The sequence below is a fragment of the Amphiprion ocellaris genome, chromosome 7 (assembly GCF_022539595.1).
Source record: "Amphiprion ocellaris isolate individual 3 ecotype Okinawa chromosome 7, ASM2253959v1, whole genome shotgun sequence".
Taxonomy (NCBI): Eukaryota; Metazoa; Chordata; class Actinopteri; family Pomacentridae; genus Amphiprion; species Amphiprion ocellaris.
In genome coordinates, this window is record NC_072772.1 from 25,280,029 (window position 1) to 25,740,789 (window position 460,761).

General features: G+C 40.9%; 5 protein-coding genes and 4 long non-coding RNA genes across 11 annotated transcripts in view; 3 read left to right on the top strand and 6 right to left on the bottom strand.

Annotated features, from left to right (window-relative positions):
• Positions 1 to 9,267, bottom strand: part of phf12b (PHD finger protein 12b) — a 13,843-nt gene extending 4,576 nt beyond the window's left edge. Inside the window, exons 1-9 of the mRNA XM_023275171.3 lie at positions 8,549 to 9,267; positions 8,058 to 8,239; positions 5,799 to 5,871; positions 5,213 to 5,669; positions 4,772 to 4,892; positions 4,544 to 4,676; positions 4,266 to 4,430; positions 3,736 to 3,879; positions 2,469 to 3,189 (exon numbers count right to left, since the gene is read on the bottom strand). Coding sequence (XP_023130939.1) covers positions 2,469 to 3,189; positions 3,736 to 3,879; positions 4,266 to 4,430; positions 4,544 to 4,676; positions 4,772 to 4,892; positions 5,213 to 5,669; positions 5,799 to 5,871; positions 8,058 to 8,239; positions 8,549 to 8,614 — 2,062 coding nt within the window. The 5' untranslated portion in view covers positions 8,615 to 9,267. The remainder of the gene's footprint in view (positions 1 to 2,468; positions 3,190 to 3,735; positions 3,880 to 4,265; positions 4,431 to 4,543; positions 4,677 to 4,771; positions 4,893 to 5,212; positions 5,670 to 5,798; positions 5,872 to 8,057; positions 8,240 to 8,548) is intronic.
• Positions 9,268 to 16,096: 6,829 nt separating this feature from the next.
• On the bottom strand, positions 16,097 to 301,040 carry sez6b (seizure related 6 homolog b). Of its 3 annotated transcripts, none has more exons than XR_008602221.1 (17): positions 300,698 to 301,040; positions 194,832 to 195,362; positions 192,841 to 192,974; positions 135,032 to 135,221; positions 102,395 to 102,580; positions 95,715 to 95,883; positions 89,464 to 89,630; positions 73,777 to 73,971; positions 73,301 to 73,439; positions 49,670 to 49,866; positions 47,461 to 47,655; positions 33,761 to 33,952; positions 29,948 to 30,142; positions 26,544 to 26,579; positions 23,273 to 23,381; positions 21,007 to 22,150; positions 16,097 to 20,056 (listed from the first exon to the last, which is right to left on the bottom strand). XR_008602221.1 is itself a non-coding variant. In XM_055011999.1 (17 exons), exons 1-17 carry the CDS (start codon positions 300,768 to 300,770, stop codon positions 20,998 to 21,000), a joined length of 2,826 nt encoding a protein of 941 aa, XP_054867974.1. In that variant the 5' UTR covers positions 300,771 to 301,040; the 3' UTR covers positions 16,097 to 20,997. The 3 variants fall into 3 exon arrangements, 2 of the variants coding, with proteins under 2 accessions (XP_054867974.1, XP_054867973.1); XM_055011999.1 differs by having other exon boundaries at positions 16,097 to 21,015; positions 22,051 to 22,150; XM_055011998.1 differs by having other exon boundaries at positions 16,097 to 22,150.
• LOC118470655 (uncharacterized) lies at positions 38,045 to 47,450 on the bottom strand. Its single transcript, XR_008602222.1, has 4 exons — positions 44,377 to 47,450; positions 42,819 to 43,814; positions 41,862 to 42,020; positions 38,045 to 41,069 (listed from the first exon to the last, which is right to left on the bottom strand). It is a non-coding gene; the product is annotated as an uncharacterized LOC118470655 (long non-coding RNA).
• A 6,981-nt stretch (positions 301,041 to 308,021) lies between the features above and the next one.
• Positions 308,022 to 310,200, top strand: LOC129349324 (uncharacterized). The gene has a single exon (XM_055012302.1). It carries the CDS (start codon positions 308,022 to 308,024, stop codon positions 310,188 to 310,190), a length of 2,169 nt encoding a protein of 722 aa, XP_054868277.1. The 3' UTR covers positions 310,191 to 310,200.
• A 24,689-nt stretch (positions 310,201 to 334,889) lies between these two features.
• On the bottom strand, positions 334,890 to 342,176 carry LOC129347292 (uncharacterized). Its single transcript, XM_055011934.1, has 2 exons — positions 341,964 to 342,176; positions 334,890 to 341,608 (listed from the first exon to the last, which is right to left on the bottom strand). Exon 2 carries the CDS (start codon positions 341,430 to 341,432, stop codon positions 335,874 to 335,876), a length of 5,559 nt encoding a protein of 1,852 aa, XP_054867909.1. The 5' UTR covers positions 341,433 to 341,608; positions 341,964 to 342,176; the 3' UTR covers positions 334,890 to 335,873.
• Positions 342,177 to 364,634: 22,458 nt separating this feature from the next.
• On the top strand, positions 364,635 to 380,584 carry LOC111563712 (uncharacterized). The gene is made up of 4 exons (XR_002745702.3): positions 364,635 to 365,158; positions 372,565 to 374,864; positions 374,973 to 375,112; positions 375,217 to 380,584. It is a non-coding gene; the product is annotated as an uncharacterized LOC111563712 (long non-coding RNA).
• Positions 380,585 to 382,521: 1,937 nt separating this feature from the next.
• LOC118469782 (uncharacterized) lies at positions 382,522 to 385,304 on the bottom strand. The gene is made up of 4 exons (XR_004846749.2): positions 385,170 to 385,304; positions 384,275 to 384,341; positions 383,605 to 383,914; positions 382,522 to 383,321 (listed from the first exon to the last, which is right to left on the bottom strand). It is a non-coding gene; the product is annotated as an uncharacterized LOC118469782 (long non-coding RNA).
• Positions 385,305 to 385,524: 220 nt separating this feature from the next.
• Positions 385,525 to 432,843, top strand: pipox (pipecolic acid oxidase). Its single transcript, XM_055012090.1, has 8 exons — positions 385,525 to 385,666; positions 393,723 to 393,871; positions 409,598 to 409,811; positions 412,296 to 412,478; positions 414,889 to 415,041; positions 418,703 to 418,852; positions 420,959 to 421,034; positions 431,847 to 432,843. The coding sequence occupies exons 1-8, from the start codon at positions 385,556 to 385,558 to the stop codon at positions 431,975 to 431,977; spliced, it is 1,167 nt and encodes a 388-aa protein (XP_054868065.1). The 5' UTR covers positions 385,525 to 385,555; the 3' UTR covers positions 431,978 to 432,843.
• A 6,130-nt stretch (positions 432,844 to 438,973) lies between these two features.
• Positions 438,974 to 442,899, bottom strand: LOC129349291 (uncharacterized). The gene is made up of 3 exons (XR_008602240.1): positions 442,522 to 442,899; positions 442,269 to 442,395; positions 438,974 to 439,819 (listed from the first exon to the last, which is right to left on the bottom strand). It is a non-coding gene; the product is annotated as an uncharacterized LOC129349291 (long non-coding RNA).
• Positions 442,900 to 460,761: the final 17,862 nt, after the last annotated feature.

The following is a 460,761-nucleotide window of genomic DNA, read 5'->3' on the forward strand; positions in this document are numbered from 1 at the left end:
ATACGATACGTAGAAGAATGTCTCAAAACAGACTTGATTTAACTTCACAAATCTAACAAATCTAGACATATGAAGGCAGGGTTTCTTGCAACACTGATATACTGCAGTATTTAATCTAAATATCCCTCAGATTTACATATTTCCTTTTAGTATCATGAATGTTTCTGAACAAGCTAATGTGAGCCCTTATTACTATTTCATGGGGACATTCTCCAAAACAAATCACAAGAGGAATACTGTAGCTATTATCATTATCATATAAGAAAAACAATTGTAATAATATATTATTAATAATGACGTATATATTAACTAGAATTTAGAAAAGCCTTCATAATTATTCCGCCAAGGAACGCGGTGGAGTTATGTGATGATCAGCCTACATTTGTCCATCCATCTGTGCGCAACAGTACTCAAAAACGAACTAATGGATTTGGATGAGATTGTCAGGGAAGGTCAGAAATGACACAAGGACCAACTGATTAGATTTTGGCAGTGATGCGGTTTATAGTCTAGATCCACGGATTTGTGGATCATTGCGAAATAGCGGCATGGCGTCACTCTAGCATGACAACAAGTAAACACAACGTCAGCTGCCTGCTGACGATCACAATTGTGATCCTACTACAAATCCACCACTGTGGACTTATCGGGACTTAGGTGTTAGTGTGAGTGTGTTTGTCCTGCTTTAAGTTACTCTATTGTTTTTAAGTTATTTTCTTGTTTTTTACTGTGAAGCACTTTGGTCACCCTTTGGGCTGTTGTAAAGGGCTACACAAATGATGATTGATTATCCCTCAGAAATGATACAAGGAACAATTGATTAAATTGTAGGGGTGTTTCTGAGTCCCATCAATTCCCGCTGCCTGCTACATATTTAGATCACGTGATTCAGTATCTGTACATAACTTACACATGCGTGACACACGCCTGTGCTCAGTGCAAAGTCATTTTGTTTGATACATTGTTATTAAATGGACATATTCTATGTTGCCATGATTTCTGATCATCAATAACTAATAAACAAATGCTGCATTTATTTAAAAAAAAAAAAAGGCTGCATTTCTGACAATGCCATATGAGGGAATGAACATCTTTGGCGGAGTACTGCACACTCTGAGTGCTTTACTTGTTTATATAATTTGTTACTTGTAAATAGCTGTTGTTGAAAATGTGTATACCTTACACATATCAAACAACTTGATGGTGTACCATTCACAACAACTTTATATATACTTTATACAATAACCAAAGTCCTGCTACACTATTGTCTACTAATGTGCAATAGGCACATCTATAATGCAACTCTAATGTCCGGACTTAACTTGTAGTGATTACTTTACATAAAAACATGATGTGTTGTGTTGTAATGATATTTAAGTTTAAAAAGGGAACGATGACTAGGTGGAAAAAAAAATGCTGTGCATGAATTTGCAAGGAAAGTTGGAACTGACTGCTTAGCCATTTCCAAGCCATTCCAAAATGCACAATAAGTTCAGGTGAGAATGGCAGGTGTTACACTATTCCCTTTACTCCAGTGAAGCACTCCGGCGACCCCTTTCAGACATGTAACTCTTTACACTAGTCTGATGGGAATTCAACATCTCATGTCAAAATAAACTCAGTTCATTTCTATATTCTGTTTTACAGAACAACCTAACCAGGGCGGATCGAAAAACATTTCTACATTACTTTGAACATGTAACCAATCTAAAGTAATGCAGTCATGTTAAAGGACACGCAAGATGACAATGTAGGTCTACAATCAGGACAGTCTAGGAGGTTATACTGATCCCAGACATCATTCAGAAGCTGCAGGTTTGACCGCAAAAAGGAATTGTTTTAGATTTCCTGTCATTAAATTATCCACCTGTTAAGGTGTTTTTAATTGCTTTATCCATCTGCATACATTTCATTTGCATGTTTCTTTGAACTGGGTAAATGGAGCATGGCGACAGACTAACTTAACACTAGCGTTACCTGTACCCTTTTTCTGGCTTCATCTGACAGATTTTAGTAGAGAAGCAGACAGGAAAGTAGGGAGAAGAATGGGGAGGGAGACCTGCAGCAAAGGGTCGTGAGCTGCTGTGTTGGGGACTATACCCCTTTCTATGGGTCGCCAATTCAACCAGTTGAGGTATCTGGGCGCCCTCCTGTACCTTTTTTAAGTTAACGCTCTCAGAAAAATTCTAGCAATACAGAGGTCTTGTGTGTGGCCAGTTTTTTTTCCTATTTCTTTCTAACATTTATGTCTGTTCACAGTCCTAAACACATCTGGCATAGAAAAATGAGCTATTTAACCAAAGCAGGAAGGCTTGTGTCAATGTATGCCTTACAGAGAAGGGCAGCACACTTTATTTTGCTTTAGCTGACATGTAGGTGCAATGCAATTATTTAAATGGTCATCAAAAGTGTTCATGCAAAAACAACTGCTATGATATTACTTTTGCAATGCGAAGAGATATGTATACCTGGAGAGGGTGACGATGACCCCAGCTTGGTCGAGTCGTGCTTCTGGTTGCCTTTAGGTGGTGTGTGTGAAGGGGAACTGCTGGCGACGGAGTACAATGGTTTTTCATCACTGCTCACAAACTCCTCCCGGAGCTCCTTTTGGCTCCTGTGGTTCTGCTGGCTGCTGTGAGTCCATATCGTGGGGGCAGTGGGGCAAATTTTCTGAGCACAGGCTTCTGTACTGCTCTCAGACTCCTTTTTAACCATTTCTGTTCCTATGTGGTTTACCAGCCCAGAGGTAGGGGCTGAGTCTCGAGGTGTTGTACTAGGCTTCAGTCTGTGCTGCAGCTCAGCCTGCCTGCAGGAGTCTGAGGCACTGTTACAGTCTACAGGTCCATTGGCTTTGGGAGGCTGAATCTCTGCCAGTGGTCCATTGGATTTCCTACAATTCTGACAAGGTGTCATCCTACATTTACACACACCCAGCTCTGCTGGAGTGTCCCTGGAAAGAGAGGCCCCCTGGGGGTCATCGGGTGTACTACAAGGTTTTGAGCAGGGCTCAGGGGAGGAAGTCCTTCCTAAAGAGGCCTGAGTTTTCATGTCCTCTGATGGTAAGCGTGGTTTTGTACTAACTTTTTGCTCAGAGCCCCACTCAGCTGACGATGCTGTGGATGAGGCCTTCTGCTTGATGGATAGGTGACGCATGATGCTGCACTGGAGTGCGATGACATCCTGAAGCCACTGTTAAACACAGCACAATTATGTTTTATCACTAAGACATCATCACGTCTATTTAGAAACCCTGTCTTAACTGAAAGACACATTTAGATCAGATGGAGAAACCGATATCTACATTGCCTAGTGTGTAGAGTTAGGATGACAAAGAAGTTGTCTTAACTAGACTTATCACAATATTTCTTTTCAAGTAATATTCTAAAATCTTAAAGTTCGTATGCTTCTTGTACAGCCAACCCAGAGTCAGTGAAATAAAAAGTTACTTATACTTTGTTATGACTCTGTTGTGGTTGTAGTGGACAGTGAAGTTAACTCAGCTTGAAGACCTTCCAAATAAATATTTTTGTTTTTTTAAAAATCTTTTGTTTTTCTGATAAACAGATCCACTTCATGTAATTATGTAATGAAATTAGACTAGCAATCAAACGCTGAAAAAGTTGAACTTTGACAAGAATCTACACTGACTTCACAGACATCTACAGTAAACACATTTGAACTGCACTGCTGTTATGAGACTGAGTCATAAAACATACAAGACCAAATTATGCCTACCTCCTGCTGCTCCACCTCTGTGGTGAGGTGCTTTGAGGAGTGATGGTCAGGAACGTCGCTACAAACCAGTTCCAACTGACGCACCCCTGCAGGAAGCAACATAGGGGGAGGATTCTGGTACTGGGACTTGATGGCATCTGGCACCTGAGTAAAAACAAGGACTGTTAGTGATTTTATGAACTGTTTTAACATAATCTAATAACCCTGACCAAAAAGCTCATCTTTTATATTCATTGTGTTTCGATACCTTGTCAAGGGAGGTTAAAATCTGAGAGCGTTCATGTTCAAATGTAATTTTTTATGCAAGTTTACTACAAATAATTTAATTTTGCTGAGACATGAAGAGCCGCCTATACACCAGAAGAGTAAGTGCTTTGTTGCAGTGTTATGTTCTATCAACTTGAGCACTTAACCAAAGAAAACCCAACTACTGCTAATGCACAAGAATCCATTTTGATGTCGTGAATCAATGTAAATGGTAAAAGATAAAAGTCTCCGGCTGTCTGCACGCATGCACTGAGCTAGTGCACCTTGATGGTCTTCTTGTTGTGCTGGTGAGCAGTGCGGCGGTTAGGTGCATTCTGCCGATGGACTCTACGTAGGAAGTCTAACTTGACCGCATGCTGGGACATCCTGTCTTGGAACTGGTCGAAGAGCTGACAGCGGCTGGACAGGCTTAGGCTCCTCTGATTCAGCTGTACAGCAGACAAACATGATGACAAACTAATCACTCTGTCAGAGAAAAAGAATGTGGTATGGAAAAAGTCTATTTATCTCTGAGCAAAGACTTATGACTAAAGACTCTTACCACTAAATGCTCAACATGGTTTGGACACATCCATTTGCCTGCAGGTAAAGCTGTGAGTGGAGGGTCCAGACAGTCCATGTGAAAGAGAAGAGGACAGTAATCACACTGGATCAGTGGAGCCAACCTGCAACTCCTGTCAGAGAAAATGCAAGGAAATCAGTACATGATGTAAAGCATTTCACGTCTGGGTGTACCTCTGTGTACATAGTGGATTCTGATAGTTCTAACCTGTTGCATGAAAAGCAGACTTTGACTGGTAGAGGGACCAGACCATTAGGATCCAGTTCGTGTTGAGGTCTCCTGAATGGCTTCCCTAGCAGCTCTTCTTTCCTTCTTCGTTTACTGCTGCCTAGAATCCAAACAACATAGGAACACTTCAGGAACAAATCAACATCTATGTATCTCAGTTTTTATGTATCAAAAAGCTGAAATGCTCAACACCTTTCAGAACACAGAACACATGTTAAAATAAGGTGCATTTTGCATAGCTTTCCTCATTTACTATTTGATTTGTAATTCATGGAGGTATATATTGCAGAAATACATCCTGAAGAGCCCATTCCCCCATATCTAAAATTCCTTAAGTACTTTTAACCGTTGAATACAATCTGAAATAAACAGAGCACAGTATCACAGTGAAAGTGACAGTGCTCAGTTTGGCTGACTGACCTGGCAGTGCAGTGGTGCAGGTGAGCTCGCTGGGCAGCTGAAACTGTGTGGGATTTCTCTCCATCGCAGCTGCTATTAGGAGCTGAAAGGGCCTCTTGAGAAGGCGTGGTGTCGGAGCAGATGGCATGGCACCCTCAAGTTCTGTGCCCTGAACTTCATCCTCAGGCTCTGCTGCCTCCTCCTCCCCATCATTCTGCTCCTCTGATGGGGTCGGCGTGGATGAAGTGTTGGAGGTTGGCGTCCCAGGCCGGCTGCTCGGCCTGCTGCTGGTCCTGCGGTCCAAAAGGCGTACCTGGGCCACTCGCAGGCCAGGCCCTGCCGCTCCTGCCCCCGGAGGAAGACCATCGAGCCGCAGCGGGCCGGCGCTGAGCTCCAGCTCTACAGCCGGGGACACAGAGCACTTAGATGAGGATCTCTCTGGTAGGCCATTGGTCTGTTCAGACTTCTGCTCTCGCTTCTAGGAGCAGCAAACAAAAACCAAGACAGATTTATCAGTCCACATAGCATACTGTTCTTTCCTAATTTCATCAATGAAAAGAATTTTGGTTAAGGACATGGTGCGTAGGACAGAAAATCCATCATTCACCTTTTTTCGAACATTGCAGCGATGACACATCCATTCGCCTGGAGGAAGCATTTCTTCACTCAGAGGTGGGTTACTGTGATAAGAGGATAAAACAAAATCATCAAAGAACAGACTGATGCTTAATGCTGGCAAATTAATTAACACTATAATTAACATGTGAGTATGCAGTCATCATGATATGATGTTTCATAATTATATTGTCTCATTTCACTCAAAGGAATCTTTTGGATTAATAAATGTTTTATTCCACATGCAAAAAATAAAAATCCATAAAACACTTTCCTCAGACTATAAGCAACTCAGCTAGTCAACTTAAGTTCTTCTCCCTACATCTAGTGGACTGTTAACTACACTGCAATGCAAAATACATACAATGATGTGAAAAGTAATGTCCATTTGATATCTGCTCACACTTGACTTAAAATAGCTGAAACATTAATTAATGATCAAAAAATTCACCATTAAAGACTTAAAACATCCGAATCAACTGCAGATTACACTAATAATTACACATTTACAGTTAAATGGCCATGGCCATTTTTAAATACTGCTTTCATAGTACAAGCATGCATGTGGCCAGTGGCTGAGAGAACAATGCGTCAGAGAGCAACATAACGGCAGATATACAACATGCAGGACATAACTAAAGCTGAACTATCATCCGCACCCTGAAATCTCCCTTTCACAAGCAATAATCATCAAAAGTCAACCTGTGCAAAACTCAGATTCATTAACATGACACTAAACAGCAAAGTGAGCTCCCTTTCCATTCCTTCCGGAGTGGTGGACCACCACAGTCAGAACATTACCACTATAGTTACATAAACAGGGCTACAAACAAAACCATAACAAGAATACAATAAAAAAAAAAAAAACAAATGCATAGAAATATCTGTTTGATAATGATCAAGTAGCCAAATTTGAACAAGTTTAGTACTGCAACCACTTATAACGCTACAACTAAAATTAAGACCGACAGTTGGACATGAAACAAATAAAAATCACCACAGTCCCTGAACTGATGTGAGACAACTACAAGTTATACAAATAAAGCCATCCACAGGCTTTACCATATATGGACAAACCGCTTCTGTTTGCACGTTTCCAGGTGACAGTTTGAATGCAACTGTTTCAAATGCCAAAGGTAAAATATTCATGGAAGAAGATGTGCAGCCGAGTCGTGCTAAGCGGTACCGAACAAATTCTACAGTGGGCCGAGCTCTGACATGTCCATAACAAACGATGTCTTGCCGCGACCCCGTCTTAGAAATTGACATAAAATTTCGTCTGTGCTATTCGTGAGCCCCCTTTGCTTTCAAATCTGAATTTTAAAGGTTGGTAAGATGGCGGTGAAACTGAAAAAATAGCAGGGAGGTCGCCATATTGTAAACAGAGGCAGACTCGACTCCATTTTTAGCAGCAGCGGCTCCACTGGCTGCAGCCACGGCAGGAGGGGAGAACCGACTGCAAGCTAATTCTAGCCTCTTTCACAGACAAGGCTACACGTATACATTCCGTTCAAATCCACGTACGACTATTAATATAACTTTTCAATGACAGTAACGCATGAGTTCATGCTCACAATAAACTTTCTTAATAGAAGGCCAAGCGTGATGAACAAGACCCTACATATCTAACGGTACACATTGCCCTCAGAGTTAGGAAACATACCGGTATATTACTTCGAGTTGCTTGACAGAGAATACATTAGACCTTGCTATGTTTGCTTAGCAAGCTCCAGTCAGTTAACATTAAATGTAAGGGTTATGCTGCTTTATACAACAATAATACCCAACATATAACTTCGTGATATTTTATTTAATTCATGTGTATCGGGCGACATCGGCATGCAAGAAACTCCCCGGGAAACACTGCGAATTAATATTTCCTGCATTAAGTTACACACAGGGCTCACTACCGCCCTCCTCGGTTCACTTGTAATGGGAGAATACAATGTGAATACAAGGTAACCATCGACTGTTGGAAGCTGAAATTTCATTTAAATTGCCGGGGATTTGTGCTGCAAATATGTACTGAAAAAAATATCAAATGGAAAACTATAATCTTTTAAACCAGGTTTATGAGGAGCAGAATTTCATTTACATGCTTCTCTGTAGCACCAAGTACAGCAAACTGGAAACAACCCTCAAATAAGTTAGCATTCATCGCTCTCAGTACAAGCTGCTAACGGAGCACTGACATGCAATTGCTGATCTCTGAGCATTGTCTCTTCCAGTACCTACTGTAACTGAATCTTACCAGCACTGGAGGTGGAAAGCTGCAGGACAGTGGTCACAGCACAGAAGGTCTCCCCCTTCCCGGCAACTATCGCAGGTGTCGTGGTTAGTGGCCCTGCCGCTCCTCCGGACGTCTCTCACCAACTTCCGACTCCTCTTCTCTACCTCCTCAGACTTTGGGGGCGCCAGCAGTGTTTGGATTTGCTGCAAAAGTTACCCAGCTGTTTAGTACAAGATAGCGGCTGCCATGTCTGATTGTGTGTCTACACAGTTGTAAACGGTGTAGCTTTGTGCCCGCTGTGCTGTCTTATGTTAGGCTTAAAGAGAGCGGTAACATTAACTTGTGGCCTCCATTATCAACCCAAACTATTGAGTTAGTTAGCTGAGCTAAGTACTAAATAGCAGGTTGTCGTGGTGATGATGGCGGCAATTTAAATTATGGGAAATACTTCATAGATATAGCAGTAAGAGGATATTTTACTAAATAACGGCCTTCGAGCATAGCAACCTCACCTCCATTAAGCCCCCAGAGGTATCCAAATCGTACACAATCGTCGGGGTCTCCATTTTGTCCCACATTCATCCAGTAGCAGACGTTGCAAAAGGAATTTGCGATACAAGTATATTGGGGTAAACAACAACGAGAGTAAATACTTAAACAAATGTCTTTTCCCAAATTGTTGTAACCAGCGGATGGCTGGCGAAGCGACGCTAGCTATCGTTAGCTGGCTAATGGAGCTAACTACGAAGGCAAGACGTCAACCAGTCAAGGTTGTGAAGCTAGCGGGCTCACTAGCTTCTGTTGTTGGCCCCAAAAAGACAACAAAAACCGAAGGGAGTCCCGGAATGAAAATGCTGGCTCTTTAGCACCGCTTTTAGGTACAAGTGCTGAGAATACATACAGTATTTAATATCAACAGACTGTTGCACTCAGCTGCAAAATCCATCTGCGGCCTAGCTGGCCAGCCATGATTCTTGTTTCTGCTCCTGCAAAAAGGAGCCTTGTAAATCTGCAAACCCCACCGCTCCCATTGTCAACAGAAGATGTAGCCAAAAATACAGGAGACAATTCGGCGTGTCGTGGTCCAAAGCACGGTTTCCGATAGCGTCGGGAATGTATAATCCTCAAATCCAGTACTTGAGGATGCAAATTCGGTTGATGTTATTGTTGTGAAAAAGGCTCTGCATCTACACTGGCTGCTAGCAACATCCTCAACCAGTTGGCGCAACCGCGAACCGTCGGACGCGCATGCGCATTGGAACGGATATAGCTAATAAGGGAGATGCATACAGCGTAACAAGGAGCTACTGAGGTTGTGTGGACGGTAACCGGCTGCTGCTTTTGTTCTCGTCTCAGTCTGCCTATAATGCTACACGTTACTACCGTTTAAATACTGTTGCTACTGGGAGCAGCACTATCTGCTGCTTGCATGAATGGCCCTGTTAACGAGCGTTACTGTTACTCTTAGCTATTAGCTGTTCCTTCTAAAGCTGTGGCACAGCGAGCTTCCGCTGCTCCGACAGCTGAGTTAAAACTACTGTCGCTAGCTACTCGTACTTCTACCAAAGTGTAACTAAAATAAATAAGACATCCTCTGAAAACAGTTTATAGCATATATACCTTAGATAGTAAATGAAAGCCAACGTAATGACATCCATGAATAGTAGTGCTTCTTTAGCCAACAATGAATAGAATAGAATAGAATAGAACGTGCTTTATTGTCATTATACAGTGTATAACGAGATTGGAGAGCGTCTCATTTTTCTCCAATTAACTGCTACTACTAATAAGAATAATAACAATCATAATAATAAAATGACCTCACACTGCAGTATGTTAGGCCTAGATAACTGAGGTATTGTATTATTGTTCTTTGGTATTTTATAGTGCTACAGGTGGACAATTTCCTTATAACATGTTTCAGTCAGTTCAATAAAAGTTACAGAAAGTATAAAAAAATGCAACAAAACTGAGAATACTCTGGTTTTGTCATAGTGAAATCTGGCAGTTTACTAGTAGAATAATGCACTGCTGAGATTTCACTCAGACTGCTAACAAGTTCCAACATTGTTAATGAAAGTGGACACAGCTGTTAGCTGGGCACAGTTTTTATATATATATATATATATATATATATATATATATATATGAATTTATTAAACAAAAATGACTGAGTAGGCAGCTGGAAATAAACAACTTGAAGCATTCAAAGGATTTCCACTCTTTACAAGGAAAATGAGGGAAACACCACAACATAACAAAATGGCTCCAAAAGCAGGGTCATCAGTGCAACTAAGAATAATGCAGCTAAATCTGGTGTACCTCACCTTGAGGACTTGAAGATGACAAAAATGTAATGTTTCAACTAGTAGTGCAGCAGTGGTGTTGCACTAATGTCTCAACACTACTGTGTTTTCATTAGAAAGTACGGAGGTGTACTCTGATGAAGAAACCGGAATGTTGAAACATTAGTCTGTTTGCAGAGTTAAAGACTGTGAATTAATCTGTGTACTTTAAACCTGTTTCAACTGGAATAATGAACAATTAAAAGACATTTATACTTCAGTCTTGATAATGAATCCTTCAGATAATTAGTAAACAAACATCCAGTTCCTTGTGGAGTGCATCAAACTATTCCTACCTCAGAGACCAAAGTAAAAGGTAAAAGATTTAAATGCCAGCTGGCTGAAGTGATCCTTGCCTGTCTGATGGATGATGGGTAGTTTGTAGCCCTTGCCAGCAGAGGGAGGCACTGCTCCGTTCTGTTTCAGGAGTATGACCAAATGGATCCTAACATTTAGAAGTTTGCTCAAGCTAATGTGTGCAAAGAGCAGTAAACATGGGCACATTCATATATGTAATGTTGGTTTTACTTGAATTTCACATTTCCGGAACTCCCATTGTTATTAATCTCCACGTACTTGTGTCCAACCAAGCCCCAGCAGGTTTATTTTGTTTACATGTTGATCATAGAAATCCATCCATTATTGATACAACGCTAAAACTTCATTAGGGTCATAGGGGGTTGGAGTATATCAAAGCTGACTGAGGGTGAAGGCAGGGGACACCCTGGACAGGTCACCAGTCTATCAGGGCTACACATAGAGACAAACAATCACACTCACATGCACAACTGCGGATAATTTAGAATCACCATTTAGCCTCAGCATGTTTTTGGACTGTGGGAGGAAGCTGGAGAACCTGGAGAAAACCCACACATGCACAGGGAGAACATGGAAACTCCATGCAGTAAGATCCTGGGAAGGCGAACTGGGAAACTTCTAGCTGCAAGACAACAGTGCTAACCACCGAGCCACTGTGCAGCCCTGATCTTAGAAATGTTGTTTAAAATAGACATTCTCAATTTAAGACAGCTTTATGAATGAGGAGTCCAATGTCAGTCCAGTTTCACTATGAGCTTTGAAGGAACTGACCACAGAGCCTGTATATTGTAGTTTGCTGTTGATTGAAGTCGACTCCCTTTAAAAATGTTTGGTTTTCTTTTTCATCTCCTCTTTTGGATGTTTAAGCTTCAATGGATGTTCAAAGTTTGACACGTGAAAACTGCTGTTTGCTTTAGCTGAAAGATTGTTTTGTGTTGTTTTTTTTTTTTTTTTGCTCACCTATAACCTGAGTTGGAGGTGTAGACCTCCATCATAATTCACAACTACTTTGCAAACCAGTCCAGGTCCAGCAGACAACATACAGCACCAGTGCTTCCAAAAATCTTTCAGTGATGTAGGACATATCTATATTTCTAAGTTAAACTTTTGACATTACAATATTTGCATATTTTACACAGTAAATGTTCATTGAGGAAGAAGGTGTAGAAGTCATTTTAAGAACTGTTAACCAAGAAATGGTGTGAGTGATAGGAATGAGGGATTGAGTGTTTTATATGGAAATTAATAGTTAATTATCGTTCAAAGCAAAACATGTTTTACACATTTTCAACCATATCTAATGGAGAACTTAAAAAAAAAATTCGACACAGGTCATCCTTTCTTAACCCACAGTTCTCATGTGATGGAGACCTGCAAGGCAGGTCAATGAGGTTTCCTACATTTTAACACAGGAAATAAAACATCCTTAATAAATTTATTGTTTATTATTAACAAAAGGAAAAAATGCTGATATTTATTCATCATTAGGAGAAGAGGTTAAGATGTTTATCAATCCTTTATATGTGGGAGACAGGGGTGGATGGGTAATTAATTTCACAGTCACTATAAACTTCAACATAAATAAAAATGTTTTTGTTTTCCAGCAAAGTATTTTGAAAAGTATCATGTTTAAAGTGTTGTGTAATGAGAGGTCAACTTTTTACACAAAACAGGTCATGTCCTGCTCCCACCCATGCTTAGTTAGTCAAGCAATGAGGTTACTTACCTGCACATCAGGGGTCCATTTCACAAAGCAGGTTTAGTGAAAACTCTGAGTCTGTTAACCCTGAAATGAGGGAAACTCTGAGTTTTCCGTTTCACAAAGGGCGGTAACTCAAATCAGAGAAAGAGGGGTAACTCTAGCCTGTTTCACAGAGAGAGGTAACTTAAGGTCTCAGTCATTTACCGTAGTAACAGAATCTATGAATGTAACCTGGTGGGGACCAGGTTTTTCGCAGTAAACCTCGAGTTTCTCTGTCTCCGCCCTCTTTCAGCCACATACGCTATTAGATTTCCTCATTATTCAGTCAGCAGGTGAGTTTTGGCGTAGCCTAGTTCTGCCATCTGTCAAAATGGCATGTCCTTGTGTTAACGATCCAGTCGATGAAGGAGCAGCATTACTGCGTGGAGAATTAAATATTCGTCGGGAGATTGTTATCAGGCTGCACAGTGGCGTAGTGGTTAGCACGTTCGCCTTGCAGCGAGAAGATCCCTGGTTCGCGTCCCGGCTTTCCCGGGATCTTTCTGGAATGAAGTTTGCATGTTCTCCCTGTGCATGCGTGGGTTCTCTCCGGGTACTCCGGCTTCCTTCCACAGTCCAAAAATATGCTGAGGTTAATTGATTACTCTAAATTGCCCGTAGGTGTGAATGTGTGAGTGCTTGTTTGTATATATATATGTAGCCCTGCGACAGACTGGTGACCTGTCTAGGGTGTCCCCTGCCTTCACCTGAGTCAGCTGGGATAGGCTCCAGCACCCCACCGCGACCCTAGTGAGGATTAAGCGGTGTATAGATAATGGATAATGGATGAGATTGTTATCAGACCGCGCATAGATGTTCTTGCATTTCTGGATAATTATCTTTTTAAGCGGTACCATTTCACCTCACAGTCCATAATCTACATACACAACCTAATCCGTCCTTACATTTGCAACATTACCAACCGCAGTCATGCTCTCACATCCCATAAGATATTGTGTGTTGCGCTGCGGTTCTCTGCAAATGGAAGTTTTTTGTATAATGTCAGAGATGCAGAGCATTTCAATAAGGCAAGTGTATGCAGGGCCGTCAGAAAAGCGTGCCTGGCCCTGAAACAGCTTTTACCCATCTGCTTTCTTTCTGTTGGCTGAGCAGAAGTCTGTGTTAGTTTAAATAGGCTTAATTATTTAACAGAACATGATATGGATGAGGGGGCTGCACAGTGGCGTAGTGGTTAGCACTTTCGCCTTGCAGCGAGAAGGTCCCTGGTTCGCGTCCCGGCTTTCCCGGGATCCTTCTGCATGGAGTTTGCATGTTCTCCCTGTGCATGCGTGGGTTTTCTCCGGGTACTCCGGCTTCCTCCCACAGTCCAAAAATATGCTGAGGTTAATTGATTATTCTAAATTGCCCGTAGGTGTGAATGTGTGAGTGCTTGTTTGTCTTTGTATGTAGCCCTGCGACAGACTGGCGACCTGTCTAGGGTGTCCCCTGCCTTCGCCCGAGTCAGCTGGGATAGGCTCCAGCACCCCCCGCGACCCTAGTGAGGATTAAGCGGTGTATAGATAATGGATGGATGGATATGGATGAGGACATTTAGGCTATGTGTGGGATAAAACAACTGCACAGTCAAACAGCCACTTAATATTTAGGCTACTTTACAATGTAAAACCTGATCAAAATGAGGTACCTCCGTGAGATTATGCCGAGGTCTTACCTGTTTGAACAATGTTTTTATATTTCATCTTAAGCTGCTGCCACATGCGCTTCTCCCCCGCGGGATTGCACCTAAATGACATAACTTCATAGGCTACTATTCAAACAATTTTCCCCTGTAATATTGTGATCGCAAAGGACTACATTTAAACTTACGCATTGAACCAGGCAGCAATGTTCTCCCACGCAGTCTCCCTCTCTTTTGCAGCTGCAGCGGTGTTGCACTTCTTTCTAAAAACATGTTCAAACTCGCCATATGAGCACATTAAGATTTCCAGTTCAAGTGGGGTGAAAAACGCAGCCCTCCGCTTCCCCGTTGCCATGGTGACTCGTGGAATCATGGCTCCATTAATACTGCCTTATTATAGTTGTGGTGCATGCGCTTAACTCCAGGTGAAACTACTCCGAGTTGACTAAACCAACTCAAATCAGCTGTTCTGGAACCGGAAACTCAGAGTTTCCTATCTCAGAGAAGATCAACTCAGAGTTCAGGGTTACACTCAGAGTTTGTTGAACCTGCTTTGTGAAACGGACCCCAGTACTCAGACTAGCAGGAGAATTCAGGTTAAAATCCCAGTCATAAGTCCAGAAGGTGTGTGTTGTGCTGCAGGTTTACAGAGCCTGGACAGTCAGTTTTTCAGTGTTATCAGAGATCCATCAAAGAGAAACATACTGCTGCTCTTACACACACAATGCATCAAGTTGAAAAGCAGATATATTGCTGTGTGTTCATGTCACATTCACCTCATTAGACAGCCTCACTATCACATTTAAGATGACTATTTCCACATTTTCATTATTTTTTACTGTTCCTGATTCATTTTGCTGAGGCCAGTGTGTGTACAACTAGAAAACAGTGATCACTCCACATTCAGTTCTAACAAAATTAAAATATTTACTTATGACTACATTCATCACAAGTACAGTGAAAAGGATGACTTGTTTTAATTATTTACACAGGATATTTACTTTTAGTGTTTTTTTTTTCATCTAGACAGCTTGGCAAACCTCCAGAGCACACAGCTGCACCTTGTTTTTATCTGACATATACTGTACAAAGAGCCTGTTACAAAAAATGCACAGATTAAAAGGGGGTCTAAGTCCAACACCTGACTTGGAGGAACTTAACAAATCATCTGGGGCTCAAGTGGTTCCATTATTTTAAATTCAAGTTAATGTAATTAGGCTTTCCTGTATACCTTCAATCATTTTAGATAACTGCATGTGTGTGTTTTTCTTAAACAGTTTGAGAGGTCCAGCATGGATCAGTTTCATCCACTATAGCAAACAGTATTGGTACAGAGACAGTCACAATGTTATGCTTATGTTACTGCTATAAGATACATATGAAATATTCAAATATCTAATAATCATCCAAGCTCATACAGGGGGTCCAGGTGAGCTTAGCTCCTGTTAGCAGAACATGAACTCCCTAGAAATCTGATTTAGGATTTTTTTTTCTTTTTTTTTTAGGGGGTGGGGTGTGTGTGCCTGTGTGTGTGTGTGTGTGTGTGTGTGTGTGTGTGTGTGTGTGTGTGTGTGTGTGTGTGTGTGTGTGTGTGTGTGCGCGTATGTGTGTGTGAGAGAGAGGCGGGGGTATGTTCTTTTGCATTTCAAAGTTTTTGTCTTTTGTATCTGCATCACTGTGGCTCATGCATAAGGTTATTAATGATGTATGAGTCATGCAGGGCATTTCATTAACTTTTATAAAGACACCAACATGCGTGGTGTTCTTGCCATTACCATCAAAGCATGTTGGTGCAATAGTAGAAAGTATAATGTGTTGTTATTGAACACATTTTCTAGATACACAGCAGGCAGAAGCTGCTTTGAAACAATTTCCCCTCTGTATTTCAAATTCTGAGTCTGATTTGCATTGGTGTTCTTATTCTTATTGTCCATATAATGATAAATACAAGCAAAGTCAAGTGGTTTATACTTAATTCAGTGAAGCATACAAACCATTCACTCACCACACACATCAGTGTTTTTCTGAACAATCGCTTTTATTGAAGACGTTTGTGAAGTAGGTTAATCAGTACTTTATGTACAATGATTCAAAAATAGGTTGATTATTATCATTGTCATCATACCAGCTTGCATGGAGACATATTATCATAGAACAATAAATACTGTATTTTCAAATGACAGCAATGGTATAAAATTAGACACTATCTCCAAACAGGCAATGGCAAAAAGAACAGCAGCCTGCCCCAGTGTGCACTTTCCTATAGCTTTACAAAGTTTAATGTGCTGTAATGTCACATTGCAATGTCACTATAAGTGTTCAAACTGAATTTGTGAGGCTAAAGTGATGAGATCAACCAATAAGAAATCAAAACTCCTTTGTATTTATTTCTGCAAATTATATATGAACATGTGGAATCAGTGTCATCTTTCTTAAAGTTAATTCAAACTTCAATAATTTCCATCGAAAGTGGATGTTGTGTTGGGATTTACTGACAACATGATATATAACATAAGTGTGTCTGCTACCATTACTATATGCAGAAATGCTTCCAGTTTCATGTCTGTGTATAAGTACAAAGAGGTTTAGATCAGCTTGGGTTTGCATATGACTGGAAGCAGAGGGAAACAGCTAGCCTAGCTCTGTTCCAAGTGTTAGGATAACAGCAACTATATCTGAGATACACTATATTGCCAAAAGTATTCGCTCACCCATCCAAATAATCAAAATCAGGTGTGCCAATCACTTCCATGGCCACAGGTGTATAAAATTAAGCCCCCAGGCATGCAGACTGCTTTTATAAACATTTGTGAAAGAATGGGTTGCTCTCAGGAGCTCAGTGAATTCCAGCGTGGAACTGTGATAGGATGCCACCTGTGCAACAAATCCAGTCGTGACATTTCCTCGCTCCTAAATATTCCACAGTCAACTGTCAGCTGTATTATAAGAAAGTGGAAGTGTGTGGGAACGACAGCAACTCAGCCACGAAGTGGTAGGCCATGTAAACTGACGGAGCGGGGTCAGCGGATGCTGAGGAGCATAGTGTGAAGAGGTCGCCAACTTTCTGCAGAGTCAATTGCTACAGACCTTCAAACTTCATGTGGCCTTCAGATTAGCTCAAGAACAGTGCACAGAGAGCTTCATGGAATGGGTTTCCATAGCCAAGGAGCTGCATCCAAGCCATACATCACCAAATGCAATGCAAAGCGTCGGATGCAGTGGTGTAAAGCACACTGCCACTGGACTCTAGAGCAGTGGAGACGCGTTCTCTGGAGTGATGAATCACGCTTCTCCATCTGGCAATCTGATGGACGAGTCTGGGTTTGGCGGTTGCCAGGAGAACGATACTTGTCGGACTGCATTGTGCCAAGTGTAAAGTTTGGTGGAGGGGGGATTATGGTGTGGGGTTGTTTTTCAGGAGCTGGGCTTGGCCCCTTAGTTCCAGTGAAAGGAACTCTGAATGCTTCAGCATACCAAGACATTTTGGACAATTCCATGCTCCCAACTTTGTGGGAACAGTTTGGAGCTGGCCCCTTCCTCTTCCAACATGACTGTGCACCAGTGCATAAAGCAAGGTCCATAAAGACATGGATGACAGAGTCTGGTGTGGATGAACTTGACTGGCCTGCACAGAGTCCTGACCTCAATCCGATAGAACACCTTTGGGATGAATTAGAGAGGAGACTGAGAGCCAGGCCTTCTGGTCCAACATCAGTGTGTGACCTCACAAATGCACTTCTGGAAGAATGGTCCAAAATTCCCATAAACACACTCCTAAACCTTGTGGACAGCCTTCCCAGAAGCGTTGAAGCTGTTATAGCTGCAAAGGGTGGACCGACGTCATATCGAACCCTATGGATTAGGAATGGGATGTCACTTACGTTCATATGCGAGTCAAGGCAGGTGAGCAAATACTTTTGGCGATGTAGTATATTAGGCTCCATTTTTATACAGCGGGATGAAGTTGTGATGTGTTGTCCATCTTTGCAAATATTTAAATCCACCAGTCATACAGTTGGTAGGCAATTAAACCAGTGGGGTAATATCTAAAAGTACAATTCCAATGATGATCCAACAAAGCATTATAACAAATGACTCCTATTCAAAAACATCACAGTCTTGTCTTTGTAAACCCAAAGGAAATTGTTACTGCTCAAAGTTTGCTCCTTATAGCTCGGGAGGAAAAAATGTGATTCTCATTTCAGAATCATTTTATTTTCGATAAATAAAATTTGTCTAATATGTTTCTGGGCTGCACAGTGGCTTGGTGGCTGCGACAGACTGGTGACATGTCCAGGGTGTCCCCTGCCTTCACCCCAATTCAGTTGGGATAGAAACTCCAGCCCTCCGCGACCCTCATAAGGATTGAGCAGTGTATAGATAATGGATGGATGGATGCATGGATGGATATATTTCTTTTTTCCCCCCTACAACTCACAAATTCACTAGGAGAAATAGGTGAGGCAAGAGGAGGACAATTAGCAACAGGACTCATGCTATATATTATATAACATATGATGTGCACCACATAAATCTCATATAGAGCTCACATGTAGCTCATATGAGAAATAAATGAAGGTAAGGTAAGTATGACTCCGGTTGCTAATTATTGTCCTACTGTCTCACTGATTTCTCCTTCTGAATTTGTGAGTTTTCAGACAAAACAGAAACAAACAAACACATTTTATTTATTTATTTAAAACAAAATTGGGCTGTAATGAGAATCACACCTTTGTCTCTGACGAGCAAGCTTTGAGCAGTAAAATTTTCCTCTGGAAAGCATAAGCAGGGATTTGTGTCTAGACACGTAGTTCTCCTGTGTTTGATGTTCAGGAGTTACACTAACAAATCCTTCACAGGATGCTGTTATGAAACATTCCTGACAGTTTAATTTTTATACTTTAAAAACAACATCTGCCCTGTTAGCACAATGTAGCTAATGTTAGCTCTGTATGGACCTGGTAGGAGTAAAATAGTAAGGTCTAGTAAGGTAGTGTTGCTTTGGTGTGAAGTAGCACAGCATGTTTCCACAGTGTTAGAGACTTTGCTAGGTCCAGCTTTTTTCAGCATGTCACAACAGAACAATCTTCAATGTCCATACTTGGCAAATGGATGAAGCATTATGTGTCAAAAAAACATTACATACATAAAACTGCAAAATTTTGCTTTCATGATTTTGTGTTTGAGTGTGTACTAACAGGTACAGCATGTTCGATTGAGCTTCAAAGCTATTGGTTGGTGTATTTGGGCTCATGACAAGCTAGCTGTTTCCTCTTGCCTCCAGTCTCTATGCTAAGCTAGGTTAACAACACTCTGACTTCACCTCTATACTGAATATAGAGACAAGAGAATGGTCAATCTGAATATATTTTGTTAAGTTTTTTCTTCAAGGGCCTTTTACATTAAGGCACATTATGATTTTTTTTTCTCATAAGGTTCATCAGTTCAAAGAGCAGTTTTGGGCATACTTTGATAAAAGTTAATACTGTTGTGTCTGTGACATTTATTTCTAAGATCTTATACATCCCAAAAGCATTAATCTTTTGATGGTGGCAGAAGACATAGTGTATAATGTACATAACACAACCTAACATATGTGGTTATATGCTCATAATGGCACTAGCTTTGCATTGATTCCTTCTGCTTTCTCAGATGGTGTCTGAAAGTTCCCAGCATGCGAGCACAGGATTAAAAACTGTACAAGTTAATGCTACTGGACCTTTACTGTTGAAGAGCTATAAAAATAATCCGGTTGGCCCAGGTGTTCCTGGGGTGCTGATTTGTCCTCTGTTGGGTAAATAAAGGGAGGCTCATATTCAGTGTACAGACAACATTGTGAGGGTGTCGAGGGAGTCACCAAAGGAGTGACACACACACGCACGCACGCACGCACGCACGCACGCACACACACACACACGAATGCATGCGCACACATATAAGGGCGACTTCAGATTGAAACCTCGTATTCTCTTGTTTCCTGTGAAGAGAATGAATATGTTCGGTTACAGAAGCAGTTGCCAAATATTTTCTCAACCCCAAATCCACTACCCAATTCAGTACATTTAGTGATTTCAATTATAGTGAAACTGAACTCTTTTTGTAAGGTAGATTCTACACTGGCACAAAATAGCAGAATAGAATGAATTCCAATGTCATAAGTCATAGAAACATGAAATCCTAATGTACAAGAAATGATACAGTGGTGACAAAACAAGTGTTATTCTACATTTTTGCTGTGGTGGTCGTATTCCTGTCACTTTACTTGACTAAAAATAATAATACCACTACATTAAAACATGCTGTTGCAAGTAAAGTCAATGAAAATGTTATGTAAGCGAAGTAAATTATTAAGATTGAATTGTACAGGTTATAAGGTTATTATCATTCATGCAATAATGTGTAGGTGGTCGATTTTTTTTTTAACGATTTTGTGCTGTTCCTGATTATGTCTTTTCTGAATTGTTCCACTGATTCTTTTCTTGAAAAAGGGTGCAGAAAAACTGTATATAGGCTCACTTTTTTGAAAAGCCTTAAAAATAGCTGGACACTGATTTTTAACAAATGCTATTTAAACAGGAGAAAATGGTGCACTATTTTCAGCCATGGATTAGTCAAATCCAATTTGGCGATCTAGACGATATTTGAGGCAGCAGGGCCGCGTGAGTGGGACTGACTGAAAATAAAATACAATGTTTGTGTTCATGATAGTCAAGGCATACGTGTGGTTCACTTATGTATTTTAAATAGTTTTTACACCTTGATGGCATTGCTAAACACATAGTACTGTCAGTAGGATACACTGAGTGGTGGTTTGCAGGAGACAAATATAGTGTCATCAGATGTCTTTTTTTTAGTCCACAACACTTAATGGTATTTGCAAAGTATTAACTGTGTAGCATCCAGGCATTTATGACAGTATTAACTCACCTCATTGTTCTTCAGGATTGCCAGCATGGAGGATAAAGAAAAAGCATAACTCAGGACAAAGAAAGAATGTCATAAGTTGTTATATTGTTGCACCTTATCAAACAGCCATATCTTGGTAGGTATTTCCTGTTTCTTAATCACAGACACAAAGGTGTTGCTTCTGCTCAATGGTTGTTATAAGGAATCATCACCTTATGGAAGTTATGATCTACATTTCCAAAGATCCAAATGTTTTTCAACTTGACTTGAAAAGGTTTGATAGGGAATGTTCAGTGTGAAAACTTAGTGCCCACAGCATCTAGCTGCTTCCAAAAGTATTAAATACTGAGAGAAAAACTGATATTTTAAAGACCAGATTTACTGTCACAAAAGTCTTTCTAGAGGATTTTATTCATTTAATGAGTCATTGCCTCTTTTTGTTTCTCTGGCATTTGGACCACATACAGTAATGGTCTGACACCACATCTTGAAAAATTGGGAGAATTTCCACTGGACAGAAGAGCTGTTTGTACTTTAGTGGTGAAAATACATGTATCAAATAACATATTTGCATGTAATCAGTGTCAGAAAACTATGTGATTACATGAGAACATGTTATTTGATACATTTATTTTCACCAAATAAGACATTTTCATGTAATCACACAGTTTTCCGGCCCCAGTTTTCATGAAAGTATGTTACAAAACCATCTGATGCACTTGAGGTCTGTTGCTCCCTGGCTATCACCTACTCTGTCCAGGTGCCTCTGTAAGCTCCAGGCCCAACTGGTTTGTGCAAAATCAATAGCTTTGCAAAGTGGAAAGTGTCATCTTGATTACCTCTGGTACCAGAAGTAAGTGGCCCATTCATGTTTCCCATTTACAATATCAGGTAACTAACAGTGGGGGGGCTTTCGGATCAGCATGAACCAAGTTCAGTCATCAGAAGTGATAAACAACTGTTACAGAATATCTGCTTCTGTGGTAGGAAGTCAAAGGTATAAGCTTGTGTACACTAATTCCTAGGACAAGAAGTTAACTCCCAAAGCACTGCATGTTGACTCACCGTTGTCTCATGAATAGAGCTATCAAATGTAGATTCTCCAGTGATGTTTTCATATGGTACACTGGAGGACAGGGAGAGTTGCTGTGGCTTCCTCTGAGCCCTGAGCACAGACACAGAAAGCACACATTCTTGAAAAAGATTTGCAGAAAACACTTGTAGAGTACCATGTAGGATGGTTTAAAGTCATTTTCATTGTGAAATAATGACACCAGCATTTATGTAGTGAAAGGATTTGTGGATCCCACATTCATTACTCTTTGTACTCCATGTTGCATGTTCTAGTTGGGCCTTACTTTGACCTTCTGTTTGTCACCATTGTGTGCTGAAATCATTGATCCTAATCCAGTGACAGCTATCTCTGCAGTCAGTCCTGTAAGCTAAATGTAGTTATATTTGCCTCCCATTAAGTTCATCCCATTCACATGGAAGCTGTCCAAATCCCCTCTTTTGTCCAAGACATCAGACAATAATGTTGTTATTAAAAGATCACATACGCAGTGCAAAAGTCTCAAGAGGCATTCTGCAAAACATGGTTTCTATTTATTGAATACTTTTAAAGCCTGCTGTTTTCTCTGGAGAGGCTGTGCTATTATACTGCTAAATCTGAGTTATTTTTTCAACAAGGGATATCTGCACCTTCTGTAACTCTCAAATGCATGTGCCAATTTGTGAATACTATTATTTTGACAATCCAAAATTTCTATGAAGCAGTCGAAGCTGTATAATAAAACTGCATTGCTTTTGACCTTTGTCAGAGTGTAGTAACAACAATAACAAACATACAAACAGTAGTTTTACAATAATTTGTAGCTGTCATAAAAATGTGTTGTTTTTTTTTTTTCAAAAAGCATGAATATTTCTCAGTGCAGGTTAATATGTTAGATGATTTTTTTTCATTCATGTATTAAGTGATTTATTGTTTTGTTACTTCAGAAAATAAAGACAACTGAATTGTATTATAAAGAAATCAAGTTTCGCCAAGATAACTGAGAAAATTATGATTTATAGTATTACATCAATAATTTAAAAGTAGGTGTTATTTTTTTAAATTATTATTATTTTATTCTTTATTTTAACAGGTAAGATCAGTTGAGAACAATTTCTCATTTATGGTGATGACCTGGAAAGAGGCCCCAGCAGGAAGAAAGATAACAAATTAACAATACATAAACAAAATGTCAAGATTTTTTCCCCTGATAAGCCATTGGTGGTTTGAACATACTTTGAGAAGTAGAGGTAGATCCCAATGATGACAATGAGGAGAAGGATGACAGGGATGAAGGTAGCAAATGCTACTTGGACTCCCTCCATCCTTAGGTGAGCTGTAGATACTATGAAAGAAAAAAGCTGGCTGTTAGATACAATGAATTTCTTCTTTCCACAATGAATTTAGACAGTCTCCTCCAACAGCTGATATTGAGATGTATCTGCAACTTAAACTCTGGGAAGCATTGATTTGAGCTCTAATCTAAGCTCCTGTTAATTGGTGATTCCTGAGGCTCTCTGCAGCAAGGCAAAGGCAAAGGCAAAGGCAAAGGCAAAGGCAAGGCAAGGCAAGGCAAGGCAAGGCAAGGCAAGGCAAGGCAAGGCAAGGCAAGGCACGGCACGGCACGGCACGGCACGGCACGGCACGGCACGGCACGGCACGGCACGGCACTTTGATTAACAGAACAAACAGTGCTGATAAAAGATTAAAATGTCAGTGATTTAAAAAAGCTCACCGTGAGCACATGGAAAAAGGAAAGTTTTTAGCCTGGATTTGTAAACATAAACGTTTGGTGCTGACCTCAGTTCCTTGGTAGCTTGTTCCATTTGTGTGCAGCATAACAGCTAAATGCTGCTTCACCATGTTTGGTTTGAACTCTGGGCTCCACTATCTGACCTGAGTCCAGAGATCTCAGAGCCCTACTGGGTTTATATTCCATTAACACTTCATTCATGTATTCTGGACTTAAACCATTCAGTGGCTTATAGACCAGGAGCAGAACATTAAAATATATTCTATGTCTGACTAGGTGTCAGTGTAAAGACTTTAGAACTGGACTCATGTGTTCTGATCTCATTGTTCTGGTCAGCACGCGAGCAGCAGTTTAATGCTACTTTGGGGGAGTCCGGTTAGAAGGCTGTTACAGTAGTTGAATCTTCTGGAAATGAAAGCATGAATAAGCTTCTCCTGGTCTTTTGTGGACATGAATCCCTTAACTCTGGATATGTTCTGAAGCTGATAGAAGGATGTTTTGGTGATTGACTTGCTCTGACTACTGAAGGTCAGATCCGTCTATCAGCACACCAAGGTTTTGGACTTGGACTTTGCTTTCTAGGGATAGTGACTCAAGGTATTTACTAACAACAGTCCTTTTGTCTTTGTTGCCAAGAACAATTATCTCAGTTTTGTCCTGGGGTCTGTTTCACAAAGCAGGTTCAACAAACTCTGAGTGTAACCCTGAGCTCTGAGTTGATCTACTCTGAGATAGGAAACTCTGAGTTTCCGGTTCCAGAACAGCTGATTTGAGTTGGTTTTATCAAGTCAGAGTAGTTTCACCCGGAGTTAAGCGTGTGCACCACAACTATAAAAAGACAGCATCAATGGAGCCACGATTCGATGAGTCACCATGGCAACGGGGAAGCAGTGGGCTGCGTTTTTCACCCTACTTGACGTGGAAATCTTAATGCGCTTATATGGCAAGTTTGAACATGTTTTTAGAAAGAAGTGCAACACCGCTGCAGCTGCAAAAGAGAGGGAGACGGCGTGGGAGAACATTGCTGCCCGGGTCAGTGCCTAAGATTAAATGTAGTCCTTTGCAATCATAATAATATTACAGGGGAAAACTGTTTGAATGGTAGCCTATTAAGTTATTTCATTTCGGTGCAATCCTGTGGGGGAGAAGCGCACGTGGCAGCAGCTTAAGATGAAATATGGAAACACTCCCTGGGAAATCCTAAAAGAAAATAAAATTACTAATCCCAGTCTGAGGTTGCAGCACAATGTCATTAACAGAATATGATTTAAAATTAATTTAACAGATCTCTACATCATTCACCTGCAATCCTGTGGAACTCCTCCTTGATGGCTCTGACAGGTTTATGTCCAGGGAAAACGACAAAGATGGGTAAAAGCCAGGCATACTTTTTTGACCGTCCTGCATACAGTTGCCTTACTTAAGGCTCTGCATCTCCAACATTATACAAAAACCTCCATTTGCAAAGAACCGCAGTGCAGCACACAAAATATGATGAGATGTGACTGCGGTTGGTAATGTTGCAAATGTCAGGACGGATTAGGTTGTGTATGTAGAGTATGGACTGTGACACGAAACAGTACTGCTCAAAAGATAATTGTCCGGAAACGCAAGAACATCTATGCGCAGTCTGATAACAATCTCCCAACGCTCCTTCATCGACTGGATCGTTAACGAAAGGACATGCCATTTTGACAGATGGCAGAACTAGGCTACGCCAAAACTCGCCTACGCCAAAACTCGCCTGCTGACTTAATGAATGGGGAAATCAAATAGCGTGTGGCTGAAAGAGGGCAGAGACAGAGAGAAACTCAAGGTTTACTGAGAAAAACCTGGTCCCAACCAGGTTACATTCATAGATTCTGTTACTACGGTAAATGACTAAGACCTTAAGTTACCTCTCTCTGTGAAACAGGCTAGAGTTACCCCTCTTTCTCTGGTTTGAGTTACCGCACTTTGTGAAACGGAAAACTCAGAGTTTCCCTCATTTCAGGGTTAACAGACTCAGAGTTTTCACTAAACCTGCTTTGTGAAACGAACCTCTGGTTTATTGAAAGAAATTTTGTTTCACCACAGCACAGAGAGCTTTCATTTCCTAAGGCTTCATGAGAGCAAGATTCATCGCAGCCATCCACTACACTTGAAGAAACTTTCAATGTTCTAAAAAGAAGTATCTAACCTTTTTTGTCTAGTTTGTCTTTGCTTAGGTGAGTGGTTCCTGTCATAATACGGATTACTATAGTAGCTGAAAAAGACTTTGCTGTTAACCAACTCAACCTGAGCTCTAAACTGGGCTTAGGTGACAACTTCATGAGGCAGGATAAACCATTACCAGCAATGCACAAAGTGGTCATTAAAACAAACAGTGGATACAGTGTAGATGTTAATTACACAATTCCATGCATTATTTCATAATTCTGATGTCTTCAATTTTGCTCTACACAGTAGAATTTAGGAGAAATAAAGGAATACCTTTGAATGAGCGGGCGGGACTGGTAGTATATGGATTTTGATTTAATGTTTTTTACACGACCCTCAGGGGAATTCCACTCCAATTATCTCTATTTTAAATGGGCATAATAAGTTAGGGTACTTCTTACAGTTGCTTTTCACTTGACCTTCATGAGACACTGTGTGGAAGTTTTTCTTTCAGCAGCAACATGGGAAATATCAGCAGCACAAAACATACTTTAAAATCTCCTGTTCTCTCGGATACTAAGAGTGTGCCGTTCTAATAAACTTGGCAAAACTTACCATCAAATCTGTTCCCATCATGCTCTGCTGGGCGGGCTGAGGAGAAAATAGAGAAAGGACGTGTTAGTTGTAGGGGGTAGGCTGGATAAAGTAAAAAGTTAAAAAAAAACAAGAAAGCAAGAAAACGGTTCATTCAAGCTCATTTACAACCACTTTGAGTGGTTTATGTTGCAGTGTGTTGCCATACATTTTTCATATGGTTGGCCAGATGGGGCCATTGAAAATCACGGACTGGAACACAAAAACCAAAAGCTATATCTGAATTTCAGGAATTCTATTCTGCTGTTGTAATATAGAGGCTTATCCAAAACTATGTCAATATGAGAGTTAGGGAATAATAATATTAATTAATGTTACTAATAACTACTATTGCTAAATCTGATGCGTATAGACTAATACAGGTAAAGTAAACCTTTTGGTCATTAAGGTGACCACCTTCTATAAAAGTTCAGGAGATAAGCTGCAGAGTGTCTGAGGGCAAAATGTTAACCCATAGGTGAGGCATTTTTAGTTTATTTATGATTCAAACGCTGGAAATTCTGACCATGTGTGATGATAATACAACAAACTACAGACAAAGATCCATTAAAAGAGGAGGACTTCATCCCTGATCATCTAAATACCTGATCCAAACACTCTTTGTAGGTGTGGCTGAGAAATCAAGACACTACTGTAGACACAATGAGAAACCTGGGTGTTCGTTTGTATAGCAATATGTATAATCAGAACTAGAATACTGAGGTGCATATACATCCACTAAAGGTTAGGGATTCTGTGGTGCAACCTATTATGGTAAAGATAAAATTATCTAAAATTGGTACCTGAAACTATATTGTTAGGAACCATTTGCATGTGATGGGCCTTTTCTGTCCCAGTCCTTCCCTACTTCCTTAACAAGTAACTAATGACACTGTTACCAACTGACCAGAGACAAATCAGCTATTTAGAAATGACTGGCTGGCTAGTAAATTGGCTGAATTTGTAACACAGTGAAACAAGTGTTCAGTCACCAGTCCTGGAGCGTTTAGAGAAACATGGAATCATGATGCCCTTATGTGGATAGCAAACACATTTCAGAATATTTCAGATCACCGAGTAATAAACAGGGCAGTTCAGTGGTGCAGGAGTTAGCACTGTTGCCTCACAAACAGAAGGTTCAAACCTTCCTGGTCCTAGTGCTCTGTAAAGTTGGCATGTTCTCCCTGTGCCTGCCTTGGTTTGTTTTGAGTCTTCCGACTTCCTTCCACAGTCCCAAGACATTCATTGTAAGTTAGCTGGTCATTCTAAATGGTGACCCTGCATATTCTCTGTGATAATCAACAATGTGCTGACAATCTGTCCAGGACATATCTCACTTCCTCAAAGGCAGAGCTCCAGCCCCCTGCAACCCTCCACAGGATAAATTAAACAGAAAGGTGAGAACATAGATTTGTTTGCCCAAATTGTTTTTTTTTATCAACAAAATATGAACTTGTGAAAAAAACTTTTTCTGAGGTCAAAATGTCCAATAAAATGCTCAGGAATGAGTCACGCAATCACAGAGTCATTCCATCATGTCTAGGATGTACAGCAGCTGGACTGGCAAACCTCAGAGAAACCTCTGGAAAACACTTTCAGTCTGGTTGCTTGTCTAATATGTCCTGACTACACCCTGTCTCTTTGAGGTGTCTCGATCAGGGAGCAGGCTCAAACTAAAGGCTGCAATTTTTTATTATTTTAGCCTCTAGACTGGAACAACCTTTTAGTGTCAGGACAACAAAACCTACTAAAACAAAGCAACACTTTTCCTCCCCAGCCTTTCACTGTGTATGATGTGTTTCTCCTGCTCTTCTCAAAGATAATCAGTTGTTTTTGTTTAGTATGTATCTTGTTCTGTAAGCTGACTTTGAAGCTTTCAAAGTCTTCTGTTGGAGGCACTTAGTCAGAAGGTTTATGTGATTCTCAGACCGGAATGTGCAAATTGAGTGTATGAATACAAAAAAAAGTCTAGTTTCAACCAAATACGACCTGAACAGTAAAGGTATGCGCTCTTTCTCTAGTTACTCTGCTGCAGAGACATGTGACAGTTTGCAGAGGAAAATCAAATTAAAGTTTATTGTATCACAAACTGCATACCTGGCTACTGGAAATTGGTGAATGATTTTTTTTAATAACTGTCCGTATTGTGTCCATTTTAGTTCTCTTTATACGAAAAAACAGGTTATTGTCTCTGTTGATTTTAGTTTTGTTTTACACAAAACATTCAAGACAATACACCTGAAGTTGTATTGTCTTGATCTGGTATCCCCTGAAAAAGAGCTCAGAGAAAGTTACTGATAACAGAATATCTTTGATCTGTACCACATTACAGTGACAGTGGTAAGTTTAAAATAAAACTATTTGCTCAATATTGAGTAAAAGGTAGGTTTGTTTGGTGTAGAAAGTATAAGGAAGGAGAACAGCTCTTATTTGTGTCATCGTGTATGACAAGGCTTAATATTCACACCTTAGAGAGCAGAGTCCTTTATTTAAGAAATGAAATCAAATAAATGGTGTGTTATAAAAAGTTGAAACCAAGAGGCTCACTGCTGTGCATTAGCTGTCTGAAAACCAGTGGTAGGGTACAGGGAACAGTTGAGGACACATGCTGACCAAGACCAAATGTTCATGCTGAACACATTCAGCAAAAGCTGATGCATGCAACTACCCCAGGGCATGAGGATCTCAGGTTAATCTAACCATGAATTCATATGTTTGCTCTGGTCAATCCAATGTAGAAATGTGGATAATAAAACAAATGGACCAACAGAATCTGAAACATTAACATGAACCATAAACTCAACTCAGTATTACAAAATGTAATTTCTTTTTCTTTTATTTGAATTTTTTTCAGAACTGTATTTTATAATTTGAGAAAGTGCAAAGTGAATGAACATCTTGAGGTGTCAAACTGAACAACTATTAAGTGAAATTTTAAAAACTATCTATTTTGATGGTGTGAATCCAGGTCTTTTAAAGAGAGTCATATCAAGTTGTGTAAATTTACGGGTTTAATTCCAAAAGGTCCACAATGATTTTTAAGCATTGTTTCAGATGCATGCTGGTATTTGAATGACAATGTTAAACATTCTGCGTTACAGATAGGTTTTCATTTGTTTGTAAAATTCATGATATACCATGGAACATTCCTTAATCAAATGAATAATGTATCAGGTGCCACCAGATGTGTTGAGCAAAGAAAATTTGGGATTATTCATTAGTTAATTGGTATATTTTTGCATTTGCATTTAGTATAATTTAATAGATTTTTTTTCCCTTAAACTGGATAATGTATTTTAAAATTCAGACTTTTAAAGATCCTTGGTCACTGCATAACTGAAATTGTCTTGACAATGTAGAAACAAGATCAGGCTGCAGTTTCCTACCTTTGCAGACAGGTGGCAGTCCACTCCACTTCGATGGGTGCCCAGGGACACAGTGGAGAACAGGCTCACCCAGGAGCTGGTGGCCAGTAAGGCAGGAGTAGTGCAGGGTCTCTCCTGCCTGGAAGTGGATCTTGTTGGAGCTGGGGATCCCGTAGGTGGGGATTCCTGGGTGACTGCAGGGCTCGAAGGTCTCAGCTGGAGGTAAAGGGAAGAAACATACTGTTTGTATTGGAAATCTAATCCATTGTAGGTAATGCTATTAATTAATATTTCTTAACAATATTCTTTGGAAGATAGTACTGTTCAGACTACCATCAAAACAGACTGGATATTGATGATCTGAAGAGAATAACACAATATTTCTAGTAACATTGCCATCAAGCAAAAGATGTTCACTTACATGCAGGAAATGTCAAAATGATAAAATACAGTGAACATCTTAGTCTTCATAGGATGACCGGTACGATTTTCAGTTTGCAATATGATGTTCAGCAATCATGTCAAAAAGACTACCTCAATCGAGATTACCAAACGAAAATGAAAAAATGGAATTAGAAAAATTAATGAGAAAATGCACTGAGTGGAAATGAACAATAGGTTATGAATAAACTGAAATTTGTTAAAACTAAGACTATGTCATTATCAGATGCCAAAATGAACATATTGACAGTAGCTGGAGGGGTGTGTTGGACAGGTTTTGATTGAGAGCACCTAAAAAACTGAATGGAATGGATAAAACGTTTAAATATTTGTCTAAAATTTATGAAGAAATGGTTGACATTGAAAGATGAGTTTTTTGAAAATATTATTTTTAATAACAACTTTAGATCATTTATGTTATGCCTGTAATGTTAAATAATGAACACAGTTGAGCATGAGAGGTGTTGAGGTGTTCATCTGACAGAATAATAGGAAGATGCCAGATAAAAACATAAGGTAAGAACTGGCCTAGATGACTCATTTTTCAATCACATACAATATAGGAAAGTTCTAACTCATACATTTTAGATGTGTAAAATCACCAACGCTAATTATTAGACTTCATTATTAAATTGAATTGTGCTAGGAGACTTTAGGCCTCAATTGCAACAGCAATCAGCCTAGAAGAAAGAAAGAAATTGCACTGGGAATGAAATTGTGTCTGGGATCTCTGGAAAACTGCTCCAGTTCCACATTATGGCACATCCTTGTCAGTTCTGAAGCTGAAGAAGATTTCATGGAAATACAGATTTCCTTTTTTGACAGAATAATTGTCTTTTGCTGATGAGTTTCATCTCATGCATAACAAAGATGTGGCGTGTCTCCTCCAAAGTAATTTCCGTTGTCCGGTTAAATGAATTATTAGTCAGTGCCGGCATACAGTATGTCTCCACCTCTAACATAGATGAGGCAGAGGATGAGATGTTAATGCAAATGAAGTTAATACCTTCAAGGCTGTTTGAAGAGGAAATTATATATTAATCTGACTGACACACTTATAGCTCCCCAGCTTTGACAGAAACAAAGGAATGGCAGGATGTCCAGACAGCTGAAAACATCGACATCACAAAACTTACTACTACCCCTAATAATAATAATAATAATAATAATAATAATAATAATAATAATAATAATAAGAAGAAGAAGAAGAAGAAGAAGAAGAATGCTATCCTATTGCACTGGAGACAAAGAGAGAACTAAACAAACATGCTGTATTTGTGTCTCCACCAGGTGGCGTCCTGGTATTGAAGCATCAGGAAGACAGCAGCATCTAACTGGACCAAAGTGAGATTTGTAACTGTGTTTCCATGCTGTGTTAATAAGCTGCAGCTAAGCAGCTCATACGCTACCTAACCAGCAAACTGATAATAGTGTACTTTTCCTCGCTGACGTTTTCTGGACAACACATGTAGACATGTGTTCATGTTTGTGAGTTACATAAGAAGGACACCGAAGCAGCAAAGAAAATGTGAGCTGTTGTTCAGAGTGTGTAGCTCTTATGCCATCTGTTCTGCCTACACTGACCTCAGCGCTTTACACCAGATTTATTTGGCTCTTTCAGAATAAATTCTTCACCTACATCAACAGATACTTGAATGGTGTTGTGATGATTTACTAAGAAATGGGGGTGCCATCAAGAAAATGAAATCTAATCTAACATGACTGATATGCCTGAAGTCTCTCACAGATTTAGGCCATCACAAGACACCAAAACTCTTCATTCAAAAGCAGGTTAATTAACTTCCCTACAATGTTAGTAGCTCTTCAAGGGAGAAAAATGGCGCATCAAAGCCAGAATGAAAGTCTAAAGGCCCTCTAGCAGCCCCTGGGGAGTACAATGTTAAGTATACCCCAATTTAATAGGTGGAAAGGAATGAAGCGGAGGACGAATACACTTGTGAAGTTCAGAGGATGTTAGCCGAGGAAAGGTAGTGGAAAAGATAAATATTACTTATGGGAGTAAGGGTCAGTAAGATTTACTGCTTACAAAAATGATATTCTGAAATAATGTGAAAGTACATTACCTTGTGTACAGAAATAAAAAAAAATATTTGTGATTGTCAAACATGTTAGGAAATAGAAAAAAGTCAATAGAATGTGTGTTAAAATGACTTTTGCAGAGTGGTTACATAAAGCGGCTGAGTAAAGTAAATGTTTTTGTGAACAACTGATTAGATTTAAAGCAGCAAAATGTGGGTGACAGTGAAGCTAAACACACACAGTTCAGTTACAATAAATAAGGAGACAGACAAGGAGTTATGACTGACAGCAGCTGATCCTCGTGCATTTGTTTCTATTACAGTTAGCATCAATACTCTAGTATTACATGGCCTGTGTTATATTCTGTTATATGATGGCAAACTTTAGGGAACTGTCATGAAATGTGTTAACAATTGTTATCATTCACTCAGACACATTTTCTGCTCTCCACTCGTTGGCCTCATCACTAATTCATTTCCTGCTGATAAAAATTGTTTCCTCATATGTTCCTGGTCTCTGTGACACCCAGCAGGCTCATAACTCTGAAGCTATAGTCTGTCGTATTTGCATGAATATACATTTTCAATCTCTTTAGTGTAAAACTACTGTGAGGGTCTTAATTTTTTTGTTATAAACCTAGACTTAGGTGGGCTGATCTTCCTCTTGTGATGGCATGACAAAGTTGTGTTTTTGAAGTGGTATAATACTCAGTTATTAAAATATTTCTAAATGTTACTGTAGTGGACATACAGAGATATTTTTTTTTCCCAAAAATCTAGTTTCTGCTGGGCTGCACAGTGGCTTGGTGGTTAGCTCTGTCGACTTGCAACTAGAAGATCTCTGGTTTGCATCCCGGCCTTCCTGGGATCTTTCTGCAGGGAGTTTGCATGTTCTCCCTGTGCATGTGTGGGTTTTCTCCGGGTTCTCCGGCTTCCTCCCACAGTCCAAAAACATGCTGAGGTTAACTGGTGATTCTAAACTGTCTGTAGGTGTGAATGTGAGTGTGATTGTTTGTCTCTATGTGTAGCCCTGTGATAGACTGGTGACCTGTCCAGGGTGTCCCCTGCCTTCATCCTAAGTCAGCTGGAATAGACTCCAGCCCCCCACGACACAATGAAGATTAAGCGGTTCATAGAGGATGGATGGATGGATGGATGGATGGATGGATAGTTTCTGTTTCATTTTCCTACATATTAATTCAGTCACATTGGCAACCTTGACGTTTGTTCCTAAAGAGAGTTGAAATCCTACTTTCACAATTCCGCATACCTGCTCAATCATCACATAAAATTTGACTGCTTGTCTCACTCAGTTACAAATACTGTCAACAGTCAAGAAGCATTTGGTACATACGCAGACATCTCGGCAGCTTCTGGTTCCACATGGGGCCTGAGGATCCTCGGTTGAAGCAGGTGAGCAGACTGTTACCAGACAGAGTGAAGCCCTTGTCACAGATGTACTGGATGCTTGAACCCACAATGAAATGTGGACCTGATAGCACCCGCCTGCTGTGTTCCACCTTTCCAGGGTCAGCACACGACACCACTGGACAGAAAGAGAAAGAAAGATGTTATTGTTATCAGATATTTTCTGTCCTCCTAGTCTTTTGTTTTGTTGTTTTTCATTTAGACAGAGAGGCATTACTTAACGTCAGTCAACTGTATTTCCTAGTTGGTCTGTAATACTCAATAGAAGAGAAGCCAAATGGGTTAAATAGATGGAGATGTTGATGAATTGCATATTTAATGTGTCTAAGAAAGAAAGTGAATGTTATTAGGAATGAAGTTCCAAGTCTCAGTTTTAATCTGAGTTGGTTTACAATAATATAGAAAGAACTGATATAGTCCGTTTAACACACTGTGCCCAAAGTTTAGAAATTTAAAAGTAATCAGACAGACAAGCAAAAACCAGCAAGTTTCATGGGCAATCCCTTATGTTTGTGGATTACCTTCATCAAGGAAGTAAAATGACATCTATTTCATTTTGATGGAGAAGTGAAATAATAGGACACCAAGGTACAAAGTTGAGCTTAGGATTATCAAATCTTCGGTTATATTATCAGATGTTGTAAAGTCTGTCCTCTTTAGGAGTCCATAAACACTCACTTGTGAGTTAGGGCCAAAAGTAAATGTAAGATAGGTCAGAGTCTAACGGTGCTGGTCACCGGCACAGACGCATTACTTTCTTTGGTAAATGTGTTTGTCACATTAAAAAAAACAAAAACAAAACAGACACTTTAAAATCTAGCTCTATTCAGCACTGTGATGAGGAGGTGACACGTATGAATAATCATTATTTTACGTCTCGACTAAGGGAAGACTGCCTTTTAAAGGCCTTTTAAATGTGATTCACTGTCATGTACATGCTAAGGACAGTTCTGAAGGTTAAAGTTTGCATAGTTCACAGTCATCTTTCTGACACCACAGAAGGAAGGAGTCAGATAGAGCCCTGAATTCAAAATGTCATTTTTACCAGTTTTTCACTTTTCATCAGTACTTCAAACGATTCTACTGACATCTCAACAGACAGAGATATACACTGCCCACATCATGAAGATGCCTTGTACTGCACACAATTCATGTTTTATGAAGCCTTTTGATTCAGTTACTTCTTAGTGGAGGGGAAAAATCCACTAATTAAGAAATGTATTAGGGTTATTCATTAATGTATGTAGTTGTTTTACTTGCTGTGTGCACATCATATGTAATGTATCAGAAAGATGATTTGCATGTTTTTAAGTTGGAAGCATTTACGTTCATCTCAAGAGGGCAGCTGTCACTTAATGTGTGCTGCAGCCTGGCCTTCATTACTGGACATTTCATATAACTAACTGTTGTTATCCATTTCTTTTCAGTTTCATTACAATGGCCTTTAACAAAAGACTGTTGCTGACCCGAGATGTCTGTGTTGCTTGCTTTTGCAGACACATCCCTACTTTATTGCTCAAAGTATGACGCTTTAAAGCTTTCAGAAGAATGTGACTTTTCAGTCATAATTACATCTTAGATGTTGATGTGGACTCTATTTACAGGAATCAAACTGGTACATGAAGTAACTCCAATATAGCATGAATGCATCTTAATGACAGGAGGGAACTTCTCGGTAAATGTCACTCCCTTTCCTGGATAGTAGCATGATGCACTTTTTTCACTGCAGATTTTGTGACCTATGCTCACGAGAAAATCACAAAACTAATGACAGCTGCACTTAGGGAAGGTTCCAGTGTTTTTTTTTGTGCTGGGTTACTGTCTTAGTTTACTGAAATGTAATTGAATTAAGTCATCATTAACATATTAAATTACGACTCTGCTTTTGATGTTATGACAAGTCTGAATGTCAGCTGTGAAAATGCATCTTGAATGCTTTCTGTCTTTTGGATAAAAAGACAAATAACTTCTACGTCTAAATCTACTGATTGATACTCTGATTATAATTGTAAATTCAAACATTTCAGAGATGCACCAATGCCAAAATACATTTTTAAAAATAGTGGGATTTAAACCAGTTAATCTTTATTTGCCACACAGCATTTTGTACTGACAACTTCTCCAGCTTCTGTGCAGATTTGCTGCTTTCCTCTGTCGTACATAATACTGTTAACTCAATAGCTATTTTCTGAAATGTTATAAACTATATAATTACCTAGCAAATTAAAAACAACAAACAATGGATTGATATTAATGCCTACAGTATTTTGATTTACATCTTACTGAATAGTTAAATGTCCTTCCTGGACTTGGATGGAGCACTTCATATCTGATGATTTTTAATAATTTGGAATCCCAGGTAAACGTCAAGACTAACTGAACTATCCTAGGTCTGCATAAAATTAAAGCATTTTTAGTTTTAGTGGATGTATCTTCTGTATTTTCATACTGGTGCTAAAAGCAAGGTAGACTCTTGCTGATGCTTGTAGCTGCTATCACTGTAAAAAAAAAAATCCTTGAGAAAATTCTAAATTTTGAGGCAACATGATGCAATGGATTTTTGAATTTTCTCCACTTTTGTCCACCATTGTTGACTGTACTGAGTTTTTAAGTTTAGGACAAGAGTTCTGCCAACTTACAGTGGATACGGAAAGTATTCAGACCCCTTTAAATTTTTCACTCTTTGTTTCATTGCAGCCATTTGCTAAAATTTAAAAAAAGTTCATTTTAATTTTCATTAATGTACACTCAGCACCCTATCTTGACAGAAAAAAACTGAAATGTAGAAATTTTTGCAAATTTATTAAAAAAGAAAAACTGAAATATCACACGGTCATAAGTATTCAGACCCTTTACTGTGACACTCATATTTAACTCACCTGCGGTCCATTTCTTCTGATCCTCCTAGAGATGGTTCTACTTCTTCATTGGAGTCCAGCTGTGTTTAATTAAACTGATTGGACTTGATTAGGAAAGGCACACACCTGTCTATATAAGACCTTACAGCTCACAGTGCATGTCAGAGCAAATGAGAATCATGAGGTCGAAGGAACTGCCCAAGGAGCTCAGAGACAGAATTGTGGCAAGGCACAGATCTAGCCAAGGTTACAAAAGAATTTCTGCAGCACTCAAGGTTCCTAAGAGCATAGTGGCCTCCATAATCCTTAAATGGAAGAAGTTTGGGACGACCAGAACTCTTCCTAGACGTGGCTGTCCAGCCAAACTGAGCAATCGTGGGAGAAGAGCCTTGGTGAGAGAGGTAAAGAAGAACCCAAAGATCACCGTGGCTGAGCTCCAGAGATGCAGCAGGGAGATGAGAGAAAGTTCCACAAAGTCAACTATCACTGCAGCCTTCCACCAGTCAGGCCTTTATGGCAGAGTGGCCCGATGGAAGCCTCTCCTCAGTGCAAGACATATGAAAGCCCGCATAGAGTTTGCCAAAAAACACATGAAGGACTCCCAGACTATGAGAAATAAGATTCTCTGGTCTGATGAGACCAAGACTGAACTTTTTGGCATTAATTCTAAGCGGTATGTGTGGAGAAAACCAGGCACTGCTCATCACCTGCCCAATACCATCCCAACAGTGAAACATGGTGGTGGCAGCATCATGCTATGGGGGTGTTTTTCAGCTGCAGGGACAGGACGACTGGTTGCAATTGAAGGAAAGATGAATGCGGTCAAGTACAGAGATATCCTGGAAGAAAACCTCTTCCAGAGTGCTCTGGACCTCAGACTGGGCCGAAGGTTTACCTTCCAACAAGACAATGACTCTAAGCACACAGCTAAAATAACAAAGGAGTGGCTTTGGAACAACTCTGTGACCATTCTTGACTGGCCCAGCCAGAGCCCTGACCTAAACCCAATTGAGCATCTCTGGAGAGATCTGAAAATGGCTGTCCACCAACGTTCACCATCCAACCTGACAGAACTGGAGAAGATCTGCAAGGAAGAATGGCAGAGGATCCCCAAATCCAGGTGTGAAAACTTGTTGCATCATTCCCAAGAAGACTCATGGCTGTACTAGCTCAAAAGGGTGCTTCTACTCAATACTGAGCAAAGGGTCTGAATACTTATGACCGTGTGATATTTCAGTTTTTCTTTTTAAATAAATTTGCAAAAATTTCTACATTTCAGTTTTTTTCTGTCAAGATAGGGTGCTGAGTGTACATTAATGAGAAATAAATTGAACTTTTTTGATTTTAGCAAATGGCTGCAATGAAACAGAGTGAAAAATTTAAAGGGGTCTGAATACTTTCCGTACCCACTGTAGATCTTTTTGTTCACCGAAAGACAATATTTGAGTCCTGCCAATTTGAAACGTTTTGTGTACATATTGACGATATCCGAGTTCTTCCAACTTGGAAATTCTTGTTCCCCTAATGATAATATTCTTGTCCATCTATTGGTGACATTCCTGTGAGGCTAACAATGAAATTCTTGCTTCCATGTCATGTATTTCTATCCTCTACAAAGGCAGACTTTTTGTTGAATTAACAAACAATTCTAAACTAAAATAACATAAATACTAGATTTATAAAGGCAAAGTTAATTGTACTCAAGAAAAGCTCAATAAATAAATGAGAAAATAAAAGACAAAGCACACAGCTGAAAGTTGGGTGAAACTAGCTGTTTATTCCTTGTGAAACATGGTTGTAAACATGAGGGTGTCAACTGCATGAGCACATCAGGTCAAATTAAAACAGATCATAAAATAAACACCTAGAGCCTCATGTCTTAATTGTTCAAATTTCCATTTTGTTGGCAAGGGGGACATGCATGTTTAAAATGACTGTGTGCACCAGCATATACAATACAGTTTGAATATGAACAATGAACTTCAACAATTAAAACCCTTGATACGCACCTCGTCAAATGGCAACTGACACTTTCACTTTTGCGAGCCACTGCTCCACACTGCAGCCCAAATCGTGTACATTATAAGTAAACAAAGACTAATAAGGCCAACCAGCTGTCCAAAAAGGAAGTGGCGGAAGTGGATGAACAACAATAAGAACAATGAACAAACAGGGTGGATTTAAAAACAGTTTCTCCAGTAGTATTATGTTTATTTTACTTATTTTTGATGAACATTTCTTGAACTTCTCTTGGTATTAATAAAGAATCTGTCTATTTAGGTGTACCAAAAAGCAACCGTGGTTAGCATCTCTGACTTTTCCATTAAGCAAAACCAGTGCAGAGGTCTGGTAGGTCATGCAGGGCAACGGCCCCTTCCAACACCACAGCCACATCTCACACAGTTGGTGTTGTAGTGGCATCATCATCTTCTACAACAGCAAGGAGGCCAACAGACACACCTCTGAGCACTCTTTGTTCATGGTCAGTGTCCTGAGGAAAAGTAACAGATGTATGGTTAAGTGCAAGGGAAAACTAAAAGATGGAAGACATGTCTGCTTATCCTTGGTTTCATGTTACTGACTCTTGCCATAAACTGATGGAAGTTTTGAAATTGTGATGCAACAGCAGCATCCTGTCCAGCAGCATCACAGCGTGGTACGACTCCTGCACCTCCTCCTGCTGCAGGACCCTCCAGCGCGTCGTGAAAGCAGCAGAAAGGATTGTCAGTGTCTCTTTCCCCTCACTCCAGGACATCTACAGCACCCGCCTCACTTGCAAAGCACTAAGCATTGCAGGTGACCCCACACACCCGTCCCACAACCTCTTCAGCCTGCTGCCATCAGGGAGGAGACTGAAGAGTCTGAGGGCCAGGACCAGCCGACTGAGCAACAGTTTCATCCACCAGGCTGTCAGGAAGCTGAACTCTCTCCCCTGTCTGCCCTCTCTACCACCCCCTTCCCCCGCATACACAAACTCTGGTCCATAACCTCTGATCTGCACTGAAATAGCACATTCAACCGTCAAGCATATTTGCACTTCTTGGACTGTTACTTATTTGCACTGTTCTGAGTATTCTGCACTAAATCCGTCACTTTATCTCATGGTCATGTTTACATTTCACTCAGTTCTGCTTTTCTTAGTTCTTAGTTGTTGCTCGGCTCTAATTTTGCTTCCTTTGTTCTTTTTTGCCCTTTAATATCTTATTTTCTAAGTCTTTATTTAATGTCTACTGTTGCACGAAGAGAGAGTAACAAAATTTCAATTCTTGGTATGCCATGTACATATTGAAGAATTGACAATAAAGCTGACTTTGACTTGACTTTGATCTAGGGTCAACAGTAAAATATATTTAAGATGCTTAATAAGAAATCTCAATATTACTACTAATATGCAAGCTGCTTGCTACCGCACAGCCTTTACAATTGGAATATAATATGAGACAATTATCGTTTTCTCCAAAGCAACCACTCCTTTGGCAGAAAAGGTAATTTTACCTCACAGAACACTGGAGTTGCTGGTCTACCACTGCCTTGATTAGTTAGTTCATTTGTGTTGTTACTTTACTGTGCAACAGCCATCCATTTAAAAAAACTGTTAGTGAGGCACTGGTACCTGGTAACTCTGTTCTGTAAGGTAAAATTACTGGTTCTGCCAAAGGAATCTCCTGAGTGTGGACAGACCTATATTTGGCTTATATACCAATAGTTTCCTGTCAGAAAAGGCTGCCTCAACAGCAATGTAAAGCGGAGAAAACATGTTTAGCTTCCTACATCAGTACACCTGCTGCTGCTTCTTCAAAATGGGGTCATATTGACTACCATCTACTGTAGGCAATACATGGATAGACGTGGACAAGCACTATGGATTCAGTGACTCACACAACCCCACCTCAAATTATCTACTCCCTCATTTCAAGGAGTATTTTTCTCCAAGAGAAAAGAAATTAATTCCTGCACAGACTTATCACATCTGTAGTGATTTATCAAAATGTGCTACTTATCCTTCTTGATATTTTTTGTGCTGTTGCTAAGTTTTTGAGATACCAGCCATAGAGGTGTCGACATCTCTCCAAGGTCATGGAACTAGATGGCACCACAAGCCAAGTGCTATCTAGTTTATGTAAATCAGAGAGAAGGCAGACATCTCTTTTGTTGTTATCTCCCTAAACTCCGGAACTTTACATCAAATTCATCTAGAGGGATAAATAGTACTACACATAAAATATGTATATGTGTTTTTACTTCCATTTTAAAGTATTTCCTTCACTTACTATTACTTACCAAACGCTTCAGGAAAAACGCAGCTGAGTCATCTCGAACAAAAATGGGCAGACCTCTCAATGCTACTTGCTTCCTCTGAGACACAATGTTCAATGTCTAAAGAGTATTAGGTGGAAAACACACAAGCATGTCAATTAGTATAGCACTATAGTCCTTTATGCCAAGTCAGAAATAATTTAGAGTAACGACGATAAAGTAAAAAATGTTAAATAGTAATGTACACCAAGTAATAACTCAGGGTACCACCAGAGTTTTCCAAGTAAAATTTAAGGGTTTTTAATTTGCTGTACCAATTGGAATGAAATGTAATGCCAACTTCATGACCATACTGACTAAAGTATGAAAGATACAATATAAAATCATATGGATTTTAAATGCTAGAGAACAACTATTTACCAAGCAAATAAATAACTAAATTATTGCAACACGCACATTCACATTCATTACCTGGAATAGGCTTAGTCACAGTTTGGGTTCTGCTGCCACTTGAAAAAAACCCCATCACTTTTAGGTTGTTTTATTCATCAATAAATAATCGTAAAATTGAATATATTACATATAAATAAATGATTCTAAAGCAGCAACAGTAATGTTTACACCAGTCAAGTCTATGTAAACTTAATTTCACTGAAAGAAACTCTAAATTGTTCAGTCAGTCTCTCCATTCAGTCTTCTGTCCTGCTCTGATGTAATTCACAGGTAGCAGGCAGAAGGAGGAGCAGCTGCTTTGTGTCAGCCAGCAGCAAATTTACAAGAATTTGCAAAGTTTTAAGAGTCGAGGCAAACAGTCAGATGACATTCGAACATCTCTTTTATCTTGTTAGTAACAATTGGCCATTGGCTGAGCTCCAGCTTTTGCACACTTTTATCTTACATCGCTTTACTCACATGTTCATCAAGCGTTTCCAGGAGGTCGTCCATCCTTGGACCAAAAGCTGCCTTTCTAGCTCGGTACAGCTTTAGCAGGAGATGAACATATTTTTCAAGGGATGCATTGAAAGTCCCCAAGAGGTCTTTGCTGGTGATCCGATGAAATTCTTCTGATATCTGAACAAAACAAACAAGACAATGAAACTTGATTGTAATTAATTGTAGCATCACCTTCTCACAAGCCAGTCAGCAGCGGCAGGCTCTGCCACAATTAACATGGACAATGTTGTATGCATCTTTACCTATGCACCATTATAGATAAGTATTTATGTTTAAATTTTTACACAGGAACAGTCAAAACCCTCCACAAAAATACAACTGGTATTTGCATATAAGTTCAGTATGCTTATAGTATATATACACCATTTAGTTGTTCCAAGGACAAAACAACCATTCATTTTTAAACAATCTGACCATGACGCACACACACTCACTTAATGACAGTTAGTAAACTGTCATGTGCAATAAAACCGAAGTGAAATTCATTTATGTACATATTTTTAAATTTTGTGTTATTAATATCCTTCTATTTTTTCTTATTTATATTGTATATGTCATGTATATATCTTGTGTCTTTAATATATAGATGTGCTCTCTTGACTTTTCTTATTGTCACTTTGCTGCTGTGACATTGCAAATTTCCCCTTGTGGGACAAATAAAAGATATTCTATGACACATCCATTGTTTTTCTGATTAGACAATTGCAATAAGCAACATGCTGTTTCGGATAAGATTTTTGATTTGTTTTTTTAAAAAAAAGGTAATTTCAGAATGATGGTGTAATGGAGTGCAGTGTTTTAAAGGATCTGAGGTGGAGTCATAAAGGAGGGTATGGAAGACTTTGCAAATATATCTTCAACCATAACATCAGCAGCATTTGAATTAGACAGTTACTAAAATGAAAATTGCCTTACCTCCTCAACAGAAAACAGTGCAGGCCATCTCTCCTGGACCTCTGATACCATTGGCTGCCCCTCTATGACCTCTACGACCTCTCTCAAAGGGAAAATGTCAGGTCCATCTTGTGCCATATCAGCATCATGTTCTTTTTCTTCTTCTTTATTTCTTCAACCAGAGCAACTCTTTCTTCTTCTAGAGAAGAATCATCATGGTGTTCTGGATGATCTGGGATATAGTTGACTTCTCCATGTTTGGGCTTTTTCAGAGTGCATGAACTGTCACATCCTCGTCTTCCACTGTTCTTTTTTTGTTTATTGCTACCTCGTTGCAACCTGCCTGATGCAGTTGTGCCTGGTAGTTTCCAAGCTTGTACTTGATTCTTGTTTTCCATCCTTCATAGCCTGTGACACTACCTGGCTCCTTCAGGCATGGATACTTGAGAACCAACGAAGAGGCAACTGATTCAAGTTCATCTTTCTCGGGGTAGCTTTTGATTTCAAAAACTGCCTGTGCAATTTAATGCAAAATTTCCATTTTAATGTCTCTTGTAGCATCAAGTCCCTTCTTTGACTTTTCGTATGTCTCATTGGCCTTGCGCAATTTCAGTTTAACATCGTATGAGAACTTTGGGATGGGAAATGGAAATGGCCACTCGGTGACATGCCTCAAATTGCCCTGGACTGAATCTGTACAGCTAGAAGTGAAATCTTCAGAGTGAACACTGGCTGTGTCCAGTGAGGAAACTGAAATGTCACTGGATTGGATACCTGGAGTTAATTCACAGTTCCACTTAATATGCAGGACTGCACACTCAGCCAGTAATTCAGACATTGCTGTCAAGTTGCACAGTGCATTTCCAAAATCTGGATCCTCAAACTGTAGTGAGAAATCGCCTTCAAGTTCAAGTCTCTCTTTCAGAATATCTATCAACTGGCCCACAGATTCTGGTGCTTCAGGAGCTGGATTCGCCAAGCTTCTTTAGAGGAGATAACTACCCGAAGTAACAAAGTCTGAAAACAGAAGAAAAAGAGATGATATGAAAACATGTGATAAACCAAATGAATAATCAAGAAAATAATCAACAGATAATCAAGTATAAAAATAATCATTTGTGTCAGCCCTAAACACAAACATTCAAAATCAAATCACCGAGTCAAGCTGTATGTTTTCACTGGACTTGAAGGGTATGAAAAATTGTAATCAAAAAAGTTTTTAGTAGCTAAAGCTGTCACGACAAATGTCGTGGACAAAAAGTACAACATTTGCCTTTGAGATGCAATGAAATACGAGTATAAAATTGAATAAAATGGAAATACTCAAGTAGAAGTACCTCAAATTTGTACTTAAGTTCTTGGATACAGTACTTGACTATATGCACTTAGTTGAACTCCACAGTTGTATATGGTGAAAGATTGTTTGATATTTATACTTAATCACTCATAAAATTAATCACAATAATTCTCTTACCGAGTTTCAGGCCAGAATTAAGATTAGCATCACTACAGTATGATGAAAACTTTCATTTTATGGAAATGTTCAAATTTTGTGCAAACAGCTGGAAACATATCATACCATTTTGAGATGCTTTAATGGAGAAGGAATGTCCTTGTGGTCACCATCAGCTTTCCACCAACTCTGTATGCTGCTAGTGGGTGGTAATCCTTCAGCACATCTGGATCCAGGAGTACAATTTCTGCAGAAGGGTGCTCACTAAGCTCATAGGACCTGAAATCTTCAGTGTACCAGAAAGAGAGTCTTTTACAAATGAATGTCACTTCATCTGCATTGACAAGAATGTTCTCAATTTTATGGAATTCTGGGAGGCCGCTGCATTCCCCAGCAGATAAAATCATTCTTGCCGTATACTGTGTCCCATGCAAGTGGATCGTTTTAGACAGAGACACACTGTCTAGATGTCCGTACTTCTTCTGTATTTCACATTTCAGTGATGGACACAACTCTGACGCTCTGATCACTTTCACTTTTCAACAAACTGTTTTGGCTTGAATAGGTTACGGCTATCCAGATGGTATGCCATCATTTGCTGGTGTTTTGTGGAAAGCGTGAGCAACACATTTTTCCAATTGTGAGTGTCATGGATCACCTTTTTAAAGAAGCTATGTTGTGCTTCAGACCTCATTGTCCACAATTCTACTAAAGGCCCATAGCAGCAGATGACATGTGGGTAGTGGTGCTTTGGCCTCAATCTAAAATCCAGAAAGGTGCTGGTGAGCAACTTCCGATGATCCAGTAGTTTACAAGATAAATAGCACAATGATTCCTCTGAGAGTCTGTTAGACACAACAATATCAACTATTTCTTTAAGGTACATTAGAATCTCCCATGCAGCCTCCTGTTGTGGTATCTTGCGTCCAATTATAAAAGGAAGTAAGTGCAACAGTGTTCAGTTTTCGTGTCCATTACCGCCAACCGTTCCTTTATCAAAGCTCGCTTTTGGAATTTTTTGTGGTTTGTTTACTCTGTCTGAATACTTGTAAGGAAATGATTTTATACAGTCATCTAATATATCAAACGTAAAGAAACCTTTTGAGATCAGTTCTTTCAAACACAAAGACAGTTCTACTGGAATAACCCCTTCACAAAGGTCATGTAACACATCTGGAGGAAATCCAGTTACAGGATGAAAGAACAGTAGATTTTTGCTCAGAACACAATCCTTTTTTACCCCATCAATGCTTTGGAGCCTGTCGTTCAGCCTAAGCTCTTCCAACAAAGTGTTGTGTTGATCAGGCCCCCTTAACTGGAAATCATTCACTTCAATAGTTGCAATTTGGTTCCCACTTATCAAACAAAACCGACAGAATTTCTCAACAGTAAAACTTTCAAAAAAGCCTGCAAAACGATGTGCTGCAAGGTTATCCGCACACACACAAAAAAACAGTACCTTTAGCAAACTGACCTCCACCCTGAACAAAAATTCCCACTTCTTCTAGACTCCTAATGTCTTTTATCAATGGCTCAAGAAACTTTTCATAACCATACTGTTTGACATCCACACTTTCACCCAATAAGCTGAATAGAAGTGAGACTTGATCGGAACCTGGGTGGTAAATTTAGAACAACCCAATATACTGCAGTTATCTTATGAACTTTTCTAGAGGTGTCCAGTGGGTTACAAACTTCAAAGTCATCAATATACAATGCTAAACTGATAGATATATTTTGCTGACCCAGTAGATTATTATCTTTGTAATACTTGCCATCTTGAAAAGATGCAAAATTACCACAATGTGATTCTTCTTGATCAAATACAATTTGGCCGAAAAAATCAGTCTTTCCTAGCAAAGTCTCAAGTACCTTCGTAACAGATACATAAACAAAAGTGTTTTCATGGGCTGCGTTATACACATAAAGGACATATTAATTTTAGTGAAAGCATTTTTTTTTCTGCTGACTTTTTAACTTGTAAACAAAAATAGTTTGTAAAAATACATGACACCATACAGCTAATACAGCTCTATTTCACCACCATGCAACACACCATACTGAAGCTAGGTCTGGGTGTTATAATAGTTTTACAGTAGGGCTGGGCAATTTATCAATATTGGGTGTCATATGGTAATATGACACACAATACACACACACACACACGCACACACACACACGCACATGTGTGTGTGTGTGTGTGTGTGTGCTAGCTAGCCCAACTGAAGCCATAAAAAACCCGTCCCTGCAGGGATGACAACATGCTAAATGGTCAACCGAAAACTTAACGGATCATTCAAATTACTTAATGGGTGATTTAGAGACTCCACAATGAATGGATTTTCTATGCGTTCTACCCACTACAGCTCGGACTTTAGACATTTGACAGTTTCAAACAATTTATCAACTTACAGCACATCTTCGCTTATTATCATCATTTTACGATGTTCGGCACGTCGTGCTGCTAAGGTGAACCTGCAGCCTGCATTAGCTTTGCGAGTTCAGGGGGAAAATACAGTACACATTCCTTGTCTAGTAACAAAATATAGAAAAAAAAAAAACACTTACCTCCTTTGGAAAATTTAACCTGCTGACAAATTCTCCAGTATTTTCCAACTTAATGTCGAAGTTCGGCCATGTTGTTGAATTGCTGTTGCAAAAAAATGTCCGACTCCGACCACGTCGTGACTCGACCTCAGACGACCAGACCACGTTTGGATGTGGACAGCGTGTTTACGATTGAAAAGTTCATCTATGGGGTTTCAAAGCCCATAGTGGAGGGGCGCAGAGCACCTACGGGGTTTACTTAAAGGGAAATGAGTCTGGTGGAGACTCAACGTCACTGTACTTGTTATGATGACTTGAAAATTCTTGTTAGGGCAACATTGAGAGAAATTTGTTGAACAAACTAGAAATCTTTGTTATGATGACTTGAAAGTTTTTGTTAGGGCAACACTGAGAGAAATTTGTTGGACAAACTAGAACTCTTTGTTATGATGACTTGAAATTTTTTGTTAGGGCAACACTGAGAGAAATTTGTTGGACAAACTAGTTATTGTTAGTTGCAACTGGCAAAGCTTTATTTCTGAGTCAGATTAATTTAAAAAGTATAGTGAGATGAACAATCACAAGTTTTCGTTTTTACAGTGCATCTTTCCCATCACAAGTGCATAGTGTAGCAAGCAGTGATGGTAGTATCTTTGTTCTCACCTCTCTCGCAGCTTGGGAGGTCTCCACTCCAGGTGAGGTCCCATTGGCACATGAGCAGCTCAGCGCCCACCACTTGATAACCTGGGTAACACTGGTAGGTGACCACGGTGCCCTGAACCAGCTCAGGGTGAGATGTACTTTTCCAGCCATTAGAGATCTCAGGGAGTTCAGGGCAGGTGTCATTACGAGCCACTTCTACAGGAGTGGAGGGAATGGTCATAGAGGAATGTGCGTGTTTCTGTCTGCTCTGAGCTAACAAGTTCTCCATATCAATGTACTGTGTTCACAACTTCATTCAATTGTCTTCAAGTGGCTTAAAAATCTGTAGGTTTAATTGGAAGTGTAAGAAGTGCCTGTCTTGTTGGACTTCAACTACTGTTCAAAAGTTTGGGGTCACCCAGACAATTTCATGTTTTCCATGAAAACTCACACTTTTATTCATGCGCTACCATAACTGCACAAGGGTTTTACAATCATCAGTTAGCCTTTCAACACCATTAGCTAACAATGTAGCATTAGAACACAGGAGTGATGGTTGCTGGAAATGTTCCTCTGTACTCCTACATAGATATTCCATTAAAAATCAGCCATTTCCAGCTAGGATAGTCATTTACCACATTAAACTTTTGAATGTCCCAGGTGTATATATATATATATATATATATATATATATATATATATATATATATATATATATATATATATATATATATATATATATATATATACATATATATTGAGCAATACTTTTCCAGCAATTGAAATGAGCTCTCCTACAGGCAAAATGCAACCTGCCAGGCCAGCTGGCTTTGCTCATTCCCAGGTATGCAGCCGCAGGTTCAGGCCTTCTGCTTAGGAGTCAAATTTGGACAAACACACCAAAGTAATTGCAACTGGGCACTAGGCAAGCAAAATTATCCAACACCTGCAAACGTTGCTGTCCTGTGTTTACATTCCACCAATGAGATTCATGAAGAGACTGTAATAAAAGCTTTCCCTCCCTTTATTCCACTTTGCTGATCATCTGTATTCTGTAGCATTTCCTTCCCTCTGAATTCATTAGCTCTTATCAGATATAGGCTGTGGTGTGGTGCTGCACTGATGGAAAGTCCCAACACCAGGGACAGCCTCTTATTGCTTCATTTCTAGGTCTCATCCCAGCAAAAACAAATTCCTTCTTCCTCTCTTTCATTTTGTCTAACTTTACTTTTCACAGCTTTCCTCTTCAATCTACTGCTTTTGCTCCCTTTTTTCTTTATTGCTCCAAAATCAGATTTTCTTGAGTTGTAACCTAAGTTGTAACTGAAGTGGCAGTCAGATGACACTCAGTCTTGATCGACTCATCAGATACTTGTTCAGTTATAATAAAAATGACTGTGCCACAAGTCTCTAGCAGAAGTTTGCTTACTAAGTAACCATGTGATAGTGGGAAACATGACATTAGGAAAAATTCACTTCATCATCAAAGCACTTCAGGACAGGAGCGAACAGACTAAAAATTGGCAACACACTTACCCAGCACAATCATGGAGGAAATAGATAAAAAAAGGGCAAGAAATGACAAACCCAGAAGTTTTTTTATACTACAGGTCAAGATAAATAACACTAGGACAATGTCCGAATCAGCGAGAAAAAAAAATTAAGGTTTCCACACCATTAGACAGTCCTGAAAGGTGGGTGAATAACCTATCAAATAGGGAACTAACACAACCAAAAAAGTATGTTTTAGCCAAAGGACTGAACTTTGCAGTACCAGATACCAGTGGTTGCCCTTGTCACAGCCATGGAAACGACCATCAGAAACAACAATCTCGCATGGCAGAAGCAGAATAGTTCACACATCCTTTGTTGTGTAAACTGGCCACATCGCCATGATTGGTTTCACAACAACTCACACCTGGAGACAGGTGAGTCCTGGCCATTTATGGGCCATTAGCCATGTGACCTGGAGTGGCTATAAATTCTGTAACTCCCCGTTAGTCATTTAGAACTGAAGAAGCCTCTTGAATGAGAGGTGAAAACGTCTTGAAGAGGCTACAAGTCCAGTTGATTTCTGCTGAAGCTCCGAGGATTACCATGACCTGGATGACTGCTATCAGCTGTTTTTAACAAACTGTACAATGACAGTATCTGCTTTTAAATATCAGCTTTATGAAAGTGCTCCCCAAGTGCATCCTGAGGTGTAAATCAGTATTTGCTTGAGGCTTACCAAAGAAGTGAACCACAAAGCCATTGCCATAGCCATAGACATTAGTGGCAGGGTCAGACTGGAACTGGATGGTGATATCTGCAGTAGTGGTGTGGAGCTTGAAGCATGGCTTTGATCCTCCATACTGACCCAGCACTTTGGCTGTAAGGTCATCTCCATCATAAAACGTCAATAGGTCATTCTTACCGATGTTCAACCTGAAACATAAGGCACACACAGAACAAAGTAGTAGTAGAGTTTACCTTTGTTGTTGAGTGACCACCTCCATTAAACTGGGCTTTGGTATCAGCAGATACTAAATATTAAATGACTCTGCTCAGGACATCAGTATAAAAAAACATTAATTTTGCTTTTACTTCTGAAGTATTTTTCATCTCAAGCATTAACATACAGTAGAATTTGGTACTAAATAAAAACAAAAGTCATATAATAAAGTCTAAATAAATATGTCAGAAGGCAAGGAAAGTGTCACGCCCTCCACCTCCAGCTCTGTCTAGTAGCAGCCTTTCCTCTCCTTCTCCCTCCTTTTCCTCTCCTTTCATGTGGGTGAGAGTGAGGTGTGCGTGCTGATAGGGCTGGATAATCACCACATCAAGGACACCTGCAGTTGGTGGTGGTCGACCTGCGAACAATCATCCTTCACTATGAAAGCTGGGCTCAGACCACCACTTGACACCAGACTCTTGAACAACTTCAATTAGTTAATCCTTGTCGCTTTGTTGTGTATTTGTTACCCTGATTTTTCCTCTGCGACCCTCCCTGCCTGCACCTCTTGTCTCCTGCTGAAGCCACGGCTTCTGTCTTCCCTGTTCAGACCCAGTTTATCTTGGATTCCTCCACGATTACTCCTGGACCCCTCACCTGATGGAAGTGACCATTGCAGCCGCACCACACACCCACTCCACCTGCATTCCCTCAATCACTCTCCCAGTTCAGGCTGCCAGCTAAGAATGCTCGGGCTGTCAATATATAGTTCATCTACATTGTGTAAGTAGCTTTTTTTCATGTCTTCTTAGTATTAATGTCAGTGTGTTGATTCCCACGCTCTGCCACTGTAAGTGTGCATTTCTGTATTTCACCATGACATTGTTCTTGTATCGTCTGTTTGTTGCAGAGTCATTTGTTGTGGTATTTTATGATTGAACAAATGATAAAATTAAACAAATGGGATGTGTGAATCAAATTTAGGAGCTTACAAAGATAAGATCGGAAGACCTAACATGCCAACTGAAGTTATGAGTACACTGAATAATTCTGTGGAAAGCGACAACCCAGCTGAAGCCTATGGAGCACATATAAGGCATGAGACAGGAAGTTCATGCCCTCTCTACGTCTGCACTTGTGAGTTGAAGCCTAGGGCACACTAAGTAAAGTAGATAATAATGCCAACTTAGCAGAAATAAAAAAGAGGAGGTGGTCTAACTTTTGGTAAGATTACATCATATACATTTTGATTGGGTCTTAAGACTATGGGTTGTGACTTTCCAGAACGGAAGAGGTGTGTTTAGAAGGAATTTGCATAGGTATAAAAGAAGGTGTAACGCTTTGTGCAGTTAGTTAAAATCTCGAGATTTTGCTCGTTTGTTCTTACAACCTCTATGTTGAATGAACATTATTCACATAAGACTCTGAAGACTGTTCGACGATGGTTTCTTGAAAGTTTTTCAAGACTCCAAGTTTTGATCCAGAATTGATCTTTGATTATGTGTGTGACAAAGCTGCCTGATCATCAAAAACAGTTTGAGTATTCTGTTGCCATGCTGTGTGAATGTTTCTATATCCATCCCTGCGTAGTCTTTCCCAGCTTGGTGTTACCAACTCTTAGTTAGCTCTACTCCTAATTATTATTCCTCTTGTATTATTAAGCCTGTACTGTAGTTTTTCACTCTGTGCACCTAGTTTCTTGTCATGCTTCAGCTTCCATAGGTGTATCCTGCTCTGTAATTTCTCTGTGCCTCGCTAGTCATTTCCCTCTGGAGACGTGCAGTGTAGTGGGACTCCAGTGATGTCATTTCCTCTTCCCCAATTAACTTTACCATTGTGTTTGCGTAACCATAGTATTACTGTAAGTAAATGTAATATTTTTGAATCTGTCGGTCTGCTGTCTTTGCTGTCTGCGTCTGAGTCTGACACTCCGAGACAAAAAGAAAGCTGCAGCAAAAAAAAACAAAAAAAAAACTGTTGCATCTGAAGCTGCTGGAGGACAGAACCGTCAGGACAGAGACACTCTGTTCTGCTTGACAAATATACATTTTCTAAACATGGTGTCATGGGATGTGAGGGTGGCGGTATTATCTGGGCTGGTCTAGCGGTTTGTCAGCAGTTGAAAATGACACAATGATGCATGCACTACAGGGTTTGTGGTTAGAATTAGCAATAACCACAAAATGTTACATCTTTTCAAATAATTACTGATATAATACCAGCACTGCAAACCATACATGCCCACAATGCAGCATGTTAGGTGGCTAAAAACTAAATGTTAATATGTTTAACCTTCCATGAATGAATTTGTTTTGTCAGATACCACCTTTCTGTAGTTTTTGACAAACTGTGAGGACTGCAGTGGGATGAAGAAGCTGAGAGCTCTGGTCATATTTTGTACTGAGAATGAACGTGCAGAGATACTGAGTCTAGAGCAAATTGCAAAAGACGTCATGGAAAGCAAATCTCCCAGAATGACGTTCACATAGATGTGTACAACCAGATATTCAATAATAAATGTAACTCCAGAGGGGACACATGCCACCGGGTTGACTTTTGTATATGTGCTACTATGTGTGTTGCAGTTGCTGTGGAGTTTGTATTGTTTGTACGTATTCATTGGTCTTCCGTGGTGATACCTTATGTGTACATGATTTATGTTTCTTAATGTTAAGACTTAAGGTCTATGAACATCTAAAATATTTTCTGGTAATCCTCAAGAGGGGCTGTTGTGTGCAGTGGCTGCAAAGGACTGTCAATATAATAAATATAAAAATGACAGTTGGATTGGACTTAAGGTCTTGTTTCAGTGCTCAATAGATATAATATTGATCCGTGGGGTACCCCAAGGATCGGTCCTTGGACCAGTACTTTTTCTTCTTTATGTAAACGATATTGTGTCTGTTTCTAATGTACTAAAATGCATCTTATTTGCGGATGATACCACCTTATTTTACTCTGGAGAAAATATAAACAAGGTTCTACAAACCGTAGAAAATGAGTTTCAGAAAATTATGAAATGGTTCAATGCTAACAGACTATCTTTAAATATAAGTAAGACTAAATATATGATTTTTAGTTGTAAAAGGAAAGACATCGATGTAACATTGTTTATACAAGGATCAGAGATCGAAAGGACACACGAGATTAAGTTTTTAGGTGTAATGATTGATGAACAGTTGACATGGAAATCCCACATAGAGCATGTAAAAACAAAGGTATCCCAAACCATAGCTGCTACATAAGGTCAAAGAATCTCTGAATAAGAGTGCTTTGTTTCTGTTGTATAACTCACTGATTGTTCCATATCTGACCTATTGTATTGAAATGTGGGGAAGTGCTTGTAAAACCTACATTGAACCAATTTTCCTTTTGCAGAAATGTGTGGGTACAGGGCCCATACAAATCCAATATTTATACAATTAGAAACATTAAAAATTAATGCATTGGTAGAATATAACCTCCTCAAAACTACGTATAAAGCTTACCAAAAAGTATTACCAGACAACTTACTAAACAGATTCAAAAAGAGAGAAAGTAGATACAAATTAAGAAGAACTGAAGTTTTTTCAACACCAGAGTTTAGAACAAAACCAAAGGAAAGATGTATCTCAATTCAAGGAGTCAGTCTGTGGAATAATCTAGATGAGAAAATTAAAACTTACAAGTCCATTTTTATTTTTAAGATAAGTCTAAAAGCTTCATTTCTGAAAAAAATATGACACTGCTGTGTAGCAGCAAACTTGCTTTATGGTTTTGCTGAATTTATTGACAGATGGCTGTGTTCAACAGCATAATTTGACAATGACTTGTCAGTGATTTTATGTTGATAGGGGGCAGACTTTATAAGTATTTTACTTCCTTCTGCCACCCTTTCATTCAAATATTTTTCTTTTTTGTATATGTATTTATGTGGTATTTGTTTTTGGTGAATGAATGAAATAAACAAACAAAAAAAATAATAATAGAGTACAGTTTTCATGTATCGTTGCGATCCCATACTGTTAGCTGGACTCAACATCAGCTGATTAGAGGGGTTGTCCTCTGATGTATTGTCATGTTTGGGGGACTTATAGGAGTAACATTTCAGAAAAGAGAGGTCAAAATCAGTGCAGCAGAACTTCTAGTCCCTAGTCAAGCTCTAAAATGTGTGTATGCTACTTTCCCTACTATGTCTCTTCATACCTTCAAACATTCATCTTTTTCTCAAGTCATTTAATTCACTACAATTTATTTAAAAAAAGACTTTCTGCTAAAAACAAAAGTATTTGCCAGTTTACTTAATCACTCCACTCTAGCATAATTTATGGAAATATCATGCTAGTTTTACTTGACTTTATACTTCTACTACAACAAAATGTTGTACTTTTTGCTTCACTTTTTTGACATGGTTGTGGTCATTACTGCTTTGTCAATTAAGTTCAAAACATACGATGAGCTCAAAAATGTGATAAAGAAAAGACAATATACCATGGCAAAACATATAGTATACAAGGAAGTTAAAATTAACTCCAGTTTAGGGATTACAATAGTAGAATGCTGCTTGCATATTAATACAATTCCAGGACCATTTATCTACAAAAAAGTCCTTTTATTTATACTGACAAGTGCATTATGTGTTCCAAATGGGCTGACTGTGACCTCCCATGTTGCTACTTGAAGCTTTCTCAATATCATCGCAAACAATCATCAGCTTTCTCTCAACACTGTGTTTTGTTATCAGAACTTAAACATTAAAGCTCAAATTAGCTGATGCCTTGTCACATATAATCAGCACTGTTGAGAAAGAGAGAGTTAACTGCGCATGACTAATGTAATCTTATGCTGCATGTGACCATTTTTACTATCATTTAATCTGGCAAATAGTTCTTCCAGTAAGGTGTTAAAGTAACAACTAATTTATTGATTACTTCAAACACTATTTTTATTTCTAGCTGCACAGTGTCTTGGTGCTTAGCACTTTACTTTGCAGCTAGAAGATCCCTGGTTCGCGTCCCGGCCTTCCTGGGATCTTTCTGTGTGGAGTTTGCATGGTCCAAAAACATGCTGAGTTTAATTGTTGATTCTAAATTGTCCGTGGATGTGAATGTGAGTGTGATTGATTGTCTCTATGTGTAGTCCTGTGATAGACTGGTCACCTGTTCAGGGTGTTCTGTGCCTTCACCCTAAATCAGTTGGAATAGACTCCAACCCCCGTGACCCTAATGAGGACTAAGCGGTGTATAGATGATGATGGATGGATACATTTTTATTCCTCAAAAAATATAGCACTTCCAATTTCCTCCTTTTTGTTAGAAGTCTGATCAGAAAAATCCTGGACCTCAAACTCCAAAGGGACACACAGATTAAATTTAAGATATGATAAGAATAAACTACATTAATGCCAAATGTTGTCTCAAACCTGTTGCTGTCACCCCCATTCTTCAAAAACCTGGACTAAATCCTAACATCCCAAACAAACCTCCCCTTTTTGTTGAAAATACTGGAACATGCTGTTGTATCACAACCTAAAGCCCATCTCTCTGCCAGTAACCTATATAAATCTTTCCAATCTGGATTCTGCTCCACCCACAGTACCGAAACAGCCCTCTTCAGAGTTATCAACGACCTTCTTCGCTCCTGTGAATCCAGATATTTAAACATTCTCATCCTCCTTGACCTCATTGCTGCTTTCAACACAATCCACCATTCCGTCTTTCTCACCAGCCTTGTCTTCAACATTACCGGCACTGCCCTCTCCTGGTTTAAACTCTCCCTCTCTGTCAGACTCCAGTTTATCAGCATCAGTAACTGTAAATCCTCCACCGCTCCCCTCTCCCAAGATGTTCCCAAAGGTTCGGTTCTCAGCCACCTTTGCATCCTCTACATGCTCCCCCCTTGGCCACTTATTTTTCCATCATGGACTTCAGTTTCACAGTTTTGCTGATGACATCTTACTCTATATCTCCACCAAAACAATCACCACTGTCACCCATTCAACCCTCACCAACACCATCACAGAAATAAAGTCATTGCTGCAAAAACACTTCCTCAAACTAAACCATAACAAATCAGAAATCATCATAATTGGTCCAAAATCATTCACCAATTCCTCCCACAGCTTCTCCCTCACCACTGCACTCACTTCTACTCACATCAGAAATCTAGGCATCACCTTTAACCAAACCCTCTCCAACCAAATAAATCACTAAAACAGCCTTCTTCTACCTCAAAAACACTGCTCGCCTCTATCCATCCCTCACCTTTTCAGCTGCAGAAACTGTTATCAATGCATTCATCACATCCAGCCTTGACTACTTCAATAGTCTTCTCTATGGCACATCAACAAGAAACTTCAATACATCCAGAACTCTGTTGCTCGCCTGCTTACCCACTACCACACTCTTGATCACCATCCTTCAGTACCTCCACTGGCTCCCCGTCTTCCAGCGAATTCACTCTAAAATCCTCTTCAACACATACAAAACTCTCCATAACCTGGTTCCCCCCCCACCCTGACTGAACTCCTCCACTGGCACACTCCCAACAGCACCCTCCACTCTGCTGATGCTAGCCTCGTATCTACCACCACTCGGACCAAATACCGCACCTGGAATGGCAGAGTTTTCTCCATCAGCACTCCCATCCTCTCGAACTCACTCACAAAAGCATCAGCGAATCCTCCTCACTCTCCATATTCAAGAGATCCGTAAAGACACATCTTTTCAACACTGCCAACAACTCATAAATCCCCTTTTCTATATGTTCACTTCTCTACTATATTCTATTTATTTTTTTAGTTTTATTTTTTGTGTGTGTTCCTACCTACTTTGTTAAGCATCTTTGAATATCTTGAAAAGCTATATATAAGCATTATTATTATATTATTATTAGAACATTAAGTGCAACTTTCAGGAAGGACAACAGTATGCAATGATCATAACCCTTTGAAAAAAAAACACACAATTTCCATCTAATATTTACAGCATATTCCAAAACATGTGAGGTTTGGCTAACAGGGAGCATATGAATCTTGATGTTATTAGTGATTAGTATAGACATCTCCCTCTATGAGATGAATAAGTCAGTGTCATGTTTAATAACCACATTCATTGTCACAGCTTAACTGGCGAAGGGGCCATGTATTTGTACTGATTTGACGACAGCCTACAGCCTACAGAGCCAAAGCTCTCTGGGATGTTTGAAAATGTCACCTGGGGCTGAGCTATCTCTTTGTACAGACAAGATTTAGAGTATGGAAGAAATGGCTTTGCCAGAATAAAGCAGTGACATGCTTTTTGCTGTCACTAATTAATCACCAGCGGCTCCTGATAAAACTCATTAGCCAGCCTGAGATTGAGCTATTAATCACTATGGGAGTGCTGGAAAATCAAAGGTTCAAGAGGCATGGAATGAATCAACACATGCTAAAGCCTGACAAAAGATGAGATGTTTATTTTTGATACCTTTTTCTTGTTTTTTCTTTTTCAAAAACTCTACGTAATGATAAGAATAGGAGTGAGTTTGTGAAGAGGGTGGGGAGTGTTTGCTTCCCCACAGGCAGAATCGTTTGTCTTATGTCAGCTGTTGATATGTTTAGCCACACACACACAGTTGCAAGTGTGTTTTTATACTTATAAGGACTTCCCACTAAACAAATGTATTCCCAAACCTTAATTGGAACTTCATGATCTGAACATAACCTGAAGAAGACCCAGGGTGTATTATGACTCACAGGGAATGGAGCTCCTGATTGGTCATTGAGGATTCTGACTGACACACATTTGGTCCTGCCTCAACAGTAAAAGCATGATTCAACCTTTTTATGTCCGACAGGAGAGGCAGCTGCAAAGCTGTCCTCAGGTGGTGACAGCAGCTGTAAAATGATACATTAAGCATTCTCACACATTCTAATAAGTGGGTGTGAAATTCTACCCATTAACTCAGTAAATGATAATTCTGACAGTGCTGTAATTAGGTTGTACATTCACACTGAAATATTGCAAAAATGTCTTTCCAATCATATATTTCCCATCAAGCAGTCAGTGCTACTGAGTGACCACTATCATACAGTTGACATAAAAATTGTTTTGCTAAGAGCAGCTAATGTAATGGACAGACCAAGTGCATTTTTGTTATTTCAATAAATCCATCTCTCAGTTCTTTCTTTTTTCTTTACTCTGTTTATGGCTCTCAGCTTCAAGCCCATTGGTTTCCACTAAAGATGTAAAACATAAAGCATACTTTCTTTTTTCAGAAAGGGGTTTATAAGTTTCTGAAATGAGTGGACTGTATTTTTCCTGTAGTGTTAGTTAAACAAGTGGAAACAGCAGATAAATCCATATTTGGTGATCTAGTGAGTGTGGCAACAGAACAGTGTATGTAGTTACAGTAGAAAGTAAATTACAGAGTGGGTGGTCATGATGATGATGGAACGGTACGGCATTGTAGTCATTTAAAAGAAATATACAGGAAACAGAACTAAAAATCCAACAGCATTGTGTCTTTGTCTTGCTGAAGTGATGGTACATTCACACTTGAATGAGCCTTAAAATGACACAAGGATCTCACCTCTCTTGGTAAATGATATGTCTTTATTTCCTCAGTTAAAGCACAGCTTGTTTTTCTTAGAGCGCTCATAAGTTGAACAGTTTTCTACTCTGTGCATGCATCACTCACTGCTGCTACCAACAATTCACTGAATAGCCAAACAGAGCAGCATGTCTGCAGCATTCAGGATGGGGCTGGGGATCAACAGTTAACATTACATTTAGTGGATGACCCAACCCATTTTACTGATTTCTGAGTCTGCTTGTGTTAGATGTTGACACCTGGGTTCCCTGTAACCCTGCAACACTTTGACAGCTGCTATCCCAACATGCATTTGGTGCAAGGGCACTTTAACTCACTAATATTACTGGATAGCTAGATAATAGGAACATGACATCACATTTTTAAACCTGTCCTGCAAATCTGTGATTGGTTGTTTCTCAAATCAGGGAACAGAGTAGTCTTTCAGCGCAAAACAAGGTCTTTTTGAACAACTGAAAAATTGCATATCTGAGTGATGACAGATCTGGAGCAAAGGATGAAATTTACAGTGCAGAAGAACTACAAAGGAACTGCTTACAGTTACAAAAGGGCATATATGATTTAAGAATAACTGGCCTGTAGAATTTCCTGTTAATGCAAATTGGACAGTAGAGTTAAAATAGCCTAAATCAGTGTTTCATTGGTTTCATCTTGTTTTCACAGCCTCTAAGAAAAACCATTTCATGATCTAAATTTATTCTGAGAGTTGTGTTCAAAATAGCTCCTTTCTAATGCTGACTAAAAATATTATCACCTCAAAACTTCAGTGCATTGTTGATGCTTGATGAATGCAGTCAGGAGTCTAAAAACAGAGTTCCTCTTAAAAGCTGAAACTCAGTTTTAATCTCAAATCCTGTTCTAAAATTCATGGCATGTTAAAGTAAGACATGGAAAAGCAAAGTTACCTTGATAAAGTGAGTGTGACTCTGGATGTGTGCAGCTTGTCTTCACAAGCATAGTAAAACAAGTCTGCCTGTCTTCCAAACTCAGTGTTCCATGTTTATTTGATTGCGAACGGATAAAGCCCCTCACCTGCTCAGAGAGTGAAGCAGATTGAGAAATATTGTTGGCTGGTGTCAAATTTGTTGTGATTAAGCAAAACAAGGCTTTGTGCGGCTCTGTGGTGCATCTGTAGAGAAAAATCAATCACAGCCCCTGTTCCCTGACACTAATTTGATTTGGTTCAATTTGAAAAAAAAAAACAGAGCTGAGGTTGGCCTGGCCCTGGAGACCTGCTGCCAGCACATTTCACCCCAGCTATTCACTTCATGATGTACTATTCCCATCCCTGCAGAAGTCTGGAATTCAAGAAGTAAATGGCTATTTTTGGTTTGACTTTAAACAGATTTAGTGTGTCGTATGTGACTGATTACTATTCTAAGTTGACTGATGTCAGCTGTTTTCAACAATAGTACCCTACATACACACTGGATGAAAATATTGTAAACATTGAGACTTTGAGACTAGAATTATTATTTTGTCCTTGAAAATCTTATACTCAAGCTTAACTTTAATGATGTTTCCCAAGCAAAGGGGATAATGGTTTCACTTGAACTGGAATCAAAGAAAATGAACTATATTTGGCAATGTCAGAAATTTTCTCAAAATTTGGATTGTTGCTCTGTGATTTCCTACAGAATAGCATGAATAGGTGTAAAAATAGCTTCCAATCAAATGTAAGGAAATTTTCAGTTGTGGTGACATTATGGATTAAGTATTGTGCATGCAGGGAACATAATCCTCCAGGCAGACTGCAAGTATTCTAGAAAGTAGTACGATTAAAACAATGCATCTGTCTGAAACTGTCTGAGTACATGTCTGAAAGAGAGTATGATCAAGATTTAACAGACTATACTACTATATACTTCTCCCCCCACCTCTGACTCCAGGCAGATTCCTCCCCTCCCCCTTCTTTCCTCTCTCAGGTGGTGTGGGTGGGTAGAGCTGGCTGACAGGTGTTGCCTATCCAATCAGCTGGGATTGGCGTGAAAGCAGGTGGGAGTAATCAAGACAACTACCTCCTCTCCCATAAAGACAGGCTCTGCACACTACTCAGTGTTGGACTGTTGAACAGTCACAGTCGGTTTTGAGTCCCTGTTCAGTTGCCTCTGTTTCTTTGCCTTTTAGTCTGGACTCCTGCCTGCATGTGCTTCCCCCTGGATTCCTCTGCCCAAAGCCTCAGTTGTCCGAACCTCCGTCTGAACCCTGGATCCACCTGCACCCTCCTTCTTCGTCTGTCTGGATTCCCTTCCTTACTGGTTGAGATTCCATCTGCAGCACCTGCCTCCGCCACCATTCCCCTGCCTCACATATCCCCCTCTCTGCTCCCTGTAATGGTTAAGTTTAGTTTATATGATGTTTTGGTATATTCTAGTCCTGCAGAACTATTGTTTAGTCTTTTTGCAGCTCAGATCTTGTGTTTGTAGTTTTTGCTTTCCTGCCTAGGTCTTGCCTTATGTGGGTTTGCTTATTTTCTGTATTAACTCTGGTTGCTGTTATTCCACCAACCCTCTAGAGGGCTCCATTCCTTAGTCTGCTCCTTGCATATTCTGTTCCGTGCCCCTTGGGAGTGATTCTATAATTAGGGGTACATTTCAGATCAACCAAAAAGTGAAAAAATCAGTGTTCTTTTTGGCTTAATATTCTATATGTTTCGATAGTATACCCCTGGACTGTGCTAAATCCATTAATTGGCCAGCTTAACCACTAATGATTTCTTAAATATTCAAATCAAAATAAACACCTAGTTCATTATTTTGTCAACTGTGTTATGGACAAAAGTTGTGTCGTAGAAGACATGAATTAAGTACTACACATTTGATAAAACAATTATTTGCAACTGCTTTGAAAATAAGAATTTTGAGCTGAAAATTGATATTCTGCAGGATATTATCATCAAGGATGACTATTTTTTTAAACACAAATCCATATTACACTGAACTTAAAAGTTACTCAACATTATTATGTAAGTCCTCACTCTCTAGAAATGTCTCTCATCATTTATATTACAGTTTAGCCAACATTTTATGTAATTATGGCACAAAAATCATATGTAACACAGTTGACAACAAAATAACACAGTTGACAGAAGTAACACAGTTGACAGGACACATTAGGAAAAGAAGAGAGAAACCTTTCTTTGCAATGAAAACTTTGTTTTGATTGATTCATTATTTGAATATTATTTGTTTTTATATTTATTTATTATTTATGTAATTATTACCTTCTTACACTTGTATATATTTCATCATGCAATTTATGTGTAAAAACAGTATCAATCAAGCTAATGTGTTTAAACCAACCACGCTCAATAATCATGAAGTATAAAAATAAACCATGTTAACTGTTACACCTGATGGGTAACACAGTTCACATGTAACACAGTTGACATTTCCTCCATTTTTTGGACTTTGTGCTAGCTACAGACATTGAAGATGTCAGCACATGACCATGATCAACTCATATTTCTGTGTGCTTTCTTTACATTTTTGTCATTAAAACATATAAAGTAAGTACACAAGAAAATATTGATAACACAGTTGACGAACAGTTAATCCGCTCCATGTGTAGACAATCATTTTGATGAAATATTTACAAGGAGGAGTTGAAGCTTACTACACTGTCTTCAGGGTTCCCACCAAAAAGGATGTGCCCTCCAGTAATGTGAGTCATGTGATTTTGGAGCAAACCAGTGCTGATTTATAGGGGTTTTATCAGTGGGTAACACAGTTGACAAGGATTTCTCGGACAGACATTAAGTGAATAATTTCATGTATATTAATATTTTAAATAGATTTAAAAACAGGTTTAGCATGTTTCAAGCATGTTTTGATTATTTTTGAACAATTAATGCTGAAATAATATATAAAAACGTATATTCTATTGTTAAGTTTTAAGAGCAAACTTGACATTGAAGAAATCGGACAGCACAAAAGCTGTAAATTCCAATATATAATTTTCATTTTTTTGCAAAATAAATTATGGAACCTGTTACCTTTTTCTTTTAAATGAAAGAGAAATATCATCCAATCTGAAATTGGTCATTGCTTGAAAAAATGACCAACAATATTTGATAAAATTGACAAATACACCCCATGGACTTGAAATGTACCCCTAATTATAGAATCATCCTTGGGCATTTCCGGTTGTAGTCTTTGAACTTCAGTTGTAGTTCTTGTATATTCTATCTTGTACTGTAAATAAACATTGTATTTTACCTTACACCTGTGTCGTGTCTCCTGCGCTGCATGTGAGCCTCTGTTTGTGGATTCATAACGCTTTCTGAGTTTTGGACAAAACCTGTATAGCTATTTCCCACTGCTTCCAGTCTTTATGCTAAACTAGACTCATGACATCCATCCTCACTCTGGTCATGTGCTTTTAACAGAATCTTTAGAGTACTGGCATGAAAAACTGGACAGAATGCAATTTTACATAGTCAAGTTTCAATGGTGCTGTGTGTTCTGACACATATCTTTATAGTTATTGACTGAGCGATATTTCCTGCTATTAGTTCAGTGACACTTTTTGGCCAAATCCAGCTTGGAGTCACCTGTCCAAATCAGTATATTTGAACAGAATTTGTTGTCAATTGCAGGCTGATGTGAATATTACTGCCCTGTTTAGTGATTTTAATCCAGTCCAGAGTAAGTATATTATATGCAAGCAATTTCCCCCCTCCCTAATAATTAAAACTGAAATGACCTGTTTTCCAGTCAACTAACTTAAATGATCTGGAGTTATGTCATTGTATTTTAAAGTGACCGAGTCAGGAGAGCTGCACCCAGTATGCTCATTAATGTGGTCTTATCCCTGTAGAAACTGCTGTTTATGAGCCTGTATTTGTTTACATTTTGTCAACTGTGTCAATGAAAGTTGAACTAGCTTAGAAGCTCCTGTCTGTAGCATGCTGTGGATTTAGTTATTACTGTGACAATGAAGAAAACATAAATTTGTGATGATTCTCATGTAAATTTCTAATTTGTTCTGGTGAATGTTCACATCTGTATGGTGTAATTTATAACCCTTTAATATTGATTGTGGGAAAAGTCTCCACAACATCATAAAAATCTTTACTGTTAGCATGTTATGGCCAATGTTGCGACTAATTTGTTTGCTATATGCCCAGAGGTCAGAGGTCTGTGGAAACTGTCATGCATTAAGTGATGATTAGAAACTTTAAAGCCACGTGTCCACTAGATGCGATTTTCCCGCACGGCAACGCACCGCATCTGAAAATTGCATGGACGGCGGGTGGACACTAGCGGACCACAACATTGTCACATGCTGTTGCTCGAGCAACAGCGGGCCACTACGTGGTCACGTGACCGAGCTTTCAGCTTGACAGTCTGGCAGACGAGTCGGATAAACACAGCAAACTTACCCTTTTATTTCGAAAACACTTCAGTGAAAATCATTTCTGAAAGAATCTGAGGCGAGAAATAAGCTGTGCAGTAGCTGAATCTGTCCTCGTTTTAATTCACCGACGGCTAGTTTAGCTGTTTGAGGACAGTTTCACGATGCGTGGAATCTCCGCACGCCGCATCGAATTTGCATAAAGTAGAAGTCCAGTCTACTTTATGAAAATGAGCTGCAGGCCGCTCCAGGTAAACACACTGGATCGCAGCTGGAAATGCACCGCAACCGGACCAGCATGCCACCATGCAGCACATTTCCAGCTGCGATCTGCTGTGTTTACCAGGAGCGGGCCGCAGCTCATTTGCATAGAGTAGACTCGACTCCGGCGTGCGGAGATACCATGCATCGTGAAACTGTCCTCAAACATCTAAAGTAGCCATTGGTGAAATAAGACGAGGACAGATTCGGCTACTGCACAGCTTATTTCTCGCCTCAAATTCTTTCAGAAATGCTTTTCACTGCAGTGTTTTTGTAATAATAGACAAAGTTTGTGGCCGAGCCGCCATGTTGGTCTGGCTTGAAATCCAGGAGCAGACCAGCCCCTGACTCGATGCGTTTGTCCAATCAGGGGCAAGGGCTTTGTCCAAGCAAGGGCTTAAAGAAGGTCGGCAGGTGTTGAACACAGTTCGCCATGGAGGAGAAGCTTATAACAGCTGTATATGCACACACATTATAACCATTAGTGTTTTTGAAATAAAAGGGAAAGTTTGTGGCCAAGCTGCTGTGTTTATCCGACTCATCTGCTGGACTGTCAAGCTGAAAGCGCTGTCACGTGACAATGTTGTGGTCTGCTAGTGACCGCCCGCCATCCGTACAATTTTCAGACGCGGTGCGTTGCCGTGCAGGAAAATCGTATCTAGTGGACATGCACCTTCAAGCTGAAAGCGCTGTCACGTGACAATGTTGTGGTCCGCTAGTGACCGCCCGCCGCCCGTGTGATTTTCAGATGCAGTGCGTTGCCATGTGGGAAAATCACATCTAGTGGACACACACCTTAAGAATGATCTGAAACCAATAAGCAGACTGGGTGAGTTACTGTTTTCATAGCAGCTGTTGTGCTTCAGTTCAACCTAAATTGAACCAGTTAATACATCTGTCCACTTCTCTCCTGCTCTCTGTGCTCATACATACTGCACTTTTAATACAGCAAAATTTCCTAAAAAGCTGTTCTTGTTTCCATATTTTGTCAGATATCAGACCTCAGAACCATTACACCGATCAGCCACAAGATTATGAAAACTGACAGGTGAAGTGAATAACATCGATGGACATAATGCAACGTTCTGCTGAGAAACCTTAAGTCCTGACATTCATGTGGATGTTTGACATGTATCACCCATCTAAACACTGCAGGTCAAGCAACCCCTCATGGCAACAGCAGTCCGTGATGTCTGTTGCCACCCTCAGCAGGACAATCACCCCAACACAACTCAAAAACTGCTCAGGAGTGACCCGGAGAACACGACAGAGCTAAGCTGTTCACCCAGTTTCACACTCCCCAGATCCAAATCTTACTGGGCATCTGTGGGATGGTCCAGGATTAGCCTGATCTAGGTAGGTCCCACCCTGCAACCCACAGGACCCACATGAATTCACTGACACCATCCCAGTGCCACAAGACATCCCCAGAGGACCTGTGTCCATGCCCCACTGGATCAGAGGAGTTTTAGCAGCATAAAGGGGACCAACACAATATTCGGCAGGTGGTCATAATGTTATGCCTGATCGGTGTATAAAATGGTGACTGAAACGCAGGACATTAAGACAACTAAAATACAGATTGTATTACTGTGGCATTTTCTGACAAATTAATTGTACACACGAGTTAAAAACAACAGCTGTGCTCTCAATTTGGTGATATTTCCACTAAAATGATCATTCTGTGAGAAAGGTAGAAGTGATTACAAAGTCTTGTTCTCACACATTCATTCACACTCATTCATGCCAGTGTCGGCTGCTGTGCGGTTCAGTTGTTTTACTTCAGGCTGTCAATCACAGATGCAGAGGGTTTTCATCTTGAAGGGGACGTGGATGGCAGCAGCTCAGCTTGTGTTTAAAGATTAAGACACTGAAACAGCCTATTTAGAACAGGGTTAAGACCAGGTTTTATACAGTCATGGTGATATGAACTATCCTTGCAGTATTTTAAGCTGAAAATCTGAAAGATATGAGAATTTCATTATTTGCTGATGAAGGGCACAATATGGGACCTTTAATTACGCAAACCAATTACCACGTTAGCAGTTACTGTCAATTAAAAAGTTCAATTTTTCATTTCTACCCAGAATAGTATGTATTACACTAGAGAGACAATGGTTTCAATCATTTTACTTCCCTCACATTCAGTTTAATCACATATTTCCCTCCCTCTTCTTTCATTTGAAGGCCATCCATAAAAGTCATTTGATACACCCTGGTGATAATGCCCCTCTGCCTTTCAACAGATGGAGCTAGAGATATGTATATGCGCACATGTGCTCAGGTGTCTATGTGCAATGTGAGGAACCAATACCAAGGGACTTTGTTAAAGGCCTCATATATCTCTGTACATCATCTAACCCCAAGAGCCACAGGGAGAACAGCTGCTATTGATAAGCTTCGTATAAATGCTCTGACACCTACTAGGTATATGCTCAGACAGTGAGGAGGCTTTGTGCTAGATTAGAAGGCTTTTCTCCATGGAAATCTCTGTTTTGGTATATTCCCATGTGCACTCTCTGGGAATCTGGACCACAGTGTGTGCTGACACTTTAAATGTAGAGCGACAGAATTTTCAGAGCTTATCGCTGTACACGTTTATACACACAATGAGCAAGATTTAAAGTCTAAGTCTCTACTAACAAAAGGCTGCAGCGATTATTGTGTACTGCAAAAAAAAGTGAACATCATAACAACGATTTTACTTATGTTGGAGACTTTCTTACATGATTGTACAGAACAAATAACCTAAAGGTGCAGGTCTAGCTTCATAAGGGGAGTGTGACACTTTGAACAATCCAGCAAAAATGGCAAATTACTGCTAACCTGATCTCATGTCACATTTAATTTTATGGATGTGGACCTCATGCATTATTTCAATGTTACCACCTTTTTAAGAAAATATTAAAGGCCTCTGGGATTTTTTTAAACCACTAGTCACACTATGAAGCAGTGATTTGTAGTTTGTTTTGTTTGTATCGTGATGTGATACTCATTACTGCTGACAATTTCATGCTAATCCACTGAATGACAGTTTGCAGTATAAATACATGAAGAAACAAAAGCAATGTGCTGAGAAGGGTGAGGAAGAAAAAGAATGTTGAATGAGAAATATGGATGTTGAATTATCCCACGAAAACATTAACCTATAGGCTACTTAAAGTTGAGCTCTAATAAAATCATAAAATGTGTTTGCTTAAATTGTGATCATAATTGTGTTCATGGTACCTGAGTGTTATTTTTTCATAGTCTACCAGCTCTTTTTATATTATTTGCAACATTACAAGAGCAGAAGTTAGAAAGAATCAAAATGCAAAAGATTTCACACTAAAAACTTGTGTAAATCAACCAAACTACACCTGCAAATGTCTCTAAAGTCCAGCAGGAATAAGAAGTAACATCTACAGGCTAACAAGTACCAAGTCCACTGTGACTTTATATACACAAACAAATCTTGTGGTCATTTTGGTAGACTTTGGTGAATGGGAGTATGGTTATGTTTTAAAATAATCAATCAAACTTGGAAAGTGGCTGGGATCCATCCATCCATTCTTTAGTTATACACCGCTTAATCGTCATTAGGGTGTTGGGGAGCTGGAGTTTATCCCAGCTTACTCAGGGTGAAGGGAAGGGATACCTGGACAGGTCACCAGTCTATCACAGGATTACATATAGAGACAAACAATCACTCACATTCACACCTACAGACAATTAAAATCATCAGTTAACCTCAGCATGTTTTTGGACTGTGGGAGGAAGCTGGAGAACCCGGAGAAAACCCACACTGCACAGGGAGAACATGCAAACTCCATGCAGAAAGATCCCAGGAAGGCCAGGACGTGAGCCGGGGATCTTCTAGCTGCAAGTTGAAAGTGCTAACTACCGAGCCACTGTGCAGCCTGTCTGGGATTGTTCCACAAAAAAAAAAAAAAAAAAACAACTTATAGCAAATTTTTACTGCACTTTTACACCACCCGACATCTTGCATTTTTCAAAAAAACAGCCACCTGCACTGATCTTGATTAGTTACGTTGAAAGTGTATCATGTAACTATAGTAACTCTTTCTTACCTGAATGCACATGGTGCAAGTGGAGTGATGGTGTGCTGCTACAAGAGGAGCTAGTGTCTGAGATTACTCTGAGTGGCATGCATAGGAATAAATATGAAAGGACATGATAGAAAAGATTTTGTGCTTTCCTACTGATTGGTTGGAATAAGTCATTGCTGCTTGCTGCTGCCTACTCAGTGTGCACTGTCATTGTGCCCTTTTCACAAAATCACTTATCAATTATGAATTTGTTTTTCACAGCATGAGAAAATAGATGTGTGACGTGAGAGTATGTAAAAAGTATCAAATGCATTAGTCTCATGGTACGTGTCCACAAGGATGTTTTTAGATGTGAGGGCTCGCGCTGCTCTCCAGGGTTTGGACACTTGATGGGCATGTGAAAAGGCAATGTTATGACATGACATGTTATGATGATTGACAGGTGCTCTCTAACAGGAAACCAGTACAAGCTACAAACGTGCACACTGGCTGTATCTGATTGGATGGACTTTTCACTCGAAGGCTGTCTGCTCCGCCTGGATTTCAAAACAGATGAGTGTGGTATCTTGTTTAGACACATTCAATAATATTATGAATAAAATTTTGCCAAAAAGATATTTCTGAAAACATTTGAAGCATGCAGTTGCGGAGTCTGTGTTTTCAGATTAACAACAGTTACTTTAAAAGTTTTTCGGGAGTTTCCAGAAGTGATTTGCATAAAGAAACCTCAACATCAACTTTACTCAAATGAGAAGCAGGCAACATCACCGAATGTCTCTCTAAATATTGAATTTCCCTCAGGATTCTTGAATTTCTCTTGGGATTAATAAAGTGTCTGTCTGTCTGTCTGTCTGTCTGTCTGTCCAGAAGGAATGGCATGGCTGCTTACATAGACAATGAATGGGAAGTCTAAATATTTTAGATGCTGTGGACACATACCATCACGGTCAGTGTATGAGAGTTGGCAGCACTGGTAACAGCCACATTACGCTGAAAAGAGTGAACTCTCTCTCGGTTGTTTTATGAAAATCCCATCTCCACGGGTGGATCCTGTCTAATCAGGGAGCGAAGTGGACAAGTTGGCAAAACTGTTAACACGGGCTTGCTTGGTTCAACATTTTGGTGACAACCTCGAAAAGGTCTTAGAACAGTTCATGGGTTCAGGACAGTGTGAGGTCTGAATGGTAGCTAGATTTTTGAACAATAACAACTGAATTTTTAATGGATTAAGAATGGTTACTTGTTCAAATGGCAATGCAGTCAAAAATAGCTTTCAGGTGTGAACACCTTTCCATTAAACAATGACGCCTTTTAATCACACTGTTCACACATTGGGAGACAGACAGTCAGAGAAATAGGTATTTACTCTTGGTTTAGTGTAACCATACCTTATTATTATTATCATTCCAAGCTGGATTAATTACTTAACAAGGAGCAGATTCAGTGACCTATTAAAAATCTGTTCAGGTTATTTATAGACTAACAAAACAGCAGGGGTCTCTTTCACAAATGTGAAGCACGACTTACACATAGATCACAAAACATGCCAATATTCTGTGTCATAAATGAATGTCACTCGTAATTCTGGGAAGCGGCCTTCATCCAATTCACAAGAAAGAGCTGCGGATGTCAACTACACCACTAATCATCAAATTGCAGCTTGCTGTGCGCCAGATGCAGCTGCTGAGGGCATCATCAGAATGCATGAAGAAAGGAGCAGCAGAATCCAGAAGTGTTTGCTGAACTCTGCAGAGAGATGCCTTATAAACTATGATGATTTACAGTTTTTTGTAATTCCATACCTAATGGTATATGATCTCTTAGTTATATTTAACTTGCTCACATGGTAAGATGTTCTGTGTCAGCAAAAGCAGATAGTCAGAAAGCCCACTCTAGATCCAGAAGTTTTAGCTAACTATAGACCGATATCCAACCTCACATTTCTCTCTAAAATTCTGGAGAGAACAGTTGTAAATTAATTATGTGAACATTTACAAAGGTATAGCTTGTTTGAAGAGTTTCAGTCAGGCTTCAGAGTGCATCATAGCACAGAAACAGCTCTGGTGAAACTTACAAATGACCTTCTCATAGCGTCAGATAATGAACTGCTCTCTGTACTTGTTTTGTTGGACCTTAGTGCAGCATTTGATACAATCGACCACAAACTTTTATTACAGTGACTAGAACATTGTATTGGCATTAAAGGGACAGCACTGGACTGGTTTAAATCCTACTTATCAGACAGGTTCCAATTCGTGCATGTCAACAATGACTCTTCTGAGCATACTAAGGTTAATCGTGGAGTTCCTCAGGGTTCTGTTTTAGGACCAATACTGTTCACAATATACATGCTTCCTTTAGGCAATATTATTAGGAAGCACTGTATTAATTTCCACTGTTACGCTGACGACACTCAATTGTATTTATCTATGAAGTCAGGTGAAATTAATCAGCTAGCCAGACTGCAAGATTGTCTTAAGGATATGAAGACCTGGATGACCTATAATTTCCTACTACTAAATTCAGACAAGAATGAAGTCATTGTATTTGGCCCCAAACATCTTAGAAACTCGCTTTCAAAGCATATAGTTACTCTGGATGGCATTACATTGGCCTCCAGTACTACTGTGAGGAACCTCTGAGTTATCTTTCGCCAGGACATGTCCTTTCACTCACACATAAAACAAATCTGTAGGACTTCCCTTTTTCACCTGAGAAATATTGTAAAAATCAGGAACAATCTGTCTCAGAGTGATGCAGAAAAACTAGTCCATGCCTTTGTTACTTCCAGGTTTGACTATTGCAATTCCTTATTATCAGGTTGTCCCAATAGCTCTCTCAAACATCTACAGATGATCCAAAATGCTGCAGCCAGAGTACTGATGGGAGTTAGCAAGAGAGCTCATATTTCTCCTATACTGGTTTCTCTTCATTGGCTTCCTATTAAATCTAGAATAGAATTCAAAATCTTTCTTCTGACATATAAAGCTCTTAACAACCAATCTCCATCATATCTTAAAGACCTGACAGTACCATATAATCCTAGCAGAACTTTTTGCTCTCAGACTGCAGGGTTACTTGTTGCTCCTAGAATTTCTAAAAGTAGAATGGGAGGCAGAATCTTTAGTTATCAGGCGCCTCTCCTGTGGAACCAGCTCCCAGTTTGGGCTCGGGAGGCAGACACCCTCTCTATTTTTAAGACCAGGCTTAAAACCTTCCTTTTTGACAAGTCTTAAAGTTTGGGCTGACTTGAGTGACCCTGAGGGCATCAGCTGGTGGCTTCATTTGCACAACTGACTTCCTCTTTCCACGTCCCTTAGTTCTGCCCCTAGTTATGCTGCTATAGGCCTAGGCTGCTGGGGGACCTCTCTGGATGCACTGAGCCCTTCTCTATCTACCTTTATGTTAAATATATATACCATGAAATGTGCATATAGCAAAAGAGAAAAAATGATGCGTTGTGGCTTGGGTTTGCTATCTTATGTCATTTTAGACAATATCCCCTTATTTCTGCTGGACATTGAGGAGGAATTATTGAAAATGGTGGTGGTACAGAGATTTGAAGTGAACAAAGTGAATTATCTTTTACACTGGTTTCACAATATGATCACATATCAGTTACAAGTGCAGGAATTTGTTGGATTTGTTCCAGATCAGTGGGGATGATATACTTCATTCAGCATAAATAGCAGATGTGCCATTGGTAACAATGTCGTCAACATGTGGACAAACAAATTATTCCACTTACTTTCTCTGACCTTCAAGACAAACAGCTCCTCTGTTTTTTTTTTTTCTTTCCTCTCAAACAAATTAGTAACTGTGATGTCTGTGATTTCATGGCAGGCTAAAGAACAAAAATCCAAATCTACTCATGGGTGGGAGTGGTAGAGCAGTTGTGCAACTCATTGACTGGAGAACACTGTTTAGCACTCTGGCAATGGATGCACACATAAGTTTAGGATCACTTACTGGTATACACAGTGAAAGACGCTGATTATCTTGCAACAACAATGCATGTCAAGGTGGGACGATATGATAGACTGTAAGGAAACAGCTGATTCTCATTGTAACCATGTTGGATGTGGAAAAAAATGCACAGGTCTAAAGGCCTAAACAAGTTTAACGAAGGTCAAAGTGTAGCTTAGCAACTCAGTGGGAGCATCTCCAAAACAACAGGTCCTGCTTGAGGTGGTCTGAGCAGATACAAACCATGAACAGAAGACAGGGTGTGAGAAGATGAGCAGAAAAAAACCGATCCAGGCTGTTAGGTGGTCCGAGCAGGTACAAACCATGAACAGAAGACAGGGTGTTAGAAGATGTGCAGAAACAAACCGATCCAGGCTGCTCCAACTCACAACTTACAGGATCTAGCATGACAGCATGTTTCTTCTCATTCAGTTCTATACTTAGACTTACACTGTGGGGTACCTTCACTTCCACTTACATCACTTGCTCTGCTTAATAAACAGGAGCAATTACTTATGTTGGCAGGCTTCCTTAGAAAAACCAGAGGAAGCCATTAATCATTGCTTTCAAAGTACAACATCGGCACAGGTGCTGTTCAGAGAGAGACAGATACAAAAAAAACAAACACAAAAAAACAGAGCTTAAGATGCAATATATGCAAATGAGCCCTCCTTAATTTGCTTGCAAATGGCAAATGATTTTCTACGGCTCACTGACTTATCGGGCTCTGACATGGCAGGGTGTGTTGTTCTGTGTCTTCACCTTGGCACTACAACCACAGGAAACACACTCCCAGCTTACTGCACACAGCAGCCATTACAACAACAGAGAGGGGTGGAGTGGAGTGGGAACAGTGGTGGGGGCTCCCAAACAAATACATCCTGATATAATTAGTTTTCTCCACTGCACCTAATTAACCTTTGTCTGTGTGGCACTTGTGCATCTCATTCACAAGCTGAGCGCTCTTTTATTAGCAGGATGTTGTGTTTTTAATGTGTTTTACTAGTCATGGTGAGGTAACTCTTTGTAATCTTCAGACTACTTCTGTTGGGGTGTTTGAAGACAGGGAATGATGTGTGTTTCAGCACTGGAGATGAAGCAGGTTTTGTGATGTTTAGATTCAAAGAGGCCAAGAAAAGGGTCTGTAGCAATGTGGTTTAATGCATATCAAAAGAAGGGGGAGAGGAGGTGGATCAGACGGCACATGTGGAAGGTGGATACATACACTTGAATGTCCAGCATGATCCTCTTGTCCTCCTCAACATGGATTCCCCAGATACAATCCTGGCCTTTATCGTAGGCTTCAGGCCAGTTAGGAGACAGCACCACCCCAGCTGAGTCTGTGATCTCACCACTACACACAGCTGAAACACGCACACATTCACAATGAGTGGAAAGTGCACAGTGCATTTAATCCGAACTCACAAATGAAGAAAGTTAGCTGTCAAAAGTGCTTATACAATTCCTATGTTTTTAGTTAGAAACAAATACAGACACAGGAGTAAAATGAACATAAATAGATGCAAAACCACCAAAAAAGACCAGAATGGCCACAAAAACATACAAAATGACTACAGAGATGGAAGATGACCTGTACCTGAGGAGGACTAAATGGTCTACACAAAATTTATGCTGCACCTCATAGCAACTGGAGATTAGCCTTAAAAGTCTATTTTTTCAGCAGCGCTCAGACATACAAACCTCTGCAAGCAGGCTCTGTTTCATTCCACTGAGGATTGTTGAGGTCCATGCATTCAATGGTAATGGATCCCTGTTCCAGAGTATAGCCAGGGTCGCAAGCAAACTCCACCACAGCCCCCACTGCCCAAGTGCTGTCACTGCTGGTCAGGTTACCGTACTTCACAAAGGGTTCGTAGCAGTGGCCTGCTGCAAAAGCTGCAGAGAGAAGTTATGGTACGAAGATATTTTTGGTGGTCGACCAAAAAGCAAGTGAGAATCTATGTTTACCACTTGACCATTTTAATCTATGTTCTTTAAAAATGTTTCATTATCATCTTCAAGTTTGTTTGTTTTTTCTTGAAATTTCATTTGGAAACAATACGCTAATTATCAGGCCCCCAGGTTTCAACTGAGTTACAGTACTAAAACAAACAGCAACAGTTAATTTGATCAATCTAGTGCAGCTACAGGCAAAATGAAATTCTAAATTCAGTCAATATAAGAGCAGTACCGGCTCATTCACATCAGTATCGACAGAATGAACTAATACCTGCAAAGTTAATTAGATTTTCCTATCAAGCCTAGCTATTCATTTTATCAAGTTTTAATCAGGAAATGTTAAAATGTAAACACTGATCTAACTCTGTGGCTGAACTAAACACTGAACGTATGCAAATGTTGGTGAGTGGATGTGCCATAAAATGTATCTTTTATTAGCTACACATGCAGTGCACATACAGTTCATGTCACACCCTCCACCTCAGCTGCCAGATAGTGTCAGATTCTCGTTCCCTTCTCCCATCTCTCCCTCTCCTAGGTGGACAGGTGCTGCCGAATACAATCAGCAGAATTGGCCGGTGAGCAGGTGGGAGCCACACATCATCCTCCTTCCATAAAAGCCAGACGCTGCCACTACTTGTCACCAGATTGTGAACTAGTCCAGCCAGTATTGGCCCTGGTTCAGTCTAGCTTAAGTTTAAGATGGCGCCGGTGTGTTTGGCCGCTTGTCTGTCGCTCTCCGTTTGGTTGGTGTTTGTTGTGTTTCTGGTCCTTGGCACTCGACAGGTTGAGTCTCTGCTGACATATGATCAACAAACCTTGTTGGAACTGCGACATAAAGTCAGATTTGTGATTAATTTTAATAATGGTGGCCACAAAACTTCGTCCCTGCCTTTACGGGGAATCCCGGCTTACCTGCTCTGGACACCGAACCTACCTCCGCCACGGAAGCGTCCCCGCCGCCGCGGTAAACGCAGCGGTCTGCAGGTGAGGTTCAAGGCCTACTTGGCGACCACGTCCTCAGTGTCGTTTGCTTCCTGGACAAGACGAGGCACGTTGCTTTCCTTCAGCGTGCCCCAGCGCTTCCTGGACCCTGTCGCCTCCTGCCTGGTGCCCGTCGCCTGCCTGGATGAGAGGTCCCCGCCGCGCCGCCCCTACTCTCCTCGGCTTCGCCAGTGTGGATTAAACCTCTGTAACCTGGCGACACTGCAGCGGGGCGCCCGAATCCACGATCCACCCGTCGCTCCCCCAGCCAGGATTGGCCTGGTGAATGCTAGATCAGTGGCAAACAAAGCTTTTATTCTGAGGGACTTTTTCTGCTCCCGGAGCCTGGACTTCCTCTGTGTGACAGAGACCTGGATCAGCGATGGTGAGTGCAGCGCCCTCGTTGATCTGATCCCGGACGGCTGCTCCTTCCTCAACTCCCCATGGACGTCGGGCCGTGGAGGAGGAGCGGCCACTGTTTTTAATAACGAGTTTAGATGCAAGTAGCGTGCTGTTCCTTCGTCTTTCTCCAGCTTTGAGGTATTGCTATTTGAGGTTGGCCGGTCGGACCCGGTGCTGTGCGCCGTCATCTATCGGCCTCCCAAGTACAATAAGGACTTTTTAAAGGACTTCTCTGATTTTCTGGCTGGAATCATCCCCAACTATGATCGTGTCCTAATTGTTGGTGATTTTAATATTCATGTGTGCTGTCCTGATAAGCTGCTGGTGAAGGACTTTTTAAGTCTTATTGACTCTTTTAATGTGGTTCAGTGTGTGTCAGGTCCCACACATGAACACGGACACACGTTAGACCTGGTTCTGTCTTATGGATTGTCTGTGTCGAATATTGAGATTGGTGATAATGTATTCTCTGATCATAAGCCTGTGATTTTTAATGTCGGCTTTTCATGTGCTGTTCTTAAATCTAGCGCTCCTGTTCGGCACTGTCGGGTTTTTAACTCTCTTTCTGCCGGTCGGTTCTCCGCTGCTTTTAATCAGCTCTGCATCCCCACTAGTTTATCCTCTATGGATACAGAAGAACTCAGCTCATGGTTCCATTCTACCTGTCAAGGTATTTTGAACTCCGTGGCTCCTTTAAAGACTGCACATCTTAGAGCAAAATTGGAGGCCTGTTTCAACGATGCAACTAGAGCAGTCAGGAGGGAGTGTCGTAGAGCTGAGCGCAGGTGGAAGAAGGACAAGCTGCAAGTGTTGTTTTTAATTTTAAAAGACTGCTGGAGAGATTATCAGACTGTGGTTAAAGAAGCCAAAAGGGCTCACCTAGCAGGAGTCATTGAGTCAAATCGCTACAACCCTCGAGTTTCATTTAATACCATTGACTCTGTTTTAAATGCTCCCGAGCCGGTTTGCCAGAAGCATCCATTGAACTGTGAATCAACTTTCAGGAATTTTTTACTGATAAAGGGCTCTGATCTCAGCTCCTGCCGTCGACTCCTCTGCCTCTGTCTGCTGCCCAGCTGGGCTCGATAAATTTGAGCCTGTTACTCTGTCGTTTTTGACAGTGTCGGCCACATAAAGCCATCAGGGCCCCCTCATGACTAAATCCCGCCTCATTTCTTAAAAGAGGTTTTTCCATGTATTGGGCAGTCGGTTTTAACTGTCATTAACAGCTGTCTGTCCCCTGGCGTGGTCCCCACTAGTTTTAAACACGCTGTAGTCCAACCACTGCTTAAGAAACCTGGCCTCGACACCACAGTTTTATCTAACTTCAGACCAATCTCCAAGCTGCCCTTTCTTTCCGAAATTTTAGAGAAAGTTGTTTATGCCCAGCTGAAGTCCTTTTTAGATGAGCACAATGTACTGAAGGTTTTTCAGTCTGGTTTTAAGACTCTGCACAGCATGGAGTCAGCACTGTTAGGGGTTTTTAATGATGTTCTCCTGGCAAACGACTCCAGAGATTATGTGGCTCTTGTTCTTCTGAATTTAACTGCTGCATTTGACACAGTGGACCACAACATTTTAATATTTTGTTTGCAGCACTTGGTGGGCATTAGTGGTAATGCATTGCAGTGGTTTAGGTCCTATTTGACTGTCAGAACTATGAGTGTGAGCCTCAATATCTTTGAATCCCCCACTGCTCCGTTGTCTTTTGGGGTCCCGCAGGGTTCAATTTTAGGGCCTCTCCTTTTTTCCTTATACCTACTTCCTATGGGATCCATCCTCAGGAAGCATGGCATCACCTTCCATTTTTATGTGGATGACACACAAATTTATGTGCCATTGAAAACGAAAGACTCTCAATCTGTCATACCGCTTCTGTCCTGTCTTGATGACATTAAAACCTGGATGGCTTTAAATTTTTTACGTTTTAATGAAAAGAAAACTGAGGTAATGGTATTCGGTCCCAGTGGCCCTTGTGAGTCTCCCCCTGTTGACTTGGGCCCCCTGGCTCACTATGTTAAGCCAGTGGTTTCCAACCTGGGTTTTAAAATGGACTCTGATTTTAAACTTGACCATCAAATCAGTGCTGTGGTGAAGGCTAGCTTCTTTCACCTGCAACAGTTAGCCAAGGTGAAGCCCTTTTAACACCAGAGCACTTCGAAATGGTGATCCATGCTTTTATTACAACCAGATGGGATTATTGTAATTCACTATCTTGGAGCTAGCCAGTCTGCCCTAGCACGTCTCCAGTTGGCTCAAAATGCTGCTGCCCATCTTTTAACCAGCACTTGAAAATATGAGCACATTACGCCTGTTTTAGCCTCCCTCCATTGGCTCCCCGTGCACTTTAGGGTTGATTTTAAGGTTCTTTTATTTGTTTTTAAAGCCTTAAATGGTCTAGCTCCTCCCTACCTCTCTGAGCTGCTCCATCCTCATGCCCCCTCACGAACCCTCAGATCAGCTGTTCAGCTGCTTCTGGAGGTTCCAAGGTCTAGGCGGAAGCTCAGAGGAGATAGAGCCTTCTCTGTTGCTGCTCCCAGATTGTGGATTAATCTTCCTATGCACATCAGAGAGGCTCCCTCACTGTCGGTTTTTAAAATGAAACTTAAAACCTATTTTTATTCACTGGCTTTTAACACAGCATGAGACTCTGCTTCTGTTTTATTGTGCTGCTGTCTTAATATGTGTATGTTTTATTTTTTGCTTTAATGTTTTAATTCATTGTTTATTGTACAACACTTTGTTTCAGCTGCTGCTGTTTTAAAGCGCTTTATAAATAAAGTTGAGTTGAGCTGAGTAACTCCCTTTTGTTGTTGCTTGTGCTCATAGTTCTCTCTTTGTTCTAGCTGGATTCCTGCCTACTCGCCCTTCCTGCCTGGGTTCCCTTTCAGCCACCCTGCCAGTCCGGATTCCTCCAAACCACCATCGACCTTCGTCCTCCATCACGGCACCAGCCAAAGACACCAACCCTTCCGCTTCCCTCTTGCCGATCAGTGCAGAACCTGTCCAGACTCCGACCACCACCTGCACCTGGTCACTCGCTACCTCTCCTGCCCGACCTTCCCAGCTCCAGTTCCCCGCCTTGGACAGTTAAGTCCCCAGCTCTTTCAATGAGCCAGTTCAGTTAGTGATTTCCTGTTCTTACAGATCCTGATTAGTTCCCAAGTTTGTTCTGCTTGTAGAACTCTTTGCTTTAGTTACCATGTGCCACACTCTCTGCAGTAATGTTACACCATATCCTGTTTACTCTTTAGCTTTCCTGCCTTAGTGTTACTAAGCTTCGGGTCAATTTTCGTAGTTCTGTTGTTTCGTGTATTAAGCCTGGTACAGTTAATCGCCGCCCCACTAGGGGGTCCTGATTTAGTTCCAAAATCTTCCTGAGTTAGTGCTTCCTGTTTTGTGACCCTCCAGTGTCACATCCTTTTGTAGTTTTTGTAAATTTTGTAACAAACAAGTGTTTTACTTGTATGCCAAGTCTGTTGTGTCTGTTACCTTGTGTCTCTGATTTATGGCATCATAACAGTTCAGAGTTTTGGCAAACAAGATGGTGAACTTTCATTTTAGAAATGTTGTGTCTTCAGGTTGAGGACCCCATACAGTGCTGTCAAATTTCACATTTTTTTTCAAAGTTTCTGTCATGTGGGCTAATTAGTATCTATAGACTACATAAAGCTCTATAATGGATATAGATACTAATGCCAAGCTCAATCTACAGGAGTTTTAATATCCCAATAGTTTTTTTTTTTTTTTAAATTGGGGTGCCTTTCTTGCTTAAAGATATATTTCTTTAATCTCAGACTCTACTACATTGGAGAATAATGACACATCACACACTATAATACATTAAGATTATTGAAGAGACTGAGAAATCAGGGAGCAGCACAACAGTTCAAGTGAACCCCTGACAACTTACCTCGAAAATTTAAAACCAGATACAGTGTCGACATTTAATATTGTAATTACACATTTAAGATATTTGTATTTTCTGACAACAGTGATAAATAAAATGGAGGCCTAATGGTTTAATTATTAAGAAATTGCATGCATGCACTTGTAACTGAAACATAAAACAAATAAAATACCACAATGTAACATTGAAAATAAAAAAAATAAAAAAAACTTCATTATAAATGTAAAAGATAAATTTAGAATACATCACAAATCCATTGTGGTGGTGTACAGAGCTGAAAACTGTGGCAATGCCCAAATATTTATGGACCTAACTGTATATATTTTACATGTAGCAAAAGAATAATTTTAATTGTGTTTTGTATGTTTTATACAGTGGTAATTGCATTGCTAATGTGGCTAACACTACTGATAACTCTGATCCTCTGCCTACTGGTCAGAGCTCTGTGGAAATGTTAACAGTGAAGGACATTCAGAAAAGGTGGAAACTTTTAGAATGATGTGAAACTCACCGACTGGTTGGCCACCTGTTTCAAGTCAAACTAAACTCAGCCAGTGTTTATCAGTTTGCTTGTTTCCCTCCTGTTCTCACACACAATTGCATTGCAATATAGCTGAATTTGTCATGGACGGTGGTTGCCGATGCTCATCACCCAGCTGCAGCTCATCACCCTGCTGCAATAAAGACTGGCTCCGCACTGCACTCAGTGTCGGAGCCTACTGACTGTCTGGGTGCTCATTGAAGCTCAGACCACGTTACGCTTGGAAGATGCTGGAGCAGCCTGCCGTGTCCCCAGGAGTCCTCCAGGTAGAGGACCTGGACTGTGAAGCCTCCGGTGAGAGGTCGCGGAAGCCGTTCCCCAGATAGGGGCCGTAGACCCCCGGACCGCTCTAGCCTACCTGGCTCCACTTCCCGAGGAGGACTTGGCGTCTCCCCTGGCCACCGCAGCCGCGCTCCCCCAGGAGTCGAGCGCCAGCGCAAGCCTCGCATGACTGCCACTCCACTGGAGCCTGCCTTTCCCCCCTCCCACACCCGTCAGGAGTTTTTAGCCTGAATGGCAGTGATGTCAGTATTTTGTTCATTAAACCAGTTTGAGTGTGATCCGCCTGTTGACTGCTCTGTTGGCTCTCAATTTGGGCTTGAATTTTCTCCGTACCGTGACAGAAGGCTCCGAACAGACATGAGCCCAGAGAGCTTGCAGAGCGGCCCGGAACCCTTGCCAGCCCACCGGCTCATTCTCCAGGCTGTAGCCAGCCTGGAGAAGCTCTTAGACCACCAAGAGCCGCTGCTTATCAATCGGCAGACATACAAGTCAGCCATCGACGGGCTGGCATGGGTCGGCGGTCTCACTGACAGCTTGACCGAGAGGTCTGTGTTTTTCAGTCAGCAGCCTCCACAGCTGGGAAAGAGCAGCTTCTCTCCGGCTGATTTTGTTTTTTCTTCCGCGGGAGCTGGCCAGAGCCCCCCAGCTTCGTGGGATCTTTTTTCCCCTGTCCCCGAGGGGATCGACGGCGGCGCCAAGGTCCCTCCGCCGATGACCGCCGCGGCCCCTCCGCCGATGACCGCCGAGGCCCCTCCGCCGATGACCGCAAAGCGATCCTGTGTCTGCCTCCAGCTTCCAGTTGGATCGCCGGAGCGATCCCGCCTCCAGCTTCCAGTCGGTTCGCTGGAGCGATCCCGCCTCCAGCTTCCAGTCAGATCGCCGAAGCGATCCCGCCTCCAGCTTCCAGTCAGATCGCTGGAGCGACCCCACCTCCAGCTTCCAATCGGATCGACGAAGCAATCCAGCCTTCGTTGCCGGCCTCTGCCCTGACCGCCGGAGTGGCCCCGCCACTTCCGCTGGTCGCCTGCCAGACCACCAGAGCGGTTCCGTTTCTTCTGCCAGTCCCAGCCCCGACCGCTGGAGTGGTCCCGTTTGCCCGACCTGGTTCCGGGCTGTCCCCCGGAAGGACCCAGTTTGCCTGGCCTGCTAGCCATTGTGACTGCACTTTTGTTTTGAACTGACGTGGCGTGCATTGGAACCGCCCTCCCGGACTTATGGGACACTTTGAGTTTGGAGTTTTTGGTTATTTTTGCTTTTCCTGCACTGTTATGGACACTTAGTGGGCCAAGAGGCGCACTTTAAGGGGGGGGTACTGTCATGGACAGCGGTTGCCGATGCTCATCACCCAGCTGCAGCTCATTACCCAGCTGCAGCTCATCACCCTGCTGCAATAAAGACCGGCTCCACACTGCAATCAGTGTCGGAGCCTACTGACTGTCTGGGTGCTCATTGAAGCTCAGACCACGTTACGCTTGGAAGAGGCTCAAGCAGCCTGCTGTGTCCCCAGGAGTCCTCCAGGTAGAGGAACTGGACTCCCCCGTGACGCCTCCGGTGAGAGGCCGCGGAAGCCTTTCCCCAGATAGGGGACGTGGACCCCCGGACCGCTCCAGCCTACCTGGCCCCGCTTCCCGAGGAGGACTTGGTGTCTCCCCTGGCCACCGCAGCCACGCTCCCCCAGGAGTCGAGCGCCGGCGCGAGCCTCACATGACTGCCACTCCCCTGGAGCCTGCCTTTCCCCCCTCCCACACCCGTCAGGAGTTTTTAGCCTGTGTGGCAGTGATGTCAGTATTTTGTTCATTAAACCAGTTTGAGTGTGATCCGCCTGTTGACTGCTCTGTTGGCTCTCACATTGGGCTTGAATTTTCTCCATACCGTGACAGAATTGCTGATAAAGCTGTAGTCATTTACATGTCTCTGCACTTCAAATTTTTTATTTTATTACTACAATGTTGTCTGAATCGCCATATGCAGGAGTTAAAAACAACAGTTTTCAGTGACACAGAAATTATAGAACATCTTAGACTCATGCTATTTTAAGCCTTTGTCAGCAGTCGTGGTCAGCTGTTTTACTATGGTCAATCAGATGAGTCTTCTTCCTGTCGGGGGCTGGACGGCAGCAGCTCAGCTGCATTTAGAGTTACAGACACCAAAAAAGGTTGTTCAGAACAGGGCTAACCAGGGGTTACAGTCATGGTGAAATAAATCATCTTTGAAGCAATTTGAGCTGAAAATATGAAAGATACATTCTGGGGACATGCAAGATTTTAGTTAATTTGCTGAAAGGTGGAAGATTGGACCTTAGCAATTCCAAAACTGCAAATTGTTTTGGTCACTGTTTTGACTGTGCAAAAAGAAGTAAAAAACATACCACAGTTACAATGACTCATTTTCAAATTATCTGTTTTCCATGGTGAGAATGGTCAGTATAAAGAGGAGACCATCAAATTTGTTAATGATGACCTGAACAGGATTATGCCCTTTTAATGGCATGTTAATAAGGTTCATTAGAAATATTCATGTGCTGCTCCCTTTGGACTTAATCCCCTTTGTAGCAGTGAAGCAAGAGTCTAAGCAGATTTAATTGATTGTAATTTCCCAGTGCTCCTTGTGGACCAGAAACGAGCTGCCTATCTGATGGTGAGTGCTAAGACAAATGTAAGAACAAAAGATAAGAGACGCTCTGTGATATCTCACCCTCACTAAGAGATGAAGCCCTGACAACACTGCTTGAAATGTACTGTAAAATGCATCACAGACTCTAATATAAACCATAGGGCTTATGCTGGTGGAAGCTGCAAGCTAATATTTTGTACCCAACAGACCTATTGCCAAGCACCAGAGAACCAAAAAACATGCAGTACCTTTACAATTTACAAGTGGAATGTACTCCATTAAATATGATTACAAAAGCAATGGATATGATATATAAAAAAAATAGAGAGATGCAAGATACTTTGATGCAGCAACCCAATAATGTATATATTGCTAAAACTCTACCAATGCCGTAATGAAAGAGAAACATTTGTTTTCATTGTCAAAGAAGTATTTTAGAGATAGTACAATAATATTTTTTTTTCTCTTCTGCACCTGTCAAATTCTATTGAACATCTGTTAAGGTTGAAAGAAAGCCATGTTTAATGGCATTGTTGCCTCTAAACTTTTCGTGACTGATTAAGATTGACTACAGCTGGTGACTCCTCTGACCGAATTTAAATAGGGTCCATTTAATACACTCATTAGACTCAGCCAGAAACACTACAATGGGAAAGTGTAAGGAGCTCAACACAGATCTGAAAAAGTAAATCACTGATTTGATCAAGTCAGGAAAGTCACTTGCATCCATTTCAAGGCAGCAACATATCCTAAAGTCATCTGTGCAAACAATTGTTAGGTCTGCAATGAATTAGAAGCTGCTAGAACAGCTGTCATGCTCTGAGTGAAATGTTGAATCTTTGAAAAATGTAAGTGAATTTCAGGATACTATGCTTTACTGATAGCAGCACTTGAGCCATCACATATTATCATAGTATCCTGCAGTTTAGAAGACAGGACTTTAAATAACCTGATTGACCAGTAAAATGAGTCCAATATTGGACCGACAGTGTTTGTTCAGACCTGATAACCCATGGTATCCTAACATGATGTGACTAAAAGCTTCAAAAGAGCGACAAAGACAGTACCAAACAGCTTCTTGTCACATTAAAATGTTTTGTGTTTCAATCATGCACTCCTTTCCATCAGTCTAACGGCATCTGAACCTTTCAGTTTCCTGTCTGAATGAGTACCCCGGTAACTCCTCTGGTAATTTAACTGTGTCAGACCTAGTAACATCTGCATCTTTGAAACTGAACTGCATGCGGTACTTTTAAGTTGTTTGAAGTGATTTTGGGGGAGGTTTTTCAATCACTTTACAGCACCAATATTGCCCAAAATCATCACAGCTGCATAAATCACAAAACATCTTCTCACTCACTTTGCCTGACTCCACACCTGTCACAAACATAAATGTCCTAAAAATGAAACCTTAATGCAATGAAGACAGTGTTTGCCACGGGTCAGATTAAATAGACTCAGTAATAATGATTGCAATCCAAGTTTTGATAAAACATTAACGGGAGATGAAGTTTATTTTGTCTCCAGGGATTTCTATCTGCAGCATCAAACAGCAGAAGGACCCCTATAGTAGTAGGCTCCATCTGTCTTGAAAGACGATGGTGTGTGCCTAGGTCAAACGTCCTTTCCTTCTCTGTCGCCTTTCCTCATTGTTCTCCCTTCTCCGTTGATCAGCCAGCTTGGTTCCTTGCTGGACTGTCTGTCTCAAGACTGGCCGGTCTGGAGCTAGAAGCTCCCAGGTGTCCACGTCAATGCTGGTGCGCTTCATGTCCCTCTTACAGACGTCCTTGTACCGGAGATAGGGTCTGCTGATCTTCCTCTTGCCTTGAGCCAGTTCACCGTAGAGTAGGTCCTTGGGAATACGGCCATCTAGCATCCTGTTCACATGACCCAGCCATCTAAGTCTGCGTCGCATAAGCAGTGTCTGGATGCTGCACATTTTGGCCAGTCGGAGTACCTCATTGTTGGTGACCTTGTCTTGCCACTTGATGTGCAGCATGCGCCTGATACAGCGGAGGTGGAAGCTGTTCAACCGCTGTTCTTGGCTGGCATAAATTGTCCAAGATTCGCTGCCGTAGAGGAGTGTGCTCACCACGCAGGCCTCATATATCCGAACCTTGGTGTTGATGGTCAGTTTCTTGTTGGTCCACACTCGTTTGGAAAGCCTTGCCATAGTGGCAGTGGCCTTTGCAATACGAGTGTTCAGCTCAGCATCCAGGGTGGAACTAGATGTAATTGTAGACCCAAGATAGGTAAAACTGTCAACAACTTCTAGGGCTGAACCATTGATGAGGATGGATGGCGGCGTGTCTACTCCTTGGCATAGTACTTTCGTCTTCTTGATGCTGATGACCAAGCCAAACTCATCACAGGCCAGGAGAATCGGTCCATGAGGGTTTGTAGGTCCTGCTCATTGTGCGTGACTAGTGCTGCATCATCAGCAAACAGGAGCTCACGGATCATCACACGTCGAACCTTGGTCTTGGCCTTCAGTCGTGCAAGGTTGAACAGCTTGCCATCTGATCTGGTGTGCAGATAGACTCCCTCAGGGCGGTCATGGAAGGCATAGTGAAGGATGCAGGAAAAGAACATCCCAAAGAGTGTCGGGGCGAGGACACATCCCTGCTTCACTCCACTTGTGATGGTGAAGGGCTCAGAACATTCCCCATCTGTGACTATGGTGCACTGTTGGTTTTCATGGAACGACCTGAGGATGTTGAGGAGTGTTGCAGGGCAGCCTAACCGATGCAGGATCTTAAAGAGGCCATCTCTGCTTACCATGTCAAAGGCCTTGGTCAGGTCGATGAAGGCAATGTACAGAGGTCTCTGCTGTTCCCGGCACTTCTCTTGGACCTGCTTAAGAGAGAAGATCATGTCCACTGTCGAATGACCGGCCCTGAAACCACACTGTGACTCTGGGTAAATCCTTGCAGCCAGTTTCTGGAGGCGAGGCAGAACCACACGGGCGAAGACTTTGCCTACTATGACCAGGAGAGATACTCCACGATAGTGGTCACAGCATCCACGGTCACCCTTGTTCTTGTATAAGTTTATACAATTTGAGTCGCGCATCTCCTGTGGCACAGCTCTCTCTTTCCAGCATGTTTTCAAGAGGTCGGTGAGAGGTCCCATGAGGGCTGGTGATCCACACTTGATGATCTCAGGAGGTATGCCGTCGCTGCCGGCTGCTTTACCACTTGCTAGTTGCTTGACTGCTTTCTGTAGTTCGTCCTCACTTGGCTCGCTGTCCAGGATCTCCATGACAGGCAGATGTGGGATGGAGTTCAGGGCTCGTTCTGTGACAACGTTCGTTCTGCCATATACCTCAAGGTAGTGCTCTACCCATCGCTCCATTTTCTTCTTGGGATCTATGATTATCTCCCCAGACTTGGATTTGAGAGGTGCTGTTTTGGCAGAAGCACGGCCAAGTGTCTTCTTGATGCCCTCGAACATACGTCGGATGTCACCTGTATCTGCTGCATTCTGTATGTCCTCACACGCTTGTAGCCAGTGCTTGTTAGCATAATGTCTGGCTATCCGTTGCGTGTTCCTCCTTTCTTCCCTTAGCCGTTCTAGGTTCTGGGTGGTGGGAGAATTCTTGTAGGACAGTAGTGCCTTCCTCTTAGCTGCGACTACAGGCTCCATTTCCCTCCAGTACTTGTCGAACCAGTCTGTGTTGATTCTCTCTCTCTTGCCAAACACCTCAGAGACCGTTTGGTATGTGTAGTCCTTGATATCTTGCCACATCTCTACTGCAGAGGTGCCGGCAGGACATCTCTGAGTCTCATCTGGAATTCGACTGCTATTGATGGGTCTTTGACCTTGCAGGTGTCCATCTTTGGTAGCGGCTTGGGTCTGGACCTGTGGAGCTTCTTAATAATAATAATGATAATAATGGATTAGATTTATATAGCGCTTTTCAAGGCACTCAAAGCGCTTCACATTGAATCCATTATTCATTCACTCACACATTCTCACACGGTGGTGGTAAACTACATCTGTAGCCACAGCTGCCCTGGGGCAGACTGACGGAAGCGTGGCTGCCAATCCGCGCCTACGGCCCCTCCGACCACCACCAACATTCACACGCATTCATACTCCAGTGTGAGTAGCAGCACTGGAGGCAAGGTGGGTAAAGTGTCTTGCCCAAGGACACAACAGCACATGACTAGGACAGAGCGGGAATCGAACCGCCGACTCTTCGATCATTGGACGACCCGCTCTACCACCTGAGCCACAGCCGCCCCGCCCATTCTTGGGTTGAATTCTGGCCTTGGTGTAGATGAGAGAGTGGTCAGTGTCACAGTCAGCACTGTGGTAGGTTCTGGTAAGCTTGATGTCGTTGAGGTCTTTCCTCCGGGTCAGGATTAAGTCAAGCTGATGCCAGTGACCTGATCTTGGGTGGCGCCAGGACACCTTGTGGAGTGGCTTCTGTTGGAAGAAGGTATTGGTAACACATAGGTCCTGGTGACAACATAGCTCCAGAAGACGTTGACCATTTTCATTCATCTTGCCAGTCCCATGATGCCCAATACAGGTTGGCCAGGAGTTGTGGTCGCTGCCCACTCTTGCGTTGAAGTCCCCCAGCAGGAAGAGTGACTCGCTCTGCGGAACACTCTGGATGGCTGTGTCCAGGGCCTCGTAGAACTTGTCTTTGTCATCTGGTGAAGATGTGAGTGTAGGTGCGTAAATGCACAGAAAATTCACAAAGCCCTTGGTGGCGCGAAGGCATAGCTGGAGTAGCCTCTCTGTTCCTGAGGAGGGTGGCTCAACCATAGGCATGAGCGAGTTTTTGACAGCAAACCCGACTCCGTGCTCCCGTACTGCTTCTTCAGGTTTTCCTTGCCAGAAGAACGTGTAGTTATCTTCTTTTAAGGTCCCACTGTCTGCAATGTGAGTTTCTTGAAGTGCAGCTAGGTCAGTGTTTAGGCGGCTCAGTTCCTTGTCAATAATGGCAGTCTTCCGAGCATCGGAAATAGTGTTGACGTCCATTGTGAAGCCAGGTTGCATTGTCCTTACATTCCAGCTGGCTAGGCGGAGTAAGTTTCTTGTATTGTTGCCTGGTGATGCAATTAACGACTAACTTGTCAGAAAGGTGCATTCTTAAGCTCCACTCACCCAATGAAGCAGGCTAGTCGTGGCGGGACAGCACCCTATTGGAGAAGGACCCCTATGAGCATCTCCAAAAAAGAGGAAGTTGCACACCTTTACACACAATAGCAATAACTTCTTTGATCATTTATAATATGAATTAAGTTAGATCAGGATCTAAAATCAATTCACAGTGTGTACTTATCTTTACATTAGACAGATGAGCTGTCACACAGTGACACATTATGAACTGCATTGAAATCATTTGTTACATAGTGGCCATCTTCAAGTTGAGTCCTGAGCACCACTACATCTGTAGGGATATTATTATCTTACTATTGATAAATTAGTAGTTAGATCATTGACACACATGGACAGAATTTTAAGATTAAAAAAAACAAAACTACACTATCAGTCGTGTAGTTTTTTTTTGTTTAAATTTAGTCTTTAATTTTAGTATGTTTCTATGTATTATACATAATTTGATGTACTGTCAAATCTGGTGGTATGAAAAACATTGCACACCTGCCATGGCTCTCTCTGTGATAGGTATGCCTGAATGAGGAACATTAACATAAAAGTAACCGGTGTTTGAATGACAAAATGCCACTACTTTAACAGATGGTGAAGCCAGCAGAGTTACACATCCTGTGTCAGAAAAAGGCTTAAATCGGCCAGAAATGATATGTGGTGTTAAGGTCAGGTGAGGTGGAGGAAAGTTAATGACGGTCAGCAATCCTTGATCTTCTTTGGTCCTCAAGTCAAACTTTTGAGGTGTGCTTGTTCTCATTATACTGATGCCGTATGAATCCACAAAAAATGCAAACCAGAGGGTGGAGCCTGTCTCTGAAGAACAGGTAACTGCTGCTCCTTGGTCAGTGTGGTGTCAGCTTGCTGTGGGCATCCAATTCCAGAGTAATAAACCCCTCTAGACTTGAATATTCCCAGCAGCATGTTTTGTTGTCTCTCCTGCTGGTCATCTTATGTACACCTTTCTGTCACTGCTGCTAATCTGTTGTGGGATTTATCAGTAAATAGAACGTTCTCCATCATCCACTGTGAAATGCTTCTCTGTCTTAAGAGATGAGATGACAATGATAAAACACACAACACTTCCACCTTTTGCTTAACTTCTAAATTTTTTTCTCTTCCACACCAACTTCTTTTCCGTTTTGTTTTCAGCGTTTCAAAAGAGCTTTCATTCTGCTCGTGTACACTCTTCTGATGGTTTTATCAGCCTTGAGTACCTGAATTTCCTCATCACTGTAACCACTGAGCTCATTCAGCAGTCAGCGTCTCCAACATTAACTCTGTGGTAAACCTTTACACAATATTCTGTTGAAGGTCTTTGTTCAGTACGTCTTTAAATTGATTATTCACTTAGAATCCACAGCAGGTCCAGGTTTCAGACTTATGTTACACTGCTCTTCTTCATCTTAAGCAACTGATAACTGTGGAGCTTTTTACATGGTATAATTAGCATGAATGCTATCTGATGGGCTTTGCTGCCATGTTTTCACCACATTTATTTTTTACAGTTTATGACATAACGCAGGAATCCACATGATTATCGTGTGCTTCTGTTATCCATAGCTCTGGTGCTTACCTTGGTATCTGATGGCAATGCCAGTGGATGTGCCTGTAGCATCTGTAGTGAGCTCAATAAAGAGATGCCTGGATGTACTGAGGAGACCTTCATTAGGCAGATATTCCACCTCATATGAATCATAAAGCACAGTGGCATCAATGCTGTTGCCATTCTTTATCAGCAGTCTGGAAAAGAGGGAACAGAAAATAATTCAGCAGGGCTCCTACTGGTCATGAAATCAATACCTGGAAAACTTTAGAATTTAAAAGACTATACAGTGGTCCCTCATCATATCGCAGTTCACTTTTCATTGTATCACAGATTTTAAAGTTGCATTTGGTATGGTGGATTTTTCTCGATATCACGGAAATTTGCAATTTAGATATTTTTCTATATTTATCATTGTGGCAAACTGCGTTGAAGAACAATGCTGGAGAAAAGATATCTGCCTTTTATACACTACACAAGTACCAGACACATTTATTTTGACACAGAGACATCAGCAACGTTAAAAATGTGGCAGGAAGTCATCAAACGCACTATACTTCACACTCATGGTCCTGACAACATAACACTTAACCAAACTAATTAGGCTGACTAAACCACAAAAACACAATAAAACAAACACTAATAACACTGGAACACTAACATCAACCACAATAATGACATTTAAACCCCCAACACCCTGAACTCCCATGGTGCATTGCAGCACAACAGTTCAGTCATAGCTACTGGCTCTGCGATCACTACATTATTTTAATTATTTCTGTGGTAAAATAAGCACTTTCTAGCCATTAAAATTGGAAACAGTATAAAAAATCTTAAATAAATAAATGAATAATTAAAACATATTCAAAGACTATTTAATTGAAGTAAAATGCGTAGCATACAGCGCTGGGCTCTGATTGGCTCAGCGACTGCAGCATTAGTCTCCTCTGTCTCACCTGTGTAGCAGCATTCAGCATCTGGCCTTGTCCATTTCACATAGACTTCTGATCGCTGCGCATAGTGTTGCTCTGCAGTGTGTGGAGAGGGTTTATAAAGCCTTAAAATATGTATCTGTATGTATAAGTACTCAGAGAATACAGTACTCTGCCAAGACTGTTCATTCCCTGACCCTGCGCTGAACACAGGCGTGTGTTGTGCATGTGTACGTTATGTACAGATACCAAATTGTCTGACCTAAATATGTAGCGGGCAGCAGGAATTGATGGGACTCAGAAACACCCACACAATTTAATCAATTGTTGCTTGTATCATTTCCGATAAGTCGGCAGCGGTGGATTTGTAGTAGGATCACAATCATGTGATCATCAGATGACACAGCTTTCACTTGTTGTCATGGTTACAGTGACACCATGCGGGCCACTATATCTTCCAATGGGAAATCTTTAGCAAATCTATGGATCCAAACATCACTGCCAAAATCTAATCAGGTGGTCTTTGTGTCATTTCTGACCTTCCCTGAAAATTTCATCCAAATCCATTCGTCCGTTTTTTCAGTGATTCTTATTATTTTTGGTACAGCTGGTTTAATGGTGGTACAGCGGAAGAGTCAGTAAGAGCACAGTCCATGTTTGCTGTGCTGAGCAGTGAATAAAACCTGCAGAAAACTGTCTTGTCCTGCTGGGGATGTTTAGTATTTAAGATAGCAAATGATATGAGCGTAAAAAGGCAAGATAATTGTAACCTGCCTGATCCACAGCCCTGGAGACGGGCGAGTTGACCAATATTTAAGGGTTACAATATGGTCACTACTTTGCGGATTTTCGTCTGTCGTGGGGTAGGGACCATTGTATTTGATTGTTTTGAGTTTTTCATAATCTTGCAGACAAACAGAGAGGTGAGAGGCATGTTTGTATTTGGTTTAACATGTTCATGAACTGCTCCAATTTTAGGGTTTTTTTGTGGAGTAACGACAAAGCTAATGTGGGCTTAACATCTGAATAGGGTCAGTACATATTTAAAGCAGGAAATTGGTGAATGAATTGTATAATGGATGTCTAATTACAGCAGATGGAATGATTTAAAAGAAACAGATTACATTGCTTTCTCTTTCATAAAAGTTTGACAAATGTTGAGGTTTGTCTCATCGCTGCTATGTTGATGATGCCCAGCTTCATATTTCCTTTTATGATGGATACAAAACCCCACCATCAGCTGCTTACTATCACTCACTCTGGCTTTTTCTTGACAGAAATGACATTTTCTATGTAATTACATGTTAATACACCTGCAGCCTTTGTGGTACTTGGGTGAGGTGGAACTGACTGTTGAAGATGTGCTCATCTTCTCAAAGGATTCTTCTTTTTCTACTGTGGCTTGGACTGAATTTCATAACTGTGGACTGAAGTGTCTACCAATAAGGTCTGTTTACAACCTGTCTGACAGTGTTTCCAATATACTAGATGACTACAGTGTTTCTTTTACAGATAGGAATGAGTGCTAAGTAAATCATAGCCTTATCCTTAAGCAACCCATTTACTACTAGTAGTACAATAAGAGAAGGTGTCAGACTTAGCTTCACAATGTATTGGCAGCTGAGGTTGGGAGGTTTATTTAAACTGTCAGACTCGATGCTCATCCTCTGCATGTCACAGCACTACACTTGTGCCTCTGTTGCTTGATGGTTACCTATAGAAGTCTGCATTGATCTCTTCCTTTTCTGCACTAAATTATTCTTCTCAGATAGAAAGAAAGAATGTGTAACAGAGTGCAATGGAGCCTTGGTGTCAAAATAAAACCATTATTTACATCTTTTTTATGTGCTTCTATTTGTGCTGACAGTACTAAACTGGATGAAGTGAAAATGTTCTTCCTTTTTGCTCTAGTTGTCTGAAGTGGTGAACAGTCTTGTTTCTCCCACACTTGGGTTGTAAAATATTTTGTGCCATGAATACAATGAGTGTAAAATATATTGGACCACAACCAGCCTGCTACCCACAAGGCCATGTTACTGGCAATGCCTCAGCAGGTAACTAGAACATTCCTCTCAGCTTTCAGCTTTTCTCATTAGGCAACCACGAGTGTTGCACATATTGTCATGTGGATAAAAATAAAATCTTAGTCCAATCAGGGATCTTCGACTGATGCTTCAGTCTCAGGGGCAACTCTAGATGCATACAAAATAATTCAGTAATGGTAACATTTTAGTGAAATTTCTAGAATGATTTTCAACTCACAATTTGATATATCCAGCCATTTCATTTATTCTTGCTAGGAACCTGACTGCTACTGTACAGATGTCAGACGCATGGTTAACTAACTTCGGCTTGTGTTTTCCACAGTGTAAGAGTGTAATGGCTGCTAATGTTAGGTAGCCAGCAGGATTCAGTTTAAATAAACAGTTAACAACCCATTACTGACATTCTGATACTGACGTGTGTGTGTGTGTGTGTGTATTAATTAATTAATTAATACACACATACACACACACGCACAAAAATATTAATTTAATTAATTAATATTAATTAAAAACTCTTCACAAAATATAAGAAGGAATTTTTAGAAAACCTATACACAGTTCAGTTGCAGTATGTATTGGTAATGATCATAGTGAGTTAAATTTTCTTGGCATTTTTATCATCACCAGAAAAGCCATGTTAGTGAGCTGAAACAAGTTGTTATCAGTAAAATTGTCCAGTGGATGAGTCATCTATCAGCCCTCATGACTTCATTTTTTAATCTTTCTGATTAATTAAGAAAGTGTCCCGAGACCACCACCATATAAAGACCAAATATAAAGACAAAGATGCAGTTGAAAGCTTGGAAATAGCTAGTAAATCAATGTTTCAGTTTAAATTATTGAGCTGTATTTACACCAGTTTCACTAGGCCTCAACGTAGTTTGGAAACAAAAAAAAAAAAAAAAAAAAACATCTAAAAAATTACAAGTAAATCATAAATCCTGCCAGTAACTCACTGGTGCATCTGTTGGTGCAGCCAGTAATCCATCAAACACATGCTGATGATTTTGGTGTTCTTCTGTAGAGTTTATCTGATCAAGCTTGGAACCCACATTACCAAAGTCACTGAAGTGGTATGTACAGAATTACCAAATAAGCAGATGGTGTTTAACAAGCCAGCAGACCTCAGATCATTACACTAATACTTTTTACACTCCTGCCAATTCTCTATCCTCTCCACATCATCACTTCTCTCTGATCTTCTCAGTTTCCTCAGAACTGTCCAGATGTCTCTACATATCTATGAGGTCTACATTTTGTAGAAGCCCAGAGCAGCTACTGGCTGTAAGACAAAATAAATTATTCAGCTAATTTCCCCCCTGTGGCTCCTCTTTTCCGTCCTCTGTAATGAGAGCCACATGCTGCTAAAATGACACTCTGCTGTCACTGCTATGCACTGCAGTGACAGCGAGTTGTTATCCTGCAGAGTCCTCAGAAACAATGATTCTATAGAGACAAACCAGAAGGTATGAAGCTCAAGAGGCCTGAAGATTGAACAGAAATGAAGGACTGTGCCCAAGTAAAGAGGAAGATAATGCATCAGAGGAGTTAACAGGGCATGTGAACCATGAAACAGTAGTTACACTGGCCTGCAAGCATTTTCTGACATTCTTCAGTACCATCACTTTACACCATTTAAGATCTGCATACATACAATATTGAAACTCAGTATAGAAACCATTAAATCATCTTCCACAGCTTTTATATATCTCTTCATTGTTTGTCATTGGAGGGCAGTACAGTGGTGCAGGGGTTGGCGCTGTGGCCAAGAAGCTTCTCAGTTTGAACCGGCTAGTGAGCTACAGCCTTTGTTGAAACGTTGATTGGAAACAAAGCATTGCCAAACTTGTGTTTCATTCACGGTTTGAAAAGCTGCTCAGTTGATCATTCCCAGATTCTACATGTTAGCAAATTACCAAAAGGAAAGCTGTGAGCGAAAAATATCAACAAGTCTACCACCATGATGCTGCCATGTAACAGAAAAAAATCCTAGCAGATTTTTTTCCCTCATTCTGAACCCTCATTCATTTACTGTATGATCTGACAGCAGCACAGCCCTGAACCTTCACACAGACTTACTGAGAACATCCAAGAGTGTGTGAGTATGAAGATTGGCTCTGTGTTAACCTGTGATGTACTGGCGATCTCTAAACCCTCTACAGGATGAATGGATGGATGAGTGTTTATCATTGTGATCATCTTTAAACCTAAAGTGATTTAATTAGGGGTTGCAAAAACAAGTTGTGAAAGTAACAAAAACCTTTTTATCTAAAGTGGCAAATATTTGAAATGTGATTTATAGATCCCTTATCTACATTATCATTTACTTGAAGCAGCTTGTGAATCTAATATTCACTGTGCTTACAGTCTGTTTTTGGTTTCCACCCTCTCCTGAGCGACACATCTGGCTCCTCAGCACTCCACTGTTTACACTAGGTAGTTTTTAACAGTATCTGTGATATTGTGAAAGCATTGGTGACCTGGCAGCTAACCAAGGAGCTTTAATTCTGAACTCAGAATATCAGTTATAGTGACTCTCTCTGAACTCTGTTCACATTGACCTGATTACTCTCTGATTACTGTTTGTAAAAAACCTGGAACTTTTCACCGTGACTACTGAAAATAGGATTATGTTTGATGGAAACAATTAAAAACAAACGCTTAAAGTTTTTGTGCAAAAACAAAATAACGTGTTCAACTGTGAGGCCAAAGATCCTTTTCATTTGTACATTGAAACGGTGTTACTATCTTCTTCCCTGACTTTGCTGGTATATCACTGAATTTTATTGCATATGTTTCTGCCAACTGTCCAGAGGATTCAGTGGAATAGTGCCAAACCACTGGTAGAAGTGTCACCTGTGCACAATGCATGTGTCCAGATTATCCAGATGCATGAACAACACAGGGATTCCCTAATGATAAAAAACTGCTCCATAGTTACTGAAGACCAAAAACCCTGCAATTTTTAACAACTCCACATTTGTAACCTGATGAAGCCATGTGAGCATTTCATTGCTAAATGTAAATTGCAAGGTTGTAGTCAGGCGCAGTGATGCAAAATGTTCTCTTTTTAGATTTTAATTCAAATTTGATGTAAAAAAAAGTCTTTTTAAATACTTTGATGGAATTCTGTTAAAATACACATTTTTGCATAAAAATTTGTGATCTTTAGAAGCAATGGTGTCTTTAATTCAACTACTGGGTGATGTTAGAAATTTAAGATTGTCAATCAGTTGGGTTTAGATGAAATGATCATCATCAACCTTCATGAATAATGTCCAGTCATTCTGAAATAAAAGCTTACCGGTCATCATCCTCAGCCAACGCCACCTTCTCAAAGTGGATGTGCAGTCTCTGGCTCTCAGGGGCCTCCAGCACCCAGTGGCAGGTCAGGTTATTGCTGTAGTTGCTGGGAAAACCAGGAGAGACAATCCTCCCAACTGTGATGTTCCTGATTATACCACCACAGGCAGCTGAGAGAAGGAGGAGAGAAAGTGAAGAAAACCATAAAATAAATAAATAAATAAACTAAGATGAACGTTTCACATCCAAATTACACAGAACCTCAACCTCGTTCACTAACTGGTGCCATCCCATCCCATATTAACGTTATGTAATTCACTATACACCAGTGTCAGTGTTGGAAAAACAGGCTGTAACCAAGCCAGAGAGGACAAAGTTATAGTTAGATTTTGATGAGAGCAATAAAAAATTTAAGCATGAAATCCATATGAGAAGAGGCTAAAATGCTGTCTCACTGCATCACATCACAAAAGATTTTTTTTGTAACTTTTTAGCATATCTCTTAAATATTTTTTTCTTCTTACTCTGTGGTATGGTGGTTGTTTTCTCTCTGCTTTTTGTCTCTGCTTTGTTCAGTAATCCTCCCATTGTATTTGGGTCAAATCTGACTCATTTTCAAACTTGTAAAAAAAATCCCTATGAGGAAACAGTAGAGCTACATTTATGGTGTTGCAGCTCATATTTACCTGGTAGTAATTATGGGCTGTTTATGCAGAGAAATAGATAGTAAATATCACTAAACCATTAGAAAAAAATCTTATAATAACAGCGTAATAATATTAATAATATTAAGCAACCTTGGGTTTCAAAAAAGGCAGTTACAAATAAAATGTATTATTGTTATCATTCTTATGATTGCATAATAATATTAAAATGAATAGCTCTTGAAAGGCTTCTTGCATGGGTAAATAAATGTAAATCTCTTACAACAATGATCCAAGGCATTAGCTGTTGACAATGACCTTTGAGATACTGATCGCTATATGTTGATGATTTTTAATACATACAGCTATGTGAAATAAAGGCATTTTCATTTTGCACAGACCCTACATTGCAGCTTGGATTGTCTTTGTAGAAGACCTGTATTATGAGTAATTATAATTTAAGCATCCAACAGCATGTGTAGTGTGTGTGTTATCACAGAGTTTGAACGTCTGTTGATATCATTTAACTGCCCAGATTCCCAGAATTATTCCTAAGAACTTGACCTCTGCATGGTCAGTGTCTCTGAGATTTCTCTCTGCAGCCTCACATAGTAGAGATGCAATAAACCACAGCAGTAATTCACAGACCTTGCCATCAGAAGCATTGTTGTCAAGTCCACTTATTATGAGCAACTTTGGGTTTATTTTTTTCTGTAAAGTCACTTGCAAATCTCATCAGTCGCGGGTTGCGGTTTTGGGCTTGTTTTCTAAAATGTAGCTGCTTATTTACTGTTGGTTATGCATAATGCATGTGTACTTTATTTTAATCAGAGTTGAACAATTTAAGTTATTCAAAGTTTTTATGTTGACTGTTTACTATCAATTTACTGCCAATTTACTGTCAATAAAAATAAATGTATATATTTATACTGTTTCAAGAGGCCTCTCATTTACAGTGTGGCAGTTCAGCTGCTGGGCTTTTTTGGGCTTCTTTCCATAGAGCTGGCTGTTTGTTTCTATCGCGAGATCTGGAAACACTGATCAGCAGTTTAAATGGAGTGGCTTACTATCGAGGTTGAAAAATGGTGGTAGGTGAGAAAATAAGCTTTTGTAAATTTGTAACAGACTAATTGCACATTGTTCAAATGATCACTGCATGATGTCACTGGTCAGAAAGACGATCATAAAGAGCAGATCTATCAGTTATTCAGCACCTTTGATTTCAAATCACAGAGTCTAACAGAAAGTATTCAGATCATAATCGAGGTCCTTTTCATGGACTTGATCCAAGAACTGAAGTGAAAAAGAAATCATCATAAGTGATATAATCACATACAGAAAATCTATCAATAGCTATAGGAAGATATGTGTGTGTGTGTGTGTGTGTGTGTGTGTGTGTGTGTGTGTGTGTGCGTGTGTGCGTGTGTGCGTGTGTGTGTGTGTTTGTATGTGTGTGTGTGTGCACGCGTGCATGCGTGTGTGTGTGTTTCCCAGCTGATCAGGTCAAGGTTGCTCATGCAGACAAACCTTAATTAAAATAGAGCAGGAAGAGTAAACCAGTGGCATCCTGCTCGGCCTTCAGTAATCACACCTCGATACACCTGCTTTATGCTCTGACACACACACACACACACACACACACACACACACACACACACACACACACACACACACACACACACACACACACACACACACACACACACACACACACACACACACACACACTCACACGCACACACGTGTACTAAGCCAAGAGGGGCCCATCACCCTGAACCTACCAACAGTAGCCCAGTGTTTGTGGTTATTTTGATGAAACAAAAATCACATAGAACATTTTCTTTAGTGGCCTTTTTTTCATAATATAACTGCAAATATGTATTATTATTATTATTATTATTATTTTATTTTTTATTTTTTTGTAAAGAAAACAGCCAAGAGGGGACCAGAAACCCTGACTGACTACATATTCCCCTCTTTCTACATATGGAAGCGGGGACTGCTAAAGCCTGCAAAGAAACTGTTTGTTAATGCAAATGATTTGGTACTAAATCTTTAAAACGTGTTATTTTAGAGTTTTAATTATTTTAGCATCTCACCCTTATACAAATTTGAAAAAAACATTTGATCCACTTGTTCAATTAGTTTTTTCTTACAAATCCTTGATTTGGTTTGCTTGGTTAGTTACCTACACTACCAGTCAAAGGCCTGCACACACCTTCTCATTTAATGTTTTTTCTTTATTTTCATGACTGTTTACATTGTAGATTCTCATTGAAGGCAACAAAACTGTGAATGAACACATATGGAATTATGTAGTAAACAAAAAGGGTGAAAAACATGTTTCATACACTGCCTGGCCAAAAAAAAAAAAAGTCACACTAATATTTTCTTGGACTGTCTTTAGCTTTGAGTATGGCACTCATTTGCTGTGGCATCGTTTTGATAAGCTCCTGCAATGTCATAGCATTTATTTCTGTCCAGAGATGCATTCATTTTCACCAAGATCTTATATTGATGATGGACGAGTCGGACCACTGTTCAAAGTCTTCTCCAGCACATCCCAAAGATTCTCAGTTGGGCTGAGGTCTGGACTCTGTGGAGGTCAATTAATGTGTGAAAATGACGTCTCATGCTCCCTAAACCACTCATTCACAATATGAGCCCCATGAATCCTGGCATCATCATCTCAGAATATACCCGTGTCATCAGGGAAGAAAAATTCCACTGATGGAAAGACCTGGTCATTCAGTATATTCAAGTAGTCAGCTGACCTCATTCTTTGGAAACATAATGTTGCTGAACCTGACCTACCCCAGATCATAACCCTAACCCCTACAGACTTGTAGGCACTAGCCAGTCAGTCAGTCCGGAAAATTGCAAAAACTTTGAATGTATCCCCAAGTGCAGTCGCAAAACCCATCAAGCGCTATGATGAAACTGACTCACATGAGGACCGCCCCAGGAAACGAAGACCAAGAGTCAACTCTGCTGCTGAGGATAAGTTCATCCGAGTCACCAGTCTCAGAAATTGTAAGTTAACAGCACCTCAGATTAGAGAACAGATAAATGCCACACAGAGATCTAGCAGCAGAAACATCTCTACATCAACTGTTCATAGGAGACTGACCAATCAGGCCTTTATGATCAAATAGCTGCTAAGAAGCTACCACTAAGGAAAAGCAATAAGCAGAAGAGATTCGTTAGGGGCAAGAAACACAAGGAATGGACATTAGACCAGTGGAAACCTGTGCTTAAATCAGATTAATCCAAATTTGAGATCTTTGGTTCCACACATCGTGTCTTTGTGCAATGCAGAAAAGTTGAACGGATGGTCTCTACATGCATGGTTCCCACCGTGAAGCATGGAGGAGGAGGTGTGGGGGTGCTTTGCTGTGGTGGTACTGTTGGGATTTGTTCTAAATTGAAGACATACTGATCCAGCATGGCTACCGCAGCATCCTACAGTGACATCCCATCCCATCTGGTTTGCATTTAGATGGACCGTCATTTATTTTTCAACAGGACAATGAGCCCAAACACACCTCCTCGCTGTGGAAGGACTATTTGACCAAGAGGGAGAGTAATGGAGTATTGCGTCAGATGACCTGGCCTCCACAGTCACCTGACCTAAACCCAATCCAGATGGTTTGGAATGAGATGGACCGCAGAGTGAAGGCAAAAGGGCCGACAAGTGCTCAACATATCTGGGAACTCCTTCAAGACTGTTGGAAAACCATTTCAGGTGACTACTTCATGAAGCTTATCAAGAGAATGTCAAGAGTGTGCAAAGCAGTAATGAAAGCAAATGTGGCTATTTTGAAGAATCTAACATATAAAACATGTTTTGACTAATTTCACACTTTGTGTTTACTACATAATTCCAGGTGTGGCCATATATGTGGCAAACCAGTTTCTTCATTAATGAAAGGTCTCAACAGAAGCTTCAACATTAGAGGAACTTTAACTTTATGAGCAGCTGACTGTGTTAGTATGGCAGCTGTATTAGTCTTTATAATGACAGTCATTCATGACAAACTGACACATGAGCCCAAAGAAAGGTTTTGATCAAAGTGTGTAGATGTTGTGAGCAGATAATCTGTGAAGATGTTATGTCTACATGTTTAATATGCAAAGACTAAACATCACAGGGATTTAATATGACCATCAAGTACATCTAAATCTTGAGAACTACCTAACATGTTTTCATTATATGAAAAGCTCATGCCTCCAGCCAAACCAATGATCTAACAACAACTATCAGCTCCACCTAAGGTCTTCTACTCGACTAAGCTGGCCAAAGCTGTGGAACATCTGACAGCTGAACATGTTTTAAATACTTATTATTCAAGTTGTACTCTGTCTGATTCTTTTCTACTATGTTGCTGTGATATAGGTTACTAGAAGATACTGTAAACCAGGTGAATTTCTAGTATGCAGGAGAACAGTTGGCCATTAGAGTTTCAACACAGAAGAGACATGACACACCAATATATTTTTTAAGAACTGAAAATATCTTAATGTATGGGCTGCAATAGAACAACAACACAGAGTTCCAAGTGCAATACTAACTTGCAGCCTCACAATCTACAAAACATTAATACATATAAATGTAGTCGTATGTAGGATGTCATATCGTACAACAATATGAATGGAGGAATAAGATGAATACTTCAGCTTTCAGGTTAGTGTAGTGGTTAGCACAGTTGCTTCACAGCTATAAGGTCCTGGGCTCAAGTCCAGCTGTGATAGAGGACAGACTCTCACCCAAATGCCCTCTTTGAAATTGCTTTCAGAAAACTTTCACTGTGAACCAGAGTGGTCAGGAGTAAAATGGTTACTTATTATTCATCAGCTGGCCTCATTGGAGGAACAAAAGGGAAAAAAAAAACATAAACATTCATCATCCACAGTCACCTGTGGGCACCCAAGCCTGTCAGTCTCTATGCCAGCCTGTCATGCCAAAGCAGCAGAAGGTCCAGTAGATATCTCTAGGCTTCAAGTCTCTATGAATATACTGCAAAAGGCTATGACTGTTGATGGGAATTGTGTGAAAAACTGTCAGAGAATGACTGAAGCACAGCATTTTTTTTTCAGAAAAGCTCCAAAAAGTTCTTTAACCTAAAGACTAAATCGGCTGCTTGTCCCTACCGTCTGGTGTGACTCATATATGCATTACTAAAACAACAGATATGTAGAGTTTCCAATTTTAAAGAATGATCAAAGCCAGCGAAGAGAGGTAGGGGTGGTAGACTGATAGGACAGAAACTATAAAATTGCTGTGATGTGTGGTTCTGTCAGGAAACTTCACCAAATCAAAACCTAAAACAATACATTCTCAAAATCACTTCTATATCAACAATTAAATCATTTGCTCATAGCTTTGTAAAAGACAAACAATCATGAGCTCCTCTGAGCAATCAAGAAGCCATGACCGACTCGGCTATGGCAAAGAGTCATGACAAAAATTCAGGCACTACATGGCTGAACTGCAGGTGGTGTGTACATCTAGCATATGTGTTTTGAATTCTGTCCTAAACATCACATACAAGTACATTATTATAATACATGTATTGTTAGATGAACAATAAGATTTATTACTTTAATATACCAGTTAATATACTAATTACAATTATTCTTAAATCTTCTGTTTTTTCATATGCATTATTAAAATAGTACATTTAAATAATACATTTATTGCAAAACTACTGAATATGAAATTATTGTATAGATTAAAAGTGGTTTAATCTTTAAAGAAAATAGTATTTAAGATGCAGTCTTTGTGCACTTTCATTTTGCATTTTGCCTTCTGCAGTGACAATACGTAAAAACTACTGACTCATACAATAAAATATAAAAACACTGCTTTGCTTTTATAGATATAGATATATGAAACAAACCTATGTAATGCATTAAATTTGTATTTAGTTTCATTAAATATGTAGCAAGAAACACAGTGACATATTTTGTAGCTATTTAAATTGTCTATAATTGTACTGCTGTCTTGACTGTGTGTAGGCTGTTGCTGTGACCTTACCAAGGCAGTATGGTTCCTTGCCACTCCAGTAGGGGGTGCTAGCATTGTGGCAGGTCAGCACACTGGATCCTTGAAGTCGGTAGCCGGTCAGACAGGAAAAGAAAGCTTTCCCTCTAGAGTGGAGACTGCTCACTGATACATCACCATAGAGAGGCCGCTGGGGGAAGACACAGCTCAACACGAAGGCTGCAGAGACACAGACACAGAAATAAAAGAGGCACAGATAGAGAGATGCAATGACAGAAACTGTGGAAGAAACACAAATGTAGAAGGAATTTAGCTGAAAAGGAATGATATCACAGCAAGAGCTTTTGTTAGATTTCACAGGCCGAAAGAACTCTAAGCTAGTTGCTCATGTGTCATAAGAAACAGAGCTTCCTGCAGAGCCTTCAGTAAGCTCCAAGGAAAACGGTCTTGTTGAGGCTAAAAATGGTTTCGATAACAGGTTGAGGTGGGACTTGTTTACAGCAGTAAAACAAGTAACTGAACTCAGAGCAAAGACTCTCCAGACTCTTGAAGGTTTTTGATGTAAACATGTGTAAAACAGTCTCGCACACTCATTTTAGTTACTCAGCGTTTAGAGTAATAAGATGACTCAACAGGACTTACATGAGCACTGAATAATGTCTGACGAAAGAAAAGGACAAATAAAGTCCACTCACTGAGGTACTTTGTCATCTCTTTTCCTTGGGTTTTGAGCTACTGTCCATACAATTCAAAAACCCCTGTACATGAGGTATTGTGAAACATCGGCACTGCAAGTGTTTCACTGACAGTACCAGAAGTAGTTTTTGCTTTCACCTCGAACCCTGATTTCAAAAGAATTTCAGAAATCAGGGCCTGTACAAGACAACCCTTCGAGCAGCAGAATGATGAGCATAACATGACTCTCTTGACATGACTGATAGAATTAATGCTATGGAAGTTTATCTCACATTGAATTTATGGAGACAATGACTAAGCATTGTGGAAGAGTTGAGTTTGCCTCAACAGCAAATTAAAATGAAAGCGGGTCAGATAACTTAAAAACTTAAATTAAAAAATTTAAAATAGAGCTACAGTACACAAGTACTGCCATCACCAAAAACAGACTGTTCTCCTGTTTCTATTGGGAAGGTAATATTCCCATTTGTGTTGGAGGTATAAATGTGTGACAGAGTGTCTACGCTGCTCCCAGCTTTGCTATTCCTGCTGAATGGCTTACCTATATGTATCGATACTATAGCTTGTGCAGGGTCTATTTTTTGTATATAACTGAATGACTGAAAGAAAAATTCTTCAATGTACACACTAGATCTCTTTTTCAGTGAGCATAAGGAATCTCCTAAATCATGTTCCCCTGGTTGCACTTATCATCCATTCCTGTTTGTGTCACAAAATGTATGTGCCCCTACAGATGAAAGAAACAAGACATCAAGTTAGCAAGTATTTTTAATGTGGTGTTGCTATTTAAAGATGGTTTTCTCTGTTTGAATTGCAATGTTCTGTGTTTTAACGGATGTATGGTCTGTCACATTTGTGCTGTTTCAGGCTAGAAAGTGTTAAGGAGCTACCTTTTTACTGTGTTAACAAAAAACAGGAAAATATTTCATTTAAGACATTTTCACCTGGTTAACATATCCTTATGGTGCTTTTTTAATATATACTGGAAGACGCATGGTGAAAGAAACAAGCAGTCCAGCAAGAGCTGGACCTCTGTAATGCAACAAACCTAAAGAGCCGATCCTGATCATGATTCTTCTTCAGAATCAGTTCCTAGTTCAAACACGTACAACTGGATTAGCCCATTATTACAACTTCCCATTGTGTAGTGTAGATTAGCTTTACAGTGTTTGAGCAGATTTGTCGGTAAACTGGTGTGCTGAGCTGCAGTGAGCAGGGAGGGGTGAGTAGAGAGAGAGAGACAAGGACGTCTTAGATCAACAGTGCACTTACAGCGCAACCATTTTTAATGACGGGAAGGAATTATTTTCATGGGAAAAAAATTCTTGATATGCCACTTATGTAGGATCAACCAACTATAACTAATTCTAAGACAGAGAAAGAGCAAGGTTCATCCATTTACAATCACAGGCTGGAGACAGGGTCCTCTCTGATCAACGGAGGAGAGACACCAAGGCCTCTGCCAGATGTTCAGTCTTTAAAGAAAGACATCTTCCAGATCTGTCAGGATGGTGTGAAGTTTGTTATCAGGAGGAGGCCACGAGAAAGCAGAAACCTTCAGAGGATTCCACAACATATGCCTCCAGACATCCAGGGTATATATTGGGCCTAATTTAGCCAAGAGACTGGCTCAAACCCCCAGTCACTGTCAGGGCTACAAAAGACCAAATGGCTGTCAGAAACACTGACTGACTTCTGACCCTGCCGGAAGTCAGGGTCAAAATCTGATAACAGCATCAAAAGGATTTCACTTCAACGACAATACCACAAGCAACACTTAGCTCCCATTAAGACAAAGACAGGCAATTATTTTATCATCCTGGATTTAAATTTCTTCATGATTACTCACTTAAAGGAACTGTTGAACATTGATTCCAATAACTTCATTATGATCATCATTACACCATTCACTCTATCTTTTATCATACTTGTTTATATGTCAAACTAGATGTGTAAAATGCCCAGTGCCATATATGTGTGTTTAGTCTTGTTTAGATCATCTGTCCACCAGGAGCATAAACATGTCAATGATGTGTCAGAATATTGGATTGTTTATAAACCAGAAAACAAATGCAAAATACAAAAAAGAGTCTTCCAGAGTCCTCCTTCACCCGAGTCCTCCTTTCAGATTCCTCCTTCCTAGAGTCCAACCTTAATCCTTCCTAAATTCTTAAAAAAAAAACAAAAAAACAAAAAACAATTTGGAGGCTCCACTCTATCCACCACTGTTCCGACCTGCATCCACAGGCCGACCCAACCATCCATCAGCAGAAGCACCGCTGCAGCATCACAATGTGCACACAAGTCACTTCCAGTCATTAAAAATTGGTGCAACTTTCTAAGGTCTCTTTTATTACAAATATAGATTATAAGTTTCCAACTAGCAAACCATCAAAATAACACTTGCTTGCAGGTGTGGTCTATTAATCCCTTCTTCTCGGAACACCTTGTTTCACCAAAATATTTACCCCAATATTATGTTTCATAGTGCGTTCTCTTCCTTCCCTTTCCCCCACTCATGTTCACCGAATCATTTGTTTTGTTGTTGTTTGTCTTGATGTATGTCATTGTAGTACCAGAGTTAGTAGTTGTTATTGTGTTGTCAGTTTAATAACTGTTGTGTGTAATAAATGTACATAAATATAAGTTCAGTGCCTCCACTGTTTCATTGTTCACACTTTAGTCCCTCACTCGTATCGATAAACAACTTTCAACTTAAATAATTTCCCCGATCATTCTTGAAACTCTTCCTGACAGCACAACAAGAAGTGTTTCATCATTTTATATATTAATCTGATCTGAATATTTCACTGGTAAAAAATCAGTTAGATTGTGTAAGAATAAGTTTTCAAAACCCATTTGGAGAAACATTTTCCCTTCTCTTGCATACACAGAGATGAGACTTTTTGATGTGACTGGAGAAGAAATTTATCATTTTAGAGGCTGCCAACAATCCAAGGTCTTACAGAATTTCAACTGTCAACTTCCAGAAATCCCAGTAAATGTCCACTCCCAGGGAATGTAGTGTTCTGTGATTTCCCAAACACATCATTTGATGCGGTGCCTGGTTAATAAATATAAACAGGATGTTTGGCAATCTCATTTGTGTACATATTGTCCATAATCTTTTTGTTTCTTTGACTGTGTATAAGTATTCACCAGAAGCTACTGCTCTGTTTGAATTCTCATGCTATATTTATAGCATATGTAGCATATTTTTTGTAAATTTGACAGAAACTCCACAGGCTCCGACTTTCCAAGTTTTTAATTAAGCTGTCTGTTTAAACAGAGGTAAATAAAACCACAAATGGTAAAGTAGAGTGGCATTTAGTGTACCAGTGTCCCCCTGTGGCTACCACCTGCTGGATCTGTGTGCTATCTTCATCCTTGTACAAAGAACTGAAATCGGTGCCAACATGTGGGCAACATGCCCAGGCTGGCTCTCAGGTGACCAGTTAACTAACCGGCTTCTTTATTTCCACTGATCTGTCTCCTGGAGTTCGGCCAAACGCATTAATAATATATTTCTGCTAAAGACTCTGATCCATCTCACTGTAATTGTCCTAGTTTTATTGTTAGCTCTCGGATGGCTTGGCAGTAGCGTTGCTATTGATTCTGTCTGTTTGGGACAGCACTGTGCCTCCGGCGAGGAAATATGTAGGGAGATTAAATGGGCCAATAAATGACAACCTACGACCTCAGCTGCTTCCAACACTGTTAGTGCTGAGGGACGTTCACCGGCTCTATAGTGTCTCACAGAAATAAAGATAAGAAGAGTACTGTTGGTCTTTATAGTATTTCTCATTAGAGCAACATCCCAGGCTCATGCTGCCATAGCAGCAGCTGCTGGAGCTGTATCCTATCGCTCCCTGAGCTAGTCATTATCATGGTCAGCTGTAGCTATTAATGTCCAGGCCAACCAAAAACTATGAAACTCACAGGCTCACTGGAGACAAGAAAAGAGATAAAAGAGCCATCATGGTAGCATTGTGGCATCATTAACACTGGTGCTAACAGGGAGCTTTCACAGAGACAAACTGCTTCACAGCAGTAAAAAGCCCACTGTACGCTTGTGTCTTCTTAGACCACATGGCCATTTATCATGTTTTGGCTTTAATGAAAGGTTATTGATAAGCCCTGTTTTTTTTTCCTTTCTACTAGAGGGTACAAGTTGATCTAGTGTGGTGTCTAGCATCATGGATAGCCGGTGTCTTCTTAAAAGAAAGATAAATGGCAAAACAAAAGCTGAAAATGCACAGAGCAAAGAGAATGAAAACGTTAAAAAAAATTGCTGCACTGAACTACTTTTCAATTGTCAGACCTTTTGAAAGAAAGTTGTCAGCAGGGATTCTTTGGAAAATGACCATAATGACTGGAAAGGCTAGAATCTAATCTGTTCACACATATAATTTTGTACAAGTAGCAGTCAAGAAACCTAGGAAACAGTTTAAATAGTGCAACCATCCCATCGGTGACATGTGCAAGTGGTACTACAAATGAGAAGAACGCATCAACAACAGTAAAAGCAGTAAACTTATTCATATTAAAGAGAGATTACAAAGAGATGATAAAGACATTACAAGGTAACTTTTCCATCTTTGAGGAAGTCAGCAAGCATTATCATAGTCCAACCACACTGAACTCATGTAAGTTTTTGTCCACCCAAGTTTGTTAAATGAGTTTCATTTCACTGCGTTAAAAATGGCAGAGATGTTATACCAATGTGACAGTGTGAAAGCAGCAGGTAGGCCAATGTGATGTGTGCAGGTGTGAGTAAAAACTGAACCTGCAGGTTTAAAAGTTGCAGTCCAGTCTCCTGTAACTGACCATGCCCTGTTGTTTAAGGGTTCCAGAAAAGATTTTTCATAGAGCACACACATTATTTCCTAACTGCAGGTTATTTAGAATAAATTCAATGTTCAATCAAATTTCATTCACAATATGGACTGCTTATTATTGCAAAATAGTTTCGTCCTCAAAAGGTTGTTGCATTAATAAAAAGACCAAGAACTGCTGGCCTAACTCGTGTTATGGTGGGTGCAGAGGCTCAAGCACAGGTGTCAGCACTCTGCTAAGCTGGGGCGTCATTAATGATCCTGGGCAGTGGAGTGGGACAGACAGGGTGGGCTAGAGAACTCTCCAACATAGGTTTAATTTGGGAAACATGAAAAATTGGATGAATTTTTATGGTTGAAGGTAAGTGCAGACGTACTGAGCTTGGATTAATCATCCGATCCACCTTAAAAGGTCCCAGGAACCGCGGAGCCAGCTTCTTTGATTCCACTTTCAATGGAATGTCTTTAGACCAGAGCCACACCTTCTGTCCCGGTACATATTCAGGAGCCGGCTTTCGGCGACAATTGGCCTGTTCCACCATCTGAACAGAGGCCCGAAGAAGAGCCCTCCTTGCTTTCCTCCAGGTGCCCCGACATCTCCTAACCAAGGATTGAACTGAGGGAATAGAGATCTGCTCTTTGGATGGGAACAAAAGAGCCTGGTAACCTAGAGAGCACTGGAATGGAGATAACCCAGAAGAAGCATTAGTAAAGGAGTTATGGGCATATTTGATTCATGGCAACCTCTCTGCCCGGGACGACGGATTCTCTGAGGCTGAACAGTGAAGGAACACTTCTAAAGATTGATTGGTTTGTTCAGTCTGTCCATTAGATTGCGGATGATATCCAGAGGTAAGGCTAACAGTAGCTCCCAATGCGGCACAAAAAGACTTCCAAACTTCAGAAGTAAACTGAGGCCCTCTATCAGAAACTATATCAGAAGGGATTCCATGGAGTCGAAAAACATGCAGCACCATTACTTCAACAGTGTCCTTTGCTGAGGGAAGCTTAGTTAGTGGGACAAAATGAGCAGCCTTTGAAAAACGATCCACAATTGCCATAACGACTGTATTACCTTAAGAAGGAGGTAAGCCGGTCACAAAATCCACTGCATTGTGGGACTAGGGGCGTCTGGGAACCGGAAGTGGCTGCAATAACCCAGAACTAGGTTGATTAGAAGTCTTATTTCTTGCACAAATAGTACAGGCCTTGACAAACTCACGGGTATCAGCATCCATGGTTGGCCACCAGAACTTTGGGCGCAGAATCTCCAATATACGGTTCACATCCGGATGGCAGGCGATCTAGATTCATGTCCCCACTGAAGGACCTGAGGACGAACAGAATCGGGCACAAACGAGAGATTCGGAGGACTGTTCGCTGGATCTGGATGTCTCCACAGAGCTTGTCGGACCTGAGTCTCAATCTGTCAGGTAAGGGAAGCCACTAAACAGGACTTAGAAAGGATGGTTTCTGGAGACTTACGGCCCTCAGTCATAGAGAACTGTCGAGAGAGAGCATCAGGTTTGATATTACAAGATCCAGGTCTATAAGATAATGTAAACTTGAAACGACTAAACAACAAGGTCCAACGGGCTTGACGAGAATTTAGTCTCTTTGCAGAACTAATATACTCCAAATTCTTGTGGTCAGTCCATACAATAAAGGGAAGCTCAGAACTCTCAAGCCAATGTCTCCACTCCTCCAGGGCCATTTTCACCGCCAACTAATTCTCGGTTCCCCACATCATAGTTTCGTTCAGCGGGCGTAAGACATTTAGAAAAAAAAGCACGTGAATGGAGCTTTTGATCCTTAGCAGATCATTGAGAGAGCACCGCAGATCATTGAGAGAGCACTGACTTCTCTCTGCTTTATTTCAGCTTATTAACCCTCTACCTTTTTAAGTAGGATGGCACCATGGACTTCAAGGCTGTGTGCATGCACTAGTGGTGTCCCTTCCCTATTGCTCTTGGGGTTGCTCTCTGGCTCTGCGGGGCCTGCGTGGCTCGGGCCCCTCTGCCTGGGGGTGGGTGTCCCCGGTGTCTCTCCCTTTGAGTCCTGGGTCTGCTGGGTTTGTGCGCTCTCCTGGGGCCTTGGGGGTGGCGGCGGCTGGTCTCTTCTGGGGCGCCCTGGCTGGCCCTGGGGTTTGGGGTGGGTCGGCCCTCCGGTCGCTCCCCTGTCCTTTCCTGCTCTGCTTCCCTCCTCCTCCCTCCTCTCCTGCCTGGCCGCTCGTCCTCGTCCCTCTCCCTCCCCTGGGGGGGCTGGGGGCCCTCCGCTGCCTGGGGGTCTGGCATGGGGGCCGGGTGGTCTCTCTGGGGGGGTGGCTCTGGCTCATCCGGGCACAGGCCTTGGTACTTGCCTGTGTGCCGCCACTGGAGATAAATTTCTGCTGGCTGGGGGCTTCTGTCCGGGCCCGGTGCTGTCCTGGGGAGTAGTGGGGTGGGTGGGGTCTCGGTGGTGCTGCGGAGTGGGCGCCCTGCATCCTGGACGTGCCGGCTCCGGGGTGGGCGTGGGGGCTCATGGCCCTTGCTTCCTAGTGGTGCGGCCTGGTCCTCCCTCCGGGGCGGGGTGCTGCATGCGGCTGGCCCGTGGTGGGGCTGTGGCGCCTACCGGGGCGCTGCTCTAGCGCTGCGACTTCTGGGGGTTTCGGTGCTGGCCGGGCCGGTCGGGTTCGTGTGGGCTCACCTTGGCCTCTTGCCTCTGGGCTCTGGGGGCCCTCTGCATCAGTACCGGTGGTCTTACTACCTGTCTCCCCCGCTGCTCTCTCCTCATGGGCCGGATCCACACCAGACTGCCTCTTACTGTGCACTTCACACACTCCACACGTCACTGTATATAGTTAGTCTTAGGCACATATAGGGACACAACAGCTAGGGCCCCGAGAGCAGGTGGGGGCAGGAATGATGGGCTCTGTGGTGGGGCGGATGGCAGGGCTCTACGGCCTTGTCTCTTCCCCATCACCCTCTTGCTTGCCTCCCCTGCTCTCTAATTTCTTTTTAATGCACCACATACACTCACACCTTGGGGGTAGGTCTGGGACGGCTCGGGGAACTTGGGCCAGGGTAGGCTGCAGAGTAGCCATCCTCTGTGGTCCTCTGGCCCGCCCCCTGGACGCCTCGCCCAGCCTCCCCACTTTTAATGCACCACATGACACTCAGGGTTACACTATCACGGTGCAGGGATAATGTCTCCAGTCTGGGATCGGGAGACATATTAACAGGGAGTAATGGGGGGATCTCACTAATATGGCCTCACTGGTGGGACCCGGCCCCCTTATAGCTATGGTGTGGCGGGGGTGGACCATCATCCGTGTTGCTGTGGCTGGGGGGTCCCCGGGACCTGGGGGCTGTGGTCGGGGGGGGTTCTCCTGCGTGCCCGACGGGTCCGGGCAGGTGCGATGGCTCTTGGTGGGCTGCGGGGGCTGGATTGGCCGTCCTGGTGGGCGCTGTGGCTGTACTGCGGGCTGGTGGCATGTGGTGGCTCTGTCCTGGTGGGTTGTCAGGGCGCATTGCGGGGAGTGGGGGCCCTGGGTGTACTGCGCTCACCTGGGGCCTGGTGCGGGGGGTATGCGGGGTGCCTCCCTGTCGGCGTCGCCGGGCCCCACCACACTGTCCATTTTTACCCTCTGGACTCACATCGGGTCCCGGCTCCGATTTCCTCTGGCCGGCTCCCGGTGGTGGCCTGCCTTGTGATGGGCTGGTTGCCATCCCATCGGTGGGCCGCTCGGCCCCTGTGTCTGGCTTCCTGGCTGTGTGGGGCCGTTGGCCCCCTCGGGGGAGGGAGAGGGGGTGGGGGTGGGCGGGTCGGGTGGTGGGGTGGGGGGTTTGGTGGGGACTGGGGTGGGCGGGGTTGGGGTTTGGGTGGCGGGTGGGTCCTCGTGCCCCGGGCCACCTGGGTCGGTCTGGGCGCGCAGGGGGTGTCAGTAGCTGCTCCCTCTTGTTCTCCGGGTTCGCGTCGTTCACGGTGGCCCCGGTGGCTCTCTGGGGGTGCCGCCCTGTGGCTCCTACGGCCCGGGGGGAGGGATGCCCTGTTGACTTGGCCCTGCCTTGCCGTGACTGCTGTTCTGGGCTTCGGGGTTCTTCACACTTGCATGTTTGATCAGGTCTTGCCAGCTACTGCCGAGTCCCATTTCAGCGATTGATGGGTCCCGCCAGAATGTGCTGAGAATTTCTCCAGTCTCTACCCTAAACTCATTCTCTCTCGCACTAGTATCCTTTTCTGGCCTATTCTATTCTATTCTATACTATCAAGACACCCACAATTATGGTGCTCAGTACCATTTGTTCATTTATTATTGAATCTCTTTTTCTTTTGTGTTGGTTTGGTTTTCTTTTCTTTTTTCAAATTTTTATTTATTTATTTTTTTTTTTTTATTGATGGGCAATTAGTAGTTGGGCATAACACACCACCTTACAATCTTTAATTGCAATAGCAACGCCTGTTATTTTCTATCCCTGTTCATCCTGTTCGTCCTGTTCGTCCTGTCCAGTCTTTGTTTCCCCCACACATCACTGAGGTGTAGCACTGCCCTCCCTGGCTCATAATAGGGAATTCTAATAAAGAATATCTGCTTAGCTTTCAGGGAGGGCCGGTGATGGTCACACACATGCACTAAATATTAAAATATTTGGCTGCAAGACTAAAATATGCATCAATCTCATAAAATGTTGACTCCCCTTTTGTGGAGTTAAACAATGAGAACAAATGCAGACAAAAAAAAAAAAAGAAAAAAAAAAAAAAAAAAAAAAAAAAAAAAAAAGAGAGAGCACCGCTCCCACTCCAGCATCAGAGGCATCCACTTCAACTATGAACTGGAGAGAGGGATCAGGCTGGGTAAGTATGGGTGCATAGATGAAGCGATTGTTCAGCTCCTTGAGGGCAGACTCAGCTTCCGGAGTCCATCAAAACATCCTTAACGTCAAAGTTAACGAGGTCAGAGGGGCCGCCACCTTACTGTAGTTTCTGATGAACCTCAGATAAAAGTTAGCGAACTCCAAGAAGCGCTGGAGCTGCTTGCGGCTCTCTGGAGTGGGCCAGTCTCGAACCGCTGCCAGCTTCTCCAGGTCCATTTTAATCTGCCCAGGGGAAATAATATAGCCCAAAAAAGAAACAGTTGAGGCGTGAAATTCACATTTTTTCCCCTTAACAAACAGCTTGTTTTTTTAGCACTCTCTCCAGCACCTGACGAACATGGCCTACGTGCTCCTCTAGATTCCAGGAGAAGATGAAGATGTCATCTAGATATACAAAAACAAACCTGCCGAGCATGTCTCGCAACACATCATTTATGAGGTTTTGGTAAACGGCTGGGGCACTGGTCAGGCCAAAGGCCATTACAAGGTGCTCGAAATGACCTAAAGGGGTGTTAAAAGCCGTTTTCCACTTGTCGTAAAACGTAGTGTCGTTTCCACTGTAAAGGCATGAAAGCAGAATTAATCAGGAATAAAGGATAAGAATTCTTGATGGTAATTTCATGCAGGCCACGAAAGTCAATGCAGGGACGGAGGGTCTTATCCTTCTTATCAACAAAGAAAAACCCAGCACCCACCGGAGAGGAAGAGGGATGGATAATTCCAGCAGCCAACGAGTCCTGAATATAAGTCTCCATAGTCGCCTGTTCACGTTTTGACAAATTATATAGGTGACTTGAGGGAAGTGTTGCACCCTGGCAAAGCTCAATAGCACAGTCATATGGACGGTGTGGAGGCAGGGACAAAGCACGGGCCTTGCTAAAAACAGGAGCTAAATCATGATATTGTTCAGGTATGGCATCCAAGTTTACCTTCTCAGGAGAGGATGGAACATCAGATTAGCAGGAGTCAGGGCTGACTGGAGACAGTGCTGATGACAATCCAAACGCCATGTAGCAAATTCTCCTTTCTTCCAATCCAGTTGTGGATTGTGTCGTTGGAGCCAAGGGTAACCTAAAACCAAAGGGGGTTCAGAGTGATCCATAACACAAAAAGTTATATTGTCATGATGATTTCCATCAATAATTAGCTCAACAGGAACAGTCTTACATGTCACCTGGGCTAGGTGCAAACCATTTAAAGCTCGAGCTAGTAACGGTTGATCTAGGGGAATCGTTGGAATGTGGAGTCGTCTGATTAAATTACTGTCCAGCAAACATTCTTTGGCTCTGGAATCCAGCAGTGCAGGAACCGATAAGGACTCCGACCTCCAGCATGAGATAGTTTTCAGCTGGAACCGTTGTGGGGAAAAGGTTGAGGTCCGGCTCACCAGGACCTCCCCTCCTACTGATGAGCCGAATCTTTTGCTGGACATTGAGGACAGACAGCGACGAAGTGACCAGCCAATCCACAATATAAACAAAGTCAAGCGGGCCTCTGATGTTCTCTGTCTTCTGGAGTTAAAGTAGCATGACCGAGTTGCATTGGCTCGGGTTCTGCTGAGGGAGAGGAGGAAACGTTGGTGCGGGATGGAGATGGAGCTCCTGATGGAACTCCAGGTAACCAGACTTTCTTTTCTCGGCAAGGTTCTCATAGTCGGTTGTCCAGTCTAATAGCTAGATCTATACATTGATCTAGCAAGGAGGTCTCGTCTCTCAGGGCAAGCTCATCCTTCAAAACATCTTGTGACCCTTTAAAAAAATGCCATGAAGAGCTCTATCGTTCCATCTGGTCTTGGAGGCCACGGTGCAGAATTCCACAGCGTATTCGGCAACACTCCGGAGCCTTGCTGTAGGCTTAGCAATTGAATGGCTGCATCCCTGCCACGAACTGGGTGATCAAAAATCTTCTTCATCTCGGTCAAAAAAACAGGATAAGAATTACAGATAGGGCTTTGTTGTTCCCATAACCCCGTGCCCCACTCCCTAGCAGCACCAGACAGCAAACTAACCTGTCAGTAGCGTAAGAATGCGGCTGTAAATCAAACACAAGGGAAACTTGAGTAAAAATGCCTGACAAGAGCCAAAATCCCCACTATAGCGCTCTGGAACTGCAACATGTTGTTCCTTAGCTGGAACAATTGGACTAACAACAGGAGCGGGTGCAACCACAGGAGCGGGTGCAACCACAGGAGCGGTCACCGGAGGTCGAGCGGCCAACTGAGTAACTCTCTCATTGAGAGTGGATAACTGTTTATAAAGCGCAGTATTACTGCTAATGAGGCTCCGCAACATCTCCTCATATTGCCCTAATGCCGAATTTTGATTAGCAAGAGCTTGCTGAATAGTAATACCAGCGACTCCATCAACCACAATCTCATCTCCTGCTGAGCTGATATTGGCTGGACCGAACTGTTGCGGTGGGTGCAGAGGCTCAAGCGCAGGAAATGAGGTTGCAACCAGGAAAGATTATTGAATGCTTTTATTTTCAAAAACCAGAAGTAGACAAGAACTACAAGTCACAACCAGAAGAAACAAGTAAACTGGAAATATACTGAACCTACAAATGGTGAACGAACTCGAGAAACCCCCTGGCGAACAGGAGGACTAACTACACTAAAGACAGAAAACAACAAAAACTCGCAAACCCACGTATGGTAACACCAAGGTGGGAATACTAGCTAAGGGAATAATCAAAACAGAACCAAAATTAATACCTTGACCAACAGTAATTTAACAAAAAACCCAAGGCTGAAATTTCTACAATTAGCAGGAAACAGGAGTAACGAACTACGCGGCTGAAAAAACAAGTTGTCACAACAGAATTAATTTAAACAGCCCATTGAAACTCAAAATACAAACTAATCATAACAAATTTACAAAGTACTAGATCTGGTACTGCTCAGGTGCGGGAATTTAGCTGACGGGTCACGAGGAGTGAGTCCAGGTCTTAGGTGGTTTCCTCCAGTCTAGGAACTCAGTGCCTAGTAGAGTATATAACCTACAGTGCAGAGGACGAGCAGTTAATGAAGTGAAAGTGTTATGATTCTAGCAGTGCTTCACTCCTTTTCCTTTTGTTTCATGTGTATTTCCCTTGTGTTTCTTGTCAGTCCTTTTCTTCCTGTTTGTCTGAGTGTGTGCTGGTGTGACTGGGCGTGGTGATCTATCTTTTCCCTGCTGAAAATAATTCAAGACACCTGAGGTCAATCAACCTCCTGCTGCATATAAATCCCTGGCCAAATCTCCATTCATTCTGTTAATGTGGTAGCATCACCTCAGCCAACTCTGCTCGTGGTGAACCTTCTTCTGCTCTAACTAATTTGCTGCTGCATCTTGGGTGTCAGATTCGAGCCTCCAAGCCATCAGTCCACCTGATCTTAGCTGGAAAACCCACCTACTCCCCCAGACCTTCAGCTTTAACTTCTTCACCCCACATACAGTCAGTCAAGCCACACTCTGCTTCATGCTGTGCCAAGTGCCTCCGCCAACCAGCCAACTTACCTACCCTCCTGAATTCCCTCCAAAACTGAGTTCACCATGCTGAGTCCTCCAAAAACACAGCTTCTTTTCTTGGAGAATCTCTCCAAGCCTCACTCACCCTCAGCAAAAATTGTGACAATAAATGATCCTCGTCATGCTCTTGGTGTCCCATGCTCTGCATTTGTTTCCAGGTTAAAATTCATAAAATACAAGAGAAACAAAGTCCCATTACTGACTTACGCTTCCTGTCAATCCTCCTAACACAACGTTAATGGCTCTTTCCAACTGGAAGAGTTTCCTAAACATGTCCTAGCCTTGACTTTCAGAGAGAAAATCTTAAAATGTGACCTTGTGGTGAAAACATTTCTGAAAACTCTGAGACAAAGAGGTCAAACCTCCAAATCTGCTGTGTAACTAATGAGATTCCTTTGAGTGAATCACAATCAGTTTAAGATTGAGTAAAATCCTATCGTACTTCACTGAAAGGATTTCTCTGTTCTTACTTCAAAATAATCACATCATTAATGTCGAGGAGCTGCCATAATATCAGAACTGGTTTTAAGAAACACACGTTCTCTTCATATGCCGTTACAACTGTATTTCAGACCATTTCTGGACTGTCCTAATTTTACAGAGATCCACTGGGACAGAAGTCTGTGTCTTGACAGACTGAACGGCAAAGAAAAACAAAGAGGAAGATGGAGAAGACCTACAGTTACTGCTTTGGGGAGAATCCACTGGGACTGCACCCCTCTTCACTCCACCTTCAAGAGGCCATCAACTATGATAAATAGCCAGCAGGAAAGTGAGGATGAAGGCACAGAAACACCCACATCGAGATCATACAAAAAGCAGAAAACCGCAGATGATGCAGGAGGAGCTGAGTGGAAAAGAAAAAGCAAAGAAACAAATTGCTGGCAGACTGGTTTAATCTATGTTGCAGTGAAAATGTAGCTCTCTTCTTTATTCCCCCACTCACTGAGAATCAATGAGGCAGCGAGGGGGCTTCAAACATTCAGTACAACCCCCACACCCATCGTCCACCCCTGCAATCCATTTTATTTTTGCTTTATTGCAGCAGTGAATCAGCTCAGAGGGGGCCTGTGGCTGCTGGATGTGGACATGTTGTTACATCACCCTGCTGATTCTCTTTCAATTAGCCTAAACTGGTATGGAGTGTTGGACCTCCCACCCAGAAGTAAATCGCCCAGTAGCAGGTACAGCTCACTTTTTCTGATGGGCAGCTGCCCTACAGCCCAATGAAAGGACATATGGGCTCTGGAATGACAGGGACCATGAAGAAACTCATAAGGTGAACCACTAGCAGCCGATGCTAATGCCTTTACTGCAGGGCAGCAATGTGAGATGTGCCACTGTGCAGTGTCCTGCAGTCCTGTAATGGACGCAATTATTTTGTGTCAACATTCAGTAAGTTCCTATCCGGGACCAGCAAGCACGTGAACAGCAATGTCAGTAAGTCTGACAGTCCAGCACTTTCATCCACAGTAAGATATTCAACAGCAATTGTCATGGAAGCTTATATAGATATCAGAATTTGCCAATGAAGCTGTGACTCGAATAATAACAGTGTCAGATAGTAGCCAGAACAAATAAATAAAGCAATAGGGCATTGTCTTTTAATCGGAATATTGTTTTCACTCAGCATGTTACATTTAACCCTGAGGTGTTTCATGACTATACAAAGACTAAACATCAGTACATCATACAATGCAGAAGTAATGTCAGAAATAGAGTAGAATAACAGTATTTCCATTATAAAGAGATTGTCAGATTAAACTATGTTGATAAAGTTGGCAAACGTGCAGCAGTGCCTTTAAAAATACATAGGGTTACTATAGGGTTACTTCAGGTTTGTATATTAGCATGTTCCTACATATATCTGTCGATGTGGGATGTGGCAACACAGATGAAATGTAAAGTTGTACAAATGGCAGCTGGAACTAATTTGTAGTTGCTTGCTAAGAGTAAACTGCCTATGAGGGAGAACTGAGGTAGAGAGGGAGATTAGACATTTTTGGTCCCTATCATTAATAACTATATTACAATAAGAGCCAGTTCAACACAGCAGTGTATGACCCGAATCAGTCTGGTTTCAAACAGGGTCAGTCACCAAGACTGCACTCCTATCTGTAACAGAATCACTGTATTCTGCTAGAGCTGCTGGATGTTCTTCAGCTCTGTTGCTGTTAGATCTGTCAGTTGCTTCTGACACGGTTAACCACCAAATCCTCCTCTCCACACTTACTGAGCTTGGCATCTCAGGATCAGCCCTCTACTGGTTCATCTCCTACCTCTCAGGAAGATACTTCAGCGTATCTTGGAGGGGAGAAGCGTCTGAACTGCACAGTCTATCCACAGGGGTTCCTCAAGGGTCAGTGCTTGGTTCCCTCCTCTTCTGAATATACACAACCTCATTTGGTGCAGTAATTCACTCCCATGGTTTCGCATACCATTGCTATGCTGTTGATACCCAGCTCTTCCTGTCGTTCCCCCCCGGACAACCACATGGTCTCTGCTCAGATCTCATCATGCCTTCTATCTTGGCATGGATGAAAAAACACCACCTTCAACTAAACCTCTCCAAGACTGAGCTCCTTTTCATCCCAGCCAATCCCTCTATTCAACAAGAAATCAACATCCAGCTTGAATCAACCCAACGCAAACCCACAAAGTCTGCCAAAAATTTGGGTGTCATAATCAATGACCAACTAACCTTTAAGTCTTGTGGCCTCTGCTGCTTGGTTGTGTCAATTTGTCCTGTACAGCATGAGGAAGATCAGACCCTTCCTGTCTGAACATGCAGCACAACTCCTGTTCCAGGCTCTTGCAATATCATGCATTGACTACTGCAACTCCTTGCTGGCAGTCCTCCCCTCATGCACAGTAAAACCTCTGGAGATGATCCAAAATGCAGCAGCATGTCTGGTTTTCAACCAGCTAAAAACAGCTCATGTCACGTCTGCTATTCAGAACGCTTCCCTGGCTTCCTGTAACTGCCTGCAGAAAATTCAAAACTCTGACATTTGCTTTCAAAACTAGAATGAAAACAGCTCCCTCCTACATGAACTCGCTCATTCAGGTCCACACTCCCTCCCACACAGTACATTCGGCCAACAAAAGGCACCTGATACAACCACCACAACAGGGTCAGTCCATAGCTACACTCTTCTCCTCTGTGGTTCCCCAGTGATGGAATAAGTTACCAAACTCTGTTCAATCTGCAGAGTCCATCTCAGTCTTTAAGAAAAGACTAAAAAACAGCTCTTCACTGAACACCTTTGCACTTGACAGACTGCAAAAAATAAATAAAAAATCCTATTATGTCTGTACTGTCTGTAACACCAAGGTCCTATTATCACACTTGAACTTATTTTGTGGCTCTTATCCAGGTTGTTTTCTCCTGAATAGATCCTTGCTTGTGTTGTATCTACTCTCAGATGTATGTTGCTTTGGATAAATGTGTTTGCTAAATGAAATTGTAGAATTGTAGAGAGATTACTACAGCAAATTAAAAGCTAATAAAAAAATATTTTACAAGAGTTCTTTTTATTCAGAACCACCACAAGGCAAAACAGCAGCAAGAATAATACTGGGTAACCCCATAGACTACTGCCTGTAGCATACAGCCCAATTACCCCAAATTACACTGAAATCTTTGGTACTAACAGTGTACTAGAACAGAATGTACGGATACGTATGGTGTACTTACAATACATTGATACTGAGGCATAAAATACATAGTTATGCAACAGAAGTTGGATCATACAAAGAATTTATACCGTTTTTTTTTTTTTTTTTTACACTAATGAGTACCTATTCTATTATCACAGGGGCTGTATGACCCACTGAGCAATCTGGACAGAAATTATACTGTAATTATTATTTAACAATTGAGTAACTGTTAGAGTTAGTGTCACATGAGCGGTGACACTAAAACTGAGCAGAACATAAACATGAAAGGGATCACTTAATGAATCTGATATAATTGTATCAATGGTGAGAAAACTATTTAAATCCTTAAGTGAAAGCCCCAAATTCAGCAATGCAACAGTAATCTATTACAAATATAGGTCATATATGAACATGGTACTTAAGTGAAAGCACATTAGAATTAACAGCAAAATTTAGTCAAAGTGAAAGAACTGGTTTTGTCCCTCTGATTGATATAGCCATGCTATTAAATAATTGATTTGGAATAGAGAAGCCTAGCTACGGCAGGTGAACCTAGTTTGAACTTTAATGCAATGTTTTACATTCACACAGCAGATAAATCTATGGGCACTATTAAAGGGAGAAGAAAAAAGAAAAACAAAGTTCTGATACACAAAAGTTTTATTTTTTTTTACTTTTTCCTCTAATCTTAGGTTTTTGTTGAACTAATTGGATCATTTGCTGAAACGAAACCATATGAGTGGGGCACCGTTTTGTGGAACTGAAAAGTGAGCATGCTTACGTATTGCTTTTTGTAAGACATCAGAAACTAAAAAGGTTGGAAACCACTGGTTAATCTTTAACTGCTATATTTTAAATGCTTGTTATATTATCCATTGTGTAAAATCTTCATCTTAGAAGAAGCTAAAGCTGCTAGTAATGTAGTCTCAGATTGCAGGTTTATTTTGGTTCCCAGCCTTGTGTCTCCACTAAGAAATTCCTTGTGGCTTTCCAAGCCTTGACATACTATTGGCTATGGTAAACATAACTCCGTCTCTTAGCCTCTCTGATTGGCGTAACTCCATGCTTCCCTGTAGTTTCTGTGCTCCTTGTGTAGCTACAAGTGTGGCTCTTCTCCTGGCCGAGTCTCCTAGCTCACTTGTATTTCTGTATTCCAAATAGATTCCTAGATTGTGTCTTATGTCTTCCTTCTGAGTATTAGACTTTTGTCTGAGAGTTTAGTTTTATGTTGGTGTCTCCCGTTTTTGTCCTTCTAGTTATCTCGCCTTCGTTTGTTAATCACTTCCTTAGCTCTTCCTCTTGGGTCATCCATGTCTTTGATACCTGCATGTTGGTTCACGCTGCAAATTTATTATTGTAAATAAACACAGTTTTTTTCATTACTCTCTGGTCTCCTTGTGACTCGTGTTCCACGCTTATGTTCTAGTACAAATTATGAGGACGAGATGGAGTGCCCTCAAGGTATATGCTAACCAGCTTACTGGGATGTTAACCAACATATTTAACCTGTCACCACACATGGCTGTACCAGTTTTAAGACCTCCATGATTGTATCAATGCTTAGAAATCTGCTGTCAAGTGCCCAAATGATTATAGTCTTGTAGCACCAATACCGATAGTTATTAAGTGCTTCAAAAGAGTACTGCTTTCACATACCAAGACTTTTATCACACCTGATCTGGACATGTGGACATTAGAGCCCTAGAGCTCTAACTGCTTCACAGAGGTTAGGGCTCAAGGGCATCATAGAGGGCATCACAAAAGCCCTCCATCTTGTTCTGACACACCTGGGAAAATCAAACACGCATGATGATGTTATATAATCTTCTCACTCAGTGGTGTAGAAACAATGATCTGGTCATCAACACCTCCAAAACAAAAGAGATGATAACTGACCCCTCCGCATAGATGGAGTGGCAGTAGAAGCTCTTGGAACCCTAAAGTTCCTGACTGTCAAACCAACTCACATGGACCATCAACACCTCACAGTTGGTGAAAAAGGCCTAACAAAGGCTCTCCTTCTTGAGAAAACCGAAACAGGCCAAACTACCACAGAAAATGATGTAGAACTTTTACGTATGTGCTACTCACCGTGGCTGCAACATCAAGTCTCAGTGTGAAACTTACCAAATTAAAAAATACAATACATATTAATTTTACAACCCACAGTGTCTCAGAATATGAATTGTCAATCTGAATATGGAAATGTTAATTTAACACAAGCACACAAATTACCATGCAAATGGAACTATGTATGTGTTGAAGACCATGTAATAATGCTTAAAGCTACAGAAAAAGCCAGTGAATGGACCTTGAGTTGGATTTTTTACAGTATCTTTGTTTTTTTTAAGCCATATGGTTTTCCTGCATCATGAATCAACTTTTCTGTCTACTTGGTCTCATCATAAATAATAGATAGTTAGTTAATTAAGAAACCTCTGGCTACATCTTTGCACTATTTATTGTGTATATGTCTATGATTAAAGCATTTATTTGCTACCATAATATAGAATGAAAGTGGAAGTTGCTATCACAGACATCGCCCTAGTTTCCAGTCACAGTCTTTTAAATAAGGTTATACACCTTCAGTTTGCTGTCCTGTGTTCAGACAGCCCTGCAGATGTTCTATATTTATAGCGCTGTGAAATTTCCTTTTGCTAACAGAGACAAATGGTCTATTAGCAGTCTTGCATTTTACATGGACTGATGAAAAATAGATACATCTTCCTCCATTCCTGGACATCAATAAAGAAACTGACAGAGGGAATTCATTTATGCCTCGCTCATCAGAGCTCATTTAGAATAATTGGCCATGACAAGCTTGTACAGTTCAGAACACTATGGGTGGGAAATGTCCTTCACTGATGAGATTCAATTTCACACAATGTCATACCCTCTGCCATGTCAGATAGGGCTGGGCTTTGAAATGTGAAGTCTAAGCAGAAAAGTACAGTCAACTCTGGATTGCAAAAAGATGCATGGAGTTAGCATATTGTATAATATATAGTATTATTAAGGTGAGGTGCAAAATGAGATAAAGAGGCAGAAGGCCTACCTTCAATTTATATCTGGTGACTTTAAAGGAAATATGTCATCATACTTTATTGTATCATTTTGGTGCCACGGCAGCTTGCTTGAGGCAGAGTTAAAATGGAGGACAATGAGACTCAGGAAGAGAAAGAGACAGATTTGAAAGTCATCCACAAAAATCTCATTACATGCAAAAATAAAGCATGAAGTGACTGTGGGTTGAACTGTCACATTTAGGCAAAACAACTGAAAGTGTGACATCTCCAACCCCTGTTTAAATATGATTCAAAATCCTTGTTAGTTTAGAGCTTCTTCAGAACATTGAACAAAATATTTATAACTGTTACAAAGGAATGGTGACAGTGATACATATTAGATTCAGTGATAGTGAGACTCCACATATTTCTTATTAACCTTGTTTCATTAGGTGTTAAAAAGAGAACCTGTATATAAGCAGCTTCATGACTTACTGCTTCCTATCAATTAATTAAGGAGCAGAGACTTTTAACAGTCTCATGGAAAGTTCTGGTATTTTTTTTTTTTTTTTTTTATCGTTTTCAAATGTGGTAGCCTGCATTCCAAGGCTGAAATCTATTAGAATAGTTTTTTGTTGATATTTGGGTCAATTTGGGGTGTACCATTTGGCTGATGATCTTTTTTGAGGTAACAACATTGCAAATAAGCAACAAAAAAAGTAGCAGCGTAGATATAGAACGCACATGAAAACACACAACACGCATCGATGCTGTCATTGTGAAGTTGTTTATTACAGTCTGACAGTGTGTCTGATGTGTGTACTGCTTGCTGCTGATTAGCTGCAGAGACTAAACAGCCTGGTCGGTCAATAGAGATTCACAACTAACTAAAAATCACTATGTGGATTTTTTTTTAAATGGTCATCGTATCTGATTATTCTGATTATTCTTACAGAAAAAAAAATTCTGCTTGAAGAATTTTGTTGACTATTGGTGCAATTTATATATTATACTTTGAGCTTCAGCATGCAATGATGTCAGCCTCAAAGAGGACTTCAGTCTGCACTGAACAACAACAACATTGCAAAATAAGTCAGATTATTAAATGTATTGTTAAAATGTTATTGTAAAGGGTATACCCACAGATACCAGGAAATGTGTTATTTGCTCTAAAATGTGTTTGGAGACTTTGTTCACTACCATTTTATTAATCCAGTGCAAACAAACAGAAGCTGTTGGAGGTCATGGTTGATGCTTGACACACAAAGCATAGCACTTTTACTCTGGAGACCGAGGTTCACATCCTGCGTGTGCTCAGGTGAAGACAACAAAAACACTTGAATACAGCTTTTCAGTGTCTTAAAACCTTTTCCTTTGTTTTTTGGCCTGTAAACTCTACTTTTATCAACATTGTTTCCAGCAGCAGGAGGTAGCTGTTTCCAAGGAGGAAGCTCTGATAAAGCCATTGTACACTACCTACCAACAGCAGACAGACACATTAAAGAGCCACATATTTTTCTCAAGAGACACCAAACCAGAGATAAAAGGTCAGTGAATTTTCAGCTTTCATTCGTCAGGCAGACAATGGCACAACTCAAAATGAATGCCAATATTTCTCTTTGTCTGCTGTACATGCAACTGTTTCCTGATTCACCATAGCAACTTTATAGGGTGATAATACATGTGTAACATCATGTTATAAAGTGCACCACTCACATGAATGCCAGTGTTGCATTTTACAGCTTTTTCAGCAGCTGTCTAAATAAATAAATAAATAAATAAAGTCAGTTCTTGAAGCTTAAAAAAGGTAGAAGACAATTTACTGCAATGAGTCAGAACAGAAACAATTAAGTAAAGGAGGTCAGATTTACAATTTGAAGGCATTTGAACAGTAAATACTATATAGCTTTTAAAACTGTATGAGATTTTATTAGTCGCTGTCATGAATTGACCTAAAAATATGAAGCTTTCAACCACGGGTGTCAAACATAAGGCCCGCAGGGCCAAAACTGGCCCGTCAGAGGGTCCAGTCCGGCCCGTGGAATGACTTTGCAAAGTTTAAAAATTATAGAGAAGACATTAACGGCAAATTGTAAATTTGTAAAACTGTTAATTTTAAATAATTTCTAGACCTTGTTGTTTTGATCATTAAGCAAAGTACTACATTGTTCAGTTCCAAATCAAATCAAAATCAAAACATAGTTTATTAATCCCAAACGAAACTGAGGAGTTCCAGATACCTGAGACTGAATGTTTTGTGCCTTTATAGACACTCAGTTCATTAAATGTGAACATTTTTAGAACTGACTTTTTTGCATGAAAACAAAGGAAACATTAGGAGTTGTGGTTATTTATAGGTTATTATGCTCTGATTTTACTGGTGTGGCCCACTGGAGATCAAATTGGGCTGAATGTGGAACCTAAATTAAAAGGAGTTTGACACCCCTGCTTTAGATGCAATATTCTGTGTTTGGACAGTCTAATGCAAGATGCAGAGAAATGACGAATTTACAGAAAACATATGTTCTCATTTGAGCAGCTTGATAAGGCTTTCAAGTCAGGCTTTAAAATGTACTGTACATAGAAATATTTTTGATTTAAAGGTGCCTAAAGACAGCAATTCACAGGGATTCTAAAACAGTATAGACAGAAGTTATTGCCGCACAGGAGTTGGTGACATTGACTTAGACTTAAAAGTATATTGCAATGTTTATAGTATCTTTGCAATAACAATATAAATGATAATTTGAAAATATTACCATCCCGCAATATCTTTTTGGTTACAAGTGCCATCGGAATGTAATCTAGAGATGCTATCACAAACATCTATACCAGATGACTCTCTGAACTCCAAGCAGATTTGGCCTGTTCCTTTGCACCTGACACATTTTTACAAGCTGTGTTTTACTGCAATATACTGTAAAATCCTGCATGTCTATGACAACAACACAACCACTTGCAGAAGTAAAGACAGAGCTCAAAAATGTCCTGCAGTTTGTCACAGTGATGAATGACAAGATCCCAAAGAAAGAGAAGGAGTGAGTGAGTTTCCCGATAGTAATATGTAGCCATTGGACCATGTGTATGTCAGTCTTGCCCTTTGTTCAGGGTGATTCTTTCACCACATTAGATCCAGTATCTGTTGTGGATCAACAGCTCATTAACCTTAACACAGGAAAAGTCAGTGCTCAGCAGCAAAGTACATAAAAGGACAAGTAACTGCCCTCACATGTTAGGTCATGATAAAGTTATATGAGGTGTACTAATTTACAAAATGAAAGCAAGGGTTGAAACACAAAGTATAAAGATACAAACACGAACGTCTTTTTCTCCTCTACACCGTGCATTTTCTCTCTGAAGAGATCCCCCCGTGTCTTTTTAAAGCTTGACAGATTCATTTGAATGCCCAACTTTATTTGTGTGTGTGGTTTGTGTTACTTCTAATATAGCAGTTAAAAGTGCAGGAAAAAAATATTTGACATCTTCTCATAATTAATTAATGGAAGAAAATCCTGTTGCAATTACATCTTCATAATAACCAAAAGAATATTAGATACATGCTCATTTTAAATTAATTTGTCAGCATGTCAGCGGTTTATAATTATCCAAGAGATGGAATGAGCAGGGCCATTCACTGCTTCATATTTAGCTCAAAATCCCACCACCTCCTGTGATGCAAACGGAAGATCACTGAGTACTTTCAGTCAAGTGATTAGATGAAGAATCAGTTCCTAAATTCCCTTTACGTCATCTCCATCAAATGTATTGTATTCTAAATTGGAATATGAAAAGGAGATATTGACCCCAGTAATTTGGATTTCAAGCTGTCAGCTGCTGTTACTTTGTACTAACATTTAGAATCAGGATTTATTTCTTTAGGTGGAGAGGTGCAAAAAGCAGGATTGTATTATTTTATTCTGAAATGACTAAAGGACATTCAAAAGATAATTATAGTCCACCAGATAGATATGTACAGTCACAGGGTATTACACATCACTGAATCAAGCTACAGATATTCTGACAAAACTGAAGCTGTATTTTAATTAGTTTAATTTTTGTAAACTCAAGCACTTTAAATGTCTTGAAAAGCAGTCTATTATGGGATGGCTACACCATTTACCAGTACCAGGACTGTGGTAGCTAACATATTGTACGTGTCCACAGGATCCGTCAATTTCTTGTTTCCCATTCACTGTCTATGTGAAACACACTGCATTGCATGCTGGTTGTGTTACGGTGTGGAGATCATTTGTATGAAGTAATTTAATTTCTGCTTTATGCAAATTTGGTGCGGTGAGTGGAGGTCCGACGCATCGCAAAACTTTCGTCAAACGTCTAAACTAGCCTTTGTTGAACTAACACAAGGACACATTCAGCAGCTTATTCTCGCCTCAAATGCTTTCAGAAATATAGTTTAAAATATGTATATGTTTTCATAATAAAAGAGAAAGCTTGACCGAGTTGTCATGCTGGTCCCACGCTTCTACCAGACTGAAGGTCTGAAGGGCTGTCATGTGACCAGCTAGTGGTCTGCAATGACATGCCCACAAGCTGACATCAGTAAGATTTTCAAGAGAAAACTTTCCACCCAACAAGCCAAGCAATACGATCTCGTCTTCCATCACTGTTCACCAAACTTTCTTGTGCACTGACATCAATCAGTGCATCCTGTGCATCTTCTTCTCTCCTGGCAAACAGACTTCAGGTTCATTAATATCACCTACTGGACTGGAGTGTTCATCAGTGTTACCAGTGGCCAGAAATTATGGAACTGAGAAAGGTGTGATTAAATGAGGTATTTTTTAACGCATTATTTTTTCTGTAATTAATTCATCAAAATTGATGCATTAAAGTCCCAGCCCCAATTAAAGCTATAATAGATCAAATGATAATGTTGGATCAGTACTGGGAGTATTATGACCACAGTCTTTCAGTACTTTTGGCTTTATGACTGAAAGCCTTTCCAAGTCAGTGAGTATAAAAGTAAAGTTTCACATAAAGCTTTGTTGAGTATCTTGAAGTTTAGTTTTTTTTCGTAATGGCTACTAACTACTATAATTAATTTTTAAAAAGATTTTTAGAATAAAGATTCTAGTGAAAATAAAACTATGTCATCTTTAGTAAATAAAGTGGCCATCAATGATGCTTACTGAAGACCAGTATATAGTGTATTAAATTTCCTTTCATTTCTGAAGGTTGTTTACTATTTTCTTTACTCACGATGTCTTGAGACTGCTTCACTAGAAGGACCACACCATTGATTTGAAGCTTGATTGTTTATGCAAATGAGCGTTATGTTGGTGATGACTGAGTTGAGTTGATGTGGTGTGGGGCAAAGCTTAGTCGGAGATCAGCAGCGGCTCCCAGGCCGGCGGACCCCCCTAGGAAAAGGAGAAGACAGGAAAAGGAGGCAGAAATATAGGGAGGGTGTGCGGGTCACAAACAAATGGGAAGGGCAGCATGTATAGACATACAACAGGAAGGAGAGTGACCGAGGTGTGGTTCTACTCCTGAACCTCAGCTAAAGATTTTATCTCCATTTCAACTAGAATGTATTGTGTTTTATTATGCACTCTGCTTTCATTTAGATGTTATAGTAGTTCCCTCCTAAGTACAAATATTTTTTCAGGATGTGGAAGGATTTTGGATGCACCGCAGAAGTGGCTTATTGCATGAGAATATTCTGAGCATGTTCAACTATGAATACAATCACATATCCATAGTGGTTGTCAGTCATTATCCTACACTGACTGGCCTGCACGTTCCTTTCTTTTCTTGGGAACAATAAGTGTCTCCAGAAACTCAATATGAATTCTGTCTCAGCCAACACACACACACACACACACACACACACACACACACACACACACACACACACACACACACACTCCTTCACTGTTCGAGCCATTACAATCCAAGAACTCTGAATGCATTGATCAACAACCCCATTTTTCAGTATTTCAGACAAACAGCCAGGTAGGGAGGAGAGTGATTTGAATAGTGTGGCACAAAATAGAGGATTACTGCAGTGTACATCCGTGGAATATTTCAGGTCAAAGTGTAGCAAATGCACATATCAAGGGAGCCTGGGTGAGCAAACACTCTCAGTTATTAATAGCTTTAAAGCTGCTTTTTAAACCATAGAAATCTATTACAGTTTTTCTTGACAATTACACTTTCCAAGTTCTCTTTAGAGCACTTGCAAATACAACGCTGCACTAATGTATGGGTTGGACAGTTATGTGGGCCTATAGACCAAGGCTTTTATGCTGAACCAGTTTCTAGCAGGGCAGAACAAAGAATAGACTGTCTCAGAGGAGAAGAAAGAATTTGAGAGACCAATATGTGAAAGAATGAGAGAGGGAGGGAGAGAGAGGACAATCACTATTTCAGGGGGAGATGACTGAGTTGTTTAGTTTTGATTCTCACTTTCAAATCATTCTCTCCCCGCAACCACACAAATTCATATGAAGACAGAGGAGCTGACAAAGAGCATCATCATACTTTGTATCTACCAGTTATCAAAAAAGACAGACCAGCATTGTGCCTTCATTTAAAATATGGTCACTACTATTTGATGCTAGCATGTTTTTAGACTGGCCAAGGCTTTTGGTTACCTCAGCTACAGAGAGACAAGTTCTTACATGTGGTTTGTCAGATTATTACTGTAGCCATGCTCTTCTTTTTTTAATTGCTTGTTGGTAAATTTGTAAAGTATAGTAAATTTGTGCATGTTTTCTTTTTTTAGTGCTTTTCCCTTTGTTGTGCCAGTATGTTCACTTTTTTGCCATTCATTTTTGGTCCAGTGGTGGTACTAGATCACAGCAAGGTGTTATAGATAACAGGATTCATTCTCTGGGGATCACACATAACCATGTTTAGTTTCATGATACTAATTATACGCGCTCCATCCAGACTTATAATGCATTTACATGTAAGCCAGAGATAAATCCATCAAGGAATTTACCATTTGAGCTTCATTAATAGTGCTCTCTATGCAACCAAGGTCCAGCGGTCAAGTTGTCCCGCTGGGGACCCAATCACCCCTTACAAATCAAAGTAAATGCAGAACATTAGATGTTAATGAAATTAAAAATATCAGAAATATAGCCCATGAGAAAGAGCCTGGGGCTAAGGAAGGACCTGCAGCCAAAGCAATGTTGGCCTAAGGTACTAATGATGGGGTGTATAAAGGCGCTACTGTGTAATTGTGATGTATATCTGTAACTAGTCAGCATGTAGCCACACTACTGATGAATGAGCAACTATGAATGAAACAGCTGTTGTCAATCACCTGATTGAAATTCTGTGCTTTTCCTGATTTCTTATTATGCCGTAACAATAAACCTTTTGTGGCCTCATGCACCAATAGTGAATCTGATCTTAAGGTTAAATTCGATTAAATGTTGAGTAAAGGTGGTACACACCTTATTCTTCATATTTCTGGCCCAAAATGTTACGTGTGAAAGTTTATGTAGCTGCCATCAAAGTCAGCTATGCAATTTAAGTTAATTTAATTATTTCTCAGTTAAAAACAGGAAGAATTTAATTGATAAAACAGTATTTTTGTTGTTTTATATAAATAAGCTTAAAGGATTAAGAAACATGCATTGGTGAATATTGCTTAAAAAGGGAACCTTTCTGTGGAAAAAATGTTACCTTGTTGAGGTCAGGTCATTTATATTAGATGCACACCTGTTAATTCTACAAGTGCATGAGAGGACTGAAGAAGAGTGCAATGTTTTCTTTTGGAAGTTTTCTACCCCAAACTTTATGCGGCCAGTGAGGTATGAAACATCTGCTTATTTTTATATTGTGCTGTTGTTTGTGTTCATTTTGCATTTCTTTTGTCATTTTTTGAATTTGTGCTCAGACTCATATTTGTATGTTTATTTATTCAGTTCTCAGGGCATTGACAGTAGTATTTCACCACTTTGGCATGACGTCAGGAATAAATGTCTGTGTGAAAAAAACACCTTGTCATCCGCGATTAAACTGGAGGGGAGCTTGGAGTTATTTTTGACCAGGATATGCCATGGTCTCACACTTAAAACAAGTCTCTAGTACAGCCTTCTTTCACCTGCAAAAAATCCTCAAAATTGGGAATGGACGAAAATAAACGTAAAGGTAACTAAAGTCTGAAAGACAGTGCTGCAACTTTAACAGACTGTTAAAGTAGCAATGTTACATGTGCCATGTCTGAAAAGGGCTGAAGATGTTCTTTGTCTTAGAATAGATGATTAAACAAGATATCAGAGAAGTTTCACAGCCTAATGTTGGCTGCATCTGGAATTTTAACGAGTGACCGTCAGCAATGCTTAAAAATAAGAGGCTGCTACTTAAATGTTTGTTTACTTCCCTTCCTCTTATCCGTGCATCCTGCAGACACTAGTTCAGATTTCCACACAAATTTTCACTCCCACATGTAGCCCAGTTCTCACACTGTAGAGCATTGCTGTGGTAAAGGAGAGCAGAACTGCAGAACCAGCAGCCTGAGGTGCGCAAAACACAGCAGAGTTCCCTGACAGAAGTAGTGGGAGTTCATTTTCTTTTCTTTTTTTTATCGCTGGTATCAATTCATGAAAATTTGCCTGGACCAGCCCTTGATACCAATCCTTATGATTGTTATGTGACATGTCTGTGCTACTAGTTGTATTTGAAGTAATCAATTGATCATTTATTTTTAAATTGTCAAAAAAATTTCCACTTGAATTGGCATCTCCCTCTTACAAATACATTTTGCTGCAATTATCCAGTGTTCTGTTAGTCATCAGTTAAGCTGGACACCTGTTCTTGGAATACATCCATGGATTTTGGAATATGGATGGTTCTGTCTGTCATGTTGTACCTCTGGTTGAAGGTGGAATAAGTAATGTAGCTGTGGGAGTCCCTTGATGGCTGAAACACACACACACACACACACACACAAACACACACACACACACACACACACACACACACACACACACACACACACACACACACACACACACACGCATGCGCGCACACACACACACACACACACAAACACACACATTTATCAAAGCTTTTTCTTTCATTTCTCCTGTTTGGCCAGTGATAGATTGCTTTTAGCAGCAGGAAATTATGTTGATGGCACCATTTAACAGGGAAAAGTTTGCACATGTCATCAGAGCTTTGGAGGGCAATCATTGGAAACAAGGATAAATGAAGGAGTGCATTCTCACAGTCACAGTCAAATCTGACCACTGGAACCAGACCTAACCCAGTCTCCTTTGGGCTGTAAACCACCATCACATATTTACAAAACCCTTAATGGATTATTTTTTCAAAGAAACAAAGGCAGCTGCAGAAAATGACTTTCAGGTCTTTCCTCTGTCGCTAGCTGGCTGCAGGATAAAGCATCTCAGAATGTCCTGTCTTTTTTGAACATCTCTATGATAGCTGATAAATAAAGCAGTTGCAAAGATTATTTATGTGTTAATCACGTGGCTGATTGATGGTCCCACTGTTTTGTTTTTTTTTCCCTAGAGAAACACATTTCAGTTAAGAAGTGACGACATAAGCTCAGCTGCACATCAGCTACAGTCTGCCAGGTATACGAGACAAGTAGACTTCACATGCTTCATCTCATGTGAGATGAATCGTGAACTCCAATCCAAAGAATACACCGAGGCATGAGATGTTTTTTATCCATTCTGGTGATTCTTTCATCTTGCCTGATTAACAAACTGGATCACCAAGCTCAGTCTTGATTTTCAAATCAATCACTGTTGACAGTTTTTTTTTTTTTTGGCTTTTATCACTTGTTCATGTAATTTCCAGCCAGAAAGAAAAAAAAAATCAAAATCACTATAAATCGAAATCTGACATAGGCCAATAATTTAAGGGGTAACAACTTATGTTTGATGAAAAGAAACAGATATTTCTATGAAGTCAGGAATGAGAAGTTATTATAGAAAAGTTATAGTAGAAACAAATTAAATATAAAATATAGTATTGTTTTGTAAGCTTACTATAAAGTAACTAAAATCAACCGGACTGACCATCCAAACAGGATGTTATTGTACAGTATGTGAAACTGACTTCATAACACAGTATCCCACTGGTGGGTCTGCCATTATTAAATGAATGCTGTGCAACCAAATACACAAAACACAACTGAAAAAAATAAAGTTTTAAATGGCAATGCACATTTCAAAGTCTCTAATGATCAGGCAGACATTGATGAAATGTATTTGAATGGTGCACAAGACATCTGTAATATATTCATGTCAGTTCAAAAGAACCGCAAAACTCGAAGCACCACTTTATAGTTGTATGACTCTACGAACCTGTTAAGATGCAATTCATATCCATCTCTGTTTAAACTCAAAATACATGTAGTAAAGACTTTTAAATGTGTAAGGTCACTGTCAGAAACAAAAAACTCTATTTCTTTGTATGTCTTCACATGCTTTGCCAGTGAATCTGATTTGACAGTAGACAATAATGCTTCAAATGTGTTTTTTGTTGAAAAGACACTTAAAATGTCAAAACTTGGTTGTTTTAGAAGCACAGAAGTTCCAATCACCCCAGTTTCAAGGTGACACCCAAAATCATCCATTATCTATACACCACTTAATTCTCTGTAAGGTCATGGGGGGCTGGAGTCTATCCCAGCTGACTTAAGGTGAAGACAAGGGATGCTTGGACAGGTAACAGTCTATCACAGGACTACACAGAGAGAGAAACAATCAAGCACACTCACATTCACACCCAAGGAGAATTTAGAATCACCAATTAATCTCAGCATGTTTTTGGACTGTGGGAGGAAGCTGGAGAACCCAGAGAAAACCCATGCATGCACAGGGAGAACATGCACACTCATGACCCCTGGCTGGCATTGGAGGTGACAGTGCTAACCAGTGCACATGCCGCCCCAGTGAAAATATGATAAGAATGTCTCCTTCTGTTCCCCAGTTATGGTGTTGAATAGCAGTAAAAAAAAAAAAATTAAAAAAAAGAGTGTTTTTATGGAACAGAGGGATGACCACAGTGAAGTTGACGACCATTGACATTTTGGATATAAATGCCATCATTTCATAATTTTGTCCTATTCAGTATGTTCATTCTTGAGACCAAAATTTGTCCCACATTTGAAGAATGTCATTTGAATGAAATTGAGTATTCATGAGAATTAGATGGACAGACTGAAAACCTGAAATAAGCAAAATGCCTTTGGCCACAGGTGTTTAATTCACAGAGCAATAAAAAGTGGTGGTCCACACAAGTAATTGGTTGAGGGCTTTTCTCCATGCAAATATCTGATATACTGAATGAAAAAAATTTACTGTGAGAGATACAATAATTTAAGTAATCTTAAAGCTATGTTCGAAGGAAAAAACTAATAAAAATGAATGCTAAGGGGCTAAACAATTAATAGCTAAGTAGCTCTATTACTGCCTATGTTTCAGAGGTTCCTTCCTTTTAATGTTCATGCAGACATTAAATAATATGATGCCTCTCCTTGTCCTTTCATGAAACAGAATATAAGTGACAATCAATAACTTAAGGGTTGTGTCTCTCCCAGTCTGTCTCTCAGCTATCATGCTTTCTCTCTTACCAAACTAAGACATATTAGCAACTACGTACAAATAACAAGCAGCAAGCCAAGTTATTTCAAAAATCTTGAGCCTGACGTTTTCATGACCATTACACCTTTATGTTTGAATTGTACTTGACAAAAGTAGTTTGCTTCCCTACAGAAAGGGGTTTAATTGCTTTCTTTGGCTCCACCCCTGATCTAACAACATGGGTGATGGCGAGAGAAGGTGTGGATACTTTGTTTCTTTGGTGGATACTTGTACGGTATTATAAATCTTTCCTATTTGATGTATTTTTCCAAAGGTAGTCTTGCTTTCTGCATCTGAACATATGACTAAAACAGTGTTTGAGGTTTCTCTATGTATGAAATGAGCAACTGATGTTGAATGTTCATGGCCACTGCAGGCTGTGTCCAAGTCTGTGCTTTATCCTCTGAGTTATGCATCAACAACAGCCAACAAAAAGAGACAAAATGTTCTTTAAATATAATGTTGGTTGTTTTCACAAAATTCTAGTATAAATAGTGTGCTCTATGATTCAATCTTACCTTGGTATCTGAGTAGTACTGATCCAGCCTGAGACCTCGGGTTATGGAAGCGGATAGAGATCTGATTGCTGTGGCTTCGTACTACCAACCCCCTCATCAGAATGGACTCGTTGGCCAGCATGGTGTTTTCCCGGTGGCCCACATCCTCAAACACCACCTTGTCTCCCTCAGATAGATTCACATTCATCACCTGACAAAAAACAGAGTAGGGGTTAGCCCACTTGTACATCCGATAAAAATACAACTAGAAAAGATCCACATCCTCCCAGGTCTCAGACCCTGAAGCAGGAAACCAATAAAGGCAATATCCTGTTGTAGTCTGTAGTAATGTTCCTCTCAGCCATCACCTGCTCCTCTTTTTCACATCTAATTTACAACAAACCTGGAAGTCAGTAGAAGTTAGGTTGTTGGTTTCAGATAAACCAAAACTGCTTTTTGTGCTTTAATAAAATTGTAATTACACATTTTAAAATTTTTTACACTCTTGTGCATTACGTATCTATATCTACAGTATTTCATTTTCTTCATATCACATATCATACGTGCAGTGTGTTCCAAAAGACTGAGACTGTGGTTCCCATGCAAACCAAAAAAAAAAAAAAAAAAAAAATCAGATAGTTTGATGATCTACAAACATTTGAAAAGAAGACGTTATTACATTGTAATAAAAATAAAAAATGTTGAAAATAAATATTTGACATTCCTCGTTGCGTCTGGGACAGCAATGAAACTGAAGCACCTGCAATCAATCAACTCCACCCTGACTGAGGAGAAGCAGCCCTCCATTCATCAGGGGCATGCTTCATACTCTGATTCACATTGTTGTGGAGAAGGAGTCATACAGCAGCAGGACAATGAGCCCTAACAGAGCTTACTTGATGTAATGTATTAAATTGATACTAGTACCACTGCAGGATTCTGCAGCATTGAACAAAAAAACTTATTACAAAGTCTTGTTTATTAATAAGCTGGTCAAAAATATGCCTCTTTCTGCCTGTCACACCATTGTATGTGTAAATGACATGAAAATTGTAATATTTACGTAATATGTATTTGCAGTCATGGCCATTTGCATCAAAATTGCACCCAACTCACTCACTTTGCAACAGCAGTTCTCCACTTTTGTTCTGGATAATTTCAAAAGTGGTATAAAGGCTTTGCACAGTTTATCCATTCAGAGTGGCAGCCATTATTGTTGCCACACTGTGAACTGTCATCAGCAAATGACACAGCAAAGCAGAGAGAGTTTTTCAATTTCCGATTAGATAATAAAATGCTGGTATTATGAAAGGGCTTCAGGGTGCAGAAGTGCCAGGCTTCATAGATTAAGTTTACATTTGAAGCTATTTGCACTTACAATTTGTGATGGAGGGGTTATTACTTGTGCAATTCAAGGGCTTGTTTGCACTTTAGCAATAATTTTGCTGTGAAAAAAGGCACTGAGTGAAGTGAAGAACGTTGATCTCACAGACTGACAGTGATCTTCAACTTCCAAGTCTGTAATATTTCATCATGAACATATACGCATGCACTATAACAAACTGCACTGGAGGTTTGTTTTGCACAAATCAAAAGTAAGAAATATGGGAAAAGCTAAAAGGACAATGTAGAGCTCAGTGATTACGCTGTAGATAAGCCCGGAAATTGTCATCTTGTCTTCTTTGCTGACAGCATGTCTGGTGAGAAATGTCACTTTTTATCAGCTTTTTATCACAGCAGGTATATCTTTATTCAGGCGTTAAAAGGAAGGAGGCGTCTTGTCTTGATGTGGTCCTCCATAGATCAAATCAACTGCATCCAGTCTCACCTGGCTGAGAGACGGATCCACAGCTCCCCTGAGAAAAGCTGTGGGAAAGTGTAGGGATGGGAATCAACTGACAGGACACAGGCATCAGTTAACAGCTTGTTCATATGAAAAGATCAAAATTCGACTTTAGACTGTTGTTAGGGAAGGGACAACACTGTGAAGAATGTTGACCTACTTAATATTTGATATAATGTGAATGTATTAAGAATAGAATACATTTCATTGACTTCATGTGAAATACTGCACAACAGATGTATTATATTTAACCCTTGGTCAACACTAAGACATATCAGAATGGTACCACTTCAAACATTTTCAGAGCATAGTATTAAAAATAACAAGTGAAAAAGTATGTCTGATATTTTTGTTTATTTCATATTGAAATGTCAGAAAGACACAGTTTTCTGTTATGAACAATGTTTCTTAGTGTAGACCTACCTACATATTTCAGGATTTTACTGACCCATCTTACACATAGCTTCTGTAACTGTCATACAGTGACCAAGCAAACCAAAATTAGTCAGCACAATAATCAGTAATCCCATTCACTGTATTGTATATGAGATTTTGTAGCTTTGCAAGTTGGAAACAAACAATTGAACAGGTGTGCCTAATACAGTGGTCGGTTGAGTACATATGTGTGTGTGTGCGTGTGTGCGTGTGTGCGTGTGTGTGTGCGTGTGCGTGCGTGCGTGCGTGCGTGCGTGCGTGCGTGCGTGCGTGCGTGCGTGCGTGCGTGTGTGTGTAGTTTTGAGTTTGGTGAACTCCTGGGTGAAAGTAATGTTGCTAGCTTATGCCTCCACTTACCCCTCCTATCTGCAGGCTTTGCAGCTTCTTTAAATTGGAAACCCTTCTTACTACCTTCAAATGCAGTCCAGTTGCATAGAAGTATAATTTTGGGGCACCCTGGTAGCTCAACAGGTTGAGCAGGCAACTCATAAACAGGGACTATAGTCCCCAATGCAGCGGCCATGGGTTCTAATCCAGCCCATGGCCCTTTGCTACAGGTCTTCCCCCATTCTTCTCCCCATTTCCCTGTCTCTCCCTCTCTGTGCTGTCCTGCCAATAAAGCCATAAAAATAATTTAAAAATCTAATTTTGAGGAGACAGGATTAATCTACTTCTACTGTGATTAAGACAGCACATCTACAGCTGGAGCTTTGGATAGTCAAGTGAAGATGATGACATCTGCAGTCAGCATCCTTATAATGGAGTTTTACTAAGTTCTGAATAGAAACTCTGGGACAGACTGCAGGAAAGGACAGTTCTGAGTTTTCAGCAAAGTCAAGTCTTACTTCATATCTAGTCAAAACTGAAAGTTAAACACTTGATGACAACAAAGCTGTCTTTATGACAACAGAGCAAACTTCCAGCCACAAGTAAAGATGATAAAATTCAACTGAAAATTCTGTGAAGAAAAGCTGCTCAATGGATGTTAAGATTGATTTGCCAGATCAATTGCCATGCTCTTTACATGTTGTCATCCTCATTTTACAAACTGTGACTCATGCCACAGGTAGGCAGTTTGGTAAAAATGTAAAACGAGTGATGACTGTTATCACTTAAATCCACTTATATTGTTTATGTAATATACTGCACATAGAGTCCATTATTCAATTACAGTGCACTTTACTTGCGACCCACGTACAGTAGGAGCTTACCCAGCCCAACGCAACATGAATGACTCATACAGTACGAGCTCAGCGGCCTCTGCAGTGTACTTGTGTATAACAAGTCATAATGTGCTGTTAATGAACTTGTGGACACAGCATCAGGATAATAGTGTGCTGAACAAAAGGCATCACCAAGTAATCACATTATGCCTTCAGCACAGGGATAATAAAACACTTGAGGGAACATTGGGAGACGTAATCCAATTTGCCCTGGCACCAGTCCAGCTTCTGTATAACTGTACCTCACAAACATGGCCATGGGTGGGTGAACCCACATATAGAAAAAGACTTATTACTCTGTCAACATAATGGATCACAATACTCTTTCAACTCAGAATTGCTGGCTGCAGTAAGTGCAACTTAAGATATAAGCAGAAAATGAGACATGTCAACAAGTTCCCAAACACAATCTATTAAAAACCACAACTGTGTTTTTGGAAGCTCATTGTTGTTGTGCTGATGTCAAACTGAGAATGCAGCATGAATAATGAATTGATTGTCAATTTCACTTCCTGCAGTTAATTAACTCCATTTCTTATAGAAGCAGTTGCAAATGAAAAAAACATTCATAGTCTAATAGAACTGTTGAACCAGATAATATATGGTCCAGGCAGCACTTTAGCATGTTAACATCAACATGCTAACACTGGCAATGCAAACAACATATTGGTATAATGTTTACCACATTCACCATCTCGGTGTGGTATGTTAACATGCTAGTATTCTTTGCCAAATAGCACTAAATACAAAGTACAGCTACACTGTGCTAAATGCTTTGTAGGCACTACAAATGATTTCGTGCCAATCCTCAGGGAAAAAGCTTGAGAGATGTCAATCAAAATCAAAAACAAGATCTTGTGGTGCCACAGAAAAAGCCAGGGCATCCCTAAAGACACTATAATGTCACATCTCCTTGGGGATAATGAATGACTATATAGAATGTCATGGCAAACCATTCAAAGTTTATCCACTTGTTGACATATTTCAAGCAGGACTAATGTGGTTGGGTGGTCAAAATTGGAATCACTATAGTCACAACTAGAAGTTTGTGTTTGGTTCAATGATATCATACTATTGTGAAACTAAATCCATACATTATCAAGAGGTGATGACCATTATTGTTATTCACTGTCAAGCAATTAAAAATCTACTTTTATGCACTTTTGACAAGTCATATGGTATAAGCAATAAGACATTTTATTCTTGCCAGACATCAAGATAAGGGCTTCCCTTGGACAGTAATTAGCATTATGTTGCATGGTAAACATTGTATACAAAAAAAAATTCTGTCAAAATGTGTTTGTATTTTAATGACAGTGTCCATGGCTTTGGACTGAACAGTTTGCAAAGTGTTTATGAATTCAATGAGCCATGCTCCACCTGTAGCCTAAAGGCTTTTATATTTGATTTAATTAAGGCCTCTGCCTTTTTTTGGATACAGGCTACAGCTGAGACAGGTTGCCAGTGCTTCATAATGGTCTACATTCAGTTTCACGTGTCCAGTGGAATGAATTTTTTCTTAACCAACAAAATGTTTGTAAATGCAGTTTACGCACATAAACAAACACAATATGATGCTACTTTGAGGAAAACTGAACCTGAGTAGATGAATGGTGATAACTACCATTGCTGATACTGATAAGCTAATACAAACTGGGACCCCAGTTGAAAACAAACAAAAAAAAAAAGTTTTTTTTTTTTTTTGTTTGGTGTTTTTACTGGAGCCATATTTCTCAAAAGCCACCAAAAAAACAAAAAACAAAATAAACCTCACAAAAGGCTAAATTAACAAATAACACTAAAATTCCCCATGGACAGTAAGATTTTTTTTTAATAAAATCATTTGCACTGACCATCAGTGATCCTGTATTTAAAGCACTACATTGATCTCGGAGTGGTTTACAGTCTTGCAAATGACAAGAACACAGCCTGTAGCTTAGGAAATGTCATTTCACTTCAACCAGAGACCCTTTCCACTTCAGTAATGAACAGTGGAACATGCATGATGCTATAACTTCAGTTATTTACATTTGCCATAGAAGACCACAGTTGAAAGCATTTTCTTTAATAACCGTTTACTACTGTTCACAGTTATTACAAATATGTGTGTGAAGGCTGTGCCAAATGAGTCTTATGGGGAGCTGTTGAATTACTAGTAACCATTATCTGTGGTGACACACAGAAAGATGACATGAAGTAATCAAGATGTGATTGACTTGCAACTTTTATTCAGTAGGTTTTTCCTTTCATTTTCATAGACAAAGTCATTGGCCAAACTAACAAAATGATAAAGAGAAGGATTATTCTTAATATGTGGATGCAGTACATTTGCTGTTAATGACTCCCTCAAGTGTGAAACCCAAGGACATTATCAAATGCTTGAGTTTCTCCCTTGCGACGCCTTTACTGCAGCTGTCAGTAAGTTAAAAGTAGCTCAGCGGGATTGACATCAGATGACAATGATCGACTTACCCCTTAGAACATTCCATTTTTTTAAAAAGTTCTTGGGTTGTTTTCATAGTATATTTTGTTCTGCACTGGGAAGCTTTGTTCTATTAGTTTTGCAGTATTTGGCTGAATCCGAGCAGAAAGTGTAGCACTATATGCTCTGAATTCCTCCTACTAATTCTAACAGCAGTAACATCACCAATAAACGACAGTTTCAGTGGTGACCATAAAATGCCCATGTCATAACGTTGCCTCCATCATGTTTGATAGATGATGAAGTCTGCTGTGAATGATAAGCCTTTCCTTTCCTTCTGCATATTTGGATCTTGAGTCGGAGTATCTCTGAAACAGCAAGACTTGTGGGGTGTGACAAGAGATAAACCATGAACTCGTGACAGGCTGACAGTCTGAACTGCTGTGGCTAAAATTATCAACTTAAAGGACTTAAAGGATCTGCTGCTAATGTCTTTATGCCTGATACCACCAGATGCCTTGGCAGGTCACAGTTGTTTTAGCAGCGAACAAAGGGCAAACTCCATATTAGACATTTGGTGATAATATTTTTGCTCACAGGTGTTCAGTTTTCCTTAGCTTGCGTATATTTTGAATGCAAACAGATGTTCCAATGTGATGGTGCAGGGACTTTTGCGCTGTATTAAAGCGATCCACTGAAATATATTCCTCTATATTCCATCATGTAACATACATATTTACATACTGAATAACAAAACTCTTATCTCATGCAACGATACAGCAGAGAATAGAAAGCACTGAGTGCTGGTGGTGTAAAGCGAAAAGCCTCTCTGACATCCATTTACTTTATAAAAGCAACAAATGACAGCTGAATAATTCAACTGACACTCCCTCATTAAATATAAGCTGACAATTTTGGGGGACAGCATGGACGATGAGAGCAAAACAGGGACAGATGGAACCCTGGGATATGGCATTGACTAATGGATCAAAGTCTCTGTGTGTGTGTGCGTGTGTGTGTGCGTGTTTGTGTGTGTGTGTGTGTGTGTGTGTGTGTGTGTGTGTGTGTGTGTGTGTGTGTGTGTGTGTGTGTGTGTGTGAAAACAAACGCAGAAACACAAAGAAGAAGATGGGAAGAAATGAGGGGAGATTAAATGTAATGCAAAACCATGTTGAATGTTTTACACTATATTTCTGTATTATATTCTGTTGTCTGCTGAGACCCTTTGTTGTTCCTCTTCTTTTGTGCAACACAGACAGAAAGCCAGGCCCAGCACGGAAAGAAAGAAAGACTATTTATCTCTAATTGATTCACTCCTTCAAAACACATTTTTTCCCTTTACCCATAACAACAGTTGTATAAGCTAAGGAACCTGCCTCTTTAATGCATCAAGCTGTGTTTTGTACACTCGAGTACTAACATTGTCCCTATCATGACAGGAAAATAATGTCTATTCCACGTGAGGAGAGGAGTTGTATGCGTCTGAGTGTGTGTGTTTGCTAATTAATGGCAGTAATTAAGAGGGAGGTGAGTAAATGATGGAGTCAGGGGAACATCTGTTCCAGCAGGAGAAGTGGGTCACAGTGGAGAGAGAACAGAGACAGACTGAGGAATCTCTGAGCCTGTCAGTAAAGGCCACGGATGATGAAAATCCAGCTTTTCCACTCCTCACTAACTATCTAAACTGTCTAATGGAAGTAAGCACCACAGTTTTACTTTGTAGGAAAATTAAATTCAGACAGCCTTTCAGTTACACCACTAAATTAATAAAGATGGTTAAGATCTCATCATATATTCTGTATTTAGGCATATTAAATGTATCTGTTTTAAGTGCTGACTGTGTATCCAGAGCTTGATGAATTTTATTAGTCTCTGCTGGAGAGATCCTTTGTTGTCCAACAGATACAGCAGTGAGCCACACTGTTGCACATGTTCCTTCAATACCATGAACATACGTGATTTTGACTCAGTCCCACACACACCGTCCTACTGTCTGAAATGATTCCTACAGCATCAGACGTGGATTAATCAGTCACTGAGTATATACCCAGACTGTTTTAATGTTTGAATCTCATTTGTAAAAAACATACTCTATAATGAGGCCATTTTAAAAGATTTAGATCTTCATTAATGCTCTGGGTATAATGACATTTTTTGGAGTATCCTGGTTAATTGTTGAACATGTAAACATCATGGAGGAACAGTCTGGTGACACTAATGAGAGCACAGGCAGAGTACGTGCATGTAGGCAGGTATGTAGTTAGACATCCAAACATCTCATGTAATGATTGGAGAGACTTTTTTCAGAGCTGTGACTGACAGCAGATAACAGACAGTTTTTTTCTTTTCATTATCACAGTGCTTGGCTTATTGATTGCCCTCAGCATGTAAGTGACTTTCCATGAATACAACAAAACTTCCTTCTGAAATACTTTGCAAACTCTACGGTTAAAAGAGAATTATTTAAATAAGTAAGAACACTATGTCCAATTTCCCAGAAATGTCCTGTAAACAATTATATTTATATTTCTTCTATAAGGAGAAAGTAACTATGTCTGTCTGTGCACTGTGTGCTGCTCTTTTCTTTGTACTGTTTCTGCTTCTGTAACACAGAATTCTTATTTTATATATATATATATATATATATATATATATATATATATATATATATATATATATATATATATATATATATATATTAGAAATTTACACCCGAAAATACAAAAAAATATTAATTCAGTAATAATTCTGCAACTGTAAGGTTACAATGAGCAGCCCATGCTCTATGGATAAGAGGCACATGGTAGAATTCATAAATCTGTTTGTCTTTATGAATAGGAATGAGTGAAATTTCAAAAAAAAAATCTGTTAAAATTGATATTCCTGCTTCCACTGAATCAAAATGATGACTGAAGTGTGTTTAATAATCTCATAATAATGACACTGATGTTACTGAACCTGTTCAAAGGTTCTCAAAAAGGGCCAGATTTGATGCCAAAGATATGAAACGCAACAAAACTTCCTGAGGCCTGATGGATCAGTTGGAGAATTCACTCTAGGTGTATTTGTCTTTTATTGTGTTTAGATAGCTATATAGCTGCCGTAATAAAATCCAGAGCCTGTTTTTTTCCGTTTCCCCAATCTATTATGTACAAAAACACTGCATTAAACTAAATAAGACATTGATCTCGAACAACTGTCTGTGACTCAGATAAGAAACAAGATATTTACTTTATCAGATATTCAGTCATAAATGGATAGTTTCCAGGTCACTTCAGCTCCAGCTGTAAGAAAGACCCTCAGTCAACTAGTAAGTAGCATTACTGGACTGTACAGTACTAATCAATAATGAATAAACTCTACTGATTAAGCAATGTAATTCTTTCATCATTTTCCCATGAGCAATTGAAGCAATAGATTGCACCCATGTTCCCATTTCTAGAGCATGGAAATGTTCTCACAGCCTCAGTGGGAGCCACTCTAGTGTTTCAGTTAAAAAGATCTCCACAGCAGTCTGCCTTAATGACCAGACAGAGATAAGACTATTAATGTAGTCAGGCTTTAACTATCTGCAGTTAACATGCACTAATCCACTTTAACAGCAATATACTTACATTTCATTGTAGTGATAGTAATTTCCATTGTCTTCTTTTGTTGTTCATCAGAATACATATTTAACAGTCTACTTCCCATATTGAGCATTTTTGGATTTGCACTTGATACAGTATGTTCAAACTGTCACCATTTTTTTCCCAAATGGCAGACTTGCCTTAGTTTTAATTACCTCTAAATCCACTTGAAAATAGCAGCTAAAACACCTTAAAGAAACAGGATGCCAGTCACTGTAGATGAGCTGCATATTCATTAACTATTCATGGAATCCACTAGCTTCATTTTAGAGTTTAGTCTGAGTTTTTGTTCAGCGATGTCTGCCTCCAGCAATCAATCAATCAAACTTTATTTATAGAGCACTTTTTATACAGTTAAAAAAATGCAACGAAAGTGCTTTACAACATTAAAAACATTAAAAACAAGAAAAGCCATCCCTCCCTCCCTCCATGTATACATATATGCACACAAGTGCAGAAGCACATACACAGACACACACGCCCACACACATACACTCCCACCACTGACAGTAGGGAGACATGGCATGGCACTGACAATTGTGGAAAACGCCTCCATTGGGGTCATCCACACTGGGAGGAGTCGCAGGCCATGACCACTGGGGGCGCCGGCACCCAGACCCCCAGACCCCCAGACCCCCCGACCCCGACAGACAGGGGGACCCCTACACCAAGGTGGGGAGCCCCCCAACCAGCCGGGCCAAAGGGACCCATGGACAGCACCCCAGCAGGAGACCAGATACAGCCCCCAGTGTGGAGGACCCCCCTGAGGAAACACTGGAGTTAAATAAAGTTTTAAACTATAAGATAGAATAAAAGACCTATGACATAAGTAAAAAGGTGAAATGTTAGAGTAAAAATACATAGGAAAATAAATAGAAAATGATAAGAACATAAAGACTTAAAAGGTTAGTTAAAAACCTGATTAAATAGGTGAGTCTTTAACCTTCTTTTAAAAATATTTACGGTCTCTGCAGTCCTGAGGTTCTCTGGCGGGCTGTTCCACAGGTGGGGGCCATAGTGGCTAAATGCCGCCTCACCGTGGGTTTCTGTCCTGGCTTGTGGTATGGATAAAAGGCCACTGCCAGAGGACTTCAGGATCCGCTAGGGTCAATATCTTAAAAGGAGATCAGATAAATAAGAAGGCACAAGGCTGTTAAGACATTTAAAAAGTAATAAAAGAACCTTAAAATCGATCCTGAAGCAGACGGGAAGCCAATGCAGCAACTTTAAAACTGGTGTACTGTAATGTGTTCCCGCCCTCTGGTCCTCGTCAGCATGCGTGCGGCTGAGTTTTGCAATAATTGTAGATTTAAAATACTCTTTTTGGGAAGACCAGAGAGCAGGGCATTACAATAGTCTAAACGAGAAGAGATAAAAGCATGCATGAGCACCTCCATGCTGGCCTGAGAGAGAAATGGGCGGATCTTTGTTATATTTTTAATATGTGGCATAAAATTCAGCTCAGAGTCGAAAATCACGCCCAGATTTTTAAAATATTTTGCTGGTTTAAAATCTTGTAATTTAGATAAAAGTTTCTTTCTCTGGCCTTCAGGACCTATGACTAAATCTTCAGTTTTGTCCTGGTTGAGCTGTAGGAAGTTCACTGCCATCCATGACTTAATGTCTAAAATACAGTTCAAAAGGGAAACTATTGGGCCTGTGTCATCAGGAAACACGGCAATGTACAGCTGTGTATCATCAGGGTAGCTATGGAAACTGCTGTGGTGTCTCCTGATGACGTCCCCAAGAGGAAGCATATAAAGATTTAAAAGAATGGGACCTGAAATTGACTCTTGGGGAACCCCACACCTAATTTCATGTGTTCCTGAGGAACATGTATCCATACTTACATAAAAACATCGGTCTGTGAGGTAGGAATTGAACAAGTTAAAAACAGTACCAGAGAGGCCGACCAGGTGTTTGAGTCTATTTAACAAAATGTGATGGTCTACTGTATCAAAAGCAGCACTTAGATCCAGTAGAACCAACACTGTGAGTTTTTTATTATCCAAATTCCACCTGATGTTTAAAATCTTTAAAAGTGCTGTCTCTGTACTGTGATTCATTCTAAAACCAGACTGATGTTTTTCTAAAATGTTAATTCTGTTTAAAAAGTCATTGACTTGGTTAAAAGCCAGTAGGTAAGTCTTAGAGTTTACTTTGTTAAACTTCCAGTCAGGAGCATTAATCATAAAGGGCAGCAAGCTAAAGCTGCAGACATTTACTGCACATTGGCACACTGGATGTAATTGCATGGACTTGCTCTTAAATCTTGCTTTGTCAAAATGTAAAAGTTTGTTGAAAAGCTCCTATAGAACACTGTTAATTTCTAAGATTGATAATGAATATAGAGAAACAGGGCTCTGGTCCATTGCTGCAGAAACATCTTGGTCAGGATGTAGTGTAATGTAGTGTTGGAGTGAGACTGAATAATCCCTATAGGCTTTAAAACCAGTAAGCCCAAAACTGGTAGGTGACAACACTTGCCAAAGTGTCTTTGGGCAAAAAAATGGACATTTACTCCCAGTGGTAGGTGAGCACCTTGAATGGTGTGTGTGTGTGTGTGTGTGTGTGTGTGTGTGTGTGTGTGTGTGTGTGTGTGTGTGTGTGTGTGTGTGTGTGTGTGTGTGTGTGTGTGTGTGTGTGTGTGTGTGTGTGTGTGTGTGTGTGTGTGTGAACTGGTGAATGAAAAACACATTATAAAGTGTTTTGTAAAACCTAGTTCAGGTAAAAAAGGCGTTATATAAATGCAGATCATTTACCTCCATCATTGAACTGATGTGCGACACACTCTCCTTCCCAGCTAATAATCTTCAAAATGCTGAGAAGTGTGGAGTGTGCTCGCTGTGAGACTGGTATTGTTTGAATGTAGGTGTGATCACTTGGTAATTTTGGTTGATAGAACAGCTGGAGTGTTGTCTGCTGTGGTTTATCTAATGTATAAAATAGTTTTTCTTTAAAAATGTCAGTGTGTTGCTCCATGCTTCCTTCAATAGGTCATGTTTGTGGTTGTCTTGGTGCAGAGCAGCACGATGTGAACACACATTGTGCTGTACAGTGATGGACAATGTTCTACTGCATCACAAATTGTAAATGGTGACATATTATAATTTATGTGGCAATAACATTTGTATCTTGATGCATTTCAAGAGTGAATCATGAAGATCATTTTTGCTTAAAGCAAATAGCTAAATGGAAGTTGGGAGGGAAGCAAAGACATGCAGTATTAATGAGCATCTGTAATTTAATGTCTTCTGCATAAACAGGCAGAAAATGCTGAAACCAGCACATGAGAGGTGCATGTGATTATTTGTGGAGCCTGATGTCATTTGCATGTGATTTAATGTAGGTAAACACAGTGAATGACCAAGGTAATGGCATTGCACTTTGGCAAGGCCACTTCTCAGATGCAGATTCAATGACTTTCATGTCCTGCTGACTTAAGGTTACCGCAAGGATTTTTTGTGCAATGCAAAAAGAAAAAAGAAAAAAAAAAGCTGTGGACAGACATTATCTGTAAGAATCACAGATTCAGTTTAGATAAATGCAGATGGAAGCATTCCTTCTTAAATTAAACATTACGTTTTGATGTAGAGTTCCACCAAAATTCTAGCAACTGTCATTCCGCTGACTTATTTGAATGAACATCCCATCTGTTTCTCCCCACCTGTGCACAATGTGCACTGGGTACCAAAATATCACACAAGCAAAGAGAATTTCAAGGTCAGAAAAATACCAAGCTGTCAGAGAGCTGCTTGTGTTTATCATTATGCCCACCACACAAATAAGACTGTCTGTTAAATACAGACAGTTAATGTCTTTTAATAATGCACACAGGACCACAACCTACATACAACAGAAAGGCCACAGTAAATTGAATATGACATTCCAGTGACATTTTGGCATTATTTACTATGGAAAAATATGAAATAATAACATTATTATCTAGTCACTGGTTTCCAAACTGGCAGGGTTGAAATGCCTTTGTCTTGTGGGCTTTCACTGTAGAACAAAGAGTGCTCCATCTACAGTACAAGCTAGTGCAGTAGCAATAGAGACAACATGAGGTGAACATGGCCTTCTCTTTGTGAATAAAAGAAAAAGTGCAGGAAAATATCTGTCCTGTTTTCACAGCCCTGTCCTTGAGACGCCCTGTAGTCTCTTCCACACAAGCTGCTATCAAACAAGAGCCCCGGCTACAAACACAAAAGAGAGAGTAACTCAAGATTAGTCTGGCTCTTCCAAAGGAAATTGAACATTGTGTCACAACGACCAGACAAGACAGGTTCTTTCTCTCTGTTTTATTCCTTTTCCCCCTCAGGACAGCCAGGTAATCATTGTTTCATGGACAGTATGAATGCAGATGGGTTTGAGGTCATCTGAACAGAGGAGCAGCCCTATGAAGGTCATACCTAGAGAGCTTGTAAAATCAGCCTTCACAAACTCAAGAGCAAAGCTGCTTGTTTAAACAAATAATAAGGAAATTATTAGACTGATTTTTCAAAAGGATTTTAAGACTCTTTCTTATGATGTAATATTTTTGGGACATAAATGCCCAGTATATTCATGCATTGTGTTCTATGATTCATCTGTGCACTGACAGTTAACTTGTGGAAAACCTGTACTTCATCATGTCCAAAGAAAACTGCTAAACAGACGTTATTAAATGTAAATCTATTAAATGGCTGTTCAGAACATATTGCTTCAGTCTTAGTGCTGAGAGTATGTTGTAAATGCTGCTGCTATGCAGTTGCATGGCACCTTAAAATCCATCCATCCATTATCTGTACACCCCCTAATCCTCAGTAGGGTCATGGGGGACTGGAGTCTATCCCAGCTGACTTAGGGTGAAGGAAGGGGACATCTGGACAGGTCACCAGTCTATTACAGGGTTACACATAGAGACAAACAATCACACTCACAATCACACCTATGGACAATGTGGAATCACCAACTAACCTCAGCATGTTTTTGGACTATAGGAGGAAGCTGGAGTACCCGGAGAAAATCCACACATGTACAGGGAGAACATGCAAATTCCATGCAGAAAGATCCTGAGAAGGTGACGACTTGGACCAGGGATCTTCTAGCTGCAAGGCGACAGAGGTAACCACCAAGCCACTGTGCAGCCTGGTATCTTAAAATGTTTATCTAAAAGCTGAAGCCTTCATTAACCTAATGTGTTTTCAGAGCTGACTGTAATGTTCTAGTGTACATGGTGATCTTGGATATGACAATTTACCAAAAAAATTGTGAACTTCTCGGACTGAATGTCTTGTAATAAAAAGTAATATTTTCATCTGTGTTGGTATGTAAGCCCTAGCATTAGCATTTCATTGCACCTAAAGACATCTTTGTTGCATTTTTTAAAAATATGTATGACAGTAAACTAATCTGTGCCAGGTCTTTTTTTTAAATATAAATTTCAATCACCTTTTCAAAAAAAAAATTGAAATCTTTAGACTCAGTGCCAAACTCTACATTTATTCACAGAGCTTTATACAGCCTTGTACAAAATAAAAGGGAATATGTATAAGTTAAGTGTTCAAAACCTTCAATTTAATATATAAAAATGTTTGTTAATTCTGCCAAGTGTGCATTCAAATAATAATGTTTTTATTTCTATATATTGCTCCATCGTAGAAGTGCATCACATATGTATATTATGTCAATCTGGGAGGAGGAGAGGATTTGGTTTTTGCTTGTTGAAAATGTCTCCTCTTCCCCATTACTATTTTGAAGGGGCTCGTTTAGAGGATGCAGTGGAGACCGATTTTAAAATTTATTAGACTAAGAAGGGCTTACCTGTAAAGAAAAAAATATACATGTTGTTACTGACCTGGTTAACTGGAATAATAGAGTCTCTACACCAACATAACAGAGCCACCAGATGCCCTCACTGTATGGGTATAGGGTTCAGGTTTTTCTATCAACTTGTCACTTGTCTGTGACTTAGTCTTAGCAGTCCTCTGCATACTCATTAGTAGTATGTGTATTGTGTGTCGTAACCAGAGCACAAGGTGAACATAATACTGTCAACACAACCCAATCTTTCCAGTGACCATATCATGAGGACTGCACATGACTGTCTCAAGGAACGTGACTTAAAAGATCCTAACCTGATCTGATGCATGGAATGCACCAGAACAAGCCAGATCCTGAGATGTCCCACCCAATCCCTTGTGGGTTGTCAATGTCCCTGCACCAGACCACAAAGCAACCCCAGAGGTCCCATGTCCATGACCCAGCAGGTCTGAGCCATTTTGGCAGCATGAGGCAGACCTCCACAATATCTTAATGTTGTGGATGATTGGTGTAAAATGTAGTACAACGTGATGCCACAATGAATTTTAATTAGTACATCAGCCTTGATCTCATAATTAATTATTAAAACTAGAAAAGCACTCACAGAGTCCAGTATTTCACAAAGGCTGTTCATTCCCCCATACGGCATTGTCAGAAATGCAGCATTTTTTTTTGAAATGCAACATTTGTTTATTAGTTATTGATGATCAGAAATCACGACACCATAGAATGTGGCTATTTAATATAGATGCACCCACAAACAAAATGGCCTTGCTGTGGGCACAGGCATATGTTATGCATGTGTACGTTATGTACAGATACTGAATCACGTGACCTAAATATGTTGCGGACGGCGGGAATTGATGGGACTCAGAAACAGCCCCACAATTTAATCAATTATGCCTTGTATCATTTCCAATGCATAAGTCCTGATAAGTCTGCAGTGGTGGATCTGTAGTAGGATCACAATCATGTGATCATCAGCAGGCAGCTAACATAGCGTTCACTTGTTGTCATAGTTACAGTCACGCAGTGCCACTGTCTTGCAGTGATACAGAAATCTTGAACAAATTCATGGATCCAGACTATAAGCTGCATCACTGCCAAAATCTAATCACTTCGTCCTTGTATCATTTCTGACATTCCCTGAAAATTTCATCTAAATCCATTAGTCCGTTTCTGACTAATGTTGCGAACAGACAGACAGACAAACAAACCCCGATCGTCATGTAACTCTGCCACGTTTGTTGGCGGAGTAATAAAGAACATGATGTTATACTCAATAACCAAACTTAGTACAGTTTGATGTCTTAATGAAAAAATTAAATAAAAATACAACCTTAAATGTGGGGCAATTTCTGTATTAAAGCCCATTTGTCCAATAGGAACATGTGTGGCAGTATTAAGATACAGCAATGTTGACATGGATCTGATGATTAAAGGCTGTGAGCAGTGTAAATTCTGAAAACCTTAAAAGTTAATGCTATCAAAATCATATAAACATTGCTCAAAAAAACATTTTATATAGAATTTTTAAAATTTGTTACCAAATGGAATTTTGTCTTTAGAACTGTAAAATCCATAATATTTTATAGAATATCATGCATTTAATTATTAATTTAGTATTTGCATTTTTGCCTTTATTAGTGACAGTTGAAAAAGGTAAGAAATGCATAGAAAGAGAGCAGAGGAATGGTATGTAACAAAGGTTTGACCAGCTGGGAATCAAACCACAGACTCACATCTGACACAGTTTAGGTCATGTGGTATGTGCTCTAACCACTCACCTACTTTTTCCTTCACGCTTACTTTTATGAAGCACACTGTCTCCAGTTTTTTGTTGAAAAACGAAACAAACACGCAAGTGCAGTAAACTATAGTTCCTTGAATGGCCACTTGAGATTGACTCCAAAGTCAGTCCCCATGAACCGCATTCATAGCAGAAATAAACATGTTTTCAGTCAGGTACAAAGATGATTTTGGTTTCTAGGGTTAATTTCCCTGTTTATGACTATTGTGCAGGGGATGGATTTTAATATAACTCATTTAAATAGTATGAAAGCTTAAAGTTGTGTCTAATTTAAGAAATGGTTGCTTTAAATAACGGGTAGATGCTGTCACACAGCAGTCCACAGTCCATGGCTCCACTTCTTTGCCTACTTCTGGATTAGCTCGGTGATAGACGAAGTCAGGCACTGCCAAGATGGCAAAGGTAGAGTCACTTCACTAAGCTTTGAAATCTTTGTTTTGTAAACTTATGGATGATACCAGGGCAGGTACATCCATCTTTATATACACTCTATGTAAAGCACTCAGTTGTGCTGCCATTGATTCTAGATTTATATAGCAAAGGAATTAAACAAGAACTAAATCAAAACCTGTGCAGGGAGAAGAGCGATCAGAGATCAAGTCTTTTATTCTCAGCAATGTTTTTCTCTCCTGTTTGGCTGCATTGTAGGCTTTCAGAAAAACCAACAAAGACTTGAGAGAAGTTCAATTATAGGATTTCCATGTCTCACTCGATCACTCCAGGGGAGCAGAGAAACATGGAGTTGCACTTAATTTGGCAGCAGGGGTGTCGTGACTGTATCATCTGGTTGTGATTGTTCCTGCAACTGTCAACCTGGGCGATGGTGTAAAAAACATGCAGCAACACTGATTGGGGTTGTTCTCAGTTCTGACTGTGTTACCTTCCACAAAGAGCAAATGAGGAGAGAGCTGAAGCAGTGGTGCATTTTCATCAGTTCTTCTCTAAAGGGACATATTTTCGATGACTCTGGTAGTGAGTCTTTTATCATCTAATGGCTGATTTCATGGCAGTTAAAATTTATTTATTTGTGTATTTCTAGCAACAGAATTATTTAGTGAGACCAGATGCTACTACTCGGCTAATTTCACAACAGATGACTCAAGCCACTCATGAACAATTATTTAAAGTCATTCATCAGAATACATGTTTCCTATAATTATCAGATATTTGAGTTTTTCTTCCTTAGACTTTGCTTTCTTCAAAGCAACCTCATCTGGTTTTAACAACAGCATGACATATACGAAGTATTCTTTCGACAATTTTTTTTTAAAAGGAAGTGCCAGGAATTGCATTCTAAGCTTTCTTAAGTTCATCATTGAGAGACTGCTGGTTTGTGGAACGCACTTTTCTGATCGATCCAATTCATCCCTCACAAGGTCTCGGTAACCCTGACAGAGCTTGGAAGAATGCAATTCACCTCCCTGGTAGGTTGGAGGGCCTGGTATAAACCCACTGCTGGGACCAAAGGATTCAGCGTCTCCAAGACCACTGGACGCACCAAGAGATGAAGAGGTCTCAACAGGAAGAGGCTTGACAGGGTCAACTTCCCAGCTGTAGGCTTGAGGTGCACCAGGTTGTAAACTTGGTACACAATGAAGGATCTCCCAATCAGTTTGGTGGCATCTGTCTTTAAATTGGCAGACAAAATGTTTCTGTAGACTTCTGAGTTCATTTTGCTGCTGCCATCATGTGCTACATCATCAATGAAGATTAATTAGTCCATCCCGGAGGAAGTCATGCAAGCCCAAGCCATGACATTGCCTCCACTGTGTTTCGCAGATGAGCTTCTATGTTTGAGATCATGAGCAGATGCTTTCTTTCTCCAAACTTTAGCCTTTCCATCACTTTGGTAAAGGTTCATCTTTGTCTCATCAGTCAATAAAACTTAATCCCAGAATTTCTGAGGCTCATCTCTGTACTTTTTGGCAAATTCCAGCCTGGCCTTCCTGTTCTTCTTGCTAATGAGTGGTTTGGATCTTCTGGTGTAGCCTCTGTACTTGTGTTCATGAAGTCTTCTGTGAACAGGAGATTGTGTTGCCTTCGCTCCTGCCCTCTGGAGCTTGTTGCTGATGTCACAAACAGTTGTTTCAGGGTCTTTCCCAACAGCTCTCACAATGTTTCTGTCATCAACTGCTACTGTTTTTCTTGGTCTACCCATTCAATGTCTGTTACTTAGTACACCAGTGGTTTCTTTCTTCTTCAGGACGTTCCAAATGGATGTACTGGTTATGGTCAATGTTTATTTAATGGCTCTGATTGATTTTTCATCTTCTCTCAACTTCACAATTGCTTGTTTTTCATCCATAGACAGCTCTCTGGTTTTCATGTTGGTTACACCTCTAACTATAGATGCAGTCTGCACAGGCAAAACCCAAATCTGAAACTGAACGAAGACATTGAGCGCTTCAAGCCCACACTATCACCTCAATACAAAACATGTTGCTGTTAGCACCAGAGCGAACGTTAGCTATGACAGTCCTGGACCAGCAAACAGTGTAGCCATTAGCCAATAGACCACTTTTCAAGACACTGAAAGTGCTTGAGTTTACAAAAAGTTTTATAATGTTGAATATAATACCTATAATTGCACTTTGAGGTTGTAGTAATCTGTGAATGTCTTAGCTGAAAAATGCAGATAAATATGAATTACTCTGCCAAAGAGGTAGAGCCTCGGCTGAATTATGTGACTATCAGTGTTGGTTTGTCTGTCTTTTAATAACTTCATTAAATTAACTTAATTATACATTTTTAGTTTATAAAAAATATCTATTTTTCTAAATAAAAAGCTATATTACTAAAAAAAAAGAACCATCAAAATGACACCATTTATCAGACACAGAAATGATGAAAACAGAATGAATCTATGGATTTTCAACTTTTGAAGGTCCTACAGTGGAAAAACCGAACTAAATTCAGGCTTTAAATCATCAAAATCACTTTTTTCTATTCGTCCCATTTTAATACTATGTTAATTTTATAAATTTAAAATGATCCACAAATAAAAATTTAAGATCCATGGGACTGTAGCCAACCTCCCTCTACATGGCCGCAGGAGGAAAACTGATGACAAATCCAAGAGATGGATAATATGAATGGTAACAAAAGAGGCCAGAACAACCTCTAAAGCCATTAAAGGTGAACTAAAAGGTTAAGGTACATCGTGTCAGATCGCACCATCCATCGTTGTTTGAGCCAAAGTGGACTTCATGGGAGACGATCAAGGAGGACACCATTGTTGAAAACAAATGATAAAAAAGCCAGACTGGAATTTGCCAAACTGCATGCTGACAAGCCACAAAGCTTCTGGGAGAATATCCTATGGACAAATGAGACAAAACTGGAACTTTTTGGCAAGGCACATCAGCTCTATGTTCACAGAGGCAAAAATGAAGCATATCAAGAAAAGAACACTGTCCCTACTGTGAAACATGGAAGAGGCTCTGTTATGTTCTGAGGCTGCTTTGCTGCATCTGGCACAGGGTGTCTTGAATCTGTGCAGGGTACAATGAAATCTCATGACTATCAAGGTATTCTAGAGAGAAATGTGCTGCCCAGTGTCAGAAAGCTTGGTCTCAGTCGCAGGTCATGGGTCTTGCAACAGGATAATGACCCAAAACACACAGCTAAAAACAGCCAAGAATTGCTAAGAGGAAAACATTGGACTATTCTGAAGTGGCCTTCTATGAGCCTTGATCTAAATCCTACTGAACATCTGTGGAAGGAGCTGAAATATGCCGTCTGGAGAGGGCATCCTTCAAACCTGAGACAACTGAAGCACCTGCCCCTTTGTCAAAGTTGCTTTTTAATTCTATTTAATTTTGTTTTTTATTTGTAAGTGTGTGTGTGTGTGTGTGTGTGTGTGTGTGTGTGTGTAAAAGTCTTTGAGGCCCAAAAAAATAAATAAAACAAAAATAAAAATAATAATACAGATCTACCCTCAGTCGGTCACATGATCCACGTAGACCTCCCTCACTGCCCTGACGTGCCCTGTACCTCAGCGCTAGCGCTGCTAGTCTAGAAACCGGAGACCTGAGGGAGGATTTCAACAACTGATGGTCCTGATGGTGAGGAGGTTTTGCAGCGGGATTCATTTGTGTAAGGTGTATTTTTGCAAGATGACTGACGAAGTGAAGTGAGCATCCTGTGTGTGTGTCTGACTCTACACACACCTGTCATCAGTTATAGCCGCTAGTTAACCACACAGCGTGCTGAGAAGATAAAGTCTGCCAGGCTTCTTTTTGTTTCTGTATGTTTCTTTTGTCATGGGCAAAGTGCATCAGAGAGATGTATTATTTTACTGTCAGTGAGTTGCAGTCTGTTTTCTGTGTTTCTAGAGGCAATGAGGCATAGGTCATGTTATTTCACTGAAACTATGTACATGCATTTTCACATAATTTTGGACAATTTCAGTATAAATACAATAACAATAATAATTAGAAGATTTTGAATTGTGATTTTCTCAACCTGTGGATAGTCAAACTGAATAAAAGTACAAATACATTTAAATACATGATTTCTATATCATTTAATTATGTTTTTTTAAACTTAATTATTAGCATTATGGATAATAAGGGGCAGATTATGAATCAGCACCATGGAGCAAATCCGTGGCTATACAGTATATGTCTTGAAAAGGTATGAAATTTAAAAGCACGGACTCCAGGAAGAGCAGCCACAGTGAAACAGTCCAGTGTCTAATGGCCAATGACCTTCTGATCAGTAGTCCTGAGACTTAACCACTGCTGCACCTTGTATTATGAGGTATGTTTCTGTATGGTGTTTCAAATTCTTGCTCTATGTGCCCCCTTTTAACTTTGAGCACCTGTCCCTCCAAAAGTCTCTGCATGGCCCTGGTGAACACTGTGGAGAAATGGGACTCATTCAGCAAGTACAGTTGGAAAGTGACTTCTTGAGGCTGATCTGAAGTCTCACAGGGCACGGAAGAAGCACTTCATCAATGAAAGGCAGAGGAAAGCCCGGTTACTCTTTGCTGGGATCACGAGGATTGGACTGTTTGTTACGGGGGAAGTTGGAGAACCCAGGCGCAGACACAGGGAGACTGGCGGACAGGTGAATTAAGGAAGGAATTTTATTCAACCAGAAAACTAAAACAATACATAAATGGAGAACTGAACTGGGAGGAAACTAAACTAAACCAAACTACAACTAACAGTCACAATGAATTCAAAAACGGAAGATCATAAAACTAAACTGAAATAACAAAACTAAGCTAAGGAGGGGTACTTACAAAATGGGGGGAACTGAAAATAGAAGGGGCAGGGAAGCAGGCTCAGGAAATCAGGGGCGAACGGAGACGAGACTGGAGCTACTGGCTGGAGACAAAAGCAGGGCTAGCGAGAGTCCAAAAGAAGAACTGAGTCCAAGTGAGGGAAGTCCAGTGGAAGGGAAAACAGAGTCCAAAAGCAGAGTCCATGAAGGCATGTGGGTTATTGAGAGGTAGCAGGGTTCGGTGGAGAGAACAGGATCCAAAAGGGGAGCAAAATCTCTGAAGGGAGGGGATTCTATGATCCGGCGGGGAGTGAATGAAAGGACAGAGCTTAAATGGGTGGAAGTGAGGTGGAGAACAGGTGAATGGTGTGAACTAATTACTGCAGGTGACACCCATTGCAGTAATCAGCATAACAGAGTGCAGGCAGGTGAAGCAGGAAGAACAAGGGGGCGAGTGAACGGAGAGAGACAGGAGGGAGAGATGACAGACAGAGGGAGCCAGAGAGAGACAGGTCAGAACAAACAGATGAGGAACAATGGGAGAAAGAAGGAAAAAGAGAAAAGGAGGAAGAAGGGCAGAGGCTGGAGCAGGATCATAACACTGTTGATGATTGGGCTAAGGTTCTCTTCAGGGATGAATACAATTTTCAGTTGTTGCCCTCTCCAGCTAAGTTACTGGTTAGGAGGAAGCTTGGAGAAGCCTACAAACCAGACTGTCTTGCTCCTGCAGTAAAACATTGGGGTGGATCAGTGATGAGCCGGGCTTGTTTCAGTATGGGTGGAAAAGGGCAAATGCAATTGTGTGAAGATCCAATGAACCGGGTCATGTACAGGGCTACTTTTGAAAACAGTCTTCTTCCATCAGCTGGAAAACTCTTTCCTGCCTCCAATGACTGGATTTTCCAACAAGACAATGCCCCTTGTCACACGGTAAGGTCAGTTAAAGCCTGGATGGAGAACCACAACATTGGAAACATGTCTTGGCCTGCTCAATCACCAGATCTAAATCCAACTGAAAACCTGTGGAAAATCATCAAATGTAAAATAGAGAACCACAAGCCCCAAAACAAAGCAAACTAGTTTGAATTAGTGCAACAGGAATGGGCTGCTGTGACAGCAGAACAATGTCAGAAGCTGGTGGAGAGCATGCCAAGACGCATGTCTGCAGTCATTAAAAACAATGGTTATTAAATTAAGTAGTAACTCCTGTGTGTATCATGTGACTAAGACAGAAACGAAAAAATGGAATGCCTAAAAGCAAGGTTTTTGGCAGTACAATGCCATAGCTATTGATGGAAGAACTTACATCCTGCATACATTTCTATTAGCCATCATCTCCCTCCCGGCCTTCCTCCTGCATTACTAGTATTTTGCTTGCCTACCACTCGCTTTGGAAAAGATTAAAAAATACCTTTAAAACACAGGTTTTGAGGCATTCCAGTTTTAAATTTGAATGTCTTGCTTTTGTGTTCTATGCCAAGTCAGATCTTTAGGAAGTCATATCTCACTGTCGTCAAGTCTAAGTCAAGTCATTTTTTGATCTAAGTGAGACTCTGACCAAGTGTCAGTCTTCAGCTCTTGTGGAACTGAACGTATGTTCTCAGAGCTCGATTGTGTTCTCTCCATCTGATCTTTACAGATAGAGAAGGGGACATTGGCTTCACATTGAGTGCAAGTGTGTTGCTGTCAGGTTGCGGAAGTGAAAAGCGAAGGACATGAGTCTGTTCTACCTGTCTGTCTCTCCCTAGTCTCTTTGCCCTCAGCTCTGCCTTTTGTAAGCCCCTATTGTTGGCTGAGGATTTGAGGTGTGTGTTTGTGGCTGAGGTAGGCCTTTTAGATGTGCACAGCACAGCGCTGCACTTCAGAAATTCTCTCCGCTGGGGCTTTTTCTGATGTGGGTGTTTTTTATTCCGCTTTAGGTGGGCCACGCTTGATGGGTCAGCTATCAGCTCTGTGCAGCCCTGCACACAGGGCCTTTGATTCACCACTCGAAGACACACATACTCACGCTTACTTGCACACACATGCATATAAACATGTACACCTTGCAGAGCCAAGTGCAGGTACACACACTGTTCCTCTTTATGCCCTTGACTTTTCATTTGGCTTTTTAGAAATGCCCTCATCCTTAGGCTTACACAAGCTTGCTTCTCAGAGAGAGTATTCTTCATATATAAGAATATAATCTTTTCATTCTGTTTGGTGACAGGTCATTAATACGACAAGGAAAGATAATACCTAATGAAGCACATGAGAAACAGAGTTCAAGGGGTGGCTACAAAGATTGCAGCTGTCAAGTCAGGTCTGAACTGATAGCACAGTGTTAATAAAGAGACTTGCAGACTCTTTTCTGCTCAAAGTTGTTCAATCGATTAAAACAGGTCTTGTGTTAACCTCTTATTGACCAGAGAGAAAGATGTGGCAGCTCTGCCAACCCCACTAATACACAGAGCAGAATGGGAAAACAGCCTCACAGATGAAAGTTTCCCCATAAAAGATTAAGCACTGGTGTGGGATTATTGTAGAAGATTTGAATGAGTTTGGAACCTTAGTAAATACACTTGACGTACTGTCATGTTTGGGACAAACAGAAGGAAATTTACATCCTTGACTCATACTGATACTACTTGTTGATAACCTACTTGGTTTGATAACAATAACTGAAGACTGGGTTGTGTTGACAGCAGTGTCATGCTGGGGGAGGATGCTGCCATCAGAGAGTGTTGTTGCCTGGGAGGTGCGCTTTCCCTGCAGCAACATTTAGGTGGGTTTTACATGTCATACTAACATCCTCATGTATATCAGAATGGTTTCCCAGAAGAAAATTGCATTATCACAACATGATTAATGTTTTTTTAAATGACCTGTCAATGGTTTTAATGTTGTTCTAACTCTGTCTTCCAAAGACTATGCTCCAGTGCAACTAAACTGCATTCTTAATTGCATTTTGAAATAAGCATATCTGTCACAAAAAGGGAGTCTGGAGGGTCTGTGTTCCATGTAAAATTTCACACTTAAGTTTAGTTTTCAATCTCTAGTTAAATTTAGACAGCAAAACTACTTAAGAATGTTGAGGAAAATATCGTGGTTAAAATACTCCTTTTCACAACATGAGCTCAACTTGTATGATAACATACTCTGAGAGGACTCAGCTGCCATGTGTATATACTCCGCATCAGAATCTTAAGACCAGTTCGAAAATTGCAAGAAATTGCATTTTGCACTGTTGGATCTTAAGAAGGTTTTAAGTAGAGCTTCAAAATACAAAAAGAAGAAATGGAAGCTGAAGAGAAAAAAAACAGCTGAAGAGAAAAAAAACAGCAATTACATTGGAATAGACTGTTCATCAGCTGATCAAAATTTAAAGATCATAGCTCAAAAAAACTAGAAAATCCCCTCAAAACAGAAACATAAGTGTCAAAGAAGAACTCAGTAATGAGGAGCTCCACCATTCGTGTGGATTGTTTCAAAAATTTGTTTAGGCATGCTTGATGCGAGTGTTTCCAAGAGGCTGGTGGGAACGTTGCTCCAAGTGGTGAAGATGGCTTCACGAAGGACATCCACTGTCGGGAACTGATGTCCATTTTTGTAGACTTCCCTTACCATCTATCCCCAAATGTTCTCAATTGGATTTAGATCAGGGGATGGTCCAACAGAGTGACATTAGGATCATCCCGTGTCTTGACGGACAGCCAATCGGATCCTCTGGCTCAGCGCTGGTGAATTTTTTTTGGGTCTACCACTTGACTTTTTTGTTCCATAACCTTCAGGATCTTTTAAGAAATTCAGAATGACCGTCTTACCACATCCAACCTCAGCAGCGATGGCGCATTGCGAGAGGCCTTGCTTATGCAGCTCTACAATCCTATCACGTTCAGACAGAACGGTTTTTTGCCATCAAGAGGTCAAGACGGTGTGAATACCGGACAGGAAATGACATGGAATCCAATTTTTTGTGCAAATTTTGGCTTTTAAATGCTTTAAATGTTTGAGTTTAAATGCAGTTTTCAATAAATTGCCTGCTCCATTTTTTTCCCTCTCACTCCCATTTCTTCTTTTTGCATTTTGAGGCTCTACTGAGAACCTTCTTAAGATCCAACAGTGCAAAATGCAAGTTCTTGCAAGTTTTCAACTGGTCTTAAGAATTTGATCAGGAGTGTATTTAGTGTATATATTTAGTGTGACATTACACTCTACTACATTTTGTCAATTCACTGACATCAAGTCAGTTGTACTAAATAAGTTCAAAGTTCAAAGTTCACTTTATTTGTCTCCCATGGGAGAAATTTGTCTTAGACAAGGCAAGACATCGAGCTGCACTGCAACACAATAAAACAGAACATATTTAAAAATACATCATAAATACATGACATATAATAAATAAGTTTTAAAAAATGAAATAAATTAAAAAAAATAAAATAAAATAAATAAGCAGACTAAAATACACACATTCCCCCATACATACATGTCGCTCCTCCCCAATTACCTCCCTTTGCTACCTGCACCTAGCCGCTCATTAATGAGCCTGACTGACCCGGGGATAAAAGAGTTTTTAAAATGGTTGAGCCTGCACAGCAGGACTCTGTACCTCCTGCCTGAATTCAACAACTCGTATTCTGTGAACAGGACATGGGATGGATCAGCGAGAATATTGTTTGCTTGCCTGATGGTGGCCTGTATAAATAAATATTGATTCCTTATGACATGGCATTGTACTACATTTTGGTATTTTGTCGTCCCGCAATACCGTACAACATTTTACAGCATTTTCTTTGCAATACTATGTATGTTCTGTATTCCTTAGTATCAAGAGCCACATAATGTAACATGCATGTAAAGTATTATTACGTCGCTCGTTATCTGACTTGGAATGTGAGATTGAAAACATCCCCCCACATGGTTTGAAAAAGTGTTTCTACTATGTATTTCCTGTATATATGCTAAGAGTTGAACAATAACACCACCTTCTGAATTTACCAACTGTAATAAAAAGTTCTCACAACAACACTAAAATTATGTTTGGGGCTTTTTTAATTCAATTAAATTCAATTCAATTTTAATTATATAGCGCCAATTACAGTCAAATTGTCTCGAGACGTTTTACAGAACCCATATGCCTGACCCCCAGAGCAAGCCAAAAGGCAACAGTGGCAAGGAACCTCAACAAAAATACTTGTAAGAAAAACTAAGAACTCATGAATTCCTGAGACACACCGATGAGACAAATTTCTAATTAATTAACTAGATTGATTGTTGGAAATGTTGTCAGTTTTGATTTTGAATATCAAGTTAGGAGTGTATCTCTTTGGCAGCACAGTCTAGTGAGCTTAGTTGATATGCTGGTGAAACGAATCAAAATTGATCTGATGACAAAAGAGACAGACATGAGAGAATAAATGAGTCAAGGACTGTGAAAGGGAGATGAGCCTGCGACTACAATAGACTTCTTCCAGGGCAGTTACAGAGGAGTGCAGAGGTTATTTTATTGAATGCTGCTGTCTATAGAGCTGTTCGACTGCTGTTCATTGAGCCGCTCACTGTCTGAGTGTAAACACTGGAGTCATGAGGGAGAGGCAGAGGCAGCTTTTCTACAGATGAAAGGGAGATTGGCCTGGTTTAGTGTGGGATATGCATCATGGGAGTTTGAACAGATACAGTATTCTGCTGCAGTGCCTCTCAAACCAGGGGCTAGGAACTACCACAGGTCTCTGTAGCAACTAGTGATGTAATAGATTTAGGGTCATATACCTGGTAAGAATGAGGCCAAATAAGAAGTCTATGGTTATTTTTTTGTTTAATAAATAAATGGTAAAACAGTGATTCCACTTGTGCCAGATGATGTGCAAAATGTTGACTGATATGCTATGATTTTATTCTGCTGAATTTATAGAGCTGATTCTACCTGGAGTCGCTCCTATCCAGGTATACTGGAGGACTCACATTGCATCAGTTCAGCCTACATGCTGCCCAGGACTGACAGCTGCTGCTGACTGCTGTATGACACTTCAAAAATGAGCAGAGAGATGGAAAAATTAAAGAAAATCTGAAGGCAAAATTTATGACGCCACCTCACTGTCCCCATCTTGTAAACATCTGGGTGGATATCTGTTCTCCTATGGAGATATTCCATTAAAAATCAGCTGTTTCCAGCTAGAATATTCATTTATCACATTAACAATATCTAGACTTGATTTATGATTAACTTAATGTTATCTTCATTGAAAAAAACAGTTTTTCTTTCAAAAGATAAGAATATTCCCAAGTGCCAAATGTTTGAACGGTAGTGTGTACATAAAATGAAAGGATAAAGTATTTTAATGTCACTGTTCTCTGTTCCAAACTGGCTGGTTGATCTTAAAGCATGTGGTAGTGTGTAGACCCTGTTCACTGAACTTTGTATAAAAGAAAAGTTAGGTCTTACTGCACTTCAGGCTGCTAGGCTAAAGAGTTCAGTTTCATATGGGCTAGGGATCGCTATCCATTAAATGAATAGTTCTCAAATCTTCTGTCTCTGGAAGGTATGCAGAAAAACTATAGGTTACTTGCATAACCTCGGTTCTGAGAGTAGCATGTGTGAGATGTCTCACTGTGGGATACGCCCCCTGCATATGCCTCAGAAGCATTTATCTCATTACGCCAATCCTGATTGGGTGGTGATTGCGATGCCTGCATCAGGTGGAGCCACCTACCCTTAAGTAGCCTGCGCTACCACGCAGCGTCACTCAAAATAAGCACCTCTTCTCGCTTTGCCCAGCAAGAAGGGCTGTCTGGTGAGACATCTCACTCATGCTACTCTGAGATCCGGGGTTACACAAGCAACCTATAGTTCTCATTCCTAGCATTCATTTTGATGTCTCACTGTGGGATATGGAAACTCCCGTATTGCCAGACATGCTTATCTCAGATCAACAACCAGCACTCAAGGAACGGCCCTCGGCTCTAAGTGGATCCAGTACTCATTACTGCATGAGCCAGGCTCAGAGCAGAGACGTCTAGCTTGCTGCCGCACAAATCTCCTGAATTGAGACCCCTCAATTCAAAGGGCCCAGGATGCAGCCAGGCCATGTCTAGAATGAGCCCGCAGGCCTGCAGGAACCTGCAGGCCCTGAGACGAGTTGGCCAGGGCAATTGCTCCCACAATCCAGTGGGAGAGCCACTGCTTTGTGACGGGCCTGCCCCTGTAGCGGCTAGCCCAGGACACAAAGAGGTGGTCACTTTTCCGAAACCCTTTTGCTTTGTCCATATAAATCCACAAGGCACGGACTGGACACAGCATGTGTAACTGCTGTTCTTCAAGAGAAGAAAATGGCGGTGGAGAAAATGCTGTAAGAACAATGGGAGAGCATGAGCCAACCACCTTGGGCACGAAAGCAAGGTGGGGCTTCAGCAACACTCTGGCATGCCCAGGAGCAAACTGAGTGCACGAGTACTGAGAGTGCATGAATGTCACTCACATGTTTGGCAGAGGCCAACGCCAGCAGCAGCTCTGTCTTCAGAGACAGGTGCTTCAAGATAACCTCCTCCAGTGGTTCAAATGGAGCCCCGGAGAGCCCATTCAGAACCACTGCCAAGTCCCATTGGGGGGGCCAGCGACCTGGAAAGAGGCAGCAGCCTGTGTGCCCCTTTCATAAAACAGCAGACCAAAGGATGTTGGCTGGCCGTCTTTCCTTCAAATCCCACATGACATTGTCATAACCTGGCTATGACAAAAGAACAGGAGGAGTCCACTTTCCAAAATAACCCAAATAATTTATTACAACTGAAAGTAAGTCAAACAAATAATAACCACGGGTATGAGGTGTGTCTTGTCTGTAATATCAGTAGTGTGTATGTGAGTGTGAAAATGATGTGGTGCGAGGTGTTCAAGGGTGCACTAACAGAGAAAATTAAATAAATTGTGCATGTGGCTCAGGTGACAGAAGCAGGGAACAGGGAGCCCCCACAGGTCACTGGAAGCCAGCTATATAGTGGAGGTGGAGCAGCGGGCCCAGGTGCTCCACATCTCAGTGATTTTACCTGGCCAATCCCAACACCTTGGAGAGAACAGATGTTATTAGCGCCTCTATTAGACATATACACGGGGCCATCACAACATGCTGCAATAACGGCCAGGTACACTTTAATTGTGGAGAAGGCTTTTTGTATCAACCTCTGCAGGAAAGACAAAATTACACTAACAGTGCACTGAAAAGAGATGTGTCCTCTCCTCTGACACCACTCCTCAAACACCCTCAACTTACAGTCATAAAGAGACCTGGTGGAGGATGCTGGGGCCGGTGTGGGCTCAGCTTTGCAATGGAGGCAGAGCTGGAGAGGTTCGTCCTCCTTCTTCTTCGCCTCACAGCGTTGCTGCATTGAGGTGAGAGCGGAGCCAAAGATGCTGTCTGGAATGACCGGCATGTCCAAAATGTCCTCCTTCTCTCTGTCCGATAGGTTGGTCAGGTTGAGCCATCTGGCTCTTTCCTGCAACACCACCAGTCCCAGAGATTTTCCCGTGGCTTGGACCGCACAGTGCTGGATGTGGAGGCAGATATCTGTTATCACGGTAATCTCGTCCCACACCGCTGGGTCAGGCTTGGTCATCATATCCTCACATAGCTCCGCTTGGTATGCTGTGAGCATGGAGGAGACGATCAGTGCCCTGACAGTCAGCGCTGCTTTGGAGTGTGGGGTTCCTGGAGGAGGTAGTCAGACGTGTGTGCAGGTGCACGACGACTAACGGCTCCATGGGGGGCATGCAGAGAATGCCAAGCTTCTCCATGCCCTCACAATCCAGGGAGGAAGCTCCGTGTATCGGCCTTTTGCTGCTGAATGGGTGTTCCTTCCATGAGGACACTTTGTTGAGCAGCGCAGGGAAGACAAGAAGTTGCTGTTTTGCCGTCCTTGTAGCCTGGGGCAATTTCTTCCCTTCATAACGGGATCTGGTGGTCTCCGTTATTACTGCAGGCCAAGGGATGTTCAGCCAGGATGCAGCGCGTTTGCACACGAACTGCATATCCATATTGGTGGAGGGCAAAGCCGCCGCTTCTCCCTCCTCGTCCCTGAGGGCAGCTACAGCACCTGGCATGGCAAACTGAGCAGAGGGGATGAGGGCATCATCCTCACTCTCATCCTCCTCGGATATGAGGAGCTCCGAGGTATTCTCGTCATCATCCTCATAATCCAACCATAGTATGTCTTCCATCAGTGGAGCCGGAGCAGCTAGGTCTAGCTGGGAGGCCCAGCTAATGCTAGCGTGTGGTCCGGTGTCTGCGGCAGTCCCATCCTTGGCTTCGCCGGTGACTGGTGTGTCACCCGCAGACAAGTAGGGGTCCTGGCCAGACAAGTTAGCCTGGCATGCTAGGCGTCGTTGGAGACTCTTCATGGTGAAGCGGGAGCAGTGCCCACATGAACCAAGGGCTTCGATAGCCTGTTGGGCATGTTGCGACCCGAGGCAAAATAAGCAGACCTGGTGTGAGTCGTGCCTCGATATTTTATTGCCACAGGCACAGAGCCGAGCCCCGGAGTCTCCATCTCCTCTGGTGTGAGGATCATGGGCGTCCATCATCATTAGCTGGATTGCTGAACAAGAGATGCCGTGAATTAGCTGGTATGCTAATAAGCCAAAAACGGTGTTAGCTGGTGTGCTAATTAACCGAAACTGTGTTAGCTGGTTTGCTAAACCAAGTAAAAAGCCTTACCTTGGTGTGGTAGGGCGGTTGAATCTGCAGGCTATGGTGAAGGCTGGAAGTTCGCAAAATTGGCAGCTAGCATTCGATGATGGAGCAATAGCCGAGTTAGCTCCAATCTATGAACAGTTAAGCTAGCTAGTGCTTAGAAAGTCTAGATATGCTTCACGAAGCGAGAAGAGGTGTTTGAGTGATGCTGCATGGTAGCGCAGGCTACTTAAGGGTAGGTGGCTCCACCTGTCGCAGGCGTCGCGATCACCAGCCAGTCAGGACTGGTGTAATGAGATAAATGCTTCTGAGGCATACACAGGGGGCGTATCCCATAGTGAGACATCGAAATGAATGCTAGGAATGGGAACTGTAGTTTCACTCTTTATATCTCTTGCCCTCTGGTCTCAAAAAAAGTAAGGTCATATTCAAACTGCACCTCAGCTTCAGGCTAACCCATGAAAGAGAATAAAAGAATAAAAGTTAACTGCAGTTCACTTCATTCTCCATTACTAATTCAGTTGACTGTTAAGAAACCAAATGAATTAATTTTAAGTAGCTGATACATGAAGCAATATCATATTAAGGAAGCAAAATTAGCTCATTAGCAGCTTTTAGAACCTAAAAGGCATGCACAACTAAGGCTGGCCCGAATACCAATGTCTGGGCTCCGGATATTCAGCCCCGATTAAGGACGAATATCCGAATATTCAGTTCGATTCATAACGTCTGATGAGGAGGGGTGGGGTTGGGAGTTTCGAGCCGAGTATTCGGATTGGTTCAGATCATTACAAGCTCAGTGTCACATTTTCATTATACTTACAGCTTTAATTTAATTGCTTTTATTTAATAGGGACAATGCAATTAACATAGCTTCAATACAGTTCATGAATCCGATGTGTTGCATGTAGAGTTTTAGCTACAGCTAATTCTCAACTCCTGTCCCTAGTTGGGTTTTTAAAACAACCAAAACATACAAGATCACAATCCTTTCAAAGTACAATATACAAAAAACCTAAACAAATACAACCATAACTTACAGAATTAAGTTAAAAATCCTCACAAATCTATAAAACAAAAGCAAGAAGGAAAAGAAAAAGTAAAATGTTACAACTCAATCCAAATTAACTATTTAAACTACAACACTTAAAAAATGAGTACAGTTCTGGTTTGCTTTTAGCTACGCCTTAACTTTTTTTGTGGTTTTAATATTAGTTCTTGATTTTATTTCAGTTGGTAATATGTTCCAAAATTTGCAAACTTTGATGGAAAAAGCAGACTGTCCAAAAGTGGTTCTGCGGCGTTGAATCCTACAGTTTCCTTCCACTGTGCTTCTCGTTACTCTGTTATTGTTCTGTCTTTGAATATATTGATGAAGAGGTTCAGGTGTAAGGTTATTAATACATTTGAATACTAATTTAAGAGAACACAAGTGTACAAAACTGTCAAAACTCATAAGATTGTATTTTTTGTATATTGCAATGATGCCACCGGGTAGGTTTTTTATCCATTATTTTTAGAGCCTGGTTGTATAATGAAGAAATTGTCCTTACTGTAGAAGGTGAAGCTTGAGCCCATACTGTCAAACAATGTGCAATCTGTGAAAAAATCATAGAGTGCATGAAGATCTGAGCTGCTTGAGTTGGAATATAGTGTCTAATTAATCTGAAACAGTAAAGATTACTTTTTACAGTCTTTGTGATTTTCTTAATATGTTTATCAAACTTGAGTTGTGGATCTAAAATTATTCCTAAGTATTTAAACTCATTGACCTCTTGTATTCCTTTTTTCTTTATTTTAACATGTAAACTTTCATTTGAGCTTGGTTTTCTTATCGAGAAACACATTGACACAGTTTTATTTAGGTTCAAAATGAGATGGTTGTGTTCCAGCCACTGTTGGACTTCATACAAGTACTGTGTTAGGGTCTCTGCTGCCTTGCTAGGTGAGTTAGCAGGGGCATAAATGACCGCATCATCTGCATAAAGCTGGAAGCCGGCATAAGGACAGGTTTTAGGTAAATCATTAATAAACAGGCTGAAAAGTAAGAGACCAAGAATTGATTCTTGGGGAATCCCCATTCTATTGTTTAAAAAAGAAGATTTTTCTTGATTAATTTTTACACACTGCTCTCTATTCCAAAGATAAGATTCAAACCAATCAACTGCTCCTTTAGAAAATTTGAAAGATTTTAACTTAGACAGGAGTATGTTGTGATTGACAGTGTCAAAGGCCTTTTTAAGGTCTAGAAACACTGCCCCCACAACATTACCACTGTCTTGTGTTGGTCTCACACTGTGACCTTCAGCCGTTCTAACAGTCAGAAGGGGAACAGACATCTTTTTAGCAACACCAAATGAGCCAGATTAACATGCCAGGGTAAAGGGCAAAGTCATACTTTTCACTGTAGCCCTATGATTAAAAAAATAAAGGCAGGAGAATGTGCACACCACTGCTGGCCAAGAATATATCTAGTGACATTGCTGTTGGTTCAATATTATTAAGTTTACACTATTACATACTGCCTCAGCTTTTACAGATTGAGAAAACTAAATGCCAGCCACATAAACAGAAGGATTGCAACCTCAGATACTGTTAAAATTCACTTGAGGTTAGTGTGTAAAAGTTAAACTTTTGGATTCAGTTGCTAAGGTCTTTCAGAACTACAGACCTGTATACTTGACACAGTTATTGTTACCAGCTCTCATAGAAGCCCACATCCCCCACACACTTCCAGTGCATAAAAAAATGCTGTCTGTAAAAAACAACAACAACAAAACAAAAAAAAACAGACCAACTGGGACAGTCACAGTAAACTCAGTGCTTGTTAGACTTTTAGCTTGTGGGTATTGTTCCTGCTGCCTGCAGCTTATGGAGGCAACTATTTGATAGAACTAGTGTTCTGAACCTGGTATATAATGTGACAAACAATAGCAATAAAACACCCTGGCACTACGGCACAATCACAACACTGATTCATTCAGGACTGATTTTGTTTTCTTGATCGTGTGTTTCATAGCCAAAATGCCTCTTCTAAAAATACAAAATAACTTGCATCTGAATAATAACTGTGAGGTTTCCTCACTCTCCTTTAATGTCCATCTGCCATCCAGGCCCTCACAGGAATAGATGTGGGTTTTTATTCAGTTATTCAGGGTTTATTATGAAATACTTACAGTAAATGTTGGGAAGTGAATAAGACATGGCTTGCTGAGGGAACTTGGGCAGTGGAAATGCACAATACAGGAAATTTGACAATTAAGAATCGCAAAAATATTAAATTTGAAACAACAGCAAACAAAATTGACAGATATTTTCAAAAAAAGAGAAGATGGGAAAACTGCAAAAATTTAATTATAAAACAGAACATCAGGAATAAAAGCGTGTCTATAAAAAATAAAGGTTTGGTTTTCTTTGTAGTTACAATTAATACAGCCATTGACACTATTTAAGAGTTTACTATGCAACTTCATCTATACAAAATGGGATTTATACAAATAAACCGAATCTCATCCACAGATATAAAGACCTTATGGGCTGTTGCAGTTTAGTGATTTTTTTTCCAGAATCTAGGTATAATATATAAAGTTTCTAATCTGACAAATGTACCTAATTGACCAAAAGCTGCACTGGATTAAATAAAATGTAGATATTCATACAGCGGGTTTGTGTGGGGCCCACTGGGCTGCTGCCTAACAGTGTATCCTTTCCTCTGGTCAATGAGATCTTGACAGGCTGCTGCTATCTAATCAACCCCTCCAATATTTTAATCCTCCAGCGCAATCTATTGCCTTCTCCCCTCTGAAAGGCAATCACAGAGTGTAGGCCATTCTAATAGTTATTTGGCAGAATGCACTTGAAGGCACCGTGAGCTCAGTACAAGGATTTTTCAATAGATTGTCATCTTTGAGTGATGTGAAGCACTTTGGATGGCACAAGTGCAGGGGTAGGGGAGGGGCAGTAGAGTGGAGGGTAACACTGTGACCTTGCTCTCATGATACCTCTGCAGATGAAAAACTACAACCACTGCATCTATCCACCTAAGTCATACTGAGTATGACACACTGTCTGACAAGAATGTCCTCTGGCCTTAATTTTAACTGTTACCCCTTAATGGACTTATTCAGGAGTACAAATTAACATTTCTAAAAACGCAAACAACCGGGGGTGGTGCTCGATGGAGAGCATCTGGTGGCCGGGCTTCTTCCCACGGGGCCCGGCTGGGCACAGCCCGAAGAAGAGACGTGGGACGCCCCTCCAGCAGGCCCCCCACCCGCAGGAGGGGCCATAGGGGTCCGGTGCCATGTGTGTTGGGCGGCGGCCAGGGACGGGGAGTCTGGCGTACCGACCCCCGGCTACACAAGCTGGCTCTAGGGACGTGGAACGTCACCTCTCTGGCGGGGAAGGAGCCTGAGCTGGTGTGCGAGGCTGAGAAGTTCCGACTTGATATAGTCGGCCTCACCTCGACACACAGCAGGGGCTCTGGAACCAGCCCTCTCGAGAGGGGTTGGACTCTCTTCCACTCTGGAGTTGCCAATGGTGAGAGGCGCCAAGCAGGGGTGTCAATACTCATTGCGCCTCAGCTCGGTGACTGTGTGTTGAAGTTTACCCCGGTGGACGAGAGGGTGGCCTCCCTTCGCCTTCGGGTGGGGGGACGGTTCCGTACTGTTGTTTGCGCCTACGGGCCGAACAGCAGTTTGGAGTATCCGCCCTTTCTGGAATCCTTGGAGGGGGTGCTGGAGAGCGCCCCTTCTGGGGATTCCATAGTTCTGCTGGGGGACTTCAACGCTCACGTTGGCAATGACAGTGAGACCTGGAGAGGCGTGATTGGGAGGAACGGCCCCCCCGATCTGAACCCGAGCGGTGTTCTGTTATTGGACTTCTGTGCTCGTCACAGATTGTCCATAACGAACACTATGTTCAGGCATAAGGGTGTCCATATGTGCACTTGGCACCAGGACACCCTAGGCCGCAGTTTGATGATCGACTTTGTTGTCGTATCATCGGACTTGCGGCCGCATGTCCTGGACACTCGGGTGAAGAGAGGGGCGGAGCTGTCAACCGATCACCACCTGGTGGTGAGTTGTCTCCGATGGTGGGGGAGGATGGCAGTCAGACCTGGCAGACCCAAACGGATCGTGAGGGTGTGCTGGGAACGTCTGGTGGAGTCCCCTGTCAGAAGGAGCTTCAACTCCCACCTCCGGTCAAACTTCAACCATGTCCCGAGGGAGGTGGGGGACATTGAGTCCGAGTGGACCATGTTCCATGCCTCCATTGCTGAGGCGGCCGATCGTTGCTGTGGCCGTAAGGTGGTCGGTGCCTGTCGCGGCGGCAATCCCCGAACCCGTTGGTGGACACCGGCGGTAAGGGATGCCATCAAGCTGAAGAAGGAGTCCTACCGGGCCTTTTTGGCCTGTGGGACTCCGGAGGCAGCTGACAGGTATCGGCTGGCCAAGCGGGCTGCGGCTGCGGCTGTCGCCGAGGCAAACACTTGGGTATGGGAGGAGTTTGGCGAGGCCATGGAAAACGACTTCCGGACGGCTTCGAAGAGATTCTGGTCCACCATCCGGCGTCTCAGGGGGGGAAAGCGGTGCACTGTCAACACTGTGTATAGTGGGGATGGTGCACTGCTGACCTCAAATCGGGACGTTGTGAATCGGTGGAGGGAGTACTTCAAAGACCTCCTCAATCCCACCGACACGCCTTCTGATTCAGAAGCAGGGCCTGGGTTCTCGGGGGTAGATTCTCCCATCTCTGGGGTCGAAGTCGCCGAGGTAGTTAAAAAGCTCCTTGGTGGCAGGGCCCCGGGGGTGGATGAGATCCGCCCGGAGTTCCTCAAGGCCCTGGATGTTGTGGGGCTGTCTTGGTTGACACGCCTCTGCAACATCGCGTGGACATCGGGGGCAGTGCCTCTGGATTGGCAGACTGGGGTGGTGGTCCCTCTTTTCAAAAAGGGGGGCCGGAGGGTGTGTTCCAACTATAGGGGGATCACACTCCTCAGCCTCCCCGGGAAGGTCTATTCAGGGGTACTGGAGAGGAGGGTCCGCCGGATAGTCGAACCTCGGATTCAGGAGGAGCAATGTGGTTTTTGTCCTGGCCGTGGAACTGTGGACCAGCTCTACACCCTCAGCAGGGTCCTTGAGGGTGCATGGGAGTTTGCCCAACCAGTCCACATGTGTTTTGTGGATCTGGAGAAGGCTTTCGACCGTGTCCCCTCGGGGAGTGCTCCAGGAGTACGGGGTAACGGACCACCTAATACAGGCTGTCCGTTCCCTGTATGACCGGTGCCAGAGCTTGGTCCGCATCTCCGGCAATAAGTCGAACTCATTTCCAGTGAGAGTTGGACTCCACCAGGGCTGCCCTTTGTCACCGATTCTGTTCATAATTTTTATGGACAGAATATCTAGGCGCAGCCAGGGTGTTGAGGGGGTCTGGTTTGGTGACCTCAGGATTCCGTCACTGCTTTTCGCGGATGATGTGGTCCTGTTGGCTTCATCATGCCAGGACCTCCAACTCTCACTGGATCGGTTCGCAGCCGAGTGTGAAGCGGTTGGGATGAGGATCAGCACCTCCAAATCTGAGTCCATGGTCCTCAACCGGAAAAGGGTGGAGTGCACTCTCCGGGTCAGGGATGAGGTCCTGCCCCAAGTGGAGGAGTTTAAGTACCTCGGGGTCTTGTTCACGAGTGAGGGAAGGATGGAGCGAGAGATCGACCGGCGGATTGCTGCAGCCTCCGCAGTAATGCGGGCGCTGTACAGGTCCATCGTGGTAAAGAAGGAGCTGAGCCGAAAGGCGAAGCTCTCAATTTACCGGTCGATCTACGTTCCTACCCTCACCTATGGTCACGAGCTTTGGGTAGTGACCGAAAGAACAAGATCGCGGGTACAAGCGGCTGAAATAAGTTTCCTCCGTAGGGTGGCTGGGCTCTCCCTTAGAGATAGGGTGAGAAGCTCGGTCATCCGGGAGGATCTCAGAGTAGAGCCGCTGCTCCTCCGCATAGAGAGGAGCCAGATGAGGTGGCTCGGGCATCTAATTAGGATGCCCCCCGGACGCCTCCCCGGTGAGGTGTTTAGGGCACGTCCCACTGGGAGGAGGCCCCGGGGAAGACCCAGGACACGCTGGAGAGACTATGTCTCCCAGCTGGCCTGGGAACGCCTTGGGGTCCCCCGGGAGGAGCTAGATGATGTGGCCGGGGAGAGGGAGGTCTGGGCTTCCCTCCTAAAGCTGCTGCCCCCGCGACCTGACCCGGACCAGCGGTAGAAGATGGATGGATGGATGGATGGATGGAAAACGCAAACAAGGTAAAGTCCAAATATTGCCGCAGACATGTTCTATTAAATCTCATACGCCATCAGTGTTCTGCAGCATTGTGTACAGGCAGCAGGTTGTATTTGTAATTTTTCCTGCTGACTGACTCTGTTCCTCATATCCAGCCCAGTCTTCTACAAATTGCATTCATATATTACTAAACTGCTTGTCCATCATATTGTATGTATCTTTAAGGTGCTTCTGTATATCTATGGATTGCAGTGGAATCCCCTGGAGGTGGTGGGGGTGGATGTTAGGCATACAGAGCATACAACTGCCAAAACGAGACAACTGGAATCCTATCCAGACTTCAATGACAAACATAGGCACTTTGTTGAAAGTTCAGGAAAGATGGTTGTTTTAATTGCATTCTAAGTGGGTATTGTGCATAAACATCTATAATTTTGGAACAGAAATTCAGTTGATATCAATATTCTGAAATACCAGTGTGGCTTTTAGTAGCTTATTCCTCTCCACATTATGTTTTGCTGTCATGTAACAGTGCCCACTTGACTTGTTGAGTCTGCTGGGTAGTGTGGCAGTACATCTCTATCCACAACTAATTTAGGTAAACAGGAAAAAATAGACATTTCTGTAACTGGTAACACAACTTTTTTGTTTTAGTTTGTGTTTTTAAATTTTGGATTTTGAATTGTTTCATCACCATGTTGATTTGGTTGTATTTTGCCTGTAACAAATTTCAGTGTTAATACTGTCTTAATATTGTGCCATGGCTGTGTGATTACTACATTATGGATTAATACCATGTTATTATGGGTTATTACTAAGTTGTAATTTTTGTATTGTTTGTGTTTCCTTTTGATAATGACTATGTAAAGAGCAAAAAAAAAATTATTTCTTTTGATAATAAAAGATGTTTTTAAAGTGTTTTGGAGATGAACCTGGATTTGTGAGACTAATATTTGTAATATACATTTTTTTAAAGTAAAGACAGATATTTGGCCATTCTCTATTGTGTGTGTCGGTGTTTGTGTGAGCTCATTCGGTTAGAAGTAGTGTGTCTGATTGTGTGGCTTTGCTGGGAGCATTTTGGAGCAACAAACTACATTTTTAGAAAAAGTAAAAAGCAAATAGCAGGTCTGTGATGGGATACAACTTCAGTTTGCTGCATGAAAGGCAGATCTCACACACCCCACCTGCCACCGTGACCTTCACACCATTCTTGTTTTCCACATTGCTGCATAAAGTGCACACGACTCTCAATGATTTCAGAGTAGATAGTGTGACTAAAGCATGATACAAACAGGATGCTGATGAAGGTAAAAGCTCATCCTGCCCATTCTCCACCCTGACCTCCACCCCTTTACTTTACACTGCATTATTTGAAGGTCACACTAAACACTGTCTCTGAACATTGTCATTTAATGTAAATCTCTAACACATAATAACCACATGAGTACAATTTATAGAAGACTGGGTTGAGAATGTAGTGGCATTTGTGAAAAACACTGGAACTGGTGTGTCACTAATAGCTTCCAATGACTTAACAGGTTTCCTTTTCATAACTGGATGCTCTGATGTACACACATAGCAGCAGAATGAATGAGAAAATAAAGTGTGCCCTTTACTGTACTGCAAAAGATGTTTGGCCCGTGGCTACAGTCTTATGCATTTGTGCTCAACTATTTTTTCAAAGTGTAACCAATGCAATTAACTCTTTGAAGCAAACCCGAGTCGACCTTTCTTCCTCTGACAGTACACGAGGTAATGAACGAGCCAAAGGCTGAAGATACGCATGTTTATGGTAATGAAGCCCATGCATAATGTAGCATTGGTGTGCAGCTTAAGTCGAATTAATTATCCTCTGCTTCAGGTATCCTTCCTAAGTATGTCATTGCTCTCTTGTTCCTCAGCTCCTGTCATTTTGTGTGCATGGTATTATTACACTAGGTGACAATGTGATAAACCTAAAGGCCTCAGCATGCAAACATGGTTCAGTGGTTTTACAGCACCAGCATGTATGGCCTACCACTCATAACACACCGTGAAAGGTCATTATTACAAGCAAACAACAAAACAGAGAGACTTAACCTGTGAGAAATCTGCACACGTTGCAAATGAGCAGAAAAACGCCTAAAAGCGATGGTGCTGCTGCTCCTGCAGGATGTGAATGTTACCTATTCCTCTTGGAAACTGTCTCAGCATTGACAAATGCTTCCTAATCAATCTCTGCCATCGGTCCAGACAGGGACTCAAGATAGAACTGTGCTTTATTGAACTGAGGTGGAGCCTGGCTCAGCTAAAGCAGTTGAGGGTATTGACCCATCAGTCAATACTCTGCACTATCTGAGGCCAAGCCTTTGCTGACTGTTGTTTGTATCTGTTTTGAGCTCTCTTCAGGGAGATTGCTGTTTGGCCTTGGCTCTCATCTTTATATGGTCTGCTGGGGTTTTGCTTGAGCTGCACACACTGGGAAGGCTCTCATTAAACAAGAAGGCTGTCAGAGTAATCCAACACACAGTATCATAGCAGCATCAATGGTGAAGCCAATTTACTTGTAGAGCAAATGTTACAATTACAGACGTTGACCAAAGTGCTATACAGAGAAGAATCTCAATTACCTAAAGTAAATCTTGAGAGAAATCAGAATTTATGTAGACATATGATATAAAATATACATTACATCATTTACAGCATTTTCAAAGACCCTCAATCATTTACCCTAATAGTTTCATTTTTGATAAAAATGCATGTTTTGGTAATAACTTTCATTTGCATCATATTCATTTACTAAAACAGGTCAACAACAACAGGCTAAAGCACTATTGATCTGCAGATTGTTGAATGTAAAGTCTTTCGGTCATAATCATAATTAGATTGCTAAGTACCAGTAGATTGCTGCTATGCTACTATGACAACTACCACGTCAGAATTGGGACTAGTCACTGTATAGCAGAATATCTTTATCCACGTAATGGCAGATTGTGTATCTGTACATGCAGACAAGTTTCATTATGCAGAAATGGGAAAAACACATCTAAAAGTGGTTGAAATTTTGTCCTCTCACAGTCCCAGCACATTTCAGATAGTAGATGTAATTTTGGCTCCATGTTGCCATGAGGTCTTATTATGTCCTAAGATAAGAATTGCGACCCCAGAGCTCCTTCGCATTTCTAACAGCATGGCCAGGTGAGGGAGAGGAGATTGAACAAAGCTCACCCCAGGGCTGCCTCAACAGGGCAATGAACTCTCTTTTCTCCTTTGCCGACAGCATTTTTCACATATTCTGTGTGCAGCCCCCAACCCAGATTCATACACTGGGAGTTCAGCACGTCAGACCCCCAGGACCAGCACAGTGAGAAGTTAGGAAGGCATATGAAATGGAATTTACTGGAATAAGAAATTACCCTATTGAAAATGCATTTCACCAGACAGCTGAAGCAGTTCTGCAGTCTATCAGAGGGCTGACATAAACAGAAGCACATTCATTCCATTGGACAGTCAGGGAAGAGGAACATACAGTCAACATGATTTCCCACAGCTATAACTTAATAATTATTATTTTAAAAAATAGATCTTTCAGTGTAGATCTTGCAAAGACTGTGACTGTAAATGCTGCAAGATATCTGTTCCTGCATTTAATGCTTTTTAACAGAATACAAACTCATTATTCCTACAAAGTGTCAGAGTCTCAGGCTCTGTGGAATCTAAAAATATAATCATTATTTCTGTGGCAGACTGAGGAGCAGAACATTCCAAAGCAACACACAGAGAATCAGGGACCCTTTCTCAAAGCTGTAAATTTGGTAGGAGACCATTTCAGAAGATAGCGAACCTAAAACTTCCACCCAAGTGGAACACGTAAGTCAAATATTTACATCAAAATTACCACTCATGGTAGGATGTCTCCTAAATCTACCAGAACCTGATAAGGGTCATAAAGGGTCAACTGTGAGAATAGCCACACCTGTGGATGAGAGGAGATTACATCCTCCATGGTGACTTCCTCACCTTTCTTTTCTAACACCCGGAAATTTTTTAAAAACAATGAAAAATGTAAAAAATTTAAAAAAAATTTTTTTAAAAAGTGTGGTTTGTGATGTGGGATTTCCACTTAATTTTAATGCAATTTGGGCTTGGGCTTTTGTACAATTTAAGTTGGAATTATTATTTTTTTATGTTTTACTTAAAATTGGGCTTCTGAAGTTAACTTTTACAATGTAGCAGCGCAAACGTTTACTTTATAAATATAAACTTAGACTCTTAATAGTTTTACTTCAACACACTTTTTCAGTGCAACAATGCAATGGTGCCTGAACTAACTCATCTGTCAGATCATCACAAACACAAATGCATTGGTGGTTCAGTGGTAGAATTCTCGCCTGCCCAGGTTTGATTCCTGGCCAATGCAAGAAGATTTTTATGGGGCAGTGGTGGCGCAACGGTTAAGTCTATGGACTACTCATCAGAAGGTAAGAGGTTCAAGCCCCAAGGTGGCCACGGTTGGGCCCTTGAGCAAGGCCCTTAACCCTTCCTGCTCCAGGGGCACTGTACCGTGGCTGACCCATCGCTCTGACTCCCCCCAATTGGGAGATATGCGAAAATCAGAATTTCCCCTCGTGGGATTAATAAGGGACAAAAAAAATTTAAAAAAAATTTAAAAATCACAGCTACACATCCTACAGCAGCCTTCCCCTCCTAAGGGCTATGTATCATTTCCTTCTGCTAAACGGGTGAATTTACAAATTACAATTGGTTTCTCAATTCCAAAGTAGTTCTAAATTGATCACTGCTCTACTAACTGCTTCCAGTGACAATCACAGGTAATTAATTAGTTTGTTATTATTTACTCTGTATTTCATTCATTCATGGCCTGTTGTTTGTTATGTTGTTGTTTATTGCTTGTTTGTAGTAATAGTTACTAAATGATCTGTGTACAATTACCTTTGATTCTATCATGTATTTCTTTGTTTGGGAATTGAGGTCACTGAAGTCAGAGTTTCTGACTTTTGATTATGAGACTGATCAATACAAGCAGATTTTATTATTTATTAATATTCAATCTGGAATAATGGAAATGAATTTCCAAATTCCATATTCAGCGGTGCCCCTGATAAACGACTGCTATTTTAATGATAAAGTGACGTCTCTATACATGTGGTGCAGTCAAATGAGGCCACATTTCTACATTTTAACCCCGTATCTTTTATTGGTACGGCCACGCTAGGCTATTATGCTACATGTCTTTGAGACTGTGTCAGTTGGATGTTCAGAGGTATAAGTGACCTAGGTTAATGTTTTCTTGACAAGGACATCCAGAAGCCACATTATTGCCCCTTTATGTCAGCAGCAAAGGTGGAGTTAGTATAATTTGACATTTTATAACCCTCAGAATCCCATAGGGCAGGTTGGGGTAAGAGAGCTGGGTCAGCAAAGTGGTAAGTATGTTTGTGTGGATAGTTGTAGGAGGGCGAGCCTCCACCTTGATAAACCACCATGCTGTGTTTATCAAGGACTTTGCTCTGGTTTATAACAGCCTAGTGTGTAGCTTGGTGTTTGTTTTGGAGATCTAAAGGAGTGTTGGACCCAGAGAATAGCATCAGACTTAACATGAATAGCCATTTCAACACCAGGTTGAAAAACAGTTTTTGTACTTTAAGTTTGTCTTTGCCTGTGGTGGTCAGCTGTGATTCTTCCAGACTGCTTGTTCCTCCTCTCGTCCACTCAAACTTATTCTTCAGTCACTAAAGCCGGGTTTTCTGGTTCCTTCTATCACAAACTATGGAAACAAACAATAAACTTAATTCCGCATTTAAACATCCCCTTCCCTCTGTGGAAAATCTATGTATCTACACAGTCTATGACATGATGAGCATGAAGCTATAGCTTTCTATGTGAGAGGCTAATGGCCAACAATGTCATGCCACAATAAAAAGGGAAGGTGAAAATAAACTTAGCAGCCATGATGCTTCATGTCATGAAAACATTTTTATCCATGCCATATCATGAGTGGTGAAAGAACAGAAGAAGATATGATGTTTTTTAGATTTTACCAAAAGAAATATGAATGATTAACACCAACCACCAACAAACTGTAACAGACACTGATCACTGTTGGTAGGTAGAGCTGATTACACAACAGAACCTTGAACCTCAGGATGTCATTGTGCTGTTTTAAGTTTGAAAACCTGAGTAGAAGCAGAGCTTTATGTACCCCTGCTGCAGGTTTCAGTGTTCTTACCTGGTTAAAGGGCCCAAACTTGACCCAGTAATACCTCTTATCTATGTCCTGCATCAGGGTGAAATCTGATAACTACTGCATCTTTTCTTGTACAAAAAGATAATCAAATTAGGTGTCTGTGATTCTCTTGGGTTAATAAGACCTTTGAAGTAGCTTAATGAGCACGATTGCATGATAAGACAAATTAGAGACTCGGTGTTAATGTTTTAAAAAACTCCAAATGACCCTCTAGATCCATCTGATCTTTCATGCATGTCCACCATTATTTGAATTCTACATTTGTTTCAGTCTGTCTATCCAGGGATGGAACCCTTTTAATTTAGTAGAGAGAAGCTGATAAGACATTTTTGCCAAAGCACATTTAAAGAGGTCTGTAAACAAACACAGGGAGAGGACAGATAATCCATCCACGAGCAATTAATTAACTGCTGCAGCTGGGCCACATCCGGACACTGGAGTCACTTTTAATAATCATAGTGAATGATAGATGAGTGATTTGCATTTATTTTATTCAAGGTGGTGTTCCACTTATCACCCCTCTTTATCATTTCATCGTTTCTTCCCATGTCTTTGTTCCCTGCTCATCATTCTATCATTCTCTCGGCTTTCCTTTTCCTCATAAAGCTCTGGCTGTATTTTCTTTTCACTCCCTTCCTCTTTTCTTTTAACTCCCCCTCCTTTTTTTTAAGTTTTTTTCTTTTTAATTCTTCTCCTTTTACTCTCTCCCTGATCATTTTCTGTCATGCAAGGGCATCATTTCAGCTCAGGAATGGCAGCTTGGCCAGTGATCATTTTAGTTTATCCAATTTCCTGTTTTGTTTTATCTAAATCAGTCAGTAGCAAGTCATTTATCTTTTCACTTGATCTCACACCAACACAGATATTGCTCAACTCTATCACTAGAGAAGTGATATGGTGACAGGATAGATGTAATTGTGATAACTGGATGATTCCTTGAAACCCAGAATCACATTCACACAATGTTAATGTGACAAAGTCTCTTCACATCCAACAGTAACTTCATATTTTTTTTCCTTATAGACCCCCCAAACTATGGAGTCACAGGAGTGCCACAATAAAATATAAATAAATAAATAAATGTGGAAAAAAATGTGGAAATATAAAGAGAAATAAATAAATAAATGTGGAAATATAAAGAGAAATAAATAAATATAAAGAGAAATAAATAAATAAATACATAAATGTGGAAATATGAAGAGAAATAAATAAATAAAAAGGAAAATTGTGTCTTTGCTTTTCCGTTTTCTCTTTTTTCCTTTTATTTTTCCATTTTGTCATTGTCTTTTCCATTTTTCATTTGCTTTCTCCGTTTTGTATTTGCTTTTTCCGTTTTGCATTTGCTTTTTCATTTTGTCATTCCTCAGTCCACCAAGGAAAAGCAATGACAAAAGCTTTGGCTTTTCCTTGGTGGACTGAGCTGCCAATCAAATGGTTCTTGGCGGGGCTTTCTGCCCAGGCTGAGTAGTCGTACCTGATCACAGGATTCCTGCCTGACGCCAGCTCCTAGCACGGTAAAGTGAAGTGATGTCAGCGTGGCGCTTTGGCTGATTCTACCAGCAGACACTGAAAGGACTCTGAAAGTACAATAAGTTAATGTTTATTTTCTTATTGGTGCCGGTTTTAATGCACTTTATAAACACCTGTAGTGTCAGATATAATGTGTGCCATACACTGCAGATGTCGATGGGGTTTATTTGTGTGTGTGTGTTGACCAGAGAAGAAAGTTAGCATCCAGTAAATATTAGCTTTAATGTGAATCAGCATTGCTAACCGAGCTAGCTGCTCAGTCGTAGCCTGATTAAATCTAACGTAGCATGAAGCTAACGATGTTTGTGTTGTGTTTCTTGTAAACAGCTGAAGTGTGTTGTGTCAGTGTAATGTTGATAAAACTGTCAGTGAAGACACTGGTTCACATTAATGTAATGTTTAGAAAACGTAAATGTGATTAAAACAGTAAGGTTAAGGTTCTGTGTTGTCAGTAGTTCTGAATATCTGCTGAGTCTCTGAAGTTAAACTGGAGAAAACAGTAAATCTAGTCAATGTTGTTTAACGACTGGTTCACATGTTGTAGTACTTATTCCTGCCTGCAGTGTATATTGGAAAAATAAGACTCACAGTCCGCATCCTTTCTTGTTAGTTAGCAACCAAAAGTGCTGACTGCATGTTGTGGCCTGTACAACTACAAAGTTGTGTTGTTTGGTTCTTCCAGATATTACAAAAAAGCAGTGAAAGCAGCATAATTAGGATTAACACAAGATCCTGTTCAGGGTTGTAACAAACTAATTACTGTCACAGTCAATTACACTGCAGACCTTTTTTTGTTTATTTGCTGAACTGATTGTCAAAATACACTACCAGTCAAAAGTTTGGACACACCTTCTCATTCACTGGTTTTTATTGAATTATTTTCTATATTGTAGATTAATATTGAAGACATCAAAACTATGAAAAAAATACATATGGAATTATGTTGCAAACAAAAAAGTGTTATTCTTCAGGCAAGATGTGTCAAATGCACATCTACCACGATAAATCCTACAACCATACATAAACAGTGCAATACTTCCTGCACTGGCATGGAACCCAGTGATTAGAGAAGAATTATCTGGCATGGATCAAATTCCTAGCGATACTATGCCAGGTTGCTGGAATGAATTTTTTTATATTGTTGAAAGAAGAGTGTTTCCTACTATTAAATTCAGACAAGACTGAAGTCATCGTATTTGGTCCCAAACATCTCAGAAACTCGCTTTCAAAGTATATAGTTACTCTGGATGGCATTACATTGGCCTCCAGTACTACTGTGAGGAACCTCAGAGTTATCTTTGACCAGGACATGTCCTTTATCTCGCACAATAAAACAAATCTGTAGGACCTTTTTTCACGTGAGAAATATTGTAAAAATCAGGAACATCCTGTCTCAGAGTGATGCAGAAAAAACTAGTCCATGCATTTGTTACTTCCAGGCTTGACTATTGCAATTCCTTACTATCAGGATTTCCCAATAGCTCTCTCAAACATCTACAGCTGATCCAAAACCCTGCAGCAAGAGAGATCATATTTCTTCTATATTGGTTTCTCTTCATTGGCTTCCTGTGAAATCTAAAATAGAATTCAAAATCCTTCTTCTGACATATAAAGCTCTTAACAACAAATCTCCATCATATCTTAAAGACCTGATAGTACCATATTATCCTAGCAGACCTCTTCGCTCTCTGACTGCAGGCTTACTTGTTGTTCCTAGAATCTCTAAAAGTAGAATGGGAGGCAGAGCCTTTAGTTATCAGGCGCCTCTCCTGTGGAACCAACTCCCAATTTGGGTTCGGGAGGCGGACACCCTCTCTATTTTTAAGACCAGTCTTAAAACCTTCCTTTTTGACAAATCTTATAGTTAGGGCTGACTGGGTGACCCTGAGGGGGTCAGCTGGTGTCTTCATTTGCACAACTGACTTTCTCTTTTGACGTCCCTTAGTTCTGCCCCTAGTTATGCTGCTATAGGCCTAGGCTGCTGGAGGACCTCTCTGGATGCACTGAGACCTTCTCTATATACCATTATATTTAATATATATACCGTTATTGCATTACACTCACTCTGTTTCTCCCTGTGTCCTTTCTCCGAGTGTCCCTGGTCCCAGAGCTGGATACTTCAGATCTGCGGTTGCTGTCCCACCAACTGGCCTAGTCTCCATCATGTCCACTGTGGGATGCTGCTGCTGACTTTCCTCCAGCCCACTGCTTCCAGCTGCCCATTTCCACCAGTCGACTCTGCATCACCCTCACTATACTCGATATGCTCATCTACATACTGTTTGAATTTTACTACCAGCTATATATGTAGTATACTTAATGCCAGAGGCATACACCATAGCAGTAAACTATTAATGAATTTCAATGTTAGCTTGTACTTTGTATGTATAATCTAGCTTATCATACATGTATCTGTATGTTATATGTTCCTAATTTCACCTACAAGTCCCATGGCTCACTCACTAAAATCTAACAGCAATTTCCACCTAAAGAACACCTGTTACTAAATTGATAAATTCATGTTGATGCTCTTTTCCCCCCTTGCTCCTGTTTACACAGCAGTTTGTTTAGTCATACGGCTGTTTATATGGTTAAACCTACTGAACCTACTGTGAAGCCCTGCAGGCACAGGAGCATGTTTAACATTTTCCATTCAAGTTAAGGTGACTCCACTTGCAGAGCTGATTGACCCAATGACTGTTCCCTTAGTACAGGTAGAAAATCTCTCTGAACATGATATAGGTGCTGTGTACACACACCAGTGGCTCTAGTAGTTGGATGATCCATTCCAAGAAGAAGTTGGTTCTATCTTAAGGTAGTGTATTAATAGTTGATGTCTACTGACATTCTCTGCTTCCTCTGCAGAGATGCTTATAAGCAGCACATCAAGCTGGTTTTCACTGAAACAATTCCTGGGCCATTTTAGGGTTGCCTCCACCTTTGTGTATGTTCTGACTGCAAGAACCTCCCCTGTAGAACCTCTTTCGGGGCTCTTTTCAGGGAAAAACAAGTGCCTACTCCAATGTAAGTACTTCTGAGCAGCACTGAAAAAACACTTGCCAAAGGCCAATGCTGATTGGTTACAATCAACAGACGGTATTTTTTTAAAACAGGAACCATGTCAGTCTTCTTGTGCCAAACATTGCCATAAAAATGTAGATTTCATCATCAACATGTTGGCTAACAAATGGACAGCAACAGAATAACCACCTCAGCATGCCCTGGGTTCATGTCATAGAAAGGTGCCTACAGATATCCAAAAAAGCAGCCCAAATGAAGTATAGCCCCCTCACCCCTCCAACCCTTTCTGAAAATTAAACACTCTTTCTCTCAACATATCTGCTCATATTCTTCTATTTAGCCATTTTCACTTCCCTTCTCCTCCTTTAGCTTTTGGATTCTCTGACATTTTCTTTCCTTTCCTCTCCACATCAGTGACAGGAAGCAGCTGGGAGACATCATTGACGATGATTTGCAACCACATATTCATTTTTTATCCTAAATATATTAGGCCAGGCATCTGGAAGGTCACTGCCATAATGGCCATTGTATATTTTATGAGCAACAGGAAGCAAAGCTCTTGGAGTTAATCATGTGGATGAGGGGGTTTTCAGGTAGAGACAAGGGCGCTACTTAAATCATCACATAAGCCACCCCAAAAAGGTCAGATGCTTCAAAATGACACTGAATGCCCTAGAGTGGATAGAGTGGCTGTAATCATTTGGAGCATCTGCCATTGTCTACGGGCCAAACACATTTGTGGAGGTCACATTGGACATGTACGGTGCATTTCCACAGTTGCTGTGTGCTAGTATAAGAGATTGTAGGCTGAAAGTGCTGCATGCTAGAAGGACATGAAGGTGCAATCTGGTGAGTGATAGTCTGGCAATATAATTTCACAAGCAGCTTGAAAGCTACAAAACTGTAAGTCATTTTAATGAAGAAACTGGTAAACATTTTGTGTGCGAATCAGTATTATCCTCTGAGGGTAAATCATTGCTATCATCTGAATGCCAAAAAGTGTTCATCCGGAATTTTTCATAGAATTCGGAGTTTAGGTTCTGGGATCAGCGTCAGGAAAACTATTTTTGTGCAACTTGCAGAAGACTGTACACACTGACAAATTAACAGATATGAACTGACAAACCTGCCTCCTTGAGATTATGCTTGTATATACGTAATTGCATTCCTACTTAAGTTTAGATGACAACATAATGGCTGACTGGATAATGTTTAGATTCAGGGTATTTTTTTGGCAGACTGAAGCATCACTTTTATGCCCACACAAAGTACTCAGCTCTCCCAGCAGACTATAGGCTTGAAATGCAGACCTCCATTTGTGGTTTAAGCAATAAATGTACTTTGGTTAAGGTTGAGAAAAGGTGGTCTTGCTTTTATGTTAAAAAAAAATTGTTCTTTTCATATCACTGTGGACTTTTTCTATAATATATCAAGCTACCATTTTTATGTAACCTTTGCCAACAGCCGCGAACATCTACACAGAGCCATTAAAAGTTTACAAATGCCATGGTCACAAGTGGATATTCTAGTGGTGGATCGGATAGCCAGCTAATAAAATGTCAGTGAACAGGGCAAAGTTCTGGGTCCAATTATGCTAAACGCATGGCAAGTGGTGACATTACAATTTGGTCATGTTCTATTTTTAGTATCACCTGACACAAGACTCACTTTTATTAGTCTGTGTCAAGGAAATTTAGAGATTTGTTTGTTTAGTTGTAATTATTTAATTTAATTGTTTAGTTTTGTTTGTGTTAATGATGCAGGTTAGCCTCAAAACCTCCATCATTGTGCCTGCGCCTAAAAAAACAGGAGTCACCTACCTGAACGATTACCGCCCTGTCGCTCTGACTCCGGTGAATATGAAGTGCTTTGAGAGGATCGTCCTAAAACACACCAAGGACATCATCCCTGCTGGTTTGGATGAATATCAGTTCGCCAACAGGGAGAACAGATTAACAGAGGTTGCAGTCTCCATGACTCTTCACATGGCCCTGACCCACCTGCAGCTTTCTAACACCTATGTGAAGATACTATTTGTGGACTTCAGTTCCCGGACAAACTGACACTGAAGCTCCACAACCTGGGACAGTCCACATCACTGTGTCACTGGATCAGAGACTTCCTCACCAACAGGCCTCAGGTGGTGAGAATGGGAGACAGTACATACTCCACAGTGGTCCCGAGCACAGGCACACCACAGGGCTGCGTGCTCAGCCCAGCCCTCTTCACCAGTGACTGCACTGCTATCCACTAGACAAACACGGTCATGAAGTTTGCCGATGACACCACCAGAGTGGGTCTCACATCGAACAATGATGAGACCCACTACAGAGAGGAGATCCAGCACCTTTTTCAGTGGTGTTCAGACAACAACCTTGTTCTGAACACCAACAAGACCAAGGAGGTCATCGTGGACTACAGGAGGTCAAGGAGGACAGAGCCTGCTCATCTCCTCATTCAAGGGGAAGCGGTGGAGCATGTTGACAACATCAAATTCCTGGGCGTCCACATTACATCTGACCTAACCTGGTCTCTGAACATAGCTCACCTAGTGAAGAAGGCTCAACAAAGGAAGCTGAAATATTCCAGCTCCTGGCAAACTTCTACAGAACCACAATAGAAAGCATCCTCTATCTTGGTGTTATAGTGTGGTACGGCAGCTGCACAGCTCAGGACAGAAAGGACTTATCCCAAGTGGTGAAAACAGCACAGGGGAATTTGGGAAGTCGTCTTCCAGACCTGGAGTCAATATATGCAGGCCGGGTCCAGAGGAAGGCCTGACGTATTCCTGCCAATCCCACCCACCCGGGAAATGGACTGTTTGTTCTGCTTCCCTCAGGCAAACAGTACAGAAACATAAAAACTCTGACTTCCAGACTGAAAAACTGTTTTTATCCCAGAGCTGTCCAATCCATTTCCCCCCTGCACACACAACAGACACACCATGTGCAATATAGAACCGAGTCTTGCACCGGACTGCACTTAATCACTCATCCTACTGCTCATGTCCACTAATTCTGTTTACGTATTTATATTTTTGAGGATTTTCTTTTTTTAAAATTTCTTTTAATTTTTTTTGTATACAGTGTGCCATTTTCTATTTTTTATGTATAGCTGGGAGTCACCAATCAAAATTTCACTGTGTGGAAACACAATGACAATAAAGATTCTTGATTCTTGTTTAGTGACACATAAAAAGACTAAACTATGTAGTACTGAATTATGGAGTTAGAACTTTAAACTGGATTATATTTGTGATGTTTGTCCTTTTGTAAATTTCCTAAGAATGAGATGAATAAGAGGTGAATTGATTTTGCTAACATGATGGACAACTGAGAATTACCACCAACACCTGCCTTACTGTGATCATTTTACACAGAGTAGTTTTGCAAACTTTAATCACAAACGACTGCAAATCTCAGACAATCTGCTGTTACTGAGACTGAACCAACTACCTGTCTCCCCAGGATGAATTTGTACACATAGGTCAGAGTCTACAGAAAAAATAGCTTGGTACTTATATAATTTGGTTCCACTAGCACTTCTTGTTCACTCATACTGAAAAATGTTGGCGGTGCTGCTTTGAATGGTCATGCTAGTCAAAGAGAAAAACTTAGCAAGATACACAAGGTTGAAATGCAATGAACCTTACAGATTGGGACCACACTTTAAATGTATTCATGGTGCTGGGATTTGTTGTGCAAATGAAAGTGACAGAACTGACTGTGTGAAGGAAAGAAGATTTCTGACCTCTGCTAACCTGACCAGTAACTGCATAAAGTGAACATGTTTGTGACAATGTTGGTTTCAGACAGTTACAAAAAACAGCTGTCAGATGCAAATACAATTCTGCTGTCAGTAGGCTGCAAACACTCTTACACATGCTCCTACACAAGCATCATACTGCCAACTGTGTCTTTCACCTGCCAACAATGAGCTTCACCTGGAGGGCACACGAGCTCCACCCTTTCCCTGGGTTGCGCTATGTTAGTATTGCATTACTGCCATCTTGACAATGCTGAAGTCTTCAGTAGCAAACTAGGAAACTAATAAAAATGGACTACATGTGAGACAAACAGCTAGCAGAAACAGATGAAAAAAAATTCACAGAATGAACAAGAGTGAAAAAAGTCTAATAGGAGCCCTGGGTTCTCTAAAATTGTAAGTAGAAGAAGAGAAGGTGTACAGTTGGGCAGGAAAGATGAAGCCACTTAGCCTAAATATCAATGAGGCCCTCTCTCCTGTCAGAGCTAAAGTCCAGTGGGAAATTACACAGCATGGTTATTGGCCACTTAACCGCCATGAAGGACAATGGTCTTCCTTTTCAATTAAAGTGATTGAAATAAACACATACCCTCTGTCTTTCGTCCAGTGGCTGTACTGAGGATCAGTGCTCAGACAAGAGTGTGTGTCAATGAATGTGTGCAATTGTGGGTATTATATTAGGTGAATTAATATTAAGTTTTGTGAATCTTGTCAAACTGGAGTTGTCACAGTCCAACTGGATTCCATCACAGTCCAAACTTCAAAATGGTTTATAAAAGCTTGCTGCCTACATGCAAACATTTGTCACAAAGGACAGAACACATCAATCTGAAAACATTTGGATTTTTTGTAATTTTACGGTTGTTAGTTCATATATTGGTTCCTGTTATACTGTTGGAGCTTTTGCAAAAGCTTTTTCACGCTCGCTTAATAAATATTTTAAATAATGAACCTGATGTGTAACTCTTAGTGTAGGCACTTTCTGAATGCTAGGCAAATACAATGTGCTTCTGTGTGTGTTTTCAGTAATGTCATGTGTAAATGAATGTTGTGATTCTAATTTTTGTTTGTCTCACACTAAACTATGTCCATCTTCAAAAAAAAGCTATAATAAAACAAAGGCAACCCGATTAAACACAAAATAAATGATGACTGTATGAATTGCAGCATAAAGGTTATCTAATAGGAAAACCAATTCACCCTCCTAGTTCCTCAGTGCTAAGCAAGAGGCAAGAGAGTCAACCCAGAGGACAATCACACCATGATGACCCTCAAAATGTTGGCGACAATACTCTTTGGACTGATGGGTCTAAAGTTGAACTGCTTGGAACACGAGGGTTCTGTGACATCGGGCTCTAACCAAATACAGAATTCCACAGTTAGAGCAGTATACCTAGGGTCATGCATGGAATTGGCAGTATAATGCTGTGGGGTTGTAGTTGCAGCTTCAATGACATGGCAGTTTGAAAAAATTGAGGCAAATTTTAATTCTCGTCTGTGTAGATAATCCTGAAGGAGACAATCAGATACTTAGCCACTTAGACTGGTTGGGCAGGAGACATGACCTTATTATGAAGAGAAGGGTATGTTCAAGACACCAGAAAAAAATGTGCATAAACACAGCACTTGCTAACCAGTGCTGAAAAATGACATCATCATCCACAGAAGACCTCCTAAGGAAGTTAGAGGATCACCTAAGAAGATAAGAGTTTTTAGCCACTGTTCTGATGAACACTGATATTAAAGATCAGTGGAGTGAACCCCAGTCTTCCTGGCTTTATTTTTTTTAATATTGAGAGCAAAACAAATCAAAGCAACTGTGTTTTTCTACTGGTGATGATGAGATATAGCAAATAATCCTAACACAGAGACTGATTAATGCACTAAAGTGTACTTGTTGATCTTTGAAAGTCTGCAATTAGTCTACTCATTGGTTTGAATGATGTTTTTATATTTGTTATGTACTCCTTGAAATAATAGGACTCAAACTGTCAGATGAATACTTCAGAACAACATATGAATTTAATGGAATATACATTTATAGTCGGAGTTATCTGTAGGGTAGAGAAATTAATAAGCCCGTAACTTGTACACTCACACAATCAGTATTGTTTTTTTCTTTTCTTTGTTTTGCTAGCTTTACTTTTTTATTTTAGCTGCAGCAGCTGTGTATATTTTGGCCTGCATTATATTTTCCATGTTTGTGACTGATCATATGGCACCAATACCATCACTTAAATATGAATGCAACTAAAACTAGATTCAGAAATGGAACAAGTTGATAACCAGCTTTATGTGAGCACTTAACCTTAACTCATTTTTTGGTTTATCAAAGCCAGATTACGAAAACATATCCTGAGTATTTTGAACATGCTTATGGGCACCATTGTCTTGTTATCCGTGTTTATATGCAGTCTATAAGGCAAACCACTGCAAATGAACTTCACAAAAGCAATTTGCTTTTATGTAAAAGCTACTGTTGACTTGAACTCATTTCCTCTTGGATACATTCCAAACATGCAGACTAGTGCTACATTCTGTATATACTGTATAAGGAAAAAACTTATATGCAATGTGAACTGGTTACAGGATTAAGAATCGATTGAGATACACTACTATTCAAAAGGTTGGGGTCACCCAGACAATTTCTTTTTTTCATGAAAATTCACTTTCATTCATATGCCAACATAATTGCACAAGAGTTTTGTAATCATCAATTAACCTTTCAACACCATTAGCTAACACAATGTATCATTAGAACACAGGAGTGATGGTTGCTGGAAATGTTCCTCTGTACTCCTATGTAGATTCCATTAAAAATCAGACGTTTCCAGCTAGAATAGTCATTTACCACATTAACGATGCCTACACTGGATTTATGATTCATTTAATGTTAGTTTCATTGAAATATGCTTTTCTTTCAAAAATAAGGACATTTCTTAGTGACCCCAAACTTTTGAACGGTAGTGTACACTATCAATAAATATCATCTTCTAACAGACAAATGATAATCTAAACATGAAAACAATGCCCCTTATTGAGCTCATAATTCAAATAAGTTTCATCTTAGGTATCATAAGGTGCCCTTTCAGATGCGAAAGTTTCAGGTCTATCTATGAAATATTTCTGATGAAATACTCTCTTAAAATTCTGACATATGGCAGAAGGAAGAGCTGACATAATTGAACTGTATTTTTAAAAAGAACACTGTCAGAGCAGCTGCTCTGTAGGCTGTATATCTCTGCACTGCTGGCCTGGAGATGACTATCGTTGATGAAAAATTAAACTGCTAATTGAAGCCATCCATGTGACAGTAGACCAATGCCATGCTCGGTGTTTTAAACAGGGATGATGTGGACACAAACGGACGTTGTTGACATCTGTCCAAAGCCATTACATGCACAGTGTCAACACAGTGTCTGCATGAATAAAAACTAAGCCTGGCATAGGTCACACAGATACTATTGATTATGGTGTCAGCATGTCACCCTGCTAGAAAGGCAGTCCATATAAATGCCTTAACAACATGTCCCATGGAGCTCACACTGTCACAATCCGCCTCAGACGTATACACCACACTGTGCAAATGTTTTAGGTGTTAGATGTGAAAAGTGGATCCTCAGTTCTCATTTGTCAGCAAACTTGTTTGGGCTCCTTGTGACGCTGCAGAAGGAAACTTTAATGTAAGAGTCGAAACACTGTGTAAAATGACGGTCTGTAGTTTTGTGGAGTTTTCTTTGTGTGTGTGTGTGTGTGTGCGTGCGTGTGTGTGTGTTTAGGTTTGGTTGCATTAATGTAAAGACCTGCCACAACTAAGTAATTTTCCATTAAAACAATAACAAAAAGGTATCATGTAGGGAAGTTGAACTTTTCCGGCTTGTGTATGAAATAAAGCAGACTGCTTACACTGGATGGACATTGAACTTGGTCTTACCTGGACCTCCACTCCATAGCCCATATAAACGGTGATGATGTAGCTGCAGTCCATAGTGGAGTGAAAAGCAGAGCTGGACTGTGGTGGAGCCTCTATGTATCCTTCTGGCCTGGTCAGGTTTAGCTGACAGGGAACTGCAGGCACAACCACAGCAGCATGGAAATGAGACGCACTCACACTGGTACTCCATTCATATTTCATATGCAAGTTGAAGTTGCTTTCATGTGGGCCGGTCAGGGATGGTGCTTTATTTCCTTATAATTTTACTCATGGTAAAAATGAACAGCAATACTAACCTATGACTCCTTGTAATTTTACTATCCCTGTCAATATGAGGAAGTTTGTGATTTTGCAGTATCTGAATGAAAGTAACTTGGCGTACTGACAGTTTTCCTTGAAAAACACTATAAAGCCAAACTGTTGTCATTCCTAAACATAATCAAGCCTTTGCTGTAGCATTGTGACATATTAAAGGATATGATTTATTTGTCAAGGGTTGTCTGTGTTAGGAACAAATAAATTACAGCAGATGGATGTTTTATTAAGAAGATTTGTTAAAGACATAGTGGTCCCTTGTGAGTCTCCTGTAGTGACACTGCTGTCAGTACATCTTTCTGATAGACAGTTTGAGATAGCAGGAAGAGCTATCAGTATGTATTCAGGTGACCTTGGTGGTCAGAGGTTTTTCATAAGATTGTGGTCACCTTTTTATTGACATTAGTTGACCTGGCTGTGACGGATTACAGTGAACCACTTCCAGAGTGTGGTCCTGGTTCAGACCAGACATCCATATGCAGACCACATGCCAGGACCAGGCCTAAATACGTTATGAGTCTTGTCTTTAAAAAGTCAAGTTGGCCAAACCAGTAATCATTTGGTCACACTACAGTTATGACTTTGAAGGTTTTCTGCCTGTCTTGCTGTCTTTCTAAGCAGCTCAGCCCTGGGATGGGACAGCTAAAGACAGAACATTTCCAAGTGGCCTTCAGGGGGTTTCTGCTCTACCACCTTCATCCCTCTCTGAGCCAAAAAGTAAACTTTTGCTGAAGTGCTTGCCTATGAGAAGAACATCCTCACCGTGTTCTCTCAGGGAGTGTCCACTACAGCATTATTACTGCACTACAGTGTTGTCATTCACTCTGTGCCTGGATGTCTTTGTTACACTGGGATTTGGGGTGCAGCACTGTTAGTCTGTGCTCTGCCCTGCTGTCACCCTGCACACAGATGAGCTGATTAATCAAGCTACACCCATATTGCTCTTCCTGACCTGCAAAGTCCAGGAGAAATTACCACCCTTATATTTATTTTCCCCATCCTCTCGCTTCATAACCAGCAATCTCAGGGTTGTTTTTCTGCGGCCCCCATTTGATTAAGGGTTAGTGATGCACTGATGCTGTAATTTATTTCAGCAGCCCCATGGCTGTGCAATCGTGACAAATGCAAATAGAGAACATATAGCTGAAGGTATGAAGGCTGCATCATGGGCGACTTCAAAAGAGATTAACGTCCTGGGATAAAGTCTCATAAACGAGAGTAATGCTGTGGTGTTAGGGTGCATCTCAGCTTTGAGGGATTCCAAATAAAATGAAGGATTAAACTTTTTTTTTAAAAATGTGTTTTATAACAAACAAATGTAATTTTTTAGTTTGTTTATTTATTTGTGGTTGACAATATATATAAAATATACATACTAGTAATAATAGTTGGAGGAAGATACTTACATTTAAGATGAAAAGTGTGGGCATATACAGGATCTCTTACGGATAATTACTTATTGTATACATGTGCGTGCTGTGATGACTGAGATATGTGGCTCTCTGAGAATAACATCATCCCATCCGACTGAGTAGAGACAACAAAAGATCATTTGTAAATGTAAATTCTGTTAAAAACTGTAATATTTACTCTTGTTTTTGTCACCTTACTATAGAGGACATAGTTCTTATGCTGTTTGACATATTTACTAAAGCATTATGAGGCAGTGCTCTTACCTGGACTCTGCATGGTGGTGATGATGGTGGTGGTGGTGATGGTAGTGGTGGTTGTCTCTTCTTCATCACTGCCTGGCCTTATATCTTTCTCCCTTGCAAAAGTAGCAGTAGCAGAGATGATGGTAGTGTGTTCTGGGTCTTTTAAAACTGTGCTGCTCATGGGAACGTGGGTGTCGGAGTGAAAAGCGGTTGCTAATGCATGCACGGTATGGGTTGCTTGCATGTTGGAGCTTTCAGCACCTTTATCTGAAGATTTTTTATTGTTCTTATCCAGTGGAGTACCATATGGTATTTTAGAAAAGGTGGATCCTCCACTGTCTTCAAAGTAATGTGACTGAACATGAGGGCCCACTGGGGCCTGGTGCTGGGGAGGGTTTCTGTAGAGTGGGTGGTGATTTGGGACATTAATGGGTGAAGCAGTGGTGATCATGGGGAGCATTCTGTCTGTGTTCTGGGTGGTGGGGTACAGGTTTGCCCCGCTCTCTGGAGTGCCCCCTGATGTGATAGATGTACTGTCCTCAGAGGCAGATGCTGCAGAGAATGAAAGAGAAATATAGATGTGATTAGACGGATGTTGATTCATACCACAATCATCACTTGGTCATCAGGGGTGAAGATTTCTGGCTTCCTTTCCTGCCTTTTCTGTCTCTGGCACTGGAACTCTCCATCCATAGCCATTAACACACTGCCAGTCTCACTGTCAATTGGCTAATGATGGAGAGTGAAGCAGCAAGCGACCAGTCTGAGTCATAACACATATCTGCAGAAATCATCCAGCCAAAAACAGATTATCTAAAGAAGCTGTGTTCTTGATCTACTAATCTTCACTAGCTTTAACAAAGTGGTATGGCACTTTTTTTGGGAGCAAATTCTTTTTTTCTTTTTGGCTTAAGTTTTTACATCTGTTGGGAAAACATTTCCTATAAAATAATCATCATTATTTGACTTTACACCACTATTATTTTAGATTTTATGGAAACTTTTTGAATAAGATTTCTTTTGAATAGGAATTTCAAACAAGTGTTTTAAAAATATTGTGCTTGGTCTTTATTTATTATGACATGAACCAACTACCCAATTTGCATGATGTATGCAATAGAAACATTAAATTATCCTACTAGATAATCAAAGAAATAGCATAAGCCTAAAATGCTGGTATTTATAGAAATGTGCTAAAAAAAATACATATATTTACAATAAGGTGCAAATTGGTGGTATATATAATAGACTACTATAAGATCATAGATTGCAGTAATAACTGCAGTAGTATTGTAAAGTACAAAAGGTGCTATGTGAAAACAGAACTAATAATTATGAGTATACAGGAGGGGTTTGGTGCATGGATCTTGGTGGACCCAGCAATATTGGTTTATCACACAGTTTAATTGAGTCAATGAAATGTCACGGCTGACAGATGAGGCCATGAGCCACTGATCTTGAACGAGGTGATATAGAGCCTGATGGCTGTAGGAACAAAGGATCTCCTGTATCATTCAGTCCTGCAGTGCAGTGAGATGAGCCGCTCACTGTAGTTGCTCCTCTGTCCAGCCAGGATGCTGTGAAGAAGGTGGCTGGCGTTGTTAAGGATGGATTGCACTGTGCTGTGTCTCTCAACCACAGTCCTCAGTGAATCAAAACTTTTGGACAGCTCAGAACCAGCCTTTTTCACTAACTGGTCCAGTCGCCTGTTGTTTATCTCAGCCATGCTGCCACCCCGACAGACCACAGCATAGAAAAGAACACTGGCCACCACTGACTGGAAGAACATATGCAGCATTTCACTGCATATATCAAAGAACCTTAATCTTCAAAGGAAGCACAGCCAGTGTAGCCCCTTTGGGTACCGGACTGTAGTGTTTGTGGACCAGTGCAGTTTGTTGTCAAGGTGCAAACACGGATATTTTTATATTTGCACCACGTCATTGTCCTCCTTTCTGATATTGACAAGGTGTAGCAGGGGCCAAGCCCTCAGAAGTCCATGAACATCCCCTTGGTCTTGGAGATGTTCTGCAGAAGGCAGTTCTTAATATGTCTAGTCAGTGAAGGTCATCATCAGGTTCCTCTATTCACCTTCCTACCCATTCTTGTTACACACCACAATAGCTGCATCATCAGAGTATTTCTGAATGTGGCAGGAGTCAGATCTATACTTAAAGTTTGTGGCATATAGAATGAACAAGAATGGAGCCAGAACAGTCCCTTGAGGACAGCTCAAAAATGTTCACCATGTCTTCTTGTTAATACAGTAGTTTTGAGTTCTTTTGTTCAGACATAGAATGATTTAGATAGATGTTGATTACCATCTTGCTGGGCATGCTGCAAATGCCGGCTGCCAAAATCTGCCGGCTGGTATGGCACACTTCTGATGAAGGCGAGAGCTTTCACCGAAGCTGTCAAGAAGGTAATCAACATTCATCTAATCATTCTATGTCTGAACAAAAGAACCCAAAGCTACTGGAGTCCCTTGAGGAGCCCCAGTGTTGCTCACCACTGTCCCACAGACAGAGTTCCCCAGCCAGGTGAACCATGGTCGACCTGTGTCCGTGATCGAACAGTCACCATTGCTTTAACTTTGTTTCAAAATCTGAGGGGTTGAACTGTTTTGAAAGCACTTAAGAAGTCAAAGAACATGATCCTCACATATCCACCTGGTTCATCCAAGTGAGAAAAAATCCAGTGAAGGATGTAGAGGATACATCGTCCACTTCAACATTCTCCTGGTATGCAAACTGCAGGGGTCAGATGCAGATTCAGAAAACTTTATTTGTCAAGTGAATGTGAAACCTATGGTCATAGAAAGCAGCGCAGAAGCAGACACTACAGTGTCTTCATGAGGTGTGAAGTGAGAAGTGAGGGCCACTGGTCTGCAGTCATTTCTCTCAACTGGGTACCCTACTTTAGGCACCGGTACAAGAGGTGAGGTAGTGTGAGGGAGGATATGGCATCGATAGGGGGAGGTGGTGAGGCAGAGTGGAGGAGGTGACTGGCTGCTGTGTCAAACCTGTAGAAGAACTGGTTGAACTGGTCGGTCATGTCCACATCTCCTCCTGCTGCCTGGCTGCAGGTCTTCTTGTAGTCAGTGATTCTCCTCATTCCCCTCCAGATCTTTGTGCTGCTGTTGTCTTCCGACTTTCTCTCCAGCTTTCTCCTGTCGTATCCTCATGATAGTCTTGTGAGTGACGTCACACGTGACTACATCCACAGCGTGTGGTGACATGTGGTGTGGTGACAATGGTGACGATGTGCGAAAATTCTCTCGGTACATAATAAGATCTCAGATCGATTTACAAAAGTTCAATATCTGAACAGCAAATATATTCCCTCACCATAATATGACCAGGCTTACACCATTTATGATGGATATTTAGTCTTCTTCACTCCTATACATGTATTTGAGCTGATTTCAACAATTTCTTCATCTAAATCATCGACGTGTCTTTTAGACCCTATCTCAACTAGACTGTTCAAGGCTTTACATTTTTTAAAAATTCTTCAACGTTAGATCAGACCGATCTCTCTCTAATAACAGGCTATGTACCACAGGTTTTTAAGGTTGCTGTAATCAAACCTTTACTTTAAAAGCCTACTCTTGACCCAGGTGTTTCAGCTAACTATAGACCGATATCCAACCTCACATTTCTCTCTAAAATTCTGGAGAGAATAGTTGCAAATCAATTCTCTGAACATTTACAAAGGAATAGCTTGTTTGAAAAGTTTCAGTCAGGCTTCAGAGTGCATCATAGCACAGAAACAGCTCTGTTGAAAGTCACTAATGACCTTCTCATAGCGTCAGATAATGGACTGGTGCCTATACTTGTTTTGTTGGACCTTAGTGTGACATTTGACACAATCGACCACAAACTTTCATTACAGTGGCTAGAACATTCTTTTGGCATTAAAGGGACATCACTGGACTAGTTTAAATCCTACTTATCAGACAGGTTCCAGTTTATTCATGTCAACAGTTACTTCTAAGCATACTAAGGTTAATCATGGAGTTCCTCAGGGTTCTGTCTTAGGACCAATACTGTTCACATTATACATGCTTCCTTTAGGCAATATTATTAGGAAGCACTGTATTAATTTCCATTGTTATGCTGACACTTAGTTGTATTTATCTATGAAGCCAGATGAAACTAATCAGCTAGTCAAACTGCAAGATTGTCTTCAGGACATAAAGACCTGGGTGACCTGTAATTTCCTACTACTAAATTCAGACAAGACTGAAGTCATCGTATTTGGTCCCAAACATCTCAGAAACTCGCTTTCAAAGTATATAGTTACTCTGGATGCCATTACATTAGCCTCAAGTACTACTGTGAGGAACATCAAAGTTATTTTTCACCAGGACATGTCCTTTAACTCGCACAAAAAAACAAATCTGTAGGACTTCCCTTTTTCACTTGAAAAATATTGTAAAAATCAGGAACATCCTGTCTCAGAGTGATACAGAAAAACTAGTCCATACATTTGTTACTTCCAGGCTTGGCTATTGCAAGTCCTTTCTATCAGGATGTCCCAATAGCTCTCTGAAGCACCTACAGCTGATCTAAAATGCTGCAGCGAGAATACTGACTTGAGTTAGCAAGACAAATCATGTTTCTCTTATACTGGCATCTTTTCATTGGCTTCCTGTGAATTCTAGACTAGAATTTAAAATCCTTCTCCTGACATATCAAGCTCTGACCAATCTCCATCGTACCTTAAAGACCTTATAGTACCATATTATCCAAGCAGAACTCTTCACTCTCAGACTGCAGGCTTACTTGTTGTTCCTACATTTTCTAAAAGTAGAATGGGAGGCAGAGCCTTCAGTTATCAGACGCCTCTCCTGTGGAACCAGCTCCCAGTTTCGGTTTGGGAGGTAGACACCCTCTCTACTTTTAAAACCAGTCTTAAAACATTCCTTTTTGACAAAACTTGAAGTTTGGAGTGACTCGAGTGCCCCTGAGGGGGTCAGTTGGAGTCCGCATGTACGGGGCACAACTGACTTCTTCTTCGACTTTCATTAGTTATGCCCGTAGTTATGCTGCTATAGGCCTAGGCTGCTGGGAGACCTCTTTTGATGCACTGAGCCCTTCTCTAATTACCTATGTATGTATTATATAGACTATTATTGCTTTGCATTCACTCTGTTTCTCCCTGTGTCCTTTCTCCAAGTGTCCCTGGTCCCAGAGCTGGATGCTTCAGATCTGCGGTTGCTGTCCCACCAACTGGCCTAGTCTCCATCATGTTCACTGTGGAATGCTGCTGCTGACCTTCTTCCAGCCCACTGCTTCCAGCTGCCCATTTCCACTATTCTACTCTGCATCAGCCTTACTATGCTTGATATGCTCATCTACACACTGTTTGCATCTTTGCTACCAGCTATATATGCAGTATATTTAATGCCAGAGCCTTACACCATAACAGTAAACTTATGAATCAGTTTGCATGTTGGCTTACACTTTGTATTAATCATCTATGTTACTCTTAACATGCATATATCCCAGTGTGCTTTATATGTTTCCTTGTCCCCCACCCCTCTATTCTCCCATCTCTGTCCCTTCCCCTCCCCCACCCCTTCTACCTCTTCTGTCCCTCTCAACCCACCGGCCAGCCGCAGATGAGTTCCCCCATATGAACCAGGTTCTGCTCAAGGTTTCTTCCCATCAAAAGAGGGTTCAAGCATATGGGTTCTGTAAACCGTCTTGAGACAATTTGACTTGTAATTGGTGCTATATAAATAAAATTGAATTGAAAAAATTGAATTTATTGAATTGTTGTTCACAAACAGCACCAGACCTCCACCTTTGCTCTTTCCACTTGCCCTTAAGTCTCTGTCCTCATGTACTGCTGTGAAGCTTGGTAGAACCACATGAGTCTGGGATGTTATTGTTCATTACTTCATTATACCACAATTTACTATATACAGCTACTTCATGCATTGCAGAGTTGTACTGTAATTTATTATAATGTAAAATGAGTCGTTTGGATATGAAGTGATTACCCCTTATAGAATGTGTTAGTATTTGGTGACTCCATAACAATTTCTGTACTTTCCAAAACCAGCAAAGCAACTTTCATGCCCACTCCAATTTCTATCTCAAGATTTCTTTATTAATTCTTCACACAAATATTTCTGTTGTCTTTCATGTGGTGAAATGCTATGAATTCGATTAAGTAGACACTATGTGAAGGTATGCACTGTTACCCCTCTGTATGATGGCCTGCTTTCTCTCTCACTATCAAGTGTGGCCATTTTGAATAGCTATAAACCCCTTAGTCTGTAGATACGGTTGAAGAACAAGTTTTTTCAGGATACCAAAGCCTCTAACCTACTAAGTGCCCTTTGTCGGTATGTACGTCCTGTTGCTTAGTACTTGTCATGTGCAGAGCACACAGCAGACTACAATGCACAAAAAAATACACATGGCAACTTCAGTATTCTTTACCTTAAGCTCCAGACAGCAATTAGGTTGTTTACTAGAAAACAATGTGGACCTAGTTATCAGTGTGCCAAGTTGCAAAATATAAAATGTAACTGAGTTATAAACATCTTTAACAAAGGGCCTCCAAATTATGCAATAATTCAAAAAACACCCTAAGGCCCAAACTTGGGTCCAAAGGAGGATGTCCACAATGCCAAGTTTCAGATATTTTTTGGCAACAGTGGACAAGAGATGAATTATCCATACTATGAAAAAAAAACTCATCATATTGCATATTGCAATATTGTTTAAAACTATTGTGGTACAACTGCTCCTTATGCTTCACTGTTCAAAAATGGATTTTACTGATTTAATGTTGAATTCAGTCATCAGGTGAAAAAGCTATAAGGACAGACTAAAAGTCTCTTTTGGTGCTCTGCTATATATACTGTACGAGACTTAGCTGCGGTAAAGTATTCATTTCTACTCCATGCCACTGTAAGCTGTACATGTGTGTAAATAATGACTGTACTCTATGTATATACTGTCTATATGTGCTTTTCAACCTCATACTGCTACTCAGAAGAATAGGCCACTAGATTTCAAACATGCAATAGCTTTCAAATGCCTTGTCTTATATTAGATTTAAAAACCTACATTTTATTTTGTGGAGCTGCAGTGAATTGACAGCAGAAAGTATAACTTAGCCAGAGAATAAATTTAAAATTCATTCACCCTCTTTATCACTCCCTGTTAACTACTCGCTTCGTACTTCAATCTGACATCAAGGCAGAGAGGACCTGTCTCATGTTTCTGGATGGAGACAGGATTCACTCACAAGGCTCTGCACTCCCTAAAGCAAAGTCATTCTATCTTTCAAAGTTGATTTTAAGTCATATTTTCTTTCAGTGCTTATTATGGAGCAGTGCTGTGTTGTGAGTCGGCTGGCAGACTCGAAAGTTCTTGTATAAAGCCAAACTGTAGCCAAACCCAAACAATTTTCATAAATTGCTCACATCAGTGGCTTCTTCCCTCCCCGTCCTCCTCGCAATAAGACTTAATATTCATTCCTGAAGAGATCTGATGAGCTGCTATAATTCACCCAGTATAATGATCAGTGCTCCCCTCCCAAGTGCACCTGTGAGATCTAATCTGAGACCCCTTCAGGAGGCTATCATCTACTGAAGGAAGTCTTATGTTTCCTTAACAATGCTTCATTTACACCATAATAGCTCTCACTCTCTGCCGGCTAATAGCTATCTGCTTCAAACAATCAAGCTTTATTGTAGCTGTTCCACTTCCCAGCCAGCACCTTGCCTGTCAAACACAAACAGCTCTTTGCACACAATCAAGCACAAGAAATACAAATTAGTAAAGAGCCCAAAATACTGACTGGATGTCTGTCTTTACCTTGCTGCTAAGGTGTAAAAGACAATGCATGCTCTCTTTGGAAAGTAAATCACCTGTGTGGTTTGAACCCGACAGATGTTGTCAGACGAGATGGCAATAGTAGATGGACTGTACCTATTTAGCACCTTTTACTTCAGCAGTTTGAAGTGCTCTATCAATTCTTGCCTCTAATTCACCTTCTTACATACCAGTGACAGTAGAGCTGCCATGCTCTACAGGAGCAACTTAGTGTATTGGCCAAGGGCACTTTAGAGGAGTCCGAAATTGAACTGCCAACCATGCAATTAGTGAGCAAGTCACCCTGCCATCTGATAGCTGCAAAAGCTTTAAAAGGAGACAGCTTTGAAAATGCACATTTATGGTCAACAGTGTTGGTTTTCATAAAACACACACACACACACACACACACACACACACACACACACACACACACATATACATACATACATACATACATACATACATACATACATACATACATACATACATACATACATACATACATACATACATACATATATATATATAGTGAATGTTAAAGCAATGCCAGTGAGCGTGTTTGTATATGTGTATATATATACAAACACACTCATTGTCATTGGCCACTTTATTAGGTACACCTTGCTAGTAAACGGTTGGACCCCCTTTTGCCTTTAGAACTGCCTTATCAACACACACACTGATACAACCCTAACAAAACATGACATATCCAAAATGACATTGGTGTCCAATGTTCAGATTTTGGACAGGGAGGACAGATGGTGTCCAATGTTCAGATTTTGGACAGGGAGGACAGATGGTGTCCAATGTTCAGATTTTGGACAGGGAGGACAGATGGTTTGAGAGAGGTGTGAAAGAAGCCATCCATGTCAAAGTGGAGAAGCCATCCCTGAACAGGGGGGGTGGTCTGCGACATCATCTTTCACCAATTTACAATCAGGTCCTTTCAAAACTCCCCAAAAGAACTACTCAGCAGAATGACTCGTGAAGTGGCTCATGCTAATGACCACCATTAGCCTACAAGGGCTTGGTGAAACTTGCATTTCAACGACCCCCATTGTCACTCCCTGGCTCCCAGCGACCATCATTGAGGAGCCAGACGGGCCTTGGCAATGGTCGTCGGAATATGAATAGCACTGACCACACCTCACAGAGGTTATAAGCTGAGGCAACATCAGCCACCACCAGAACTGAAGAAGCCTCTTGGATGAGAGGTGAAACGACTTCAAGGAACTTTCTTAAAGTCCAGTTAGATTGATTTAAACAACTTTGGATAACCATGACCTGGATGAATGAGAAACTACACAGAGGTCTATGCTAAGGGCTTTGAGACATATGTTATAAATCTGCGCTATATAGATAAAATTCAATTGAATTGAGTTGAACTGAATTGAATTCTTAGAGGTTAGTGACTTTTGTGACTGATGATGGCTGTTAACAATTTCTACATTCTACATCAATGATTTGTGTAACTTAAACTATCAAATTAATAGTTGTGTTTTAGGAGGCCACATCTGAATCTGTTCATGTCAATGTATCAATCAATCTTTATTGGTCATTGCACATTTTCATATACAACGAAATTTCATTCGAGCTGCCTTGCCAATGACAGCTCCGGCTGCTGCGCAGTGCTGCGCGCACCTTTCTTGAAGAAAAAAGAAAAAGGACATGTTGGGATCTGGGTAGGGATAGCAGAGGGTAAAAGAAAAAAATAAAAAGGCTCGTTGTACCAAATGAAACCTCCAATGTTGGGAAATTCAATTTGAGAAGGAACCTAAAAAAAAAAAAAAAAAAAAAAAAACAAACCCGCAAACAGGCAAAGCATGACGTTAGACAAGGATAGTTGGGATAAGGATATGGGGAGGTGGAGGGGGGAGCACTGCACAGTTAGCCGGTTCCTGTGCAGGTGCACGGATTCCTGGCTCCTGTGTATAGTGAGGGAAGCTTGTGGAGGCAGGGGGGATGGTGGATATGGGAATGTGTGTGCGAATGTTTAGCTCAGTCCTCAGTTCATGAGTCCGATGTGTGTGTATGCGTGTAGCCCATCTTCTTCCGTCTCAGACCTCCGGTGTCTCAGTTCGCGAGGGTGGGAGCGCGATAACACAGCAGGTTGCTATGGAGACGTCCTCGGTTGGCCCGGTCCAAAAGTTAACAGGTGTCCTTGGGAAAGTGGGGGGGGTGTAGGAGAGCTATCTCTTGGCCATGAAACTTCCAGAGGAGTTTGTTATTGTTCCAGGGGTGCCAGAATGTAATCAGTTATTCACATGTTTGGGCGGGAGAGAAGTAATTTCACCTTCTCCCTACTGCTCTCAACAATTTTAGACCTCAGCTGTAACGATTCTCACCCTGATGGCTTCCAATCTGCGACTCAAATCAACAGTCACACCAAGCAAATTGTTCATCTTACGATTGAGTTCGTCATACCGAGAATTGGCAGCCGTGATCCGTTCGTTTGCATAGACCAGCAGAGTTTGGACGTCGTTTCTGTCTGCGGTCTTCCTGATTTTCCAGAAGCTCAGGCCAGTGAACAAGCCAATTATCAGCAGGCCTGTCATCATAAATCCGAATATATAAATATCTTCCACATCCTCCATGGATAGGAGTGCCAGGCACATGATCCCCTTCCACTTCCCCCAGGCGTCGATCACGTAACCAGAGGCAAAACTCCCATCCGGACAGGTAGGCTCCCCTAGGCCTGTGCTCTTTGTGGCGACAATCTTGTCAATTGCGTTGAGAGACCAGTTAATCAATTCCATGATCGGTGTTTCGAAGGTCCAGTGCCAAGCGATCGCTCCAAGTCAGACAGACGAGACGAAGACGAAGAAATGCAGCAAGCAGGGAGACATGAGGGTAGGGAGGAACAGAGATAGCGGAGCAAGGAAAAGTGCGACCGCCTCCTACGAGAGCTGAGAGCAAAAAAATGTGTAATTGACTTCAATTAGAAACACAATGACAGCCGGGAATTCTTTCAGACTTGTGTTATTGTTGGTGTGGGTTTAGCTGTGAGATAAATAACCTGAATGTCTCTATAGCTATATCCACACAAATATGTTTGCACTTTAAAAACCAACATAAAATAAAAAAAAAAAAAAAAAAAAACGCAGTCAAGATTAATGTTTTAGCACCATTTCAGAATCATTTTTCCATGCATTCTAACAGACCTGAAAATGCAGATCTCAGGACTACTCATGTACACTGGGCCTGCGGGTGCTGGTGAATGGCTTGCTTTGTTGTAGAAAATTCTACAGAGAAATAACAGCCGTTGCAAAAAGTAATAGCAGAGATTTCGTGAACTGCACAACACCTGCTAGTATAGACATAAATGTCAGCAACACCAGTAATTCATTAATTTTGTTTAATTAAATAGTTAAAGTCAAGTCATGAGAGGAGCATGGTGAATTGGAGAGAGACATGTAGTGACAGTTCAGACCCAATCTGACAGCCAGCGTGTGAGTCTGCATCATGGTTGCCAACAGTCTCTAGTCCTGCCTGCATTGGCTAAAATGCAAATATAAACATAGTGAAAGTTGTGCATTTCAAAATAAAAACGTATTAGTGTAAATGATGACTAAGGTTGGCTTCACTAACAGCAAGATTGCAAGCAAGGTAAGAAATTCGCAGCAAGTCATGATGAGTTCACCTGTTTCTTAAAGCGACCATTCTTCAGTCGTTCAGTCATCCATCCTCTAAGCTATTTCTATATGTAGTACTCTCTCAAAACTGACCTGATGTCTACATGTTTTAAAATGCAAAAAAAAAAAATAAATAAAAATCATTTGCATTCTCATTGTAAATTCTAATGTGGCATAAAACAAATTCTAAGAGAGCATGAATGTATGCACATAGTTTACTTTCATCAGCTGGGATATTTTTCAGTTCTGAACTTATGATAAAGTGTTGTATTGACAGGAACCATGGCTCATGTTCCAGATTACTCTCACTGCTCAGGGCCTGCATACACTACCAACTGCAGTGTCTATAAAATGTCCAGACTTCACCTTTTAGCCTGTGCACAAGGTTCACCCACACAGGTGTTTACACTCAGGCTGCCTAATCTAACCTTCACTTGGGATGGTGTGGGCATGTCCAGACTCTGCTTGACTGGCATTTCCTCACTTTATGTTAGCTTAGTTGCAGCTAAGCAGTAGTTTAACCAACCGTGTCCGTAAAATGCAGTGAAAAATCCATCTTGTTCTCTTTGCTGCCAACCACTGTCCCGACCTTTGTGAGTCTTACACGGTGTCTTGCCATGTGAATGATATAAATGCTGTAATGTATGTAGCTCCACACCCACAAAAAAATCTTGGTAAGGAGCTATTTTCAGTAAATATCTAAATGTGATTATTCTGGCCATTACTGCAGCTGCAATTTACATTAGACAACAAGCCTGTAGATTATATCTGATTACAGTAGTATTAAAAAAAAGGTATAATTGTAAAATATTTATCATGTTTTCTTTTACATTATTAATAAATCATTCTACATTATCTACATTTTTCACAACCACACATGCAGCCACTTAATGTTACTCCTGCTCTTTTTTCTCACCCCTTTTTTTACTCTTTTTCAAGTCTTTTTTGGACATTGGTGGTTTATGCTGTGCCATGTCTGGATATCAGGTGTCTTCTTTCATCCAACGGTGCTTTCCAGCATCGTCATGTTTGCATAGTTTACACCAGATACCTGCTAATCATGCTGAAGCTGACTGTCATGGTGGCCAGAACAACGGCAGACATGCCCACAAAAATCATAAGAGGACATACTGAGGATGCGCACAGAAACCAGAAAGAGCTGGTTTGGGCAGACAGGAATCATCTAAAACTGTAGAATTATGCAGAAGCATCATGCATTGTTTGAGCCCATCGAAATGAAACTTATAAAAATATTAGTCTTTGTTAATTGTGTAAGTTAGAAATACACGTAATATTAGTTGTCAAAGGCACATTATAGTCCATGAAACACAATGAAAAAATACATTGGTACAGGCAAGACAAAGGAAGCAATAAAACATGACTCTTGTAGATAAAATTTTCAAAACACTCATTCAAATCAAGATTTTGATATAGATGTAATAAATATTAAAGTTCAGCCCTAAATATGCCTTGGCTGCCCACATGACTATGTCCACTACATGCTCCACTGTACTTCACAACAGTTAATATATTTAGAATTACATGTACATATTGTATTTTCTATCAATGTAATGAAGAAATGTTGCTAATTACCACATTTAGGCAATTAGCAAAATGATTCACTTGACTCGTGTCTAGGCACAGGTATCATTTGGTTAAGCTTTGGGAAAGATATAAGCTGTCTGTGGCTAAACAACAGATAGAAGTCTGAATACAAATCCTGGTTACATGAGTCAAAGTGCTAGACTTCACACAGCTTTCCCTCCCTGTGAATGCAGAGACAAATACAGTGCTTCATTCACTCAAAAAGATATTGCCTCTTTGCATAATCAAGCAATTATTGATGCCTGGGAGAACAACTTAGTCCTACATTAGACTATTTTCTAGGAGACAGGGTTGGCTGGACAGGAATTAAAGAGAAATGCACTGTAGCCACAGCCAAGTTATCAACTGGTATTTATATGCCTATCAGCTACCAGAATATCTGATACCAAGGATATAAGGCCTGTGCAATAACTATTGTTCAACTATTTAAGCTTCTTCATTCTGTGTTGATTAAATACCTGTAATATAGTTTCTCAATAAAAAATATTCCTTTCCTGCCATAAAACTGATTTGATGTAACTGAACAGTGTTGCCTCCTTTAGAATGTGCAGATCTCTGAAATCATCACCTTTCTCTCCATTGACTTCTCGCTACAGCTCGAGCACATCAGCTCACCCTCGACTCTGTTCAAACTGCTCTGCGCTACACAATGGCAAGTTGATAATATTAGAGTAATTTAGTCATACATGTTTGAACAAGAGACTAGTTCTGGGGTAAAATACTGATAAAGAAAGTCCCATCATGCAAGCTGACAGGACTGACTTCTGAGGTTTGAAACTGTAAATCAGTGTTTTTCAGACTGTAGTTAGTACACTGCAGTTTCAAGGTGGAAATGCTCGGCCAATATGTTCACTGTTTTCTTCACTCATAACGTTGCTTCCAGCATATGAAAACCACCATATGTACATGTTAACCAGAAAGAAAGGAAGTTAGTTTTTGATCGACAGGGATCTTCCATTCTTTAGTTCACTGGGTGTCCAAGACGTTGAAGACCTGTTTGTTGGCCAAAAATATTTGACAGCTTAAAAATGTATGTCGTTGTTTCTCTGATGTCCGTGATGTGCAGGTGGAGAAGAAACGCCCGTTGACACTGACTTTCTTAATAAGAACTTTATCAAAAGAAAGAACAGTATCGTACAGACAGGAGTTGTCTGGAAGGATGCCACCCAATGATCCTTCTCGAACAAAGACCAATGGTCAGTTTTTATACCTTCTGGTAACGTATAGAATTACAACATCTGGTTTGAATCCCTACCAACGAACAATACCTCCTCAGATGAAAACCCCCGACTCTGCACATTCCCTGCGCATCCCTAAGGGTCACAAATCAGCTATAGGTTGACAGTGGACCCCAATGTCAACACAGCATAGAATTTCTTGGGCTGGAAACACATACCTAATGTAATTACCATCTGTTAGTCGAAGTTCACTTTATGGTCAACAATGGTCAAAACTCATATCAGATCAGATACTTCATGTATCAAAGCAGGACATTTACACAGTGTTCAAGCCTCACTTCATGACAAATATTCATCTGCACCATGGAAACAGTCTGTGCCATTCATTCCTTTTGCTTTTGCTTCACTTCAGGGCAGTTTTCTCGACTTTGTGATGCCACAAAAGGACGAATGTGAAAAAAGGCAAAGCACCTTAAGGGACACTTTGATGTATTTCCCCAGAGCTGTCAAAGAGCCACAACAGATTTAAAGCCCCCCTTTGAATAAACCATGATTCCAATACAAATCCCCACCATTAAAGTTCAGAAGAGTTTACAATAGGAGAGAGAGCAGCCAGGAAGACAAGCTCCACCATCTGCTTCCAGAGACTGATCACTGGAAGATTTTTTAATTCTCTTGGTGGATCCATAGTCCTTCAGCTGAACTGCAGTATATTTAACACCTCTCTGACTAATAAGTATGCATATCTGCTGTAGATGAATACATTTCTGAGTTGCGAGGAGAGAAAGTGAGTCTGGATCGGCTCCTTACATATATATATACATATATATATATATATATATATATATATATATATATATATATATATATATATATATATATATATATATATATATCTTTCTTTTTTTTCTCCCTGAAATATTTACCTTAATTTGTCTGCCAAAAGAACAAAACAGAGCACTTATTCAGTCTGTATGGTAAGGAGCATCTGGATCCCGCAGTTGTCTCTCAAATGATGTTAAAACAGGCATGAAAGAAGAAGGCAAAATAAACTCTTTCTGTTCCTATTAATAGAATTTCTTTGATTTCAAAGTCTCCAGCTAGACTGGCTGACCACTTGCTGTGAGTGCCAGACAAAAAAAGGAGACAGAAGCATTGAAAGGGTTTGAGCTGGCCACAGTCATGTGTTTCTGACACACTGTAACTATGGTTATGAAAGGGTCAAGAGGGAATATGAATGAGTGTACCTTTGTACTTTGGAGGATGAAGCAGATTGGTAAATAATGTCTATATTTTAGTCTGTTTCATTAAAAGCAAACTGAAATATGAAGTACATTCCTGCAGCACTAATTCCATCAGTGTCAGGCCATAGTCACCAGCAAACAGAAATAGTGTTTCACTAATAGTTTCAATTGAATAAGCTTGACTCGTCATTATTTTGATCACTGCCAAGCTGCTGTCAGTGAATCGCAACACTTCCTGCACATTTCAGATTGAACATTCCACAGGAAGAAAGGTGTAAATGTAAAAAAATAAATAAAACAAAAAATTCTGACTGTCATTTGCTAAATGTTGCACCACAAACAAAATTCCACTCAGCTCCATTGTGCTGGTGACACTTCAGGCTTCGGCGTCCCAGATAAAGCCTAGGTCTAAATACCCAGATGCACTTAACAGAGATCAGGCATTCTCATGTTCATTGTATTTTATTCCTGCACTTTTTGTTGAATCTGGTGTCCACTATAGGTTTAAAAGTGTTATAGGTTACAATAAACTGTACTTTACATACGTGCTTTAAAATGACTTTTGTGATTAGATATGTTTCACAGTTGCACTAATGCCACTCACTGCAAATACTTATGCATTTGAGCAGCGGAAATGAAGACTCCTTATAATATTCTACTTGATAAATCAGAAAAGATTCATCCTTAGCATGATCGCTTTGTTCCCAATGATTTCACAGTTTAAAAAAAAAGCTTTGTACAATTACAACAATACTTCAGAAGACTGAAGTAATTCATGAAATGACTGCTGCTGTGCCCAATGTATAAACTAAAAGCCTCTCTCTTAGGAGACAGCATCAGTCTTGTGTGATGCTACAACTGTTAAATACAGTCGATGAAAAGAAGTTTCATTTTATATTTGTTTTCTTGGTATAACTATATCACCTCAGGCTGCTGCCCTGTCTTCTGATTAGTGAATGCTTTTCATTCACTAATCATTTTTTTCAGCCTTACATTTTTCCTGCAGACTTCCTGTACAAACATTCACTAAGCAGAAGATAGGGCAGCAGCCTGAGATGCAAAACACAGGGCATAGAAAATCTAGAAAGCCAGCACTGCTGCTTGCAAAGTCAAATTTTTTGTCTGCTGTGGCTCAGGTGGTAGCAGGTTGTCTGCTAATGGAGGTTGGAGGTTCGATCCTGGCACCCTCACATGCCAAAGTGTCCTTGGGCAAGACACGGAGCCCAAAGTCGCTCTCAGCTGCAGACACTCATATGGCATGTGCAGACCATTTACCATTTTAATAGCAATGAGTTTTGCAATAACTGAAGGCAACACAGACCTGCCTGTCAACATTATTATCCATTCCTTTCATCTCCCTGATGGAATTAGTGCTGAGGAAATGGAAATTTATTAAATCATTAAGACAATATGTTTACTTTTTTTTTCGAATGAGCACCAATTGTTCATATAAAATAGGATTAAATATGTTGACAAAATACATTTAATTGTTTCAACCTCATTAGTGGATGGTGTCTCCTAATGTTATTATGGCTCATCCATCCATCCATTATCTATACACCGCTTAATCCTCACTAGGGTCGCGGGGGGGCTGGAGCCTATCCCAGCTGACTCGGGCGAAGGCAGGGGACACCCTAGACAGGTCGCCAGTCTGTCGCAGGGCTACATACAAAGACAAACAAGCACTCTCACATTCACACCTACGGGCAATTTAGAATAATCAATTAACCTCAGCATATTTTTGGACTGTGGGAGGAAGCCGGAGTACCCGGAGAGAACCCACACATGCACAGGGAGAACATGCAAACTCCATGCAGAAAGATCCCGGGAAAGCCGGGACGCGAACCAGGGACCTTCTTGCTGCAAGGCGAAAGTGCTAACCACTATGCCACTGTGCAGCCCCTATTATGGCTCATTGTCAGGATATTTTTTTCAAACTACACATAAAAACAGGGAAATTTTGGTGCAGAGGCCTGCCTTCAAATATCTCAAATAGTCTGGTTCTCTCTGCAGCTGACATAAATACCATAGAATTGAAGGGAGAAAGACCATGCAATTTTCATTGCCAAGTACATGAATAAACACAGCATATTTGCAGCATGTTTTGGACTTTTATATAAGGTAGAATTGATTGCAAGGCCACCGTCTCACTCTTTGTGAATACAAACCAGACTCTTAATCCAGTGTTGCCTGTAGCAAAATGCTACCCACTTTAAAATTTTCCTCATCGTATTGATCCTGCTCCCCACCCCTGCAGCGGGGGACACTCATTCATGTAATGTTAATAATAGCAGGTATAGGCTTCTAACATGATATCCAGACAGAGGCAATCTCAACCTCATGAAAAACTGAACACAAGAAGAAACATGACAGTCATTAAAGCCAGCAGTGGCAAACACAGCTTTTTTTCCCCCAAACACAGACATCTGCAGCAAAAATGACATGAAAAATGTATGCTGTTGCTTGAACACAGCCTATAGTTTGTCCTTGTTTAAAGAGTAAAAGCCATAAAATCATCAAATTATTCTGCATTTGTGTGGAACATGTGCTTTTTCATGTTTTATATTTAACTACTGATTTTCAAATTTAAATGTTTCTTTAATTAAAAACAACCAGATTTTTTTTCTTGGTATTGCTAATGTAACAAATACTGATCATTTTACTCAGTGCTGCATCTAGTCCTGCTGCTACTCCTGTGTATGCTAGTAATTACTACTGAGTAATACTGGCAGTAGTGGGACATAGTGAGTCTACCTGCTGCAGTTTTGAAGCAAGCATACATTACATTAAAATATATACACTATCAGTCAAACGTTTGGACACACCTTCTCATTCAATGGTTTTATCTAATTATTTTGGACATTGTAGATTAATATTGAAGACATCAAAACTAAACAAGAATACATATGGAATCATGTTGGAAACAAAAAAGTATTCATCATCAGTATTAATCTACAATGTAGAAAATAATACAAATAAATAAAGAGCGTGAATGAGAAGGAGTGTCCAAACTTTTGACTGGTACTTTATATATGAGCAGTTTATCAAATATGATGCTTTTTTAAAATTAAGCTACCAAACAGTTCAGAAAGTCTTTGGCTGCTTTTGATACTTAGAGTCTTGCAGATATAGTGGCCCGCTGAAGCTCAGCGCTGTCATGTGACAATGTTGTGGCCCGCTAGTGACCGTGCGTGCAATTTTCAGATGCGGTGCGTTTACATGTGGGAAAAATGCATCTAATGGACATGTACCTTCACTGTATGTTTTCTGTAAGCATTCATATACTATGTATATGCAATACTGCTGTACTATACCATATATGTACTATACCCCTGTACTATACTATATATGTACAATGCCCCTGTACTATACTATATATGTGTCCAGGACGGTTATTTCTGTTGCACAGTGCATTCACTTCCGCTTTTGATGCTGTAACACGCATGCCTAGTGCGGAATCCGATTACTCGATTAATTGGCACAATAATCGATAGAATACTCGATTACTAAAATAATACAAATAGGTAAAAATAGCTGCAGCCCGAGTTAACAACAATACTCACGTAGGCTGTGGTGTCTAAACGATGCTCAGTTGGTACTAAGTGGCCCAAAATGTGCCAAGAAAATATCCCCCACACCATTACATCACCAGCAGCTTGAACCGTTGAAATGAGGCACATGCTTTCATGTTGTTTACATCAAATTCTAACGTCATGCTTTGCCTGTTTGCGGGTTTGTTTTTTTTTAGGTTCCTTCTCAAATTGAATTTCCCAACATTGGAGGTTTCATTTGGTACAACGAGCCTTTTTTTTTTCTTTTACCCTCTGCAATCCCTACCAGATCCCAACATGTCCGTTTTCTTTTTTTCCTCAAGAAAGGTGCGCGCAGCACTGCGCAGCAGCCAGAGTTGTCATTGGCAGGGCAGCTCAAATGAAATTTCGTTGTATATGAAAGTGTGCAATGACCAGTAAAGATTGATTGAATTGAATTAAATTCCGTCGCAGCTGAAATGGAGATTCATCAGACCAGGCAACATTTTTCCAATCTTCTATTGTCCAATTTTGGTGAGCCTGTTCGAGCTGTAGCCTCAGTTTCCTGTTCTTAACTGACAGGAATGGAACCCGGTGTGGTCTTCTGATGCTGTAGCCCATCTTCTTCAAGGCTGGATGTGTTGTGCATTCAGAGATGGTATTCTGCATTCCTTAATTGTAACCCGTGGTTATTTGAGTTACTGGTGTCTTTCTATCATCTCCAACCAGTCTGCCGATTTTCCTCTGACCTCTCACATCAACAAGGCATTTTGGTTCACACAACTACCACTCGCTGGATATTTTCTCTTTTTCTGACCATTCTCTATAAACCATAGAGATTTTTGTGAGTGAAAATCCCAGTACACCAGTAGTTTCTGAAATAGTCAGACCAGCCCGTCTGGCACCAATAGCCATGCCACTTAAATCCCCTTTTTTCCACAATCTGATGCTCAGTTTGAACTTCAGCAAGTTGTCTTGACCACGTCTGTATGCCTAAATGCATTGAGTTGCAGCCATATGATTGATTGATTATCTATCTATCTATCTATCTATCTATCTATCTATCTATCTATCTATCTATCTATCTATCTATCTATCTATCTATCTATCTATCTATCTATCTATCTATCTATCTATCTATCTATCTATCCACACGCACGCACACTCTCTCTCTCTCTCTCTCTCTCTCTCTCTCTCCCCTATAAGCTGTTATACAATCTCCTTTCCACTCTGACACCTCTGGAAAAGGTCACTCTCTCATCTCCATAATGACCGAGGACAAAGACAGACAGGGTGGATCAATAGGCAGCTCCAGCCCATATCAGTGCAGATGCATTGATCGAGGGCTAAGAGAGAAGACAAGTGATGCTCTGTGCCAAGAATCTGCCTGGCCTGTTTTTCTAGCAGCAGATGAGAAGAACAGTGGGCACATGTGAATGTCTACAGTGAGCATCCACTCCTTACAACTCTACAGTGTTTCTCAATACTGCAGGGCCTAAATAAAGATGGGATGTGTATACATTTGACAGTGCTTGAAGGCAGACTGGGAGTTGTTATATCTCACAATAAATTTCACATGACAAGACTGACTGATCCAGGTTTATCAAAGCAAGTATTTATGAATTCCAAGGCCAAGAAGAACACTAACATTAGGACCATCTAAAAATGTTAATATATGCAAAAAATAATGCTCTTTTGCAGTCACTTGCGGTTGTTTTTCATTCCAGTATTATTCTTTAAGCAGTTTTCAAGGTTAGCAGGAACTTGTTAATAAAATGTGGAAAAAATTATGGACAACATTTCACTTTAGACAGGCTCACGTAGAGGAATACACAGTATGCACACACATTTTCGACATTAAGAGAAATCAGTTCATTTCAGTTGGCCATATTTTGTGTTTTCTGTGGAGAAATTAAATATTGGGATTCTAGTTTACCAAAAGTGTGGACTTTATCCATAAGTTTCAGTTTTGGTTGCTTTTAGTACAAAATAAAACTGTTCGTTTTGCATGTAGGGAAAGTAGGAACATTGATGTGGTAGTTATTACTCCGTAAGAACACACAGAGATTCACTTAAAGAGCAAACCACAGTGAGGAGGAAAATTATTCGCACTCCTATAATGGTACAGTCCCATGTCACCTAACCTGAAGTCACTTTGGTGTAGCGGAGCATGTAGAAATGGTAGAAATTACACTTTATGATTAAAATTGCATTCGTTCATTTAGGGGGCACCATCCTCAGCTTGCCTAAGAAAATAATCAATTTACGGCAAGTCTCAAAGAGACTTTGATTAAAATGAAGTTGATCAGTCTCATTCTGAAAGTCATAAACTCTGATTTCACTGACCTCCAGTTCCCAAAACAAGGAAATACACGGTAGAACCGATGATAATTATACACAAACATTTATTGACTAATACTACAAACAAACAATAAACAACAATGACATGACAACAACAAACTGTAAATAAATGAATGAATAAATGCAGATAAATAAACTAATGAATTGTGATCGTCACTGGAAGCAGTTGGTAGAAAGGTAATGAATTTAGAATTTGGAATTGGAAATCAAATTATAATTTGTAAATTCACTCGTTCAGCAGAAGGAAAGTGATACTTGCGTAGCCTTTGTAGTAGTGACAGGGAAGCCACTGCAGGATGTGGAGCTGTGATGATCTGCTGGATGAGTTTGTTCAGGAAGGCAGAGACAAGAAGGCACTTTGGCAGGTTTGCATTGCAAAATTGTGCCAAAGTAAAAACACTAAGAGTCAAAGCTCATAGTTATCAAGAAAACATTCACGCTACCATAGTTCTTAGGTAATTCTTAAATCCAGTTGCATTTTTCTAAGAGTTGCATTTTCCTAAGATCATTTGTTTACAAGCCCATTCTTACAAGCTCAGTTACAAACCCAAGTTGAATTTTTCTAAAAGCCCAAGTTACATCCTTAAGGTCAAAAACAAAAATTAAACTAAAACTCTAGAAAGCCCAAAAGAAAAACTAAAACATTCCAGTGACTTTCCTCTATATACAAAGTTTTGGAGCCAAATTCAAATCAGCATCTAACCAACCATGGATGTGTTAGTCACAAGGGGTGGTGTTGAGCTTCACTGTCCAGGAAAGGTCAGAGGCCAAATACCTTTATAACTTACTCTTAGTCCATTTCTTAAATGTAGAAATCCAATTGTTAAACATTTATGGTGATCACAGATCTGAAATAACACCGAATAAATGATTGAAATTACACCAAACACAACACGATTATCTCATGTGGTTCCTGAGATAATATATATATATATCTAATATATATATATCTATAATATATATATATATATATATATATATATATATAAAATGTGTAAACATAAGAATAAACTTACAAATTGTACTTCAGGCTACACTGAAGTAAACTTATAACATGGCTAAACATACAAGCATATACATTCGGTAATAATAAGAAAAAGAAGATATATGGAGTAAATATTCTCAGAGTAAAAAGTCTCTCTGTGCCTTTTATGACTGTGGTCCATGACAGAGAGAGAGAGGAGGGGGTGTTTGTGTTTCATGTATGTGCATCTTCCACAAACACTTCAGATTTGATATGTTCTTCTTCCATACTGGTCCTGATCAACCTGGTATCAGAGACTGAGTCCAGATCGTCATTGTGATGATGGTGCATTGCTTTAATGTTCTGATTTAAACTGTTCTATTTACTCCTATGTAGAAAGTTCTGTGTGTTAGGTTGGGAGATCAGAAAGTCAGAATGCCAATCCTGCAGAGGTGTGGTTTTCCTCACAGTTGACACTTTATGACCCTTATCAGATTCTAGTGGAGGTAGGAGGCATCCTGTTGTCTCTAAAAGTGCCGTGAGTGGTCCTTTAGTAATAAACATTCGATCAGCAGATGTTCCATTTGGAGGTGAATTTTGGGTTAGCTGTCTTCTGAATTGGTGTCTTACCAAATTTACCGCTTTGAGAGAGGGTCTTTGAATCTTTGGGTGTTGTTCTGGAATGTTCTGTTCCTTAGTACGCTACATTGGACAGAGAAAACCCAACCAATAAGTCATTAAAATGGACGTTAACACTCAAGCAACTGCAGCTATGTGCTCTACAGTAAAAGGCAAGTGATCAGAGCAAGTGCTAACCAATCAATGTTAATTATTGTTATTCTAACTCAAGCATCAACTTTTTTTCCAAGTTTTTCAAGTCACCACACTCATATGAAATGTATCGGCTGAATGAGTAGGATTACAGACCTCCTTGAGTGACAAACATGGTAGTGACTCACTGTAACTATTCATGTAATAAAAGGCAAAGTTTGATAGAACTGTACTGAGATTGAATGTGAGTGTGACTGAAACTATTCTTTTCAGGAACAAAAATGTGTATGTAGCTTATTTTTAACAGACTGCTGAATGTGGTTGTTGGAATGGACTGCTGGCAAACAGAAGGTTTTGATGTTTACTTGCTGTGTATTAACCTCTTAATCATTTCTACATACACTACTGATCAAAAGTTTTAGAACAACCCAATTTTTCCAATTTTTTTATTGGAAATTATGCACTTTAGTGTCTCATTGTACTTTCAAATGAAAGCATAGAAAAAAAACAATTTATACATAAAACGTATTCTAAAAGTTTGACTCAGCAAAGTAGCCACCTTTGGCAGATGTAACAGCTGAACACACTCGTGGCATTCTTTTCACAATGGAAATCAAATATTCTTCAAAAAGTTCTTCCTAACTTTGTTGAAGAAGTTCCCATAAATGTGTGGCATTTGTAGGTTGTTTTGTTTTCACTCTTCCGCCCAGTTCAACCCAAACCAGCTCCATGAGGTTTAAGTCTGGAGACTGTGCTGCCACTCCATGTTTTCAAGCTTACCATCTTGACCGACTAAGAACATACCAGAGGGTACTGCATGGCACTGCAGAATGCTGTGGTAGTCATTTTGGTTCAGGGTACCTCCCACTCACCCTGGAGCCAGCAAAACAGTCCTGGATCATCACGGTTCTTCCTACATGTTTGGCAGTTGATCAACACTGAGGAATCATCCTTTCTCCTACTCAACGGCATATAAAAATCCTGTGTGATGAACCAAAGATTTCAAATTTTGATTCATCAGACCATAATCCCTTCATCCAGTCTTCAGTAGTCCACTGGTGGTGTTTCATGGCCCAGGCAAGCCTCTTTTTCTTATTCTGATGTCTTTGCAATGACTTTCTTGCTACAACTCCACCTGTCAAACCGGCAACTTCAAGTCTTCTCTTCACAGTTAAACCGAGACTTCTTACTACGACCACCATTAAGCTGTGCTTGAAGCTGTTATCCAGTGAGCCGCCTGTCACCAAGCTGTTGACTCTCAGAAACTTGTCTTCTGATTCTGTTATGGCTTTGAGTCTTCCAGACCTTTTCCTATCAGAGTTTCTCCAGTTTCTGAATGCCTTTTGATGGTGAAGACAACTGTACTCACTGACACCTTGACTTTCTTTACAATTTCTCTGTACATTTTTAAGGGTTATGATGGTCTGTCTCTCTTCTATTGTTAATTGCCTTTTCCTCACCATTTTTATAGCAACACACTACTTTCTGCAGTACAATACTGTTCAAGTAATGCTCTGGAGGGTATTGTGCCATGGTGTTTTCCAACACTACTTTTATGCAGACAGAGGGGGTTGTCAGTAATCTAGAAAAGTTGAGACACCTGTAGGATTTGGTAGCACCAACTTTCAAGGTTTGATGAACCTCCATTGCTGCAGAACAGCTTTAAGTCATTAACCCATTTCTGTTACCTGAAAAAGGCCTTTTTGTATAATTCTGAAATGCACATTATTTTTCAGCTTGGATAACCGTACCTTTTTTTAAACCTCTGGTAGTTCACCAGAGGTTTGAACCATTTCAAGCTATTGATTGGACTTGAACTACTTGTATTTCCATTAAAAAACTGAAAAATTTGGGCATTCTAATACTTTTGACCAGTAGTTTACATTCGATGATTTGAAAGTCTTAAATTATTTTTATTTTGAATAAAATGCCGTCGTTTGCAGTATATATGTTTACCCTCCAGTTGAGAGAAACAGTTTATATTACAGGGTAATAAATAAACAGTGAACAGTCACACAACTTACTATTTAATCATCTCAACCATCTTTTGATGGCAAAACTTCAAGAAATGTGAATGCACCTGCAATGTTAATAATGAATCCTGTTTGGATGAGGGAACTGGCAAACAGCTACAGATACTGACCTCATATTTGTTTCATGTCTGGTTTGACTGCAATCAAAATTCTGGATCGTGATGGGTTCATAAAGGCTGTTAGTAATTGGTCAAAATTGAAACACACATCCACAGTTATTACAAGTCCTTTGGCCCAAGATCAGAATACTGGACTGTGAGAGTAGCAGAGACACTGACCAGTTGAGTCCTCGTGTGACTGTGTTTGGATGAAGAAATGGAAGCATTCTGTTCTGATATCGTTTTGTAATAAAGACAAATGCCAGCACATTCTCACTGACTTCTGGACTGGTCTAATTAGTACAGCTAAATAACAGCCAATGTTTCCAAGCTGCTGCAGAAGAAAGTGTTCCATTTCCTTCCAGCTTTGTCCCTCTTATGGCTCTACTTTATATTAGAAAACTGCCAAGAGTCGATCACAAGCAACAGATGTCAGTCTACCATTGTGGCACAACAAAGTTGAGAATTGAAAGACAAAATTATAAGGTCAGAATATCTCTGAGGTCAGGAAAATCATGAAATACAGAGGGTCAGTGCAGCAGATCAAAATTCAAAGAGGAAAATGATCAAGTGTGGTATCACCGATTAGTATGGGCAGCAGCTTTAACATCCACTTTTCTTTTCTTTGTCAAACTGGCATCCTGGTATTAACCCTGTCAGCTTCTGTCACAGTGATGTCTTCATGTGTCTACATCTCAGATAAAGCTCTTGTGACAAGAATGTTATCATAACGGAGTGCTATCATAGCCAAAACTATGAAAAAAAGTCCCAAATTGAAATAAAAGCCTTTCAATAGCTTACATTTGTGGTTTGCCCACTGATGTAATCGACACATTCTAACTAAAACTTGCAGACTAACGTCATGATGCAAAAATTAAACCGTCTGCCAGCAGCCAATTTGAGACTGTGTTTGTCTTTGTCACCAACTCTATTAAAACCCTCCTTGATGAAATGCTTTTCTTTCCCCTCCACCATACTTTACATCTTTGCTTGTTTAGTCACAAACATTCACCCTTGAGCTACAGATTAGCAATGCCAGCTCTTTGTGAAGCTGCACAAAGCCCAAGCAATTAAAGGCTCCTCTCTCGCGTAACAAGCTCTAATCCAGACATGCTTTTATTGCATTTGATTTTGCTCGCTGCTTGTGCCAAAAATGCTGAGAGACAGGGACCCTGCTCTTGCTTGAAGAGCAGCAATAATCACTGAGGATTCAGACTCAGCTCAGGTTCTGGTGGCTGTCATTTTCTCAGCCATGGATGGCAAACAAATGAATGTAAAAAAAAAAAAAAAAAAAAAAAAAAAAAAACGCAGATAGAGAGAAGCCTGGATCCACCTATCAAACAACGGCAAATGGAAATTGTTTGGCAGCCTTACACCTCAGCGAAGCCAGGAATTGTGATTTAGAGGGAAAATACTTTCTGAGACAGCAAAAAGCAATGCTCTCAATACTGGATATGTCTGACCTAGCATAAATGCATTCAGACCCATGGAAATGATTGAATGCTAACTGGGAACAGATTGATAACTGGATGTTGTGGCGAGTACACAGGTGTGTGCTTTTAACTGTAAAATGAAATAGAAGTGGCCTTTGCCTGTCCAGCGATAACAAGAGGAGAGGAATTCTATTCTTACTGTCTTCAGCAAACCTGTAGAAGCAGTATTCACATGCAAAAAGATAAGCTGCATTTTTGTTTTATACCTCTGCAAAACCATACATGTGCATACACAGAGAGTGTATGCAAAACTCCATGTTTCATATAGATTTCAATAGAAAAATTATGGAATTTTTCCCCTTCCAGTCTTGTAAACCAAAGCCAGGTCAAGAATAAGTGCAGCAGCAGCAAAATGTACCCCAGCAGCCTGACACCTCCACCATTAGAGGACCAGAGATGGCACAACAGTTAAATCTCTGGACTACTGATCAGAAGGTGAGTGGTTCAAATCCTGATGCGCCCACTGTTGTTCCCTTGAGCAAGGCCCTTAACCCTTCCTGCTCCAGGGGTGCTGTACTATGGCTGATCCTGCGCTCTGTAATGTATTTGTGACCAAAAAAAGGCAAATTATTATTATTGCCAAGTGGTGGAGAAGCCTCAAACTTTTGCTGTGTGGAGACTCTTTGATGGAAGAGCCACAGGAGATGCTGCAAGGAGATATCCTACAGCTGATGTTATAATGGAGGTGAGATCATACCTAGAGAAACCTCTCATCCAATGAGCAGCTGACTCACTGAGCTGGTGGCAGGCCAAGGCCTCAGCCTTCCTCCTCCTGGTGAAAGTGATGGAGGGGAGACTGTGGTGTTGTGGCAACTTCTGTTCCATCTGAGAGAATCTTCTTAAAAACAGGACAGATACTCCAAGTCCATCCAAGCTGAGTCATCTGATTTTTCTGACTGCCAACCTACACTGATGACATTTATACTGTTTGAATATAGTTTGGTTCCATTTCTGTTCTGGTTCTGTGATTTTGTGTACAGTGTTATGTTCATTTGTTTTTTGTGCAAAAAAAATTTTGATTGAAATATTAAACAAAAGTAAGAATGCCAGTTTTTGTAACAGAACAAATGCACAAAATGAGACAAGTTTATCAAAACACAAATCATTCATATTTGCCTGGTTAGGCTAAAATATGAGGCTACAAATAATATTAAATTAGGAACCGTTTGGGAGCCAAAAGAGCCGGCTCTTCTTTGGAAGCTGTGCCAAAAGAACCAGCTTCCCATCACTACTGTCCTCCTCTCTGTCCCTCACCTCTCCACTGTTTTTTGAAGGCAGAGCTGCGTTGCAATGCAGGGACTTCATTGGCTGAGTAGCGTCATGCGGGATGTCTGAATTCGTACCGTAATTGTTCTGTGTGTTTCCTGAGCTGACAGCCAATGCTGTAAACACTGGAAAGCTGCGCCGGTAAAATAGAAGTGACCTGTCAAATTTACACCCGTATAGATGGCGTCTGGGTCCCTATCCAGACCGCAGTCCATTTAGTGACCCCTATTCTAAGCCATACACTTTTCCCCTGCCCCATACAACTTCACCACTTCCTAACACAGAGAAAGCGAATTTATGAACGGGATAGTGAACAGTATGTCAAAAAACACACTGATACGTGTCTTTGCGCATTTTTAAGTGATTATACAGAAATTCGGTACCTTTTCTAGTGGGTATACGGCGTATACCTATCACATAGACTACACCACTGGTTTTGCTCTAACATTATTTGTGGGGAGGTATGACTCATTCATTATTCGATCAAAGAACACGGCGGAGTTATGTTATGACCTGCGTTGGTTTGTCTGCCTGTCTGTTTGTCTCTCTGTTAACAAAACTACTCAAAAATGCACAAACAGATCTGGATGAAATATTCATCATTGTAATGTTGAAAGTGGAGCTAATTTATCCACTTTATACAGCATAATGCTTGGTAGTTTAATCAATAACAATAAACACCGATTAGCCACAACATTATGACCACTGACAAGTGAAGTGAACAATATCGATCATCTTATTATATATAATGCAATATTCTGCTGGGAAACTTTGAGTCCTGATATTCATGACGATGTTTGGCATGTACCATCCTCCTAGGCATTGCAGATCAAGCAACCCCCCCATGGCAACAGTAGTCCTTGATGCCAGTTGCCACCCTCAGCAGGACAAAGCATGCTGACACACCGCAAAAACTGCTCAGGAGTGGCCCAGGGAACACAACAGAGCTAAAGCTGTTCATCTGTGGTCCATACTCCCCAGATCCAAATCTTATTGATCATCTGTGGGATGATCCAGGATAAGCCTGATCTGGGTAGGTTAAACCCTGCAACCCACAAGACCCACAGAATTCATTCCCACTATCCTGGTGCCACAGGACATGCCCAGAGGTCCTGTGTCCATGCCCCACTGGGTCAGAGGAGTTTTAGCAGCATAAAGGGGACCAACACAATATTAGGCAGGTGGTCATAATGTTATGCCTGATCAGTGTAACAGTAGTAGCAGAAAGTAGCACAAGGAAAGGTCAAGTTTATCAAAACTGTATGTGTGTAAGTGTATTTATTTACATTTCACTACTGACAAAATGTATAGAAGCTTGTTTAAGATTGTCTACCAAATGTCTGTGAAGATTCTCAGTCATCCAGATCATGGCAGTCATAGGAGCTTCAGTAAAAAAAAATCAACTGGACTTCTCTTGTAGGTTCTTGAAGACATATCACCTTTATCCAAGAGACTTCCTTAGTTCTAACTGACTGATGGGGAGTTACAGAATTTATACTCTATCACTCAAGGTCACATGGCTAATGGCCCATAAACAACCAGGACTCATCTATCTCCAGGTGTGAGTTGTGAAATCAGGTTGTCCACCAACAACAACAGCAAGATGGATGCTGCTGACGTCTGACATTACGGTGAGCGTATTGCGTCACTTCCTGTTGGAGCGCTGTGTTGTGTTCTGTGACTGTTGTAGCTTATCCACTCCATCTAATTTGATATTCATTAAATCTGTGTAGCGGTAATATTTGAATCGTAAGACACACTCGTTTTCTTCACGCACCCTCTCAGTACTTAATTCTAAGTTAATCTGTTATCTCTGTCCGCTAGCCTAGCACTTAGCAGTTAGCATGGCTTCTCCCTCTTCCTCTCCTTCTCTTTCCTGCTCAGTGTGTCACATGTTTAGTTACTCCTCTGCCTCCTTTAGTGATAACGATACCTGTAATAAATGCAGTTTCTTTGTAGCTTTGGAGGCGAGGCTCTGAATTGGAAGCGCGGCTCCGCACCATGGAAAACACCCCGCTAGCTGTTAGCCAGGCCCCCTTAGCCGGTGCGGACCGCAATAGCATAGCTGCTAGTGTAGCTTCTGCTAGCCGTACCCGAGCAGCTCCCGAGCAGCCGGGTAGTCAGGGTAGCTGGGTGACAGTTCGTAGGAAACGTAGTCCTAAGCTCAAGCTCGCTGTCCCGGCACACCACAAACCGCTTCATGTTTCTAATCGTTTTTCCCCACTCAATGACACACCCGCTGAGAAACCAACTCTGATCATTGGCAGCTCCGTAGTCAGAAACGTGAAGCTAGCGACACCAGCGACCATAGTAAAATGCCTCCCAGGGGCCAGAGCGGGTGACATAGAAGCAAATTTGAAACTGCTGGCTAAAGATAATCGTAAATACAGTAAGATTGTTATTCATGTCGGCGGTAATGACACCCGGTTACGCCAATCGGAGGTCACCAAAATTAGTGTGGCATCGGTGTGTAACTTTGCCAAAACCATGTCGGACTCTGTAGTTTTCTCTGGACCCCTGCCTGATCTGACCAGCGATGATATGTTTAGCCGTATGTCATCGTTTCGCCGCTGGATGTCTACGTGGTGTACTGCAAACGACGTTGGCTTTATAGACAATTGGAGCTCTTTCTGGGGAAAACCTGGTCTGATTAGGAGAGACGGCATCCATCCCACTTTGGCTGGTGCAGCTCTCATTTCTAGAAATATGGCTGATTTTATTAGAACTCCTAAAGCATGACAACCCAGAGTTCAGACCAGGATGCAGAGTTGTAGTCTTCCACACCTCTCTGCAATTTCCTCACAGCTGTCAACCTCTAGGAATTCAGTTAGCTTTATTGAGACTGTGTCTGTCCCCCAACCACCAAAATTCAATAAATTAAACAATTCAAAAATAAACAAAAGACATAGTAACCATAAAAATCTAATTAAAATTAATACCACTATTTCAACTGAGCGAAGAAACAGGACAATTAAATGTGGTCTGTTAAATATTAGATCTCTCTCGTCTAAATCTCTGTTAGTAAATGATTTGATAACTGATAACCAGATTGATTTGTTCTGTTTGACTGAAACCTGGTTGCAGCAGGAAGAATATGTTAGTCTAAATGAATCAACTCCTACTAGTCATACTAACTGTCATGTTCCTCGAATCACAGGCCGAGGAGGAGGAGTGGCAGCAATTTACCTCTCTAGCTTAAAAATGAACCAGAGACCTAAACCTAGTTACAGTTCATTTGAAAATCTTACTCTCAGTCTCTCTCATCCAGATTTAAAGCTCAGAAACCAGTTTTATTTGTTGTTGTATATCGTCCTCCTGCTCCTTACTCTGAGTTTTTATCTCAATTCTCAGACTTTTTATCTGATTTAGTGCTCAGCTCAGATAAAGTCATTATTGTGGGTGACTTCAACATTCATGTTGACGTGGACAGTGACAGCCTTACGACTGCTTTTAATTCAATATTAGACTCAATTGGGTTTTCTCAACATGTAAATAAACCAACTCATAGTTTTAATCATACCCTTGACCTCGTTCTGACTGATGGCATAGAAATCAAACAGTTAACAATATTTCCCCGGAACCCTCTTCTTTCTGACCATTTTATGATAACATTTCAATTTACAACAATAGATTGTATAGGAATTAAGAATAAATATCATTACAGTAGATGTCTGTCTCACAATTCGGTGACTAAATTTAAGGAAATAATACCCTCTCTATTTAGTCCAGCACCATGTACTGATATAATGGAAGGGAAATATTATAATTTTACCCCCACAGAAGTGGATTATATTGTTAATAATGCTGCAGCCTCACTGCGTACAACACTTGATAGTGTTGCACCTGTAAAAAAGAAAGTTCTATCTCAGAGAGGACCTGCTCCTTGGTATAATTCCCAGCTGCGGACTTTAAAGCAGGCATCCCGAAAGCTGGAAAGGAAGTGGTACTCCACTAATTTAGAGGAAGTTTATGTAGCTTGGAAAAGTAGTCTAGTAATTTATAAAAAAGCTCTTCGTAATGCCAGGACAACATATTATTCATCTTTAATAGAGGAAAACAAGAACAACCCCAGGTTTCTCTTCAGCACTGTAGCCAGGCTGACAAAGAGTCAGAGCTCTGTTCAACCTTGTATTCCTTTTGCTTTGAGCAGTAACAACTTCATGAGCTTCTTTACAAATAAAATTATTACGATTAGAGAAAAAATTAATCTGGCCCTTCCTGCAAATGTCACAGATGTATCATCGAGTACAGATACTTTAGAATTGGCTGTAAGACCAGATGGATATTTAGAATTTTTCACTCCCATACATCTCTCTGAACTAATTTCAATAGTTTCTACATCCAAACCATCGACATGTCTTTTAGATCCTATCCCAACTAGACTGTTCAAGGAGGCTTTACCTTTAATTAATTCCTCAATGTTAGATCTGATTAATCTCTCTCTAGTAACAGGCTATGTACCACAGGCTTTTAAGGTTGCTGTAATCAAACCTTTACTTAAAAAGCCCACTCTAGATCCAGATGTTTTAGCCAACTATAGACCAATTTCCAACCTCCCATTTCTCTCCAAAATTCTGGAAAGAACAGTTGCAAATCAATTATGTGAACATTTACAAAGGAATAGCTTGTTTGAAGAGTTTCAGTCAGGCTTCAGAGTGCATTATAGCACAGAAACAGCTCTGGTGAAAGTTACTAATGACCTTCTCATAGCGTCAGATAATGGACTGGTCTCTATACTTATTTTATTGGACCTTAGTGCAGCATTCGATACAATCGACCACAAACTTTTATTACAGCGACTAGAACATTCTATTGGCTTTAAAGGGACAGCACTGAACTGGTTTAAATCCTACTTATCAGACAGGTTCCAGTTTGTGCATGTCAACAATGACTCTTCTGAGCATACTAGGGTTAACCATGGAGTTTCTCAGGGTTCTGTCTTAGGACCAATACTGTTCACATTATACATGCTTCCCTTAGGCAATATTATGAGGAAGCACTGTATTAATTTCCATTGTTATGCTGACGACACTCAATTGTACTTATCTATGAAGCCAAATGAAACTAATCAGCTAGCTAGACTGCAAGATTGTCTTAAGGACATAAAGACCTGGATGACCTATAATTTCTTACTACTAAATTCAGACAAGACTGAAGTCATTGTATTTGGCCCCAAACATCTTAGAGAATTGCTTTCAAATCATATAGTTACTCTGGATGGCATTACATTGGCCTCCAGTACTACTGTGAGGAACCTCGGTGTTATCTTTGACCAGGACATGTCCTTTAACTCGCACATAAAACAAATCTGTAGGACTTCCTTTTTCCACCTGAGAAATATTGTGAAATTTGAAATCAGGAACATCCTGTCTCAGAGTGATGCAGAAAAACTAGTCCATGCATTTGTTACTTCTAGGCTTGACTACTGTAATTCCTTATTATCAGGTTGTCCCAATAGCTCTCTGAAACATCTACAGCTGATCCAAAACGCTGCAGCCAGAGTACTGACGGGAGTTAGCAAGAGAGATCATATTTCTCCTATATTGGTTTCTCTTCATTGGCTTCCTGTTAAATCTAGAATAGAATTCAAAATCCTTCTTCTGACATATAAAGCTCTTAACAACCAATCTCTATCATATCTTAAAGACCTGATAGTACCATATTATCCTAGCAGAACTCTTCGCTCTCAGACTGCAGGCTTACTTGTTGTTCCTAGAATCTCTAAAAGTAGAATGGATGGCAGAGCCTTCAGTTATCAGGCGCCTCTCCTGTGGAACCAGCTCCCAGTTTGGGTTCGGGATACTGACACCCTCTCTATTTTTAAGACCAGGCTTAAAACCTTCCTTTTTGACAAAGCTTATAGTTAGGGCTGACTGGGGGACCCTGACGGGGTGAGCTGGTGTTTTCATTTGCAAAACTGACTTCCCCTCTTGACGTCCCTTTAGTCTGCCCCTAGTTATGCTGCTATAGGCCTAGGCTGCTGGGGAACCTCTCTTGATGCACTGAGCCCTTCTCTAACTACCTATGTATAGTTGTGTGTATGTATGTATATATATATATATATATATATATATATATATATATATATATATATACCATTATTGCATTACATTCACTCTGTTTCTTTCTGTGTCCTTTCTCCGAGTGTCCCTGGTCCCAGAGCTGGATGCTTCAGATGTGTGGCTGTGTTTTATGGTCCTTGTGTCCCACCCCCCACCTCTCTATCTCTACCTCTACACCTCTATCTCTACCCCTCTACCTCTTCCCCTCTACCTCTATCCCTCTATCTGTATCCCTCTATCTCTACCTCTACCCCTCTATCTCTACCTTTCTACCTCTCTCCCTCTCAACCCGCCCGGCCAGCAGGCAGATGGGTCCCCCCACATTAGAGCTGGGTTCTGCTCGAGGTTTTTTTCCCTGTTAAAAGGGTGTTTTCCTTGCCACTGTCGCCTTTTGGCTTGCTCTGGGGGTCAGGCATATGGGTTCTGTAAAGCGTCTCGAGACAATTTGACTGTAATTGGCGCTATATAAATAAAATTGAATTGAATTGAATTCAATCATGCTGATGGGAGATGCCAGTTTACAAAACAAAGGATGTGCATCTGCCAGGTCAGGAGTGACTCAAGATGTTAACGATGGTGAAACTTTCTTGGGAGAGACCTTATCGCTGTATTATAGGTGCTTGATAAGTGGTATCGCAAACCCCCTCCTCTGTTTAGAGATGGTTGTTTCAACTTCACATAGATGGCTTCCTTTCCTCTCTCAAATCATCTGGGTCTTGTCCTGAGGAGCTGCTCTCTTGTGTCAAGCCATGTGCTTATGAAGCTGTTGTTTAGTCTCTCCAATGTACAAGTCTGTGTACTCTGCCCTGCATTAGACTGCCAAGACAACATTGCTTGCATTTTATCCTTTGGATGAACCAGTCTTTTTCTTAGAGTGTTGCTGGGTCTGAAGTGCACCGGATTTTATGGTTGGAGAAAATCCTCCTGAGTTTTTTGGATACTCCAGCTACATATGGTATAACATGTTGGTCCTCATGTTTTCTTTGCTGTTTGTTGTGGTGTTGTGTTTCCTAGATCTTTTTGATGATTTGATGAAGGCCCAGTTGGGCTAGCCACAGTTCCTCAGTGCTTTCCTAATGTGAGAATGCTCCTTCTCCTTTCTCTCTACATTGGAAGGAACATTCTCTATCCAGTGCTTTAAGGTTCTGATGACCCTCAGTGTATGTTCCAGTGGATGATGGGAATCAAACAGCAGATACTGGTCTGTATGTGTCGGTTTCCTGTTGACTTCAATGTTGAGGTCTCCATTCTCCCCAACATGCACTGCACAGTCCAAAAAAGGCAGCTTGCCATCCTTCAAATCTTCCCGAATGAACTTAATGTTGCTGTCCACCGAGTTGATGTGCTCTGGAAGGCTTTGTTGGGCTTTGATTTTGACCCAGGTGTCGTCCACATATCTGAACCAGTGGCTAGGAGTTGTTTCCTTAAATGTGTTCAGAGGTCTGTTTTCCATTCCTCCATGTAGAGGTTGGCCACAATGGGTGACACTGGAGAGCCGGTGGCAAAACCATGCTTCTGTCTGTAGAATCCTTCGTTAGATTTGAAATAGGCAGTGGTCAAGCAGATATCCAGCACGGTGCATATCTGGTTGGGGTTGAAGTTGGTTCTGTCTTGCAGGAGGCATTTTCTGGTAGTCTCCACTGCCTCAGATGCAGAAATGCATGTGAAGAATGATGTGACATCAAATTAAAGCATGGTTTTATCCTGGGCCAGTTTCACTCTCAGAACTTTGTTTGCAAGATCACTGAGTTCTGTATGTGGTGCGTGGTTTTGCCTACCAGCAGTGCTCCAGCGAACTGTATCACAACAGCTGAGGATGACCTTCCTTGGTTAGTCCCATCTATCTAACTTCAGACATCAGGAGTATATTGGTTCATAAGGCATCAAGAGAAACCTTTGAACATGCAGTGCTTGTAATGTGAGTGAAAGGTAGTTTTCCAAAGAGGACAAAATTCCCCCCAAAAAATGCATCTTTATTTGATGATGAAAGCCTTGACAACAATTAGTATCAGAATCAGTCCTCACAACCTTACTGACAGACTGGCAGACTTGACTGGAAGAGGAAGGGAACTGTTTTGTTCATTTTAAAGATTTAAAGGACATTGTAGATTGTTTAAACCTGGTCTATTTCCCATTAATGTGGCAATTATGGCTCTGTGGGCATAACATGCTAACTCTGTTGTTGATTCAGAGAAAATGAGGAGCTGCATTCAACAGCATGAATACAGTGTGCATGTTTCCATCCAGCTCTCTAAAAGATATGATCTTTACTTGAATAATTTTTTAACATTTTTTTTTTTTTTATGTAACCGAAAAATCAGCTGCTTGGACTGGTTTGAGAAAACTGCTGGGATGTCGCACTAGTCACCCTGATGTACACAGTTTTGTGTAATTCCTTGTCTCCCCAAATCTCTACAATGGCAGTCAAAGAACATAATTAGAATGAGCCATATAACCACTACAGTCACCTTAATTGTAAGTACACCAGGCTGAAATTAACTGTTTTATCTTGCATTGTAAGAGTCAGTCATTATTCATAAATGTATCAATTCAGCTATGGACAAGTTCTGTGGAAGTGCTGACTTCAGTGCCTCATTTTTACTTTGCTGCCTTTGGTTCCCTGTCAGATTTGAATATGATCAATTGGGTGCATAAATACACGCTCTCTTGTAATCGCACCTTGATTGTGTATTTCTTTGCTTAGCTTGATGTTCATACAGAATATATTTACAGAACTTTTATTTTTAATTATTTATCAAAAGGTTCTGTCTGATATCGGAAATGCTCGTCTGGCAAACCAGGTGCAACTAATACTACGCTAGCTAACCTTTTCCAGAGCATTTATTCATATCACAGGGCATTCATCAGGAGATTTTAGGAGTTTGCTCTGTTGATGGTATCTGTAACTACTAAGCTTTTATACTAGATCTATTCCCCTGACATCTTAACAAGTCCTGTCTGCTAATAACGCCCACGGGTAATAATTGAAAGCTCAGGATAAAATTAGGAAGTAGAATTTAAGAATTGGCAACAAAACTATACTTAATGTATGGCTACAGGGTGTGTTCTGCCCTAAGATTTGCCCTAATTATCTTTGTAGTGAAGGATTACATGTACAGATAGTGAAGATTTGAGAAAATGGGGGAAATACGGCTGCAACAAAGGTCCCAAATCAGAGAAGTTAAGGCACATGGTCAGTAAACCACAAGGCACCTCTTAAATGTGAATTTTCAATTATTTGGGTGGCACTATTGCATACAGTCTAATGGGCAGATGTGTTTGTCTTGACAGTGCAGCTGTAATAGTCCACAGCTGCTTACTGGGTCAAAAAAAACTCTGGACATAGACAGGTAGATACAGGCAGAAAGTGAGGTAGAGGATGAGACAAGAAAAAGACAAATATGAATGGATAGGAAGAATTAAGAGGCAAACTCATTGCTTAAACTGTATCAGGAAACATCGAGCTAAGTAATCAGTGGCAGAAGGCCGTAAATGTGGAGGAGTTGGTGGTTGTACACAAATGATGCACTGACAAGCTGCAATCCAATTAGATGAAGAAATATGAGGGGTGGTGCACTGAGATGTGGGACCTATCAGAGGCTGGCAGCTTTGGAGAAGATCAAGCACTTCACCGCCTTGGCTGTTTACTGCCTGCAAACGTGATGGATCACCTGACACACACATACTGTGGTGCAGTCAAACACACACTAAACTCATCACAGCCTGTGCAAGACACATTTTCATTGTTGTAATCATGAATATTTATGTAATATCACTACGGTAGCCGTCATCTCCAGGAATGAGTCTATTTTAATAAGAATTCCCTGCACTGACTCTTATTTCTATGACACTGAAAGCATACTATGTGCCCACAAGTAAGTTCCATAATACTGAATCCATATGGGTCTCCTGCTCACTTCTGAAATAGGACTATTTCAACAGCATCCATTTCTAATCTTACTTCCATGTACCTGAAGATTAACCCAGCAATAAACTGTTATACTAAAAACTGTTGGTTGCTGAGTCTTTTTTAGTCCTTTATGGACTCAAAAGACTCATATGAACCTTCTCCATCCTCTATGTCGAGGTCAGGTATACAGCTTGGAGGGATCTGATGTCTTGCTAAAGATCACTCAAGGATAGTCAAGGATACTTTCTATCCGTAGCACTCCTGAAATATACCACATGCACAAACCCAAACAAACAACTTCAAGGCCTGCTTCAGTGTCAGTCTGAATCTGCACAGACTTTGTTGTGTGTCATTGACCTCCTGCTATGATGGCCTGCATCGTTTGTAAAATAATTCAGATGTGAAAGTAAAGAAGCAGTCTTCAGAAGAAAAATTAAACAATTTATAGGGGAATAAGAATTTGGAGACAGAGAAAAACACAGGACTTGTTTATGAACAGAGTAAGAAATTCCACCAAGTTATTCCAAAGAGAAAGAGAACAGGATTCTATTTGAGGATTCAATGTAGAAACCCCCTTTGTTCATTCACAACCCCCACTGTCTCTCCAACCTCTGGTCTATAGCATGATAGAGCTGCTGTCATTAATTCTGTACAATGGGGTGAAGATGAGAAAGGCAGCGAGTCACAATCTTCACAGCCACATATATGGAGCCGGGCCCCCTTTCATCTCTCCCAGACAAAAACACAAAGATACTATCTGCTATGCCTGAAATCCATTTCTCTGTACCATTAGGGGCAGAACTGATGTCCTTCAGAAGACCTGTGGGCTGGGAATCATCAAAAGCCTATATGTTATTGAGGGATTCATCTGCATCAGTGTTTTTGACCCAGAATCTGGCTGAAAATGAATGAGCAAAAACTGGATGCAGAAATTATTAACTGGTTTTGTGTGGGTGAATGAGATCAGTATGTTGAATGTCCAGTGACACAGACAATAGGGGGCTTTATTTCTCTGCATTTTTGGAGGTCAATACCTGAACATTTCAATCCTTTTTTGACAACAACAGGCCTATAAATGAGAGCTAAACACAGGTGAGATGCTGCCAATCAAATTCTAAAATAGCATGTATGCATTGATTTTTAAAGCCTAATTTAAATTCAATTATACTTAAAACACTAGATTGGAAACTGCTATAAAATGATTGAATACAGGGGCTAACATTACATGTACATTTTAAACTATAAGTCATTTATAACTTACTAGCTGTTTGTTTCACTGTATTTATATACTGACTTTTTACTCAACTTGAATTTTTAATTTATTTTTTTTTATACAGAGTAACAGTACTTTTACCAGTGTGCAGTTTTGGCTAATCTGTCCACCTTCAGCAGGTAATTTTGGGCATTTGTAATCTCACAAATGTTATCATTTCTCCTGTGAGCATTGCTGTCTGAGGTGAGACATCACACCAGCCTTTTACTAATAAACACGAAAAGCTTGGAATCATTTTGTTTGAAAAGTTTGCTGCACATAATGATTCGTCAAATATGTAACACCATAGATGGCAGAAAAGCGATGAAACTACTGCTTTCCTCTCAACGATCTCCTGTTACAAAGTAAAGAGCTATTACTGCTGTGGTGTTGGTATTGATACCAGTTCATCGAATTTGATTTATTCATATTCATGCTGGTGATTGTTATGGAGTTGAGTTGTGTTTTAGGTCTGTAGTTAGATAATGATACAAGACAGGTATTTTCTACCTATACAAACATTACCAGTCAAAGTTTTGGAACGCCACAATTTTTCCATTTTTTAAAAAATTGAAATTCAAGTAGTTCAAGTCCAAAGAATAGCTTGAAATGGTACAGAGGTAAGTGGTGAACTATACAAAAGGGCCTACAAAAGGACAACTTAAAGCTGTTCTGTAGCAATGGAGGTTGTTCAAACGTTGAAAGTTGATGCTACCAAATCCTACAGGTGTCCCAACTTTTCTAGATTACTTCCAACCCCATCTGTCTGCATAAAAGTAGTGGTGAAACACATGGCACCATACCCTCCAGAGCGTTAACTGAATAGCATTGTACTGCAGAAAGTAGTGTGTTGCTATAAAAATGGTGAGGAAAAGGCAATTAACAATAGAAGAGAGACAGACCATCATAACACTTAAAAATGTAAGTCTTTCCTACAGAGAAACTGTGAACAAAGTAAAGGCGTCAGTGAGTACAGTTTTCTTCACCATCAAAAGGCATTCAGAAACTGGAGGAAACTCTGAGAGGAGGAGGTCTGGAGGACACAAAGCCACAACAGAATCAGAAGGCAAGTTTCTGAGAGTCAACAGCTTGGTGATAGAAGGCTCACAGGACAACAGCTTCAAGCACAGCTTAATAGTGGACGGCCACTATTAAGTTACTACGAAGTAAGCAGTCTCAGTTTCAACTGTGAAGAGAAGACTTGGAGTTGCACATTTGACAGGTGGAATTGTGGCAATAAAGCCATTGCAAAGACATCATAATAAGAAAAAGAGGCTTGCCTGGGCCATGAAACACCACCAATGGACTGCTGAAGACTGGAAGAAGGGATTATGCACAGGAATTTTGTACGCCGTCGAGTAGGAGAAAGGATGGTTCCTCCGTGTTGATCAACTGCCAAACATGTAGGAAGTGATGATCCAGGACTGTTTTGCTCGATCCAGGGTCAGTGAGATGTACTCTGAACCAAAACTGCATTCTGCAGCGCCATGCAGTACCCTCTGGTATGTTCCTAGTTGGTCAGGGGTTAATCCTACAGCAAGATAATGAACCAAAACATAAGTCCAAGCTATGCCAGAACTACCTTAGGAAAAAAGAACAAGATGGTAAACTTGAAAACATGGAGTGGCAGCACAGTCTCTGTTGGAGTGTTCTAAAACTTTTGACCAGCAGTATACATGCAACATATATACTGTTAATCTGTGTTTAAAAATGGAAACAAAAGTAATTCAGTCAGTTCTGTTATTTAGTTAAAGTTTATTTATAAAAGAGATTTTATTTATGTTTTTTTATGTCATGATTCAGTGGTCTTTGAGATACAAATTGTAAGATCCATCTTTTCTTCATATCTGAGGGGCACAGATATAGTAGCAGATGAATTGTATGCTGACACTGTCATTGCATTCTGGGCTTAGAACCAACAAACCAGTTACAGTTGTCTTCAGTCACAGCTGTCTGTCATCTGGTGAGTCAGATTAATAGGAGACTCTTGTGCAAGCATGTAATTTTACCATGATGCCATATCAAGTCAGGTACTGTTAAAAGTCTAATTGAAATTGTAATTCTCCTCACACTAGAAATAAAGACTAACTGATCCTTAGTCAAGGCCCCCATCCTATTTTTTTGTTTTGTTTTTAATTTTCCAGATCTCTCATAGCCGAATGGGATGAGGAAAATTACAATTTGGATTTTCCACCATTTAAAGTCCAAACAGTTTATTGTAGACTTCAGTTAAAACCCTTAAATGCCAAATTAATCAAAGGTAATGGAATTTTGATAAATGTATTAGCTCATGGCCTATCCTTTTTCCTCCCATTAAAAACAAGCTCCCTGAGGTCTTAGTTTCAGTGAGTTTACAGTCAGATGGTTCTTCCAGTGACTTCGATTCATTAGATTAGAGAAGAATAGTGAAAATACAAACAAACAAGAGGCACTGATAATTCTTTAGATCAGCAGTTCCCAAAATGCCTTTTGTAAATGCAAATCATTTTACTTTCTATAGTTGTAATACCTTGAAGGTTATACTTTACCCACGGCTTTTATTCACGTGCATACTTGATTTTTAACAAAAAAAAAGCAATAAGAAAACATTTGGTACAGGAGTAAGTTTGAGAGCACACAACCTATAGAAATAATGAATCACACAAAACATAAGCTCTAAATCAACATGATAGACTGAGACAAAATAACATTGTTCTGCTGGATGGGAGAGAAGAGAGGAAAAGAGCAGCTCTTGCAGCCTTGAAGGCAGCTCTATTTCCAATGCTGGGAATGCTGCTGGGAATGCTACGGATGCTGTGCTGTGTTCCACATGGCTGCCCATCTTCACCAAACTGACAGCCACAAAAATGAGTGTTTACTGCTCTCCGGCGGAGCAAGATAAGTCCACAGATGGGCCTCTCCACTTCAACAGGTCGAGAGGAGAGCCATCTCAAGGTGGCTGAGGGCTGGATAAGGGAGATGACGGGGTACTAGGTGATACCAAGTTGGGGAGGAGGGGAAGGGGGTGCAGATAGGGACGTTTCGAAAGCAACTGGCAACATTTGGACCAGTTCAACACAGAGAGAGCACTTCTGACTGACACATGGTTATCATGTAAGAGCACGCCCTGTACACCAAGCTCAGCATTATCTGCAATGTAGGGCTCCATTTCAGTTTTCACAATGCACCACCATTATCAAGCACTGTCCTCACAACATACATGCAACATGAGATCTTGCTCAAACTGAACCCTCCAAGCTCCCGGTCCGTCGTGGAGTGTAACTCCGCTTGTTGTCACGCTCAAAGCTGAATGAAGCGCTGTTCATTAAGGTATGCAGTAAATATACAGCAGCATGCTTTACAAGAGGATTCCCCTCTCAGGCAGAAACATATGGAGAAAAATAAAACCCATTCCCAAGCTTTTGATTTTGCTACAGCCCCTGTAAATACATAACACTTAGTCACATGACCATGTCTACCATTTTCTAAAGTAGATAATTGTATATTTGACATGTAATGCATGTATGTGATGTAATCTTCAGGTTGTTTACATCTGTATTACAAAATCTCTATCTTTGTTTGATGAATTTACAAGTAAAAGTATAAGTAGTTGCATGGAGCCTTCATTTCTCTACCTGTCTAACTGTTCGGTCAGAGCTTGGGTGAGCCTCACTGTGAACTAAAGACCAAATGGAGTGGTTCAAATCAATACACATAGCCCCCTATTTATAATGCCTGATGAAATAAATGTTGTAGAATTTGTCTTGCTGTTTGATTGAATGCTGTCTTTTTGTTTTTATAAGAAACATTGTGCATACTGCAATGCAAGGCAATTTCAGAACAATATTCCAATTACAAGGTGAAATCAAATCAAACTTATGATAGTGTCTATCAGAGTGTCTAGCATATCAAACACAATGTAGTGTGGCAGTAAGTCAGTATTGATGCAGACTTACTTAAAAATGTCTTCATAGAGTATAATATCAACGCCTTATTAAATGTGTATGTATGTGATCACACTTGAGCAGTACAGACTGTAGCTGTTGCAGATGACGTCAGCATCAAATAAAAGTGAATAAGATAGCAACATACTGCTATATTTGCTGTATGAAGTTGTTTAGATGACTACTACTATGGGAAACAGTGCTTTGACCTCAGTACAGTTTTTAGCTACTGCACCAGCTTAGATCATTTTGGCATTTGACTAGTGACAGATACTGTTACTTTTTTTGGGAGTGCTCTGTTTTGTCTGGGTTGACTGTAGGACATTTGCATAAACTTAAACTTTACTCAACTCGCTGTTGTTACTTTGTTTGGTCCCATTTGATGTATCTGTCACCGGTTGAGTAGAAGTTTTTAACTGAAAATCCCTATCACACTACTGTTTATCTGTCTGAAATGCACTGTCAGCCTGTTCATGCCCCAATTGCAGAAATGAAGCTGGTTAATAATAAAAATATTCAAGCCATCACCTCAGGGAATTCACAAATCGTATTAAAGCCCATTGCAATCACACGAGTCCTCATCATTTCACACTGCAGCCTTCCAGAATTAAGATCTTATATGCATTTAAATGTGGTTATTTCAAAATAGATGAGCAAGAGTGGGACTAGTTGTAACCAGCTTTAACCTGAAGCCATCAAAACACAGAGAGGATAGCGAGGGGAGGGTTTAGAGGGCTGCACTCTGATGTGCTTGTAGCTGTTTGAGGAATCAGGAAGCCTGACAAGTGTGAAATTTGAGTGAAGTCAGTGGAGTGGAACGGAAAGGACTGTCAACATCCAGTGACTTAGAGAGCAGAGGGAGCCCAGATGAAACATTGGCGGTGTAAAGACCTTTGAACTTAAGATGGAAAGGGACACTGGCAGCAACAGGGGCACTCAGCAGGAAAATAAGCCATACGCTGATGTCTTACAAGGTTCCAGTCTTGTTTCACCAGCCAGAATGGATATGAGCCTTGATTTCCCAAATGCAATTTTTAATCACTGAAGTGTGAGAGAAGGATAGCCGCAGGGATTAATCTCAGAGAAAACAAACAAGTCGGTTGAATGTTTAGGGGTGAATTTAACTATCATCTCCAACAGTAAAGCAATTAGATAAGTCTGTTTAGAAGTGGAATGAAAAGTGGAAGTATCTCACTCTGGTGTGATTAAAATACTCCCCCACTAAGCAATCTGTATTATCAGTGAAGTGACCAGAATAATTCAAATATTGGAATTAGGCATAAAGAGTGGGCAACATGTGGAAATTGCTTTTGAGTTATCAGGAGTAGAAAAAATGAAAGGAGCCTTCATTTGCCTTTTGCCTGAGAGGAACCTGTCAGTAGTGGGATCAAGTGTGGGGCTTCCTGTCTGCCTTATCAGGGCGTCAGACAAACCTGAGCAGCACGATTTCCCCAACACGTGAGAGATAACTGACAGCAGACAACTGCTGATTCAATCGGAGATGGGCATGCAATCTTGCCCCTTCGAGTCTCTCATCTCACTGCGACAGGCAGCCACATCGAGTTGAGATAACAAAACGTAAAGCAGAGCCAGGGAACCCTGCTGTGGTCTGTGTAGATACTTTTTTCTCACAACAGTAGCTGGTTTAATCAGACAGTAAAGAAGCACAGCTGAAACAAAAATCTAGGATGGAAAGGGAAGATGGAAAATAGATGCTGATGTGACAGCTGCATCAGCATAGATAACTTGTAGAAATATACAGTAGTGTCAAAAGACAACATCTGTAAGAGTGAATAGCTGCTGCCTGCAGTGCCTTGTAAAATTAAAACCTGAATGTCTTTCTGCTACCATCTCAGTGTGGTCTTCAAAGTTGCTTGCATGTTATTTTCACTGTGTCTATCTCCACAAGTTTTAAGAGTTGTGGAAAATCTTAATGAGAGCCTTATGTTGACTTGTAATAACAAAGTTTTGAAAGAGTGATTTGAATTCCAATGAGAGCAATTATAAAACAGACAGAAATATTTAGGTCCTTTAGGAGGTAAGGCTTAAATAATTACTCCGCCAAGAAACGCAGCAGAGTTACATGATTATCAGCGTACGTTTGTCCATCTGTCTGTCTGGTTGTCTGTCTATTAGAAACATGACTCAAAAACGGATTTGGATGAAATTTTCAATGAAGGTCAGAAATGACACAAGGACCAAGTGATTAGATTTTGGCAGAGATGTGGGTTATAGTCTGGATCCACGGTTTTATTAAAGATTTCTGTATCATTGCCAGATAGCGGCACTGCATCACTGTAACTATGACAACAAGTGAACACTACCTCAGCTGCCTGCTGATGATCACATGATTGTGATCCTACTCAAAATCCACCACTGTGGACTTACAGACGTGGACAAAATTGTTGGTACCCCTCGGTTAATGAAAGAAAAACCCACAATGGTCACAGAAATAATTTGAACCTGACAAAAAATAATAATAAATAAAAATTCTATGAAAGTTATCCAATGAAAATCAGACATTGCTTTTGAACCATGGTTCAACAGAATTATTTAAAAAAATAAACTCATGAACAGGCCTGGACAAAAAATTATGGTACCCCTAGAAAAGACTGAAAATAATGTAAACATAGGGACATGTTGAATCAAGGTGTGTCCTCTAATTAACATCACAGGTGTCTACAAACTTGTAATCAGTCAGTTGGCCTATTTATAGGGTTACAGTATTCACTGTGCTGTTTGATGACATGGTGTGTACCACACTAAACATGGACCACAGGAAGCAAAGGAGAGAGTTGTCTCAGGAGATTAGAAAGAAAATTATAGACAAGCATGTTAAAGGTAAAGGCTATAAGACCATCTCCAAGCAGTTTGATGTTCCTGTGACTACAGTTGCACATATCATTCAGAAATTTAAGATCCGTGGGACTGTAGCCAACCTCCCTAGACAGCAGGAGAAAAATTGATGACAAATCAAAGAAACAGATAATATGAATGGTAACGAAAGAGGCCAGAACAACCTCTAAAGCCATTAAAGGTGAACTCCAAGGTTAAGGTACATCGTGTCAGATCGCACCATCCGTCGTTGTTTGAGCCAAAGTGGACTTCATGGGAGACGACCAAGAAGGACAACATTGTTGAAAACAAATGATAAAAAAGCCAGACTGGAATTTGCCAAACTGCATGTTGACAAGCCACAAAGCTTCTGGGAGAATGTCCTATGGACAGACGAGACAAAACTTTTTGGCAAGTCACATCAGCTCTATGTTCACAGATGCAAAAATGAAGCATATCAAGAAAAGAACACTCCCTACTGTGAAACATGGAGGAGGCTCTGTTATGTTCTGAGGCTGCTTTGCTGCATCTGGCACAGGGTGTCTTGAATCTGTGCAAGATACAATGAAATCTCATGACTAACAACCAAGAATGGCTAAGAGGAAAACACTGGACTATTCTGAAGTGGCCTTCTATGAGTACTCAAACAAAAATAGATTGTGAACAAGTAGCAAGTACTATAGGCGGGAGGTCTAATTGCACAACTGCTGCTGCTTTGCTGCATCTGACACAGGGTGTCTGGAATCTGTGCAGGGTACAATGAAATCTCATGACTATCAAGGTATTCTAGAGAGAAATGTGCTGCCCAGTGTCAGAAAGCTTGGTCTCAATCGCAGGTCATGGGTCTTCCAACAGTATAATGAGCCAAAACACACAGCTAAAAACAGCCAAGAATGGCTAAGAGGAAAACATTGGACAATTCTGAAGCGGCCTTCTGTGAGCCCTGATCGAAATCCTATTGAACATCTGTGGAAGGAGCTGAAACATGCCGTCTGGAGAAGGAACCCTTCAAACCTGAGACAACTGGAGCAATCTGCTCATGAGAAGTGGGCCAAAATACCTGCTAGAGGTGCAGAAGTCCCACTGACAGTTACAGAAATCGTTTGATTGCAGTGATTGCCTCAAAAGGTTGTGCAAAAAAATATTAAGTTAAGGGTACCATAATTTTTTTCCAGGCCTGTTTCGTGAGTTTATTTTTTAAAATAATTCTGTTAAAACATGGTTCAAAAGCAATGTCTGATTTTTATTGCTTAATTTTCATAGAATTTTTATTTATTATTACTTTTGTCAGATTCAAATTATTTCTGTGACCATTGTGGGTTTTTCTTTCATTAACCAAGGGGTACCAACAATTTTGTCCGCGTGTGTATCCGGACTTATCAGTCGGAAATGATACGACTGAGCAGCCTTGGCAGCGTACTGTGCTCTCCGAGTGCTTTTCTTGTTCTTTATTTGACTTCCCGTAGAAACTGAAAAACCAACAATGTCTTCCTGTGCTTTGTGACTTCACTAATTTACTGAAGATGTAAACCTTTGTACAGGACTAGGTTCTGACTGCTCTGGTGAACTTAAGGGCAGCTGGACAGTCAGTCTATGATTCACTAAAGCCCTGCCATTGATAAAGCAGACATAGAGTAACTAATGGATGAATGAAAGTTCTGGTACATACATTCAATTTGTTCATTGTCTTGAATTATTTTATTTATATATAGATATTTTTCTTAAAAATTATTATTTTTTGAAAAATATAAAATTTAACAAAATAAAATATATATTTTAACAATACTTTAATTCCAAATGCACTTGGTAGAACATAACAAAAATTGGCTTCCTAATAAATAAAAATAATAATTAATAAGGAGCAGTATTGACATTTCACGCAACTGTGCAACATCCAACAACTTGGCATTCACCCTGTGCAGCCTCAATAAACAAAAATGAGCATGTGTCATAGGATGCGTATTTATGTTCAAATTTCCAAAATCTGAATCAGACATATTAACTGAATCTTAAATGTAATACCACCATAACACTGTTACCTTGCCTTGTGTGATATGTAGGTCCACTTTATTTCAAGCAGTTTAAAGCAATAAGATGCAGTGAGCACATGCATCTTCTTTACTCTGCTTAGAACATTTGGATTTGTATACAGTATACACACTTTTTCTGCACTAATAATCATGAATCTAATTTTAGCAAGGCCTTTTATAGGAATATTCTTTGCTGTGTTATTTTAACTGGTCTGTATCCCAATTGACCGAAACTAACCAGCAGCAGGCATTTTATATTCACACAACATAACACTGCAGTGCTTCAGCTGCAATGACAACGTCCTAATTTCATGCCAGCAAAGCTCAAGAAAGCAAACACAATTACTGAATCAATTATGTTCCGCTGATTACCCTTGATTTATAATTACCGAGCTGGGGGCCCACTCTGCTTTTTAACATTAATTCAATAAGCTTGTTTGTGCACAGTGCTGGCTAGCTGCGCCTGATTGGTGGTTTGTAGGCTGTGCAGGTGCAGGTCCTTGGCCTTAGTTTCCGTTCTGACTAACAAGAAGACCTGTTAAGCAAACTCTTAGGGATGGATGGGCAACCTAAAGCAGTAGGAGTCTCCACAGCAGGACACATGAAAAGGCAATGATGAGAGGAGCAAGACAGGAAAGTGACAAGACTCTGGACACAGACTAGGCCAGTTTGTTACTCTTTTGGATCAGTTCCTTCCATGGAAAATGTTACTAGCCAGTGTATCAGGCCTGCATTTAATGCAAGATATCTGTAAATCCCAAAACCTCCAGACCTTTCAGGTACATGATGCACAGTGCAAGTAAGGAAAAAGGTTTCAAGTCTCACAGGATTAAAAGCACTTTAAACAGAACTGTATTCACATTTTAGGACATTAACTACAGAAGAATATATTTGTGCTTCATTTTCAAGCTGCCTGCATCATTCTGGAGGCTTTTTCTCCCTACAGTGAATTCCCATTCTGAAGATTACTTACCTACATCACATTATAACAAATCACAGTTTACCAAGTTTATATTTGACCATATCCTCTATTTTCCTCAGAAAAAAAAAAACTGAACAAAACAAAACAATAAACAAGTCCGTAGGTTAATATTATGGCCATAGTGTTTCTGTTATGTTTCTGAGAAACTTAGAGAGATGGATGGTAGATCATGGTAAATATTGAGATTAATGGTGGGACGCAATTTTAAAAAAAGTCTAATTAATTACTGGCTTTGTAATTAATGAATCGCGATTAATCATCATTAATGCGGTAAAGTCCCAGCACTAATTGAGATATTGATAAACATCAACCATTAGAAAGTGAGAGATATAAATCAGCCATCACAGACTAAACTGAATCAAAATTTGAAGAATAGCTAGTTGTACTGTAAATGTTCACCACATCTTAAGGTAATCCATTCTAAGCTAATTATGTCTATATCCATTATGATGGGTAATGAAATACTAGGTTTTGGCTCATCAAGATGGTGGCACTAAATCTCCAGCCAGCAACAATTAAATCACTATGAAAGAACACAGGAGTGTTTGGTAGTCACACAAGAATGAACAAGAATGTAGAAAACAAGATGGAAATGTGGCATTTCTGTTGTTTAATATATTAATGTGAGGAAGGTTAAAGTTTCCTCATCAACCTCACACAAGTAGTGTTTTTGTTTGCTGCTGTGTTTTATCTCTCTAGAGAAGCAAAAGCTTCAGTGGATGGTGAAGCTGCATTAACAGACCAAAGGAATTTGACTTCGCTTTCCACAGATTCTATGAAACAGAAGATCTATTTACTGAAATATGAATTTTTTTTGAAAAAAAAAAACATCAATTATATTGTAATGCTGTATATAAAGAACAATATGGATTGCATGTGGAATAACCCAGCCAAAATGTTTTTCACATGTTGCAGTTTTTTCATGCCCTGTATGGGCCGACCTTGGCTTCTTTTTCATTTACAGAGAGGTGCGCTCATTTTCAATAATTGATCAAATGCATGCTCCATCGGCAGTGAGGGAACAGTCTCACATCAAACATCCACCTTGAAGGCCTCGGGTCTGATTCGTGTTACATTTGCCTGTGGACTGTATATGGCTCATGCTAAGTTTTTCTTGCTTACATGTTGCCTCCAACCGTTAAAAGCTGGAGTGGCGGTGGAAGTCGTGCCCAGAGAATTTCAAAGCATGCCTGGAGCAGATTCTAATAAATTCACCAATACACTCTTGTTACATGCAACCTCTGTGAAGCTTTATTTTGATGCTCATAGGAAGATATACTGTTATATATTACTGCGATGTTCTGACCTAAGGTCAAACATAGATTTTATTGCTCAAACTTTGCTCTTCTTCAGGCTTTGAAAGAAGAGAGTTTAGCATAAATTTCTAAACTGATGATGAAGTACCGTCATCTGAAGACCATAACTATACTACATCAAAAACAATGTTTGACTAAAGGAGCAAAGAGCTGAAAGACAGATGGGCTGACTAACATTGTCATCCTGCTATCAGTGTGAAAACATGACTCTTTATACCTTTATAAGTAAAAGAGCTCTGTTTCTGAAAAAAATGTGCCTAAACAGCTAAACTGCATTGTCAAATATATTTTGAAAAAGAAAACATAGTTTTTTTTCCTGAACAGTATTTGTTTGATATCACAAGTACATTTGCAATCATCATTTCTTGTACTGCTTTCGAACTATCGCTTTTTTTTTTAGACAACCCATCATAAGGGGCAGGTTTTGTTACTTGGTGCCCCAAACATGGAGAAGCTTCAAACATGTGAAATAATTAAGTGAAGAATACAGGATTGTAATTTTGTAGATACAGGTTGATTTAAAAAAGTAATACTAGAAATAAGGACTACTGTATGGCTGTGTTATGAGACTAAGCCTAAGCAACACGCCATTAGCACAACACAGTAAATTGAAACAAGGTTCAAACCTGTGTCCTTGGAAGCTGGGAACAACTACAATGGCAGCAGTGGCAACACATTAGCTAGTTTTGATCCCTTGTCCACTCAGCCATGTAAAAGCACTCAAAAATGGAAGAGAAGCTGATTGTCACAGTCAAAGGCATGTAGATTTTCTAAGGATCAGAAGACTGACCACTGCTGCTGACAGACTGTTTTGATATGAGGTAATATATATTATTCACTTCATCTACTTTCTTTAAAAAAAAAAACTGCTTAAAAAGTACATTGGCAATGAAACAATGAAAGGTAAAATGAAATGCTTGGTTTATGAGAACAGTTCTATTTAGTTTTAACAGTTAGCAGCTAGACAGTGTCCAGTGCCCTCCAGGCACTGTGGATTTTTTGATGCGTTTCATGACCTGCCATCTCTCTGTTCCAGGACCTTCTAATTTACAGTTTTAGTACTTTTTGATAAGCAGCTTCATCTGACAGTTAATCACTAATCAGCCATCTCTACTCCTCTTCTTCTTTTAATCTCACAAATAGCTGCTAGTTATATCAGATTGTTCACTATCCTCTGACCTAATATACCTTGGAATTGTCCTTGAATCGTGTAATCACCCAAGCAAAGAGTAGATAGGTCTACTCAGCAGCTTGACTCTGACTTTAAGCTAAACAGTAGCTATCCCAATTGACTTGACAAGCAGTTTTTTTAATATAAATGCCACACTCTGTTCAGTAGTCCAACCACCACCACAGTTAATCTACTGCCATAAACACTATTTAACAACTTACCAAGTATGTACAACTTTTCAGGAAGTGTGTCTCTTGACCTGTCATACTGAAGGAAAACAAGATGGGTGCAGTATGAGTTGTGTGTCAGTGTGCAGAAAAATCTACATGGCCACCAGGCTTGAACTCTCTCAATAATCTAGAAAGCTCAACAGCATGTTTTGGTGACCCAGAGCCAACCAGCCCTTTACCTGCACAAACACACTCATCTTAGCCCTCCAAAGCAAAGCTGCATTCACTTCTGTAACAGACACAAAACCAGGCAAGCACTGTTAGTTTATTGGCTTAGGCATTAAATCTAAGAAATAAAGGTATCCATGTATGCTCTTTCAGAGTTGCTCAGTGAGAATGTGAAATGAAAACTATGGGGGAAAAATCCTCCCTTTCAGTCACAGGAGAAGGACAGAGGAACATCACAAAGTGAAAGAAGAACAATAGATTAGTTACGGGCTGAATAAATAATTCAGACTGCAGCATCAGCAAAGCAAATTTTTATGAAGCCTTGAAGACAAGGTGACACCTGCAAGGAATAGCAGCTCTGTCTCTTTCATTAATGGAAAAAATTTTGTTCGAGTGGCTGAGTATTTTATTTTTTTTATTTTTATTTTTTTAATCTACAATGGTTTGTCAAGAATAAACAAAATTGCACAAGGAAATATTAACACAAAAAGTAAAATGAGGTCGCACTGACACCAAAAGGACTTCATAACAAAATATATTTTATGACTTCTGAAATGAAATAAAGGCTCTACACAACACATTGTCTTTGAGATCAAACCTTGCTGTGGAGTAGAGGTCTTCAGATCAAATGGAGAACATGCTGATTGATTTGAAGAGGTAACTTCAGTGAAAGATGTCTTACAGTACGGTGAAAGAAATATGAGGAACCGCTGGAGTTGTTTTAGTCAAAGACAAAGACAGCTTGACCCAGAGCATTAATGGGCTGAGGCATTGAATTTAGAAACTCAGCTGTATTTCAGTCTAAGGTGACCTTGTTACTCTAAGTACTCAAATTCCATTTTCTAAACAGCACATTTTTCTAGAGAGAACACCATGGGTATAGTGCTATTTGTTTAAGTAGTGCAGCACGCCTTTGATCCATGTGTGCCTGTATATTTAGATTATGGCTCATTTCTAAGGTTATGTAGTCACTGTTCCTTATGGAGGCAAGTTTATTAGTCAATTATAAGTGACCACATGATCACATATTAGACCAACTTTATGAACAGGTAATAATATACTCATTTATTGACAAAAATGACAGCTTAATAGTCCTATGTAAAATATTTTGTCTGTACTATCTCAGTATCTTGTTTTCAGTCGAACAACTTTTATATGGCCAATAGCCTAATGAAGCCATTTTTGTAGATAAAGTGTTGCAGCCTGACTTGGAACCCGATACTCATGGACTATTAATTGTAATGAATGGTGTAAATGGGCAGAAATAGGTTTATTAAATAAGTTAGAAATTATTTTATTCTATTATTATAACCTTTAAAGCTTCTTTCAAACTTAAAAAAAATATTTTCTGCATCTTTAGCTTCACTGGTTAACTATTAATGAGAGAGACTACAGTAGCACTGTTAACATTCTATGGATTATGGCAATCTACCACAAACTAATTCTTGATTCTTGCAAGTTGACCATTTCATCTAAGGGCAAAGGTCACGCAAGCATATATAGCACTAAAATAATTTCATATCAATAGAAGAACTGCTTTCAATCTGTGCTTTCAGTGCATTAGCTTACAAAATAATAATAATAATAATAATAATAATAATAATAATAATAATAATAATAATAATAATAATAATAATAATAATAATAATAATGATAATAATCCATTTAGGCAATAACTTTTCATTGAGTTTATTTTTGGTAAATATTACATAAACGTGTGCCAATGACTATGTGAAATTTGTTATTTCTCGCTATCCAAGATAGAGCTTCTCTCTCTGAACAGAAACAGTGACAACCAGTGGTATAAATGTACGACCCACAGACAGCTACCCAGTTTCTGATTACACCTATTGCACCTGAATGTTGACTCTGACTTCAAGTAAAGGACAAAACATAAACCTGAATCAATTGAAGTTAACACAATGTATAGTCATGTGCATTATGCTAGCTAATGCCTTCAAAGAGTCTCCCTAGCTGTGACACGACATCAAAAACACTTAATGGAACAGAGTTCTCATTGCAGTAAACATCCAAAAATGTTGGAGTTGTTGAAAATAAAAGTCAATGATACATTATGATACATTTTGATCAGAAAGCAGGCTAACCACTGCCAACAGCAAATGGTCATATGTGCTGCCAATATACTTTGGACAGAAAAAAGAGGCAAATGCTTTTAAAAATGTAGCTAGCTGTAACCTAAATCAAATCAAATTTTTAAGATTTTTAAGATTTTAATTCAACTCTGATTTATTCTCTAATACTCTTGAACAGAGAGATGCACTTTTAAAAGGCAAAGACCCAAAGGTTTACTTTTAGAAGTGGAATAAGGGTCAAATTTTCTGGCTGTAATGCTGCTTTTCAGGCTCTGCACAGCATGTCTATTTTAGAATAAGGCACATGTTCAGCTTTACACACACACACACACACGCGCGTGCACACACGAACAGCATTCACATCGACGTAATGGAGGCATTACCGTGAGTGATGGGCCACGCCGGCCTCCTCCACTCCATCACCTGCCCATCTTGAAGACATCTCCATTTACTCAGCACACCGCTGCAACACTCATACAGTGAAGAAAAAAATGAAAAATACTTGCACAGTGAAGTATTTTGATTCCACAGCTCTGTGGCGTCCAGGTCAGTGAAATGCTTGACGTATGCATTCTGTGCTCTGACATATTTTAACCATATATTCCTAAGATGTAATTATCCAATATCATCTCATTCTCATCTGCTTCAGCTGGGCTCAGTCCTATGAGCTGTGCTTGGAGCTTCATTAGTCACCTGAAAGACAGGTTCAGGCAGCACTCTGCAGCTTGGTATTCTGTTTGAGCAGACACCACACACAGTGCTGGCTCATCTAAAGCCTGCATGCATTCCTAGCCACCTGACCATCGGTATAGTGACTTGGAGCACATGCTTTGCTATGAAGACTTAAACACATTTCTTTGCACAAAAATCCATCTCTGGCATTTGTGGTGAAGCCACAAAATTACTTTCAGGACCAAAAAACTTTAAAGATATTTCAATAACCACATGTAGTTCTGCTGCAGCCATAAGCAAAAACCTTCAGTCTGTCCTGATGCCATCCAATCACCTGTCAATAAACACATCAATTTAGTTCTTTTATTATCTAAATTCCTAATCAATAGTTGAAATTAATAAAAGATTAAATTTAAGTGCAGCCTGAACTGTGAGACATAAACAAGTGAATGTGTGGGTATTATGTGAAGCTAGTTTGTACTGCTGTGTGACATGAGCCATTGGTTTGAATTGGAGCTGGTTTGAAACTGAGTGGAGACTATTATCATGATGTTTTCTGTTTGGAGACAGGATATTCCTGTTAGGAAGAGCAGGGTGTTGCCGTTCACACTCTGAGGACACTCCCCACAACCTCCGACCAAACCAACCAAACCTTCTCATTGAATGTTTTTTCTTTTTTTTCATGACTATTTACTTTATAGATTCTCACTGAACTATGAATGGACACAAATGGAATTCTGTAGAGAACAAAAAAGTGTGAAATAAGTCAAAACGTTTTATATTTTAGATCTAAATAGCCACCCTTTGCTTTGGTTTACAGCTTTGCACATTCTTGGCATTCTCTGAATGAGCTTCATGAGGTAGTCTCCTGAAACTTTTGACTGGTAGTGTATTCTTTAATTTGCAAAAATGTAGACATAAAAATATATATTAGCATTTGTACAGAAAGTGAGAGGTTACACCTAATGTTTAGTATCTCTTGATCTGAGCATCATTGCCACTGCTCAGACGTGAAGAGGTTTTGTTTATCAGTAGACAAAGATAACCAGGGATTATCATTCACTCAGTGTATTTTGCAGGAAGTACATTCATTCTTGTTAGGCATCTACAATCACTTGGTAAAGATTAGGGCTTTCTGCAATGGGTTTTAAGTAAAGCAGCTAAACAAGGTTTGCGCAAATTTGAAAATTTCCTTTGACCCATTGGAGCAAAAAATAAGTAAGCACATAAGTACCCAAGCTTCACAATCACTTTCCTGTTTTCTGTAGCTATCTAATGATCTACTTCACCTAATTTCTTGTTAAGGAATTGTATTTCTCCCACCTTTCCTGCATGTTACAAGATTCTAAGACAGCTGAGCTCACTATAAGCATCTCAAATTTAGACCAAGGTACGCAAACAGAATACTGCAGTATTAGCACTTCCTCTGTGGAAAATATGGTATGGTGACTATGTTAACAGGATTTATGGCTTCTTCATTTATAATGCATTATATGGGCACTTACACTGAAAGGGCAGTCACAATGCCTGATGGCAGGCTGAAGAATGTGCTGATATGTTGATATGTCAAAGCATGACGTGTGCATCATATCTTGACCAGACATAAGGCACTTTTTATTAATTTCATTTTCATGCAATGTACAGAACAGAGTAGTGAACAGATGCTTCCAAAAATACAATTTCTTTTGCATAGTGTAAGGACAAAAGTTTGAAGAAGTGAATTTGAGTTCTCTATCATTGCAGAGAGTGGGCCTTGCAGCTAGCAAGTAATCAACAGTTCTATATCTTTTCACAGCTATACAATAAGCACAGTAGTCCAAACAGAAGAAGTGTTAAGTAAGGTTACTGTTTTGTCTCAGTAAACACAAGAGGCTCAGTGGGATTTCACAATTATCCTCCAAGGCTAGAGACTGCAAATCTCCCACACAGCCCTGTGTCCTGGAGGAGAATATTAATGAAAACTAGGTAGGCTGTACACATTTGCTGCAGACCTGGTCAAAAGCCAAATTTGGTTGCAGACACAGCTGTAAGGTCAAATTGTCTGTGGCCACTGCAGGGAAAGAAAAGGTATTTAACTCAACTTGGACTGACATCTATTGATGATGACATCTGATAAGTGATAAGAAACTCTGTAGCTATCCTCAGTGTTCAGTGATTCTCACTGACAATAATACTGTAATTCTCGGTAGTCAGCTCACTTTAAAAGATTGTTAACAGAGATTAATTTATACGATTTTTACAGATTAGACTCAAGTGCTAAAATGATAGTAAAAAGACTAATTATCAAACTATAACATGAACTTTTAAAACGTGGGCCTTTTAGATAGATCTATAATTTAACTTGCACAACAATGAACACCATGAACAATATGAGTCTTCAGCATCAGCTGCATTGATCATTAATTATAGCTTCACACCAGTGTTTCAAAGTAAAGCAAGAAAATTGCCTTTGATTGTAGTTTGGCACACTACATTAGTATCAGAGTAAATCAGTAAGGATTGGCTGTACTTCCATACAGCCAATCATTGGAAACTGCAAACGGAATCTGCTAACAGCTAATTTGACATACTTGTCTTGACAAAAAAAAAAAAAAAAAAAAAAAAAAAAATTTTCTGCACACTGTCCATCACAGAAACTTACTTTATTCAGGTTAGGTTTCTATTTTTTTTATATACTGTACATAATGTAGACTGATAATGTAATACAGACCTATTTATTGTTTGCAGTTGTAATGGCATCAGCATTGTTTGTGGTTTTGTATTTGAGGAGCTAAATGACTTCATAAAGATTTAAAAATATGGCTGGTACTCCGAGACTGATACATATGGATGATGTTGTATTTATGGTGCTTTTGTTCTATGTGAATTTTGTCAAATATAGTTCTGAGGACTGAAAACGTCTTTTAAAAAGTGAGTTCATCAGCAGGGTTTTTCAGTTGTTTATTCTAGACAAGAGCTTTTTAACCTACACATTTGTCACTAAGATCTTATGGTGCGCATCAGCCTTTACAAAGTTGCACACATTCAGTCTGGTCCACAAGTATTTAGCAGTTTGATGGCCATATGTGACCGGTTTCCTAGCTATATAATGAGAAATTAATTAGACCAAAGATCTGGGGTTGTTTCCCAGTGTTGGATTAGCATTTGGTAGTTCATGCGATATCACAATATGCAGTTCAAAGAGGTGTTGGTGTAAATAAAGGACACCATCATTAGACTGAAGCAACAACACAGACCTTTCAGAAAGAAACCAACAGTTTCATACATTCCTAAAAACATGGAATGCAATGACAAGCTCAGAAACAATGAAGACCCTGGATAAAGTTGAAGATGAAGAAAACCTCCTCACAACATCTGGCCAAGTCAAGAACACTCTCTGGTAGGTGTATCATTATCAGTCTACGATCAAGAGATGTCTTCATGAATGTAAACACTGAGGGTTTAATTCTAGATGCAAAATACTGCTGACAAACAAGAACAGAAGGGCCTGATTAGATTTAACTGGATAGTATGTAAAACATCTGTATAGTTCTTGAACAAGATTCTTTGTGCAAATGAAACCCAGATTACATGTGGCAAAATCAGGGGAAAAGAGAAGTATAGAGAATGAAAGAAAGAGTTCATGATCCAAAGCAGACCACATCAACAACATATCAGTCTGTCAAACATGATGGAGGCAGTGTTATGACATGAGCATGTAATGATTGCCACTGGAATTGAGTCACTGGTGTTTATTAATGCTGTGACTGCTATTAGAACTAACAGGATGAATTCTGAAGTGTATGAAATTATACTTTCTGATCTGATTCAGTCAAATACTGCAAAACTCATAGGACAGCACCTGCAGATGGATAATAACCCCAAATACACTACAAAGGAAGCACGAGAGCCTCTTATTCATCTCAAGGGAGAAAACTCAGCATTTGATGATGTCCATGGATTCCAGATTTTAGGTAGGTCATAAACTGCCAAAAAGCTGCAACCGATTTGCATTGTATCCAAGTTTTCTTTTCTTTTTTTAAAGCTAAATTTATAACTATGTTAGTCTGTCCACAAGCGGTCTGGTGGTATGGTGGATAGCACTGTTGACATTCCAGTTAGAAGGTCCTGGGTAATTGTCCGTAGGTGTGAATATGAGTGTGCTTGGTTGTCTGTCTGTGATAGACTGGTGACCTGTCCAGAGTGTCCCCTGCCTTCACCCTGAGAGATGGGATAGACTCCAGCTCCCTGTGACCCTCATAAGGATTAAGCAGTGCAGGTAATGGATGGATAGATGGACAGTTTGTCCACAGACTTTTAAGCCTGTGAAGATGGAGGGACTATGTAAAAATGATTTCAACTCCTAAACTGCTGATGCAATTTTTGAAAAAGGAAAGTCTACATATTAACCACATCTTGATTGCTTAATTTAAAATCCTATCATGGTGATGCCCATAGACAAAATTAGGAAAATAGTGTCCCTGCCCAAGTACTTACAAACCTGACTATACCTTACTGACTTCAGGGCCACATTATACATCCTTATTTAGATCATATTTTGAGTACAAATTTTGGGAAGAGTGCAGTGGTTGTGTATTTACACAGACAATTTTCCAAAAAAGGTGCAGGCGAATTAAAGGTAACTCTAGTTTAAGAAAACTTGGAAATTTAATCAGTGGACACAGTGAGTTTAGATTTGCTTCATACTCTGCTTTGCAATTAACTGATATAGCCTATTTACTACAATGAGAATGAAAAGCAAATAATTAAACACATTAATTTATCAAGACAGTCAGCTATTGATACAGTTGTGGTGAAAGTGTTGGCTCATGCATGGGTTAACACCTGTCACCAGGCAGCAACAGTGATATTTGTCAGAATATCTCTGCTGATGCCATATTGGCCCTCCTCTTCATGTGCTCATGTAGGATTAAGCTTGCCAAAAGGTAAGGTTGCGGGGATTTGGAGAATGTCAGAATAGTAGTTTATCTAAATGTCTTTGGTGCAGGCTGTTTAGATCAAAGCACTGTATGTATGCTGGCATTTCCTTGTTGCACTAGGATTAGCAGAGTTAGCTACTTCTGGAGGGGCTGCTATGTTAAGGCACTCCTACGCTGCCGCAGCTACTTAATCCTGCCGTGTTTTCAACAGAGAAACTCTCCTTCCACCTGTCACAAGCCACTGACCAAAGCTTTAAGTCAACCACTGCATCTCCAGCACATGCCACCAGAAATGAAGTGATGCGTCCATTCTGACAGAAAGTACTATTAAACCAGTAAGGGCATTTGAAAGCTAATGTTGAGTGACCACTACAGGTCATTTGTGATTGTCTTCCAAAAGAAAGCACATACACTTATCAAAAACTGAGAATTTATCTTTAAGCCCAACCATACTGAAATATTCTGATATGATGGCCCTATCTAAAAGTCATTTTGTGAATTGCTTCAAAAATAATGCGACCACTGCAAAACCACATACATTAGCATTTCCATAACACATACACCACTGTTCAATGTCTAGACTGGATTTATGATTCATTTAATGTTATCTTCATTGGGGGAAAAAAATGTTTTTCTTTCAAAAACAACGACATTTCTAAGTGACCCCAAGTTTTTGAACAGTAGTGTGTACCACGATTCAGCACAGCTCACATACTCACCCTGCAACCCTTCCACTGCAATCTGGAGTAGGTTAACATGCTCATGTTTCTTGGTTAAAAGCCTGATGATTAATCTGCTACACGTATATGCTAAACCAAAGGATGATCCATTTCTTTTTAAATGATTTAGACTAAGATTTAATTTGGCCAAATTATTCCTATGTTGTTTTTTATTGTACCTACCTTTCTATCTTGTTCTGTCAAACTCCAACAAACTTAATTTCAACTTACTATGAAACATTCTTTCCCAGAAGAGATTATCTTTTCTGTTAAATGTTACGTCTTCAATTTTGTGCATTTGGTACTGAATATTTGCAAACAGTAATAATGTGAAACATAAAAGTTTAAAGTATGTTTTTGTTGACAGAAAAGGAAATGAAAAATTAACATGTTACAACAGAAAATTGAACAGAAAAAACTGGTCTGGTCATTTTACTTTGTGAACATTCAAAAGCATTAAATCCCAGCAAATCTTCCACAAGTGCTTGGTAGAAATTAACAGAAGTCTACTACAACTTCCATCATTTAGCCAGATTAACAACCACCTTTTTGGGTCTAAAACCAAAAGTGAAAGCACTAATTGTGTTACAATATAATATATGATGCAATATTCTATGATAATCTCTGGACACAGCTTCAACAAGACAGGTTAAGGCAAGGCAAGTTCAACAGACAGCTCTGGTGGTGGAACCTCTCCAGATGCCAAATGCCCTTGGGCAAGACACTGAACCCAGAGTTGCTCCTGATGGTAGACAGCACCGTGTATGGATGCTCTGTCACCACTAGTGTGTTTATTTGGATAATCTGGTAATGTGGTTTTGTGTGACTGGTTCTGTTTGTTGTCCTTTCTTATCTTGCTTTATTGATGTTGCAGTATTCTCATGATACACTAACATAGTTATGCTTAATAGAAACAATGACTAAAGCTATAGTTAAAATGGGAGAAAACAATTATTATTTGCATGGTTACAAAAAGTGGTTTGTCAGAAAAATGTATGCTGTTTGACAAGCTTGTACAAATTTCCAGTGCTTTCAGTTTTCTGACAGGCGAGTGTCAATATAAGACAAGTCAATGCTGTTGGCAAAGTGTTGTGATTTTACATCTCGTAACTAAAAATCATAATTTCATGTGTTTGAATCCGGAAAATAGCACTGTTGTGATGTCCCTCTTTCTGTGTCTGTCTCACCTGCAGTCTTTCCATGGAGCCACATCAGGAGCTCCATTTAAAATCCAGCTGGTGTTATTGAGCTGTGTTTAAAGTATTAAGTAAAGCCCTCTGGATCCATCTACTGTGCAATGATTCCCTTTAATTAAAGAGTGCACTGAGCCAACTGGAGGTCTCGGGGGAGAATCCGCTGGTCACACTCAAAAAGTCAAACACTGCCACAAGTCGAAGATCCGTTTTAAAGCTCATTAATCTAGCCCAACCTATTTGCTGGGAGCACCCCAAGGGACCTGCAGGGATTTGGGCTGACCAGTATTCCCTAAAGCAATATTGAACCTAGAATCTTCAGGGAGAGGTGGAGCCCCCCTTGACTCCAATTTCTGCTCCATTTCATCAGAAGGTGCTTTATGCATCTAGTCTTGGTCTAAACCAGAGTGATGACAACTCAATAGTGAGTGCACAGCAGTTAGAACAATGACTTGCCGAGATGACTGATTGTAACTAATACTGATCCTTGAATTTTATTTTTTCTGCATGAGGAGGAAGGCAGTAAAGCTGTCACTGTCACAGAGATTAATCTAGCATAATCCAGGACCACCTAAAATGATGTTTCATTCTAAGACTAGCTGCCATGAATAGTGAGTCCAGAGCAAAATAAATATTATTTTTCTTTTGTAAGTTTACAAAAAATACAATATTTACCAAGTGTTTGAAGGAGAAACAGAAGAAACTGTGATTAATACTCCCCTTGAGACAGATGCAAAACGGGTCTCTTTCTCGAATAACTGTACTTGGAGATCAGAACTGACTTCAAAGTTAAAGTCAGCTTTATTGTCAATTCTTCAATATGTATGTGACATACCCAGGATCGAAATTATGTTACGCTCTATTTGTGCAACAGTAGACATACAATTAAAATTAAATTATCACTGAGAAGGGTCTGAGATAAAAAAGTATAATATAGATTTAGAAAGATAATACAAAAAAATAAAATACAGTAACATTTAAAAAGGCGAAAACTAAGAGAATTAAGAACTAGAAAGCAACAACCAGGTAAACTAAGAACAAAGGAAGCAAAACTAGAACTAAGAAAAGCAGAACTGAGAAATGTAAACATGACCATGAGATACTGAAAATGTAAAGTTGTCTAAATCCCTTTCAGTGTCTCTTGTCACAAGAGATCCACACTGGCATGTCCTCTCCACAGATGTTATCAAAATATTATTATTATTAACACAACACACTAGATTTTAAATGAAACCAACAAAGGCAGCAGCTGCTATATAGTAATGAATATTTATTAAAACTTTGCAGGTTTCATAGATATTTGAAATATTTGCTTAATATTTTGTAGTTTTGCTGTAGCTAAACTATATCTAAACAGCATGTGTAACTTTATTTCATACCCTTTGATTAGTTGCAATGGCACAAGGTAATTAGGATGCCAAGGTTGCCAGCTCTCTTCTGTTTGGCATGAGACACCCACTTTGCTCTGTCTCACACACAAACTTCCTTCATGACAAAATGTTAACAGAAGCTGAGGTTTAGGCTGTCGCTTCTAGCAGTTTGTAGAAGTATTTCCCCTGTGTTTATTAAATATCTGCAGCATCAGACAGTAGCAGGATGCATATGAGCATCTCCAAATAGAGAGAGCCACATTTACACATGTGGACCAACAGCAGTAACTTCATCATTTACTGACAATTATAAATTATTCCTGACATGGAGACAGGATTAATCGCAATCTAACAGTAAATCACACAATAAATCACATGGTGTACTTTCCTTTCAGACAGATGACCTGTCACACCCAGTGTATCAGCTGCAGTTCAATCATTTGTGATATAGCAGCTCTCCTGAACTCCATCACAGCTACTGGAAGATTCTTATTTTACTGGTATTAAAAATCTGTTCAGTTCATTGAAGTCAAAAAATATATTTTCTATATTAATACTTGACATGATATTATATTATGTATTATTGGAATTTTTATGTCTCACAGTCTTACAGCAGTGTTTGTAGTTGAAATTTCCATAGCTGATGACCTCTCTCATCACTTAAGTAACTAGCAAAATAGTGACAATGACAATTCATTTTATGTTGCAAAAGGTTGCTGTAGTGGGTTAAATATGGAAAGTTGAGGAAATACTCAATAAATCAATAAAAAGATGTTCTCAGCAACAAAGTCAACACACCTGGGCTCATTAATGTTAATTGTTTATTCAGTGTATTAGAGTATACAGAAGGTACCCTGGGGCCCTCCTTCCCAGGATTCATATGGCCCTGTATTTATGCAGATGGGTTCGGTTTTACTTGCACAAGTGTCAGGCTGCCTGCTGTCAGGCCGAGATAGTGCCCTCCCCCTCTTTCTCCGCCTCTTTCCCTTTTTAGGTTTGGTTCAGCAGTGTAGTGGCAGTGGCAGGTGATCCTCATCTTCAATCTTCATCAGCTGGTACAGGAGCAGGTGTTGTCTGCCAATCAAGTCCCTCTCTCGCCACAATATAATCAGACGCCTCACCTCTCAGTGCCAGATCGTGACACTGCCAGTAACAGTTCACTGCTTGTTTCTCAAGTCATAGATTTTATTCTCGTGCTGCTCTTGGTAATGCTGGTTGTCCTCCTCTGTTCTAGTTCTGGTTGCACCTGCTTCGTTTCTCCGGATTCCGCCGTCACCTTCAGTCCCTGTGCCATTCAGCAGTTTGGAATCACTCACCTGTGCCCTTTCCTCTTTCCTGGCGTCCATCCACACTCATCTGTCACTGCATCTCGCCATTCACCATCTGGGCTCCAATCCATCAGCCGAGAACCATCTTCCACCACTGCTGTGAACCTAGTCCGAGCTTCTCGTGTAGCATTTCGTGAGTTTATTCTAGTCTAACAGTTAACTTTCCCTCGTTGGAGTTCCTAGTTTGTATCGAAAATAGTTTAGTTAATTCTCCGTAAATACTCTCTGTTTTTGAGAAGTTGCTTCGCTTCGAATTCTTCGTCTCTAGTTATCGTGTAGTTTGATGTTGTAGTCTTTCTTGCCTGGGTGTTACCCAACGTAAGTTAGTCTTTCAGTTGTGCAATTAGACCTCCCGCCTATAGTACTTGCTACTTGTTCACAATCTATTTTTGTTTGAGGACTCATAGAAGGCCACTTCAGAATAGTCCAGTGTTTTCCTCTTAGCCATTCTTGGTTGTTAGTCATGAGATTTCATTGTATCTTGCACAGATTCAAGACACCCTGTGCCAGATGCAGCAAAGCAGCCTCAGAACATAACAGAGCCTCCTCCATGTTTCACAGTAGGAACAGTGTTCTTTTCTTGATATGCTTCATTTTTGCATCTGTGAACATAGAGCTGATGTGACTTGCCAAAAAGTTCCAGTTTTGTCTTGCCTGTCCATAGGACATTCTCCCAGAAGCTTTGTGGCTTGTCAACATGCAGTTTGGCAAATTCCAGTCTGGCTTTTTTATCATTTGTTTTCAACAATGGTGTCCTCCTTGGTCGTCTCCCATGAAGTCCACTTTCAAAACAACAACAGATGATACGATCTGACACCGATGTACCTTGACCTTGGAGTTCATCTTTAATGTCTTTAGAGGTTGCTCTGGGTTCTTTTGTTACCATTCACATTATCCGTCTCTTTGATTTGTCATCAATTTTCCTCCTGCGGCCACGTCCAGGGAGGTTGGCTACAGTCCCAAGGATCTTAAATTTCTGAATAATATGTGCAACTGTAGTCACAGGAACATCAAGCTTTTTGGAGATGGTCTTATAGCATTTACCTTTAACATGCTTGTCTATAATTTTCTTTCTAATCTCCTGAGACAATGCTCTCCTTTGCTTCCTCTGGTCCATGTTTAGTGTGGTACACACCATGTCACTAAACAGCACAGTGACTACTTGTAACCCTATAAATAGGCCAACTGACTGATTACAAGTTTGTAGACACCTGTGATGCTAATTAGAGGACACACCTTGATTGAACATGTCCCTATGGTCACATTATTTTCAGTCTTTTCTATGGGTACCATCATTTTTATCCAGGCCTGTTTCTTGAGTTTATTTTTTAAAATAATTCTGTTGAACTACGGTTCAAAAGCAATGTCTGATTTTCATTGATTCATTTTAATATAATTTTTTATTTGTTATTGCTTTTGTCAGATTGAAATTATTTCTGTGACCATTGAGGGTTTTTCTTTCATTAACCGAGGGGTGGGTGGGTGGGTGGGTGGGTGGGTATGTATGTATGTATGTATGTATGTATGTATGTATGTATGTATGTATGTATGTATGTATGTATGTATGTATGTATGTATGTATGTATGTATGTATGTATGTATGTATGTATGTATGTATGTATGTATGTATGTATGTATGTATGTATGTATGTATGTATGTATGTATGTATGTATGTATGTATGTATGTATGTATGTATGTATGTATGTATGTATGTATGTATGTGACTATATATGCGACTATATATGCACTTAAGGTGTTAATTAAACACCTTTTAAAGGTTCATGTTAGAATCCCAGACTAACGCATGCTTTGCGTTATTGTGGTACTTTAAGGTAGTAGTGCTCCAGTGAAAATAAAACTCCTTTCTGCAGGGTGTGCATATTACTGGATGTTGGTTGACTGTTCTGTCTTGGGTTTTTTTGTATTCAAATTTCCCACTGAGATGGCCAGAGTGCTGTTTAGTAGGGCCTGATCATTATGGATTTTTTTTTTTTTTTTTTTGAGGGCGATTCCAATATTTGGCAGAAAAAAAATTCTGATAACCGATTAATCGGCCAATTAATTTAGCGAATATATCATGAATAAAATAACTTCTTTTTTTGGTCCCTTAACACTTAGACCAACAAAGATATGAATTACAGGCCGAACATTTTACTGTTTTACAATACTTTGTCCTTTAGTATTTGTTTAACTTTACAACAGAGAGGAATTTTAAAGTACAAAAACATGCAACAAAGCATTCAACTCTTTAAAAAAAAGCATCGGTGAAGTATCTGATCTGATAAGAGTCCTGATAGTTGTTGATCATAAAGTGAACTTGAGTTACAGGTGTTGGTAATTTCATTGGTATGTGTTTTTCTGCTCAAGAAATTCTATGCTGTGTTTGGGGTCCACTGTCAAGCCAGAGCTGACTTGTGGCCCTTAGGGATATGCAGAGTCGAGGGTCTCCATCTGAGGGGGTCTTGTTTTTGAGTAAGGCTTTTAAAGTGTTAAACCAGATGTTGTAATTCTCTCCTTTACCAGAGGGTATAAAAGCAATCTGATTTCTTTGTTCTGCTGGATTTTCACATTGGCTCTAAAGTCTCCATGGCGCCTGAACAGATGCTGTCTTTATTATATAATAAAATCATATTATGTAAAAGCAACAGTGTCAACGGACATTTTGTTCAATATCTGCACATCCTTGAGGTCTAAGAGAAACTACGACATCAGTCTATAAATGACTGATGAAATACAGCTTCTTGCATGAAATGTATTTCTTGTTGCTGTAAATTAGAGGTCGATTATAAATATATGCTGTATGTAAGCAACACAATGAGTAAAGTTACTGGTAGAACATTATTTCTGCAGCCCTCTGATGCCCTTTAACGTTAAATCACATTTTCTCTACTCCCTTATTTTTCTTTGCCATGAAGTCAGGACTCATATTAACCTAAATAAAAACCAGAGACTTTCTCAGATGTAAAACATGTCATCTTTGACAGAGTTGCATTTTAAATATGAAATGGTCACAAATAGTACGACACTAATGTTACTCCATAATAGCACACAGTGAGTTGCTATTCCAATCTGGGTCACGTTCTAGTATTTTCTGACACAGTAAAACTAAGAGTGACATCATGACAGTTGCTGAAGACAGACAGTAATGTTCCTTATTTCAAGTTTTTCTCTCAACTGAATTGGGAGACATTTTGAGTCATTGTTAATTTCACGGGCTGCACAGTGGCGTAGTGGTTAGCACTTTCGCCTTGCAGCGAGAAGATCCCTGGTTCGCGTCCCGGCTTTCCCGGGATCTTTCTGCATGGAGTTTGCATGTTCTCCCTGTGCATGCGTGGGTTTTCTCCGGGTACTCCGGCTTCCTCCCACAGTCCAAAAATATGCTGAGGTTAATTGATTACTCTAAATTGCCCGTAGGTGTGAATGTGTGAGTGATTGTTTGTCTATATATGTAGCCCTGCGACAGACTGGCGACCTGTCCAGGGTGTCCCCTGCCTTCGCCCGAGTCAGCTGGGATAGGCTCCAGCACCCCCCGCGACCCTAGTGAGGAATAAGCGGTGTATAGATAATGGATGGATGGATGTTAATTTCACAATGTCATTTTAAACATTACCTGTCAGCTCCACCCACTCCTGTAATGTTGCCTGGCTGTGGCTTAAACAGCACAAGGACATCATTCTGCGCGAGTCTGACACTTACATTTACTGTTTTATGAGAAATTAAGAATATAATGGCGTTTAATCTGCAAAATTCCGGCCGATGATTACTATTTTAAAAGGGCTCTGATTGGTCGATTTAATCAGCTGGCCGATAAATCAGCTGGTCCCTACTGTCTTTCTGACTTTCCACGGGGAGTTGCTTGGTTCTGCCACTACCGGATCAACTGCCCATTTCCGCATACGCGATGGCAAGTCTACATGGAAAAACTGTCCAAAATGCGTTGCCAGAGACATTTCAGAGATTTTGAGTCATTCTGCATTGCAGATGCATTAATTGGGTTAGAATTTTTAATCAGATTAATTGAGACGATGGATTAATCCGCATTAACATGTTATTTATTTTTATTATATTTATTGTATATATAGTATATATTTTATTGTGTATATATATATATATATATATATATATATATATATATATATAGTGAGAGAGAGAGAGAGAGAGAGAGAGAGAAAGAGAGAGAGAGAGATATAAATATATATAATTTTAATTTGCAATTTGTAATAATTTACAAACAAACCCTTGGATATTCACAGTAGATGGAAAATCTCTGGGTTAAAGGCTTCTCTTTGTTGCACACTTCACGTCAGTATGTTGGAAGCAGTGGTAGCATGGAAAAATATTAGTGCTGTCAAACGATTAAAATGTTTGATCCGATTAATCACATGGTTGCTGTGGACAAATTTTGATTAATCACGATAAAATTATAAAATTATATATATATATATATATATATATATATATATATATATATATATATATATATATATATATATATAAAAATGTGCGTGTATATATACATATATATGTATATATACACATATATATGTATATATACAGTTACACACACACACACACACAGCAGATGACAGTCTATAGATATTGAGGATACATGTCTTGTAGTATTCACTATCTGTCGTATCCTGTACAGTGTATTTACCTATATATCTATCTGTCTATCTATCTATCTATCTATCTATCTATCTATATGTGTGTGTGTGTGTGTGTGTGTGTGTGTGTGTGTGTGTGTGTGTGTGTGTCAGCTGTGTTTATTACGCAGTCAGCTCTGATACAAGCTGCCTGTATCTGGGTCAGAGGTTATCTACTTTCATATCATACCAGGAGGTACCAAACTTGACCTGTGAGGCTTTGTTTCAAGTGTCAAACTAAATCTGATCTGGTGTAAACTGACATCTTGCAGCGGGATTTACACACTTCCTTCAAAGTAAAATACATTTTCCAGGAGACTTCTACAGCCATTCCGATTAGTTCTGTGTTATGCTTCTTAAAAGCTCAACATATACGTATTGATACATTTGGAGTCTAGGAGAAAGGCATGTTTCTACTGATCAGCTGCTTTTATACATGTGAAGTTTATGTCCAGTGTTTGTTGGAACAACACAAGACAGTCTAGCTGGCAACAGCTGGACTGACTTTAAGCATCTTTCATCCTAAAACACTGGAATTGTTTTCATAATAAATGTAGTCAAACTATATCAAGCTACTGCTTCTATGTTTCAGGATAATAGTCTTCTCAAAAAACATAAGAATCTGAACATTAGAGCCAATCTGAAAACTGACATATTAAAAGACATTTATCAACAGTCATTAAAGACTTGAGAAAACAGATCAAAAATCAAACTTAAAAGGTCCAACTTAAATCAAACTTAATGGAATGGGGTCCTTCTGGCTGCTCTGACTGGACAAGGTTTGAATCTAGGGTTGACCATGCCTTTGCCATCAGGACCCCTCAACTTAGACTCTAAGGATCTTCTAAGCCTTAGAACAACCTGGGGTCCTTTTCACAAAGCAGGTTCAACAAACTCTGAGTGTAACCCTGAACTCTGAGTTGATCTACTCTGAGATAGCAAACTCTGAGTTTCCGGTTCCAGAACAGCTGATTTGAGTTGGTTTTATCAACTCGGAATAGTTTCACCTGGAGTTAAGCGCGTGCTCCACAATTATTAAACGCCAGTATCAATGGAGCCACAATTCAATGAGTCACCATGGCAACGGGGAAGTGGAGGGCTGCGTTTTTCACCCCACTTGAATTGGAAATCTTAATGTGCATATATGGCAAGTTTGAACACGTTTTTACAAAGAAGTGCAACACCGCTGCTGGCATGGGAGAACATTGCTGCCCGGGTCAATGCGTAAGTTTAAATGTAGTCCTTTAAAATCACAATAATATTAAAGGGGAAAACTGTTTGAATGGTAGCATATTAAGTTATTTCATTTAGGTGCAATCTCGCGGGAGAGAAGCGCATGTGGCAGCAGCTTAAGATGAAATATAAAAACACTCCCTGGGAAATCCTAAAAGATATTAAAATTACTAATCCCAGTCTGAGGTTGCAGCACAAATGTCTTTAACAGAATATGATTTAAAATTAATATCATTGATTTCCAAGAAGCTATATGTATAAATAAATAAATACCATACTTATCTGAACTCATAAAATAGCCACACAATATACCACAAAAAACATATTATTACCATAGTTACGCACTCTCAAAACCTAATTTTTTGAGACACAATTGTTTGAAGTCATTAAAGTATGAATCCTCAGTAAAGTTCCAGGTCACAGAGAGCAGTTCAAATGTGATGTAACACCTAGAAATAGAATTTATAAGAAATGTGTTTTGTGTCTAGTCCAGCCCATGACTTTGAGAAGTCCCCACTTCTGCTAGTAACATGAAGAAAGTCATTAAACATTATCTTTAAAAACATCTGTTCAGACAGGTGGAAAGGTCAGCACCTGGCAGCAGTCCAGTCTGAGGTGTGTTAAGAGTAAGACCTGCAGAGGTGCTGTGGTCCTGCTGTTGCCACTTGTTGGGTCTGGGAGACAGAGCAGAAGGTCATACAGGAAGAGACGTAGATAAAAAAAAATGACAGCTTTAGTTAGCATCCAACCCATCAATCCTGGGGTGATGGACAAACACCAGATATTGCCATCTCCTTCATCCCAGTGTGAGCGTCACTCAGTCTGTGTGGCCTCCAGAGAGACTGCAGCTGTCACACAGTCTCTCTGGAGGCCAATTGAAATGGTGTGACCTTGAGAGAGCAGATTCAACTAATATGTCAGTTGAGGGCCGAGAGGGGATTTCACCTTCCTAATGGAAAGCTTCCCAAGAGTTGGCTGAGTGATGGTTCCACGTAAAGCATCATCTATTTGGATTAATAAAACCCAGAGACATTAAGAGAGAGGTAGATAGCCTCTACTCCTGTGTACAACCATAAGCCAATGTGTGTAGCCACATAGAAACGTGCATATACATAATACCTGAAAGACACTACATCACGTTGAAATCATATAACAATACAGAAAATGTGACACAACACATTTCACACAGTTACACATTTATGCAAAAGTACATCAACAAAAAATGACAGCATAAACAATGAGGACAGTCCCAGCCTTCGCAGCAGCTATCAGTCTCTTACTTGTGGCATCAAGACCATCTTGTGTGTGAGTCAGTGCTCCTTTTCTTTACAAGAGTCACAACTGCTGAGGTGTTGGGAATAAATTTACATCAATATTCAAAGTAAATTTAATATTACCCTGATCAAAAGACAGGCTTAGGTCTAAACCTCTCTTTGTTTACTAAAGATGTCACCCAAGGCTACAATAAGTATTTGTATATGCAGTGTTGTATACATCACTATTCAAAGTATGCCTACTTTTTGGGTCAGCATTACATATAGTCACTTCTAAAAGTTCTGGTGCACATCATTCTGTAGTGTGGTTCAAATCAATTTTTGCTTTCCTAAGATGGTGATGGCATGGCCAGTCCTACTTTGCCTGTGATGGACTAGTACTCAGTGCATTCATTGGTTAGGGAAGGTATTAAGGAGGACTGATCTACTGCAAATTAGCTGTTCCAAGAGACACTTTTCCAAGAGAAACTACTTGACAGTATAGTAGTTCAATTTTCAAAAGGTCTGAGAAATAAGGAATTTTCACTGAAAATGCATAGTGATGTAGTTGTCTCAGCAAATAGCCAGTGTTGTCTGCTAAATTTGCACATTTTCTGTGACCAATGTTAATTTCATAATAATCTATACTAGATTAAAAAACTCAACAAACAAGTTTAATTTCAGTGTGCTGCTTACAAAAATGGGGGACATAAATTAAGACTATCCCAACTTCTCCAGGCACCACTAAACATGAAGTGCTCACAGCTCATACTGTATGCAGTTACAGTTGTGGAAAAACATTTACATACACTTTTAAAGACCATGTATATTCCATTGACTCCTATACCTCAGAATTATCTATGAAGGAAGGATTACAACAAATGCATCTTTGTCACAAAAAGCAATCATGCATTTTGCTCCTTTCCTCCATTTATTATGGACTTTCTGGAAAAACGCGAAAATCTGCTGTGTCGAAAATATACATAATAATATACGTAATATTTGGCTAAATGTTCTTTGGCCATTTTTATCTCAGTCAGGTGCTTTTGGTAGCCATCAACAAGCTTCTGGCAAGCCTCTGGTTGTATCTTTGACCACTCCTCTTGACAGAATTGGTGCAGTTCAACTAAATTATTTGACTTTCTGACACAGACTTTTGCTTTATCACTGTCTGCAGGTTCTCAGTGAGGTTTCAGTCAGGACATTGGAGAGGCCCATGTAAAACCTAAATTCTTGCCTGATTGAACCATTTCTTTTCAACTTTTGACGTGTGTTTGGGGTCAGTGTCTTGTTAGAACACCCATTGTCCTCCAAGACCCAACCATTCGGCTGATAATTTTGGGTTTTCCTGAAGAATATGGAGGCAATCCTCCTTCTTCATTATTACATTTACCTTGTGCAAAGCACCAGTACCAAGTCTGCTGGCACGAAAACAGCCTCAGAACGCAACACTACTTCCGCCAGCTTGACAGTTGGTATGGTGTACTTGAGGTAAAAGGTCTCAACTTCTTTCCCCCAAACATATTTTTGGTCATTGTGGCCAAATAACAATTTTTTATTTTTTTTGCTCCATCTGGTACAGAACTTCCCTCCAGAAGACCTTTTCTTTGTCCATGTCATCAGTAGCAATCTCCAACCAAGCTTTAAGGTGCTGTTTTTTGGGGGTTTTTTTTGGAGAAAGTGCTTCATTCTTGCATGGCCACCTCTTAGCCCATGATAATATAAAACTTGACTTTGGACACTGACACTTCTGCTCCAGCAGTTTCTAATTCATTGCAGACCTGCTTTTTGGGGATTCTAGGTTGACTCTTGACTATCCTGTACAATAGTCTTTAAACAGCAGGTGATAGCTTGTACTTTCTTACTGACGCAACTGTTTAATGCACATTATACTTACAATCAGTTTTTAGCACAGTTATTTTTGGGACCCGAAGCATCTTTGAGATGGCTCCCAGTGACTTTCCTGACTGATGATGTGCTTCTTCACATCTGTACATGGTTCCTCAGACTTCTCCATTGTAGTATTGTGGCAGATTCTGTTTAGTATACATACAAATAGATATAATATATATATAATAATATACAAATAGACCCTATTAAAATTGGCTCAGAGAAGTCAGCACCTGTAGTCAATTGTAATCACCCACAAAAATGTACAAGGTCATGCCACTAAGAAAATTTGATTAATACAGCTGTCTACACCACCAAAACTGAAATTTCAAGTCACTATAATATATATTTTTGATTTAGCATATATTGGCATATTTCCAGGAGATCTATAATAAATATATGAAAAACCAAAATTCAGCATCGTTTTTTGATGAGGCATGTGTTTAAAATGTTCCATCACAGAAAATTAAGTAATTTTTGTTCACAACTGTACACATTATCATTTACTTTGTTTTCTATTGCCTTTTACATTCCTCACACACATACTGTATCTGTGAGTTTAGCTGGCAACATTATAAATCATGTACCTTAAATGATAGCATAAAATATGATTTGAATTTGAAACAAAGTCTTAACAAAATAATAGTGAAAACAGCATGGGAGGTTTGTGGACAAATACAACATTGGGCCACACAGCTAGATTTCCTTTGAAAACAAGAGGTTTCGTTTTTAATTTGTTCTATTTTTATTTGGTTACAACTCTACTGGCAAGGCAACAGCCTCTTCTGAAGTAAAATTAGATTAGTTCTGTTGTGTACAACTCCACCCTCCTAATGTCAACAACCCTCAATGTAAGGACCAGTATAACACTAACTAGCAGACAGATGTTCAGGCTTAAGTTTACAATAAACTTCACATGCCTTGCAATTTTGAGGAAGACCGACTCTAAGCAAAAGTGTCATGAATAAAGTCTATTGACTAGTTTCCTGAAATAAAATATATTTGTTGGCATAGCTCCCAGTACTTTAGAATGCAGTCGGTGTAGTTATGTGACCAGCTGACAGGAGTGAACGGGTGAATAAATATGTCACTGCAAGGAAGTAAACAAATTCAAATATTTCAAATCTCGTGCTGTACTCCTTCACTTTGTGCGTTTTCCCCTCTTCTGATTGTCTTCTCCCGTGTCTCTTCAGCCCCCTGGGTGTATATATATGCACCGTCTGTACTACGAAGCAGGATTTAAGGTAAGCAAAGTAAATTCTGGTTTAACTGTGGCTTTTCAGGATCATGACATTAGTTCATTTCTTATTTTGTACATCACCACGGAAACTTAGGTTAAACACCAAACCTGTGTTAGGGCAGATTATGTTCCAGATAAGAGATCAGCACTGCCTGCTGACCAATGAATTCTGGGAAACTGGGAAATAGCAACACCATTCCTCTATGTCATCACTACTCCCATTTTTACAGGCCTACAATTAAATGACTAAACCTGATGCAGGTTTTTCAGCAAGCTTGTGGATCAGATTTCTCTAAAATAGTTCAATGACAGTCAGTGAGAGGTGACCTGAGTGGCAGAGCAGCTGATACTGCAGCCTGTCTCTCTCTCTGACACATACCTTGTTTCCTGTGATGGGTGGAGTACTAAGACAGCAATCCATCAGCGCTAATATGTTTGACTCAACCAATCAATAGTCCCATACAGTATATGTGAGCTAAGAAAAGAAGCTCTTAAATGAATGTGAAGTAGACAAGAGTATAAATGCCTAGAGCAAAGAGAGGTCTCCCTGCTATTAATATGAGCAAAGCAGACATCTCCAGGAAGAGTCTATTTAATTTATATCTTCTGCTTCCAGCCATTATGGACTCCAATTCAAGTCTACAGGGAAATAAAAGTCTGGATGGCGTTGACTGTAAAGTATATTCAAGGTGCCAATGAGTACTGTTTTTGCAGCAGTGTTGTATATCCCAACACAGCTTTTTGCTTTGGGGCTAGGTAAATCAAGTCCTCGATCACTGCTGATGATGTTTTCCCAAAACATCCTGCAGTTAAGCTATTTGAAGTCTCTCGGTAATGATAAGGCAAATGGCTAATGGTGATTGTGGCAGCATTACCCATAACCCCACCAATCATAATCAAGATGGTGCTGATTAACATGCTGTGCTCCCGCATAAACAAACCCCAGTGTTGGCTTTAGACAGAAAGCACTCTGCATTAAATATCAATTACACTCACTAGGACTGATTCAGCTGCTGTGCTCCATGACATTTTCAGAATCACAAAATAATGGATCTAGGTTGTTATTCAAGTATCAATCCAAACAGTGTTCTGTTTTACCCTTTTTGATTCTTTATACATATGAAATTATTTCATCCCTGCTTTATTTCATGCAAAAGAGAGAAGTTGACTGAAAAAAACTGTCCCAGAAACACTAAAAGGGGATAACAGTACAAGAAAAGTTAACTGCGCAAAAAGAAAGACTCTTGACCTCACTTAATCTGTCTTCCATTTCAAGTCAACAAAAAGTAGCCTCAATCAGTTATTTTTTGCTGTGGAAAGACACAGCAAAAAATAAAATCTCTTTTTCCAGAACCCATTTTGCTATTTGAATTTTAAACTGCGCAGATTCTCATTCTTTAATAGCTGGACCTGTAAATAGAGCGACTTCTGTACTCTGCCAACTTACATAGCATATTTAAATGTGTGTGTGTGTGTGTGTGTGTGTGTGTGTGTGTGTGTGTGTGTGTGTGTGTGTGTGCGCGTGTGTGTGTGTGTGTGTGTGTGTGTGTGTGTGTGTGTGTGTGTGGTGGTAGGTGGGTGGGTGGGTGGGAGGGGGGTCGGTTGGGGTTCATTTAATGGAGGCAGCATCAAACAAGTTGCTGACATTGGTGGGGAAAAATTGGATCTTAGGGTTGTCTGAAAATCAGTTTTTTTTGTATAAATGAATATGGATGCTTTATACTTTATACTGATACTTACAATAGTGGTACATTTTAACATTGATGGTGCCATCGTATGTTGTATGTTCATCTACATCTATGCAATATTTGAGTACAAGACCAATTGCAACATAAATACACACAAACAAATGCAGATAATTTATAAATACACTATGGATATTTTCAACATGTGTGTTTAAATCCTAAAATAGCAAAATGTCGAATAGTTAACAAAGAAGGCTCAGAGTTCTTTGTGGAGAGACCAGCTTTTGAAGCTCTGATCTTCGGAGGCACTTAGTGATTACTGGGCAGTGATAAATGACTATTTTTGTTTGATACTGATAGATATTTTGGGGATATTTTATGGGGACAAAAACCTTTTTTCAAACTTTATTGTAATCAAAGTATTAATAGGTATATTTGAAAATATAGAAGAACTTAATTTCTGTTTTTTCCAGTTGAACAAATCAAGCTCAAAACAAAAATAAATATGCAATGTTCATCTTCACTGTGCAAAAAAACAACAACAACCGCCTCCAAAAAGCTATACTTGTACACTGAAAATTTCAAGTTTTGTCAAACATTTAGATGACTTCTCTTTTTCAGGTAATCAGTCATTTTAATGACAGAGCTCACCTCTGATGTTCAGATTTGCTCCTAAGACATCAGTATTGTGGAACCAGTCCAGAATAGGAGATGACATTTTCTAAGCTTCTGTACTTCTTTTCATTATTTAACTGCCTTTAGAAACATGTTATGTGCCTATTAATGACTATTAATATTACATTTCCCCATGTATGAACATGGTGAATGTTTAGTCGTCTAATTGCTGTACTGTGTTGTTCAGTGAAGCAAGTTTTAATCCTGTTCATTAAAGTTATTTTAAAATACAGCTCATGCAGTACAGGTCATATTGGTGATACAAAAAACATTGTAAAATGACAACAGTACCACGGTACTTAAGTGCTTTCCACATTCTTCTTACTGCAAATGATAAGCGATAGTGACCCAGGTGAGACAGAGCAGTGGCTTGGATCTAACGACATTTTAATGGGAAACTAATGGGGGTTTCTGCAGACAGACCTCAGTGGGTTCAGTGTGAGGTCAATGAGGCATGAGAAACAGGCTAATTGCTGCTTCAGAAAGGCTGTGTATAGAAACAGTTATTGTTCTGCTCGACCTTCTCTGGGAGGTATTGCTCCAGGATGAGGTTTTATGCTCGTCTGTAAAGATTGACATAAAACAATGAGCAAATACAGAAATCTTTAACGAAGTTTGTGCAAGGCAATTTTTAATGCAAATATCTTTTTTGTATTGTATTGTCTTATAAACCCTTCTTCCCATCTTTTTTAAAGGAACTAAATAGGAATCCAGTTTTCCACATAATATACATACTTATGATAAGCAATTTGTTTTTAAAAAAACTGTTGGCTAAATACATGATGGGAAATCTGAAGGTTGAGATTGTCTGTGTTAGGGGTCATGATAACTTTCCCAAACTGTTTATCATGGCAAGGAGAGCCCTACATTTAAAGGAGAAGAAGGTGTAGCAGACTGAGGAGCAGAACATTCCAGAGCAACACAGAGAATCCAGAGACCATTTCTCACAGCTGTACAATAGATAAGAAACCATTTCAGAAGACAGCTAACCCAAAACTCACATCCAAACATCGGATGTTTACTAATAAAGGACCACCCACGGCTCTCTTCGAGACCATAGAATGTCTCCTACCTCCACTAGAATCTGATAAGGGCCATAAAACTGTGAGAAAACCACACCTCTGCTGAACTGGATTGTCATTCTTCATGATGACCTTCTGATCTCCCTACTTCACACACAGAACTTGGTATGCAGGAATGAATTGAACAGTTTAAATCAGAACATTAAGGAAATGTAGAATCACTAGAGTAATGATCTGGACTCAGTCTCTAATACCAGATTGATCAGAACCAGTATGGAAGAAGAACGCATCCAATCTGAAGTGTTTGTGGAGAAGAACAAACAAGACACCACACCTCCTTCTCTCCGTCACAGATCACAGCCTAAAGGCAGAGACTTTTTGCTCTAAGCATATATAAGTCCGAGATCTTATTTTCTTATTACTGAATGTAGATGCTTGTATTTTTTAGCTTTCTTATAAATTTACTTTCATGTAACCTACAGTCTGCAACTTGTAAGTTTATTCTTATGTTTGCACCTTTTATTATTATCATCTCAGGAATTATATGAGATGAACATATTATGTTTGGTGTCATTCTAATCTACCACTATAGAGTGCTATTTCAGATCTGTGATCATCATAAATATTTACCGATTGGATTTGTATGTTTAAGGAATGAACTAAAAGTAAGTTTTACAGGTATTTAGCCTCTGACCTCTCCTGGACGGTGAAGCTCGATACCACCTCTTGAGAGGAACACATCCATGATTAACCAATCAAGATGCAGATTTGAATTTGGCTCCAAAATTTTCTATATAAGAGAAAATCACTGGAATGCATAGAAGAGGGCTAGAGAAAAAATGATTTTTGAAACAGGTTCTTTAATGAAAACTGAAACTAAAACTTGGCCTAAAACTGGGTTCTTTTATCATGGCTAAAAGAAATGTATGACTTAACTTGGAACTAGGGCTTTGTTTTCCTGTGTTTTATTTAAAGTTGGAGTTTCTAAGTTGACTTTAATAATACAGTGCACATATTTTCAGTACAACTATGAGCTTTGACTCTTCATGTTTTTACTTCAGCACACTTTTGCAATGCAAACCAAAAATGCCTCCTTGTCTCTGCGTTCCTGAACCAACTCATCCATCAGATCATCACAGCTTTACATTCTACATCAGCCTTCCCCTCCTAAAGGCTACGCAAGTATCATTGTCCTTCTCTTAAACAGGTGAATTTACAAATTACAATTGGTTTCTCAATTCCAAAGTAGTTCTAAATTGATCACCTGTCTACCAACTGCATCTAGTGATGATCACAGTTAATTATTAGTTTGTAATTATTTACTCTGTATTTCATTCATTTATTCATGGTCTGTTGTTGTTATGTCACTGTTGTTTATTGTTTGTATTATTAGTCAATAAATGCTTGTGTACAATTATCGTTGGTTCTACTGTGTATACCTTTGTCTGGGAACTGGAGGTCAATGAAATCAGAGTTTACAACTTTTGATTATGAGGCTGATCAATACAAGTAAATTTGATTAATTATTAATGTTCAATCTGGAATAATGGAAATTAATTTCCGAATTTTATATTCGGTGGTGGGCTGCTCAATGATTACAATGCTAATCATTGAGCAGCCCACCACCGAATATAAAATTCGGAAATTAATTTCCATTATTCCAGATTGAATTCTGGACAATTCTGGACAATTCACCTCACAGCTAGAAGATCCCAGGTTCGCCTCCCAGTCGTCCTGGATCTTTCTGCATGGAGTTTCCATGTTCTCCCTGTGCATGTGTGGGTTTTCTCCAGGTACTCTAGCTTCCTCCCACAGTCCAAAAACATGCTGAGGTTAATTAGTGATTCTAAATTGTCTGTAGGTATGAGTGTGTGTGTGTGATTGTTTGTCTGTATGCGTAGTCCTGTGATAGACTGGTGACCTGTCCAGGGTGTCCCTTGCCTTCACCCTAAGTCAGCTAGGATAGACCCCAGCCTCCCGTGACCCTAATGAGGATTAAGATTATAGATAATGGATGGATGGATATTTGGTGGTATCCCTGATAAAAGAATGAAGTACATATTACGCTCCATACGATGTGGGCGGCCACAAGAGGTCACATTTTACTACACTTTACAACATTGTAAAATAAAAGTGAAGCATCTTTTGTCCATCCTTATCACTCAATCAGAAACCTGTCCAGTTTTTTTACTGGTTATCTTTACACCACAACTAATTGCACTACTTGGAGCTTTTGACTAATCTCTTGGCAACTTTCTACTACTTCTTCCACTTTCTAACTTCTTCCATATTTGTGAGACAAAACTACCTAGCTCAGCATGAATGCAGATGTCATGGTTGGTGTAGCATTGTGGATGAAATGATGTGGTCAGATTAGTTTGATTTGAGATGTGTTTGATGAGGTTTGAGTTGAAAAATCTTTGCACAGCAAAATGTTATATGAATTGTATACATGCATACATTTTACAACACACTGATGTTTTAGGCTCACCATTTGACCACTGCATCAACAACAATATTTTTGCAGTCATTTATACATTAAAAAAAACCCTTCTAACTGGTTTCAGCAGCAGAATAGTCATTGGTTAGTATCACAACGCCGTTTTGCTGCAAGGTCAACATGGTGTTCTAGTATTCACAGCACAGCCTCTGATAATCCCCTTTTCTGTAAGAGGTCATCAGGTGAAGGAGTCCCCTGGGTGCTCTGTGTGTGTGTGTGTGTGTGTGTGTGTGCGTGCGTGCGTGCGTGCGTGCGTGCGTGCGTGCGTGCGTGCGTGCGTGCATGCATGCGTGCTTGTTTCAGCTTGCTTTTCTTTTCTCCAGCCAACCAGCAGCAGTGAGGTTGTTCTGTCAGAAGCTTAAAACTGTAGTGTAAGGTCAGAGGCCAGGCTGTGGTTAATGCTGTTCTAAATTGCCTTTCCTTGGAGATTTGCCCCCGTCGAGACACCTGAGAAAGGTGGGAAGGTTGTTGCTGCGTGGAACAGGGTGAAGGAAGTGGTTAGAAATCTCAAAGAAGCACATGCAAGACCAGTTAACATGTCCAATAAGCTGACTATCACCCCACTTACAACCCTTGTGACAATGAACTGAACTTTGCAGACTGTGCTATTAGGTGCCAGGATTTGCTTTGACTCTTGTGTGTCACTGTCTCAAAATCCATGCTTGCAGTAATACCTACTGAGGTTTTAGTTTTTGCTGCATTTAGACAGCAAAAACTAAAACCTCTGTAATAATCCACTGGACGCAGCAGAAAACAGCACTGCAATTCTCAAATGGAAACAGTGTTTGGACTTCTGCTGAAAATATAAACATATGGACAGCAGTGCTGGTGCTTCGCTCATCATGAGCATGACCATTTATTCCCTCAAATGTCCCTGTAGAAGCTGTGGATCTGTGCAACAGTTCAGCTGTTTGCTTTATTTAGGGTAATAGAACTACTGTAAGATCACAATTACACCTCAGATTTAAATTACTCATGGAGTTACTGCTGCTGTGAAACATGTAAATTGTGCATAGTCCCTCTCTACGACTGGAGGCACATCACTGGATCCTGCCGCTGTGTGATGATAGCTGTTTAACAAAATCAAAGAAAAGAAGCTACATTTGTTGAGTCAGTGTGAGTGTGAAAACAGGAGTTTTAAGCCAAAGTGAGAGCTGAGCGGCTTAATATGACCGTTGGTAATGACAAACTACAAGATCATGCCGTGTGTGTGCACGCACGCACATGCGCGCCTGTGTGTGTTTTTAAGTTGAAATACAATCTTAACATTATTTATCATTAACACAGTAGTGAGTGTAAAAGTTAGATATAACAGACTGCTTACTTTTTTCTTTTTTCCTTACAAAACTGTCTTTATTGCTTCAAGTGATAGGAATAGGATTTTTGCATGGATTTTTTGCATTTTTTTCCCTCTGAAGGTAAGTGAATGCATCCCTGCAAACTGCCAAATCAGAAAGGTCTTTTATCTCCTACCTTCTGAATCCTTTCTTAAAAAGGGCGATGTTTTGTGGTTTGCATATAAAATGATGTCATTAAGGCAATTATGCACAAGCAATTGCTGCTGTGTATTTTGTATTCCATACAAATCTTATACAATTTTCTTTAAAAAATAAGGCAGAGAGGAGTGTAAGCTTGCACACAGTATGTTGCCTGTGTGGACTTGCACAGTTCTCCCTCCAGTGCTCTCTACATTCACTTTGAATCTAACAGAATCAGGTATACATTGTTAAATATTTCATCATACCATAACTGTTTTCTTGCTACAGCAACCATGAAAATTAAAGAAAAAGAAGCAGAAGCTAGTGCAAGGAGACACCTGGCTGACATGCATTTAAATCTTGTTAAGGCTGTGGGAGTGTGTTTACCTCAGTATTGTACATACACTGGTTTGTGGCACATGTGAAAAGGTAAACATGCCAAGAAATTTAGAGAGAATCACTTTGGAAGTAAGTGACTTCTATTCATCTTTTCATTCAGTCTGTAGAAATGCAGTGATGATGGCCTTGCACACCATTTAAGATCAAAGATTTCAATGGTGGATCAGCTGATAAAGAAGCCCACAGAAAAATACCAGCAACTGACCTCGTAGATGTGGAAATGAATAGCAGACAGTGGCACTGATCCTTAGTGTAATTTGCGGGGGGATACAAATGCGAGGGTTGAGAAGAATGACATTGGAAGCACCTTTTGTCTGCACTATGGAGCAGAAGCCATTACTGCACTGTAATGTTGTCAGCCGTTCAGCATCAGCTCCTTTGAGAATGAGGCTTTCAATCAATGTATCAAAAGCCAGTATTTCCGTGGAAAGAATGAGACAGAATAACTCATGACGGGGGCAGCGGCAGCAGTCAAGTGAGTAGGTGTTCAAAAGCAATGCAGCTGTCTAGAAGGAATTGTCTCGTTTTCATCCATGCCATCAGGCTCGATGCATTGTTTGTGGTAATGATGGTTTTCTTGGCTGCTGTCAGGCATATTTACAAGGATGGCACTCCTGAGAGAAGTTAGCGTGACCGGACTGTATTTTTGGGGTGGGCTATTTTCATGTGACAAAAAATTCTGCAATTTTCATGCTTCTGATCCTTCAGAATTTGATTCATACAATAGCAACGCTATATGATAACTGAACTGTTGTCATTATTGCACTTGCAACTAGAAAAGCACTCAGAGAGCGCAGTAGTCCACCGAGGCTGTTCAGTTGACGTATCATTTCTGACGGATGAAATCTTTAATAAAAAATGACCTTGCGCTGAGCACAAGCATGCGTTATGCATATGCATGTTATGTATGAATACCAAATTGCATGTAAATTACTCTTATAAAAGTCTGTTGATCAGTTCATCACTTTTGGCAAACCTTCGTTTTGCTACTGTTAAAATAACCGTTCCTTCCATGCTTTTATTTTGAAGACGTGTTTTTAATGTTGCAGGCTTTTATTTTGTCACCATTCCAGCAGCACAGGACGTGATTCTCTAAAAAGCGGTTTCTTGACATGATGAAGACACTGCCGAAAAGTCAGAAAATTCAAATGAAGACGAAATACAATGGTTCCACACTGTTGCTGTTTAGCAAAGGATGTGTCTAAACTTAGAAGCACCTAGCTGCAATAGGGACAAGCTCTTATGGTGAAGAAATGAGTGAAGGACAGAAAGGTGAATTTGTGTTTAAAATAAAGCTGACGGCTGAACTTAACGTGTCTGGCAGGGGTTTGCTACATTGCGTGACCTAAATATGTAGCGGGTGGCAGGAATTGATGGGACTCAGAAACACCCCACAGTTTAATCATTTGTTCCTTGTATGATTTCCAACTGATAAATCACAGTCAATTTGTAGTAGGATTGCAATCATGTGATCGTCAGCAGGTAACTGACACAGTGTTCACATCATGGTTACAGCGACGCCGTGCCGGCTGCTATATCTCCCAATGGGAAATCTTTAACAAAGCTGTAGATCCAGACTATGCCACATCACTGCCAAAACCTAATCACTTGGTCCTTGTGTCATTTCTGACCTTCTCTGAAAATTTCATCCAAATCTGTTGCTCTGTTTTTGAGTAATGCTTCACACAGACAGACAGACAGATTCACAGATTCATAGACAAACGTACGTCGATCGTCACATACCTCCGCTGTTTCTTGGCGGAGTAATTAACATTTAGTGCCAAGGATTTAATAAAGTGACATTATTTTTTTGTGCTTACAGCAGCAACTAATTTCCATTTTCTGTGAAAAAGTTGTAAATGATTTACTCCCATGTGCAGTATATTGCCACAAAGTAATAAAGTAACTACAGTCAAAGCCAGTGTGATCTTGACTGTGATGGATGAGTGGATTTGTCAATCTGGTAATTAGTTTGAAGCTTAACTTGACAACAAAGTCATAACATTTTAGCACATCCATCTGTGTAACAACTAAGCAACTTCCAGACTGTGTGATATGATAGTGATTGTGGAAATAATTAGTAACAATGACATAGGACCATTTTATCTGTTGTGATATTCATACAGTAATAAACAAATAAAAATACTGCCTGCAAGGTTTGAATAAGGCAGAAAAATTAAAAACAGTACGATTACAGAAGTACAGGATGGTATAGTTGAAACTTGTAGCACCTAGTAATGCAAACTTTACAAGTATGCAGAATTAAAACAGCTCCTGTATTTTCACCCAGTCTTGAGGCCAAAATGTAGATTCAGTAAACATTATGGCATAAAGAACTGAAAACTGCTGTTTCACAGGGTTCGACAACACATTAGGGTTTGCATTTGCTGAGGGAGTCTCTCTTTCACACCATGCATTCAGCAAGATTTTCATTGTTCATTTTGTACAAATTAATCAGGTTATGTACATTTCTTCCACTAAGATCAATATGGATGTTTCCAGATTTTACAGTTTAAAAAAAAAACTCTCCCTACTCTAATATTAGCTCACCACATTTCAGACATTCATCATTATGATCTAAAATACATTGTTTGGCAGTAATGTGTGATAGGTAAACAGTTGTCTTTTATTTTTTTTCTTCTTGTATGGCTCTGTCTAAAAGTCAAAATATTTAACACCTTAAAAATGTACACTTCATATGGATATTTTTCTGTCACATTTTTTTCTTGTGTACTGCCATTTTGTGCTGCTGTTTTGTCCTCCTTCCTGTTGCTTGTACAGTGTGTAATTCGCAGCACTCACAGGGAGGAAAGTGCCAGCCTGTTATTTGCAATGTGGGAGTTTTGAATAGCAGCCTTTATGGAAACAGGTGCCAGTTACTGTAGGGGAGCAGAGCAATATAACTCAGTCCTCCTGACTTCCGTCAGCCCTTCAGAGCACACAGTCCCCCCTACAGCCAGTAGCATTTTCTTAGAATGTAATTAAGCCTTATTCAAGAAAACTGCATGAGTAATGCTTTCAATTTTTAGACTGGGCTGTTCACAAATGTCTGAAACACGATACAACAGATAAGCTGCTTTTAGAGCTGTCAATTAGAAAACCTTTCACAGTAGAGGGTGGAAAAGATAACTCTGTCAGGCACATGTTCAACTAGAAGGGCACTTGGAGAGCACATCCAACACCATAGCCAATGCCCTATCTAACATTTTTTGTTATTTTTAAGAAAGTGACCTCCTTCCAGGCCAAAGTTTATTGGCTCTTTCTTTTGTCATTCTCCACCTCTAAATCTATTTTTATGAAATTGTACTTGCTACTTTTATGTGCTACTGCTGAGAGACAGGCTAATAAACAGCACTCTGTTACTCTTGCCTTGGCCAAGGAAAACCAAGACAGAATGCTCTCAGTATACTGTTGTGAAGGAAAACTATGCAAAAGTGTGCACTCGTCACACACTCAAGCATTTGTCTTACTTTTGCAAATGTGCAATGCTGAGCCTTTTCTGGCCATTTATTTAGCTCCAGGCACTGCTCTGCAGCTCACATGACAACTCTAAAGGTAAATAATGATGCAGCTGATTTCTTCTGACAAGATTCTGTCTCTGCTCTACATTTGCATGTTTCACGTTTATTACTGCAAAAATAAGTGCCTGGGGTGTACTGTCAGTGGCATTATACTTGGTCAGTTCATCACGTGTACAGTGCTCAGCTCTAACTCTCACCCCCACCCTTCTTTTTCATGAAAGTGATTAATGCACAAACTCTATTTTGCTGTACAATATTTCATTGAATTTATGAAGAGCTATACTTTAAAATGAAAAACCCACCATTCTAAAGACATCTAATACTTCAGTAACGTCACTAAGGCTGTGAATTAATGTCCACAATAGAATTCATAACTCCTCCCTCTGACAGCACGAACACATCCAGCTCTCTGTCTGCGCCGACACATTCAACTGCTCAATGAGTAATCATTCTAATATCCATGAGGAAAAATAGCTGAAGTGGCAAAATGAGAGCATTAAAGCATGTTGCAAATCAGAACAGATTCTGCTTTTTCTATTTTTTATTCCATTCATATGGCAGTGTTATGCAACAGCAGCTTGTGAGAGTCTCAGCTTTCATATCATCCCCAGTTTCAAGCAAATGGCTTAGCTTAGTGTTAACAAGCAACAGTGTGACTGTGATCATCTGCAGTGCATACAATACTAAAGAGTCCATTACAGACAAGAAGCAAGCCCCTGGGTCTCACAGATGTCACCATTCCATACACACAATCAACAGCACAGTACTGCTCAGAAACCTCCTTGTTTTACAAAGATTTACTATCAACGTTATTAATAAAGCACCAGGAAGTATAACCTCTACAGGTATGAGCTTCCCAAATGGATCTATGTAACAATAAAAGCTTTATGTTTATTACAATGAACATTTTATGAAAACTGTGTAATTCCTATTAAAAAAGCCTGACAATTTTTTTTTTTTTGCTAAAGTTGGGTCAATAATTTCTTGCATTTGCCGGGCACTGCTGAAAACAAGTTGCAAATGACAAAGAACCAGTATATGGTAACATCGTAGAAGTACTGTCTCATAAAAGACAGAGCTTTAATTTATTCAAAAATAATCTCACAGTCCAATTACCCTTGAGCAAGATGAGGAAACGTTGCTCACCATCTGACTGCAAGTCTGTCCTTCACGACTAGTCCTAATTCAGTTTGCCAAATACATTTTGATTGAAATGTAATTCCTGCTTGGATTACATTGACTGATTTACTATTTCAGTCCATGATGTACTACATCCTTACACTGCACAAAAGGCATAGGCAAGATTGCGGCAACTGCAGGGCACCGACCTACTCAGATGCATCTGACACTGTGTGGCAAATTCACTGTGATCATTTCATTAATTAGAATGTTTTCAGGTAGTACCACCTTAAAGTCATTTCAGAACTGATACAGTAAGGGGTGTAAGGCTGGTATTATACTCTGATCCAACCTTGAGACTGTACTTTATAAAGCAGCCCTTATAACACTTTTTACTACTATCCTATCTACATGTGGCCTATCAACCTTTATTGATTGATTTGTCAATATTTTAAAAGTTATTATCTCATAAATCTAATACTAAATGCCAAACATGTGAGGGAACAGTTGCCTGTTTACATGGAAAGCAGACAGAAAACAACATAAGCATTTTTTGGGTGAGTCATATTTTAGTCCATCTCATGAATGCATGTCCATTGAGCACAAAAGCTTTATATGAGGTTTTTCACTGACAACTACTACAACCAGTTAAAGGGCTAAATGAGATGTATACTGAGAAATAGATGGATTAGAGAAGCCCACAGCAACTCCAGATGTATCATGTTGCATACTGTATACATTTAACAAGATTTTTCCCTCGTCTTAACCAAAGTGATTTTTTGTGCCGAAACCACAGACAGAGCTCTGAATGTGGATCTCCGTCTCTGGTATTACAGTTGAGCACTATCGCCCCAAATCACCTTCTGCTGACTCAGATACAATTCATAAAAGAGGGAGCTACATTTATTTTAAACAGAAAACAAACAAAGAAACTTCCAGCCAGGGTTGGATCGCACCTAAACATAACTGGAACAACAATTCAGTTGTCTAGAAATGTTATTTCTAGTAGACAGGACTGTTTTCACATTAGTGTAGAACTGTTCACATTTTAACACAAAATAAATAAAATGTTGCCATCAGTGTAGTTACTTACACTTTATTTACAAAAATATTCATTGTTCATCTTAAAACAGACCCCAAAACCAACAAAAATAGGCAAGAACATGTAACAGCTGGACTTGTCTATCATGCTGATGTAGGACTCTCAGGCCTGAGGCACACTGTGTGAAATGCAGTGTGGTGGACTTGTTTATTCACTTCTCCTCTGCTCACTTGTTCTCATCTTCCTCCTTAACCAAAATTCAAGCTTTCCCAAGCAAGATTTCAGCAGAACTTGGTCTACACCCTAGAGTAACACTGCCTATCACTGAAATGTAACAAAGGGCATAAAACATGGATAGATATCACAGTGCCAAGTGTAATGTCTCTGTCTCTTTATCTTTCTCGCTCATACTTGCAATAATACAAACTGTGACGAAGGACGGCAAGAAAAGGCCTGCAAACAGACATTTGGACACTGGCCAATCAGAGGCCACCACACTCTGCTGCTCTGCAGAGGAGGACTCTTTTTCTTGTTTGTGCAGGTTCCAGAGGAGAGTGTTTGCTGGGACTGCACAGACGTATAGTTGGTGTTGCTTGTGAATTTCTCTGTGTGCGTGCATTCTACTGGTAGGTTGGATATGTTCTTGTGTTTATATTTATTATGATAGTTGTTGTTACATGTTTATGTAGTTTGTATACTTATTGTTGTTTCTTTCTATTTGTTTCTTGCTTATAGAACCACACATAGAGATGTTTAGGTGTGCCTTCTGGTAAGAATAAAGGGAGAAAAAGGGAACATCTTGTATTGTGTTCTGACCGATGCCGCCCTGGCAGCCACAAAATTATTGACCGGTGAAGATTTATACAGTTCCTGAATCTGCCAAACACAAACAGAAATGTGCCCAAAATGAGCAAATTCCTTTGCTACTTTTATTGAGTATCCAACTACAACCCTCCCCCTCTTCCTCACTGAAAAAGTTCTGCAGATGTGAGGCAGCAATCTAAAAGAGAGCCAAGCCTGTCAGAGTCCTAATCATTGTGGATAGGCCCTTGGCTCTGTATGCACAGCAGATGCCCGCCCCAATTAGACAGGTGTATACTGTCTGCCAGTGCATGAGAGGAGAGTGGACAGGCCCTATTCGCTGCACAAATACCGGTTCTGCGCTGCTGCAGCTGGATCAATGCACCTCCCAGACTCAGAATGCTGGTCTATGAGGCTGTGCTGCAGGCGACAGCAAAGACTGAAAATAAGCTTGAGAAGGACCAGTGACATTTTGACAGAGGAGGAAATGAGTGATCATTCAGGAAATGAGGAGCAGCTAATGCTAATTCCAAATGCAACTATTGTTTGTTTCCTACATAAGATTTTGACAGTGAATAGATCAGATGACTGTGTATGCCATTACTAAAGGTGTGTGAAAATACAGAGCCACAAGAGAGGTGAGATAGCAAGGGGAGGGTGACCTGCTAAGCCACAAACCAAATGCCCTGGGCAGCAAGCTACTGGTTCTACTCCCAGATAGGGACTGCATGTCATTTCCCTACTCTCATTCCTTACTTATTCACTCCCTGTGCTCTGATATAAAGGCACAACAATGTCCAAAAAAATGAATGAAAAAAATGGTGTCAGGGTTATCCAGCCTAATGTCACTCTGTTACCGGGCATGCTCAACATCACTACATCCACTATAAAAATCTATATATGTTTTTGCAATTTCTGTCTAAATATTTCGAACAATGAGTAAATTATCTTTTTACCATCAAGTCTAATAACTTGAGCTAAGACTAACTTGAGCTGTACAGTATAAACTAGAAAACACTCAGAGAGTGCAGTACTCCACCAAGGCTGTTCATCCCCCCATATGGCATTGTCAGAAATGCAGCATTTGTTTTTTATTAGTTATTAATGATTAGAAGTCACGGCAACATAGAATGTGGTCATTTAATATAGATGTATCCATAAAGAGAATGACGTTACGTTGAGCACAGGCATGTGTTATGCATGTGTACGTTATGTACGGTTACCGAATCATGTTACCTAAATATGTAGTGGGCGGCGGGAATTGATGGGACTCAGAACCACCCCCACAATTTAATCCATCCTTGTATCATTTCCAACGGATAATTCCCGATAAGTCTGCAGCAGTGGATTTGTAGTAGGATCACAATCATGTGATCGTCAGCAGGCAGCTGACATTGTGCTCACTTCTTGTCATGGTTACAGTGATGTTGTGCCGCTATCTTGCATTGATACAGAAACGTTTGAGAAATCCATGGATCCAGACTATAAGCCGCATCACTGCCAAAATCTAATCACGTGGTTCTTGTGTTATTTCTCACCTTCCCTGAAAATTTCAATCCATTGGTCTGTTTTTGAGTAATGTTGCTAACAGACAGACAAACAGACAGACAAACCAACACCGATCATCACATAACTCCGCCATGTTCCTTGGTGGAATGAAAATACAGCAGTTTACAAAGTAAGTAAATTATGTAATATCAGCTGTTTGGCAGGGTTTCCCTTCACACTGCCAATGTGTCTGATATTCTGCTCCAGCAACAAATGTGTTGATCTTTGTAGTTAGATGTCATCGTAGGATAGTGGTGGTTCCGCAGCTAAGGCATTGGACTTATCAGTACAAATGCGGATGGACTGGTCAGAGGCCCTGCGCTCTGACTCCAGCTTTTTAACAAGCTAGGACATGCTGCGTGTTGTTTTAGTCTGTGCAATGACAATGAAGTTGAATCTGTTTAACTAGAAGAAGGCTTACTTGAGATAAATGAACAATTACATGAAGACAGCTAGGAGGGTCAAGTTCAAGTTGGACTACTGAGTTAGCTAGCTTGCTTGAGCAAAATATCAGCGCACACTCAAATAACTACATGACCAAAAGCAAGCTTGGTCACCCCCAGCTGTAACATTATTAATGTCTGTGTATGTTCATACTGTAGATTGTAAATTCAAGACCTTTATTTATCACAAACACAATTACACATAGTATGATGCGCAGTGAAATGTATTGACAAATTGTTGACAAATTAATTCAGTTTTGATGTCAGTATGAAAAATACAAGCAAACCATGTCCATTCATTCATTCTAATATTCTCTCCTGCTTTAGTGGCAGCCTTGCACCACCATTCCCATATTTGAAAATGCACTTTCAGAAAGGTTTTACTGCCATCAGCTGCCACTTTCAGAACAGAGGGTTGTCAGCACAAATCAGATCTTGTTATAGTTCATGTACAGTCAATCACAAGCATACTCTGAAACATCTATAATCTGGTTTTGATTAAAATATAGGTTTACTTATGGGGAAATATTTTTTCCTGTCACTGTTTTTGATGCACTGATGGCAATCCTGAAGCCATAGAGTCCCATTTGTCCTAAATGTCCCAGAAGTGTTTAACTGTGTGCAATCCGGTGACTGTGTGCACAGCATATGAGTCACATACTGTAATACTCATCAGACCATTCAGTGATCCCTGGTGCCGTATGGATAGGATCATTATCATGCGGGAGAGACCACTCCCAACAGGATAGAACTGTTTCATCACAGGATAAAGGTGATCACTCAGATCACCACTGTATTGATTTGCAGTGACCCTTGCCCACAAGGGATAAGTGGACTCAAACTATTCCAGCAAAATATCCTCCACAGCAAAATTGAGCTACCAGATCCCCTCACTGTAGGGGATCACTGTGCCCAATTGCCATGCTACTTAAAATGCTGTGTATTAAAGTAGTTTTTATTAATTACTTTAGTACATAGTCATGAATAGACAATTAAGAAAGGAGATAACTGGATCATGTGGAACTGCAAAATGATATGATTATGGTTGAGGCATCCAGTGTCTTTGGGGAGGTCTATATGACTGTGTGTGTTGGCTGGTGGTGTAGGAGCAGTGGGGTATTTCCACTTTTAACAGGGGGATCCCCTGTTAAAAAATGACAAATCACCCTCTGTCTGTAGTCAATCTAAAAATATCCTGTGTGAAACAGTAATCTACAATGCTAATTGCTGGCAAATGTTAACGAGAGGTGTTTTTAAATTGAGTGCAAGATCTGTAATACAGAGTACAATGCTTGGCATCTTCAGCTGACCATCATCCGTCAAATCCCCACTGGTCTGTGTCAGTCAGTTGCAATTACAGGCCATATGAGCTGCAGGATCCACTGATAGTATTTTAAAAGTGGCCATGAGACACACAGCAGAGTGCTGTTTCGGTGGAGGTGAGGCATCACACCCAACATGACTCACATTGGCCATTGATTTGTAAGAAATATTCCCAGGTGCCCCAGGCATGATGTTGAGTGACAGCTGCAACTGACAGCTATCAATTAGACCATGCTAAGTATTAATGCAGCAGCCAGGAACCTGGGAATCATTGTGGGAATTAGGGTAGAATTAAATGTATCTATGAGCTGAATTGGATTTAGAGAATGTTCTGTTGTCAGATTTAAAACCAAATGAGAAACATTCAGCTTAGTGTGCGACTATTTGCGTCACAGAGTGTTATTCAAAGACCAATACACAAGAGAGCTGAAATGATGTTCAAAGATGACAGGATGTGGGATGTGATGGTGACACATAAAGCAGGTGTAGTTCAAAGCACATCACATTCCATTTGCATCCTCTAATTTAAGTCAGAGAGACTCTGTCATGAGAAATCTCAAACAGGGGAGGAGACAGAGATATTGTAGAGCGGATGAACACAGCCTTCAGGAAACTAGCTTTGACTGACAGAGATGAGGGTAAACACTTCACAAGCGCGCTGCTCGCTTCAGAGGGACTGTTATGCAAAGAGGAGGGAGAGACGGAGAAAAGGGAAAATGAGAGTGCTCCACCCCTCCGCCCCCTCAGCTCCTCTCAGGAGGTGTCAGGAGATGTGTGTAAAGAACCCAACGCCCCCATTTCCTGGGAGATCGAGCAGCACTGAATTTTGATAACACTCATTTCCAATTAAGTGCTTTAAAAAGGAAAAGGCTGGGAGACAATTAGAATGAGAGCGCAGCCTCGGCACCCTGAATAGCCCTTGATGAGAGCAACGGGCAAGTTTGGATAGGTTAATCAGCCATAATCGGAAAGCAGGTGTTGAACATGCAACCCTTGCAATCATCCACCCCAAATTATATGATCGTCACATTCACAAAAGTGCGTCTTTTAATTAAACACAGTGTCCTTTCCCGCTGTCTTTTCCTTATTCAAAAGCGTGAAGCAGCGCTGATTGCATCAGATCAGTGACACCAAGAACAAATTGCTTTTCTGCCACGGCACGGATGATGAAGGGGGTGGGGACAGGGTGTTCATGCATGCATGCGTGCGTGCGTGCGTGCGTGCGTGCGTGCGTGCGTGCGTGCGTACGTGTGTAGTGGATGGAGGGGTTGATAAGGAAAAACTGTTGCTTATCCCAAGAGAAGCACAATGGTGACTCTAATCTGAAGATGGTACAAAAATTACTGTGCAATAATCATCTTCTCAAGCTGTGAAAAAGAGGGTTCAAAGTTTAATTTTTTATCAAAATACAGTGAATTTTTAAAATACCTCTCACAGCCAAACAGCACACTGTCCTAAATGCACACAATGACATGCTAAATAAAAGTCTTCAAAGCCCCTCTCTAGTCATCAATTAAGCTAAAAACTCATTTCTTTATATCAAACTTACATATTTAAAATTTTTTTCTTGGGGTAATTCAGCCATACCGGTTCAAATCAGAAACAGACTGTGAAGATGAATAATGACATAGAAAGCTCCATCCTGCAAGATGACAGGATTGGTTTCTTAAGTTTGTTACATATGAAACCCTGGAAGTCTGAATCTGGGTTGTTAAACTCATTAGTCATCAAATTCACCACCTTGGAAGTGCTCAGCCATGAAGTTTGCTGCTTATTGTGTTCATGATATGTTTTCTAGCATATAAAAATCACAATGTGGACATGCTGACAAGACAAAAATAAGGATGTGATTATAATTGGAGGAGATCTCTAATAAAATGAAAAGTTATTTTAAGATTGACCAGTTTATGTTGGTATTCAATTTAGTTCTCTAATGGTTAGAGTCTAATGAAAAGCTGTTGCCAGCACTGGTTTCAGCAAAGTGACCGCAGCTTGTCTCATGTGTAAAATCGCAGTTCTCACTAATGAAGTGAGAAAAAATACATCAGAAAACATGTTTCTAAATAAGACTTTTCATTCTTAGTCATTTTATTAACCATTTACATAGTGTACATTGTCAAATCCAGGGTTTCCTAGCAGTGAAGAGAAATTTGACTGTATAGTTTACAGTTTTACATGTGACACTACAGTTGAGAATGTAGCAGCCTTTAGACTGTGGTGATGATTGGTTGATTGATCAACACAAAGAGCTTGAAGGGCATAACAGGATTATCAGGCAAAGATCTTAGGGAGAGTGTGTTGCAGAGATTTAGGTTTTACAAGTGAAGGTATGAAGAGAAAAGTTACAAATTTAAACAAGAAAAGCACTCAGAGAGCTCAGTACTCCACCAAGGCTGTTCATTCCTTGACAGGCATGTGTTATGCATGTGTATATTGTGTACGGATACCGAATCGTGTGACCTAAATGTGTAGCGGGCGGCTGGAATTGATGGGACTCAGAACCACCCCAACAATTTAATCAATTGTCCCTTTTATCATTTCCGACGGATAAGTCCTGGTAAGTTCACAGCGGTGGATTTGTAGTAGGATCACAATCATGTGATCATCAGCAGGGAGCTGAAGCAGTGTTCACTTGTTGTCATGGTTACAGTGATGCCGTGCCGCCATCTTGCAATGATACAGAAATCTATAACAAATCCGTGGATCCAGACTATAAGCCGCATCAATGCCAAAATCTAATCACTTGGTCCTTGTGAAATTTCTTTTTAAGTTATTTTTTGGCCCTTTGTTGGCATTATTGGACAGGTTAGTACAGAGGCAGATAGGAAGAAGTATGGGAGGAGGACCTGCAGTAAAGGGCAGTGAGCTGAAATTGAACCCAGGCAGCTGCGTCGGGTACTATAGCCCCTGTTTATAAGTCTCCCGCTCAACCAACTGAGCTATCTGGGCCCCCCTCATGTCATCTCTGACCTTCCCTGAAAATTTAATTCAAATCTGTTTTTGAGTAATGTTGTGCATGGACAGACAAACAGATCAACAGACAAATGTACGCCAATCGTCACATAACTCCACCAGGTTCCTTTGCGGAGTAATTAAGAGAAGTCCACAGAGGAGGAGCATAAAACACAGCCAGGGGTCAGTAGAGGTCATGATCCAGCCATGTGTGTTGGCAACAGCAATACAAAGAAGTAATGCAAAAACCAACACTCGTGCTATCATAACTGCACAAGGGTTTTCTAATCATCAATTAGCCTTTCAACACCATTAGCTAACATAATGCAGCATTAGAACACAGGAGTGATGGTTGCTGGAAATCTCAAGCAAGCATAAGTTATGGCAACTGGACTAACCTCGTGTGAGTCGAAAATGTTTCACCTCTCATCCAAGAGGCTTCTTCAGTTCTGAAAGCCTGGTGGGGAGTACCAGATATTTATCCACCAGGAGGGTGGTGGCAAAAACAAGTGGACAAAGACCCGAAACCAATAGACTCGTTAGGTGTTAATGTGAGTCGTTAGCCTTTGATGGGAGGTCGTTACCCCTCCCAGCCCTCTAGGAGGGTGGCTGGGGGTCACCTGACTGCAGGTGGGAATGATGGCTGCACCTCCTTGGGAGGGCTCTAAGAACGGCGTTGTAAGTGGGAGACAAGTGGTGTCTGAGGCCCCCTCCTCTGTTCAAAGATGGCTGTTCTAGTTTGACATGAATGGCTTCTTTTACCCCTCTCTCAAACCATCTGTCCTCTCTGGCTAGAACGCGCACCTTGTGGTCATCAAAGGAGTGCCCCTTCTCCTTGAGGTGGAGGTGGACTGCTGAGTCCTGGCCTGTGGTCGTGGCCCCCTTGTTTTTGCCACCACCCTCCTGGTGGATAAATATCTGGTACTCCCCACCAGGCTTTCAGAACTGAAGAAGCCTCTTGGATGAGAGGTGAAACGTTTTCGACTCACACGAGGTTAGTCCAGTTGCCATAACTTATGCTTGCTTGAGACTTATCATGACCTGGATGACTGAGAACATCCACAGATTTGTTGCTGGAAATGTTCCCCTGTACCCCTATGTAGATATTCCATTGAAAATCAGCCGTTTCCAGCTAGAATAGTCATTTACCACATTAACAATGTCTACACTGGATTTATCATTCATTTAATGTTATCTTCATTGAAAAAAAGCTGCTTTTCTTTCAAAAATAAGGACATTTCTCAGAGACCCCAAACTTTTGAATGGTAGTGTATATTCAACATAGGTGCCCTTTGCCTTTAAAACAGGACTAGTTCTCCTCAGTGCACTTGTACACAGCTTTTCATGGTATTTGGCAGGGAGGTTATTCCAAGCATTTTGCTGCGGTTCTTTCTGTGGATTCAGTATATTGATGTTTTCTGTCTCTTCATGTGATCCCAAACTGATTCATTTATGCTGACATCAGGGCTCTGCAGGAACAACACCCACCACTCCAGTTTGTGTGAGTAAGACGTTTTTTCATGTTTTTGACTGTTTGTTAGGGCTACATGCTACAGAATGAATCTGGGACCAACCAGATGTCTCCCTGATGGTCATGCAAAGACAATAAAAATCCAAATAACTAGAGTGCCAAAAACTTTTGCACCACACCAAATATGTTCTATCCCCAAATTTTTAAGGATAACTGTCTTATAAGTGTTGAATTTTTCATGATTTGGTGTAGATAGAGGCAAGACACAGGGGTGAACTGGCTACAAAAAGCAACCATTCAAAGCACCTAAATCTGACATGCTAACTGGCGCTTCTGTACTGGATACAGAAAGCAAAAATTCAGCAAAAAAAGTTGAATTAAGGTAATGACCGCCTCGCTCCTAATGTGATGGAATAGCAGCTCTAAGTTCCAGACTTATTTAAAATATTTCCATTTATCCTATTTCTTGTGTTGCAATGCCAAAAAACTTGAATGAAGTCCATCCTGATCATAGGAGGGATGTATTGTGCTCTCATTTACTTCAGTCACCCAGTGGTCAATGGTCTACACTTAAAGAGCACTTTTCTCCCTTAGTGGTGCTCAAAGTGCTTCACCATGTTTCTCATTCACCCATTCACACAGCAATGGTGACAGAACTACCATGCAAGCTGCCTGCCATCGGAGCAACTTCAGGTTCACTGTCTTGCCCAAGTAGACTTTGATCCCTGTCCCCTCCACATGTCAAAGCTTTTATTAGTACATCTCTTATCTATTTGCTGAGATTGTGTTCCATAAGTCTTCTGGGTTTTTTTTGTTTTTTTTGTTTTGTTTTTTGTTTTTTGATGGGCTCACTGTTAAATATTATATGCCTCACTGGCTATATTGTTAAAAACAATTGATAAATAGTCTAAAAGAAAATGATTAAATTTTACATATTTATTTTATCTATTAGTTGAAGACCATTTTTAAACGTTTAGCTGGTGCACAGCACAGAGCATGTAAGCATGACAAAGCAGCTGCTTGCTGCTCACTGCTCTCTGTTTCTCCTCTTCACCGCTGTCCTCATCATCACCTGCAGAATATTAAATAAATCTGTTATATCTTTTCACACTTTGCAGCATTAGCCAACATCCCTTTTCTTTGGCACCCTCTCTGCAATGCTTGTCGCAAGTTTTCTCTTTCCATCCCTGTTTTTGCAAAGAGTACTGGATAGAGTGCTGACAGTTGTATGGAAGGTGCTACCTGCTCTTATAGATTTTGCCAGCCATGATGCTGCATCAAAGACCACTTCTTGGATATCTGTGTATAGACTATGCTAATGTTTGGAAAAAATACTGGCTTTATAAAGACTGCACACTGGGAGACTTAAATTAAACTAGCAGTTTTTGTAAATAAATAGTTGCAGCAAATCACATATGTTTAATTCTAATGCTAACATGTGGACGTTTAGTAGGTATGATGTTTATCAAGGCCATCAAGGCCTTCAATATTACAATTTTAAAAAGTCAAGCTCCAAGCAGCACCAGAGGGAATATCAGACAATCACCAAGTCAAGCTGCCTCATCAGGAATCATGTATGTATTTAAAGGTAATTGTCATATATTATCTACCTGAGAGGCATTACAATATTTCAGTCTGGACATAGGTGGCTCATATCTGATACTTCTTCAAGTTCATTCAGGTGACTGCTGTTGACATCTGGACTGACTAAAATGTGACACAGCAAGCAGAGAGTGACTGTACTGACCCTCTAGACAGGCCCCGAAGTCGCATCTGATTCACGTAGTCTGTTTCAATCTCATGCTCAATCAGAACAAACCAGGGGTATAGCATTACACGGTGCTTACAATACTGCTTTTAAAAAATGTACACTTTGAATAGGATATATGTAACTTTTCTAAATGCTGTTGCTGTTGTGATAATGATGAAAATGAAAGATAATGTGTCAGCTGCTCTGCATGTCCCTGCAACCTGCAGTTACCCATAACACGCCTGTCCGCATAGACCTGCAGAGATATTTACATGAATCCTTGCAAAAGCCTCAAGTTGGTATGTGAGTTTGGTAATGATTGATTTGAAGCAAATTTGTTGAAGAATATGCAGCGTATAGGCATGAGATCAGCTGGTGCAATGTTAACTACACTTTTCTTTGACACTTTTAAAAGCCATATGTGAATCCCCAGAACATACTATATCAACTCAAAGGCACAGCTTATCAGCTTCGGTGCTGTGTTGACAAATGTAGAACAAGACAAATCAGGTAGTGTGCTTACGCTGTTTCAGACTACTTTCCTTTTGTTGGTCAAGAGCACCGAGCAGCCCCTTCCTTTAGACTCTGAAGGCTGTGATATGTGAGTGTGTTTGGGGTACTGAGCTGTTGCTGTTGTTGGCCTAAAATAAAGCTCCTTTAGCCCAGTGGGCCTTGCAGCAGCTATTAGTCTGAGGCAGGTCTCCCAGCAGAATGCTGACAATGATGACAGGCAGTGGCAATGCAAGCAGGGGGGCATCGCCGGGGGCATCGCTTGCTCTGGGTCAGCCAGGGCCAACGTATTTATCTGGTCAGTAATCTGAAGGAAAAAGGACAGAAAGCCTGACCCCAAAACCCCAGGGACATCATCAAAACAGCTCCTATTTCAGGTCCACCATAACTCGCCATGTCGCTTCCATGCCTGCTCTCAGACAGCAGACTGCTGTACAGAGAGAGAGAACCCAACTGTAGAATAACAGAGCAGCAATCAGCAGTGAGCATGGCAGTGAGGGTAAACCATTAAGGAGAAGCAGGACTGCTCACTAATGGGTCTGAGCTTTGAGCTGAAACTGGCCCAAAGCTGAAACTGCAACATTTCCACCTCACTACTGACTCTGCACAGTGATTTACAACAGACTGGAGACAGTTCTTCACTCTAATAGCTAGTGCATTTACAGTTCTTACAAGGGCTGTAGCGTACAATGTACATAAGCTGAGGTATTTTAAAGTTCTAGTGTAGTTTTTTCAGAAATATGAATGAGTTAACCACAAATAGACACTACTCATTAACTTCTACATTTCCTAAGGCACAAAAGTGCCAGATGGAGTAACTGGCAACTATCCAGACCCCAAAAATCCCAAGGTTAATTGTGTATTAATTGGAATGTGATACTTTCAGAAATTCAGATTTGTTTTCTGATATGTAATATGTACTAAACCCCAAAAACTATTGAAATATGAAGAGCCATGATGCATCCTGCATCATGACCAAACATTCCTTTACTATGAGTCTTTCTAAATTGTAAGTTGTAAGGATCAACATTCACTAATTTAATTAATATTATGTTTATGAGATGATCTGCCACACTACTTGTTTTTTTAGAGTCAAGCCAGAGTAGACAGACATGCCATAACTTTTTGACAAAGTAACTAAACCATCTCCATGACAACTGAGCAACCTGCTCCTGATGAAGCCTGTGAGATCTAGTTTATATTATTTCAGTTTGTCTGTGTCAGACTTTTATTACCAAGGTCAACAATGAGCCTGAATGCACAAATACAAACAGCCTACCACATATTGTTGTGTACAGAATAAAATGGACTTCTCATTAATTCAGACAGAAGAATGAAAGTGAAAGTAAAATGTTGTGAAAAGGTGGTTTTCTGTGAAATAGTTTGAGGATTCGTCCTGCACAGGTTTCCATTGAATTACAATGTATATGAATGAATAAATGTTTTAGTAGTGTTGGGATCCAACAAACTGTTTTTGGATTTATTAGATATAATGTGACCTTGCAGTCTCGGGGATTTTCATCATTTGAATGATTCCAACAGGATTTGGAGGCAGGCAGTAAATTAGATTTCACAGAATCTGTGCAGTGGAAATATCTAAAATTCTTTAATAGAAATTCCTGTTCTAAAGATATACAAAGATATATATATATATATATATATATATATATATATATATATATATATATATATATATATATATATATATATATATAGTGAGAGAGAGAGAGAGAGAGAGAGAGAGAGAGAGAGAGAGAGAGATGTAATATATGAGAATTCTTTCTCATTCTGTGCATTCTGGTGTAGCTCATTTACAAACCTGCATGGAAAGAGTTTTAAGGATTTTAAGCAAAATTCTCTTAAGGGGTTAACAAAATTGCCCAAAAACCTGTGTGGGACTGTATTTAAAGCAACTGAGAGTCAATACAACAATGCAGTTTTACCACTGTATCCTCAATGGATTACATTATCTTTTGTAATCCATCAATCATCACACCATTATAAAAGTGCATTTTCTTTCCATCCGCTCAGTCTTGGGTAGCCATGCAGCTCACTGTATGATTGTCAAACCACAATATTGTGGCGATTGTATGTAACATAGAAAAAAAATGTAGATTTTCTTGAGTTTTGTGAGCATCACAGTGAACATCAGTTTTCCCTGAATGCCTTCCGACTTACTGTTATGCAGTTGTAAATGCAGATTCATTTGAAGCACTTGTGCTTCAAATGAATCTGAAAAAAGCACTTGTGGTGACATTAAGATCACTTTGGGGTTTCTGGTCTGTGCAAAAAATTAATAAAAACAAATGGTTACAAGATTTTTTTTTTTTAACTATAGAAATCTGAAGCACTACAATGGCCTTAGGAGACAGTTATAATAAATGGGATGAAACACTAATCACCAGATTGTAAACTGTGCCGTTATAAAGCAGAACTTGGTGTTACAGATCAGGGAAGGGAAGCTGGTAACCTCCCAGAGAGGTCAGAGGTCAAGGAGACCATCATCACTGAAGCCAGCAGTGACCCAAAAGGACTCTTGGACCTCTGCCATCCAGCTTCCCCAAAGACACTCAGGTTTCGTGCTAAGGTTATTTTATGTGAGGAAATTTCTCAGGGATTATACGGTTTTGTGCATCACTGACAATGATGAGCTTTGAATCAGTATCATAGCAAGAAATGGCAGCTAGATGAAGAGACAGCAGGATCCTAGCACTGCACAGGCTAATCAGAGGACAGGGTGAAGGATGGCCACGGCTAATGTGAAGAATCATTTGCCTTGGGTGATACTTGTCCGCTAGAGGAAGAAGAGCATCTCATGGAGCTGATTAATCTGAACAATGCTGATGATGGATGAACACAGAACAACCAGAATGTGCAAAAAAAGGACAAGTGATAGATTAGATGCTTAAGATTATTATGCTGCATGTGTGTATTACTAAGACGGAAGAGTTGGGTGGCATTAAAAAAATTATGTTGTGAGAAAGAGTCATGCAAGTGGCTCAGCTGATTAAATCTTCACCTCTCCAACTGTTTCACGCCTACTGATAGGCAGATTGTTACAAGTTCTCAGAATTTCTTTCTCCTCGAGATCCTAAAGTTTCAAATCATGTATACATCACAACTGCATATATTAACATGATGGGTCACAGTGGTGTCCTAATGCTGAACAAATAACCAAAATATTGTGAAAATTGTAAGAAGGCCAAGCGCAACATTTAAACTACAGAAGTTGCAGTTTTTTGATTAAGGTGAATGTGTCACAACGTACCATTAGAAATTCAGCAATGTGGTGCTACAGCGATGCCATGGCCTACAAATAATGCTGTCCATGCTGGTTTAGTACACTCCACATCTTCATTTCAGATTTGTTTTAGTGAAAAAGAAATGCAAAACACGTGATTCATGTCAAAATATCTGTCAAAATAACTGCAAAATTATTTCTCTTTGCTTTTCATTCTGCTCTATGCTGAAAATATATGGCAGTAATTCAAAAAGTCCAACTAAAATCTAACCAGCATATCAATCAAATACTAATTCAGTAATTAAGTAGACTAATATGGGCTAAAATTCAAATGAAAAGGTAAACAACACCGAAACTACACAACAATGTCCTGTGACATTTTAAAGAGTAATAAAACCAAAAAGTTGACAAAAAAATGAAATGAAAATTAATGATTTAATGTTTTATCTATTTTGTAGATTATCATCATATATGTAGGCCGATGCCCTCAAACTACAGATTTTGATTGGACAAAAGAGAGTCGACATGGATGCCAGGAATGTCAATCACAAAAGCATTGTCTGTACCATCAGTAGTTCAGAGTTGCATCATTTTCCAACAGTGGTTACAAAGACGCTCCTGAGTTGATCATTAGAACAAGTAGCTTGTACTATTAACACTTGTGCACGGCAGTTAATTAGTTCATCTTTACAGAGATTTAGAAAATATCAGGAGAGTGCTTTTCTGATTACAGATGACTACTAAGACCTCAGAGAAAGCTATGGAGAGAGTGAGTTTAGCAGCAGTAGAGCAGGACAGTGTCGTTGCTTTGTTCAGAGTGACTCCTTTCACCACAAGAACTACACTGTCTGTTGTCATGCACACTTCACCGCAATGTGCCTCGTGAGGATTAATTCTTGATCTGTTGCAGGCAAATCATTTGCAAATAACAGAAAACTTGCCTTTTCAGAGTGACAGTGTTTGTAATGTGGGCTGCCCACATTACAGATGTACACACAGTATCACACAACTCTACCATCACGACCACGGGATGAGAACTTCTAAATGGATGCAGTAGGATGTACCCTCAATCCCAATGTATTACTAGGTGTGTAGGGTAAAAGGCATAAAGATTCCCAAAAATGAACAACAAATGCTCACTGAACAGTTCCGCACTAAAAAGTACAATTTTGAGTACAGTTACAAAATTTTGAATGTAAGCCTTCATCAATGATGTTCGACTCATGACTACATCTATTGTTCACCTGATGCCCCCCAGGTCCGGTCCCAGGTCGAGGCATCAACATTGCAGGCCAGGAGTCAGATTATTTTCCACATTTAAAATATGACGCTCCACATCCAGCACTGGGGCTCAGTCCAATTCTTTGAAAGACGGAACATCTGAGCACAGAGCTCAGCAATGCAAACACCACAGTTCTACAATTAAACTAACAAAAAATATTGTGCCCATTCACAAAATGGGCAAACAGTGGTGCATAGAAGTGTCTATACAAGTGGAGGAATACAAAAGGGAATTTCAACTGAGGCTCTACATTACCTACAGTTTAGAAGTGGCCCAGCAGGGAGACTGTGGATTTTGTCCTCCATCACTCTCACAAAGAAGCACACCTCTTTCAGGCTGAGTGATCTGATAATAAAACAGTTTAAGAGCTGTCGAGTTGTGGTTGCTGTTTATTGGTCAAAGCATGAGCAGCTTTGTCTTTTTTCCTTCTTTAGTTCATCAGAGATGCTTCCAATGGACAGTTTCACCCCTGATCATCTGAAAAAGAACTGCAAGCTGTCTGGGTCAAATCCATCTTTTAAAGCTATAGATTACTGTCTTAGGTCTTTACTAATGGCTTAATAATATATTATACAGATTACTTACTTTTACTTTTGCTGTTGGCTTAAAACCAATAATTAAAGACTTTACTATTAATGAATTGAGCAAGAAAGCTTTTGAAAACCTGTGAAGCAGTGAACAGTTTTTATTACGAACAGCTCTAATAATCAATAAAACATTTTTTGTTGCTGCTTTACAGCTTGTAAATCCTTTTTTCAACAATGTGTCAAGAGAAAATGTCACTGATTTTTTTCCACCTGTTCTTTTTCAGCTGCGTAATATATATGATAAAGTGAAAGAGCAAATAATCAGATGAAATGAAATGACAATTTGATGAAAGATTAACATAAATAACTGGTAGAAGAGTTTTCCCTGAGTGTGTGTGTCTGTGTGTGTTTATCCTTTCTCTGTATTGCAGAACTCAGATACTGAACTGATAAATGTGGTGCCCAATTTATTTATTCCATGATGCTGCTTTTAAGTCTTTTCTCCTCAAAGCTGTATAACAAAGTAAGTGTATACCGTATCACATACACAATTCTCTGTTTTGTAGTTACTATACAACACATTTTTGCTATATACTCACAGAAGATGGTATAACCACACATTGGTATAATTTCACAACACATCCTAATAGTGCTGTCCACCACCTTCACTAGCAATATATTCACTTTTTTAAAAACCTGTGGAAAGGATCTTCCTTTATCTTCTTTACTGTAATGTGAAAAAATAGTGCACCTTAGCAGTAAAAAACTATAAAAGTAGTAAAAAAATATTTAGTCTAAATATTTACTTTTTAGTTGGCAAACACAGATTTGCTTAGACTTAGTATGTTGTGTGGAGTTGGGATGCAGCTTTGTTAAAGGGAATGGATGTTCTGACTCCTTCATTACTCAGCAAACACATGAACAGGGAACACTTTAACTTCTCATCAAATTTCTAAATGAAACTCACCTCCCAAGTCCCACAAAATCACACACTAAATAGCTCTATCCATCTATGTCACAGGTAATTGTCTGCTTTTTGCACACACTAACACGCCAACAGCTGGACTGTACAACTGGATGCACACAGTCAGTCAACACATTTTCTGTGATGCCAAGACGTCACAGGGTGATTATCCAAAGGCAAACATGAGCACAGGCATAAGCATCCATCACTACTTGAATTATCAAGGTTGTGAAGTCAGCTGGTGTCGGCTGTGTCTCCACAAACACATCCAATTAAAAGATGACTGACAAAGCAGGAGTTTCCCTTCAGATAACTTATTTTCCTCACACGCTCTGCTCTTTTCATCTATCCAGTACAGAGGACAGTCCTGAACACAGACTATGCAGTGTTGAGAAATGATTAATTTGAAGTTCCTGGGACTTAATATTTTATCACTTCCCTGTACTTCAAATTGAGTGAGTGTTCAAATTGTTGCAGCTATCCAGAGACATGCCTCTAACATCACCCATGTTTTGTTGCCTTCTCTTTTTGTCAGGGGATATGAATAATGCAGAGAGGCTGCAACAAAAAAAAAAAAAAAAAAAAAAAAAAAAAAAAAACACTATCAGCCATTCCGCTATTGTGACAAGAGCACCGGGAGATAGGCTGCATTCATTTGGAGTTTTTTTGTGGGGCTGGAAATGACATTTTTATCAGCCTGTATGCCAGCTTGACTTTTCCTTTTTCTTCTTGAAAATTGAAACTTGAGAGCAGGATAAGGAGGCTGTAGAGGAGCCATATGAGAAGTTGTAACGATTATTAAACTGCGCTTTCTATTACATAAATTGTGTCTTGATGGATAACTTTAATAGTCTTTGAGGTCATGTACTGTATGTGCTGCTTTGCATGCATTATCTGACTGCAATGAGAACAATCAATAAAATGTAACCAGATATCACATCAGTGTTGCTGCTGACATTAAGGAGTGTGTTTTCGGAAAAACATCGATGAGCCGTGCGAGCACATGGAGGGGCTTACAAAAGAAAACGGTGGAGATGGAAGCGCCTCTGGGGAAAATAAGACAAAAATCCACAAACAAAAGCATCCAAATCGGGAGGACCGAGATGTGCTGAAAATGTGGTGTGATTAACGGCGGGGAAAGAGCACACAAACAGGGCGTAAATGTCTTAGGCAATTCCTACCTTTAGAGTCCCCGTCCGTCACCAGAGCCACCAAAACGAGCAGGACTGGAAAATAATCTCTGATTGCGTTCATCGCGTCTTCTCCTCTTCCTGAGCTTCTCAAGCTTTGAGTTGTGACCGTCCTTGGGATCAACACTTTTCCTGTGGCGGAGAGAAGAACTGACAGCTCTGCCGAAAACCGGCTACACACACTGAGCGCTGCTCTCGGTGACTTCAGCCCAGCTTCCCTGTCTCAATCCACTCACTGACACAGACAGAGGGCTGTTAGTTTGCTCCTCCAGACTCCGGCTGCTGGCGGCTCAGTGAGGAGCTGCTGGCCGCTCTCAGCTCAGCTCTGGCAGCCTCCTCCTCCTCAGCACCGCGGACAGCTCCTAGCGTCAGCCAGCGGAACTCGCCGAGGGCCAATGGAGCACAAAGTTTGGGCCACAATCAAGGAAAAACCGTGTCATCAGATCACATTCTGAACTGAATATTCTCGAAGCACAGACTCTTTTCTTTTTTTCTTACTTTCCCGGCAAACACTGGTTTCCATTCATTTTAGCAGAAAGTAGTTTGCCGTGTTTAATATTGAATCTGCAAACTGAATATGAGGAAAAAGTCAAGTCAGAGAACAGAAGAGAAAGAACGGAGTTGAGAAAAGAGGACATTAAAGTTTCCAGATAAAAAGTGATACCAGTAATTTGTAGTCATATTTTATTGCTGCTTTCATGATTGTCAACAACTGTCACAGACCTTCCATATAACGTTGCTACCGTTGGAGTAATACACAAACACACACACACACACACACACACACACACACACACACACACAAACACACAGATTGAGAAAGAGAGATAGTACTACAAAATATTAAATACATTATAATTTTACAACTACTTAGCTATCAGCTAGCTTTAACCCTTTCATCCGCATCATTAGTGTTTATTTTCTGCAACTTTGTATAATATTTAATACCTTATCCCTGATGGTAAATTTTTTATACAATAATAGTCATTTGTAGTTTTGAGGGCTCTTCGTGGTTTAAACTCACCAAATAAAAATAAGGGTGAGTTATCTATCTCGATACACTGCTCTGCAACCAAAGTAAACAAAGATGAAATTGATTGCTAAAATGCAATCTGTGCAATCATCTGAAACATTATGTTCTGGCATCCATGTGGATGTTTCTTTGACACATGCCACCTGCCTAAACATTGTTGCAGACCAACCATTACCTCCCAAGGCCAGCGGCCAAACTCAGCAGAACAATGCACCCTACCACACTGTGAACCACTCAGGAGCAGCTTCAGGAACACAACAAAGAGTTTAAGACGTTGACTCAGCCTCCAAAATCCCCAGACCCCATTCTGATTTAGCATCTGCACGAGAATAAGTCTAATCCATGGACACCCCACCCAGCACGTCACAGGACCCAAAGGGTCGGCTGCCAGCATCCCAGTGCCAGACAACACAAGACTCCCCTAGAGGTCCTGCATCCATGGCCTGAGGGTTCAGAGCTGTTTTTGCATCACAAAGGGGGCCAGCTATTGTGCTAGTGTTGCTATTGTGTGGCTTGTTGCTTTATAGCAGTGCATTATTTTGATAAACTCCTGGGAACTGGGGGGATTTTAAGTGTAATGAATTCCTGCAACTCCTGTTGCTTGAGTGTTTGGTTAACCTCACAGAACGATGCTTGAACTCGTAGAAACCTATCCATAAATATTTGGTCATTGACACAATTTTCAGTATTTTGGCTCTGTACACCACCACAATGGATTTGAAATGAAACAAGATGTGCTTTGAATGCAGATTTGCAGTTTTAATTTGAAGGTATTTACATCCAAGTCAGGTGAATGGTAGAGAAAATACACCACATTTTAGATGCAGCTGCCATGGGTTTGAGTCTGACCCATGGCCATTTGCTGCAGGTTCTTTCTCCAACACTTCTCCCCGTGGTGGATTTATAGTAGGCTCACAATCATGTGATCGTCAGCAGGCAGCTGATGGAGCATCCACTTGTTGTCATGGTTACAGTGACACCGTGCTGCTATCTCGCAATGATACAGAAATCTTTAATAAATTCTTGGATCTAGACTGTAAGCCATATCACTGCCAAAATGTAATGATGGTCATTGTGTCTTTTCTGACCTTCCCTGAAAATTTCATCCAAATCCGTTATTTCGTTTTTAAGTAATGTCGCTAAAAGACAGACAAACGTAAACTGATTGTCACATAGCCGCATTCCTTGGTGGAGTAATTCATATTTAGTAGTCCTTCCATTTGCATTAGCACAGACAGACAGACAGACAAACATACGCTGATTGTCACATAACTCCACCACATTCCTTGAAAGAGTAAAAAATTAAACTGGACTTCAGAAATAAAGTTTGTAGATCTGAGAAGGGAAGGATGTGAACAAGTACTAAACCAGATTATGTTTGGACAGATGTTGGCAAGGATGGCTGGAAGAAGAAATGGAGCACAGATGTGACTGAGGAGCACTCTTTATGCTGACTGATGTTTCGTTGTTGCAAAACACAATGATTGTTTCCTCTACCATTCTTCTTTCTGCATGAAAGGGAATAGATAGTGACAGAGTGGTGGGTATGGTGGGAATTTAAAGCCTCTTGAACATATATAATAATAATAATAGACTGGACCATAATACTTGGAAAGTAAAAGTGAGACTCTATGGTGTTATTAATTCTGGACATTAACCCATCCAGTTTAATATTGTAGGTAAATTGCCAAGGTGTCCTAAATGAGGACATTATGTTCTATCATACATATGGAAATTAACCTAAATTTAATATAATAGTTCGTAGATCTTGATGCTATAAGGTCACACTCCTATATTTAAAGTAATCAGGTTAATTTCCAAAATCAGCAAATCTTAGCTGTATTTCTCTCTCTTGGCATGCTCTCCACCAGCTTCTGGCATTGTTCTGCTGTCACAGCAGCCCATTCCTGTTGCACTAATTAAAATTAATTTGCTTTGTTTTTTGGCTTGTGGTTCTCCATTCTAAGTTTGATGATTTTCCATAGGTTTTCAATTGGATTTAGATCTGGTGATTGAGCAGGCCAAGGCATGGTTCCAGTGTTCTGGTTCTCCATCCAGACTTTAACTGGCCTTGCCGTGTGGCAAGGGGAATTGTGTTGTTGGAAAATCCAGTCATTGGAGGCAGGAAAGAACTTTCCAGCTGATGAAAGAAGACTGTTTTCAAGAGTAGCCCTGTACATGACCTGGTCACTCGTCTTTCACACAGTTGCATTTGCCCTGTTTCATCCATCCTGAAACAACCCCAGATGGTCACTGATCCACCTCCATGTTTTACTGCAGGGGCAAGACAGTCTGGTTTGTAGGCTTCTGCAGGCTTCCTCCTAACCAGTAAGTAGGCTGGAGTGAGCATCAACTGAAAATTGGATTCATCACTGAAGAGAACCTTAGCCCAATCATCAACAGTCCAATCCTTACAATCCCAGCAAAGAGTAACCGGGCTTTCCTCTGTCTTTCCTTCATGAAGGGCTTCTCCTGCCCTGTGTGACTTCAGACCAGCCTCAAAAAGTCAGTTTCCAACTGTTCTTGCCGAACAGGTCCCATTTCTCCACAGTGTCCACTCATTTTTAAGATCCCTGGAGGTCTGATGACAATTCCTGACACAGGAACAGATGAGTGCACGGTTGTCTGGTGGGTAGAAAAACGTTTCCTGTGGCGACCAGCTAGCACTTTGGTAGTACCATGTTGGGCTTGTTTTTTCTTGATGTAATGAATGGTTGTCTTGGAGATCTTCAGTTTTTTCGCTACCTGTCTCTCACTCATGCCAATTTCCAGCAGTGTCAAGATGGCTGCCTTTGTGGCGTCACATAATTCTTTAGTTTTAGGCATTATGTGAGAGCTGACAATTTGTGAGGTGTGCTACGGCTTGAACGTCAGCAGAAAACCACTCTAGGCCTTTGTATGTGCAGTGCTGCTTATGACATGAAATGGCTCTTACATACCCTGGAAATACAATTAAGCTTAAGCATGTCAAATAGGACATAAAGTATTATGTAATCAGCTGCATTTTTTTGTCGCATTCAGTGTGTAATATATACCTTTAGTGGTACCAGGCATTAAAATGAACAAGAAAATGAAGAAAATAATATTTACTTACTTGTATACCAATTCATACTTAGCAATAATATTTAATATAATTACACAGTTAGCGACTCATTTATGATTATGAGGAGACAACCTTTATTGTTTGTTTGCTTTGTTCTACACAACCAACAAATCAAATATTGTTTGTGTTTTCACTAGACTCCAAAAGGATACCACTGTGAGTGTGTGGAAGCCTTAAAACAGCATCTATGAAGTCATTAAGTGTCATGGTCCCTCCCTCCTGTGTGCTACACCCCGGACCAGCTGACAGCCCAGGCCGATTGGACACAGCTGCTAAAGGAGTGCAGCTGTGCCCTATCAGTGATCAGCAGCATTTAAAGCCTGACTCGTCCTACCAGTCGCTGCTGGGTCATTATTCTTGCTGGCTCCCCACCAGCCACTCCGCCCAGGTTGGCTTCAGCTCCGGACTCGCCCCGCCTGCTCTGTCCTGCCCAGCTACCAGCCGGAGTCCTGAAACTCTCCTCAAAGAGCCTGGCCTGTTCCCGGAGCTTCCCCCTTCTCTCCCTGCCTCGGCTTCCGCCGCCGATCTCCGCTGCACTCCCGCAGCCCAGTCTCCACTGCATGTCAGCAGCCCCATGCTCTCCGCTGCACGATTAGTAGCACCGGCGTACGCCGCCACAGACTGCCGGCTGCAGAACCCGTCTGCCGCCTCCCCTGTTGGACTTGAGTGACTGTGAGTTCAGCCGTTTCGTTTAACTTTAGATCGTTGCCCATGTAGTAGCCAGCTTTGTTTGTTGTTCTTGTTTATTTTAGAGTCCCGCTTGTTTTTTTTGTTAAATTCTTTATTTCCTGAATAGAGTTTGGTTTGTGTTGGTCAGCTCGGACAGTAATTTGTGTTTCTTTAAATAAAATCCTTGGTTTTGAATCAGTTCTGCGCACCATGGAAAACAACCCGCTAGCAGTTAGCCAGGCCCGCCTTTGCCGGTGTGGACCGCAATAGCTTAACTGCTGGTGTAGCTTCTGCTAGCCGTCCCCTAGTAGTTCCCGAGCAGCCGGGAAGCCAGGGTGGCTGGGTGACAGTTCGTAGGAAACATAGTCCGAAGCTCAAGCCCGCTGTCCCGGCTCACCACAAACTGCTTCAAGTTTCAATAAATCTGTGGATGTTCTCAGTCATCCAGGTCATGATAAGTCACAAGCAAGCATAAGTTATGGCAACTGGACTAACCTCGTGTGAGTCGAAAACGTTTCACCTCTCATCCAAGAGGCTTCTTCAGTTCTGAAAGCCTGGTGAGGAGTACCAGATATTTATCCACCAGGAGGGTGGTGGCAAAAACAAGTGGACAAAGACCCGAAACCAATAGACTCGTTAGGAGTCGTTAGCCTTTGATGGGCGGTCGTTACCCCTCCCAGCCCTCTAGGAGGGTGGTTGGGGGTCACCTGACTGCAGGTGGGACAGATGGCTGCACCTCCTTGGGAGGGCTCTAAGAACGGCATTGTAAGTGGGAGACAAGTGGTGTCTGAGGCCCCCTCCTCTGTTCAAAGATGGCCATTCTAGTTTGACATGAATGGCTTCTTTTACCCCTCTCTCAAACCATCTGTCCTCTCTGGCTAGAATGCGCACCTTGTGGTCATCAAAGGAGTGCCCCTTCTCCTTGAGGTGGAGGTGGACTGCTGAGTCCTGGCCTGTGGTCGTGGCCCTCCTGTGTTGTGCCATGCGCTTGTGTAATGGCTGCTTAGTCTCTCCAATGTACAGGTCAGAGCATTCCTCATTGCACTGCACTGCGTACACCACATTGCTCTGTTTTTCCCTTGGAATTTTGTCCTTGGGATGGACCAGCTTTTGCCTCAGAGTGTTGCTGGGCTTGAAGTGTACTGGGATCTGGTGGGTGTTAAAGATCCTCCTGAGTTTCTCTGAAATTCCTGCCACATAGGGGATGACAATGTTGTTTCTCTTTTTGTGGTCCTCGTCTTTCTTATCCTCCCTGCGCTTTTTTGCTGTTTTGATAAAAGCCCAGTTTGGATAGCCACAAGTTTGAAGAGCAGAGTGAATATGTTTGTGTTCCCTTCTTTTTCCATCCGCTTCTGATGGGATGTTCTGTGCTCTGTGCTTTAAGGTACGGATCACCCCCAACTTGTGTTCTAGTGGGTGGTGTGAATCAAACAGGAGGTACTGGTCTGTGTGAGTGGGTTTTCTGTAGACCCCAATGTTGAGTTCCCCATTGGTTTCAATGCGTACCACGCAATCTAGAAATGCCAGACAGTTGTCTTGGACATCCTCTCTTGTGAACTTGATGTTTTTATCCACCGAGTTGAGGTGTTCTGTGAAAGGTTCGACCTCACCCTTCCTGATGGTGACCCATGTGTCATCCACATATCTGAACCAGTGCCTAGGGGAGTGGCCACTGAATGTTCTCAGTGCCACAATCTCCATTTCTTCCATGTACAGGTTAGCTACAATGGGGGATACAGGGGATCCCATGGCACAGCCGTGTTTTTGCCTGTAGAAACCGTTGTTGTACTGGAAATAAGTGGTGCTGAGGCAAAGGTTAAGGAGGTCACACACCTGTTCGGGGGAGAGGTTGGTCCTCTCAGACAGAGAGTTGTCAAGCAGCAGTTTTCTCTTTACTGTCTGTATTGCATCTCCAGTGGGAATGCAAGTAAAAAGCGAAATCACGTCATATGAAACCATAGTTTCCTCAGGGTCTAAGCTGATTTTTCTGACCTTGTTTGTAAAGTCCATTGAGTTCCTTATGTGGTGGGGGGTGTCCCCCACCAATGGGGAAAGGATGGTGGCAAGATACTTAGCAATGTTGTATGTCACAGAGTTGATGCTGCTTACAATTGGTCTCAGAGGGGCGCCCTCTTTGTGAATTTTTGGCAACCCGTATATGCAAGGGATAGCATCGCCTGGATAGAGTTTGTAGTACAGGGCCCGGTCGATGATCTGACCTTTCTCCAGTTTTTGCAGGCAGTTAACCACTTTGAGTTTGTAGGTGTTGGTGGGGTCTCGTTTTAGGGTCTCATAAGTTGCTGAGTCACATAGGAGGCTGCTGACCTTTGAGTGATAGTCAGCTGTGTTAAGGATAACAGTACATCTCCCCTTATCTGCAGGTAGGATTGTGATGTTGGGATCCTTCGGCAGTCCTACGATCAAAAATTGATGCGTTGGAGGAAGGGCTGGAGGCAGTCCTTCCTGGGCATGTTTGGGAAGCCGTTTCCAAGCACACGGAGACAGCACAGATGGCGCAGCATGCTAAGGGCAAAGAAAGGCAAACACGGAAATTTCAGAACCTTGAGTCCCGGTTCTATAGTTCCAGGGGGGAACAAGAATGGGCCAAAATACAGAGCTCTGAAGGAAGGACTGGCGGCAGTCCTTCCCAGGTGGCCACACAGAGCAAAACAGCGGAACTGGACACCTATGACAAATGGGTTAAGAATTTGTCAGACAGAGAGCTCACTCCAGCTGAGCGGGGGGTCCTTGCCAAAGGACTGAACTTTGCAGTCACACCAGATGAGTTACCAGTGGTGGACTTGGTGACGGCCACAGAATCGGCCATTAGGAGCAATAGGTTGTCAGAGACAGAGGCGGAACAGATCAGGCTTAAGGTGTCGGCAGCACTCTCCAGTGCCAAGTTACCCCCCTCCAACATCTCCGCACAGGAGAAACGGGCACTGATAACTCTGCAGAAGGATCCCAACATCACAATCCTACCTGTAGATAAGGGGAGATGTACTGTTATCCTTAACACAGCTGACTATCACTCAAAGGTCAGCAGCCTCCTATGTGACTCAGCAACTTATGAGACCCTAAAACGAGACCCCACCAACACCTACAAACTCAAAGTGGTTAACTGCCTGCAAAAACTGGAGAAAGGTCAGATCATCGACCGGGCCCTGTACTACAAACTCTATCCAGGCGATGCGATCCCTTGCATATACGGGTTGCCAAAAATTCACAAAGAGGGCGCCCCTCTGAGACCAATTGTAAGCAGCATCAACTCTGTGACATACAACATTGCTAAGTATCTTGCCACCATCCTTTCCCCATTGGTGGGGGACACCCCCCACCACATAAGGAACTCAATGGACTTTACAAACAAGGTCAGAAAAATCAGCTTAGACCCTGAGGAAACTATGGTTTCATATGACGTGATTTCGCTTTTTACTTGCATTCCCACTGGAGATGCAATACAGACAGTAAAGAGAAAACTGCTGCTTGACAACTCTCTGTCTGAGAGGACCAACCTCTCCCCCGAACAGGTGTGTGACCTCCTTAACCTTTGCCTCAGCACCACTTATTTCCAGTACAACAACGGTTTCTACAGGCAAAAACACGGCTGTGCCATGGGATCCCCTGTATCCCCCATTGTAGCTAACCTGTACATGGAAGAAATGGAGATTGTGGCACTGAGAACATTCAGTGGCCACTCCCCGAGGCACTGGTTCAGATATGTGGATGACACATGGGTCACCATCAGGAAGGGTGAGGTCGAACCTTTCACAGAACACCTCAACTCGGTGGATAAAAACATCAAGTTCACAAGAGAGGATGTCCAAGACAACTGTCTGGCGTTTCTAGATTGCATGGTACGCATTGAAACCAATGGGGAACTCAACATTGGGGTCTACAGAAAACCCACTCACACAGACCAGTACCTCCTGTTTGATTCACACCACCCACTAGAACACAAGTTGGGGGTGATCCGTACCTTAAAGCACAGAGCACAGAACATCCCATCAGAAGCGGATGGAAAAAGAAGGGAACACAAACATATTCACTCTGCTCTTCAAACTTGTGGCTATCCAAACTGGGCTTTTATCAAAACAGCAAAAAAGCGCAGGGAGGATAAGAAAGACGAGGACCACAAAAAGAGAAACAACATTGTCATCCCCTATGTGGCAGGAATTTCAGAGAAACTCAGGAGGATCTTTAACACCCACCAGATCCCAGTACACTTCAAGCCCAGCAACACTCTGAGGCAAAAGCTGGTCCATCCCAAGGACAAAATTCCAAGGGAAAAACAGAGCAATGTGGTGTACGCAGTGCAGTGCAATGAGGAATGCTCTGACCTGTACATTGGAGAGATTAAGCAGCCATTACACAAGTGCATGGCACAACACAGGAGGGCCACGACCACAGGCCAGGACTCAGCAGTCCACCTCCACCTCAAGGAGAAGGGGCACTCCTTTGATGACCACAAGGTGCGCATTCTAGCCAGAGAGGACAGATGGTTTGAGAGAGGGGTAAAAGAAGCCATTCATGTCAAACTAGAACGGCCATCTTTGAACAGAGGAGGGGGCCTCAGACACCACTTGTCTCCCACTTACAATGCCGTTCTTAGAGCCCTCCCAAGGAGGTGCAGCCATCTGTCCCACCTGCAGTCAGGTGACCCCCAACCACCCTCCTAGAGGGCTGGGAGGGGTAACGACCACCCATCAAAGGCTAACGACTCCTAACGAGTCTATTGGTTTTCGGGTCTTTGTCCACTTGTTTTTGCCACCACCCTCCTGGTGGATAAATATCTGGTACTCCCCACCAGGCTTTCAGAACTGAAGAAGCCTCTTGGATGAGAGGTGAAACGTTTTCGACTCACACGAGGTTAGTCCAGTTGCCATAACTTATGCTTGCTTGTGACTGTTTCAAGTTTACAATCGTTTTTCCCCACTCAGCGACACACCTGCCGGAAAGCCAACTCTGATCATTGGCAGCTCCATAGTCAGAAACGTGAAGCTAGTGACACCAGCGACCATAGTAAAATGCCTCCCACGGGCCAGAGCGGGTGACAAAGAAGCAAATTTTAAACTGCTGGCTAAAGATAATCATAAATATAGTAAGATAAGATAAGTCCTTTATTTCTCCCCACGCCACGGGAAATTTACATTGTTACAGCAGCTTCTGTAGCAATAGACATAGTAATAGGAATAAAATAATAATAGAACAGTAGTAATAATATTTACAATATATACAGGGGTGAGAGATGAGGATGAAATAGTACAGTATTGACACACTGTAAGACAATGACAGTATAAAGTGGCTTAAAAAATAAAGTTTAAAAGTGCAAAGATGTAGCAGTGCAATAATGTCTGTGCAAATTTTATGGTTTGGGGTGGTAATGATATGAATGCATTTTGTTAACATCAGCCAGTGATGCTGATGTTGTAAAGTCTTATGGCAGATGGAATGAATGACCTGCGATAGCATTCCTTCTTGCAGGGTGGATGTCTCAGTCTGCTGCTGAAGGAGCTGCTTAAAGACCCCACAGTGTCATGCAGTGGGTGAGAGGGATTGTCCATGATGGATGTGAGCTTTGCCAACATCCTCCTCTCACCCACCTCCTCTATGGAGTCCAGGGAACAGTCCAGGACAGAACCAGCCCTCCTGACCAGTCTGTTCAGTCTTTTTCTGTCCCTTTCAGTGCTGCCCGCTCCCCAGCAAACCACTGCATAGAAGATAGCAGACGCTACCACAGAATCATAAAATGTCCGGAGCAGAGTCCTGCACACTCCAAAGGACCTCAGTCTCCTCAGCAGGTGGAGATGACTTTGGCCCTTCTTGTACAGAACCTCTGTATTGTGTGACCAGTCCAGTTTATTGTTGAGGTGAACACCCAGGTATTTGTATGTGTCCACCATCTCAATGTCCAAATCCTGGATGTTCACCGGTGTAGTCTGGGGTGTCGTTCTCCTGCTGAAGTCGACAATCATCTCCTTCGTCTTACCGGCGTTGAGCTGCAGATGGTTTCGTTTACACCAGTCAACAAAGTCAGAGATGACCGTCCTGTGCTCCCGCTCGTCCCCTTCAGATACACACCCGACAATGGCTGTATCATTGGAGAACTTCTGGAGGTGACAGCTCCCAGAGTTATAATGGAAGTCCGATGTGTACAGGGTGAAGAGAAAGGGGGAGAGCACTGTCCCCTGTGGGGCTCCCATGCTGCTGACTACCACATCAGACACATAGTCCTGAAGCCTCACATACTGTGATCTGTTGGTGAGGTAGTCAATGGTCCAAGCAGCCAGGTGACAGTCTACTCCTGCTCCTTCAAGTTTCACCCTGAGCAGAGAAGGCTGGATTGTGTTGAAAGCACTGGAGAAGTCAAAGAACATGACCCTCATAGTGCTGCCGGGGTTCTCCAGGTGAGTCAGCGATCTGTGCAGCAGGAAGACAACTGCATCATCCACTCCAATGTTCGGTTGGTAGGCGAACTGCAGTGGATCCAGATACTGGCTCATCTGGGGACGGAGGTTCTTGAGGATGATCCTTTCCATGGTCTTCATCAGGTGAGAAGTGAGGGCCACGGGTCTGAAGTGGTTAGGCTCCCTGGGGTTCCTGGTCTTAGAGACAGGAACCAGGCAGGAAGTCTTCCACAACAGAGGAACCCTCTCCAGACTCAGGCTCAGGTTAAAGATGTGCAGCAGCACCTGACAGAGCTGGTCTGCACAGTCTCTAAGGAGTCTGGAGCTGATTCCATCAGGACCTGCAGCTTTCCTGGTCTTGATCTTTTTTTAGCTCATTTCTCACCTGATCAGCTGTTATGGAGAGGCAGGGGGTGGTGGAGGAGGGTGGCAGGGGGAGGGTGGGTAAAATGCTATCTCGACAACATCCCCTACCTTAATCAAGATGGTTTGGAGTAGGATGCTGAAGGCAGTGCACTGGCCATCATACATTTGTTAATACTCTCAGGCTTCTTTCTTATTTTTTTGTGGGGAAAAAAAACTTTTTTTTCTTCATGAGTCCCTTCAGGGGTTTGAGTTATTTGACTTGTCTCTGGTTACCCGATTCGTTTTTGTCTCTTTTTCTGGGTTTTTTTTTTGTGTGTGTCTAGGTCGGTAGATCGGTGGTTGTCGGGGGATTTTACATTTCCTGATATTTGTTTCATTCTCTCCTTGGTAAAATGAAAATTCTTTCTTATTGAGGTTTGGGTTATTGAGGGCCTGGGAGGGGGAACGGGGGTTTGGGTCAGGGGCTTAGGGTTAGGGCTGGAGGCCCTTAGGATCTAGGGTTAGGGGTAGGGGTCAGGATTGGGTTTAAAGGTCAAGAGGTGAGGGGAAGTGGTTAAGGTTAGGTTTGAGGGTTGGGGAGGGGGGTCGGGGTTTAGAGGTCAAGGAGGTAGGGTTAGGGTTAGAGGTCAAGGAGTTAGGGTTAGGGTTAGAGGTCAAAGAGTTAGGGTTAGGGTTAGAGGTCAAGGAGTTAGGGTTGGGTTTAGAGGTCAAGAGGTGAGGGGAAGGGGTTAAGGTTAGGTATGAGGGTTGGGGAGGGGGATCGCGGTTTAGAGGTCAAGGAGGTAGGGTTAAGGTTAGAGGTCAAGGAGTTAGGGTTGGGTTTTAGAGGTGAAGAGGTGAGGGGAAGGGGTTAAGGTTAGGTTTGAGGGTTGGGGAGGGGATCAATGAGTGTTTCGCCAATTATCATTACCAGGGGTCAGGGAGGGGGGGTTAGAGGTCAAGGAGTTAGGGTTAGAGGTCAGGGGTTAGGGGAGGGGGTTAAGGTTACAGGGTTCGGTCTGGTTTATAAAGTCCGTTTGGGAGTTGTGGGAGTATGCGTATTTGATGTAGAGGTTGCTTAGGAGACACAGGACTGGGAAAGAGCATTTGTAGTGCCGAGCCAAGCTCAGGCACTGCCCCCGGTACGAGACCTGTCCCCAGACCGTGATTGGATAGAATGACAAACAGCCCGAAAGCTTGGTGCGCACCGAGTGAGTACCTGCCATCCTATATGAGCCCAGACTCCAAAAGCAGCCCTACACTAGTCCAAATTGGTGGTTCAGGTTTTGAAGGTTCTAGGGTTAGGGTTAGAGGTCAAGGAGTTAGGGTTAGAGGTCAAGGGGTGGGGGTGGATGGTGGGGTGGGGGGGGTTGTTGAGGTCAGGGGATGGGGTCAGAGGTCAGGGTTAGAAGTCCAGTAAAGTCTAGTCTCGTGGTTTATGGTTCCGGTCTTAGTTGGTCTAAAGCCTATAGTTAGGTCCTATGTTACCTATTAAAGAGACCGCCTATCTTGATTCAGTGTTTGAGGGTCTCTGGGTTCTAAGGTAATCTAGGTCTCAGTGTTTTAATAATTTCAGGACACATCATCAGTAGTGGGCCTCGGGATCAACGAGTGTTTCGGCCATTATCACTAGACACTCTCCCCTGGTGGAGGAGGGTGGCAGGAGGAGGGGTGATGGTTGTGGTGGGGGGTGAGATGAGGAGGGGTGATGGGGCTGTATGTTGAGTCCAGAGGTGGTAGAAGACGGGGATCGGAGGAGGGGTGCTGTTGGTGTTGGTGGTAGAGAGCTGAGGTGTGAAGAAGGAGCTGGCTGGTCGGTGCTTTGATGAGACGGGGGAGGAGTGGGAGCAGAGTCAAATCTGTTAAAGAACAGATTCAGCTCATTGGCCCACTCCTGGCCTCCTGCTGCAGCTCCCCTCTCATGGCCTCTGCTATAACCAGAGATGGATCTCAGGTCTCTCCAGACCCCCCCTGTGTTATTTTCCTGCAGGTGAGATTCCATCTTGGTCCTGTAGCTGGCCTTGTCCGCCTTGATCTTCTTCTTTATCTCCTTCTGCACCCTCCTCAGCTCCTCTTTGTTCCCAGATCCAAAAACCCTCCTCTTCTCCTTCAGCAGGGCCTTCAGTTCCAGAGACACCCAGGGTTTGTTGTTAGAGAAACACCTTACTTTCCTGGTCGGTACGATGTTCTCTGCACAGAATTTAATGTAGTCCGTGATAGTGTCAGTCAGTGAATCAATGTCCTCCCCGTGTGGACCACACAGCACATCCCAGTCTGTGGTCTCAAAGCAGTCCTGCAGCACCTCAGTGGCCTCGTCAGACCACTTCTTCACATACCTGATGGTGGGGGGTTGTTTCTTCACCATAGGTATGTAAATGGGCTGCAGTCTCACCAGCTTGTGATCTGAGCGGCCCAGCGGGGGGAGGGGGGAGGAGCTGTATGCATCCTTGATGTTTGCATACAGCATGTTCAAGGTTTTATTGTCTCTGGTATGGCAGGTCACGTACTGGGTGAACGTGGGGAGAGTGGCAGAGAGCGATGCATGATTAAAGTCTCCTGAGATGATGATAAGAGACTGAGGGTGAGATGTTTGCAGCTGGGACACTTCACTGTGGATGAGTTCACAGGCTGCAGCCACATCAGCCGAGGGAGGGATGTACACAGTAATGGCTATTACATGTGAATACTCCCAGGGCAGATAGAACGGACGCAGACTGACCGCCAGTAATTCTACATCCTTAGTGCAGAGCTGCTCTTTAACGCTAATGTGCCCAGCATTACACCATCTCTCATTCACATACATCGCGAGGCCCCCACCCTTTCTCTTACCACTCTCCCTCGTGTTCCGGTCCACTCTGACCAGATGGAATCCATCCAGAGTTAAAAGTGAGTCCGGAGTGCATTTGTTCAGCCATGACTCCGTGAACATCATGAGGCTGCTCTCCCGATACTCCCACTGCAGCCTGGTCAGCGCCATCAGTTCTTCCATCTTATTCGGGAGAGACCTCACATTCCCCATTATTACGGATGGAACGGACGGCTTGTAGCGTCTCCTCTTCTCCCGACACTTCAGTCCTGCCCGGCATCCTCTCCTCCTCCTGCGGAGCTCAGCTGGGATGTCCGGTCTCTCCCACAACGGCGGCCTGGCCTGGCTCAGCGCCAACAGCTGTTCTCGACTGTAAACAATGCCGTGGCTGAACGGTTCACCAGATGAGAATTTAAAAAGTTCTGAAATCAGTAGTAAACAAAGTAGGAGAAGCGCAATTTGCACATCCATGTCTGTCCCGTACAAAAGCGTCACACCTACTTGATGAAAAAAAAACTTAAAAAGGGAAGAAAACTACAAAAATAACTAAACAGACCTAAAGTTAACTGGAGCTGCTGTAACTAGCTGCCGCTCTCACGGTGCCATCTTGAAAAAAAAAAAGTAAGATTATTATTCACGTTGGCGGTAATGATATCCGGTTACACTAATTGGAGGTGACCAAAATTAGCATAGCATCGGTATGTAGCTTTGCCAAAACCATGTCGGACTCCGTAGTTTTCTCTGGACCACTGCCAGATCTGACCAGCGACAATATGTTTAGCCGCATGTCATCATTCCATCGCTGATTGTCTATGTGGTGTCCGTCCAATAATGTTGACTTTATAGACAATTGGAGCTCTTTTTGGGGAAAACCTGGTTTGATTAGGAGAGATGGCATCCATCCCACTTTGGCTGGTGCAGCTCTCATTTCTAGGAATATGGCTGATTTTACTAGAACTCCTAAAGCATGACAACCCAGAGTTCAGACAAGGATGCAGAGTTGTAGTCTTCCACACCTCTCTGCAGTTTCCTCACAGCTGTCACCCTCCAGTAATTCAGTCAGCTTTATTGAGACTGTGTCTGTCCCCTGACCACCAAAATTCAATAAATTAAACAAATCAAAATAAATATAAAAAATAGTAACCATAAAAATCTAATAAAAATTAAAGCTGCAAGCAGCGTTGGACGGGTCCTCGCATCCTTGCCGGTCGGCGAATCCATGCACGTCCACCAGGTGGTGCTGCGACCGAGAGTGCATGTTGGCCTACGGATGTGATGAGGGCTGGACTCTGATCACACGTGTAAATTTTCAGGCAGATTGGAGCATGTTCAGGCTACTTATAGAGCTTTTCCTGTCCATCCACCAGGTGGCGCTGCGACCGAGAGTGTATATTGGCATATGGATGTGATCAGGGTTGGACTCTGATCACACATACAAAATTTCAGGCAGATCGGACCATGCTAGTTATAGAGCATTTCCTTCCATCCACCAGGTGGCGCTATGACTGTGGCTGTATTTCAGCATTTGAATGTCATCAGGGCAGGACTCTGATCATACATGTAAAGTTTGAGGCAGATTGGAGCATGTTTGGGGCAGTTACACAGCAGCTGATGTTTCCTGGCGAAGCATCAAAATTCAGGAGGCCACCTTGGCCACGCCCTCAGACTTTTGCGGAGCATTTTGATAACTTTTGATCACCCATGCCTGGAGTACATCCTGGCCGAATTTCAGCTCTGTCAGTGTTACCCTGTTTGAGTTTCTAGCTTTTGAAAATGTCTAAAAATGACCCAAAATCGTCAAAACATGTGACATATAATTCAAAATGGCCGACTTCCTGTTGGATTTTGGGCATGAGTGTCAATTACATTTTGGTGCGTCTTGATGAGTTACATATGCCTACCAAGTTTCATAATTCTAGGTGACACGTACTGGCCGTAGTAACTGTTTGAAATTTTCCAGGTGGCGCTATGGAGCCATTTTGCCACACACATGCGCAGTTTCCCTAAAATATGAAATGGGTTGCCGGTCCAGATATGTATGGTAATTTTGGTGAGCATTTGAGCATTTTTAACCTGTCAAAAAGTACTTTGTTTATTACGGCAATGATGCGTTGCCACGGCAACAGTGTTTTATGAATCGTCAAAATCTTCACACTGTGGCATCATCAAGGCGTGAACAACAAGCTGTCCAATTTCTAGAATGATATGATAAAGTATCAGGCAATGGTAGGTGCAAATGTAATGACAAAAACTTCCTGTTGCCAATAGGTGGCGCTATGAGTATTTCTAAATTTATGAATATGAATATGTTCAGACCTGGACTCTTGTCCATCATATCAAGTTTGGTCCAGATCGTACCATTTGCAGCTGAGATATAAATAATTCAATTTTCATGGTGAGAAATCGAAATTCGCCGCGCCGCCACAGACACGCCCCTTGACGACGAGTTGCCATTTTCTCTGGGAATCATCATCAATGTGTTCAGGCTTACGTCACCAAATTTGAGGTGAATCTGATCAACGTGCTAAGAATAGCACATCAAAGTGTAAAAAATGTCTATTTCCTGCTACCACAAGGTGGCGCTGTGACTGTCAATGTACATATCCACATGGATGTCGTCAGGGTTGGACACTGATCACACATAAAATTTCAGGCAGATTGGCATATGCAGAGTTAGACACCACTTCCTGTTTCATGGCGAAGGATCCATTTTTTTGGGAGTCGCCATGGCCACACCCTTTGACTTTTGCAGAGCATTTTGATAACTTTTCATCAGATATCGCTGCTGCATATACTGGCCAAATTTGGCGTCTCTCAGACTTCTCCCCGCTGAGTTATTAATCTCAAAAAATTTCAAAGCAATTCAAGATGGCCGACTTCCTGTTGGATTTACAGTATGGCCATAATTGACTTTTTTGGGTTTCCTGATGTGCTGAATATGCATACAAAATTTTGTAGCTGTCAATGAAACATCCTGCCAGTTGGCCTAATGACCAAATTTTCAATGTTGCAGGGGGCGCTATGGAGCCATTTTCCCACACACATGCGCAACTCCCATAAAATATAAAATTTTTCGCCAGTCCTGATGAGCATGCCAAGTTCCACGCGTTTTGGGGTATGTTTAGACCGCCAAATTTGAGTTTCAAAAGACGGGAAAAGAGCGCGGAATAATAATAAGAAATCCTTGCATTCCAATAGGGTCTTCGCACCATTCGGTGCTCGGACCCTAATCAATACCACTGTTTCAACAGAGTGAAGAAACAGGACAATTAAATGTGGTCTGTTAAATATTAGATCTCTCTTGTCTAAATCTCTGTTAGTAAATGATTTGATAACTGATCACCAGATGGATTTGTTCTGTTTGACTGAAACCTGGTTGCAGCAGGAAGAATTTGCTAGTCTAAATGAATCAACTCCTCCTAGTCATACTGACATATTCCTCGAATAACAGGCCGAGGAGGAGGAGTAGCAGCAATCTATCACACTAGCTTAAAAATAAACCAGAGACCTAAAGCTGGTTACAGTTCATTTGAAAATCTCACTCTCAGTCTCTCTCATCCAGATTTGAAAGCTCAGAAACCAGTTTTATTTGTTGTTGTATATCGTCCTCCTGCTTCTTACTGAGTTTTTAATCTCAATTCTCAGACTTTTTATCTGATTTAGTGCTCAGTTCAGATAAAGTCATTATTTTGGGTGATTTAACATTCATGTTGACGTGGACAGTGACAGTCTTATGACTGCTTTTAATTCAATATTAGACTCAACTGGGTTTTCTCAACATATAAATAAACCAACTCATAGTTTTAATCACACCCTTGACCTCGTTCTGACTTATGGCATAGAAATCGAACAGTTAACAGTATTTCCCTAGAACCCTCTTCTTTCTGACCATTTTATGATGACATTTCAATTTACAACAATAGATTGTATAGGGGTTGAGAACAAATATCATTACAGGAGATGTCTGTCTGACAATTCGCTAACTAAATTTAAGGAAGTAATACCCTCTCTACTTTCTTCAGCACCATGTACTGATAAAATGGAAGGGAAATATTATAATTTTACCCCCACAGAAGTGGATAATTTTGTTAATAATGCTTCAGCCTCACTACATACAACACTTGATAGTGTTGCACCTGTAAAATAGAAAGTTCTATCTCGGAGAGGACTTGCTCCTTGGTATAATTCCCAGCTGCGGACTTTAAAGCAGGCATCCCAAAAGCTGGAAGGGAAGCGGTATTCCACTAGTTTAGAGGAAGTTTATGTAGCTTGGAAAAATAGTCTAGTAATTTATAAAAAAAGCTCTTCGTAATGCCAGGACGACATATTATTCATCTTTAATAGAGGAAAACAAGAACAACCCCAGGTTTCTCTTCAGCACTATAGCCAGGCTGACAAAGAGTCAGAGCTCTGTTGAACCTTATATTCCTTTAGCTTTGAGCAGTAACGATTTCATGAGCTTCTTTACAGATAAAATTATTATGATTAGAGAAAAAATTAATGTGGCCCATCCTACAAATGTAACAGATGTATCATCGAGTACAATTGCTTTAGAACTGGCTGTAAGACCTGATGGATATTTAGAATTTTTCACTCCTATACATCTCTCTGAACTAATTTCAACAATTTCTACTTCCAAACCATCAACATGTCTTTTAGATCCTATCCCAACTAGACTGTTAAAGGAGGCTTTACCTTTCATTAATTCTTCAATGTTAGATCTGATTAATCTCTCTCTAGTAACAGGCTATGTACCACAGGCTTTTAAGGTTGCTGTAATCAAACCTTTACTCAAAAAGCCCAGTCTAGATCCAGATGTTTTAGCTAACTATAGACCGATTTCCAACCTCCCATTTCGCTCTAAAATTCTGGAGAGAACAGTTGCAAATTAATTATGTGAACATTTACAAAGGAATAGCTTGTTTGAAGAGTTTCAGTCAGGCTTCAGAGTGCATCATAGCACAGAAACAGCTCTGGTGAAAGTTACTCATGACCTCCTCATAGCGTCAGATAATGGACTGGTCTCTATACTTGTTTTGTTGAACTTTAGTGCAGCATTTGACACAATCGACTACAAACTTTTATTACAGTGACTAGAACATTCTACTGGCATTAAAGGGAGCACACTGGACTGGTTCAAATCCTACTTATCAGACAGGTTCCAGTTTGTGCATGTCAACAATGACAATTCTGAGCATACTAAGGTTAATCATGGAGTTCCTCAGGGTTCTGTCTTAGGACCAATACTGTTTGCATTATACATGCTTCCTTTAGGCAGTATTATTATGGAGCACAGTATTGATTTCCATTGTTACGCTGACGACACTCAGTTGTATTTATCTATGAAGCCAGATGAAACTAATCAGCTAGCAAGACAGCAAGGTTATATTAAGGACAAAAGACCTGGATGACCTATAATTTCTTACTACTAAATTCAGACAAGACTGAAGTCATTGTATTTGGCCCCAGACATCTTAGAAAATTGCTTTCAAAGCATATAGTTACTCTGGATGGCATTACGTTGGCCTCCAGTACTACTGCGAGGAACCTCAGAGTTATCTTTGACCAGGACATGTCCTTTAACTCACACATAAAACAAATCTGTAGGACTTCATTTTTTCACCTGAGAAATATTGTAAAAATCAGAACCATCCTATCTCAGAGTGATGCAGAAAAACTAGTCCATGCATTTGTTACTTCCAGGTTTGACTATTGCAATTCCTTATTATCAGGTTGTCCCAATTGCTCTCTCAAACATCTACAGCTGATCCAAAACGCTGCAGCCAGAGTACTGACGGGAGTTAGCAAGAGAGATCATATTTCTCCTATAGTGGTTTCTCTTAATTGGCTTCCTGTTAAATCTAGAATAGAATTCAAAATCCTTTTTCTGACATAAAGCTCTTAACGACCGATCTCCATCATATCTTAAAGACCTGATAGGACCATATTATCCTAGCAGAACTCTTTGCTCTCAGACTGCAAACTTACTTGATTTACTAGAATTTCCAAAAATAGAATGGGAGGCAGAGCCTTTAGTTATCAGGCGCCTCTCCTGTGGAACCAGCTCCCAGTTTGGGTTCAGGAGGCAGACACCCTCTCTATTTTTAAGACCAGGCTTAAAACCTTCCTTTTTGACAAATCTTATAGTTAGGGCTGACTGGGTGACCCTGAGGGAGTCAGCTGGAGTCTTCATTTGCACAACTGACTTCCCCTTTCCACGTCCCTTAGTTCTGCCCCTAGTTATGCTGCTATAGGCCTAGGCTGCTGGGGGACCTCTCTGGATGCACTGAGCCCTTCTCTATCTACCTTTATATTTTATATATATACCGTTATTGCATTACACTCTCTCTGTTTCTCCTTGTGTCCTTTCTCCGAGCGTCCCTGGTCCCAGAGTTGGATGAGTTGGATCCCACCAACTGGCCTAGTCTCCACCATGTCCACTGTGGGATGCTGCTGCTGACCTTCCTCCAGCCCACTGCTTCCAGCTGCCCATTTCCACCAGTCGACTCTGCATCACCCTCACTATACTTGAAATGCTCATCTACATAATGTTTGAATTTTACTACCAGCTATATATGTAGTATATTTAATGCCAGAGCCATTTACCATAACAGTAAACTATGAATCAATCTCAGTGTTAGCTTGTACTTTGTATGTATCATCTTGCTTATCATACATGTACCCAATTGTGTTTTATGTGATCCATGTTCCCCACTCCCCTTTCTCCCATCCCTCCCCCTCTCCCTCCCTCTACCCCTCTACCTCTCTGCCTCTCTACCTCTCTAGCTCTCTAGCTCTTCTGTCCCCCTCAACCCGCCGGCCAGCAGGCAGATGGGTTCCCCACATAAAGAACTGGGTTCTGCCCAAGGTTTTTTTCACTGTTAAAAGGGTGTTTTCCTTGCCAGCGTTGCCTTAGGGCTTGCTCTGGGGGTCAGGCATATGGGTTCTGTAAAGCGTCTTGAGACAATTTGACTGTCATTGGCGCTATATAAATAAAATTGAATTGAATGGAATTGAACTTTGGGAGAAGGCAGGATAAGCTGAACAGGTAACCAATCCAGCATGAGGCAACGTAGGTACAGGCAACAAGGCACACTTGCATTCACATCTACTGAAAACTTAGAATCACCAATTAACCTCAGCATGTCTTTGATATATGGGAGAAACCACCCAGTAGCACTCAGTAAAAAAAAAAGCACTCAGTAAAACCCATGCAGGCACTGAGAGAACAGGTAAACTCCTCAAGATAGACCTTAAACTGCATGCAGAAAGACCCAAGGACCTTCGAGCTGTGAGGCGACAGTGCTAGACATTGCACCGCCTGTCCCTGCCATTCTAATCAGCATGAGGCATGATTTGCAGTTGAAGAAATGATGAAGAAAAGATGGCACAGAGCAGTTCTACATACTAATTTTTTCCACGGGTAGCTCTCCCAATGTGCCACAGGTGAAACACCACACTTGTTGCTTCTTGATAGACACTAAATTTATCGATGTTTCCTGAATGCCTCACTGTGAAGGGTAGCTGCTCCTTGGTATCTGGTGGTGTGCTCAGAGATGTGTGTGACCGAAATTATTTTGAAAAGACTGAAATAGTGCATTCTGATATCAGAATTGTCCAAGATGACCAAGAACCTGTCTTTCTCCACCAGCTCCCTTTATCTTTGGAACACACCACTTCAACAGCTTCTTTAACGTACCAGACAGGGACAGAATGACAGAACCACTGAAGTTATTAAAGTACTGCTTTTCAGCAATAAAGTTAACACATTAGCTGCCCACACCAGTTAGAGCTCAGCAAAACAGCTTCATGATTAACCCATACAACAGGACCATTTTTAACTTTCATGTCTTTAAAAGCTTTGGTCACAGTCTGAAGCCCTAGGTGGGACTGCTGGTGCATTAAGCCTATGGTAATGAGTTGATAAGCCAACGATCAGCTTTACTGTGCCAGAACTAATTTTCGTTTTATGTATATGGGAAGCCAAAACAGTCATGTTAATATCCTATGACAGCCTTAAATCATGATCTGAGATAACTGATACTTCCTCACAAGCACCAAGACTTTTCCTTCACAGCCTGATTCAGATGAAATCGACAGAATTTAATTAGATTGATATCATTACCGGCCAGTATGATGTTACAGAGATGAGGGCACATGGCTGCAGCTGGAGGAAAAGGGTCACACTAGCAGAGGGCGATGTAAGAGACAGTGCACCAGTGGAGAGGCTATGACATCACTCTGGTGGGCGGAGACAGCTGACATGAACCCGGTCAAAAGCTGTGCAGCAGGTAAGACATGCTGGGGAAACTGGATTTTGAGGCTTTAATTATAATTTTGTGGTGTGTAGAGAAGAGATTGATGGACACCTGAAGGAGATGTGACAAGGGGAGGATGAAAGTGTGGACTTCCGGACCTGGAGCAGGATTAAGAAGGTCAGATCTCAGCTTTTCCCAGAGGAGATCTTTAGAAGCTGGTGTGGCAGCGATATGATGAGCATGGAGCGGGCAGAATGAATGAATGCTGCCTCAGTTATAAAGCACACTAAGTGGGTGGGCTGGACTTAAGTAGCAAATGATTGGACAGAAAAGGGCCTTGTGACACTCTGACTCTGCCTGTATGAACTTGCACGAATGTTCTGATTCCATTCCTCTATTTCATTGACATTATTGACTTTCACAGTGGCTTCCCATCACCATCTTTGTTACCAGTCACATGAACACACTTATTGAAGGATATCTGTTTCACCTGGGTTGTCACCCGTTGACTTGATTCTATCAACAACAGACAATCAGACTGTTTCACAACACAAGTAGACCGATACTGACCTCACATTACCATATTAATTTGAAGAAACTCCATTAAAACTGCAGGCTGAATAGCATTTAGGCTAGCAGCCCAATCTGGGTTTGTGATAGCTGTTCTGCACCCTGACAAAGTGTCCACATGATCAGCAAGACATTTTGCTTCATTTTGCATCCTTTCCTCTTGTAACAATCAAGCAGAAACATACTGCTTGAAAACATGAAGAAATTAATTCTGCATTGCAATACAAAAGATAACTGTTCCTTGATTTCCATGTCTTCTACGGAAATCAATAGGTAAGAGTACTGATTTCATTTATCTTTCAAACCTATTTATGTCATCAGCAAGCACAATATTGTTTTTGGCTGTTTCTCTGGCTGGTCATTCAAGAGTATTGATGCATAAATTATTCCTACTTTAGAGCTCACCTGAGCTCATCTTGAGCTCAGGTGGCAAAAGATGACACATTAACTACACATACAGTGACGGTATAGGAATGGATGAATGCAAGATGTTTGCCATTTAAAATATGAAACAAGTGAGTAAACTAAATGATGGCTTTTATCCTCATTGGAAGCAGGAAAAGTGGACAGAAATTTCCTGTTATGATTCCCAGAGGCTCAGGTGCAGGAAATGAGCAGGTGGGCAGATTCAATGATCAAGGTAGATTTATTTACAGAACTACAAATGGTGACCGGAGGACTAAAACCAGAAATATTCTGAACCGGACTTTGAACCAAAAATGCTCAAGACTACTACTAGAGGATCAGAGAACTAATTACACAAACAAAACGCTGACTCACGGTGGGTAACAACCAGGCAAGAAAGGCTACGGATAATTCTTAATACAAGAAAATTACTAAACTTAAGGCAAAGCTCACTAAGAAACTCAACCTCTGCTAGAGCGGTTAATAAGAAATAAACCAACTAGAACAACACCCGCAGGCACGACTCAGACCCTTGGGCAGAATAAACAAATGAGACTAGGAAACTATATACAAACTACTAATACGGATCTATTAGTCTAGATGCTCGCACTGGGGCTTAGCTGTGAACAGCTGGAAGGTTTTGGGCAGACGGTAGGGAGTCCAGGTAAGTTGCAGCGGCAGGTAGGTATGGAAGATGCCAGATGGAGGTTCGGCACAGGTGAATGATTCCTTGGTTCAGATCAGAACGTGGGACTTGAAACAGCAAAGGGACCAGGAGGCACAAAGCAGGAGTAGATGGATCAGGAACTGAAACAGGAGAGGACAACCAGAGTTACCAGAGGCACAAAAAAACAGGCACAGAGGCTGGCGTAACAACAGTGAGATGTATACTGGCTGTGTCACGATCCGGCACTGAGAAGTGATTGGCGTCTGGTTATATTGTGGCAGGTGAGATGCTTGATTGGCTGAATTCCACCCGCTCCTGCACCAGCTGATGATAATGGCAGATGTGGAACACCTGCTGCTGCAACTTCAGAGCGGAACGCACCTAAAAAAGGAGAAAGGGGCGGAGAGAAGGGAAAAAAGCACTATCTGGGACCAGCAGCTGCCGGCCTGACATTTCCAATCATATTTGAATGGAAAATTTTTAAATTTTTAAACTCACCCAGTTAGCAGAAAGAAAGTAGGTTCCAGCTTCTACTCCCTGCAAGATGGCTTTCATTGTCTTTTTACTGTCAATCATCATCTTGTTTGTTGTCCATCCATCCATCCATTATCTATACACCGCTTAATCCTCATTAGGGTCACGGGGGGGCTGGAGCCTATCCCAGCTGACTCGGGCGAAGGCAGGGGACACCCTAGACAGGTCGCCAGTCTGTCACAGGGCCACATACAGAGACAAACAATCACTCTCACATTCACACCTACGGGCAATTTAGAATGATCAATTAACCTCAGCATATTTTTGGACTGTGGGAGGAAGCCGGAGTACACGCATGCACAGGGAGAACATGCAAACTCCATGCAGAAAGATCCCGGGAAAGCCGGGACGCGAACCAGGGATCTTCTCGCTGCAAGGCGAAAGTGCTAACCACTACACCACTGTGCAGCCCCTTGTTTGTTGTCCGTTGTGCAAAGTCAACAGTCACCAGCAAGAAATGAAAAGATGCTATTGTCTATCTCCGTCAAGCCTGTTTTTGAGAAGCTACTAAAAATTTCATTCTTTTACCGTTATCATTACAGCGGCAGATATGCAGCACATGACCAGAAGAATACAATAGTATACACAGTATACTGTATACAGTTATGTCTTAATGAATCCTTCCAGCTTTGATCTATGCTTCTCTGTATTTTAATTAATTAGGAATAATTATTGCACATGATGTGTAAAGTCCTTCATGTGAGCAAAATGTGATGAGTGATGCAACAAAATATTCATTAAAAATTCTAATAGGACCGGTATTATGGCACTAGGAGGACATTGCTCCACTGATGCACGCACTTTTTATTTGCAACATTTTATATTTATTATGTGTTGGCTTGAATTTTTTTTTTAAAGAAACAAAAGATTAGCATTAGCCACATTAGCCACAAGAGATTAGCCATACAATGACCTGCTCATCAACATGTTTGCTCTCTGGAAATATTTAAAGCTGCACAAAAGAGAAAAAACATTTATGAATCATACATGAGTACTGACAGTGGAATCTTGGGAATTAAAGCAGAACTGTTGAATGTATTGCTGTGCTGTGTTTTCCACTGAATGGTTATATACGAACTTGTGTCTCATGATGTGAGCTTCCTCTTGAAAATCTATGTATTTCCTGCCATTGATATGTCCCTCCCTACTTTGACTCAGCGAGCATGAGTTTGCGTTGGCAACGTTGCATCAGCAGCAGCAGCACTCTATCTGCACAGTCTTTTGCATTTGTGGGCTCTGACTCATCCTGCTGCTTCACCTCTGGCTCTTTAATACACAATGAAGGCCTTTGGGCAGCTGATTTCTGCTCTGAGTTCTAAAGCTTTTGCAGCCAAAGTGCTCCACATCCCTCCAGTGTGTGTCCAGCCTCACAGCTGCTGCTCACCTTACTCAGAGATGACTCACTACGTCAGTGCAGGAGAAAGTCTCCAACACCCCTGCTGAATCTCAACACATTTGCTGTGATTTCCATACCTTTGCCTCATGGCAGAGCAACTATTCAGACATTCAGCATTGTGTATAGAAAAGGTAAGTCATGCAGACTGTTATGTCCCTGAGAGCCAGGGGATGAGGGGAGTAATAAATATAATGAAAAACTGGGGAAAGAGACAGGAAAACTGATCATGTAATGTCATTTACTTAAAATAAATAAACAAAATCAAAATTCAACACAAGGTGAGCTTCTCCTAAGCGAAGCTGATCCTAAGTCATAAAGCACCACACTCTTGGCTTTAGGCAGAACACGACAGAGTACACTAGCAGCTGATCTAGCTCACTGGCAATGATGATCAGAGTGGCTCGGCTTTAAGAATCCCCGCTGATTGTATAGTAGCTCCAGGTGCACCTGGCCTCTTCCACCGGGGTGTAACCTGAGAGAAAGAAAAAAGAGAGAAAAAAACGCAACTGACCTTACCTACACAGAAACACACACCAAAGAACGTAACACCCCCTCCCATACAAACAAACACATCTGTTTGCTCACTCTCTCTTAATGCCACTACTCATCCACGGGACAGAGCGTCAGCCACTACATTGTCAGCACCTTTTTGCGCTTATTTTCAACACTATAGTTTTGTGCTGATAGGACTCAACACATCAAACACTGGTTGTGATTGTACAGTTGTACCACAAAAGTGAGGAGATTGTGGTCAGTGTAGACTGATACCGGTGTTGAACTGGAGCCGACGTACACTTTGCAATGTTGCAGATCGAACAACATGGCTAACATCTCCTTCTCAATGGTGGGATAGTTCAGCTGGTGGCATCTGAATTTAGCAGAGAAGTAGTTCATTAGATGGCACACATCTCCCTCACCTTCTTGCAGCAGAACAGCACCGGCTCCAGGGGCACTGGCATCCACCTCCAGTTTTAAAGGCAGGGAGAAGTTAGAAGCGGCAAGCCAGGAGCACTGCAGACAAGACAACAACACAACAATAACAACAACATTAAAGGCATGCTCACATTTATCATCCCAGTGGAATGGTATGACTGGATTACACAACCTGGTCGAGGGGGCAACAACCACCGAGAATTGTTTTACAAAAACAACAGTAATACTCTGCCATACGCAAAAAACGTCTCAGTTCACACCTAGGGCTGGGAACTGGGTAGGACAACACTGCTGCAACTTTTGCATCCACCGGATAGATCTGTCCATGTCCACCTGCTTCCCCATGTAGGTTACTGCAGCCTTACTGAAGTAACACTTAGCAAAGTTGAGTGTTAGTGATGCATTAGCAAGCCACTGAAACACCACCTTCAGAGTGGAGACATGGCTGTTCCATTCACTTAAGTACAACACCACATCATCAAGATACACTTTACAGTTTGGTACATCCCCCAACACAATCTGCATTAATCGTTGGAAAGTGGCAGGTGCATTCCTCATACCGAATGCCATCACCATATATTGCATGAAGTAGTCAGCTGTAACAAATGCCGATACACTGTATCAGAAGCTCTCAGGTTAGTGGAACCTGCCAGTAGCCTTTCATTAGATTTAATTTTGTGATGAAAATTAATGCCAGACCAATGCTATCAATGCAATCCTCCATGCGAGGCAACGGGAATAAATCAAGACAGTAAGTGCGTTAACTTTCCTGAAATCAGAGCAGAACCGAAGGATACCATTGGACTTAGGAGCTAACAGACACAGAGAGTTCCAGGGGCTGCAACTTGTCTTGGCTAAGCCGTTTTCAACCAAGTACTCACCATTTTTTCATCTTTTCACATTTTTCTATAGGATAACGGTATGCATTTTATTTAATGGGAATAGCACTACCAACATCAACATCATGCTCAATCACATGGATTGTGGGAAGGCACATCACCAAACAAAGTGGGGTGAGAGCGAATCAGACCAACAATGTTATCACGCTGATCATCAGGTAAGTATGACAAGTGTATATTAAATGAACAGAATAGAGGGCTCTACCAAACCATCAGAAATTGCATTTGCACCAACCAGGACAACAGACACAGCGGGTGCGGGTGTCTTCGAAGGGCACTCCTGCTGCTTATTTTGAGAAACCTCTGTGGAATGATTATACTTCAACATATTAATGTGACACAGACAAGTTTTCCTCCTGCAATCAGGTTTTTGGATGACACACTTTCAGATAGTTTGCTGTCTACCACATACCAATATGAAAAGCAAGCAGAGAGAGCACAACCGGGCAGGGGCAACAAGACCAACACTTGCTCACCAGGGTGGAACCGGCTCTTGACAGCTTTTTTATAAGACTGTTTCTTCATACTGCTCTGAGATGAAGAGGTCCTCACTTGCCAATACAGATGCATGCTGCAACCTGTCTTTACTCTCAGAGACAAATTCAGACATGCTAATTTTAGAGGAACCCAACACAAACTGTTCCTTGAACACCTTCAATGGGCTACATACAATGTGACCAAACACTAACTCAGCTGGACTGGACCACAGTAACTCATGTTTAGCATTGCAAATGACAAAGAGTACAAAAGGCACACTCTCATCCCAGTCTCTCCCTTTGTCATGGCAGTATTTCCTAAGCATGGACTTCAATGTCTGATGCCAGCATTCAAGTGCTCCTTGTGACTCTGGGTGATAAGCAAAAGATATGGAGTGAGTGACACCAAGTGAATGCGAAGCCTGCTTGAATGTTCGGGACATGAAATTTGTTTTTTGAGCTGACTGAACAACTTTAGGCAACCCTAAGGTTGTGAAAAAATGCATCCACACCTTGCTGATAGCAGGTGCAGTGATCTTTCTGAATAAAGTGGCCTCAGGAAAATGGGTGGAAACGCACATGATAGTCGACAGAAACTGGTTACCAGACTTTGTTCTAGGCAGTAGACCAACATAATCAACAATCACATGGTGAAATGGCTCACCATCAGCAAGAACAGAGCACAGACAGGCTGGAGCACTACTTGGTTTTGTTTTGCCACAACTTCACAAGTGCTGCAAGTGTTACAGAACTTAATCACATCAGCCAGATGAAATGCTTCAGGATGCAGCTGCAAGTCTTGGTGACTCCTTAATAGCCAGACCATGCATGCTCATGTGCTAATTCTTGCATGTGTTGTGGACAACCAACAGGTACAATTATTTGATACACTGCCCTCCAGTCCTCACCTGATTCAGCTGCTGCATTACCTAGCTGCGAAGCCCACTTGCACATTAATATGCCATTATCGAAGGAAAATGTCTGCTTCTTGTCACTACACTTACTATTTTCTTCTCCAATCGACCTGAAATACTTTGCTAAGGATCCCTCCTTAGCAAAGTATTTCAGGTCACTGAGCACTGATGAGTGCCTCACGGGTCAGAGGTAGTGACAATGCCACCGCAACCTCTCTGCCTCGTCTGCCTCGTCTGCCTGGTCTGCCTCCTCACGATGTCAGCGCAGCTGGCGCAGATGAAGCAGTGTGTGGGATTAGTTTTTTGTGTGTATTTTTATGCATACACTCACATCATTGGACATTATTTGGGTTTTGTTCTTTCTTTTTGTTTGGCCCTATGGCCTATATTTGTTTAATGTTTAATTAGTATTGTTTTCTCATTATTTGTTGATAGTTGTGTTGTTTGAGGGACTGTTTTGTTTCCTGTAATATAATTTTGAACCTTAATGTCCCTGTTCTTTTGCATTTTTTTTTTTTTTTTTTTGGTATTTTGTATTTTGAGTTGAGATGTTTCTTTTTGAATTCGGTTATTAGTTTATAGGCAACTGTTTTCACCTACAGTTTAATTTCTTGTTAATTTTGTTTCCTATTTTTCATTTGAGTGTTCCCCACTAATTCCTCTCTCTGTTTCAGAGGCTGAGCACCTGGGAATGTATCGTGGTGTCTTCGGTGGTGGTACCCCCTCCTGTGTGGCATGTGAACCCTGGGCATTTTTTTGCTTAGTCCTTCACATGTGTGCGATTCTTTATTCACCTGGTGAACTGCCCCTGGGATCTAGTCCTCCCCCCATTGATGCACTACCACCTGGTAAGCCAGCCTCTGATCAGCTGCACTTTCCCTCCCTTTTTTTTAATATAGTTGTTATCAGTTGTTTAATAAAATTGGATACATTGTACTGGAACAACCACGTCTCCTGCCTGGTTGTGTAACGAACCTGTGTGCCGCTGAGGAACTGCTGGAGGTAAAACTCTCCTTGGGAGTTGCATCCAAGGTGGCGTTGTCAAGCCTAGCTTAAAGTTAATGGGCAACTCTACAACAGCCCTGGCTCTAAGCTTCCCCCATATTCTCATTTAGTCCTCCTCGCTACACTCGCCACAGTAGCAAACAGGCTGTAGGCTGCCGCTAACCAGGCTAACACAACCTGTCACAACAAACAATCACACACAACTAGACTGAACCACTATCCACTAATGAAGGTCATGCTTTTTATTAAAAGACACAAATGTTGTTGCTGTGCTTAATGTCTATATAAAGCCAGTACATTTGAAAGTTCTTCAGAGACAAAAATGGCTAAAACAAGGAACCTAACACAGGAAACACACATGAGGATACAGATTCTTAGCCAGGAAGAGTACAGCTGCCACCAGATAGCCAGGAAGTGCAGATGCAGTCCTTCAGCAGTTGGATACACTCTTCAGAAATACAGATGAAACGACAGCTTGGAAGGGTTCCAAGGGTTTCTTCTGGAAGAAATGGCTGCATCCTGACCTGTAGTGCAGGAACAACTGCCGAATGACATCACAGGAGCTTCAGCAGCAGTGGTCAAACCAAACTGGTGTCCAGTGTTCCACCCACACTGTACATGGCTGACTTTTAGATCATGGCTTAAGGTCCTACAAGGCTGTCAAGAAGCCCCTGGTGAATGAGAGACAGAGGTTAGCCCGGCAAACTGGACAGCTAGGAAGTGGAAGAAGATACTGTGGTCAGATGAGTCCAGTTTCCAGCTTTATCTTCCTCCTGCTAATGTGAGGGTACGCAGAAGGCCAGGTGAAGCATTATCTCCAGCATGTACAGTACCTATCTCAAGTATGGTGGAGGCAGTATCATGGTTTGGGGATGCATGAGTGCTGCTGGTCTTGGTCATCTCACTGTCTGAACTCTGCCAAGTATTGTGCCATTCTCAAAACACACATGCTCCCTTCTGTATGTACACTGTTCCATTGAGGTCAAAACTGGATGTTTCAACAAGATAATGGCCCTTAAACACATCCAGGGCCAATGGAACTTGACTGCAGGAACTCAGTATCTAGGTCTTAGAGTGGCCAGCTCAATCCCTGGACTATGAGTTCCATTGAAGCTCTATGGTGGATTATCTAAAAGTCTGTTTCAAAGTGTAAACCAAAGGATTTAGAAGAATTAAAAGCAGTAATTCAAGAAGAATGTGACCAGATTACCTCTCAACAGTGCGAAAGGCTCGTGTTGAACATGCCAATCTGTCACATCCCCCTCCTCAGTCCCTACACCTGCCCCTGCCTGACTTCCTGTGACCTCCTCTGCCTTTCTCTGTTCTTCCCTCTCCCTTCTCTCTGCACTCTGCACACTGTTTTCCTGACCTGTGTCTCTCTCTCTCGCTCCACTGCAGTGGCTGCAACTAATCAGTCTCCAGCCTCATCAGCTCTCATCAGCAGAACTCCGGGCAGCTGCGGCGCAGCACACCTGTCTCATCTCCCTGACAATAAAAGCCGGTTCCACACTTCACACCCTTGCCAGACTGTAGCTTCAGCTTCTACAGTTAGTTGGCTCCTGCACTTTTGCTCCTGTTGCTTCTTGTGCTCTTTGACCAATGCCTTTTCTCTGGTACAGACGGTGTTTCATCCCTGTCCTGCCTCTGGAAAACTGGCTTTGCCCTGGATTTCCCTGGCCCCCCTCTCTGGATTCCCCCAGCTCCATCCTCCTACCACTTCTCTGGTTCCCCTGGCCCCTCTCTGGATTCCCCCTGCCTCACTCAGTGGACCAGCTCCCCCCGGACATGCTTCAGACCGCCACACCCGCTCTCGCTGCCCACCGACACCACCGGTGCTACGCCCCTGGGCCGTCAGTCTCCGGGAGCCAATCCACCCCTCACCCAGCCCCTGTTAGTGAGTCTTAGTTTAACCCTCTGGCACATAGTGGCCACTGTAGTGGACACCTATTCAAAAGTAATTTTCTCCTAAATGCAATGTTTTGTTTTTGGTGGAACTACATATCAGCCACTAGAGTGCTCTCTACTGCACCACTCTATTGAGGTTTATTTAGTGGTCAGTCCTCATAACTGCAAATTAATTTCCTCGGAAACCAGAAGAACCCTACAGGTTTAAAAAAAAAAAAATGATGACATACAGTAACATCTAAGGAATAACGTCATCATTTTATGTTGAAAAATTTTATTTAAAATAAGTAGTAAATTACAATTTGCCACGTGTCCACTGAACTGGACATCATGCAACGTGAGGCATATTGCTGAATCAAGTCATGTAATTGTTTCACCTTTTCTTGTGACTGTTTTGGTTGTAAATCAGTATATTTTTTGTTATATTTTATAGTGTATTCATTTTAAAATGGGCAGTTTTGTGCAGCCTAGTTGTAGTTTGAGTAACTCCTATCATTTTGTCATATTACGTAGACTGCAAGTACAGCAGAGAATAGGGTAGCCAATAGAATAGTCCAGGAAATTCCCTCCAACTGCAGTGATGATGATTATCATGACAACAGTGATGATGAACAACGGAGACATAGGAGTTGAGGATAATAATGGAAATGCAGTCAAGTCAGAATGCAGATAGTCATGATAATAAGGGCTAGGATGAAGATGGAGGTCAGCTTGATGAGTGAGCTGTGGAAGGTACCTGGACATGGTACCTGGCCACCATCAAGCTCACAAAAACGTCTGAAAATTCCAGGACAATGACATTAATGGAGACTTGTCTCCGTTTCTAGGAATGCTGATTTTATTTTTCAGGGATCAACATGGTCATGGGGTACATTTGGTACCGTAGGGCAAGAATGTACTGGTCTAGTGAGGCGGACCTTTATCTCAGATGAATTGCACAACATATGTCTGTTCTTGTTGCTGAAAACATATTAATGCTAGATTAATGACATGGTAATACTAGTCCTGCATCCATTAAGAAGTATGGAGACTCAGAATAATGTTCTTCTTGCTGGAGATATTTTGAAACACAGGCTTTCATTAGGTATAAGCTTCACAGTTGTAAGCATCATTTTTTTCCCTCTTCAGGCCTAAACAATACGCCAATGCAATGTTAAAACGTGAAAATGTTAAAATGTTTTTCAAAGCGTAAAAAGAAATAGTTGTTCTTTGATTTACCATTAAACACAATTTGAATATTTTTTACATTAAGTTCATAGAGTTTTATGTTGAGTGCTCAGGTGCAATGGACTTTTTTTTTCAAATATATATGTTGTTGAACTTCTATTTATTTCATTTTTTAAAAATGTCTTTTCATTGTTTTTAAAGAACAGAACTTTATCTTGTTTTAATTTTAATGTGGATAACAAAAAACTAACAGTGTTGGTTCTACTGGATCTAAGCCCCACTTTTGATACAGTAGACCATCACATTTTATCAAACAGACTTAGACACCTGGTGTCCGTTTCACGAAGCAGGTTTAGTGAAAACTCTGAGTTTGTTAACCCTGAAATTAGGGAAACTCTGAGTTTTCCGTTTCACGAAGGGAGGTAACTCAAACCAGAGACAGAGGGGCAACTCTAGCCTGTTTCACAAAGAGGGGTAACTTAAACTCTCGGTCAGTTACCGTAGTAACAGACTCTCTGACTCTAACCTGGTTGGGACCAGGTTTTTCTCAGTAAACCTCGAGTTTCTCTCTGTCTCCGCCCTCTTTCAGTCAGACACGCTATTTCATTTCCTCATTCATTCAGTCAGCTGGCGAGTTTTGGCGAAGTCTAGTTGTACTGTCCTCGCTGAGACGTGTGTGTTTCAACTAGACAGCTAGCTAAACTTTGACTCAAAAGACAAGACGTGTCCTCGTTGTAGTTGTGGCTTTAATTACACGCTTGCCATCTTGAGCACAAATAATAGTGAAACCGCAAAACACAGAAACACAAAAGACAGAATTAGCTATTTTTCCTTGTTAATCACAGTGCCTGAAACAAACTAGAAATGGCTGCTGCACAACTGCAGGCAAACCAAAGAAAATGCCCAAAAGAGGCTTATTTAGCTTATCTTTTTAACCTAGCATGAATTAACTTATTATTTTAACAGTAGGCCTTTAGTATTTAACTTATTGCTCCTAGCACAAATATTCTGACAACGTATCTCTCAACACAGCATTTACAATGTCTTTTTACAAAGTTTCCAAGTTCGCTTTTAGCAGCTAATAAACCACGAATTACCATCACAAAACTTGACAAAACCCTCTAACTTTATGAAAATACCTACAGGCGTTGCTTCTGCCCGGAGTGGAACTGATTTGTGCTTAGTTATTTGCGTGTCAAACAGTCTGTGCTTTGTGGTCTCCTCTCTGCCTGCGTCTGCCGTCTGCATCTCAGAGGAAACTCTCTCCTCAGCACGTCCGGTTGCTGCGAGGCCCGTCAAAATAAGAGTGGTAGTTTCAAAATAAAAGTCCTTCTATTAAAATGCATTGAAACGTGCCTGAAAGGCAGAACACTCCCCGCCTGGCCTGATAAGGTCACTATTTAACATTAGCAAACTTTAAACATTAATCTATTGGCAAAAGAACAACTATTTCCGAAATAGGTCTCTTAAAAGTCTTTAAAGTTCCCCGCTCTGATGTTTGGAGTTGAACTTCCCTGACTCTTCCATCACTTCCAGGAAAAACAGCAGTAATCTTCGCCATTGGCCAGTTGTTACGTGCATTTTGACAGTCTTTCATGAGCACAATGTCTCCTTCTTTGACATTCCTTCTCGTTTGAGTCCATTTCCTTCGAGTCTGTAGAGTTGGAAGATATTCCTAACGCCAACGACGCCAGAACTCGTCCGCGAAAGCTTGGACTTGTCTCCATTGTTTGCTGTAGAGATCTTTGTTTGTGAATTCTCCTTGGGGTGGTGGGACTCCCACTTTCTGTGTGAGAATCATGGCAGGGCAGAGAATGGAAGGTGAGTCTGGATTGTTTGGGACTGGAACCAAGGGTCTGGCATTGATGATAGCGGATACTTCCATCATTAGAGTGCACAAAACATCGTGGGTGAGCTGAATGTTGTCTTTGAGCAAGATAGCGTCCAGGATGCATCTTGAAAGTCCGATAAGCCTTTCCCAGGACCCCCCCATGTGGGAAGCATGGGGTGGATTGAACACCCACTCACAGTTCTGCTCACTTAAAAACTTCTGCATTGACACATTTGGATTTTTCTGGCTCAGCCCCAGCTCTTTGGCTGCTGCCACAAAGTTTGTTCCACAGTCTGATCGGATCTGCTTGACAGGTCCACGTATTGCGAAGAACCTCCTGAGTGCATTTATGCAGCTGGAGGTGTCCAAGGAAGCGATGACCTCGATGTGGACAGCCCGTGAACTCATGCAGCAGAAGAGCATAGCCCACCGTTTGTTCTCAGCGTGGCTACCTCTAGTGCGCCTGGAAATGACTGGCCAGGGCCCAAACACGTCCACTCCAACGTACGTGAAGGGAGGGGACACTTGCAAGCGTTCTGGCGGCAGATCTGCCATGAGCTGTTGTTCTACTTTACGACACAGCTGTCGACATGTCACGCACTTGTGCAAAACTGAGGCGATGAGTCGTTTTCCTCCAATGATCCAGTAGCCTGCTGCTCGGAGGGCGCCTTCAGTAAAGTGACGACCTTGATGTTTGACTTGTTCGTGGTATTGTCTCACTAGAAGCAGGGAAATGTGACTGTTCTTTGGCAAGATGATCGGGTTCCATTCTGTTGCGTTTATCTGAGCATGTTTAAGTCTGCCACCGACCCAAATCAAGTCCTCTTTTAGAACTGGATTAAGCTTTTGAAGTGCACTGTTTCTGGGCACAGGTTGATTGCTTGCCAGAGCCACCATTTCTTGTGAGAAAAACTCTTCTTGAGCCGCTTTGATAATGACATGTCTAGCTTGAGCCAACTCATCAGAAGTACATGGAAGCTTGCACTGCTGGACTACCTTGTGTGTGTCAGACTTGTTTTGTTTGTAAGTCTTGATCGCATGGATGAGAGTTGCTATTGCTCTGGTGAGTGAATGCATAGATGAAAAGCGTTGGAAACGTGTGGCAAAACACTTCTCTTGAGTTTGTGTCAAATAACTGCTCACTTCAGCTCGTATCTCTGTATCTGTTTCAGGATTTACAAGTTCAAAGGTTTCTGATGTGTTTTCAGGACCAAGTTTTGGTTTGTGCAGAAAAGCTGGTCCAGTGAACCATGTGGTCTGTGAAAGGTATGCTGCTGGAACCGACCTGGATGCGTGGTCCGCAGGATTGTCATCGGTGCGAACGTAGAACCACTGGTTTGGTTTTGTAGACTGATGGATGCGTTGGACTCGGTTGTGAACGTAGACATGGAAGCGTTTAGTCCGATTGTGAATATATCCGAGGACAACTTTGCTGTCACAGAAAAATTTGACAGAGTCCAGCTTCAAGTCCAGTTCATCTTGGATGAGATCAGCAACCTCCACAGCCAGTACCGCAGCGCACAGTTCCAAACGTGGGATTGTTGGTTGGGAGAGTGGAGCTAGTTTAGCCTTTCCGAGAATGAATCCAACATTGACTTGTCCTTCAGCTTGAATCGTCCTGAGGTACGCCACAGCTCCAATGGCTTTGACAGATGCATCGGAAAACACACACAGCTCTTTGTGTTCAGCTTTAGAGAGAGACGTAGGAGTATATGCTCTTGGGATGTGCAGCTTGTTCAAATCTTGTAGAGAGTCCCTCCATAACTCCCACTGTTTTAGCTTTCCTTCAGGAAGGGGAGCATCCCAATCACACTTGTCAGCACAGAACTCTCTCAGCAGATGTTTGCCCTCAATGGTTACAGGGGCGAGCATGCCTAGGGGATCAAATATACTGTTCACCGTAGACAGAACACCTCTGCGCGTGAAAAGCTTTTTGTCTTCAGATGCTTTGAATGTGAAGGTGTCCGCAGTGGTTACCCATATCAAGCCTAAGCTACGTTGCACTGGAGTAGCTTCATCACTGAGGTCCAAGTCTTTGAGAACTGCTCGATCTTCTGGGGCGAACGCTTGCAGGACAGCGCTGCTGTTCGAAGCGAACTTGTGCAGCCTCAAGTTTGATTCACTGAGCGAGGCTTGAGTTCTCTGGAGGAGGCTTATGGCTTTGTTGTCTGTTGACACACTGATGAGGCCATCATCAACATAAAAATGGCGCTCAACGAACTTGACTGTGTCTGCTCCATGTTTGTGTGCCCCTTCCTTGATAGCTCTCCTGAGTCCATAGATGGCCACAGAGGGAGACGGGCTGTTCCCGAAAACATGCACCCGCATCCTATAGTTGATGATCTCTTTGGACATGTCGTTGTCTTTGTGCCATAAAAATCTCAGGTAGTTCCGGTGGTCGCTGCAAACGAGGAAGCAGTGGAACATTTGCTGAATATCTGCAAGTATAGCCACTTGTTCCTTTCGAAAACGAATCAAAACCCCTACAAGGGAGTTGTTTAGGTCCGGGCCTTTGAGAAGAGTGTCGTTCAGAGACATCCCTGAGTGCTTTGCGCTTGAGTCAAACACCACACTTATGTTGTGTGGCTTCTGTGGATGAAAGACTCCGAAAGTCGGCAGATACCAGCATTCCTCATTTTCTAGCAATGGCGGAGCAACCTCAGCGTGGTTGTTCTGAAAGATCTTGTTCATGAACTCAAGAAATTGGTCTTTGACCTTTGGCTTTCTTCGCAAAGTCTTTTGAAGGGAGTAGAGACGAGACAGAGCATACTCACGGTTGTTGGGGAGCCGCTGACGCTGAGGTCTGAAGGGAAGGGGTGCCACCCAGTGCTTTGAGTCGTCCCTAAACATTTCTGTGTCCATTAGCTGCAGAAAGATTGTGTCTTCAATGGATGGGCCAAGTTTATTGTCAGAAGCTGTTTCATTGAACACGTTCTGTCCCAAGGTCTCCAGTGATTTGTTGCGGAATTTGCTTATTTGGTCCCCGCCTTGGCAGGTGTTCTCGATCACCTTGATAGAGCTGTTGCAGGGCGTGCAGATAAAAGGGCGGCCGTTTTCTAACACGTTGGTTCTGTACGAGCTTACTGTAGGCTTGTGTGCATTTCCCAGACACACGTCTCCAATCAGGACCCATCCCAGGTCCAGTTTCTGCGCGAAAGGAGCGTTGTGGGGACCATTTACTTGTTGGCGAACCTTGTGAACTCTCAGAATGTCTCTCCCGAGTAAGATCAGGATTTCCGCATTGGGGTCAAGCTCCGGAATGTACTGTGCAATTTTCTCGAGGTGAGAGTGACAACGAGCAGCATCTGGCGTGGGGATTTCAGAACGGTCGTTAGGTATTTCGTTGCATTCGATTAGTGGCGGCAGTGAGAGAACTCTTTTTCCATCAAGAGATTCGATCTGGAAACCTTCTGCTTTGTGTCCGGATGTTTCAAGCGGCCCAGCACAAGTTTTTAGTTTATACGGGAACAGAGGGCTTTTGACATTGAACAGTTCAAAGAAGTCTGAGCGGACCAGGGAGCAATTACTTTGGTCGTCGAGGATCGCGTACATGTTGGCTGCTTTTCCACGTTGCCCTTGATGATACACTCGAACCAGACAGATCTTAGAGCAGGATCTACCTGTTAGCCCAGGACCACAAACTTGAGTACACTGTGAACTTACTGCTGTGTCGATGTCAGTTTGTTCCTCCTCCCCGCCGTCTCTTGCTGGGGGAGCAGGCCTGGTGGAACCTTGAGGTGGCACGCTGATGTGCATTGCTGTGTCGTGGTGGTCGCTGTTGCACTCGGAACACTTTACCTGGGCTTTGCAGTCCTTTGCAAGATGACTAGTTGCCGCGCAGCATTTGAAACAGATTCCACTTTGTTTGAGAATAGTTTTCCTCTCCTCGATACTTTTCGCTCTGAATGCTCTACACTTTCTCAGTGGGTGTGCTTTGTTGTGGATAAGGCAGTTTTTCTCTAGTCCTTTGAGATGCATCACTTGTGGATTTGTTGGCTGGTTTGCCCCTGTAGAAACCTCAGTTTTATGAACTGATATTTTGTTTCCAAAGCTCCTTGAAAGCGCTTCATGCTGTCTTTCATGACTGCGAGAAAACAGAAAGCTTGGATCGTTCCTCCTGCATGCTTCATTACAGATGAAACTGGTGAAGTAGTCAAATGGTGGAAACTGACCTTTGTATTCTTCCTTATACCTTGAGCCGACTGTGAGCCACTTGTCTTGAATCCCGTAGGGAAGCTTTTCTATTATGGGGCCAATGCCTCTGGCAGTATCCAAGTACGAGAGTCCTTTTAAGTACCCCTCTTCTTTTGCACCTTGAATTTCCATAAGCAAGTCACCCAAGTCTCTCAGCTTGCTGTAATCTTTGGCAGATACTTTGGGGAAATTGTCAAGTCTTTTAAACAGAGCCTTTTCTGTCACTTCAGGTGCAGCGTAGCACTCTTGGAGGCGTGCCCAGGCTTTCTCCAGCGCTACATTTGGGTTCCCTGCGTGCACTGATCGAATCCTTTTGACATGTTTGGCAGACTCAGTCCCGAGCCACTTAACTAGCAGATCCAACGTTTCAGTGGCTGTGAGTCCTACACCTTCAGTAGTGTTGACGAATGATGACTGCCATGCTCTGTAACTTTCGGGTTTGTCATCGAACGGGTAAAGACTTGTACTTATTAAGTTGCGGCGGGCCAAGTAACAAGCTAAGTGTTCTGTATCCGATGTTGTGCTGATGGGTGGGCCCATACCTCGTGGGACATACGATGGTGCTGCAGCGTTTAGTGAAAACCCGTGAGCGTATTGAGTTGACTTGGGTTTCGCTTGGGGTCCATTCTGCCCGTCATAGTTGTTTGCATGGCTGCAACGTTTGAGATCATTGTCGCTGAAAGCTGCATTTTCTTGAGCATTATTTTCACTGGTCTGCGCATGCACGTCCTTTGGTGATGGGGCATGCCACGTTACAAAACTTCCATCTGAATCAGGTCCTGTGAATTGTGAAGCTGCAGTGGCTTGGTTTGGCTGTGACTGAAGATGTGCCTGTTTTTCAACATATTCCTGTGTTCTTGTCTTAATGTCCTTTTCTAAATTTTCTCGAGCAATTGAATCTGATTTGTCTGACTCCAATTCTTCAGCCGCTTCTAATGCTTCAGCTTGTGCTATGGCTGCAGCTGCCTCTCTCTTGTATTCCAGTGCTTTTAACTCTGCGTCCAACTTTGCTTTGCTTAACTGCAACTCTGCTTCCTTTGCTGCACTTTCTACTTTAAGCTTTGCTTCCGTGTCGGCGTATGAAGCTCGTGCTTTGGCTGCTTCGGCCTGGGCTCGTGCTTGAATTGCTGTGCTAGATGTGGAGGAGCGAGAGCTTTTTGCAGTTTTGGAGCCTTTGTCTGACTTGCTTGCTTCTGGCTTGGCGTCCATCTTCTTTTCAGCTGAACTCCGGAAATTCTCGCCTTTTCACTGTACTGTCCTCGCTGAGACGTGTGTGTTTCAACTAGACAGCTAGCTAAACTTTGACTCAAAAGACAAGACGTGTCCTCGTTGTAGTTGTGGCTTTAATTACACGCTTGCCATCTTGAGCACAAATAATAGTGAAACTGCAAAACACAGAAATACAAAAGACAGAATTAGCTATTTTTCCTTGTTAATCACAGTGCCTGAAACAAACTAGAAATGGCTGCTGCACAACTGCAGGCAAACCAAAGAAAATGCCCAAAAGAGGCTTATTTAGCTTATCTTTTTAACCTAGCATGAATTAACTTATTATTTTAACAGTAGGCCTTTAGTATTTAACTTATTGCTCCTAGCACAAATATTCTGACAACGTATCTCTCAACACAGCATTTACAATGTCTTTTTACAAAGTTTCCAAGTTCGCTTTTAGCAGCTAATAAACCACGAATTACCATCACAAAACTTGACAAAACCCTCTTACTTTATGAAAATACCTACAGGCGTTGCTTCTGCCCGGAGTGGAACTGATTTGTGCTTAGTTATTTGCGTGTCAAACAGTCTGTGCTTTGTGGTCTCCTCTCTGCCTGCGTCTGCCGTCTGCATCTCAGAGGAAACTCTCTCCTCAGCACGTCCGGTTGCTGCGAGGCCCGTCAAAATAAGAGTGGTAGTTTCAAAATAAAAGTCCTTCTATTAAAATGCATTGAAACGTGCCTGAAAGGCAGAACACTAGTTCTGCCGTGTGTCAAAATGATGTCCTTTTATTAACGATCCAGTGGATAAAGGAGCAGCATTACTGCACAGAGAATTAAATATTCGTCAGGAGATTGTTATCAGACCGCGCATGGATGTTCTCGCATTTCTCGACAAGTATCTTTTAGAGCGGTACCGTTTCACGTCACAGTCCATAATCTACACACAACCTAATCCGTCCTTACATTTACAACATGACCAACCACAGTCATGCTCTCACATCCCAGCAGATATTGTGTGTTGTGCTGCGGTTCTTTGCAACTGGAAGTTTTTTTTATATAATGTCGGAGATGCAGAGCACTTCAGTAAGACAACTGTATGCAGGACGGTCAGAAATGTGTGTCTGGCCCTGAAACGACTTTTACCCATCTTTGTGGTTTTCCCTGGACATAAACCTGTCAGAGCCATCAAGGCTCTCTCTGTGTGTGTGTATATATGTATATATGTATGTATATATATATATATATGTATATATATATATATATATATATATATATATATATATATATATATATATATATATATATATATATATATACATATTTTTGGCTGAGTAGAAGTCTGTGTTAGTTTAAATAGGCTTAATTATTTAACAGAACATGATATGGATGCAGACATTTAGGCTGTGTGTGGGATAAAACCACTGCACAGTCAAACAGCCACTTAATATTTAGGCTACTTTACAATGTAAAACATGATCAAACTGAGGTAGCTCCATGAGATTATGCCGACTTTAAAACATGTTTTAAAAATGTTTTTATATTTCATCTTCAGCTCCTGCCACATGCCCTTCTCCCCCGCGGGATTGCACCTAAATGAAATAACTTAATAGTCTACTATTCAAACAGTTTCCCTGTAATATTATTGTGATTTAAACTTCCGCATTGACCCGGGCAGCAATGTTCTCCCACACCGTCTCCCTCTCTTTTGCAGCTGCAGGTGTTGCACTTCTTTCTAAAAACGTGCTCAAACTCGCTATATAAGCGCATTAAGATTTCCAATTCAAGCGGTGTAGTCCTCCGCTTCCTCGTTGCCATGGTGACTCGTCGAATCGGCACTCCATTGATACTGGCTTTTCAGAGTTGTGGTGCACGCGCTCAACTCCGGGTGAAACTACTCCGAGTTGATTTAACCAACTCGAATCAGCCGTTGTGAAACCGAAAACTCAGAGTTTTCTATCTCAGAGTAGATCAACTCAGAGTTCAGGGTTAAACTCAGAGTTTGTTGAACCTGCTTCGTGAAACGGACCCCTGGTCGGCCTCTCTGGTACTGTTTTTAACTGGTTCAATTCTTACCTCACAGACGATGTTTTTATGTAAGTGTGGATATGTGTTCCTCAAGAACCCATGAAATTAGGTGTGGGGTTCCCCAAGGTTCAATTTTAGGTCCCATTCGTTTTAACCTTTACATTCTTCCTCTTGGGGATGTCATCAGGAGACATGGCATCAGTTTTCATCACTACGCTGATGATACACAGCTGTACATTGTCATGTCTCCTGATGACACAGGGCCAATAGATACCCTTTTAAACTGTATTTTTGACATCAAGTCATGGATGGCAGTGAACGTCCTACAGCTCAACCAGGGAAAAACTGAGGTTTTAGTTATAGGTCCTGAATGCCAGAGAAACTTTTATCGAAATTGCAAGATTTTAAACTGACACGATCTGCAAAAAACCATGTGTGATTTTTGACTCTGAGCTGAATTTTATCCCACATATTAAAAATATCATAAAAATAGGTTTTTACCATCTGAAGAATATAGCCAGAGTCCGCCCATTTCTCTCTCAGGCCAGCACGGAGGTGCTAATGCATGCTTTTATCTCTTCTCATTTAGACTATTGTAATGCCTTGCTCTCTGGTCTTCCCAAAAAGAGTATTTTAAATCTACAATTATTGCAAAACTCAGCTGCACGCGTGCTGACCAGGACCTGAGGGCAGGAACACATTACACCAATTTTAAAGTCACTGCATTGGCTCCCTGTCCTCTTCAGGATAGATTTTAAGGTCCTTTTATTAGTTTTTAAAAGTCTTAAAGGCCTTGCGCCCTCTTATTTATCTGATTTTCTTTTAACATATTGATCCTTGCGGATCCTAAGGTCCTCAGGCACCGGCCTTTGAACTATACCACAAGCCAAAACTAAAACCCACGGTGAGGCAGCATTTAGCCATTATGGCCCCCGCCTGTGGAACAGTCTGCCGGAGAACCTCAGGACTACCGATGTTTTTTGAAGAAGGTTAAAGACAAACCTTTTTAATCAGGCTTTTAACTGACCTTTTAAATTCTTCTTATGTTCTCATCATTCTTTATTATCTTATGTATTTTACTCTTTTAACTTTTAACTGTTATGATCCCTGCTCCAGCTCCTGCCCTTCCTCCTTTTCCCTCTTTTTCCTTCTTTCTCATATCATTCCTTCTGTATCTATTTTGACCTGTCTAGATCCCTGTATCTTTTTGTCATCTCTCTCTCCCTGTCTCTCTTGTTCCTGTCTCGCTCTCTCTCCCTGCTCCCTACATCTCCTGCCTGCCTGCAGTCTGATTGAGACGATGTAATTCAGCTGCAGCAATCAGCCCATTCAACTCACCTGTTTCCAAGCACACCTTCAGCTATATAAACCTCATTCCTTCACCCACTCCCCACCGGATCATAGACTCACATCCCTTCATAGACTCTGTTCCCTTTTGGATTCTGTTTATCCCCACTGAGACTCTGCTTCCCCACTTTTGGATTCCATCCATCTCCCTTTGTTCTTCTCCTGGATTCTCACCGGCCCTGCTTCTGTCTCCAGCCTGTTGTTCCCGTCTTGTCTCCATCTGCCCCTGGATTTCCTTGGCCTGTTTCCCCCTTCGTATTAGTTCCCAATCCCCATGAGTACCCCTTCTGGTAGTTTTGTTATTTCTGGGTTAGTTTGTAGGTTTTTTTTCCCCCTTTTTGTATTTGAAAATTTTTGTAGTGAGTTTGGTTTTGGTTTTCCCACTTAATCCAGTGTCCCTTTTGTGTGGTAACTCTTGTTTCATTTTAATAAAGCACTTCCCATTATTCCTCCTGTCTCCCCATTTCTGTGTCTTCACCTGAATTCTGTGACCTCCCCGTAACAGTGTGATCCAGCCAGGGAAAATCCCAGCAGACACGGAGCCTGGCTCCTTTGTCGCCATCCTCCTGAGTGGTTTCTCCACCATAAAACTACTCCCCAGCTCTTGGAAGAACTGCATCCCTTGGGCCACCCTCTGGAACGACCTCGCCTGTCCTGCCAGCCTCCACAAATGTGTGTGTGTGTGGGCGTGCGTGTGTAGTTGTGTGCATATATGTATATATGGAGGGAGGGAGGGATGGGTTTTCTTGTTTTTAAGTACTGTAAAGCATTTTGTGTTGCATTTTAACAGTATGAAAAGTGCTATATAAATAAAGTTTGATTGATTGAGAACTATTGCAGCTATACTGTTTAATAAAGCTCTTATTTTTCAACATGTCTTTGCTTTCTCTTTGTCTCTCTCCTTGTCCCTCTGGCTCCATCTTTCTGCATCTGTCTGTCTCTGCGTCTGTCTGCCTGTCTCGCTTGTCTCTCTCTCATTCACCTGTCTGCACTCTGCTGATTACTGCAGGTGACACTCATTGCAATAATCAGCTCACATGCCCACAACCTCACCTGCTTACTATATGTATGTGTATGTTCTGGTTGACAAAGTGGCTATTCTATTCTTTCTTCACCTCATTCAGTCACTCCCTGCCAGACCATAGATGGCAGATCCTCACATGGACTCAGTTCCCTTTTGGCTTCCCTCTAATCCCTGCTTCATCTTCAGACTACAATTCCACCCATGGACCTTTCTCTTCCCCCTGTATATTTAACTGCTCCCATCTGTCTCCACGTCTGCTGTTACCTGTTTTGTCTCCTGGATTTCTCAAAGCCTGTTTACTCCCCGTTAGTTTAGTTTCCCCCCGTTGTTGTGAGTACCCCGTCTTGTTTCCTTGATTAATTATTTCTGCTTTAGTTTTGTAGGATTTACCTTGGAGTATTTTTGTAGGGTTTTTTGGATTAGTTTATTTAGTAATAGATTTGGTCCTTGTCTCCAAGTGTGGCATTTTCGTCCAGTGAGTTTCTCTTTTTGTTGAGTGTAGTTTTATTCTGTAGTTTGCCTGCTTTGTTTAATTGGACTTTGGCTTCTCTGCCTGTAGCTTGAGTCTGCATTTGAGTTCTCACAACCCACCCCATGCTGTCTGCACCTGAGTCTCTGAACCCCTTGTGACACCATCCACAAATGAAAATGACACTATTTTGTCACCTTACAAAAACTGTATTTTGTGACTGATGAAAAACCAACATAATAACACCTGGTAGCAGAAACAGCTGCACTCAGAGGAAATGCCTTGCAGGAGAAAACAAAGGTTTCACATTGTTCTGTTATGTTCATATAGATCGAAAACTGCTGAACCTGCTGCTTCTCAGCCCAAACCCTATTTGTTTTTACACAATGAGGATACTTATGTATATATACTATTTGCTAGGTCATCAATTTTCTGTTCAGGTGTTTCTCTCATAATCAAGTTCTTTCAATGCTTTTAAATCTCTCCAACAAAATAAAATTATTTTGACTGAGAGGCAAGAGGAAAGTGGGAATATGATGTTGGGCTATGAGTAGAGTAAACTGAACAGTCTTGTTTAAAGATGGTGTGCATATGATACGGCACTGTGCTTTCATATCTAGCACTTTTCAAGATACAGTGAATACATTATACATATATCCTTACATTTGTCATGTGCCTTTATCACTGAGTGTTACAATTTGCAATAGAGCTCAAGCGCAGGAAACGAGCAGACACACTGGTGTAATGTTAAGGTGTTTATTTTCAGGACTGAGAGCAGACTACAAGTCGAAGTAGGAAAATAACAACCAGAATTAATCCTAGGAAAACTCAAGAAAGGCACTTCACTACAACTAGTGGCGAGGAGGACTAATTACAAAAACTAAGGGCACTAACTCATGGTGGTTAAGACCCAGGCAAGAAAGGCTCATACTTTAACAATTCTAAGATTTCGCGACTCAAAACTACAACGAAACTATAGGCTCGCAAATTACTCAGGCAACTATGATACAAACTATAACTTCAACTACTAAGGCTCTGAAACATTAATATGAAGCAACTCTATAACTATCAGAAACAAATTACAAAACAATTCAAATAACTGATGCTCGGACTGGGCTCCAACTGGAAACCTCTCGGTGCATGTGATCCAAGGCAAATTGCAGCGGCTGGTAGGTGATGGTGAGAACACCAAGTGGCCGAGTCGGCTCCGGTGAGTGAATCTCTGGTGCTGAAGGAACGAAGAGAGGGAAGTGATGGAGAACCCAGGTGAGTCCAAGCAGGAGCAGGTGGATCTGGAGCTAGGACAAAGGAGGACAACCAGAGTTACTACAGGTACAAGAATCAGTAGTTTCAAAGGCTGTGGTACATGAGTGAGCAGTTACAGGCTGTGTCACAATCCGGCACTGGGAGGTGAGTGGTGTCTGATTATATTGTAGAGTGTGTGAGGCTTGATTGGCAGCATTCCACCTGCTCCTGAACCGGCTGATGATGGTGATGATGCAGAACACCTGCAATTACTCCATGGATCACCTAAAAAGGAAGAAAGGGGAGGAGAGTGTCGTAGTTTCTCTGATGTTTGTGATGTGCAGGTTAGGAAGAAACGTCCGTTGACACTGACTTACTCAATAATATGTTTATTATAAGGAAGAACAGCATCAGTCAGACAAAGACAGTCTGGGAGAATTCAGCCAAACGAACCTCTCCGAACCCCAACTGGAGGTCCCTTTTATATGCTCTAAACAAGGAGGGCAAATATGCAGTCACAACAAATAGTTTCAGCTAAAAGACCAAAATAGCAAACAGAGGGCCCTGTCAATCTTTCTCCTAGACCCAAGAGCCCCATCACTCAAACTCTTGGACATAGGTACCCTAATAAGGGTCCCTTCTAAAAGGAGAACGCATTCCATTGTAATAGACCATACCTCCCAAGTTCCATACGATAAGTAACACATCAGATACTACATTTCTCCCCTTCGACGCTGATAAGGCATCGAAAACATCATTATAGCATCAGTTACACAAGAATTACACCGAATGTCTCTTACATTTCCTTTTGTCTGTGCTAATCACAGCCCAAGCTCAGCAACATAGTAAATTTGTGGAGTGTGAGAGCGAAAAACCTGCCTGGCAGCTATCTTTCCAAACTATCCATCAACCAATCAAGACAGGAAAATTCTCTCATGGTCCCTCTGCCTAGGCGACCACATATGGTACTCCATTCCAATTAGAAAAGAATCAAACAATCATTTGAAATAGATGGAAGTAAATACATTTGGGAATCACAGAAATTAAAACCCCAAAAATTGTCCAAAGTCAGGCTGGTCGACCCATCACACCCTTCAATGGACCTGCTCCTGCCTAACATTACTGTCCCTTAGCAATTGCAAAAGAAAGAAAACACCTGAGATCCCAATGTACTCACCTCCTAGGGATGAAATTCCCTATCATAAACAATTCACATCAATCATATAGATATAAACTCAAAAGTAAAATAAACCATGCTGGAGTTATCACTAATTCAAACATCCCCCTACATAGGAAGTGTAAACAAGAATAAACATCTAACAGATTATATATAATAAAACAAAATCCAATACTGTAAGTATATATGAGAACATGAATACATCAAACTGTCGCTCTTCAGCAGCAGCTCCTGAAGTCGTAATATGCTGTCACTCCAGTGTCCTCATTCAGGATTCTCCCTCCTTCTCCATTGTCCATTTCTGAGCATTCAGTTCGTTCGGCTGTAGGGGTCTCTGAACAACAGCCGCTCTTTTCTCAATTTTCCAGATGGTGTCCTGAGAAGAAAAAGACCACCAGCCAGTATCTTGCAGCAATAAACACAGTATAATATATGGCCATACACTAAAGGATAAAAAGTGAAAAAATCAAAACTCAAACTCAAAAGTCAAAAACCATTCAAACACCATAATATGAATTCCCATTTCCCCCTTTAAGTAACATCAAAAAAGGAAATATCAGGAATACCACAAAATCAGACAGTCAAAATGGATATTGATCTACCACCTGACTTCCCATGACAACTTCCTCCTCATCCTTATTCACGTTATTGCCACTCAATAATGGCAACTGAACATTGTCACCCGGCATCACAACACCAACCCATCTCAGTATCATAGCCTTCGCAAAGGTCAACAACAACGTACAGAAACAAAACATCACACACAGTGACAAAAGAACAGCTATCAAAATCTGGACTAAAACAGCTCCCACTGGACCCAATCGGTCCTCCAGCCAAGCATTAGCAGACCATCCAGCACCTTCTGATGGACCAAACGCATCCCTAATAAGCTGCAATGCATCTATCACACTAGTGATGTTGTCAGAAGTATCCGGAATCAATGTATAACAAGCATCTCCAGTTAAATTCAAAGCCACACATAAACCTCCCTGTTTAGCCAAAATGTAATCCAGAGCCATATCATGTTTCAACAAGGTCAATCTATGACTCCTCTGAGTATTTGACAGAAATCCAAAGCCTCTTATGGTCTCATTCGCAAAACCCTGTAGGGTATAGGTAATATTATCAATATGATCAGCCAAAAACGTAACACCATATCACGGAAGAAGTCCTATGCCCCACTTCTCACCCAAACTTATCCTCCAATGATAGGACTCTAAACTGTGAAACTGTGCCAGTTCTCTTCTCCTCCTGTTTGTAGAAGCAACATTAGACTGAACTTTGTCAGTTGCAGTGGTGTCTTTGACAGCCAAAACCTCATACGGGAGTTTCAATGTTGCCATATAACAACACCCCGTCCATCCATATGGCAAAAACAAATATGCCTTATCACCACAAATCCACCAAACATCCTGAAAATTTCCTACAGTGACGTTTGCAGGCAAAAGACGGTCACGCACCCACACAGTCTTATTCTGGTTATAGGGTAAACGGAAAGTTACAGGAAACAATTCATGAGGATTTACAAGTTTTCCTTTACCTAAATGCATCCTATATTCATTACAACGGGATATTCCCATAAACATCCCAGGTCCCTTATGAGTATTATTCGAACAGAAGCAACCAAAAGCTCTCACAGGTTTTACATCTAGCACATCAGGAACTGCCGTCAGTATATTCTCATGTCGGTCCAACAAATTCACATATTGCAATGTCCGTAGCCAAGAACAAAGGGATCCTGGCCGAAATAGAGTCACCCACAAAGCCTTCAATGCAGCTGCCAGTGACTGCTGATGATAGAACAACCATGTTAATGCATTCAATTGACATTGAGCAGCCAATGGATTCGGTACCGTCTCCAAAATTGAAAGCCATGTGCCTGGAGATGATATTTTCACCAGACACGGACAATTCAAATTACTAACTGATCTCACAGAATGAGTTACCTGCTGAAACCACAAATTCTTACTTGCCCATTGGTCTGCAATTTTCAACACCGCGGAGTCAAAACCATATGCCTTCCATACAGTGTCTCTCTTTTGTAATGAACGCAAAGGCTCAGTCCCATTTTCCAATACCCAGTCATAAACCTCATTATTTACATCTGATACATTTATCTGAACTGTCTTCAATGAACCCACTTCATTGTTCTCCACAACTGGCTCATGACTTTCCAATTGCTTACCACCATTAGACAATTCACCCTCTAACTCTATCTGGGACTTATGCTTCACATTCTTCAACTCTTTCAATGTTGTAGATGTCATAGATATAACAACAGGTGTCGGCATCATCTTTGCAGGCTCTGAACTTAATGCGGATGTTGTCATCTTTGTATCAATAGAAAACTCCTCATTGACTACCTTTCTAGGTGCAACAGAAGTAGACGTTGTCACCACTGGTTTTGCCACACTCTTCTCTACCATAGTAGTAACTAAAGCAATAGCTGGAGTTGTAGCCGGAATAATACTCGGCATAGTAGCCACCTTGTCAGAAATCATCTGCGGCACAACTGTAGTCAAATGTAATGCATCAGCATCCTTTGGGACCAAAGACATGGATGCCTTCTTCATTTTTCCAGTTGTTGGCAAAAGAGTTGGTGCCATAGTTGTCACCTTTTGTGGTTCTTCAACAACTTGAGATTCTTTAATCCTACTCTTATTTATCTCCACTGAAGTCACAACACTAACCCCCAATTTTGACTGCACACCATGCTCCTGTAGTTCATAATAATAACATCTATAGTCACCTTGATCCTCTAAGTAAAACCTACGTAGATAAAGGCTACAATCTCCTCCAATCGTCAGCGTCTTGGGATCATTACTGAACACAAACTTTCCTGAGGGCGATGTGTCTGATAAATCAAGATCTCTGCCATGATTATCTTCCCACTGAACTCAATAAACCAGTTTTTCACTACTTCCTTTTGTACACCGACATGGAAGCCGAACTGACTTCCCAAAAGCCACCTCAATCCTAGTCCTCATAACGTCTTGGTCTGACCTTTCTCCGGACTGGCCTTGGACTCCTTGATCCAAGTGGGTCCGCTGACGCTCCTGGAGAGGCGACATAGCCCTCTGGAGTCTTCGTCTCACACTCCTGAGAAACGGACTCTGCTGTTTCTGGGACGTGTTGTAAGTCAACGTCTCCAAATCTTCTTTCCTGTCCATTGACTGAAAAGTCACCTCTGGCATCATCAGAAGTATGCTCAGAATCATCAACCACATCTCCCTCTGGAGTTTGGCCTTGGAGGTCCTCATGTACCACTGCTTCTTCAGCAGATTCTCCTGGTACTCTTAAGTCCTCATCATCTCTGCTCTGTGAGTGTGGCACCTCTTCCCTTGGTGCTTTCACACAATGCGATGAGATACCACGTCGGGGACCCTTTAACCTGTATTGCAGTTCCAGTGGTGCGAACAACTCCAAATGGTCCCAGCGTTCGTTAAACCACTTCCTTCTAAACACTTTTACAAATATCTTGTCTCCAGGCTGCACCATGTTCTTCTCTTGCTCATCGAGCCTCTCTTGCGCCTCGTCCTGTTTTTGCCTGTCAGAAACATATGTGGATATTCGCTTATGCAAAGCAGCCATGTACTTAACGTACGCTCGCATTTCATCTTCCAGAAGTGCCAAACTTGGACCCTTTCCACTTGTACGCAAACAAGGTGTTGGCATCCGTCTTCCTGTAGCCAACTCATGAGGTGTCGTACGCAAATCACAGAGCTCACTCGAACGACACACCATTAATGCTAATGGAAGCGCTGCTACCCAATTCAAACCTGTGTGTTGACAGATTTTAACAATACGATTTTTCAACACACCATTCATTTTCTCACAAATACCTTGACTTTGTGGATGATAAACGGCACCCAAACGTTGTTTAATTCCTAATTTTTGTAGGATTAGTCTTACCGTTTTATCCACAAACTCCTTCCCATTGTCTGAGGATATTCGATCTGGAAGTCCCCATCTACTTATGACCTCACGGCATAAGAACTTAGCAACAGACTGAGCATCCTTTCACTTGGTTGGACACGCTTCAGGCCAACGTGAAAACCTGTCAACCACGACTAGCATGTATCTCTTACCCCCAACTGGTCTTATCATGTCAACAAAATCCACAACTAGCTCACGCATTGGGCCTTTTGGAGTTGGAATATGCCCAGGAGGAACCATCACTCCCCTCCTAACATTATGCTTAAGGCAAGTAGTACACCTGCCTATGACATAATCAATCTGCTCAAGCAAGTATGGTGCCCAAAAACCATACTCTTTTGTGCCGAATCGGCATACGCCGAATCTGTGTATATCGTCACCTGCTTGTCTTCTGCCAACAGACATGCTTCAGTCAGCCCCACAAGTTCAGCCAACTGTGCAGAGGCAGGTTGTAGAATTACCTCCGCTTTCTCAACAACAAATCCATCTCCCTGAAATTTCACTATTGCATATCCAGCACACAATTTGTCTCCTATTCGATAACAGGATCCATCAGTCCAGTATTCCAAGTCTGGCTCATGCAACGGAAAGGCTTGCAAATCTGACCTGAGCCTCGAGTATTTCTCTGCTTCCTGAACACAATCATGCGGTTCCCCATCCTCTGGAGTTGGCAAATTCTCAGCTGGATTTAATGTAGTACACCTCACCAGGGTGATATCTTCTTGCTCTAAGAGTCTATAATAGTCTCTGAGCCTTGGCATAGTCAATGTATATTTACCATAATTCAGAAGATTTCTGAGACTATGGTGGGTGAGAATTGTCACTGGGTATCCCATAGTTACAGATGATGCCTTGTCATACATCAGATAAACTCCCACCATTGCTCTGTAGCACAGTGGCAACCCCAATTCTACTCCTGAATAGGCAGTAGAATAGTAGGAAACAGGCTGAGGACTTGTCCCTGTACCCGTTGGTTGACACAAAACTGCACATGCATATCTACCTTCAACAGAAGTAGACACATAGAGCAAAAAGTTCTTAGAGTAGTCTGGCAGCGCTAGCGCTGGAGCTTCCTGTAGCCTCTGTTTAATCGTATCAAATGCCAGGAGACCTTCTTGTGTCCATGTGAGATTACAATGAAGTTGAGCATTCCCAGTATCCTTAATCATGTCCCTCAAAGGTCCTGTTAAACTGGCATAATCCTCTACCCATGCTGAAGAATAGCCAGCAATGCCAAGAAACGTCATCAGCTCTCTCACTGTTCTCGGTTTTGGAGCCATCCAAATAGCCTCCAAATGGCTGTCAGAAATGCTTCTGCGTCCTTGGGTTATTGTCTGACCCAAATAAATCACCTTCTTCTGACAATACTGCAATTTCTTCTGAGAGGCTTTATGTCCTCTCTCGGCCAATATTCGCAACAACTTAATCGGATCCTCATGGCATGTTTCTTTTGTTGATGAACAAATGATAATGTCATCAACAGTACAACAGTACTATTCAGAACTTGATCTATTCCTGCTAAGTCATCTTTCAACACTTTGTTGAAAATGTGAGGACTGTGTTTAAATCCTTGCGGCAATATCTTGTACTCATAGAACTGTCCATTGTATGTAAACCCAAACAAGCCTCTGCTTTCTACACTGAGTGGAACACTGAAAAACGCTCCACACAGATCCAACACTGTAAAATATGCAGCCTCTGGAGGAATTTGGGCTAACAAAGTATGAGGATCCGGCACATCAGCTGGAAAATCAGCAACCACTTCATTTACTGCTCTCAAATCATGTACCATACGATAAGACTCATCCAGAAGGACAGGAGGGAGTGGGAACACCCCTCTGCTCAGGATGAACGAACTTAAAATAGAACAGCACTCCTCACTCCACTTCTTAAAATCAACAAACACTTCTCCTGACCACCAGAGAGTGAACATCAAGCATCAACACCACTTAAATCACCTCAGCCCAGTATTACAGGCACAGAGTCAAAAAATGCACAGTATAACCAAGGCAATATCCATATCAACAGCCAAATACAGAATCTGTTCATTTAGCAAGAAAACCTATCTTCCCTCTATTTCTTTAAGAAGTTATATACTAGGAGTCAGATTCAGATTCAGATATACTATTACACTGAGAAAAACAAAAATATCCTACCAAAGTAATTTATGGCAGATGAACATAAACGGAAACCCCAAAGAGGCCGTAAAATCAAAATGTATCATCTGACCCTAAAAAACTTCATTGGAGTTTTCTTTCCCTGTATGTTTTCCCACTACGGTATTCATTTATGCTTATACAAACAGAATGTCCTCGCTGGTATCTTGGACTCCGCAAGGCTCACGTTTTATCAAATATATAAACATCCACCATGAGGCTCACATGCATCATCAGTTCACCTTAATCCTTTATAAGACTCATTTATTTTATTATATTGTCAAACTTGCAAAAAGTCCTCAATGGGGCTCATATGTTTTAGCAGACAGAAGGGCTTACAAATTTTCAACACTAAAGAAACAGAAACATCTCTCCTTTTAGATGATTAAATCCCAACCTATATGTACATATTTTCAACAAGAAATCTATTATATACTTCATTTACACATTACAGACGCACATCCATCTTTCACACACAACAGCAACATGCGCACACACTCAGGGGCAGGGGCCAGCTGAAACAAAGCACTGCCCAGATGCAGCCGTCAGCACACATATAAAATAGAAACAATCATTCAACCCACAATTAAACAAAGCAAAACCACTAAATAAAGCACATAGGCCTATTCAACATCGTCCAGAACACACTCAGCATCCAATCAAAGGCTCGAGTCATTCATAATCTAACAGCATGCTTTAAGCCGCTCTTGTAACTCTTTTTCCCATATCAACAAAATTTGTGCTACCACGGGGCGTAAATAACCAAATCGAAAAGCTTCTTCGGAAACCATACGTCTACAGTGGGAACTTGAAGAAACTTCATCTATGACCAAATTAAAATCTACACCCCCAGTTCTATGAACTGACCCATTACATGTAGGCTATTCACATAACAGGATTTGTGGCCAGTGCTACCTGCCTCCCAGAGGGCTTTGTCCAAATCTGCGGCTTTTCCTTTTCTACTTTCCGTTTCAACTCAGCGAAAAACGCATCTATTCACAGGCTCCTTGGGCCTTCTTTTTGTCAGTCTTTTTAAACTCTATCTCCCTTTCATCTCTTTTTATTTTGCCAATTACTAACTCATGGCCAGGGGTAAAATCTACTGTTTTGGTTTCAATACTGTCTTCCTACAGTCTCACTTCAACATTTATGTATCTCACTTCAACTTCTATTTCATTTATCCCAATATTTATCTGTCTACTCTATTCTATTCCCCGCTTTTTCTATTTATGCGCAATAAATCCCAATTTAGACAGAACATTGCTCCCATCACCCACACATCACAAAACGTCAGTGCACAACAATTCTTTACAGAGCAACCCACCAGCATAAACCCCACAGCTCCCACGAGCAAATCAGCGCTCCAAATAATTGTGAGAAAAACACTCACCCTTTCTGACGCATCTTTTATTTTGAAGCGGTGATGAGCGCACTGGAGCTGTCAGCAGCTGTAGAAGATCACTTCCGATCCCATCCTCGTCGCCACTAAATGTCGTAGTTTCTCTGTGATGTGCAGGTTAGGAAGAAAACGTCCGTTGACACTGACTTACTCAATAATATGTTTATTATAAGGAAGAACAGCATCAGTCAGACAAAGACATTCTGGGAGAATTCAGCCAAACGAACCTCTCCGAACCCCAACTGGAGGTCCCTTTTATATGCTCTAAACAAGGAGGGCAAATATGCAGTCACAACAAATAGTTTCAGCTAAAAGACCAAAATAGCAAACAGAGGGCCCTGTCAATCTTTCTCCTAGACCCAAGAGCTCCATCACTCAAACTCTTGGACATAGGTACCCTAATAAGGGTCCCTTCTAAAAGGAGAACGCATTCCATTGTAATAGACCATACCGCCCAAGTTCCATACGATAAGTAACACATCAGATACTACAAGAGAAAGCGGGAGAGGGCGCTATCTGGGCCTGGCAGCTGCCAACCTGACACTGAGTCTATGAATGCGCTGTTGTTTCAGTTTCAGTGTCAACGGGCCAAAGTCACTTGCTGTTAGCAATGTCCACTGGGAAGATTACAAAGAATTTAAAATTTATAATGACATCAAATATATTTCAATTGTACAGCATTTTCTAAAAACAAAAAACAATGTGCTTTTGATAAAAGAAGAATAAAGCATCATAATTCACTCATTTATTTTTAAATGGAGATAGCAGAATGGTTTAGTCAACAGTCTAGTGTATGTAGTAATATGTAGCATTTTATAAACTGAGGATGGCAGGAATATTACTAGTATATATTATATTACCTAGAATGTTAAATTTAAAGAACATTACTAAAATCTTGGAAATTTACTTTTGTAAAGGAGATTTGAAGGTAAATATGCAAAAGACTATCAAGAAAAAGGCACTGATGTAGCCAGATGAACAGTATGTTGCAGACTGAGATGTAGTACTCATGCCTTGTGATTTGTGGAGATTGTCCATCCACAAAAAAATGACCACATAGTTCTCCATTTGTACAGTTGCTCACTATAATCTATGTTTATTGTTAAACTTCTAACAAAGGTCCCAAGACCACAAATTTACTTCGAGTGACCACACAATCTGGTGGTCATAATAATTATGACTAGGAGGAGGTGAGGTGTGGTAGCTTAAACTGCAGAAATTAGACATAGAGAGGAGATCAAGGTGGATGGATGGGTTGACAAAATACCACACTTTAAGGCAGAAGACTCATATTTGTTACCGTTTTCAGAATGATACTTATTGTTATTCCTTTTAACCATGACCAATTAGAATCTAAACCACCTTGTGATGACAATAATAATGAAGAATGAACATGTTTGATATTAACAATTTACAATCAAGATAGGTAGGATCATTGCAGAAGCACCCAGGGCAGCTATTGCTGTAGCCAAACAACATTAAACATTCTACTATTTGAGGCCAACATTAGTTACAGATGATCAAATCTAGCCCCCAGCACTCACTTAATAAGTCAAACTGTGCTGATTGCATTTTCCATTTTCTCATCCAGACAAGCCTTCTGCTTTTGTTGTTTTCTCACTGACATGATTCACCACACCCTCCATTTTGTTTGCTTCTGTTTCCACAAGATCATGTGAGCTGGTGCACTGCTCCCTGATTTCTCTCTCTGGCACAACAGTCTTTGTGACATCCTGCAGTGTGTGATGCACCATTACTTTCAACCTTGCGTGCATATCTGATATTAGAGAGAAAAATAAATGTAAAGTTTCTTGTCACGTAAGAGTTAGGATTTTAAGACTCCCAGCCTAAAGGGGAATACTATCTACAATAATTTTCTATGATCAGTTAGGTTGGAGCACTTATGTTTATGAGTTAGTACTTTCATTGCTTTAGTATTAATTTGTACCCACAAATTTATATGGACAGACTCCAAAGCCTTTCTAATTCTAACGTTACATTAGAAAACTCAAACGATACTGTGCCACAGGTAGCAGACTAAAACAGCTAAAAAGACCGGTAATATATGAGGTGAACTAACTGAACTTTACAGATTGTCTTTTTCAAATGGATACTAGGCATTAGGAATTTAGATTACTTTAAAAGGACAAAAATAATACAAGCAAAAAACAGTAGTTATCATTAACATGTGCACACTGATGATGCTAACATGTCAAAGTTTAGTAAAATGTTCATCATTGTGACCAAATTAATTCAGAATGTTTACATGCTAACATTTGGTAATTAGCACAAAAAGTACAGCTGAGGCTGATGTCACGTCATTTGGTCAAAAACTAAAGAAAGATGCTGCATCTTTGTCAGTGTGACACTGACAAAGATGCATTTGCGCGCTCATGGGAACCAAGTCTTCTTCATTAGAGAGTTTTTGCCTCTCTGTCAGTTCCAGAGGCAGGAATATCAGCAGCTGTCTATTCATCCCCAGCAGAGGCTAGAGTCTACAACATGATAAAGTATCCAGTAAGAAGAACTACTATTCTCTTTTTTCTAGAAAATCTTATGTTGGGGCCTTGGATGTCTGCCTATTCAGATCAAAAGAAATGCAATTTATTCAGTGACATGCAGATGTCACAGGTAATGCATAAAAGTGTGATCAAGGAGTCATGACATTAAAGTCAAAGAAAAACATCTTCCTACCAGCATCAACTGCATAGGCAGATGAAGTGAGTGAAATGAGCAGTTTGAACTGTTATCCATAACTACTCTCCTGAAGCAAAGGCAATCATGGTCCCCTTCAGTAAGCCCACAACTATCTGACGAGCAAAGAGCATCCATTAAAATTGTCAGCAACAGGAGCCACAGTGAGAGAAAGAAGGAGCTAATCCTCCAGCAGTTCATGTGCAAGAGAGCGCGGTCAGACAGATTCATTAACACAGAAAAGTGGAGAGACTACTCTTCAGGTCAGAGGCGCTTCTCTACAACAGCCAGTGGAACTGTGCACTACCCAGTGTTGGGGAGTAACGGAATACATGTACCGCCGTTACGTATTTAAAATACTAATTCTAAGTATTCTGTAATCTGGTACAGTTACTGTTTTTAAACATGGTATTTAGAATACAGTTACTTTCACTTTGCCATTGGAATACTCGTGTATTTTTCATTTTAAGTTTACCAAACTAAAAATTAATAAATTAAAAAAATAATTAAATAATTAAATAAAAAAGACGTGTTGCGTTCCCGTAGTAACACGCTCGTTCTTGTGCCCACCTATTCTGGCTCCAGGCCAGGCCTGCTCCCGCTAACTAGCTGGCTAGCTAATAGTTTCAGCCCATGCTTCAGCCATCAGCGTTCATGTGCGTGGTCAAATATGGATTCAGACCAGGAGTCAGTGTGCTCAGAGCCACAAACACCGCAGAATCCACCTTCCAGTAATGAAAGAAGTGCATTCACGTCCTGGAAATTCAAGCACCTTTTTACTCTGAAAAAGGAGAGGAGTACTGGACGAAACTTCACAGTGCAGTGCAATCTTTGTCTACCAGCAACCAACTTTCTATCAGCATCCAAAGACTCTACCTCCAACCTGAAGAAACACCTTCTTGTAAGTATTTTTTTAAACCGTGGTCCTTGCATTTACCTTTACTTATAGTGGATGATTTGACAGTGTCTTAAATATAGCGTGACGTAGGTTTTTCGTTTTCTTGCAGTTGCTGTAAGTTTTAACTTTGGCCGAATTTGAGTTATGTTTGCTAACGTTCTTTAATATTGTGATATGCAGTCATGGGCGTCTGTTTCCAACAGCATGTTAGTGTACGAAAATAAAGGCCCTTTTTTCTATTTATTGTTGTGACTACATCATTTTACAACACAGCAGAGGTAAAAAAGTGTGGGTAGTTGATTGCCTGTGGAAGTCAAATCAGCCTTTTACCGATTTCGTAAATTGTACACATGATAAATTGGTTCATTTTTTAAATTAGACCAATATATTATGCATGCTGCATGGAATTTAAAAAATTGGTAAGAAGAGATTTTGTTCCAGTGTGAAATCAGTCACTTTTGCTGCGCTACAACTGCAGTTTTTGGAGTGTTGATTCAAAATAGTAGGTTGATAGCTTAAAACCTGTGGTTTTTGTTCTCCAGTTGTTGAAGTTTTCTTGCTTGTCATGAAAATGTTGGATTCAGCCCAATATTTCCTGAGTTTTGCTTGCACTTTTTGCCAATGTTATATACAATGTTTTGTGGCATAGCATTTTTTGCCCTGTGAAATACGAAGGCAGATTTTTATTTTAAACATGCAAGGTTAAAAAAAAGTTGTGGTGCTATGTTCTCAAGCACGGCATCACTTTATTACGCAAACCAGAATTAATGTATGTTGACACTTTAAAAATTTTAATAAAATAATTTAAGTGCAATTGTTTTATTTTTTGATAGTCAATACATGCTGAGCACTAACAGGCCTTTTGCAATCCAACCTGGAGTAGCTACAAATAATATACACATTCACACTTGAATTTTTTATGAGGAAGTATTCTAGTATTCGGAATACAGTACAAAGATTAACCAATGTAATGGAATACGTTACAAAATACACTTAAAAGTAAGTATTCAGTATTCTGTAACGAAATACAGTTTGAAAGTATTCTCCCCAACACTGGCACTACCACAGCAGCAAAGAAGACAATGCTGGCTATACAATCTCTACCTGAAACTGAAGCAGTGCTGGAAGGATGTTCATCATTCATGAGGCTTTAGTTATTCATTAGGTGTTCCTGAGCATACTCATCTCATTGGCATGGGCAATTGTCATGAATATTTACAGAAGGTGCTTGATATTTAAACATGACTCAGAATATGTTACCAAAAGTAAATGCCAGGTAAATAGCAGAGGAGTAGTGCTTCAGTCCTAGGGAGTGCTGTCTTTTTTCATGACCTTTTCTCATGCATGAAGCATGCATGAAGCTTATGTCTCCAGATTAGATTTTCTGCCACATAATCTATTCAGGCAGCCAAATGGCAAAGAAAGCTGGATGTCAGTGAGTGTGATATTACCATATGTCAAACATTTCAAAACTCTAAATCAATAATAAAATTGTCAGTAATACTCCAGGATATTTCCTCATCACTAAGTATTAGTGGTGGGATGCGATTAAAAAAATTAATCTAATTAATTACAGGCTTTGTAATACTTAATCGCAATTAATTGCAGTTTTGTCAAATAGCAATATTTGACACAATAAGTGAAGTTTTTCAATTCAAATAAAATCGTGGTTGACAGTTCAATCAATGAATAGACATATACATGTTTATAATTTAAAATTTATTTTAAAAAAGGAAAATGGAACGTATAGAAAAAAGTGACTGATCACGTAAAGCCTGGATTTAGCTGTTTTTTTCCACTGTATGGTAAATAAAATCAGCATAAGTAGTTCAAGGAGCTTCAGAAAGTTGAAAATCCAGAGATGCATTCTGTTTTCATCTTTTCTGGGTCTGAAATGGTGTAATTTTGATGGTTCTTTTTATAGGAATATCAATTTTTATTTATGCAATTTTTTTTCATAAACAAAAAGTTTATAATTAAGTTATTAAAAGAGATATTTTTGTTGTTTAGGTTGTTCCTCCTCCAAGGAGGCAGAGCCTCGACGGAATACAAACTTAAACCACAAAAATCTTTCATTTCTATTTATCTGCATTTTTTATCTGTCTGCTACATTCACAGATTACTGCAAATCTAAGTGCAATTATAGCGATTTTATTCAACATTTTAAGACTTCTGTAAACTCAAGCCCTGTCTAGAAAAGTGGTCTGTTATGAGATGGCTACACCGTTAGCCGTTAGCATGACTCGTAGCTAACGTTAGCTCTGGTGCTAACAGCAACATGTTTTACATTGAGGTGATACCGTCGGCTTGAAGTGACGCAGTGATCAGAAAACTCTTTGTTGTACAATTTGCACACAACCAGGCTTTTATCCAAGCTGCCATCGGGTAGATTTTTAAAAGAAAACTTTCTGCCCAACAAGCTCAATCGCATCTTCCTTCACTGTTCACCAGTGCCTGACTTCACTCAGTGCTTCCTGTGCTTCTTCTTCATGGCTACAAACAGACTTTAGGTTCATTACCGCCACTTACTGGGCTGGAGTGTTCATCAGAGTTACCGGTGTGCCAGAAATGAGGGCACTGAGGAGGGTGCAATTAATCGCGTTATTATTTTAACGCGCTATTTTCGGTTCAGACACTAAATTACACATCTGCAAAGGTCGCCTACATTAATGTATAAGTGGAATTTTTGGTGATCAGAATGGATGATAAATCACCTTTCGAGCATACTAGAAGGTAGGGCTGGACCTGAATATCCGAATATTCAGTTGTTGCGGTGGTATGCGAATATTAATTTTGAGATCCAAATACTCGGAATCTGATATATATATATATCAGATTCCGAGTATTTGGATCTCAAAATTAATATTCGCATTTGTACATCTAACATAATAGAATACAATTCATTAGATAATGTGTTATTTTTTAAAAATACATATTTAATTTGTATTTGAGTTTGTTTAATTGCCCTTTACTGTGTTAAAAATAAAGAAACAAACAATTTAAATAAATTAATAATATTGTGTCATTACTGCTGCTATTACGGAGAGCGCTGAACTGATTTTCATTGTTTTTGTAACAGTGACAACAAGAAAAACACTCAGAGAGCACAATACTCGGCCAAGACTGTTCATTCCTCAATTTGTGTATTCAGAAATCACGGCAACATAGAATCTGGTCATTGACTACAGATCAACTCACAAACTAATTAAATAAACAAAAAATTACCTTGCGGCGAGCACAGGCATGTGTTGTGCCTGCACACGTTATGTAGATACCGAATTGCGTGACCGAAATGTGTAGCGGGTCGAGTCAGTTGATGCAGGTAACTCACACAGCGTTCACTTAATGTCATGGTTACGGTGACGCCGTGCCGGCCGCTATATCTCGCAATAGGAAATTCTTAACACATCCGTAGATCTAGACTATAAGCTGCATCACTGCCAAAATCCAATGAGGTGGTCCTTGTGTCATTTCTGACCTTCCCTGACAATTTCATCCACATCTGTTCGTTTTTGAGTAATGTTGCTCACTGACAGACAGATTCACAGACAAACGTACACCGATCGTCACATAACTCTGCCGCATTCCTTGGCGGAGTAATAAGGACCTATTGGATTGGATTGGATTGGATTGGATTGGATTTGATTTGATTTGATTCAAGGTTATTCAGTTTGCCTTGACCAAAAACACAGGCACTTAACAGAGCTTCTCACATCCTCTGCAGACCCTGAAGAACTTGCTGGAAAGCCAATCATCTCAGAAGCACTTCATCAATCTGGCCTTTATGGCAGACAAGCTAAATTGAAGCCACTCTTGAAGTAGTAGCGGTTTGTCAAACTGCATTTAAAAAACTGAGGAAACAGAAAAAGATTCTCTGATTTGATGACTGAATAACCTCTTTGAGTACAACTCCACACAGTTTGTCTAGTGAACACCGGGCCATGCTTGTCACTTGCTAATACTATCCCTGGAATAAAGCATTGGTGGTGGCAGCATTGTGCTTTTCACATAAAACCAAGACAATGCCTGGTTATGTTGACCAACAAAGTTCGAGGCTTAAACCCTAAAGAACACCTGTAGAGAGACCCTAAAAATGGCAGGTCACAGATGTTTTCTATCCAGTCTGACAGTGCTTGCAAGAATCAAAGGGCACTTACTCCATTCATGTTTGCCCTCCTCACAGCAGGAACTGGCTGTCAGCCTAAGGACTGACCTTGTGTTGTGTTTGCAGTGTCTGTGTTCATGTGACAGTTCAGCCTCTGACCTCAGAACTCAAGAAAGAGACATGTTCATGCCCCCTTTTTTGTGCAAAACAATTCATTTTTGTACATGTTCTGAAATACAATATTACCATAACATGTTTTCAGCTATTTTCAGCTGGGACATATGTGGCCTCTAAAAATATTTTGCAGAGTATAGTGCAAAATAAAAAGAACAGCCTGAAACAGACATCTAAACAAGTGCCCTCATTATATAAATTATCAAAGTTGGTCGAACGTGAAGCTATTGAGGCACAGGAAACCTATTTTTTTATGAATGCTTCCAGGTTCCCTGATGTCAGAGACAGAGGCAGCGTTTAGTGGAAATGTCCTGACACAGCATTTTCTCCCCCGCAGCAGAGTAGAAGGGTGTTTTAGAAAACAAGGAGGCACACTGTTCATCATATTAGACACAGCCGAGGGACATAGACTGCTGGGACCTCAGTGGCAAGCCTCAGCCAAGTACACAGAGGAAATAAACTTTCAGTACCAGCAGATGGTGATTTCAGTGTCCCAGTAAGACTCCCAGGTCATAAACATGTCATGATCCTGCTCTAGCCTCTGCCTTTCTTCCTCCTTTTCCCCATTTTTCCTCCTTTCTCCCTTGGGTCCTGATCCGTTTCTGTTTTGTCCTGTCTCTTTGGCTCTGTCTATCACCTCTCCCTCATGTGTCTCTCTCTCTCCCTGTCTCTCGCCCTCCTGCTTCACTTGCTTCTCCTGCCTGCACTCTGTTTGCTGATTGCTGCAATGAGTTTCAGCTGCAGCAATCAGTTTACACTATTCACCAGTTCTCCACCTCTCCTGCACCTATTTAAGCTCTGCCCGTTCTTTCACTCCCTGCCGGATCATAGATTCACATTCCCTTCTTAGATTCTGTTGCCCTCCGAGATTCAGTTTCCACATGGACTTTGCTTCTCCACCTTTGGACTCCGTTTTACCCCCTCCTGGATTTTCCCCATATGGACTCAGTTCTCTTACCGGATTCTCACCAGGCCTGCTTCAGTCTCCAGCCTGTTTTTCCTGCCTCGCCTCTGTCCGCCCCTGGTTTCCCTCAGCCTGTCTTCCCCCTCCGGTGTCAGTTCCCCCCATCTTGTGAGTACCCCTCTTTAGCTTAGTGTTGTTTATTCACTTTAGTTTTGTAGTTGTCCGTTTTTGCGTTCTTAGTGTTGGTTTGTAGAGTTTTGAGTAGTTTGGTTTAGTTCGGTCCCCCTAGTTTGGTTCTCCATTTTATGTATTGGTTTAGTTATCTAGTTTAATAAAACTCCTTCCTCTATTTTCTTGTCTGCTAGTTTCTGTGTCTGCGCTTGGGTTCTCTGACTCCTCGCCCCCCGTGACAAAACAGCACGCTGACGTCTCATTTTATCTCTCTGTGGAGCTTTGGGGAGTCACTACAAGGCTTCTTGGAGATTAAAAACCATGAAAATTGTGTTGTACTAACCAAAATAATTTACAAATTGCAAAATACATGTGTGCATTTTAGTAGTTCACTGATGTTGGCCTGATGTGACAAATGTATGGGTTTGGAATTAGAGTCTTACTTGGGTGAATGAGCTGAAGCTTGGTGTTTCTGAGAAGGTAACATAACCTTTATACAGGATTAACATAATGCATCTGCAATGAAAATTGTTCTCCTATTGTTTTCTAGAGGTACAATAAGACTTTCAAGTCACTCAGGAAAGAACGATTCAAAAGTATGTGAACAAGAGGTTAATTTTGTCATGGCCCCTCCCTCCTCTGTGCTACACCATCGATCAGCTGACTGTCCTGGCCGATTGGACTCAGCTGCGGTGAGAGCGCAGCTGAGCCTGACCAGTGATCAGCGGCAGTTAAAGCCGGACTCGCCCCACCAGTCAGTACTGGATCATTCACTGTGGACTGGAGTAAGTCAAACCCTGACAGTCTCATATACACACAATGCAAAAGACTGCTATAAATCTGTAGACATACTGCAAATCTATTTTGTATTATGCTACACATATTGCTTTACCTAAAATTACAAAATGCAATTTTTTACAACATAACTATATTAAATAGCAGGGAAAAGAAACATTCTGCAATGTGAAAACAGAAAAAGTAGTGCAATCACATCCTAGAATGGAGCTGTACCCTGTTTATGTGTGTGAGTCCCTCCTAAGCTGCATTACAAGGGCACTTCAAAAACTTCTCAGCCTCATACAGAAACAGGGGGTGTAATTTCCATTCTGGGGCATAACTGTATACTATAAAGGCTTATATTACTGTTCATAAATATTTCAATGTTTAATGCAATCAAAGAAGAAAGGAGGGGCAAGCTTCGAGCTGGCTGCTGTTGCTGCCTCTTTACACAGCATCAGGTGGCAGAAGCAGCCAAATGTGGCTTTGAACTGTTGCCTCATGCAACGTGCTCCCCTGACCTGGCCCTGTCTGACTTCTGTCTGTTTGTAGTGGCTATTCCTGAGCCTATATAGCCACTGTGGTGGTTGTACCAAAGTGTCTGACTCAACCCATATCCAAAAGAAAATAATGTCCACAGAAAAATTTTTTTAAAAGTAAGGCACTATTGTAATATAAATTTCTTAGAAACTTAGAAACAAAAATGGTTAGGATGCTAAAGATAAACTTAGGATGAATGGGCTGCAGGCTTTGGATGTGAGTTGCGGTCAAAGACTGTCTCTTTCTGGTAGGTCACACCTTCCTGGCAGTCTCCCTCACCAGCCACAATCCCCATCCTTCCCCATCCTTCAGCCATGAGATGGGGTTAACTCAAGAAAAACACGAATTAATAAAAGGAAAACAATCATCCTGGCTCCTACACTGTTTCCCAAACTGAAATACCATCTTTTAAATTACTTACCTAATTTGTGTATGCTCATTTTATTTCAGCATAGTTTGAGAGTCTCTCCTGCTGTTTGGAGGCTCTCCTCTGCTTCTCCTTCTCTGCTTGTGTCTGTTACACTCCGGTCTTTGTGTTTTTGTTTACACATGGGTCTATTGCAGTCAAATGGACCGTGGAAAGAGACACTCTTGGAATTGAACAGGCACAAGCAGAGAGAGGAGGAGGCAGGTGAAGTGATTGTCATTTGTCATCTTTGTGTTTTACAATGCTATCATTGGCTAATGGTAGTGTCTGGATATTTATTTTTTGCTTTATGTTTGCTCTTGTGTAAATTATCTAAATGTAAATAAAAGGGGGGTGTGGCCGACATACTCATTTGTTTTGGTCTGAGATGAAAAGTACTCTACTGACATCCTGTGAGTCTCAGTGTTATACACAGAAATTCTTCAGAAAACGTACTTTTTTCGCAGAACTGAACAATTTTGAACCAAAGAGATGTTTTACAAATCAGGGCGATTAATATGGCATGTGAGGTTAATATTGTATGGTGTGATGTAGCAGGATGGAGGCTGCAGGGAGGTTCACACTTCATGAGTGTGACACGTTGGAACAGTGGGGTGTTTGACCAGCTGACCCTGTGCAAGTCTGCCTGGCTTCGCCATCCATCTGTTCCGCCTGCTGTCCTCAGACCCCTGTGGAAGCAAGAGAGGCTGTCTTCCACCCAGCCCACTGTTTACCCACAATTCATACAACCTAACCTGCTTCAGGTGTGGTTACAGCCTCATTCATCAAAGGCAGCAATAATGTCCAGTCAGGCACTTCAAAATCACTGCATTGTGCATGTTTGTTAATGTGATATATTCAATTTCAGGATAGGAGTACCCACACACTCACTAACACCAATTAGCTGCAACATTAAAGCCACTTGCACGAGAAGTCAGTTGTCTTGCTGCAATGGCACCTGTCAGTAGAATATATTAAGCAGCAAGTAAATAGTCAAGTCTCGAACTGGTGTGTTTGAATCAGGAAAAATGGACAGTGCAAAAATCTGAGCCAATCTGACAAGAATCAAACTCTTATTGGAGGGCCTGTGTGGTGGTGATCCCACCGAAGTACTACTGTTGCACAAACTGCTCAAAGACAAATTGTGATGGTTAGACAATTGGTTCAGAGGATCTCCGAAATGGCAAGTCTTGTAGGTTGTTTCTGCTATGCAGTGTTTAACACTGACCAAAAGTGGTCCAAGAACTCCCAGTGACACAGCTCATTATTGAGTGTGGAGAGCGAAGGCTGGCCCATGTTCTCCGATCCCACTGAAGACTTACTATACCACAAATTTCATTCTAGCTACAAAAGAAAGGTGTCTGAAAACACACTAGGTGACAGCTTGCTGCATATGGGCCTGCAGACCAGTCAGAGTACTAATGCTGACCTGTGTCTACTGCCAAGAGTCGCTACAACTGGAATGCAAGCATCAAAACTGGACCACGGAGCAATGGAAGAAGGAGATCTGGTCCTATGAATTTTCTTTTCTTTTACTGTGTAAAGTAGATAAGTGGGCAGGGGCAGTGTGACACTCTTGGAAATGTTCTGCTTGGAAACTTTGGATCCTGCATTCATGTGGATGAGGTGATTTTAGGATCATCATAAAGAGTTAAAGTTGTTGGTTTGGCCTCAAAATTCAACAAATCTCAATACTGTCAAGTGTCTGTGGGATGTGCTGGAAAACCCTCAACGATGGTCGTTGGGAGCCAGGGAGAGTCTGTCCTCCCTGTCCAAAATCTGAACATTGGTGTCCTGAAATGAGTGTCCCTCTTCCTTGAGGTGAAGGACGACCGCCAAATCCTGTCCTGAGGAACTGGCTCTTCTGTGTTGAGCCATATGGCTCAACACAGAAGAGCCAGTTCCTCAGGACAGTTCCTCAGGACAGGATTCGGCGGTCTTCCTTCACCTCAAGGAAGAGGGACACTCATTTCAGGACACCAATGTTCAGATTTTGGACAGGGAGGACAGATGGTTTGAGAGAGGCGTGAAAGAAGCCATCCATGTCAAAGTGGAGAAGCCATCTCTGAACGGGGGGGTGGTCTGCGACATCATCTTTCGCCATTTTACAATCAGGTCCTTTCAAAATTCCCCAAAAGAACTACTCGGCAGAATGACTCAGGTGAGGTGGCTCATGCTAACGACCACCATTAGCATACGAGGGCTCGGTGAAAGTCGCATTTCAACGACCCCCTTTGTGTCACTCCCTGGCTCCCAACGACCATCGTTGAGGAGCCAGGTGGGCCTTGGCAATGGTCGTCGGAATGTGAATAACACTGACCACACCTCACAGGGGTTATAAGCCGAGGCAACATCAACCACCACCAGAACTGAAGAAGCCTCTTGGATGAGAGGTGAAACGTCTTCAAGGAACCTTCTTAAAGTCCAGTTGGATTGATTTAAACAACTTTGGATAACCATGACCTGGATGAATGAGAAACTACACGGACATGTTGTGGTGTGTGTGTGTGTGTGTGTGTGTGTGTGTGCGTGTGCGCACGTGCGCGTGCGTGCATGTGTGAGTTTTATATATTTCTATTTGTAAGAGGTGCTGGTAAATAAGAATATTAAATGAAAAAGGGAAATCAAATATCCTTCAGGAAGTTCTTCCTAACTCTGTTGCAGAAGTTCCCATAAATGTTTGGCACCTGTAGGTTGCTTTGCTTTCACTATTCTGTCCAGTTCATCCCAATCTGGGGTTTAAGTCTGTGCTGGCAACTCCGTGTTTTCAAGCTTACCATCTTATTCTTTTTTCCAAAGGTAATTCTGACATAAATCATACTTAGGAAATGGGTCATTATCTTGTTGTAGGATGAACCCCTGACCAACTAGGAACATACCAGAGGGTACTGCATGGCACAGCAGAATGCTGTGGTAGCCGTTTTGGTTCATGGCACCTCTCCTTCTGTACAAGTCACCGACCCTGGATCCAGCAGAACAGCCCCAGACCATCACACTTCCTCCTCCATGTTTGACAGTTAATGCCATGCACTGAGGAACCATCCTTTCTCCTACTGGATGGCATATAAAAATCTTGCGTGATGAACCAAAGATTTCAAATTTTGATTCATCAGTCCATAGTCCCTACTTCCACTCTTCAGCAGGCCATTGGTGGTGTTTCATGGCCCAGGCAAGCCTCTTTTTATGTCTTAGCAATGGCTTTCTTGCTGCAACTCGACCACCAACTTTCAAGGTTTGAGCAACCTCTGTTGCTGCAGAACAGCTTTAAGTTGGTAACCCATTTCTTGTTCCCTGAAAAGTACATTATTTTTCAGCTTGGATAACCTTAACTTTTTTTGAACCTCTGGCAGTTCACCACTTACCTTTGTACCATTTCAAGCTACTTGAACTTCAAATTTAAAAAAAATAATAAAAATTTGGCGCATTCTAAAACTTTTGACAAAGTAGTGTATATTTAGAGGATCAGTATTAGATTTGTCATAAAGGTACATAAACAAATATTTAAAGCTACTAAAATGATTTTTTTTTTTGAATAACTATAAAACAGCAGGGCAGTGTGAAAGGGGTCTCTGGAATGAACCTTAAGAGATTTAGATTTATCTTCTTGGCTTTACAGTGTGCGGAGGCTCAAGTGCAGAAAATAAGATTTCAGACCAGGGAGCAACTCAAAAGGCTTTATTGCAAAACAGGAACAGAAGACTACAAGACTACAACAGGAAACCGGAACTATACGATAACGTGGAAGTATCCTTTACATCCAGGACAGATAGATTCCTCCTGGCGGGGAGGCGAACTAAATACAAGACAGAAAAAGTGAGGTTAGTAAACCCACGTATGGTAACACCAAGGCAGGAATAAATCGGAAATACCTTGATAACAGAATGAGCAAAATTTTTACAACTAGCAGACCCACGTGTGGTAAAACCAAGGTAGGAATACTCTAATCAAACAAGAACTAACACGAGATGGATTATGGTGCAACTATTTCAACAGATTAAGATCATGGGTCAAAAACATAATCCAAAAATGTTTACATTAAAGATAATAAACACGAAGGAATTATAAATCAAAGTCTGGTATTGGTCAGATTGGAAAACTTAGCTGGTGAGGATGTCTCCAGGGGAGACCGGTGCACTGGGAGGTGGAGGACAGCCGGCGGTGTTGTGGCGGTTGTGGGTGGCTGGACCAGCGGTGGCCTGGAAGGTGTCCAGCAGCTGAATGGTGCCAGGCTTGGTGAGGTTGGCATGTCAGCCACAGTTTGGGGTATGGCAACAGAGGCAGCGAGGCAGGTGATAGACATCGGAGGTGTAGGAGTGAGGGAGCCGAAACTGACGTGAGGTAACCAGGGATATCCAGGGATAGACCACACAGGGTTTCTGGAGGGGGAATTCAGGAAGACAGAAGCCAGGAATCCAGGGTAACATGAGCGGGAAGGAGTCATTCTGAAATGAAGCAAAAACAGGATTACAAAAAGCACAAGAGACCAGGAGCCAAAACTGAACGGTGCACTGCACTGACAAGAGACCGTTCACGGTCCAGCAACAAGTGGTGAGTGGTGTCAGGTTTTATGGAGGAGTTGGAGTGGCTGATTGGAACACTCCCAACTGCTCGACTGCTGCTCTCGCTGATTGGGATTGCCGTCACCTGCTGCCAGCCTCTGTGCACATGCACACCTAATTAGAGAATAAAACCAAAACACACAGGGGGAGGGGAAAGCATTGTCTGCACCCGCAGCCATGTGACAGTTTTGAGAGAAACAGGTTTAAAAGGCCCCTCTCGCTACCTGCTCAGCAGCTTACATTTGATTAAAGGAGATAGCGAGACCAAAAGCATAGCTAAAAGAGAGCATGTTTTGGATTTACATCCAACGGGGGGACACAAACACTACTCCAAATAATGTTGCTCTCTAACTGCAGGTTCAAGAGAAGAATCCAATGTATGGGGCCTCCTTAGTCTCACATTAAAATAGAAATGGATGAACAGTGCAAAGCAGAGGAATGAGAAAAGAGGGGAAAGCTAACTAGAATGTTCTGTGAGCTGAAAAGCGAGAGTTTGCTATTTACTGAAGAGAAAACAGCAATCCACATAGGGCTGAGTAAATGTTGGCGATTGTCTTGATACCAACCTTTGAAAAGAAATAGGCCTGAAATTAATCACTAATGCTCACTAATGTAAACAAGTAACAGAGAAATTCTAAATGAAAAATATTGTATATGTTCAGCTTCATTCTTTGAGTCAGCAGATCATTTTTTTTAAAAGGGTTTCATTTTTTTCAAGCTTGTTATAAACTGGTTTGCAGCATTTTTCTCTTCCCAGACCTTGCATAATATTGGCACCATAACAAGTCAGGGTCTGTCTTATCGAGGCATTTATTATTTTCACTATGGAAATAGTCAGAGCTGTGGTTCACATTCACTGAACCAGATCATGTGTTTAAAGGTAATGTTTTTTATTCATTCATAAAAAGCTTGGACAACAGAATCGTTATTGTACAAGCAGTATACTGCAAATGAATGGCATCACATCAAGAATTACTTGTTATAGAACAGATGAAGAAAAGATGTTTTGATTACAAGTACAAAGTGCAGGGTCAGTGAACAGCATGTGTAATAGTTTAGGTCAAGTTGTGATTTTAGGAGACTTTTCCTCAGTTCTGTATTCTTGTGTTCTTGTGTTGCAGAGGTTGACGGTGATGAGCGATTTCAGCACTGATCGATTGCAGATGAAGTGTTCATGCTGAAGTTACGGCTGTCTATGGAATGAGAGGAGAAAAAAAAAATCAATGAATGAATGCTTGGATCTCTTACCATCCATCAGAAAACTCCAAGAATCCCTCTTTGTTCAAATTAAATAAAAAAGACTGAGAGAGAAAAGCAAAGCTGTTTAACTGTATGCACAAAGCCAATAATATCAAAAAAGCTGTCAGCTGACCAGTATGTCGATATGTAAATGGTCCAAAAATAAGTTTATTTGTTATTTGGACGTAAAACAGCATCCCCTTTCATTGATCAAACCTATAAGTCACAAAGAAAGTATCCCACCAGATCAAAAAATTGGGATGAGAGGTTCTACATTAGGTGCCAAAGTTTAGAACCTCCTCAGGGAGTGACAGGTGGAAATTTCTTATATTTATGGTCTGTTGCTGTCTTTGCTATTGAAGCATGTGGTGTCATTATCACAAAAAAAAAAAAAAAAAAAATCACTGTAAGGAAAGTTATCTACTGATGTAGATTTCAAATGACTGCCAATTTGTCTAGGACAAGTTTTCAGGAAAGTAACCTCATATCAGCTGTGAAACCTGGTGATCCAAATGTGATGACTTGCCAATGTTTTGGTGTGAAGCATCAGCACTGGGGAGCTTGAAGTCACAGGTTCAGCTACACCAATCATAACATTATGACCACCTGCCTAATATAGTGTCGGTCCCCCTTTTGCTGCCAAAACATCCCTGACCTGCCGAGGCACTCCACTAGACCCCTGAAGGTGTGCTGTGGTATCTGGCACCAAGATGTTAGCAGCAGATCCTTAAAAGTCCTGTAAGTTGCAAGGTGGAGCCTCCATGGATCAGACTTGTTTGTCCAGCACATCCCACAGATGCTTGATTGGATTGAGATCTGGGGAATTTGGAGGCCAAGTGAACACCTCAAACTTTTTGTGCTCCTTCAACCATTCCTGAACCATTTTTTGCTGTGTGGCACAGCACATTATTCTGCTGAAAGAGGCCACATCAGGGAACACAGTTTCCATGAAAAGTGTCCATGGTCTGCAACAATGCTTAGATAGGTAGTGTAAGTCAAAGTAACATCCACATGGATGGCAGAACCCAAGGTTTCCCAGCAGAACATTGCCCAAAGCATCACACTGCCTCCACCGGCTTGCCTTCTTCCCATAGTGTACCCTGGTGCCATGTGTTCCTCAGGTAAGCAATGCACACGCCATCCACGTGATTCATCAGACCGCCACCTTCTTCCATGGCTCTGTGGTCCAGTTCTGATGCTCACGTGCTCATTGTTGGTGCTTTCGGTGGTGCACAGGGGTCAGCATGTGCACTCTGACTCATCTGTGGCTATGCAGCCCCATATGCAACAAACTGTGATGCACTGTGTATTCTGATACCTTTCTATCAGAGCCAGTATTAATTTTTTCAGTAATTTGAGCAACAGTAGCTCATCTGTTGGATCGGACCACACGGGCCAGCCTTCACTCCTTACATGCATCAATGAGCCTCTGTTCATTCTTTGGACCACTTTTGATAGATATTGACCACTGTGGATCAGGAACATCCCACAAGAGCTGCAGTTTTTGAGATGCTCTGATCCAGTCGTCCAGCCATCACAATTTGGTCCTTGTCAAACTCGCTAAAATCCTTACGCTTGTCTATTTGTGCTGCAACTAATACATCAACAAAACATTCACTCACTGCCTAATATATCCAACCGGCTAACAGGTGCCACAACAAAGAGATAATCAGTGTTATTTACTTCATCTGTCAGTGGTCATATTGTTGTGCCTGATCGGTATATGAATTCTGCATCATACCAGACTTTGAACAAAAGTTTGCATGGAAAAACAGTAAAAAAAATTAAAAAATAAATAAATTTAACAAGCTAACTGATGGACAGTTGTACAAAACTGCTGAATTTGTGACCATTACTGCCCGTCCCTGTAATTTGCATGTCCACAGCTGCAAACATTTACCCTTGTGCAGCATATAGTTCCACTGAATTTGTGCCTTTTCTGGTCTTGCAAGGAAAACATGTCATTTTTGATCCTGTTCCTCTCAGTTTCCACTTGATCTATCAGAACTCAAATCCATTTCAAAGTGACTCTTACTTTAAATTATTCATTTTTTTCTGCAGGTTAAATGTTGTATTTGTTCGACAGAACTGTTGTACATCAATAAAAGCACCTCGACAATGCTGAGACATTTCAGAGCGAGGCATGAAAATGAGGTCACAAATGCACCCGGAATAAACACAGGTATACAGACTTTTTACAACTTCCTTGTGGTCGCTTTATTGACAATTAATTCATATTATTTTTCATTTTTATAATTTGGATTATTTCACTTCATTTTTGACCATCAAGCTTCCAAGAAGCATGCATTGGACCAGGCAGTTCTGAATTTCATCCTAAAGGACTGCCAACCTCTCAGCATTGTTGAGAGTTAGGGGTTCAGGGAACTGCTTCAGGTCCTTGAGCCATCATATGTTTTGCCAACCAGAAAGGTTTGTATAGGAATGTCGAGAGAAGTAGCTGATATATCCAGTTTGTTTAATATTTAATTTAAATATATTGATTTGCTTTTGGTTTAACTTGATTTAATTTTCAGACTACCAAAGGAATGGCCAAAAACATATGAGAAGGAACGAGAACGAGTGAAAATGGAAGTACAGCAAACTGTGGCAGTGAGTATAACAGCTGACGTGGACGTCTCTGAACACGTAGGCTTACTTGGCTCTTACCTGTCACTACATTAATGAGAATATGCAGTTGTGTACATCTGTGTTGGGAGTGCAACACTTTCCACAAAGTCACATTGCTGACAATTTGGCCTGAGTCAAAAGGGGCATGATGGATGACTGGGCCATAACTAATAAAGTAAATTGTCTTGTGACCGATGCAGCACCAAACATGGTTTCATCTGCAAGAAGTCTCCAAATTCGGCATTCAGTTCGCATTGCACACACTCTCAATTTAAAAGTAAAAAAAAATCATGTGATCAAATCCCTACACTTACAATCAGACACAAATCTAGCCAAACTGTAACACACTTCAGATCAAGCACCATAGCCAAAGAGAAGCTTGCTCAAATGCAGCAACAGATGGGACGGCCAACCCTGAAACTCACCAACGAGGTACCAACATGCTGGAATGGCACATAGCAAATGCTGGCGAGGCTACATGATGAGAAGGAACCAGTGTGGGTATCTTTTGTCTCTAAAGAACAGACATAACTCCACTTACAGCTGATGAGTTTACCATCATAGGAGAAGCACTTCTTGTGCTTGCTCCTTTCCATCAGGCTACAGTGGAGTTGTCTGAAGAGGAGAGTTTCAGGGTCAAAGGTCATCCCCATGATGAAAATGCTGTCTTGCACTTGAGTATAATGCTTCAAATCTGCGCACACAGGCAGCAATACACCTCCACTAACACTTTAGGCCAGTGGTTCCCAACCTGTTTGGCTTGGAGCCCCCCCTAAAAGCTGCACCCCCCCTTTGTTATTGAATTGTTCAGGAAAGCATTTGGTTGACAATTTCTTTCTTCCTCTCGTCTTGTATATGTATTTTATTGTATTTATTTTTTATATTTAATGTATTTTATTGTTTGTTTTATGCTCTCTGCTCCTCTGCTGTGCCCTGTGAGCGGGTGTTCTCTGAAGCTGGAGAAGTTGCATTAAAAAAAAAAAAAAAAAAAAAAGGTAATCGCCTGAATTTCAAGACGTTGGAAAAACGTCTGTGTTTGAATAAAAATTTATAAAATGAAAAAAAAAACCTCCCTGCCTCAAAGACAAGTACATAAGCATCCTCACATTCAGAGAACCCAGGTGCAGGCACAGATATGTTTTTATTTAAACAAAACAGGAACTAAACCAATACAGAGAAAGGAAAACCAAACGGGGGAAAACTAAACCAAATCTATACTAAAATAAGTCACACTACAAAACCTACAAAAACCCACAGCTAATCTACAAAAACCCAAACAGGGATAAACTGAAGCAGGCAACGATACAGACTTCCAAGAAGCATGCATTGGACCAGGCAGTTCTGAATTTCATCCTAAAGGACTGCCAACAGGTACTTACAAAACCAGGGAAGCTTAGCTACAGGGCCAAGGTAGGCAGACAGGGAACAAAAACAGGAACCGGGAGCAGAGTCCATGGAGCTGAAGCAGTCGGGAGGTAAGCAGGGTTTGATGGGGAGAACAGAATCCAAGAGGGGAACCGAGTCTATGCTCGGACGAGTAGTGACTGAATGAACTTTATATTGCATGAGGTGATTGTGAACAGGTGTCCTGAGTGAGCTGATTACTGCAGCTGACAGTCATTGCAGTAATCAGCAGGTAGCAGAATGCAGGCAGGTGAAACAGGGAGCGCAGGAGGGCGAGTGAACAGGGACAGAGAGACAGGAGGGAGAGATGACAGACAGAGGGAGCCAAACAAACAGACAGGTCAAAACAGATAAACAGATGAGGAACCAAGGGAGAAAGAAGGAAAAAGAGGGATAAGGGGGAAGAAGGGCAGGGGCTGGAGCAGTGATCATAACACAAGGTTTGTTCTTTTTTTTATATAGTTTCATAATTGTGAAACTGCCCTAGAACCGAGGACAGTGATAGCAGAGTGTAAAGTCTATGAGCCAGTCACAAATCCATGGGAGGGGCCATCTGGATAAATGCACTTCTGCAATGGACAGTTCAATGCTAAAGTTAAATTGGAACTTGAAAGGTTATTGGTAAATGTGCCAGGCTGGGGTCACACTGAGGCCAGTACAACCATTCTGGTGCATGATCTAAGTATCTATAATGGAATAGCAAATGGGATTTGGCTGCTTGTGGAAGATGTATATGCATAATTGCCTATGTATGCCATGTTGACAACAAAACCACAAACCACCTGTCAGTGGAGTCAAGTAGACAGCATCCTCACAATGTCTTCTTTAAATGACTACACCCTTTAAAAAAAAAAAAAAAAAAAAAGTTAGATCTAGCGATTGAGCAGGCAAAGGCATGGTTCCAATGTTCTGGTTCTCCATCCAGACTTTAATTAACCTTGCCTTGTGGCAAGGGGCATTGTCTTGTTGGAAAATCCAGTCATCAGAGGCAGGAAAGAGTTTTCCTGCTGATGGAAGAAGACTGTTTTCAAGAGTAGCCCTGTACATGATCTGGTTGATTCGCCCTTCACAATATTGCATTTGCCCTGTTCCACTCATACTGAAACAACCCCAGATGGTCACTGATCCACCCCCATGTTTTACTGCAGGAGCAAGACAGTCTGGTTTGTAGGCTTCTCCAGGCTTCCTCCTAACCAGTAAGTTAGCTGGAGTGGGCATCAACTGAAAATTGGAATTATCACTGAAGAGAACCTTAGGACAATCATCAACAGTCCAATCCTTCTGATCCCAGCAAAGAGTAACTGGGCTTTCTTCTGTCTTTCATTGATGAAGTGCTTCTTCCGTGCCGTGTGACTTCAGACCAGCTTCAAGAAGTCAGTTTCCAACTGTCCTTGCCAAACAAGTCACAGGACAGTGTCCACTTATTTTTAATTTCCCTGAGGGGTCTGATGATGATTCATGACGCAGGAATAGATGAGTGCATGGTCATCTCGTGGGGTAGAAAGACGTTTCCTGCCGCGACCAGCTAGCAATTTGGTAGTACCATGTTGGGCTTGTTTTTTCTTTGTGTAATGAATGGCTGCCTTGGAGATCTTCAGGTTTTTCGCTAGCTGTCTCTCACTCATGCAATTTCCAGCAGTGCCAAGATGGCGGCCTTGTGGCATCACATAATTCTTTTGTTTTAGGCATTATGTGAGAGCTGACAACTTGTGAGAAATCACAGGGGTTTATTAACAAAAACTCACAACAAAAACAAGGCAATGGGAGGTCACCAAAATGAATGTTAAATCAGTGTGTAATTTTGCAAAAACTATGCCAGACTTGTTTTCTCTGGACCCCTGCCCAATCTGATCAGTGGTGATATGTACCGCCGTATGTCATCATTCATCTCTGGCTGTTGAGGTGTTGTCCAGAAAACAATTTGGGTTACATATATCATTGATAAACTCTACTAGGGGAACCTGGATTGATTAAAACAGATAGCATCCATCCCATTTTGGATGATACGGCTGTCTATTCTTGAGGAGTATGGCAGAATTTAATAAAGATTGTTATTAAAATGTCATCATAAAACAGGAAAAATAAATGTGTTTCAATAAATATTAGATGTCTAAATCTATGTTAGTTCATTATTCAATAAAAGATCATCATGTTGACTTGCTGTGTCTCACTGAAACCAGGTTGCAGCATGAAGAATTGAAACTGTTCAAGAATGAGGGTCAGATTAACATGTCATTTTTTACCACTGTTGTAATTTCTGGTGTGTTCTTGTAGTGGCCATAAAATAGACGGGGCTTTATTCAGTCTAGAAAACAGTATGTAGCTTTACACACTTTCAGCTGGCTTGGGGCACTTTGAAAAGTTAAAGTTACATTTTTACTATGCCAGAATATTACACTGTGAAATGATGACCCTCCTTCTTCGCTCACCTCTGCACATCGAGGCTACAGAGTGACCTGTGGACTGAGTAAGCTAGTGTAAACAGTGTACTTTGGACTGCTGATAAAGTGGAGTAACAACGGTGCTGGAAAAATCCAGATGAAGCTGGAATGACCTTACTACTGAAGACCAGCTGAGTCAGCAGCAATACGCAATACGTTGGACAACGTGACAAATGCTTGGGAGAAAAGTTTATTTGCAACCTTAAACAGCTATTCATAAACCTGATTTCCAGCAGTTTTATGGGGATGGCCAAAAGAGCATAATGATGACATTCTGGGGCAGAATTATAGTCCATTATGCGAATCACAATTCTCAACACAAATTTAGTTGAACTCATGTATCACATGATTAGTTGTACATATGGCTGCCCGAATACAAAGTATTCCACTTCCAAGTATTCCAACCCAAGACTTAATGCCAAACTCTCAAATATCTGCATCCTGTTTTCACTTAGTTTGACTCACCAGGTGTAGGATCTGGGTATACTGTTTTCAAAATCCCCTTCACTATGCAAAACTACTACAACAACCTCCAGGTTGGCAACCTTGCACACTGAAAGTGTCAGTTTTTTGCTAAATATTTGGATAACGAAGGAAGGCAGCCCTGTTACTTTTTTTCACTCTTTTTTCATGACAGTGCTTGCCTTCCTCTGTGCAAGTGTTCCAGAACTAACCAAGACTGTTTTTCACTCTGATTTTATTATGGAAGTACTTCCACCGCTTTGGTACTTCTTTCAGGATGGTGCTTCGCTCAGTGCTCATCTTTGGTCACCATGCTGTCTTCTGTTCACAAAATACGTTACACCCTCAAGATACTTCGTATATCCAGTGAGCAGTGTTCTGTGTCACAACCATTCTTTCGTTGATTGATTGGCGACCTGTATAATTTCTCTGACAAACAGATGTGCCAAATTAAGATTGTTGATGACATTAGATCAAAAGACTGCCACCCAATGTTTTGATTAGCTAGAATTAAGCTCTTGGTTGTTACTCTGAGCTGGACCTGTCTTAGCTTTTAAGCTTGAAGTGTCAGTGAAGTTGCTTTTCTTGAAATATTGTGATTTTTTGTACTGCAAAGCATTTTTTTCCCTCCCCCAGGCTTGTATAGATAAACATAATTTACAGTAACTGACAAATCTTGCATTGAAAGCACTTTTTAATGTTCTTTGTACCTCCTTTGTTGACTGTTTTCTCCAAAGCAAGTCACTGTGTTGAGTTTCTTTGTGTACTCCAAACAATGTGGAACAGATTTTAAACTTGGAATAACAATTACTTACCTAAAATACTGCAATCCAGAAAAGAGAGAACACTGGAACTGACCGCGTCTATACATGTAATGATAGCGTTATGAAAATGGCAAAACAGCACATGGCTACATTGGCAGAATACTGGATTGTATTTGCATACAATTACAGCCTATTGCATTTTGTTTCACTGAAGCATTATCTTTGCACAAATCAATATGTTGTGGGAACACAACACCTTCACTATGAACTAGACCAGTCATAGTTGTTGCAGTTAGTTTGTAGTACAGAGGTCCGTTTCACAAAGCAGGTTCAACAAACTCTGAGCTGATCTACTCTGAGATAGAAAACTCTGAGTTTTCGGTTTCACAACGGCTGATTTGAGTTGCTTTAATCAACTCGGAGTAGTTTCACCCGGAGTTAAGCGCATGCACCACAACTCTGAAAAGCCAGTATCAGTGGAGGGCCGATTCGACGAGTCACCATGGCAACGGGGAAGCGGAGGACTACACCGTTTGAATTGGAAATCTTAATGCCCTTATATAGCTAGTTAGAACACGTTTTTAGAAAGAAGTGCAACACCTGAAGCTGCAAAAGAGAGGGAGACGGTGTGGGAGAACATTGCTGCCCGGGTCAATGCGTACGTTTAAATCACAATAATATTACAGGAAAACTGTTTGAATAGTAGACTATTAAGTTATTTCATTTAGATGCAATCCTGCAGGGGAGAAGGGCATGTGGCAGGAGTATAAGATGAAATATAAAAACATTTTTAAAACAGGTAAGAAGTCGGCATAATCTCATGGAGCTACCTCATTTTGATCATGTTTTACATTGTAAAGTAGCCTAAATATTAAGTGGCTGTTTGACTGTGCAGTGGTTTTATCCCACACACAGCCTAAATGTCTGCATCCATATCATGTTCTGTTAAATAATTAAGCCTATTTAAACTGACAGACTTCTCAGCCACATTTATTTATATATATATATATATATATATATATATATATATATATATATATATATATATATATATATATATATATATATATATATATATATATACATATATGTATATATACACACACACACAGAGAGCCTTGATGGCTCTGACAGATTTATGTCCAGGGATAACGACAAAGATGGTAAAAGTCGTTTCAGGGCCAGTCACACATTTCTGACTGTCCTGCATACAGTTGCATTACTGAGGTGCTCTGCATCTCCGACATTATATAAAAAACTTCCATTTGCAAAGAACCGCAGCACAACACACAATGTCTGCTGGGATGTGAGAGCATGACTGTGGTTGGTAATGTTGTAAATGTAAAGACGGATTAGGTTGTGTATGTAGATTATGGACTGTGATGTGAAACGGTACCGCTCTAAAAGATACTTGTCGAGAAATGCGAGAACATCTATGCGCGGTCTGATAACAATCTCCTGACGAATATTTAATTCTCTGTGCAGTAATTCTGCTCCTTCATCCACTGGATCGTTAATAAAAGGACGTCATTTTGACACACCGCAGAACTAGGCTACGCCAAAACTCGCCAGCTGACTGAATGAATGAGGAAATGAAATGACGTGTGGCTGAAAGAGGGCGGAAACTGAGAGAAACTCGAGGTTTACTGAGAAAAACCTGGTCCCGACCAGGTTAGAGTCATAGAGTCTGTTACTACGGTAACTGACTGAGAGTTTAAGTTACCCCTCTTTGTGAAACAGGCTAGAGTTGCCCCTCTGTCTCTGGTTTGAGTTACCTCCCTTTGTGAAACGGAAAACTCAGAGTTTCCCTAATTTCAGGGTTAACAAACTCAGAGTTTTCACTAAACCTGCTTCGTGAAATGGACCCCAGCTCTGTCGAAGGTGCGCATTTCCTCATTCTCAGCTAATCCAAAAATAAGCAAAGATGTGAGGCTGAGCTGAGGTGCGCCATGTAAGTCTCCCTGTGTCATGGACAGTTCTGTAATGGTACTGACATGTCACTCAAAGTGTCCACATCCTTAATTATACATAACTTTAGTCCTGATATAATTACAGGACGAAAGTTATGTATAATTAAGGACGTGGACACTTTGAGTGACATGTCAGTACCATTACAGAACTGTCCATGACCCAGGTGAAGAAGGATACTGCATGGACAGCATCTTCAGTTAACCACTTCCTGTTCAGTTTCCTGTAGCGTAATAGCACATGTATTACATAAATTCCACTTTATGATAAAAATTGCACTTGTTTATCATACACACCACTCATATCTTTCAGATTAGGCCATCTGAAAGACTTTTATCGGGATTGTTTCAGATTGAATCCTCATAAATTTTTAAATTCTATTTGCACTAAGTCTTATAATCAGAAGTTGTAAACTCTGATATCATTGACCTCCAGTTCCCAAACAAAGCTATAGAGCAAACCATAACCGATAATGATTAACCATGATTGTCACTGGAAGCAGCTGGTAGAGCGGTGATCAATTTAGAATCACATTGGATTTAAGAAGACAAATGTAATTTCTAAATTCACCTATTTTGCAGAAAGAAAATGACACTTGCATGTTGACATGACGATATGATGCTGTGAAGATCTTCTCACTGAGTTGGTTCAGGAACACACAGTTGCAAGAGCATTAAAAGAAAACATTAAACAAAAGGGGACTGAATTAAATATAGGAAGAGTCAAACAAAATGTTTGCACCATTGTATTGTAAAAAAAAAAAAAAAAAAAAAATAGCAATGATAAAATAACAAAGACCCCAAGGAAATAATACAAAGAACCAGCATTGCATTCTAGTTTTTTTCTTTTTATACAGGAAGTTCTTTAGAGCCAGATTCAAATCAGCATCTATTCATTCATGGATGTGTTCCTCCCAAGGAGTGATCTTGAGCTTCACTGTCCAGGAGAGATCAGAGATAAAACACTGGAGAACTGGAGAGATGTGTAAAAAAAAAAAATGCAATAAATAGATGAATTAGGTAATGTGCTGGAAAATTGTGCAAGTGTAAATAGTGGTCACAAGACAATTGTGCACCATGAAGAGAAAGCTGAATCTGCAGCATAATATTATTTTTACTTAAAAAAGTACAAATAACAGTAGGAATGGTAAACACAAGAGACAACAAAAGATATTAATTCTTACTATATGGCTTATGGTGCAGCAGGCTATACATTCAGAACAGGAACATATGCAGCTGTAACACTGTTCACAAACCTGTGAGCCTGTCAGTCCTCTCTGGATTGATACCAGCCTGCTCCCCACATGTCTGTATGATGTTAAGGAGCATGATTTCCATGGTCTGATACTGCAGGTGGAGGTGGTCCGAGTCTTCCATGAATGCTGCGATGAAGTTTGAGACATCCTCCGGTCATTCCCACTGCAGTGGATGAGGAGGACATCCAGTACTGCTCTTCTTCACATGGACTGGATGAAGACACCTCAGACAACCCCAGCTGAATGTTCATATTCTCTTTAGCTCTCAGCCTACATCAGATGTAGATGTTCCCAAGGATCCAGACCAAGGCTGGAAGGAAAAGACAGTGTAACAGAAGAGATCTGAAATCTTTAAAATCACAACTGCAGTTAATGTTGATAACCAACAGTAAAATTCATCATCAGAGTGTAGACAGCATGTCCTGTCATGTTAGTTAATCTTATGGAAATGTTTTTCACCAGATGAGTCCAAAGACAATTTTACTGCCTCAGGTAGACTATAAAGTTTTTCTTTTTATTCTAATGTATCATAATGTAAGCTATGGAGAAAAGTAAATGAAATGGAAATTAATGTTTTTATATAATGAAACAGTATTCCCTCAGCTCAGCTATAGACAACCTGTTTGTTGTACTGTTTTACATGAAATAACAGCAGAACACTATCACTCACCTGTAGATCTGTAGACCAGTGTGGATGCTCATGACCTGGTGGATAGCCCTCAGTCACATTACTTTTTCTGAAAGAGAAAGAATCATTCCATTTCAAAATATTTTTTTCTGGAAGAAGAGAGGCTGCTAAAAACAGTCCACAGTCTGATACTGAACCAAATAACAGTGATATGAGTGCAAACTTACAAAACTGAACTGCGCTTCATTCACTGAACTGAGACAACACACATTTAATAGTAGCGGTGCTTCTGTGGTGTTACTTTAGCTTAGTTTATTTGGCTAATGTCTGCTGATGATGAATGACCAGTATGTCAAAATGGCAGCAGTTAAAAGACGATCAATCTGTTATAATTGATAACTTTTTACTTTAATTTTACTTTCTATCCTTTTACATTTCTTTCTCTAGTCTGATTATTAGTATGACTACAAGTATGCTCATTTTCATAGTCAATAAATCTGTTTGCTGTGAATTTGTGTGCTTTTTAACTAATTTATTATGTCATTATAATAAAATAAAATAAAATGTATCAACACTAAGAAACATCAGGAAGCTGAATTTGATATTGTACCATTGTGGAGTTACCTTAAAACAGAAATTTCCAGTTTTAGTTTCTCAATTAATCGAGCTTCACGTTCTCACATGAAACCTGCTCTAGAATAACTAGGCCACAGTGGGCTCCTCTCCGTTTTATGCAATAGTATGTGTCTACAGAGCCGGACGCTGCACAGGGAGGGCTGCACGGAGAGGGCTGTTTGTTTTATAACGTTTTATTTGTTTAATTTTATAAACATTTATATTTATGCATGTTTAACGTTATAAACATTTTTATTTGTGGATGTTTAACGTTACAAACATTTGTATTTATGCATGTCAGGGAGTCATAGAGCTAATATACCTTAAAAATGCTCTAAATGTGCGACCGGAAGTGTGCAGCCCTCTTCGTGCAGCCCTCTTCGTGCAGCCCTCTTCCTGCAGCCCTCTTCCTGCAGCCTCCGGCTCTGCAGACATACCCTTCTCGTTTTCTGCTACAACATGAGGAAGACTGTCCACTTTTCCCTGTAGTTAGACTGTCAGGCACTCATGCCCTGGTGCAGACGCGACCGAAGTCCGCAGTCCTGAAGCCAACTGAGGCGCAGCTTCATGTGCGCAGTGTGCCGCTCCTGTGCGCCGCAGATCAGGGCCATTCCCCACCAGGCCAGTCAGAGTGGGTGGGGCTTCTTGAGTGCAGTGAAAAGCAGCGACGAAGTTAACTGCTGTGTCTGACTGCTAATTACAGCAAACATGTCGACTAACCAGGAGTTTGACTGCGTAGTGATCGGAGCCGGGGTCCAGGGCTCCTTCACGGCATATCAGCTGGCTAAACACAAGCAGAAGACTTTGCTGCTGGAGCAGGTGTGTCACACAGGCCCTTTTGGGCCATCAAGTTTGGTAGATTGACTATGCTCAATTTGTCTTCTTTTTACGTTAGATTAGCGTTTCTTTCTTACCCACAAGTTAGTAAAGATGGTTTTAACTAGCTGACAAGGTAAAAGACACGTCATCAACACGTCACGTGACGCTTCTGGGGAAGACTGCAGCACTAAAAGTAGAAACCATCCATACTAACTTGTCGGTTAAAAAAGAAACGTAAACCTCATTATATGTGGTGTTAACACTTACTGTTTGGAGGCTGATGAGCAGACTCAAGAATGGAAACTGTACGTTTGTGTCGTTAGGTTTGTGACTGAACTCAGACGTTTCATTTCAGCAGTTAGAGCACTAACCACAGTGGCAGAGTTTTTATAGACTGGCACCATTACTCACAGTGGGGTGGTACAGTGTGTCATTATTATTATTATTATTATTATTATTATTATTATTAGTAGTAGTAGTAGTAGTAGTTAGGGTAGCCACCTTTCAGAAATTAAAATAAAGGACGCCCACCACGGCTCCTCGGTGCCACGGTTCAGTAAATTTGGAAAGATATTCACAGATTCAGACTTCCAGCATCAATAACTCATTAAATATACGGTGTCGAAACATAAAACGATGCCTCTTTTCCAAAGTTTGATCAACAGTAGCTGTCTTTCAAGTTGCAGGAATAACATTGGTGTCAACAGGAGCCAGTTGATGGCTGCAGCGATTCTGGAGACACTACAGAGTACAAAATTGAAGTTATTGAATATTTGTGTCTCTCTTCGCTGTTGCAGCGGTTTTGCAATTTGGAGACCGTACCTGTTCACAGCCGGCTGTGCATAGACACCAATGTTATTTCTGCAGCTTGAAAGACAGATACTTTTCATAAAACTGAGCTTGTAGCACATTGTCTACTGTACAACGATGGGAAAGAGGCATCGTTTATGTTTTGACAACCTGTATCTAATGAATTATTGATGCCAGAAGTCCGAATCTGTGAATATCTTTCCAACTTTACTGAACTCGGGCCACTACCACTTAAGGAGTGGTATGTTTAATTTTGAAAAATGCACTTAGCCATACTTAAAGGTTTAAGTGCTTTATTAACATGAAACTAAGAATTTTTTTATTGTTCTATTATCACAGGTTCCTACTTGAACAGTCTTGAATGCTGCTCTCCCTGCAACAGTCTTGGCAATAGTCTCAACCAAGACAAATTTCACTTATTCTACAAGTTACAGCAAAATGTGAATGTAATCTCTGTCCATTCATACAACTTTATACCACGTGTACAGTGTTGAGCAGTGTTAGTCAGCATCACCTTTTCTGCCAGTCAATCTTAATTTTGGACTCATGCGGATACTTTATTTCCAAGCTTTTTGCATGCAGATACCAATCCTGTGCTAATAACATTGTGTATTCATACTTTTTTTAATGCCATTAATTTGTGTGTAAGGGAATCATCACTGCTAAAAGGACTATTTTGGCACTGAATAGTATTGTGTATGGAGTAGATAAGTATACATTATTTTGTGGTGAGTTGGTTTAAGCACACTTATAGTCCTTTCAGAAAGTATTCAGACACTATGGTTTACTAATGCTGTAGATTTCATTTTAAAGGGTTAGTTTGGATTTGTAGTGGAGTTGTATAAGAGAACTATCTGTAGTCAGTGTCCCACCAACAGTAAAGGCAGGAAAACACCCTCCCTTTTTATAGAAACAGACACGAGTACCAATGCGGACACCGAGCAATGAACTGCTGTGGACTGGGTCAGCAGCAAAAAGTATTTTAGAATCCAAAAAGGTCCAGATCATAAAATAAATAACAGTCTTGCTCACTTCACCACCAGACTCCCATGACAAAAAACTAATTTTGCCTTTCAGAAAACAGGAGTTGCTGGTTAACAACTGTCTCAGTTATAAGCACAATAAACAAGAAAAGTCTGAACTTAAGTCACTCTTACTAGGAGTCCTGCTGCAGGAAGATTCCCTTGAGATGATGCGGTAATGCCGCTGTTGTTTTAAGACCTGTGTGACTACAGCATCCTTCAGCAGTACATTGGTTTAACAAACATATTTATAATTAATGAAATTACTAAACAGCAGTTGCCACACAGTGAATCTTAAGTCTCTCTAGGATTTAATAATTCCTTTCTTTGCTCAGTAGTTCAGCCTCAAAAGTGTATTTAGTACTTGTCATCAATGGACCTATTTTGTACAAAATAGGCCATATTTACTGTATACAAACAATTTTTAGAATGTGTTTACACTACAAGCATTATAAGATACAGAAAGTGCCAACAACCACCGCATCTATCTATATGCAAAAGTTTTAGGCATTTGTAGCCTTTAAAAATGTTGCCAGGATTTTTTATTAAGCCAGATGAGTATTTGGTGTTATGAGTACACTTTGTCTTTTAAAAAGCTTATCCTTAGTACACTTTACCACAGGGCACTTGGCAAGTGGGTTGTTAATCATCTTGGAGAACTTGTCGCAGTTCTTCTGTGGATGGAGGCTCTCTTAGCTTCTTCTGTCTCTTCATGTAATCTGACTGATAAGACTGATTGTTGGTAACAGCTTTGTTGTTTAAATTGTCTGTTAATCATCTATTCATAATCTGTTACCTTTAAGTTTAGTCATTTACAGAGAAAAAAAAGTGCTGATGTATTTTCAGGTCAAAGCTGGCCACTGTTTTCAGCTGAACACGTGTGTATGTTTCTCAGACTGGAACCCCAATCCTCATGAGGGCATGAGTTTTCTGTCTTTGACCCTACTTACAGTCATGAACAATAAAATACATACACTTGTAAAGACCATGTATATTATAGAAGTCTTGAGTTTCCAATTACTCCTTTACCATAATTTTCTTTGATTAAATCATTGCAATGCATGCATCTTTGTTACAAAAAGCAAGCATGCATTTTGATTCTTTCATAGATTTATTATAGCGCCTCTGGAAATGTGCCCATCCTTTGGCCATTTTCTCCTCAACTAGGCGCTTTTGGTAACCGTCCACAAGCTTCTGGCAAGCTTGGCGATCTGACACAGACTTGTTTCTTCATCATTAAGTGAGTACTTTGAGAAGGCAAATATAAACCTTAATTCTAACCTGATGGAGCCATTTCTTTGCCCATTTTGACGTGTGTTCGGGGTCAGTGTCTTAGTGGAACACCCAGCTGAGTCCAAGATTCAATCTTCTGGCTGATTATTTCAGGCTTTCCTGAAGGATGGGACATAATCTTCCTTCTTCATTATTCCATTCACTTAATGTAAAGCACCAGTTACACTGGCAACAGCCCCAGAACATTATACTATCACCACCATGCTTGATGGTAGATTTTGGTGTTCTTGGTGTTAAGGGGTTCACCTTCTCTCCTCCAAACATATTTCTGGTCACTGTGGCCAAATACCTCAATTTTTGTTTCATTTAACCTGAGAACTTCCCTCCAGAAGGCCTTTTCTTTATCCATGTGATCAGCAGCAAACTTCTGGCAAGTCTTAAGGTGCTGCTTCTAGAGGAAGGGCTATATTGTTGCATGGTAGCCTCTCAACGTACGGTGCTGTAAGACACATTTGGCTGTGGACATTGACACCAGTATTCCAGCAGTCTCTGATTAATTGCAGATCTGCTATATGTTTTTTTCTTGGTAGACTCCAGACTATCCTGACCAATTGTCTCTCAGCAGCAGGTGATAATTTGTGCTTTCTTCATATTGGTGGCAGTGACACAAAGGTGCTATTCGCTTTATATTTATACACAACCGTTTGCTCAAACGATTTTGGGATTGGGCTGCACAGTGGTTAGTTCTTTCTCAGAGTGAAGATCCCCGGTCCGCGTCACGGCCTTCCTGGGATCTTTCTGCATGGAGTTTGCATGTTTTCCCTGTTTATGCGGGGGTTTTCTTCGGGCACATCGGCTTCCTCTCACAGTCCAGAAATATGCTGAGGTTAATTGATTATTGTAAATTGCCCGTGAGTGTGATTGGTTGTCTGTATATGTAGCCCTGTGACAGACTGGCGACTTGTCCATGTTGTCCCCGGCCTTCGCCCCAAGTCAGCTGGGATAGGCTCCAGCCCCCTCGCAACCCTAATGAGGATTAAGCAGTGTATAGATAAAGAATAGATGGATTTTGGGATCTGTCTCTTTGAAATGGCTCCAAATGACTTTCCTGACTCGTTCAAGTCAGTGATTTGCTTTTTCAGATTTTTGCTGAGCTCCTTATACTTTCCCACTGTGGTGTTTTTTGCTGAGTCTAATGACTGTATCAAATGGGCCCTTTTTAAATTGGTCAGCAGCTGTATTCAGTTCTACTCACTCATGAGAAGTTAAGAAGCCACTAAAAAAATTGATTAGCACAACTTTCTACATAATCAAAACTAATAATTAAAGTTTCTGTATGGATATTTTTTACCCAGCAGTACCCAGACCTACCCAGAGTTTATAAGTTTCTTTTATGTTTGTGTTTTTGTTGCACCTCACTGATGCCAGGTCAGTTTCCCTTAGAGCTTACTTGATTTTTGCATTTAATGTGTCAAAGTGAGATTGTATAGTTATATTGTAACCTTGGTTCTCTGAGTGAAGAGACTATCTCTCCACCCAGTTACATATTTCATATGTATGGGGAATGACCCCCTTGCTCGTCAAGGTATGTAGATTCTTCTTTAAGACACACTGGCTTGCCCATTCACACCCCACAGGTTACCTACAACCTATGCTGGCGTGAATTTACTGGTAGTTTTAATCAAAACGTGCTTCTGAATGGCCAAAAGAGCTGGAGAGAGAGTCTTTTCACTCAAAGACCAGGCTTGAGAGGCAAAAGGGCTGGTTAGGGCAGTCTGGAAGATGAAGGACTGATCTCAGGAACACAGGTCAAGATGAAACGGCCAAAGCTATGAGCAGAGTGGCCACTTAGATCAATTAGCTGATCACAAGCTGCTAAGCTGACCAGGGGAGACAACAAAGGTGGACAGAGGCCAGACCCAGCCATCAATTAATAAGTCAGATCCTGCACCCACTCCAAAGGAGGGACTGGCTGCTATATTATATATATATATATATATATATATATATATATATATATATATATATATATATATATATATATATATATATATATATACATATATAGAGTTGAGAGCCGAGCATGTCACGGGCAGGGGGTGGGGCGACATCTAAAAACATCTAAAAAGATAAACATAGATATAATCATCAACTTATTGCGCGTGTTTAACCGCTAAGTAATCAATGCAAGCGTAGTCGAAGCTAAGTAGCTAAGCTAACGCTAACACGTTTACTGTTAAGTATCCAAACGTCTTTGATAATTACCTTTCTTCTCAAACGTGATCGCCGGGCATTGGAACGGCGACGCCAATGGGTAACCCCTAACAGAAGGTTTTGCTGCTCAACGATGGCGAGACACACTAGCCATTGTACACCACTCCAATGAAGTCCTCCATTGTTGTTGTGTGGGTTTCCGTACGGCGTAAACGCTGTTGAACGGCTACATACGCAGTGACGTACACACGTTTTGTGGTGGTGCAATGACGTAGCTCCAACTTTGCTCCTTCCGAATGGAAACACAAACTCGTTCTGGGGCGGCACGAGATTTGAACCAAAAAAGCACTGGCTCTCAACTTTGAACCAACCTAGCACCTGGTGCTCTTTGGTCGAAAGCCCCTATTAGAGGTCAGGCTGCCAATCTGGGCTCAGTCAAGAAGGGATGACACAGGGTCTCATCAGTCTGAGGCTGCAGATCTTTCCCAAAGTGGAAGCTTCCAAGGTGTCTCATTTGAGAGAGGCAAACGGCCGGGACGATCACAGCTGGGGCCAAAGAGGAGCCGCTTAAATCAGACTCACTCATTCTGCCTGAATCCTTGGAAGAAGGGGCTGGAGAAGAATCAAAGGAGACAAGGCTCAAGGTCACACACATTTTGTATGTGCCCTCCACCTTTTTAAGGGACCAAAAGTATTTGGACAATTGGCTGCTCGGTTGTTCCATGACCAGGTGTGTGTTATTCCCTCATTATTTCATTTACAAGGAGCAGATAAAAGGTCTAGAGTTTATTTCAAGTGTGGTATTTGCATTTGGAAATCTGGTGAGGTCAAGTGTCAATATAGAGTCCAAAGAGCTGTCACTATCAGTGAAGCAAGCCATCATTAGGCTGAAAAATGAAAACAAACCAATCAGAGAGATTGCAGTAACATTACGTTTGGCCAAATCAACTATTTGGCACATTCTCAAAAGGAAAGAAAGTACTGGTGAGCTCAGCAACACCAAAAGACCCGGAAGACCACGGAAAACAAGTGTGGTAGATGACAGAAGAATCCTTTTCCCTGGTCACGAAAAACCCCTTCACAACAATTGGCCAGCGCAAGAACACTCTCTAGGAGGTAGGGATCTCTGTGTCAAAATCAGCAATTAAAGAGAAGATTTCACCAGAGTGAATAGAGAGGATTCACCGCCAGCTGTAAACCTTTGGTAAGCCTGAAAAACAGGAAGGTCAGATTCGAGTTTGCCAAAAAACATCTAAGTTCTGGAACAAACACCCATGGACAGATGAGATAAAGATCAACTTGTGCCAGAATGATGGGAAGAGTATGGAGAAGGGAATGAACTTCTCCAGACCCAAAGCATACCACCTCATCAGTGAAGCATGGTGCCAGTTGTATCATGGTGTGAGCATGTATGGCTGCCAATGGAACTGGTTCTCATGTATTTATTACTCCGCCAAAGAATGTGGCAGAGTTATGTGACAATCTGTGTACGTTTGTCCTTCTGTGAATCTATGAATCCTTCTGTCTGTGCACAACATTACTCAATAACGGATTTGAATGAAATTTTCAGACAGTCAGAAATGACACCAGGACCCCCTCATTAGATTTTGGAAGTGATGCGGTTTATAGTCTGGATCCACAGATTTGTTAAGGATTTCAGTATCATTGCAAAATAGCGGTACAGCATCACTGTAAACATGACAAGTGACACTATGTCAGCTGCCTGCTGACGATCACATGATTGTGATCCTACTACAAATCCACGGCTGCCAACTTATCAGGACTTATCCATTGGAAATGATACAAGGAACAACTGATTAAATAGTGGGGGTGTTTCCGAGTCCCATCAATTCCTGCCACCCGCTACATATTTAGGTCACACGATTCGGTGTCTGTACATAATGTACACATGCATAACACACGCCTGTGCTCCGCAAGGTCATTTTTTATTGAAGATTTGATCCGTTGGAAATGATACATCGACTGAGCAGCCTTGGCCGAGTACTGCGCTCTGAGTGCTTTTCTTGTTTATAAAGTGACTGCTGACAAAAGCAGCAGGATGAATTCTGAAGTGTTTTGGGCCATATTATCTGCTCATATTCAGCCAAATGCTTCAGAACACATTGAACACATGCAGACAGACTTCACAGTGCAGACAGACAATCACTTGAAGCATACTGTGAAAGCAACCAAAGAGTTTTTTAAGGCAAAGAACTGGAATGTTCTGCAATGGCCAAGTCCAACTGACCTGAATCCAACTGAACATGCATTTTACTTGCTGAAAATAAAACTGAAGGAAAATGCCCCAAGAACAAGCAGGAACTGAAGATAGCAGTAGAGGCCTGGCAGAGCATCATCAGGGACCAAACCCAGTGTCTGGTGGTGTCTATGGGTTCCAGACTTCAGGATGTCATTAACTGTAAAGGATTTGCAACCAAATATTGAAAGTAACAATTTGATTTATGATTACGTCAGTCTGTCCAATTACTTTTGGTCCCTTTACAAAGGTGGAGGGCACATATAAAATGTGTTGTAATTTCTCCATCGTTCATCTGATTTGAATGTAAATACCCTCAAATTAAAGCTGAAAGTCTGCACTTAAAACACATCTTGATTGTTTCATTTCAAATTCATTGTGGTGGTGTACAGAGCCAAAATGCTCAAAACTGTGTCAGTGTCCAAATATTTATGGACTTCACTGCAGTTTAGGACATTTTGTGTATTGTATTCTCAAGTCAAAGTTATTTACAAAGTGGTTTCATGTGCATCTTTTCCAGTTCATCCTGCCCCACACCCGAGGAAGCTCCCATGGTCAGACCCGTATCATCCGCAAGGCCTATGACGAGGACTTCTACGTCAACATGATGGACGAGTCCTATGAGCTGTGGGCTCAGCTGGAGAGGGAGGCGGGTGTCAAACTGTACAGGTAAGCAGTCAGCAGAAACGCAGAGGAAGAAAACCTATTAAACGGAACACAAAAAAGCTTTGCAAGAACACAAAGATTTGTCACTTTCAAGGTGCTATATATGCACAAGAGCTGCAACTCAATCTGCGGGGGCCATAAATGCATGACTTTCTCATTACCTCTAGCATCACTGAATCATCCCTTGAGAGCTCCCATGCCTTTCAATATGGAACAGGGAATTTTTTTCTCTTCTCAAAACCTTTGATTTTCATTTGCAGAATGTGGAGAAATTTTTGTTTTTTTTAATATGACAGTGGCATCAAACTGTGTACAACCTTCTAGTAGAACTTCCACTCTCCTGGTCACATTCTATCTCAACAACACTGTTTCTTCTCGGTACCTGTGTTATTCATCAAGATGAACAGCACCTTGATTCATTATTAATGTCTTCAGGTAGTAGTCCATGATACCAAGCCATGCCCACATTATGTTTCCTAGAAACACAGCACACTTCTCTGTCCACTAAAATATACTCCGTCTGCTAAAATATATCCACCAACCTTGTTACTTTCTCCACATAACTGACAGTGCATGTGTGCATCTTTCAGCTGAACTCGTGGCACCGGTCACATGTTCTGTCAAGCTGGGCCAAAGGAAATATCATATTTACGAGCTTACATGCGCTTGTGTGGCTTTTCCTTTCTCCGTCACACACTCGTAAACACACAAGCACACAGAGAGACAGAGTCATAAAATTCTGTGACGAATGGCTGAAGCCTTAATCTGGGGTTGTATGTACCGTATGGCTGCTGACAGATGTCAGAGCAGCTTTTTGAAAACATTGCTGACAAAGAGCAAGCCAGCCATTTATCAGGCAGATCACTGAGTCAGACTGTGCTGCACAACCTTTCACTCTGGGACTCACTAACTTCAGTGTGGGGCTGCTTTTATCTGCTTAATTACTGTTCAGTGGTGAAATGACATCCAGTCAAATGTCAGGTTTAGACACGTACTTCCTATTTATTATAAACTGGAGTCTTGGTTTCATAGTTTTTCCCACCATTTGACGGTCTGATCTGGGGCTACAACAACGAATCAATTAAAATCGATTATTAAAAGCGTTGGCAATGAATTTCATTATCGATTCGTTGTGTCGCACGAATCATGCGTCACTCGCCATGTCCCGGAGACATCTACTTCACCTGCAGAGCTTTGTCAATGCTGGCTGACTGAAATCAAGTTTAAAAAAAAAAAAAGCTCCACCTGCAGAGTGAGTTGAACAGAGTGAGGTGGAGGCAGAGCGGAGGCAGTATTTTCAAACAAATGAAACATGACCGACACGGAGAAAACAGTTTGACCGAAGTCCTCAAAAGTGTGTCCACGACATGCGATTTTCCCACACGGCAACGCACGCATTTGAAAATCACACGGACAGTGGGCGGTCACTAGCGGGCCACAACATTGTCACATGACAGCGCTTGAGCAACAGCGGGCCACTACGTGGTGATGTGACCGAGCTTTCAGCTTGACGGTCCTGCACCCGAGTCGGATAAACACAGCGGCTCGGCCTCAAACTTTCCTATTATTTCGAAAACACTTCAGCAAAGAGTATTTCTGAAAGCATTTGAGGCAAGAAAGAACTGTGCAGTAGCTGAGTCTGTCCTCGTTTTAGGTCACCGATGCCTAGTTTAGATGTTTGAGGACAGTTTCACGATGCGTGGGATCTCCGCACACCGCATCGAATTTGCATAAAGTAGAAGTCGAGTCTACCTTATGCAAATGAGCTGTGGCCCGCTCCAGGTAAACATACCAGATCGCAGCTGGCAACACACCGCAACCGGACCAGCATGCCACATGCGGTGTGTTGTGTCTAGTGGACACTAGGGTGCATCATTTGCCCCTATGTCAGAATCTTAACTCATACCAGTCACCAAAATGTTCCTTTTGATAAACTATTTAACATGGCAAAGTTTTAATTTTCTGTGACAATTCCTATGTGGGCATTGCCGAGCCCGAAAATACCAATTTTACGCTATTTTCGCATTTATTTTGCATTTTTTAGTGCATACTGTTGAACCCTTGATTGACCATAATGCACTCATAAAGACCATAATTTTGCTCAGTGAAGTCAAAAACACAGCCACATTTTATTATCCAATATCTACGTTTCTACTTTGTTAATTTCCATGATTTTTTTTCTCCATTTTCACTTGAAAAAAAACTTAGTTTTGGCATCATCCTAAGAAGTAAGTTAAATACTTTTTGTTCTTTAGATTGTACTGTGAACAAAGCTTTAGATCATAGCTATAGTTTGAGCAAAGTAGCTTCAAATAAGCATGTATTTCCCTTACCAGTGTTCATGATCTTGCTGCTAGCTGACACTAAATTGTTTTGCTTTAGGTAGTCTTAATGCTGGCTATTTCAGTCAATGTAACAGTCAAGAAACTGCCAAGTCCACTGCACTGAACCCCCTTGGAGCTATCCACCGAGCAAGATGGATGAGCAAGATGTTGTATTGTTTGAAAATATGCTTGCTCGAAAAGGCAATCCAACGTCTACCACCAGGCACTGTCACAACCAAGGCACAGATTCCGAAAATAAAACAGTTTTGCAACTTTGTGGCATTGATCTATTTCAAATGGTGGATCAACGCGTCCTCTACATTTGATGCCCCACACAATGACCTGACCCTCTGCCATGCTCTCATCAAGTATGAAGCTGTAGATAAGACTGTAGCCAAGAGTGCATTGAATGCTTTTCAGCGCCACTTGTGGTACCTCACAGCAGAGATGGTGCCGCTGTCCCTCTTCAGCACTCACGTGAGCCCAGAAGAGAAGCAATGCATGGCTCAGTGTCTTCTTGCTGCCAAGCCTGCTTCAAGCAATGAGGAAGAACTGTACCAAAGAAGCGGTGCCGGCTTTGGGAAGCCACAGTTCCCCAAAGTGACACATGAAACTACTCTGCATAGCCTAATAAGTTCAGACTCTTGGTTTTTATTTTCAAAGATCAAGCAGGATCCCACCCCATTTTTGGAAGCCCCAGTCTGTGAGTGGACTCAGAATGAACTGTATCAAGAATGCCTCTCAGCCGTTTCAAGTATTACAGTCACAAACAATGCTGCAGAACGAGGTGTGAAGATTGGCCAGGATTTCCTGCAAAGTTACACAAATAAGCACTAAGCAAGCATTAAATGTAAAAAAAAACAGCAAATTGAGTGGCATCGTAAAACCAAGTACATTGTTGTTGTTGTTTTGGTTTTCTCATTTTAAATGTATTTTTTGATTAGATAAATATGTCTGGCTTCAAGTTAACTCTCAGTTGTTATATCTTTAGTTGTAATTAATGCACTTAATGCGCAGCAGTTTTTGCGCATTAAACCCTCCGTTAACACAAAATATTGACATTTTCAAGCCTGCTAATGCCCACATAGCAAATGTCCTATCTAACCCAAATTTCACTCAGATGTATAGTTTTTCAAAAGGAACAAAATTATACATGGTACAGGACAATCGGACAAGTTTAAAAATTTCATGGGGCAAACGATGCACCCTAGTGGACACGCACCTTAAGTCACTACATTATCCTACCTTTGTTCCGTTTTAAAGTGACGAAACGTAACGTTAGTCTCTCTGGTAGCTCACCTGATGCTAGCGTTTGCTTGTTAGCTGATTAATGACAGTGCTAGGGCACGTGTGTGTGTGAGAGATACTTTTTATTTCACTTTAATCAGCTTAAGCAGGGTTGAATATGATTTATAAATACACATAACTTGCACACAGTGGTGGTGATAATTCAAAGATTAAGCCTCAAGTTTTAATTTTCTGACAAAGTCTGAGTGAAGACACTGATCTGTGTTGGAGTGAGGCAGGATGAATTGCACTGACATCATCTTCATCTTGACATCGGCAGCTTCATGATGAGAACAACATCATGTACACCACAGCAAGAAGCTATCTTGACTGAGAGCATCCTCAACATGATCGTCACTGACATGAGGCCTCTTTTGAAAACGAAGGCTTAACTGCAATAATCTTATTTGCTCTGTCGGTCCAAATCGTCTATTTCTGAATAAAGAGGCGGAAATTAAAAATGTGGGTTTTTTTTATCCAATTCATTGATTAATCGAAAAAAATAATCGGCCGATTAATCGATTATTAAAATAATCGTTAGTTGCAGCCCTAGTCTGATCTAACTCCAACATTTTTTTTATTCAAACTGAAAAGTACAAAAATGCCAAAAAGTTATTTCCTAGTCATTTTTGATCATTTCATTAACTAACTGATCCGGTCACTTGCATGACGTAAACTGAAATACGAGCCGTAAAACTGTCCATCTATTAAACTTTGCTGACTACATTTGCTTTGTGTAATTTAACACATTTATGTTTTCTTCTTTCCTACATCTCAATGTCACTGATTTGTATATGAGAATTAGGATATTTATGTATGTTCTGTTTTTCCACTTGTCTTATTAAGGATGGAGGTATACAATATATATAGTTTGCGTAATTATTATTTTTCTGACTGTTACCGTGTGTTTGTTTTTGTGTTCATTTATTAATAAAAAAAATTTGAATAAGTCTTCAACCTATTTTTTTACTCTGGGTTTTGTTACAGGGCAGGGCCACAAGATAAGACCATATACTAATGCCTTTGAGTTCTTATCATTCCTTTCATATTGTATTTTAGTTGTGCATACTGTATAACAAAACAAAACTGTCATGGGTGGCGGGGAAGAGGTTGGGCTGGGGCCTATCTCAACTGACTTAGGGCTATAGGGCGAAGGCAGGGGACACCCTGGACAGGTCACCAGTCATTTCATTAGTTCTGTGTCAAAGAAGCTTACCTCTATATCACGGTACTTGCAGAGTTTTAAATAATTTTTTAAAAAATGAAATGGGTTATGAATAAAAGATTTGGATTCTAAAATCATATTCCTACAAGAAACACGCATTCTGGAAGAGGAAAGCATTAAGATTAGGAGGACATGGCAAGGGAATGATTTCACAACTTCTTTTACATCACATGTGAGAGGGGTTATGATACTTATTCATAAATCAGTCCCAAGGATAAGATGGATGGATATCTTATTATCCAAGGTTCATGCTCAACAGAAAATCTGAACTCAGTAAATGTGCACGGCCCGGATGTAGATGATCCAGGCTTTTTCTGTTTCTTAGTCACTCTCAACACATAATAGCGGGAGATTTGAATTGCACGCTGGATCCAATCCTTGATAGGTCTACAGGCCATTATCAGTCACATAACCGATGCAGAGCAACTGCTCAACATTTTACTAAAGAGCTAGGTCCGATGGACATATGGAGGGAAGTGAAACCTGACGGCAAGGCTTATTCATGTTACTCAAGCACATGCATACTTGTGTATTGATTACTTCTTACTGTCTGTGGGATTAGAGTCCAAAAAAAAACCTGTTTCTATCATAGTATTGTAGTTTCAGACCATGCACCATGTTGTGTAGTGTATTAGGATACCGAGTTGGTGGAAAAGCCACCTAGATGGCACTTTGAGCAGAAGTAGCAACAGGACCAGGACTTTGTAGACTCTTTTGGAAAACATGTAGTTGAGTTCTTTGAAATCAACACAATGCAAACTTCTGCCATTTAAGGCTCTTGGAGTACATGTAATAAGCTACATTAGCTGTAACTATAAAAAAAAACCACAAAAGGCAACATAAAATAAGATAAAATTAGAATCCTCAAAGAAAAAGTTTTTCAGAAAAGTGACCCGAACAAGGTGATAAATCAGGTAAATTACTGACATGGCAAATAATACATCTGGAAAAAAGAAACATCAAATTGCAAACTATTGCAGACCCCTTTGAAATGAACGGTGCCTTCAAAACATTCTATGAAAATTGTACAATGCAGAAATTAAGACAGATCTAAAAAACAAAGAAATTGTTAGATGGGTTAACTATACCATCCATCTCAGAAGAATCCAGAGGGGAGCTAGATTTAGAAATGACCAAAGAAGAGGTTGGAAATACAATTGACTTTATGAAAAAGGGTGGGACCAGATGGTTTTCCAATAGATTTGTACAGAAGGTTTAAACCAAATTTGTAACGCCACTGCTGGAAATGTTTTCAGCATGAGACCCTCCTACCTTTTATGAATAGAGCTCTAATTATATTATTCCCAAAAGCAGGGAACCCCCCCTAACAAGTGTGAGAATATGAGGCCAATAAGTTTGTTGAACCCTGACCTTAAGATATTATGAAAAATTATAGCAAAATGGGTACAAAATCTAATACCAGAAATTATTGATAGAGAATGGATTTATAACTGGAAACCAGGGTTTCCACAATGTCAGAAGAGTATTAAATGTTATTAATATCAATAAAGAAACTGCAGCTATAGCTCCTCTATCATTAGATACAGAGAAGGCCTCTGATAGGGTCGAATGGCCGCACCTGTTTGACATTTTCGAGCGGTTTGGGTTCATTGAGAGCTTTAGAAAGTGGGTCTATCTGATGTATGAAATACCAACAATAGATGTTTTGACGAACAGAAACATTTCACAACATTTTAACATCAAAAGCGATTGTAGTCAGAGTTGTCCATTGTCGCCGGTGCTGTTCACGTTACCAATAGAACCTTTTGCAATTGCTGTACAATCGCACCCACAAATTCATGGAATAACAGTTGGACCAATTTAACATAAGCTGTCACTCTATGCTGATGATATATTTTACTTTATCAAAAAACTAAACAAATAAATTCCAGCTCTACAGTTCATTACAAATATTTGGTGATATTTCAGGCTACTCAGTAAACAAAACCAAATCCGCAATACTACAACATAGAAGGTGTTGGTAATGCTAATTATGGACCACCAATGGAAGAAATTACAGATTCAGCTGAAAGATGGATGTCTCTGTCGGCTTCAGTAATGGGTACAATGAATATTTTAATTTCTGAAGATTATATACCTATCTGTTGGATTCATCTGGAACAATAGAAAGTCAAGACAATGTTTGTCTGTTGTATTTTCCGTTTGATTATGAAGGGTTAAAATGTCCAAACATATTGCTGTATTACTGGGCTGCGCAGCTGAGGTCCATCATGTTTTACTTCTCAACAAAGGATTCTCCTTACTGGAAAGAAATGGAAGCGCTGAGTCTCTGATACTCCCTCTTCCCTTTATCTTTACTCTGACACAGTGAAAACTCTTCAAAGACAGACCAGCAACTCAGTTGTTAGACACATGATTAACAACTGGTATGATGTAATAAAACATCTTATAAAACAATATAAATTTAAAAAAAAGACTTGTTACAATACAGTCCAATATGGGATAACCAGTTCTTCACACCAGAAATGCTGATACTACATTTGAAATATGGACTTCTAGAGGATTCGAAAAATCCAACATTTGTATCCAGCAAATTCTGATATTATAATGTTTTTTTGAACAATTGAAGCACAAGTTTAATTGGAACAGAATTTTTATTATTTTTAATTCCTACAGCTTAAAAGCTTTGTAAAAGCAAATCGAAATAATATATTAACTAAACCTGTTGAAACACTGATAACAAAGGATAGTTTCAAAAAGGGCATCATACTTAAATTCTGTAATATGCTTACATCTTGCTCATCTGAGACCTCACAATATAAGTTATGTGATTGGAACAAAGATCTGGAAACTGAAACTTCAGCAAATAAGTGGAAATCCGCCTGTGCTGCAACTCATACTCACACAATAAACACACATTTCAGACTAATTTATTATAACTGGCTAACGAGAGCATATGTGAGTCTTGTAAAGCCAAATCAGCTTAATAAAAATACCATATACGGTACATGCACTAAATGTGCAGAGATTAAAGGAACACTGTTTCACTATGTTTGGCAGTGCAGAAAGATTAAAATATTTGGGGAAGAGGTCAGAGCTACATGTGAGAAATTATCTCAAAAAGAATTTGAGTGGACCCTGCAAAAAAGGTGATAGCTCTTTTGTGGAGGAAGACTGTGTGTGTGTGTGTGTGTGTGTGTGTGTGTGTGTGTGTGTGTGTGTGTGTGTGTGTGTGTGTGTGTGTGTGTGTACTGAAAATGTGAAAAGTGGCTTGTAGCTTGACTTTACCTTTATTTACATTCAACCTAAACAACAGTTTTCCTTGACACCTAAACCCGAGCACACAGAACTCAGCTGGTGTTAAGACAAGAAGAAAATTAATACGAAAATGTTTATCTAAGGGGTTAAAACCTTCACAGAGCTGTGATGGTGGTTAAGGTGTTGGACTTGAAATCCAATGGGGTTTCCCTGCACAGGTTCAAATCCTGCTTACAGTGGTAATTTATTTAGCTTTGATCAGGTGATTTATTGTTCTCACAGCAATTTCTTCGTATGCCTTCATTCTGATGAATGTTAATTAATCTGGAACATCTCATCCTAAATCCAAACCCTGAACCACTCTACATCACTTAAGTGTTTATATTTGATCCCAGAAAAGTTTCTTTTCTTTTCCATCGCACTATCATCCACCTACTACATGTATGGAAGGTGTCAATAACTTTCTGTTTATTACTTACTAATTGTTTTCATTAAACTTTGGTTCACTGTCATTTTTGTACTAAAGCTCGGATTTCTATAGTTGTACAGAATTTTTAACCACACATTTTCACCTGTTGCTTCACGTTGTTTTATGTTGTGTACTTTGAGCACTAAATAAACACTGGAGTCAAACTTCTTCAGTGTGTTCACATTTTTGGCCAAAAAAGCAGATTCTGATTTTGTCAGCATTGTACATATTTATCTCAAGAAGGGCCTTAAAAATAAGTGTTAATGTGGGACCCACAATAATGTTGGATAATAATGAATACTTGACATTTCTTATTTATCATTTAGTCATTTTATTGTTATTGGTTTGTTCATACTTTTCATCTAAGATACAGTATGCTAATTTGCATTAGCATCTGTAATGTTTTAGCTGGTTCATTTGTGGTTGCAATAAGTAAAGCTCACACAGGCACTTTGGGCAGCTCATGGGTCCTGTGGGTAAGGCACCGGGACGAATGTGTCCTTCACTTCACAGTTTACAGTGTGCAGCTGCTGTAATGTGCTTGCGTTTCTGTCTTTTCAGAACAAAAGAAAGCAAAGCAGATAAATTGTTTTAAACTTATGCAAACCTGGAAGTCCCTTTGTGACCAAAGTTGCCTGTTGTGGCACAACAGTTTTTACATAATTGCATTTTTTATCAACATATTGGAGGAACATTTTTGATGATATTTGAATATTAATAGGCTGTTACTGTGACTCCTTTGACTTCCTTTGGGTGGAGCCCCTGTTGTTAGGCAATATCATCACAGTCAAATGAAAACTATCACAGATTAAAAGTAACATTCTAGAATGAATCTTTGTCTGTCAATGGACAGAAGACAAATACATATGAGCAAGCTGTTTTCTAGTATTGTTCCTGAGAGCAGTCAAAATCAAATCCCACTTTTTGCAAAGAAAAAAAAAGAGAAAACTGTCAGGTCTGTAAGTGCTGACATTTACACTGACATGGTATTTCAACATTTTGCTTTAAATAATCTAAGACAAGTGTTTTCTGAATACTTGATACCCTCAGTTCAACACTCTTCAATGCAACCATCCTTAGGATGAGAAAAAACAATCTTCTACTGTCAAACTCTTTTGATGTTTTAACAAGAAATGCAGGGTTTTAAAAAAATACGTTCAAACAGAAACAGGCAAATATTCAACATTGTTTTGCCTTTTTTTATTTTACATGCTGTGCTATTATAATAATTATGATTCTATTATTATGATTAAGATCATGATTATGATTATTAGGGTCTGAGCACCACAGAGTGCTGTGAGAACCCTATTGAAATTCAAGGAATTTTTATTGTTGTTGTTGTTATTAGTAATATTGGTAGTTTTGGTGACAGTATTTTTGTGTGTTATATATGCTATTAATGATAATAATAGTTGATGTTGTTCTGTCTGTGAAGGTTAACATTGGACGGTGAGGGGATGGGGGGGTAGGGTGTTAAAAGAAGCAGAAGGACATAAATCCTCTTACTTTCTCACTTTTCTGCTCTCTCTTTTATTTCTTCAACTGTTCTTTAACTTTTCTCTCTCCTTTTGCTCTTTGTTCTCCTTTTTCTTTTTCCTTCATCTCCTTTCTCTCCTTCTTCTCTCTTTTCTCCTGTTCCTTTTTTTTCTTTTCCTCCTTTCTTGCCTTCATTGCTTATTCTCTTTCTTGTCTTTCTTTGCCTTGTCCTCTTTGACTTGGGCAATTAGCGCATCCTGCTCTGTGATGAGCTGACTCAGCCTTTTGTTGTCCTCTGGAGTTGGGAGAGCTCGGTGGCCACCTCTTCTTCATGGATGATCCAACAGTTCTCCCACTCAGCATTCAGGGATATAAGGATGTCCTTGCATGCCTTTTTAGTTTCCATTGCCTGGTTCTTGCAGAAATCCTTTACTTGGTGAACTTCTGCCTCCCAGAGTGATGAAAACTCTTCATTAGTCCTCCAGACAGATGTAAGTTTATCTGTCTTCATCTTCTCCAAATCCAGATACTGTTGAAAGTATCAGATGTGTTCATCTTTCTCCACTCTCATCTGCTGTTAGCTGAACAAAGATCTTTTGCTGATATGAAGAATTGAAAAGTTCTTCTGTTGAATTCTGCAAGTAGAATGTGGAAGGTTCTGATCCTGATATTACAGCATTTCTGTTGTCAGTGTTCTTATGAAGAGAGTCTCTGTTGAAGTCCACTGTCACAGTCACTGTCTTTAAAGGAGGCTGTAAAATAAATACCTTGACATAATTTTCTCCTCTAGCGACAGTAAGCCAGTATGCTATGGGGCTACTATAACAGGTGACTATTATAGTAAAAAATACAGGCACTATTCATGTAGTAACTCTAATTGGACATGGGGAAGTTTGACAGGGTTGTTTCACATACATCCCAACATTTTAGAGCACAAATTTTTACATACAATCAGCATCGTTTGCAGCAGAACTGATCATGAAGCAAAGCTACAGATTTTACAAAAATGTTTTCTTAACAGCAGTGAGTGGCTTTGGCCTGAGATAGATGTACCCAAAACATTTTCTTACTTGCCCCTTTGTTGCCTTTGAAATACAGCCTCACACACCAGCTGGGCTGATACACACATCCAGTTTATTAGCTTCAGGTTACAAGCTTCTGGGTTGAGAAGTTCAGCTTTCTCATAATAGTCTTTCTGCTGTATGGAAACAGTACTGTGGATCCTTCAAATCAATCATGATTCAGCTGATATTCATCAGCATGAGAAAGTACTGTACAAGCTTCTATAGTACACAGCCTTAAGGGACTGCTTTTGGCATCTTACAGCTACTCCACATTCATGAAAAAAATCTGCAAATATTTTGCGTACCCGGCTGCAGTTTGACGTCATACAAGGTGTCATACTTAAACAAGACAATAATTCACAAAGAGACCAATGGCCAGGTTATGATCTCTCAGAGCTAGTATTTTAGACATATTCTCCATACAGATCTGAAGTCAAATGTGTTTGTTGTCACTCTAAACAGCTGTAGTTCTGATATTATCCAACCGTCAAAAATGGACAAACCATAAATCCTTAAGCACTAATTAAGCTTTTGGATGGAGTTTGGTAATTACCAAAATTTAAAAATCTCTAGTTCCCTAGTTTCACTATTAAACAGAAAAAAGTCAATGAACCGTCGGCACCAAGGGACAAATTAAGGATTCTCCAAAATCTGTGGGACTCACACGGGGGTTGCGAAATTACATGGCAGTCAGTCCAGTAGTTGTTGAGATAGTTCAAACTTGATTGATGTTGTATACCAACCAGCAGGACCATACCTTAAAAAAAATCATCAGCATTTTAGGATCTGCCACCACTCGAGTGAAGGTAACTACAGTTTTCGTTACAACTTGGGTTACATTTTTATAGACATAGTCAATTTTTATTGGTTTTGATAACATTGTATTTTACCAAAGCAATTGCTGAGAAGTCAGAGAGCAGGAAACAACATCAAAATATTTTCAAATAGACAACTAACATGAGCCAGACAGTCCCACATGTTGGAAACAAGCCAGAGATATGAGATAAGATTTGGAACTTATATTGCTAGTAATCAATTATTTCACTAGACAACCTTGTGTGCAAGTTTTGTGCAGAAGATTAAGTTCAACCAAGCAATGAACTGTGAGGATGTTTACAAGAGACACTTTATGTAATAATTTTACAGGTTAACTTCCATGTCTGTCTGAACTGGTGGTTTGTTTCCAACTTGTCTGCTTATCTAGCCATTTGTTTTGTTTATCTTATTCTTGATTGGAATGGTAATTAGGGCAACTGATGCGCAAAATGTCATTAAGGTCAGATAACAAATATGGTTGCGTTAAAAATGCCTGAAAGGACCATATGTGAATGACAATCAGTAGGAGACTGGATGTAAATCTAAAAGGTCAAAGTTCAGCTTCAGTCTGACATAATTTTTTTTTGCAAAAGCACGTTTCTGGTTGTTATTTAAAGCCATAATTCAGAAACATATTGTGATCATATTTCACGTTTGGTCAAATACTAAGTTGTAGTGAATTTGACACAGAAGGAATCATGGCCCTGGTAGCCCTGTAGGTAAAAAGGAGATCTTTTGTCTAGGTATAACTTGTTTTAACCACTGACCTATCCCAAAAGCTGATATAAGTCTTGAAAACTTACCCAAAATGCATTTTTCATAGTTTTCTCCAGTGACTAATTCTAAAAAGAGTAAAACATCCAAAGTCCCAATAAATGTTTTTGCCACCTGATTCTGATCAAAAGATGCCTCCCAACCAATTCTTTAGAATCAGCTGATTCGGATGAATTATGTGGACACTGATTGATGTTTCCATTGAGCCCACATTGAATGATCCATACAATCACGTGGCAGTAATTCTAGTCAGACAGTTAAGGATCTTAATAAACTTTAATTAGACAGAATTTGACACAAAACTTGAGATACAGATTAAGAGAGGAGATAACAAAGGAAGAAATTAATATCTGTGCAATATTCGTGAAGTGAGAGTAAAACATATGACATCGAGACTCTAACTACAATCTTTCAGAACTCTCCCAGAAAATGTGAGGTGCTGTGTCACAGCAGAAAGCTGTTTTTTCTTCAGTGGGACCGGCACCTTGCTGTCCTTTGTCAAGTTTAATTGTATTTTCAAGGGTGCATGGGAAGGGGTGGGGGAGCATGAGGCTAAACCATAGCGTCGATGACCCTAAGCTGAATTCAGCTGCATGAAGGTAATATCAACAAATCTATATAATACTGGGGTCCATTTTCAACAGCTGCAGTCTGGTTGTTGTCAAGGAATCAGTTAAATGTGCTGCTTCAATACCATACTGGTGCAATAAATGCTGGTGCAATTATGTAATTTCTTTTAATAGATAAGAGCATTTACAAGCTGAATCCCGTGAGGCTCCTGGACTACCTTCTAGCACTGTCTTGTGCTCTTCAAGTACAATTTGAAGTAAAGCTTTACTAACACAAGCAAAACACAGAGGCATTGAAATATTCTTTAGAAAACCTCTCTTCAAAGAGGGGAAAAAGAGAGTTTGACAGAAAATAATTCCATTCCTGTGATTAAAAATTCTAAACACAAGGTTCACTTCACTTTTTCTAGAGAGTTCAGTCTGACCACTGCAGAGTTTTCAAGGCTTGCTCAGGAGTCATCATGTTTTTACATATACAGTGGCATGAAAAAGTATCTGAACCCTTTGTAATTTCTCACATTACTGCATAAAATCACCATCAAATGTGATCTGATCTTTGTTAAAATCACACAAATGAAAAAACAGTGTCTGCTTTAACTAAAACCACCCAAACATTTATAGGTTTTCATAATTTTAATGAGGATAACATGCAAACAGTGACAGAAGGGGGAGGAATAAGTAACTGAACCTTCTGCCTAAGGAGACTTTGAGAGCAATAATACCAATTTTTACCAAATAATTTAAGTCAGGGGTGTGTCCAATCACTGAGGAGTGGCTTAAAGCTGCCCTGCCCACTATAAAACACACACCTGGTAAGAATTGTGTCTTGATGAGAAGCATTGTCTGATGTGCACCATGGCTCGCTCAAAATAGCTCTCTGAAGACCTGCGATCAAGAATAGTTGATTTGTATAAAGCTGGGAAAGGTTACAAAACCATCTCTAAAAGTCTGGATGTTCATCAATCCACAGTTAGAGAAATTGTCTACAAATGGAGAGAGTTTGGCACTGTTGCTTCTCTCCCAAGGAGTGGCCGTCCACCAAAAATCACAACAAGAGTTCAGCGCAGAATGCTCAGAGAGGTAAAAAAGAACCCTAGAGTGTCTGCTAAAGCCTTACAGAAATCACTGGCACAGTCCAATATCTCTGTGCATACATCGACAATATGTAAAACACTGGCCAAGAATGGTGTTCATGGGAGGACTCCACGCCTCCACTGCTGTCCAAAAAAAACATTGCTGCACGTTTAATGTTCGCAAAAAGGCACTTGGACACTCCACAGAACTTCTGGCAAAATATTTTGTGGACTGATGAAACGAAAGTTGAATTGTTTGGGAGGAACAGACAACGTCATGTATGGAGGAAAAATGGAACAGCTCACTAACATCAACACCTCATCCCCACCGTGAAGCATGGTGGAGGGAGCATCATGGTTTGGGGCTGTTTTGCTGCCTCAGGGCCTGGACAACTTGCAATCATCAATAGAAAAATGAATTCAAAAGTTTATCAGGATGTTTTGCAGTAAAAGCTGAGGCCGTCTGTCAGACAGTTGAAGCTAAAAAGAGGATGGATGCTGCAACAGGACAATGACCCAAAACACAGAAGTAAATCAACTTCAAAATGGTTTCAGAAGAACAAAATACACGTTCTGGAGTGGCCAAGTCAAAGTCTTGACTTGAACCCCATTGAGATGCTGTGGCATGACCTCAAGAGAGTGATTCATGCCAGACATCCCAGGAATCTGACTGAACTGCAGCAGTTTTGTAAAGAGGAATGGTCCAAGATTGATCCTGATCGATGTGCCAGACTGCTCTGCAACTACAGGAAACGTCTGGTTGAAGTTATTGCTGCCAAACGGGGGGCAACCAGATATTAAATGTGAAGGTTCAGTTACTTATTCCTCCCTCTTCTGTCATTGTCTGCACGTTATCCTCATTAAAAATATGAAAACCTATAAATGTTTGGGTGGTTTTAGTTAAAGCAGACACTGTTTTTTTCATTTGTGTGATTTTGACAAAGATCAGATCACATTTGATGGTGATTTTATGCAGAAATGTAAGAAATTCCAAAGGGTTCAGATACTTTTTCATGCCACTGTGTATTTGATGTGAGAAAAATGATGTCACTTTAATAGGACAAGACATTCGAGAGCGAAAGTCACTTGTGATGTGGTTATGAGATCTGTAAAAGCTAAACATGAACTACTGGAGCATCTCACACATTGAACACAGTACCATACTATTACAGCAATTTGCCAAACTAACTTGGGGTGGGCTTGCTTTTTTCAAGCAACAGATATTTTACAGATATTTGGGCTGTGTTTACACAAACAAATAAGATTACATAAAAAAGCTAAATTGGAGGTTTGTATGCAGTCCCTTTGATGCTGACCTATTGTGTTATTCCGTTGTTTTGATAATACTTACAGCCTTACACAGCACTGATATCTTAAGTCTACCCATTTCTTTACAAGATGCCACGCTCATCTCTGCTTGTCTCCCCTTTCAGACAAACAGGACTCCTGGTTATGGGACCAGAGAAGAGTCACTATTACGAGCAAGTCAAGAACACCCTGCAGAGGAACAAGGTTCCTATGGTCACCCTCACCTCTGACAACTTCAACCAGCACATCCCCCATGTCAAACTGACTGAGGGAAATGGAGCAGTAGTGGAAGTGACAGCTGGAGTTCTGTACGCTGACCGTGCACTCAAAGCTGTACAGGTAGAGCACTGATACCATGCGTAGAACATGGGGTACTAAAGTCATATCTGACTGCGCTTATGCTGTTTTGTAAAATAATGTTGCAGCATTGTGAAATCTGGCAAATCTGATGACCAGAGTTACAAAAACAGAATACAAATGTGATGTTTTCCCTTAACCTTTAATTACAAACTATGAAGTTCATTCAGCCACAATGATCTGTAGCCAAAGTTTTCAAATGTCAAAGATATTCAGAGTGCATGGTGAATATAATAGTCCTCAGTCCTCACTCTACACCCCTTACATGCTAAAAGGCACTGCCCTTTCAGATAAGTTTTGTGAAAATTTTGCAATTCAGAAAAAATATTGATTATTTTGAAGTAATATCAACAAAAAATATATTAACCTTTGTGTGTCTGCCAGGGTTATTGCCAGAAAATTGGGCTTTGAATTTGTCAGTGAAGTTAACTCTGAACATCATTCTTATAGCGAAAACCTCTGAGAGCAGAAGGTGGAAGCAATGAAAGATTAAACAAGAAACTTTTCAGATTCCATGGAGAAGTAGCAGATAGAAAATTGGGCGCAAAATTTAACATATTTCATGCCCGTCATTTTAATCTAATTGTACCTTATACTAGGAATTTCTTTCAGCAATAACTTTGCATTACTGCATTCTGTCAGTATGGAGAAAAAGCAGTGGAGGAGAACAGACTCATCCATGGCTGCCAGGTCAAGCACAAAACATTGCTTTGTTATTTCAGTGAAGTGCTACTTTCAATTGACTGGCCAGATTGTTCAGCCATGTTTTTGTGAAGCAGCAGTCAAATATAAATTAAAGCATGTAGTGAGAGATGGGAAATACATCAGTAGGTTATGCTTTGTTCCTTTAATGCCATGGCTTTGTAATTGCCTCTTGCTTTGAAGAATATATTTTGCACTCTTAATACCTTCTAATTTTCTCTCTCTTCAAAATCAAACATTTTTAACTGTATGAAGTGCCAGATCTCTCAAACTGTTTGCCTTGGTGACCACTTTGCACACTATTAACATTATGTTAACCAACTTCATACTGTCATCACCTGGAATGCTTTTTAGTTAACAGGTAGGCCTTATCAAACGTCTGAATTTGTTGCCTTCATAATGGTTTTTGAGACCATCACTTGTTGTGCCCAGGTCTTGTTGGTATACAGCAAACAGCCCTATTCAGCTGTTGTAATAAACCTCAGCTGAGTAAAGACAGACAATAGTCCATCATTACTCTCAGACATGAAGGTCAATTAGTTCCAAACATGCTGAGAACTTTGAAAGTTTCTTCAAGTTCAGCTACAAAACCTATTATAGTCTGTGATAAAACTGACTGTCATGACAATCTCAGGAAAGGAAGAATAGGAGTTCTCCCGGCTGCATAGAAGTTGAGTTCCACTCCATGGTGGAACTGCTGCAAATATACTACTCCTGAAACCAAGATGAAGAAGAGAACCATTCGAACCAAGACACACAAGGAGTGGATGTTACACCAGTGGAAATCTGGACCTTGCTCTGATGAGTAGTGTGAGAGTTTTGGGTCCAGTTGCTGTGTCTTTGTGAGACTCAGGGAAGATGAACTTGCATGTGTGCACGTGAGCTAAGAGGAGTCAGACGGTGCAGAAACTGTGATCGATAGAGCCCCTCTTCAGGAAATCTATGGTAGACATGAGTGAGGATCTGATATGGTTGGGGATGCGTTGGACCACAGAGTGAAGGAAAAGCGGCCAACAATTCCATTTTATTCATATAGTGCCAATTCACAACATATGTCATCTCATGATATGATTCACATAGTGCAGTGAAGATCTTACCAACCAGGCTCAGGGTAGGCTGCCATCTGCTTCAACCAGTTGGAGTGAGAGTGGGGATGAGGGAGGTAGGGGGATAAGGTGAGGATAGCAGATGGAGAAAAGACAAACTATACAAACAGAAAAATTAACATTTTGGAGATCGGTGAGGCCAGAAACTGTAGGTCAGAGACGTGTAGCTCCAGATCCAGAGATACATGCAGAGAGAACAAAAACAGAACCTCAGAGGAAACAGAGTTAGTGACATGTAATGGCTTCTTCAGGAGTGTTGGAGAAACTCCAGATGACAACCTTGTGAAGGGTGCAAAGCTGGTATCAAAGCAAAAGAAGGCAATTTTGAAGCAACTAACATTTAAAACATATTTTTCTTTACACGCATGCTTCGAATTTTCACGTTACTTAATAGTTTTGATGTCGTTAGCATTTTATAAAACTTTGAGAACACTTGTGTTATGGTATAAAATAATGAAAAAAATAACTTAAAGCATATTGTTGATTTTTTTTAGTGGTTTTACACCATGAACATTACACATTTCTTGTCTTCCTTTTAGCATCAATTACTGATCCATCCATCATTAGATTTTAAAGTCCTAACACAATGTAACAACATTAATAGGTAAAACCACTCAGGATTTACATGGAAAAATATTTTGTTGCTCTCTTATCTAAGGCACAGTTTCAGAAGCTGGGTGGGGTGATAAGAGACAATGAGATGGTAATGGACATCAAGCCAGGCCCTATTGTCACAGTGTCAACATCTGCTGGTGTTTATCGAGCCAAGAGAGTGGTGATCACCGCTGGACCCTGGGCTAATAGGCTGCTGGCCCACACTGGCTTGCAGTTGCCCCTAGAGGTATTTAAACGCTTGTTATTCCATATGCAAATATGTTCATATAGCTTGACATATATGCAACAATCTCAGGGTGAATAAAAGTGTGGTTTAAGTGATAAAAAGATTTATATGTATTTCAATAAGTGGAAATCAGTAGCAAGTAAAGAGCAGTTGTTATAAAAGAATTTATAGCAGAAGCATGAACATGTTAAATACAATTATTTTGGTGAGAAACAATTTCATTGAGTACAGGAGCCACTGTCATGTGACTGGTGGTGGTGGAGCAGTCAGCAGATGGCTGTTGGAGACTTTGGATAAGATGCCCTTGACAGCAAGGATAAGGTGGAGATTTGGGAGAAGGGCCGTACGATAACGTGAGCAGATACATATTTGGACAAGAGTAGTAATGTTGAAATTGAGAGTGAAGTGACTTTTACAGATTAGAATGGAATAAATGAAGACAACAAAGCAGCTGGAATAGCCAGTATGCATCGAGATGAACGGAGACACAATGTGAAGGAACAGATCTCCGTTATTGGGCTTATTCAAAGCTTTATTTAACAGTACCGAAAGCTAGCTTTTGTTTGCTAATACTTAAATGTGCAGTATAGAACTTGTGATCAGGTTACCGTGTATACTGTCAAAACTCTACAGAGTGGTGAATAGATCTGTGCAGTGAAATCTGTGGTTAATTCTGTGACAGATTGTGAGTGGACTTGTTTCCCGTTCCAGAATTCAGCCTAAATGTTCACGAGCAAAATCATCTGGCTTAAAAACAGCAACATTACTAACTACCGGAATAGATATGCAAGAAGTTGAAAATTATAACTCACAGTCTCATAAAATAATTTGAAGTTTATTACTTCAAATGTTGACTTTTCATTGCCATGCTCCATTTCCTAGTTGATGCATAAACAGGACGATCCATATGTGCTCCTAATTGTCCAGTTATCTCACGTTATTTCCTCTTTGTAATTTGTTCTTCTTCCATATACTCTGTGTCCTCCTCCGATTTCTGTGCAAATGTCCGTTGTTCAACGGCACTGCTGACAAGTGGGAACAGCTCAGTGAAAAACACTGAACAGAAGTCTCCTAAGCAAGCATGTTCAGAGATGGTGCAACTCATTAAAGTCACCAGCCACAATCCAAACACAAATAGACAATAGAAACAGAAAAATAAGTTAGAAAAAATTAAAAACTCACAGAGCAACTGTAATGGGCTGCATGCACCTTTGGTGCATTCCTCCATGTTTTGTTTCAGGTGTGCACCAGTGTATGTGTGGGAAATTTAGAATGCATGGTTTTGTGTGTGCATCATATATACATGAGGCCCAAAATACACAGTGGAATCAACCACACATTTCACATTACGCCCTACACTGTCTGTTACTAGACTCCGCCTTGCAGCTTGAGCTTCATCTCAAGTCCAGCTCCAGTTAATGTTCACTACTGGGATCTTGTCCTGTCTACCATTTAAATGCCCACATAAAGATACCGCAGAAACAAAAGCTTCTCTCTTCCATATTTGAACAGCTAAGATGCCTGAGTCAGCAAGGCAGTCTTTTTCATTTTGCAATATGCCACACAGCCTGAAAAGGGAAGGTGATGGGAAAACAAGCAGACAGCTGTTAGAGTGGAGAATTGGAGTTGATATTGGAATTCTATTATTCAGGCAAGTAGCCGGCTGGGGGGCCTGGGGAATGCCATGCCTCAGTGAACTTGTGGAAAAGCACAGACCCTAAGCTCATTGGCTTGCTGGAGGACTTCTGTCTGAATTTTTATGGTCCCTGGAAATGAGTGCACGGCCGGTTAGTTCATTACACTGAAAGCTCCTGAACAATGCGTCTTTATTATTGCTGCCCTCAGATGGATGTCATTTGTACAAGCATGTGTACATTTCATTAAATTCTAATTCTCATCTCACCACTGCAGAGCTACTTTTGTAATTGCACTTTTATTGGACAGAAAAAAAGCATTGAGGGGGATGGAGTAGGTGGTGTTATGCATGTGTGTATTTTAAGGTTTACTCAGTGTGAAGTATTAGTGCTGATACCAAGCTACTAATTTTATGCCAGTGTGTATTCATTCAGGTTTAGGGCTTCTTGCAAAACAAGTGTATTGTTGATCAGCTCGACAATTTTAAAAAATGAAATGGTCTCTTTCATATTTAAGTTAGTCCACACTCAACTTCTAACATTGCCGTGATATTTCGAATGAACATTGAAGTACCTCAAGGGACAGTTCCTGTTCCTATTTTTGTCATTTGACAGTCTAGAGCGAGTCAGGAAAGTTAGACATCTGAATTTAAATGAAAGAGGATTTTCATGAAAACTAATGTGCTGTACACATGGTCTATCATTAGGGCTTCAGTGAAAGCCAGATCTCTAAAGATTTGGCTGGTACTAATGGTTCCCTGCTTACACTGCTGCAGGTGGTGAAGATCAACGTATGCTACTGGAAGGAGAAGGTTCCAGGATCCTACGATGTAAGGCGGCGTTTTCCCTGCTTCATACTTACTGAGAGTCAAGAGTCTAAAGAGCACATCTATGGCCTTCCATCGAATGAATATCCCGGGCTTGTGAAGGTACTGGACCCTCTAGTATGATTTTACAAAAGAGAAACTTTATTCTCAGCACATGTCTCCAATAGTGAAGTTATTAATACAGAATAGACTTTATCAATGATCACTTATATTTTAATGTCATTTCATCATCAGATTTTTTAGTTGCTTCTACAGTTTCATTATTCAACGTTAGTATTTAAACGTGTGCTTTGCACTGAAGCAAACACAGCTTTTTTATCAAATAAAGGTACACGCACACACTGGAGAACTGCTTATACAGAGAGGTGACTTGTAGAATACCAAAGCATGTGATCTTTTACAACAAGTGAGTAATTTATGCTCATGAGTATTACACCATAGGTATGAATATTTATATACATTACACTGTATATTAGTGCTGTTATGTAGCTTCTGACTGAAACGATAAGCACAACATGAAAAGGTAAACTTATAAGCAGTAAAAAGTATCCAAAGTCAGGTCACTACATTTTCATTCCTGCTACAAATTCAATTCTTGGATATCGTTTCAGTTTGCTAGTGGAAGCTAAAGCTGCCTGCTATTAGTTTGCTGTCTAGCATTAGCTGATTGCTGTTACCAGTGGTGGAACACATTCCCTGGTCGATTAGCCTCCAGCACACCAGGTGTCCAGATTTTAACTGTGCTTCTATATTTATTTGCCTATTTTTAAAATATTTTTGGTCAAACAGTCTTTGGATGACTTTGGGTGTTTCTGGAGCAATAATCAATTGTTTGAAGTCACTACTCACTAAGTTGAAAGTAGGCACTACAGTATTATGTGCAAAAATATTGAACATCAATGAAGGTTGCCTTGTTTTATTTTTAAACAGCATTGAACACGTTTTACTATGATTAAAATAAATCAGCTTTGCTTGTGACCTTCATAATTTAGCACTCTGAAATGGTGTTATTGGACACTTGTGCATTGTGCATAAAAAGATCTTACACTCTGGATACTTGCATTCCTGATTTTACAAATGTACTTTCCCTGAAGTAGAATTTTGAATGCTAGAATCTTACTTTTTTCAGAGTATCTTTCCCTCTTTTTAGTTTTGACAAAGGAACTCTTTAGGTTATGGAATAAAGTAGAAGCTATATAACTCGTCAAGGTACCCTTGCTTTCTTCTAGGTATGTTTTCTTCCTTGAGTTGCTACTTTTGCTTAAGTAAAGGATCTCAGTACTTCTTCCATCACCGTTAAGCATGATCTCCACAGTGAAAAACAGAGGATTTGTGCAAAATGTGCTGGGGTTGATGCCATCTGATGGCACATCTCTATTTTGGGCATTATGGCGAGCCAGCAGGAGCTCACAGTCTAATAGCAGACCGCATGCACAGAAGGAGGGGGGGACAGATGGTGATGCCATGTCGCATTACTCACTCTGAGACACAGTCACCAGAGCTACTACATATCCAATGTTTGGTCCATTTAACATAGTCTGAAATACATGCCAAAAGGAAGCAGGACAAGATTGCATTTACTTTGTTTTCTGTTTCTTTTTGTCTGTTTGTTTGTTGTACCTGCCAGGTAGTTCTCTAAAGCTGAAAATCCTGAATAAAAAAGGCAGTTCTGTTCATTTCTGAGGCTCCTTTCTGTGTCTCTAGTCTCTTGGTGAGACTCTATGTGTCAGACATGGCTGACAGGAACAGCACATAAAAGCAGCTTTGGAAGTTTGGAATGTGTGTATGACAGTGATCATAGCTAGCAATAAGAACCTAAATAAGCAACATAGTCATGTATAATACAGGATTTTACGTGAAACTGATTTCTGAATAAACCCAATCAGTGCAGGATAAACAATTCTACTTCTACAGTCATCCCTCCACCCTGCCCATTGTATGATAACCACAGAAAGGCGTGATGAAAGATAAACAAACAGAATAAAGCATGTGCGGTTCCCATGCCCATATATAAAAGACATCAATGAAATTTAAAATTTTTTTTGTCTTTTACTTGAAACTTGTAAGTACTATGGCAGTCAAACCAGTTAAACTTACATGATCGTGGCAACCATTAGTGAAATTTTAATGAAAAATCACATTATGAGAGGAGATGACTACAGAGGGGTTTTTGTGGATTTTTAACATTTGTGATACATTTGGGAAGTGTTCTCAAAACCAGGTTTCTACACCGGTGTTCAAATAAAGGGTATCACCACTTACAATTGCAAATGTCCAAACAACCGATGAAATATTGCACTAGCTCTTGCTTTCAGTGATATAAACCCCCTGCATAAGTTGCAGTTACCTCTTGCTTGTGTCAGATTGCCGTCTGGTGAACCTTTTTATTTTGTTAAGCCGAACCCTCTGATAAAAACTCAGCCCTAAATGTTGTGTTTACCAGAACTGTTGTCTAAAGGTTTTGAAGTATTTTCAGAGCAACTGCAAGTATTAAATATTGTTGTTGTTTTTTACTAGGCCTTCACAGTCTTGCAAGTCTTGCAAATCTCTCTCCTGCCATTGATTTAACCTCTAAAAATGTGTTTTCCATGAAAATAATCCCTTCCTGCTTTGATGTATCTCTACACTGCTGCATATTTTAGAATGTGAAGAGCTATGGATTCCCCAACTGTCTCTACTTACCTTTTCATCACTCAGTGTACCTCCAACACACCAGGTCACCTGTGACTTTGATCCAACACTGTAGAGTTAGTCCAGACTACACAATAACAAGTTGTAATATTGAAGAAATTCAGCAAATTCACATGATCAATATGGGGCTGCACAGCAGCTCGGTGTTTAGCACTGTCACCTCACAGCTTGAAGATCCCAGATTCACGTCCCAGCCTGGGGACTTTCTGCATGGAGTTTGCATGGTCTCCCTGTGCATGCGTGGGTTTCTCCAGGTACTCTGGCTTCCTCCCACAGTCCAAAAACATGCTCAGGTTAATTGGTGATTCTAAATTGTCTGTAGGTGTGAATGTAAGTGTGATTGTTTGTCTCTATATATAGCCCTGTGATAGACTAGTGACCTGTCCCTGCTTTCACCTTAAGTCAGCTGGGATACAATTCAAACCAATTTGATAAACTTGTTATTGCTAAATGTTAACCAAAATGCATGCACTCAAATTGGAAACAGTATCATAATGTAAATCAAAGAAATTAAATAAACATTGTGTTGGTGATTGTTTGAAATCAAAGGGAACGTTACTAACACTGCATGGTGCCAATTGTCAATGGGTCCATCACATTAGGTTAAGAAAAAAAATGCAAACATAATGACATACATTTGGAAGCAATGAAAAATTGGGGAGGACGAAATTCTGTCTATCTTTTTTCTATATGGTGCCTCTGTGACCGTAAGAGGTTTGGCAAGGGGCATGTACACGAAGAGGTCTAGGCTGTGTATCTTCTGAGTCATTTTCATTCAAATTACAGTAAATGTAAAAGCAGAAATGTCTCAAAGACCTGGGATTATGAATACAAGCTTCATAAATTCAGAATTGTTACTGTAAGAGAATAAAACCATGCCAAACTGCAGTGATTCTATTAATACCTAAACATTCACATTAAAAAGAAATACAATAAGAGCTGAATGATGTTTTATCACACTGGGAACAAAGATGTCTTCCTGCTGCTGTGCACCTGCTTTTCATTTAAAGTATGCAGACAGACCAAGCTTTTATTTTTTCATGTAGAACTAATACTAATGTCGTGTGTGCAGATTTGTTACCATACAGGCAGCAAGGCAGACCCAGACCAGAGAGACCAGCAGACTGACAGATCCGATATCAACATCCTCCAGCGCTGCGTTAAGCACTGTTTTCCTGGCCTGATCCCTGAACCTGCTGTAGTGGAGAGCTGCCTGTATACGGTACGATATTACGATATGCACACATACCGTAACAGCATTCATAGTGGTCATCATCCAATTGTTGGGGAAGGTAAAGTAAAACAGGAAGATAATTTATCCTACTCTCACATTCATAGATTTTTTTTTTCAAGAAACAAGCTATTTTCACTCATATAAGAGGCACAAGAAATGATCTTGATCCAAAAATAAATTTCCCTGCTTTGTAGTCTTGGCAGTATCACTGTTAAAAATCTGGAATCGACAGAAAATTGACAAAAGCACACTCCGTCATCATGGCTACACCGAATGCGTAACATAAATATAATGTTCACGGAGCAGATTCACTTTAGAATTGATCTTTTTACTGGTTACATCTTCATTGCATGTACACCGTAGGGTTGTGGCTAAACAAGATGATGAGCTTTTGTTTTGGAATTGTTGTCTCAGAACAGTGCTGTGAAACATCAAGTTTTGCAGCGAGTTTGTGTAACATGAGTAAGTTAATAGACTACAGTATAATAGACTACACTATATTGAAGAAAATTTCTGAGAACCCATCAGCTCACCTGGTATTGACAAATGAATACCAACAAAGGGATTAAGACTCTAAAGTGGAAGCTCTGTTTGATACAAAGTAGTCATTTCGTGTGTACCAATAGTTTTATTCTAAAAGATAGAAATAATTTGTCACTGATTTCTGTGTGAAGGGTTTGCACACAATTTGTATAAATATTTAAATAGAAGACTGGTGTACTGTTATGTTTGGGGCATGGATTTCTACAGTGTATCCACACCACTTAAAATCAATTCTTAAAGTCTTATACCCTGGTGTGGTCATATCTGCATATTCCACACATGCACACTATTGCCCCTGTAACATTGTAGTGCATGTACATTCAGTTTAGGCTGTGCCGAAGCTTGTTCGGAGGGGTACATTCAGATAATGAAAATCACATCATCCCAATTTTTGCGTCCTTGCAAACGTGGAAAGTATAACTGGCCTTACATGTGGCCCTCAAGCCTGGTGTGGCCCTCAAGCCACGCCCTTTGGCAATAATGGAATCATAGCGTTGCAGCATCCATCCCCCACTCTGCATATGTTGCATGTTCATTGTAGCTATAGGGGATGGCCTCTCATTGTTGGAGCATATTCATATTTTCTAACACCAGTCAAGCAAATTATATTTTCATTAGGAACTTCTAAATGTTGCAAGACTGCGGAGAATCCCTCAACTACCACTAACCCTAACCCTTGTCTTATCTTTTGGTCCTTCTCAGAGTTACAGATCTCTTGGAATACAAACTGAGTGCATCACTCTTTGCTTGTGGGGCTTGTAGACTTTTAGTCCTGTTTTCTTATATTGCCCGCTTCGTCTGTGTGTATTGAATTAACTGCTGGATATGATTGCCCGAAGCCATTCCCCAGGGATTCTGTTTGGATAATGCAGAACTGTGTTTGTGTGTGTGTTGCAGGGGTAGGGGGTTGTGCAGCCGTTCTGCCCTTAAACAACACAGCAAACTGCTTTTACCATGATCACAAACTGAAGCTATAGGAAAACATCATTTCAATGACCTTGTCCAGTGCCCCTGAAAATACTGACAATCTTTTTTCCACTGGACAGAAAGTGTTTAAAGTGATTCTTGGAAGAGGACAGAGAGTGAAATTATATCTGTGTCTTCAAAATTGATCAGATTTTGTCTTCTGTCAGAGGTCATTATGTTTTCTGTGATGGACTCTGATCCAGTTTAACACATTTTTAGACACGTTTTTCACAAAGACATTGACAGAGACTTCTGCAGAGGCCACGACTGGATGCATAGTTCACAAATAGTTCCAAGGATTATCTGCAACTCTGGAATTCACTGTTCAAATTTGCATATTTTGGAATGAAGAGGCAGAAGAAACGGGGCAGGAGCACTCTAATAAATGTACACTAGTTACATGGCTTTTGGAAAACAATGGCATGGATCTATTTGGTTCCATCTCAGCTCTTTAGTCTGAAACCAAGTGTATATACTTCTCAAAACAACAGGTTTGCAGTCAGGGTCTAATCCTGACAGCTTGGTCAATCTAAATCAGTTTTTCCAAGAGACAGTTATCTAATTTGTATCTTCTTGTTTTTGCAGCTAACACCTGATCGTCATTTTGTGCTGGACTGCCACCCCACCTACAGTAACATTGTGATTGGAGCGGGTTTCTCAGGTACAGCTTAACACAAAACAAAATATATTTAAAATCAATCACACTATCAGAATGTAGCTTCTGTTTATAGGTAATTCAAGGAAGTAGCCATGTCAAAATTATCTTTTGAGATTCCTTTACTACCCTTAGTAAAAGCTGTAGCCTAACCACAGCTGAATCCAGAAATCTTGTAGCTGTGAGAGTTCATCTAAAACTGTAATGCAACACAGCTGTCCAGGTATTTCAACCTGCACATAGACATTGTGGTGCTTTGTTCTACATGCTCACATATTCTCAATGCCAGTTATATTACGTAGATGTAAGGTTGTTATGGTCAGTGTTACTCTCACTGGTCACTTTTAACACTTGATTAAATCTGTCTGTTTACACAGAGAGTGATACTCAAACACAAGCCTTCATAGGACACCAACTTTTTGTTCTTTGATAACTGATTTATATTTTTGCACCTGCTGTCTGTCCTACAATCAGCCCCTTCATTTTATGACTGTGTCAGCAGATTTCATCTACTCTAACCTGATACGTCTGGTGTCTCTGCAAATATTGGGATCTGCAATTTAAAACGTTGTTTGCTTTTGTTTAGTGGATTTGAGTGAGGTTTAGTGGCATACATTTGTACTGACCAACTCATTGTGTTCTTGGAGTTTCTAAAGAGGTATAAGTACAAGGTTTTATGCAAATAGGAAAGAGTAAGTTATGATGTACAAATATTATGCAGCAGGTAGGAGTTAATAAGTTAAACTTCATCCTACTCATTTTCAGACATTATTGTAAGTTGTGGATTTGGTAACGTGATAAGGTTAACATGCTAATTCATTTTAAATGTCAAATGATTCAAAATTGTGTCACGTTACAGTAGTTGCATTGATTTTTTTCTTAAACAGTAGGGTATTTGCTCTTATGTAAATTTAAAACTAACATCTTAGACTTCATATACTAAAAATACAGGTCCCATTGTATAAACTCAATACAACAGAAGTCAGCACATATGAAGTCAGATACTTTTCATGACTGAGATTCAAATCTGTTCTATTTTCTTTAATACTTCTGCCATTCTTCAGAGACTTGCTGCTCTTTGCTGCAGGGGTACATATCTTGTATTTTCAAATTCTATCAGTTAAAGGTCTTGTGTGATTTGGATGATGCTCATGCCGGATTATTCCTCTTCTGTCAAGCTTCTGCAGACTAAGGGTCATTTTGTCAGTCAGTATTTTGATATATCCAGAGACAGTCATGGTGCATCTATAAATATCATCTCCCCAACACCTTTTGCACAAAATCAGCTTCATTTCGTGCATTGCTTCACTGTCAAGACTATTCATTCCCTGTTGTAGTCCTGACCAGTTTACTGCCAAACATGCTGGACCTCATATGAGCTGAACAAATCCATGTCCCATCTGACCAAAGACTGTGGTGATAAATATTCAGACTTCTTTCACAGAGACCCAAGCACAGAAGGAAAGTTTAGCAAAGTTTCATCTTGGACACCATCCATAGAGGTTGATGGTTGTGTACTGTCCTTCACACATTCTGATATGTTACTATAACTCTGATTTCCTCCAATAACCCCTCTGAGAAAAGTTTGAGGTGAAGCTGTTGCCTGTTTGTAAGAGCTAGATTATGCAAGTAGTAATTTTCCAGAGGAAACGGTTTCCTCTAATTTTTAGTTGTTTAATTATCTTCCTCTATCCTTTCCCATCTTTGAAGAAATATTTTCTTTTCCACATGAAGCCATGATGTAGATGTACAGATAGATACAGCCCATAGGTCCAAAACTAAGAAAATAATAGTGTTCACACATCATTTTATAACCACATTCATGCAATCAGGCTGAATGGAAATCACAGGTGTACTCTATTTTGTATCAGCGATTAGGTTTTCTAAGCTTATGTGTTAGTCATCTGGTTTGTCTACTGTGGGGCCTGTATTTTCAGTATACATTCTAAAGTGTTTGTTTTGATTAATCATAAGGTTTTGATTTTAAAAAACTAATGACAATATACCGCAGAGTTGTCTTCATCAAAAATATACCTCACTTATTTGTGTTGAAAGAAATATTGTCACAGCTTGTACAGACACAACACACAGAACAACATTTCAATATGTACAATTAATACATTCAGACAAAGTAACAGGAATAATGGGAGCAGCGCAAGGGGAACACTACCAGGCAAGGCAGGGAATGATGGAAACCTGTTCAGGAGGGGAGGGGGGTATAGAAAACCTGCAGTGGACAGAATTGTGAAAAAGGAAAAGGGGTTTAATTGCAAATCACAACAAAGGCAGGAAAGCTAAACATGAATATCATTACCAGGATGGAAAGCAAAGCAGGAGATTACACAAATATCATAACCAGGGCAAGAAAGCTAAACACAAAACACTTTACTGGTTTTGGCGATTGGGCAGACAACTTAACTGTTTGGGGAAATAGTGGTGGTAAGGAGAGGAGACAAGGTGGGGAGAGGTGGCATGCAGCCGGTGTGATGGTGGAGATGAGACCAAGGCTGTGACCGGAGTGAATGGAGTGAGAATTTCCATGAAAGTCCAGACAGAAGACGGGGAGCAGATGGAGAGTTCTGGGAGCAGATGGAGAGTTCTGGGAGCAGGATAGCAGGCAGGTGGGAATCCCGGGAAGCTGAAACCAAGTCCATATGGGTTATTGCATTCTAGAGATGATGCAGGGAATGGTGGGAGAACTGAGTTCTTGAGAGGATCTACACTCTATGGTCTGGCAGGGACTGACTGAAAGAACCGGATTCATATAGTGAGCAGGTGAGGTTGTGGGCAGGTGAACTGAGCGACTAATTACTGCAGCTGACTCTCATTGCTGCAATCAGCAGAGTGAAGGCAGCTGAGGAAATGCAGGGAGCAGAGAGACAGGAGAAAGACAGGAGGGAGACACAGATGACAGGCAGATACTGAGGCCCTGTCCACACGTAGCACGGTTTTTGTAAAACCAAATATCCTGCCCCCTCCGTCTAGAAAAAAACTTACGTACACACCACCTCGTTTTTAGAAAAAAACTTCATCCACACCTAACCGCATAAGTGCGTTTTTAAGCACATTCATAAGCATGCCGAACCTTTAGGTGGCAGTAGTTCCCCAAATCCTATCCAATCAGAGTAAGCTTCCGTCTCTAACGTCACTTCCACGAAATATGAAACATGGCGCCAGGCTCGTTTGTGTGGACTGATAAGGAGGCAGAATTGCTCTTAAACGTAATTTTGGAATATAAAGTACAAGAAAAAGCGCCCAAAACCTTGTGAGAGCATCCATACTGTTACTGAATGTAAACACAGGTCGCATATGTGACGTAAGAACATATTTTGTCACAGGCGGTGACGTTTCGAAACGCAAAACCCCGGTTACTGATGTCCACATGCAGACGCATAAAACGGAGAATTCGCAAATCTTCACTTTGGTCGGAGTTTTTAAAAAGAATTGTTTTTGATGACGTAAATCTGCGTTTTTGTGTGGATGATAGGCCGAATCATAGAAAAATATCTTCGTTTTGTGTGATACCCGGCTACGTGTGGACAAGGCCTGAGACATGGTGAAAGAAGGAGAAACAGAAAGAAGGAGAAGGACAGGGGCTTGAGCAGAGATCATAACAAAGCCAGAACTAAAACTACACAGAGTCTCTACAGAAGCCCAGCAGGGACACAAAGCTAAGGACTCAAATTACATAATACACTCAGAATTAACTTTACAGGACGAGGAATATATAGAGCAGACTAACCAAAAGCAGGTAAAACACAGTGTCCTTGGTCCCAGAACTGGATGCCTCTTATCTATGGTTGCTGTCCCACCAACTGGCCTAGTCTCCATCATGTCCACTGTGGGATGCTGCTGCTGACCTTCCTCCAGCCCACTGCTTCCAGCTGCCCATTTCCACTATTCTACTCTGCATTGCCCTTACTATATTTGATATGCTCATCTACACACTGTTTACACCATAACAGTAAACTTATGAATCAGTTGCAATGTTAGCTTGTACTTTGTATGTATCATCTATCTTATTGTGCATGTATCCAATTGTGTGTTATATGTTCCCCACACCCCAGACAATAGATCTAGACTACAAGGCCGGAAAACATGCACTAGTGATGCGGCTACTGGAGTCATAAACAAAGCAAGCAGATTTAAACAAACTATGCCTACGGCAGAAGAACAAATTCCCAACAAATTACTCTGAACAAGTTCAGCAACTAAACATGCTATACGGAGGATACAGCTTCAAAAATAGTGATGGAGGTAACTCTACAAGTGAAAACAATAAGTTAGCTGACAGCAATTTGGGGAAAGGAGGTCTGGCTGCAGAAATCTGAGAAGTATGTCATGGGTGGATCCAGGCAGGAATAGAGTGCTGACAGCATGAAATCAGGAGAACCAGACAGGGAGCAGCACCGAGAGCTGGGCAAGAAAAAACAGGGTTATCCAGAGCAAAGCAACAGAACAATATTGAACTAAGTTGACTGACTGGTTGTAGTTCAACGATCCAGTGTGGAGTAATGGACTGAGCCCCTTTATGGCAGGTAGACAGTGCAGAAACAGGTGAACGACTCCCTGTCACAGGTGTCCACGCTCAGCTGATTATCCAATTTTTCAATTCAATTTCATTTATATAGTGCCAATTACAATTCAGACTTTCTCAAGATGCTTAACAGAACCCAATGCCTGAACTCCCAGAGCAACACTAAGGGAACAGTGGCAAGAAAAAACTCCCTTTTTAACAGGAACAAACCTCCCTCATATGTAGGAAACTATCTGCCAGCTGGGTTGAGAGATACAAAATCAAAAGAGGTAGAAGGAGTAGGGGTGAGGAGAGGGATGGGAGAAGATGGGGGTGTGGGAGACAGGGAAACATATAACACACATTGGCATACATGCATGATAAGAGTAACATAAATGATACATAAAAAAGTGATGCATAATGAATACAGAGTGACAGAGCAAGCCAACATGGAAACTGATTCATAAGTTTACTGTTACGGTGTACGGCTCTGGCATTAAATATACTACATATATAGCTGGTAGTAAGATGCAAACAGTGTGTAGATGAGTATATCAAGTATAGTGAGGGCAATGCAGAGTAGAACAGTGGAAATGGGCAGCTGGAAGCAGTGGACTGGCGGAAGGTCAGCAGCAGCATCCCACAGTGGACATGATGGAGACAAGGCCAGTTCGTGGGACAGCAACCATAGATCTGAAGGATCCAGCTCTGGGACCAGGGACACTCGGACAAGGACACATGGAGACACAAAGTCAATGCCATGTGGTAATGGTTTATATAGTGCATATGCACTATATAAGGTAGGTAGGTAGGTAGTAGATAGGTAGTCAGCAAAGGGCTCAGTGTATCGAGAGAGACTCTCCAGCAGCCTAGGCCTATAGCAGCATAACTAGGGGACGTCGAAGAAGTCAGTTGTGCCCCGTACATCCAGACTCCAACTGACCCCCTCAGGGTCACCCGAGTCAGCCCTAACTATAAGATTTGTCAAAAATCAATGTTTTAAGCCTGGTCTTAAAAATCCTGCATGAGGAAATCACACATTCACACATACCACACTCATGTCCACAGGGGAAAGGGAAAGGAGGACGGAGAGCTGCCAGCTAAGCAGAGGAGGTGGAGGGCATGACAAAAATGATACACTATAGGATTATCAGTCTGGTCTATTCTTAAGGTAGATTGTATACTGTCACATTCGCTATATTGCCAAAAGTATTCGCTCACCCATCCAAATAATCAGAATCAGGTGTTCCAATCACTTCCATGGCCACAGGTGTATAAAATCAATCACCTAGGCATGCAGACTGCTTTTATAAACATTTGTGAAAGAATGGGTCACTCTCAGGAGCTCAGTGAATTCCAGCGTGGAACTGTGATAGGATGCCACCTGTGCAGCAAATCCAGTCGTGACATTTCCTCGCTCCTAAATATTCCACAGTCAACTGTCAGCTGTATTATAAGAAAATGGAAGTGTGTGGGAACGACAGCAACTCAGCCAGTGGTAGGCCACGTAAACTGACGGAGCGGGATCAGCGAATGCTGAGGCGCATAGTGCGAAGAGGTCGCCAACTTTCTGCAGAGTCAATCGCTACAGACCTTCAAACTTCATGTGGCCTTCAGATTAGCTCAAGAACAGTGCGCAGAGAGCTTCATGGTTTCCATGGCCGAGCAGCTGCATCCAAGCCATACATCACCAAGTGCAATGCAAATCGTCGGATGCAGTGGTGTAAAGCACGTCGCCACTGCACTCTAGAGCAGTGGAGACGCATTCTCTGGAGTGACGAATTGCGCATCTCCATCTGGCAATCTGATGGACGAATCTGGGTTTGGCAGTTGCCAGGAGAACGATACTTGTCGGCCTGCATTGTGCCAAGTGTAAAGTTTGGTGGAGGGGGGATTATGGTGTGAGGTTGTTTTTCAGGAGCTGGGCTTGGCTCCTTAGTTCCAGTGAAAGGAACTCTGAATGCTTCAGCATACCAAGACATTTTGGAAAATTCCATGCTCCCAACTTTGTGGGAACAGTTTGGAGCTGGCCCCTTCCTCTTTTAACATGACTGTGCACCAGTGCACAAAGTAAGGTCCATAAAGACATGGATGACAGTCTGGTGTGGATGAACTTGACTGGCCTGCACAGAGTCCTGACCTCAACCCAATAGAACACCTTTGGGATGAATTAGAGCAGAGACTGAGAGCCAGGCCTTGTCTTCCAACATCAGTGTGTGACCTCACAAATGCGCTTCTGGAAGAATGGTCAAAAATTCCCATAGACACACTCCTAAACCTTGTGGACAGCCTTCCCAGAAGAGTTGAAGCTGTTATAGCTGCAAAGGGTGGACCGACGTCATATTGAACCTTATGGATTAGGAATGGGATGTCACTTACATTCATATGCGAGTCAAGGCAGGTGAGCAAATACTTTTGGCAATATAGTGTATCTTGGCAGCCTAATACCAACCTATAGGACACAGTTTCCACCTGTTTTACAAAGTGTTGGATGGTCAAGAATGGAGAATTAGCATGCAAGCAGAAGAGTAAAAATAAGAAGCTGAAAATTATGGATAAATGGTTAAAATGTCTTGCCTGTGCTGCTGAAATAGTTCAAAGATAACTGTTTTGTGGATTTATAATCTATCTGGTGTTATGGATTCATTAAATCTGCTATGGTTTGTCTGTGGAGAAATAATGTCAAACAACTGTATGAAGTCAGTCACTTTAAAGAAACACTACCTACTACAGTAGTTCACTTCTTAATGGGGTACATTCCCATGGTAACATATGCTAGACTTAACCTGCTCCAGAGCAGATTATGTTCCAGATAACACATCAGCACATATAAAAGCACCTCCTACTGACCAGTTAAACCTCTTGGAGTGCAGATAATGAGAAGGGAAGACTTGCTTTTAGCAACATTACTCAAAAACGGACTAACAGATTTGGATGAAATTTTCAGGGAAGGTCAGAAAAGACACAAGGACCCGTTGATTAGATTTTGGCAGTAATGCGGCTTATAGTCTGGATCCACACATTTTGTAAAGATTTCAGCTGTCGGAAATGATACAACTGAGCAGTTTTTATATTTGTTCTTTACTTCCTCTCAAACCATTATACACCACTGAGCAGCTAAAAGAATAAGACTAAAACTCTCTCACGCTGCAATACCAGAAGAATACATCTAAGCAACAAATTCATTAAATATAATATACAACTGTAACTATTGTCAGATCTGTTTTACTTTTAGTCAATATATTGTGTTTAACATCTTGTATTTCTTGAATGTTAAATTTTGTGCACCATTTGGAAAACGTGCCATTCTGCTGCCAGTAGACCAGCCCATGTCTGTGATTGGTCATCTGTTGACAGCTCCACCTCTTTCATTTGAACATGCTTATATCCAGGTTCAGGAGCCCTGGCTGACTTACTGAGTCATGACCAGCTTTGTAAGACCGCTTATACCAACCGCAGTTGCTAGGTTAAGTGAAGCCAGAACAAAAAGGCATCCAGGGCATGCTGAACTTGCTTCGTACTACAGGCCCTGACCACCTTGCACCCTGACTGCAAGACATTGCAGACTGAGAACAACCACCTGTATATTAGCCAAAAAGAATCAGAATCATTTTTAAAGATACACGTCACGTCAGTGTACCAGTGTCAGTGTAACAGCGTATGCGTAGATGTTAACATCACTTTAGGCATTAGACACAATAATTAGCACAACAGATAGTAACCACAAGACAGAATACTCAATATTTGGCTAAAGATTGGCAGAGAAACACAAGTACCTCTATCAAGTTTAGAGAAAAATGTTTCAAATCCTTCTTGCAGTGGGGAGGACAGAGAGACAGAGACAGATCTCTATCCTCGAAGAGGTGACAAGTAGGGAAAGATGGGGCTGAGAATATTATAATAATTAATAGCAGTGCTGTTCCTTTTTTGATTTTGAATTTGTGATATTGTGATTTAAATGATTGCAGGGGGTGCCAGTCATCTTGAATGAGCTGTTGACTGTGAACTGCAGTGTTTTTGTGTTTGTGCAGCTGAGCTGTTGTACCAAGCTGTTAGGATGAAGGGGGCCCTCTCATAAGTGACTTTGTAGAATTGAAGGTGGAGACTTTGTTTTACTTTGAATTGTTTGAGCTGTCTTAAGAAAAACAGTCTCTGCTGGTATTTTTTGGTAGGGTTTGTACGGTTTAAGTATATTGCTGTGGTTCAAGACTCAAGATTCCAAAGTTTTTGTTTGTCACATGCTCATATAGTATATGCCAGGAAATGCAGGTTATAGATTCTGCTGAATTGTATATGAGGTTTTGGGAAGGGGGCTGTGCCTGAAATATATAATAAGTTCCTGTGTTTTTGATGTAATGGCTGGAGGTTGTTAACAAGGTACCAATTGACTGCTTGGGCTACATGCTTATGTCAGTGCTCTTTGTTTGTCCACTTATGTTTATGTCATATTCATATTTATTTGAGAATAGAGACTGAAAAGTAGTGGGATGTCAAGTGGTTTGTAAAGGGAAAGAAAAAAAGGATGAGATTATACAGTCCTGGGAGTGCTCCAGTACTGAGGGTCAGAGTTTGAGAAAGGCCATTTATCTTGATCCTATGTCATCTTCTCTACAGGATTTGCAGGTTTTGGGATTCATGTGCAAAAGTATATTGAAGAGAATCCACTTTTTTTAGTTCAGAACATGAAGTCACAGGCTATTTATGAGTCTTTGTCAAGACCGTGATTAGCTACTGCTTCACAGTGATACCCAGTGGCCGGCAAAGTACTCAAGAGGTGGATTTTTGCCTGGGAGCACAGGTGGTATTGTAAAGAAGTACCTGTGCCCTCAAACACATGTACTGCAGGTAGGTTCTCCAGAGTGAACAGACTCCACTGATCCATACAGGACAATGGCATGCACATGCTGAAAATGCGATTGGAGGATGGAGATGAGAGCAATTTTCCTCTTCTTCATGTCCATCTTCCCACCATACAGAGAGATGTGCATATACATACAATTTGCAGGTAGAAATAAAGGAGTTCCTGAGTATATCTGATGTGGCTATGGGGGCACACTGAACAGCAAAAGTTGGGAACAACTGTCCTAAGCAGTTGTTTTCTCCTGAAACGCGGTGTACTTTGAGTGCCAGACAAAATCCTGCAATTGTCAGGATATCTCCCAATCAGTTCTATTCTCTTATCTTTACAGTCAGTATATTAACAGCAAAATGCTGTGAAGATTGTCTTAAAAAAAACACCAACCGTGTCTGTGTTTTGATGCTAATAGAGTCAAGCAGAAAATGTTGATGTCAAAATAAAAATGCCAAGAATTCGACAAGACAAAGAGTAGAACGTAATGCGTCTGGCCCATGTATGCCAGATGTGTGCTGATAAGTGCCAGAACAAAAAAAACAAAACAAAACAGCAGCAGGAGCACAAATGACTCAGCATCACTTGTTCCTTCCTCAGTCAGCACGAACACAGAGTCATGACTTGGACAGTGAATCTTTATTTCTCAGTATTACCTGTACATGCTCACTCTCCAGCTTTGTGCAGTAGCACTAAACAATCTCAGGGCCATATTGGAGAAGTTCACAAGGCTTATCCATAACAGAGAAAAAAATCCTTCCCCACCTACACTATGGGCATTTGTTATCAAAGCCCAGCACAAGTGCTTTAAAGCAAGTACCAGGGGGTGGGGGTGGTGTGTGTGTGTGTGTGTGTGGGGGGGGGGGGCATGGCTACAAAGTCACCCTGTGGGCATCACCATCCATTGAGGTTTTCCATTCTCCTTCACTGGCAAGATGAAAATTCACATGACCAAACTTTCAGAGCCAAGCTTTTATGACTTCAAAGCCAGGCAGAATCCACAAGAGCTCTGAGACCTTTGTCAGATGTCATTGTGCTGCATTCCTCAAGCCCTGTTGACATTCACTATTTGCCTCTCAGACCTTTGCAACAAAGAGAATCAGGCTGCTGCATTTTGAAAATAGACATTCTCTCATCTCATTCTGAGCTTAAGCACATGAAGCCGAGCAGAGAAAGGACAAATCTCCCTTAATTTTATCATTTGGTCCTAGTTCACCAAAGTGAATAGATGCTCAGTGACAGCCATCCTGACACTTTTGCTCTTCTTTTATTGATTCACACATGTGGGACTTTAACCCATTGCCTGACTGAGACAAGGGCCCGGAGATGCAGGCTATTTATAGGCTAACTACAAGGTGTAGGGCATTTACTCACATTAGAACATTGATTTGTTTAACCTGGTTTGATGGCCTATGTATACACTTTGCTCACTGTAATGACTTTTTTTCCCCAGGTCATGGCTTCAAATTTGGACCAATCATGGGCAAGCTTCTGTGTGAACTCAGCCTGGGAGAGGTGCCCTCCTATGACCTTTCACCTTTCCGAATCAGACGCTTTCAGGCAAAGAGCAAATCAGCTTTATAGAGCTGGGACTGGATACTCAAGTCTTTCCTAATTACAGCAGTTGCATGTTTTGAGTTTATTGTGGTAATCTCGCACTAAACAGAAGCACACAGTGAATATAGTTTTGCTTGCTGCTTTTTTGATAGTAATTTTTTGTTGCCAGTTTAACTGTGTAATCTGCTATGTAGCTGTAAAGCATCATGAAATCCTTCATTGTGTTCATATTAGCTGGCCTTCTGCTGTAATCTGAATTTTCTGAAGAAAAAGTTTAACATTTTAGAAAACAGGTTCTCTAGGTATGAGAAAGATGAGAAAATTGACCAGTAATGTCTTAGCAAAACACCTGAAAAGACCATGGGAACTGTTAGCCTTTGTCTGAATTTTAAAAGCTATGAAACACTGTGCCAAAACGGGAAGTTGTGGAGTCTTGTGAAGTTGGTTTTGCACAGAACACTACACTACCTCTTTAAACTGTCTTTATAAGATTTCAACAGAGATACATTTATAGTAGTTAATAGTACTACAGACTGAGGCTTGCTTCCCCCCCCCACCCCTCCGTGTCCAGTTTTTATACTAGGCTTAGACACAATTACCATACAGAATCATCTAACTCTGGCCAAAAGAGCAAATAAACACATTTTCCCTTTCTTCTAACATCACATATAGGTGAAACCTAGTTTGTGTAATACACAAATACACATAGCCATGTTTCATGCTAAATCTCTTTACATTTATGCATGTGCTGAGCAAAACCTTGACACAAAAAAATGATTACTGTAACACCAAGACAGCAGGATGAAAGCAAAATATGCTTATTATGTGAAGTGTCCTGAGATGACTTATGTTGATATTTGGTTGATAAATAAACTGAACTGAATAAAATTGTATCATTGTAATGTTGCAACACAATCTTGTATTTAAAACTGATAGATCAAAGGACAGCAAACACTGATACAGAGAGTTATTTCACATTTGTTTCTACAGAGCCTTTCCTCTCGCTCCATGAGATACTTTGTCTGTTTCTCAGATTAAGTTGATTCTGTGGATGTGCTGATTCGCTGAGGGTCACAGAGCAGTCTACCTTTGCTACAGAGAAGCTACAGACCTTCTATATGAAGTAGCACTTGTGTTTATTACTGCACAGTTGACCCTGTATCTGTAGACTACAGAGCAGTATGACATCTAACATAGCTGTTCTCCAAAACAAGAACCTTGATAATGAACTGGGAATGAACTAATAGTGCTGTGATTTTGACCATTTTGCTAACCAAGTACATGGTTAACCCTTATGTACCCTAGTGGGGTCATTGCTGGTCTTTTCCTTGTTATGGGGTTGAGTCTGGCCCCCTCCTGGGGGTCGGTGGGAACTGAAGGTTCTTATGGGGGTTGATCTTGACCCCAGCTCCCCATTACATAATTGGCATTAGAGGTTGAGTCTGGAAACCCCCCCCGGTGGGGAGGAGGTGGGGGGGTCTGCTGGGGTCTTTGTTTCTGGGGTCGGTCAGAGGAGGGGAAGGAAGGAAGGATGTATGGATGGATGGATGGAAGGAATGGGGTCAGCCGGGGTCTTTGTTTCTTAGGGGATGAGGGGTTGTTCTGGACCCCGCGGGCGGGACAGGGGGGTCAGCTTCTTTGTTGTTGCTGTTACTGCTGCTGCTGCTGTTGCTGTTGCTGCTGCTGTTTCTTCCTCTTGTGGTGTAGCAAGTGGCACAAGCGGGACAGTAGCAAATCACGCAGCCGGAACGCACGTGAATCAGACACCGGTGGCATACTGTGTCTTGATGTCGTTGCTCCTGGGGCAGACCAGGCATCGTTTCCTTTTTTTCCGAAGGCTGACCAGAAGACGTACGCGGTCTTCGCGGTGGTCTTCGTGGTGTTCCGCACGCTACGGCAGCATCCTGGCAGCAGCAAACTTGTTGTGGACCTCTGGCGCCCTGGGGACAGTAGACGGTCTCGTCGCGCCTGACACGGGCTCAATCAGAGCTCTGTGCAGCTGTTCCAGGAACAACCTTCGCTTGTTGAGTTTTCGGCTTATCTATTCAGGGTGAAGTTCACGCCAAACGACAAACGCGTTGTAGGCCGAGACATCCACTATGTTGTGGAATAGGCCATGGGCCAGCAACACGTTTTTCTTCTACAGCTGTAGGTGGCCGCATCCTTGTCGAGGTTGTCCACCCCTCCCTTGGTACGATTGTATTTGAGAACGGCAGCGGGTTTCCCTCCTCCTCTTCCTCCTCCTCCAAATTGTCTTCCCACAAGCCCAGGTTGATCTACGGTGGCGGCGATGATGGGGCTCTGATCCGTGGTGAGAATGAGGACGTTTTTGTTCTTCTTGGCCATGTACGAGATCAGTCCGAGCCGAGGGCCTCCTCCTCCCAGCTCCGTGGCGGTCGTGACCATCGAGGAGGACACCACCCTGCCCTTGCAATCGAGCATTTCCAGTGGGATTTCGGGTCTGTTGTGCCGAAGGGTGCCGAGGATGGCAAGTCCTCTTTCCCTGAAGAGGCGGACCGCTAGCTGGCGCGAGGTGAAAAGGTTGTTGCACGTCACGGTCCTACCCGAACCCAGCCCTTGCGTCAGGTCCACGACGACGCGACAAGCTAGGTTCTTCTCCAGCGGACCTTGATTGTCGGGTTTTCCCAGGTACATTTGCATCTGCCATGAGTAGCTGGACCTGGCATCGCAGGCGACCTATATCTTGAGCCCGTACCTGGCCGGTTTGTTGGGCATGTACTGCCTGAACGGACATTGGCCTGTGTTGTTGTTTGGTGAGCAAGAAAAGAGGAGAGGAAGGAAAAGGAAAAGAAAAGTAAAAGGGAGTGATTATTATTATTATCTATTTCATTATGAGCTACCAAAGATGCAACTGTAACACACACACACATACGCACACACACACACACACACACACACCTACACACACACACACAAAAAAAAAAAAAAAGCCTTACCTCTCAACGGGACTAGCCTACGGTGACATCGGGGCCTGGGACGTACATTTCCGGCAACCTGGTTCGCCACAAGTCCCACACGTGTCTCGCGGCAGCCAACTTGTCCGAACCGAGGCGTCGCCTGGACTCTCTGGTCCTTCGGTCGTCAAACCATAACACGCTAGAGTACGCTCTCAACATCTTTAGCAGCATGCTGGACCGCAACAGCGGTCGTCCGGTATCGGGATCTCAGAGACTCTCGCAGCCTTCGCCTCTGGACCTGTAGACACCGGAGAGAATGAGCTTGTATTTTCATACAAGCTGACATGACCAAATATTTTAGCAAAACCAACTACTTACATGTGGCCGTGGTGCACCATTGTGTTGCTGTTCAGGATGCAAGGACATGTGAGTGTACCTGGGCTCGCTCATTCTCTCCGGTGTCTACAGGTCCAGAGGCGAAGGCTGCGAGAGTCTCTGAGATCCCGATACCGGACGACCGCTGTTGCGGTCCAGCATGTTGCTAAAGATGCTGTGTGTCTATTTCGTCGATTTGTATATTTCTATTCGCTTGCTAACTGACGCTAGATTTGGTTGCTAGCTCAATCAGTAGCTCTCATCACAACAATTAGTTAAACTTGACAAACATACAAACTGATGGAACAGATACACTAAAATTGACGCCTTTATTTTTACTTGTAATATTCAATCGTGGCAATTTAATGACATACAGAGCAGTATATATTAAAACAACTGTACTACAGTTATAGTGTGCTCTGTGTTTCCCATGTGGAGACATGGCTGCCTTTAAGTCAACACCTCACTGGAATAGGTGTGCTTCTACCTCCATTCTTTAAAACATAATAAAAAGAACTGCAGATGCATGGCTGAAGTGAGGATTCATATTCAAGCTTTAACAAATACAGAAAGTGCTACACCTGTTAAACCTTCAGCTAAAACTGTAAAGGGCATATTTCTATACAAAAAATTGCCACACCACATAGCCTGTTTTACTTTATACTGAGACACTATATGGCTGTCTGCTAGTTTAACTACTAGCCCATCCTCTTGGCTAATTTGAGCTCTGTTCAACATATCCTGGTAGGAACCAGGACATGTTGAAACATCTGTTGATGGAGACTTCTGACCAAACTGGAATCTGCTATGAAACAGCAACCAATAAATTTAGATTATCTGGAGTTCCTCACACACCATGAGCTTATTTTGTTTGAATCATTCTCTCAGCAAATAGGTGGTGTGACAGAAATTACAGAAGCACTTCAGAATCTCCATTATCTGGTCCAGTGTGACATGAATGACAGTTCTATGCCCATTGTGGAACATGAAACAGAAGTTGGTCCTGGTTCTGGCCATCCAAATGTCACAATTGAAAGAGAACACCTGAAGAATTTGCTGGACACACATCTGCCAGTCGCCCGCATTGCTAAATTCATCGGTGTTTCAAGAAGCACAGTTTACAGAAGGATGCAAGAATTTGACATGTCTGTGAGAGGAACATACAGCACAATGACTGACCAAGAGCTTGACATCCTCGTATCATCCATTAAAAGTCAGATGCCAAATGTTGGATATCGGTTGGTTCAAGGACATTTGGTTACAATGGGTCTGCATGTTCAGTGGTGGAGAATGATGGCTTCAATGCATCAAGTTGATGCTGCTGGAATCTTCTCACGGCTCACAGAAATAGGATGTGTTGTTCGACGAAGTTACTCTGTGCAAGGCCCTCTGTCCCTGTCCACATTGACACAAATCACAAACTCATAAGGTAAATAAGCTTGCCAAGGCAAACTATTTCACACAAAGTAAACAGCAAGGGAAACGTCATTAAAAATATTTGATAATACATTATGGAGCCCCTAATTTAAACATGTCCCCCAAACATAATTTAATAGAATATTTTTGTTCACAAAAGCTTGTGTGTCGATGCTAGCTTTCTGGAGCATTCATTTACTTTTTTTAAAATCTTTTTTTTTTTCCACTTTTCATTATAAAAGTCAATTTAAAACAGTCTGCAATTAGCTTACATGGCTAACACATGAGAAGCCTTATTGAAATAGTATTCCCTATTTTGAACAGGTACAATATTGTGGTCTTTGGTGGAGTGGATGGTTACTCAAGGAAGGTAAGTTTTTACTTTTAAATTTATATGACCGTATATATACTGTTTTGCAGTTATAAATCAGAGTAATTTGATCATTATGTAAATATCAGAAACTTGGACAAGGCTGACTTAGCTTGATGAACAGCCGTTTAAAGCTTTAGGTACTTTTATCGTCTTAATCTTCAACAAAAGGAGTACAGATGATTGGTAGTTGTTTTGGAATAACAAATACAGCCAAGTACACAGAGATCGGTATGCCAGCCTTTTAACTTGGTTTTGAGTATTTGTTTTAGCCAGTAGCTTTCAGTATGAAATTTCTGATAATTATAGCAAAATCAAGCAGTTAATATCTCATCTGGATACATTTGTAAATACAAGTAATCTGAAGAGCAATATTGTCTTTTTTTAAATTTCCTGTATGTAATTCATTTAGATTAGTGAAGCTGATTTTGTCACACTATTACCCTACCATTTCTAGCAACAAGCACAAAAAGACATTAATAAAGCAGTTATTTAAAGATGTAGTGTATCTCAGATAGTAACTGTTGGCAGAACTACAGCCCCATTCACTTTGCAGAAGGTAAAATGATATAAAGTTGTGTATTTGACATCAACCTTTTTTTTGCTTTATTATGAATATTATTTAAATGTGCAATTGGTTCAAAGAAAAATTTTGCTGCATTGGTTTTAGCTGTATGTGTCTAATAAACTGGACACTCATTGTATGGAGTGTTTTTGTATGTAGGGTATACAACATTGATGTTTTTCAAAATAACAACAATTGAGATACCAAATACTACAAGGAACTGTTGCAATGTTATATTATGCTGTTAGCTGAACACAGATCTTTACATTATCCATGTGGTTTTACTACAGGTCTTGTACTTGGATGCTGCAACAAATAACAGAGCAAAAACTGCATTTTCATTCTTCATCAGATCGGCCCACCGTCAAGGTATTTCAACCTGATTAAAATTATCTTGTATCAAGTTTGATTTAATCTATATAATTTGCATTAACTATTACTGATATTACTTTATATATTTTCATTACAGGGTTAGGGCAGATCAGGGAGTAGAGAACCCGGACATTGCACATTTCATGTTTGCCACACGGGGAACAGGAAGATCGAGCTTCATCTCTGGAAAGAGCGTCCATAATCAGAGGTTAGTTTTTTTGTATTTTGGTTATGTTATTTACTTTGTGGCTGCAACAATATGTTGTCCTAGCAACTTGATATTATTTTAGAAAAACATACATTACAGTTTTAATCCAAAATAATGTATTTAAAATGTTATTACAGAGTAGAGCGACTGTGGCGGGATGTCTGGGTTGCAGTCACTAGCAAGTACCATGATATTCTTCACACTCTGGAAGAGGATGGTCTACTTGACATATCTGATGCCACTCTTCTCTTTGGTGTACACTACGTCTTTGTCCCTCAACTCCGGGCAGATTTTGATACCTTTATTGAAGGATGGAATAAACATTCTCTGCAGACAGAGGGAGGTCTCACTCCTGAACAGTTGTGGTGTATGGGACATCTACAAGATCTGGACGAGGAGGAGAGACTCGAGGTACAATATAATGAAAAAACAAGTAGAGCATGTATTTTAAAAAGTTGAGTTGTAAGATTGACCAGGAACCATCTGCTATGCATTCTGATAGACTATTACAGACTGTAGTTTACAAAGCCCACACATTTTCATAAAATGAAGAGTACTGTATTGTTTATAAGGCCTGAATCAGGAAATATGTCATCATTTGTGGGATGAGCCTTTTTTTCTTTTCTAAAACTTCTAATGAAATTGAGTTTGAATGTGGAGATGAGAGGCATATATGACAGATGTATGAAAGTAACCATTATCAGTCATATGTTCAGTAACTGGTAACGTTAATTTCTATGCTGATGAATGAAAGCAAAGCATCATTTTTTGTATTGTTTGTGTTTTTATTATAAAAAAAAAACACTCACACAAACACAAAAACAATATCTCAACAAGTATCCAGTCCTGACTGATATGTTTTGTTTTCTGAATTTAAAGGATCTTCAGGACCCAGGCATTGACTGGGAGAGTGCTGTGCTGCAAGAAGACTCTAACGGCATAGTTGTGGTTCCTGAAGTTGAGTGCCCACTGTATAACGAAGCCCTGGAAGAACTTCAGAGAACTATCAACCCTCTGGAACATTCAGAGTCACATGGTCGTGATTTATACATAAGATTCTTGCAACAGGTGTCCAACCAATAGACATTTGGACAGGAACTTGAAAGTCAACAAATATGGACTTCCAGCACAGTGACAAAAATTATTGAAGCTTTTCTAACTAATGCAAGCAGAGAACCCTGTATAAAGGGAATTTATATGACTGAAGAGAAAGAAAGTCAAACACTGTCTGGGCTAACGGGAACAATTGTTTTGCTTTTTTCGTTAGCAATGAACATTCTATCAGTTAATGTTTAGAAACATCTTATTTTTTGTTTAAGATGACAAGAGAGCTATTTCTGTTAAACTCTGTATAAGCCACCACCATATCTAACTGCTTCACTCATAATTCTTCTGAACTCAGTGTAAGTGTTGAGATGCTGTACTGGAAAAATTACTGTACGAGTGCATGAACTCACAAATGGGTAACAAATGGAGTGATTTCCAAGCCGCTCCCTGCAGTCATGGTCAAACATGCATGTTATTTTAAAATGTCTCTTTTCATCAGGGAGGATGGGAATGTGGGATTGCCCGGTCAACCATTGGAGCACATGCTGAACTCCAAGAGAGTGTGACTCCTCAGCTGCAGCACTGTCTTCCTCCTCACCTGTGATGTGTAAAATATTTCAAATAAAACACACTACAAACAATTTGAACGTAAGGAATTTCAATTTCAATTAAAGCTGCAAGCAGCGTTGGACGGGTCCTCGCATCCGTGCTGGTCGGCGAATCCACGCACGTCCACCAGGTGGCGCTGCGACCGAAAGTGCATGTCGGCCTCTGAATGTGATGAGTGCCGGACTCTGATCACACGTGTAACATTTCAGGCAGATTGGAGCATGTTCAGGCTACTTCTAGAGCTTTTCCTGTCCATCCACCAGGTGGAACTGCGACCGAGAGTGTATATCGGCCTACGGATGTGATCACGGTCGGACTCTGATCACGCATATCAAATTTCAGGCAGATCGGACCACGTACAGGCTAGTTATAGAGCATTTCCTGTCTATCCAAGAGGTGGCGCTATGGCTGTGGCTGTATTTCAGCATGTGAACGTATTCAGGGCAGATCATACATGTAAAGTTTGAGGCAGATTGGAGCATGTTTAGGGCAGTTACACAGCAGTTGATGTTTCATGGCGAAGCATCAAAATTCACGAGGCCGCCATGGCCACGCCCTTAGACTTAAGGTGAGCATTTTGATAACTTTTGATCACCCATGCCTGGAGTATATCCTGGCCGAATTTCAGCTCTCTCGGTGTTACCCTGTTTGAGTTTATAGCTTTTGAAAATGTCTAAAAATGACCCAAAATCGTCAAAACATATGACATATAATTCAAAATGGCCGACTTCCTGTTGGGTTTTGGGCATGGGTGTCAATTACATTTTTGTGTGTCTTGACGAGTTACATATGCCTACCAAGTTTCATGATTCTAACTAAAACGTACTGGCCGTAGTAACTGTTTGAAAATTTCCAGGTGGCGCCATGGAGCCATTTTGCCACACACATGTGCAGTTTCCCTAAAATATCAAACGGGTTGCCGGTCCAGATATGTGTGGTAATTTTGGCGAGCATTGGAGCATTTTTAACCTGTCAAAAAGTACTTTGTTTATTACGGCAACGATGCGTTGCCACGGCAACAGTGTTTTACGAATCGTCAAAATCTTCGCACTGACGCATCGTCTAGGGGTGACCACTGAGCTGACCAATTTTCAAGATGCTATAACAAAGTTCCCGGCAATGGTAGGTGCAAATGTAATGACAAATTCTTCCTCTTGCCAATAGGTGGCGCTATGAGTATTTCTAAATTTATGGGTGTGGATGTGTTCAGATCTGGACTGGTGTCCACCATGTCAAGTTTGGTCCAGATTGGACCATTTCCAGCTGAGATATTAAAAATTCAATTTTCATGGCGAGAAATCGAAATTCGCCGCGCCACCACAGACACGCCCCTTGACGACGAGTCACCATTTTTTCTGGGAATCATCATCAATGTGTTCAGAGTTATGTCACCAAATTTGAGGTGAATCTGTTCAACCTGCTAAGAATAGTACCTCAAAATGTAAAAAATGTCAATTTCCTGATACCACAAGGTGGCGCTATGACTGTCAATGTACATAACTACATGGATGTCGTCAGAGGTGGACACTGATGACACGTAAAATTTCAGGCAGATTGGACCATGTACAGCTGAGTTAGACACCACTTCCTGTTTCATGGCGAAGGATCCAGTTTTTGATGAGTCGCCATGGCCACGCCCTTTGAAATGAGATGAACATTTTGATAACTTTTCATCAGGAAGTAGTGTTGCATACATTTCCCAAATTTCAGGTCTCTCGGAGTTATCCCCGATGAGTTATTAATTTTAAAAAATTTACAGCTAATTCAAGATGGCCGACTTCCTGTTGCATTTAAGGCATGGCCATGATTGACTTTTTCGTGGGTCCTGATGTGCTGCACATGCATGCAAAGTTTTGTAAATGTAGATGAAACAGTCTGGCAGTTGGCCTAATGACTACGTTTTGCAGCTTTGTAGGGGGCGCTATGGAGCCATTTTGCCATACACATGTGCAACGCCTATAAAATATCAAATTTTTCGCCAGTCCTGATGAGCATGCCAAGTTTGACGCATTTTGGGGTATGATAAGGCCGCCAAAAGTGCAAGTCTTTCGTCGGAAGAAAAAAGTATAATAATAATAATAATAATAATAAACCCTAGCATTCCAAGAGGGTCTTCGCACCGTTGGTGCTCGGACCCTAATAATAATTCCTTGCATTCCAATAGGGTCTTCGCACCATTTGGTGCTCGGACCCTAATTATCATGTAATAATGGTGTAATATTCATCTTATAGCATGATTACTATCATCCTGGAAGAGATCACTCCCATCATGATAAACGTGAACACTCAGAACTACTTTGTTTTAATTTGCTGTGACACTTGCTTCTAATGGGACAAGTGGACCAAACAAAATGTACCCCACAGCATAACAAACCTACTGGATCCCTTAACTGTACCAATAATTTGTCACCTGTCTGCAGTACTGTATAGCATAGTACCTGATATTTCAAGCTCCTGGCAAAAATCTTACATAAAGTTTATGATCTTTCTCTCAGTTCTCTCCCGAGATGTCCCCTTTTCACTGAAATGTGGTTGGCAGTTCATCATTATGAAATCAGCATCTGGCTATAAAGAATAAGTAAATATACAATTGGTGTTAAAATTTATAAATATATAATAAAGAACACAATCCAGAACAGTGTGATTGTCTGCAAGAACACAGTGAGTTAAACTGTTATGAATAATGCTTACTTTGATGATCTTCCCTGGAACAAAGCATGGCAAGCTTCAGGATTTGTAGCCATCTGATTGACCAGACCATACAGCTCCATGCCCTTTCTCATTTGCTGAAGCATTGGAATCAGTCTTGTTGTAGAGTGCAAGACAATAGGACTATGAAAGAAAGAACACAAAAATCAAATATTGGTTTAAAAAGTAAAAATATTTAAATGGCAGTTGTTTTTGTTACTGAATGATGTTTTCCTTATTATCCAGCTTGATCTGGCTTGTGTATCCACAGTTTATAACTTCATCAGCCAACAACATCAGAGACTGTGCATCAGCCACATCTTCAACCTGAAAGTGTTCACTGTTAGGCGAAAAATGTACAAAGCAAAAGGTATGAATGAAAAAGCATAGTAGTGTGCTAGACAAGGTGCTCACTGCTGATAAGTAGGGAAGATTCTTGGTCAGCCACATCCTCCTTGGATAAACAACTGAAGTCCACCTCTCCTGTGCACAGGAAACGGTAGCACCACTGTTAGGATGGCCGTTTCGCGGTTGGATAAGAGAGGAGGCTTGAGGCGAGATCAGATGCAGGTCAACCTGGCATTTATTCATCAGTATAGCAGTAAAAATACACAAACAGCAGAAGGTGGCAACTGGCATGTTGTGTCCCCCTCTCTCTCAACTGCCAGTCTTTTATAGGCCTCTCCCTAATCACCCCCTCAGGCCTACCAACATAAGGGTTAATCAAAAATAATCAAACACAGGAATTTCTTAAAAAATATAATGTATTTAATTTTAACTGTAACAACGAACATTAAAACTACATATCCATTTACTAAAAGTAACTATTAACATCCTCATCTAGCAGTGTATTTATTTCATCAACCGACGAGATTTATTCTCTCCCTCTCCTCACCTATGCTTGGTTCCTCCCAGAACCTTTAAAAAGATGTTCCAGCCCAAGAGGACTCTTTTGGCTGGAACACCTGTGGTGACAACAGAGAGGTGAGTGATAACACACTTTTCACTTGATACCTTCTAAAAACAATGTTCCAGATCCACTTCAAACCGGCATCCAGTTTAAGTCAATCACTTAACCATTATACTAAATTATTATTTGCTTTGCTGCAGGCCTCTCCAGGATTTTCACCCAATGCTACTGAGAGAAGCACATGCCAGCACATGCCAGCATCAAAACCGCACTCAATAAATCAATAAAACAGTCATTGTCTTGTGTTTCATGTTGTGAGTATGAACTCCATACTGGTAATGAAGTTGACCTTCATTACATTTCCTCCCTCCTCTCCTTAGGAGCCCAGTACTTCAGTTTTCAAACATTCTAGATAAGCAGTCAGCTACAGTGTTGATTTTCCCTGACCTGTAGCGAACTGTGAAGTTGTATGGCTGTAAGGCCAGATACCATCCAGCGATCCGCATGTTTGCATCCTTCATCCGATGCAACCACTGGAGAGCTCTGTGGTCCGTTTCCAGGAAGAAGTGTCGCCCCAGCAGGTAGTATCTGAGTGTATCAATAGCCCACTTCATTGCCAGACGCTCCTTCTCCACAGTAGAGTATCTGGTCTCTCTGTCCAGAAGCTTACGACTCAGGAACACCACCGGTTTCATCTCTCCCTCCACATCCTGTAACAATACTCCACCAAGGCCGACTCCTGATGCATCTGTTTGCAGAGTAAATGGTTTTTCAAAATCAGGGCTGTGCAGAACTGACTCGGTACAAATAGCATCTTTAAGCTCTCTAAAAGCTTTCTCACACTCCTCGGTCCATTTCACCTTGCTGGGTGCTGAGCCTCGAGTGAGGTTGTTTAGCACTATAGAATGCTCTGCAAAGTGGGGAATAAATTTCCTGTACCATCCTACCAAACCCAGGAAGCTCTTCACTTTCCTTTTTGTAGTGGGAACTGGGAAGGAATGAATGGCCTCCACCTTTGCCACCTGAGGCCTGATCTTGCCATGTCCGATGACATAGCCCAAATATTCCACTTCCATCTGAGCCACTGCACATTTCTGGGGGTTGATGGTTAGTCCTGCAGCTCTGATGCACTGTAACACCTGTTGTAAGTGAGACACATGCTCTTTCCAGGACTGGCTGAATATAACCACATCATCCAGATATGCAGCTGAAAACTCTGACACATCTCGCAACACACAATCCATCAGTCTCTGAAATGTGGCTGGGGCCCCATGCAGGCCAAATGGCATCACCTTGAACTGGTACATACCGAATGGTGTCTTAAAGGCTGTCAGCTCACGGGCCTCTGGTGCCAATGCCACTTGCCAGTAACCTTTACTCAGGTCCAAGGTGGTGATGTATTTTGCTCGTCCAATTCTCTCCAGCAGGTCATCAACTCTGGGCATAGGGTATGGATCAAACTGAGAGATAGCATTCAAGTATCGAAAGTCTATACAAAATCTAAGGGATCCATCTTTCTTGGGCACCAAAACAACAGGACTGCACCATTCACTTGAAGATACTTCAATTATGCCCAGTTCCAACATTAGATTAATTTCTTTTCTCAACACCGGCACCAACCGCTCAGGTATCCTGTAGCTCTTCTGTCTCACTGGAGCATCCTTCTTGAGACGTATGTGATGCTGGACCAGATCTGTGAATCCTGGAGTCTCTCTGAAAAGCTGTAGATCTAAAAGAGATGAAACATCTCCCTGCTGAGAGTTGGATAGATGAGACATGTTAATTAGGGTGGACTTCCCTTTACCAACCGGAAAAAACTGTTCATCCACCTCCTCATCATGCACTGCACGCACCAACAGCTGGTGGTGGACAGGCTCCTGGCGAATGTGGAACTCCTTTAACAGGTTTACATGAAATGTCTGATGTTTCTTGTGTCTGTCTGGCATAAAGAGTTCATAGGTGACCTTACCAACTCGTCTGGTGACTTCATATGGGCCATGCCACTTCGTCAGCAGCTTATTGTCAGAAGTTGGGAGCAGTAACAGCACCTGCTGACCTGGTTCCAAGACTCTTTCTCTGGCCTTCTGGTCATACCATTTCTTTTGATTCTGTTGAGCAGACCTCATGGTCTCTTGTGCCAGGGTCGTCATTTCCTCCAGCCTCTGTCGCATTTTCACCACATACGCCACCACGTTTTCTCCACTTGATGGCGGATTTTCCCAGTAGTCCTTCAGCAGGTCCAGCGGCCCTCTGACCTGACGTCCATACAGCAGTTCAAATGGAGAAAAGCCTGTTGCAGCCTGTGGCACCTCTCGATAAGCAAAAAGCATATATGGCAGCCACTGGTCCCAATCCATCCCTGTATGGGAAACAAACTTCCGCAGCATATTTTTAAGTGTCTGATTGTATCTTTCTACAAGCCCGTCCGTTTGGGGGTGATAAGGGGTGGTCTTAATTCTCTTCACTCCTAGCAACTGATAGACTTGTTGTAACAACTTGGACATAAAGTTTGTGCCACAATCAGTCAGGACTTCCTTAGGTATCCCTACTCTGGAGCAGAGTTGAACAAGGCAGTTAGCCACATTTCTGGCTTTTACTGATCTCAGTGGGAAAGCTTCTGGATAACGTGTTGCATAATCACATATTACCAAAATGAATCTATTCCCTGCAGAACTTTTCTCTAGGGGCCCCACTACATCCATGCCTATCCTTTCAAAAGGTGTCTCAATGATTGGTAAAGGCTGTAGCTGGGCTCGTGCAACCTTTCTACTTGAAGTAAGTTGACATTTTGCACACGAACTACAGAACTGGGAAATCTGACTGTACATTCCAGGCCACACAAAACGACTGGAAATTCTACACAAGGTTTTTTGAAAAGCCATGTGTCCTGCCCAGGGAACCGAGTGTCCCAAGTCCATCACCCTCTCTCTGAATTGCTGAGGTAATGCTAAGGCCTCCATATTACCTTTGCACTGGTAGAGAATCCCTCTTTTTATGATGTAAATATCCTCCTCTAGACAGCCTGAGTTGCCCTGTTTAACACCATCCACCTCTGTCACCTTCTCAAACCAAGGTTTTAAAGTTGGATCCTCCCTCTGAAGTGAACCTACATCTGGTGGTAGATCTATATCTAAAGGTTGGCTTGGTCTAGAAAGCTCAGCTGTCTCTTTAATTGTTGTGCCCCTCCATTTTTCTCTCCTTCGCTGTGCTTTTGTTTTAGTAGGTTTAACTGGCCTTGTTTCAAGCTCTTCCTCAAAGAATGGCATTTCCCTGAAAGCATCTGCTGCACTCTGGGCCCTTGTGGTCACCATATTGCACATTTTAGTCTCAGCTATAACTGGAAACCCTTCATCCTCTGCTACTGGAGCCCTAACCTCTGTGTGCTCTGACCTCTGACCTTCAGTAGCTACTGAGTGTACCATTTTATGTTTTATGTCTTCTGCCTGCTGCACAAGATCTAAGATGGTGGGGATATCATTACCCAGAATGACTGGATATGGCAACTTTGAAGCCAACGCTACAGTCATGAGGAAAGTTTGGCCTCCCACTGTCAGATATACATCAGCCGTTGGATACAAACGCTCATCTCCATGAATACAGCTAATGCATGACTTATCCTCCCCCCATCTCTCTCTTGGTACTAGGCTGGACAAAACTACAGACTGAAAACCCCCTGTGTCTAATAATGCTGTGCAACACTGACCATTGACCAAAACGGGTACAGTATGGGCTGCTTCCTGCACTGCATGCTGTCTAGCTGGTCTAGGGACTGTACACAAGAGAGATGGTTTTGTCTGATTTGAGAGGGGACATAAATATTGGGTGTGGCCTAAGCCATTACACAAATAACACCTTACATCTTGTTTGTGAGATCTAATTATAGGATTATGAGCAGTGTTAGGTTTGTTTTAGGGCTGCCACAAACGACGCGTCGACGAATCGCCTGAGCACGATACATCATCAAAAGCGGAAGTGAGCGCGCAATGCAACAGAAATCACCGTCCGAGTGGAGCGCGGAACACGCATGGACATCCGCGCTGTATCGTGCATATATAGTATATGCATATATTATATACGCACAATGCGGCGCGGATGTCCGCGCTGTATCGTAAACGCGGATGTCCACGCTGTATTGTGCGTATATAATATATGCATATACTATATATGCACGATACAGCGCGGATGTCCATGCGTGTTCCGCGCTCCACTCGGACGGTGATTTCTGTTGCATTGCGCGCTCACTTCCGCTTTTGATGACGTATCGTGCTCAGGCGATTAGTCGACGCGTCGTTTGTGGCAGCCCTAGTTTGTTTGTATTGAATGTTGCATTGGATGTAAACTTCCTGCCGCTTGAAAACACTCTACTTTGAGTCTGACCAGAGCCCTACTCACCCCCAGTGGACTTACTTCGCTGAGCAAAATTGCTGTCTCGGCCAAAGATGCTGTGTCTTGTCCCTCTTCTTGCTGCCATAAAGACTTCAGCCAACTGAGCTGCTTTCTCTGCCGTCTGAGGATCATGTTCACGGATCCACACCTCCAGTTCTGGTGACACCATCCTCAGGAACTTTTCCAGAATCATTATCTCTGATACTTCTTTCACTGTTGCCCTCTCTGGTTTCACCCATTTGGCAAACATGTCTTTCAGACGCACATATAGCTCTCGTGGGGTCTCATCAGGCAGAATGTCCAGGGCCCGAAATCTTCTGCGATAGGTTTCTGCTGTGATCTCAAATTTTTGTAGTATTGCTGCTTTCACCTTATCATAATCTTCAGAGTCTGTCACGTCCATTAATACATATGCACTGCGTGCTTTACCTGTGAGCAGTGGAATGAGACGAATAGCCCACTCATCTCTAGGCCACCGACAAACTTGAGCCATTCTTTCAAAAGTAGTTAAAAAGTGCTCAATATCATCATCTACTGACAGGGGCAGCAGCTTTGGCTCTCTGTAGAACACTGGTTCCCTCTGAGGTCTGGCAAAATTGTCTGCTTGACTTGTACCTTCCCCTGGGTCGTCAGCATCACTTTCTCTTTGGTGGTACTCTTCATGCTCATCTTGCTCTCCCCTGTTTACTTCCTTCATTTCATTAACCTGCAGCTGTATCTGATGAAACTGATGCTGCATGCTCTTCCATCGTTGTTCTTGCCTGGAAATGTCTTTCTCTCTCTGCTGGTCTCTGGCTGTTTGTGACTGAATGAGTGATTTCACCAGATCTGTGAGCTCATCCAGCCTTTCTCCTGGGTAGTTGGCTGCCGTGGCCCCCTGGTCAGCTGGGGGTCTTCCTCCATCATCTGGCTCCTCATGTTGATCCTGCTTTTTCCTCTCTCTGTCTCTCGTCATTCTCAAGTCCTCCTTCTGATGCAGGCCCGAGCTTCTTGACACCACTTGTTAGGATGGCCGTTTCGCGGTTGGATAAGAGAGGAGGCTTGAGGCGAGATCAGATGCAGGTCAACCTGGCATTTATTCATCAGTATAGCAGTAAAAATACACAAACAGCAGAAGGTGGCAACTGGCATGTTGTGTCCCCCTCTCTCTCAACTGCCAGTCTTTTATAGGCCTCTCCCTAATCACCCCCTCAGGCCTACCAACATAAGGGTTAATCAAAAATAATCAAACACAGGAATTTCTTAAAAAATATAATGTATTTAATTTTAACTGTAACAACGAACATTAAAACTACATATCCATTTACTAAAAGTAACTATTAACATCCTCATCTAGCAGTGTATTTATTTCATCAACCGACGAGATTTATTCTCTCCCTCTCCTCACCTATGCTTGGTTCCTCCCAGAACCTTTAAAAAGATGTTCCAGCCCAAGAGGACTCTTTTGGCTGGAACACCTGTGGTGACAACAGAGAGGTGAGTGATAACACACTTTTCACTTGATACCTTCTAAAAACAATGTTCCAGATCCACTTCAAACCGGCATCCAGTTTAAGTCAATCACTTAACCATTATACTAAATTATTATTTGCTTTGCTGCAGGCCTCTCCAGGATTTTCACCCAATGCTACTGAGAGAAGCACATGGCAGCACATGCCAGCATCAAAACCGCACTCAATAAATCAATAAAACAGTCATTGTCTTGTGTTTCATGTTGTGAGTATGAACTCCATACTGGTAATGAAGTTGACCTTCATTACATTTCCTCCCTCCTCTCCTTAGGAGCCCAGTACTTCAGTTTTCAAACATTCTAGATAAGCAGTCAGCTACAGTGTTGATTTTCCCTGACCTGTAGCGAACTGTGAAGTTGTATGGCTGTAAGGCCAGATACCATCCAGCGATCCGCATGTTTGCATCCTTCATCCGATGCAACCACTGGAGAGCTCTGTGGTCCGTTTCCAGGAAGAAGTGTCGCCCCAGCAGGTAGTATCTGAGTGTATCAATAGCCCACTTCATTGCCAGACGCTCCTTCTCCACAGTAGAGTATCTGGTCTCTCTGTCCAGAAGCTTACGACTCAGGAACACCACCGGTTTCATCTCTCCCTCCACATCCTGTAACAATACTCCACCAAGGCCGACTCCTGATGCATCTGTTTGCAGAGTAAATGGTTTTTCAAAATCAGGGCTGTGCAGAACTGACTCGGTACAAATAGCATCTTTAAGCTCTCTAAAAGCTTTCTCACACTCCTCGGTCCATTTCACCTTGCTGGGTGCTGAGCCTCGAGTGAGGTTGTTTAGCACTATAGAATGCTCTGCAAAGTGGGGAATAAATTTCCTGTACCATCCTACCAAACCCAGGAAGCTCTTCACTTTCCTTTTTGTAGTGGGAACTGGGAAGGAATGAATGGCCTCCACCTTTGCCACCTGAGGCCTGATCTTGCCATGTCCGATGACATAGCCCAAATATTCCACTTCCATCTGAGCCACTGCACATTTCTGGGGGTTGATGGTTAGTCCTGCAGCTCTGATGCACTGTAACACCTGTTGTAAGTGAGACACATGCTCTTTCCAGGACTGGCTGAATATAACCACATCATCCAGATATGCAGCTGAAAACTCTGACACATCTCGCAACACACAATCCATCAGTCTCTGAAATGTGGCTGGGGCCCCATGCAGGCCAAATGGCATCACCTTGAACTGGTACATACCGAATGGTGTCTTAAAGGCTGTCAGCTCACGGGCCTCTGGTGCCAATGCCACTTGCCAGTAACCTTTACTCAGGTCCAAGGTGGTGATGTATTTTGCTCGTCCAATTCTCTCCAGCAGGTCATCAACTCTGGGCATAGGGTATGGATCAAACTGAGAGATAGCATTCAAGTATCGAAAGTCTATACAAAATCTAAGGGATCCATCTTTCTTGGGCACCAAAACAACAGGACTGCACCATTCACTTGAAGATACTTCAATTATGCCCAGTTCCAACATTAGATTAATTTCTTTTCTCAACACCGGCACCAACCGCTCAGGTATCCTGTAGCTCTTCTGTCTCACTGGAGCATCCTTCTTGAGACGTATGTGATGCTGGACCAGATCTGTGAATCCTGGAGTCTCTCTGAAAAGCTGTAGATCTAAAAGAGATGAAACATCTCCCTGCTGAGAGTTGGATAGATGAGACATGTTAATTAGGGTGGACTTCCCTTTACCAACCGGAAAAAACTGTTCATCCACCTCCTCATCATGCACTGCACGCACCAACAGCTGGTGGTGGACAGGCTCCTGGCGAATGTGGAACTCCTTTAACAGGTTTACATGAAATGTCTGATGTTTCTTGTGTCTGTCTGGCATAAAGAGTTCATAGGTGACCTTACCAACTCGTCTGGTGACTTCATATGGGCCATGCCACTTCGTCAGCAGCTTATTGTCAGAAGTTGGGAGCAGTAACAGCACCTGCTGACCTGGTTCCAAGACTCTTTCTCTGGCCTTCTGGTCATACCATTTCTTTTGATTCTGTTGAGCAGACCTCATGGTCTCTTGTGCCAGGGTCGTCATTTCCTCCAGCCTCTGTCGCATTTTCACCACATACGCCACCACGTTTTCTCCACTTGATGGCGGATTTTCCCAGTAGTCCTTCAGCAGGTCCAGCGGCCCTCTGACCTGACGTCCATACAGCAGTTCAAATGGAGAAAAGCCTGTTGCAGCCTGTGGCACCTCTCGATAAGCAAAAAGCATATATGGCAGCCACTGGTCCCAATCCATCCCTGTATGGGAAACAAACTTCCGCAGCATATTTTTAAGTGTCTGATTGTATCTTTCTACAAGCCCGTCCGTTTGGGGGTGATAAGGGGTGGTCTTAATTCTCTTCACTCCTAGCAACTGATAGACTTGTTGTAACAACTTGGACATAAAGTTTGTGCCACAATCAGTCAGGACTTCCTTAGGTATCCCTACTCTGGAGCAGAGTTGAACAAGGCAGTTAGCCACATTTCTGGCTTTTACTGATCTCAGTGGGAAAGCTTCTGGATAACGTGTTGCATAATCACATATTACCAAAATGAATCTATTCCCTGCAGAACTTTTCTCTAGGGGCCCCACTACATCCATGCCTATCCTTTCAAAAGGTGTCTCAATGATTGGTAAAGGCTGTAGCTGGGCTCGTGCAACCTTTCTACTTGAAGTAAGTTGACATTTTGCACACGAACTACAGAACTGGGAAATCTGACTGTACATTCCAGGCCACACAAAACGACTGGAAATTCTACACAAGGTTTTTTGAAAAGCCATGTGTCCTGCCCAGGGAACCGAGTGTCCCAAGTCCATCACCCTCTCTCTGAATTGCTGAGGTAATGCTAAGGCCTCCATATTACCTTTGCACTGGTAGAGAATCCCTCTTTTTATGATGTAAATATCCTCCTCTAGACAGCCTGAGTTGCCCTGTTTAACACCATCCACCTCTGTCACCTTCTCAAACCAAGGTTTTAAAGTTGGATCCTCCCTCTGAAGTGAACCTACATCTGGTGGTAGATCTATATCTAAAGGTTGGCTTGGTCTAGAAAGCTCAGCTGTCTCTTTAATTGTTGTGCCCCTCCATTTTTCTCTCCTTCGCTGTGCTTTTGTTTTAGTAGGTTTAACTGGCCTTGTTTCAAGCTCTTCCTCAAAGAATGGCATTTCCCTGAAAGCATCTGCTGCACTCTGGGCCCTTGTGGTCACCATATTGCACATTTTAGTCTCAGCTATAACTGGAAACCCTTCATCCTCTGCTACTGGAGCCCTAACCTCTGTGTGCTCTGACCTCTGACCTTCAGTAGCTACTGAGTGTACCATTTTATGTTTTATGTCTTCTGCCTGCTGCACAAGATCTAAGATGGTGGGGATATCATTACCCAGAATGACTGGATATGGCAACTTTGAAGCCAACGCTACAGTCATGAGGAAAGTTTGGCCTCCCACTGTCAGATATACATCAGCCGTTGGATACAAACGCTCATCTCCATGAATACAGCTAATGCATGACTTATCCTCCCCCCATCTCTCTCTTGGTACTAGGCTGGACAAAACTACAGACTGAAAACCCCCTGTGTCTAATAATGCTGTGCAACACTGACCATTGACCAAAACGGGTACAGTATGGGCTGCTTCCTGCACTGCATGCTGTCTAGCTGGTCTAGGGACTGTACACAAGAGAGATGGTTTTGTCTGATTTGAGAGGGGACATAAATATTGGGTGTGGCCTAAGCCATTACACAAATAACACCTTACATCTTGTTTGTGAGATCTAATTATAGGATTATGAGCAGTGTTAGGTTTGTTTTAGGGCTGCCACAAACGACGCGTCGACGAATCGCCTGAGCACGATACATCATCAAAAGCGGAAGTGAGCGCGCAATGCAACAGAAATCACCGTCCGAGTGGAGCGCGGAACACGCATGGACATCCGCGCTGTATCGTGCATATATAGTATATGCATATATTATATACGCACAATACAGCGTGGACATCCGCGTTTACGATACAGCGCGGACATCCGCGCCGCATCGTGCATATACTATATATGCACGATACAGCGCGGATGTCCATGCGTGTTCCGCGCTCCACTCGGACGGTGATTTCTGTTGCATTGCGCGCTCACTTCCGCTTTTGATGACGTATCGTGCTCAGGCGATTAGTCGACGCGTCGTTTGTGGCAGCCCTAGTTTGTTTGTATTGAATGTTGCATTGGATGTAAACTTCCTGCCGCTTGAAAACACTCTACTTTGAGTCTGACCAGAGCCCTACTCACCCCCAGTGGACTTACTTCGCTGAGCAAAATTGCTGTCTCGGCCAAAGATGCTGTGTCTTGTCCCTCTTCTTGCTGCCATAAAGACTTCAGCCAACTGAGCTGCTTTCTCTGCCGTCTGAGGATCATGTTCACGGATCCACACCTCCAGTTCTGGTGACACCATCCTCAGGAACTTTTCCAGAATCATTATCTCTGATACTTCTTTCACTGTTGCCCTCTCTGGTTTCACCCATTTGGCAAACATGTCTTTCAGACGCACATATAGCTCTCGTGGGGTCTCATCAGGCAGAATGTCCAGGGCCCGAAATCTTCTGCGATAGGTTTCTGCTGTGATCTCAAATTTTTGTAGTATTGCTGCTTTCACCTTATCATAATCTTCAGAGTCTGTCACGTCCATTAATACATATGCACTGCGTGCTTTACCTGTGAGCAGTGGAATGAGACGAATAGCCCACTCATCTCTAGGCCACCGACAAACTTGAGCCATTCTTTCAAAAGTAGTTAAAAAGTGCTCAATATCATCATCTACTGACAGGGGCAGCAGCTTTGGCTCTCTGTAGAACACTGGTTCCCTCTGAGGTCTGGCAAAATTGTCTGCTTGACTTGTACCTTCCCCTGGGTCGTCAGCATCACTTTCTCTTTGGTGGTACTCTTCATGCTCATCTTGCTCTCCCCTGTTTACTTCCTTCATTTCATTAACCTGCAGCTGTATCTGATGAAACTGATGCTGCATGCTCTTCCATCGTTGTTCTTGCCTGGAAATGTCTTTCTCTCTCTGCTGGTCTCTGGCTGTTTGTGACTGAATGAGTGATTTCACCAGATCTGTGAGCTCATCCAGCCTTTCTCCTGGGTAGTTGGCTGCCGTGGCCCCCTGGTCAGCTGGGGGTCTTCCTCCATCATCTGGCTCCTCATGTTGATCCTGCTTTTTCCTCTCTCTGTCTCTCGTCATTCTCAAGTCCTCCTTCTGATGCAGGCCCGAGCTTCTTGACACCACTTGTTAGGATGGCCGTTTCGCGGTTGGATAAGAGAGGAGGCTTGAGGCGAGATCAGATGCAGGTCAACCTGGCATTTATTCATCAGTATAGCAGTAAAAATACACAAACAGCAGAAGGTGGCAACTGGCATGTTGTGTCCCCCTCTCTCTCAACTGCCAGTCTTTTATAGGCCTCTCCCTAATCACCCCCTCAGGCCTACCAACATAAGGGTTAATCAAAAATAATCAAACACAGGAATTTCTTAAAAAATATAATGTATTTAATTTTAACTGTAACAACGAACATTAAAACTACATATCCATTTACTAAAAGTAACTATTAACATCCTCATCTAGCAGTGTATTTATTTCATCAACCGACGAGATTTATTCTCTCCCTCTCCTCACCTATGCTTGGTTCCTCCCAGAACCTTTAAAAAGATGTTCCAGCCCAAGGGGACTCTTTTGGCTGCAACACCTGTGGTGACAACAGAGAGGTGAGTGATAACACACTTTTCACTTGATACCTTCTAAAAAGAACGTTCCAGATCCACTTCAAACCGGCATCCAGTTTAAGTCAATCACTTAACCATTATACTAACTTATTATTTGCTTTGCTGCAGGCCTCTCCAGGATTTTCACCCAATGCTACTGAGAGAAGCACATGGCAGCACATGCCAGCATCAAAACCGCACTCAATAAATCAATAAAACAGTCATTGTCTTGTGTTTCATGTTGTGAGTATGAACTCCATACTGGTAATGAAGTTGACCTTCATTACAACCACTCTGAAAAAAGCAGGAGCTGGGCCACCTTGGGCCAGGTGACTGCAATTATTTCACCAACAGTTCTCTGCGAATACATGGAAAAAATGTCTGTTTACTTTTTTAAAAAATTATGTGGGTAACATATAGTGATATACAACAATTGTTATGTGACCAACCTGAAGTTTTCATTATCAAGGTCTGTCAAAGAGTACTTGGGATTTTTTTCCCTGGCTTCCAGGTCCTTCGAAAAATCTGTTTTCGATACCTGATATCATATCTTAGGCACAAAAGCAAACCCCAGTTTAAGGTAATCTTCTGTTATTGATTTACATAAGGACAAAACAGGTAATGGAAAACTTACCTGTCAAAAACTCTTTCTTTAGTGCTCCTGTATCAACACCTGCCTCACCTATGTACACCACCTTCAGAGCACTGATGGGAGATGCAGTTTTTTTCCTCTGCCACTGGAGAATACCTCTGTCTGGAAGGTCTTCTCTGTCCACACACAATTTAAATTCTGTTGTGGTGTCAACCTGTTGTTCAAGGAAGCGTAATACATCTTCCATGCTTTAGGAAGAAAATAGAAAGCTCATTAACCCTTAACTGTCAAACATTGTAAACATTTGTGTGAATCAGAACCATTTAACAAAGAAAGGGCAATCAAATGAAATGTGATTTAAACTTATTGCAGCATGTGCTGACATTTTAAAAACCTGCTAAAAGAACAAAAAATGAACTGCGAGCTCTTGTTGTGGAAAGTCCTTGTTGCAAATTGGACAAATCATCTGAAATTTGTTTTAAAGTTACATGTTACAAGCAGCTAAGACTGGTTCAAAATGAACATTGTGATTTTGGATTTTACTGATGTGCTGAGTTTACCTTGCAACTGCGTTCCACAATGCTTAGCTCAGAGTACTGCAGATTTATAAAACAGCCACTTTAATAAACACTGTATGTTTTGTCATTTCCATCATAATGAAACAAAAACTATTTTCTCTCACCTCTTCATCGGTCTCATCAGAAAGCGATTTTCCTCTGCATGTCTTGTATGTGTATTGCAAGCATCTGCAGAGGCATCACTTCATTACAATGGTAACATGTCTTCTTTGGCATCTTTGAAAAGTGCTGTGAGTCAGGAGGCAGAGGAGAAGTGTCTAATGTCTCCTGTATGTAAAAAGTGGCTTTGCCCCCTCCTGACTGAGCTCTCAGAGTTTTGACAGAATAACCCTCTCCTTCTCGTGGAATTACAGTGAACTTCCGTCGACCACTGCCACCTTTATTGTAAGAAACAGAAACATTTTAATAAAAAATACACCTATTTACCGTCAACGAGCCATCTCTAATGCTTACAACTAGTGGCCTGTGCAGCATTAGCCCTTATGTACAACTAAAATAAATTACAACTACAGGAGTGGGATGTGTTACAAAAATACATAATCCTGGCCTTACAAACCTTCCAGAGCCATCCCCCATAAAGATCTTCCATTTTTGGGAATGTTTCAGCCAGGACCTTTGAAATCTTGATGACAAAGTAAAGAGAGAGAGAAATAAAAAACTACAATTAGTGTTAGTGACTTTAACATATAATTTGGCTTAAATGTGTGGCCCAGTGATCACCTTAAACACTAAAAGTCAGAACTCTGAACTGACTACTGTACCTCTACATGGTCACTGTCGTCAGGCAGCGACATTGTTTGTCTTCCCATGCCAGCTTGTGAATGATTTCAAGCTCCTCAACTGGCAAAGGTGTACAGGATGTGTTTTTTGGAAGCAGATAAAAATTGAGAGTGATGGTCTTGCTGGTTGTCCTAGGAAGCTGCTTTTTACCTAGACTGAAGGTTGATCTGAAATATCCTGGAAAAGATCTGTACAGGACATATATATGTATGTATTTATAAATAGTCAAATGTTAGATAAAATGCAAATGTTTTAGAATCTCTCAATTCTGATTATATATGAATTTAAATGTCTCTGTTAAACACACTGACAAACCAAATGAGAACACCAAACTCACAATATTACAAATAAAAACATACGATTGAGTAAACATGTACAAACCTTGTCATCTCTTGTACAGTTACATTTCTAGGCTCTGGTTGTCTGGTCTCTGTAGGGCTTGGTGAACTTCTTGTGGCCATGGTGTTAAACAACAAAGTCATCAGATTTCTGGCTACTAACTCAACTGCACTTTGACCCTAAATCAATACCAGATGTGAAGTTAATATGTTCTGTTAAAACACAAAGTATTGACACTTTGAAATCAAACACTTAAAGATGTAAACTTTGCTGGACATTAGCTATTAGGTCAGTTTAAACTCTATAGCTTTGATTCCTGCTAGTAAATTAGCTTAAATCTGAAAGGTTGGTTAATAGAAAGTTTAATCAAAAGCACAGCTAATGAAAAAACTAAAAACATTAAACCCAAAAATCTTAACTAACCTGATACGGTGGCGGAGTGTTTGGGTTGTCATTATTTGGATCTGTCATGTTGTTCAGCTAGCACATCTGGTAAATCAAAAATCCCTCGCTTTCTTCTTGTGGAAGCAGGACTGACTTCCTACAAAACCGGGCCAAAACAATACAACTGTACTTTAACACACTGAACAACATAGTGCTTTATTGAATGTAATTCAATAATAAAACGATACTCACCGAAAATGTGTCATAATCCAGTATAAACCGCAAAACTCCAGTTTATTTAGGTATCGACAGCGCTTCCAAGCGGCGGCCAAAATAGCGATTGGATAGAATCAGCCAATCAGAACAACCCTGTACAAGTCTGTGATTGGCTGATTTTGTGGCACATTTGTAACGCTGTGCCAAGTCGAGTGAGCGTAAAGGCAGAGTTGAGCACGTGCAGAGTGTAGCTGTTGAGCGAGAGTGAGAGAGACGTAGCGAGGGAGCAGAGCAGAGGTTTGCAGGAGAGCAAATGCCAAAACTGAGTGAGAAACACCATGATTGAGCGTGTATGTGGATAGTTGCAAACACAAAAATATATTCTTTGAGCGCAGGATAGATTTTTGTTTGCTCAGATTAAGTTTTTCTTTGCTCAAATTTCTTTTCTGTGCTCAAAATTTCACACTTTGTGCTCGGGATCAGCTGTGACCTGCAGGAAATTTAGCTACAGCTTACAGTTAACTAGTTTATGACACTGACAAACCTGATTTAGCATCACCGCATCTGTGTATCTAGCATTTGTAATACTCTATGAATAATTTATGGATCTTAAAAAAAGATTTTTTTTTCATCCCTTGCCTTTAGGTACTGAAAAGGTGCTGGTAATAATGTGTCTGGGAAATGAGGAAACGTAATCTCAGATTTACACAACTTTAAAACACGATGTTAGAACATGTTTATATCAGAGGTTATAGTCTGATGTTAACTGACAGTAACTTCAGCTACAGTAACGTAAGTCACTGCTTTATATGTGATGTCGTCCAGATATGGAGAAGAGCACAACTAGTTACAAAAATGACTTACCTGTAGAGTTTATCTTCACGTTTGGAGGCGAACGCTGTTAGCAGCAGCGTCGCTAAACAGCAGATCCGGTAAATGAGAGTCCTCGGCTCTCAGCCAGTCTGACCAATCCGGCTCTCAGTCAGTCTGACCAGTCACTGCTCTCCGGCTCTCACTCAGTCTGACCAATCACTGCTCTCTGGCTCCGCCCTTGTTGTCGTCACTGGCTCCAAAAATCCAAGATGTCAACCAGGAAGAGGCTTCATTTTCTCAGTGCAGAAACCAACGGGTGACGTCACGGGTGCTACGTCCATCTTTATATACAGTCTATGGACGCGACATTAAAATAGTCGGCTCGCTGCCTCGGTCTTCATGTAACCCGCGCACTTCGGAGCCTTTGGTCCACACACTTTCGCCCTGTGTTTCGCGAACACCACGCAGTGAGAACGAGAGAAAGGACGCAACGTAATGTCAAGGGAGAAATGCGAAATGACAAGAAAGAGTCGGCTCGCTGCCTCAGCTTCACATAACCCGCGCGTATTGTAGCTGTTGTTCGATTCACTTTTGCCCTGTGTTTCACGAACACCATGGGGAGAGAGAGAGAGACACGAAATGGAAAAAAAGGCCCTGTCGTTCATGAACATCATGCGGTGAGAACGAGACGGATGCAAAGTAACATCAAGGGAGAGACGTGAAATGAAAAGAAAGAGTCGGCTCGCTGCCTCGGTCGTCGCATAACCTGCATGCTTCCGAGCCTTTGGCCAACACACTTGCGCCCTGTGTTTTGCGAACACCACGGGGTGAGAAGGAGATAAGGAGATGAGGTTTTCCTTCTGTTGGCTTCACTCAGAAGATCTTCAGTGAAAATGAGACGCCTGAGATTAAGACAGACGTCACAGTATCAGCATCAAGAGCAGAGGTTAATTTTAAGTTTATTTGATTTGAAGAAACTGCGGATTGCGGGGACAACATATTTTACCAAAGTGTGCATTTCAGCTCAGGAACACCATTTGAAATGTATGAAAATAAAGGCTGCAGTAACGTGAACTTCATGTTGACACACAAATTTCTTCTTCAGAATGGCTTGAAATGTGATAAATATGAAGGGAAATGATGTTTAAGGTGGTTTATTTTTGAGGAATTGCGGGGACAAACATATTTTACCAAAATGTGCATTTCAGCTCAGGAACAGCATTTTAAGCGCATACAAATCCAGAAAGCTGCAGTGACCTATACTTCCTGTTTTCAAACAAATTTCTTCTTCAGAATGACTTGAAATGTGATAAATATGAAGGTAAATGATGTTTAAGTTGATTTGTTTTGAAACAATTGCGGGGACAACATATTTTACCAAAATGTGCATTTCAGCCCAGCAACAGCATTTTAAGCGAATAAAAATCATGAAGGCTGCAGTGACGTGTAATTCATGTTTTCAAACAAATTTCTTCTTCAGAATGACTTGAAATGTGATAAATATGAAGGCAAATGATGTTTAAGTTGGTTTATATTAGAGGAATTGCCAAGACAAAGATATTTTACCAAAATGTGCATTTCAGCTCAGGAACAGAATTTTAAATGCATAGAACTTCAGAAGGCTGCAGTGACGTATGTTTCGTGTTTTCAAACAAATTTCTTCTTCAGAATGACTTGAAATGTGATAAATATGAAAGCAAATGATGTTTAAATTAGTTCATATTAGAGGAATTGCGGGAACAGAATATTTTTCAGAAATGTGCATTTCAGTTCAGCAGCAGCATTTTAAACGGATAAAACTCATGAAGGCTGCAGTCACCGTTACTTCATGTTTTCAAACAAATTTCTTCTTCAGAATGACTTCAGATGTGATAAATATGAAGGCAAATGATGTTGAATTTGGTTTATTTTGAAGGAATTGTGGGGACAACATATTTTACCAAAATGTGCTTTTCAGCTCACGAACTCCACTTTAAACGCATAAATATCATGAAGACTG

Bases quoted from the DNA above. Each gene is read 5' to 3' on its own strand.
- sez6b (XM_055011998.1), bottom strand. From the start codon at position 300,770: ATGAACGCAATCAGAGATTATTTTCCAGTCCTGCTCGTTTTGGTGGCT. The intron at 47,656-49,669 runs GTAAGCCTCAAG...CCACTCCTGTAG, and splicing joins CTTTGTGGTTCACTTCTTTG to AAGTGGCTCGTAATGACACC. The intron at 33,953-47,460 runs GTGAGAACAAAG...CTTTCTGTCCAG, and splicing joins CCTCCCAAGCTGCGAGAGAG to TGGTGTCGTGTGCTGACCCT.
- LOC129349324 (XM_055012302.1), top strand. From the start codon at position 308,022: ATGGCGCAGCATGCTAAGGGCAAAGAAAGGCAAACACGGAAATTTCAG.
- LOC129347292 (XM_055011934.1), bottom strand. From the start codon at position 341,432: ATGGACGCCAAGCCAGAAGCAAGCAAGTCAGACAAAGGCTCCAAAACT.
- pipox (XM_055012090.1), top strand. From the start codon at position 385,556: ATGTCGACTAACCAGGAGTTTGACTGCGTAGTGATCGGAGCCGGGGTC. The intron at 385,667-393,722 runs GTGTGTCACACA...CATCTTTTCCAG, and splicing joins AGACTTTGCTGCTGGAGCAG to TTCATCCTGCCCCACACCCG. The intron at 393,872-409,597 runs GTAAGCAGTCAG...CTCCCCTTTCAG, and splicing joins GCGGGTGTCAAACTGTACAG to ACAAACAGGACTCCTGGTTA.